The sequence below is a fragment of the Mustelus asterias genome, chromosome 11 (genome assembly GCF_964213995.1).
Source record: "Mustelus asterias chromosome 11, sMusAst1.hap1.1, whole genome shotgun sequence".
Taxonomy (NCBI): Eukaryota; Metazoa; Chordata; class Chondrichthyes; order Carcharhiniformes; family Triakidae; genus Mustelus; species Mustelus asterias.
The window spans coordinates 10,640,929-11,135,477 of NC_135811.1; the positions used below are offsets into that span (position 1 = coordinate 10,640,929).

Sequence of the window (494,549 nt, forward strand, 5' to 3'; positions counted from 1 at the left end):
TGAAAATGGAATTAGCGGGGAATTTGGCCACACAGTCATAGGTGTATAAGGAGTATAGTAGGGGACTGAGGACACAGCCTTGTGGGGCACTGGTGTTGAGGATGATTGTGGAGGAGGTGTTGTTGCCTACCCTTACTGATTGTGGTCTGTGAGTTAGGAAGTTCAGGATCCAGTCGCAGAGGGAGGTGCCAAGGCCCAGGCTACAGAGTTTGGAGATGGGTTTCGTGGGAATAATGGTGTTGAAGGCTGAGCTGTAGTCAATAAATAGGAGTCTGACATAGGTGTCCTTGTTATCTAGGTGTTCCAGGGTTGAGTGCAGGGCCAGGGAGATGCCGTCTGCTGTGGACCTGTTGCGGCGGTAGGCAAACTGTAGTGGATCCAGGTAGTCCAGGGGGCTGGAATTGATTCATGCCATGACTAACCTTTCGAAGCACTTCAGAATGATGGATGTCAGAGCCACTGGCCAATAGTCATTAAGGCACGCTGCTTGGTTTTTCTTAGGTACCGGGATGAAGGTCGGCTTCTTGAAGCAGATAGGGACCTCAGATTGGTGTAAAGAGAGGTTGAAGGTGTCTGTGAGTTAGGAAGTTCAGGATCCAGTAGCAGAGGGAGGTGCCAGCTGATCTGCGCAGGATCTGAGTGCTCGTCCGGGTATCCCATCCGGGCCAGTCGCTTTCCGTGGGTTGACCTTCGAGAAAGTTGCTCTGACATCTGCAATGGTGGCCCCAGATACAGGTTCATCCAGGGCTTCCAGGGTGGAGGGCATGCTCTCGCTGACCTCTTGCTCAAAATGAGTGTAGAATGCATTGAGCTCATCAGGGAGGGGTGCATTGGAGCCGGTGATTTTACATGCCTTCATCTTGTAGCCTGTTATGTCTTGCAGATCTTGCCATAGTTCGCGGGGGTCGGTGTGGCTAGCCTGGGACTCTAGTTTGGTCTGGTACTGTCTTTTGGCATCTTTGATGGATCTCCTTAGATTGTATCTGGCTTTCTTGTATAGGTCAGGGTCACCTGACTTGAACGCCTCAGACCTGGACTTCAGGACGCAGTGGATATCCCTGTTCATCCATGGTTTCCGGTTGGGGAACACATGGATTTGCTTCTTTGGCACACAGTCTTCTACACACTCACTAATGAAACTACAGTGGCATACTCGTTCAGGCTGGTTGCCGAGTTTTTAAATACTGACCAGTCCACTGACTCCAGGCAGCCCCGTAGGAGATCATCCGATTCCTCAGACCAACATTGCACGAATTTCTTTGATGGATTCTCCCGCTTCAGTTTTTGCTTGTAAGCCGGGAGCAGGAGCACAGCCTTGTAGTCTGATTGTGGTCTAAACAACTCTGTCAACTCTCTCTGAGCCTATTTCGCACAGAGGAAAACAACCCCGGCATCCACATAAATGTAAACTCTCACCTCTGGAACCATTCAGGTACATCCTTTCCGCATCTTCTCATCAGCCTTTACATCCTCCCTAAGGAATGGTGCCTGGATTTGGACACAATCCCACTGGTTCGGTAGAGTGGCATAACTTCCTGGCTTTAAAGTTTTTAAAATTTATTTATTTGTCACAGGTAGGCTCACACTAACACCGCAATGAAGTTACTGTGAAAATCACCTAGTCGCCGCACTCCGGCGACTGTTCGGGTACACTGAGGGAGAATTTAGCACGGCCAATGCACCTAACCAGCACGTCTTTCAGACTGTGGGAGGAAATCGGAGCACCCGGAGGAAACCCACACAGACACGGGGAGAACATGCAGACATCACACAGACAGTGACCCAAGCCAGGAATCGAACTCAGGACCCTGGTGCTGTGAGGCAGCAGTGCTAACCACGGTGCCACCGTGCCGCCTAGCACACTATACCTGTCTTTATAAATCCGGGATTCCATATTTTTTACTACCTGTTTTGTTAACCTGTCCTGCTCCCCTCAAAGTTTTGTGCACAGGTTTCTAGACTGTTGCCAGGTTTGCCAATCCTCCATAAGGAATTGAAGATCAGTCTCTACTTTTTGGTAAGATTTTCCCTATCATATCTCTGTTATTATTCACTATTATTAATTTTGACAGATAAACATTGGCCAGGACTTCTCTGTTACTCATCAGAACAGCTTCATGGGATATATTACATGCATTTGAGAGGGCTGGTTGGCTCTCGGTTTAACATGTCAATCGAAAATGACAGCACTCCCTCAATCGCACAGGGGAGTATCAGCCTGGGCTACGTGTTGAAGTCACAGGGGTTGACACCACATGAGCTGCGACTCACGCTAATACAGACAGACGTAGGTGCTTCAGTATCTGATTGTCTTTACTGAGTGTCAGGTGATTCCCTTAACCTCGGAGGGTAATCATTCAAAACAGTTCAGCTGAGAAAACACTGAACATTAAAAATGAATGCAGCATTTCCAGCGCAGGTTCAGCTCTGGGAGTTAAGCTCCCCGATCAGGCGTTTGAGCTGAGAACGATTCTGTTCAGGCAGTGCTCTATTAATGAAGTGCTGCTCCATCAGGTGAGATTTTAAATCTAAAATCCAGCTGTGCTTTCCACTGATCCAGAGTGACATTAAAGATCCCATCTGACTATTTAAAGGACAATGGATTCTCAGCATCCTACTTAATGCTCTGTCCTCAGGCAAAAAAATCACAACAGAAACAAAATAATCAATTCTTTTATTGACGCTTGTAGGGGAAAGATATCCGCTCTGTTTACCAGCTTGGCAACAGGAAAAGCATTTGGGAAGTTGCTGAACATCCTGGGCGGTATTTTGCCATTTTTGGTCTAAGTGCTGGGCGGACTTAGAACATAGAACGTTACAGCGCAGTACAGGCCCTTCGGCCCTCGATGTTGCGCCGACCAGTGGAACCAATCTAAAGCCCCTCTAATCTACACTATTCCAATATCATCCATATGTTTATCCAATAACCATTTGAATGCTCTTAATGTTGACGAGTCCACTACTGCTGCAGGCAGGGCATTCCACGCCCCACTGGGAGAGTTTCAGATCCGTCTTTTGGGCCCGTTTTTAGCCCCCCCGCAACCCCCCCCCCCCCCCCCCCCCCCCCACCACCACCCCCGCACTGTCTGCAAAATTTTGAGCGAGTCCGATTCTCGCTGCAGAAGCCTGTGGGCGGGGCTTCACACGCCCGAAATCCCGCAGCTCCGATCGGAACCTCCAACTGCACAGGCGCAAACAAAAAAATAATGGTGCTCCCCTGACAGATTCCCCCGGGCCGGATAATGCCTCCCCTTGACCCTCGTGGACATTGGACCCCGCCCCCCCCCAACATTACTGACCACCTTATTCCGCCCCCCACTCCCCCGCCACCCAGACAGATCGCGCCCCCCCCCCCATCCTCCCCACCAATCGCTGACAGAGTGGCAGTGGCCATCCCCCAACATGGCCACCACGAAAGGACCCCCCTGTGAGCAGCACAGAGCCGTCCGACAGTAGACACTTACCTCCTCACTAACCCTCACTGATGGAGCACCAGAATTGGACTTTTATAGAGCATGTCTGTTCTAGACTGATCTGGATAGGGTGAATGCATTGGTAAAGGCAGACATGCTGGTAAAGCGGGGCGTGCAGCTCCCTAATTGGATTAAGATGCATGCAAAATTATTTAAATTGATGTCACACCCCGTTCTGGGTGGGTTCCCGATTGCTCCAATTTTTCGGCCCACAAAAACGGGCGCAGATCGCACTAATCGCCTTACGCCCAACTTTACCACGTTTCCGCACCCAGAAACTGACACAATGCAATGGTAAAATACTGCCCCTCGAGTTTCATCGTCAAGGGCAAGCTGAGGTCAAGTGTAGACAACAGAAGGAGCGCGTGGCAACCCGGGCATCCCACCACCCGCTTCCCCAACCACCATCTGCCCCACCTGTGACAGGGACTGTGGGTCACGTGTTGGATTCTTCAGTCACCCGAGAACTGGTTTGTAATCAGGTGGCGAATCACATTCGTCACAAAGTCTCTCTGCTTTATTGTACGTTAAATTCTTTGAGATATGGTGGGAAGGGGGATCAGATCATATCAACTGGATATGTACTGGAAGAAACTTTTGCAGGATGATGAGAAAGGGTGGGATTAATGGAACAGCTTTTCCAAGGAACAAGAACCACGAGCTGGAATAATCTCTAAAATAAAAGCCAAATACTATGGATGTTGCAAACCTCTACCACCCTTTGTGTGTAGAATTGTCTACTAACTTCATTCCTGAACAGGTTTCATTATTCTGCCCATGATGTTTTAATGTTCTATCTACATTTGGACCTCCACTGTTTCTAGGTTTTCCCAATTTAGAAAATACCTGATCTATTCTATCGGTCCCCCTTATCTTTTGAGAATATCTTTGATCAAACCACCCCTGAATTTTGGATCTGGCAGGGAATACAACCCTAGTTTGTGTCATCTGCCCTCATTCTGATAAATCTAAGCTGCACTCCCTCAAAGGCCAACACATCCTAAGGTGTGATGCCCTGAACTCTTCAAAGTTACTCCATGTCTGGTCTAATCGGGGCTTTGTACACTGCAATATGATTCCTCCCTTGTATTGTAGTTATTGAGTTAAAGGCCAGAATTTCATGCATCTTTTTCATAGAATCATAGAATCCTACAGTGCAGAAGGAGGCCATTCGGTCCATCAAGTCTGCACCGACCACAATCCCCCCCCAGGCCCTATCCCCATAACCCCATGCGTTTACCCTAGCTAATCCCCCTGACACTAAGGGGCAATTTAGCTCGGCCAATCCACCGAACCCGCACGTCTTTGGACTGTGGGAGGAAAGCAGAGCGCCCGGAGGAAAGCCACGGGGAGAACGTGCAAACTCCACACAGACAGTGACCCAAGCCGGGAATCGAACCTGGATCCCGGCGCTGTGAGGCAGCAGTGCTAACCACTGCGCCACCGTGCCACCCAATTGATTGTCATCTGTGCCTGTTTGTGACATTTTAATGATCTAAACACCTGGGCTTACAAGTGTCTCTCGAGTGTCACCGTTTTATAAAGTACTATAATGTTTAGGTCCAAACTGAGTGATTCTTCTATGAAGTCCTTCTTCTTTCGAAAAGAAGACGTGCAGAAGAAAACAGAATAAAATTAATCATAATTCCTTACAAGAATTTGACTTGTGGAAAGAGTTCCAGGTGGTGAAATTGCCATTTGAACATCTCAACCTGTTTTAATTAGCGCTCGGGGAAGAAATCAATCTGTCCGTTCTTTTCCTGCAAATGTTTGTTTTCCCAAGAGTTTGCTGCAAGGTTTTCACAAGGCCCAAACTCCCCCGGTACAGCTGCCATTGATTGTTTTGCATTGCTGGCACATGTGTGGTAAGGGGATCTCTCATCCACAATATCCTCAATCACTATTTGCTGTTCAGTCGCTCCAAACTGCACAGAAAGAGCATTACAGAGAATTTGTGGCTCAGAAAGCAGGCCATTCGGCCCAACTAGTCTGTACTAAAATTAATGTTCCAAAAGTGCACATCAAGCCCAAGATGGCGCCAGAGTGAAGCGCCTTCTTGCAATCTGTGCCCAGCATACCTTCTAATTCATAGATAAAAGCAAATTACTGCGGAGGCTGGAATCTGAAACCAAAAGAGAAAATGCTGGAAAATCTCAGCAGGTTTGGCAGCTTTGACAAAGGGTCGTCTGGACTCGAAACGTCAGCTCTTTTCTCTCCTTACAGATGCTGCCAGACCCGCTGAGATTTTCCAGCATTTTCTCTTTTGGTTCTACCTTCTAATTCTATCTTTTTCTCTCGTTCTTTGCTTCTAAAACTTCATTCTATGAATGTAACACTAAATTCTGCACCCTCTCCTTATCTATGAACGGTATGCTTTGTCTGTATAGCGTGCAAGAAACAATACTTTTCACTGTATACATGTGACAATAAATCAAATCAAAAGTAAATAGTGAGATGATGCTGCTGAAATCCTAATAGTCCTTTTTGCCATTTTCTTTTCCTTCACTCTTTCATGGGAGGTGGGTGTCACTGGCAAGGACAGCATTTGTTGCCCCATTCCTAATTGCCCTTGAACTGAGTGGCAGTTGAGAGTCAACCACATTGCTATGTGTCTGGAGTCACATGTAGGCCAGACCGGGTAAGGATGGCAGATTTCCTTCACGTTAGTCTTCTAGACTCAACATGGATTCAGTAAATTTAGACTGTGAACTTTCCATTCCATCTCCCCACCCGCCTCACCCCCCCCCACCTTTTTGTCTTGTTTTCAGTTTCCCTGGCTTGCCCCAACACAACCTCCTCCCCAACATGGCCAGTGTTCCTTATTGTTCAGTTTTGCTGACACTGAGCACTAAGCATTTTTTTTCTTATAAACACATTCTGCTATCCTGTCTTTGCCGCTATGAGGGATCCTGTGTATGTGTAGCCCTGTTCACTCTAGTCTATGCAAAGAATTCATTTTAAGATATTACTGCCTACGCACAATTACATTTGAATACGAGAATGTAGGGGTTAACTAACTCTGCTAAACTGAACAATTGTAGCTAACTTGACTACATGTAGAATCAGAAGGCATGATGGGTTAGCTAAAAATTGACTGCATTCCTGAAGGGTACACAATGCAGGCAAACAACAGTTTCCCATAACAGCAGCTGCAAGGATTGTTTTTCTAGATGGAGACAGCCTGCGAAAAACATTTCCAATAACGAGACAAGAGTTGAAATATATTTTGGATTTTGGAATAAGTTTTGCGCCTTTCTGAATTACCCAAGAATTTGTGGAGTGTATAGTTCCCTGTTGCTTTCTCTAGGGCAATTCCTTGGCTAATGAGAGTCGACTTGCCGATCAATCAGCACCCTTTTATCCTGTAGTATAAATTCTGATTGTTTGAAATTTGGTATTCTTGTGTTTGTCCTGATGAGTGCAAAATGAAAAGCTTTAGCAACTCGTCTCTCTTTTCAGAATTTTTTATTTTATTCTACTGAACCTTTATTTATTCAGGTTAGTCAATTGGGAACCAATTCTCATTTGCAACAATGACCTGGCCAAGAGGCTAATGCCACAGCAACAGAAAATACACGACAATATAAATCATTTAAACAATAAAATACAAACTAGCAGTGAAAGAGAATGGACAGTTTAACAAGTGCAAGTATCAGTCAACAGAGCCTTAACTCTTCAGCGAAAGGCATCCATTGTAATAATGTTAGTTAGCATCAGCTTTAGTTGTACCTCCTTCCCGTCATTGGCAACCACGAGCTGAAATGAATTATGACCAAAGACTGGGCTTACTCTTGGAGTGACCAATTTGATCAAAGCACATGACCACAGATCAGAGGAGGTGATGGCCTAGTGGTATTATCGCTAGACTATTAATCCAGAAATTCAGCTAATGATCTGGAGACCCGGGTTCGAATCCCATCATGGTAGATTGTGGAATTTGAATTCAATAAAAAATATCTAAAATTAAGAATCTATTGGTGCCCATAAAAAAAACCCATTGTCGATTGTTGGAAAAACCCATCTGGTTCACTAATGTCCTTTAGAGAAGGAAATCTGCTGTGCTTACCTGGTCTGGCCTACATGTAACTCCAGAGCCACAGCAATGTGGTTGACTCTCAATTGCCCTCAGGCAACTAGGGATGGACAATAAATGCTGGCCAGCCAGTGACACCCATGTCCCTCAAATGAATAAAAAAAATTGTAAGAAGGAATGTTAAAATGTAGTAAACCTTTCAAATAGGCAGGTATATTCCCTAGCAAAGTTCGATAAATTAACATCTTCTAAACCTTTGGCCACTTCCATCTAGAAGGACAATAGCAGCAGATACATAGAAACACCATCACCTGGAGGTTCCCCTCCAGACGCTCACCATTCTGACTTGGAAATATATCCAGTTTCTTCATCATCATTGGGTCAAAATCCTGGAATTCCTTTCCTGACAGCATAGTGGGTGTACCTACACCTCAGGGACTGCAGCGGGTCAGGAAGGCAGCTCATCACCACCTTCTCCAGGGTGATTGGAGATGGGCAATAAATGCTGGCCTTTCCAGCGACGCCCACATCCTGCGAAATGAGTTGTTGAAAAAGCCAGTGGAGTTGCTGACTTGTGCGCAATGAGGGCCAGCGATGGGTGCAAAATGAAGAATCAGTCAAATTTAATTGCAAACTGAAAGAGAATATCTAACTTATCAAGTGATGTTTTTGCAATTGTTTACGATTTACATAGATGATTTGGAGTTGGGGACCAAGTGTAGTGTGTCAAAATTTGCAGATGACACTAAGATGAGTGGCAGAGCAAAGTGTGCAGAGGACACTGAAAGTCTGCAAAGGGATATAGATAGTCTAAGTGAGTGGGCAAGGGTCTGGCAGATGGAGTACAATGTTGGTAAACGTGAGGTCATTCATTTTGGTAGGGATAATAGCAAAATCGACTATTATTTAAATGGTAAAAAATTGCAGCATGCTGCTGTGCAGAGGGACCTGGGTGTCCTTGTGCAGGAATCTCAAGGAATTGGTTTGCAGGTGCAGCAGGTAATTAAGAAGGCAAATGGAATTTTGTCCTTCATTGCTAGAGGGATGGAGTTTAAAAACAGCGAGGTTATGTTGCAGCTGTATAAGGTACTGGTGAGGCCACACCTGGAGTACTGTGTACAGTTATGGTCTCCTTACTTGAGAAATGATGTACTGGCACTGGAGGGGGTGCAGAGGAGATTCACAAGATTGATTCCGGAGTTGAGAGGGTTGGCTTATGAAGAGAGACTGAGTAGACTGGAGCTATACTCATTGGAATTCAGAAGAATGAGGGAAGATCTTATAGAAGCATATAAGATTATGAAGGGAATGGATAAGATAGAAGCAGGGAGGTCGTTTCCATTGGCACATGAAACTAGAACTAGGGGGCATAGCCTCAAAATAAGGGGGAGCAGAATTAGGACTGAGTTGAGGAGGAACTTCTTCGCCCATAGGGTTATGAATCTGTGGAATTCCCTGCCCAGTGAAGCAGTTGAGGCTACCTCATTGAATGTTTTAAGGCAAGGATAGATACATTTTTGAACAGTAAAGGAATTAAGGGTTATGGTGAGTGGGTGGGTAAGTGGAGCTGAGTCCATGAAAAGATCAGCCATGATCTTATTGAATGGCGGAGCAGGCTCGAGGGCTGGATAGCCTACTCCTGCTCCTAGTTCTTATGTTCTTATGTTTTAGAGGCCTTTTTATAAATGAGGTCTCCGTAATCAAAAATAGGAAGGATAAACATCTGAACTATGGTGTACCTGGTCATGTGAGTAAAGCAGGTCTTAATGCAATAATTTTCAATGCTTAAATATATTTAGAAACGGGAAAAGCAGCAATTCGCCTGCATAAAGCAACTTGAATGTAATGAAGCATTCCAAAACACTACACAGGGACATTATCAGACAATATTTGACACTGAGTCACTTACGGAATGATTAGGGCAGATGAGCTGGGTCAAGGAGAGTAGTTTTAAGGAGCATCTTAAATTAAAGATGTTAGAGAGAGTGCAGAGAAGATTTACAAGAATGGTTCCAGGAATGTGAGATCTATGTGGAGAAACTCTATGGGCGAAGGAGTTCCTCCTCAACTCAGTCCTAAAAGTTCTCCTTGGAGAAGTGAAGGTTAAGAGGAGATTTAATAAGACATAGGAGCGGAAGTAAGGCCATTCGGCCCATCGAGTCCACTCCACCATTCAATCATGGTTGATTTCAACTCCATTTACCCGCTCTCTCCCCATAGCCCTTAATTCCTCGAGAAATCAAGAATTTATCAATTTCTGTCTTGAAGACGCTCAACGTCTCGGCCTCCACAGCCCTCTGTGGCAATGAATTCCACAGACCCACCACTCTCTGGCTGAAGAAATTTCTCCTCATCTCTGTTCTAAAGTGACTCCCTTTTATTCTAAGGCTGTGCCCCCGCGTCCTAGTCTCCCCTGTTAATGGAAACAACTTCCCTACGTCCATCCTATCTAAGCCGTTCATTATCTTGTAAGTTTCTATCAGATCTCCCCTCAACCTCCTAAACTCCAATGAATATAATCCCACGATCCTCAGACGTTCATCGTATGTCAGGCCTACCATTCCTGGGATCATCCGTGTGAATCTCCGCTGGACCCGCTCCAGTGCCAGTATGTCCTTCCTGAGGTGTGGGGCCCAAAATTGCTCACAGTACTCCAAATGGGGCCTAACCAGTGCTTTATAAAGCCTCAGAAGTACATCCCTGCTTTTGTATTCCAAGCCTCTTGAGATAAATGACAACATTACATTTGCTTTCTTAATTACGGACTCAACCTGCAAGTTTACCTTTAGAGAATCCTGGACTAGGACTCCCAAGTCCCTTTGCACTTTAGCATTATGAATTTTGTCACCGTTTAGAAAATAGTCCAGGTGTTTTCAAAGTCTGGAGGAGTCTTGTCAGACTGGTAAAGAGAAAATGCTCCCTTTGACGAGGGATCGAGAGAGAGCCAGAGGAAACCGGTTTGAGGCAATTGGCAAAAGAACCACCAACAACATTTATTTTGACGCCATGAGTGTTTAGGATCTGGAATGTTCTGACCGAAAGGGCAGATTCAGTCATAGCTTCCTAAAGAGAATGAGATAAGCACCCAGAGATTATAAAAAACACCTGTAGAGTCACAGGGCAAGGGTGGAGGAGTGAGCCTCGCTGAGTTGCTCATACTCAGAGCCGGGGCAAACTTCACAAGCTGATGATGTTCTTCTGCGTTTAACTTTTCTAAATTCTAATCTATTCTATGAAGAAGGTGAACAGGTCAGGGAGGGAATCCCAGAGCTTAGGGCCCAGGCAACTGAGGGCATGGCCACCAATGGTGGCACGATTAAAATTGGGAATGTTCAAAAGGCTGGAGATCTTGGAGGGTGGGGGAGCTGGAGAAAATTGGCGGTGAGACGGGATGAGGCCACAGAGGGATTAAAAATGAAGGATGAGAATTTTAGTAATACAGGCACTGTCTCCAGTAGGAAGAACTGGCTTTGATAAAAGGCCTTTAGCAACCGGTAGGTTTAGCACTTTGAAGTAATAGACACTGTTGTGATTTGATTTGATTTATTATTGTCACATGTATTAACATACAGTGAAAAGTATTGTTTCTTGCGCGCTACACAGACAAAGCATACCGTTCATAGAGAAGGAAAGGAGAGAGTGTGCAGAATGTAGTGTTACAGTCATAGCTAGGGTGTAGAGAAAGATCAACTTAATATAAGGTAGGTCCATTCAAATGTCTAATAGCAACAAGGAAGAAGCTGTTCTGGAGTCGGTAGGTACCTGATCTCAGACTTTGTATCATTTTCCCGACGGAAGAATTTGGAAGAGAGAATGTCTGGGGTATGTGGGGTCCTTAATTATGCTTTCCTGAGACAGTGGAAAGTGTGGACAGAGTAAGTGGATGGGAAGCTGGTTTACGTGATGGACTGGGCTTCATTCATGACCCTTTGTAGTGATCAAAGAAATACAGCAGCCAGTTCTACACAGCAAGCTGAAACAGTAGCATAATTTGAGGGATCAATATTGACTCAAACACGGCATGGTGGCAGAGTGGTTAGCACCGCTGCCTCACAGCACCAGGGACCTGCGTTCAAAGAGAACAAAGATCAAAAGAAATTACAACACAGAAACAGTCCCTTCAGCCCTCCAAGCCTGTACCACTAAGCTGCCCGACTGAACTAAAACCCTTCCAGGGATCATATCCCTCTATTCCCATCCTATTCATGTATCTATCAAGACACCCCTTAAAAGTCTGGCTTGCATCACTGTCTGTGCGGAGTCTGCACGTTCTCCCCATGTCTGTGTGGGTTTCCTCCGGGTGCTCCGGTTTCCTCCCACAGTCTGAAAGGCGTGCAGGTTAGGGTGCATTGGCCATGCTAAATTCTCCCTCAGCGTACCAAACAGGGGCCGGAGTGTGCCGGCTAGGGGATTTTCACAGTAACTTCATTGCAGTGTTAATGTAAGCCTATTTGTGACAATAATAAATAAACTTAACTTATTTCCATTGAAGTTCTAACTGACCAGGGCAATCAGCACCTAGGCTTAACATCCCATGTGAGAGGCAGCAATTCTAATTGTTCAGTGCTTGGATGTGGAGTATCAGCCTAGACACTGGAGCGGGGCTTGAACTCATGGCCTTCTGACTTCGGCTATAAGGATCCCACCACAACTCTCCACCACGAAGAAGCCTTCAGATCATCGATATTTATTCTGGAGTGAATGTGGTGAAAGCCGCTCACCGACACCATTATTCCCTGACTCCCTCTGGACGCCCCACACCGCCCCCCACCGCCCCCCCTCGACACCACCCAGAGGCAAATCCCAACTTGCAAATGGGGATCTAGTTGATTTGATTTGATTTGATTTATTATTGTCACATGTATTAGCATACAGTGAAAAGTATTGTTTCTTGCGCGCTATACAGACAAAGCATACTGTTCATAGAGAAGGAAATCAGAGAGTGCAGAATGTAGTGTTACAGTCATAGCTAGGGTGTAGAGAAAGATCAACTACATTCACGACTTTTTGTAGTTCCTTGCGGTCTTGGGCAGAGCAGGAGCCCATACCAATCTGTGATACAACCGGAAAGAATGCTTTCTATGATGCATCTGTAAAAGTTGGTGAGAGTCATAGCTGACATGCCAAATTTCCTTAGTCTTCTGAGAAAGTAGAGGCATTGGTGGGCTTTCTTAACTATAGTGTCGGCATGCGGAGACCAGGATCTAGAGACACAAACTCGCAATCCCTTCACATCTGCGTTGCATTGAGTAAAAATGTTAATCCAATTATATTTACGTTTGAAAATCAGGAGAAAAATTAAGTGATGTTAAACAGTATTGCCACATTAAGCAAAATAACTGCAGTTCAGTTCTAGTGAACGTGATACCCTTTTTATGCAGCATGCTGTATCGGATGACACTCTATTGCCCTTTAGACTCTTTTTCTTTATCAGATGAGACATGCAAAGAAAGTGTCATCCAACAGAAACGGCCTAGAAATCAGCGTAGGAAAAACAAACAATTGGAAGGATCAAATTTGAGCTGACGAGAATTCCAAGCTGCATCCTGAAATTGTAGTTTATCGGCAGAATGAGGCAAATGATTCATTTCAGCTGCTGCTTACGGTTTGTTTTTACAATGCTCAAGATCTCCACTACCTCTCACAATATTCTCCGCGTAAACCTAACCAGTTCTGACTTTGCCATGGCTTTCTGGATAAAAAATCACAACCTCTGGAAGGTTAATGTACACATATCGAGTTCTTGAATGACAAAAAATTCAACGTATCTTAAACAAAACCAGGCAGATCAATTATATCACACTGTCTGCTTAACTCTTCATGGGCTGTGACACTGTATTTTTGCGATGGGAATACTGCGGTGAGCTTCACCAGAGAGTGAAATCTCTGTAAAGTCCGCCTCCGAGAGGTCCACGCTGAGGCTCTCAAGCTTCTTGTCCATCCCCCAGTGTACATCGCTCTGCCATTGGCAGCGATATCTACAGACATCTAGCTCACAATCTCTGTAAATCCCCTGTTGACCATCCCCACTCCTCTCCTGCCCTTTAAAACACTCAATACAACCTATCTCTTTACTTTGTGTTTGCTGAGATTAGTTCCTTGACAGTTGGCATGACACGGTGGCACAGAGGTTAGCACTGCTGCCTCTAAGTGCCAGGGACCCGGATTCAATTCCGGCTTCTGGTGACTGTCTGTGGAGTTTACACGTTCTCCGTGTCCGTGTGGGTTTCCTCCGGGTGCTCCGGTTTTCTCCCCCATTCCAAAGATGTGCAGGTTGGGTGGATTGGCCATGCTAAATTCCTCCTAAGTGTCCAAAGATGTGTAGGTTAGGGGGATTAGCGGGGTAAATGTGTGGCGGTACAGGGGTGACCTGGGTAAAATGCTCTTTCAGAGAGTGGGCCGAATGGCCTCCTTCTGCACTTTAGGGATTCTATGATTCCATTAAAAAGTAAAGTTATAGTTTATTTATTAGTCACAAGCAAGGCTTACATTAACACTGCAATGAAGTTACTGTGAGATTCCCCTAGTCGCCACAGTCCGGCACCTATTTGGATCAATGCACCTAACCAGCATGTCTTTCGGACTGTGGGAGGAAACCGGAGCACCTGGAGGAAACCTACACAGACGGAGAACGTGCAGACTCCGCACAGACAGTGACCCAAGCTGGGAATTGAACCCGGGTCCCTGGTACTATGAAGCAGCAGTGCTAACCACTGTGCTATATTCTATGACTATGTTATAGTTCAAAGTACCTCACAAGATCCTGAGAAGCACAGTACAATATGGCTCCCATCTGAGATAGGCAGGTGCTTGGGTCACCGACACCAATAAGGCCCCATCCAAAATGGTGACCTGCAGGAATAGAGCAGAAAAAGGACAGTTAAAGTGTTGTCATGGTGTTCAAGTCACTTCCCCTGCTGCTCAGAGGCCTTCAAAGTGGCTCAAATGAACCAAGCATAAATTCCCAACCTGATCCATTGTCCACATTCGCTTCTATTTTGATTACAAAATCAATCTGCAAAGACGTGTCATCGTGCATTCTGCAAAGTGGAATCAGAAACAGGGAGGGATGGAAACACTCAGCCAGTCATGCAGTGTTTGTGAAGAGAGAGAGACAATGATAGAATTCCCTACAGTGCAGAAGGAGGCCATTTGGCCCATCGAGTCTGCACCGACCACAATCCCACCCAGGCCCTGTCTCCATAACCCCATACATTTACCCTGCTAAACCCTCTAATCTGCGCAACATGGGACACTAAGGGCCAATTTAGCATGGCCAATCCACCTAACCCGCACATCTTTGGATTGTGGGAGGAAACCGGAGCACCCGGAGGAAACCCACACAGAGATGGGGAGAACGTGCAAACTCCACACAGACACCTGGAGGAAACCCACGCAGGCACGGGGAGAACATGCAGACTCCGCACAGACACCTGGAGGAAATCCACGCAGAGATGGGGAGAACGTGCAAACTCCACACAGACAGTGACCTGAGGCCGGAATTGAACCCGGGTCCGTGGAGCTGTGAAGCAGCAGAGATAACCACTGTGTCACCGTGCTGCAAGCCGACATTCGAGGTGTAGACCCTTCATTGGAACATATCTGACTGGCTGAACATTTCCAGTATTGTCGACTTTCCTTCCAGATTTCAACCATCTGCAGTTTATGGCTCTTATTGAGCTGATAGAGTCTCTAGCCGAGAAATCACTGCACACAAATATTTAATAGTTTCGTGTGACATTCTTTTAGCTTAAGTGAAAGGCTAAAGCATTAGATAGTGGAGGTCACGTGACAGCTGTACTGAGCTCTGCTTAGTTCCCATCTGAAATACCGCACTGACTTCTGGGTACTGCACCCTGTCAGAAAGGAGATATTTGCCTTGGCGAGATTCCAGCAGATTCTTCAGTGAGATTCAGGGATAAGAGGTTTAAATTATGAAAACAGCTTACATAGACTGGGCTTGTATTCCCTTAAATAAAGAAGATTAAGGGGTGATTTAATTGAGGTGTTTAAATGATTAAAGGGAGACTGAGTAGACTGGGACTATACATATTGGAATTCAGAAGAATGAGGGGAGATCTTATAGAAACATATAAGATTATGAAGGCAAGAGATAAGACAGAATCAGGGAAGTTGTTTCCACTGGCGGGTGAAACCAGAACTAGGGGGCATAGCCTCAAAATAAGGGGGAATAGATTTAGGACTGAGTTGAGGAAGAACTTCTTCACCCAAAGGGTTATGAATCTGTGGAATTCCCTGCCCTGTGATGCAGTTGAGGCTACCTCATTGAATGTTTTTAAGGCAAGGATAGATAAATTTTTGAACAGTAAAGGAATTAAGGGTTATGGTGAGCGGGCGGGTAAGTGGAGCTGAGTCCACAAAAAGATCGGCTATGATGTTATTGAAAGGCGGAGCAGGCTCGAGGGGCCAGATGGCCTACTCCTGCTCCTAGTTCTTATGTTCTTATGTAAAGAATTTGTTGGGGTGGGTACGGGGAAACTATTTCCTCTGTTGGAGGAGTCCAGAACAAGGAGGAATAATCTTAAAATGACAGCTCCGTCATTCAGAGGTTGACACGAGAAAGTATTTCTTCACTTATTTGTCACAAGTAGGCTTACATCAACACTGCAATGAAGTTACTGTGAAATTCCCCGAGTCGCCACACTCCAACGCATGTTCAGGTACACTGAGGGAGAATTTAGCATGGCCAAAGGACCTAACCTGCACGTCTTTCAGACTTTGGGAGGAAACCGGAGCACCCAGAGGAAACCCACGCAGACACGGGGAGAACGTGCAGACTCTGCACAGACAGTGACCCAAAGCCGGGAACCAAACCCAGGTCCATGGTGCTGTGGGGCAGCAGTGCTAACCACTGTGCCACCAGGCCGCCCCGGAAGTTACTGAAAATCTGGAAGTCTCTCCCTCTCAGACAATCTATGTGACCCTCAGGGTATTTGGAAATGTAAGCACTGTGATTGATAAGATTTCTGTCAGGCAAGGATAATAAGGGCTGTGGAAACAAAGTGGGAAGATGGAGTTCAGAGACCGTTCGCCCGTGATGGAACGGGAGGGAGAAAACAGGTGGGGCATCAAAGGTAGAGTTTCCTGGATCAGAAAGGAAATGGAGTAAAAGCAGTAAAGGTTTCAGACAAATGTCAGGTCAGGAATAAAGTCAAAAACCAGGCTGAAAACAAACGGGGCAGGGGAAACAGACATGGAGAGAGTGTGAGAAAAGAATGGCACTGAACATAAAAGGGAACCTAATTACAATAAGTGTGTAATAATGAATAGGACAGTTCAAAGAATTGTGGATTAGACACAAAAAAAGGGAAACATCTTGTGAAGGCAAAGGGTGACTAAGGCACGGAATGAACGCTTTGTATCTGTCTCCGCGAAACAAGATGATAAAGTAGATGCAGCAGTAGAGGGGGAGGGAGCCGAGGTGCTGGATGGGTTAGAACGAGATGCTAAACTTGTCGTCTGCAGTGAAAGTTAACAAACCGCCTGGTCCCGATAGAGTGTACTCTCGACTGCTGAGGGAAAGCAAGGGTGGAGACAGCAGAGGGTCTGAGAACCATCCTTCAAGCTTCCTTAGATCAGCCAAACAAATGAATTAGGAGTTAGAGTAGGCCACTCGGCCCCTCAAGCCTGTTCCACCATTCAATAAGATCATGACTGATCTGATTAATCTTAGCTCCACATTCCTGTATACCCCAATACCCACCCCCACTTATCAAGAATCTATCTCGCTCTGCCTTTAAAAATAGTCAGAAACTCTGCTTCCACCACCTTCTGAGGAAGAGAGTTCCAGACACTCCCGACCCTCTGAGAGAAAGAAATTCACCTCATCTCTGCCATAAATGGGCGACCCCTTATTTTAAAACAGTGATGCCAACTTCTAGATTCTCCAACAAGAGGAAACATTCTCTCCATATTCGCCCTGCCAAGATCCCTCAGGATCAAGAAATGTTATTTTTTTGTGTCTAGTCAGCTCTACAATTCATAGAATCATAGAATTCCTATAGTTACCACAGGAAGTAGTTGATGCCAAAACATTGAATCTATTCAAGAGGCGGCTGGATATAGCACTTGGGGCGAATGGGGTCAAAGGTTATGGGGAGAAAGCAGGATTGGGCTATTGAGCTGAATGATCAGCCATGATCGTGATGAATGGCAGAGCAGGCTCGAAGGGCCAAATGGCCTCCTCCTGCTCCTATCTTCTATGTTTCTATGTTTCTCGTACAGAAAAAAGCTATTTGGCCCATTGAGTCTGTATCGACAACAATCCCACCCAGGTCCTGTCCCCGTAACCCCACATATTTACCCTCCTAATCCCCCTGACATTAACAAAGATGGACTGTGGGAGCAAACCGGAGCACCCGGTGGAAACCCGTGCAGACATGGGGAGAATGTGCAAACTCCACATAGACAGTGACCGAGGCCGGGAATCGAAGTATACTGTATTTGTTACTGACAGTGTGGTCTCCTTTATATCGGGGAGATTAAATACACATCGGTGATCGCTTCCCAGAACATCTGGGCGGCATGGCGGCACAGTGGTTAGTACTGCTGCCTCACAGTGCAAGGGACCCGGGTTCGATTCCCGACTTGGGTCACTGTCTGTGTGGAGTTTGCACGTTCTCCCCGTGTCTGCATGGGTTTCCTCCGGGTGCTCCGGCTTCCTCCCACAGTCCAAAGATGTGCAGGTTAGGTGGATTGAACATGATAAATTGACCCTAGTGTCAGGGGTATTAACAGGGTAAATATGTGGGGTTACGGGAGTAGGGCCTAGGTGGCATTGTGGTCAGTACAGACTTGATGGGCCGAATGGCCTCCTTCTGCACTGTAAGGATTGTATGATTCTATGAACACCTCCATTCAGTCCCCGGTATGACTCTGAGCTTCCACTTGCTTGCCATTTGAATTTGTAACTTCACTTCCACTGCTGATTGGCACAGAGGTAGATTCACCATCCAATTAAATGTGGCGATTGCTCTCTCACACCTGGAGAGCCAATCAGAGGCCTTCTAGCTCAGAGGAGCAGCTAGTTGCAGGACAAGGTAAGTAAGTGAGAGGATATTTCAGTAAGAAGGTGCCTTCTCAATGGCTTCTCAAAACTTTATATAAAAACCAGGAAAAGAAGATCCCACTCTGATCTCTCTGTCCTTTACCTCCCAATGTGGAGATGCCGGCGTTGGACTGGGGTAAACACAGTAAGAAGTTTAACAACACCAGGTTAAAGTCCAACACAACCCTAAATTGAGGTTGTGACTTTATATGCTCTGAACAGAATTCCCACTCACCTGAAGAAGGGGCTTGCAGCTCCGAAAGCTTGTGTGGCTTTTGCTACCAAATAAACCTGTTGGACTTTAACCTGGTGTTGTTAAACTTCTTACTGTCTTTACCTCCTACACAGCTCAGTGAAAGCTTAAAAAGTCACAGCACATCTCAGTCGATTAGGCACGCAATAATTAATAAAATTCAACACTGCATTCAACCATTTCAGAACTTAAAGCTGCCCATGATTTGCCTTCTTGAATTTTAAAAGTTTTATTTTTTGACAGTGGCGATCACTTTTTCGATCACTTTGCATTTTTCCCATTTTCACCTCTTCTAAACCCACCTTTACATCGAATCATAGAATCCTACAGTGCAGGAGGAGGCCATTCAGCCCATCGAGTCTGCACCGACCACAATCCCACCCAGGCCCTATCCCCTTAACGCCTATTTTACCCTAGCTAATACCCTGACACTGAGGAGCAATTTAGCATGGCCAATCCACCTAACCTGCACATCTTTGGACTGTGGGAGGAAACCGGAGCACCCGGAGGAAACCCTCGCCGACACGGGGAGAACGTGCAAACTCCACACAGACAGTGACCCGAGGCCGGAATTGAACCCGGGTCCCTGGTGCTGTGAGGCAGCAATGCTAACCACTGTGCCACCGTGCCCCCACGCATCGTGCCACCCTTTTGCTTTTTTCCTTGTCCCAGACCTGCCTCCGGCCTCGCGCCATCCATCACTCCTTTACCCACTTAATCTCCAGCCTTCCAGCCGATCTCAGACCTTCCCGTTCGTTCACCTCTCTCCAGACTTCCCCAGCCTCTGACAGCTGAAAAGCAGCGAAGGAAGGAAGTCCGCTAACAGCCAAACACTGCCATCTTCACCAGCAGGCTCCATTGCCGCACCCGGACATCGTCCTCTTTGCCGGTGTTTTGGTCGACCGGCTGTAGGTCATTCCCAACATTTTCCCAAAAATAGAGTGGTTAATGTTAAACTACAATCATATTCTACAGGCTCAACATTCTGCTGATGGTTTATACGCTTCAAAATAGTATGGAAAACCAAATGGAGAGATTTGTAACTTCGCCGTTAACTGTTCCGCTCCAAACCAGAGCTGCCAGACCTGCTGAGTATTTCCAACATTCCCTGTTTTTATTTCAGAATTCCGCCGTATCTCGTTTTCACACCGTTAATTCGAGTTAGCTGGATCTCTGCATTTACAGAGACGCTGGTGTTTCTCTTGTGAGATGACGAAGTTCACATTGAATTTAAACACCAGCATGTACCAGCTGAGCCACTGGCCTGTTTCGGAGCTGCAAAATCAATGTAAATATTAACAATGAGATTGTCGATCTCGGCCCGGGTGAAGTGGGAATGCTGGCAAGTTGGGGTAAGCACCGCAATGCGTTCAGGTGAAAATGAAACTGTCTGCGTTCCTGCTCGTGGTTCCTATTCAGTGAATCAGGTTGCAAAATGTCTCCTCACTGGGTGGTGGTGGTGGGGAGGAGGGGGGGGGGGGGGGAGGGTGAGGGGGGAGGGGAGGGTGAGAGGAGGGTGGGGTACGGGGGTAGATGGGGTGGTCTGTTGTCCAAGTGAAACCTTTGTTGAACTCAGCTGTGAACCGGTTGACAGGTGTGCACCCCCTGTCTGGGCTCCTACTGGAGACACAGCCAGATTGGGCAAAGGACCAGTTGTGAAAAGTCCGATAATCGAGTGAGAGTAAGCTCAGAATCATAGGCTGGAATTCTCCCACCCCATTCACCACTGCGGGCGGGTTGCAGTCAATGTAAACACCATTGACAGTCAGGAGGGAATTTCTGGCTTTTAGACCAGTGCGGCTGGAGAATTCTGCCCAAAAATATCCTACAGTGCAGGAGGAGGCGATTTGGCCCGTCAAGTATGCACCAACCACAATCCCACCCAGGCCCTGACACACACACTACCACACACACACATACAGACACACACTCACATACTGGCACACACACACTAACACACAAACTGACACACTCACACACACACAGACACACACTCACATATTGACAAACACTGACACACTCAGATACACACAATGACACATACACAGACACACAATGACACACGCAGACACACACACACACAGACACACCCTACCACACACACACCTGACCACACACCCTCACACACACATCCAAATGTCAACACCAGAGTCCATGTCCTGGGCAGATTTGAGTATTGTCCATTGATCCAAACTGCCCGCCCGACAATCCATGTGATCTTATTCCAGCCGGGAGTCTCCGCATGACAGGGAAGCGGCTCAGGCTCCGAGTCCAGCAGTGATGAAACCAAATGAAAGGCTGGGGGAGGAGATGGGGGGGGAGGTCGGGGGAAGAGGTGAAAATTAAAAAAGTATATTGGATGGATTAACGCACAAAGCCTGAGTGGTAAATTGCTGTGTCTGTGGGGAAAACAACTTGAAGCTTATTAAATCCATCTCATGTGTTTTGTTTTAAAGGAGAAGGCAACAGGTTTGTGTTTAGCCAAGGAAACATGCCACAAATATCCTGGCAAGATGTAACCCTCTCACAAACACAGCGCACTCACAGAGATCCAAATTATTGCAGCTTAATGGGACTTTTTCATAACAATATGACCTTTGCACGAACAACAATAAAAAGAGTAAAATGTGTCGCACCTTTCCAAAATTAACAAGAACAAAGGATAAGTGAGCAGCCAACGTGCCACGAATGGGGCTCACACAAGCTGAAATGTCAAATCACATAGCCTCATTTAGGATGATTTAGGATGCATTTTACCTCTCACTCTATCCTTTAATGGGCGGAATTATGTCCAATTTAACCAGGCCCCATTCACCCGATTGTAAGTCTCAGAGAGCAAAGAGGTAAAAGATCAGTCTCTCTGCTGTAGAACAGTATTCCACTAAACTCTCAAGCCAGCCTTTCCCAAATGAATGCAATGTACAGGGCGGCACGGTGGCACAGCGGTTAGCATTGCTGTCTCACAGCGCCAGGAACCCGGGTTCAATTGCAGTCTCGGGCAACTGTCTACATGGAGTCTGCACATTCCCCCCACCCCCCACCCCCCCACCGTGTCTTCCTCCGGGTGCTCCGGTTTCCTCCCACGCTCCAAAGACGTGTGGGTTTGGTTGATTGGCCATGCTAAATTGACCCATAGTGTCTTAAGATGTGTAGGTTAGATGGATTAACCATGGTAGATTTGTGGGGTCACAGGGATAGGGTGGGGGGAAGGCCTGGGTAAGATATTCTGTCAGGGGGTCGGTGCAAACGCGACAGACTGAATTGCCTCTTCTGCATTGTAGGGAGTCTATGGTTTAATAATTGGAGTTAAGATTCAACAGGTGTTTTTTCATTGTCGCTGACTGGGCCAGCATTTATTGCCCACCTCGGTGGACAATAATACCACTCGCCGATGGCCTACTGGTATTATCACTAGACTATTCATCCAGAATTTAGCTAATGTTCTGGGGATCCGGATTCGAATCCCGTCATGGCAGATGATGGAATTTGAATTCAATAAGATAAAATCTGGGAATTAAAAATCTACTGATGACCATGAAACCATTGTCGATTGTTGGAAAAATCCATCTGGTTCACTAATGTCCTTTAGGGAAGGAAATCTGCCGTCTTTACCTGGTCTGGTGTACATGTGACTCCAGAGTCACAGCAATGTGGTTAACTCTCAACTACCCTCCAAGGGCAACGAGGAATGGGCAATAAATGCTGGCCAGCGAATGAATTAAAAAAACAATTGCCCTTAAACTGAGAGGCTTGCTGGGCCATTACTAGATTTGGAGTCACATTTAGGTCAGAGCAGCTGAGGATTGTGTACAGTTTTGGTCACCTAGTTACAGGAAGGATGTAAATAAGATTGAAAGAGTGCAGAGAAGGTTCACAAGGATGTTGCCGGGACTTGAGAAGCTGAGTTACAGAGAGAGATTGAATAGGTTGGGACTTTATTCCCTGGAGCGTAGAAGATTGAGGGGAGATTTGATAGAGGTGTATAAGATTTTGATGGGTATAGATAGAGTGAATGCAAGCAGGCTTTTTCCGCTGAGGCTGGGGGAGAAAAAAACCAGAGGGCATGGGTTAAGGGTGAAAGGAGAAAAGTTTAAAGGGAATATTAGGGGAGGCTTCTTCACGCAGAGAGTGGTGGGAGTGTGGAATGAGCTGCCGGATAAAGTGGTAAATGCGGGGTCACTTTTAACATTTAAGAAAAACTTGGACGGGTTCATGGATGAGAGGGGTGTGGAGGGATATGGTCCAAGTGCAGGTCAGTGGGACTAGGCATAAAATGGTTCGGCACAGACAAGAAGGGCCAAAAGGCCTGTTTCTGAGCTGTAATTTTCTATGGTTCTATGATAGTAAATTTCCTTCCAGTGGAGTTTTACAGCAATCGAGAATGGTTTTAATTTCATATTTTTATTGGATTCGAATCCAGGTCCCCAGAGCACGGCCCTGGGTTTCTGGATTTCTAGCCCAGTGACAATACCACTACACCACCTCAATGAATTGATGGAATTCTATCCTTACCTCAGTAACCAGGAGGAGATTGAATCCCACATTCTGGAGAATATCAATGATGAAATATACTTTCCACTGGACACTCCAATGAGCAAAAGGTGTGAAACACACTTCCTATTGGACAAAGGTGATTTGGCCCACACTTCAGGAAGGGTATGTTGCACACAGATTCACCAGAATGATATGGGGCGGGGGGGTGGGGGGGGTGGTCTTACCATCGCACCCTACCAGTCCATGGGCAGGATGAGCCAGTAAGATCACAAGAGAACTGAGAAATCAGGGTCGTGCCCGACTTATCATCTCTCGCGAGCTCACCGGAATCGGATATCCAGCGAAGTCAGCTTCGTGCCCATTTCCGGAGCGAGGCTGAATAATTCATTTAAATAACATTTGAATGTATTTTGCACAGAATAAGTGATCCCAGGTTGTTATCATCCAGGTTCACTTACTTCTGTGGTCTCTCCGGGAGAGTTTCTATCCAGCAAGGATCATATCTGGTCCCCAGCAACGAGGACTAGAGGTGATGATGCCCTCGCTGGTAAAACCGAAGGCCACTGAGGCCCCCCCAGGGAGGTCAGGGGCAATGGGGTTTGCCCCTTGGCAGTGCCAGCCTGGCACCCTGGCACTGCCCACCAGGCACCCTGGCACTGCCCACTTGGCACCAGGCAGTCCCAAGGGGGCGGGTCCAGAGGCTGCTGCTAGAGACCTGCACATGCGCAATTGTGCCCTCTGCAACTCTCAGCCTGCGTTCAGGTGATTTCAGCCCCGCTTCCTCCTGTTACAGGCGAGAAACTGTTTTTGAGGTTTTTTCTGTCTAAGTGTGTGAGGGTGCAGATTTGAACTTGCTCAAAAAACTAACCAGAAACTCTCCTATTTTGCCGCTCCTTTTGGACATGGAATTTCTTTGGTAAGGTGCCCCCCCCCCCCGCACTGCGCCCCCCCCCCCACCCCGCCCGCCACACCACCACCCCCCCCCCACCCGGCACCCCCTTCCACTACCCCGGATTTAAAAAGTTGAAAAATGGTTACGTAAAGCCGGTTGTATTCCCATGAGTATAGAAAGGGGATTTAGGCCGGAATTCTCCCAAATTAATTCTTAGTGTTGAATTCATGTGAAAACTGGAATAATTCACATTGTTTTTTTCAGTGGGAGTTCAGAGAACAATCTCCCACACTCTGTGCATTGCAGAGGCCACCAGCGTGAATATCATTAAGAATATCAATTGGCCTCCCAATTAGCAGCCAGCTCAATCGCTGGCTGACCCTGCAACTCCCGCATCGCCATCCATCGCCCCCCCTCCCCCCCCCGCAGCCCGATTGCCACCTCCCCCCCCCAACCATTCTCAGCCCAGCTAAAAGCCCCCCTCCCGGTCCGCCCCGGTCTCCAGCACCCGCCCCACCAATTCCCCCCCCCCCCCGACAGTTATCCCCCTCCACAGTCCTGAACCCCCCTCGCAGAGCTGACCCCCTTGACATCCTCCCCATCCCACCCCGATCGCTGTCCTCCCTCCTCCCCCCACTGATCCCTATGCAGAGAGGCAGCGGGACCGCCCCAGCCATGATCGCCCCCTGGGCCCTGGCCCCAATCAGGCCCTGCCCCATCAGGCCCCACCCCCTAGCTGCCTATATGCCCAGCCCCCTTATGCCCTGCCCCCTTGGCACTGCCCCATACCCGATGAGCAGTGCCAAGGTGCACTCTAGGCATTGCCACTTTGCCCCGGGCATTGCCAGGGGGCACAGGTTGGTAATGCCTGGGAGGCAATGCCCAGGGGCCACCCCCCCCCCACTGCCCAACTCTCTGGCAGGCCCCGATTGGCCCCCCTTCACTCCAGCGGGGTCGGGCCTCTCGTTCCCCGTTAGCGGGGAGTTCCTGTAAACCCCGTTAGAGTGAACCACTCGGGCAGAGTGGGAGATGCTGGTGGGCTTGGAGATTTCAGTCCTGGGCATGCTAATCACATTTAAATTATATTTAAATGCTCTTTGTGCTTCCCCGCTGAGGCACTGGGAGACACTAGCAGGGCACGAACACACAAGCGAAACCTGCGAATGAGCCGACACAACCCTGGCCCACTGCACTAAACTTTGATGAATTACAGGGGGGAGAAAAAGGGATTTGGGTGAACTCAAGTTGATTTATCTGAGATACCCCGAATAGGTGAAAGACACCCCCACACTGGCTCATTAATGGTCACTTCCAGCGGACTACCTGGGAAAACACGTCCCAATCCTCTGGAGAGCAGTGGGGGAAATTATGTATTTTTAAAATGAAGGGAACACACTGATGTGTGACCGTTAGCAGAGTTGTTCCTGCGAATAATAAGCTGGACTGGTTACAGAGCGATTTGTGTCAAATGTTGTGTGGGCCGGTGGCCGGAACATTCCGACCTGCGTGCGTTGACTCAGTTAGCTTTCTTGCATAAACTCCGTTCAAAGCGGAAAACTGGTGTAACTCAACAGCATTACTTTTCATTTTCCCACTGAGCCAGACGTCGATGTGTCCCCAAGGTCAATAATAAGATTGTTCCTGGACTGGCGCTATTAAGAGTATACGCGTGCACACACATACGGAGAGATATACATGCATGCACAAATACATAGATGCACAACCAGACTGATATACACAAATACACATGCACTTCCTAATACACACACACACACACACTTGTACATTTAATTGTCACAGATAAACACACACACACAATTCCAGAGTGAGGCCGTTACATCAAGGTAGTAATTGACCGAGTGTGGCATCAGGCAGCCCTGGTGAAACTGGAGTCAGTGGGAATCAGGAAGGAAACTCTCTGCAGGTTGGAGTCATACCAAGCGCACAAGAAGATAGTTGTTTTGGAAAGCAATCTTCTCAGGCTGAGGACATTATTGCAGGTCATCCTCAGGGCAGTGTCTTAGACTCAACCAGTTGCTTAATTTCTGATTTTCATGCCTTCACCACAACCTCAATTTTGGACATTTTCATTAAGGATTGCGTGGCATTCAGTTCCATTCACTAGAGAGTGACACAGTCTCTGTCGATATGCAGCAAGGCTTGGACAACATTCAGTCTTGGGCTAGAGTGGCAAGCGACATTCACACCACTCATGCTCAAAGCAATTACAATCTCCTCAAATGAGAATCTAACCATCTCCCCTTAACATTCAACGCCATTCGCTGCATTGAAACCCCGAGCCCCCCACAATCAACATAATGGTCAGAGTATTTTTACTCTTGAAAGGTCTGGCTGTCATTTTTAACCATTCTGCCCAAGTCTGTGATACCCAAGCCAGTGGAAATTGCCCCTTTTTACACTATTTACCCAATTTGTTCTGGGCGGCATGGTGGCACAGTGGTTGGCACTGCTGCCCCACAGCGCCAGGGATCTGAGTTCAATTCTGGCTTGGGTCACTGTCTGTGCGGAGTCTGCACGTTCTACCCGTGTCTGTGTGGGTTTCCTTCGGATGCTCCGGTTTCCTCCCACAATCCAAAGATGTGCAGGTTAGATGCATTGGTGCATCTCTCAGTGTACCCGGAGTGTGGCGACTAGGGGATTTTCACAGTAACTTCATTGCAGTGTTAATGTGAGCCAATTGTGACTAATAAATAAACTTGTGTGATTCCAGCTGGTTAAATTCGAAACCATGGTCTCTGGCAGCCAGCACCAAAGCTAGAAAAGTGAAAGAAAGTAAAGGACTTGTATTTTTATACAGCGACTGTCGTAACCTTCGGATGCCCCAGATCACTTTTCATGGAATCATAAAATCTCTATAGTCAGAAGGAGGCTATTCGGCCCATCAAGTCTGCACCGGCTCTCCAACAGAAAATCTTACCCTGGCCCTATCTCCATCATCCCACATATTTACCCCGCTAATCCCCCCAACCTAGACATCTTGGGACACTAAAAGGAAATTTAGCCTGGCCAATCCAGCTAACCTGCACCTCTTCGGACTTTTGGCCAATGTTTTAGCCACATTGATTGATGGAGAAATATTGGCCAAGACATCTCAGAAAAGTCTTCTGCTCATCTGCAAATAATAGTCATATCTCTGAATAGGTTAGCGTCAGACTGACCAACGCACAGTTACCCACTGAATTACAGGGAGGATTGGGACAGTCTGTCTGTGTAATATAAATCCCCCCCCCCCCTCCCCGCCCCCCCCCCGGCTGAGGTGACACTCTCCACATAGCCAGGAGACACGCCCACCTGAGAAAGCAGGTGCCTCGGTTTTATGTGTCACTCAGAAGCTGGCACCTCCAACAGCGCAGCACTCCCTCAGTACTGTGCGAGGGAGACAGTGCTAGCATTTTCAGTCTCTGGAGTGGGATTTGAATCCACAAGAAGAAGCGCTCTCCGGCAAGCTATCACCACCGACACCGTGCGACACGCATAGCAAGGAAGTTTTACCTGATGTAGGTCTCACAGCTTTCTTTTGGAGACTTCAGCATATTGACCGATTCCCACACAGAGCTAACACTTGGCTGATCAGAAAGAAAGATCTAAAACACGAGGTGGGCCAGTCTTAAAGGAAGAGGAACGTTGGCGAGTGGGGAGAGGCTGAGTTGTTTCAGATACTGTGCCTTTTGTAAGATGAGAAGTAACAAAGTTGTTTACTTCTGACAGTAGCCTTGTCAGTTATCTGTAATTTAATTCTGAAAATGAGCAGAGGTCAGCGAAGGGTCATCCAGACTCGAAACGTTGGCTCTATTCTCGCTCTACAGATGCTGTCAGACCTGCTGAGATTTTCCAACGCTTGCTGTTTTTATATCCGATTCCAGCATCCGCAGTAATTTTCTTTTATCACAGGGTAATGGATGCTTGGCAGTGATTCCAACAAGGACTCTGATTCATAATCATCATCCCCAAGTCAAAACTGAAAGAATGAACCAATCACAGCTGAATCCCCAGAAGTGTCAAAGGTTAATTATTACACACAGTGACTTGTCAATCCCATCAGTTCCTGGGAATTTGTTGGATTTTAAGTTTCTCCGGTACTTTACCTCTGCTGATACCTCCTTAATCTCCTCAGTTCTGGTATATAATTTGGGTCTTCTACCATGAAGACCAACATACATTTGTTCATGCTCCTGCCAGGAACTTTCTATTAACCATGTCAGCTAGTTTGTCCTGGTGACTATGAGGACCTAGTCGGCTCAGGTATTGGATGAGCAAGTAATGGCCCATCTTCAAGATGCACTGCAGCAACTTGCCAAGCTCCTTCGACAGCACCTTCTGAACCTATTACTCCTAGCACCTAGAAGGAGTGGGGCAGCAGACACACGGGAACTCCACCATCTCTGGGTTGCCCTCCAAGTCACTCATCACTCTGACTTGGAACTATATCAGCACTCTTTCCGGTGAAATGGGTCAAAATCCTGGAACTCCCTCCATAACAATTCTGTGGGTGTACCCACGCCACATGGACTGCAATGGCTCAAGGTGACACAACACCACCTTCTCAAGGGGACGGTCAGAAGTCTCACAACACCAAGTTAAATTCAAACAGGTTTCTTTGGAATCGCGAGCTTTCGGAGCGCTGCTCCTTCATCAGGTGAGTGGAGAGTTGGGTTCACAAATACAGCATATATAGACAGAGGCACAATTGCAAGATAATGATTGGAATGCGAGTTTTTTCAGGTAATCAAGTCTTTACAGGTACACACAGTGCGAGTGAAGAGAGGGATAATCACAGGTTAAAGAGGTGTGAATTGCCTCAAGCCAGGACAGTTAGTCGGATTTTGCAAACCCAGGCAGTGGGGGTTACATGTAGTGTGACATAAACCCAAGATCCCGGTTGAGGCCGTCCTCATGTGTGCGGAACTTGGCTATCAATACCTGTAAAGACTGGCATTCCAACCATTATTTTGCTATTGTGTCTTTGTCTATATATGCCGTGTTTGTGAAACCTACCTCTCCATTCACCTGATGAAGGAGCGACACTCTGAAAGCTCGTGATTCCAAATAAACCTGTTGGACTTTAACCTGGTGTTGTGAGACTTCTTACTGTGTTCAACCCAGTCCAACGCCGGCATCTCCACATCACGGCTCCTCAAGGGCTGTTAGGGATGGGTAATAAATGCTGGCCTAGCCAACGACGCCCGCATTCCATGGAAGAATAAAAAGATTAACACGTGGTCAAGAGAGTGTATTTTAATTTAACAACTGAAACAGTTGTTCGAACAGTATTTGCTGATCAGATTAAAGTGGGGTAGCAGACATCTCACTATTGCTGTCCCTGTTGCAGGGAGTAAGACTCGTATCTTAACTCAACACTGGAATTTGAGAGCAGCTGCTTTGTAACTAGCAGCACTCGCATTGTGTCAAACCTGTCATCACATGCGCGCAGTTAATCAACAAACATCTGCTTCTAATTTTAATTTCTACAAGCAATCGGAGTCTGTCTCGGTTTTATTTTCGGTAAAGCCATCTTCCCTTTCCGACCCGCCGCATACAAGCCCCTGAAGCTTGGGGCGAGTTATTGTAAAATGAAGCAGAGTGACCCAGCCCCGTACGCAGGCGAGGGGAAGGTGTGAGCAGGTCCTGCTGATGTGAGGAGGTCACATTCCTGAGATGCACCCAATGTTTATCTGTGGTGGCAGAATGTCAGCACGTGCGGTTGGGAGGCCCAGGTTTTGACTCCCACTCATGAATCTGGTTATTGCCTGCGGGGCATTGGTTTTCCAGCTTTGACTGGGTCAACTTAGGGAGTGGAGGGGAAAATAAAAGCTACAGATGTCTAACTTCTGACAGTTGTCTGATGGTGGGCTGAGCAGAGAGCGGTATCAATTGCATTTATTCAGACGTCTGTGGGTTGGGTTGTCATGACAGCGGGAGACAATGGGAAATGTTGAAATGCCAAATTCGGAGGCTTTAAGATGGTGATGGGGAGGTGGAGAGGGGGTGCGGAGGAGAGGAATAGCACTGGGAAAATTCAGAACCGTCCTAAAACAAGCTTTCGCTCCATGAAGACGGAAGCACGGTGGCACAGTGGTTAGCACTGCTGCCTCTCAGTGAATTCCAGCCTCGGGTCACTGTCTGTGTGGAGTTTGCACATTCTGCCCGTGTCTGTGTGGGTTTCCTCCGGGTGCTCCGGTTTCCTCCCACACTCCAAAGATGTGCGGGTTAGGTGGATTGACCATGCTAAATTGCCCCTTAGTGGCCCAAGATGTGTTGGCTAGAGGGATAAGAGGTTATGGGGATCGGGTGGGCAGGGGTTAGGTGAGCGTCTGCTTAAGATGCAGACCCGATGGGCTGAATAGCCTCCTGTAGGGATTCTATGATTCTATGAAGAAGTCTTGATTGGAGGCCTGAAGTATCAGTCACCTTCTGGAAAGAGGAAATGAAGTGAAAAGGGAGGGGCCAATCTGAAGTCCCTGTTCAATGAAGCAAGTGTACAGTGTCCCTCCACCCAAGGAGAGATTCCCACTTGTACGCCCTGGGGAGATCGTGAAGAAATCTGCCCAGAAATCGTATCTGCTGTTCAACTTGGGTTTGGGGAGAAGTTTACTTTGTCTCTCTGCAACATTCCAAAGTGTTTCATGTACGCAGAGGAGGCGGCGTTGTCGCGGTATTCCCACTGGATTAGTAAATCAGAGACACAGGGCTAGGTCTGGGGGACTCAGGTTCGAATCTCACCATGGCAGATAGTGAAATTTGAATTCAATAAAAATCTGGAAGTCAAAGTCTAATGATGACAATTAAACCATTGTCAGTTGTTGTAAAAACCCATCTGGTTCACTAATGCTCTTTAGCAAAGGAAATCTGCCGTCCTTACCTGGTCTGGCCTACACGTGACGCCAGATCCACAACAGTGTGGTTGGCTCTCAACTGCCCTCTGAAATGGAGGGCAGTTAGGGATGGGCAATAAATGCTGGGCCCAGCCAGTCACACCCACATCCCATAAATAAACACAGGTTAATTACTACAGATTAATATGGTCACAAAAAAAGCAACCCAAAGTTCTATTTATTAGGATAGGTTGAAGATTCCATGACTCGTTTCTCTGGAGAAGAAAAGACTAAGAGAAATGGAGCTTTCTAAAATTGTGAAAGAGTTTGGTAAATAGAGAAGATGTTCCCACTGGGGGAGCGGGGGAGATTAAAACTAGGAACCGTAAGTATGAGCTAGTTACTTGTAAATCCAATCGGGGTTTCCAATTCACTTTAATAAGAGAACAGTTAGGTTATTGAACCCGCCACCAATAGTTGAGGTTATTTAGTACAGCTGCATTTCAGGGGAAGTTAGATAAACACACAAGGGAGAAAGGGATAGAACGACAGGGGAGAGATGAAGGAGGAATGGAAAAAGGGCCATGTAGAGCATAAACACTAGCATGGATCTAATGGGCCGAATGGTCTGTGTCTGTGCTGTAAATTCAATGTAATACCCAGTATGTAATATGTTTTTAAGTTTAAGTTTATTTTTTAGTGTCATAAGTAGGCTTACATTAACACTGCAATAAAGTTACTGTACAAATCCCCTAGTCGCCACACTCCGGTGTCTGTTTGGATACACTGAGGGAGAATTTAACATGGCCAATGCACCTAAACCAGCATGTCTTGTTGACTGTGGGAGGAAACCAGAGCACCCGGAGGAAAGCCACACAGACACGGGGAGAACGTGTGAACTCCACATAGACAGTCACCCAAACTGAAAATCGAACCCGCGTCCCTGGCGCTGTGAGACAGCAGTGCTAACCACTGTGCCAACGTGCCGCCCAATTAATATGGATTAATTTACTGATGTGTTGATACGATGCATCACAATTGGATTCCCTAATGGGAGCAAATGGGATGTGTGGCCAGTTAATCTGTTTTTGGTTCTGGTTGATTGAAGAACGAATGTGGATCAGGAATCTTGGGGATTGTGGGATTCTTGTCTGGGATCAGAGCACAGTAAGAAGTCTCAGGTTAAAGTCCAACAGGTTTATTTGGTAGCAAAATCCACTAGCTTTCAGAGCGCTCGATGCTCCTTCGTCAGGTGAGTGGGAGTTGTGTTCACAAACAGGGCATATAAAGACACAAACTCAATTTACAAAATAATAGTTGGAATGCGAGTCTTTACAGGTCGTAGTCTGTGTCTATAGGTTGACCTGAGTGGGTTCGTGATCTGTAGTCCTTTCGGTATCTTGTCTGCTTTCTTGTATCTTTGAAGAAACTTGATGTCTGTGTCGATATGCGCGATCTTCTTGGAGATTCTCTCCACTTGGAGCTCGCAGTTTGCGGTGTCGATGGTAGCCATGATGTGGAGATGCCGGCGTTGGACTGGGGTAAGCACTGTAAGAAGTCTCACAACACCAGGTTAAAGTCCAACAGGTTTATTTGGTAGCACTAGCCACAAGCTTTCGGAGCGCTGCTCCTTCATCAGGCAGATTTGGAAAAGATGGCATCTTGGACAAGGTAGCACTCCCTCAATACTGTATTGAAGTTCTGAGCCCTGGACTGGGCCTTTAGGCTTGCCACAGATATACTCAAAACTATCTTTCAATCAACATCTGGGAGAGGATAGAGTCGGTTACATGAACAACAAGGGCGATCTTTAGTTGTGTGTTTATTTATTAAGGTTATTTTACCCTCGCTCAGCTCATGGTATCTACTTTTTTTTAGGTAAATAGCAGAGGAGTATTTAATGGGAAACTGGAGAAGGAGGTGAGAGAGACATTGATGTTGCTAAGATTAGATTAAGCAGAGTGGGAGGAGGTTTGTGTAGAGCATAATGACTGGTGTAAATTGATTGGGTTGAATAACCTGTTTCTGGCTGTGAATTCTTTGGAATTCTTTAAGTGTTTTGGGTTTTTTTTTGAAGTATCATGTTTTCATTAGCCAATCCAACCTGGTCATCCTGTCTCTCATTCTAAATAGAATGGTGGAAACACAAGTCTGCCGAGGCTATTGCTTTGCTCAGCTTCTAGTATTCACACTGCGGAGCCAGGTGGATTGGCCATGCTAAATTGCCCCTTCGTGTCCCAAGACGTGTAGATTCGGGGGATTGGCCATGGTAACTATGTGGGGTTATGGGGATCAGGTGGGGAAGAGGGCCTGGGTAAGATACTCTGTCAAAGGATCGGTGCAAACTCAATGGGCCAAATGGCCTCTTCTGCACTGTAGTGATTCTATGATTTTGATTTAACATTCAGTGCAGTACTGAGGTTGGAGCTGCTGTCTTTAGGATGGGGCATTGGACTGGCACCCAGTCTACACTCTCGAGTTCTGTAAATGATCCCATGTCACTACTTGAAGGAGAACAGGGGAGTTATCTCGGTGTCATGGTCAACATTCATCCTCAACTCACATCAGTAAAACAGAACAGAGCATTGCTGTTTGCTTAAACTTGCAGTGCGCAAATTGGTTGCTTTTTTTTCCTATATTAGAACAATGAGCATGCTTGAAAACAATATCATTGGCTGCAAAGCAACTTAGGATGCCTTCAAGTCACGAAGGTGCTATATGAATGCAAGTCTGCCTTTTCCTTCTAACTTGTTCCCTGTACCATACATTGCTTAAGATTAGCAATCACTGGGTGGCCGTACTGAGACTCTCCAATAACCAGCCCTGCTAATGATTCCGTCTTCAAAGTGACAGGCATGCACGTTGCCTCATTTTTCGATCCAAAGATGTGCAGGTTAGGTGGATTGGCCATGTAAATGTGTTACTGAGATAGGGCAAGGGAGAGGGCCTGGGTAAGATACTCTATCAGAGGGTTGGTGCAGACTCAAGCAGGCCAAATGGCCTCTTCTGCACTGTAGGGATTCATGATTTTGTTTAAAGTTTATTTATTAGTGACACAAGTAGGCTTACATTTACACTGCAAGAAGTTTACTGTGAAAATCCCCTAGTCGCCACATTCCGGCACCCGTTCGGGTACACTGAGGGAGAATTTAACATGGCCAATGCACCTAACCAGCACGTCTTTCAGACTGTGGGAGGAAACCGGAGCACCCGGAGGAAACCAACACAGACACGGGGAGAACGTGCAGACACCGCACAGACAGTGACCCGAGCTGGGAATCGAACCCAGGTCTTTGGTATTGCGAGGCAACAGTGCTAACCACTGTGCCACGGTGCTGCCCATTTGCCCCATATTAGATAGAGGAAGAATGATTAGATGACAAAGATAATTTAAACACATTACTCATTTAATCTGCTGTGGCTTCAATAGAGACACAGAGAAAAGGTGGGAAATTAAATATAGAAAGTAAGTTTACAGTTTGTGTCTTTTTCAGCTGGGGATGAGAATGATTTTGACCCTTCACTCTCAGTTGAGATACAATGAAATTTGAGCATTTTATTTGGAGCAATCTTGCCCATTTATTTAGTCTTCAAATGGCCCCTTAACCTGCAGCCCTTGACTTCAATTCCAACTCTTAATCTCTTTAATTTCTCATAAAGAATTGACTCAGACTCACTTCAGTCTGATTGCTATCTTTAATTGGCGAATCTTGACAAGCGTTAGGTAGAGAAATGGAATGTAAAAGTGGGGTGGAGTAGGGGGGAGGGCAGTGAATGGAAAAACTGTCATTGCCCATTGTAAACCTCTCTCAGTCTCCCGTGCTGTCAAGCTGGCTGTTATGGAGTGGGACTGACAGTTCATAAAGCTCGGGCTGGTTCAAACCATCTGGACCTCCCAGTGAGCAGAGGCCACATTGTGGCAAGCGGAAGAAAAAATAATTTTATACATATACCCTATATATACATCCATGTGTACATAATGTATATATATATATATATATATATATACGTAGGAGAGAGAGTAAAAACCCTCTGATTAAAGGTAAATAAATCATTCACTGGAGTTTCAGACGAGATATCTACCTCCTCAGGTAAAGGTGAACATGACACTGCAGCAGACTGAAGAAATGGAAGGGGGGCTTCTCCCCTGTGCCCTGACCAATATTTATCTCTCAGTCAAACATCACTAAAACCGACTGTCTGCCCATTGACAAACTGCTATTAGTGGGAGCTTGCTGTGCATAAATTGGGTGCCACGTTTCCCACATTTAGGGCAGCACGCTGGCACAGTGATTAGCACTGCTGCCTCACAGGCGTCAGGGACACGGGTTCAGTTCCAGCCTCAGGTCACTGTCTGTTTGGATTTTGCACATTCTCCCCATGTCTGCGTGGGTTTCCTCCGAGTGCTCCGGTTTCCTCCCACAGTCCAAAGATATGTGGGTTAGGTTGATTGGCCATAGTAAATTGCCCCTTAGTATCAGGGGGGCTAGCAACGTAAATATGTGGGATTACGGGGATAGGGCCTGGGTGGGATTGTGGTCGGTGCAGACGCAATGGGCCGAATGGTCTTTTTCTGTAATGCAGGGATTCTATGATTCTATGATTATAACAGTGACTACATTTGAATAGCACCCAAACCCATGCAAATTAACCCTCTCAAGAATATTGCATTCACATCCTCAAGGCAGAAGGTTTGTGGTTGTAAGTATGACATGAAATCTCCTTTGCCATGTCTTTCTTTCCTCCTCTTCTTCAATCACTCTCATTCCTTCAAGTTCCTTCTTTTTCACTTCCTTTCTCCTTATTCCTTCTCTCAGCCTCTCACAGAATTAATTCAGCTCATCTCAACTAGCTCTCTCCAAAATGTGATCCTTGGCACATTCGTGAGCTAACAATGATGCATGGTTAGGTTGATTGGCCATTATAAATTGCCCCTTAGAGTCAGAGGGTGAATATATGGGGTTACGGGGATACGACCTGGGTGGGATTGTTGTCGATGCAGGCTCGATGGGCCGAATGGCCTTCTTCTCCACTGTAGGGAATTCTATGATTCTATGACTCCACGCTGATTCTGACAAATGGAATAGTTTCCTGCTTTAGTCATTACCTAGGTTAATTTCGCAAAGTATCCTGACTCGAATAGCCCGGGTCATCCAGTCCCCTTTAACCATGAAATCCACTGCTCTGCCATCTCCCTAAAGCTACCGAGTAAAACAAGCCCGCTCACCTTTCAATAAAGCAATGTTTGGAGATGGATGGAGAGTAGCTGGATTAATTTTATATCAAGGGTAGTGAGGGAGAGGGAGAGGATGAAACAGGGCAGGAAAGAGGGAGGAAAACAGGAAAGCAATGCGAGGCAAAGAGAAGAGAAATGAAATGAATCAGGGAAATCATAGAATCCTACAATGCAGAAGGAGGCCATTCAGCCCATCGAGCCTGCACCAACCACAATCCCACCCAGGCCCTATCCCTGTAATTCCATGCATTTACCCTAGCAAGTCCCCCTGACACTAAGTGACAATTTAGCACAGCCAATCCAGCTAACCCACACATCTTTGGATGTTGAGGGACAGGAAACAGAGAAAGGGAAGAAAAGAGGGCGTGAAAGAAAGGAAAGGAAGAGGGGATGGAGGGGAAGGAACGAGAGACAGAAAAGGAGGAGAGAAAGAAAGAGATGGGGAAGATGAAGAGAAATAAAGGAGTGAGAAAGGAAAGAAGATCAGAGATCTTCAGAGAAACAGCTAAATAAAGAGGAAGAACAATGGCCGCCCATCTTTCTTGGCTTCAAGCCAAGTTCTGGAGTGAGAGGGCAAACTAAGAATTTTTGGTGTTTAAAGAGGTGGCAGGCATGAGTGCTCCCGTGGTGCCATTGGTTTGGGCACCATGGAGATGACTAAGGAACTAAATGGCAGGGGCCCAGACCGGCCAGTCCTGGTGTAGCTTACAGCAATAAGTATGCAGCGGAGGGTGATTGTGCAGGTAAATGTGTATGCAGAGTGGGAAGATTGTGCCTGGCCAGCGTCTAGTGCTGATTTAACCCCCATCACCAGTGCTATTTACAATTCTCGCATCTCACTGGCAGCTGAAGTGCTCTCTACCTGATGTTGCAGACACAGTGAAAGGACTGTGTTGCTGCAGGCGTTGAAGGGAGTGCTGCTGGACCTCTGGAAGGGGTGATATGGTTCTTGAGCAGATCACTTTCTCCCATTTAAGAGGTCACTGCAGTTTTCCTGGGGCTGCAGCATCAGAGGGAGGTGGTTCTGAGGCAGCAAAGAGGAGAAGGAGCTCACAGAGATAGGAGGAAGACTCATCCACTTAGTGTCTTCAGGGAACACTTCTCCTCTTCCCACCTAAACCAAGAGCAATGTGCCCAGTGGCTGTGCTTCACCAAGGAGTTGGCCACTGAATGTCCATCCTGAGCTGCCACCACTTAGCCATGATGTGGAGTTGCCGGCATTGGACTGGGGTGGGCACAGTAAGAAGTCTCACAACACCAGGTTAAAGTCCAACAGGTTTATTTGGAATCGTGAAGGAGTGGGGCAGCAGACACATGGGAACTCCACCTTCTCTGGGTTGCCCTCCAAGTCACTCACCACTCTGATTTGGAACTATATCAGCACTCTTTCTGGTGAAACTCCCTTCATAACAGCTCTGTGGGTGTACCCACACCACACGGACTGCAATGGTTCAAGGTAACTCACCACCATCTTCACAAGGGGACAGTAAGAAGGCTCACAATGCCAGGTTAAATTCAAACCTGTTTATTTGGAATCGTGAGCTTTCGGAGCGCTGCTCCTTCATCAGGTGAGTGGAGAGTTAGGTTTCACAAACAGGGCATATACAGACAGAGAAACAATTGCAAGGTAATGGGTGGAATGCAAATCTTTTCAGGTAATCAAGTCTTTACAGATACAGACAGTGCGAGTGGAGAGAGGAATAATGGCAGGGTAAAGAGGTGTGAATTGTGTCAAGCCAGGACAGATAGTAAGATTTTGCAAACCCAGGCAGTATGGTGAGGGTTACAGGTTGTGTGACATGAAACCAAGATCCCGGTTGAGGCCGTCCTCACGCGTGCGGAACTTGGCTATCATCTCAGTTTTACAGTCACTGCACCAGCGTGGTTATGGAGGATCTGTACACCAGGAGAGGCGGTAAATTTTCCTGTCCCGCCCAGCACGGGAATTGTCACGGGCGGGACGGACAATTTGACGGATGATTGAAATGTCTGTTGACCTCGGATGGGAATGATGGGAATTGGGAATTGGACCCGTTGCCTCTCTCTCTCTCTCTCAGCAGAGCGAAGCAGGAAGATAGTTGTGTTGGGATTTCTCCATGATTCATGGAGCCATCAACTTCACACACATGACCTTGTGAGTGCTTTGACAGGGAGATAATCCTCAAACACAAACGGTTTTAATCCCTGCAGTGGGTGTGGGACTACACACAGAACAAGGTGCTGGCAAAAGCCCGCTATCCTGGCAGCTGCCACGCTGCTGTACTGGTGCACAGCCTCAGCCATCTCTCAGCCACCAAGCTGAAGCAGTGGGTAGCAACTCAATGACAAGAGCTGTCAGCTAGATACGTGGCTGATAACTCCCTTAGCAACCAAAACCCAAGTGGGTAGCGCTCCTACATAGACAGCCATGAGGTAATGGGCAATATTCCAGAGCCATTGCTCCTGAAGTGATGATTCTGCTGCTTGGATTGCTCAGCTGGAGGAAGCCTCCAGTATTCGCTGAGCCAGTGTCTCACTCCATGATGATTTGCTTCGCAAACTGGCCACCATGAGGGCGTTCTCCAAGGCAGCCTTCACGACACACGATAGCGCAGAGTCGCTGAGCAGAAACTGATAGCCAAGTTCCGCACACATGAGGACGGCCTCAACCGGGATCTTGGGTTCATGTCACACTATCAGTAACCCCCACAACTTGCCTCCTGGACTTGCAGAATCTCACTGGCTGTGCTGTCTGGAGACAATACACATCTCTTTAACCTATGCTTAATGCTCTCTCCACTCACATTGTCTGTATCTTTAAGACCTGGTTGGCTGTAGAGATTCGCATTCTAATCAGCATTCTGTAACTTGATTTTGTGTCTCTGTGCCCTGTTTGAGAGCAGATTTCCACTCCATCTGACGAAGGAGCAGCGCTCCGAAAGCTAATGGCATTTGCTACCAAATAAACCTGTTGGACTTTAACCTGGTGTTGTTAAAACTCTTACTGTGTTTATCCCAGTCCAACACCGGCATCTCCACATCATGACCATGAGGGCACCAGCCTTGTCACCAGGGCCTCAGTGAGAAGCTCAAGAGGAAGAGGATGAAGGAAAGAGGTGAAAGGCCCCCCTTTGCTCCCAAAAGGCCTTTCCACTGTTTCCTCTCCCTCAGTGTTCATTTCCCTGATTCATTTCATTATTTCTTTTCTCTTTGCCTCTCTTTGCTTTTCTGTTTTTCCGGAGCACCCGGAGGAAACCCACGCAGACACGGGGAGAATGTGCAAACTCCACACAGACAGTGACCCAAGCCAGGACCCTGGAGCTGTGAGGCAGCAGTGCTAACCACTGTGTCACTGTGCTGCCCTAAATCTGGGAAACTTGGCACCCAGTTTATGCTGCCTCGACCCGCTCACCAGATTAAATGACCTCCTAAGAGGTCACCTCTTGCTCCGGAACCTCGCCCTCCGGCACCTTTGGTTTGACTGGGAAACAGGCCTGAGGAATCTGAGAGCAGCAGTACACAAGGGGAGGGTCGGCGTAAGGGAAGGGGTGAGCGACGGGTGGTTAACAAAACAGACAGTTGATCACACCAGCTGCAGCAGGACCAGAGTGAGATCTGAGAAGTTCCTCACTCGATCACTGGGCTGCCTCCTGTTCTGTGTCACCGGGCGGCACAGTGGTTAGCACTGCTGCCTCACAGCGCCAGGGACCCGGGTTCAATTCTCGGCTTGAGTCACTGCCTGTGTGGAGTCTGCACGTTCTCCCCGTGTCTGCGTGGTTTTTCCTCCCAGAGTCGGAAAGACGTGCTGATTAGGTGCATCGGCCATGCCAAAATTCACCCTCAGTGTAACCCGAACAGGCGCCAGAGTGCGGCGACTAGGGGATTTTCACAGTAACTTCATTGCAGTGTTAATGTAAGCCTACTTGTGACACTAATAATAAATAACCTTGTCCTCCAAGAGAGAGGGCAAAGTGCCAGTGAGTGCGCTGCAGTGTGTTTGGGCGATGTGTTTGGTTGAAGCTGAATGGCTGGCGGTATGTGGATGCTGTGAGGGTGAGTTTGTAATGTTGGGCATGTGTCCTGATTGCTGGAGATGGCTGATGTGCGAGCGATGGCACTGTATTGAGCAGTGTGTGAGCTTGGTGCTGTCGTTGGCAGAAGATGGTATCTGAAGATGCATTCACTGATTTTTGACCACTCAAGATGCGGAGATGCCGGTGTTGGACTGGGGTGGGCGGAGTAAGAAGTCTCACAACACCAGGTTAAAGTCCAACAGGTTTATTTGAAATCACGAGCTTTCGGAGCGCTGAAAGCTGATGATCCAAAACAAACCTGTTGGACTTTAACCTGGTGTTGTGAGACTTCTTACTTTGGCCACTCAAGACATTAGTAAAGCCACATTTGGAGTACTGCGTACAATTCTGCTCGCCCTGCTACAGGAAGTGTGTTGTTAAACTGGAAAGGGTGCAAAAAAGATTTACAAGGAGGTTACTGGAACCGGAAGGTTCGAACGATAAGCAGAGGCTGGATAGACTGACTTTTTTCCCTGGAGAGTAGAAGGATGAGGGGTGACCTTATAGCGGTTTATAAAATCATGAGGGGCAGAGATAGGGTGAATCGCCAAGGTCTTTTCCCCAGGGTAGGTGAATCCAAAACTAGAGGACATAGGTTTCAGGTGAGAGGGGAAAGATTTAAAAGGAACCCGAGGGGCAACCTTTTCTACACAGAGGGTGGTGCGTGTATGGAATGAGCTGCCAGAGGAGATGGTAGAGGCGGCTACAATTACAATATTTAAAAGACATTTGGACAGGTAGATGGATGGGAAAGGTTTGGAGAATGGGCCAAACGTGGGCAAATAGGACTAGTTCAGTTTAGGAAATCTGGTTGGCATGGTCGAGTTGGGCCGAAGGGCCTGTTTCTGTGCTGTAAATCTCTATGACACCCATGTCAGGTCATCCAGTCGGTTCGCAGTGCCAGACGTCCATGTTTGTTGATTCTCATTGCAGCTTCAGAGAAGATGGCAGACTGCTCTGGGGCTTCCAGCTCCAATACTCCGGTTTCTAGCCAATCAGAATGGCCTTTCTCAGCCTCTTCCAACACCTGCGGCGGCCAGAATGTGCCTCGCCTTTCAGAGTTGTGGGCTACCTTTAAGAAATGCTTCTAATTGCTGCTAGGCTCACTCGGACCTGGGCCCCTGGCTGAGCGAGCAGTCACTCCATGGTGTCTGGGCTGCGTACCAGGGCAATGAGGAGAGAGTGCCAAGTGCAAGCCTTGCCTACGTTGGGGATGGGGTGAGCAGGCATTGTAGTCCCCCTGCCCATTAATGGGCAAACATCGAATCCTCTTCCCCGAAACAGAGAGAGACACTTTATACTCGCATCTAACATGAGTGAACAGAGGAACTTATAAGTACTGTAAAATGCTCTGTTAATGTCATTCCCGCCCCCCTCTCTCCCTTACCTCTTAATAATGAGCAATTTGGCACAACTAGCAAGTTCCACAAACAAGACAGCTTTAATTATTGCTGTGTGTGGGCACAGCCCAGACCTCTTTTTGGCAAGCAAGTCATCTAATGTGAGGGGCCGGAGCGTGCTGTAATAAATTTATTATAACGCTGTGTCTGCTACCACTGGTGTGCAGACTATTTCATTTGTCTGCAGGCATCTTTGCTTTGAACTGTGTGCCAGGGGAGACCACTAAGTGGCATTTATAGCTTCATGCAAGCACCAGAATTAACCCGTGGGCGTCCTCGGCATGTCTGCGTTTTATATAAAAATGCAACGGGTCAAACAACTGAGGCTTTTTGTTAACAAAAAAATCCCAAGGATTTCCTGACCCGACGGCTGTGGCATCTTCAGCACTCCGCTCGCTGCCCAACTCCGAACCCCGGCGTCGGGGAAGCTTCCCTCTTTGGGAGCCTCTTCCAAACAACCCTCATTATTTTTCAACAACAACTTGCATTGCTATAGCATCATTGGCATGGAAACACATCACTTCATAGGAACGTTGCCGAACAACATTTGACACCAGCAGAAACCTGCAGAGTTTTTATATAGTGTCTTCAACATAATAAAATGTTCCAAGCCACTTCAAAGAGGCCTTATAAAACAAAGTCATGTAATCATAGAACAAAGACAATTACAGCACAGGAACAGGCCCTTCGGCCCTCCAAGCCTGCGCCGACCTTGCTGCCCGACTGAACTGAAACCCCCTACCCTTCCAGGGACCATATCCCTCTATTCCCATCCTATTCATGTATTTGTCCAGACGCCCCTGAAAAGTCACTATCGTATCTGTTTCCACTATCTCCCCCGGCAACGAGTTCCAGGCACTCACCACACTCTGTGTAATAGAATCCCTACAGTGCAGAAGGAGGCCATTCGGCCCTTGAGCCTGCACCGACGACTATCCCAACAGGCCCTATCCCCATAACCCCACATATTTACCCTGCTAGTCCCCCTGACTAAGGGGCAATTCAGCATGGCCAATCAACCTGCATATCTTTGGAATGTGGGAGGAAACCGGAGCACCTGGGAGAAATCCACGCAGACACGGGGAGAGTGTGCAGACTCCGCACTGACGGCCTTCCGATCACTGGTCAGCCCCGTGACCCCCGCAATGCCTGCTCTCCACACCCCCCCAGCCCAATCGCTGGCCCTCCAACCATTCCCAGGCTCAGCCCCAAACCCCCCTCCCGGCACGCCCCAATATCCAGACTCCCCCACCCCGACAGTTACCCCCTGCAGCCCCAAGCATACCCCACAGTACTGAGCGCACCCCCCCCCAAGAAGGCTAACCACCTTCCCCCCCTCCGGATGACTACACCCCCTCCCGGATCAATCGCTGGCCTCCCTCCCTCCCTCACCAATCCCGACTGCAGAGTGGCATTGGGAACCCCCCACCCCACCAATCCCCCCCTATGCCCCACCCCATCAGGCCACACCCCCCAGGCCCTGCCCCCATTTGCCCCGCCCCCTTGGCACTGCTCTATGCCTGATGGGCAGTGCCCAAGTATGCTCTGGGCATGGGCACTTTGCCCCTTGGGCAGTGCTGGGGGCCCAGGCTGGCACTGCCAGGGTGCCAATACCCAAGGGGCACCCCCCCTGCTGCCGCCTGACCCTTTGGGGGGGGCCACGATTGCTCCCCCCCTTCACTCTAGTGGGGTCAGGGTGCTGGTTCCCTGAAAGTGGGGAGCTCGTGTAAACCCCGCTGGAGTGAAATACTCTGGGAGGGGGCACGGGTAGCGGTCCAGGAGACTTCAGTCCCAGGCCCACTAATCCTTTTTAAATCACATTTAATGTAATATTTTAATTACTTCCACGCACCTCCCCCCCCCCCCCCCCCCCCCCCCGCCCCCACTAATTTCTGGCGCAGAGCAGACGCCGCTGGAAACCCGGCACTGGGAGATGCTATCGGGGCGGGAACGCACACCCGAATCCCACGCATTGCCCGCTGCGAGGTTCTCTCGCCCCGCTGCACTAAAAAGTTATCGCAGCGGGATGGGAGAATCACGGCCATAGAAACCATAGAAAATTACAGCTCAGAAACAGGCCTTTTGGCCCTTCTTGTCTGTGCCGAACCATTTTTTGCCTCGTCCCACTGACCTGCACTTGGACCATATCCCTCCACACCCCTCTCATCCATGAACCCGTCCAAGTTTTTCTTAAATGTTAAAAGTGACCCCGCATTTACCACTTTATCCGGCAGCTCATTCCACACTCCCACCACTCTCTGCGTGAAGAAGGCCAGGATCTTTTTTCTGACCTGCGGTATCTCCAATGTTGTCTGTTTCTGCCTGGTTTCTCAGTATGACTGCTCTCAGATAGCGACTAACTGGGTAGCACTTTGGATGCTTTGTTAAAAGGCTATGGATTCAAGTCCCACCCCAGGGGTCTGAGCACAAGATCCAGGCTTGACACTTCATTACAGCGCTGAGGGGATGCCGCATTGTCAGATATGCCATCTTTGAGATGAGATGTTAAGCTGTGACCGTATTTGCCCTCTCACATTGACACAACGGGCAGAATTGTCCCGTCACACCCGTCATGGGAATCATAGCGGGTGGGGGCGGACCATAATTGTTGACCTCGGGCACGGATTTCCGGCCTTGGGGTGAGTGCGGCCGGAAGATCCCGCTCTATGTGTCCGGGAAAAGGCTGGGTTGAATTTGAAAGCATGAGGAACATGGGAATGCCTGGGAGGACTCAGAGTTTGGACAGGGTCAGAAAAGCAGCACAGATCAACTGAAACTTTCAAGTCAGGAATGGATCAGTGTTTGAATGGAAGTATTTGCGATGCTGTCTCAGAGCAGAGGGATCGGGGGATACAGTTTCACAGGTTATTAAAGGAAGGTTGATGAGATTACACAACAGGCAATGGAAATTCTTGTTTTGCCACACAAAATACATCATCTAACAGCCAAGGGTTGATGATAAGCCTACATAAAATGTTCATCAGTTGCAGTACAGCTTGGTATGGCTCCTGCTCTGCCCAAGACTGCAAGAAATTACAAAGGGTTGTGAATGTAGCCCAATCCATCACATAGACCAGTCTCCCATCCATTGACTCTACCTACACTTCCCACTGCCTCGGCAAAGCAGCCAGCATAATTAAGGACCCCACGCACCCCGGACATTCTCTCTTCCACCTTCTTCCGTCGGGAAAAAGATACAAAAGCCTGAGGACACGTGCCAACCAACACAAGAACAGCTTCTTCTCTGCTGCTGTCAGACCTTTGAATGGACCTACCTCGCATTAAGTTGACCTTTCTCTACACCCTAGCTATGACTGTGACACTACATACTGCACCCTCTCCTTTCCTTCTCTATGAACGGTATGCTTTGTCTGTATCGTGCACAAGAAACAATACTTTTCATTGTATACTAATACATGTGACAATAATAAATCAAGTACAGCATACAGAGTGGGGCTCCACACCAAGGTTGTGAGAATCTAAAGATGTAACACTCTTGTGTGGTATGAAGAATCACAAATACACAGAAAGACTCAAATAATGGTGGTTTGGTTGTTAGCACGATGCCAGTTGTGGAGGTTCAGTTTGGGTGTTTCAAATTAGGAAAAGATGAGACAAGGTGGATGGATTTTTCCAGTGGTTAAGGACCTAAAACGAGGAGCCACAGATAGGTGGTAAAGTGGAAGAGATTTTGAACCGAAGGCAGGAGAAACTTCTTTACACAGAGATTTGTGAGGCTATGAATATATTTCAAGGATCACTGATGGAGTCAGAAATTAGGTCAATGTTCAGAATGAAGTTGGTTAAAAGTTTATTAGTCACAAGCAAGCTTACATTAACACTGCAATGAAGTTACTGTGAAAATCCCCGAGTGGCCACACTCCGGCGCCTGTTCGGGTACACTGAGGGAGAATTTAGCATGGCCAATGCAACTAACCAGCACATCTTTCAGACTGTGGGAGGAAACCAGAGCACCCGGAGGAAACCCACGCAGACACGGGGAGAACGTGCAAACTCCACACAGTCACCCAAGCCGGGAATCGAACCTGGATCCCTGGCGCTGTGAGGCAACAGTGCTAACCATTGTGCCATCATGTTGCCCTGTTTGGATTAAGGGAAAGGAGGAACAGTTATATAGGAACCGGGATTGTAAATGCAAGTTGGGCATTTTTGTCACAGAGCAAGGAAATGTTAGCATTCCTATAGTAGTGCCTTTCACATTACAGGACATCCCAAAGCCTTTTACAGTCAATGAGGCACTTTTGAAATGCAGTTACTGCCGTAATGTAGGAAATGTGGCAACCAATTTGTGCACAGCAAGTTCCCATAAACAGCAATGTGAAGAGATAATCTGATTCTGTGATGTTGAGGGAGAAATATTGACCAGGACACTGGGGATAACTGCCCTTCTCTTCTTCCAAATAGTGCCATGGATCTTTTGCATCTGTCTGAGAGGGTAGACAAGGCCTTAGGTTTAACATCGTATCTGGAAGGTGGCACCTCCGACAGTGTAGCACTCCCTCGAGTACTGCACCAGCGTCTAGATTCTTCTGCACTAGTCCTGGAGTGGAATTTTAATCAACCGTCTTCTGGCTCAGACATGAGAGAGTGCTACCCACAGTGCCAGGACTGACTTGGCATGGAGTTGTAAACACCCACGTGGACTGGTTAGTCCCGGTTGTAAGTACTATTGTGATGATACTGTGCCTTTAAGAAACGTATTTATAACATGTTTCTGGTGAAGGTTGTGGTTATACTTCAACTCTGATTACAATGATAGATCGTCTACAACTGGCAGCTCACATACTGAGCATGCTCAAGGTTAATCGTTCGTAATGATTGGAGTGTTTGTTTTAATCTGGGCTAAAGCAGTTTTGTTGTGTTAGGGTTTTGAGTAGGGTTTGATTAGGTTGATTGACAAGAAGAAAATCATGTGTGGGTGGAGCTAGGCTTATAGAGAGAGAGAAAAAGCAGGCAGTTGCGATTTGAGTTTGGAAAAGAGTAGTAGCTCTTTTGCTCTCTCGCTTTCTTTCTGGAAATTGAAGTCTGGGGGCCTGCTAGAAAATGGGTATCTCGCTCCAGAGGTGTGTAAAAGGCAAGAGGTGTTTTCTCCCTCTCTCTCTCATTGGAGCTCTGCTGTGTGGAGACAGGTTTTCCTCTGGAGGCTGCTGTCTCAGAGTCAGAAGACGGGTGTCTCTCTGTATCTCTGTCCAGAGGGGTTAAAAGACTGGAGGACTGAGAATTCACATAAGCCTGTGTGTCTTGCTAACTGATTCTAAAGAGGGGTTAACGTCTTTGGGGACATTGCTTAAATTGGAACTAATAGAGATAGCTAGCAGTTAAGAATTATACCTTGTCATGTTTAAGCATTTCAATTGGTAAAAGCTATGCTAATTCTTATTTTATTTTTATTTTAACTGTGTTTTTAAATAAAGTTTATTTTAATAAAAGCTTCCTAGTGAGTCAATCAAATCATACCTAGAGCAAAACCTGGGATGGCACAGTAGTTAGCACTGCTGCCTCACAGCTCCAGGGACCCGGGTTCGATTCCCGGCTTGGGTCACTGTCTGTGTAGAGTTTGCACATTCTCCCCGTGTCGGCGTGGGTTTCCTCCGGGTGCTCCGGTTTCCTCCCACAGTCTGAAAGACGAGCTGGTTAGGTGCATTTGTCCATTGGCCATTTAAAATTCTCCCTCAGTGTACCTAAGTGTGGCGACTAGGGGATTTTTACAGTAACTTTGTTGTAGTGTTCATGTAAGCCTACTTGTGACACTAATAAATAAACTTTAAAAACTCTTATGCTCACCATAATGCCAAAATTAAAAAAAACTTGGGGTTTGGGCTAACTTCTGGGGTGGCACAGTAGTTAGCACTGCTGCCTCACAGCTCCAGGGACCCGGGTTCGATTCCCGGCTCGGGTCACTGTCTGCGTGGAGTTTGTTCCTCCCACAGTCTGAAAGACGAGCTGGTTAGGTGCATTGGCCATGCTAAATTCTCCCTCAGTGTACCCGAACAGGTGCCGGAGTGTGGCGACTGGGGGATTTTCACAGTAACTTCATTGCAATGTTAATGTAAGCCTTACTTGTGACTAATAAATAAACAAAACTAAACTTCATAATGAACGTTCGAGCTTCTGATCTGGTCCCTAACAATATGGAGATGTTTAATGAGCTGGCTACAGTTCTGAGCCCTGACGGAGGAAGGTGCCTCCCAGATTGAATAGGAACAGCATAGAGAGGAGAAATGGGATTGAGCGCACTGTGACAGTGAAGAGTTACAAGGACCAACTTGATGAAAAACAAGGCTGCTGAAGCTTAAATCAATATCTTAAATCTGGGCTGTGATGATCCATGGGAAAGCGACATAATCCACGCAAACAACCCCAGAATCTGAAGGGTCAAATACATTGAGTGCCACTTAAGTTCTGGGATGTTTAGCATTAGAAACCAAACCCACAAAAAAGTGGCATGGACAAGTTGGGCCGAAGAGCTTGTTTCCATGCTGTAAACCTCTATGACTCTATAAATCTGGTAAGAGTTTTAACAACACCAGGTTAAAGTCCAACAGGTTTATTTGGTAGCAAATACCATAAGCTTTCGGAGCGCTGCTCCTTCGTCAGATGGAGTGGAAATGTGCTCTCAAACAGTGCACAGAGACACAAAATCAAGTTACAGAATACTGATTAGAATGCGAATCCCTACAGCCAGCCATGGCTGGCCATGACCCATGAGACTGTTCAGCATTGGAGCTTCCATCAATGACAACTTTTTGCTGGGCTTCAGGGGGGCTGTACTGGGAACAAGTACCCTTCTGGACTTCTGAATTTTCTTTCCAAATGTACTATGAAGCTAATTACTGTGCCCGAGCAAATAGTTCCATTCTTTTTAAGTCATTCCCAAATATATAAAATTAGGTGGATTTACACTGATTTAAAATCTGTTTTTTGTGATACGTCTGTTTTAGAGGTGCAGGAAGAAGTTTAACAACACCAGGTTAAAGTCCAACAGGTTTATTTGGTAGCAAAAGCCACACAAGCTTTCGGAGCTCTTAGCCCCTTCTTCAGGTGAGTGGGAATTCTGTTCACAAACAGAGCTTATAAAGACACAGACTCAAATTACATGAATAATGGTTGGAATGCGAATACTTACAACTAATCAAGTCTTTAAGAAACGAAACAATGTGAGTGGAGAGAGCATCAAGACAGGCTAAAAAGATGTGTATTGTCTCCAGACAAGACAGCCAGTGAAACTCTGCAGGTCCACGCAACTGTGGGAGTTACAAATAGTGTGACATGAACCCAATATCCCGGTTGAGGCCGTCCTCGTGTGTGCGGAACTTGGCTATCAGTTTCTGCTCAGCGACTCTGCGCTGTCGTGTGTCGCGAAGGCCGCCTTGGAGAACGCTTACCCGAATATCAGAGGCCGAATGCCCGTGACCGCTGAAGTGCTCCCCAACAGGAAGAGAACAGTCTTGCCTGGTGATTGTCGAGCGGTGTTCATTCATCCGTTGTCGCAGCGTCTGCATAGTTTCCCCAATGTACCATGCCTCGGGACATCTATGAATGGTTAGAGGTGCAGGAGCAGAGGGACCTGGGTGTCTTTGTGCATAGATCACTGAAGGTGGCAGGACAGGTGGAGAGCACTGTTAGGAAAGCATACAGTATCCTAGACTTTATTAATAGGATATAGAATACAAGCTTGGGTTGACAAGTGACAAGGAACATTTGCGCCACACAAGAGCCAGGCAATAACTTTGATTTGATTTGATTTATAGTTTCTTGCGCGCTATACAGACATAGCATACCATTCATAGAAAAGGAAACGAGAGAGTGCAGAATGTAGTGTTTCAGTCATAGCTAGGGTGTAGAGAAAGATCAACTTAGTGCCAGGTAAGTCCATTCAAAAGTCCGATGGCAGCAGGGAAGAAGCTGTTCTTGAGTCGGTTGGTACGTGACCTCAGACTTTTGTATCTTTTTCCCGACGGAAGAAGGTGGAAGAGAGAATGTCCGGGGTGCGTGGGGTCCTTGATTATGCTGGCTGCTTTGCCGAGGCAGCGGGAAGTGTAGACAGAGTCAATGGATGGGAGGCTGGTTTGCGTGATGGATTGGGCTACATTCACGACTATTTGTAGTTCCTTGTGGTCTTGGGCAGAGCAGGAGACATACCAAGCTGTGATACAACCAGAAAGAATGCTTTCTATGGTGCATCTGTAAAAGTTGGTGAGAGTCATAGCGGACATGCCAAATTTTCTTAGTCTCCTGAGAAAGTAGAGGCGTCTCCAACAGAGAGGACCTATCCTGCACTACCTGACATTCAATGGCATTGCCATTACTGAATCTCCTACTATCAACATCCTAGGGTCGATCGCTGGGGCGGCAATAGCCTATTGGTATTATCACTAGTCTATTAATCCAGAAACTCAGCTAATGTTCTGGAGACCTGGGTTCAAATCCCACCATGGCAGATGGTGGAATTTGAATTCAATAAAAAATATCTGGATAAAAGCAAATTACTGCGGATGCTGGAATCTGAAACCAAAAGAGAAAATGCTGGAAAATCTCAGCAGGTCTGGCAGCATCTGGAAGGAGAGAAAAGAGCTGATGTTTTGAGTCCAGATGACCCTTTGTCAAAGCTGGCCAGCATTTATTGCCCATCCCCTAGTTGCACTTGAGAAGTGGTGGTGAGCTGCCTTCTTGAATCGCTGCAGTGTTGTGCATTTACCCATAATGTCGATAGGGAGGGAATTCCAGGATTTTGGCCCAGAGACTGCGAAGGAATGGCAATATATTTCCAAGTCAGGATGGTGAGTGGCTTGGAGGGGAACTTGCAGGTGGTGGTGTTCCCATGTATCTGCTGCCCTTGTCCTTCTAGATGGAAGTCAGTTTTGACAAAGGGTCATCTAGACTCAAAACGTCAGCTCTTTTCTCTCCTTCCAGATGCTGCCAGACCTGCTGAGATTTTCCAGCATTTGCTCCTCAAAAAATATCTGGAATTAAGAATCTACTGATGAACATGAAACCATTCTCATTTGTCGGAAAACCCATCTGGTTCACTAATGCCCTTTCGGATCATTTGGCCCATCGAGTCTGCTCCACTATTCAATCATGGCTGCTATGATTCCCATCCCCATTCTCCTGCCTTCTCTCCTGGAATTTCCTCCCTAACGGCATTGTGGATCAACCCACAGCACATGGACTGCAGGATTCAAGAAGACAGCTCACCACCACCTTCTCAAGGGCAACTAGAGATGGGCAATAAATGAGGGCCAGCCAGTGACGCCCATGTCCCACGAATGAATTTAAAAAAAATTGACCAGAAAAAAAATTAAATAAATTGCTCATTTGGAGAACTAGTTAAACTCAATGGGCAGAATGGCCTCCTTCTGTGCTGTGTAAGCAAACTGAACCAAATTAAATATATCAAGGAACATTTGTGAAACAATTTTTGGAAAAAATCCATTTTAAAATGACCCGATTGCTTTGGACCATGGAGGGTTTTGCATTTGACGAAATGGAAATGGTTTGAGTGGAAACCCTGTCAAATGGTACAATTTTTATAGAACCATAGAATCTATGGCATGGAGACAGACCCTTCAGCCCAAACTGGCCCATGCTGACCAAAATGCCCATCTAAACTAACCCCATTTGCCTGCATTTGGCCCAGGACGGCACGGTAGCACAGTGGTCAATACTGCTACTTCACAGCTCCAGGGACCTGGGTTCGATTCCCGGCTTGGGTCACTGTCTGTGTGGAATTTGCACGTTCTCCTCGTGTCTGCGTGGGTTTCCTCCGGGTGCTCTGGTTTCCTCCCCAGTCCAAAGATGTGCGGGTTAGGTTGATTGGCCATGCTAAAATTGCCCCTTAGTGTCCTGGGATGCGTAGATTAGAGGGATTAGCGGGTAAAATATGTAGGGATATGGGGGTAGGGCCTGGATGGGATTGTGGTCGGTGCAGACTCGATGGACCGAATGGCCTCTTTCTGTACTGTAGGATTTCTATGATATCCCTCTAAACCTTTCCTATCCATGTATCTGTCCAAATGCCTTTTAAATGTTGTCAATGTCCCTGCCTCAACCACATCCTCCAGCAGCTCATTCCACACATACCACCCTCTGTGTAAAAAAGTTGCTCCTCAGGTTCCCATTAATTCTTTCCCCTCTTAACTTAAACCTATGCCCTTTAGTGGCAGCATGGTGGCACAGTGGTCAGCACTGTTGTCTCACAGCGCCAGGGAACCCGGCTTGGGTCACTGTCTGTGTGAAGTTTGCACCTTCTCCCCATGTCTGCGTGGGTTTCCTCCAGGTGCTCCAGTTTCCTCCCACACTCTAAAGATGTGCAGATTAGATGGATTGGCCATGCTAAGTTCTCCCTCAGTGTACCTGAACAGGCGCCAAAGTGTGGCGGCTAAGGGATTTTCACTGTAACTTCATTGCAGTGTAAATGTAAGCCTACTTGTGACACGAATAAATAAACTTTAAAACTTTAAACTTAGTTCTCATTTCCCCAACCCTGGGAAAAAGACTGAGTGCATTCACCCTATCCGTGCCTCTCATGATCTTATACACCTCTATAAGATCACCCCTCAGTCTCCTACGCTCCAAAGAAAAAGATCCAAGCCTGTCCAGTCTCTCCCTATAACTCAGTGCCTTGAGCCCTGGCAACATCCTTGTAAATCCCTTCTGCACTCTCTCCAGTTTAATAACATCTTTTCTACAGCAAGACGACCAAAACCGAACACAATACTCCAGGTGCAGCCTCACCAATGTCCCGTACAACTGCAACATAATGTCACAACGTCTATACTCAGTGCCCTGACTGATAAAGGCCAGCATGCCAAAAGCCTTCTTCACTGCCTGATCTACCTGTGACTCCACCTTTAGAGAACCATGTACCCGAACTCCAAGGTCCCTCTTTTTGGGTCTAATTTGCATCTGAGTCATTAATTATGCCCAAAGTGGAACTCACCCACACAGCTTTAGGCTTGTGTCGGATAGAAGATTGAACTCATTAAAAGAATAGATGGGAAATATAGTGCAGAGGCGTTCTGCCTCAATGGTCTGTACTGGTGTTCATACTCCACACAAATCTCCGCCCATCCGCTCTCAGTCTCCCTCTGCCAGCATTTCATTCAGGATATTTATTAGCACATCTTTCCATTTCTCCTTCCCTCCCTCCTGCCTATCTATCGATGTGCATCTATGCTGCTCGGTTCAACCCCTTCCACATTCTCACAACTCCCTTGGTAAAGAAGCTTCCTCCAATTTCCCGACTGGATTTACGGGCCCCAGTTTTGGACCTCACCACAAGCAGAAACATTTTCTCCAACATCTACTGTGGCGAATCCTTCATAACTCAAAAGATTTCCACTCGGCCCTCCTTCAGCTTTCTCGAGAAAAGAGCTCAAGTCCATTCAGTCCTTTCGGATCATCACTTCTGTGATGGAATGCTGCATTAGGAAGGCAGGAAGGTGGGATCAAATGGGGCGGAGGGTGCTTTCTTCCGACACATAAGCTTGCATTTGACCTCCATGTATGTTCACATCTGATCAACATTAGGTGCAGGAATCCATGGCAGCGCAGAACCATCGTAAAAATAGTCATTCAGAAATTTATGGGGGAAAAAAGAGACATTCAAAAGGCAGTAAATCTCTCACTGTATAAAAATAATCTATAATGTGTCAGAGAATGTGGTATTGTTCACCAACTTAGAATCCAGACGAGTGATGACTTGAATCTTGAGATTTGTACATCAGCCCCTGAAAAACAGACGTGCAATTTTAATATTTTAACATGTATTTATCATTCAGACCCCAGACTCAACAATTCAGGCTGCTAACCAGAGGACTGGGCGTTAGCATCACTGGGCAAAGAAGAAGAGGAGCAACTTGTCTGCGCAGTGAGCTGTCGCGATCCGGAATGTGCTTCCCGAGAGGGTGATGGAAGCCGGTTCAGGGATAACTTTCACAAGAAGTGGGATGATTACTTGGAGAAGAAAGAACAGCAAGAATGAAAATGAGCAGGAAAACTAACATTGATCACACATCAATTACCACCCTCTGAGTGTGTAGAAATGTCTCCTCATTTCATTCCTGGAAGATCTGCCTCCTTTTTTCACATCATGTCCCCTAGTCCTTGACTCACTAAGTGAAGGAAATAGTTTCTCTCCATCTACCTCTCTCTCTTTGCCCCTTAACAACTTTCCAAAATGTTGAATTCCAGGGTATACAATCCTAGTTTGTATAATCTCTCCTCATAATTCAATCCTTGGAATCCATGTATCATTCTGGCATATCTACACTGCACTCCCTCCAGGGTCTCTGCATCCTTCCTGAGGAGTGTCTAAGGCCTCCAGATGTGGTCCAGTGTGTACAGCAGTAGCAGAATGACTTCCAACTATTCCAATTAACACTGAGGGTAAAATGAAATGAGTGATGCTTTGGTTGATAATTTTTCACTGTTCTTTATACACATGCGCAGAAATGAAGACTGGCAACTGTGCTTCAGATATTAACAAAGGTTGTAAGGCACCTACATTGCCAGCAGGTCTATTGTATACAGTGAAGAAAATGTTCAAAAGCCTTCTAAAGGGTTGAATGAAGAGTGCTCCAAAGAGCAAAAATAAAGCACTTGCTCGCCACTGTACAGGCCTCAGCTTTTGTGCTGAAGTTCTGGAGTGGGACTTCCTTCTGACTCCAGAAACAAGAGTGGCAACAGCTTGACACATACCTGCAGCTTTCACAGGGAGCAGCCAGCTTGGTGTGAGCACAGAGCCGACCTCACACAGGTACTGGAGATTCTCTGAAGGGCTACCTGAGCTTCCCTTCCAGTCGGGGAACATTTCAGCAGTCAAGGGCATTCAGCGTCCGATCTTCGGGTAAGGATCTCCAAGGTGGCCTTCAAGACACACGACAACACAGAATCGCTGAGCGGAAACTGATAACCAAGTTCCGCATGCATGATGGCTTCAACTGGGATCTTGGGTTCATGTCACACTACGTGTAACCCCCACCATACTGCCTGGGTTTGCAAAATCCTATGAACTGTCCTGGCTTGAGACAATTCACACCTCTTTAACCTGTGATTATCCGTCTCTCCACTCGCACTGTTTTGTACCTGTAAAGACTTGCATTCCAACCATTCTTCACATTCCAATCTGTAATGACCTTGCAATTGTGTCTCTGTCTATATATGCCGTGTTTGTGAGCCAACCTCCACTCACCTGATGAAGGAGCAGCGCTCTGAAAGCTCATGATTCCAAATAAACCTGTTGGACTTTAACCTGGTGTTGTGAGACTTCTTACTGAGCAAATAGACAGAGGGTAATCCAGTCCCAACACCCATGTCCCACGAATGAATAAAAACAAAAGTTGAAGAAGGCGACTCATCAACACCCCCTCAAGGGCAATTATGGATGGGTGATAAATGCTAACTCTGGCAGAGATGCCATGAACAAATTAAAGTTATAGTTTAGAGTCATACTGGGGTTAGGAACAGAGAATCAAATATGCGATTATATAGTGCATGTCATAATCTCAAGACATTTCAAAAAGCTTTATAAGCAAAAATGAACTTTGATCGTACAGCCAGTGTTCTGATGTAGGACATTCTCTCTTCCACCTTCTTCCGTCGGGAAAAAGATACAAAATTCTGAGGTCACGTACCAACCGAATCAAAAACAGATTCTTCCCTGCTGCTGTCAGACTTTTGAATGGACCTACCTTATATTAAACTGATCCTTCTCTATACCCTAGCTGTGACTGTAACACTACATTCTGCATCCTCTTCTTTCCTTCTCCCCTATGTGCTCTATGAACAGTATGCATTGTCTGTATAGCGCGTAAGAAACAATACTTTTCAGTGTATGTTAATACATGTGACAATAATAAATCAAATCAAATCAAACATGGCAGGCAATTAATGCACTGCAAACTCTCACAAATAACACAGTAATATCTGAGCAGTTAATCTGTGTCTGTGAAACTGATTAAGGGATAAATATTGGCCAGGACGAGGGGGAAACCTCCACTGCTCTTCTGCAAAATACCCCTGGGATTTTTTACATTCACCTGAGAGGTTGGACCTCAGTTTAACATTCAGAGGATGGAACCTCTGACAATGCGGCGTTGACTCAGGATGGGAAAGGACAGACATAGCAGCCCCAGTTTGGGTACCCAGTCTGTGCGGAGTTAGCTGCACACGCCTGGAGGGCAGAACTCAACAACGTGCGCCTGCATGGCCAGGATTGGCCCTGAGATTGTGGTTAAATAGTCTTGGAATCCTTAAATGAAGGATGATCAGTTGTGGAGAGATGGAATTGCTGAAGGCCTCCGTAAGTGTCTCACAGTAACTATCAGCGTCTCCAGTAGAGGGAGGGATGTAACAAAGAGAGAGGGGACTAATTCACCATGTATGCAGTAACAGTCACTTAGATAGAATGATAGATAGAATCCCTACAGTACAGAAAGAGGCCATTCGGCCCATCGCGTCTGCACCGACCACAATCCCACCCAGGCCCTACCCCCATATCCCTACATATTTTACCCACTAATCCCTCTAACCTACGCATCTCAGGACACTAAGGGGCAATTTTAGCACGGCCAATCAACCTAACCCGCACATCTTTGGACTGTGGGAGGAAACCGGAGCACCCGGAGGGAACCCATGCAGACACGGGGAGAACATGCAAACTCCACACAGTGACCCAAGCCAGGAATCGAACCCGGGTCCCTGGCGCTGTGAGGCAGCAGTGCTAACTGCTGTGCCACCGTGCCACCCCAATTAATTTAGTACAGACATCAATAGAGAGATGGAATTGGTTTATCCAACTTCCAGCGTGCTTCTGTTGTCAATCTAATTACTCATCACAATATGGAACGTATTTCCAGGCATGTGAACCCTCACCTGTGGCCTAGTTTATGATATTTAACATTGGAAACTTTATGGGCAATCTGTTTAGCAGATGTTATGTCAGGAGCTATGATGGGGTACTCTGCAGTGGGGAATCAGTACACTCAGATATGAAGTAATGGGGAATTAAAGTGTCAACAATGTAACCTGGTTTCCATTTCATTGTGCAATAAAAAGTAAGAGAAATGTCTTAATGGGACCATCCCACGATGATGAATTCCTCGTTATATTCCCACCGCCCAAACAGGGCTCGCCCACCTCAGACTGAGTCACGCCAAGCGGCTTCAGCAATAATTAGAGCCAACAACAACTTATATCTATACCGTGCCTTTAACATAATAAAACATCTCAAATTGTTCCAGAGGAAAGAAAACATAATGCTAAACTACATAAGGTGACATTAGGGTAAATGACCAAAATCTAGGTGTAAGGATTGTCTTCAAGGACGAAGGTGAGGTAGAGAGGTGGACAAGTGAACAACAGGGGGGTTACTCCAGAGTTTAGGGTCAAGGGCAACTGAAGGCAGCGACACCAATGGCGGGGAGGCGAACACCAGGGATGGTCAATAGAAATAGGGAAGTGCAGATATATGTTTTTTATTCATGGGACATGGGCATCGCTGGCTGGCCAGCATTTATTGCCCATCCCGAGTTGCCCTTGTTCAGAGAGCAGTTGAGAGTCAACCACATTGCTGTGGCTCTGGAGTCACATGTAGGCCAGACCGGGTAAGGACGGCAGATTTCCTTCCCTAAAGAACATTAGTGAACCAGATGGGTTTTCCCAACAATCGACATTGGTTTCATGTTCATTAGTAGATTCTTAATTCCAGCTACTTGCTATTGAATTCAAATTCCACCATTTGCCGTGGCGGGATTCGAACCCGGGTCCCCAGAACATTAGCTGAGTTTCTGGATTAATAGTCTGGCAATAACAGCACTAGGCCATCACTTCCCCTATATATATATATATATATCAGATTTGTGCCTGGAACTTGCTGCCGGGGGAGGTAGTGGAAACAGATACGATAGTGACTTTTAAGGGGCGTCTTGACAAATACATGAATAGGATGGGAAAAGTGGGATTTGGTCCCCGGAAGGGTAGGGGGTTTTAGTTCAGTTGGGCAGCATGGTTGGTGCAGGCCTGGAGGGCCAAAGGGCCTGTTCCTGTGCTATAATTTTCTTTGTTCTTTGTAACTCAGAGGGTTGTGGGGCTGGAGGAGATTAAGGAGGTGTAAAGACTTGGGGGGATATGGATGAGGATTTTAAAATTAAAATGTCATTTGAAGGGAGCCAGAAGTAAAGTAAAGTTTATTTTATTAGTCACAAATAAAGCTTACATTAACACTGCAATGAAGTTACTATGGAATTCCCCTAGTCGCCACACTCCGGCGCCTGTTCAGGTCAATGCACCTAACCAGCACGTCTTTGGAGTGTGGGAGGAAACCCAAGCAGACACGGGGAGAGCGTGCAAACTCCACACAGACAGTGACCCAAGCCGGGAATCGAAGCTGGGTTCCTGGTGTTGTGAGGCAGCAGTGCCAACCACGGTGCCACTGTGCCGCCCATAAGAGTTCAGTGAGCACAGGGTGCTCTGGCAAGTTAAGACACTGGCCACACACGTTTGGATCATCTCAAGTTTATGGAGTGTAGGTTGTTGGAGGGCAGCTAGGAACACATTGCAATAGTCAAGTGAAAAGATAACAAGGGTTTCGGTAGCAGATCAGCTGAGATCGGGGTGATGTCGAGCGATGTTACAGAGCTGAAGATGGTGCAAATATGAGGCCGGAAGCTCATCCCGGGCTCACAGGAATTGTGGACTGTTGACAAGGAGACGGATGGAGTCGGGAGCTAGGGAAGAGTTTGGAGCAGGGACTGAAAACAATGGCTTCAGTCTTCCCGTTATTAAATCAGAGGAAGTTTTTGCTGATCCAATACTGGATAGAATCATAGAATCCCTACAGTGCAGAAGGAGACCATTCGGCCCATCGATTCAGCACTCATAACAATCCCACCCAGGCCCTATCCCCGTAACCCCACACATTTAACCCGCTAATCCCATGGCCAATACACCTAACCTGATATCTGGATATCAGATAAACAATTAGATAATATAGCCACAGCGGAGGAGTCGAGAGGCAGTGGTGAGGTAGAGCCAACTACCATCAGCGTAAATGTGAAAACCAACACTGTTTTTCAATGCTGTCACTGAAGGGCAGTCAGATAATCCAAAGCTCAACAAGATAGGGCAGAGTTGTTGTGGGGTGTATGTGAATCAATGTGCCTACTCTATTGTATAATTAGCCCATCAGGGCCAGCACATTTCCTTAAAGATCTTCCCGTTAAATGACATTGAATTTTCAGCTAGAAACAGCCCAATCTGTCCAACTGATTTATGTCAGAGTTTACGCTTCACATGAACCTCCCTTCAGACCTTTCCTCGAATTCAATGCTACAAGAGTCCTCCAGGCGATCTATGGCCTGGTCCAAAATACAAATCTCTTAGTGTTGAGAGAGAGAATAGGCCAGAACTCCCATCCCCATCGCTCACGTGATGCCATACATCAAAACCATCTCCCCCCCCCGGTGTGTGACGTGGGTCGTCAGAAGCAGAAGCAACAACTACAACCAACTAAGATTTTCAAGACGTGTGGGGCAGGAAACAAAGAGGAGGAAGCGGCTGAACGGGGACACGAGAGAGGAACTCTCCAACCAGACATCACCTCATTGGTGTCTCAACAAAAGCAACTCCATTCTTCACATTAATTCGACTGAATTTTTTCAAGTGAAGACTGATGGGGTAAGATTGGTAGTTGGTCCACAGTCGAGAACATTTGAAGGCATTGATATAATCCCACCAATGCCATCTTCAAATCCCTACTCTGTAAAGGATTATCAGGAGCACCAGATATTGATGTAACTGTGATGCGACGTCACATGACTAAGAGGGAAGCTGATGGAGTTACTGAGATGTACATAGATCTGTAAATAAACAAGAATGATTTTTATAAATAACGTTCTATGGTGGCGTTCTTGGAGTGACAGGCAAACCCTAAAGAAACCCTAAAGAGACCCCAAACCCAAAACACAACATGGTGGCAGCTGGTGATTTCTGTCGACTGCTCCTGCGCACCATCTGAAACCTAGTAGCAGCGGACAGAGTGTAAAGATCCAGAAAAACTCCAAGGAAAGATTGCAAATCTGAAAGACCTACAAATCCTTGGAAAAGAGCAAGGAGGAAAAAGATTGAAGATTCTAGGAAGCAAAGCTTCTTGGACGCAGCAGAAGCAAAATCCAGTCAGTGGAGTACAGATCACAATCAGACAGCCGAACCTCAGAAGTTGAAACAGGTCCAGTGCATAGGGTAAGCATGAAGTCGACATTGCCACTCTCAGAACTGCTCAAACTGTAGAGGGGTCACATTAGGCTCAACACTGGGACAATTTGAGGAAGCGATTCTTCAGGTTCAGAACAGCTTCAGGTTTGCAGAAGGATCAAAGAACAAAGAACAAAGAACAATACAGCACAGGAACAGGCCCTTCGGCCCTCCAAGCCCGCGCCGCTCCCTGGTCCAAACTAGACCATTCTTTTGTATCCCTCCATTCCCACTCCGTTCATATGGCTATCTAGATAAGTCTTAAACGTTGCCAGTGTGTCCGCCTCCACCACCTTGCCTGGCAGCGCATTCCAGGCCCCCACCACCCTCTGTGTAAAATATGTCCTTCTGATATCTGTGTTAAACCTCCCCCCCTTCACCTTGAACCTATGACCCCTCGTGAACGTCACCACCGACCTGGGGAAAAGCTTCCCACTGTTCACCCTATCTATGACTTTCATAATTCTATACACCTCTATTAAGTCTCCCCTCATCCTCCGTCTTTCCAGGGAGAACAACCCCAGTTTACCCAATCTCTCCTCATAACTAAGCCCCTCCATACCAGGCAACATCCTGGTAAACCTCCTCTGTACTCTCTCCAAAGCCTCCACGTCCTTCTGGTAGTGTGGCGACCAGAACTGGACGCAGTATTCCAAATGCGGCCGAACCAACGTTCTATACATCTGCAACATCAGAACCCAACTTTTATATTCTATGCCCCGTCCTATAAAGGCAAGCATGCCATATGCCTTCTTCACCACCTTCTCCACCTGTGACGTCACCTTCAAGGATCTGTGGACTTGCACACCCAGGTCCCTCTGCGTATCTACACCCTTTATGGTTCTGCCATTTATCGTATAGCTCCTCCCTACATTATTTCTACCAAAATGCATCACTTCACATTTATCAGGATTGAATTCCATCTGCCATTTCTTTGCCCAAATTTCCAGTCTATCTATATCCTTCTGTAGCTTCTGACAATGCTCCTCACTAGAATCATAGAATCATAGAAACCCTACAGTGCAGAAGGAGGCCATTCGGCCCATCGAGTCTGCACCGACCACAATCCCACCCAGGCCCTACCCCCACATATTTTACCCGCTAATCCCTCTAACCTACGCATCTCAGGATTCTAAGGGGCAATTTATAACCTGGCCAATCAACCTAACCCGCACATCTTTGGACTGTGGGAGGAAACCGGAGCACCCGGAGGAAACCCACGCAGACACGAGGAGAATGTGCAAACTCCACACAGACAGTGACCCGAGCCGGGAATCGAACCCGGGACCCTGGAGCTGTGAAGCAGCAGTGCTAACCACTGTGCTACCGTGCCGCCCCTATCTGCAAGTCCTGCCAATTTTGTGTCGTCCGCAAACTTACTGATCACCCCAGTTACACCTTCTTCCAGATCGTTTATATAAATCACAAACAGCAGAGGTCCCAATACAGAGCCCTGCGGAACACCACTAGTAAGAAGTTTAACAACACCAGGTTAAAGTCCAACAGGTTTATTTGGTAGCAAAAGCCACACAAGCTTTCGAGGCTCTGAGCCCCTTCTTCAGGTGAGTGGGAATTCTGTTCACAAACAGAACTTATAAGACACAGACTCAATTTACATGAATAATGGTTGGAATGCGAATACTTACAACTAATCCAGTCTTTAAGAAACAAAACAATGGGAGTGGGGAGAGCATCAAGACAGGCTAAAAAGATGTGTATTGTCTCCAGACAAGACAGCCAGTGAAACTCTGCAGGTCCACGCAACTGTGGGAGTTACAAATAGTGTGACATAAATTCTGATTCTAGGATCGCATGATAAAGACTCAGGAGGAAAAAAGCAGAAATATTTATGTGAAATAGTGTGACATAAACCCAATATCCCGGTTGAGGCCGTCCTTGTGTGTGCGGAACCTGGCTATCAGTTTCTGCTCCGCGACTCTGCGCTGTCGTGTGTCGCGAAGGCCGCCTTGGAGAACGCTTACCCGAATATCAGAGGCCGAATGCCCGTGACCGCTGAAGTGCTCCCCAACAGGAAGAGAACAGTCTTGCCTGGTGATTGTCGAGCGGTGTTCATTCATCCGTTGTCGCAGCGTCTGCATAGTTTCCCCAATGTACCATGCCTCGGGACATCCTTTCTTGCAGCGTATCAGGTAGACAACGTTGGCCGAGTTGCAAGAGTATGTACCGTGTACCTGGTGGATGGTGTTCTCACGTGAGATGATGGCATCTGTGTCGATGATCCGGCACGTCTTGCAGAGGTTGCTGTGGCAGGGTTGTGTGGTGTCTTGGTCACTGTTCTCCTGAAGGCTGGGTAGTTTGCTGCGGACAATGGTCTGTTTGAGGTTGTGCGGTTGTTTGAAGGCAAGAAGTGGGGGTGTGGGGATGGCCTTGGCGAGATGTTCGTCTTCATCAATGACATGTTGAAGGCTCCGGTGGACTCATGGTGAACAATCACTGAAACAACTCTATGATGACATCAACAAGTTCCATCCCACCATCAGGCTCACCATAGACTACTCTCCGGAATCGGTTGCATTCTTGGACACGCGCATCTCCATTAAGGACGGTCACCTCAGCACCTCACTGTACCGCAAGCCCACGGATAACCTCACGATGCTCCACTTCTCCAGCTTCCACCCTAAACACGTTAAAGAAGCCATCCCCTACGGACAAGCCCTCCGTATACACAGGATCTGCTCGGATGAGGAGGATCGCAACAGACACCTCCAGACGCTGAAAGATGCCCTCATAAGAACAGGATATGGCGCTAGACTCATTGATCAACAGTTCCAACGCGCCACAGCGAAAAACCGCACCGACCTCCTCAGAAGACAAACACGGGACACAGTGGACAGAGTACCCTTCGTTGTCCAGTACTTCCCCGGAGCGGAGAAGCTACGGCATCTCCTCCGGAGCCTTCAACATGTCATTGATGAAGACGAACATCTCGCCAAGGCCATCCCCACACCCCCACTTCTTGCCTTCAAACAACCGCACAACCTCAAACAGACCATTGTCCGCAGCAAACTACCCAGCCTTCAGGAGAACAGTGACCAAGACACCACACAACCCTGCCACAGCAACCTCTGCAAGACGTGCCGGATCATCGACACAGATGCCATCATCTCACGTGAGAACACCATCCACCAGGTACACGGTACATACTCTTGCAACTCGGCCAACGTTGTCTACCTGATACGCTGCAAGAAAGGATGTCCCGAGGCATGGTACATTGGGGAAACTATGCAGACGCTGCGACAACGGATGAATGAACACCGCTCGACAATCACCAGGCAAGACTGTTCTCTTCCTGTTGGGGAGCACTTCAGCGGTCACGGGCATTCGGCCTCTGATATTCGGGTAAGCGTTCTCCAAGGCGGCCTTCGCGACACACGACAGCGCAGAGTCGCGGAGCAGAAACTGATAGCCAGGTTCCGCACACACAAGGACGGCCTCAACCGGGATATTGGGTTTATGTCACACTATTTCACATAAATATTTCTGCTTTTTTCCTCCTGAGTCTTTATCATGCGATCCTAGAATCAGAATTTATGTCACACTATTTGTAACTCCCACAGTTGCGTGGACCTGCAGAGTTTCACTGGCTGTCTTGTCTGGAGACAATACACATCTTTTTAGCCTGTCTTGATGCTCTCCCCACTCCCATTGTTTTGTTTCTTAAAGACTGGATTAGTTGTAAGTATTCGCATTCCAACCATTATTCATGTAAATTGAGTCTGTGTCTTATAAGTTCTGTTTGTGAACAGAATTCCCACTCACCTGAAGAAGGGGCTCAGAGCCTCGAAAGCTTGTGTGGCTTTTGCTACCAAATAAACCTGTTGGACTTTAACCTGGTGTTGTTAAACTTCTTACTGTGTTTACCCCAGTCCAACGCCGGCATCTCCACATCATGAACACCACTAGTCACAGGCCTCCAGCCGGAAAAAGACCCTTCCACTACCACCCTCTGTCTTCTGTGACCAAGCCAGTTCTCCACCCATCTAGCCACCTCCCCCTTTATCCCATGAGATCCAACCTTTTGCACCAGCCTACCATGAGGCACTTTGTCAAACGCTTTACTAAAGTCCATATAGACGACATCCACGGCCCTTCCCTCGTCAACCATTCTGGTCACTTCTTCAAAAAACTCCACCAGGTTAGTGAGGCATGACCTTCCTCTCACAAAACCATGCTGGCTATCGTTAATGAGTTTATTCCTTTCTAAAAGCGCATACATCCTATCTCTAAGAATCTTCTCCAACAACTTCCCCACCACGGACGTCAAGCTCACCGGCCTATAATTACCCGGGTTATCCATCCTACCCTTCTTAAATAACGGGACCACATTAGCTATCCTCCAATCCTCTGGGACCTCACCTGTGTCCAGTGACGAGACGAGATCAGATCAGTACTTTACACAGTAGAGGCTATAGCACAGAATGTTACTGAAAGACAGGGTCCCCATGAGGCTCCAAGCTCAAACGAGAAAATCCTGCAGGCTTTTGATCCAAACTTCACTGTTTGTAAAAATGTAATGTGGAGATGCCGGCGTTGGACTGGGGTAAACACAGTAAGAAGTCTCACTACACCAGGTTAAAGTCCAACAGGTTTATTGGTAGCAAATGCCACTAGCTTTCGGAGCGCTGCTCCTTCGTCAGGTGGAGTGGGAGATGTGCTCACAAACAGGGCATGCAGAGACACAAACTCAATTTACAGAATAGTGATTGGAATGCTAATCAAGCTAATCAATGCTAATACAGCTAATCAAGTCTTAAAGGTACAAACAATGTGAGTGGAGAGAGCATTAAGCACAGGTTAAAGAGATGTGTATTGTCTCCAAACAGGACAGCTCATGAGATTTTGCAAGTCCAGGCAAGTTGTGGGGGTTACAGATAGTGTGACATGAACCCAAGATCCCAGTTGAGGCCGTCCTCATGTGTGCGGAACTTGGCTATCAGTTTCTGCTCAGCGACCCTGCGGTGTCGTGTGTCGTGAAGGCCGCCTTGGAGAACGCTTACCTGAAGATCAGAGGCTGAATGCCCGTGACTGCTGAAGTGCTCCCCAACAGGAAGAGAACAGTCTTGCCTGGTGATTGTTGAGCGGTGTTCATTCATCCGTTGTCGTAACGTCTGCATGGTTTCCCCAATGTACGATGCCTCGGGACAATACACATCTCTTTAACCTGTGCTTAATGCTCTCTCCACTCACATTGCCTGTACCTTTAAGACTTGATTAGCTGTATTAGCATTGATTAGCTTGATTCGCATTCCAATCATTATTCTGTAAATCGAGTTTGTGTCTCCGCATGCCCTGTTTGTGAGCACATCTCCCACTCCACCTGACGAAGGAGCAGCACGCTCCGAAAGCTAGTGGCATTTGCTACCAAATAAACCTGTTGGACTTTAACCTGGTGTTGTTAGACTTCTTACTGTGTAAAAATGTGATCATTGAGCAAGCGAAGTTTAATAAGAGGAGGCAAAAACTGGACATATCCATCGACTCATTTAGAAATGGCCCATACAGACTCGGACAAAATTGCGACTGTGGGATCCTCAGAGATGAATTAACATGTGATCGTATAGTGATTGGCGCTTTGGATGAATCCCTATCAGACCTTTTGGAAAAGAGGGGAGGTTCAACTCTCACAAAGGCAGTACAGGTAGGGTGACAGACCGAGCTTGGGAAGCTAAACAGAACAGTTGCCCATGGGACAACTGATGTCCCTTTTAGAAAAAGAACTGAAGCCATTTAATAAACTGGACAAAGAAAGAACATAGTGAGACAAAAGCCCATGAAATTAGGAAAAAAACCCACAACCGCCATCTAGAGATGCAATAGGTATGGTGGGAAAACCATACGCATGCGGGAAGAATACCCTGCAAAGGGAACAGAGTGCCACAATCCCTGTGCAAAGTTTAGACATTTTAAAATAGTCCGCAGATCCGAAGTTTCTATAGCTCATAAGGAGAAAGAGAAGATAACAGAGCTAAATAGAATCCAAGAAATGAAAAAACAAACAGAAAAAAAAACAAATAACCTTCTTAGAAGTTAACAAAACAGAAAATAATTACTGGAGCATTAAAATTAAAAGCTCATGGTCACCCACAGAATTCCAGTTAGATACTGGGGCAGGTGTTTCAATATTATCTGATGAAGTTAAATAGCTTAAAAATATCACAATACAGTCATCCTCCATGCAGTTGCAAGGTCCCAGAGGGACTACACTAAAAGTAATAGGGCAACACTTGGCAAGATTAAGAGTCAAGTATAAAGAAATTGTGGAACGTCTGTAAGTGGTAAAGAATCAGGAGTCATCATTACTGAGCAGAAAAACATGCTTGCAGCTGAGGTTCATTTACAGGGTTAATGAACTTGCTGACAAACAGGCTAGTAATGTATTCAGCAATGAATTTCCACTCTACTTTCAGGCCTAGGAAAGCTGAAAGCAGAATATCACATCACCCTAAGAGCAGACGCTGAGCCTATATTCTCTTCACAGCGAAGAAGGTCTCTCGCCCACTTTTGGACAAAGTCAAGGGCGAGATTGATTTGATGTGATTTGATTTATTATTATTGTCACATGTATTGAGGTACAGTGAGAAGTATTGTTTCTTGCGCGTTATACAGACAAAGCATACCGTTCATAGAGAAGGAAATGAGAGAGTGCAGAATGCAGTGTTACAGTCATAGCTGGGGTGTAGCGAAAGATCAACTTAATGCCAGGTAAATCCATTCAAAAGTCTGATGGCAGCAGGGAAGAAGCTGTTCTTGAGTCGGTTGGTATGTGATCTCAGACTTTTGTATCTTTTTCCCGGCGGAAGAAGATGGAAGAGAGAATGTCCGGGGTGCGTGGGGTCCTTAATTATGCTGGCTGCTTTGCCGAGGCAGCGGGAAGTGTAGACAAAGTCAATGGATGGGAGACTGGTTTGCGTGATGGATTGCGCGATGAGCATATCTTACAACAAGGAGTCATCTCTGCAGTAAGTGTACTGAGAAAGTGGTGTTCTGGAATGGTCAGAGTCCTAACGTCTAATGGATTCATTACACTCTGCAAAAAGCACTCCCTTCACAATATTAGACACTAACAGTGGCTTTTGGCAGCTGTCTCTGGAAAATAATCCAGATTGTTCACTACTTTTATCACCCCATTTGGTCATTATTGTTTTAACAGGTTACCATTCGGAATTGCTTTTGCACCTGGAATATTCTGAAGAACCACGGTTCAGAACCTGGAAGGAATGGGAAGAGTAATATTCCATATGGGCGACATTCCCGGTGCACTGTTTATCCAGCGAAGATCATGGCCATGAAGTGAGAGCATTCTTCAAATTTCTACAAGAAACAGACATGACACTAAACAATTTAAGGGAAGCGATGGCCTAGTGGTATTATCGCTAGACTATTAATCCAGAAACTCAGCTAATGTTCTGGGGACCCAGGTTCGAATCCCGCCACAGCAGTTGGTGGAATTTGAATTCAATAAAAAGTATCTGGAATTAAGAATCTACGGATGACCATGAAACCATTGTCAATTGTTGGAAAAACCCATCTGGTTCACTAATGTCCTTTAGGGTAGGAAATCTGCCGCCCTTACCTGGTCTGGCCTACATGTGACTCCAGAGCCACAGCAATGTGGTTGACTCTCAACTGCCCTCCAAGGGCAACTAGGGATGGGCAATAAATGCTGGCCAGACAGCGACGCCCATGTCCCACAAATTAATTAAAAAAACAAAAATATGAACTTACAAAGTATCTGATACAATTCTTAGGCCACATTGTGCAAACTCCAGGAATGACAGCTGACCAGCGGAAAACAAAGATCATCGGCGAGTTCCCACAGCCTCAAGAAAATCACAGGATTACAAGAATCTCTTGTCATGTTCAATCTAGGCAAGTTCCTACCAAACTTGGTGGAAATCACTGAGCAGTTCCGACAGCTGTTGCGAGTGGCACGGATGGCACAGTGGTTAGCACTGCTGCCTCACAGCGCCAGGGAGCACTGCTGCCTCACAGCGCCAGGGAGCACTGCTGCCTCACAGCGCCAGGGAGCACTGCTGCCTCACAGCGCCAGGGAGCGTGGTTCAATTCCAGCCTCGGGGGACTGTGCGGAGTTCTCTCCGTGTCTGCGTGCGTTTCCTCCGGGTGCTCAGGTTTCCTCCCACACTCCAAAGATGTGCAGGTTAGGTAGATTGGCCATGCTAAATTGCCCCTCAGTGTCCCAAGATGTGTAGCTTAGGTAGATTGGCCATGGCAAATGTGTGAGGTTACGGGGATAGGGCAGGTCAGGAGGCCTGGGTAAGATTCTCTGTCAGAGCGTCGGTGCGGACTCAATGGGCCGAATGGTCTCTTTTGCACTGCAGGGATTCTATGAGACAAGGTTAACAGTGATGCTGAAATCCAGACCAGCAAAATGCCTTTGATAAAATCAAACATCTTTGAATATCACCAGAAATTCTCGCACACTACGATACAGAGTCTTTTTTATTTGTTCAAGGAATGTGGGCATCGTTGGCTGGGCCAGCATTTATTGCCATCCCTAATTTCCCCTTGAACTGAGTGGCTTGCTGGGCCATTTCAGAGGGTGGTTAAGAGTCAATTTTGTGGATCTGGAGTCACATGTAGACCAGACCAGGCAAAGAACACTAGTGAACCAGACAGGTTTTACTACACTCAACAATGATTTCATGATCATCATCAGAATTTAAATTCCAGATTTTTATTGAATTCAAATGTCACCATCTGCTGTGATGGGATTCGAAACCAGGTGAGCATTGCCCTGGGTTGCTGGATTACTAATCCAATGACAATACCACTACACCATTGCGTCAATTGTAGCAGCGGACACATCATCTACAGATTTAGGCAAAGTGCTGTTTCAAGTTCAAAAAATGGATTAAAAAAGACCAGTTTATTACACCTCAAGATCTCTCATGGACAGAGAGAAAAGGTATGCAATGAACTGAGAGAGAAGCATTAGGTGCCACATGGGTCTGTGAGTTCTCTGATTATGTCATGGAAGGAAGATTCGCGATTTAAACTAGCCACAAACATTTGCTTACTCTTCATAAACTAAAGGAAATTGCAAAAATACCACCTAAAATTCAACGTTTTAAACTGAGATTCATGAGATACGATTCAGTTACTGAGTGCATGCAAGGGAAGTACCGTAAAACAGCAGATGCAAAATCAAGAATTCAAGTGAAAGGAGTCAGGCCGGAAGATTTAAATTTTATTGAGGAAGCAGATGCATATATTTTTCTCATTACCAGACCACTAAGGAGAGATTATAAGAAATTAAGGAAACACAAAAGCAGGATGAGTGCACCAAAACAAAAGAGTATTTCCAGAATGGAAGGTTGGAGTGTACTCCTTTCCTTCAAGGCCATGGGAGTGCTGAGGAATGGATTTGTTCGAGTTCAAAGACAAAGTTTTCATTATCATCATTGATTGCTACTCCAGATGCTTTGAATAGAATGCAAAGCACTGCAGTGGAGATAGTCATCACAATACTAAGAATATTCACCATAATTGGCATCCCAGACATTGTGATGTTAGACAATGGCCCTCAGTTTGTTAACGAGCTAATCCATAACTTTACAGAGGAATATGGTTTCATGCATGGTGACACAGTGGTTAGCACTGCTGCCTCACATCGCCAGGGACCTGGGTTCGATTCCCGGCCTCGGGTCACTGTCTGTGTGGAGTTTGCATGCTGTCCCCATCTCTGCGTGTGTTTCCTCCAGTGCTCCGGTTTCCTCCCACAGTCCAAAGATGTGCGGGTTAGGTGGATTGGCCATGCTAGCTTGACCCTTAGTGTCAGGGGGATTAGCAGGGTAACTACGTGGGGCTATGGGGATAGGGGCTGGGTGGGATTGTGGTAGATGCAGACTCAATGGGCCAAATGGCCTCCTTCTACACTGTAGGAATTCTATGATATCACCAACAGAGACACAGGAATAAGAACTTGAACAATTAAGGAATTGATGAAAAATGACGATATTAACTTAGCTCTTCTTATCTATAGAATCTCATCGCTAAAAAAAAAGTTCTCGCCGTCTGAATTTTGATGAGGGGAGGGCTTTGAACACAACTCCCAGTTCTACAACAAAAACCTCTCAAACGACCACGAGAGAGTTAGTGTGAGGAGCAACAAAGAGACATCCAGCTTCTCATTTCAACTCAAGGCACAGAGCACAATACTCAAAAGTGTTCTAGCCCAGGGGTGGTGTGTGGAGACTTGGTCAACAGAAAAACGATATTGTTATAGAAAGAGGGCCACAGCTGAGACGTGACAGCATTGAGATGGGCCGGGGAAATGACAGAGGAACCGAGGAGCCCCTTTACCTCTGACATACTGCATCGATCGGAAGGAGACAAGGTACCAGAAGCAAGTAGGAACTCCGTAACCGCTTAAGAGGAAGAGAGCCCTATTGAACGATGAGAGCGTACAGTTCATTGTCAATCTTAAAATGAAATCCTGGCCGGATCAGTGAGATTGGTCAAGGCACCACAGATACTAACCCTGTGGAGTCTGAGATTTTGCTTGAAGATGTGTGTGTGTGTGTGTGTGTGTGTAGATGTAGGAGTATGAATATAGTTGGGATAGACTCGGAGGGAGATGTAAAGGGTTAACATCAGGAGCACCTGTTGCTAATGTAATGACTGATGCAATGTCACATGACTAAGAGACAGACCTGGTGGGAAGCAGATGTACAACCTGGTGTCGTGTTACTGAGATGTACGTAGATCTATAAATAAAGAAGAATGGTTTTTATAAGTAACAGTAGCATTCTTAGAGTAACAGGCATACCCTAATGAAACTCCATCCAGACCCCGAACCCAAGATGAAACACTCTGCTTTGTGTGTTTAGTTTAAATACATCAACTACTCCTCCTCGTAGCAAATTCCAAACCCTCCGTGATACCTGGCACTCAACAACTGGCACATCAGCAGGAAATTGATTCTTGGAAACAGCTTAGTGTGCCACAGTTTATGCCAATGTGGGATATTTTATAAATCACTACCTTAATCTCTTTCTGATACACTCACACTTCTGCTTTGAAAAATCAGGATATGTGTGTGCTAGTGCCTCAGTATTCTTTTATACTTTGAAATATCATTGCGTTCACCTGATTCCTAGTCCCTGATCATTTCCATAAACCACTGGCCCAATCTGCATTTCCCAAATAGCCACAGATCAAACTAGTAGTAGTACTAGTGGGCGGCATGGCGGCACAGTGGTTAGCACTGTTGCCTCACAGCACCAGGGACCCGGGTTCCTGGCTTGGGTCACTGTCAGTGTGGAGTTTGCATGTTCTCCCCGTGTCTGCGTGGGTTTCCTCCGGGTGCTCCGGTTTCCTCCCACAGTCTGAAAGACGTGCTGGTTAGGGTGCATTGACCCGAACAGGCGCCGGACTGTGGCGACTAGGGGAATTTCACAGTAACTTCATTACAGTGTTAATGTAAGCCTTACTTGTGACTAATAAATAAACTTTAAAACTTTTACTTTTAGTGGCTGCTGTTCATTATTGTAAATCTCATAAAGCTGGACAAACGTCGAGGAAACATTCTATTGTCTGGCTGCTCCCAGACTCTCTCTCGGCTTCCCTCTGTCACACCTTTTCTTAACTGCCGTTTGTACTAACTGTAACACATCAGTCTCTGCTCCTGCCTCTCAAAATGTCCAGAGTTTACAAAATTCAGGCTTAATCTCTTTTTTGGTTTATTTCATCTCCTGTCCCACTCCTTTGCTTCCCAGTACCTGGGTAAAAAAACAGACAATTTTACAAAAATGTACAGGAATTCCAAGCTGGAGTATCTGCAATTAAAGGGAAAGCGATGGCTTAGTGGTATTATCGCTGGACTATTAATCCAGAAACTCAGCTAATGTTCTGGGGACCTGGGTTCGAATCCTGCCACAGCAGATGGTTAAATTTGAATTCAATTTTAAAAAATCTGGAATTAAGAATCTATTGATGACCATGAAACTATTGTCGATTGTTGGAAAAATTGCCCATAATGTGCAAAGATGTGGAGGCTAAATGGATTAGCCAGGGAAATGTCAGGGGTTACAGGGATAGGGCTGGGGGTGAGGTGGGCCCGAGTAAGCTGCTCTGTCAGAAGATTGGCACAGGATCGATGGGCCAAATGGCCTCTTCTGCACTGTAGGGATTCAATGATTCTATGGACCTCCATTGTATCTACTTCCAATGGGCAAGACTCATCCTTGACGCAGAGTCCCTCATCAAGGGAAAACATTTAGTTACCATTGGATTTTCCTCAATTAAACAAGGCACTGCTTGTCGACAATGCTCCCACATTACTGATCCTCAAAGTGGCCCCTTGGAGAGCTGCGTCGTTGGAGGTCCCTACCTGTGATTGAGATGTTAAGCTGAGGGGCGGCACGGTGGCACAGTGGTTAGCACTGCCACCTCACAGCACCAGAGACTTGGGTTCGATTCCCGGCTTGGGTCACTGTCTGTGTGGAGTTTGCACGTTCTCCCCGTGTCTGCGTGGATTTCCTCCGGGTGCTCCAGTTTCTTCCCACAGTCTGAAAGACATGCTGGTTAGGTGTATTGGCCGTGCTAAATTCTCCCTCAGTGCACCCGAACAGGAGCCAGAGTGTGGTGACTAGGAGAATTTCACAGTAACTTCATTGCAGTGTTAATGTAAACCATACTTGTGACTAATAAATAAACATTTTTTTGCGAGCAGCACAGTGGTTAGCACTGCTGCCTCACAGCTCCAGGGACTCAGGTTCGATTCCGGCCTCGGGTCACTGTGTGGAGTTTGCACATTCTCCCTGGGTCTGAGTGGGTTTCCTCCGGGTGCTCCGGTTTCCTCCCACAGTCCAAAGCTGTGCGGGTTAGGTGGATTGGCTGTGCTAAATTGACCCTAGTGTCAGGGGGACTAGCAGGGTAAATATATGGGGTTATGGGGATAGGGCCTGGGTGGGATTGTGTTCGGTGCAGACTCGATGGGCCGAATGGCCTCCTTCTGCACTGTTGGGATTCTATGAATTCTATGATTCTGAGGCCTCTTCTGCCTTTTCCGGTGGATGCTGAAGATCCCAAGGCAGTATACGGAGAGGAGCAGAAAGCAGCAACCAAACTAATATTGTCTCCCTAAAAAAGAGAGAGAAGGTGTTAAAGTGGAGAGATTGAAGGTGGGAGTTCGGGACAGCAGGGACCTGGTGACTTGAGCAATTACAGATGATGCATTAGAGAATAATGAATAGGAAGGAGTGGGGGAGATCACTGAGGGGAGATGGGGTGAGGCCCTGGAGGGAGTCAAAGGCCTGGCTGGATTTGATGGAGTCACAGAGTTTTACAGCACAGGACGAGGCCCTTTGGCCCATCGTGTCTGCGCCAGCCATCAAGCACCCATCCATTCTAGTCTATCGGAGATGGTGGTGGTCACAGGGGTGATGTGGGAGTATCACAAAAAGAGGATCGCACTGGAAACAAAGAGGGATTAACGCAGCCTGTGAGCACTGTCTAAAGCCCAAACAGAGGGCTACAGCTGAGCAGAGCACAAGCCAAACACTTGCCTTTTCCCAATGAGAAAGTCATCTGTTTCCTATTTTTTCACAAGCCACCTGCATAACGATTGTGTTATTTCAAGAAATCTGAATTACATTAATCCCAAATATTCAGACCTTTCTACATAATATTTAATCTGCACCACATAATGCAATTCACTTTTAAATTTCCTGTGATGTGACCGACAGATGTTTAATGCAGCAGCTGTCATTCAATGGAAAGAAACTCGGGAGCGCCATCCTGTGCATTTCAGCCGTATTACAACTTTGTGCGCAACTGTATAAAGTTTAAAGTTTATTGATTAGTCACAAGTCGGCTTATATTCACACTGCAATGAAGTTACTGTGAAAATCCCCCTACTCGCCACACTCCGGCGCCTGTTCAGGTACACTGAGGGAGAATTTAGCATGGCCAAAGCACCCTAACCAGCACGCCTTTGGAGTGTGGGAGGAAACCGGAGCACCCGGAGGAAACCCATGCAGACACAGGGAGAACTCCGCACAGACAGTGACCCAAGACGGGAATCGAACCCGGGTCTTTGGCGCTGTGAGGCAGCAGTGCTAACCACTGGGCCACCGTGCCGCTATAAAAAGGACAGGAATAACTTTCTCTCTTTCCTTGGGTTTACTGACTACTAGCTAGGGTGAGATGCCGCACGGGTGTTGGCTGCAGGTTTGTATTAAACTCCAGTTCAAAAGTGAGCCACAATAGTAAATTCCGGCTGTTTAACTAGAGAGTAGATGCCAATCGATCTTGTACGGACTTGGCATCCACCTGAGTGCACCTCCAGCCACTGGGTCTACTGGTTCAGGACAGGGACCCTAAGTGACTTCCCCCTCTCTAGTCAAGGGTCTGACACCAATAATTTAGCACAGGCTGGAGATCCTCCGGTTTGTCAAAACTTGCATTTAGATGGTGCCTTTCACAACCTCAGACCAATTCAAACTGCTTTACAGCAAATTTAATGTTGTAACATAGGAAATACGGCACTATCTTGCACACAGGAAGGCTCCACAAGCTGTAAAGTGATAATGGCCAAATAACCTTTTTTTATTAAAGGTTGAGGGATAAATATCGAGAGGTCACTGGGGGAGAGGTCACTGGGGGAGAGGTCACTGGGGGAGAGGTCACTGGGGAGAGGTCACTGGGGAAGCTCCCATGCTCTTCTCTGAGTGATGCTAGATCCACCCAAGGGGGCAGATGGGGACTTAATTTAATGTCTTATCCAAAAGGCAGCACCTCCAACAGTACTGCACCAAAGTAGCCTAGAATTTTGATCATTTTAAATATCAAGTCTCTGCAGTGGAACTTGAAGCCACAAGGGCGGCACGGTGGCACAGCGGTTAGCATTGCTGCCTCACAGCGCCAGGGGCCCGGTTTCAATTCTGGCCTCGGGTCACTGTCTGTATGGAGTCTGCACGTTCTCCCCGTGCCTGCATGGGTTTCCTCCGGGTGCTCCGGTTTCCTCTCACAGTCCAAAGATGTGTGGGTTAGGTTGATTGGCCATGCAAAATTGACCCTAGTGTCAGGGGGATTAGCAGGGTAAATGTGTGGGGTTATGGGAATAGGACCTGGGTGGGATTATGGTCGGTGGGCCGAATGGCCTCCTTCTGCACTGTAGGATTCTAAGTCTTCTGATTCAGAGGTGAGAATGCCACTCACTGATCCAATGGAGAGACAGCGATGTAGTGGTATTGTTGCAGGATTAATAATCCAGAGACCCAGGTAATGTTCTGGGGACCCGGGTTCGAATCCCACCACAGCAGATGATGAAATTTCAATTCAATAAAAATCTGGAATTAAATGTCTAATGATGACCATGAAACCATTGTCGATTGTTGTAAAAACCCATCTGGGTCACTGATGTCCTTTCGGGAAGGAAATCTGCCATCCTTACCCGGTCTGGCCTACATGTGGCTCCAGATCCACAGCAAAGTGGTTGACTTTTAAATGCCCTCAGGGATGGACATCAAGCCAACTGAGCCAGCAGGGGAGAAAGATGAAGTTTTTGGAAATGATTTTTGTGTTAAGTTAGACTCCACGCTTCACACAACGCTTGCGTGTGATCTTTGCAGCTCCCTAATGCAACACATTGACTTCAGACTATTCAACTAAAAATAAAATCGGCAGATCTGAAATGGGTTACCAAGAGAGCGAGCAAATTAAAAATCAGCAAGTGCCGGGACTCAGAAGCTGGTTTGTGATGAGTCAGCTGATCTCAGCCAGGGCAGCTATTGGAGGAATACAGTTGTGTTCAGTAGCTTAGAAAACATTGGGATAGTCTATAGCACAGACTGGGTAATACCAGCTGGGTGACGTGGCAAAATAGGTGGTTGTCTATCAACAATTGGGCCCCAAAATATTGTTCCTCCATCAATATCTCAGTCGTAACTGATTGAAAAATATTTAACGTTTTCTTGTTGAGAAGATTCTTTAAAAAATATATGCATTTTCATTCCACATTCTTAAAGCAAATCAGTGCATAAAGTTACATATACCTCACTAAGGGCAGCACGGTGGCACAGTGGTTAGCACTGCTGCCTCACAGCGTCAGAGACCGGGTTCGATTCCCAGCTTGGGTCACTGTCTGCGCGGAGTCTGCACATTCTCCCCCAGGTAGATACCTGTGTCGTAGCTGTATTAGAACAGCTTGGCTAGGGGTACACCTAGTTCTGGAGCACAATACTGTCAGAGTCTTTTCAGTATCCAATGCCTTCAGCCATTTGGCACAGTGGTTAACACTGCTGCCTCACAGCGTCAGGGACTCGGGTTCGATTCCCAGCTTGGGTCACTGTCTGTGTGGAATCTGCACGTTCTCCCCGTGTCTGTGTGGGTTTCGTCCAGGTGCTCCGGTTTCCCCCCACATTCCGAAAGACGTGCTGGTTAGAGTGTATTGGCCATGCTAAGTTGCCCCTCAGTGTACCCGAACAGGCGCTGGAGTGTGGCGACTAGGAGATTTTCACAGTGACTTCATTGCAGTGTTAATGTAAGCCTTACTTGTGACATTTAATGAATAAACTTTAAAACTTCAACAATTTAACTTTGTAAAGTGCTGCTGATCTGCAGTAAGAAGTTTAACAACACCAAGTTAAAGCTTTAACCTGGTGTTGTTAAACGTCTTACTGTGTTTACTCCAGTCCAACGCCGGCATCTCCACATAAGATCTGCAGTAACCCAGAGTTACATTTGATTCAGAAATAAGCTTTCACACTCGAGATGGATGGCATCAGCGGTAACGTTATCCAACCACAACTAGAGCTTTCATTACTGCGAGTACTGGATATGTATAAAAACCAAAAACACTGGAGAAGCCCAACAGGTCAGGCAGCATCTGGGGAGAGAGGAACAGGATTAATGTTGCAGCTCGATTACCTTTTGACAGTTCTGATACACAGTTAGAAAATGTTTTTCTTTTACGTAGTTTGTAAACCGCAGCTGCACACAAACCTTGCCCAAGGAATCAGCTGGACACTTACTGAGGAATACTGCGGGTTGTGATTAATCACGGAAACATCGGGGAGAATAACAGTGTGGCACATTTAACCAATTTTCTACAAAAAAAGTATCTTGGTGCACAAATCAATCCCATCCAAACAAAACAAACTGAAATACTGGGTTACCTTTTAAGAGTGTGTTGTTTCTGCTCGAGCGCACAACTAACTTAATGCACTCCTAAACCACGATTAAGTTGCAGGCTTTTCATCTGAAGCTTTACTTTCAGAAAAATCTCAAGTTAAAATCTGACTTTAGTACAGCAATAATGCCGAGTGTGCTTAAACTCTTCAGCTAATTGATTAGGATTTCCGGTATGTATTTTATTCGATGGTTTGTTTATACCTTGGTAACAACCAAGTGATGGAAGGGGTAATCAACTGTGCTATCACTCTGTGCAGCACTTACTCAGCAATAACCTGCTCACTGTCGCCCAGTTTGGGTTCTGCCAGGGTCACTCAGCTCCTGATCTCATTACAAACTTGGTTCAAACATGGACAAAAGGGCTGGGATGCCAGAGGTGAGGTGAGAATGACAGCCCTTAACATCAAGGCCGCATTCGACTGAGTGCGGCATCAAGGGACCCGAGCAAAACTGGAGTCAATGGGAATCGGGGGAAAACTCTCCACTGGTTGGAGTCATACCCGGCACAAAGGAAGGTGGTTGTGGTGATTGGAGGTCAATCATCTCAGCTCCAGGACATCACTGCAGGAGTCCCTCAGGATAGTGTCCTAGGCCCAATAATCTTAAGCCGCTTCATCAATGACTTTAAATCCATCATAAGGTCAGATTTGGGGATGTTCACTGATGACAGCACAATGTTCAGTATCATTCGCGACTCCTCAGATACTGAAGCGGTCCATATTCAAATGCAACAAGACCTGAACAATATCCAGGCTGACAAGTGACAAGTAACATTCTAGCCACACTAGTCCCAGGCAGTGACCATCTCCAACAAGAGAGGGGATAATTACTGCCTCTTGACATTCAATAGCATTACCATCACTGAATCCCCCACTATCAATATCCTGGGGGTTACCATTGACCAGAAACCGAACTGGACTAGCCATATAAATACAATGGCTACCAGATCAGTTCTAAGGCTAGGAATCCTGTGGCAAGTAACTCACTTCCTGACCACATGGCAGGCCCCCCATCCCCAGTAATTGCCCACTTAAGGGTCATGATTTGCAACAGGGTAGGAAGGCTGTCCATTAGCTTTCTCACTACAGACTTAACCAGGATGGAGGCAGGAAGACAATGGGATCTTCCCTGCTATGTCCCTGCCTGATTAAGTATTGTTTCTTGCACGCTATACAGACACAACGTACCGTTCATAGAGTACATAGGGGAGAAGGAAAAGAGAGGGTGCAGAATATAATGGTACAGTCATAGCTAGGGTGAAGAGAAGGATCAACTTAATATGTAATAGGACCATTCAAAAGTCTGATGGCAGCAGGGAAGAAGCTGTTCTTGAGTTATTAGTGTTCTCAGACTTCTGTATCTTTTTCCCGATGGAAGAAGGTGGAAGAGAGTATGTCTAGGGTGCGTGGGGTCTTTGATTATGCTGGCTACTTTTCTGAGGCACTGGGGAGTGTAGACAGAGTCAATGGATGTGAGGTTGGTTTGAGTGATGGACTGGGCTATGTTCACAACTCTTTGTATTTTCTTGTGGTCTTGGACAGAGCAGGAGCCGTACCAAGCTGCGATACATCCAGAAAGGATGCTTTCTATGGTGCATCTGTACAAATTGTTGAGAGCCTTAGTAGACATGGCGAATTTCCTTAACCTCCTGATAAAGTAGAGGTGTTGTAGGGAAACGTGAAGTTATTCATTTTGAGTGTAAGAATAGAAAAGCAAAATATTTTTTAAAAGGCATGAAACTTGTAACTGTTGACTGGGGGTGGGGGGGTGGGGGGGGGGGTTGGGTTTGGTACCTTCGAGCCTGGACCGACAACAATCCCACCCAGGCGCTATCCCCGTAACCCCATGTATTACCCTGATAATCCCCCTGATGTTAAGGGACAATTTAGCATGGCCAATCCAACTAACCTACACATCTTTGGAGTGTGGGAGGAAACCGGAGCACCCGGAGGAAACCCACGGAGACACGGGGAGAACGTGCAAACTCCACACAGTCACCTGAGGCCGAAATTGAACCCAGGTCCCTGGCACTGTGAGGCAGCAGTGCTAACAACTGTGCCACTGTGCTGACCAAACTGGGTCTATATTCTCGAATTAGGTGATCTCATCGAAACAGTCAAGATTATGAAGAGACTTCACAGGGTAGATACTCAAAGGTTGTTTCCCCTGACTGGGGAATTTATAACAAGAACCATAGAATCCTTACAGTGCAGAAGGAGGTAATTCGGCCCATTGAGTCTGCATCAACTCTCTGAAAGAGCATCTTACCCAGGTCCACTCTATCCCCATAACCCCACGCATTTACCTTGACTAATCCACCTAACCTGCACATCTTTGGGACACCAAGGGGTAATTTGGCATGGCCAATCCACCGAAGCTGCACATCTTTGGAGTGTGGGAGTATACCAGAGCACCCAGAGGAAACCAACAGACATGGGGAGAAAGTGCAAACTCCATAGTCATCTGAAGCTGGAATTGAACCCAGTTTCAGATTAAGGGGCTGATCATTTATGGCGGCGATGCGGTGACATTTCTTCACTTGAAGGGTTGTGAATCTTTGGAATTCTCTTTTCCCAGAGGGTTGTGGCTGCTCCATCATTGAATATATTAAAGCTGGAATAGACGGATCTTTGGTCTCTCAGGGAATCTGGGGAAACAGGGAGCGAGCAGGAAAGTGGAGCTGAAGCCTAATATCCGCCTCCGTCTCATTGAATAGTGGAGCAGTTCGATGAATCGACTCCTGCTCCTGTTTCTTACGTTTTAGTTCCTTTGTAAACTTTTATGCAATTCTAATGACTAATCGACTCATTCAACGGGTTTCACTTTGGTCTGTTGCTACTTAGAAGTCAGATGAGAAGTTCCTACATGAATGGGTTGTACAGTATGTACGTTGCTGTACAAGACATCCTAATGTAATTGATGATATCCACAAAAGCTTTGAGCTTTCAGTGAATTCCATTCAAATAGACAGCACACTGTGATCAAAGACAGGCTACAATTCCAGGCTTGGACTGCACACATGCAATCGGTCTGTCCGAACCTTTGTTTAAAAATGATAATTCATATCATCCCTTTCAGAAAGACAGATCGATTCTCTTGTGTATTTTCCACATGTTCATGCATTAAAAGAAAACTAGCAACAAGCCACCATTATACATGGTCCAACAACAATACCTGAAGCATGGTGTTCCCTTCTGCACTGTGTTATTTGTTATGTCCCTATGCTTACAAATATTTCAGGAGAACAAAGGCATCTCTGACAATGCTGCTCTCCCTCAGTCGGCATGATGTGCTCACATCCTGAAAAGCACCCTGAACCTGCAAACCTTCAGACTTCAGGGTGAGTAAAGTGCCAATTGTGCCAAGCTGAATCTAATGCAGAGTGGTCAAGCTGTGTTTGTGCATTTATTATATTTAATAGTTTGCATAGGTTAAAATGTATCATACCATATATGTAAACCACGATCCTGGCTTTTTGTTTTGGTGATGTTGGCCGATTGCACAATTCCCAGAGCACTGTTTGAAGAGTGGTGTTTGTGGGATCTTACTGCACGCATAATAGTTTTCCAAAAACTTACAGAGTAAGATAAAACGGAGTGGGAGTAGGCTTACGTGGAGCTAAAATGCGAGCAGAAACCAAGAAAGCGGCACGGTGACACAGTGGTTAGCACTGCTGCCTCACAGCGCCAGGGACCCGGGTTCAATTCCTGCCTCAGGTGACTGTCTACGTGGAGTTTGCACATTCTCCCCGTGCCCGTGTAGATTTTCTCCGGGTGCTCCGGTTTCCTCCCACACTCCAAAGATGTGCTGGTTAGGTTGATTAGCCTTGCAAAATTGACCCTCCTTAGTGTCAGGGAGATTAGCAGGGTAAATACATGGGGTTACAGGGAGAGGGTCTGGGTGGGATTGTTGTTAGCGTAGGCTTGATGGGATCGAATGGCCTCCTTCTGCACTGTAGAGATTCTATGAATGGTTTGTTTCTGCGCTGTGGAATCGATGTAACTTGATGTATTGCAGCATTCCATTGTACATGTCCACTGTTTTGTGATCTCTCTCAGAGGCACGGTAAGGCTCACTTTCAATTCACCCCTTCACATTTCCTCATACTTTTGAACCGTGGCCTGTGTATGTTTTTTTCTTCGATGACTGATATGAAAAGTAGGATTGCCTTGATAGGACAGAATAGGCTGCGGAGTTCTACTACACAGATAACCAATCCCTGGTAAGATAGATGGATGGTGCCTTACTGGATAGTGTAATGTTAGGTGCTGAAGAGGTAAAGTGTTGTGGGTGAAAGCAGTGTAACGCACGTTGGAACTGGAAGGTTGATTTTCCAATGGATGAATTTCCATTCAGAAAGCCAGAAAAGGAATGACATTCGATGGAAGGTGTTCACAATAGAGCCAATGGGCCACAAGGCACTGATAGTATAATTGAAAGGCACTGATTACAAGTCAGAATAGGTTACTCCAAACACATTGTAACCTGTTACTGTAACCACATTTAAAAAATATTTGATGCAGTGAAAAAAAAAATCAGGAGGAAAGCAATAGGATCATTCTTGATTTGGGCGTTTTGAATCTTCCGGAACTAACTTTGAGAGTAATATGATTTGGGTCTGTGTGAGAGGTGTGCATAATGGGGCTGGAAGTCATTATAATTTAGAATGCAATCACCCAGTTTGTTCGATACAGAGTTAGTGACCCACAAGGGAAGACTTCTTTCCTTCTTCAAACCCACTTCCTAAACCTCGTGGACACATGAAGTAAACTCGTAGCAACAGTGGAGCTGTCTAAAAGTGGATTAAAGTTGATGAGGATAAGGACATACGAATAAAGCATTGCGGAATGGAACACCATGCATCAGGCATTGTCGGACCATGAATAACGTAATCAGGCAATTTGGATTCTAAGTTAGACCAATTTCTGGAGTTTGGCAAAAATACTTTTGCTTTTGAAGAGGACTGTCAAGGACATGACCCAATTGAAGTTTGTGCTATCACAACTGTCTAATTTTCTATTCTAAACATACCAGGGAAAGATTCGAACAGCTGGAGAATTGTGACTTTCTTCCTCATGAGATATTGTGCATCAGTGCATATAGAGAATCAATACTTATTACATGACACAATATATTGGAGATTGACTCATTGACACAATTGATTCTGTCAAGGCGATTAATCCACATAGAGCTATATCTGACAGAAGGGACAGGAGATATTTTTGTTATGGTTCCACAGGGGTGGCATAGTGGTTAGCACTGCTGCCTCACAGCGTCAGGGACAGGACTTCGATTCCCGGCTTGTGTCACTGTGCGGAGTTTGCACGTTCTCCCCGTGTCTGCGTGGGTTTCCTCCGGGTGCTTTGGTTTCCTCCCACAGTCTGAAAGACGTGCTGGTTAGGTGCATTGACCCGAACAGGCGACTAGGGGAATTTCACAGTAAATTCATTGCCGTGTTGATGTAAGCCTTACTTGTGACTAATAAATAAATAAAACAGTGCTTCCTGTGCCCAGGCCATGCAGCTGAAGCAACAAATCTCAATGAGGTATTCTCCAGAGAAAACAAAAATGATAGTTCAATCGCTGCATTGGAGTTCGGACAATCACTGTTTCATTTACAAGGTCTACCTGGTCTGATTTATGTAAACGATTATTTTTGTGCTGTTGGGATGATCAGTAATGTTCTCAGCACTAACTCAATTTGGTTTCCTGGATGTTTCTGTTAATGTTCCTGATCACAACAACAATGTGCATTTATATAGCCCCTTGTAACATAAAATATCCCAAGGTGCTTCACAGGAACATACTTTGTTGGTATCCCATATAAGGGGATATTGGGGCAAGTGACTAAAAGCTAAGTCAATGAGGTAGGTTAAGATTAACTGACAAGAACACAGAACTGTTTACTATTCATATACACAAAAGGTTGTCCCAATACGAAAAGCTACCATTTGGAGGGTCCCCTGTTCTTGCAATGTTCAGGGCGACATGGACCAGATACTAAGTGGGATGAAAGGAGTGTGCTGCTTCACAGATAACAGTCTAACCAGCAGTAAGGTACAGAAAGAACACATTAAGGTTGAACAAAATCCGAGATCAACTTCAAGTGTTTGGCATCAGACTGAAAAGCACAAATGCTTTTCATGTTTCACAAATGAGGAGGAACTTCTTCACAAAAAGAGTTGTGAATCTGTGGAATTCCCTGCCCAGTGAAGCAGTTGACGCTACATCATTGAATGTCTTTAAGGCAAGGATAAATTTTTGAACAGTAAAGGAATTAAGGGTTATGGTGAGCGGACGGGCAAGTGGAGCTGAGTCCACGAAAAGATTAGCCATGGTCTTATTGAATGGCGGAGCAGGCTCGAGGGGCCAGATGGCCTACTCCTGCTCCTAGTTCTTATGTTCCTAGTTCTTATTTCATGGTGTCAAGAGTGGCACAGTGGTTAGCACTGCTGCCTCACAGCACCAGGGACCCGGGCTTGAATTCCAGTTTGGGTGACTGTCTGTGAGGGGTTTGCACATTCTCCCCGTGTCTGCATGAGTTTCCTCCAGGTGCTCTGGTTTCCTCCCACACTCCAAAGATGTGTGTGTAGGTTAGGTAGATTGGTCATGCCAAATTGTCCCTCAACCCCATGCATTTACCCTAGCTAGTCCCCCTTAGTGTCAGGGGGACTAGCTAGGGTAAATACATGGGGTTATGGGGATAGGGCCTGGGTGGGATTGTGGTCAGTGCAGACTCAATGGGCCAAATGGCCTCCTTCTGCACTGTAGGGATTCTATGATTCTAAGTGTAACAGACATGAGTCACCAAACAGAATACAGAAAAACGTTGAGGGATTTTTGACAGCAAAGAGAACAGAGAACAAGGGAGAATTTAAAATATTCATAGAAATGGTTTGTACTATTTTATATCCATTCCCGATTTAACTAAGACAGCTCCATTATATCAACTGTTCAAAGATGGAATAGATTGGTTTTGGCCTGTGGAGTGTCAGAAGGCATTTGAAGAAATGAAGAAAGTATTGACCAGTGATGCTGTTTTGACCCAGAGTGATCTCAAGGAACAATTCGTTTTAGCATGCGATGCCTCACAACAGATGTGGTGTTACCTCACATAATGGAGAAGACTGTAGTATGTTTCATGCACTTTAATGAAGTTAAAAGGAAGAAATTAGAGATAGCTCTTGGGGCTAAAGAGATCAAGAGATATTGGGGGGGGGGGGGGGGGGGGGGGGGGGGGGGGGAGGGGGGAGGTGGGACCAGGGTATTGAATTTGATGATCAGCTACGATCAATGGCGGAGAGGGCTCGAAGGGCCAAATGGCCTCCTCCTGCTTCTATTTTCTATGTTTCTATGTAAATTAGAACCGAACTATTCAAGTTGAGCAAGATGCATTAACAACCACATATGGTGTTATTAAGTCCCACCGTTTCTTGTGGATCAACAATGAACGAAAACCAATGAAACTAGGGCCAATCAATTATGCCAAAAATTATTTAATGCATTACCAAAACACTGCAAGATACTTTAAATGGAAAACAGAAAATGATATACACTAAATTATAGTCAGGTGAAGGATTTCAGAGAATCATACAGTGCAGGAGGAGGCTTTTTAACCCATCAATGCCAGCATATTTCACAGAATGGAATCATAGAATGGTTGTAGCACAGAAGATGGCCATTTGTGTACATGATGTGGAAATACCAGCACTGGACTGGAGTAGGCACAGTAAGAAGTCTCACAACACCAGGTTAAACTCAGCTGACTCACCTGATTAAGGGGCAGTGCTCCGAAAGCTCATGCTACCAAATAAACCTGTTGGACTTTGACCTGGTGTTGTGAGAGTTGTATTTGTGTACATACCAGCTTTCTGCAAGAGCAATTTAGCTGCTCTCATTTACCCATTCTTTCCCCATAACCTTCAGATTCTTATCTAATTCCACAACTTAATTTGTCTCCACCACATTTTTGGACAGTGCGTTCCAGATCCTAACCATTTACTGAGCAAAAAAACTGCTTTCTCATGTTGCCTTTGCCAATTTTGCCAACCAAATGGTTGGTGCAGAAGCAGCAAGAGATTAATATGATGCATGGGTTTTACACATGACCATTTCCATGTTGATTCCAGAAGGGAATCTGTGGCATGAGGAAGGCCTTCATGTTAGGAGCGCTCATTCACACAGTTGTACTAAAGCCGGATTGTGGAAAGTCTACCTCAGATTACACTGCAAGGGCAAAGTATCCCAAAGATTTGAGTAACAGGTGAATCTAGCTGTTTCATGCTGCTACTATGCAGTAGCAACACAAGTGATTTTCATCAGAAACAGGATGCTGCCGTCAAGCCAAATGAGTAATGTGGTATATAAATTTCAGTGCCAGTGTGATGCTAGGCATGTAGGTCATACAACCCAAAGGCTGGCAGACTCCACCTAACAGCATGTCCCGGCTGCTGTTTGCAATGAGCAAGGTACAAATTGTACCCAACCAGCCCGTGTGTGCAAAACTCAAAACGCAGCAGTCGAAATTAGATTGGACATTAGCCAAATAATCCTCAATGTGCTAAGAATTACGCTGAAAGCCAATTTAAGATGATCAGTTGGGTTCACAGTGTTGTGTATACTGGGAGCTACATATATTAATATACAGGGCCCTCTGTGTACAGACATTGTGCCTATTTCAGCTAGACAAAATAAGTGACAGCCATTCGCTAACTCATTCCTCAGGGCAATGCCTTGACCAATCAGGGTTAAAGTGCCTGGTTTAAATTTCAAACAATGCTTGGCAATTAACGGTCAGTCACCTTGTGCATTCTCCATGGCACCACCTCTACCAATCAGAATCTACTTGTCAACCAATCAACACTTTCTTCTCACAAATTGTATAAATTGTAACTGGTATTCTTACGAAGTGTCCTGATGAGTACAAGATGAAAAGCTTTGACATGTCTCTTTTTTTCAGCAACACTTATGTTCTGTACTACCAAACGACTAAAAATTAATCATAAAAAGAAACATAATTGAATGATCCAGTTTATTGTTGCTTTTTAATCATAGAATCCCGACAGTGCAGAAGGAGGCCATTCGGCCCATCAGATCTGCACCGGCCCTCTGACAGTATCTTACAGACCATCTCACCTGCTCTATCCCCATAACCCCACACATTTACCATGGCTAATTATTCTAACCTACACATCTTGGGACACTAAGGGGCAATTTAGCATGACCAATCCACCTAACGTGCACATCTTTGGCACCTCTATGACACTTTCAGAAAAAAGGACCAACTTCACTTCAGAATGTTTATGTTGTGTTCAAAAATTCAGATAAAAAAGGTAATTGCATAAATTCCAGGTTATCTTTGTGTTTGCTCTATGCAGAATTCACGTGGTATTCCTGTATTGAATTAAAACAATTCTGAGGTTACCATGTTCTTGCTGCCCAGTTAACAACTGAAGACTATCTTGCATCAGCAAAAATATTCTACTATCGCGAAAACGACTGGCTGGATCAGAGCATTAATCTTTTTGGGGTGGCAGTGGTTAGCACTGCTGCCTGACAGTGCCAGGGACCCGGGTTCAATTCCATCCTTGGTTGACTGTGCAGAGTCTGTATGTTCTCCAAGTGTCTGCATGGGTTTCCGCCGGTGCTCCGGTTTCCTCCCACAGTCCAAAGAATCATAGAATCATGCAATGCAGAAGAGGCCCTTCGGCCCATCGAGTCTGCACTAACACATTAGAAACACCTGAACTCCCACCTAACTCCCATCTGCCAGCACTTGGCCCATAGCCCTGATGTGCGGAATAGGCTGATTGGCCATGTTAAATTGCTGCTTAGTGTCCCAAGATGTGTAGGTTTAGGGGGATTAGCGGGGTAAATATGTGGCGTTATGGGAATAGGGTCTGGCTAAAATGTGCTGTGGGAGAGTTGGTGCAGGTTCAATGGGCTGAATGGCCTCTTTCTGCACTATAGAGATTCTACGATTCATTAACGATCGTCCATGATTTTCTGCCGACACTGATAAATGAAATTATTTAATTTTATAATTTCTTTCCACAACCTGACTTGACTCGCACATTTCTTTGCCAGCGATTCCCTCATGGAATCAGCAAAAAGCTGTTGGAAATAGCCATGTAAAGCCCATGCATTACATTAATCTCACACTGCTTCTGTAACATTACCAAGCTGCTAAGAAATATTAATCTAGTTCGAAAGGGCCACCAATACCCCTGTAAACCACTTTCTAAAGTGGCTATGGGGAAGGCTTATTATTTTATACAGCTAACCTCGGTGCTGCATTAAAGTGGAACCAGACCTTGATTTATTCGATCCAGGATGCGGGGCACTTCACAAACTTCACTTTTCAAAACAGAAAAATATTTTAGATGCTGGAAAACTGATGCAAAACCAAAAAAATGCTGGAAACGCTCAGCAGGCCAGGCAACATTTGTGGAGGGAGAAACTAAGATCATGCTTCAGGTATTGAATACGTCCTCAGAACTGGAAAATATTAAAGAGCATGCAAAATAAAACAATGAAAAGGGGAAATGAGGGTGAAAAATTAAAAACACGCATAGCGAGGAAAAGAAACGGAATGGGAAACTGCCGAGGTGATAAATAGATGGTTAAATAACAGAGGCTTTAAAGGGAAGATATATGTACATTAGAAGCAGTTGAGAGTAAATTAAAATTATAAAGTAAAAGTTTATTTATTAGTCACAAATAGGCTTACATTAACACTGCAATGAAGTTACTGTGAAAATCCCCTAGTCGCCACACTCCAGCGCCTGCTCGGGTACACTGAGGGAGAATTTTAGCATTGCCAATTCACCTAATCGGCACATTTTTAGACTGTGGGAGGAAACCAGTGCACCAGGAGGAAACCCACGCAGACACAGGGAGAATGTGCAAACTCCACACAGACAGCGACCCAAGCTGGGAATCAAAACCCAGGTCCCTGGCACTTTGAGGCAGCAGTGCTAACCACTGTGCCACCATGCCGCCCCCTAGTAGGTACATCAGTTTAGTTCCTGGGATGAAGTGGCTATCTCGTGAGGAAAGGTCGAGCAGGTTGGGCCTTTATTTTTTGTGTTTAGAAAATCGAGAGCTGGAGGGAGCTTGGTGCAGTAGATGCTGAGAGGATGTTTACTTTGGCTGGTGCAGGCACGATGGGCTAAAGGGACACTTTCTGTGCTATAAAACCCTATGACTCTCTTGTGGGAATCTGGAACTAGGGGCCACAGTTTAAAAAAACAATCTCCCATTTAAGCCAAGAGCTGAGGAGGAATTTCTTCTCCAAGGGTCATTAGTGTTTGGAATTCTCACCCAGAGAAAGAAGTGAAGAATACATTCAAGGTTGAGTTGGACATTTTTTTTAATTGACAAGGCAGTCAAGGGCTAGGGACAAGCAGGAAACTGGAATCAAGACTATAATCAGATTTTAATGGTGGAGTACGGTCGAAGGGCCAAATGGCCTAGTCCTGCTCCTATTTCTTATGATCTAAGCCATATGCACGAGACAAAAGAGACACAATTAAAGTGAAATGTGTGAACAGCTAAAGGGCAAATCAAACAGATTTGAAAGCATGAAAATCTTTCAGGACTCCAACAGTCTGGTGAAAGGAAGAGTTTGTGGATACCTAGGGTACAGATTAGCTTGCTGAAAGGGCAGAAGAACTCCCCAACCGAAGTGCCAACCCCATTGTTTGAATTCTTTTCTCGTCAGCTCCTATCTTCTGAAGTAGGACCCAGCAAGCAGTGAAGGATATAATATTAGTAATTTGGAGCCATCGCTGTCCAGGATTTCTCAAAACAAGTCAAACATCTCCACCTCTCTCTCCACACCTTGAAGATATTCCTTAAAGCCTACCTCTTTGACCAACGTGTCCTAATATCGCATTATGCAGCTCGGTATCAAACGTTGACCGATAACACTCATGTGAAACACCTTCAAATGGTTTACTAGGTTAAAGGTGCTATACAAGCAGCAGTGAGGAGGATGCAGAGATGCTTCTGCATGATTTGAACAGGCTGAGTGGGTATATGCATGACAAATGTAGTATAATGTGGATAAATGTGAGGTTATCCACTTCGGTAGCAAAGATGGGAAGGCAGATTATCATTTGAATGGGTGTAAATTGAGAGAGGTGGATACTCAGCGTCAGCATTGGTGTCCTCCTGCATCAGTCACTGAAGTGTGCAGGTACAGCAGGCAGTAAAGAGGGCAAATGGTATGTTGGCCTTTTTAGCGTGAGGATTTGAATATAGAAATAGGGATGTTTTGCTGCAATTGGAGAGGGTGTTGGTGAGACCACCCCTGGTGTAATGTGTGCACTTTTGGTGTCCTTGTCTGAGGAAGGATGTCTTTTCTATAGAGGGAGTGCAGCGAAGGTTTACCAGGCTGATTCCTGAGATGGCAGGACTGACATATGAGGAGAGACTAAATCGGTTAGGATTATATTCATTGGGGTTAAGAAGAGAGGAGATCCCATTGAAACTTATAAAATTCTAACAGGGTAGATTCAGAAAGAATGGTCCCAATAGTGGGAGTGTCCAGAACTAGGGGGTCACAGTTTGAGGATAAGGGGTGAACCTTTTAGAACTGAGGTGAGGAGAAATTTCTTCACCCAGAGAGTGGTGAATATGTGGAATTCACTACCACAGAAAGTAGTTGAGGCCAAATCTTTGTAGGATTTCAAGAAGGAATTAGGTATAGCTCTTGGGGCTAAAGGGATCAAGGGGGGAGGCAGGCTCAGGGTATTGAATTTGATCAGCCATGATCAAAATGAACGGCAGAGCAGGCTCAAAGGGCCGAATGGCCTACTCCTGCTTCTATTTTTTTATGTATGCCTTTATGTATATAAATGCAAGAAGTTGTTGGACCTGAGTTCGGTTTACAGTGTTCCTGAAAATCAATTACAAAGGCAGAGGATTCAGATCACAATTCAAGAAAACTCCCTTTATTTTCCTTTGCATGCTTGTCAATGAGAGGGGACACTGGGTTTGATTTGCATCTCTTTGTGCACAACGAACTTTAATCCAGCTTCATCTTCTATAGAATGTCGCTGGGCTCTCCTCTGTACAGAGCTGGACAAATTGCAGCCCAAAGTCATCATTTAGTCGGGGCTTCACCTATGTAAATCAGGCTGGGAACATGGAAAATCAAATAACTTCCAAACTAAGAACCGATTGGTTAGTTTTATTGACAAAAGAAGCTAGTTAGGAAGCACGTTGGAAAACTGGCATCGAATGATTCACAGCAACAGCAGCAAAAATTATGAGAAAATCATGTGGGTTTCAGTAGAAACCCAATAGTCTCCTAAAGCCATGATTTACTTGATTTGATTTATTGTCACACGCATTAGTATACAGTGAAAAGTATTGTTTCTTGCATGCTATACAAAGTATACCGTTTATAGAGAAGGAAAGGAGAGGGTGCAGAATGTCGTGTTAGTCAATGGAGTATAATATAGCACATTCAGCTTTATTTTGACTAAGGCAGGTGAAATGTATGTCAACATTTTCAACCACCTCCCATCAATCAAAAAAAAAGAACCACCAAGAGGTTTCAGACATAAGGCAGGAAAATGTACTTTCTTGTGATGTAATGATACTGATGAGATCACACTTTGAAGGGATGGAGTCAGTAAGTAGCCTGACTAGGACAGGTCAGACTGGATTTTCATAGAATTATACAGTAAAGAGGCCCTTTGGCCCATCGAGTCCACACCGAAACATTAGAAACACCTGAACTCCCAATCAGGGAAGAAAGTGGAGTTGAGGTCAAGGAAATCATTTATTGAAAGGTGGAGCAGGCTTGAAGGGACCGATCTGGTTCTGCTGGAGCGGCACGGTGACACAGTGGTTAGCACTTCTGCCTCTCAGCATCAGCGACCCGGGTTTGATTCCCGGCTTGGGTCAGTGTGTGTGTGTGTGTGTGTGTGTGTGTGTGTGTGTGTGTGTGTGTATGTGTGTGTGTGTGTGTGGAGTCTGCACGGTCTCCCCGTGTCTGTGGGGGTTTCCTCCGGGTGCTCCAGTTTCCTCTCTCAGTTCAAAAGATGTGCTTGCTAGGTACATTGGTCATGGGACCCCCTCCACCCCTTGAACTGGCCTGGGACACCCCCAGCACAACATGCCGATGGGACCACCCCCCTCCCCCCCCACCCCAGGCCTGACCAGATCTCTTCCCCCCTCCTATCTGCCCCCCCCCCCCCACCCACCCAATTTCTTCCCATGGGCTAACCCTGGCTTATCAAAGTGGATGGACCTTTTAATTCACCTCATTTACAACTGCTAGTGCCATAGGGTGTGGCTAATATTTAACTGAGTTGCCCTCGACTATTCCTCAGGAATCTCAGAATCCTCAGTGCAGATAGCGGTTATGCAACCCATCGAATGCACTGGTTCTCTGAAAGAGCATTCTACCTAGTCCCACTCCCCTACAGAAACCCACTGCGTTGGTGCGATCTTGTCTGGTCTGAGTCAGAAGGTCGGGCGAGATAGGAATGGCTTAATTTTAAGGTTAAAAAAACCTAGGAGGGGAATGTTAATCTGACTCAATATTTCCTTGTGTGTTATGGTGTCATATTGTTTTGTAATATTCCTGTGAAGCAATTTGAGACATTTTATTACATTAAAGGTACCAAATAAATTGAAGATGTTTTTATTCAATGATACATCTGATTAAATATAATTATACAGACAGGCTTCTCAATTATATTCGGTCAACACTCACCACCCCAGACAGCAATACCTGGTTTCCTTTGCTGCTATGCTTTGTCTGCTGTTGATATCAATGTGTGCAGAATGTAAGGAGGTAAAATCAGAATCAGTGACATACAAGAAAAAACACCAGCCTAAAAACATAATCAGAATGTTGATCCAGTCAATTATTTTATTGTCAAGTATATTGCACAGGGTGTCTTAACTATTTATTACAATATTCTCAAATTATTCTGTTATATTAAATTTATGTATTGTACTGCAGAGTGCCATCTCACATAACAACTGGATTTAAGTTGGTAAGTAACTCTTCCACTATATTCTGAGTTACTTACAAATCTTTCATATCAACTAAAATAAATACACATCACAGAGTTAACTTGGTGATTTAACAACAAAAGTAAATGCAAAGCATTTAGGCAAGTCTAATAAAGAAAATAAAAACCCATAATTTAAGTTCACCAACATTCCAGAAATTGGGAACAGACAGGTCTAGCAAACAAAAACAAGATGACATTGGAATATGGTCTACAGCTTGGACTGAAATTACCATGTGCTCATAAAGCAGGAGCATAAACACTTAACATAAATGAAACCGGAACCACCACCTGCGATTCGTTGCTTGGTTCTGAGGCACATTTAAAGGGGACTGATTTAAGAACTGCCTTGTTTATGAGTCCCAGAGCCTTAGTTTTAAACAAGTACATCACCTCTCACAATTTATAGGGGCTCTCACGTGGAGGCCTGCTGCCTGCATTTCAGTACAGTAGAAGCTCCCTGCTGACACCAGACATGGGATCCTTATATGACATACCACACACGAGGTATTTTTATTATTGAAACGTCCCAGGGAAGGCCATGGTACACAGCACACGATGCCACCAAGGTTGAAATATAGTACAACTGAAGAGAATATAAATCAAACAGCCCCGAAGGTTGTTAGCAAACACTGGAGAGGCAATGACTGATTGGGAATGAATATGAATACAGTGCCCATAATCAAAAAGGATGACAAAACAGGCACTGCCAACTACGGGCCAAATAGTCTGATTCTTTATAAATTAATGGACTCAGTTACCAGTAGCGAACCTGAAAATAATTTTATCTGTTCTAGGGCAGAAGGTGACACTGAGAAAACATAGTTAAGTACAAGGTACTTCCTATACCTAAAATGTTTGCAAACAAACGCATAAATACATAGCACAGGTTATGATGATCTGAAGTCTTTCCTAGATTGTTACTTTCTTAACACAGCAATTGCCATGTAGGTCAGCACACAAATAAATAGCCAGTTTAATTTGTTTATTTGCTGTTTGTTAAGAGTAACAATGGTCATAACACCAGTGGAACTTATCCGCTATTAGTGCCATAATAGGCAGAGGGGAACTCGAATTAATATATTACCAAAACATCAGCACCTCAGACAATACTTCCTCAGTATTGCACTGAGCTGGTAGTCTAGATTTTATTCTCAAATCTCGAGAATACACAACCTTTGCAGCTCAGAAATGAAATTATTACTGTTTAAGCAAAACTGACAATCTTTGGTGGGAAGAGTGGGAGTTTACAGAAATTACTTTTTACTTCAAAATAAGATCAGCAAATATAATTCAATGTAACTTTTGCTTGGGTTTCTTGCTTTGCATTATTATTTTTTGATATCCTGCAGACTTTGAAAGAATCAATATTGTGATTCAAATGCTGCGAAGTAATTGTAAAGGCTACTGCTAAATCGGAATCATTTTTTGATGCAATATTTCATAACTTTCACACTAAACTCTGAACTATAATTGATTCTAGACTATAAGTCACTGAACAGAACGGAGTGAAATTCAACAGTTAATTTTGTTTACAGCTTTGCAGACACAACAACTATAATGGTAATGGTTCATTGTGCCAAGCCAAATCACACGTTTGGAGGGATGAATTGTGCAGGGACCTGAGTTTTACACTTTTCCTTCCAAATCATTCAGCTTCAAATCCCCTCCATGTAACGCATCACCCTGACTTGGAAATCTGTTGCCATTTTTTAACTATCGCTGAGTTAAATCCGGAACTTTCTTTCCTAACAGTGCCATGGATGTACCATGACACCGTTGATGCTGCACCACAATGACTGCAGCAGAAGTGGCTTAACAACACTTTCTCAAGAGCAATTAAGGATAGGCACAAATACTGGCCTTGTCAGCAATGCCCACATCCCATGAATGAATACAATAAAGCTCTGATAAAAGGTCACCCTGACTCGGAATGTTGGCTCTATTCTCTCTCCACAGATGCTGCAAGACCTGCTGAGATTTTCCAGCATTTTCAGTTTTGGTTCAGATTCCAGCATCCGTAGTATTTTGCGTCAACAATAAAACATGACAGCAAAGCAGATGTTAGTGACATACCTAAATATTCAAATGAACTTTGATTTATTTACCTGGAATGATTTTGCAGTTTGCCTGCTGGTCTTTTTTAAAAAACAAATTAATATCAGCTTATTTAATAAACTTTTTATTAGAACTGGCACTTTTGATATACATAATATCTGTCAAACCCTTGGTAAACCTCCCAGAGGTCAACACACCAGCCACTTAAATAACATATACTGTTTCTATGAATTGTCAATATTAATATGCATTTATCTAGCATATAATACAATTATAATTAAATATTGCTCAAGTGCATTGTACTAGCGTATAATACAATAATTAAATATTACTCAAGTGCATTGTACTAGCATATAATACATGAAAATAAAATATTGCTCATGTGCATTGTACTAGCATATAACACAGTTATAATTAAATATTGCTCAAGTTAGGGAGTAGTCCATCTCTGAGGGCCTGGAGCTTGAATCCAGTACAGAATGATGAGATGTTTCTCCCTTCCTGTAGTACCTAGAACGGTCCCACGTGAAACGAGTTGGGCAATTCATGCCCCTCGTGAGCAGCAGTGGACACCACAAGGGCCAATAATTTATTTTAGTACTCTTAAAGATGCATACAGGGGGTCAAAGTGGGAAATAGATGCCATACTGGTATAACATGGAAGATATACTAAAGTTGGAGATAAGATTCCTAATCTGTGCTTTACTGACATGGGGTGAAAAGGGGGAAAAAAAGTGTGTTGTTCTAAACCAACATTCCTTGCATCAGCTGTAAACAGAAAATATCTGTTTCACATCATGCAGAAAGGTTTCTTTCAGAAGTGAGAATTTCCCATTATATGGTGTTAATGAAAGCCATTGGTACTCAGTTAAATTCCTGTTAGTGCAATATTATTGCCTTGGTTAAACCCCTTTCTACAGCAGTACTGTAGCCCCACAGTAAGAAACAAATAAGATTTTAAGTAAATATATGTGGTGAACCTTTGAAGAGGTCTATTGTTGTTTACTGGAATAATGGAGAAAGTGTCAATGTTCTCATTTAATTTCTACTCTAGATGCAAAACTGCTAATTTTCAAGCATGTCCTGATAATAAATCAGTGTCCATTTAATTATGAATAATTTCTTTATTAAAGTTATTCACTTTTGAAGTATAAAATGAAAAGTTCCATTAACCAACTCCAGGCCACAAGTTAGTCTTTTAACATTTCCATAATTATCCCCATTAATGATTTTACCAGTTTATAACTGCTTAAAGGAAACAAAGCTAGGAAGAGTGAAGAGGCACTCAATACCAAGAATATAACCGAAATTCATACCAAGTTGAGAAATAATACAGTGGAAAAAATGGAATGAAATGCCATTTAGAATAAAACCATTTTAACCAAAATGGAATGATAGAATAATAAACAAAACACTCAATTAAATCACAAAATATACAAATAAATCATATACAAAATAAATAGTCTGTAAATCTACAAAGTCTTTACCATTGTTAATTATAAATGTCATTTAACTGACAATCTTATGAAACTTACACTTCATCCACAGATTTTTTGTGCTTAATATATACAGTTATGAATACTGTAGTCAGAATACTTCACCTCAGAGTCAGTTTTGTACAATATAATACAAACTGCAATTTACTTGCAAAGTTGGTTGATTAAACAATACGTAGTGATAGTCAGTTCTGCCAATAAGAACACTTTTACAATTATAGCTGTGTTTCTCACTCATGAAAAACCCTTTTTTTTTACATTCTACCATTTATGTATTTGGTATATTTAACTACTATGTAAATGTAACTATTTCTTCCAAAGGAGTTCTATAGTCCCTATATAGGAGTGTTCACAGTTTGCATACAAGTGTTGAAATCAATTACGTCAATGATGTGTTGTGCAAATGTTGAATTGAGCTTCCATATTCAAGTTACAATTTAAATGCCCAGCAACCCCAATTCGTTTGGGATAAAATATGCAACTACGTCCCATTTAATGCAATACGATTTTAAAATGTCAAACACATACTAAATTAAGCTGGAGTAATGGACGCATTTTCAAAATTTAGAAAATTCACCTTCAATGACCATCTTAAATCACATACCATAATTTTTTAAAAACGTTTTACACACTCACAGTTAATCTCAGTAGGTCTTCATTAAAAAAATACACATTTCTCTTCTCAGCCATAAAGTAGCTTTATACTTTTTCTTTTCCAACATTTTACCATTCTCCTTTTGTGCAAGGAAAACAAAATAAAACCCCACAAAATAAAGGATAACAAGCCACCTGTGTACAGTGGAATCTGCTTGAATCTTGGCAGTTGTTTAGTATCCAGCTCACCCACCTCTGATATTCTTCCTTCATGTTCGTTTGCCGAGGCACATCTCTTTGGTCTCATGACAGTGGACATATGTGCTTGCATGTGTGCATGCATAAAGAATACAGGATTAGTTCTCTGAAAAATGAGCACGGGTGTAATCCTGTAGGTATTTTATATTGTGCCTTCATTGTGCATGCTATGATTTGACTTATGAGACACACAGTTCTGTTCATTTAAGAGGTTTGCTGTTTCATCAGGTAAGTGATCATGCAGCTCATTTAAAGTCAATTCAATCTTAGTATTTTCACTGTCTGATGACTGTGGTGTTTTATCCATTATGGATGCCATCAGGGCGTTCTGATAATGCTGTCTTGTTATCTACAAAGCGAGAAAACGCCAAATAAATCTGAGCATATTGCTAAATACAAACAATCCATTTTGATTTTTAAAGATACACAACTTCACTTAAAATTATAAGATCAAATTCTTGCTACTTAGGATATTTCACCAGTTAACAGAGAAAAATATTCCTGTTTATCAAGGCTCAAATTACTCAAATTAAATCTAATGCCCAAGAGGTGAAGACTTGAGTACGTCATTGGAACACCTTTCCCTTCATTTAAAATAAAAATATTTTCATAAATCAAATGAAAATTAGATATGTGGAAGTGTTACAATATTTTCTAAACATCCAACTAATTTCAACATTCCTAAAGCTATCAAGTGAATTATTTGAGAAAACTAAGAATGCAAAAATAGACAATAACAGTTTCACTTAAAAAGAGAACAGATTGGGGAAAAATCAAACGCACACTTAAATAACATAGTAGATCATTACAATGCAGTTAAAACAATCGAGGTACTTATCCTTTGCACATTGACTACAATGTTTTTCAAACATAGAGGAATAATAAAAACAGGTAATAGCAAGCTACCTTTTGGTTAGTTATGCCGAGCTAAGCTAAAGGTATTTTTAAAACACACTTCCAACTTTCAACAACATTTTATCAGTTCTGGTATTCTCACTTTATAGATCTATCTTGGCATCCAAGAGTTTAACCACAAAATTGCAATATCTGTGATCTGGATTTAAACGCTGCTCAAGTACTATTTAAATAAAGCTACTAAAGGGCATTGAAACAAGATGTTAATAAAACCAGGCATTTGGTCCCCAAAATGTCTTAAAGCATTTAAAAAAAAACAAATATTTGCCATGGTTCCTTAACTTTTCAGAAAGCAATTTTCCTTTAAATGCATTATCCAGCTCGGAGATCACCGAATATATCTCTAAAGTTTGTAAGTTGTAATTCATTAAAAAATTACCCACATATATGCTGCAGAAGACACCAACATTGACATTCATGGCACTGATGATAAAGTGCATGTTTGACTGAATAGATTAGGGAAAAAGGCCAAGAGTTGCAGGAATAGGTCTGTTGATACTCAATTTCTTTCTCTCCCTTTTTTATTCTTTGTAACCCCCTCTCTCAGCCCGATGCTCTAAATTTTTGCTCCTTATTTTGCCTATTCTGAATTGAATAAAAGGGTGGAATGGTGGGGCAAATAGTTGTTATGGTTCAAGATAGAAGCTCCAAAGTGTTTTATGAAGCTTATGTATCATAAGTTTTGCATTTTGAATTTGGTTAGGATAAGCATGAGATGTTTCACTTCAGGTATGATTCAAGTGACCCACAAGGGAGCTTTTAACAAAAAGTTTATTTAAGAATATAGTTAACATGTAAAGTAAGAAAATTGGCAAGAACTTTTATTAATTACAAACAAGAAACAAACAATCATGATAATGTATAACCTTTAATGAATACATATAAGCTGTCCCAATCAAACCAAAACCTCCCTTGGACAAAAGACCATTTTCACAGGTTTATCATAGGACAGACTAATGCTCACTTGATACTGGGATCGAGACCATTAGTTGCATTCTGTAGTCCAATGCTCTTTAGACTCAGAACAGTTTGAAGACAAGACAGCTTTCCAAAGCACCAGAGCGACTCTAGTCCAGTCCCCAAGAACAACAGATTTTCACCCTTCAGGAAACCAACAGAACTTCCAAACAACAGGGAGAGAGGGAAAAAAGTTATTTTTATCTTGCTGTCCCTTCTAAAACCCAACTCTAACTCGCAGCTCTAAACTGAAACTGAAAATCAATCCTTGTCACCTGACCTGCACACAATTTTTTCTTCCTCCCAACAATGACATAATCTAAGGCTGTGAGCATGAATTTTTAAAAACTCTTATAGGTACACTAACATCGTACCTCCCCCTTAAGACAAAAATGAACCATCAACATTCAAAGATGGTTTCATTTTTCAAACCCCTTCAGTTTCACAGTACTAGTACTCTACAATAGGTATACATACATTTTACAAAATCAAAACATGCAAACATAGCAGTAATATAGTCCACTCCAGTCTTTGTCTTCCACCATTGAATACTCCTTCCTGTTTATCACATTCGTGACAAACTGCTTCGTCTTCAAAATTCTCCTTCAGTCTTTAATCCTATGTTGATTCCAAGTGCAATCTCAATTTTTTGTTGCAATGATAAATTAACTCTGGTAACGCCCTCATAGAACTAGGCAGGATCAGCAGGTTAACACATTACATGAGTGTAGTCTGGGCCGTTCAGAAAGGTTATTTTATCTCTGTTCCCTTTCTTGTTCATTGGCCTTAGCTCCTGCTCTGCCAAGTAATTTGACTCCTTCGTTTGCTCTGGATCTGCACCATCATATTCTGCACATTCTTTGGCAAAGACACACGGCAGACTGTCTTTCTTGGTGTCAGAACCCATTTCGACCATGGTTCCAAAAATAACATTGGTAGTCATGCTGCTGCGAAAACCACCACATGTTATTCGAACACCAGCTGTGTACAGTCTGATTCCATGTTGTTGTCCTTTTCTTTGATCCACATTAGTATGATACTTCCACTCTTCAAACTCCTTTTTGAGATCACACATGACTGTTGATGTATCTACATTTTCCTTTGCCTAGATGATGTGTTATCTTTGACAATCCTGCAATTTATGTTCATGCAATTTGAACAACTCAGGAACATGTTCCAAAACAGTCACTTTGACTTGTATCTCTGTCCACACCTGCTCACTTTTTGTTCACATGATCGTCCATTAACTAGTTTCCCTTCACCACCTTCACCAGTTTTGTGATTGATTGAAAAGCTGCTGCATCTCAGACTGAGTAAACATTAACTTTTCCACCTGAACCTCTGCCAACCTGAAACAGTCACGTTTGCAAGGAAGGTGTCGAATTGGAACAGTACGGTCTACAAATATCTCACTTCCAATTATCTTAGTACTTCCCAACTTATTCCCACATACTTGTCTATGTGATATTAATAACTTTTTCAGGTCACTTCGATGTTCCTCTGGAAGGTAATTCATTAATTTATCCCAATTTTTAATAACCTCCTCGTTATCCAATTTAATTTGAGAAATGCTAAAACATCCTCCTTCTCTATCAAAATACCTTTTATGCATTTTCACATGACACACACTGTGAGCTTTCCTTCTATCTGGTGTTCTTATCAAATAATTCACTTCACTCAATTTCCTTTCAATTTGATAAGGCCCAAGAAGCCTTGCTTTTAAAGGTAGTACTGGGAGCAGAACTAAGACTTTATCCCCACCAGCAAAACTACAAATGTTTGATTTCTTATCCACTTCCTGTTTCGTCATATGCTGTGCAACTTTTAAATGTTGTCTAGCCAATTCACTTGCTCTATTCAACCTTTCCCTAAAATTTGACACACAGTCCAATAATGTAGTTTCAGAATGCTCACTCACCAATTTCTCCTTAATCAATTTAAGCGATCCTCTTACCTCATGACCAAAAATCAATTCAAAAGGACTGAATTTAGTTGACTCATTAGGTGCATCCCTAATTGCAAAGAGCACAAATGGAATTCCTTTATCCCAATCCTCTGGATAATCTTGACAATAAGCTCTCAACATTGGCATCAAACTTTAAAGACATCGCTCTAATGCTCCCTGTGATTCTGGATGGTATGCAATTGATTTAAATTGTTTTATTTGTAAGCTATCCATAACATCCTTGAATAACTTTGAGGCAAAATTTCATCCTTGATCTGACTGTACTTCAGTGGATAGTCCATAACTAGTAAAAGATTGAAGTAACTCAACTACAATTCTTTTAGCTGTAATATTACATAATGGAATGGCCTCTGGAAACCTAGTAGACACATCCATTATAGTCAATAGATATTGATTCCCACTTTTTGTTTTAGGGAGGAGTCCCACACAATCAATTAAGACCCTTGTAAAAGGTCCCTCAAATACTGGAATGGGTATTAAGGATGCTGGTTTTATCACCGCTTGAGGTTTCCCTATCACTTGACATGTGTGACATGATCGACAAAATTTAACTACATCTTTATGCAGTCCAGGCCAATAAAAATGTTTTTGTATTTTAGTTTGAGTTTTCCTTACTCCCAGATGACCTCCTACTGGTCCCTCATGTGCTACTAACACCTCCTTTCTATACCCTACTGGCAATACCATGTGATGAACATCCGCCCACTTTTTATCCACCTGAATATGTGTAAAGGTCTCCATTTCCTCATTAAGACATCATTTACATCATTAAGGTAATGACATTCTGGTGGCACGGTAGCACAGTGGTTAGCACTGCTGCTTCACAGCTCCAGGGACCTGGGTTCGAATCCCGGCTCGGGTCGTTGTCTGTGTGGAGTTTGCACATTCTCCCTGTGTCTGCGTGGATTTCCTCCGGGTGCTCCGGTTTCCTCCCACAGTCCAAAGGTGTGCGGGCTAGGTTGATTGGCCAATCTAAATTGCCCCTTAGTGTCCCGGGATGCATAGGTTAGAGGGGTTAGTGCGTAAATATGTAGGGATATGCAGATAGGGCCTGGGTGGGATTGTGGTTGGTGCAGACTCGATGGGCCGAATGGCCTCTTTCTGCACTGTATGATTCTATGGTATACTCAGATTCTTCTTCCATGTGTGCTTTCTGTTTTATTTCTATATCTTTCTGTTGTAACTCTGCCAACTTTCCCGAACTAAAAATATCCACCTCATCCTCCTTTTCCAATTATCTGATCAAAAATCGTTTGATAATTAAACTTCAACTTTCTGATGTTCACTCTTTGATTCGTCCTCTTGTCTTAAACTATGACTTTCTGACGTTGTTGCTACACAATCAGGAAAAATCTCAGGATAGGCATCCTTCAACAACTCAGTTGTGTGATTCTCCACTAGTTTTCAAACCACAGTAGGCATCACTACAACCTGTGATCCAGCTGTATTGTTACCCAAGATAAACTATTCCTGGACAAGATAATTTCTCTATTACTCCTACTATCACTTCACCACTCTTCACTGGACTCTCCAACCTCACCTCGTATAATGGAACACTACTTTTCTCACCCTGAATTCCACATATTACCACCTTTTCTGGCAACACACCTTCCAGACTACATAACTCATCTCTTACCATCAAAGATTGACTTGCTCCCATATCTCTTAAAATTTTAACTTCTTTACCTACTCCTCTTGGTACACATGAAAAAGCTTTACCAACACAGGTAAATTTTTAAAGAGATCTGGCACTTCAACTCCTGATCAGGCTGTTCATTCTTTTGCAGCTCTTTCACTTCAATTGGGCTTTCCTTTACCACTTTAACAAACCCCAAACGTTTATCATGTTTTACCACATCAGTCTTCCCAATGCTTTTCTTAAACCATCAACACTGTGACTTTACATGGCTAATTTATTATACTGAAAACATCTGAGGCTTTTCATTTCTCTTCCATCCTCCTGTATTTCCTTTTTGACCGGAGATGCACCGTCTTTATTATCTCCCACAAGATGTCCTTTTCCTTTACCACCTGAGTATTTACCTTTTCTCCAGTTCCTATCCCTCACAGGCTGAAACTGATGTTGGAAACCAAACATTGATTTATGAACTAATTCATAATCATCTGCTATTTCTGCTGCTAACCTTGCAGCTTTACGCACTTGCACTTCTAACATTTCAAGTTCAAATTGTCTTTTCAGATTCTGAAGTTCTAATTATTTCTTTTTCTTCTGCCTGCAATTCAAGCAGTTTCATTTATTTTTGTTATAATTCAAACTGTTTCAATTATTTTGCTTTTTGCTGCTCCCTTTCTTTGTTGCAATAGCCTCCTTTTCTTTTGCTTTTCCCGCTGCAATTCTTTGGCTTTTTGCTCTGATAGGACTTTCCTTTCTTTTTCTTTCGCTACCCTCTCTCTTTCCTTTATTTCAAATTCAAGCTGCTTTAATTGTTTTTCATGTTCAAGTTGTTTCATTTGAAATTGAATTCTAGCCATTTCCAATGACTCTGACTGAGTTCATGGCAATTTTAAATGCTGAGCTATCGTCACAATTATCTCCGCTTTCCATACACTGTCATGCAATGTCAACTGTAATGTGTTTGCCAATTCCAAAAGCTTTGTTTTAGTCATCTTTTGTAAACTATCTTGCGTGACTTCCTCCACCCCCAAAAACCTCTGAGCCTCTGAAAGAGCCATTATTCCACAAGGCACTCCCTATTTAAACTTGAATATAACACCTGAAAAGAAAACACCAATATGCGCACCACTCACTGTCTTTGAGTTCAATAATCCCAAATAAATCAAGAAATACCGATTTTATTCCCGCTTGAGCCCCCAATTGTTATGATTCAGGTTAGAAACTCCAAAGTGTTTTATGAAGCCCGCTTGAATCGTAAGTTTTGCATTTTGAATTTGGCTAGGATAAACATGAAGAACAAAGAACAAAGAACAGTACAGCACAGGAAACAGGCCCTTCGGCCCTCCAAGCCTGTGCCGCTCCTTGGTCCAACTAGACCAATCGTTTGTATCCCTCCATTCCCAGGCTGCTCATGTGACTATCCAGGTAAGTCTTAAACGATGTCAGCGTGCCTGCCTCCACCACCCTACTTGGCAGCACATTCCAGGCCCCCACCACTCTCTGTGTAAAAAACGTCCCTCTGATATCTGAGTTATACTTCGCCCCTCTCACCTTGAGCCCGTGACCCCTCGTGATTGTCACCTCCGACCTGGGAAAAAGCTTCCCACTGTTCACCCTATCTATACCCTTCATAATCTTGTACACCTCTATTAGATCTCCCCTCATTCTCCATCTTTCCAGGGAGAACAACCCCAGTTTACCCAATCTCTCCTCATAGCTAAGACCCTCCATACCAGGCAACATCCTGGTAAACCTTCTCTGCACTCTCTCCAATGCCTCCACGTCCTTCTGGTAGTGCGGCGACCAGAACTGGACGCAGTACTCCAAATGTGGCCTAACCAGCGTTCTATACAGCTGCATCATCAGACTCCAGCTTTTATACTCTATACCCCGTCCTATAAAGGCAAGCATACCATATGCCTTCTTCACCACCTTCTCCACCTGTGTTGCCACCTTCAAGGATTTGTGGACTTGCACACCTAGGTCCCTCTGTGTTTCTATACTCCTGATGACTCTGCCATTTATTGTATAACTCCTCCCTACATTATTTCTTCCAAAATGCATCACTTCGCATTTATCCGGATTAAACTCCATCTGCCACCTCTCTGCCCAATTTTCCAGCCTATCTATATCCTGCTGTATTGCCCGACAATGCTCTTTGCTCTCCGCAAGTCCAGCCATCTTCGTGTCATCCGCAAACTTGCTGATTACACCAGTTACACCTTCTTCCAAATCATTTATATATATCACAAATAGCAGAGGCACCAGTACAGAGCCCTGCGGAACACCACTGGTCACAGACCTCCAGTCGGAAAAAGACCCTTCGACCACTACCCTCTGTCTCCTATGGCCAAGCCAGTTCTCCACCCATCTAGCCACTTCTCCTTGTATCCCATGAGCCTTAACCTTCTTAACCAACCTGCCATGTGGGACTTTGTCAAATGCCTTACTGAAATCCATATAGACGACATCCACGGCCCTTCCTTCATCAATCGTTTTTGTCACTTCCTCAAAAAACTCCACCAAATTTGTAAGGCACGACCTCTCTCTTACAAAACCATGCTGTCTGTCACTAATGAGATTGTTCCGTTCTAAATGCACATACATCCTGTCTCTAAGAATCCTCTCCAACAACTTCCCTACCACGGACGTCAAGCTCACCGGCCTATAATTTCCTGGGTTATCCCTGCTACCCTTCTTAAACAACGGGACCACATTCGCTATCCTCCAATCCTCAGGGACCTCACCCGTGTGCAAAGAAGCGAAAAAGATTTCCGTCAGAGGCCCAGCAATTTCATCTCTCATCTCCCTGAGCAGTCGAGGATAGATGCCATCAGGCCCTGGGGCTTTGTCAGTTTTAATGTTCCCTAAAAAACCTAACACTTCCTCTCTTGTAATGGAGATTTTCTCTAAAGGGTCAACACCTCCCTCCGAGACACTCCCAGTTAACACGCCCCTCTCCTTCGTGAATACCGATGCAAAGTATTCATTTAGGATCTCCCCTATTCCCTTGGGTTCTAAGCATAATTCCCCTCCTTTGTCCCCGAGAGGTCCGATTTTCTCCCTGACAACTCTTTTGTTCCTAACGTATGAATAGAATGCCTTAGGATTCTCCTTAATCCTGCCTGCCAAGAACATTTTGTGACCTCTTTTTGCCCTTCTAACTCCCCGTTTGAGTTCTTTCCTACTCTCTCTGTATTCCTCCAGAGCTCCATCTGTTTTCAGTTGCCTGGACTTAACGTACGCCTCCCTTTTCATTTTAATCAGATCCTCAATTTCCCTGGTTATCCACGGCTCTCGAATCCTACCTTTCCTATCTTTCCTTTTTACAGGCACATGCCTATCCTGCAGCCTTATCAATAGTTCCTTAAAAGACTCCCACATGCCAGATGCGGACTTACCCTCGAACATCCTCTCCCAATCAACATCCACCAATTCCTGCCTAATCCGGCTATAGTTAGCCTTCCCCCAATTTAGCACCCTGCCCGTAGGACAGCACTCATCCTTGTCCATTACTATCCTAAAGTTAACAATGTTGTGGTCACTATTTGCCACATGTTCCCCTACCGAAACTTTGACGACCTGACCGGGCTCATTTCCCAGAACTAGGTCCAGTATAGCCCCCTCTCTAGTCGGGCTATCTACATACTGTTCCAAAGAACCTTCCAGTACGCATTTTACAAATTCCTCCCCGTCCGGACCTCCAGCTCTAAGCACTTTCCAGTCTGTGCCAGGGAAATTAGTAATGAGATGTTTCACTTCAGGTATGATTCAAGTGACCCACAAGGGAGCTTTTATCAAAGTTTATTTAAGACTATAATTAACATATAAAGAAAGAAAATTCGCAAGAACTTTTATTAATTACAAACAAGAAACAAACAATCATGATAATGTATAACCCTTAATGAATACATATAAGCTGTCCCAATTAAAATCAAAACCTCCCATAGACAAAAGACCCTTTTCACAGGTTTAACAGAGCAAACTAATGCTCATTTGATACTGGGATCGAGACCATTAGTTGAATCCAATGCTTCTGAGACTCAAAACAGTTTGAAGACAAGACAGCTTTCCAAAGCACCAGAGAGGCACTGGTCCAGCCCCCAGATTTTCACGTTTCAAGAAACCAACAGAACTTTCAAAACAATAGGGAGAGAGGGAAAACACTTCTTTTTATCTTGCTGTCCCTTCTAAAACCTAACTTGCAACTCTAACTTGCAGCTCCAAACTGAAACTGAAAATCAATCCTCATCATATGACCTGCACAGTTTTTTTCTCCCCACAATGACATCACTGTGAGCATGAATTAAAAAACTCTTAAAGGAACACTAACATCACATAGTCTAGTTCTTTACAATGCATGAATAGCATGAAGTTAACAAGGCTATTTGATCAGATCATCAAATGAGAAGACATGAACAAAAATAAATTAGTAATCTACAAACTGAAGAAACATACCGCTCAAAATAGTAGGGTTGTGCAAGTGATTTTAAATCGAGTGGAATGCCGATTAATTGCTGTTAAAGATTCTGTACAAGGATTCTGTACAAATATCTAGTTATTGAAGGATTTGAGTGGTACAAGAACAAGACTAAAATGGTCAAATCTTCGGGTTCTGATCACAGTATTATCACCTGTGAAATGCAAGCTGAATAACATACTATATTCTGATTATTGTGTTTTTGATGGTTTTTGCTATCAGGTTCGGACATCAATCTTTTTATTTAATTTGTAAGTGTTACCGCACTGATTAAAATAAATGAGTCAGTGGAATACAAACTGTAGATTGCTGTAGTTGGAAGCAAATAATCGTTTCGTCCAACAATGGTTTCTCAGACATACTTGTGTTGTCTTGGACTGGTTCTTCTATTTGGATTCTCAGTTTCCATTTCTTGGTCTACTCCTTCACTGGCTGAGAACTATTGATCGCCAGATGGTTGTATACCAAAGGTAATCCCCAAGATGCACTCGGGTATCCTTTGGACGTCCCAATGCGCTGACTGTGCGGGAATTGTCTGGAAAGTCTGAACTTCCGATGGTCAATTACCCTGCATCGGGAAACCTTCGAAACTCTGAGTTACGAGTCAGAGTCTTCGAGTGGCCTTTTTTTAGTTATCTAAGAAACATTAGGAGGATTAAAACCTGTTCTAGCTCCTAGGTAACTATATTACTAACATCTATACCCTCCCATGCACATTATCTTGCCACCCTAACTGCCCTTGTCTACTCTCCTGCCATCCTAGCCCACCCCTCTCCTACTTAGTTGCAACCCTTATCCCCCTCTGAAAATCAGTTCAACGGCAACAAATACTGGCCTCATAAGTGACGCCCATATCCCATAAAGGAATGAAAAAAAAATCCTGTCACTCTAACACCTGTCAATGTGGAGATGCCAGTGTTGGAACAGCGCTCCGAAAGCTTGTGATTCCAAATAAACCTGTTGGACTTTAACCTGGTGTTGTGAGATTCCTTACTGCCAACACCCCTCGTCCACTTATCTGCCACCCTCACCCCCTCAGCCATTTTCCTTCACCTTAACCCCCTCACCTGCTTACCTTACACACTTACTTTCTCTCCATTGCTTCTCAAAGCGGGTTTGGGACATTTAAAAATACCAGAATATGGCAGCTACTGTGATAAAAAGGGGGAGGTACTTGGTGTCCCCCGATGCACTTGCACCACAGGGAAGGATACCAAGAGCAGGTTCACTCCACGCTTCCGAGGAGACCTGGCTCAGGAGTCCAGGCAAGAAATGTACAGCTCCAGTGTAAAGTAAGTAAACTCGCCGGAAAATTCCACCCGTCGTATTTTTGTTCTTTTATCCTTTCAGACTCTAACCCATCACCTCAGTCGTTTTATACTTCCCACTTTTTGATTTGCATCTGATCTGATTCCTGTAAAGAGAAACAGCTTCTCTAGCTAATTATTTCACAATGTCATTCAACTAAATACTTAAGATACATTGGAGGGCCGAAGGGCCTGTTTCCTGTGCTGTACAAAGACAATTCGAACAATTTTAGTAAATTTCGCAACAGTTTGGCAAGTGTTTAGAGGGTGGAAGCGGAGAGTCAATATGCTTCCCACTTTTTGTGTGCTACCTTGCTTCATACTTTCAGCCCAAACTGCTGGAACATAACTTCAAAACACCATTTAGAATACTACATTGTTGACATAGGGGAAGCAAGAGAGGAAAATGCTGACTGGTTCAAGGCAAATGATGCTGTAATGGAACCTGTTATTAAGTCAAGCAATCCACGCTCATTAATTACCAGAGAGTTCTAGCTGAGAAGATTCTGAGTGAATCAAAAGCTTCTTCAAGTGAAGTCCAGCAGACAGCGAGGCACTGTGTCAATGACTACTGGTTACAACTTGCCAGAATATCCAGATGTCCTCGGACACAAGAAATGTTTGGGGCACATATGGATCAAAAAGGCAACACGTCCATCAGCAAAGAAAAGCACTCAAATAGGGAAGGTCATCACCAACTGCAATAAACAGTTGCAGAGAAGTTGGAACACTACCTTGAGGTGCTAGGGAGAACACCATCACTGAGAAAGCTCTAGACACTACTGGCTGCCTGTAGTGTTGGATATTGAATCCACAGTGGAGGAGCTTAGCAAAGCTATTGATTCACTTGCTATTGGCAAAACTCCAGGTGATGATGCGATACTGCCTGAAAATTCAGGCATAGGAAACCGGCACTCTTACAGCATCACAAGAACTTCTCTGCCTCTGCGGAGTGGGCAGTGCCTCAGGATACATGATGCAAAGGCTCCGGCCCTGTACAAGAACAAGAATGATTGCATCAATTGCAACTATCGATGCATCTCCCTGCTGAGCACCATAGGAAAACTAATTGCCCGCGATGTCCTTGTCGGACTGCAGACCTTGACTGAATGCATCAACCGTAAATCCTTTGTGCTTTAAGAACTTAAAGATCCACAACTGACATGATTTTTTCAGTCCAGCTGTTGTCAAAAGGAATGCCGTGATCAAAGCAGCTCATTATATATTGCCTCCATCAACTGCACCAAGACATTTGATCATGAGCAGAGGTGTCTATTTAAGCTGCTGAAGGAAACTGGCTGCTCTCTGAAGATACGTTGTGTGATTCTCCTCTTTCCATGATGACAGCAAGGTCAGTTATATTGGGGCAACACTGGGACTGTTCTGTTCTGGCATTGACATTTTTTGACATATTATTCTCTTTATCATATGCCTTCAGTTTATCTACTGAGAGTGTCCAATTATGCAACAGAACTGTTCAGTCTGGTCTGCCTGAGATCCAAGACAAAAGTGTGCTAAGCCCTCATTAGGGTGTTGTGCTACACTGATGATGCCACACTAGCATTTCACACTGAGGAACAACTTCAAGCTGCTAATGGACAGAATCTCTCACACCTATAGACCATCAGTATCATGAAGACAAATGGTCCAGGACATTGACATACTGCATCAATCGGCATTAACAAAGTAATGCTGCAGGTTAATAGCTTTGCATTTTGAGGTTCCACACTCACCAGTAATCTGTCAATGCTGAAATCTGTACGTGCATTGATAATGCTGCAGCTGTCGTGACCAAGCTGAGCAACCTGACCGAGAACATTAAACTGTGAGCCTGCGTCCTCAGTGCACTCTTTCAAATAATGCGAGTTCAACAACATATGCTAGGTAGGAAAGGCTCAACAGCTTTGCAGTCTCAGACATATACTCAGCATCTCTTGGCTGGACGGGGGAACTCTGAGGTCCTGGTGCGTGATAATTGAATCAGGATACATTAATTGCTAAAGCCAACAACATCCATGTTGGTTTGGCAACATTCATCAGATGGATGACCACCATATGCCCAATGACCTTCATACGATGAACTGGCCACTGGATCACACATTCTGATATGTCCACACCTCTGCTACAAGATACCTGCAAGCAAGACATGAAGATGGCAGACAGACAACTGGGAGACAGTGAGACAGCCATGACCTTTGGAGGCTGACTGGAGAGGCACTGAACGAGATGAGGAGAAATGCAAAGTTCAGCTGGCTGAGAAGAGTATCCAGAGAGAAATGAGGCCAGTGAGTCCTGTGCCTTCTCAGGCCACTGCCTTCATCTGTAGTAAAAACCAGGGCAAAGTGGGGCTTCTGATACTTGACACAGACGTGACTACTAAAGGCACCAATCATCATCACACAAGATGGATGCTGCTAAAGCATCTACAACTTCATTCTGGAGGAATGGCATTTATCTTATCATCACTATGAAATATGTAAATACAAAGCCAGTCAAGATAATACAGAGAATTAGTATAGATTATGGTACAGCACAACACTTTTGCCCATCGTGTCTGCACTGGTTCATGTGCCTGAATAAATAGGAATGAAACATACCCAGTTGCTGGAAACAATTAAAATCCATTACCAGACTAGCAATCAATGATAAAATCTAATTCAGAAAAGCCCCAACAAAAACAAAACTGCATAAAAACTACAAGTGACCTTTTAATGGCTGGTCAATTATGTTGTTAAAATACAGGTGATGGGCACTGTTTGACTAAGGGCTGAGAAAACATATAAACAGCATCTGCTGGGATATAGTGGTAGCCAGAGACCTGTAATACTACATCCTACGAATAAACCTGTCAAGGAAAATATCTGTGTCACATTTTGTACTTTCCCCCTATCCAATGTGCATCCATTTAACATGAAAATCTGCCTGATTTTGGAATCAGGTAGATTGTGTGATTGAGTAAAATAGTTCTTCTTACAGGCAGAATTGTCATAGCAAGTTTGTTCATATAAAATAGAATCATAGAATCCTACAGTGCAGAAGGAGGCCATTTGGCCCATTGAGTCTGCACCGACCACAATCCCACCCAGGCCCTATCCCCATAATCCCATGCATTTACCCCAGCTAGTTCCCCTGACACTAAGGGGCAATTTAGCAATCTAACCCGCACATCTTTGGACTGTGGGAGGAAACCGGAGCACCCGGATTAAGTCCATGCAGACACGGGGAGAATGTGCAAACTCCACACAGTGACCCACGCTGGGAATCGAACCTGGGTCCCTGGCGCTGTGAGGCAGCAGTGCTAACCACTGTGCCACCATGTGGAAACTTTTAACGGAGTGGTTAATTACCTAACCACAAAAGACATGGAATAAGATGCAATGACACAGACAGCAAAGTCTACCTTATTTAAAGACTGTATCCAACAGGAAACAGGTAGCCTCTCCACTGTCATATTTTTCCAAGTTCTGTGAATACTGCCGATCAAAGCAACTCAACTGACAGGTATGTCTGTTTAATCCCTTCAAAACCTGGCTCATAGCTGCTATTACTTGGACTGTTTGGTAAATCATTACTTATCTGAATAAACCAGTTGTGTTTAAGTTTATGTTTGGTGCGATTATTAAACTTCCTCAGAAGTGATGCGAGAGTAGAATCCAAATATAATGAACAGGCCTGATTTTCACCCAAATTTATAGATAATGTGGGTTTCACAATCAGAGCAAGTTTCTATGATGGGCACAAAAACAATGATCTGGAAAAGCCCAACATGTAATGACCACACTTTTATCACACAATTATCTCACAAACAAGATCTTAACATTTTGTTCAATCTGCATCAAAAAGGGTTAGGTTAAGACATACTATTCATACACAAGTTACAATCTTCCAACTTCTACATCCATCTAAACATAACTAAGTTCAAATAAATTCATGTTTTAAAAAAATTTCCATATTGCACTTTAACAATTTTAAAGCATCAGCCTCTAGGCCATTTCTTCAGTGCATTCTCATTAGTTGGACATCTAATTTAAAACTACAATAAAAAAAACTTCATGAAATCTGTGGCAGATTTGGTATCTAAAAATATGTTTATTCTGATTAACTAGAGAAGGCATCAAGTTTAGCAGACTGGAATGCGACTCAGGAACAAACCAATTAAGGTACAAAACTCGTTCTAGTGCTATCTGAAATAGGTTGAAATTATAATTTGAACTGAACCCGGGGAAGTACGACACATTTCCACAAAAACCGTGGGATCATCGACTTTTAGACTATTTTCTGTTACAGTGCATCTTCTATTCAACAGAATTTTAAAAGAATAATCACATCTAACCTTACCTTTACAAACTGTAAATCAGTCAGAGCCCGCACTGAATAATCTGGAACGTATACTTGGAGCAAAGAATTTAGCTGACTGTTGTTGCTTCCCATCTGTGATGCTATTGAATCAATTCGATCACCCCGATTCAAAGAATCGGAATGATTTAAGCCACATGTTCGAGGTGGAGATCGATTATCTGAGCAAAGAGAAAACATCGCTGGAAAGTTGAAATAGGCTGGCATTTTTTATATATATAATTATGCAATGCAATATTATTTTTGGATTAGAATATGATTTCAAATCCAATCTCTAAGTAGGCTTGTAGGGAAGCATGCTGACTTTTCCCTATATTTACAAGATTTAGCTTGGCATATTAGTAGGGTCACTTACTTCACATTGTGCATTTGCACAGAACTATTAGGTTAACAAACTTTGCTGATTCAAGCTAAGGTGGTTACATCAAAGCACACTGATAGCAATGCCAAAGGTAATAATGTTTGCACTTTTGAGTGCACACAGCCACTTTACCAGTTAACCTTTTGGACCATTCTGTCTTCATATTTAATATCACTGTCTCTGCTGGTGTGGGTCTGTACAATAGTTGCCCAGATGTTAGATGTGATTTCAATTCTTCTAACTCTTTCTGGGTCAATATTGATGTCATGATGTGGAGATGCAATATTGATGTAACACAGAAGGAACCATCTGAAGTTTGCTATTTACATTTATTTTTTCAAATGGTTCCCAGTGCGGTTAATTGCCCACGGGAAGTTTGCACTTCCCTGGCAACTGCTGTGAAATCCCTACCCAAGAACCTCCAGTGAAGGGGGGGGGGCATTCCCCAAGTTGCACTGCCTGGAGCTCGGAGGCTACAGCCCCTTCTTTGTTGACAGTTAAATATCAATCACTGTTCAAGATCTGAATCCCTTGCTTTAAAAAGGCAGGTTACAGAATTTCCAAAAGCTTAGAGAACTTCTGCAAAGTGAAAACAGAAAAAAAGACTACTTTTCATAAAAAATGATCATATATTATATAGATGAAACAAATTGCTGTCTCATACAAAATGAGTCTCATACAAACATGCAGTAGGATAATTTGACCAATTCAGTTGCACATTGTTTGAGGCTCCAAAAAAGCACCTGTGCTTCTCCCACTATGGAGGGTGGTGTCTTCATTTGTAACTGCAATTTTTAAAAAATGAGAAATGTTTGGAATTTTATTGCCAATTGAAAAAAGGTTTTGCATTGTTCAGCTTTGAGTGATATTTATCTCCACTACAAGTCTGTGTCCATTATGCTAGTTTATAAAAAAACGCCTGCTTGGGGAGCTTCATTTTATAGGATGAACAGGTTAATATCCATCTGTTTTTGCTTTCTTATCACTTCATAAGCCTTGATTAGATAACAGAAATTTCTGGCCATTCACTACTGTATCTTTTATTGTTTTATGGGATGTGGGCATCTCTGTCAAGGCCAGCATTAATTGCCCATCCTAATTGCTCTTGAACAGATTGACTTGCTAGGCCATTTCAGAAAGCAATTTTGAGTCAACGACATTGCTGTGGGTCCATATAGATCAGACCAGGTAATATACGAAATTAAGAACTAGGAGTAGGTCATTCGCCCCCGCAAGCCTGCTCTGCCGATCAATAAAATCATTTCTGACCTGTTGTAGCCTTGACTCCACTTTTCTGCCTGTTCCTCAAAACCCTCGACTCCCTTGTCAATCAAAACTACCTTGAATGTTTCAATAAAGATCACCTCTCATTCTTTTAAACTCCAATGAGTATAGGCCCAATCTTTCCTTATATGTCAACGCTTTCATCCCTGGAATCTGCCTAGTGAACCTTCTCTGAACTGCCTTCCATGCAACGATGCCTGTCCACCATCTACAAGGCACAAGTCAGGAGTGTGATGGAATACTCCCCACTTGCCTGAATGGGTGCAGCTCCAACAACACTCAAGAAGTTTGACACCATCAAGGACAAACTTGATTGGCACCGCATCCACAAACATCCACTCCCTCCACCACTGATGCTCAGTAGCAGCAGTGTGTACCATCTACAAGATGCATTGCAGCAATTCACCAAAGATCTATGGACAGCCCCTTCCAAACCCACGACCACTTCCATCTGGAAGAACAAGGGCAGCAGATACATGGGAACATCACCACCTGCAAGTTCCCTTCCAAGCCACTCATCATCCTGACTTGGAAATCTATCGACATTCTTTTGTAGTTGCTGGGTCAAAATCCTGAATTTCCCTCCCAAACAGCATTGTGGGTCAATCCACAGCACGTGGACTGCAGCGATTCAAAAAAAACAGTTCACCACCACCTTCTCAATGGTAAAGAGGATCAACAAAGTCATCTATGTGCGGATCCACAAGAGATGGGTGCGATCCTAAATAAATATTTCTCATTGGTATTTACTGTTGAGAAAGGCATGGATGTTAGGGAACTTGGGGAACTAAATAAAGTTTATTTATTAGTCACAAGTAAGGCTTACATTAACACTGCAATGAAGTCACTGTGACATTCCCCTAGTTGCCACACTCCGGCACCTGTTCGGGTCAATGCACCTAACCAGCACGTCTTTCAGACTGTGGGAGGATGCCAGAGCACCTGGAGGAAACCCACACAGGCATGGGGAGAATGTGCAAACTCCACACAGACAGTGCGAGCCGGGAATCGAACCCGGGTCCCTGGCGCTGTGAGGCAGCAGTGCTAACCACTGTGCCGCCCATCAAGAAGTAGTGATTTTTTGAGTGTACATATTACAGAGGAGGTGGTGTTGGAAGTCTTAAAGTGCATCAAGGTAGATAAATCCCTGGGATTAATTAAATGTATCCCAGGACGTTGTGGGAGGCTAGGGAGGAAATTGCAGGCCCCCTGGCAGAGATATTTGAATCATCGACAGCCACAGGTGTGGTGCCTGAAGATTGGATGGTAGCAAATGTTGTGCCTTTGTATAAGAAGGGCTGCAGGGAAAAGCCTGGGAACTACAGACCGGTAAGTCTAACATCTGTAGTGGGTAAGTTGTTAGAAGGTATTCTGAGAGACAGGGTCTACAGGCATTTAGAGAGGCAAGGACTGATTAGGGACAGTCAGCATGACTTTGTAATGTGAGTGGAAAATCATGCCTCACCAATTTGATTGAGTTTTTTGAAGTGGGAACCAAGAAGGTAGATGAGGGCAGTGCAGTCGATGTTGTCTACATGGACTTTAGCAAGACCTTTGACAAGGTATTGCATGATAGGTTGGTGCATAAGGTTGAATCTCATAGGATCCAGGGTGAGGTAGCCAATTGGATACAAAATTGGCTTGACGACAGAAGTCATGATGTGGAGATGCCGGCGTTGGACTGGGGTAAACACTACCAAATAAACCTGTTGGACTTTAACCTGGTGTTGTTAAAACTCTTACTGTGTTGATGACAGAAGACAGAGGGTGCTTGCAGAGGGTTGTTGTTCAAACTGGAGGCCTGTGACCAGCGGTGTCCTCAGGGATCGGTGCTGGGTCCACTGCTATTTGTTATTTATAGTAATGATTTGGATGAGAAGTTAGGAGGCATGGTTAGTAAGGTTGCAGATGATACCAAGATTGGTGGCATAGTGGACAGTGAAGGTGGTTATCTAGGATTGTAACGGGATCTTGATCAATTGGGCCAGTGGGCTGATGAATGGCAGATGGAGTTTAATTCACATAAAGCGAGGTGATGCATTTTGGTAGATCGAATCAGGGCAGGACCTACTCAGTTAATGGTAGGGCATTGGGGAGAGTTATAAAACAAAAAGACCTAGGAGTACAGGTTCATAGCTCCTTGAAAATGGAGTCACAGGTGGACAGGGTGATGAAGAAGGCATTCAGCATGTTTGTTTCATTGTCAGAATGTTGAATACAGGAGTTGGGACGTCTTGTTGAAGTTGTACAAGACATCAGTAAGGCTACACTTGGAAAACTGTGTACAGTTCTGGTCACCCTGTTATAGAAAGGATATTAGTGCAGAAAAGATTTACTATGATGCTACCAGGACTTGATGGTTTGAGTTATAAGGTGAGGCTGGAATGACTGGGACTTTTTTCCCTGGAGTGTAGGAGGCTTAGGGGTGATCTTATAGCGGTCTATAAAATAATGAGGGGCATAGATAAGGTAGGTAGTCAACATTTTTTCCCAAAGATAGGTGAGTCTTAAACTAGAGGGCATAGATTTAAGATGAGAGGGGTGAGATACAGAAGGGTCCAGTGAGGCAATTTTTTCACTGAGGGGGTGGCGAATGCCTGGAACGAGCTGCCAGAGGCAGTAGCAGAGGCGGGTACAATTTTGTCTTTTAAAAGGCATTTAGACAGTTACATGGGTAAGATGGGTATAGAGGGAAATGCTGGCAATTGGTACGAGCTTAGTAGTAAAAACTGGATGGCATGGACAAGTTGGGCTAAAGGGCCTGTATCCATACTGTAAACCTCTATAATTAGAGATGGGCAATAAATGCTGGCCAGCCAGCAAAGCCCATGTCCCACGAATGAATAAAAAAAACCTTTTCTTCCTGGCTCCCATGCTAGGTGACATAAATGGTTCCTCTTCTCAGGAACTGTCTTCTTTCCTTTCAAATCTTCCATGACCCCGCCTCAAAAATACACTTTTTCCACTTCTGCAAATTATTGTTCCACTGGCAACCTCCCATTCTTCTACCAAATCCTTGAATATATTGTGATGATACAAGTGCAATTAACATAAATATAAATATATATATCAGAAATGTTTAAAATTTAGTCTACTGGCGTGTCTGGAAACACTTGTATTTGTTCAAGATGTTGCCCTGGGATTTCTGATTAAAGCTGATTGACAGGGTCATGTGATAAACAGGGTCTAAAGCAGAGAGAAAGGAGCTTTTGCAGTTTTAGAGTTGCAGTTTTAGCTGTGAGCCTGCTGAAGACAAGAGGTCTGCAAACTGTTCTAAAAAAGAAATCTGATCCATGACCAACATTAACAGCATTTTCAACTAAGTGACAGATTGTTGTGAAGTGGTGGGGTTAGGTAGAACTAGGCCATCAATTTAAATTCAGAAAGGAGTAAAATTGGACTTGAGGTTTTATTTTTCTGAGGATAATTGATCTATAGAGCTGTTCTATGGGTGAAGGAAAGTAAGGTTCCGGCAATTAATAAAGGTTAGGACCTCTTGGGGCTTCTTTGATTGTCTTTTGAGGATTGGAGAAACACATCTTATACAGAGGTTTCTGAGAGCTTCGGGTCCCTTTACTCAGCTTTATCAAGAAGTAGATGGGATGGAAGGTTGAAAATGAGTTCATAGCAAGATGTGGGGTGAGTGCACATGAGCCCAATTATCGTTTTTATTCCTGGATACATTACATAACTATTCAAAGACTCTTAGCTCTTTTCTAGTCTCAACATTCAATCGTCAAACAATGCCTCAAAAATAGACCAATTTTTCTTTAAACTTACCTGACATCTGTGGAACCTTCTTACACAAATAGGCTGTCACTTCTGTCCACAAGCCAAAAGTGACTATACTTCAAAAGTTATTTTATTAACTGCAAAGTGCTTTGATGCACTTGTATACACATTCCCCAGTAAATAATCAAGGATGGGCTTTCTCTTTTGCATATTGTTTAGCACCACTTTACTCGTTGATTGTTAATAATTATCTCCCTGCTTTAAATTATCAGTTCTTAGGTCATCCCTTCACTTATTATACAGTCTGTCGACATTTTACACATACTGACCATACTTAACTGCTTACATTTGTCTATTAGTGCTCATGATTATCTGTAAAGACTTGTTATTCAGCTGGCCTATGCTGTACTACACTGTCTGTACTTATCTGTTGACACTCTTGATTACCTGAGAGTGTTGGGCCATTATCTCTCTGCCTATATATTCTGTGCCTGCGCACCTCGTTCCACTTCACCTGACGAAGGTGCAGCTCCGAAAGCTTGTGATTTCAAATAAACCTGTTGGACTATAATCTGGTGTCATGTGACCTCTCATCTTACTTAAAGAAGGAGACCAATGCGCCAAATATACAACAAGAAGCAGTAGGCCATTCAGCCCCTTGAGTCGGCTCTGTCATTTTTAAGTTTATTTACTGGAGTCACAAGTAGGTTTACATTAACATGTTACTGTAAAAATCCCCTGTGAAAATTTAATAAGATCATGGTTGATCTGATAGTAACCTCAAATCTGCATCCCCGATAATCTTGCTTACCAAGAATCTATCCACCTCTGCCTGAAAAATAATGAGACTCTGCTTCCACCATCTTTTCAGGAAGAGAGTTCCAAAGATTCATGACCCTCCGAGACAAAAAATTGTCTCATCTCTGTATTAAATGGGCGACCACTTATTTTTAATCAGTGACCCTAATTTTACATTCTCCCACAAGACCCCGCAGGATCAGATATGTTTCAACCAAGTCACTTCTTACTCTTCTAAACTCACAGGATACAAGCCTAACCTGTCCAACCTTTCCTCATAAGACAACCCATTCCAGATATTAGTCTGGTAAACTTTCTCTGAACTGCTTCCAATGCAGTTGGAACATAGTACTCCAATTGAGGCCTCACCAGTGTTTGTACAATGGCAGCAAAACCTCCCTATTTATATATTAAATTCCTTCTGTAATAAATGGTAATATTCTAGTGGCTTTCCTAATGACTTGTGATTCATGCACTGGGACCTCTCTGAATCTCAATCTCTCACCATTTAGATAATATGCTTTTTAAAAAATTCTTCCTGTCAAAATGGACAGTGGCACATTTTCTCACATTATATCCCATTTGCCAGATCTTTGCCCACTCACTTAACTTACGCCTCCCTTTGTCCTCTTCACAACTTACTGTCTTACCTATCTTTCCTACCATCATTAAGTGCTTCGAAAGGATAGTCATGGAACATATCGGGGGCGATTTGCCCATCCTTCTGCGCTAATTTTATAGTGCAGCGGGCTGGGGAAATCTCACGGCGGCCGATGCGCAGGATTCGCGCATGCGTTCCCGCCCCGAAAGCGGCTCCCAGCGCCGGATTTCCAGCAGCGTCAGCACTGTGCTGGAAATCAGTGGGGAGGCACCAAGCCAATTTAAATAGGTATTTCCATATATTTAAAATATTAGCGAGCCAGGCCTGTTTGCATTTCCCCCCGCCAGAGTGGTTCACTCGAGCAGGGATTACAGTAGCTCCACACTAGCGGGGAACTAAAGTTTAAAGTTTATTTATTAGTGTCACAAGTAGGCTTATATTAACACTACTATGAAGATACTGTGAAAATCCCCTAGTCGCCACACTCCGGCGCCTGTTCGGGTATGCTAAGGGAGCATTTACTGTGGCCAATTCACCTAATCTGCACGTCTCTGCACCGTGGGAGGAAACCGGAGCACCCGGAGGAAACTTACGCAGACATGGGGTGAACGTGCAGACTCCACACAAACAGTGACCCAAGCCAGGAATTGAACCCGGGTTCCTGGCGCTGTGAGGGAGCAGTGCTCACCACTGTGCTACCCTGCCAGCGCGCCGCCCTAGTGGCCCAACACTGCAGGAGCAACTGGGAGCAATCAGGAGCCCCCCCCCCCCCAGAGGTTTGGGCAGCAGTGTCCCCTGGGCATTGCCGCCTTGGCAGTACCAGCCTGGATGTCAGCACTGTGCTTGCGCAAGGGGGGGTTGGGGGGGGGGGGGGGGGGGGGGGGGGCTGGCAATGCAAGGGTCACAGGACTGGCCAGCAATTGGAAAGCTGGCAGTGCGGGGCTACTGTGCAGGCACCAATCTTAGTGCTGACAGATCAGTGCATGCGGAGTGGCCCACTCAACATTATGCTGCCAGCCTCCATGAAAAACAGCCGAATTACTCCAGTTTTCACACGAATTTGACACAAGTTTTTTTGGGAGAAATCCGACCATCAACTCCGTTCTCCCAGATTGTCTAAATCCACTACTGTTCACCAATCGCTGTAACAGGTCCACAAAAGACACCATTTCCATGGCCATACATTCAACCCTGGAACACCTGGACAACAAGGACACTTGTCTGACAGACACCTTTTCATTGACTACAGCTCAGTCTTCAACACCATTATCCCAAATTCCCCTACAACTCTATTTTCAAGTGTGCTGCTGACACCACCGTAGTGGGTCGGATCTCAAACAATGACGAGACAGAGTACAGGAAAGAGATAGAGAATCTGGTGAACTGGTGTGGCGACAATAATCTCTCCCTCAATGTCAACAAAACGGAGGAGATTGTCATCAACGTCAGGAAGCGTAGTGGAGAACATGCCCCTGTTTACATCAACGGGGATGAAGCAGAAATGGTCCAGAGCTTCAAGTTTTTAGGTGCCCAGATCACCAACAACCTGTCCTGGTCCCACCATGCCGACACTATAGTTAAGAAAGTCCACCAACACCTCTAGTTTCTCAGAAGACTAAGGAAATTTGGCATGTCAGCTACAACTCAAGAATCTATCTACTTCTGCCTTAAAAATATTCAATGACTTGTCTCGATCACTCAATAAGAGATCCCCAAACTCTCAACCCTCAGAAAAGAAATTCCCCTCATCTCAGTCTTAAATGGGCAACCCCTTATCTTTAAACTATGTCCCTTAGTTCCATTTTTATTTTACTGGGCAACTAACTTGATTAAATTTTTTGATGAGGTAATAGAGGAGGCTGATAAGGGTCATGTGGTTGGTTGTACATGGTCTTCCAAAAGAGATTTGATAAAGTGCCACATAATAGTGCTGATAACAAAGTTGAAGCCCCCGAAATAAAACTGAAAGTGGCAACATGGATACAAAGTTGGCTGAGTGAATGGTGAAATGGCTCGACACTTGGCAGTTAAGTTTTAACATAAATTAAGTATGGAGTGGTAGTAAGTAAAAGCAAAGACAACATAAGGTAACAAAGGGTTAAGTTCTAAAGAGGGTGCAGGAACAGAGACCTGGCGGTATATGTGTACAAGTTGCTGAATGTGGCAGGGCAGATTGAGAAAATAGCACAAAAACCAAGGAGTAATGATGAATCTTTATACAATTCTGCTTCAGCCTCAACTGGAGTACGGTGAATAATTAACACCACACTTTAGGATGGAAGTAAAGGTTTTATAGAGTGGACCAAAATGATTTATGAGAACTATTTCAGTGATGAGGGACTTTAGTAATGTGGATAGGCTGTAGGAGCCAGGGTTGTGCTCCTTAGAGAAGTTTAAGAGGAGGTTTGATAGAGGTGTTCAAAATCACGAGGGGTCTAGATAGAGTAGATAGAGAGAAACTGTTCCCATTGGTGAAAGGGATGAGAATGAGAGGATACTGAAATAAGGTGAACAGCAATGGCAACAAAGAGAAAGCCTTTTATGCAGCAAGTTATTGGGATATGGAATTCACTGGCTTAGTGTGCATTGGAGGTGGATTCAAACATGACTTGAAAAAGCAAATTGGATAAGTAACTGAGGGAAAAAAATGTACAGTTACAGAGAAATAACAAAGTTTTGAATTAGATGAGTTTCTCTTGCACAGAATCAGCATGGGCAAGATGGGCTGAATAGCCTCTTTCTGTAATTCTATTTTACACACCAGCTTAAAGACATCCCTTTCCCCAAATGTCCTAGACTTGTCCAAACAGTTTCTGGAGATGAACTATTTTATACATAAACATGGAATCTCTTCTGGAGATGTTTTGAGCCAGTCATAATTAGCCAGCACAAGCACATTGGGCTGAATCACCGCTTGCATTAATGTAAATCTCTATTTTGGAATCTTAAATTGAAATGTTATGGTGACAACTAAACATGCAAAAGTACCCAAATTTGCTGTAAACAATGAAAAAGGTATCTTGCTGTTCCTGAATTTATAGATAACCATCCTGCATGTTAAGGAGTACTAAATCATAGCAATTTACACAACTGAGTCACAATGACAACAGGACAAGTTTTTTTTAAGGCTTCAGCTTTGAATTCTTGCAGGATGAAGTGCTTGCTGATACCACATGAGATTTTGTTTAGTGTCACACAACATTTTTCACATGACATTATATGACCTCACACACAAACGGCCACAGAATCTTCATTCTTTATACATTCATCAAGTCCCTGTTTGTCATGATTACACTCACTACATTTTTAAGATGCCTAAATTATTTGGGTAAGTAGGGTGACCTTTATCCCAATACATTGCTTTCAAATGGGCAAACCATCAGCAACAATTTTCAAACAACTGTTTTCAATCCTTATATAGGCTACAGTGAGATTGTCCAATGTTTAAACTTCAGCATTAATCTTCTTCTCATTGTACCTTGGTCAGTTATAATGGTCCCTACAGTCAAATACTCAACAAGAATTGAACCAATGATTTATTGATTTGATAACATATCACATCTTCTGATAAGGGGCTAAATCTTCCTGTCTTCTAATCAACAGAGACCAAGACATACTGTCAAAAATGTGCATTGGGACCCTGTGGAAATCCTGACATGCTAACCTCCGTGGGAATTGTCCAGGAAACTTGAACTTCTGATGGTCAGTTACCTTACTTCTCAAGGCCCACCATGAATGTCTCCAACTCTGAGCGGGGGTCAGAGACTTCAGACAGTTCCATGGTATTTACCAAAATAGCGACGCAGGAAATGTTCGACAGATTAAAACCTAGTCTAAGACCTGGGTAACTACAGAACTGACTTTCATTCACTCACAATGCTCCCCCCCCCCCTCCACTGATCCCCGATGACCCCTCCACCATCCACTCGCTCTCACCCACCTACCCCTATCCACTCGCCAACATTCGCCCACTCGCCAACATTCGCCCACTCGCCAACATTCGCCCACTCGCCAACATTCGCCCACTCACCAACATTCGCCCACTCACCAACATTCGCCCACTCACCAACATTCGCCCACTCACCAACATTCACTAACTTTTGGGCCTTTAAATTAGTGTCATAAAAAAGTTCCTGTCACCCCACCTTCCCTCCCGACTCTTATTGTATTGCGACAGAGCTCTCCAAGGGATACTGTGTGACACAAGCTGGATTCAGAAGGCCCTGAAAGAAATAAGGAGTCTCACCAAGTTGGGGGAGAGGGGATTTTTTAAAAATCAGAGCAGCAATCCAATGGTGGCCGCCACTTCTCAGAAGATCCAGATCTATATCTTTTGATGTAAACTACGCTCTTCACATCACATCTGTTTAAATTAAAAGCAAATTCATGGAATCGTAGATTTGGACTGCAAAGGAAGAGGCCATTCTCCATGTCAAATCTATGCTGGCCCTTTTGAAAAGCAACCCATTTTATCCCACATCCTTGCTCTTTCCTCATATCCCTGTAATGCCTTTGTACTCTATGGGGGCCATTCTCTCAAAAAATTCCAAGTGTCGAATTCACGTAAAAACTGGAGTAAATCCCGCTGGTTTTTCAGCGGGACTTTCAAATGAATCTCCCACACACTGTGCATTGCAGAGTGCACCAGCGGAAATCTTGTGAAAAATCAGTGGGCGGGGCCTCTTCCTGCTGGAGAGGCAGGCAGCATAGTGCTGAGCGGGCCACTTCGCATGCGCCGATCTGTCAGTGTTGAGATTGGTGCATGCGCAGTAGCCCCACACTGCCAGCCTCCCGAACACTGACCAGGTCCACGCCCCTGCATCACTGCCCCTCCAATCCTCCCACGGCCTGATCACTGCCCCTCCAATCCTCCCATGGCCGGATCGTTGCTGCCACCACACCCCCCCCCCCCCCCCAGCCTTGACCGCCCCGCCCCCCGGTCCCCCACTCCAATGCACGGCCCCGATCGCTGGCCTCCCTCCCTCACTGATCCTTCTGCAGTGTGACAGCGCGATCCCCCACCCCCACTGATCTACCCCCAGAGCCCACCCCCATTGCACTACCAAGGGGGAAGGATACACTAGCGGGTCCGGAGATTTCAGTTCCGGGCCCACTAGCGTATTCTCCCCCTTTGGTGTAGAAACATAGAAAAACTACAGCACAAACAGGCCCTTCGGCCCCACAAGTTGTGCCGAACATATCCCTACCTTCTAGGCCTACCTATAACCCTCCATCCTATTAAGTCCCATGTACTCATCCAGGAGTCTCTTAAAAGTCCCTATTGAGTTTGCCTCCACCACCACTGACGGCAGCCGATTCCACTCACCCACCACCGTGTGTGTGAAAAACTTCCCCCTAACATTTCCCCTGTACCTACCCCCAAGCACCTTAAACCTGTGTCCTCTCGTAGCAGACATTTCCACCCTGGGAAAAAGCCTGAGTCCACCCGATCTATGCCTCTCAACATCTTATATACCTCTATTAGGTCTCTCATCCTACGTCTCTCCAAGGAGAAAAGACCGAGCTCCCTCAGCCTATCCTCATAAGGAATGCCACTCAATCCAGGCAACATCCTTGTAAATCTCCTCTGCACACTTTCAATCTTTTCCACATCCTTCCTGTAATGAGGCGACCAGAACTGAGCACAGTACTCCAAGTGGGGTCTGACGAGGGTCTTATATAGCTGCATCATTATCCCCGGACTCCTAAACTCAATCCCTCGATTGATAAAGGCCAGCACACCATATGCCTTCTTAACCACCTCCTCCACCTGCGGGGCCGATTTTAGAGTCCTATGGACCCGGACCCCAAGGTCCTTCTGATCCTCTACAGTACTAAGAGTCTTTCCCTTAATATTGTACTCCTTCATCCCATTTGACCTGCCAAAATGGACCACTATGCATTTATCTGGGTTGAAGTCCATCTGTCACTTCTCCGACCAGTCTTGCATCCTATCTATGTACATATTTAAATGTTATATATTTAAATGCTAATTTGTTAACATTTAATGTTAACAAATGATAAAGGCAAATGTTAAAGGCAAAATATATTTAAATGTTAATTTGAATAATTTATACAGCTCTGCACTGATTTCTGGTGCAGAGTTGATGGTACCAGAAATCCAGCTGCTGGGGACTCATGGAGGCCGTGGCGCCCAGTGGGAGCCTGCAAAATGGCCTCCGCTTGCCCACTCACCAACATTCGCCCACTGACCAACATTCGCCCACTCACCAACATTCGCTCACTCACCAACATTCACTAACTTTTGGGCCTTTAAATTAGTGCCATAAAAAAGGTCCCGTCACCCCACCTCCCCTCCCGACTCTTATTATATTGCGACAGAACTCTCCACTGCGCTACAAAAGCAGTGAACATGTTGATGGCGCGTTAGTTCCCCAGAACTTTTAAAACACTTCCCTCAGTCTAGACATTTGAAAGGTCTCTCAATAGTGTGAACTCGCTGGTGTTGCAGCAGGTGGGATGGAAAAATTGCTCCCTATATCTTGAAACCATAATGTCAGATGCTTAATTTTTTTTTTAAACCTGTCCTGCCACCTTCAAAGATCTTTGCACAAAAATCTCTCCCTCTCCTCGAATCCCTTTAAAAATGCATAATTTAGCTTCTATTAATTTTCTACATTGAATTTTGACCACCTTCAGTCTGCCCATCCCACCAGCATGCAGAGTTTTGTGTGATTAGAGCAAGTTGCAAATTACATGAGGTGGGACTAAGTGTATAGAAGTAGGGGGTACAAGAGAATAATAGCTTAAAATCTGGATTGCAGCTCGAATTAGAGCAAGATGGCAAAAGGAACAGATCAATTAGATAAATACCAATTTATAACTTAATCTTTATTGTAAAACAGAAGGATGTTTATGTATGGTTCTGAATAAAGTTTCAAAAAGCAGATGTCGACTCAGACAAGCACATCTGCACAAAATCTCCAACTCAAATTCATTTAACTAATAATTTCAGAATTTGAGATAGGGTAGACAGTCTGAAATATCAAGGGATAGGAGTTTCTGGCGTTTGAGGATAGTCACTCCTTTGAGTTTGCAGTTGGAACATTGGGATAAGTGGGAGGCAGACAAGGATAAAGTGGACATAATTTTACATGACTTAGGGATCTCTACTGGGACCTCAGAATTTTACCAACTATATTAATGGATTGGATGAAGGAAGAGTTATTTATCCAAGTTTACAGAAAATACTCAATCAGCAGACACAGTAAATAAGGTACATGAGAGCAGTGTTGGTTTGACCTACTTTGGGACTGTTATGGGATCATCTAATCTAGATCTTTGAATGATAAAGAAATCAAAAAGATCAATATAATGGGGGAATCAAGTTTAAGGATAAGGCTTAAATTTATATAGTACATTTCACAATTCAGTTTGTCTGAAAACACTTTATCACAGCTTAGAAGTGCAATTATTGCCTTAATGTAGGGAAACACAGAAACCAGCTTGCACAGAGCACCCATGTGACCACAGTGTGCTAGCTGCCTACACATTCTTCAAAAAGCTTGGACGCCTGTTGAAATTAAGGTACCTGAGAATAAATATCATAGCAGTGTCAGGACTCATTTTATGAAAAGCGGGCCCACAACATCTGTAAAAGAAGCAAGACTGGTGGTGAATTGCCCAGTCTGAGACAATCCTCGCACAGCTGAAAGAGGAGGTTCTGTTGTTGTCCTCCATGGAATAGACCTGCTCCATTGGCAAAAGTGAAACTGGAAGAAGGCCTGGGGACTGGTGAGATTGAAAGGTGCTTCATCCAAATCTGGGACACAGAGGGCGAGAGGGCTAGTGGAAGGATTACTGAGGTATGGCATGGTTACATGAATAGTGCACGAGTATAATGTGTTTAAAGACCGGACGCTTCCTGAAAGAAACATTATGAATTTGTAATATGTGGGGTAATGGATGCGAGGTGTTGTATCTCATTATCTATACAAGTGCTAATGAATATTGTTGTGCCCTCACACACCCCATGAAGGCTGTGAGGGGCCAATTAAAGCTTGTTCTTAGGTCTTTTGTTAACCTCGCCAGCCCTGAAGGGCTGACACTAGCCTCAGAGGAGGAACATTTGGGGAGATAATGGCCTAGTGGTATTATCGCTAGACTATTAATCCAGAAACTCAACTAATGTTCTGGGGACCCAGGTTCGAATCCTGCCACGGCAGCTGGCGGAATTCGAATTCAATGAGAAATATTTGGAATTAAGAGTCTATTGATGACCATGAAACCATTGCGACTGTTGGAAAAACCCATCTGGTTCACTAATGTCCTTTAGGGAAGGAAATCTGCCGTCCTTACCTCGTCTGGCCTGCATGTGACTCTAGAGCCACAGCAATGTGGTTGACTCTCAACTGCCCTCAGGCAACTAGGGATGGGCAATAAATGCTGGCCAGCCAGCGATGCTCACATCCCACGAACAAATTAAAACAAAATCCACTCCCTGCTCCAAACACCAGCTCAGATACCATCTGCAGTATCAAGCACAATCTGGTGAGGGCACTTCACATTCACACATGCAGCTGCCAGACTGTGTGGTAGAGCAGGTCTTGAGCAGTTGAAGGAGTGTTTGAAGTGATCCACAAACCAAGCTACGCGATGATCCGTGGGATTCATGTGTGAGGTGGAAGATGCTGGGTGTCCAATGCGAGGTGCATGGAGATTTAGCAGTTATACCAGAGGGGTTGCATGCTCTGGCCCGGACTGTGGAGGTCTCCATCCAGGCCCTGTGCACTGTGATCAATCGCTCTTTAGGAGGATCAAACCTCCTCCACAGACAGACTGACGACTGTCCTGGAGGGTCAAACCTACCAGATTGCAGAAGCAATTGTGGGTATGTGTTCTGACTTGCACAGCACTGCCCTGGCTCCGACTTCAGAACCCTGGTAAGTCTCTGCAGTGCATCTTACAAATGGTAAACTCTGCTGCTACTGTGCATCAATGGCGGAGAGAGTGAATGTTTGTGAGTGGGGTCACAATCAAGCAGGCTGTTTTGTCCTTGATGATAACAAGCTTCGAGTGTTGTTGGAGCTGCACACATCCAGACAAATGGAGAACATTCCATCACACTCCCGAGTTGTGCCTTGTAGATTGAGGACAGGCTTGGTTGAGTCAGGAAGTGAACTGCAGGATTCCTAACATCTGACCTGCTCTTGTATTCACAGTATTTCAATCAGAACCCCCAGGATGTCTCTCCGCCATTAGTGTGGAGATGCCGGCGTTGGACTGGGGTAAATACAACAATAAGTTTAACACCACCAGGTTAAAGTCCAACAGGTTTATTTGTCACAAGCTTTGTGTGGCTTTTGCTACCAAATAAACCTGTTGGGACTTTAACCTGGTGTTGTTAAACTTCTTACTGTGTCTCCGCCATTAGCACAGTCATTCCCAATTGCCTCATCGACAAAAGCTCCTCCTGTGTCTCAGCAAAAGTCTTCTAATGTGCAATGACCCTCTGCACAGGGGACACCAGCCTAAGTTATCTAGGAGATGGAGATGCCGGCATGGGACTGGGGTGGGCACAGTAAGAAGTCTCAACACGAGGTTGAAGTCCAACAGGTTTATTTGGAATCATGAGCTTTCGGAGCGCTGCTCCTTCATCAGGTGAGTGGAGGTTAGTTCACAAACACAGCATATATAGACAAAGACACAATTGCAAGATAATTACAGATTGGAATGTGAAGAATGGTTGGAATGCGAGTCTTTACAGGTAATCAAGTCTTTACAGGTACAGACAGTGTCTGTGCAGAGAGGGATAATCACAGGTTAAAGAGGTGTGAATTGCCTCAAGCCAGGACAGTTCGTAAGATTTTGCAAACCAGGGCAGTATGGTGGGGGTTACAAGTAGTGCGACATGAACCCAAGATCCCGGTTGAGGCCGTCCTCATGCATGCGGAACTTGGTTATCAGTTTTTGCTCGGCAATTCTGCGTTGTCGTGTGTCTTGAAGGCCGCCTTGGAGATCCTTACCCAAAGATCGGAGGGTAAATGCCATTGACTGAAGTGCTCTCTGACTCGAAGGGAACACAATGTTGGCTGAGCCGCATGAGTATGTACCGTGTATCTGATGGGTGGTGTTCTCGCATGTGATAGTGGTATCCATGTCGACCATGACCACGACACCACACAACCCTGCCACGACAACCTCTGCAGGACGTGCCAGATCATCGGCATGGATACCACCATCACACCAGTATCCACCAGGTACACGGTACATACTCATGTGACTCCGCCAATGTTGTCTACCTCATACGCTGCAGGAAAGGATGTCCTGAGGTGTGGTACATTGGCAAGACCATGCAGATGCTATGACAACAGATAAACGGACACCGTGCAACAATCGCCAGGCAAGTATTCCCTTCCAGTCGTGGAGCACTTCAGCAGTCAAGGGCATTCAGCCTCCAATCTTCGGGTAAGTGTGCTCCAAGACAGCCTTCAAGACACACGACAACGCAGAATCGCCAGGTAGAAACTAATAGCCAAGTTCCGTATGTATGAGGACGGCCTCAACCGGGATCTTGGGTTCATGTCACACTACTTGTAGCCCCCACCATGGGTTTGCAAAATCCTGTCCTGGCTTGAGACAATTCACACCTCTTTAACCTGTGATTATCCCTCTCTCCACACACACTGTCTGTACCTGTGATTATCCCTCTCTCCACACACACTGTCTGTACCTGTGAAGACTTGATTACCTGTAAAGACTCGCATTCCAACCATTCTTCACATTCCAATCTGTAATCATCTTGCAATTGTATCTTTGCCTATATATGCCGTGTTTGTGAACTAACCTCCATTCACCTGATGAAGGAGCAGCGCTCCGAAAGCTCGTGATTCCAAATAAACCTGTTGGACTTTAACCTGGTGTTGAGACTTCTTACTAGGTTATCTAGGACAAGGGTATAAGCTGATTAGCGGCCTCTCTCCAACACAGCAATGAGCAAGGTGGGGAGAATTCTGCCGCAGCATTTGGAAAAGAATTAAGAAAACTTCACTCTAGTTACAAAGTGGGTCACATGGGTGCATTTTGTAGATGTTATTAGAGAGCCATTGCCAATATGTTAATAAACTTTCAATGTATTATCCCTCATGCCAAGGTTCCATTTATCTGTAAACACTTTAGGAAATGTATAGAGAAAAGGTTCATGAATTGCCTGTAATGAACTTTGGTCAAGTTGCAAGTATGCCCAAGGAATCAAGGTGGTGAGGACTTTCTTAGTATGTTCACAGTCTGGATGGAATGCCATTGAGACACAGGCAGTACATGCATCCCAGAGCTCAAGAATGCCTGACTAGCTGGAGCCTCTGTCTTATTAAGGGCATCCATACACTCCAGTGCAGGCTCTTGCACCTTTCAGTTGGAGCGTTCCCTCACCCCCTCTTCAACCTCATCATCAGCCACTATCTTGCATCTCCTCTTCTCCAGAGTATCCCTCTCTGAATGATGAAGTTGTGCAGAGCACAGCACACAGTGAAACTCTGGGTGGCGTGTCCTACGATGTTCCTCCTAATCTATCCAGGCATCTGAACCTCATCTTTAGCAGCCCAACTGTCTGCTCGACAATGGCCCTGGTGATGCCTTAGCTGTCATTATAGCTCCTCTCCACATCTGTTCTAGAGGCCCTCACAATGATGGCATCATAAGCCATCTCTTCAAAGGGTAACCCTCATCACCCAGAAGCAAACCATCCACTGTATCGGGCCCATTAAACATGCCTGGCACCTAGGAGTTCCCAAGAACGTAGGAATCATGACTATTGCCCGGGTACTGAGCAAGTATCTGCATAATTCTTTGACTGAAGTCAGATACCAACTGGACAATTGAAGAGTAGTCCTTCCTGTTAATGAATGTACAGAGCTGGCCTGCTGGAGCTTTTATCGTGATGCGAGTACTGTTTATTGCTCCCTGAACCCTGGGGAAACGTGTGATCACTGCAAAGCTGCTGGCTCATTCAAGTTGGCTGTGGCAGTCCACTGAAAATGCAATGTACTGACCTGCACTTCAGAACATTGCATCTGTAAAAACCTAATGCAGTGATGTGCAGCAGGCTGCATAATGCCACTACGGTCTTCACAGACAGTCTGAAAGGATCCAATGGAAAAGAAATTCAGCAAACAAATCACCTTTACACTACTGACATTGGATGGCCACTGACACAGTTTAAACTATCTCCCCTAACAGCATCTCAGAAAGGGGCCTCTGTGCCACTGGACAGCCCGGGTCTCCTCTGGCATTGTGTCTGACATTTGAAGGTAGCTCATTCTCTGCCTTTATACTCAACTGGGATCATACATCCTTGTTCTGTGCCGCTATTGTTGCAATATCCTGCCTCTAACAGCTAATTGCTCTGGCATACTACTGCATCATCCATCACTAGTGCATCCTGCCTCTGACCATTTGGCCTTCTTACTGTTCTCCTTGTCCTCCTCCCCCTCTCCTTCACACTGGAAGAACTGTCTCAGTTCTGTCCTACAGAGACCACTATCCCCAATTTTTACAACTAAATAGACTGAGGTACAGTGAGAATTTAAATGCACTTTTCTGAAGGGTAGTTAAAGCCTCAAAACAGCAAGATATCCTCTGGAAACACAGCTTCCATAAGCAAATGACAGCAGCATTCATAGCAGCCTGAACACTGGGCTAACCTGCCCATACAACATTTGTGAAAAAAATGAGATCCCCACCTGATGGAATTCACACACTCTAAACACTTTATTGCTCTCTGCACATAATATTTCAATCAACTGCCATTTTCACTAGCTTAAAAAACCAATTTAAATCAATTTCAATATGGTGGGTGGGCTCCCAATTTCTAGGGTCACTGCCGTCAACACCCCCCCCCCTCCCCCCCCAATATTATCGCATTTGAGCATGATGGTGTTGGGAATGCAACACAAAACATCATTTCTAATAATAAGTTTGATTGGGCACAGTAAAGGTCCAATTTTACCACGTATAATTCAATCCACTGTCTCAATATTAGTTTTTTTTATAACTTAATATATACTACATTTTTGATTCACTGTATGCTAAAATATAGCTGGAATATTAGAATGGCCAACTGAAGGAACACAATTTATTGAAGCTGCTAGTTTTGTAGGAGTTAATAATGAAAAATGTGAATCTTGTGATGCAAGTGGAAATGTTATTACAGGATTGGAAAGCAAATAGTCTTTCCATCCCATATATGGAACAACATCGCCACATGTCATCCTATGTCAAATTCCAGTCATAATCATCTGAAATACTCTGAAAATACACAACTTAATTTTCCATGAATAAAATTAACATGTATACATTATTTTAAAATTCTCAGAGACAGAGAACTTGATCATAACAATATCAGGCATTCCCGCTATTTTCGGTAAAGCCTGGCTGGTTTTATCCTATTTGAGAACTGACTGGAAAGAGAATGAATAAATAAGAGCAAATACCTCATCATTGCAATACTTTCCCATTGTTCCAGTAAAGATTACTGAGATTAGTTATCCATAAAGTTAATGACTCAAAGCAGTTGCACAAGACATGGTAAATTGTGGAAAAGATGACCAACATGGGAATTTTTCAATTTCAAAGTACAGTACTCAGTTTAAAAATGACCTCTTTCTCCTCGGATAAACCTGCTGCTACTTTTCTCCTAAAGCAGCTCATTAATAGAGGAGTGCAAAAAACATTCAAACAGCACTTCTGGTTGCAATGGGTTGATTACTAACCCAATCAATAACAATATTCTTTGGAAATTCAGGAAAAATGATAGTGGATTCCATTGATACACTTCAGAAGCCAGAGGGTGGTTGTAGAGGGTTGTTTTTCAAACTGGAGGCCTGTGACCAGCGGTGTGCCTCAGGGATCGGGCCTGGGTCCACTGTTATTTGTCATTTATATTAATGATTTGGATGAGAATATAGGAGGCATGGTTAGTAAGTTTGCAGAAGACACTAAGAATAATGGCATAGTGGACAGTGAAGATGATCATCTAGGACTGCAAAGAGATCTTGATCAATTGGGCCAGTGGGCCAGTGGGCCGATGAATGGCAGATGGAGTTTAATTTACCTAAATGTGAGGTGATGCATTTTGGTAGATCGAATCGGGGCAGGGACTACTCAGTTAATGGTAGGGCATTGGGGAGAGTTATAGAACAAAGAGATCTAGGAGTACACGTTCATAGCTCCTTGAAAGTGGAGTCACAGGTGGACAGGGGGGTGAAGGCAGCATTCAGCATGCTTGGTTGGTTTCATTGGTCAGAACTTTGAATACAGGAGTTGGGATGTCTTGTTGAAGTTGTACAAGACATTGGTAAGGCCACACTTGAGTACAGTGCACAATTCTGGTCACATTATAGAAAGGATATTATTAAACTAGAAAGAGTACAGAAAAGATTTATTAGGATGCTACCAGGACTTGATGGTTTGATTCATAAGGAGAGCCTGGATAGACTGGGACTTTTTTCCCTGGTGCATAGGAGGCTTAGGGGTGATCTTATAGAGACCTATAAAATAAAGAGGGGCATTGATCAGCTAGATAGTCAACAGCTTTTCCCAGAGGTAGGGGAGTCTAAAACTAGAGGGCATAGGTTTAAGATGAGAGGGGAGAGGTACAAAAGGGTCCAGAGGGGCAATGTTTTCCATTCAGAGGGTGGTGAGTGTCTGGAACAAGCTGTCAGAGGCAGTAGTAGAGGTGGGAACTATTTTGTTTTTTAAAAAGCATTTAGACAGTCACATGGGTAAGATGTGTATAGAGAGATATGGGCCAAATGCAGGCAATTGGGATTAGCTTAGTGGTAAAAATTGGGTTGCATGGACAAGTTGGGCCAAAGGGCCTGTTTCCATGCTGTAAACTTCTATGACTCTATAATCAAGGCAGTATTCTGTGACAACTTGATATAAGTAGGAAATCAATCCTCTGTTAAACAGGCTGCCCTGGAGGAATAAACATGGAAATAAGACCATACAACATAGGAACTGGAGTAGGCCAATCAACACATCAGGCCCAATTTTAACATTTGGATTCTAAGTGCTGGGCGGACTCGAAACTGGGAGTGTTTCAGATCCGACTTTTAGACCCGTTCTGAGGCGCCCCCACACACACACTGCCTAAAAAATATCAGCGATTCTGAATCGCACTGCACAAGCCTGTGGGCGGAGCTTAATGCTCCCAAAACCTTGCTGCTCCAATTGGCACCTCCAACTGCACATGCACAAAAAAAAATGATGGAATGCTGCTCCCCTGCCACATCCCTCCCGGGCCGGATAATGCCTCCCCCTGACCCCCAAAGACATTGTCTCACCCCCACAACATTACTGACCCCCCTTATCCCCCTCCCCACACCCCTGCCACCCAGACTCAACTGCGGGCCCCTTCCCCCCCCTCCACCAATCTCAGGCAGAGTGCAGCGGACCCCCCTTTCACCCCCACTGATCACAAGAGGAGTGGCAGTAGACCCCCCTTTCAGGCCCCCTCCACCGATCTCAAGCAGTGAGCCGTCGGACCCACACCCCCCTCCCCAATCTCAAGCAGAGAGCCGTTGGACGCTTGTCACTTACCTCCTCACTGGCGGAGCACCCGAATCGGACTTACATGGAGCATGTCTGTTTCGTGTCAATTCTAGATGGGCGAACACGGTGGTAAAGGGGAAGTGCCGGTAAAGTTGGGCATGCAGCCCATTAAGTAAATTTAAATGCATGCATGGGCAATGCCTGGCTGTCAGCAGGGCCATGAAGGCAGCTTCAAAGGAACGGAAACAGCTACCTTTGCAACAGAGCAAGGATTTGCAGAGACATCAGTCTCGATGGCGACTGCAAAGATATACCTGCTGCTTGCAGATCGATTTGCTTTGTGAATTTTACTGCCAGCAAATATATGTAACCTTCAAATGAGTTACAGTTTGGGCATCATGCTGTGACACCACCTCCGATTTATTTTTGGGCCCCTGACACACCTGCGCGCCATTGGTAATATCATTAGTCATGGAATCATAGAAGCCCTACAGTTCAGAAAGAAGCCATTTGGCCCATCAAGCCAGTACCGACAACATTCTCACCCACCCCTATCCCTGTAACCCTACGTATTTACCCTGCTAATTGCCCCGAACAGCGCCAGGGACACAGGTTCAATTCCCAGCTTGGGTCACTGTCTGTGTGGAGCTTGCACATTCTCCACAGATGCTGCCAGACTACTGAAATTTTCCAGCATTTCTGTTTTTGTTTAAGATTCTTTATACCACATAGGTGCACCAATGGACCCTTGAAACCTTTGCATTCTGCACACTAAAGGGATTTCTACCTAATATTGAAATAAATTATTTACTTGCATGCAAATCACAGTCTTAACAAACACAGTAAAATAATTGTATAAATTTACCTGGTGAACCAGCCAGTGATTCAGTTCTGCTGACAGCAAAGGTACGAGACAGAGACAAAGGAACTAAAGGAGAAGTAAAAATAAAAACAGAAATAAAGTAGAGAAAATTAACAGTGCCAAAATATTTAACAAGTCACATATTTTACATGTATTAATAGAGACAAGAGAACTCTGGTAAACAGAACTCTGACTTTATACATAAAGTTGGCATCAATAAATCATAGATTATACACAATATACCACCATAACAGATCTCAAACACAAACCATGTAACATTACCTGTTCTTCTGGAAAGTTTTATGTTAAGTGTTAAATTACCCATCTCAGTATTGACCAATTAAAGAGATTAAATGCGTTATTAAAAATACTTTCTATTTTCCTTCATGCCTGTCCTGAAAATGTGACCACTTTGCGAGTTAACTGCTTCAGATGCACCTTCCAGTACTTCAGCCAATTTGCAGCTTCATTTGCAAAGCCAGTGAATATCAACAGGTTATTCCACCATGGATGGCATCACAACCAAGTTGAACAGATGTCCATACTGTTATGGCTCAGGTTAGAAATTCCAAAAGTTTTTTTAATGAAGCCCGCCTGGATGATAAGTTTTGCATCCTGAATTTGGCTAGGATAAGCATGATATGTTCTACTTCAGGTATGATTCAAAAGACCCACTAGGGAACTTTTATCAAACAAAGTATATTTAAGAATATATTTAACATCTATGGAAAGAAAATTAAAGTTAAGTTTATTTATTAGTCACAAGTAAGGTTTACACTGCAATGAAGTTAGTGTGAAATTCCCCTAGTTGCCACACTCTGGCGCCTGTTCGGGTCAATGCACCTAGCTAGCACATCTTTCAGACTGTGGGAGGAAACTGGAGCACAATAACTTCTAACAATTACAAACAAAAACAAAACAATGACAATAATGTATAACCCTTAATGAATACGTTGTCCCAATCAAACCAACTTCCATTAACAACCCTTTGAACTGGTTCAATACAGCAAAGTCTACTGCTCACATAATACTGGGATTGAGGCCATTAGTTGAATTCTGTAGTCAAATGCTCGAGATTCAGAACAGTTTGAAGACAAGACAGCTTTCCAAAACACTAGAGCGACTCTGGTCCAGTCCCCAACAACAGCAGATTTGCACCCTTCAGGAAAACAAGATCTTGTCTTCAGCTAACCAACAGAATTTTCAAAGAAAAAGACAGGGAGAGAGCCTTCTCTTTCAGTTTGGTTCTTCTAACACACAAACTCCCAAAACTGAAACTGAAAATGAACTCCTGCCACCTGACCTGTCCACAGTTTTTCCTCCTCTCAACAACGACATCACCTAAGGCCGTGAGCATAAATTTTAAAAAGCTCTTAAAGGTACACGAATATCACAATACTTGTGAATTTTAGAATCACGTATACACAGTATTGTCCAGAGATCAGCTGGGTAAGCACAGTCTAAGAAGCAACCCTTGGATCTTTCTGGCCCAAATGGCTCAATATTATCCTCAAGGTTTGGTCCTTATGAATTTAACTTTTTAAAATATCCTTCAGAAATTAGCATAGTTTGTGATAGCTTCAAAATTGAGTCACAAATGCTACTTTTTTCATTGAAAGGTAAAGGATCACGTCCATAAGGCACAAATCAACAAAACTAAGACTGGGACAGAAGGCTAAATTAATCAAGGACACTGAATTGAGAAGCTACAATAACATAGAATTCTGTGTGTGATTACAAGAGATGTAATAAGTGTATGTTCTTTCGACAATGAGCCCCGATGCAGTGATATGCATAGCTTGCAAACAGCCATTACAGAGAGTTTTGCACTCAATACAAGAGGCAAAAGTTTCAGAGCTCAGCAGGCACACCTGTGGACCATCAATTCTCATCATTGGAAGTCCTGAAGGACTGAAGTGTCTCTGAGGTAGATGTCCATCTATGGTGCAGAGTTGGGAGAGGCTCCTGTGGGGTCATGAAGGTGAAGCTGACAGCCGCCCTGAATTTCTATGCAGTGGCTCCTGTCAGGGTTGCACTGGTGACTATTGTGGCATCTCTCAGTCAACCGCATGCAAGTGCATCAGGGAGTGCTCTTTGCAAGGGTGCATAATTACATAAACTTTGACTGGGACCAGGCGAGCCAAGATGTCAGAGCTAAGGAATTCACACACATTGCAGGATTCCCCTAGGTGCAAGAAGTCATTGACTACACAAACATGGTTCTACGCTCTCCGTGGCATCATGATGCTCACTTCATGAACTGAAAGGGTTTCCACTCCCTGGCTGCACAGATCATCTACGACAATGCCAAGCGCATCTTGCAGGTGTGTACCCAAATCCCAGGGAGTGTCCACGACTGCTACATCTTTGGTCGCTGTCAGATCCCAGCGGTCTTTGAGGGAGTGCAGCAGCTAGAGGGTTGGCTCCTTGGGGACGAGGGGTACCCCCTCAACATGAGACTGATGGGGCCTGCGCAGAGGCCATAGACTGAAGCAGAGACTCGTTAAGTAAGGCTCATGCAGCAACTCGCACGCTGGTGGAGCAGACAATCAGATTACTCAAGATGTGGCTCCGGTGCTTGGACTAGAGCAAGCCTTGCAGTATAGCCCCCAGAGGGTTTTGCGCTTGGTAGTGTGCTGCACCCTCCACAACTTGGTGCTGCAATGGGGTGGGGAGATGGCAGAGGAGACATGGATCGCCTCAGATGAGGAAGATCTGGAGTAGAGCGCTGTGGGAGAACCCCCAGAGCAGGCAGAGGAAGAGCCTCGGCTGATGGCATATTCAACTCAAAACACTAACTGTTTCTCTTTCCACAGTTGCTGCCAGACCCTGAGTATTTCCAGCACTTTGTTTTATTGCAGACTTCCAGCATCTGCTGAATTGTGCATTCATTTTAGTGGTCAATAGGCTGCTGGATTCCTTATATTAAAATACTTCATAGTATTGGCTGTAAAATGTTTTGGGACTTTGTAAAATGCACTGTATAAGTACAAGTCTTTCTTAAAAGAGTCTAAAGTGAAACCCCACTGTCTCGTTTCCTTCTCTATGAACGGTACGTTTTATCTGTATAGCACGCAAGAAACAATACTTTTCCCTGTATGTTAATACATGTGACAATAATAAATCAAATCAAATTCATACTTGTTAAGTACTATACTTTGCCAAAGTAGGTAACTCAGTATAGTAAGTCAGTTAATCAAAACCACTCAACATTACCCAACATGCTCATCATATCAATGCTTCTTGCAGGATTTTAACACAAAACCCTTCAAAAGAATTAAAATGTTAACATGTTCTGAAGCTTTCAAACAAATTATGCTCGGCCCTACAAAATGTTTCAACTCTGGTTTAAGTGGAGCTTAAGTTGAGTTTAATTTAGAAAAATGCGAGCTGATGCATTTTGATAGATCGAACTAGGGCAGGACTTACTCAGTTAATGGCAGGGCATTGGGGAGAGTTATAAAACAGAGATCTAGGGGTACAGGTTCATAGCTCCTTGAAAATGGAGTCACAGGGTGGTGAAGAAGGGATTCGGCATGCTTGGTTTCATTGGTCAGAACATTGAATACAGGAGTTGGGACATCTTGTTGAAGTTGTACAAGACATTGGTAAGGCCACACTTGGAATACTGTGTACAGTTCTGGTCACCCTATTATAGAAAGAATATTATTAAACTAGAAAGAGTGCAGAAAAGATTTGCTAGGATGCTACCAGGACTTGATGGTTCGAGTTATAAGGAGAGGTTGGATAGACTCTGACTTTTTTCTCTGGAGCGTAGGAGGCTTAGAAGTGATCTTATAGAGGTCAATAAAATAATGATAGGCATAGATCAGCTAGTCAATACCTTTTCGCAAAGGTAGGGGAGTCTAAAACTAAAGCGCATGGGTTTAAGGTGAGAGGGAAGAGATACAAAAGGGTTCAGAGGGGCATTTTTTTCACACAGAGGGTGGTGAGTGTCTGAAATGAGTTGCCAGAGGTTGTAGTAGAGGCGGGTACAAGTTTGTCTTTTAAAGAGTGTTTAGACAGTTACATGGGTAAGATGGGTATAGCGGGATATGGGTCAAATGTGGGCACTTGGGACTAGCTTAGTGGTTAAAAATGGGGCAGTATGGACAAGTTGGGCCAAAGGGCCTGTTTCCATGCTGTAAACTGCTATGACTCCATATATTTACACTATTATTATGGCCAATAGAATTCAGGAGAAAAGTTTAAAGTGTCTCAAATTATAATTTTTGGCAAATGAAAAACCCAATATCATCACCAGTCCTTTTTTTTTCTGGACAGTGATTCATGGCACTATTGTTTAATTTTGTCCTTAGTCATAAGACAAAGCAAACAGAAAGATCACAATCAGGTCTGCCATTGTTCTGGGCCTTCTGTCACTGTTAAATATATGGGTGCTCCTTTGATAAATATAGGCTATAATTTGTTAACTGCAAATTGGTTTCAAACCCCTTGGGTTGTGAAAAGTGCTATTAAAATATTCTCTATATATAAGCATAGAAATGTTTCGCTGAAAATGACTGCCAATTGCACTAGAATATTTTGAGGCCTTGAGTATTTCTAACATGATGCAACTTTGACATGTATATCTTCGTGATCCTTGGAATAACAGTGAAGTGCAGCAAAGTTAAATCTTTTGTAATTAGTGTTTGAATATAACTGAAACTATGTCAAATTTCAAAAGGATCCTGGGACAAGAGTTTTATTTTAAATAATTACACCCTACAGGCTTTTCAAATTGGTCTACTTCTTAAAAAAAAAACAGGTAGGTAATTATTTGTAAAATGGTGGCAATTCGAATTCAATAAACATTGAATATAGGTTGGTATTTTCCAAAATGCTGTGATTTGGTTTCTTACCATTTTCTACATCATTTTCTTTAAAAAGGCGATTGAGCATGATGCTTTTAAAGTATCTTTGGCACTTTAATATATCTTAGTCAACTGACTTTAATGTAAATCAGCAAAGTTAGTAGAGCTGTGATCTCTCAATCTCCATGAAAAAGAGGTCACATTTTATTTTAAGTCAATTGAGAAGGAATAATGGGAGGAAAATTCAACTCTGCTGTGATGCAAAATATGATGTGGAGATGTCGGCGTTGGACTGGGGCAAACACAGTAAGAGGTCTAACAACACCAGGTTAAAGTCCAACAGGTTTATTTGGTAGCACACGCCACTAGCTTTCGAAGCGTGCTGCTCCTTCGTCAGGTGGAGTGGGACCACTCCACCTGACGAAGGAGCAGCACACTCCGAAAGCTAGTGGCGTTTGCTACCAAATAAACCTGTTGGACTTTAACCTGATGTTGTTAGACTTCTTACTGTGATGCAAAATAGGCAACAGAGTCCTGACCAAGTAGAGTAAACCAACTAGATAAACACCTATACATACCATGCAAGAAAAAATAAAGCAATTCCATAAACTCAACTAGTTTGACAGTAGTTCCAAACAAGTTAAGACATGTAACAATTAATGCCCAGAGTAGGGTGGTATTTAGCCTAGAATTTAGAGACACATGACTGAAGAAATTTGAGGCACTGAATCATTAGAAATGAGTCAATGGATACGGGAAAGTACCAGTAAATTAAAAACAACGCCTAATTCAAAGATGATGACAGAACACAAACAGCTAATGACAGACCCATTAGTCCTACTTCAATTTGTGCATCTTAATTAAGTTTTGCCTGGCCAACAGTCATCCGGTAAACACTATAAAGCCATGCCCTTTGAATTTAAAACATCTGATAAAGTTCCACACAGGTTAATTAAGATCATAGGTGTGGGAATTAAGAGCAAAGCTCGAGTATGGATTTTTTTAAAAATCAGTTTATGGGTAGAAAAAAATGGCTCCTGATGAAAGGGATTGTCAGGGTGAGGGAGGGGCCAATTCTCAGTGTTTAGACGAGTGGTTCTAATTTTCATTGATGACTTGGACTCTGAGATGCAGTGTGAATGGGCTAAATTTACAGATCATATCAATCTAGAAGGGGCAGTGGAATCAGAACAGGCAACTCAGAAAGAACAGTATGAACTAAACAAAGTCAAACAATGGCAGAGGAAAATTATACTTAGGCATACTTCCCTCTAATTTCTATTCACTATATTTGTTGCACTGCGATTTAAAATCGGTGTGGCCACACATGCACATCTTAAAAAACCACATTAGCATGTGGCCTGTTTGTCTCCTTTGCTGTATGTTCTGGACTGCTGCACATGAGCATAGCTTAAAAGGAAACACTGCATATAGTATTGTGCATACAAAAAACATAGGAATATGATAGAATCCAAAGAGCTTCTACAAATACATAAAGGGCAAAAGAGTAACAAGGGAGAGAGTAGGGCCTCTTAAGGACCTACAAGGTAATCTATGTGCGGATCCACAAGAGATGGGTGAGATCCTAAATGAATATTTCTCATCAGTATTTACTGTTGAGAAAAGCATGGATTTTAGGGAACTTGGGGAATTAAATATTGATGTATTGAGGAGTGTACATATTACAGAGAAGGAAATGCTGCAAGTCTTAAAGCGCATCAAGGTAGATAAATCTGCGGGACCTGATGAAGTGTATCCCAGGACGTTGTGGGAGGCTAGGGAGGAAATTGCAGGTCCCCCAGCTGAGATATTTGAATCATCGATAGTCACGGGTGAGGTGCCTGAAGATGGGAGAGTGGCAAATGTTGTGCCTTTGTTTAAAAAGGGCTGCAGGGAAAAGCCTGGGAGCTACAGGCCAGTGAGCCTCACATCTGTGGTGGGTAAATTGGGGAAGGTATTTTGAGAGACACGATCTACGGGCATTTAGAGATGCAAGGACTGATTAGGGACAGTCAGCATGGCTTTATGAGTGGAAAATCATGTCTCACAAACTTAATTGAGTTTTTTGAAGGAGTAACCAAGAAGGTAGATGAGGGCAGTGCAGTTGATGTTGTCTACATGGACTTTAGCAAGGCCTTTGACAAGGTATCGCATGGTAGGTTGTTGCATAAAGTTAAATCTCACGGGATCCAGGGTGAGGTATCTAAATGGATTCAAAATTGACTTCTTGACAGAAGCCAGAGGGTGCCCGGTTGTAGAGAGTTGTTTTTCAAACTGGAGGCCTGTGACCAGCGGTGTGCCTCAGGGATCAGTGCTGGGCCCACTGTTATTTGTCATTTATATTAATGATTTGGATGAGAATATAGGGGGCATGGTTAGTAAGTTTGCAGATGACACCAAGATTGGTGGCATGGTGGACAGTGAGGAAGGCTATCTCCAATTGCAGTGGGATCTTGATCAACTGGGCCAGTGGGCTGACGAATGGCAGATAGAGTTTAATTTAGACAAATGCGAGGTAATGCATTTGGTAGATTGAACCAGGGCAGGATTTACTCAGTTAATGGTAGGGCGTTGGGGAGAGTTACAGAACAAAGAGATCTAGGGATACATGTTCATAGCTCCTTGAAAGTGGAGTCACAGGCGGACAGAGTGGTGAAGAAGGCATTCGGCATGCTTGGTTTCATCGGTCAGAACATTGAATACAGGAGTTGGGACGTCTTGTTGAAGTTGTACAAGACATTGGTACGGCCACATTTGGAATACAGTGTGCAATTCTGGTCACCCTATTATAGAAAGGATATTATTAAAATAAGAAGAGTGCAGAAGAGATTTACTAGGATGCTACCAGGACTTGATGGATTGAGTTATAAGGAGAGGCTGAATAGACTGGGACTTTTTTCTCTGGAGCGTAGGAGGCTGAGGGGTGACCTCAGAGGTCTATAAAATAATGAGGGGCATAGACAAGGTAGATAGTCAATATCTTTTCCCAAAGGTAGGGGAGTCTAAAACTAGAGGGCATAGGTTTAAGGTGAGAGGGGAGAGATACAAAAGTGTCCAGAGGGGCAATTTTTTCACACAGAGGGTGGTCAGTGTCTGGAACAAGCTCAGTAAGAAGTCTCACAACACCAGGTTAAAGTCCAACAGGTTTATTTGGTAGCAAATACCATAAGCTTTCGGAGCACAGCTCCTTCGTCAGATGGAGTGGATACCTGTTCTCCAACAGATATCCACTCCATCTGACGAAGGAGCTGTGCTCCGAAAGCTTATGGTATTTGCTACCAAATAAACCTGTTGGACTTTAACCTGGTGTTGTGAGACTTCTTAACTGCGCTTACCCCAGTCCAACGCCGGCATCTCCACATCATGGAACAAGCTGCCAGAGGTACTAGTAGAGACGGGTACAATTTTATCTTTTAAAAAGCATTTAGATAGTTACATGGATACGATGGGTATAGAGGGATATGGGCCAAATGCGGGCAATTGGGATTAGCTCAGGGGTTTTAAAAAAAAATAAGGGCGGCATGGACAAGTTGGGCCGAAGGGCCTGTTTCCATGCTGTAAACCTCTATGACTCTATTCTGGATAGATGAATTAAGGTGACCCAAATTACTTGTTCCTATGGATTCTTGTAATTTTAGTGTTGAAAATTCAAAGAAAGTTGCTATCCTCAAAATATCTACTAGAGGGCAGTCATGTTCAATGCTCAAAGTACCATAAACTCCTAATTCAGTATATTAACAAATAGTAAATACAATGCATTTTAAAGCTTTGAAACAGAAAAATACTTTTAAAAAATTCTCTGCAAGGGCATTTGAATTTCATATTTTAGATATTAAAACAGGATTGGATTAATCCCTTGGCATGATATCACAGTCCCATTTGCTTTTAGACCGGATTTTACTTTCATCCCTGGAGTGTGTCAGCAGTAACCTTAAATTTTCCTGTGCCATTAAGAGTCAGATACCCCCCACCCCGCCCCCCAGAAAGATATTGAGTCTTTCACTTCCTAAAGCTAATATACATCTTCTGTGCTAGAGAAGAGGATCAAGAGAAAAATGAATTAAATGAGTGTTTCAAGAAAACAAATTAAAGTCCACTGCACCAAGTGGGAAATTTGCCCATAATCTATCACATTATCAGGACTTCAATATATAAATGTGAGAATCCTATTCTTGTAAGTCTGCATTCAATATATATTGAACACATGAAGGTTGGTGATTTAACAAACTCATAAGTAACAATATGAGATTATTAAAAATCAAGTTGTCTAAATAGACTTGTTCAATGAACATAGAACATAGAACAGTACAGCACAGAACAGGCCCTTCGGCCCACGATGTTGTGCCGAGCTTTATCTGAAACCAAGATCAAGCTATCCCACTCCCTATCATCCTGGTGTGCTCCATGTGCCTATCCAATAACCGCTTAAATGTTCCTAAAGTGTCTGACTCCACTATCACTGCAGGCAGTCCATTCCACACCCCAACCACTCTCTGCGTAAAGAACCTACCTCTGATATCCTTCCTGTATCTCCCACCACGAACCCTATAGTTATGCCCCCTTGTAATAGCGCGATCCACCCGAGGAAATAGTCTTTGAAGATGCAAGGTGGTACATAACACAGTGCTGCTGGACATTATCTGATTAAATCTGGACTCAAATTTATGCAGTACCATAAAAAATGAATACATCACAATGGTAGAGCACCAACTCACCTTCAACCCAAAAAGTAATTTAATTTTTCAATTTATCACAAAAAATACTAGTTTATTTGATATTTTATACATTTTCATCTCAGACTTTTGTTTAACAATTGATTTGCACTTATAAAAATGAGCTTACAAGCAAGGTGGTAGTGCATTCACTTTCACAAAAAACATTGGGGTAAATTGATTAGTAAGTTGGATGATTTACTTAACTTTCAACTGCAGCTTTTATGGAGTTTAGGTTAATGATTTTTAGTCAGGCAGGAGTTAAGCAGAGCTCTCACTTAGATTTAATGGGTGGAGTTGACCCCTTGATATGATAGATTGCACATAATCTACATAGACAACAGGTTAGATGTACCAAACATTGTCAGCCTTTTCATGCTTTATTTGATCCATTTCTGATTAATCAGTTTTAATCAATTAAGATTAGTACCTGGAGGAGATGTCAGAGCCATCATGCCATAATAAGAGAAAGCACCTGCTTCAAACTTCATTATTTCTTTTCCAGCTTCCACCTCCACTTTCCCCTAGTCACAACAAAATAATTGGCATCATGAAACCATCATTTAATAAACTCAAAGTTATTTCTTCATAATATAAATATTCATTAAACTAAACATGCTACCTCACTAAGTTTAACCAATCTAAGAATCACTTCAACTCGATTAGGATTCTGAAACAATGTAAAGACATTTTCCATTAAACACGTCTCCTGTGAATCAGACAGCGTTACTATGATGGATATTCGGTAAACATACATAAGATGTTACAAAGTAATAGGAAGAACAGTGCCTCAAATTATGAAATATTGGTTTCAATTCCTAGATATAAGTCTACAATTTTCTAAGTTTGTAGAACCAAGTGAGTGAACCTATTCCTTTCAAATTTATAATATGGATGCAATTAAAATAGCGCTACAATCATGTGGTTTAGGTCACTTCAGTGTGATTACAGAGGGAGTAAAAGGATTTTGACTCAGCGAGTGAAGGAACAGCGATATAGTTCCAAGAAAGAATGGCACATGACTTGGAGGACTTGCAGATGCTGGTGCTTTCATGTCTCTGCTGTCCTAGACCTACGTAGCATATGTCACAAGTTTCAAAGGTGCTTTTGAAGGAGCCTTGATGAGTTGCTGTAGTGCATCTTGTAGATTGTTTACAATGTTGCCGCTGTGCGCCAATGGTGGAAGAAGTGAATCTTTAAGGTAGTAAATCATTGGGTTGCTTTGTTCTGGATATATCAAGCTTCTGGAAATAAGTATTCTGCACTTATCCAGGCAAATTGAGAGTATTCCATCACACACCTGACTAATATCTTGTTGATGGACGAGTTTGTGGAGTCAGGTGGCAAGATACTCACGGCAGAGTTCCCAGCCCCTGATCTGCTCTTACAGCCACAATATTTATATTACAATATCATAGAATCCTTACAATGCAGAAGGAGGCCATACGACACATTGAGCCTACACCAACAACAATCCCAACCAAGGCCCTATCCCTGTAAGCCCACATATTTAGCCTGCAAATCCCCCTAACACTAAGGTGCAATTGATCATGGCCAATCAACCTAACCTGCACATCGTTAGACTGTGGGAGGAAACTAGAGCACTGGAGGAAACCCACACTGGCACAGGGAGAACATGCAAGCTCCACACAGACAGTCATCCAAGGTTAGAACTGAACCCAGGTCCCCTCAGCACTGTGAGGCAGCAGTGTTAACCACTCAATAAATGGTTCTGGAAAATAATTTCATAAACATTCCATAAATACTGTGCTATCCTATGGCTGGTCCAGTTAAATATCTAGTCAATGGCACCCTCAGGATGTTAACAGTGGGGATTGTAATGCCACAAAGTGTCAAATTGAGCTGGTTAGACTCTTGTGTTGGAGGTTGTCATTGCCTGGTACTTTTGTGGCCTGAATGTTTCTTGCCACTGATAAACTCAAGCCTGAATATTGTCCAGAGTTTTTAGCTTGGAGGTATGGAATTGATTCAGTATCTGAGTTGTTGAAAATGGTACTGAACACTCTGCAATCATCAGCAAACATCCACATTTCTGACCTTATGATGGAGGAAGATGCAGCTGAAAATGGTGGGCCCAGGACATTACCCTGAAGACCTGCTGCAGCAATGTCTTGGACTGAGATCATTATGTGAGGGAAGATGTGATAAAATAGAGAGAGGGGACAAGACATCAGGGCAAGGTAGCAATAAGGGAACTGATAATTGTAGCATGGCAAGAAGGGACAGAAAATACAAACATTAAGAGTATTCCAGCAGATAAGGCCAGAGGTTGTGAAACCAATAGAAAGGCAGAATTAAAGACACTCTAAGTACAGCATTCACAACAAGGTACTTGAATTGATGGCACTAATGGGAGTAACCGCTATAATCTAATTGCCAATCTGGGCATGTGGCTGCAGAGTGACTGAGACTTAACTGAATATTCTAGGTTTGACATTTAAGAAGAATGGGCAAAAAGGAAAAGAAGATGGGGTATGGGGGATAATAAAGGAAGAGATCAGCACATTAGTGAGGGAAAATCTTGGATTGGAAGATCAAGCTGTATCAGTTGGGTGGAACCAAGGAACAGCATGGACCAGTTTGGGCTGAAGGCCCTGTCTCTGTGCTGTAGATTCTATGAGGAGAAACTGGGTCAACTGGGCCTATATTCACTGGAATTTAGAAGAATGAGAGGCGATCTCACTGAAATGGATAAAATTCTGACAGGGCTGGGCAGACTGGATGCAGTGATGTTATTTCCTCTGGCTGGAGGCTCTAGTTTCAGGGTACAGGGTAGGCCATTTAGGACTGAGATGAGGCGGAATTTCTTCTTAGGTGGCGAATCTATGGAATTCCGTACAACAGAAGGCTGTGGAGGCCAACTCACTGAATATATTTAAGAAGAAAATAGACAAGGTTTCTAGACTCTAAGGGTGTCAAGAGGTATGGGGGGAGCACTGGAGTTTGGCACGAAGATGGCGGATCAGCCATGAACATGTTGAATGACAGAGCAGGCTCTTGAAGGGCCAAAATGGCCTACTCCTACTATTTTAGATGCTTCTCTAAAATAGAAGCTGAAATCATGATAAACTTAAAAAATATTTTTATTATTTTAAAAATGTAAATTTTGTTTTACCTCAGTGGAGAATTTTGGCACTCCACAAAACACAAAATGTATTTTTCAGGGTGGGTGTTTAGCAGTAATTATGAAATGAGTGTGCGGTTTAAAAACCCAATTACACCTCACTTGCAAATGATACAACCTTTTCAAGAATTTTGCAGTGAGATTTACAGCACAAGAGTGGAAGTTCTTCTAAATTCATTGATTTCTCATTGATTATAATCTGGGGGCACCTAAACAGCACACCCTCTGGAGAAGCATGGAATCACTGACAGCAGCTTCTGGATTTCTATATTATTCTGTGCATGTGGACTTCCAAAGTTACCGTCAGTTTTTGTGGAGTAATGATGACGAGTGCTGATAGTTTCATCGTCATTACCACTCAAACACCAGAACTGCCTCTCCTCATTCTTTCCACCATAATGTTTCTCTGAATTAAATTGCACTTGCCATTTCAGCTGTCTCTCCCCTGAAGTCTGTTACTATTCATATTGCTTATTATATTTTGGAGATTTGTGTCATCTGCAAACGTTGAAATTATGTTCTGTATACCTTGGTCATTTATATGTATTAACAGCAGTGATTCTAATACTGACCACTGGGGGACATTACTGTGTACTTTTCCTCCAGTCTGAAAACAACCCTTCAACACTCTTGGCTTTCTGTTTTGTAGCCAGTTTTGTAGACATATTGTTGTTGTCACTTCAATCCACAGACCTCAATTTTTCCAAGAAGTCTTGATATTAACATAATTTGCTCAAATAAAGGCAAGGTATAGCAGATGCTGGAAATCTGAAATAAAAAAAAAACAGAAAATGCTCGAAAGACTCAAGTCTTGCAGCATCTGTGGAGAGATTAACATTTCAAGTCCACATGACTCTTCAGAGTTAAAGAGAGGGAGAAAGGTGATGGATTTTATGCTGTTAAAGTGGGGAGTGGGGGAGGGGGTGTGTGGAGCAGGTGAAGCTCAAGACTTCCAAGTGTGGCCTAATCCCGGATAAGAATAACCAACTTCTAATTTACTAATGTGTACTTTATCCACTTATGCAATATTCAACAACTTTTTTTGTAGTCATCTGGAGCTTATTTTTCTTTACACCAACAGAAAAAGTGTAATAATTGCCTACAGAATTCAGAACTCATTGTACCTCTTCCAGCAATTAATGTGGTAGTTTCCCTATTACAGTAAAATATCATCCCCACAAATTTGTGTTAAGCAGAGCTTTCGTGATAGTTGAGGGGGCCCAATGAATGGGTCTCCATGTAACCTGATATGCCAATAAATACGGTCCATGTCAAAACAATGATTCAAATGCTGAATGAAAACACAGTAAAGTAGTATATGTGTGGAAAACTTTATTCAATTTGTTTACACCGTACAATGGCGTGACCTTGCAAAATGCCAAAACTTTGCATTGACAAATATCAGATGTTAGCTCCAGAAAAACTTGTCTGCCTAACATGTTTCAAACGTGCGATAGTCTGCCACGTCGTCAGTGCATTCAAACATGCTTTTGTGCTGCAATATGAAATCCTGGAGCATCTCTGCAGCCTTTGTGGAAGCAGACAGGCAAAAGAGCGGGCATTCATCAGATGCTTCAGGGTCATCGGGCTCTTCAGTTGAAGGACATCATCTGTCAATTCCGTCATGCGGTGTGCAACATCCTTCACCATACTGTAAATTTCCATGGTTGTCTCTGCTGGAATTTCCATGCTGGCCTCCTGCAGATGAGTGAAAAGCGTCTAGTCATCGGGTTGGTTGGCCCCACCCTGCTCCTCCTCATTTTTGATGTTTTGTGCAGTTGTAACCTGTCTGAGGCCAGTGGAGTGGAGCAGTTGGCAATTGTGTTTTCTGTTATCATCTTCCATGCCTTCTTCATCAGGAGCATGGCCTCTGGAACAGTTGGACTGTATTCTTCTTCTGGATGGCCTTGATAGCCTGAGAGACCGGCTGCTGATAGTAATGGGGTTCTCAGATTCCTAATCACCCCCAATCCATTGTGTGGAACTTGGCTGTGGTGTTGAGAAGCAAGATCATCAGCTTGATGCTCTCGAGCTCAGTAATATTAGGATGTGTGGGGCGGTTGTCTGTAATGACAACAATCTTCCTATTTTTCGTTGATGTATTTTGTCCACTCTCCTAATCCACCCCTCAAAAAGCCAGGCTGGTTTTATTAGCCTCATACTGCATGGGCATTGTCTTGACATTCATGAAGCAACTTGGCTTCTTGGATTTTCCTATTACAAGAAATGGCAGCTTTTTGGTGCAGATCATAACAGTGATATGCTACTGTCCTTGTTCTGCTTTCCACCATTGCATGTTTCACCTTTAAAATCAAAGGCAAAATGCAATGATTTGATTTTTGATTTGATTTATTGTCACATATATTAGCATACAGTGAAAAGTATTGTTTCTTGCACATTATACAGACAAAGCATACCATTCATAGAGAAGGAAACGAGAGAGTGCAGAATATAGTGTTACAGTCATAGCTAGGGTGGAGAGAAAGATCAACTTAGTGCGAGGTAGGTCCATTCAAAAGTCTGAGGGCAGCAGGAAAGCAGCTGTTCTTGAGTTGGTGTGTATGTCTGACCTCAGACTTTTGTATCTTTTTCCCGAAGGAAGAAGGTGGAAGAGGGTATGTCTGGGGTGCTTGGGGTCCTTAATTATGCTGGCTGCTTTTCTGAGGCAACGGGAAGTGGAGACAAAGTCAATGGATGGGAGGCTGGTTTGCATGATGGACTGGGCTACATTCACGACCCTTTGTAGTTTCTTGCGATCTTGGGCAGAGCAGTGATACAACCGGAAAGAATGCTTTCTATGATACATCTGGAAAAATTGGTGAGTTGTTGCTGACATGGCAAATTTCCTTCGTCTTTTGAGAAAGTAGAGGCATTGGTTGGCTTTCTTTTGGTGGGTAACAGCCCAGTTTCATCCACATTAGAAATGTCTCTTGGTACATGGTCATTCATGATGGGGACTAATCATTTTACAACCAACCTGTCGTGCCATAACCCACGTACCCTCACAGCTTGCTGTGCAGAAGATGATGCTGTGTTTCGTCTTCTCTCCTGCCGACAATACTTAATTTGCTCACAGGTTTAGCAATATTTGCACCTTCTTTCACACCGAAATCTTGATGTCAAATATATAGGTATATTCTTGTATGGCCTATGCTCTGATTGGTCAGCGTTATCATATGACAAGTTTAGAAAAGTTTGGCCAATCCAGTGTTACCAGTGCAGAATTTGAACTCATATGAACGTTGTTCTATGGGATTTTCTATTCTGCCGGCGATTATAGTTGACGACTTCAACATAACCAGAATTTTGTGTCATCGCAATTTCACAATATTTGCTGCATTTCCAGACATAGTGGGATATTAATCTGATTCCTCAGTTGGCATGCGAATACCTCAATTTATATTCTTTAAGGTTTTCAGTATTACTGTCAGGAAGGCGGTCCAGATGCACCAAGGGATATAAAGAACATGGAAACCATCACCCCTGCAACCATAACGCAGTTCATATCTCGATACTATGTTATTACCATCTTGTTTCATTGCAGATGCCTAGCATTCCAGCTTGATCCTATCTTTGCCAGGGGAAACATTGCATGCAAATCCCTACAGTTTTTTAATCCTTGTGCTCAAAAATAAATGTATAAAATAACCCAAATAATTAAGTGGCTGCTTTTAATTTTTTTTTAAAGTTGATGCCTGTGTTCAAAGCAGGGGGAATCTTCAGACTGAAAATTTTGGAAATCAAGATGGACCCACATTACACCAGTTCTGCACTTGAGGGCTGTTTTATAGCAGGGCCCCAGAGAATCTTGTTTCACATGTCACGATTTCTTTCTTCAAATGGCATGCCAATGTCAGATGAGAGTGGCTGCCACTGATGCAACATTTGACTGAGTTTGACAAACAGGCCTAGGAAAATTGAAGTTAGTGGATTGGGTTCTCTCACCCTGTAGTATAAATATCTCCCACTTTCTATGCCTTTTGAGAAAAGGTCATCTGGACTCGAAATGTCAGCCCTTTTCTCTCCTTACAGATGCTGCCAGAACTGCTGAGATTTTCCAACATTCTCTCTTTTGGTTTCAGATTCCAGCATCCGCAGTCATTTGTTTTTATATATGTAAATTTAAGTCACTCATGTTTGCTGTAGTACCCTTGTTACATGCATCTCAAATTTCCTGTTTAATGCCAACCCCTACCTGGCTGCTACTGTTTGGAGGCTGATAGACAACTCCCACTAAGGTTTTCATCCCTTGTTGCTTCTTAGCTCTACCCAGATCTAGACTTCTCTCTCGCACTATTACACTGATTTCCTTAACTAATAATGCCACCACACCTCTTTTCCCTTTTTGTCTGTCCTTCCTAAATATCAAATACCCTTGGATATTCAGTTCTCAGCCATGCTCCCCCTGCAGCCATCGTCTCCATAATTGCAATCATATCGTACCCCTGTATACCAATTTGCCTTGTTTTCAATAGCAAAATTGTAGATGTGCGGGTTAGGTGGATTGGCTATGCTAAATTGCCCCTTAGTGTCAGGGGGACTAGCTAGGGTAAATGCATTTGGTTGTGGGTATGGGGCCTGGGTGGGATTGTGGTCGGTGCAGATTCGATGGACTCAATGGCCTCCTTCTGCACTGTAGGATTTTATGCCAAAAATCAAAAAGGAAGTGGACACATATTTGAAATGCATTTATACCAATATGTGAGTTCTCTTTTTCAACAATTCTTATCAATAGTCTCTTGCTCCCATTTAAATAAGAAAACAGTGACCTCTGACTGAAGTTAGATAGCATGAATGATTTTATGGTTTTGAACCTGAAGTAGCATTGCCAAAATAGCATGTTGATTATAAGCTACCATATTGTAATTCTGTACATCTCAATATAAAGATCCTACACAACTCATCCGAACCATGAAAACATGCAATTTAAGAAAATATGGTCCACTTGCTAGAAGATATTATACCAATAATTGTATCCACATTTACTACAATTTTCAATTTGTGTAATTGGATTTCTTGAACATACTACGTGGTTCTACAGTATTATTAAAGTTAAAGACACACCTGTAAAACAAGGATAAAATAGTCTACAGGCTTGTTCCGATGGAAGAGATAATGTTCTGGGGTTTTTTTATTTCTTTCATCAAATTTCATTTCTTGAATAACATTTGGATGTTTGAGCAGCCTCAGTAAGATCTTCTCTGACATCTGTGTTGGGCTGAATGGCTCCACTTCTGAAATAATTAACAGGAACATCTATATAGTCAAGTGCAACATCAAGAGACCCAACAACTGATTAGAATCAACAATGAATGATGAGTTTGAAGTATGACAAAAATAGTGCATGTAATGCTTAAAACTGATCTGTTGGTACTATGTTTACATCCGTAAGCCCTGTACAAATACTACTTTGACAATTTTTTTATTCTCATGACTTTAAAATGGAGTAGAGTCACTGTTCTGAGGACAGTGTGTCAGGCAAACTGACTAGTAAAAAATTGTTTTCAAAGTAGCACATTATTTCATGCCTAGGAAAATTCCTTGCAAGATTTGGATCTACAGGGACCAATTGGCTTCTAGTATCTCCCCAAAATGCCCAGACATTTCTATTCTGAGATAAGGTTTGTTGGTAGGTTGTTCAACCATGACAGCCAATCCAGTGTCATCCTCACTGGACAACCACCCATGGAGGCACACAGACACTCTCAGAACAGTTGTTGCTGAATGATGATTAATATGGAAAATCCTAGTCAATATTTATTTCCTTAGTCCAGGACAAAAAGATCAACTGTAACACTTGTATATATACCACTGATTATATAACAGTCAAAAAAAGGTAAATTTTAAAGAATTGTGAAAGTAAATATGTTAAAGAAACAATTTAAGTTGTCCAGATAAAGGTAAAATAGACAAATAATTTACAGATCCTATTATAAAAATGACTAGAGTCCTACAAGATTGAACAAAACCAAATTGTTACTTGAAAAAAGTCAATCATATTTCAGTACAATTTTCCAACAAGTTAGTGCAGTGTGTATTATAAGATACACATAACAAATGTTAATATAGCAAAACTTTGAATAATATGTTTATATTTTTCATTGATTTTCATAGAATCCTACAGTGCAGCAGTTCAGCCCATTGAATCTGCACCAACCACAAATCCACCCAGGCCCCACTCCCCCAACCCCACCCTATTAATCCCTCTGACACCAAGGTTAATTTAGCATGGTCAATCGACCTAACCCACACATCTTTGGAGGGTGGAAGGAAACCAGAGCAATCAGAGGAAACCGACACGGGGAGAACTTGCAAACTGCACACAAACAGTTACCAGAGGCCAGAACTGAAGCCCGGTCCCTGGTGCTGTGAGGCAGCAGTGCTAACCACTGTGCTGCCCAGTATATATATTGTCTTATGTTGAAACATGTCAAAACAATTCAAATGATGAATTACTCTCGAGTGCAGTTAGTTGTTGTTATATGAAAGCTACCTGCCACAATAATGCTGTGGAATTTTCATTCTTTCTGCGCGCCCCCCCCCCCCCCCCCCCACCGCGCACTGCCGCCTTTCATTATAGATGTAGCCACTATTAAAGAATACTTGATGAAAGCTGAGAGTAATCATTTTTGATCCAACAGAATTGTTGTTCATATCAATTAACATCTGAATACAAGCTGGGTGGCAGAATAGGATAGTTCAGTTTTTAATCTTGGAGCTTTAGCTTAATTATCCTAGCAGACTGTAATAGGTGGTCTCCACCTGATGCTTATAAAAGTATGAATGTAAAATAAGTTTGGCAGTTTCAATCTAGTCAAATGCACTGAAGTATTCATAAAATGGCAGCTTCACTCAGACTGTGAAGGTCAGTGCCATACTGCTGGTGTGTGGTATTAAACCTCACTGTTGGGTGGCAATGGGCAGCATGGTGGCACAGTCGTTAGCACTGCAGCCTCACAGCGCCAGGGACCCAGGTTCGATTCCCGGCTTGGGTCACTGTATATGTGGAGTATGCACGTTCTCACCATGTCTGTGTGGGTTTCCTCCCAGTCAAAAGATGTGCGGGTTAGGTGGATTGGCCATGCTAAATTGCCCCTTAGTGTCAGGGGGACTAGCTGGGGTAAATGCATGGGGTTATGGGAATAAGGCCTGGGTGGAATTGTGGTCGGTGCAGAATTGATGGGCTGAATGGCCTCCTTTTGCGCACTGTAGGATTTTATGAAACCTATCCATAAGAATGCCAAGAGCATTTTCCTGCATCTAGTACTCTTGTTGCATCCCATGTAAAAAAGTGTTGCTTTGATTTCCTATAAAGCTGAGTACCACTCCAACTGTATTTTGCATCACGCTGTGCCATAAGTGCCCATGTCGTGGCACTCTAAGTTGCAGAAGTATATTATACTTTATATTATCTTACTGTGGAGACTCGCAGAAAGGGCGGTTAACTCAGCACAGAAAATGGGTGACTTTTTTTCAAATTCATTCTTGTGGTGCAGGCATCACTGGCAAAGCTGCCATTTATTGCCCATTCCTAATTGCCTGGTAGAGGTACTGGCCTTACTTACTGCAGTTCATATGGTGAAAGTGTTTCTATAAAGTTAAATATTGAATGTAATGATTTGGTACACTTTGCTAGGTGATTTCAGAGTGGGCAAGAGTCAATCATGATATCAGAATCACATTGGCCAAATTGTGTAAAGATGGCAGATTTCTTTCCTTAAAGGAAATATCTGGATCCAAAATTGGCTTAGTGGCAGGAGGGAGAGCATGATGGTCAAAGGTTGTTTTTGTGATGGGAAGCCCATGTCCAGTAGTGTTCTACAGGGAACGGTGTTGGGTTCCTTGTTGTTTGTAGTATACATTAATGATCTGGATATAAGTGTAGGAGGTATGATAATTAAGTTGGCAGACGATACAAAAATTGGTGGTGTGGTAAATAGTGAGGAGTAAAGCCTTAGATTGATATAGATGGGTTGGTTAGAGGGGCAGAACGATGGCAAATGAAATTTAACCCTGAAAAGTGAGAGGTAATACATTTTGAGAGGACTAACAAGGCAAGGGGATATATAATGATTAGTCAGAGCCTAGTAAGTACAGCAGATCGGAGACACCTTGGTGTGCATGTCATAGAACTGTGAAGATAGCAGGAGAGGTAGATAAGATGGTTAAGAAGACATATCGGATACTTGCTTCTATTAACCGAGGCATTGAATATAAGAACAGGGAGGTTATGATGGAGCTGTATAAAACACTGGTTTTATGTGTAGTTCTGGTTGCCACAGTATAGAACAAAGAAAGTACAGAACAGGAACAGGCCTTTCGGCCCTCCAAGCCCGTGCCAATCATGATGCCAGGAAGGAAGAGAAGGTGCAAAGGAGATTCACCAGGATGTTCCCTGGGCTGGAGTCTCTCAAGAAAGACTGGGGTCGTTTGCCTTTGAGCAGAGAAAGCTGAGGGGGTCCTGATTGAGGTGTATAAAATTATGAGGGTCATAGATAAGGTGGGTAAGAAGGAACTTTTTCCCTTAGCAAGGGGTCAGTAACCAGGGGGCACAGATTTAAGTTAAGTGGCAGGAGGTTTATAGGAGATGGGAGGAAAAACATTTTCACCAAGAGGGTGGTGGGAACCTGGAACTCTGCCTGAAAGGGTGGTAGAGGCGGGAACCCTCACAGCATTCAAGTGGTATTTAGGTGAGCACTTGAAATGCCATAGCATACAAGGCTATGGGCCAGGCGCTAGAAAATGGGATTAGGATGTGATGCCATGTTGTAAAACTCTATGACTCTATGATCAGTAGTGAATCAACTGGGCGTTTAGGACAATCCAACAAGTTGATTGTTACTTCTACTGATATCAGCTTTTTTCCCCCAGATTTGCTTATAAATTCTAATCAAAGACTCAAATTGTCATAGCCATATTTTTGAACTCAGGCTTTCTGGATTATTATACATTTAATTATTATGCACATCAGCTTCAACTGCTTCCCTTCAACTAGGTGGTTGTCAGATATAGAACATTGCAATTTGATTGTTTTATAAACAGCACTGAGCTGATTTATGATACTGTAGGAATAATTTACGCTATGCCTTAGGTGGGAATGTTTTTAATGATATATAGAGTATATATATATATATATATATATATATATATATATATATATATAGTAGTAATCTACTTTCCCAAAGATAATCCTCACCTTGATGAGGTACAAAAATTCACGCCCCAAACTGTGCATTTTAAATGGCAGCTGTAATGTACATTTACAATCAGGGGAAAAGAACAATCCCAACTCCTAGGAACCAAGAACAAAGTCAGTTTTCAAATTAATCCTTAATATCCTTGGCACAGCATTTAATGGACAATTAAAATTCATGAAACACTAGCAATAAGCCCTGTTGTTTACAAGTTCTTTTATGTTGCTATTTTTGGATTACAACAATAATAACTTGAATTTGCAAAGCACCTTTACTATAAAGAACATTCCAAGGCTAGTCACGAATAAGTATAAAGGACCTGACCTCTGAGCCAGGAAGGAGATCGTCGGGAGCAATAGGCTGAAAAGATTGGTTTTAATAGGTTGTTAAAAGAAAATGGTGAAAATAATTAAAGAAGAAATTAGAAAGTGTATGACCCAAGCAGCCAATATCAAGAATGGGGGGGGATGAATGCACAAAAGTCCAGAGTTGGAGGGGGAGGTTAACTATTGTCAAGGTTGAAGCGGGTGGTGGGGGCAATGCAATGCATTGGCCAGGTATAGTGCAGAGCAAGGTGAACATATAAAAACTTTGCCCAAGTAGCAATTTATGGAAAGCACAGAAAGAAACATCAGATTATCATAGGTTAACCCAACTAGTTTTGAACAGGAGAAAAAAAAGATTAACTTGAATAACAGAATTATTAGTGTTCACTCCAATATATTTTTAGCATTTGATGACATAAACTTGCCTGTTGCTAGGAAACGATGTGTTGCTAGTAGTAGTTGCGGCGAAATCTTCACCTTCATCTCATTATCTGTTGGTTTGAAGGCTGAAAAATCCTGTTTCCTTTCACGGTGTGTAATTTTCTTTTTGGTTCGATTATCAGCTTACAAATGAGGAAAATATTTTGAAGAGGGAAATAGATGGAAATTAAAAATATTTCAATTAGAACATCATCAAAATGTTTTTCTAAGATTAACCTATTGGGCATAGCAGCAATGTAAACTTTCAATAGCTATTAATTACCACACCTATTTAAACTCTTCATGATCCACTAACTATCTGGCCTCAAATTGAATTGGGGAAAAGATATTATATTGTCAATGGAGGCTGCAAAGATGAAGAGAAGGGAGGATCAAATGGTCAAGTAAGAGTTTTCCTATTCATACCCTCTATTCTTGGGTATAAAGATACAACTTGCATCCACTTTTATACACTCAATACCTACAGAATAATGTGGAGATAAGCAAACCAGCAAAAATCTAATAACAGAACAAATACTGTTTCCCAAATTACCTACAACTCAGCATTAATTTTTACTTGCTTTGTAACCTTCCATTAATATTGTAGTGCATTCCCTACAGAACGAATCAAGTACTCATTCGTTGATTTATCAGTCAATTTTTTAAAAATCTTTCAGTCACAGAAACTTAACACAACCTCAGTATTCAATACAAAGCTTGTAGATTATTTTACTTTAAAAGCCTATTTTAAAAATTGTCCTTTCATTCATTTAACCACCTCCGCCCCACCCCCATCTCATGAATGTACCATCACTTCAGATCTCAGATTGACTTTGAGCACCTGATTCGCAAGGGCAATAGGGATGGACAATAAATATTGGCCTAGCAGGGACACCCACATCCCATAAATGAATGAAAATTATACCAGATCATACTATTATACCATTCTGACCTGAGGCCAAGCTGAAACTATTATCCCCAGCACGAAACACGTAGGTCCTTACACAAACTGAGGGGATAATTGGGTGGGCTCGTCTTATGTGGAGATACAGATCATTTCAATAATGAGGACTCTGTAGGTTGAGTAATCTATTCTTTCTTCTTTTAACTACCACAAAACATCATTAAACTATAATTAAGTAAAGCATTCAGGTGGGTAGAGGTACATGCAAAGCAATTATAGCTCTAGATTGATTATGCAGTCTGATCAAATCTGTACAGTAATTCTCAATAAACAGAGAAACAGGATGAGATACCATCTCTCAGTGCTCGTTTAAGAGACGTCCTAAGGAAAGCCTTAAAAGCGATTGAAGAACTCAGAAACAGGACCACAAGACAGACATATGGGCCCGATCCACCATTCAATAAGATCTTTGTTGACCTTTTACCTCACTCCATTTTCCTGCTTAATCCACATATTCATTGAACCCAAACGGAGCACAGTAAGTAGTCTCACAACACCAGGTTAAAGTCCAACAGATTTATTTGGAATCACAAGCTTTCAGAGCGGTGCTCTTTCATAGGTGAGTGATGAAGTGAGCTCCAAACACAGCATCCAAAGCTCTCTAGCATGCAGAATCCCAAAGATTCACAATTCTCTCAGTGAAGAAATTTCTCATTTCTGGTCTAAAGGCCAACATCTTACCCTGGGATTATGTTCCCTGGTTCTACAATCTCCAGCTAGGGAATACAGACTCTCAGCATTTACCTGCCAAGACCTGATAGAATAAGATTACCTCACATTCCTCTAAACTCCAAATAGTATCGGCCCATTCTATTTAATCTCTCCTCGGGGTTAACCTTCTCATCCCAGAAATCAATCTAGTGGATCTTCACTGCAACACCTCTCAAGGCAAGTATATCCTTCCTTAAGTATGGAGAACAAAGTTGTACACAGTACTCTAGGTGTGGTCTTTAACAGAGACCTTCATAATTGTAAAAATACTTCTTTACTCTGGTACTCCTAGCTCCACTGCAATAAAGGTCAACAAACCGATTGCCTTGCTAACTCCTAATGCTGTTAATCTGCCGCCCAGTCTTCTTTCCTGCAGGATGTTAACAGTACATAATGCACTTAATCATCCACATAACTATGTGCTGCTTGGTCACCAACTTGTCTTTGTTCTTTGAGCTTTTGAGAAAATATTTACATAATGCAAAGGATGCTCTACTTCTGACTGTGACACCAGATAAAATGATGCAACAACAATTTCTTAGTTCAAATGAAACTGGGAAGCAAATCTTAACATGGAATTTGGAGGGGTTAACGGTCTGGCCATTCAAAATGCCAAAGTAATTAAGTACATACAGTTTGCTAATAGTCATACTATACAATAAAAACAGAAAATGCTGGATAAACTCAGCAGGTCTGGCAGCATCAGTGGCGAAAGAAACAGTTAAAATTGAGCCCATATGACCCTTCTACCGAACAGTTCTCTCAAAGGAAAGTGTTGTGCATTCATGTTTTTCCCTAGTTGGGACAAGGTTCCTTTAAGAGTTTGCTCATGTGATGTACTGATGCCATCAGCAGCAGTTGGGCCAGGCTACAGTCAGTCTAATCTAAGGGTCTATAAGAGCAATATCTTCCCCAATAAAAGCTCTGGTTTATTTCATAACTTTGTGGTCTGCAGCTTCGCTTTTAAAATACCATGGCCAGAGTATTTCGGCCCTTCATGCCAACAAGATTTTTTGGTCCGACTGCAGTGAACAGGGATTTGGCTGAGTGCCAAATTCTCCATCCTCACTTGCAGCAGCAACAGGGCTGGAAAATTCCAGCCCACATCTCCAGATTAAATCACAGTTCTTCAAAATGATTAATTTAGGGGCCAAACATTTCCTTTTATTCCTGTAATCGGAAACCAAAATTGAATGTACTTTGTCCAGTTGACGTGACCTGTCTGTCTTCAAATATGATCACAAGTAATAGGAGCTGGGGTACGCCATTTGGCCCTTTGAGTGTACTGCACTCTTTAATTAGATCATGACAGATACACTACCTCAATTTAACCTCCCTGTAATATCCCTATGTCTCTTACTTCCCTCCCACCAAAAATCTATTCATCTGTCTTTAATGACTGAGCATCCATAGTTCTCTATGATAAAGAATTCCAAAACTTCACAATTCTTAAAAGAAAATGAAGTGAAGAAATTTCCCCATTCTCAGTCCTAAACGATTGATGTCTTATCTAAGACTGAGACCCTTTGCTTTGGATTTCCCTGTCAGGCACCTTAAGTACAGTAAGAAGTCTCACAACACCAGGTTAAAGTCCAACAGGACAGTATTTTTTGGCTAGCAGACTCCAGAAATTGACTATCGAGATACTGTCCTGTTGGACTTTAACCTGGTGTTGTGAGACTTCTTACTGTGTTTACCCTCCAGTCCAACACCGGCATGTCCACATCATGGCACCTTAAGAATAGCCGGAAAATTCTGGCCAACTTTTCTTTCATGACCCCATACTGACTGCTTAATATGATTTTCCAAATGCCCATAACCATGTCCTAATAATAGATTCTAGCATTTACCTCCTGTTGATGTTGGGCTAATTGCCCAATATTTCCCTGTTTTCTCTCTTCCTTCTTTCTTAACAAGCAAAGATAGGTCCTTTACCTTCCAAAGATAGGTCTCTTTACACCTAACCAATTACAACTGCATCTTCTGCCTACTTAATAATTCAAGAATGTGAATTTAGCAGTGTTGTGGCACAGTTCAATTTGATTAATAAGAAAAAAAAAATTCTGTGTCATTACACTTTGATCTGATTTCACTGACTTCTTCATCCAGAGTACTCTAACAAAATGTCCTACTTTTCTATTTGTACTGTGTTGATAAGTCGCAGGCAAGATGTGCCACATACCAGCATATCTAAAACAAAAATTGGATTATTTTTGGGATGCCAACTGAAGATCAGAGTCCAAATTCAATATTCTAGTAAGCTGCAAGGTGAATATCATAAGGAATACCACAGGATAAGAGAGCACAAGGAGAGTGGCAGAGAGAGATAACAAAAGAACATGTCGAGACACGTGATAAAAGAGCCTGAGGAGTGGCTTAGACACAGAATAAAAGACTGTGGGGAGAATGGAGAGTCGGAATAAAAACATGAGAGCGGAGAGACAGGGTAAAAGAGCGTGAGGAGAGCGGAGAGACAGGATACAAGAGTGTGAGGAGTGCGAAGAGACAGGATAAAACAGCACGAGGAGAGCAGAGAGACAGGATAAAAAAGCGTGAGAGAGCAGAGAGACAGGATAAAAGAGCATGAGGAGAGCGGAGAGACAGGATAAAAGAGCATGAGGAGAATGGCAGAGACGCAGGATTAAAGTGTGAGGAGAGGGGCAGAGGCACAGGATAAATAAGCACGAGGAGTATGGCAGAGACAGAATGCAAGTTCAGGAGAGCGACAGCAGCACATGGTAAGGGCGTGATGAGACACAGACTCAATTCCAGAATTAGAAAAGATAAAGAGCTCCGAGGAGGAGTAATTGGCAGAGTGGGTTTGTTAGGGAATTCCCATGCTAACAGCACCCTGCTCCTGACAAAATGTCTAGAACATGACCTTGTCATAGCCAACACCTTGTTGCGTCAGAGAGACAAATAGAAGACCTCACAGGAACAAACATGCTCCAAGCACTGGCACCTGCCCAATTAAGCAAGGGACTTCAAAGGTATGCGTATTATAGAAGCTAACAGCCAACCGCCTACTCTGCTCTGTGATCGACATCAATATAACCTCAAAGCAGTGACAGCAACAGAAACAATGCCGCAGTGAAATCAACACTGAGGCACTCAAAAACCCTGAGAAGAGAGCCCTGTTCAACCACCGCCTCACTGCCAACCTTATGACTCCTGGCAACCAGCGATGTAGTGTGTCCACGGCGTCTGGTCAGCTCACAAGTCTTCCATAATCAGCACTTGCAAAGAGACACTCAACCAGAAAATATCAAGACTGGTTTGAAAGAACAACCAGGAGATCCAGGAGTTGATAAGCCACAAACGCAAGAGATTTCTGAATCTGAAATAGCAAATCAACTTGAGAGTAAGAAAGCAGCTTTACAGACGGCTGAAGGCTGAGGCCCAGCAATAGCCCGTGACCCAAAAAACAGGTGGTGTGTAGAGAAAGCACAGGAGATACAGCTGGCAGCTGATAGCTATAACGTGCGAGGATTTTTTAGCGCAATCAAGATCACAAATGACCCAAGCACCCAAGGCCCTAACCCACTAAAAATGGAGAGGTGCTCATCAAGAACAGAAAGGCTGTCAGCACCTGCCGGAAGGAGCACTTTGAAGGTCAACTTAACAGAGATACTTGGTGAAATTTCCCAATATACTGGCTCTAGCGAGAAACATAGAAAATAGGTGCAGGAGTAGGCCATTCGGCCCTTTGAGCCTGCTCCACCATTCAATATATTCATGGCTGATCATGGACTTTCAGTATGTCACTCCCACTTTCTTTCCATAAGCCATGATCCCTTTAGCCGCAAGAGCCACATCCAGCTCCCTCTTGAGAGAAAACCTGCTCCTAAGCTGCAAAGCCAGCTTTTCTCACCAGATTATAGAGCACTTAGAGTAATAAAATGTTGCTGGTGTCTCAGACACCTCTATGCTGGTGGGATGGGTGGGTTGCCAGCTCTATGGAGTTCGGGGTACCCTTTATCGTGTGGAAAAAAAACATTGTCCATTTTGTAGAAGTATATAGCCCTGATCAATATCAGAATTCAAACTTGACATCCAAGTAAGTCTCATGGACAAGTTATATACACAGATATGAACATGTCAATAATTGGGCCTGTTACTGAACTGGAATCAGAACTTAAATGCTTCACATCAGAAGATTTTTTTTGTTAGTCATTTAGTGGAAAAATAAAACTTACATCCAAAATTTGTCTGCGGGTACCCTGGAGAATTTAAATGAAAAGATTAGAAACTGTCGTAATTCAAAACTGTATAAAAAACTGCAACCTCCATGATTAAAATCACGACCTGTCTGAGATTTTCTATCCTTTAATGCTAGCTGAATCCACCGGTGCTCTCACAGGATTGTTACAGGAGGCTGTTTGGCCCATCGAGCTGCATCAGCTTTCATTCCTCCCATTCCATCTGCTTAGATAACAAAAATGGCCACAATCTAAAATGGAATCTATTAGTGATAAGGCACTTTTGGATGATGGAAGGATTCAAATTTCTTCTAAGTTTTAGTTTGCTAAATTTACAATTTAAAAATTCCTTTGCCTGTTAAGACAAGAAATTATTTAATATCATACTTCGTTTTATAACGGGCCTATGAAGCATCTTGGGATGTTTCATTACAATGATATGGTGCCTTTCAAGTAAGTTGCTGTTGTATGTTAATCCTGGACAGTTTTTGGACAATGAATTCATCCAATAACCAATTAAAAGACTCACCCTTTTCCCATCCCTCTTCTGGAATTTGAAATATCCAGCAATAACTGGAGGTTTTGGACCAAGTTGTTTTCCCACTTGAAATATTTTTTCCCTCACTTGATTTAATTTGTCTAAATTTCTCATTAAATTATAAATTAGACTGCCACAATTTCCTGACTTCCCTATTGGTTGACTCACATCAACAAAACTAAACATCTAAAATCTACTTATAATCGTAGAATGATGCTTGCATGAGAGGTTTAGATCTACTTATAATCATAGACTGATACTTGCATGAGAGGTTTAGATAGCTCCCCAGTGAAATAAGGCACTAATTAAAGCTAACACCCGTTTAACCCATTATTACACAGATCAATGCAAGGTGTCACAGTTGAATGTGCAAAGTTCCAGACATTTTGCCTAAGTTTGCTTGATGCCCTTTTTGTTTTCCTCTGGTTTTATGATTATCTTTTACATGAATGCTCAGAGATCAATTGTTGGTCTAAACCAGAACAGTTGCACAGGTACATTTAAAGGATAGGAGACAACTTGTGGTTCAACCTATTTCATAACAAGAGGTTTATCCACGTGTTAACCACACGATTTTCCAAAACCAACAAAGCTAGGCTCTCTTCCTATGGTGTATAGAATGTTTAAAAGAAGAATTAATTTTTCTTTTCCACAATAATTTTCCACAAAGAGCAAAGATGTGCATCTAGTATTTTTACAACAATATTTTGAAAGGTTTTTGCATATGGAACAAGTTGCACACTACATATTTCATTTACCCCAAAGACCATCCTCTAAAAAAAACATGGTGCTAGATTCAATTATTATTCCACCCGCGAATGTTTTAAAGATCCTATATAGCACAAGTAAACACTCACTATATAAATCTGTTTCATCCAAGATTTCTGATTTGATAATTTCTTCAATTACATCCTCTAGTGTGACGATACCTAGCACCTCGTAAAATGGATCCCCCTCTCCTTCATTGTTCACTCTCTGTACTATTGCCAGATGAGATTTACCTACAAAGGGTGGAGGGAAGAAAGAAAGATTAATGTAAACCAAAGTGATTTTTGAGGCATGATAAAACATGAAGCACATGCACACGTGAAGGATTAAGTTTACTCAAATACAAATAAAAACATGCTCTTATACAAATTCATCATTTCATTAATCTTCATTCATCAGTAAAATTTATCTGAGCATGAACAAAGATGGTAGTCATTGAGAAATAAGTAGCTTGGATAGATCTAAAATATAAAAGCAAATTACTGCGGATGCTGGAATCTAAAACCAAAAGAGAAAATGCTGGAAAATTTCAGCAGATCTGGCAGCATCTGTAAGGAAAGAAAAGAGCTGATGTTTCGAGTCCAGATGATCCTTTCTCAAAAAGGGTAATCGAGACTCAAAACGTCAGCTCTTTTCTCTAGATTTTAAAATATGGTACTTTTACATAAGAAACTATTAAGCAATAGGAGTTAAACTGAAACCACTTTGTAATGTATTCTTACTGCATTTGTGAAGGGATGATAAAATGCAAGGCGTAGCATGTGCACACCCATATGAAGAAATACCAGAATACTTTTATACAAATTCACCAAAACACAACCCAATTCGTTGACAGGATATTGGGAAGGGAATAAAATCCAGTATTGGTTAAAAGTGAGATAAAAATATTATGATATGATACAAATCTTGGAAGTATTGTGGGAAGAATAGTGTAGAACTTCAAAAGGACAGTGACAAGTTGGTGAAATGGGTGAAGAGGAGGCAGGTGAATTTCAATGCGGAAAAATGTGATGTGTTTCATTTTAGTAAGAACAACATTGAGAGACAATATAAAATAAGGGTACAATTCTAAAGGGGGTGCAGGAGCAGAAGGACCCAAGTTCATATGTGCATAAGTCATTGAAGGTGGCAGGTGAAATTGAGATGGTTAATAAAGCACATAGTATCCTGGGCTTTATTAAAAGGGGAATTGAGTACAAGAGGAAGGAGGTCATATTGAAGTCGTGCAAGCTAATACTCCAATTGAGGCTGATGTTCAGTTCTGGGTGCCGGCCATGAAGAGAGTGAAGGAAAGATTCATGAGGGATGAAGAACTTAAGTTGAGACTGTTTTCCTTGGAGAAAAAGAGGCTGAGAGGAGATTTGATAGAGTTGTTCAAAATAATGAAAGGTGTTGACAGAGTAGATAGGGAGCACTTATGAAAGGATCAGGAGCAAGAAGACAGAGTTATAAGTTAACTGGCCACAGATAAAAGCAAAAGCAATATGAGAAAAAACATTTTCACTCAGCGAATCGTTCGGGTCTGGAATACACTGCTCAAGAGTGTGGTGGAGGGAGGTTCAATTGAAGCAAAGGGTAATTAGACAGTTATCTGAAAGGGAAGAATATGCAGGATTATGGAGAGAGAGGCAGGAGAATAGCACTAAGTAAACTGCTCACTTGGAGTGCCAGTGCAGACACAATAGGTCAAATAACCTCTCTCTGCACCATAACAATTCTGTAATTCCATAATAAATAAAAAGAGAACTATTTGAGTTCCTTTATTTAACTAATGCCTCTAGTATCAGGGTACATCCAATGATCTGTGGGAAATAAAAGAATAAACGGTCGTGATCCTAAAAATTATATTTCAGGGCACTAGATTATAGAATCCCTACAGTGCAGAAAGAGGCCATTCAGCCAATTGATTCTGCACCAACTCTCCGAAGAACATCCCACCCAGGCCCTCCCCTCCACCCTATCCCCATGCATTTACCAACTAACTTTCACATCTTTCGACACTAAGGGGCAATTTAGCATGGCCAATCCACCTAACCTGCACACCTTTGGATTGTGGGAGAAACCGGAGCACCTGGAGGAAACCCATGGCGACACGAGGAGAACGTGCAAACCCCGCACTGACAAGCACCCAAGGCCAGAATCAAACCCACTGTGCTGCTCAATTGAGAATGTAAGTCAGTGATGAGCAACCTGGGCTAATGAGAGAACCGCATAAGCGGCCTCCTTCATCTCACCACAAGGTTGAAATCAGGCTCGTTCACTAACCGTGACCCCATGAATAAGATTAAATTCATTTAATACATGTCGAATATTTCATAGCGAGTTATAGAAAATGCTTAATTATTTATATATTATTTGAACTATCAACTTCAAATGGTAAAAACTAAAGAATTATTGACATTTTGAATTCAGAGGGAGCACATGGCTCTCTGTCAATTTTGTGTGCAATCAGCATGCACCTTACTTCACTTGACCTTGCTTTACATGTGTATCACCTCAGTCATATCAACAGGAAATGAACTATGCAGACTGAAATCAGCAGAACGTGCGCGTGGGCAATGGTCAACAAAATGTCTCGTGGGTGGCCCTCCGAACCTAGGTGGTCCGCATGAGGCATGATGCCTCCGGGCCACAGATTACCCACCACTAATATAAGTGATCTGGAGGATTAGAGTAGCTAACGTAATATTCATTTTCAGACACAGGTAACTTTACTATTTACAGGTCAGTTAACTTAACATCTGTGAGGGAACATTTTGCAATATTTAATTAAAAATGAAATAATACAATATTTGAATGGAGAAAATAATGAGAAGCAGCCAGTACAGATTCAGAAAGGAATATAATGCTTAGCAAACCTGAAAGAGTTCTTTGAGGAGGTTGCAGATATGGTGGAAGAGGGAAACACAATGACTGTGGAATATAAAGACTTTGAGAAACCTTTGACAAGGCACCATGTAGGGAAAAAAAATGATGTGGAATTAGAGGGTTGTGAGGCTGGAGGAGATTACGGAAATAGAAAAGGGCAAGGGCATTAAAGGATTTAAAAACGAGGATGGCAATTTTAAAATCAAGACATTGCTTAACTGGGAGTCAATATGGGTCTGTAAGCACACAGGTGATAGGGAAATGGGGTTTGATGCATGTTAGGAGGAGCAGAGATTTGGATGACCTCAAGTCACAGTGGTTAGCACTGCTGCCTCACAGTGCCAGGAACCTGGGTTCAATTCTGGTCTCGGATGACTGTCTGTGTGGAGTTTGCACAATCATCCCTTGCCTGCGTGGACTTCCTTCAGGTGCTCTGGTTTCCTCCCACACTCCAAAGATGTGCGGGTTAGGTTAATTGGCCATGCTAAATTGCCCCCGGGGATAGGCTGGGTGGAATTGTTGTTGGTACAAGTTTGATGAGCCGAATGGTCTCCTTCTGCACTGGAGGGGTTCTATGACTTACAAAGGATAATATCTAATAAACTAGCCAGCAGTATGTTGTAATTGCTGAAAAAGGACATGTCATTGAAACTTTTTGGCCTACATTCAGGACAATTTGCAAGAATACCAAATGTAAACACAAATGTATGAACACAAGACGAAAAGTTTTGATGCGTGTCCTTTTTCAGCAATACTCCCAACAAACGACTATGTTGCAATTGTTGAGTCTAGAGGTAACAAAGACACCAATTGAGGGTTTTGACAGCAAACTTACTGAATGGAAATAGGCGATTTCACTAATGACATGAATACGAAGACTAGAAGCTCGCCTTGGGATCAAATGTGACATCAAGATTGTGAACAGACCAGCTTAATCTTCGATAGCTGTAGGATGCAGTCAGTAGCTAGTGAATGGAGCAGGGACTGAAATCAAACGCTCCCGACTTCCCAATATTTAACTGGAGGAAATGTCTTCTCATCCGGTAGTTGATGTCAGATAAGCAGTCTAATACTGTAGCAATAGTGGAGGAGTTGAGAGAGGTGGTGGTGAGGTCGAGCTGGGTGTCATCAATGTACACATGAAAACTAATGCTGTGCCTTCAGATGGTGTCAGTAAGGGGCAGAATGTAGATGAGAAATAGGACGGGGCCACAGATAGATTTCTTGGGGGCAGGGGAGGGGAGGGGGGGGGGGGGGGGAGCGTTGTGAGGGAGGATTTCCAGAGGTAATGGTGCAGGAACAGGAAGACAAACCATTGCAAGAGATTCTCTGGCTACAATTAGATAGATAAGGATGGAGCCATGGGAAAGCACTGCCACCCAGCTGGACAACGTGGAAAAGTATTGGAGGAAGATGGTGTGATTAATTATGTCAAAGGGCAAAATAAATTAGGAAGAAGTTTACCTTTGTCACAATCATGTAGAATGTCACTTGTGACTTTGATATGAGTTGCGACGATAGTATGGAAATGCATAAACCTGATTGAAACGATTTCCAGGAATTAGCTGCATGCAAAATCTGCGCTTTGACATAGGACTAAAAGATGAAGGAGATGCAGAGCAGAGCATTGGAGAATTGTGTTTTTACATCCATGGTGGTGAGTTTGCAGAGGATAAACACCAATAAGGACTTGGGTCAAAATGCTGGTTTGTGTGTTGAATTTTTAATGATTGGATTCAACAATCATTTTGGTTGAACTGAAACTGTTTCAATCTCATAAGCAGAATAAATTACCTGGATTAAAAATTGGATTATCAATTAACTCAACGTAATGCTAACATTTTGGGCACATTTGGTGTTCAGTTTTTGGGTTCCACCCCTTCATTTAACAATCTAACAAATTACAAGTCAGAGGGAGTTGCTACACTTCAGTAAATGTTTAAATTGATATTTTCTTGGACAAAAATTGTGCAATTAGAAGAGTTCCTAAAAATTTCCACTAAGTTTCATTGCATGGTCATTATTCACTTGAGGCTCAGCTATAATATTTCAGAAGTCTGGTTTCCAATAACAGCAATAATTTTATAACCTACATTGGTGAAATATTTTGAGATGTACATTGATTACATTTTTTTAATCCAGTGTAAAAAGTACAACGTTGTGGCCATTTTCACAAGTGGTAAAAATCACTACAACAAATATTTTTGCAGCTTCACACTGTTAATGATCACTCTGAAAATGTGTATCTCCCAACTGGCATCACTCTGCTACAAAGGACAGTAAAGTAGGGTCAGTTGTAAATGCTGCTCATGGCAGTAAACAAATAAAAGCATGTTAAACTCGCCACAACTTTCATGGCAATTAAGTGAGCAATATCTGTATGGAAAAAGAAGTTTCATCGCAAATACAGTATTGATCCAACATCCACAGCCTTCTGTAAATTGCATTTTTACAAAATTATAAACTCATGCCTCATTGACAGTTTTTATTTTTTGTTTGGATACACTGTTTATTTACATCTATTAGTATCAAGACATGATAAATGACAAAGCATGGTCAGCAGATCATAATATAATTTTCTGTAGCCGGTTTATATAGGTTGAATTAGGTGACTGAATTCTTAACTGAAATTTCAAATTTCCTAACTGAAATTTCAAATTAAAAAAAGAATTTGTGTTCATATAAAATCCTTCACTTCCTTAGGACATCCCAAATGTTCCACAGCCAATAAAATTGCTTTTGAAGAGCATCACTGTTACATGGGCAAAGATGGAAGGCAATTTGCACACAAAATCTCAATGAGATAAATAACTAGTTAATCTGATTTGGCAGCATTGGTTAAGAGATGAATGTTGGCCAAGAAACCAGATAATAAATCTCTTGCTCTTCTCAATAGTGTGACTAGACATTTTACATCTGCCTTTGCAACTAAGCCAGTCTGGTTATCTTCTCATCTAAAAGTCTCCATTTCCAAGAAACGCAGCATTATCTCAGTACATCAATGAAGTAGCAGCCTTGATCATATATTTATTCAAGTCTTGAAGTGACATTACCACTGAGCTTATTAAACATATTATTTAAAACCTGTTCACTCAATTATGGGTAAAAGTATCACACTGGGATTTATCTGGTGCTGTGTTTATATAATGAGAAATTTAATTGTTCAGTTTTTCCTGAAAATTTGCTGAAGAACACATGAAATGCAGGCTTTAACCTTGGGCACATGCATCTCAAACAGTTATATGTAGTTTCACATATCAATCTGGTTGTTACGCTGGCATTTGGTTCGAGCAATGCTGTGAAGACACTAGGCAGACTACAGAAAATAAATTACCTAAAAAATTAAACGGATCAGTGGCTACCTTTTCACATTTCATTCAGGCATTATAATGCTTGATCATTAAAAAAAACTTTTGTCTGCCATTATTTAGGATATTTTGTAAAAATGCAGGTGTGTGTGATTGCGAGCCACAAGGTAAATTTTGTGACTATCAAATATAACCCCGAAAAGTATTCTTAAAGATGCACAACAAGCATTGCAAAAATCAGACCTTAGTTTTCAAAGAACACTTCGGCTCACCAAGTCTGTGCCAACACAGATGCTTCTTGAATCTAATATTTTCTAGCTTCCAAGTGGTCCCTATCCCTCTATTCCCCGCCTATTCATGTATTTATCCAGATGCCTCCTGAACGTCGTTGCAGAATCTGCTTCCACCACCTCCTCCGGCAGTGCGTTCCAGGCATTCACCACCCTCTGTGGGAAAAACTTGCCCCCCTTTCATTTTCAACCTATGCCCCCAAGAAATTGACCCTTCGGCCCTGGGGAAAAGACTCTGACTATCCACTCTATTGAAGTCTGTCATAATCTTGTAAACCTCTATCAGGTCCCCCCTCAGCCTTCGACGTACCAATGAAAACAATCCAAATTTGTTCAACCTTTCTTCATAGTCCATGTTCATAGTCCATAGTTCATAACATGTAGTCAAATTGAATACACAACAAATTAATCAGACATGCCAGTTAAACATTATTGCACACCACAACCAAGGCTTTTCAAAATAATGCAAATAGGTAGGGTTGTATTTGGGAAGTCTAAATCTATGCAACACCATGCTATCAAGAGGGAGAACACAGTTCACATCTCAATTTTAACTGGCATTTACACTTGGCTTCTTCATTGGGAGTTAAGAGCAATATACACCTGAAGTACAGAGATGTTCAAGTGCTGAACTATATATAATACCTGCATGCCAAGGGAAAGATTACAAACAGTTATTTCCATGTTCCAAAAATAAAATAGCATTAAATAATAATGTTGAGCAGAAATTTATTTAAGACTATACATTCTTTTTATTATTCAGAATCCCCAAAATTAAATTTTACAATGTTCAGCTTACAAATAGCCACAATACAAATCATCTGTAACCAAGAGATTACAAACTTGAAATTAGAAACCTTGCTTCAATCTATCTGTGTGCATCATAACAAATTTTAATAAATACCAGATTCTGATTATACATATATATTGTGAAACAATACCGTGCCCCTTAATTTCAATAACGATATCAGTCATTAGGTCTGCCAAAGTCTTCAACGTCCGCAGTATAGATTTGTAGCAGGAGCACCACCAGGTGGCTTGTATTCTCAAAACTACTGTACTCCCATTTAAGCATTATTACTGAAATTGTGGAAATAAGTTATCTGGGATTTTTAATCCACTTAAAAGTGGGTTCCACTCCAAAGCCACCATGAATAGGAAAGAGTGGATTTGTGAACACTAGACTTGATAACTGGACTGAAACTTCACAATTTCACACCGAAACACTTGTACAAATGTGCAAGTTGCAATTATCATCCATTTTCTCAATGGATGATAATTTTTACAATAAACTACAATACAAATATTTCTATATTATGCAGTATTGTGGCAAATTATCAGAATACATCTTTTTACAGTCATATTGTGCCATTTTATTACTGTCTGGAGCTTCACGATTTAATGCACAATACAAGGTCAATTTTTTGGAACAAAGTTGTCTCTACTTTCTAAAATGTGTGTTTTATCCCAATGTCTTCAGAATCCAACAGGCCAACAAAAAATAAAATCAAATGATTATTACATATCTAAATTCTCACAATGACACAGTGACAGGGTGAAAAAAATGACCTGCTTTTAATTACATGCCTGGCCACTTATGTCACACCAAACATTCACAATGGTTTATTTTTCATAAGAACGGCAATGTGCAAGCTACATCAATAAAGGCATGAACACTTTTCAATCTGCAATACTAACACTGAAGTCAATAAAAGGAAAAAGAGGGGGCACTCAGGGGAGAGCATATCTCCGCCACTCTATTACAATTACGCAGCTCTTCCTTGTGGCTTTTCCCTGCCTGATTAATGCTCTGTAATTAAAGGTAAAATCACCTTAGTCCCAGTTGACCATAGGCTGCTCTCCCCTTTGAGGGTGAGAGTTGACTGGTGATTTAACCTGAGGATCAGGCATGCCTTCATGAATAACCTCAGCAGGTACAAGAACTGAACCCGCACTGTTGGTGTCACTCTGCATCACTAACCAGCTGTCCTGCCAGTGAGCTAAACCAACTGCCCCCTGACTATGAAACTGAAAAAATGATTTTTTTTTTTATTAGGAGCTACATCTCACAGAGAAGGCTTCAGGCCAAACCACATCCAACAACCTGCTGTGAAAACTCTGCTCACATTTTGATAGTTGTGCCAATTTCCATCTCAGGAACTGAGACAATCCACAAGATTCTAAAACAAACAACAACAATCTAAGCAAAATGATATTCTGAAAACAAAGTCAGCTTACCCTATCTCCCAACGTTAACAGGTCCTTTAAAAATTCCAGGATCAAGATCTGGATCTTTGCCAAAAACTAATCAGTTCTTCCTTAGGTCATAACCTGTGTACTAATTTTAGTTGAGATCTGTCCATTAATTCGAGATAAATTGTTTACAGACTAACAAACTGGCGAGAACACATTACCTTCACAAACCTTCAGTGGGAGAGGTGATAACAATGCATATAATTAATCATTATAATTCTAGTGAAGCTGCACCTCATGGTACTAAGCATCTTTACACAATGATTACAGTGTTCTGTCTGTCAAAGTTGATTTAAGAAATTTTGCCCAAATGCCTGTGGACTTGGCTTCAAGGACACCTCTTGTTTGACAGCCCTCCCATTGGATCTGGAGGATATAATTGAGGCATTAATGATGGAACTTTTTATGTTGTTAATGCACAGTTTAGTTTTCACTGCAGTACAAGAGCATGGTGACAACGACTGCTCTGTTCACGAGAACCTTTGTTTACTTGGGAGACTTCGTTGTCAACACTAACTGCCGTAGTTTGTAGAATGCAGAAAGCAAATTGGGCATTGGATCTCTTCATCAATGGTGCCCTTTTGCGAGAGGTAGCTGTTACATTATGAAAAATGTTTTAACATATTCCAGGGTCTCTCCAACATACATGGGAAATGAAAAATTGGCCAATCAGATGTGGATTGATAAGTGAATTTGATTTTGGCAACATTCGAGGGCGGGCCTTGTTTTTTGTATGCAGATTCAAGGAGATTGAGAGTTGCTTGCAAAGCCACTGCAGAGTGACCAATGGCACTGCAGTCACCTGCAAACTGTAAAACATGTATATTCAAGGTAGTAGTTTAGTTTTGGCACAGAGGTGCCATGGTTAGAGAGTTTTCCATCGAGACAGTATTTAATACTGACACCATAGGGCAGTTGATCTTTGATGAGATGAATAGCATCTGTTAGATGCAAATAGTATTGGGGCTATCACATAGCTTTGTCTAACCCCAGTCCAGGCATCAGTTTCAGATCTCCCATTTAAGAGAATGGTGATCATATAATCATGAAGCTATTGCGTGGTGAGCAGTAATACAAGTGGAGATGTTACACATTACCAGGCAATTGCCATGGGGAAGATAGAAAAAGGGCTGGTAGACACATTTTCTGGGAAAATAGTCTAGAATTTCAAAAGGTGGCACACACTTTTATTAAATTCAGATATTTTGTTACAATTCAGTACAGGAATATCTAAACACTTTTTAAAAAATTATTGTTCTTTCATGGGATGTGAGTGTCGCTGGCTAGGCCAGCATTGACTGCCTATCCCTAATTGCCCTCGGGAAGGTGTTGAGTTGCCTTCTTGGAACTGCAGCAGTCCGTGTGGCGTAGGTATACCCACAGTGCTGATGGGAAGGAAATTCCAGTTGACCCAGCAACTGTGAAGAACAGCAATATAGCTCCAAGTCAGGATGGTGAGTGATGTGGCAACAGAACTTGCAGGTGGTGGTGCATCTGCTGCCATGTCCTTCTAGGCTGATAGAGGTCACTGGTTTGAAAAGTGCTGTTGAGGGAGCGTTGGTGAGTTCCTCAGTGCATCTTGTAGATAGTACACACTGCTGCCACTGTGCAACAGTGGTGGACAGCGTGGATTTTGAATGTGGTGAATTGAGTGCCAATAAAGTAGGCTGCCTTGTCCTGGATGGTGTTGAGCTTTTTGAGTATAGAAAGAGTATAATCTTGAACTATTTTCTTGTATTTCATTAAACCTTGCAAAGGAAGGAAAACAGTAGAAACTTGGGAAGTTTCCCTCTAACTTGTCTCAATCAAGGAACGGTGAGAAAAAGTTTCCCCTGTGCCATGCTTAACAAAAGTATTAATTCTTTCAGATACACTAATACAATAACGCATCAGAGAAAACATTCCCCCCAAGCAGTTAGTAAATGAGATTAGAGGATGCTGGGAAAGTGTGATTATTTTATTTTTACAAAAATCATTATAGAAGATGTGCTCAGAGATGAAGCTTAAAATAGCATTTCTAATGATGCTCTACTTTTGCAATGTACTGTACTGCCCTGTTGTTTCCCACGAACACAGCTGTCAAGATTCTGTCAGAATCCAAACACATTAAATTAGCTCAGCAAGTCCAAATTTGTGACCAAATCTATTCAATACATAGAATAATTTAGTCATCAAAAAGAAAATTTAACATCTGGTTTCCCAGGAATATGACGGTCTTTTAAATTTCCTTCAGATACAGCATGACTGAAGTTAAATAAATGTTTCCCATTCACAGCTTGTGATCATTTAGAATGAATTTTCCAAAGCAACTTTAAAACCACAGAGACTAATATTAGAGTTCAAATGAACTTTCCATTCCATTACAGTGATATTCTCACCAAAGCGGCGACTGCTTAATCTGATAGTTTCCAAGCAAGGCATTTGAATACAGATGGGGCATAGTTTAAATACCAGCCAGTCTGCCCTGATGAATCTATCTGAAGTAGACTAGTTAGATCTACACCAAATTTAGATTTTTTTATATATATAAGCAAACTGCAAGACCCTTACAAGTTATTTTCCCATAACTTATATATGCAGCATACATATCTCAATGTTTAAAGAATGTCTAATAAAAACAGTGGACAAACTATAAATATAGTCTTAAGTTTCCATTCTTGTCTTCCACAGACCCTTTCCAAATGTAGTTTTCTACAGAACAGTTTTAGCAATTTTAGATATCTGCCAAAATTCCACAGACACTAGCAAACACTCTTTCCTGGCTTCCATATAAAACCCTCTGGTATCTGCTGTTGGTAACTAGCAATGCACTTAATACCCTTGCCAAAAACTACAGAGAAATTTATACAGACTAGTAAATAGTGCTTGGGGTTTAAATCCAATCTACAATATGGAAATCTCAGGTTAATCACAGAAACACAAGAAATAGGAGCAGAAGTAGACTACATGGCCCTATGTGACTGCTCTGTCATTCAATACAATCATGGCTGATCTTGGGCTTCAACTTCACTTCCCTGTCCATTCCCCATATCCCTAAATTCCCTGAGACACCAAAAATCTGTCTACCTCAACCTCAAATGCTTCAATGATAGAGCATCCACAATCCTCTGGGGCAGAGAACTTTAAAGATTTATAACCCGCTGAGTGAAGTAATTTCCCGTCATCTGAGTCCAAGATGTCTTATCCCGAGATGTACCCATGTTTTAGATTCCTTGACCAGCGGAAACACTCTCTTAACGTCTACACTATCATGCTCCTAATTTCAATTAGATTGCCTCTCAATCTTCTAAATGCCAGAGAAAACGGGCCCAATTCGCTCAGCCTCAATGCCCTCCCGTGGATAACCAGGGAAAAACCAGGGAAATTGAGGGACTGGTCAAAAAGAAAAGAGAGGCGTATGTTAGGTCCAGGCAGCTAAAAACGGCGGGAGCTCTGGAGAAGTACAAAGAAAATAGGAAAGAACTCAAACGGGGAATTAGAAGGGCAAAAAGGGGTCACGAAATGTTCTTGGCAGACAGGATTAAGGAGAATCCCAAGGCATTTTATTCATACGTTAGGAACAAAAGGGTTGTCAGGGAAAAAATCGGACCTCTCAGGGACAAAAGTGGGGAATTATGCTTGGAGCCCAAAGAAGTAGGGGAGATCCTAAATGAATACTTTGCGTCGGTATTCACAAAGGAGAGGGATGTGTTGACTGGGAGTGTCTCAGAGGGGAGTGTTGAACCGTTGGAGAAAATCTCCATTACAAGGGAGGAAGTGTTAGGTTTGTTAGAGAATATAAAGACTGACAAATCCTCAGGGCCTGATGGAATCTATCCAAGGCTGCTCAGGGAGACGAGAGATGAAATCGCTGGGCCTCTGACACAAATCTTTGTCTCACCACTGGACACAGGTGAGGTCCCAGAGGATTGGAGGATAGCTAATGTGGTCCTGTTATTTAAGAAGGGGAGGAAGGATAACCCGGGTAATTATAGGCCGGTGAGCTTGACGTCCGTGGTGGGGAAGTTGTTGGAGAAGATTCTTAGAGATAGGATGTATGCGCATTTAGAAAGGAATAAACTCATTAACGATAGTCAGTATGGGTTTGTGAGAGGGAGGTCATGCCTCACTAACCTGGTGGAGTTTTTTGAAGAAGTGACCAGAATGGTTGATGAGGGAAGGGCCGTGGATGTCGTCTATATGGACTTTAGTAAAGCGTTTGACAAAGTCCCTCATGGTAGGCTGGTGCAAAAGGTTGGATCTCATGGGATAAAGGGGGAGGTGGCTAGATGGGTGGAGAACTGGCTTGGTCACAGAATAAATTTAACAACACCAGGTTAAAGTCCAACAGGTTTATTTGGTAGCAAAAGCCACACAAGCTTTCGAGGCTCTAAGCCCCTTCTTCAGGTGAGTGGGAATTCTGTTCACAAACAGAATTTATAAAGACACAGACTCAATTTACATGAATAATGGTTGGAATGCGAATACTTACAACTAATCCAGTCTTTAAGAAACAAAACAATGGGAGTGGAGAGAGCATCAAGACAGGCTAAAAAGATGTGTATTGTCTCCAGACAAGACAGCCAGTGAAACTCTGCAGGTCCACGCAACTGTGGGAGTTACAAATATTGTGACATGAACCCAATATCCCGGTTGAGGCCGTCCTTGTGTGTGCGGAACTTGGCTATCAGTTTCTGCTCAGCGACTCTGCGCTGTCGTGTGTCGCGAAGGCCGCCTTGGAGAACGCTTACCCGAATATTTTGTTTCTTAAAGACTGGATTAGTTGTAAGTATTCGCATTCCAACCATTATTCATGTAAATTGAGTCTGTGTCTTTATAAATTCTGTTTGTGAACAGAATTCCCACTCACCTGAAGAAGGGGCTTAGAGCCTCGAAAGCTTGTGTGGCTTTTGCTACCAAATAAACCTGTTGGACTTTAACCTGGTGTTGTTAAACTTCTTACTGTGTTTACCCCAGTCCAACGCCGGCATCTCCACATCTTGGTCACAGAAGACAGAGGGTGGTAGTGGAAGGGTCTTTTTCCGGCTGGAGGCCTGTGACTAGTGGTGTTCCGCAGGGCTCTGTATTGGGACCTCTGCTGTTTGTGATTTATATAAACGATCTGGAAGAAGGTGTAACTGAGGTGATCAGTAAGTTTGCGGACGACACAAAATTGGCAGGACTTGCAGATAGTCAGAAGCTACAGAAGGATATAGATAGGCTGGAAATTTGGGCAAAGAAATGGCAGATGGAGTTCAATCCTGATAAATGCGAAGTGATGCATTTTGGTAGAAATAATGTAGGGAGGAGCTATACGATAAATGGCAGAACCATAAAGGGTGCAGATACGCAGAGGGACCTGGGTGTGCAAGTCCACAGATCCTTGAAGGTGACGTCACAGGTGGAGAAGGTGGTGAAGAAGGCATATGGCATGCTTGCCTTTATAGGACGGGGCATAGATTATAAAAGTTGGGTTCTGATGTTGCAGATGTATAGAACGTTGGTTCGGCCGCATTTGGAATACTGCGTCCAGTTCTGGTCGCCACACTACCAGAAGGACGTGGAGGCTTTGGAGAGAGTACAGAGGAGGTTTACCAGGATGTTGCCTGGTATGGAGGGGCTTAGTTATGAGGAGAGATTGGGTAAACTGGGGTTGTTCTCCCTGGAAAGACGGACGATGAGGGGAGACTTAATAGAGGTGTATAAAATTATGAAAGGCATAGATAGGGTGAACGGTGGGAAGCTTTTCCCCAGGTCGGTGGTGACGTTCACGAGGGGTCATAGGTTCAAGGTGAAGGAGGGGAGGTTTAACACAAATATCAGAAGGACATATTTTACACAGAGGGTGGTGGGGGCCTGGAATGCGCTGCCAGGCAAGGTGGTGGAGGCGGACACACTGGGAACGTTTAAGACTTATCTAGACAGCCATATGAACGGAGTGGGAATGGAGGGATACAAAATAATGGTCTAGTTTGGACCAGGGAGCGGCACGGGCTTGCAGGGCCGAAGGGCCTGTTCCTGTGCTGTACTGTTCTTTGTTCTCCCAGCTTAGGGATCAATTTAGTGAAACTTCACTGTACCGTTTTCAATGCAAGTATATCCTTTCTTAAACATGGAGAGCAAAATTGCACAGGTTATCCTGATATAGTCTCATCATATCTCTGTACAACTCTAGCAAGACATCTTCATTCCTGTACTCCAATCCCCTAGCAATAAAAGCCAAAATCAGTGTCTCTAAAAGGATAAACACAATACCAACATTTAAAAAAAATTATGAAACCCTTAACCCCTTTGAATTTTCATACTAGAAACATCTTTGGATTTGAGAGGGGGCTTAAAGTGGTAGAACCTTTAACATAAGCTTTTTCAGGAGCTGGTGCAGACATGATGGGCCAAATAGCCTCCTTCTATGCTGTAAAATTCTATGATTCTATGAGCCAATAACGACAACTATTCTGTGACAGCAGGGGTGCCCAAACTGGAGGTCTATGAAGGGTCTCCAGCGGGTCTGCGGAGCTGGAAGATGCCACGTGACCAGCAAACACTGGATTGAAAGGAGCAGCCGACAAATTTCAAAAATAATTACAGCAAGGAAATACGCCAGGCTAGTTCACCTATCAGCATCCAGTGATCCAAGAGGCTTTTCTCCAATTGGCCCATTTGATTTTATTTCATCTCACTGTTGCTAGGGAGAAAGCCCACAGCCAGCAGCTAGGATTGATTCTGAGAATGGAGCCAGCAGCAAAAAGAAGTGGCAAGTAACGCCGAGTGACACGTCTATTTGGGGCTGTTGTGAGGGAATGCAGGTCGGGTTAGGGACTCTGTGAATGTGTGCATGAGAGAGAGGGGGCCGGAGCGTGCGTGCGTGAGAGAGAGGGGGCCTGAGTGTGCGTGCGTGAGATAGAGGGGGCCTGAGCGTGCGTGCGTGAGAGAGAGAGAGGGGGCCTGAGCGTGCGTGCGTGAGAGAGAGAGAGGGGGCCTGAGCGTGCGTGCGTGAGAGAGAGAGAGAGAGAGAGAGGGGACCTGAGCGTGCGTGCGAGAGAGAGAGGGGGCCTGAGCGTGCGTGCGAGAGAGAGGAGGCCTGAGCGTGCGTGCGTGAGAGGGGGCCTGAGCGTGCGTGCGAGGGAGGGGGGGCCTGAGCGTGCGTGCGAGGGAGGGGGGGTGGGCACGCATGAGAGAGCGGGGGGTGAGCGCGTGCGTGAGGGGGGAGGTGAGCGCGCGCGAGAGAGGGAGGTAGGCGCGCGTGAGAGAGGGAGGGTGAGCGCGCGTGAGAGAGAGGGAGGGTGAGCGCGCGTGAGAGAGAGGGGGGGTGAGCGCGCGTGAGAGGGGGTGAGCGCGCGTGAGAGGGGGTGAGCGCGCGTGAGAGGGGGTGAGCGCGCGTGAGAGAGGAGGGGTGAGCGCGCGAGAGAGAGGGGGGTGAGCGCGCGAGAGAGAGGGGGGTGAGCGCGCGTGAGAGGGGGGGGTGTGAACGTGCGTGAGAGAGGGGGGGTGTGAACGTGCGTGAGAGAGGGGGGTGTGAACGTGCGTGAGAGAGGGGGGGTGTGAACGTGCGTGAGAGAGGGGGGGTGTGAACGTGCGTGAGAGAGGGGGTGAGCATGCGTGAGAGAGAGGGGGTGAGCGCACGTGAGAGAGAGGGGGTGAGCACGTGTGAGAGAGAGGGGGTGAGCGCGCGAGAGAGGGGGTGTGCGCGCGCGAGAGAGAGGGGGGGTGAGCGCGCGTGAGAGAGGGGGGGTGAGCGCGCGTGAGAGAGGGGGGGTGAGCATGCGAGAGAGAGAGGGGGTGTGAACGTGCGTGAGAGAGAGGGGGTGTGAACGTGCGTGAGAGAGAGGGGGTGTGAACGTGCGTGAGAGAGAGGGGGTGTGAACGTGCGTGAGAGAGAGGGGGTGTGAACGTGCGTGAGAGAGAGGGGGTGTGAACGTGCGTGAGAGAGAGGGGGTGTGAACGTGCGTGAGAGAGAGGGGGTGTGAACGTGCGTGAGAGAGAGGGGGTGTGAACGTGCGTGAGAGAGAGGGGGTGTGAACGTGCGTGAGAGAGGGGGTGTGAACGTGCGTGAGAGAGAGGGGGTGTGAACGTGCGTGAGAGAGAGGGGGTGTGAACGTGCGTGAGAGAGAGGGGGTGTGAACGTGCGTGAGAGGGGGGGGTGTGAACGTGCGTGAGAGGGGGGGGGTGTGAAGGTGCGTGAGAGGGGGGGTGAGCGCGCATGAGAGAGAGGGGGTGCGCGTGCATGAGAGGGGGTGAGCGCGCGAGGGGGGAGGGGGTGTGCGCACGTGAGAGAGAGGGGGTAAGCGTGCGAGAAGAAGTGAGCACGCGTGAGAGAGAGGGGGTGAGCGTGCATGAGAGAGAGGGGGTGAGCATGCACGAGAGAGAGGGGGTGAGCGTGCATGAGAGAGGGGGTGAGCGTGCATGAGAGAGAGGGGGTGAGCGTGCATGAGAGAGAGGGGGTGAGCGTGCAAGAGGGGGAGGGGGTGAGCGTGCAAGAGGGGGAGGGGGTGAGCGTGCAAGAGGGGGAGGGGGTGAGCGTGCGTAAGAGAGAGGGGGTTGAGCGTGCCTGAGAGAGGGGGCGGGCGGTGAGTGTGCTTGAGAGAGAAGGGGTGAATTATACCAGATTACCCACTGCTGAAGTGGGTACTATTTCCAGGGGTCAATGTTAACAAGCCATGGGAGGTTGGTTTGCGCAGGGGTTAATGAGGGGTCCATCCAGCTGGCGAGTATTTGTGAGTGTATTTCTTCCTAACAAGCTGGACTTGCTTACATTCGACTTCTGTGTTCGCACCTATTTTGCGGCAAAAAAAAGGACATCGACATCATGAGAATGCTTGAAGCTCCCAGATGCTCCTGGGAAATCACCAGGGATTCCGCGGTTCAAAAATTTGGGAAACCCTGTTCCAGCATCATGAAATTCAATTCATTCCAGATATAATTAAAGGCACTGGTATTGTGACACGATTTGGTATCAATGTTGCTACTAGCACTGGCAAATTAGAGCATAACCGCAACATTTTGGAAAAATCGTTGCATAAAGTACCAAAGAACATAAAAATACTAATTTGTTCTCATTTTACTAATCCAAGACAAAGAACAGGGACATTTGAAAAAGATTGATCAAGAAGAGTCTGTGTATTTGACATTTGATTTCTAGTCTCTGAGTTGCATTGTAATTTGTGGAGCTTCTGTAACAATGTATGTCACTAAAAACATGCTTGTCGCTCTTGCGGCAAGTAATGAGGAGAAAAAAAACATATCCACGTAATCCGAATCTCCCCAATGCGAGCATTAAGCAATGAGTGGCGAATGCAAACAGGAAAGGCAAGAGAATACAATTTAGGGATCAAAAGACTTTGTATTATTGATTGAGAACTTCAGAAGACCTAATAATCTCATTGCAGAGAGTTAAAATAAACACTCTTTTGGTGGGAATGTCAACCACCACCCCATGACAGGTGGAAGGGGTTTGAAGAGGGAATGTAGTAAACTTTCAAAAGTCTGAAACTCATCCACCCAGTGCACACCCACTTGTGGTTTTAACTGAGGTGATAGGAAGGGGCAAGTGTATAATCTGCTCAAGAGGCAAATCAGTTATTTAAATATATTGGATTTGAACAAGTTGCAATAACCTTATGAAAAAAAACAATGTTACAGCATTTGGGAACATTATGAAACTTAACCTAGATATTAAGGCATGTGAAATAATTTGCTAGCGCTCATCTTCAAAAGGCAGTAAGGTAGCCATGTTAAACCCTTTATACCTGCAATAAGAGCAGCTAATATATCTTAACAGTTATTCATCTTAGTCATCACTTCACTTTGGTGGAAATAATAAATGGTTCACAACTTTATTAAGTTAGATAATTAATTTTTTACACTCTTATTTTCTCTGTTCCTATTTCCAACCATCAATGACACAGCTGTGAAGTTTAAATCGATTCACTTTGAAGCCAACTCTTGTTTCATTGAAATTACGAGGTAAGCTACAAGGTTTGAAAAAGCAGCCTAATGAATATCTCTGAAATAGTAAATAAGGCAAAGTAATTGCAAGTTCAAACAGTCGCCAATTATGTAGCTTAATTCTCATACATTAGAACATAAGAAAGGCCATCTGGCCTCTTGAACCTGTTCAGCCATTCAATAAGATCATGGCTCATTTGATTCTCAGCTTCAACTCCACTTTCCTGCCTGCTCCCCATAACCCTCAATCCCCTATATTCCCATCTCAGCCACTCAAATCACTACGCAAACTGAAAATTGTTTCCACAATGTATAAATTTAAGCTGGATTTTGAGTGGAGCTTTTTTTTTACCCCTAGTGTACCATGACAGAACTAGAGACAAGTTAAATCTGAGATGAAAATCTTTATCACAGTCCCCATGTTAGTTAAAAAATGAACTATTTTTGAATGAAAAGCACTTCCAGGCATTTTTCATTTTTAATAGATTGTTCGTCTTTTTCACCATGTTTCCAAAAAACATGCTAAAAGCAAACTAAATTGAGGAACACCACTTCAGAAGTTTAGCATTGTTGTATTTTCCAAAAATTGGGAAACAAGCAAGTGTACAAATGAAATTATGAAACTGAGGCAGTGCTTGTCTTGATGTTCACACCCAAATTATCAGTTAATTTCAAGTATGTTGTATAAAGATCGCCTTATATGATGCATAGATTGCCATAAATAAGCAAAATTATCAGTATTTAAATTCAATTGAATGGGATGAGGTAAAGAACACAAAAAATCAAATCAAAATCTTGAACATAAGGAACATTTCTAAGTTTAATGTGTGTTCAATTTGAATCAGAATCCTACACAGTGCATAAGGAGACCACCTGGCCCATTGAGTCTGCACCGACCACAACCCCACCAGGGCCCCATCCCCACGCATTTACCCTAGCTAGTCCCCCGACACTAAGGGGCAACTTAGCATGGCCAATCCACCTAACCCGCATATCTTTGAACTGTGGGAGGAAACAGGAGCACCCAGAGGAAACCCAAGCAGACACAGGGAGAATGTGCAAACTCCACACAGACAGTGACCCAAGCTAGGAATCGCTGTGATGCAGCAGTGCTAACCACTGTGCCATCGTGCCGCCCTTTGGCAACACAAAAATATCAAAAGGAAAACAAAATGTCCCTGTGAAACACTGATTTAAAAAATATAAAAATGTTATTTTGTGTTTCATTTAACCACGCCTACCAAGATCAATGTCATGCCAATATCTATTCAGTTCAACTTTAATGCTTTCAGAGATGTACGTAGTGTAACATATGCCAAGTAGTCAGCTCCACATAATACTGCAATCTGATGAAAATACTTTTCTACTTTCTGCAAGTGAAGACTAACTTTATTTTGTTAGAAGGAAACGTTTAGGAAATACTCCTCTTGGCCCCTACAGCTTTTGGCAATAGCTAAGCGATATGCCATGAAAGTTTAGCTTTTGGAACACTTCAGAGTAACATTTACACCAGCATTATGCTTTTGATTATTGTATCCAAACTAAAGTTATAAAATTGCAATTCATGCCCATTAAAACATAGGTTACTTAGTGTAAAAAATACACTTCAAAGTTTTGAAACAAATCAGAGCAGCAAAACAGTAATAGAAACTTGAAACAAAAGCATGCTGTAAAAGTACAGCAGTGGTCAGCATTTAAAATTCATTTTTCAAATGGAGATCCTTCATCTGAACTGAAAGGTCATCAACAATGCTCCAATTATTCCCCAGATATAAACAGTCCATGTTTTAGCTTCTCTCCATTTCTCTAATGACAAGTCCTAAGAACCATCAACTTTTCAAGGGCAATTATGGATGGGCAACAAATCCCTTGAAACTAAAAGCCTTTTCCTTATTCACATCATCAAAACTCATTACAATCTTAAAAATCTCCATTTGGCTTCTTCTGCTGCAAAGGAAATAGTCTGAGTATCCCAAAGATTCACCCCTTAAGTCAATTCCTGTCATTACCTTAATGAAATTATACCGTGGGCTTTTAATGGTTTCTATTTTTCTCTGTAGTGACATTAGAAAGACTATTTATTGCCCAACCGGAGAAGAATTTGTAATGAAACGGTGTTATCATAGAAATCCTACAATGCAGAAAGAAAGTGGTCATTCGGCCCATCGAGTCTGCACCAACAATATAGTACCCCGCTAATCCCTCTAACCTCCGCATCCCGGGACACTAAGGAGCAATATAGCATGGCCAATGCACCTAACCAGCACATCATTCAGATTGTGGAAGGAAACCAGAGCACCCGATGGAAACCCACGCAGACACAGGGAGAATGTGCAAACTCCACACAGACAGTGACCCAAGCTGGGAATCGAACCTAGGTCCCTGGAGCTGTGAGGTAGCAGTGCTAACCACTGTGCTGCCCAGTTGGTGGGTGGTCTGCATTGTAATGATTTTTTTGTACAGCTGAGTAGTTTCTCGGGCATTAAAGATCAATCTCATAGGATTAGAGCTGCAGCCAGCCATATGTAGTTCAGTGGAAATCATTGTCGCATGAAACTTGCATAATGCAAGTATTCATGGAAAGTACACGTGTCCAGGCCAAACACAAGTGTAAGAAGTGTCTCCAGCTTGATTCTTCAGAGTTTGAAGTTACCGAGTTCCATTTTTCCATAGAATATATTGCACAGAAACAGGCCATTCAGCCCCACCAGTCCATCTTAGCGTTTATGTTCCACTGAAACCTCTTCCTATCCTTCCCCATCTAGCCCCATCAGCATAACCTTTCTCCCCATGTTTAATCTAACTTTCCCTTAAATGCATCTATACTGTTCTCCTTAATTACTTCTTATGGTAACAAATTCCACATTCTCATCACTGAAAGAAGTTTCCTCTGAATTCCCTACTGGATTTCTTAGTGACTATTTTATGTGGATGGCATCTAGTTTTACTCTTTCCCACAAGTGGAAACTCTGTCTAATTTATCATAACCTTTCATAATTTTGATGATCTCCATTAGGTCATTCCTCAAGCTCTCTCTTTTCAAGGGAAAGGAAACCCAGCCTATTCTTCCTTTTCTAACAGTCAACCTCCTAGTTTTGTCTTGTCGTTAGATTAATTTAGATCTAACCACTCTGAACAAGGGGTTTTATCCTGAGTTTATTTCTGCCATTTTACTATTCTATGTTCCTTGATAATTTAGTTGTTACTCTTTGCCTTCGTAATTTTTTTGATTTCTCTCATCCCATCATATTCCCCCTGGTCTTGCTTTCCTCCGCTGTATCACATGTTCCTTTCTCAGTTTTCCAATTATCAGCATGTACCTTTATTTATCCATCATATCTCATTGCTTAGTTTACTCTATTTTTGCAGAATTATTTCTGTCTCTGATGAATACTGTTTTAAATATTTCCACCTGTTGTTCTCCATGACTGTTTGCAAAATTGTCGTTCATTTCATTTTCCCCAACTTCTATTCTAAATCACTGAAAACCAGCTTTCTCCAATCTCATCACTCCGTTTTGTCATGTTTATTTTCTTCTCAATTATCATCTTAAGGCATATTATATCATGGTCACTATTCTTTTATCTATTCTGATTCAATTCCCATTTTCAGATTCAGTAGTGAATTCTCCCTTTGGTTGGATTTTTACATATTGGGTTAGAAAAGGAGTTCTGTACATGGTGTTGGAATTCATCCCCTTCTAACTCATTAATTTCAAATTAGTTGAAATCCGCCAAGGTTATTGTACGTTATTATCTTTCCAACTTATTTCCATATTTCTTCCTCCACCTGCCTTCCAATGTTAGGTGTTCTGTAGTTATTCTTATTAAAATCTCTCATCTCTATGGATATGGATTCTACTTTCCTCTTAATGATGTTGATGTTACTTTATCTTACGGATGAAAAGAAACTTGACCATATGAAATTGCAAGACATTGTCATTCTGCAACAACCTTGCATTATGTACCTATTGAAACATAACTTACTTAGTGTAAAAAAAATACATTTCAAAGTTTTGAAATAAATCAGAGCAGCAAAACAGTAATAGAAACTTGAAACAAAAGCATGCTGTAAAAGCAGCACGGTGGCAAGCACTGCTGCCTCACAGCGCCAGGGACCCAGGTTTGATACCGACCTCGAATGACTGTGAAGTTTGCATGTTCTCCTAGTGTCTACGTGGGTTTCCTCCAGGTGCTCTGGTTTCCTCCCACACTCCAAACATGTGCGGGTTACGTTGATTGGCCATGCTAAATTGCTCCTTCATGTCAGGGGAACTAGCAAGGGTAATTAAGGATTACTGGGATAGAGCCTGGGTGTGTTTGTGGTCAGTGCTGACTCGATGAGCCGCATGGCCTCCTTCTGCACTATAGGGATTCTATAATTCTGTAACTTCTTTCCTATTTCTGACACCCCACAAGAGGGGAAAAGTGAGGAGAGGAGGATGACAGTCAATGACTGCTGGCAGGAAAGGAAGACATGACTGAAGGTAGTGGATGATATTCTTAGTTATCTATAGCTATTCAATGGGCATTCAATTCTGATTAACTCTAACTCAGATGAGGAGATCAACATCGGGCAGGGAATTCAGCACAGCACAGATAAGGGGAGGAAAGATGGGAAAAGGAGCATAATACCTTTAACCAGAGATATTATGGTAGATGGGGTGGACATAAAGGTCAGAATTTTCTGATTTTTTTCCTTGATTAGCCATGATGTTTTTTTGAATGGCAGACAGGCTTGCAGGGCCTATATTTGTTAGAACATAGAACAGTACAGCACAGAACAGGCCCTTCGGCCCACGATGTTGTGCCGAGCTTTATCTGAAACCAAGATCAAGCTATCCCACTCCCTATCATCCTGGTGTGCTCCATGTGCCTATCCAATAACCGCTTAAATCTTCATAAAGTGTCTGACTCCACTATCACTGCAGGCAGTCCATTCCACACCCCAACCACTCTCTGCGTAAAGAATCTACCTCTGATATCCTTCCTGTATCTCCCACCACGAACCCTATAGTTATGCCCCCTTGTCATAGCTCCATCCACGCGAGGAAATAGTCTTTGAACGTTCACTCTATCTATCCCCTTCATCATTTTATAAACCTCTATTAAATCTCCCCTCAGCCTTCCCCGCTCCAGAGAGAACAGCCCTCGCTCCCTCAACCTTTCCTCATAAGACCTACCCTCCAAACCAGGCAGCATCCTGGTAAATCTCCTCTGCACTCTTTCCAGCGCTTCCACATCCTTCTTATAGTGAGGTGACCAGAACTGCACACAATATTCCAAATGTGGTCTCACCAAGGTCCTGTACAGTTGCAGCACAACCCCAAGGCTCTTAAACTCCAACTCCCTGTTAATAAAAGCTAACACACTAATAGTTAATTGTTATGTCCTTATGTTCATATGAACATACATCCGAGCATGAATAGGCCACTCGACCCCTCAAACCTGTTCTGGCATTCAGTAAGATCATAGCTGACTTGATTATAAACCAGTGATAACAGAAGAACTGGTAACATCGTTCCTACCACGGTAGCAGAAGAATTGTTAATGTTGCTCCAAAAGTGATAGAAGAACTGGTAACAAAAGTTTAGGATTCATGTTGACAGTGAACAATAAGACATGGATCTTCTGAAGAGGCCATCAGCAGCCAAATCAGTATTTTTGCGGGGTGGGGAGGGGGGTTGGCGAATCGTAGCTGAGGGAAGTATTCAGATTCATAGTATTCAGATTCATATGGTATTGGGTTGTATGAACTGTCTTGACGCAACAGCACATACCTAAACAGAAATGGGTCTAACATCTTCAAGGATGGAGGGTAACTAGAGTTGTGGGAGATGGTTTTAATTAACACTAGAGTAGAAGGAAATCAAGAGGATAGGAGAAAATAAAGTTTAGATGTATGAGGTAAAAGATTAAGTGTTCAAAAAACATTGAAAGGAATTATAAAGGAAGATAATGAAATACAGCAGCTTGCATAAGGATGTACCAGAGTATTTTACAGTCAATGAATTACTACTGAAATGTGTCACTGTTTAGTAAGCAATTGCAGCAGTAAATTTACAGATAGCAAGGTCCAATAAATAATGAGATAACAACCAGATAATTTGTCTGTCACTGTTGAGGGATAAATGTTGGTTAGAACACAAGAATCCTACTGCTCTTCTTTGAATAATGCCATGGGATTCTTTTAACGCCTATCTATGCAGGCAGACAAATGGCTCATCCTGATGGGACCTGCGCCAGGCACTATTGCATAGAAATGGCAGCACAGATTATGTGTACAATTCCAGAATTGAGCAGTAATACATTAATTGCGGTAGCTGGATCAGAATGGACAATAATTGGGTATAAAAGTTTATGGCTGATTAGGAAGAAAGGGAGAAGGAAATTAATTAGATATATCATAGCACGAGAGTACAAAGGTTTAATTAGTGGCCAAGAAGCATGCCTTTGGGTTGAGCCCAGGAATACGTGATCAGTCACACCATGAAAGCAATAGAGGAAGCAGATATTGATAATGGAGCAAATGATCATAAAATGATGCAGCACAGAAGAAAGTCATTCAGCCCAGTGTGCCGGTGGTGGTTCTTTGAAAGAGCCATCCAATTAGTTCCAATCTACTCAATCTTTTCCAATAACTCTTGAAAATTCTAGTTTTCATGAATATATACTTTTGAAAATTACTACTGAATCCACTTCTACCTCTCTTTTAGCCAATATTTTCTCACATTACCTAATTCTTTTGTCAAACATCTTAAGTCTATGTTCTTTGGTTATTACTCCTTCTGCCATGGAAGCAGTTTCTCCTCAATTTGCTCTATCAAAACCATCCATAATTTTGAGTGCCTCTATCAAAACACCTCTTGATACGAACATACGAATTAGGAGAAATTCCACAAGTGAAAACATTCTTTCAGTATTCACTCTGTCACATTTCAATGAGATCACATCTCATTCCTCTAAACTCCAACTGACACAGGCCCAACCTGTCCAACCTTCCCATGTAAGATAAGCCCAACTTCCCAGGAATCAGTCAAGTGAGGACAGATGCAAATTGAATAGATCTGTTCAATTCATCATTAATTTCTTTACTTTCCATTATTAATTCCCCCAACTCTGTCTACAGGATCAACCCTCACAGTAGGTATTCTTTCCTTTCTAAATATATGTAGAAAAGTTTATTATCCTTATATATTTATATTTCTCGTTCACTTTCTCTGATTTCTCCCTCATTCTTTTAGTTATTCATTGCTTCTTTTTATATTCAGTCTAGGAATTGTATGCTTTTTCTTTCAGTTTGTTGCCATCGTTAGCCATAGTGGGTGGATCCTTCCCTTACAGGCCTTTTTTTCTCACTGGAATGTATCCGGAATGCTGAGTGTCATGCAATATTTCCTTAAATCTTTGCCACTTCATCTCTACTGGCTTATCCTTTAACCTAATTTTCCAATTCACTTTAACCAGCACTGTCTTCATTATTGCCCTTATTTAAGTTTAAAACTAGGTTTGACCCACTCTTCTCTCCTCCAAACTGAATGTGAAATTCAATCATGTTATGATCATTGCTACCTAGGGGCACATTAATTATGAGGTCACAAATTAATCCAGTCTCACTGCACATTACCAGATCCAGAATAGCCTACTCTCTGGTTGGCTGTAGAATATGCTGCTCTAAGAAACAAAAACGCTCCATGAAGCTATCTTCCAATCTACCCTTGCCAATTTGATTCATCGAATTGCCCACGATTAGCACTGTAAATTTGTCACAAGCCCCCATTATCTTTTTCTGTATAGCCCATCCTATAGTGTGGTTACCATTAGGATGAGTGGGGGTGGGGGGAATATAAACTACTCCAACCAGTGACTTCCTAATTTTACTACTTATCTCCACCCAAGCATTCTACAAATTGGTCTTCAGATCTACAATCATCCCCCTCCAATATACTGTCAACATTAATTAAAAGAGTTACCCCTTCACCTTTTCCTAGCTTCCTGTCCTTTTGACATGTCATGTAATCTTGAATGAGCAGGTTCCAGCCATTGTCATCTTGCAGCTACATCTCTGTAATGGCCATCAGATCACAGATGTTTATTTGCATTTGAGCTCTCAATTCATTTGTTTTGTTATGAATGCTACTTACATTTAGATACAGAGCCTCCAGTTCAGTCCTTTTACTATTTTTGCAACCTGTGGTCTTATCTGCAGGCTCACTCTTAAGTTTGTATGATCTGTCCCTTCCTGCCACCCTCTGATTATCATTTCCCTTGTTGCTACCTTGCTGTCTATTTATCACATTTTTCCACACTTGATCCCTTGCCACCACTACTTAGTTTAAATCCCTCCCTTTAGTTACAGGACTCACTAGAACATTGGTCCCAGCACAGTTCAGGTGAACCATCCCAATGGTAGTGCTACCATTTTCCCAAGGTGCCAGTGCCCCGTGAATCAAAACCCATTTCTCCCACACCAGTCTTTGAACCAAACATTTAACTCTAATCTGATTTATCCTGCGCGAATTTGATTATATTTCAGGTGATAACCCAGAGATTATTACCTTTGGGATTTTGCTTTTTAGTTTAGCATCTATCTGCTAATACTCGCCAAGCAAAAATTATTTGCTAGTCCCATTATATTGTTGGTACTATGTAGGCCACAACCATTGAATCCTCACTTCCCACTCAACTTCCACTTCACAGAATCATAGAATCATAGTGCAGAAGAAGCCCTTTGGACCATCGAGTCTGCACCGGCATGCAAGAAATGCCTGAATTCCCACCTAATCCCATTTACCAGCACTTGTCCTATAGCCTTGAATGCTATGAAATGCCAGGTGTTCATCCGGGTACTTTTTAAAGAATGTGAGGCAACCTGCCACTACCACCTTCCCAGGCAGCGCATTCCAGACCCTCATCACCCTCTGGATAAAAATGTTTTTCCTCACACCCGCCCCAAATCTCTTGTCTCTCACCTTGAACTTACGTCCCCTTGTGACTGATCCTACAATTAAGTTGCTCCCTATCCATGCTGTCCATGTTTCTCATAACCTTGTACACCTCAATCAGGTCTTCTCTGCTCCAACAAAAACAACCCATGCCTACCCAACCTCTCTTCATATATGTTCCATTCAGGCAGCATCCTGGTGAATCTCTTCTGCACCCCGTCCAGTGCAATCACATCTTTTCTATAATGTGGCGACTAGAACTGCACACAGTGCTCGAGCTGTGGCCTCACCAAAGTTCTATACAGCTCCAACATGACTTCCCTGCTTTTGTAAGCTCTGCTTTGATTGATAAAGGCAAGTATCCCATATGCCTTTTTCACCACCCCACAAAGATGCCCTCCCATCTTCAGGGATCTATGGACAAACATGTCAACATCCCTTTGTTCCACAGAACTCCCTAATATCCTGCTGTTCATTGAATACTTCTTTGTCAAAGTACTCCTTCCAAAGTGTAGCACCTCACACATTTCAGGGTTAAATTCCATCTGCCACTTATCTGTCCATTTGACCATTCTGTCTATATCTTACTGTAGCCCAGTAAGCCTCACTGTTAATCACCCGGCCAATCTTTGTGTCGTCAGTGAACTTACTAATCCTACCCCCAAATGGTCATCTATGTTGCTTATATAAATGACGAATAATAGGGGGCCCAACACAGATCCCTGTGGTACACCACTGGACTCTGGCTTCCAGTTACTAAAGCTGTCATCTCCCTCTGTCTCCTACAACTCAGCCAATTTTGAATCCACTTTATCAAATTACCCTGTATGCCATGTGTATTTACCTTCTTTAAAAATCTCCCATGTGGGATCTTGTCAAAGGCTTTGCTGAAACCCATATAAACTACATCAACTGCACTACCCTCATCTACACATCTAGATTACACCACCTCAAAAAAAAATCAAATTTGTTAGGCATGACTTCCTTCTGACAAAGCCATGCTGAGAATCCCTGATCAAGCCTTACCTCTCCAAGCAGAGATAGATGCTCTCCTACAGAGGTTTCTCCAATAGTTCCCCTATTACCGACATGACACTCACTTGTCTGTAGTTCACTGGTTTATCACTACAACTCTTCCTAAATAGCCCTGAGCAGGTGTCCCAAACCCTGGCATCTTCTCTGTTCTCCACTCTCTCCATGTAATTGAAATCCTTCATCTCTGGTACCATTCTAATAAATCTCTTCTGCACCCTCTCTAAAGTCATGACATCCTGTACTTCCAAAAGTGTAGTGACCATAATTGCACATATTACTTCAGCTTGGACATAACTTTTTTAAAATAAATGTTTAACATAACATTTTTGCTTTTCAATTCCGTTCTTCTATTTAAAAATCAGCCTTCTCAACTTTTCCTGACAATTTCAACGATTAACGTTCATACATCCCAGGTCTCTGTTGCTGCACCCTCTCGAAAATTGTATCATTTTTCTCCTGCTTGTTCTGCCGCTCAAAATCTATGCATTTCCCACTTCTCTGTAAAATTTCATCTGCCATGTGTCTACTCATTTTACCTCCTGGAATCTACTATCTTCCTCATTTTTCATTTTATTTCTGAGTTTCACAGTTTTGCAAACCAGTCATTGGGGAACACCACTGTAGTCTGCCCTCCAGTTTGAAAAACAACCCTTTCCCATGACTCTGCTTTCTGTCCCTTGGGCAATTCTGTATCCATGTTACCACTGTCCTGTTAATCTCATGGGCTTTAAATTTACTTACAAGTTCTGATTTAACATGAGCAAAATCGTTCAGAAAATATTTTTGAATACAAGATTAAATGAGGACTTCGTATATAGCAAAACGTAGCAGACTTAGGAGGAACAAGTAGACATTGGATCTATGGTTCCTAAAACTTCCCCATGTCATGTCTGGATCTGTTGCAGACTAACTGATGGCAATTGATTGCTATGATTACTACTTTTGCATAATGCAACTTCTATGGACCTTGACAATTTTCAACCAATTCCTCTGTGCCCACTATGGGTATAAGTTGCTGCACAATGGAAGGGAAAGGGAGGACAACATTTATAGACAAATTAATGTGTAATTGCAGATGTTAAATATCCAAAATAGGCTGGGATGTGGAAAATATTCATACAGAAATAAGGGGCTGCTTTTTATGCAGAATATTTGGGACTGTCAGTATGTTTCAAAAAAAGACTACTTGAACTGCTTTCAAGTTATGTCATAGAATCATAGAATCCATACAGGGCAGAAGAAGGCCTTTCAGCCCATTGAGGCTGCACCAAAACAATCCCACCCAGGCCCTATTCCCGTAACCCCACGTACTAACTTGCTAGTCCCCCTGTCACTAAGGGGCAATTTAGCATGGCCAATGAACCTAACCCACACATCTTTGGAGGGTGGAAAGAAACCAGAGCAACCAGAGGAAACCCACACAGACACACGGAGAACGTCCAAACTCCACACAGACAATGACCTGAGGCTGGAATTGAACCCAGGTCCCTGGCACTGAGGTAGCAGTGCCACAAGAGCAAGTAGGAGACTACAGTATAATTAGGTACAGTGCATGAACAGAATAAATGGCATAACAGAATGTGAAGGGCAAGTATATGTAAAGAAAAAATAAATTATAGCATTATCAAAATGAAATCTTGTCCACATTAAATGGAAGGCAAAGTTGGCAAAAAGAACTTACAATGGGAAATATCTAAACAGGAAATGGAAATCATGCTTACTCGAGTTTCAAAAAAGGGAGCATATTAAAAAGGAACAAAAATAATTGCGCTTAGAGAAGATTATAGACACAAAAGTCAGAAATGAATAAAATATATAGGATGGTTATAAAAAAAAAACACTTTTTGTAAGAAATTTAGCATAAATCTTAGCAGCAAAGTAGAAGTAGAGATAGAGCTCAAAGTTCCCTCCAACTCACCCAACTGGCAGGAACCCAAAGTTTCCATGCAGGTCACACACAGTTACCATGAATGCACTGTTGCACAAAAAAGTGCCTGCACACTTAAATATCTTGCCTGCACACTCCAAACAAAGTTAATGGTAAAAGTGGAGGTAGAGCAACAAACAAACAAAAGAAACGAACGCGAAGCAAGGGAATGGCAGAAATACCAAGTACTTTGCCTCCATTTTCAGAGAAATAGATATTGAATTTCAAAACCACCAGAGTTTGAAGAGCAATTAGTAGCAGTTACCATTTAAGAATTGCATCAGGTAAAGATCCTCTAATTAATCCTGCCCCGTACAATTGAGATACTTTGCATATCCCAATATATTTACTTGCCACCTCATCCAAAACACAGGAGAGGTGAAAATTCAGATAGAAAAATTGGGAGGAAAGAATTCTACTCCAATCCATCCAGGCAATCAAAACTATCCCAGGAGCTCTTGCTTGAAAGAATTTAACAAACTGGTGTCTGGCATACAAGACGGCAACCCATTCAGAGGTGTCTTTTTCTCAAGGAAAAGAAGCACCTCTTGACAGCTCACCTAGATTTGAGCTTATACAACATAAAATGTGATCCTTGGTCGCCCCTAAATTGGAATGAATTATCAACTTGAACAATCCTTATCCTCAATCAGATCATTACCAGGTCCACACTTCTCTGATGGTGTGCAGTCCCAACTGTTTAAGCCTACCATGATCATTAACATGATAGTGTCGCACTGGGGAAGAAGACTTATAATCCTCCTCTGCACCCTTTTCAAAGCCTCAATGTCATCCACCATGTGAAGTGACCGCAACTGGACACTATTTCAAGTGAGACCTGACCGAGGTTTTGTACAAGGACAAGAATGGTGTGCCTTATATTACACAATTGTCCTATTTGCTCTACCTATCGCTTCATGGCACTGCTCATGTACCTTTAGAGATCTATGCATTAGAAGCCCCATGTCTCTTTCTTCTTCCCCTTTCTTTAATGCTTTTCCTGTAGGGTGTATGAATATTGAGCATTCACTTGCCCCATGCTTAACACTGCATTTATCCTAATTAAACATCATTCCCCAATCATGAGCCCAAACTTCCCCAACACATTTAAAATCAAACTGAAGAAGTCGAACACTGCTTTACAGTCCTAACACTCATACAGGTAGCACAAACACAAGAGATAACCGGAGTAGACCATCATACCCATAGAACCTGCTCTGTCATTCAATACGATCAAGGCTGATCTTAGACTTCAACTCCATTTTCCCATCTGCTTCCCATATTCCTGAATTCCCAGAGACACCAAAAACTCCGTCCATCTCAGCCTTGAATATATTCAGTGATCGAACATCCACAACCACCTGGGAGTAGTGAATTCCAAAGATTCACAACCCTTTGAGTGAAAAAACTTGCCTCGTCTCAGTCCTAAGTGATCAGCCCCTTATCCTGAAACTGCATCCTTGTTATAGATTTCCCACTCAAGGCAAACAGCTGTCAAGCTCCTTCATAATCTTGACTGTTTAATGAGATCACGTTTCATTCTTCTAAACTCGAGAATATAGACCCACTTTATTCAGCCTCTCATCACAAGACAGCCCCTCCCATCCAGGAACCTTGCATCTAGTGCAAGTATATTCTTCCTTAAATATGGAGACCAAAATTGCATACAGTATTCCAGGTGTGGTCACAACAAAGCCCTGTACTATTGTAGCAAGACTTCCTTATTCTTGTACCTGAATCCCCTTGCAATAAAGAACAACATGCCAATTGCTTGCTGTATTGTTATTTTAATTGTAGGAAGGAACCTCCCCATAGCAACTTATAAAAGTTTCACGCCTTCTAAAAAATATTCTGTTTTTTCTATTCTTACAACCAATGCGAACAATCTCACACTTCCCCACATTATACCCCACCTGCTACCCTGTTTCCCACTCACTTACCCTGTCTGAATCCCTTGCAGCTTCTTTGTTTCTTCTTCTCAACTTGCATCCCCTCCTAGCTTTGAATTGTCAGCAAACCTAGGTACATTACTCTCTCTGTTTGTCATTAAAGAATTTTAATAGCTGAGGTCCCAGCATTGATCCTTGAGGTACAATACGAGGCACAGCCTATCAACTTGAAAATGCCCTATTATTCCTATGCTCTGTTTCCCATTAATTAATCAAATCTTTACCTATGCTTATCTTGTACATTAACATTTGTGTGGCATCTTATCAAATGCCTTAATTTCCTCGCTCAGAGCCCCATGTTACCCCCTATTTCTGGCATTTAACTTGTGTCTTCTACTGTGAAGACAGTGGCAAAATATTTGATCAATTACTCTAATTTCCTCATTCCCTTTGATGACCTATCATGTTTCTGCCTACAGTGGACATCTGATGGATGTTTACTTTAGCCTTTTTATATATTTGTAGAAGTTCACAATCTGATATTCCTAGTTAGTTTACTCTCATCCTATTTTTTTTCCTATTTGAACAAATTTATGGTGGCCCTTTGCAGACTTCGAAAGCTGCAAAGTACTCCTTCTACAACTATGACTGTGTGGCCAAATTCCCCTCCAGTTCGATTTTCAAGTTTTCTGACGACACCACCGTGATGGGTCGGATCTCAAACAATGACGAGACAGAGTACAGGAATGAGATAGAGAATCTGGTGCGGCAACAATAATCTCTCCCTCAATATCAACAAAACAAAGGAGATTGTCATCGACTTCAGGAAGCGTAGTGGAGGGCATGTCCCTGTCTACATCAACAAGGACGAAGTAGAAAGGGTCGAGAGCTTCAAGCTCTCCCCCCCCCCCACCCCATGCCCCCCCCACCCCATGCCCCCCCCCACCCCATGCCCCCCCACCCCCATGCCCCCGCCCCCCCCCCTGCCGACACTATAGTTAAGAAAGCCCACCAACGCCTCTACTTTCTCAGAAGACGAAGGAAATTTGGCATGTCAGCTACGACTCTCACCAACCTTTACAGATGCACTATAGATAGCACTTTTTCTGGTTGTATCATCACAGCTTGGTATGGCTCCTGCTCTGCCCAAGACTGCAAGGAACTACAAAAGGTCGTGAATGTAGCCCAATCCATCACGCAAACCAGCCTCCCATCCATTGACTCTGTCCACACTTCCCGCTGCTTCAGCAAAGCAGCCAGCATAATTAAGGATCCCACACACCCCAGACATTCTCTCTTCCACCTTCTTCCTTCGGGAAAAAGATACAAAAGTCTGAGGTCACGTACCAACCGACTCAAGAACAGCTTCTTCCCTGCTGCTGTCAGACTTTTGAATGGACTTACCTTGCATTAAGTTGACCTTTCTCTACACCCTAGCTATGATTGTAACACTACATTCTGCAATCTCTCGTTTCTTTCTCTATGGACTGTAAGCTTTGTCTGTATAGCACGCAAGAAACAATACTTTTCACTGTATATTAATACATGTGACAATAATAAATCAAATCAAAATCAAATCACATACTTCATACTCCTTGCAACATTATCAGTGTCTTTTAATCTAACACTATCCTTAACCTCCTTAAGTCAAGGATGGGTCATTTAGTTTGTTTTTCAATAAAATGTATTTTTGTATTGTGAAAAAAGACACACTGTCAAAGCTTTTTGTCTTGCACTGATCACAGCAATTTGCAATTACACCAAATTGTAATGGGAAAACAATTTAAACCACATTAGAAGAGCGTATTGATTGGTTGGCAAGTGGACTCCTGAGTTGTAGAGGTATTGCAATGGAGAATGCCTCAGTTAACTGCCTAGATTTGTTTAAATTCAAAGCAAACGGGTTGACTCTGATTGATTAGTCTGATTGATTAGTCAAGGCATTTCCCTGGGGAACGAAGCATGGAATGGCTGTCACAAAAAGGCACAACATGTGTACATGCTCCTTCCATTTGCAAAGGACAAGACCCTGTGTATTAATATACATAGCTTCTAGCACACAAGTGAGCCACACTGGGAGCTCAATGATAATTTTAAGAATTACACGGACAACTAAATTAAGAGTGTTCAATCTGCTTGGTTTGAATTTAAACAAATCTCAGTGGATAACTGTCAGTTAACAGTTTGGTATTCTTGCGAATTGTCCTGATGAGGTCAAGGCAAAAAGCTTTAACAATCTCAATTACAAGGGAGGAAGTGTTAGGTTTTTTTAGGAAACATCAAAACAGACAAATCCCCAGGGCCAGATGGCGTCTATCCTAGACTCCTCAGGGAGGCAAGAGATGAAATTGCTGGGCCTCTAACAGAAATCTTTGTCTCTTCGCTGCACACAGGTGAGGTCCCAGAGGATTGGAGGATAGCAAATGTGGTCCCGTTATTTAAGAAGGGTAGCAAGGATAACCCGAGTAATTATAGGCCGGTGAGCTTGACATCCATGGTAGGGAAATTGTTGGAGAAGATTCTTAGAGATAGGATATATGCGCATTTAGAACTGAATAATCTCATTAGCGATAGACAGCATGGTTTTGTACGAGGGAGGTCATGCCTCACAAATTTGGTTGAGTTTTTTGAGGTGGTGACAAAAACGATTGACGAGGGAAGGGCCGTGGATGTCATCTATATGGATTTTAGTAAAGCGTTTGACAAGGTCCCTCATGGCAGGCTGGTGCAAAAGGTTAAATCTCACGGATAAAAGATGAGCTAGCTAGATGGGTGGAGAACCAGCTTAGCCATAGAAGACAGAGGGTAACATTGGAGGGGTCTTTTTCCAGTTGGAGGTCTGTGACTAGTGGTGTTCCGCAGGGCTCTGTACTGGGACCTCTGCTGTTTGTGATATATAGAAATGATTGGGAGGAAGATGTAGCTGGTGTGATCAGTAAGTTTGCGGACGACACGAAGATTGCTGGAGTTGCAGATAGTGATGAACATTGTCAGAGAATACAGCAGGATATAGATAGGCTGGAACATTGGGCGGAGAAATGGCAGATGGAATTTAATCCAGATAAATGCGAAGTGATGCATTTAGATAGATCTAAATCAGGAGTATAGACACACAGAGGGACCTGGGTGTACAAGTCCACAGATCCTTAAAGGTGGCAGCACAGGTGGAGAGGGTGGTCAAGAAGGCATATGGCATGCTTGCCTTTATTGGACAGGGCATAGAATATAAAAGTTGGCATATGATGCTGCAGCTGTATAGAACGTTGGTTAGGCCACATTTGGAATACTGCGTCCAGTTCTGGTCACCACACTACCAGAAGGGTGTGGAAGCTTTGGAGAGAGTACAGAAAAGGTTTACCAGGATGTTGCCTGGTATGGAGGGTCTTAGCTATGAGGAGAGATTGGGGAAACTGGGGTTGTTCTCCCTGGAAAGATGGACGATGAGGGGCGACCTAATAGAAGTGCATAAAATTATGAAGGGCATAGATAGAGTGAACAGTGGGAAGCTTTTTCCCAGGTCGGAGATGACGAACACAAAGGGTCATGGGTTCAAGGTGAGGGGGGCAAGGTTCAACACCGATGTCAGGGGGACATATTTTACACAGAGGGTGGTGGGGGCCTGGAATGCACTGCCAAGTAAGGTGATTGAGGCGGACACGCTGGGATCGTTTAAGACTTATCTAGATAGCCACATGAACAGACTGGGAATAGAGGGATACAAACGAATGGTCTAGTTGGGCACAGGAGCAGCACAGGCTTGGAGGGCCGAAGGGCCTGTTCCTGTGCTGTATTGTTCTTTGTTTGTTCAATGTTATAACTTAGTTGATGCTAATGCTGGACAAGCCAGATCTCAGATTGAAATCGGTCTAGACTGATCAAGTTGCGTTTTCTATATTGTAGAAATAAGGAGGGAAAGCTATGAATAAATAAAAGGACTCCAGAGATAACTTCTACAATTTTAAGAACCAAAATGTTTATTGAAAGAAAGAAAAGATAAAACTTAAACAGGCAAGATAAAAGATAGTTAGAAAGAATTCTTACAAAATAACCCCCAAAATGCTTCAAAAGTACACAATCTTTTTGGCCATTAATGGCCCTTATAGATTCTTAGCCATAAAGTCCAGGAAATTTTACCCCAACTGAGAAATTGCTTTCACTTTAAACAGAAATACAATCCACAATTTCCCAGAACTAATCAAAACATTTCATGTTCCTATTTTACCTCTGATTTCAAGTCAATAAAATTTAAAACAACTGCCTGTTTGCTCACGAATCTTACGTAAGGTGCAAATGTTCATCATCACCTTTGAGACTGCTTTAGAAATGCAACAACTACAAATCAATTTCAAAACACATCCCCAAATGCAAATTTCAGATCTACTGTTTCCTTGTAAGCTAAGAGCCAGCAAAAGCCACAGTACAAAATGCAAAATATTACCTTTAGTCTTTCATCTCTTAGATTCTACAGACAATATGACTCCAACGACCCCCCCTCCTCTGCCCCACACCATTGATTAACCCTGGACACACAGACACAAATATAAAAATATACGCACATCATCACAACAGCATGTCTTTTTTCAAGACTCAAGTTCTGCACTACCAAATGAATATACTTTTGTTGAACATTTTGAATTATTTCTTTAAATATGTCCCCCTGTTTATTTACGCCCATACATTTAGTCTATTGACCGAATCAACCTTCGGCAGCTCTTCCCTCATTCCTATGCAATTGGCTTTAAGTTTAAGATTCTTATTAGTGATTGGAGTATGTTGTTTTCAAAGTTAATGTTGAATTCAATTGTATCATGATCATTGTTTCCCAGTGGATCTTTTACTATTTAACCCTACCTCATTTCTGCAATACTAGATCTAAATTTTAACTTCATCCCTAGTTGGTTATATAATATTGATCCAGAAAACTGACAAAAGCATTCTACAAACTCATTTTGAGTGACCAATTTGATTGGTCCAATCAACATAAAAATTAAAATCCTCCACAACTATTACATTGCATTTGTTACAAGCGCCAATAATTTGTTGAATGCTCTGTCCATCTTCATTCCATCTGCAAATATGCAGATCATGGTCCCAACACTTACATCCAGATCATTACAGGTTTCAAGACAAATTGTATTCAAAACATTATTCAAACTTGAGATAGACAATTCATGGGCATCTGATTGTTTGCATCTGAAGATCCTGGGAGAAACCAATGAAAATGAAAATCACAACTATAACATTTCAATGTTCTGAAACTGAAAATGTTTTGAAGATAGAAGGGTAACATATGCACATTCTCCACTTTGAAAAAAGGCAAGTCCGAAAATTAATTTCCTTTCGTTCATTTTCCTAGAATCTACAATAGAGTGGAATTATTAAGCACTTGAAGAAACACTGGTTAATCAGGGCCAGCCTGACCTTCTAAGAGACGGGTCATGCTTGGCAAACCTTACAGAATTCTAAGAAGTAAAAAGGATGGATAAAGGCAAAGCATTAGATATTCCTCATAAGGATTGTTTGTTTAAATGCACTGAAAAATACATCACATATAGAACTTAAGGTGAATATAATAGCACATGGAACTAAGGTGATCGAGGCCACCTCAAGATATTTGGGGGGGGGGGCGGTGTCGGGGAGGATGGGATAAGAGCAAAAGGATGTTTCAAAGACTGGAAAAATATGGCATAAGTTTCATAGCGACCTATCTTTAGATGCTCTTCTTTAGTATGTACATAAATAATCCCAAGTTAGGACTTGTAAAAGCAAAGATATTTGCCGATAACATCAAATTAGAGGTATGGTTAAATTGTGACGATGAAAGTTGATGGCTATTCACTCAGAGGGCAGAGGATGGTCAGTGTTGGGAACGAACTGCCAGAGCAGTAGTAGAAGCGGGCCTAATTTTGGCTTCTGAAAAGCATGTAGACAGTTACATGGGTAAGATGGGTATCGAGGGATATGGGCCAAACGTGGGTAATTGGGACTAGCTGGGCGCATGGATAAGTTCGCCAAAAGGCCTGTTTCCATACTGTAAACCTCTGACTCTATAGAATCTACACAAATGTATTTTAATGCTTAATATTTAAAAAATGAAGCATTGCATTTTCAAATGAAATATATTATAAATGGTAGGATCTTAAAGCAAGGATGCAGACATACAGATTGTAAAGGTTGGTAGCATAGGACTAAGAAAGAAACAAATAGAATCTGCTGTTTTGATGATTTTCTATTTTATGCTATTTAATAAGGTTAAAATTGAATTTAGTGTGCTAGATCTTAGCTACACAGCAAGAGAAGGAATGAAAAATTGCAGCGTTTGCTCACTCAGATGTTACCAAAGGTGAAGAGTGACTGGAGAAATTTTTTTCCCATTAGACTTGATGCAAGTCTTCAAAAGTACTGAGAATTGTGAAAAGGTAAACAGTGACAAAGTGCTTTCACCAGTTGGCATGAGGACTTAAATTTAAAATCATAAAGAGAATATCAGGTTACAAAACCACTGAACAAAAGATGGTTAGGAAGTGAAACTATCTAAGCACTGTTAGAGACCATGAAAGGGAATTTAGATAATTTTTGAACAAGAGGAGCATAAAGAGTAGGAAAGCAGATGAGAGCATAAGACTGGGTGGCAGCTGCAAAGAAACGGCCGAATAGATTAATGACCGAAACAAGTCATTTATTTTTAAGGCCACTAAATAAATACATAGATCAGTTTTTGTTTTGTTTCATTTCCCAGGCTCTTTTGGGGAATGAGAATTTGGGTGGAGGAGACATGGGGAGAAAAGAGTCATGTAGAATTTGGCAGTTGCTAAAATTCTCAGTACAATTCACCAGCACCTTTTATTGGGAGCCAGCAGCAGAAAGTGGACTCAAATGTCCAAGTACAGCTTGTTCAGATAGCAAATGTCCCATGGTTACTTTGTTCATGATTGTTACAGTTAGTACCCTTGCACAAATGGCATCTCAACACTTGAAACAAGTGCAGTGTAACTTTATCAATTGCAGGACATTCTTTTATTGTTGACTAAAGAGACATATGGCAAGGTCTAGTGGACGGCAATGCTTCCCAGGATATGACCTTAAGTGACTATAACATGTGCAGTGAAGTGCCTTTGTGCCTGCAGTTCACAGCACTTATGCATCAAGATCAGTTAAACTTTGCTGAAATCTAATCTTCCAAAGTACATCTGGTATCCTGTGTCTGATTATGTTGCAAGTAGAACTTTCAGCAATTATCCTTCTTGCCTTCCATTACTTTGTTCTCATTCATAGAAGGCCAGGTCTTGCTCCCAAAAGATATGTTATCTGTTTTCATGCGGGATGTTATGGAATAGGTGGTGTGTTTCCCCTTGCACACATATGGAGAAACTACGCTTAATACAACAATTCGTATTTTATAGCATCTTTAACATAGCAAAATATCTTTGATTTTTACCTCAATTGGTTTACCAACAACCAACCCAGAAGTGATGAGATCAAACAACCCACTGAAGGAAGGTTTTAAGAACCACTAATCCGTAGTCTGCTTTTCCTTCCCAAGCACGCTACGCATGTAATTTTTCAAATTTCACATATACTGCAACCCAAAATGTGATTTTCTGAAAAGATATCTAATTTTCATTTGTGTGAAGCAATGCTAACAGCTTCCACTATTGTCTAGGGAGCCTAATCCATAGATTGACCATTCACTTCCAGGAACAGGACTAGGCTAGACATCTTAAGTCTTTTCCAATGCATTCTGGAGAGAACAGCAGGCTGCAGGAGGAATTGGAATTTTTGGAAGAAGTGTAAATTCTCCTGTTGTGCAAGGGGGACTCTGAACAAATAGGCATATTGGGCCATACAGGATTTACAGCATCAGAACAGGCTATGTAATTTTACATAACTGGCTAGATAAACATACCTCACCCTAAATGGAGCAGATTTACATAGAGCATATTCCTGGAAGAAACCTACTTTATCATAAAAAGAGGCTCATTGGGTCAGAAGCTACCAGGTACACTGAAATATTAGGGCCATGTGCCATCATATTGTACAGATAGCAGTCTTGAAATGCCAAAAGTTGAAGGAGCACATGCACAGTGACAAACATGTACACACTTGCACGCCAATCTCAGGTGTCAGTAAGTGACAACATACCATGCAGCTCAGGATTTTTACAACGAACTGAGGTGTTCTGACCTTGGAAGCTGCATGTGGCAAGGCATTCAATCGTATTTTGCATTTTGAAGATTTGCCCCACTGAGGTATGCATATGCATTAGGTGCAATAAAATAGCTGCAAGTTTGTGTGAGGGCCCAAAAAGGCAAGCAATAAGTATGGAACAGGCAATATTTTATGCCATGCAGTTTTGGGCCATCTACCCGATACATGGTACTGTCGGGTAGTCTTACCTTCGCCATATTTCTTTAAGTGTGCCATCTTCTTGCGCATCTGTTCCCAGGATTTGCAGACAGTGTATGCAGCGTTGAGCCTGGTCACCAGCTGCTGCCAAAAATGGTACACCACTGTCGTCTGGGGAGGCTGCCCTGAAGTGTCAAAAAGGGGAACCGTATCATACATCCATTTTTCCAGCATCAAACAGTGGGTTGGGTGCTGTATCACTCCATTATTTGCCCACAGAATATGTTTTGTGCCATGCTACTTGATTTCCTTACACACAATTTTTGATTCAAATCTCCTTTCTATTCTTCATATCATCCCCCCAAAACACTAAAACATAAAGCCTGAAATAATATTTGGCCCCATATGCAATATGACACTTCCAAGTGCATCCATTTCTTTAAATCGAACTTGCCAATCATACTTTTCACATTGCCCTTTAGCCTAGCTTCCTACACAAGGCCAAAAGGTGGCCAGACAACTATAAATTAAGAGTCAATTGACCACAAAAAATAGAGCAGTCAGCTCACTGGACAACAGGCTAATTTTGTGCCAGCAGCTGGTCAGAAAAGTATAACCTCAAGCCCAAAGTGGAAAAATGATCCTACATACTACTCTAAGTAAAGATTACCATTCTCTCAGGCACAATGGCTATGCCGGGGGCAAGACACGTTCAAGTTTTTGCAAAATTATGTATCACTTTTGCACAGATAATTAAATACATGTTCAAGAAAGACACTTGCCAGTTGCTGCTCAAAGTTAAAGAATATAGATCCACAAAACCCAACACACTTATCCACCGTTTCATATAAAAATATTGCCACAATAATTTTGGACTGAATTTTGTAAAGATATGACAATAATCAGCATAACACTGCAAATGAATAGAATGTCAAATTTGTTTCACAACCTTTGCTTTAAATGTTATTTATTCAAATTTTCTTCAGCTCATGTAAAACCTCCTTCAAAAGCAAATGTGCCTGAGTAAATAAGCAGCACATGATCAATCAAAATCACTGGCATGTTGCGACTCAGAGCAATTTGTCATAGCAGGTCATATTAGACCCATATGAAATGTCAGAACAAGATTGAGTTATTAGACAAGTCACACCTTTCAACTCCTCTCTAATCCAAGGGAGCATTAATGAGCAATTTTAAATAATCTTGTGAGACAGAAAATCCAGTCCACCAGTTTAAATTGAGTTCTATATCCACAGGTCATTTTCAAGCACCTGGTTTGCTTTCCAGTCATGTAAAGTTTATTTTGGCAATTATAAAATTATAGTTTGAAAATAGAAATAAACAATGGTAAGATATTCCATTCGGTCATTTAATTTAACATGATTCAAATTAGTCAATGCTATTTGTTCAGCTCCCTATTGTAAGTGCACTTCATTGGTATTGCACTCAAAGGTAAGTGGCTGCAATCTGTTCAACAGTTGAACAACTTTGCTAATGGGAGAAAAACTGGCATTTAATTCAGAACTTTTCAAGTTTCAGAGATAGCAGTACTTTTAATGTTTTTTTTACTTAATAGTTATGCAACTTGGACAGGATACATTCACCAATTGTGTTTAAATATTTGACATCTACACAACCTGTTGAACTACACACACTACAAATATTTGTCTCCATGTCTTCTACAGATACTGTTCTTATAAAGGAAGAGTTGGCTATTCACTCCATTTGAGCCTGTTCAATCATTCAACGGCTGATCTGCGTCTTGACTTTACCTACCATTGATACCCTCACCATTGAAAAATCTATCAATCTTAATTTTAGAATTTTCAACTAACATAGCAACTGACAAATAAGCTCTAGATTTCAACCAATCTGTATGCAAAGAAAGCTACTGACAGAAATGAGGTGTATTCAGTGCCAGAAATGAACGATGGATCAGCTTTTCCTTATTGGGTACAAAGCTTAATAGATTAATAGTATGACAAAAGATGTAAATGTCAGCTTGGTAGAACCGTCTCCTCCAGGTCAAGGGTAGGTTTGAGTTCCATTCCTCAGTTTAAGCACCTAATTTAAGCTGACAACCACTAAATGAATGTTGCATCATCTTGCATAGGTGGATATTAATACCATGTGATTGTGGCAAGATGTGATAACAGACTATGGGCATGGTCTTACCGGCCATTCACACCACATTCCCACTGCAGCGAGGTCAGAGAATTTGGCATGCAGCCAAATCTCCGTTCACAGCAGCGAGATGGGAAAATACTGTCGGTTGAATGGCCGCAAGATTCCAACCTATATAATTGCAAGATTTATTTTCTTATATAGGCATTAAATATTTCAGAAGAACTCAAGGACTTTCAAAATGTATTTTTATTACCTTTTCCCAATATTCCATCATCCATTACAGCCGTCCTATCAGAAATTAAAGATTCTTAACATGTGCTTCTACAATATAGAATTGTGTTGAGTTTTTCTGTCACTTAGTGTTCATACACAGCCAGTTTTAAATGCAATCAATGATCATATATCCTAGTGTCATCTGCTACAGAATGAATTCACACACAACTTCATTTTTTTTTTTAAGTTTGTCATATGCATTCACTATTTAAAAAACAGCCAAACATACATCATGGCAAAATAGCTTTATTTTAGTAGTTCTACCTTTCAAAGGGGTTACAAAAAGAAAGACTATTTCTTGAAAACTGAAACAAACCTCCTTAATCTATGCAAGGAGGGGGATTATGTTTTGATGAAACAGTTGCCCCCAAAAATCTCTCAAGTAACCAATGACAACCATAGCTGACAACAAATCAGAAATAAAATGCAGACAGTACCAGAAATACATACATTCAAACTAGCAGCAGTAGGCCACCTGACCCCTGAAGACCGCTCTGCTGTTCAATAAAATCACTGATCTAATTGTAACCTCAACTCCACAGTGCTGCCTACCCCCGATAACCTTTCACCCTTTGCTTATCAAGAATCTATCTACCTCGGCCTTAAAAATATTCAAACACTCTGCTTCCGCCATCTTTTGAGGAAGAGTTCCAAAAACTCATGACATTTGGAGAAAAATTCTCGTCACCCCCGTCTCAAATGGATGACCCCTGCTACCAAATAAGTCATTGCTGAAAAAAGAGAGACATGCTATCAAAGCTTTTTTGTCTTGCACTCATCAGGATAACTCAAGAATTTTCAACTGAAAAAAATGATTTATACTGCATGAGAAGAAAGTGCTGATTAGTTGGCAAGTGGACTCTGCTTAATGAAGGCATTGCCATAGAGAATGTAGCAGGTCTTCCCTAATTGGTCAAGGAATGAACTGTTCCCCCAAACCTCTGTATACGACCTATATGTCTGTCGTGAAGCTAGCCACTGCACGGTGTTACTATGCAGAAGCAACATGAGTAGTATTCCCTGCAATAGGATGCTGCCAGTAAGCCAAAAAATGTTCTGCCCATCATACCAATGTGGTATTTGTATATCAGAGCCAGTGTGATGCCAGATATATAGGCCATACGTCCCAATGATTGGTGGATCATATGAAATAGCATGCCCCTCCAGCTGTTTACAACAGGCAAAATACTGACCGTACCAAACTAGCCCGTACTTGCAAAACTCAAAACAATGTCCAACTTTAGATGTGATTCCGCAATCAGACAACACCTGCTAAATAATCGTGATTGTGCGAAGAATTACACTGAAAAACAATTGAAGATATTCAGGTTCACAGTGTGGCTCCCCTAAACATGCTTGGAGCCATTTTTATTCAGACACAAGGCCCTGTCCCTTGCAGGCAAAAACAGCACATCCATACATTGTGCCCTTTTTAACTGAACAGAAGTTTAGGGAACAGTCATCCCCTGATTCATTTCCCAGGGCAATGCCCTGCCCAGAATCAACCTGCCCAGTTTGAATTTGAACAAAGCTAGGCAGTTAACTGTTCCTTGTTGCATTCTCCATGGCAGCACCTCAACCAATGTCCACTTGCCAACCAATCAGCACCCACTTTCCATGCAGTACAAATTGTTGTTCTGTTATGGTTGAAATTTTTTCCGAGCTATCCTGATGCATGCAAGACAAAAAGTTTTGATAGCATGTCACTTTCTTTCAGAAATACTCAAGTTCTGTACTACTAAATGACAAATGAGCTTCAGGGAAAAACGCATCATTACGAATGTAAATTAGGACACAAGGAGAACAATTATTCAGCTGTAAACATTATAGATCTGAGTTTTCTGGAACAGGAGCAATATATATTTATGTAGCACCTTTAATGTATTTGCACATCCCAAGGTGCTTCACAAGAGCATTACAAAAGCCATGCAAGGAGATATTCAGTCTGATGGTCAAAACCTTGGCCAAAGAGGTAGGTCTTAAGGAATGCCTTAAAAGAGAGCAAGGTAAAGAGATGGCAAGGTGTAGGGAGGATACTCCAGAACTTAGGGCCTAAGCAACCAAAGGCACAGTCACAAGTGGTGTAACAATTAAAACTGGGAATGCTCAAGAGACCAAATTAGAAGAGTGCAGATATTTCCGAGAGCTGAGGGCTGGAGGAGATAGGGAAGGGTGAGGAATGAGGGAATCGGAAAACAAGTATGAGAATTTTAAAATCAAAACTTTGCTTCACCAGGAGCCAATGTAAATTGGCAAGCACGGGATGAAAGTGAACAGGACTTGGTCCAAGTTAAGGCACAGGTTGCAAAGTTTTAGATGATGTTTACAGAGGATAGCATGTAGGAGAACAGGAGGACTGCATTGAAATAGTCAAGGCCAAGTAGGCTGAATGAGGATTTTAACAACAAATGAGCTGAGGCAGGGAATACTGGGCTGTGGGTTTAAATGATGGCATGAATACAGGGTCAGAAGTTCATCTTGAGGTCAAATGTGACAAGATCATGGACTGCTGCCAGGGAAAGGAATGGAGTCAGTGGCGAAGGAATAAGCTTGGAGAGGGGACCAAAAACAGCAGTTTCTGTTTTCCCGCTATTTAATTCACAGAATTGTCACAGTACAGGAGACAGCCATTTGGTCCATCGTGTCTGCACTGCTAAATGAGCATTTCAACTAGTGCCATTGTCATGTCTTGCCCCATAACTCTGCATTGTTTCTTTTCATCCAATTCCTTCTTGAATCCCTGACTGAACCGGTCTCCACCACACACTCAGACAGCATATTCTAGGCCCTAACCACTCGCTGTGTGAAAACATTTTTTCTAACATAGCTTTTGCTTCTTTTGGTAATTACTTAAAATCTGTGCCCTCTCATTTTCAATCCTTTCACAAGTGGAAACAGTTTCCCCATCTAATTAGTCCAGGCTCCTCATGATTTTGAATATTTCTATCAAATCTTCCATCAACCTTCCTCTTTCTCCAAGAAAGAGAGTCCCAATTTTGCCAATCTTCCTTAACTGGAGGAAATTTCTGTTCAGTCAGTACTGGATATTGGATAAGCAGCCTGGTAAGTTAGCAACAGAGGTATCGAGAGAGGTGATGTCAAGGTAGAGTTGGGTTTCATCCTCTACATATAAAACCGATGCTGTACTTTCACATACTGTCATGGAGGGGCAACATGTAGGTAAGAAATATGATAGGGCCAAGAATAGATTCCTCGGGGAGACACCAGAGGTAACAGTGTGGGAGCAGGAAGAGAAATTATTGCAAGTGATTGCCTGGCTACGATACAATAGATCAGGATGGAACCAAGTGAGAACAGTCCCACCCAGTAGGAGAGACATTAGAGGAGGATGGTCAATATTGTCAACAGCTGTAGAGAAGGACGAAGAGGGAAAATAAATATTTGTTACGGTCACATAGGACATCATTTGTGACTTTGGTAACAGCTGCTTTGGTACTGTGATTGGGGGATACCAGATTGGAAAGATTCAAACATTAAGTTCCAGGAAAGATAGAAACAGATTTGCAAGTCATCAACACATTCAAGAAGATAAGAAAACAAGATTGGAGATAGGACTGTAGTTTCCAGGACAGTGGGGTCAAGTTTGTTTTTAAGACAGATTATGACAACAGATTTAAAGGAGAAAGACAACATCTGAAGAGAGAGAACTGTAAAAAGACAGAAAAAAAACACTCCTCAGTCATGCTAAACCTTCCCTTCTTATGGCACCTTTCAATGTAAATGCAGGATGCACAACACCTGATCTTTTACCGCCTCCCTTTTCAACTTCCAACATTTCAAACACACTTTCCAAATGAAAAGCAATTTGCTTGTACTTCTTTCAATTTATTTAGTATATCTTATTCTCTGCTCACGATGTGGTCTCCTGTACAATGAAGTGGCCAAATGCAATCTGGGTGACTACTTTACAAAACAACTTTCAGTCCACAAACATGACCCTGAGCTTCTTGTTGTTTGTCATTTCAATTCTCCACCTCGCTCCTCTTTTGAGATTTCTGTTCTTGGCTTCTAAGTGTTCCAAGCTCCAGAAACAGTATCTTGTCGTTTGACTCTGCACTTATAAAATTCTGGACTCAACATCAAGTTCAATAATTTTATATCATAACTTCTGCTTCCACTTTGTTCCTTTTTTATTGTTAATGCAGTTTTTCTGGCTTCTTTATTCTTCCACTTTGCATTGGAATTAATCTGAACTGGACATATCTTTCATTTCGTTATTACACCCATTACCCTTCCTTTTGTACCACAAAACATTTTCTAATTTAATCTCCCCAGCCATCTACTCGATCAGAGACCTCCGTTACCTTCTTTCACTTCCACTTGCTCAAAACCTATGGCCGGAATGTTAACTCTGCCTCTCTCCACAGATGTTGTTTAACCTGATTACTTTCAGCATTTTCTGTTTTTATTACAAAACACATTGGCATTAACAAGGGTGAAGGCAAACTAGAATAAAAACCTACAATGAGCTTCCCTAGGTTTTTAAAAATTGTTTTGAGCACAGAGTAAGGCTCTCTCTGCCTTCTCCACCTCAAAGAACACATGCTTAAGTGGCCTAGATTTTACTGCATACACTAGTGAGGTTGTCAGCATTCACCATGGAGTAAAACCGACGTCTGCTATTCGCACATGCACAATTAAACACACAAATCCAGAAGCCACCATTTCTGACACCATGCTCCTCCACAAGTTTTGCTGTTGCAGTTTGTAAGCAATGGTCCATGGCAGGAAAGTGGACTAATTACCCACTAATCACACAACAAACTAATGGAAAAATTTGAGCCTTGTTCAATCAAGAGTAGCTAAATTTTTTAATTGTATGTCAAGTCATAATTACTTCTAAACAACTTCTCAGGCTCCAAAAAAAATAACTTGAGGTGGAAATTAATGTGTTTAATTTTTTCCAAAAATATCATTTTTATGGTTTGGTCTTTTATGTTTTTCACCTAATCCCACATGTATGACTCAGGTTAATTCACTTCTTGTACGATGATTTAAATGCCATTTATACTTCCTGTGTTTCACGTTCTGCTTTGAAGTCTGTGAGGATTCTTTATATGACTGCCTCCTTACATCACTTGTAGATGGTGCTGTGGACAAAAGTGGTGAAAGACTGGAAATCTGCACCCGCAGCTTGCCAATACATCTGTGGGCAGCTGTATGCAAGACAATTTTTTTATTCATTCGTGGGACATGGGCGTTGCTGGCTGGCCAGCATTTATTGCCAATCCTTAGTAGCCCTTGAGAAGGTGATGGTGAGCTGCCTTCTTGAATCGCTGCAGTCCACATGCTGTGGGTTGATCCACAATGTCGCTAGGGAGGGAATTCTAAAATTTTGACTCAGAGACTACAAAGGAATGACGATATATTTCCAAGGCAGGATGGTGAGCGGCTTGGAGGGGAACTTGCAGGCGGTGTTCCCATGTATCCCTTGTCCTTCTAGATGGAAGTGGTCGTGGGTTTGGAAGGTGCTGTCTTGGGATCTCTGGCGAATTGCTGCAGGGCATCTTGTAAATAATACACACTGCTGCTACCAAGCGTCAGTGGTGGAGGGAGTGGATGTTTGTGGATGTGGTGCCAATCAAGTGGGCTGTTTTGTCCTGGATGGTGTCAAGCTTCTTGAGTGCTGTTGGAGCTGCACCCATCCAAACAAGTGGGGAGTATTCCATCATACTCTTCACTTGTGCCTTGTAGATGGTGGACAGGCTTTGCGGAGTCAGGAGGTGAGTTACTCGCTGCAGTATTCCTAGCCTCTGACCAGCTCTTATCGCTACTGTGTTTATGTGGCGAGTTTAGTTGAGTTTCTGGTCAATGGTAACCCCAAGGATACTGACAGTAGGGATTCAGTGATGGTGACACCATTGAATGTCAAGGGGTAGGTGGTTGGAGTGTCTTTTATTGGTCATGATCATTGCATGGCATTTGTGTAGCACAAATGTTACTTGCCACTTGTCAGCCCAAGCCTAGATATTGCCCAGATCTTGTAGCATTTGAACATGGACTGCTTCAGTATTGGGCAGCACGGTGGTTAGCGCTGCTGCCTCACAGCACTAGGGACCCAGGTTCAATTCCGGCTTTGGGTCACTGAATGTGTGGAGTTTGTACATTCGCTCCATATCTGCAAGGGTTTCCTCCCACAGTGCGGGCTGGGTGGATTGACCATGCTGGGTTGCCCCTTGGTATCAGAGGAGGGATTGGCAGGATGGATGCGTGGGGTTGCGGGAGTGGGACCTGCGTGGAATTGTTGTCAGTATGGGCTCGATGGGCAGAATGGCCTCCTTTTGGACTGTAGGAATTCTATGATTCTGAGTTGTGTATGGTGCTGAACATTGTGCAATCATTAGCAATCATTCCACTTCTGACCATATGACGGAGGGAAGGTCATTCACGAAGCAGTTGAAGATGGTTGGGCCTAACACACTACCTGAGGGACTCCTGCAGAGATATCCTGCAGTTGAGATGACTGAGCCTCCACAACCATCTTCCTGTGTGTCAGGTATGACTCCAACCAGCGGAGAGTGTCCCCCCTGCCCCGATACCCATTGATTCCAGTTTTGCTGGGGTTCCTTAATGCCACACTTGGTCGAATACGGCCTTGATGTCAAGGGCTGTCACTCTCACCTCACCTTTGGAATTCAGTTCTTTTCATCCATGTTTGAACCAAGGCTGTAATGAGGTCAGGAGCTGAGTGACCCTGGCAAAACCCAAAGTGGGCGTCACTGAACAGGTTATTGCTGAGCAGGTAGTGCTTGATTGCACTGTTGATGACCCCTTCCATCACTTTCCTGATGATCGAGAACAGACTGATTGGCCGGTTTGAATTTGTCGTGCTTTTTGTGTACAGGCCGTACCTGCACAATTTTCCACATTGTTGGCTAGATGCCAGTGTTGTAACTGTACTGGAACAATTTGGCTAGGGGTGTAGCAAGTTCTGAAGCAGAAGTCTTCAGTACTATTGCCGGAATGTTATTAGAACCATTGCCTTTGCAATATCCAGGGCCTCCAACCGTTTCTTGAAAACACGTGGAGTGAATCAAATTGGCTGGAGACTGGCATCTGTGATGCTGGCGACCACTGGAGGAAGCCGAGATGGATCATCCACTTGGCACTTCCGGCTGAAGATTCAGAAAAATGAAAAGCTGAAGTGCAAATACGCATCACAGAATAATATGTTACCTTTAAACTCAAAAAAGCAAGTGACAAATTATATTGTAGTTGCAAATAGTAATAGTAAAATATAAAGTTATGGCTAGATGCTCATGTTTTCAATAATTCAATGGACAAGACTATTGAAATGCTCCCTAAAATGGATACTAAAAGCATTGCAGCTATTGGCCAGGGAAGCCGCACTGTTCTAATACCTGTGGGCTTTCCCTGGCTAAGCCTGCATTTTTCCATGATGCAGATTTTCCACATTCAGAAAGAATCAACACATGCACTAAGTCTCAAACATGTGTTTTCACATTTTTCTATTTTTTTTCTAAAAGATTAAGATTCCAAAAATATCTCCCTCCTATTGCTACTCTGTCTCCAACAGCTAGAGGCTCTGAAGAATGGCCCTGAATGATCCTGTCTTTTTCCAGATTTTCCGTTCATCATTGTGAGAATTCTGTCCAGAAATGTGCACCTTTTAAAGTTTAACACTTCCATGAAAGTTATAAAAAGGTGTTTGCTAAAAACAAATAGTAGGAGGTAGACAATATTTAGTGCAGTTACTGGACAGATTTTGTTCATTAGCTGCTTTTAAGATTAGGGAGCCCCTTCACAATTTCATTTTAGCCACATTTTCACATCGTTGAATAAAAACTTCATCTAAAATTAAGACTGATGCAAAAGCAATTTATAATCAAAGATTTGTGAAAAAAGGAAAGATTGTGCCATTTATAAACAATACTGAACTTGATATTAAATAGGTCATGTAAATCAAGTTTAATGTCATTCAATCCTATTGGAATCGTTGCATCAAATACGCCAGAAGAGATTTGGGTCAAGGCATTAAAGGCAGAGAGTCAGCCTGGATAGAGAGACACCTGAAGGACAAAAATGAGCACGGACTAAATAGATGGCTTCCAGATTGGTGAGATGCAGCTATTAGTATTCCCTAATGATTGATGTTAGAATCTCGCATTTTCCATTTGATACACAATCATTTGAACATGCGCACGTGACATCATATCACTGGCCATTGCAAATTAAGATCAATAATGAGATTTTAGGACAAAGACTAATTACGCAATTAAGGTGTGTCAAATGCAGTTCACAAAATAATTACGGATTATTAAACCATCAAGGTTTTGTGAAAGAGAAACCACGATTGACTCATTTATTGGAGTTCTTTGAGGAAGTAACAAGTGATGTGAATAATGGGGACCCGAGAGTAAAGGGAAAATTCTGAATACGGTGTACTTAGATTTCCAGAAGGCATTTAACAAGATGCCACGATTGGTTAGCTAATAGGAAACAAAGTAGGCAAAAAATTAGTCATTTTCCGGTTGACAAGATGAGACACATAGAATGCCACAGGGATCAATGCTGGGACTTCAAGTATTTACAATTTATATCAATGACCTGGATGAAGGAACCAAATGACGGTTGCTAAATTTACTGATGACACAATTGAGAAGACATAAGACATCTGCAAAGTGACATAGATAGGCTGAGTGGACAAATGTGAACTTGTCCATGTTGGCAGGAAGAATAGAAAAGAAGTAGATTAATTAAATGGAGAGAGATTGCAGAACTCTTAAGGTACAGAGGATCCAGCTGTCCTGGTACATGAATCACAAAACATCAGCATTCAGGTGCAGCAAGAAATTGTGGCAGGCAAATGGAATGTTGTTGTTTATTGCAAGGGGACGGAAAGATAAAAGTAGGGGTGTTTGCTACAGTTGGTGAGACCACATCTACAGTTCAGTGTACAGTTTTGGTCTGCTAATTTAAAAGATATAAATATATTGAAACAGTTCACAGAAGGTTCACTCAACTGACACCTGAAAAGTTGGACACTCTGGGTCTGTATCCATTGGAGTTTAGAACAATGAGGGGCAATCTTATTGAAACATACAAGATCGTGAGGGGACTTGACACTGAAAGGATGTTTTCTCTTGTGGGAGAGACTAGAACGAGGGAACACAGTTTAAAAATAAGGGATCTCTTCTTTAAAATGGAAATTAGAATTTTTTCTCAAAGGGCAGTGTATCCTTTGAATGCTCTTCCTCACAGAGTGGTGGAGGCAGGGTCACGGAATATTCTTAAGGCAGAGATAGCTAGATTCTTGACTAACAAGGGAGTTAAAGGTTATTGGGATAGGCAGGAAAGTGCAATTGAGGCCACAAATCGGATCAGCCATGATCTTTCTGAATGGCAGAGCAGGCTGAAAGGGCTGAATGACCTCCTCCTGCAGCTAATTTGTCTGTTCCTATGTATCTGAATACTTTCATCCAGTAGTAGGGCGTGCCGGTGGCTAGCACTGCTGCCTCACAGCGCCAAGGACCTGGGTTCGATTCCCGGCTTGGGTCACTGTCTGTGTGGAGTTTGCACATTCTCCCCGTGTGGATTTCCTCTGCGTGCTCCGGTTTCCTCCCACAGTCCAAAGATGTGCAGATTAGGTGAATTGGCCGTGCTAAATTCTCCCTCAGTGTACCCGAATAGGTGCCGGAGTGTGGTGACTAGGGGATTTTCACAGAACTTAATTGCAGTGTGGATGTAAGCCTACTCGTGACTAATCAATAAACTTTAGAAATGCCCATTGCAGCATACAAGTAAATGATTCCAAGGTTTTTGCCTTCACCACTCTATTTGAAAGTAAAATCCATATATTGATTCAAATTAGTAAAAAGAAATTCTTTAGTCTGTTTATTCAGTTAAAAAACTAGGTTGATATTTTCTAAAGCCTAAACAAACTTAGATGCCTTCCTTCTTGCCAGAAAAGGTGAAATTATTCCACTTTCCCTTATAACCCAGATCGTTTACTCTATCTGCAACATGGATTTTCAAATTAGATCGATGTTTAGTCGTACAATTTGAGAAAAAGTACTGAAAATGATAATTTACCCAAAATCATAAAATTCTCAATGAAAGAAGAGGTTGAGGGATGCAGATACACAGATCTTCATCAACAGTGTTAAAAGTGGAAATAACAACATTCAAATAACAAATTAAATTCTGAGTTTTATCTGTAGAATCACTGAATATAAATTCAGATGTGATTGTGAACAAGTAGAAAATACTAACTAAGCCACAGCTGGTGTACCATGTGCAATGCTGATAGTGAATTATACAAAGGATATTGAAGCCTTGGGAAAGGTTCATTGTACATTCACCACAGATACAGTTATGATGAAAGACTTGAAAGAGCACGCAGGAGCAAAGAGATCAAGACAGGATACAACTGAAAAGTTTAAAGTTTGAAAAGACTTGACAGGATAAATGATAAAAGATTATTTCCACGGAGGATGAATAAGCAACAAGGAAGAGCAAATTGAGTTAATACTGGAAGCCAATAAGAGTAAAATAGGCATCTATTTAATGCAAAAGATTAATAGAATATGGAATAAATTAGCACAAGTGGTTAAAAAAGTAAAACATTTGATTTTAACATTTAGTCCTTGCAAAAATGTTTAGAAATGGAAGTTGATACCTCTATTGGTTTCACATTCAGCACATGTTCTCTAACTTTTAGGTCCAGACAAGAAAGAAATACCAATCCAAAATCCAACCAGTCAATGCAAAGCACTGATCTGGTCCAATACCCAAAATTCCCCTAGAGACCGCAAATCAAAACATTTGACCAGTAGCAGAAATAAAGTACTTCAATGGTACAGTGCTGAGAGATCTTCCAATTTCCCCTGCTGGCCCTAGAATTATTTGTGTAGCACCTTGAAAAACAATTATTTCCCTGCTCTGCAACATCCACAAATAAACTGCCAAATTATATTCAAAAATTAATGATTTGCACCTCCTCAGCAATTATCAGGAACTTGTGGAAAATTTCAAGTGCAGACTTTATTGATAACATATGAAGTGGTTTGTAAAAAGTTTTTTTTAAATGAAGAGACAATATGCTGGAAAAACTCAGTAGGTCTGGTGGCATCTTTGGAGAGAGGAACAGAGTTGATGTTTTGAGTCCCTATGACTTCTTCAGAGCTGAAGAGTAGTAGAAATGTGAGGAATAATATAGTTGGAGACGGGGGACAGCACTTGTTACGGATAACTTTGTTGGGGACGGAGTCCAGAAGGCTATAAAGTGCTTATAATTGGAAGATCCAGTGCTGTACCTCCAGTTTACGTTGGACTTCACTGGAACATTGCAGCAAACCAAGAAAGGAAACATGGACATGGCAGGAAGATGGTGAGTTGAAAGGACAAGTGAAAAGGTCGGGGTCAGGCTTGCAGACTGAGCGAAGGTCTTCCACAAAGAGGTCATGCAATCTGCATTTAGTCCCCCCAATGTTATTTTAAAATTCATTTATAGGATGTGGGCATCATTGGCTTGGCTAGCATTTATTGCATATCCCTAGTTGTCCTTGAGAAGTTGGTGGTGAGCTGCCTTCTTGAACCTCTGCAGCCTCTGAGGTGTAGGTACACCCAGAGTGATGTTGGGGGGGGAATACCAGGATTTTGACCCAGTGACAAGTGAAGGAAAGGCGATATATTTTCAAGTCAGGATAGTGAGTGACTTGGACGGGAACCTCCAGGTGGTGGTGTTCCCAGGTATCCGCTGCCCTTGTCCTTCTATATGGTAGTTTTATAGTTTCAACGGTGCGGCCTAAGGAACCTTTCCAAATTCCTGTAGTGGATCTTGTAGATGGCACACACTGTTATTTGTTGGTGGTGGGGGGAGTGAATATTTGTGGAAGGGGTAGCAATCAAGCAGGCTGCTCTGCTCTATCCTGGACGGTGTCAAGCATTTTAATTGTTGTTAGAGCTGCACTCATCCATGCGTATGGAGAGTATTCCATCACACTCCTAACTTGCATAGATAAATACATTGAAAATAGGAGTAGGCCTTTTGGCCCGTCAAGCCTGTACTATCATTCATTATGATCATGGCTGATCATCAAATTCAATACCCTGATCCCACCTTGCCCCCATATCCCTTGATCTCTTTAGCCCCTAAAACTATGACTAATTCCTTCTTGAAATCGTATGTTTTGGCCTCAACTACTTTCTGTGGTAGTGAATTCCACAGATTCACCACTTTCTGGGTGAAGAAATTTCTCCTCATCGCAGCCCTAAAAGGTTCATCCTTTATCCTCAAATTATTCGGGTTCTGGAACCCCCACCATCCGGAGAATTCTTTCTGAATCCCCCCTGTTTAATTCTGCTAGAATTTTATAAGTTTCTATGAGATTCCCTCTCTCTTCTAAACTCCAAGAATGTAATTCTAACCGACTTAGTCTCTCCTCATTCGACAGTCCTGCCATCCCAGGAATCAGCCTGGTGAACCTTTGCTGCATTCTCTCTAGCAAGAGCATCCTTCCTCAGATAAAGACACCAAAACTGCAGGTATGGCCTCACCAATGCCCTATACAATTGCAGTAAAACATCCCTATTCCTATACTCAAATTCTCTTGCTATAAAAGCCAACATACCATTTGCCCCCTTTACTGCCTGCTGTACCTGCACACTTCAGTGACTGATGCAAGGTCTCGTTGAGTATCCACCTCTCAATTTACATCCATTAAAATAATAATCTGCCTTCCTATTTTTGCTACTGAAGTGAATAATCTCATTTATCCACGTTATACTCTATCTGCCATGCATATGCTCATTCACTCAGCATCTCCGCATCCTCCTCACAGCTTAACCTCCCACCCAACTTTGTATCATCTGCAAATCTGGAGATAATATATTTAGTTCCCTCTTCCAAATCATTGATATATAATGTGAACAGCTGGGATCCGAGCATAGATCCCTGCAGCATTCCATTAGTCACTGTCTGCCAATCAAAAAAAGACCCATTTATTCCAACTCTTTGCTTCCTGTCTGCTAACCAGCTTTCTGTCCATTTCAAGACACTACCCACAATCCCAAGTGCTTTAACTTTTCATAGTAATCTTCCATGTGACAAAGCCTTCTGAAAGTCTAAATAAAGCACATCCACTGATTTGCCCTGGTCAACTCTACCAGTTACATCCTCAAAGAATTCCAATAGAATCGTTAAGCATGATTCCCTTTTCGTAAATCTATGCTGCCTTTGTCTGATTTTACAACTGCTTTCCAAATGCTGTGATATGAAATCCTCGATAACAGATTCCAGCAACTTCCCTACTACTGACGTTAGGTTCACTGGTCCCTATCGTTCCCTGTTTCCTCTATACCTCCCTTTTTGAATAGTGGGCTTACATTTGCTATCCTCCAATTTGTAGAAACTATTCCGGAGTTCAAGGAATTTTGGAAAATGACCACCAATAGGTCTACTATTATTAGGGCCACTTCCTTTAGCACTCTGGGATGAAGATTATCAGGCCCTGGAGATTTATCCACCTTCAATCCCATTAATTTCCCCAAAACCATTTCTCTACTAATACTGATTTCCTTCAGCTCCTCACTAAAACTTGTGTTCCTCAGAAATGTCTTTCTTCGTGAAGACAGAAGCAAAGCACTTATTTAGTTCCTCAGCCATTTCTTTGTTCCCTGTTAAGAATTCTCCCACTTCTGACTGTAAGGGGTCTACATTTGTTTTTGTCAATCTTTTTCTCTTTAAATACCTACAGAAACCTTTACAGTCAGTTTTTATGTTCCCTGCCAGGTTACTTCATACTCTATTTTCCCCTTGATCAATCCCTTGAGCTGCTTTTGCTGAATTTTAAACTGCTCCCAATCTTCAGGTCTATTGCTCTTTCTTGCCAAGTTGTATGCTTCTTCTTTAAACTTAATGCTATCTCTAATTTCCTTTGTAAGTCATGGTTTGGCCACAGTTCCCTTTCCAGTCTTATGCCAGATAGGAATAACTTTTGGAGATCACTTATTTGAATGCCCGTCATTGCCTGTCCACTGTCCCTACTCTCAGAAGTGCTCCCTAGTCCATCATAGCCAACTCGTGCCTCATACCATCATAGTTATCCTTATTGAGATTCAGAACCTGATCTCAGAATCAACTACCTTACTATCCACCTTGATTGAGGGTGCTATCATATTATGGTCACTCATCCCCAAGCAATCTCTCACAACTAGGTTGCCAACTAATTCTTTCTCATTGCACAATACCCAGTCCAAGATGACTGTTCCCTTGATGGTTCCGCAACATAATGGTCCAGGAAACCATTCCACATACACTCTGAAATTCTTCCTCTATTGTATCGTGACTAATTTGACTCACCCAATCTGTATGCAGATTAAAGTCACCCATAATTGGGGGAGATTAGTGGAGTAAATAAGTTAAATTGTGAGGGTAGGGCTTGGGTAGGATGCTCTGTCCGAGTCGGTGCAAACTTGATGGGCCAAATGGCCTCTTTCTGCACTGCTGGGATTCTACGATAATCACAGACATTCCTTTATCACATGCATCTCTGATTTCCTGTCTAATGCTATTTCCAACATTACCACTACAGTTTGATCGTCTGTATAGCACTCCTACGAATGTCCTCAGTGCTTATGTCCAGGTGTAACCCATCCAGACTTGCATCTTGTAAATGGTGGACACGCTTACAGGCTTTGGGCAATCAGGAGGTGAATTACTCACCACAGGATTCCTAGCCTTTGATCTTTCTTGTAACCACAGTGTTTACATGACTAATCCAGTTCAGTTTCTGGTCAATGGTAACCCACAGGATGTTGAAATTGGATGATTCAGCAATGGCAATGAATTTTAATGTAAAAGAGACCGCACTGGGAGCTGCAAATACAATAGGTCAAATTGAAGGAAGTGCAGTCAAATGCTTCTTCACCTGAAAGGATTGTTTGGAGACTTGGCAGTAAAGGGACAGGCATTCAGGCATTACAGCTTCTGCAATAGATTGAAGCGGATGTAACAGATAAAAAAAAGTACATCACAGAAAGTGACTGCAATATGAAATACGAATCTTCAGCTATTTAAGAGCTCCAATAAGGTGGCAGCATAACGGAACAACAGCTTTCTCTGAAAAGAGAACGCTGCATCCATTTTAGAGCCTGAGCTTACCTGGTGATAAATATGGTTATAAACAACAATTCGGATTTATAGCTCTCCACTTATCCTTTAAAGATAAAATATGGATGAGCGAACAGTGCAGGCTGTGGCACATAATGAACATATTCAATCTCAGATGTTTGCTTGGCTAGATGGTATAATTGATAAAGATTGCGCAGGCAATGAGCAATAAAAAATATAAATTTGAAATTTTACTTTTAGGACAGAATCGTTTGCGCCTTAATTTTTAATAAGAAACAACTCAAAGTATCATGATTGTTTTCTTTTAAACGCACTGAAAACTGCAAATGTAGAACACATTGCATGAATATTGTGGGCAAATGGCCAAAATGCTGACGTGTGCATAGGGAGCAAACAGCTGTCAATTCTGGACTCCCATCTGCTAACCAGTGACCCTAACTAGGGATTTTTAAAAACATAGTTCTTCATTGGGAAGCAAGTCAGCTGCAATCTTTTCCATAATCTAATAGCTGACTGACATGTTATCAAGGCTCACATGAAAAATGCCATTTGGGCATTACATTAGAGAAGGGTACCAGAGGGTGAATGGTTGCCATGGAGATTTAACTCCATATATTTGGGCTTTCAAAAAGCTTTTGACAAGGTACCTCACAATACATTACTGCACAAGAAAGAGTCCTGCAGGATTGGAGGGAAGAATTTAGGTTAGATAATTAATTGCGGTCTCATAGACAGAGGGCTTTCATTAATAGAAACAGCTCCACTTGGAGACAGTTTACAAGTTTTATCCCATGGAGATCAGCACTGGGGCCATAACTCCACCTGATTGATATGAATCAATATGATAAAGGTGTTGGAGATATTGTTTGAAACTTTATCTTAGTTTGACCTCCCTTTAAATACATCTTTTAAAAATAGCAAAAATGATATTCCAAATGAAATTAGCCCGAGTAGTAGTTCATTTTTACATTTCATACTTTTGGCAATGAAATCCGGCATCCCATTTGCTTATGGTTTTACTTTTTAAGACTATGTACTCAACCCTCCAAACCCACTAATAGTTCCCTATTTAAACTGTATTTCTAGTTGACATTCTTGCAGCAAAATGTTAGGTAGTATACTGTGGATGCATTAATTTACGTCATCATTAGACCCATTCGAATAACCACCACCCATCCCCCAACCCAAACACCCCATCCTCCCACCCCAACTCCACTGCTCAACTCCTGCCCCTAACCCGACACCACCACTCGAGGATTTGAGTATAGGGATGTTTTTACTGCAATTGCATAGTACATTGGTGAGGCCACACCTGGAGTAGTGTGTGCGGTTTTGGTGTCTTCATCTGAGGAAGGATGTCCTTGCTATAGAGGGAGTACAGCGAAGGTTTACCAGGCTGATCCCTGGGATGGCAGGTCTGTCATATGAGGAGAGACTAAGTGGGTTAGGATTATATTCACTGGAGTTTAGAAGAATGAGAGGGGATCTCATAGAAGCTTCTAAAATTCTAACAGGGTTAGACAGGGTAGATTCAGAAAGAATGTTCCCAATGGTGGGGGAGTCTAGAGCGAGGGGTCATAGTCGAAGTATACGGGATAAACACTTTGCGAGTGAAATGAGGAGAAATTTCTTCACCCAAAGAGCAGTGAGCCTGTGGAATTCGCTACCCCAGAAAGCAGTTGAGGCCAAAACATTGTATGCTTTCGAGAATGGGTTAGATATAACTCTTGGGACAAAAGGATCAAAGGATATAGGGCAAAAGGCAGGATCAAGGTTTTGAGTTGAATGATCAGCCATGATCTTAATGAACGGCGGAGCAGGCTCCAAAACCAAATGGACTACTCCTGCCCCTATTTTCTATAAGCCCCAAATTTGAATATATCATAATCAAACCTTTGCTACTGCCATAACCAAGCCATTTATCCAGAGAAAAATAGATAGAGAGTGAAACAATACATTATGTTCACAGTATAACAAATTGAAAAAAATAAATTACCACTTTACCACAAAGATACAAATTGAAGCTTGCTACTTAAACATCATGCTATTTCAATGGCAACCACGGTGGGACATTGAATACAAACAAATTAATCTAATATTAACAGATATCCTATAAATCTACAGTGAGCCAAGTTTTCCTATATTCCAAGAAATCGTGCCAAATGAAAGATGTTGGTGTTAATCAAGATTAACTAGCTTGCTTGTTCCCAATAATGAAAGCAGCTTCTAGCTGCCAAAGGGATTTTAGCTATCGAGCTGCTTTGAAGCTAATCTCAATTCCTAGAACTGCAATTGTAATTATCAACCATATACACAATGCAGCTAACTCAACACAAGGTTGAAGCAAATTGGAATTACAAATGTTCAACTTATCTTCATTATTTCATCATTTGATCCTTGCCTAGGCATTTACTATACCAAAATCCACAGAAACCTGACCAATTTAGCAAGCATAGAAGCACATATCAGGAAACTGCTCTGGAAAAGCAGATAGTACTGGAGGATTCAGTGAAGTATCTTGTACAACACCTTTAATTTCAGCACTCAGTTGAAACTGCATATTTCTATGTATTGTGTTATGAAAGTAAGAAGTCTCACAACACCAGGTTAAAGTCCAACAGGTTTATTTGGTAGCAAATACCATAAGCTTTCGGAGCGCTGCCCCTTCGTCAGATAGAGTGAAAATCTGTTCTCCAACAGTGCACAGAGACACAACATCAAGTTACAGAATACTAATTAGAATGCAAATCTCTACAGCCAGCCAGGTCTTAAAGATAAAGTGGGTGGAGGGAACATAAAACACAGGTTAAAGAGATGTGTATTGTCTCCAGACAGAACGGCTAGTAAGATTCTGCAAGATCAGGAGGCAAGCTGTGGGGGTTACTGATAATGTGACATAAATCCAACATCCCGGTTTAGGCCGTCCTCATGTGTGCGGAACTTGGCTATCAGTTTCTGCTCAGCGACTCTGCGCTGTCGTGTGTCATGAAGGCCGCCTTGGAGAATGCTTACCTGAAGATCCAAGGCTGAATGCCCGTGACTGCTGAAGTGCTCCCCCACAGGAAGAGAACAGTCTTGCCTGGTGATTGTCGAGCGGTGTTCATTCATCCGTTGTCGTAGCGTCTGCATGGTTTCCCCAATGTACCATGCCTCGGGACATCCTTTCCTGCAGCGTATCAGGTAGACAACATTGGCCGAGTTGCAAGAGTATGTACCGTGTACCTGGTAGATGGTGTTCTCACGTGAGATGATGGCATCCGTGTCGATGATCCGGCACGTCTTGCAGAGGTTGCTGTGGCAGGGTTGTGTCGTGTCATGGTCACTGTTCTCCTGAAGGCTGGGTAGTTTGCTGCGGACAATTAGTAAACTTTAAATGAAGAGGACTCTCAAAAGAAACCCTGACGAAGAGGGGTCAGGAGGAGCCCTGAAGATCCAAGGAGACAGAAGGTTGATGATGCGTACTGCAGATTGTTGGACCCTTTGGAGCAGTAGCGTTCAGCTTAGCATGGCCAAAGAGCTGAAGTTGTGCTTGTGAGTTGGTACTTGACACTGTCTACACTTCCCGCTGCCTCGGAAAAGTAGCCAGCATAATTAAGGACCCCACGCACCCCGGATATACTCTCTTCCACCTTCTTCCGTCGGACAAAGATACAAGTCTGAGGACACATACCAACCGACTCAAGAACGGCTTCTTCCCTGCTGCCATCAAACTTTTGAATAGACCTGCCTCGTATTAAATCGATCTTTCTCTACATCCTAGGTTTGACTGTAACACTACATTCTGCACTCTCTCCTTTCCTTCTATGAATGGTATGCTTTGTATAGTGTGCAAGAAACAATACTTTTCACTGTATATCAATACATGTGACAATAATAAATCAAATCAAGAATACAGATTCAGGAATTCAGGGAAACCGAATCACAGGAGACGAGAGTGAAACCCTGCAAAGGGGTCTGTCATTAAGTCTGTCTGATTTGGAGCCACTTTGAAGAATTCCAAGCCAAGATCATGAAAGGTGAAGTTGTGAATCTCTCCTAAAAGACAAAGTTTCAACAAGACTGATTGACTCAAGTTGTTTACTGTTTTCTGCGTGGGTTGTTGAGAAATCTGTCAGGACTTTTGTCTTGGTCACATTTGCCATTTATTGTGTACTGTGTCGTGTTCAACCATAATTTGCCTGTTAACTCAAATGTACCTCATATTAACCCTGAATGTTAAGAGTATATAAAATTGATATTGTAAACTGTTTGATCTTTCTGACCTTGCATAGTAAAGTTCATCTTGTTTGTTCAAATCCCAAGGCTATCTTAGTAAGTGTCTTGAATCTCAAATTTTGTCCACTTTATACAAAACTTTATTGGTCCCTAGCCAGACCTTACCAAAAACTTGGGGATCTGATCTAGGATCATAAGTGTCAAAAAACTTAACCCCATCTAAAAGTGTGTGAATATGCTGTTATTTTTACAAATTTTTACAAAAGCCCAGTCTGCAGGTACAACAGGTGATCAAGAAGGCAAATGGGATGTTGGCCTATATCGCGAAGGGGATAGAATATAAAAGCAGGGATGTCTTGATGCACCTGTACAGGGCATTGGTGAGGCCGCAGCTGGAATACTGTGTGCAGTATTGGTCCCCTTATATGAGGAAGGATATATTGGCATTGGAGGGAGTGCAGAGAAGGTTCACCAGGTTGATACCGGAGATGAGGGGTTTGGATTATGAGGAGAGGCTGAGGAGATTGGGTTTGTACTCGTTGGAGTTTAGAAGGATGAGGGGGGATCTTATGGAGACTTATAAGATAATGCGGGGGCTGGATAGGGTGGAGGCGGAGAGATTCTTTCCACTTAGTAAGGAAGTTAAAACTAGAGGACACAGCCTCAAAATAAAGGGGGGTCGGTTTAAGACAGAGTTGAGGAGGAACTTCTTCTCCCAGAGGGTGGTGAATCTCTGGAATTCTCTGCCCACTGAGGTGGTGGAGGCTACCTCGCTGAATATGTTTAAAGCGCGGATGGATGGATTCCTGATCGGTAAGGGAATTGAGGGTTATGGGGATCAGGCGGGTAAGTGGTACTGATCCACGTCAGATCAGCCATGATCTTATTGAATGGCGGGGCAGGCTCGAGGGGCTAGATGGCCTACTCCTGCTCCTATTTCTTATGTTCTTATGTTCTTATAAATTATTACACTTCAAATTAAATTTGTGTTTCAAAATTTTTTTCAACACAGCCTCACTGACTCGAAGTTGAACTGACAGGCGATCACTTGGACCATTTGGTGCACACAAAATTTTTGTAGGGTCACAGCCAAGGCCAATCATAACAGGATTTTTGCTTTCAACTGCAAATTACACATATACAGTCTCGTTAATGTTCACTTGAAAATGTCACATTGAAATTTGAACGGAACTGAAAATTATCTATTGAAAGGATTTGGGTGCATAAATCAAATATCAGTTTAAAAAAATGCTATTGATGATTCAATTACAAAAATCACAATAAAATTTCTAAATTTCTCCAGTTTGGATGTGGGAGTAAAGAGGAAAACTGGTAATGACAAGAAAAAACCCTTTGGTCAAAAAATAAATGTAAACAACTTAATGTAATCATCCAAAACTTAGCAGGATTGAAATTTCTTTGACCATGAATAATATTCTAATTAATTTATACTTTATAGATACACATAGTACACGAGTTTCCACCTTAAAGGGCCAGCTTCAATAAAAATTCAACTCTGTGAATCTAACCAGAGTAAGCCAGAAAGCTGTTCTATGTTCCACAAGTTTCATCAGGTTCTTAAATATAATGGTGGACACTGGAAAATCTTACATTATCTCCAACTAAAGTAGAAATAGACAGCAGTTCAAGCAAAGATGTCATCCCTATGAACTCGGTGTGCGGTCAAGTTTTGGACTGGGTTGAAATATTGGTGATTACAATCAGGTAATGGTGATGAAGAACAATTAGGTAAGTTAGATGAAATAGTGTACTAGCATAATTGTTTTCCCCATTACACCTTCTTGGTACCAATCACTTAATGAATTATTAAACAACAACATTGATTTATAGTAAATTAAATCCTGTTTTACGGCACTCTAATTTATAACAAGAAACATATGAAGGTGGGATACAGAAAAGGAGATGAGTGGAGGGCTACACATGGCAACAACTGGAGAATTTAGCCCAAAACAGGATTAAATTGAGAGAATTTGTCCGTGGCCTATGCTCCATCAAGGAGTGAAAAGGCTAAGAAGAATTTACGTAAGAGCATCAATATCTAAGTAGGTCACCAATGACGATACAGCATCTCTTTTACTTATTCCAGGAGACTTTTGAAATCCAATTTGGACTCAGGAATGATATAGGATGTAATAGCTGCACTAAAAGATAGTTTATCCTGTACTTGGCAAATCAACAGCAGTCAAAGAACTTTAACTGTAATCTGACAGTATCTCAATGGACATTATTCTTGGTCTCCGTGTACATAAGGTATTGCGGAAAATACATAGGTTGATCTTTTAACTGAGTGAAATCATCCAAGTAAAACTGGTAAGTTACAGATATGCATGAGATGCAATGCCCGAGCTGCATGAGTGAGCAATAATTGGCAGTTGGTTGGTAAGCAATACTTTGTGGTGTGGTATCTCGCGCCATCTACTGTTGGTTAGTCTTAAATGGTCATATTCGTTAAAATGTGTGGTCTCCTTTCGAACAGGTTCCCATTTCATACAGTAATTTACAGCACAGAAGTCCTTCTCTTCAAACTTTCATTCACACTTTTGCTACCTCTCGATCGGACTATTCCATGCCCTCCTGGTGGTAATCCACTTTTACCCTCCGTAAAATTGAGATCACCCAAAATTCTGCTGTCCACATCTTAAATCACACCCCAAGTGCCATTTTCCTATCACTGCGCTCACTGACCTACAGTGGCTCCCAGTCAAACAAAGTCTCCCTCTTCTTCGCTTTCCTCCGTTATGACACTCATTAAATTCTCTCTTTTACCAAGCTTTTTTGTCATCTCCCCTAATATCTCATACGTTTGGTGTCCAACTTTGTTTTATAATACTTCTGTGAAGTGCCTTGGGGCATTTTATTACATTAATAGCACTAAATAAATATAAATTGTTGCAGGAAGCACATGAGACCAATGGGTTTGATAGAAAATATAAAGAAAATGAAATAAAGGAACAGGTTAAGAGAAGATAAGGAAAGCAGGGAGGAAGCATGATGCGAGAACCTCAAATAATCAGCAAAGTATTCTACGAGTATATACATGTGAACTAGGCCACCCAGCCCTTCAAGCCTTCTCCACTATTCAATAAGATCACAGCTGATCTGATTGTAACCTCAGCCCCACATTCCTGTCCATCACTGACAACCTTTTACCCCCTTGTTAAATCAAGAACCTAGCTCTACCTTAAAAAAGATACAAAGACTCTGCTTCCACCACGAGTTCCAGAAACTTACGACCCTCAGAAAAAAAAATCTTCATCTGTCTTAAATGGGCAACCCTTTATTTTTAAAGAGACCAATAGTTCTAAGTTCTCCCACAAGAGATAATATCCTCTTCACATCCACATTCTCAAGACCCCTCAGGATCTTAAAGCTTTCAATCAAGGTACTTCCTACTCTTCTAAACTCCAGTGAATAAAAGCCTAACCTTTTCTCATAAAACATCTTGCCATTCCTGGTATTAATCTAGTTCTCTGAACTGCTTCTAACATAATACTCCAAATGTGGTCTCACCAGTGCTCTGTATTACTAAGAGGTATTAAATGTGAGATAGGTCTCTAAATTGAAATTTCTGGGTAACTGAGAGGCTCAATGGTAGCACTCACATTTGAGACCAAGTCTTTCATTCAAGCCCAATCCATGACTTGAGCATATTTCAGCTCACACTCAGGGAATGTTGTACAGTCAGAGGTGCTCTCTTTCAGATGAGAAGTTAAACTGATGCTCCACCATTCTCCAGTGAATGTAAAATTCCTTTGGCACTATTATTCAAATAGCAGCAGAGGAATTTGCCCAGGTTTCTAGTCAACATTTATTCCTCAACAGACACCACTAGGACAGTTTAATTCATGATTTCCCTCATTGCTGGTTGAAGAATCTTGCTGTGTGCAAATTGGTTGTAGTGGTTTCCTACATTACATCAATAACTGTTTTTAACAGTGAATTATTTTATGACACACGGTTTGAGAGCGCCACTATATAAATGTAACTTCTCCGTTTTTTTCCACTTAACATGTACTTTATATTGTATTTATAAAGCGGATTAATATATTTACTGAGGTAAATCTTTTGTTTGAAAGTCATACAAAATCTTTTATGAAATTCAGGTATTTGAGATGTTAGCTAAGCCAAAGAAAAGACAAAGTGCCAGAATATGACAGGATACATCAAAGGATCCACTAGATGCAGATTCACCTGGTACGTTGAATATGAATACAGACCTGAAAGCTTTTGGGGCTACATTTGTTAAAACAAAAGGCGATTAAGAGGCAATTTGTTAGAGATAGAAAGATAGAAACAGAGAAAATAGGAGCAGGGGGAGGCCAATTGGCCCTTCGAGCCTACTCTGCCATTCATCATGATCATGGCTGATCTTTCGGTGTACAAGGCAAGATTTTTTTACTCAGATGGTGGTGGGTGCCTGGAACTTGCTGCTGGGGGAGGTAGTGGAAGCAGATATGATAGTTACTTTTCAGGGGCTTCTTGACAAATACATGAATAGGATGGGAATAGAGGGATTTGGTCCCTGGAAGGGTAGGGGGTTTTAGTTCAGTTGGACAGCATGGTTGGTGCAGGCTTGGAGGGCCAAAGGGCCTGTTCCTGTGCTGTAATTTTCTTTGTTCAACTCAATAGCCTAATCCTGTTTCTCCCCATAACCTTTGATCCCATTCGCCGCAAGTGCTATGTCTAACCACCTCTTGAATACATTCAACATTTTGGCATCAACTACTTCCTGTGGTAATGAATTCCACAAGCTCACCACTCTTTGGGTGAAGAAATGTCTTCTCTTCTCCGTGCTGAATGATCTACCCCGAATCCTCAGACTGTGACCCCTGGTTCTGGACTCCCCCACCGTCGGGAACATCCTCACTGCATCTACCCTCTTAGTATTTTATAAGTCTCCATGAGATCCCCCCTCATTCGCCTGAACTCCAGCAAAAACAATCCTAACCTAGTCAAATTTCTCCTCATACATCAGTCCCGCCATGAGAGGGATGTTTCACATTATGAAGCAATGGAACAGAATATATAAAAATGGACTGGGTGCAGCGGTTGAGGGATCACAAATAAGAGACCAGAGCTGCAAAATTAAATACCAAAGATTTAGGCCAAACAGCATATTGTGATGCTGTGGAATGTACTATTGGAGCGAGTGACTGAAACAGTGGCAATTGCAATAGTTAAGAATCAGTTAGCAGGTAGTGGATGGAAAGAGAGATTAATCGAGTGCTGGGTCAGTACAAGAGCACTATTTGCATCTTAAGTGGATTCATTGGGGGAAAATGTGTTTATCAGACTGCTGACAGTGGATGAGGAATTTGGGAGCCAAGCAAAAAAGACCACAAGAGGTTTTTGTAAACTTGTTTTCAGGTCTTTTTACCACCCTCACTCTCACTGAAATCTCAAACTCATTGTAAATAATGCCTTGAGAAATCTAGTAGACAAATTCCAGTACGGATTCCCACTCCTTCTGAAAGTTTTTAGCCCAGTCTTTTTTCTCTTCAGATTGTACATCAGGATAGATTATAACAGTATGCCCAAGCTGCTTTCTCAAGCCTGGTCACCTCATGCTTTGCTTAGTTGACACTTATCAGTCTTCATTTTGTAGGAATCACCATACCTATTAACATAGTTCAACTCATAACGTCTGAATTCAGAGTCATACAGATTCAAAGTATTTACACTCTTTCTTCACAGATACTGCCAGACCTGCTGAGTTTTTCCAGCATTCTCTCTTTTGATTTCAGATTTCCAGCATTGGCATTTTGCTTTTATAATAGCATCTGTTGTTTTGCTATTTCTGATTACAACATTCTCTTTATCCAACTTATGATTTTTTTTTAAAACAGCCATTCGTGTGTAAAGTTTTAGAATTTATAGATCTCATCATCTTAGAACAAATTTCTCATCTTCAACAGCATTGTTTATCAAACATTTTTCCTAGGACCAATTTCTGCCAACTGGCGAACCTTCAGGACCCACGCCATGTTCATTCAGAGATTATTGTCGTCGCATCAGCTCGCCAAATTCTCCATCTCTTTCCTGTACTCCATCTCGTTATTGTTTGAGATCCCACCGACAACAGTGGTGTCATCAGCAAACTTGAAAATGGAGTTGCGGCGGAATTTGGGCACACAATCATAAGGTAGGGGCTGAGGACACAGCACCGGTGTTGAGGATAATCATAGAGGAGGTGCCTTTGCCTATCCTTACTGATTGTGGCCTGTAGGTTAAGTAGTCTAGGATCCAGTTGCAGGGGGAGGGGCCGAGCCCTAGGCCATGGAGTTTGGAGATGAGTTTTGGTAGATAATTGTGTTGAAGGCCGAGCTGTAGTTAACAAATAGGAGTCTAACATAAGTGTCCTTATTATCCAGGTGTTCCTGGGTTGAACGTAGGGCCAGGGAGATGGCGTCTGCTGCGAGCTTGTTAGGGTGATAGGCAAACTGTAGTGAATCCATGCAATCTGGGAGACCAGAGTTGATGCATGCCATGATTAACCTTTCACAGTGGCATAGTGGTTAGCACTGCAGCCTCGATTCCCAGCTTGAGTCACTGTCTGTGTGGAGTTTGCACATTCCCCCCGTGTCAGCATGTGTTTTCTTTGGGTGCTCCAGTTTCCTCCCACAGTCCAAAAGATGTGCTGGTTAGGTGCATTGGCCATGCTAAATTCTCCCTCAGTGTACCCAGACAGGCACCGGAGTGTGGTGACGAGGGGATTTTCAGTGTCTTCATTGCAGTGTTAATGTAAGCCTACCTGTGACACCAAAAAAATAAACTTTGAAAGCTTTCAAAGTACTTTATAATAATGGATGCCAGAGCCACCGGGCAGCAGTCAATAAGGCCCGCTGTCCGGCTTTTCTTTGGTACAGGGATGATGGTCATCTTCTTGAAGCAGGTAGGGACCTCAAATCAGAGTCAGATGGTTAAAGATGTCTGCGAATACTCCTGCCAGCTGATCCGTGCAGGATCTGAGTGCTCACCCAGGCACCCATCCAGGCCAGTCACTTTCCTTGGGTCAACTTTCAAGGCGGCCGATCTGACATCTGCGATGGTGACATCAGATACCGTTTGACAGGCTTTTGGGGCAATGATATCCTCTCGCTGACCTCTTGCTGAAAACAGCTGAGCTCATCGGGGAGGGGTGTATTGTTGCTGGCGATTCTACACCACTTCACCTTGTAGCCTGTGTCCTGTTGACCTTGTCATAATCGGTGGGTATTCGTGTGGCTAGCCTGGGACTCTAGCTTGGTCCGGAACTGTCTCTTGGCATCTTTGATGGTTCTCCGTAGATTGTATCTGGATTTCTTGTATAGGTCAGGGTCACCCGGCTTGAACGCCTCAGACCTGGACTTCAGTAAGCAGTGGATGTCCCTGCTCATCCCTGGTTCCCAATTGGGAAACACACAGATTTGTCTTTTGGCACACAGTCTTCTACGCACTTGCTAATGAAGCCTGTTACTATAGTGAAGTACTCATTCAGGTTGGTTGCTGAGTTCTTAAATATTGACCAGTCCACTGACTCGAAGCAGTATCATATGAGATTCTCCGATTCCTCAGACCAACACTGCACAATTTCTTTATCGGATTCTCCCGCTTTAGTTTTTGCTTGCAAGTCGGGAGCAGGAGCACAGCCTTGCGGTTTGATTTGCCAAAGTGCGGAAGTATTCATGACTTAAGATCAGTCTCAGTATGGGAAAGTTTTTAAATAAGGTACAGATGACTTCCAGAGGCTACATGGTTGTAGGACAGACTGATTTTTCAGATGTAGAAAAAGAGATTCAAGCATTTCAAGTATTTCTACGATAACATTTTATTTTCACAGAAAGAAAAGCTTTAGCCAACATTGCACAGAGCAACAAATTCTTCATGCAGGCTCTCATATCTTTACAGAATTAGGAGAAACCCTGGGAAAGGATGCACTTTTAGATGCATGGCCAGATCCATTATTTGATTACATTTTTCTGTATAGTAATCCTTACTGGAAGTAATCAGACTGCAAAGAATCAATAATATTAAATAAGAACAATACTGGGTCAAGAAACAGCACATATACAAATGATTCAAGACAAGTGTGATAATTTGTTATGTTTCAAGAATGAAAACAATTCCATACGTTTTGTGACCCTGCACTTAGACGTGCATGGACAAGGAAGTGAGGAATACCACACAAGTGTCGATCAAACAACAAGAGTGACCTGTCAAAGAAAGGGAAATAGATGGACTCAGATATCCACATTAGTTTGGAGCCACTACAATCAAACAAATTCACCAAATCAGAGTATCACTGCTGAGCTGACAAGACAGGATCTAATTGCAGTGTTAGTAGCAGCAGAGCAATGGTAAACCATAGTTGAGTTTTAATTTGATTAATATCTCACTAAGGCAGCACTGACCCCCAATACTATTTCAACCAAAATTAGTCAATCCTTTAGAATTGAAAATGGAATTTGAAATAATACATTCTGGAGGGATGGTTTTCCAACCCACAATTTATAGAGCCCAATATATGAGCAATATTCAGCAGTACTTAACAAAGAACAAAGAAAAGTACAGCACAGGAACAGGCCCTTCAGCCCTCCAAGCCTGTGCCAATCATGATGCCCTCACTAAACTTTAAAAAACCTTCTGCCCTTATTCGGTCTGTATCCCTCTATTCTTTCCCTATTCCCGTTCCCATCCAGATGCCTCTTAAATGTTGTTAATGTACCTGCTTCCACCACCACCTCTGGTCCCAGGCACCCACTACTCTGCGTGAAAAACTTCCCTTGCACATCTCCTTTAAACTTCCCCCCTCTCACCTTTAACCTGTGCCCCCTTGTAATTGGCACTTCCATCCTTGGAAAAAATTTCTGACTATCCACCCTGTCTATGCCTCTCAATTTTGTAGACCTTGCATTACAGTCTTCCCTCAACCCTGTAGAAAGACAACTGAATTCACTTTTTAAAAAGCTAATCAATATACAAGTCACAGATGCTATTGCCGGGTCCCCTATTTGCAAACACTAAATTTTATTTTAAAAAGCAGGGCATTAATAACCTAGCTGAGGATCTGTGTTACAACAGAGGATGGGGATGCATGCTAAATTGAAAGGAATGGTACGCGTTATATAAGAGATGTTTTGAACCAGAATTATGTTAAGAACTGTTGTCAGATTGAAGTCCAACATGGAGGAGAGATAAAACCTGCAAATGCCTCTGATGACATCACAGCATGACTAATCACAGAGATGCATTGCTTTGCAATACATAACATCCCACCCCCCCTTTACTTCTGTAGTACTACAAGGTGTTAAACATTAATGATTACCCACTATGAACATCAGCGACATTATTGTATTACCTACATATATACAATAAGTGCATCATTTCATTTTGGTAAGATATGACGTTCCGGAGTCTGATCTTTGACATCCTCGGGTAGCCTGTTCTTCATGAGTACCAGATAGCTCATCTTGCAAAGTTGTTTCGTTGTCAGCTTTCAGAGAGGTTGGCTGTCCTACTGGAGTAGGATCTGAACTTGGTTCTATAGTAATCCTTGGTTCAGGTATTTCGCAACCTTGGGTGTCTGGCACAAGCCTTTCTAATACTATCTCCGCTAATTAACTTTTTGAAGCGAAGGTTTGATCAGCGTGTCTCTGCCATATTCTCTCATCATTAAGTTGCGCTATATAAGAAACCAGGCCTGTCACATCTAGTATGGTTGCAGGTACCCACTTCTCACTTGCAGAGTAGTTTCTCGCTAAGACTCTTTCTCCTTGTTTAAAACTCCTCAATTTTAATGTTTGTCCATGGCAAGTAAGTTGCGCTCGTTGTTGTCTGCTATTGTAGCAGCGTCAGGTGGTGTGAGATCATCACATTTTTGCTCTCAGGAATAATTTTGCCAGTGATTTTTGTGTGGCAGCACGAGTCGTGTTCCAATAGGACATGAAAAAGTTGTTTACTCTCCTGGACAGCGAACCTCCATCGTTTGACGCTTTTATGTCATATTTCAGTGATTGTACAAGCCTCTTTGCCAATCCATTAGTGGACAGATGAAATGGGGCAGTCCTTATGTATTGTATACCTTTGTTCTTAAGGTTATCCACAAATTCCTGGGATGTGAATTGCATCCAATTTTTGCTGACTAGTTGTTCGGGCCATTCAAATCTTGTGAACAACTTGAGCAACTCCTCAATGGTTCTTTCTGTCGTGATGATTTCATCATCTTGATTTCAGGCCACTTTGAATGTGTATCCAGTAGGACAAGAAATATCAATGGGTCTCTCAAAGTCGATACGTATTCTCTGCCAAGGTTGTTTTGGTCAACCCCATGGATGAGGTGGTTCCAGAGGTGGAATATTCCATATTCCAGCACATGACTGCCATTGCTCCACTTTTGCTTCTATTTGAGAGTCAAGTCCCTGGATGATCTTTGTGCAGTTAATCCAGGATTTGGCTTCGTAAGCATGGAGGGACAATCATCTGGTCCCCACAGCTTCACTCCATTTTGGACAGTTAATTGAATTTCCCTCATTATATATGGTCTGAATTCAGGATTCTTCCTTTGATTGTTGAATGATGTTCCTCTGAAAAAACATGTCCACGGCTCTACCCATTACCGGGTCATTCCTCATGTGCTTTAGCACCCGAAGTGATGTTACTGGAACATTCACTACCCAGGAGAAATATATGTTGATGCAACTGACTTGTGATTCAGTTTTGTCCTGAAGTGGCAATCTTGATGAGATCATTGGCACACTGTTCTGATCTTCAATATTTAATTTCATAATTATGCACAGATATCAACACCCATTTGTGTAGACAACTTACAGCTAATGATGGAATTTCCTGGTATGAACCAAACACCTACCAACGCCTCTACTTTCTCAGAGGACTAAGGAAATTTGGCATGTCGGCTACGACTCTCACCAACTTTTACAGATGCACAATAGAAAGCATTCTTTCTGGTTGTATCACAGCTTGGTAAGGTTCCTGCTCTGCCCAAGACTGCAAGGAACTACAAAAGGTCGTGAATGTAGCCCAATCCATCACGTACACCAGCCTCCCATCCATTGACACTGTCTACACTTCCCGCTGCCTCGGCAAAGCAGTCAGCATAATTAAGGACCCCACGCACCCCGGACATTCCCTCTTCCACCTTCTTCCATCGGGAAAAAGGTGCAAAAGTCTGAGGTCACGTACCAACCGACTCAAGAACAGCTTCTTCCCTACTGCTGTCAGACTTTTGAATGGACTTACCTTGCATTATATACCATTACATTGTATCAGAGATGCCTCCAAGATGGCTGGGGATGGAGGATGCGTTCTTTGGTGCATGCCCAAGTGTGGCATGAAAACGCTTGGCGGTTTAATCGCCATTTTATCTGTGCTAATATCCTCTATTTTTTATGGTTAAGTAAACAATGGCAGTAGCTACTTTAAGGACTTGCTTTCCATAAATTCTGCAGCTCTGCCGCCATTATTCTGAGTTCAGTTTTGCACCACTGAGCCAATTGTACCTGTACCAACCAACTCAAGAACAGCTTCTTCCCTTCTGCTGTCAGACTTTTGAATGGATTTACCTTGCATTAAGTTGATCTTTCTCTACACCCTAGCTATGACTGTAACACTACATTCTGCACTCTCTCGTTTCCTTCTCTATGAATGGTACGTTTTGTCTGTTTAGCGCGCAAGAAACAATGCTTTCCACTATATGTTAATACATGTGACAATAATAAATCAAATCAAAAAATCCTGATATCCCCCCAACCTTCGATATATCCTTTCATTACTTGAAATCTTGATCAATTGGGCCAGTGGGCTGATGAATGGCAGATGGAGTTTAATTTAGATAAATGCGAGGTGATGCATTTTGGTAGATTGAACCAGGGCAGGACTTACTCAGTTAATGGTAGGACATTGGGGAGAGTTATAGAACAAAGAGATCTAGGGGTACATGTTCATAGTTCCTTGAAAGTGGAGTCACAGGTGGACAGGGTGGTGAAGGCGGCATTCGGCATGCTTGGTTTCATTGGTCAGAACATTGAATGCAGGAGTTGGGACGTCTTGTTGAAGTTGTACAAGACATTGGTAAGGCCACACTTGGAATACTGTGTGCAATTCTGGTCACCCTATTAAAGAAAGGATATTATTAAACTAGAAAGAGTGCAGAAAAGATTTACTAGCATGCTACCGGAACTTGATGGTTTGAGTTATAAGGAGAGGCTGGATAGACTGGAACTTTTTCCTCTGGAGTGTAGGAGGCTGAGGGGTGATCTTATAGCGGTCTATAAAATATTGAGGGGCACAGATCAGCTAGATCGTCAATATCTTTTCCCAAAACTAGAGGGCATAAGTTTAAGGTGAGAGGGGAGAGATACAAAAGTGTCCAGAGGGGCAATTGTTTCACACATAGGGTGATGAGTGTCTGGAACAAACTGCCAGAAGTAGCAGTAGAGGCAATTTTGTCTTTTAGAAAGCATTTAGACAGTTACAAGGGTAAGATGGGTATAGAGGGATATGGGCCAAATGCGGGCAATTGGGATTAGTTTAGGGGTTTAAAAAAAAAGGACGGCATGGACAAGTTGGGCCGAAGGGCCTGTTTCCATGCTGTAAACCTCTATGACTTTATGAATGATGGGAAATGCTGGATATAATTAAAAATCCGAACCAATTACATTAGTATTTTTTCTGTCAAGTGCTCATCTCAAAATTGTTTTTCTGTACTGTACCAATCTTAGAGTTTGTGTTTAGTAAAAAATGAAAAATCTTCAATAAAAATATACTTGAAAAAAGAAATAATCCCAGTTGTAAAGATAAGTCAACTCAATTACAGCAGTATTAGACAAGACGTGGCAGGATGCCGAGGTAGTTGTAAGTAATCTATGTATTGCTGGATATAAGAAATAAGATATTGATTTGAGTTTAATGCTTTTGTGTAAGGGCAAAACTCCTAGTTAGATACATGTTCAACAAATGTGCTTGCATGTATGGGGGTTTTTGGTCTCAGTTCAAACTGTGTCTGTATTATGTTTAGTTTACAATTTGAAAAGTAAACAAGCTTGGAGAGAGAATGAACTGATGCATAGCAACCAGGGGCACCTTTAGGGTAGGAAAGCTTTTTGAGTTTAGTTTTAGCCGAATTCATAACAGTTGGCGCTTAGCAGTGAGAAAGAAGGTAGCTCTTCACAGCACTGCTTGAAGCAGGAAAGCTGCACCATGGAGTAACAGACAAGGAAGAAAGTCTGGAAACTAAAGGATAATTAGTTCTAAAAACTAAAAACACTAGTAGTAGGAACAGGAGTAGGCAATTCAGCCCCTTGAGCCTGCTCCACTATTCAATATGATCATGGCTGATCTTGTCTCAGCTTCAACTCCACTTTCCTGCTATTCCCCATAACCCTTCAACCCATTAATAATTAAAAATTTGTTTATCTCCTCAAATTTATTCACTGTCCCAGCATCCACTGCACTGTGGGGTAGTGAATTCTGCAGATCCACAACTCTGAGAAAAGTAGCTTCTCATCTTGGTTTTAAATCTGCTACGCCTTTTCCTCCTTGATTGCCCCCACAAGAGGAAGCATCCACTCTACAGCTAATTTGGCAATGCTTTTTAGAAGTATAGGCCTAAACTGCTCAATCTCTCTTCATAAGGCCAACCCCTCATCTCTGGAATCGATCTAGTGAACCTCCTTTGAACTGCCTCTAATGCCACCACATCCTTCCTCAAAGAAAACCAAAACTGTAGAAAGTATTCCAGATGCAGTCTCGCCAATGCCTTGTATAGTTGCAGCAACACTTCCTTACTTTTCTACTCTATTACTTTAGCTATCCTTATTATCTGCTGTACCTTAAGTTATCTCCGATTGCAATGGGAGCTTGATCAATTGGGCCAGTGGGCTGACGAATGGCAGATGGAGTTTAATTTAGATAAATGCGAGGTGATGCATTTTAGTAGATTGAACCAGGGCAGGACTTACTCAGTTAATGGTAGGGCGTTGGGGGAGTTACAGAACAAAGAGATCTTGGAATACATGTTCATAGCTCCTTGAAAGTAGAGTCACAGATGGACAGGATGGTGAAGGCGGCATTCGGCATGCTTGGTTTCATCGGTCAGAACATTGAATGCAGGAGTTGGGACGTCTTGTTGAAGTTGTACAAGACATTGGTAAGGCCACACTTGGAATACTGTGTACCATTCTGGTCACCCTATTATAGAAAGGATATTATTAAACTAGAAAGAGTGCAGAAAAGATTTACTAGGATGCTACCAGGACTTGATGGTTTCAGTTATAAGGAGAGGCTGGATAGACTGGGACTTTTTCCTCTGGAGCGTAGAAGGCTGAGGGGTGACCTTATAGAGGTCCATAAAATAATGAGGGGCACAGATCAGCTAGATAGTCAATATCTTTTCCCAAAGGTAGAGGAGTCCAAAACTAGAGGGCATAGGTTTAACGTGAGAAGGGAGATACAAAAGTGTCCAGAGGGACAATATTTTCACACAGAGGGTGGCAAGTGTCTGGAACAAGCTGCCAGAGGTAGTAGTAGAGGCGGGTACAATTTTGTCTTTTAAAAAGCATTTAGATAGTTACATGGGTAAGATGGGTATAGAGGGATATGGGCCAAATGCGGGCAACTGGGATTAGCTTCGGGGTTTTAAAAAAAAGGCGGCATGGACAGGTTGAGCAGAAGGGCCTGTTTCCATGTTATAAACCTCTATGACTCTATGATCTGCATACCAGTTTTCTGCGACTCCCACATGAGGACACCCAGGTCCCTCTGCAAAGCACCCCAAAGTCTCTCTCGATTTCGATAACAAGTTGCCTTTCCATTTTGATAAGTTGCCTTTCCATTTTGATAACAAATTGCCTTTCCATTTTTATGACCTCACACTTATCCACGTTAAACTCAATCTGCCATATTTTGGCCACTCACCTAACCTACCTATATCCACTTGTAAATTTATTTCCTCATTGCTATCCCACCTATTTTAATGTAATCTGCAAACTTGGCGACAGTGCCTTCTATCCCTGTATCCAAATCATTAACATAGATTGTAAATAATTGGGTCCGAGGACTGAACCCTGTGGCACACCATTAGTTTCATCTTGCCAACCAGAATAACTCCAATTTATTCCAAATTCCTGATAACTTCCTCATTATCCAATTTAATTTGACGAATGTCAAATTCAGAATCAGCTAGATTTGGTTCTTCACTCAGTTGTAACCATTAATACATCCCATTCTGCTTTCCTTCCATCAAAATACCATTTGAGCATATTCACATGTCACAGAGTTTTCCTTCTATCTGGTATTCTTATCAAATAATCCAGCTCACTCAATTTCCTTTTGATTTGATAAGGCCCACTAAACATTGCTTTTAAAGGTTCAATTGTCCCTGATAGTAATACTTTATCCCCACCAGCAAAACTACAAATTCTCGGTTCCTTATCTGCTTCCTGTTTCATCTCGTTGTACCACTTTTAAATGCTGTTTAGCCAACTCACCAACTCGATTTAATCTCTCCTTAAAATTTGACACACTGTCCAATAATGTAGTCTCAAAACGCTGACTCACCAATTTCTCTGATCAATTTAAACGGTCCTCTTACTTCATGACCAAAAATCAATTCAAATGGATTGAATTTAGTCAATTCATGAGGTGCATCCCTGATTGCAAAAAGTACAAGTGGAATTCCTTTATCCCAATCCTCCTGATGCCACTGCTCTAATGCTCCCTGCGATTCTGGATGTACACTGTTGATTTAAATTGTTTTACTCCTAAACTATCCATAACCTCCTCGAGTAACTTCGATATAAAATTTGACCCTTGGTCAGATTGTATTTATATGGGTAGTCCATATCGAGCAAAAAATTTTAAGTAATTCCTCTAAAATCTTTTTAGCTGTAATACTGTGTAATGGAATGGCCTCTGGAAATCCAGTGACACATCTATTATAGTCAACAAATATTGATTTCCACTTTTTGATTTAGGGAGGGGTCCTATGCAATCAACCATGTAAAAGGTTCTTCAAATGCTGGGTGCTGGTTTTATGACCGCTTGAGGTTTTCCGAGTACCCGACATAGCCGGCAAAATTCAATCACATCTTTATACAGTCCAGGCCAATAAAAACTTTGTATTTTTGCTCGAGTTTTCCTTACACACAAATTACATCCTACGGTACTTCATATGCTACCCACAACACCTTTCTATGACCCACCAGTAAGACAACTTGATGAACTTCTGCCCATTTTTCATCCGCCTGAATATGTAGTCTCCACTTCGTCACAACAGATTCTTCTTCTTGTATGCTTTCTGATACAACTGTTTTATCACTACATCTTTCTGTTGCAATTGCCTTAACTTTCCTGAACAAAAAAGATCCACTTTGTCCACCTGCTCTTGTTCTTTCTCAACTATCTGATCAAAAATGGTTTCTGATAATTGAACTTCAACTTCTTTATCTTCACTCTGATTTCTCCTCGTCTTAATTTGTGGCTTTGTGACCTTGTTATCACACAATCAGGAACAATTACAGGAAATGCTTCCTTTAAAGCCTCAGTTGTCTGATTTTCAGCTGACTTTTCAACCACAGTTGGCATCACTCCCATCTGTGATCCAGCTATATCATTACCCAAGATAAACGGTACTCCCGGACAATATTATTTCTGTGAACTGAAGCGCATTCGTATCAGTTAAGATTTTAGCAGTGAAAAGACTGTATCAATCTAATATCTTGCAATTTGTTAATGTGCTTTAATTATTACCTTTGGTATTTTGGGACTGAAAAGGGGCAGCACGGTGTACAGTGGTTAGCACCGCTGCCTCAGCGCCAGGGTTCAATTCTGGCCTTGGGTCACTGTCTGTGTGGAGTTTGCACATTTTTTCTGTGTCTGCGTGGGTTTCCTACGGGTGCTCCGGTTTCCTCCCACAGTCCAAAGACGTGCGGGTTAGGTTGATTGGCCATGTTAAATTGTCCGTTAGTAACAGGGAGATTAGCAGGGTAAAACACATGGGGTTGCGGAAATAGGGCCTGGGTGAGATTGTGGTCGGTGCAGACTCGATGGGGCGAATGGCCTCCTTCTGTACTGTAGGGATTCTATGATTCTATGAAAATAACTTATGGCAAATATTTGAGTAAATGGTCTCCCTCTCCAAAGACTCTAGCCCATGCCATCATTGTTTTTTTGTGTTCATATTTTCTGAATTTTAGTATCTTACAATTCCCCAATCAAGATTGCAGATCCAGTTATTTAGACTATCCAAGTCTGAAATTGCATGGTGACTCCTCTGTGCCCTCCCAAAGAATGAGACAAATATTTTCTCTTTAGCAAGCTGGGTGCTTTTCCAACTTATAATTTAGTTTTCTTTCAAATGGAAAAATTGGTTCTGCAAATGGCATTTTACATCCAACATCTAACATTTATTTTTTCCCAGACTGCATCAGATTAATATTTTCAGTCCCACGTTCTTAAATACAGCACAAGGCACAATAGTTGTCTAATGGGTTCATGATCCATTTCAAGTCACCCGAATTCTGTTTTAGCCAGCAGAAACCAAAAATAGTACAGCATTACATCATCATTGCAAGCAGTGATTTTAACCCAATAATCAATCACAAGGTATATTTGCTCTTCAGGCTTAGCCATGTAATCTATCCAGCAATGTCAACGTCAAGGTAATTTATTCTGAGAAGATTAAAGATGTTAGATATAGATTAAACAACATCTCTATAACGGAGTTGGGCCGAGCTACACAGCATTCTAATAAAACTGGTGAGTAATATCCTGCCTCTGTAACATCATGTAGCACTTGGCTACTCATGTGACATGCAAATACACAAACAATCTGATTTTACCATAATAATAAGGCCTGAGAAATGGGTGGAATATCCCTCTACCAGGTAATGAAGAATAAGCATCACTGACCACTGTCCATTTTACAATCTTCTACTTGGAAATTGGTTTCCTGATTCTACAGTCCATATGTGATAAAATAGGCCTGTACCTTGTGTGAGACCAGATGCTACTAACAAGCATGACTGCATGACCTAAACAAAGAAAGAAGCCTGGTTGTGTTTTAAAATGTACTCTGTGCCAAATTGGCAAACACCAGTGGTGGGCAACCTAAGGCCCACATGGCCTGTCAGGGCACTGAGTGCAGTCCATTGACTATTGCCCACGTTTCAGAGAAATCGCATCGCTACTGAGTTCAGTCCGTGCCCAGGATTACGCTGCCATGAGTTGACGGCAGGACACGCTGCTGCTGTTGCCACCATTCAAACAGTATTCCTTTTGAAAGTAACTAATCGATCTGCCTCGAAGACACACACAAGTATGGAATTCCAGATTCTAACCACTTACTTCATACAAAAACAATTTTCCTCACGTCACTTTTTATTCTTTTGCCAATCACCTTAAATCAGTCCCCTCTGGTTCTCAGCCTTTCTGCCAATAAGGAGTTTCCCTCTACCCATCTAGGTCCATCCACAGTGCTAGTAAATCTCTTCTCTTTAAGAAAAGCCCCAGTTTTGGCAATCTATCCATATAAGCCTCATCCCTGGAAGTCTCTGGTAAATATTCTCTGCACCTTCTTTAATGCTTTCACATTCTTCCTGAAGTGTGATGCTCAGAATTGGACAAAATAATACTCCGGTTGAGGCAAACCAGTATTTTATGCAGGCTTATCAGAACTTTTTGCTTTTGCACTCTATGCCTCCATTTATAAAGCTCAGGATTCTAATGTCTTACTAACCATTTTCTCAACATGTCTCACCAATTTACACAATTTGTGCATAGAAACCTGTAAGTCCCTCTTCTCCTGCATCCTCTTTAGAAATATATCCTTTTAGTCCTTATCACTTCTCCTTATTCTTCTTACCAAATTGCATCTCTTCAGACTTTCCTACATTAAATTTCATGTGTTCAATAATTATACCAGCCTGCCTAAATCCTCTTGAAGTTATCACTATCCTCCTCACAGCTCATAATACTTTCAACTTGCAATTGTCAAATGAATAATTAACACTCCTGCATAGGGTAATCACAAGAACAGGTCCTACTTGAGTGGAAAAAATTCTTTTAGCTTACTACTTTGATTTGGTGTTGCACATAAGTCAGAGAATGTGGCCACACTTCTATCCGTCTCGGATGTCCACTGATGCTCTGCACCTATCTTTTTTCTATTCACTCTCTCTTTTCTTTGCTGCCTCTCCCAGGTAAAAAGCAGTAGTGGCTCTGCACGATGACATGATGAGAGGCCAAGCTCTTTTTTTTTATTCTTTCAAAGGATTTGAGTTGCAAAAGATAGCATTTTATTGCCCATCTCGAATTGCCATTGAAAAGTTGTTGGTAAACCAATTTCTTTAACTGTTGCAATCCATCTGGTATACCAGTGCTGTTAGGAAGGGAGTTCCAGGTTTATCACCCAGAAATAGTAAAGGAACAGCAATACATTGCAAAGTCAGGATGATGTGTGGCTTAAAGAGGAACTTGCAGCTGCTGTTCCCACACCATTGCTGCCCTTGAGCTTTTTCTTAATTGAGTTCACAGGGTGTGTCACCGCTGGCTGTGCCAGCAGGGATGGCACAGTGACCTCTCATCATGTCATCGTGCAGAGCCACTACTGCTTTTTACCTGGGAGAGGCAGCAAAGAAAAGAGAGACTGAATAGAAAAAAGATAAGCGCAGAGCATCAGTGGACATCCGAGACGGATAGAAGTGTGGCCACATTCTCTGACTTATGTGCAACACCAAATCAAAGTAGTAAGCTAAAAGAATTTTTTCCACTCAAGTAGGACCTGTTCTTGTGATTACCCTATGCAGGAGTGTTAATTATTCATTTGACACAGTGGTTAGCACTGCTGCCTCACAGCGCCAAGGACCCTGGTTTGATTCCCGGCTTGGGTCACTGTCTGTGTGGAGTTTGCACATTCTCCCTGTGTCTGCATTGGTTTCCTGCCGGTGCTTCAGTTTCCTCCCACAGTCCAAAGATGTGCGGGTTAGGTGGATTGGCTGTGCTAAATTGCCCCTTAATATCAGGGGGACTGGCTAGAGTAAATGCATGGGGTTATGGGGATAGGGCCTGGATGGGATTGTGATCGGCGCAGACTCTATGAGCAGAATGGCCTCCGTCTGCACTGTAGGATTCTATTGTCCATTCCTTATTATATGGTGATAGAATCCATGGATTTACAAGATCCTGTCGTAGAAGATTTTGTGATTTGCTACAATGCATCTTGTAACTGGTACACACTTCTGCTACTGTGTTAAGGTATTAGATGGAATGTCGAACAAGTGTGCCAATTGTCCTGAATGGTGTCAAGCTGCACCCATCCAGGCAATGGAAGTCTTGCATCACACTCCTGAATTGCATCTTGTAGATAGTGGACAGGTTTTCGGGAGTCAAAAGGTGAGATTTGGAGAACATCTACAGCTTTCCCTTCAATAACTTTTCTTGTTACCTCTGTTAGAATCATATCTTTCAAGTCTGAATTTTTATTTTAGAATATGGAAGAACCATTGCATTATCTGGACATTTAGATGCTGACCTGGATTTTTTTTTAAAAGGGTCATAAGTGTTCACCTTGGAAGTGCCAGCACACAGGCTTCTTCCTAGAAATCACCTGACCTACATGCTACTTGAGAATGATGTGTTTGTTTTGAACCACAATTAGTTTAATGGATGGGGGGAAAAAAATTGAAGAAAGGCAAAGGTCAATAACTTTCAAACTCACGTCGAGAGAAAATAAAGTTTTGGACCTGCTAGTTTGAATTCAGTCTTGTTGAGAAATCAGCTGAAAAAGAGAGGCTACCTCCACAACAACGCATAACAGTGTGTACCATCTACAAGATGCACTGCAGCAACTGACCAAATCTCCTCCAACAGGACCTTCTCTCTCTCTACCTTGTCTAAAATTGTGTGGTTATCAACCTGTAGCCAGAGAATCTGAATGTAACTTGTCTGCATTTGGACTGCAAAAGCTGAGACACATATATATATATATATATCCATCTCCTCCACATCAAGGTCCCATTGGTGAGAACCTCCAGGCGTCCACCAGGACATACCTCTTCATGAGCTAACTCCAGATTGACAGCATTGCAATCCTGCAAAGTTTATCCTTTATTTAAAAATGCATACCCTCTACACTGAAGGACTCTTTCTGTTTGTCCTTTGTGTGTGTGTGTGTATGTGCTCATGCACGTGTGCTGGGAGAATTGTTCAGCAATAGATAGATAGTTGTGCTTAGACTACAATTGTAGGTTAAGCAACTTGCTAAATAAAAAGTTTCGTTTTATGATAAACTAATAAGTTTGTTGTTTATTCAAAGAAGCCTGGTTAAAATCTCTTATTCTGGGTAGCAGTAGTGAAAATAAATAATTGACCATTTTAGAGATTCAATTGCACTTTTAAATTAATGGTACAGCCTATGGAACAGTGGGGCTGGATAATACCTGAACTCCTCCCATCCCGGTCATAACACCTCACAACACGGTAGCACAGTGGTTAGCAACGCTGCTTCACAGCTCCAGGGACCTGGGTTCGAATCCCGGCTTGGATCGCTGTCTGTGTGGAGTTTGCACATTCTCCGTGTCTGCATGGGTTTCCTCCGGGTGCTCCGATTTCCTCCCACAATCCAAAAATGTGCGGGCTACGTTGATTGGCCATTCTAAATTGCCCCTTAGTGTTCCATGATGCATAGGTTAGAGGGGTTAGTGGGTAAATATGTAGGGATATGTGGATAGGGCCTGGGTGGGATTGTGGTTGGTGCAGACTCGATGGGCCGAATGGCCTCTTTCTGCACTGTAGGATTCTATGAATACCTCATCAAAAATTCAATTAGATTGGTCAAGCACAATTTGCCTTTCACAGATTCGTGCTGGCTCTCCTTAATTAACTCAAACCTCTCCAAGTGCCTGTTGATTATTTTTCCCGACTAAAAATTCTAAAACCTTATCCACAACTGTTGAACTAATTGGCCTGTATCCTTCCTTGAAGGGTGGCACAGTTACCACTCTCCAATCCTCTGACATCTCCCCCATATCTATGGAAGCTTGAAAAGTTAAAAGTTTCTCCAGACTCGCTTCCTTTAGCAACCTGGGATTAAGGCATCTTATCCAGGTGAGTTAACTTCTCTAACAAAGTCCCTTTCCAATACTGCCAGCATGGCTCTAACACTGGCATCTATCCAACAATGTGCAGGTATGCCATGTCCACAAAAAGGACAAACTCAATCTGGTCTATTATTGCCCTGTCAGTTTACTCTCATATCATCAGCTACATGATGGCAAGAGTTGCTGGATCTGGTGCTGGGCAATGAGGTGGGTCAGATGAACCAAGTCTCTGTGGGGAACATTTGGGTAAGAATGATCATTGTAAAATAAGTTTTAACATCTAGACTAGGGGCTAGTTCTAAAGCACAAATCTTCAATATTATTGTCCGAGTGTTGTCAAGGCCCACAGTCTTTGCTGTATCCAATACCAGCATCTATTTCTTGATATACCTGGAGTGAAGACTGGCATCTGTGATGCAGAGATGACTCATGCACAATACTCATGACTCAGGTACATCAGGCTGAAGATGGTTGCCTCTGTCAAGCTGAAGGCAGACTCTTGGCAGGGACAGGAAGCAGTCTGGAAGCCAGCCAATGCACCCAGCATTTTAATGTATATGACCATCAGCTCTCTCAAATGCCATCCCACTGAGGTCCTCATGAGTCCTCTGCAGTACTCACTGCCAGCTTGTCTTCCAGTCCGCGGACAAACAAACCATCCTCCACACCAGGCCTGGCTGAATACTAAATATGCTCAGATGACTTACCATCTGCTGATCCTAATTCTGCTAGTCTCAAAAGGTATGAGTAGTGCTAATATGTGATCTTGTGGTTGCCCATGTCAGATCAAGTCTTCATTTATGCTGTGCCGTTGTTTTCTTCCCCTCATGGGCCTTCTGTGACTGAATGAGTGGCAGTTCTCAAGTGTCTGAAAGCAGGAACTTGGGGAAAGTTGGAGGAAGGGAAAAGAGGTGGGATTCAAAGCAAAGGTCTATGGTCACACCATCAGCAGCTTTTTCATCATGTCAAGATAGTAGAATGATGGCGAGCTTGGAGAAAAAGAGGCATAAGGAACAAGGAACCATCAGCAATGTTCTCAGCAATGTCAGATTTCACAGTCTCATGGTGCTGGGCAATGAGGTGGGTCAGATGAACTAAGTCTCTGTGGGGAACCACCTCCTCCATAAGGATAAGATGAAAGCATTGTTGTCCCTTGCTGGTTCTGCACTGTTCTCTTGCATTGCATACCACCTTAACCTGCAATCACTGTCAGGATCAGAAAGTCCGTGATTGCGTGTAACACTGTTTGGGTGATGTCTATCACAGGTGAATAGCTAGAGATGTGTGGAGGCAGGAGAAATAGGTATGAGACTGGTAGCATTGATGTATGTCAGTGTGAAAGTGTGAGATGCAAGTATCTGGATGTCAGGTGTAAGTCTGAACGTGAGGAAGTGCTGCTGGGGAAGTGGTGCATTGAACAACACGAGAGGCTGGTGTTACAGTGGGTAGCAGAAATCATGAAAATGCACTCACTGATATTGACCATCTACACGAGGTCATTAGACTGCTCATGGCACTGCTGCCAGGTCATCAGTCCAGTCTCTGGGTATTGACATCCCTGACCACCTGCTCCTATTCCATTCTGAGGGTGGTCCTTGAGGGCTTTGTAGCTCCTGCCCCTCTCCATCAAACCAACTATTCTCTCCTCCTTCCCAACTCTTTCTCCGATGCTGCATCAAGCACTATGGAATACTGTCTCTGCCCTTTATTTCTTCTGAGTTGCAAGAACTGAATGAAATGCTGTTCACCCTGACGAAATATTAGACCAAGTGAGTGGAAATGTGATTCTAAATGTCAACAGAATTTGAACAAAGTTTTTGAACAGGTGCCATGAATGAACCACCTCCTCAAATTGTGACCAATAATATAATCTAAGAATGCCCAAGCTTTTATCCTTGCATACGACATACGTGCACACCACACAGTCTGAAAGCCATGCTTAAAAGTTAAATCATGTTCCATTAATTTACATATATTGGAAAATTATCTGCTCATTATGGATGTGTAGACATTGTTGTACTTCCTTATATTACAACCATGATTACACTACAAAATTAAATAAATTAAATGTGAAGTACTTTGGGATATTGTGAAGATGTGCTATATAAATTGGCTATGGCAAATGACATTTTGTAAGTCAGATAAATGTATTTTTCGTTAGAATCCTTGTTTAGCAATTTCATAATTCCATAATCTGGTCAAGCAGTTTTTACCTGGCTCACCTAAATTACAAACATACACAACAAGACTGGATATTTCTGTTGCCTAATTATATTACAGTGGTATTCCAAATCTGTGTTATGGGATAACAAACTCATCAACCTTTAGGTGACGTATATGAATTTCATCATTACCACACTGTTGAAATATTTGGAATCGTCGCCTGCTCACCAACATAAAGTGATCAAAATGAGAAGTGTGGGGAAACTATAATTTGGCAAGTTAATCATACACATACACTTTTGTTTCCTGCAATCATAGTTAATTAATAGTATTATGCATATAATAAAAACAGATATCAAAGGGGAAGCTGACAACTAAAGATTTATGAGGCAGATCAGAGACTTCAAAATCAAGCTAAGATTAAAGTTATGTGCTTCTTCAGAGCTTACAGGTTACAATCTTGTAGAATGTTGGCACAAATGGAAAATCATCATTTATAATTCAAGTCAGGCCTAGCAGTAAATTAGGAAGACCAGCGATCAGTCATACGAAAGGAAAATACTGGAAATATAAAATAAACTGAAATTCTGGAAAAAACTCACTAGATTAGGCAGCAACTGTGGAAGAGAAATAGAGTTAATGGCTCAGTTTGACCTCTCCTCAACATTTTACCATTTTGAAGAAAGATCATTGACTGAAATGTCACTCTCAAGTTATACAAAGGCAGAGCTAGGTTAGACTTTCGCAGGTAATAGTAGATCTGTTGAACAGTTTGACAGCTCGTGATGTGTATGATGATTAGCTGAATTGCTTCAAACAAGATTTGGACTCATAGATTACTTTATGCTTAAAAGCTAATTTTGGAGACCAATGTTTTAGGCCAAAAGTCATGAGGTTGACTTTTATACAGATAATATCCAAGGGGTTGACATGCATGCTTAATTTGGGACACATTGAATGGCCAAAGTAACCTTTATTGGCTAGGAAACTGAAATATTTCCAAAATAATTTGAATAGTTTTTAACCCATTATATAAAAGGGAGGTGAAATATGTTAAATGAACTCAAATGTGATTCTCTGCAAAAACAAAAAGAGCCTGCAATTGCATTTCTACTGCATTTTATAAAAAATATCCATCCTTTGTGACAGTTTGAGTGATATGTCTACAAGTCTACCTGCTCTTGCATTATGCAAAGTTCCAGTCAATATACCCTTTTTAAAAAGAAAATAAATCAACATTCATGACCTCAGCTACTAACCCCATCAGTAATTAGCTCTCTGCAACACTCAAGACAACTAGGATTTTTTTTTTGCTTATTTTGTTACCCACTTTAAATATTTGGTTACTTTCACACTTGCCTTTCCAATTGTAGTCTGAACACTTAAAAGCAATTGCTTCTCTCTTCCCAACCCCTCACAACCTTTGGTTCTATAGTTTTTGGGTTTTGATCCCTGAAAGATCTGGGTCAACCTTTATGCAAGGTATATGAAAATAATATAGTTTTTTAGGCCAAAAATCACAGGGCCAACTTTTACATTAGTATCTCTAAATAAGAGGTAGATAACTTGTAATAAATTAGATATCTGAAGTGGGGAAAAACATAAAGATGGGTACATAACACACAAAATGGCTGCCTGGCACATAAAAAGTTACCTGAGAAAGAGACATTAAGCAGGCACTGACTTCTGGCGCAGACAGCTACTTGAAATTAAAACATGCAGGACAGACAGTTATTTACATGCAGGGAACAAATACTGCAGGAAGCCAGGGCTTGAGGCACTCTTAAGATAAGGACAGACCCGGGACAATAGGGTCTGATAAAGAGATTAGCCACAAATGGGAACAGGAATACATAAACGCAGGAAAACCAATTACTGTATGTATAGACCGAAACTAAGTCATTGATAAATCACTGAAAGAGGAAATGTATCCATTCTATGAAACAATGCGATGTTAAAAACCAATGTCTGTATACGTCTGGCTGTAATGATGTGTTAACTATCGATCCTACTCAACTGTAACGATGTGTTAAATGGCTAATGTCCGGACTATCCATTGTCTGAAAAGTATAAAAATGAACCACTCCTATTGTATCATTGAGAGAAGGTAGCTGCCTAAAGTACTGCGGAGTGCCAGTGCCTTTCTCCACGAAGCTTCGTTAAATAAAACTGTATTGTTGAACCTCCAGTCTGACTCCGGTGGTTTTCCCACAACATATCTATGGCTGGGATCAGCTTCCATTTCTATATTCATTTCTCTATCTATTCTCCTGATCTCTCAATTTTTCCTCTGAAGCGGCAAAAATTAGTCATGCATTTATTCTTTTAGCCGCTGCTGTTACAACAAACACGCCTACTTGCTGCTAATAGAACAGAGCAGTTCACCAATCACAGCTCTCGTAATATTACTTTTTGCCACATAATCAAATCCTGATTATCTTTCAACAAAGAAGCAAAAATATTATGCATCAAGGTCAATACCTGATATAATTTGAACAGCGGAATTATTAAAATTCAGAAGATCTGTCAGCAAATGCAGCAAAATGTGCATTTTTTGTTTGGAAATTTGAAGCTGCCACTAGCATAATATGTCAGGAACTCTCAAAAATGCAGGTACCTGCACATTTTTATACATTTTTCTATAGGTAAACGTGTCCCTAAGGTGTTGCAGGTCACTTATTCTGTATACACAATACTTTTGGTGATCTATCCATCTTAGATTCAACAGTTTTACAAGTCACCTGAACCAAACAAGTTTCAAAACAATAAATCATCTGATAGTATCATAGAATCATAGAAACCCTACAGGACAGAAAGAGGCCATTCGGCCCATCAAGTCTGCACCGACCACAATCCCACCCCAGGCCCTACCCCCATATTCCTTCATATTTTACCCACTAATCCCTCTAACCTACGCATCTCAGGACACTAAGGGGCAATTTTAGCATGGCCAATCAACCTGACCCGCACATCTTTGGACTGTGGGAGGAAACCGGAGCACCCGGAGGAAACCCACGCAGACACAAGGAGAATGTGCAAACTCCACACAGACAATGACCCAGGCCGGGAATCAAACCCAGGTCCCTGGAGCTGTGAAGCAGCAGTGCTAACCACTGTGCTACCGTGCCGCTCAGTAGGATAGCAGAACAGTTAAAATATTTTCTATGCTTACTTTATAAGGATGGCTAGTATGGTAGGACCATTAGGAGTTGAAGGAGACAAGTTTCTAATAAAGATAAAGGGGAAAGGCAGAAATATTAAGAACCTGGAATCGGTTTTCACACACAAAATAAATATTAGGATTGAAGAATGTCCAGGGATGGGTATAGAGCCATTAAAAGAATTAGGCGGAAAGATAGATTTGCACTTATACAACATCTTTCACAATCTCAGGTCCCAAAATCTTCATAGTCAATTTCTGAAGTATCGTCTTGTATAACGTAGGAAGCACTGCAGCCAATTTGAGCATGTGACTATAACCAAATAGCCTGCTTTTTGTGATTTGATCAAGGGATAAATATTGACCAAGACACCAGACATAACGCGCTTCTCTTTTTCAAAATGATGCCATGCCACCTTCGGTGGCAGACAGGGTTTCAGTTTCACATGTCATCTGAAAAATAGCAGCACTAAGTGCAGCCTCAGTACTGCACTGCCATGTTAGCTTTGGTTTCTGTGCTTAAGTGCTGGAATGGGAGTTGTTTTAGTAAGAGGGCAACGAGAGAAAATAAATTTCTCAAACTTAAGATAAGTCAGGGTGCAAATGTTGAGATTCATGAACTTTAAAATTAAGCTAGGGAGCACATAAGAGGTTCTGATTTGAATATTTCTATTTTATTGAAAAGAAAATTGTGCCAGGGCACAGAAGGGTGGCAAACGTCTCTCCCTTCAAGAAAGGAACCAGGATTAAGCCAGTGTGTCATAGACTACAAAACCATACTTCACTTTTGGAAAACTACAAATAATGCAAATGAGAGAAACACAACAAGGGAATTACTTCTTAGGCATCTTTCATTCAGGGGGCAGGAATGAGATTGGCCTTTGCAAGGACTTGCATTGCACAGCCGGGAGGTCCATGATGGTTCCTTCTTTCATAGATACAAAATGGATAGAGTAACCCCCTTCTTTATAGCTTTACTATTTTTCCTATGAACTGGAATGGTTGGAATGGACTGCTTTTGCTGATCTAACATGGGTTGCTGGTGAAGTGGGTTCAGATTACAAGTGGTCATTTTTGTGCCTGAACTTTCCAGCTTGGAAGGGAACAACCAAAAGTCCCTTCTGGTGATTACACAATGGCCCCTACTGGAGAATACATGTGCGGCTGTCAGATGAGATCAGGTTCAGCACCAGTGCCTATCCGTAATACTCCTCCTGAACAACATGCCCATAGTCACCTCCATGAAATAATACAGTATTCAACTGCTGTCTATGGATCCATATCCCAATAGATACCTATTGCAGCAATTGCCGGGGGGATAAAATTAAATTGAGAAACTAGAAAAATTATCCAAATTCAACATACTTGACAGAAGTCTGAATACTCAAAATTATTTTTATAACATTTGCAATAGAACAAAATAGCCTTATTCGATGTTAACACAGTGACATTCAAAAATCTATTGAAGCTCTTTCAAAAATTCTGTTTCAAACTGATTCTGCTACAATTATGAGTTGCATTCTGTTTCTCATTTGGACTGCTACTTGAAAAGGTTACTGCCACTGCAAGCAATTAATACAGCAAGTGATTGGCACAGTTTATTGTATAAAGCACTATAAATGTTGGTTTCATTAGTGCTCAGCACACTTCCAAAGTGGTGTGCACACTACCCAAGAGCGACATACTTCACACATCAGCTGAGCATGGTAATTCAACAAAGATATCACAGACAATTGAAATTCTAAGTTCAGGCAAATATAGTACCAAGTGCTACAGATGACTACTTGAATAACCTCAGCAGCAAGCATTCTGTAAGATTTACTTCTTGGCACACAATACCTTGCACACTATATATGAATGGACGACAATTTTATTACAATTGTTTGATTGAAAGCCAAGTTACAAACAAGAGTTTCATCTTAATCCTGAACAAAGATTGATAATGAACTGCTCTAATATCAATTGCATGAACAAGGATAAGAACTTTTCTGCTGATGCTTTTAGTTTCAGTTCCCACAATAATGTTCAAAAGTTTTCTTTTGAGGAGAAATCGAGCACAGGATGAGAAAGCAGAAGAACAAAAACTCAACATCATATTTCAAAGAAATCTCAATTTTAAAATGCTCCTCCAAAAAAAATGACTTTTTTGTAATCATGGTAAAGATATGGTGACTGGAATGCCTTTCAGGATTGCTGAATTAGATAGGCTCCATTTTGAAGAGCATGCACGTTAAAAACAAATGTCACAAAATGTTAAATTACAGATTACAATTTAAATTTTTAAAGGCAAGCATAAAACACAATTTTGACTGCCAAATCTTGCAAAAAATGAGTTGACAATAAAATTTGATAAATGCTCACACGAGGAATCCAAAATGATGCACAATGTTGTTGCCTGACTTCCAAGGAGTTTCACTTTTGACAAAAAGCACACTGAATAAATAGTGATTATACAGTTTTGTGTAAGTTCTCCCCTTATAAATTTGGATATGCAGAAGGGAACAAAAAAAATACTTGTGAAAATACTACTTCCAAAAAAATCAAAGTAGTAATTAAGGTTTCAAGATATTAAAATCTTCACACAGCAGAAACCACTGACAATCAGACACACTTGACAGTTGAGCCTCAGTAAAAAAAATTAATAATTTCAATGGTAACATAACTTCAAATGTTAACTCAATTTCCTTCAAACTAAGAAACGTTTCACACCAGTTCCATAGAAACATAGAAACGAGGAGGATTAGGCCCTTCGAGCCTGCTCCACCATTCAATATGATCATGGCTGATCATCTCTCTCTCTGCCATATTCCCGCTTTCTTCCCATGCCCCTTGATGCTATTGAAAGCTAAAAAATTATCTTTCTTGAAAACAGTGACTTGGCCTCCACAGCCTTCTGTGGTAGAGAATTTCACAGATTCACTACCCTTTAAGTGAAAAAATCTTTCCTTATCTCAGTCCTAAATGGTCTACCCCCATACCCTGACACTATGTCCCCTGGTTCTAGATTCCCCAGTAAGAAGTTTAACAACACCAGGTTAAAGAACGTTCTTTGTATCTTAAAGACTTGATTAGTTGTAAGTATTCGCATTCCAACCATTATTCATGTAAATTGAGTCTGTGTCTTTATATGCCCTGTTTGTGAACAGAATTCCCACTCACCTGAAGGGGCTTGGAGCTCCGAAAGCTTGTGTGGCTTTTGCTACCAAATAAATCTGTTGGACTTTAACCTGGTGTTGTTAAACTTCTTACTGTGTTTACCCCAGTCCAACGCCGGCATCTCCACATCTAGATTCCCCAACCAGGGAATACATTCTCCCTGCATCTAGCTGTCCAGCCTGTTAGAATTTGATATGCTTTAAATCAGATCTCATCTCATCTTTCTAAACTGTTGAACCAATCTTTCATCATAGGACACTCCTGCCAACTAGTGAATCTCATCTACACTCCCTCTCTGACAAGCATATCCTTTCTTAGATAGGGAGACCAAAACTGAACACCATACTCCAGGTGTGGTCTCACCACCCCGAACTCCCACCCACCTGACGAAGGAACAGCCAGTTCCGAAAGCTAGTGGCGTTTGCTACAAATAAACCTGTTGGACTTTAACCTGGTGTTGTTAGACTTCTTACTGTAACGCAGTAAAACATCTCTACTTCTAACTCAAATCATCTTCCAATGAAAGCCCAACATACCATTTGCCTTTCTAATTGTTTGTTGAAGGCTGCTGCCAGGAATGTTTCTAGCGCTAAATTCTGCTAAATCTGTTCTGCGTTTTGAATATTCACTCTGACACAACTGTCCCCCTGGATTAATTTTTTTTAAAGTTTTAAGTGGAGTGGAATAGATTTGTTACTATAATCATACTATTAAAATTAAAATTGAAATGACAGTAAGAAATGTAGCTGCAGAAAATGCACAATAAGTAAAGAAAGAATTGAGCGAGCTGGAAGCAAAACTGAGGTGCAACAGTCTCTTGCAAATCTCCAAAGGAACATTAAGGATATCCCTCATAAATCCGATATCTAATTATGACAGTGTAAGAAAAGTAGCAGCTACACAAGAAGGCTCTTATCTAGACATATTCTACACTATTGTGATCTTGAATTTACTGCCTGTAACAGTCGTGTGTGATAATTCCAGTTCACCAGTTAGGTAAAGAATGGCAACATTTATTCACACATATATTCAATACAGAGGCTTGCAGCATCATGGCTGCCAGTCAGCTCTCAAGAAGGTTCTGGAACAGAAACCTGCTCTGCCCAAGACCGCAAGAAACTATAAAAGGACGTGAATGTAGCCCAATCCATCACGCAAACGAGCCTCCCATCCATTGACTCTACCTACACTTCCTTCTGCCGTGGAAAAGCAGCCAGCATAATTAAGGACCCCATGCACCCTGGACATTCTCTCTTCCACCATCTTCCGTCGGGAAAAAATACAAAAGTCTGAGGTCACATACCAACCGACTCAAGAACAGCTTCTTCCCTGCTGTCATCTGACCTTTGAATGGATCTACCTCATATTAAGTTGATCTTTCTCTACACTCTAGCTATGACTGTAACACTACATTCTGCACCCTCTGCTTTCCTTCTCGATGAATGGTATGCTTTGTCTGTATAGCACGCAAGAAACAATATTTTTCACTGTATACTAATACATGTGGCAATAATAAATCAAATCAAATGACCATGTTGACTCACATGAATCATGGTTTGCCTTCTGACAGCTTTGGCTGGCTTCTATCCTCCCCGGCAAATTCGGAAACGTGAGACTCAGTCTCATACTGAGATGATAGTTCATTAACAATTCCGTTGGCAGGACTTGTTGCATGTGTAGTAGTCCTATGGCCCAGAAGAAATCATGAGATTCTGGTCTCTAAGATCCTTCCTGACTGCTTCTTTCTCGGCCTTTTGGCTAAGATCAAGTGTGGTCTGGTGATGCTGCACTTGGTAGTGGCCATTGGGTTGCATTTAAGCTTCATATGATTCATATAAAGCAATTTTTTAAAGCGGTATCTCGGCCTTTTGGCTAAGATGCAAATGAGATCAAGTCTGGGGGGGCGGAGACGTCTGCCTGCTCCAATCAGCTTGACTCATGTAGATCAGGCCCAAGGCAGGGTAGAGGGTTGCATGCCCAAATGTCTCAACTTGTTGAGACTCTGAATTGGATTTGATTTGATTGAATTGGAAAAGTACAAAAAAAAAGGTTTGGATGACTCATTTAGCTAATCCACTGGATCCTAGCCCTAATATGCTCGATACCATTGAGGGCAGTGAAGCTCTGAAAATCAGCAATCATGAAGGCTTTGCCATTATCAGATACTATGGACGGAATTTTCTCAGCCCGCTTGACACGGAAATTGTAGTGGGCGGGGGCGAACCGTGCAAAGGTCTGTTGACCTCGGGCGGGAATTTCCAGCCTTGGGACGAGCGCGACTGGAAAATCCCACCCTAAGACTTCCGGTATTCTGTGGGCGGAAAGACATTGGAGTAACTTTTCAAGTGTAGTGTGCAATGTCAGAGGCTTCACCTCAAACACTTCCTATAACTTTGAATGTGCATCGACAAAGAGCAAAAACATTATGGCCAAGAATGGACCATCATAATCAATATGGAATTGTGCCTAACCAAGGTGTGCAGTGGGACTGCAGCAAACAATCTCTATTGCAATTCGCACTGTTCACAGTGCTTGGCCAAGCTCTCAATGCCAGGCCATGAGGCTTAACTCCTGGCAAGCGTCTTCATCTTAGATATCATAGAATCATAGAAACCCTACAGTGCAGAAGGAGGCCATTCGGCCCATCGAGTCTGCACTGACCACAATCCCACCCAGGCCCTACCCCCATATCCCTATACATTTACCCGCTAATCCCTCTAACCTACACATCTCAGGACACTAAGGGGCAATTTTAACATGACCAATCAACCTAACCCGCACATCTTTGGACTGTGGGAGGACCCGCACATCTTTGGACTGTCTTGAGGCAAATCAGAGTGGATAAATCCCCAGGACCGGACAGGGTATTCCCACGGACCTTGAGGGAAGCTAGTGTTGAACTTGCAGGGGCCCTGGCAGACATATTTAAAATGTCAGTATTCACGGGGGAGGTGCCGAATGATTGGAGGGTGGCTCATGTTGTTCCGTTGTTTAAAAAAGGTTCCAAAAGAAATCCGGGAAATTATCGGCCAGTAAGTTTGACGTCGGTGGTGGGCAAGTTATTGGAAGGTGTGATAAGGGATAGGATCTACAAATATTTGGATAGACAGGGACTTATTAGGGAGAGTCAACATGGCTTTGTGCGTGGTAGGTCATGTTTGACCAATCTATTAGAGGTTTTCGAGGAGGTTACCAGGAAAGTGGATGAAGGGAAGGCGGTGGATGTTGTCTACCTGGATTTCAGCAAGGCCTTTGACAAGGTCCCTCATGGGAGGTTAGTTAGGAAGGTTCAGTCGCTAGGTATACATGGGGAGGTAGTAAATTGGATAAGACACTGGCTCAATGGAAGAAGCCAGAGAGTGGTTGTGGAGGATTGCTTCTCTGAGTGGAGGCCTGTGACTAGTGGTGTGCCGCAGGGATCGGTGTTGGGTCCATTGTTGTTTGTCATCTATATCAATGATCTGGATGATAATGTGGTCAATTGGATCAGCAAGTTTGCTGATGATACAAAGATTGGAGGTGTAGTGGACAGTGAGGAAGGTTTTCAAAGCTTGCAGAGGGATTTGGACCAACTAGAAAAATGGGCTGAAAAATGGCAAATGGAATTTAACGCAGACAAGTGTGAGATATTGCACTTTGGAAGGACAAATCAAAGTAGAACGTACAGGGTAAATGGTAGGACTCTGAAGAGTGCAGTTGAACAGAGGGATCTGGGAATACAGGTACAGAATTCCCTAAAAGTGACGTCACAGGTGGATAGGGTCGTAAAGAGTGCCTTTGGTACATTGGCCTTTATAAATCGGAGTATCGAGTATAAAAGTTGGAGTGTTATGGTAAGGTTATATAAGGCATTGGTGAGGCCGAATTTGGAGTATTGTGTACAGTTTTGGTCACCTAGTTACAGGAAGGATGTAAATAAGATTGAAAGAGTGCAGAGAAGGTTCACAAGGATGTTGCCGGGACTTGAGAAGCTGAGTTACAGAGAGAGATTGAATAGGTTGGGACTTTATTCCCTGGAGCGTAGAAGATTGAGGGGAGATTTGATAGAGGTGTATAAGATTTTGATGGGTATAGATAGAGTGAATGCAAGCAGGCTTTTTCCGCTGAGGCTGGGGGAGAAAAAAACCAGAGGGCATGGGTTAAGGGTGAAAGGAGAAAAGTTTGAAGGGAATATTAGGGGGGGCTTCTTCACGCAGAGAGTGGTGGGAGTGTGGAATGAGCTGCCAGATAAAGTGGTAAATGCGGGGTCACTTTTAACATTTAAGAAAAACTTGGACGGGTTCATGGATGAGAGGGGTGTGGAGGGATATGGTCCAAGTGCAGGTCAGTGGGACTAGGCAGAAAATGGTTTGGCACAGACAAGAAGGGCCAAAAGGCCTGTTTCTGAGCTGTAATTTTCTATGGTTCTATGGAAACCGGAGCACCCGGAGGAAACCCACGCAGACACGAGGAGAATGTGCAAACTCCACACAGACAGTGACCCAAGCCGGGAATCGAACCCAGGTCCCTAGAGCTGTGAAACAGCAGTGCTAACCACTGTGCTACCGTGCCGCCCAGATGGGCACTGTGTAACTCAGCTAGGAGCAACTCTCTTCCTGGTACATAGAATCATAGCATAGAGTCCCTACAGTGCAGAAGGAAGCCATTCAGCCCATCAAGCCTGTACTGACAACAATCCCACCCAGGCCCAATCTCTGTAACTTCACATATTTACTCTGCTAATCCCCCTGACACTAAGGGGCAATTTAGCATGGCCAATCAACCAATACTTCACATCTTTCGAGTGTGGGAGGAAACCGGAACACCCGGAGGAAACCCACACAGACACGGGGAGAATATGCAAACTCCACACAGATAGTCATCCGAGGCCAGAATTGAACCCAGGTCCCTGGCCCTGTGAGGCAGCAGTGCTAACCACTGTGCTACCATTCCGCCCTTCAAGAGCAACTACTCTTGCTCCCCAAAGTATGATGCCACCTTGGCAACTCAGCTGAACTTGTGAAAATATGGTTTAACCATGCTAGAATCTGGCTCATTAGCCCAAACCGTGAGTATCCTATGCCTCACTTTGGATCCCGACTCGTCCAGTATTTGATTTGTTTCGCCGAGGCTGGCGAAGTATCTAAGAAATTCCAATGCCATGCCAATGTCTTACTGCACTGGGGGAGGTGCAAAAGTCTCTTGCAAAGGCAGGCAACTAAGTGCATCTTACTGGGTGTGTTCCAAGCTGGTGCTTGAAGGTATATTTGTATAAGGAGAGGATTTTATTTATTTATGGTTTCAGTTTTTTAGTGTCACAAGTAGGCTTACATTAACACTGCAATGAAGATACTGTGAAATTCCCCTGGTCGCTACACTCCAGCATCTGCTCAGGTACGCAGAGGGAGAATTTAGCATGGTGCCATCCAATGCAGCTAACATGATGCCATCAAATGCAGTTAACCAGCATGTCTTTCAGACTGTGGGAAGAAACCAGAGCACCCAGAGGATACCCATGCAGACACAGAAAGAACGTGTAGAATCCACACAGACAGTGACCCAAGCCAGGAATCGAACCTGGGTCGCTGGCGCTGAGGGGCAACAATGCTAACCGGCTAATGCTGAATTCTTGCCGATGCAAGTGGCGAAATAGCCTCATCTTCTTTAAAAAGACCCAAAAATGGTTTGTGATCAGAAACAATAGTAAAGTGCCTGCCGTACAAATACTGGTGGAATTCTTGACACCAGAAACTATTGATAATCCTTCTTTCTTAATTTGAGAGTATCCTTTTTCAGCTTCTTGAGGGCTCTCGAGATACAACAGATGGGCCTTTCAAATCCATTGTACTTCTCATGGGTCAATACTGCACCAACACCATATGGAGAGGCATCACAGGTTAATAATACCTGTTAAACGCTTCTTTCTGGGACATCCTCCAAAACAAATGCTGGTGCTTTTTTAGCAGCATATGCAAGGGGGTCAATAATGTCGACCAATTTGGTTTAAAAAAACCCATAGTAATTCACCATTCCTACAAATGAGTTGAGCGCAGATTTCTGGAGGCCAGTGACTCTTACTGCTCTGACCTTGTCTTCCATGGGGTGTAATCCTTGTGCTTCAACGTTCTACCCAAGTAGGCTACCTCAGTGGCTTGAAAAGTACATTTCTCATTCTCGAGGCTCCCATATCAACATCCATCTTTAAAGGTTTACCGTTTACTTGAAGCATCAGTGATTGGGGCTACTTGGCCCACTTTCATGTTGGACAATGAAAGAGTCCAGTACTAAGGATTTAAATATTTAAATCCTTAGTACTGGACTCTTCTAGATTATGCACTTGCAAGGCAGACACTGTTACTGGGTAGACTGGACTTACTTTTACATCAGTGCGTTAAGTGATATTTCCTGTGGCAGAAAAAAAGTTCAGCCTCTTTAAACCTGCAGGCTTCGGGAAGAGTGATTACCTCTCTTTAAGGTTCCTCAGAGTGAACCAATCGGGAAGCAGGGTGGGGGATCACCCCGGTGAGCTCGAGTTTCTGTTCCAGAACATTTTATGGGCTGATAGCAACCATGAGGCTACAAGCCTCTGTATTGTTATATGTTGCAGTTGTTATTTACCTCACTGGTGAACCAGAACTATTACATTGGCGATGACACAAAGAAAAAGTGGTCCCAAAATCGTGAGTACAAAGTGATGTTGAAGTTAAGTTCAGGCTGAGAAACAATAGTTTTTGCAGATATGCCCCTATTCAGTCGACAGACTCTTTTAATGCCTCTGTGGAGGATTGTACACAATACATTAAATGCTTGGGCTACTATTTTCAGGCCAACAAAATAGAGGAAGAGGGGAAGAAAAAGGTAATCCTCCAGTGTGTGAGATCCAGGCCTACAATTTAATACAAAGCCTCACATCCCCAAGTGTGCCTGACTCCAAGTCATTCACTGAGATAGCTGAATTGGTGAAAACACATGACCACCCAAAGCCATCGGTAATATTGCAGCGATTTATGTTTAACTTAACCAGGAGAGCCCCTGGGGACACTATTGCATCTTATACTGCCAGGTTAAGACAGATCTCAGAGCACTGCAACTTTGGAGCCACTCTTAACAATATGCTGCGGAACTGTTTGCCTACAGGGTAAATAATGAGGCCATCCAAAGAAAGCTTTTAGCACAGGCAGACATAAATTTAAGATGGTGCTGGCAATGAAGAGCGCTGAGAAAGACACACAGGTGCTTCAGAGCATGCAAAATGGCGTGGTTCACCAGTTAGGGGGGGAAGCTGCAGTCTGCAATGGTGCCAAAAATGAAGATGCAATTTTAAAACAGGAAGTAAATGCAGCTGCGAATAAGCTAGAAGATTTAAAAGAGATAATAACTACAGGTGGAAGTAGATTTAAAAGTAACTTTCCAAAGGAAAGTGAATAAACATTTAGCCTTGCAATTTTTTTGTCATCATGAGCAAAGGACAGGGGAGTGAAACAAGCTAGATAGCTCTACCAAAGAGTCAGAATAGGCATGAAGGTCTGAATAGCCTCCTTTTGCAATTCCATGAATGTTCTTGGTCTGTTATCCCAATGCTTGGATTTCCTCCACATTATAACTCTGGTCTATTTTGAAGAGAAATAATGCACCATCCATGCCTCTACAATTTTTTGGTTCCCACTTTGATTCGTTGTCAAGTAATAGCTGGAATACTAATGAATAGCAAGATTAGTTCCTTGTGCTTTGGTAAAATTCCTAATGAGTATTTTAAAATAGTTTAAAAATCAAGAGGGCAGTAGACAAGTAACCTAATTCGGAATCCACTGAGCAAGACTAATACACTAAGAGTTAAACATACTAATCATGAAATGCTGCCAGGTTTTGCCACATATCTTGGGCTGAGGCCCTAATCGATTTGCACTGAGTGGTAGCCAACAATGAGATTTAGTTTTACAATGTAACCACAGTAGGTGAAGGAAAAACTAGAGCATGACTCTTGCTTACATGCCTCATTTAGCAGTCTGTCATGCATACTGATGAATTTCAAATACCACTGGCTTGGTAATGTGATAGGAGCTGGATATTTTTACATTAATAGGACATTGTTAAGAAACATTATGCCATGGAATAGAAAAATGACATTTTAGACTTCAAGTGAACCCTAACTATACCCTTCACCAGTTTCCTCTCCCCCACACCCCCCCACCCACCCCCCCCCCCCCCCCCACCCACACACACACACACACACACACACACACACACAAAAGACAGCAGTTGTGCACAGTGTTTGATCATATTAGTAGTCATATTAGAAGCCATCTTGACCTATTCCTTTGGCTAAAATTTTTGGAAGCATTCCAGACCAGATATAACATGAGGAGAATTAAAGTATCCATATGGATAAGAAAATCCAATCCCACCAGCATCAGTTAGTAATTCATTGAGTTAAAATTTATCTAGAACCAATTGTTTCATGCTTAGTTTATCAAATGCCCTGCTTTTCAAAGGCGACATTGAATCTGCAATACAACAAATTCTCCCAATGGAAACTTTTAGAGGACTAAATAAGGAGATTATGAGAAACAGAATCACCAGTCAACCTAAATGATCAACTTTAAAGCTACAAATGCTTGCACACAAGGACCAACTGCCAGTACAATACCAGGGCATTATGTCCTTGAATAAATTACAGCAAAAATACTACAGATGGTGAAATCTGGCACAAAAATAGAAAATGCTGAAAAATTTTAGAAGGTCTGACAGCATCCGTGGAAAGAGAAGAGAATTATGTCCTTATCCTTGTTCTTAAACAGATATTGATCCAGCTTCTTTCAAAACACATTAATATGCGATCAATTATTTCATATTGAAGTAATTTCCCCCTAACAGACTGTTTAATTAAGATGTGTTAATTTAGCAGTTACATTGCAGTACCAAATGAAGTATCCATGCTGGCAGGTTTCATCATGACCCTTGTTAATATTCCTTTCTTAAAATGAAAATATAACATTATAAACCTTTTCCAACATCTCATCTGCTCACAAGGTGGGGCGGCACGGTAGCGCAGTGGTTAGCACTGCTGCTTCACAGCTCCAGGGTCCCGGGTTCGATTCCCGGCTCGGGTCACTGTCTGTGTCGAGTTTGCACATTCTCCTCGTGTCTGCTCCGGTTTCCTCCCACAGTCCAAAGATGTGCGGGTTAGGTTGATTGGCCAGGTTAAAAATTGCCCCTTAGAATCCTAAAATGCGTAGGTTAGAGGGATTAGTGGGTAAATATATGGGGGTAGGGCCTGGGTGGGATTGTGGTCGGTGCAGACTCGTTGGGCCGAATGGCCTCCTTCTGCACTGTAGTGTTTCTTTCTATTCTTTCTAAGGTGGAAAAGCAATACAATGCTAACCATGTACAACCATAATAACCTTGAACATTTAATCATATTCCAGTGTACCCAGATCAAAGTAGCACAATGCAAGTCTACAGAAGCTATGCATGCTTGGATTACTCTGTTGAGTTTTATTTGCCAAGCAGTCAAAGTGATATGCAGTTCTGTCATCATAGAATCCCTACAGCACAGCGTCTTTTAATCAAATGTCTAAGACATATGCCAGCACCTATTACTACAGTATAGAAAGGATGAAGAAAAACTCAACCAAATATATTTAAAGTTTAAACCAATGATAATTAGAATGGTTTACATTTCAAAGTGTACCAAAAAAAGCAATTAGAGACATGGAAGTATATAAAATATAGTAAATAATAACGAACTCGGATTCTCATTTCTAACTAAGTCAGGAACTAGGTTCAGAATACATAAATGGAAACCAGTGTTAAATGTATTTTATTCAATAATGATTGAATGATCTAAACAAGGATTCAGAGGCAAAACACAAAGGATTTGCTCAAAATTCAGTCAGGTGAGAGTGTTGACGCACTAGAGACATGAGCCTCGGGGGGAATTTGCTTTTGCATTCTAGTTTCCTCTATGTTGTAAGTTTTAAAGGTTTTACATTCTTTATTGTTGAGCGCTGAAACTAACTTCTCATTTTCTGAACCTTCTTCAATGGTCAAAATTGAATATATAAACTGCTTATGGTTAAATAAGTTTTATTTTAATCAAATACCCAAGACACATGCCAACACCTATCACAGACAACAACCTTATACTGATTGGATATCGGATCAGAATCCTACAGTGCTGAAGGAGACCATTTGGCCCATCGAGTCAGCACCGACCAAAATCCCACCCAGGCCCTAGCCCCATAACCACGTGCATTTACCCTAGCTAGTCCCCGACACTAAGGAGCAATTTAGTATGGCCAATCCACCTAACCTGCACATCTTTGGACTGTGGGAGGAAACCAGAGCACCCGGAGGAAACACACGCAGACACAGGGGGAATGTGCAAACTCCACACAGACAGTGACCCAAGCTGGAAATTGAACCCGGGTCTCTGGCGCTGTGAGGCAGCAGTGCTAAGGACGGCACAGTGGTTTGCACTGCTGCCGTACAGCGCCAGGGACCTGGGTTCGATTCCCGCTTGGCTCACTGTGGAATTTGGACATTCTCCCAGTGTCTGCGTGTTTTTCCTCCGGGTGCCCCAGTTTCCTTCCCCATTCTGAAAGATGTGGTTAGGTGCATTGACCCGAACAGGCACCGGACCGTGGCGACTAGGGGAATTTCACTTCATTCAGTGTTAATATAAGCCTTACTTGTGACTAATAAAGAAACTTTAAACCACTGTGCTACCCATATATTAAGTAATAATCCCCATAATGCTCATCCGTCTTGTAAAGGAGAATGTCCAAAAATGACATTACAGGTGATCCCATCACACCCTGACAGGAAGGACAGAATTCTTCAGTGGGGTCAGTGTGAAACTGGTTTGCATCCCACTAATAGGATATAAATGAAAGCCTGACCTCACCCCCCCCGCATCCAATTCTCTACAACAGCAGGAAAGCACGCCAGCCCAGAACATATCTGGAACAACATGACATGCAGAAGTCGGGATCTGCCTGAAGAATGGCTGGGGTGGTAGAAGAGAACCATCAGAGTCAGAGGGGAAAGTGGGGTGCAGGAAGGTGGCAAGTCCAGGATGAGAGTTTAGTCGGTGAAGGTCTCATGGGGTGGGATTGGAGTTGGGAACAGAAACATGGAGGGAGAATAGATAGGTTGCTCAGATAACAGGGAGGTACAGGGACAGGGTGGGTATGAGAACAGTAATGCGTGCTGGCTTTGAGGGGAAGAAAGGCATGTGGAGGTGAACTGTGCTGGGGTCCAGGGTAACAGGGGTGTTGGTTCAAAGTTTATTTTATTTTTATTTTATTAGTATAAAAAGTAGACTTGCATTAACACTGCAATGAAGTTACTGTGAAAATGCCCTAGTCGCCACTGGTGCTGTCTTTCAAATGAGATGTTAAATTAAGGTCATGTCTGCCATCTTAGGCGGTTATAAAAGATCCTAAGGCACTATTAACTATCCCACCTCCCGACTAGTGTCCTGGCTGTTAACCCTTCAGCCAAAATCACAAACAGGTTATCTGGTCGTTATCATACTGCCGTTAAGAGCTTACTGTGCAAAAATTGACTACTGCAAAAGTGATTACACTTCAGGAGTACTTCATAGGTTCTAAAGTGTATTGGATGCCCTGAGATTATAGTCACGAAAGATGCGACCAAAAATGCAACACTTTATTTTTCTTTATTTCAATGCTCTCCTGGTTAACCTCCCATCCACTGACCTCTAAATTTCAACTCATCCAAAACACTATTTTCCCATCACCATTATCCTTGTTGACCAACATTGGCTTCCAGTCTCCCAACATCTTTAGAAACCTTCATGTTTCACCCCTCCACACCTCTATACTCTTCTCCACCGTATAATTCGGTCTCTCCCTCCAACTACTGGTGGCATTGTCTTCAGCTCCTTAGGCCCCACACACTGGAAGTTCCTCCTAAAACTATTCTATCTCTCCACCTTCACACATTTCTTAAAATGTGCCTCTTTGCCCACATTCTTAACTAGTTATCCCTCTTAAGATCTTCTGTGACTGACAGTGATTTTTCTCCCCATTATTATGCTCCTGAGAAGACTTTTGGTGACTTTCTAAAGTAAAGTAAAGCAAATTCAAATTGGTGTTGAGTTTAAGCATGGTCAACGTGCCAAATGAACTTGCCAAACAACTAAGTACATCACAGAAGTTCAACTGAGATACGGTTATCAAATCAACAATCAAAACACGAAACTTAACTTTCTGGTCTGCTGGATCAAAGGCATAAATTTCTAGCAAATAGATGGATGATAATGGAGCTGCCCTACAAATTCTTTAGGCAGAACAGACAAGGGTTGCAGCAACAAATGACAAATGGTGGAATGTTAGGAAGTGTTGATATCCAAAGGGACCTGGGAGTCCTTGTCCGCGAGTCACAAAAAGCTAGCATGCAGGTGCAGACAGCAATTAGGAAGGCAAATGGAATGTTGGCCTTCATCGCAAGGGGAATTGAATATTGGATAAAGAAGTCTTGTTACAATTGTATAGAACCTTGGTGACACCGCAACTGGACATTGATAAGATCTGTCACATGTATTAGTATACAGTAAAAAGTATTGCTTTTTGCACACTATACAAACAAAGCATACCATACATTAATGAGGAAAGGAGCGGGTGCAGAATGTAGTGTTACAGTCATAGCTAGAGTGCAGAGAAAGAGCAACTTAATACGAGGTAGGTCCATTCAAAAGTCTGATGGCAGGAGGGAAGATGCTGTTTGAGTCAGTTGGTACGTGACCTCAGACTTTTGTATCTTTTTCCCAACGGAAAAAGGTGGAGAGAGTATGTCCGGGGTGTCTGGAGTCCTTGATTATGCCGGCTGCTTTTCTGCGGCAGCGAGAAATGCAAACATAGTCAATGAATGGGAGACTGGTTTGTGAGATGCACTGGGCTTTGTTCATGACCCTCGGTAACTTCTTGTGGTCTTGGACAGAGCAGGAGCTATACCAAGCTGTGATACGGCCAGAAAGAATGCTTTCTATGGTGCATCTGTAAAAGTTGGTGAGAGACATAGCCAAGATGCCAAATTTCCTTAGCCTCCCGAGAAAGTAGAGGTGTTGGTGGGCTTTCTTAAATATAGCGTCGGTGGTGAGGGAACAGTTTAGGTTATTGGCGATCTGGACACCTAAAAACTTGAAGCTCTCGACCATTTCCATTTCATCCCGGCTGATGTAGACAGGGGCATGTCCTCCACTACGCTTCCTGAAGTTGATGACTATCTCCTTTGTTTTACTGACATTGAGGGAGAGATTATTGCCATCATGCCAGTATACCGGATTCTCTATCTCTTTCCTGTATTCCATCTCATGATTGTTTGAGAACTAACGCACTACGGTGTGGTGGTGTCATCAGCAAACTTGAAAATCGAGTTGGAGGGGAATTTGGCCACACAATCAGATGTATGAGGAATATAGCAAAAGGCTGAAAAAACAGCCTAGTGGGGCACCGGTGTTTAGGATAATCATGGAGGGGTGGTTGCCTATCCTTACTGATTGCGGTCTGTGGGTTAGGAAGTAGAGGATCCAGTTGCAGAGGGAGGAGCCAAGCCCCAGGCCATGGAGTTTGGAGATGAGTTTTGTAGGAATAATGGTGTTGAAGGCTGAGCTGTAGTCAATAAATAGGAGTCTGACATGTGTCTTTGTAATCCAGGTGTTCGAGTCGAGTGTCGGGCCAGGGAGATGGCATCTGCTACGAACTTGCTACAGCAATAGGTGAACTATAGTGGATACAGGCAATCTGGGAGGCCAGAATGGATTCATGCCATGACTAATCTTTCGAAGCACTTCATAATGATGGATGTCAGAGCCACCGTGCATAGTCATTAAGGCACGCTGCCTGGCTTTTCTTTGGTACAGGGATGATGGTCGTCTTCTTGAAGCACATAGGGACCTCAGATTGGTGTAAAGAGGGGTAAAGGTGACTGCAAATGTCCCCGCCATCTGGTCTGCGCAGGATCTGAGAGCTCGTCCAGGTACCCCATCTGGGCCAATCGCTTTCCGTGGGTTGACTTTCGAGAAGGCTGTTCTGACGTCTGTGATGGTAACTCTGGGTATCGGTTTGGCTGAGGCTTCCGGAAGGGATGGAAGGCATGCTCTCGCTGACCTCTCAAAACGGGCACAGAATGCGTTGAGCTCATCAGGGAAGGGTGCATTGGTGCCGGTGATTCAACCTGCTTTCATCCTGTAGCCTGTTGTGTCTTGCAGACCTTGCCATAGTCGGTGGGAGTCGGTGTGGCTAACCTGGGACTCCAGCTTGGTGCGGTACTATCTTTTGCCATCGTTGATGGATCTCTGTAGATCATATCTGGATTTCTTGTGCAGGTCAGGGTCAGCTGACTTGAACACCTCAGAGCTGGACTTCAGCAAGCAGTGGATACCCCTGTTCATCCATGGTTTCTGGTTGGGAAACACAGATTTGCTTCTCTGGCATAGAGTCTTCTACATACTTAATGAAGTCAGTTACTTTAATGGCACACGCGTTCAGGTTGGTTGCTGAGTTTTTAAATATTGACGAGAGATATCCTCTGAAGTTTCAAAGAATTAGGTGTGATCTGATGAAATTTACAAAATTCTTACAAGATGGATGATGGGAGGATGTTTCCACTAGCTGATGAGTCTAGAACCACAGAGCACAGTCTCAGGCTACTTAGAACTGAAATGAGGAGAAACGTCTTCACTCAGAGGGTGATGAATCTTTGGAATTCTCTACCTCAAAAGGTTGTGGAAGCTCAATCATTGAATATGTTTAAGAAAGAAATCAATAGATTTCTGGATACTAATGACATCAAAGGATATTGGGATAGCACAGGAAAGTGGTCATGGGCTAGATGATCAGTCATAGTCTAACTTAATGGCAGAGCAGGCTCGATAGGCCAAATGGCCGACTCCTGGTGCTCTGTTCCTATGAAGCAACCCTGCGTGATACAGCATTTCAACTTGGAACACAGAATCTGAACCAGAAAGTAGGAAATGGCCATTTGTTTTCCTATCTAGCAAGGGGATCTTTGTTTTGGCTAAAGATAACCAACCTATCTGATGCAGATTTTAGGATTCGAAGTTCTAATTTGTTGAGAATTTCTATACTTCATATTTTATAAGGAATTTGTAGTTTGTCTAAGCATTGGATTGTTTAATAAGAACACTAGCTAATGGGCGGCACAGTAGCACAGTGGTTGGCACTGCTGCTTCACAGCTCCAGGGACCTGGGTTCGAATCCCGGCTTGAGTCACTGTCTGTGCGGAGTTTGCACATTCTCCCTGTGTCTGCGTGAGTTTAAGAACATAAGAACATAAGAAATAGGAGCAGGAGTAGGCCATCTAGCCCCTCGAGCCTGCCCCGCCATTCAATAAGATCATGGCTGATCTGAAGTGGATCAGTTCCACTTACCCGCCTGATCCCCATAACCTCTAATTCCCTTACCAATCAGGAATCCATCTATCCATGATTTAAACATATTCAACGAGGTAGCCTCCACCACTTCAGTGGACAGAGAATTCCAGAGATTCACCACCCTCAGAGATGAAGTTCCTCCTCAACTCTGTCCTAAACTGACCTCCCCTTTATTTTGAGGCTGCGCCCTCTAGTTCTAGCTTCCTTTCTAAATGGAAAGAATCTCTCCACCTCTACCCTATCCAGCCCCTTCATTATCTTATAGGTCTCTATAAGATCCCCCCTCAGCCTTCTAAATTCCAACGAGTACAACCCCAATCTGCTCAGTCTCTCCTCATAATCAACACCCCTCATCTCTGGTATCAACTTGGTGAACCTTCTCTGCACTCCCTCCAAGGCCAATATATCCTTCCGCAAATAAGGGGACCAATACTGCACACAGTATTCCAGCTGCGGCCTCACCAATGCCCTGTACAGGTGCAGCAAGACATCTCTGCGTTTATATTCTATCCCCCTTGAGATAAAGGCCAACATCCCATTTGCCTTCTTAATCACCTGTTGCACCTGCAGACTGGGTTTTTGCGTCTCATGCACAAGGACCCCCAGGTCCCTTTGCACAGTAGCATGTTGTAATTTTTTTCCATTTAGATAATAATCCAATTTGCTATTATTTCCTCCAAAGTGAATAACCTCGCATTTGTCAACGTTATAATCCATCTGCCAGATCCTCGCCCACTCACTCAGCCTGTCCAAATCTCTCTGCAGACCTTCTACGCCCTCCACACGATTCACTTTTCCACTTATCTTTGTGTCGTCTGCAAACTTTGTTACCCTACACTCAGGGTTTCCTCCGAGTGTTACCCTTTGTTACCCTACACTCAGGGTTTCCTCCGAGTGCTCCAGTTTCCTCCCACAGTCCAAAGATGTGCGGGCTAGGTTGATTGGCCATTCTAAATTGCCCCTTAGGTATCCCAGGATGCATAGGTTAGAGGGATTAGGGGTAAATATGTAGGGATAGGGGGATAGGGCCTGGGTGGGATTGTGGTTGGGGCAGACTCGATGGGCCGAATGGCCTCTTTCTGCACTGTAGGATTCTATGATACTGCATTAGTCTTTTTCTCAATCTGGATACAAAGTGAAATCTGGAAGCAATAAGCATTAATACATTTGAAATGCACTTCAGAAAAGTAGTAATTGCATTGAGTCAGGAGATGACAAACTGATTAAGATCCAAATTTGTTTATGTGAAACCACGAGAGAAAATGCAGGTCTGGCAGCAACTGTGAGGGGAGAAAAAAGCTGACGTTTCGAGTCCAGGTGACCCTTTGTCAATTGTTCATGTGAAACTTTGTTTAGCTGGGCCTTTAGGGGGCGGCACGGTAGCACAGTGGTTAGCACTGCTGCTTCACAGCTCCAGGGTCCCGGTTCGATTCCCGGCTCGGGTCACTGTCTGTGTGGAGTTTGCACATTCTCCTCGTGTCTGCGTGGGTTTCCTCCGGGTGCTCCGGTTTCCTCCCACAGTCCAAAGATGTGCGGGTTAGGTTGATTGGCCAGGTTAAAAATTGCCCCTTAGAGTCCTGAGATGCATAGGTTAGAGGGATTAGTGGGTAAAATATGTGGGGGTAGGGCCTGGGTGGGATTGTGGTCGGTGCAGACTCGATGGGCCGAATGGCCTCCTTCTGCACTGTAGGGTTTCTATGATTTCTATGATTTCTAAGTTATAACATCTTGATGTTCCTTTTGTCTGTCATTATAATAAATAATTCAAAGCAAGAAAGTTTTGATAATTGCAGAGAATTTGCTTTATCTTCCATTATGCCATCATGAACTGAGACATATAATAAAATTGAAAACGGTTCAGTATATCTCACCTATGAAAGTTATCCACATGCATCACCATTACTTTAGTGATAGTATTCTCACAGCAGCAAGTTCAAGCTGCATTCCAGATGCCTGAGCAAACTGTGCTGTAGGTGCCATTTATTAGTTGAAATGTTAGACTGAAATCCCATCTGTCTTCTCAGGAAGACAAAAGATATAAAGTCACGATTTGAAGAGCAAAATATTTGTTCTTCAACAACTACACCAAAACCAGATTATCTTGTCAGTTATCTCACTGCAGTTTGTGGTACTTTTTGGCTGCAGATTGGTTGCAGCATTTCCCCACATTACATTTACTAATATGTAAAATACATACTGGCTGTGGAACATTCCAGATATCCTGAAGTGAATAAAGGCACTAAATAATAAAGGCACTAAATAAAAAAAAGTTCTTCTTTTCCGTCCCAATCTCTTGCCATGACCTATTTTTTTTTATCAGCTAGTGAGCAGTGCAATTAGTTGGAATTATTAATCTTTATTGGAATGGTACTTCTTTAAAAACCTCATCCCATGCCATCCCCATCCCTTTCTTTTAATTCCACTCATATCATCCCATTCCCATACTTCATATGACATCCACACCTTTCCCTCCACCCATTCTCAACTCCTCCCTCCTAATCTCTTCATCCAGGGGAACTTGTTAGGCTCCCCTTACCTTTTGATATTCCTTTTTCCACCAACTCACCCCCTCACACAACTACACCACCAACCACTATAGCCAAGTGGGACAATATTCACATCTCTCCCAGCTGAAAATAACGCCAAAACCCAAATGCATCCATGTGGATGATGCTCACATATTTCAATGTTTAATTCAATGCCAAGGAAATTCAGTTTTAATTACCTGTCCCCAAAAAGTGATTGTTTCCCCTGCTCACATCGAGTCTGCCCCAACCACAATCCCACCCAAATGTGGGGTAGTGGTCAAACTGAAAACATAGCTCGAATCTGCATGTAAATAGCAGAGATACTCAGGATGGGAACAAACATATCCTTTACAGAACTGCTTTAAATGCAGTGTCAAAGCAAGTAGTCATGTATATTGCATGGAGCCTGGAAGGAGAAAGGCAAGGAATAGTAGAGCACTGATAGCACAGGAGGCAAATAGCTATATGATTGGAATTGTTCAATGTTGATCAGACCAATGATAATGCATTGTGGTCTCCTTAAAACGCCCTCACATCCAACAAGTGTTAAACAGGTTCACATGTATACTCACAATATCCAGCTCTAACTCTGCACCATCTCTCTTGAATCCCCTTTCCTGCCTTGATGTTGTCAGACTGCCAAAAGGAAAAGGAAAGCGTACAATAGGTTCAGAGAGTTAGGCGATGATGGGGATCTAGATGAGTATACGGCTTGTAGGAAGGGACTTAAGAAGGAAATTAGGAGAGCCAGAAGGGGTCACGAGAAGGCCTTGGCAGGTAAGATTAAGGAGAACCCTAAAGCATTCTATAAATATGTGAAGAGTAAAAGGATGAGATGTGAAGGAATAGGACCTATAAAATGTGAAGGTGAGAAAGTCTGTATGGAACCGGAAGAAATAGCAGAGGTGCTTAATGAATACTTTACCTCGGTATTCACGGTGGAAAAAGACATGGGTGGTTGTACAACAGGATTGCAGCGGACTGAGAAGATCGAGTTTGTCGACATTAAGAAAGAGGATGTGTTGGAAATTTTGAATAGCATCAAGATAGATAAGTCGCCGGGACCGGATGGGATGTACCCCAGGTTACTGTGGGAGGCGAGGGAAAAGATTGCAGAGCCTCTGGCGATGATCTTTGCGTCGTCGATGGAGACGGGAGAGGTTCCAGAGGATTGCGGATGTGGTTCCTATATTCAAGAAAGGGAATAGGGATAGCCCAGGAAATTACCGACCGGTAAGTTGATGGAGAAGATCCTGAGGGACAGGATTTATGAACATTTAGAGAAGTTTAGTATGCTCAAAAGTAGTCAGCACGGCTTTGTCAAAGGCAAATCGTGCCGTACGAGCCTGGTGGAGTTCTTTGAAAATGTGACTAAACACGTTGATGAAGGAAAAGCGGTAGATGTGGTTTACATGGACTTCAGCAAGGCGTTTGATAAGGTCCCCCATGCAAGACTTCTCGGGAAAGTGAGAGGGCATGGGATCCAAGGGGCTGTTGCCTTGTGGATCCAGAACTGGCTTGCCTGCAGAAGGCAGAGAGTGGTTGTAGATAGGTCTTTTTCTGAATGGAGGTTGGTCACCAGTGGAGTGCCCCAGGGATCTGTTCTGGGATCCTTGCTGTTTGTCATTTTCATAAATGACCTGGATGAGGAAGTGGAGGGATGAGTTGGTAAGTTTGCCAATGACACGAAGGTTGGTGGTGTTGTGGATAGTTTGGAGGGATGTCAGAAGCTGCAGCGTGATAGATAGGATGCAAGACTGGGCGGAGAAGTGGCAGATGGACTTCAACCCGGATAAATGTATAGTGGTACATTTTGGCAGGTCAAATGGGATGAAGGAGTATAATATCAAGGGTAAGACTCTTAGCAGTGCAGAGGATCAGAAGGACCTTGGGGTCCGGGTCCATAGGACTCTAAAATCGGCCTCGCAGGTAGAGGAGGTGGTTAAGAAGACGTATGGTGTGCTGGCCTTCATCAATCGGGGGATTGAGTTTAGGAGTCGGGAGATAATGATGCAGCTTTATAAGACCCTCGTCAGACCCCACTGTGCTCAGTTCTGGTCGCCTCATTACAGGAAGGATGTAGAAATTATTGAAAGGGTGCAGAGAAGATTTACAAGGATGTTGCCTGGATTGGGTGGCATGCCTTATGAGGATAGGTTGAGGGAGCTCGGTCTTTTCTCCTTGGAGAGGCAAAGGATGAGAGGTGACCTGATAGAGGTGTACAAGATTTTGAGGGGTATAGATCGGGTGGATTCTCAGAGGCTTTTTCCCAGAGCTGAAATGGCTGCTACGAGAGGACACAGGTTTAAGGTGCTGGGGAGTAGGTACAGAGGAGATGTCTGGGGTAAGTTTTTCACTCAGAGGGTGGTGGGTGAGTGGAATCGGCTGCCGTCAATGGTGGTGGAGGCAAACTCGATCGGGTCTTTTAAGAAACTTCTGGATGAGTACATGGGACTTAACAGGATTGAGGGTTATAGGTAAGCCTATATATAGGCCTAGGTAGGTAGGGACATGACCGGCGCAACTTGTGGGCCGAAGGGCATGTTTGTGCTGTAGTTTTTCTATGTTCTATGTTTGTATAATATTCAGTCTTGGGATAAGCCGTAATTTCTACCAGTTATTGATTCCATCCACCTCCATAGTCACTGTCTCAGGTTGATCCTGACTGCTGGCAACCTCGGTGTCCTAATTGACCTCAAGCTGAGCATCTGATCCCATATTCTCTCTATTGCAAAGACTGTATACCGACACCTCTAACATGCCCAACTCAAATTTCCATCCAAACCTTTACAAACGCTACTCCACTCTTCCAATACATTTCAACAGCTCCAGTCCAAAAAATTATTGTTCAGAAAAACCACTTGTCCTGCAAAAAACAAAAAATTGCATGGAGGATTGGAAAATTGACTGTGTCCTGCTACACCTGATAATCTGGATATAAAACTGAGGTATCCCCTGAACAAATGCAATTGAGGAAACTTACACAGGAATCAAAGATATGACAGATTCTGAGTGTGAAGATTCATTTCGATGGAAGGCTTGATGGTTAGTAATAAAAGTTCAAGGATATTTGAGTGCTGTAGTTATGCCCCAGATTATTTAACTTTAAGATATGCAATCTATTTGTGCCCAGATTATAAATTCCAGGCCAAGTTGTCAGAATATTCCTAATTTGCCTTCACCTCCACACGATTCAAAACAGATACCATGGCCTAGCCTACCCTATGTAATAATTTAAATCTTGAGATAACCCAATGTCAGCATCTGTTATGTATTATTTTCAACTTTTCTCCAAGTTTAACTGTAACTTAAATTTGAACTGAAATACAAGTAGCATCTTTGAATCCTATGTCAATTTCTGCAACTAGATAACTGGAATGATTGGGTAGATTTTGAAAGTTTGAAAATAATATACTCTTTACTGCTGCAGTTCTTGCTCTGATAACGCAACAATTCAATTTCTACAACATAGATTTTTGAGTTACAAGTGCTCAGTGCAAGACACAAGGACTTGTGCAAAAAAGCAATCAGATCAAATAACTTATAGTTTTGAATCCACGTAGACTGACTAAAGCACCAAGACTTTGTCCTAAATAAAAACAAAGAGTGCTAGAAAAACTCAGCATGGCCTGGCAGCATCTGTGAAGAGAGAAACCAGGTTAAATGATTTGAGTCCAATATGGATTTTCTGCGGGAAGACTTTATCCCAACATCGTTACTCAGTCATTTCATGCCTGCAAAAATTTACTGTTTTTACCAAAACACACTTTTGCCTCAATTACCACCGACAATTCTTTCCTCCAGCTTTGGTACTAAATTCATTTGAAGTTACACTCCCTGTGCGAGCAAGCTGAAAAGCACATAATCTGTATTTGATGAAATTTCTATTCACCTAACACAATTATTAAATGCAATTGAGTGGTTCAATTGCCTATAATTTAATTGTCAGCAGGTTACGGAACCTGTATTTCTACACAATGAACAAGAACAAACAAAATAATCTAAGAGGGCAAGAGCCTAAATAGAGGGGTCAGAGACAACAACATTGCGTACCACTTCCATTCTGTTAAAATGGAGAGCAATCATCATTTTAGTTCATACCTCTGCCAGGTGCACCATAAGCAAAAGCAAACAAAATTAACTGTTCATAACATGAAGGCGCTAATATACCATAAAACATAAAAAACTGGCAGTTTCCATTTTCATTCAACAGGACTAGAATTTTAATTGGCAAGTCTGAAATAAAAGACAGCATACCAAAGTCCCAAATTTGGTACACTGCCCAGAAATTTGGTATTCCTGCCAAACGATAAAGGGTTGGACAAATCTACAAATTAGCTGTTAAAGCAAAGATTAAGGGATTTTTTTGCCTATTGAACACTGAAGCAAAGCCAGCTATACACAAATGGTAATGTCTGACTTGTATGTTTCAGTGCAATTAGCAGGATTGTTATGTTAAGAGATAGAGAGTGATCTAATAATTACACTGGATTAGCATTTTGCAGCAAAAAAAATGAAAAGTCGAAACAGAACTTAATGCAAACTTGTTTAACAATTGAAGGAAATGCATCAAAAAACTTACTGGAATTTATTAAGACAATTCAAACATGGTCAAGCTCATTTTCAATGCAAGTAATTTGCATACAGTACACCACCTCTAGAAGTCACTGGTGAAATAAATTGAGAACTAATCCCCTAGAATTGTGATTATAGACTTGACGGCACGGTGAGGTCATTCAATTTATCACACTAGTGCCAGTGGGAGCTTGTCACTGGATCTATCCAATCTAATCTTATCCAATTCTCTTATAGTCTTCCTCAATAGCCAATTAATGTCAAATAGTCTATGTTCCGATAACCCTCTATTCCAGTAATTATCCCGAATCTTCGCTTTGTTACAAATTCACCAATCATATCTAAAATGATAGTTACATCTGCCTAGTGAACACACTTCGAAGAGTACTTCATTGGGTGTGAAGTAAGGATGCAAAAGACACTATACATGCAAGTTTGTTCTTCGAGAAAGAACCTTCACTATTTAGATTCAACTAAATGTTAAAATATCAGCTTTAACCTTCTAAGTTCCCGTGAAAAGCCCCAATTCTTCATATTTTTCCATACAATCTGTATCAGCTGCAGTATTTCAATATAGAATTCCCAGTTGAGGAATGAGCAGTTTAAGTGCAACAATAGGATATAATTCCCCACCACCTCTCAAAATCTAGCAGGTGGCCTGCCCAATGCCTACCTGTCCACCCTGCCCAAACTACAATTTCACCAGCAGTAAGGTCACCAAATATATGGGCCTCATTCCACCACTGCCAGCATTTAACCAGCAGTGGGCAGGAGAGCTCGCATCAAACTCCAAGCCTGGCATGTTTCAAGTAAAAAGCTGCCCCATAAAATTCAGCCCATTGTCTTGAATTATATATATGCCACTGTTTTTTCTTTATTAATTGGTACTTAATAACAACTGCACGTAATGGCCCAGATTGGAGAGATTGGCAACACACTTTGTACATTTGTAAACCTCGCTCTGCATATTTTTTTATATATTAGAACATGCCACAGCAAGCATAACGGTGAATTAGAAGCAGTGAAGCTGCTCCTTTTACCACTCCCCTTCTCTCTAACGTCCACCCTATGAACTCAAGGCAAGTAATGTACAGAAACAAAGAAACGCCGGTGTTTATCTAGCAATCTTCACAACTGCATCCCAAAGCACTTTATGGCCAATATTTTTCAAGTATGGTCACTGTTGTAATGTCGAAAATGCAGTAGCGAATTTGCACATGACAAACCAACAATGCAATAATCAACAGAAAATCTGTTTTTGTGATGTTGATTGAATGGTTAAATATCATACAGGGGATAACTCCCACTCTCTTCTTCAAAATAGTGCCACAATATACTTTTTAGATCCACCAACCAGGCAGATGGGGCCTCAGTTTATTTTCTCATCTGACAATGCAAAGTATTCCTTTAGTACTGTGCTGGATTGTCAGCCGAGTGTTGTGCTCATGCCCTGGAGTGACTTGAAGCTGGAAACTTGTAATTCAAGTGAGAGTGCTACCCACTGAGCCATAGCTGACACTGCAATACACTCCAGTGTTGACGCTGCTGAAATTCTGTGAAAATATGCAATGACCTGTCCCATTTTCTATTAGCCATCACAAAAATGCTACTGAAAGATTTTCCCAAATCATCTGGTCTTGAATTCCTTATTTGAAAAGACCATTTTCAAAAACTATGACCTTGTGATTGGAGGAAGCGGAAGGAACTCACATGAATGTTCTAATTTGGAAATTGTTACATGTCATACCTCTATATAAGTATTCATGCAGAGATCAGCTTTCCACAGTGGTTTGAGCATCCAGTATCCTTCATTCATACCACAAATAAAATAGACCGGTAATGTACCATCGCCAGTGCAAGAACTGAATCAGCACTGGAATTTCAACTATGCCACTGAGAATAGAAACTGTGTTTCAACATATTCAGGAAGAATAGGGTTAAACTACATAAAACATTAGGTGTGCTGCTGGCATTGAAACACAATGGTTATTATAACCTAGTAACCTGTAAACACACAATATTGAGTAGTTGACTGCTCAGACTTTCCATTGCTGATCCCACTCCAATGGATTTTAATCTGCCTAGCTTTGCAGTGTGCACGTCTACTAATGATGACTAACAATCTCCTTCGCATTAAATCATAACATTAAACCTGATCATTAATATTAAAACTTTGTAATAATTTCTACTCAGTTTCCTCAATGAGTTATAATCTGCAAGGACCGAAAGTGAAAATTCTAAGACATAATGGCTGCAGGAGAACATAGAACAGTACAGCACAGTACAGGCTCTTCGGCGTCCAACCATAAAAGACAAGTTCAGGACTGATGAAAGAAAGTAATTCTCATCAGAGATGGTGAAAGCTCTGGAAGGTTACTAAACAGGCAGTTGATAAATTATGTGGTGAATGGTGCTGGGGGTGGGGGGGGGGGGAAATGTTGGCAAGGGAGTAAATAAATATAGGAGTGTCGGGAAGGATATGTTAAATGTCCTCTTGCATTTTTTGATACTTTTGTGAAGTATGGCATCAAAAATGATTGCGTTGAGCAAATCTTGTCATTCTGCAAATGCAATAGTGTATTGGTTTAGCTATATATTATTCGATAGCTCAATAGATTACTAATCAAAGGATCCTGACACACTTTCCCGTTTTGATTTTCAAGAATTATGAATTCATATACAGATCTGGCCATCCATTTAAATAATAAAGTCTTCCAAATTTCAAAACTATAGCTCAAAATTAAATCTTCAAACCATTAAAAATTAAAATACCATTCAATAATATTGTAAACAAAAATGTTGAATACAGCTGCTTTACATCATGTCAATTTCCCCCCAGAAATTGAGATTTTGATACAACACAAATTTTAAAATGTGAAAACTACCACACCACAAAAATCATTCTGTTTATCACCATTAGCAGTAACAAACACTCAAATCTAACAAACTCAGAAATAAAATTGAAAATATGTCAGATATTCTATGCTCAAACGATTCTGCCAATTGCAATATGTATTCAAATCGCACAGCAGTATCTTAATGCTGCTTAAACTTTATTACTTACCCCTTTTCATTATTAAAAGGAGTCTGCAATGACATTTCTGCAACATTTAGTTGCAGATGTGATTTTCAAATGCAGAATACCAGGGTTTTAGAAATAAAACCACAAAATCAGTCAGAGCTTTAAAATTTCAAAAACGTACACAAAAGAAATTCTTGTATATTACATGCCTTAATTATATTATCACAGTTTTCAGATGATTAAGTTGCACCTATCAAGCATAATTACAAGATAGCAATTTAATTGAGAGATTCTGATGCCGGTGTTTCATCTCTGGCAAATTTTTGAAGTGCCTGTATTGATGAAAATTCATCATCTTCAAACTATACAAGTCCTCTAAATATACAGCATCAAAATAAGACGCATTATGTATGTGTTGATTTTTTTTAAATTTAAAGATGGTCTTTCTTCGAGTCATGAATCTAAAAAGAGCATTGTGCAGTTTAGGCCAATTCAATTTAACAGCTATATAAATAATTCTATCCTTTATTCAAACACACCTCTCACGGTTCCCATCCACAACTGCATAGATATCAGTAATTTCACTTCTCCTCTAAATGTGAGAGGATCTCCGTGCAACCAAAGAAACAAGATTTTGGTAAAAGAAACAAGATTTTATTGGAAAGGCAAAATAACCGTGGGATGAAGTAGTAATGCAAATTCCATTCAATGCATTATAGAGTCATATCCTCTAAATATTGCTCCATGCCCCCCACCACCACCTCTCTCAACTCTTTCACTACTGTTAAACTTCAATCGCCACTCCCAATCTCTAATCCCTAGCTGTTAGAGGACTTCAAAATACTCTGGGATTTAAAACACTAAAAGACTATTAGAACAGAGTGGATTAGTTTAGGATAAGAATCACAGACTGCCTTATACAGTCTGCATGGAAACACATAACCACAGTTAAAGAATTTAAACATGTATTTCTGAAAAGTGTGTTATTGAAGCAGCATACAGCTTGGCTAATGGCACAGGGTTCTAAGGCACCATGGGAAAATGGACCAGTAAAGTGAACCACATTCCTTATAACATACACTTATAGAAATATAACTCGTACCAGCATCAATACCAGGCAACTCTGAACGAAATATTCACTGAACAAGGACACCAGACAGCTAATGAATAGGCCGAGTATTCTACCAGTTAAGAGTTTAGGCCAAGTGGCCATGGGAAAGTCAGGCAGGCTTGTACTTATGCTGATTGGTTCATTTCTGACCTGGATGAGCCAGTGGGCATGTAAAATTACTTTTGGAAATTGACGATGCGATGCAACTTCAGAGAAGAGTTGGAGTGCCCAGCCCTTCTCTCCCAGCATGCGTTGGTCAATAAAGAAACATCTTTCACCAGGATACTGTGTCATGAATCTTTGTATTAGCTAAAGTTATGCTCAATACTTAGTCTCTGAAAAAACCCCTACACTAGCAACCAACCCAATCCCTCTCCTTGGTAACAGTGAGATTAAGCAGGTCTGTTCAACAGCCTTGGTGTCACTTTTGATCTCAAAATGAGCTTCCAACCTCATTCATGCATTCACTAAGACGGCCAATTTCCACCTCCATAACAATGCCCAACTTCACAACTGGTTTAGACAACTGCTGCTGAAGCCTTCATTCATGCCTTTGTTAACTTTATTCTCAACGATTCCAACCCACTCCTGGCTGGTCTCCTGTGTTCTTTTGATTTGATTTATTATTGTCACATGTATTATACAGTGAAATGTATTGTTTCTTGCATGCTCTACAGACAAAGCAGACCATTCATAAAGAAGGAAAGGAGAGGGTGCAGAATGTAGTGTTACAGTCATAGATAGGGTGTAGAGAAAGATCAACTTAATGCGAGGTAGGTCCATTCAAAAGTCTGAAGGCAGCAGGGACGAAGCTGTTCTTGAGTCGGTTGGTACGTGACCTTAGACTTTTCTATCTTTTTCCAGACAGAAGAAGGTGGATGAAAGTATGCCCAGGGTGTGTGAGGCCCTTGATTATGCTGGCTGCTTTTCCGAGGCAGCGGCAAGTGTAGACAGTGTCAATGGATGGGAGGCTGGTTTGTGTGATGGACTGGGCTTCGTTCACAACCCTTTGTAGTTTCTTGCGGTTTTGCTCAGAGCAGGAGCCATACTAAGCTGTGATACAACCAGAAAGGATGTTTTCTATGGTGCATCTGTAAAAGTTGGAGAATCATAGCAGACATGCCAAATTTCCTTAGCCTCCCGAGAGGGTAGAGGCATTGATGGGCTTTCTCAACTATGGCATCAGCGTGGAGGGACTAGCACAGGCTGTTGGTGATCTGGACAACTAGAAACTTGAAGTTTTCCAGCATTTCTACTCCATCCCCGTTGACATAGACAGGGGCATGTCCTCTGCGACGCTTCCTAAAGTCAACAAATATCTCCTTCATTTTACTGACACTGAGGGAGGGATTGTCGTCGCACCAATTCACCAGATTCTCTTTCTTGTGCTTCATTTCATCATTGTTTGAGATCCGACCCACAACGGTGGTGCCGTCAGTAAACTTGAAAATCAAGTTGGAGGGGAATTTGGCCATACAGTCATAGATTATAAGGAATATAGTAAGGGGCTGAGAACAGCCTTGTGGGGCACCGGTGTTGAGGACAATCGTGGAAGAGGTGTTGTTGCCTATTCTTACTGATTGCGGTCTGTGGGTTAGGAAGCCTCGCAGAGGGATGATCCGACCCTAGGCCATGGAGCTTGGGGATCGGTTATGTGGGAATAATGGTTTTGGAAGGCTGAGCTATAGCCAATAAATAGGAGTGACATAGGTGTCTTTGTTATCCAGGTGTTCCAGGGTTGAATGTAGGGCCAGGGAAATGGCATCTGCTGTGGATCTGTTGCAGCGATAGGTGAACTGTAATGGATGCAGGCAATCTGGGAGGCCGGAATTGATCCGTGCCATGACTAACCTTTCGAAGCACTTCATAATGATGGATGTCAGAGCCACTTCGTAAACCGGAGTTCAAACAAAACATTGCTGCCTGGAGGCCAGGTCATTGAGTGTCTTTAAGATAGAGATAGATAAGTTCTGGATTGATAAGGGGATCAGGGTTATGAAGAAAAGGCAGGAGAATGGGGATGAGAAAAAAATCAGCCGTGATTGAATGGCAGAACAGACTCGATGGACCGAGTGGCCTAATTCTGCTCCTATGTCTTCTGGTCTTCTAGCAGCACCTCGGTTAAACTGATCACTTTACCGAATTCTATACTTTACTATTCAGTCAACTACTCTGCCAATAGCCTCATGTTTTCTTCTCAGACAGCTGAAAATCTCTATCTTCACACTCTCACACTGAACTATCTTCTCTGTGACAGTGCTCATGGACCTCTGTCACTAGGCAACTGTAGAGTTCTTCTCCAGGATCACTATATTTTTAACCCATTTCTTTACTTTCAGAGTAAAGTGTACAAATACAAATAACCTGAAGTACCCAATCTTTCAGTCAGGGGTCCATCCAGACTTCCTGGCACCAAAACCTAAACAAACCGAAATGAAACTGGAATCCTTTTACCTTTCTTAACAAGAGATTCAACTTAAAATTATACATTTTTCACAAAAATGGGAAGGACTTGGTGTCAAATATGGAGGATGAAGTATGTGATGTGAGCAAGAATGATATTTGAAAAATAAAATGGAGGGCTTAGGGAGGGGGGGTGATATTATGGGGGTAGGAAGTAGACATCGCCATAACAGGAGATGTTACGGCGATGCGAATAGAGTCTTTGTGATAGAGAGACAGAATTATTCTGAAAGACAAGACATGTGTCTAGTAATTGAAAAGGACCCAGACCCAGCAAGGAAGATCATTTCATTTCTACTTTCCTGGTCATACCATTAGGAATTTGAATATGATCCTCTAGAACAAAAGGGCACCACTCTCTACTAAGCCAGGACAACCGAACTCAAATCAGAGCAAAAGCCACTGTTGATTGGACATGACAGCTCAATATCCCACTGTACTGGGGAACTGGCAAAGAATCCCATTCTCCAAAATTAGAATTTCTTTAAAAGGTCAATGTACTCATCAGCTATTCTACTTCTGACTTAAATTTTGATCCTGACTGTGTAGGGTGTGACAAAAATTGTTATCTTTCATACAGTCCTCCCCAAAATTCAAGACACATTGGTTTTATAGAAGAATGGTTCTAAATTTTATTTTAGAATATTGTTGGATTAAGGAAAATAAGCAAGCTAGGCAAAATCTTCTTCATTTCATGCTATCATTCTATGATAGTTTCATGGTTACCATTATTGAGACTAGCTTTATAATCCATAATCTTGGTAGTGGTGAAGGGAATAAGATCGATAATCAATACTGCTCCACTGTGTTGAAGGACCATTTCAAAGCATAACCACAATTGTATTAAGAACCATATTTCAAAATGCTTGGAGATCAAGCAGATTCTATGGACTAAGAGGTAAATCTGAGAGTTCAGAGCATTCAAGAAAATTGAATTGGGGCAAAACATCAAAGGTGGTACGAAAGTGGTATCAAAGGCAAATTTTGCCTTTTTCCCTCATCAAAGATTAGGGAATTTTAATCAGGATTATGTTAAGGTCCTGTACCAGAATCCCAAAATACATTAGGAAGCCAGACACGGCCCCAACAATTTTCTATTTTGCCATAAATGTGAGGATAGGATGCTTCACTCCAGGAGCATTTCTGCTGACAAATTAGGCATCTTTTATAGTAAAACAAACTTTATTTAATAACACAGTTTAACTATAACTCTAACAAATGAAGCAGCTTAACTATTACCAGTTTGAACAATATTTAAACAAGAAAACAACTCTAATTTCTAATCTATCACTGTTTCAGTTCCAAGTAAGCAACATTCTTCCTGCAGACTCAAAAAACACTTTAGCAACTATAAGTCTACTTTGCTATAATGAGTGTAAACAGCCTTAAAGCTTTCAGTGAGATTTTGAGAAGAGCAGCTTGCAAACCTCAGCCAGAACTCAAAAAGCTGTTTTTACTTTGTTACATACTTAGCTCCTTCCATTAATCACATGACAATCTAAACCCACTTTCTATTCCTTTAAATCAATGGAAATGGTTGAGAGCCTCAGGTTTCCAGGTGTTCAGATCACCAATAAATCTGTCCTGGTCCCTCCACACCAATGGTATAGTTAACAAAACCCACCTAGGCCTCTACTTTCTCAGGAAGCAAAGGAAATTCAGCATGTCCGCTACGATTCTCACCAATTTTTACAAATGCACCATAGAAAGCATCCTTTCCGGATGTATCACAGCTTGATATGGCTCCTGCTCTGACCAAGACTGCAAAAAAACTACAAAGAGTTGTGAACGGAGCCCAGTACGTCTGTCTACACTTCCCGCTGCCTCGAAAAAGCAGCCAGCATAATCAAGGACCCCATGCACCCCGGACATACTCTCTTCCACCTTCTTCCGTCGGGAAAAAGATATAAAAGTCTGAGAACACGTACCAGCTGCTGAAGAACAGCTTTTTCCCTGCTGCCATCAGACTTTTGAATGGACCCTACCTTATATTAAGCTGATCTTTCTCTTCACCCTATCTGTAACTGCAACACTATAGTCTGCACCCTCTCTTTCCTTCACCCCATGTATTCCCCGAATGGTATGTTTTGTCTGTATAGCACGCAGGAAACAATACTTTTCACTGTATATTAATACATGTCACAATAAAAGTCAAATCAAAAGGGGGCCGTTTATTTTTGTAAACTCAAGTTCATTAGCTAAGTAAATGCTACGTGGCTAAAATGAGCAATTATCCTGCTTTCCCAACATCTGAGCTGTATTCTCTCCAGACATGCCAACTACCAATTGAAAAAAACAAGAGTCCCCTTAAAACATAAAAAAAGTATATATATTTATATCTATAGCAACTACTATCATCACAATTGAAATAAAAATAATCTTTCAAAACTTGGATCATTTATTAACTGTAAGGTTTTATTGCTGGTACAATAGAGAGGATTACTAGCATCTCTTTTTGGCCAAATCAAATAAACGAAATTAAACAAACTCAGGGACAATCCAAATGCAGCCCCCAAAAAGAAGGGAACTGTCCAAAACACAAGCAGAAAGGAAACTTAAAACATTAAATCAAAATGTGATTAAGGGGGTCAATAATAAAGCCCTGTCCCTGCCATGCCCAACAGACACAGAAGGCCTTGACAGTGCCCTCAGACACTACATGCTCCCTTTCCAGTGATACCCGTCTGCGAATATAGCTGCAGTAGAGAGACAGTCAGTCAGGTGGACGACCCCCTCAGTTGCCCGCTGCCAGGGCCTGTTTATAGCTCGTTTGGCTAGGCCCAGGAGCAGGGTCGCGAGGAGGTCCTCCGCCTTCCCCACTCCCCTCCACACCGAGTGGTAAGGATTATCAGCATAGAACATAGACATAGAACATAGAACAGTACAGCACAGAACAGGCCCTTCGGCCCACGATGTTGTGCCGAGCTTTATCTGAAACCAAGATCAAGCTATCCCACTCCCTATCATCCTGGTGTGCTCCATGTGCCTATCCAATAACCGCTTAAATGTTCCTAAAGTGTCTGACTCCACTATCACTGCAGGCAGTCCATTCCACACCCCAACCACTCTCTGCGTAAAGAACCTACCTCTGATATCCGTCCTGTATCTCCCACCACGAACCCTATAGTTATGCCCCCTTGTAATAGCTCCATCCACCCAAGGAAATAGTCTTTGAACGTTCACTCTATCTATCCCCTTCATCATTTTATACACCTCTATTAAGTCTCCCCTCAGCCTCCTCCGCTCCAGAGAGAACAGCCCTAGCTCCCTCAACCTTTCCTCATATGACCTACCCTCCAAACCAGGCAGCATCCTGGTAAATCTCCTCTGCACTCTTTCCAGCGCTTCCACATCCTTCTTATAGTGAGGTGACCAGAACTGCACACAATATTCCAAATGTGGTCTCACCAAGGTCCTGTACAGTTGCAGCATAACCCCACGGCTCTTAAACTCCAATCCCCTGTTAATAAAAGCTAACACACTATAGGCCTTCTTCACAGCTCTATCCACTTGACTGGCAACCTTTAGAGATCTGTGGATATGGACCCCAAGATCTCTCTGTTCCTCCACAGTCTTCAGAACCCTACCTTTGACCCTGTAATCCACATTTAAATTTGTCCTACCAAAATGAATCACCTCACATTTATCAGGGTTAAACTCCATTTGCCATTTTTCAGCCCAGCTTTGCATCCTATCTATGTCTCTTTGCAGCCTACAACAGCCCTCCACCTCATCCACTACTCCACCAATCTTGGTGTCATCAGCAAATTTACTGATCCACCCTTCAGCCCCCTCCTCTAAGTCATTAATAAAAATCACAAAGAGCAGAGGACCAAGCACTGATCCCTGCGGCACACCGCTAGCAACCTGCCTCCAATCCGAAAATTTTCCATCCACCACCACCCTCTGTCTTCGGTCAGACAGCCAGTTACCTATCCAATCGGCCAACTTTCCCTCTATCCCACACCTCCTCACTTTCATCATAAGCCGACCATGGGGGACCTTATCAGCAGTTGTAAGGCTTAGTAGAAGGGCTTATTAATAGATTAAAATTAATTAACACATAATAAAGATCGCAGGCCCAGGTGATATGTTGCAGTTGCACTACGTGGGAGTTCATAGACACCAGTGTGATCCACAGCAACTACATCTGCAGTAGGTGCCTGCGGCTCAAGGAACTTGAGCTCAGAGTCAACGAGCTGGAGGCCAAGTGTGATGCATCAGGAGAGAAAGTTATCTAGACACCGTTTTTGTTCAGAAGGCAGTCACACCCCTTGGTATAAGGTGTTCTGATTTAGCCAGTGGTCAGGGACAAGAGTAAGCGACTGCAAGCAGGCTAGGTAAGGGGATCGAAAAGGTAGAAGTGGAGGAGCTTCAACCCTTGCTGGTTTGAGGTTCTTGCAGCTTGTATGGATGAGAGCGGGTACTGCAAGGCGGATGAGGCAACTGACCATGGCACTGTAGTACAGGAAACCATTCAAACTGGGGAGAATAAATAGAGATGTGACAGCAGTAGGGGACAGCATAGTCAAGGGTGTTAAATCTGAGTACGGAGGTGTCCCCTCAAGAACCACTTCACAGTCAGGCATCAGGGAACACAGATCTTTATTCAGTTTACTCGCTCCACACTTGACTGCCCACTCTGGGCGGTTCCCAACCAGCTCACTCCAGATCACATGACCTATTCCCTGTCCAGTGTCAGCATGATGTGGAGATGCCAGGTGTTAGACTGGGGTGGGCACAGTAAGAAGTCTCACAACACCAGATTAAAGTGCAATGGGTTTATTTGGTATCACGAGCTTTCAGAGCACTGCCCCTTCATCAGGACTAATAATTTCTGGATTTTTACAGGACCCACGAGGAAATCAGTATAGACTAAATATAGAGAGATGGATGCGTGGCTCAAAGATTAGTGTGGCATAGATGAGTTTCAATTGACGGTACTGACACCAGTCCTGAGGAAAGTGGGAGCTGACCATTGGGACGGTTTTCATCTGAACTATGCTATGACCATTGTTCTAGCAAATTGTACAACTAGGCCAGTGGTTCCCAAACCTTTTTTCACTGGGCCGCACTTTCGGAATAAAAATTTGCTCGCGCCACACCAAATTTTTTATTGATAAGAAATACATTCAAAAGCAAAAAAAAACTCCTAGCAGTGCTTGATTCATAACATAGAACACAACTACTTTATAATATGATCATGAGACATCCAGAAAGTATAAAACAATGCTTGTTTAAACCATGTTTAAATGTTTCTTTGATTGTCCTTGAATCTTCCCGCCACACTTGCCATCCCCTCTCGCTGCACCAGTGTGGCGCGCCGCATCCTTTGGGAACCACTGAACTAGGCAGTGGAGAGGGCTTTAAACTAAATAATAGGGGAAGGGATCATGTGATGGGTGTATTGAAAGGAAACAGCAAGATAATAGAGCAGAGAAATGATTTGGATGATAACCAGAATATGGCAGGAAGAGACAGAGCATACAAACTGAAGAGTGCACCAGCAGATAAGGTCAGAGTTTGTAAAAATGGTAATAAGATGAGAGTTAAAGGTTCTGTATCCAAATGCGCGCAGCATTTGAAACAAAATGGATGAATTGTTCACAGAAACAGAGTTGTATCAAATTGAAAGAAACTGTACAATACTGCAAAGTTTAGTGGCAGGTCAGAAGATTAGATATATTTTAAGCAAAGAATGTCTAAAAAGGGAGAAATCAGAGTACAAAGGAAAGCTAGTTAGAAATATAAAACAGATAATAAGAATTTCTAAAAGTATTTAAAAAGGAAAGAGTAACTAAAGTGAGTGTTGGTTCTCTGGAGAATTACTAGCGGAAAACAAGAAAATGCCAGAAACATTAAATAGGTATTTTGTGTCTGTGTTCACTGTAGAAGATTTAGAAAACTTCTAAAAGATACCTGAATATCAAGAGGTGAAAGAAAGGGAGAAACTTTAAAACAATCACCATAACCAGGGAAAAGATATTGAGAAAAGTATTGGACCTAAAGGCTGACAAATCCCCAGGACCTGATGGCCTGCATCCCAGTGGTTGCAGAGATAGTAACGGCATTAGTTATAATCATCCAAAATTTCTTAGATTCTAGAAGAGTCCCAGCAGACTGGAAAATAGCAAATTGACTTTAGTAAAGAAAGGAGAGTCAAAAAGCAGAAAACTATAAGTCAGTTAGCCTATAGTCTGTCACAGGGAAATTGCAAGAATTCATTATTGAGGTTATAGCAGGATACTTAAAAAATCATGGAAACATAGAAAAATAGGAGCAGGAGTAGGCCATTTGGCCCTCCAAGCCTGCTTCACCATTCAGTGTGATCATGGCTGATTAACCAAATCAAGAGCTTGATCCTGCCTTCCTCCCATATCCTTTGATCCCTTTTGCCCAAGAGATAAAAGGTTCTAGCTCCTTCTTGAAAACATAATGGGAGTCAACATGGTTTTAATAAAAGGGGAATAGTTTAAAACTAATTTTTAAGAATTCTTTGAGGAAATAACAACTGGATAGAGGTGATGGATTTCCAAAAGGCATTTAATAAACTGCCACATCAAGCTTTACTACACAAAAGAACTCATGGTAGTGGGGTGTTAACATATTAGCATGGATAAAAGATTGGTTAGCTAATAGGAAGCATAAAGGGGCGACATGGTAGCACAATGGTTAGCACTGCTGCTTCACAGCGCCAGGCACCTGTGTTCAATTCCCGGCTTGGGTCACTGTCTGTGTGGAGTTTGCACATTCTCCCCGTGTCTGCGTGGGTTTCCTCCGGGTGCTCCGGTTTCCTCCCACATTCTGAAAGACGTGCTGGTTAGGTGCATTGACCCGAACAGGCGCCGGACTGTGGCAACTAGGGGAATTTCACAATAACTTCATTGCAGTGTTAATGTAAGCCTTACTTGTGACTAATAAATAAAAACTAAAAGAGGGATAAATTGGTCATTTCTGGGTTGGCAACCTGTAACTAGTAGAGTGTCACAGGGATCAGTGCTCAACTATTGGCAATCTATATCATGACTTGACTTAAGGAACCAAATATATGGTCATTAAATTTGCCAACTACAAGAAGATGGATAGGAAAGCTGTCAAGTGGAGGTAAAGAGTCTACAAAGGCATACAGATAGGTTAAGTGAGTGGACAAAATTTGACAGATTGAGTTTAATGTGGGAAAATGTGAACTTGTCCGCTTTGGCAGGAAGAATAGAAAACTAGCATACTATTTAAATAGAGAGAGATTATAAAGTTCATTGGGACAAAGTGGGGTGGATGTGGTGTCGGATAGGAAAGCCAGAGTTGAGACCACAATCTAGATCAGCCATGATTTTATCGTATGGCTGAACAGGTTCCTGTTCCTAAGTTCTATGTCTGACATTTTTACACCATGTACAAAAGACCTCAAGTTACATTGCAAAGAAGGGCCGCAACTCTCCTCCTTCATCCTCTATTTAATATCAAGATTTCAGGCTGTAGATTCTGTCTCTTTTCCACACAACATGTACAGTCATGACCAAAATAATCAACAAGGTGATTATGTGATTAACATCAAACTGTGCGCTGCAATAAGTGTTCACTGTACAGCTGGCACTCAGGAATAACACATTAATATCTGAGAGTATGTGCATACTTGGCAGTGCTTTTAGCCTGTTAATCATAATTCCACTTCATAAACAAATCCTCACAGAAAGCTTTAATACCACAATGAGCTAATAGAAGTGAAAGCTCCTAACCGGAGAATTTTCTTAAGTGCCCAGTTTCGCCATGGCTGCAAATGCCACTCAACAGAACAAAATGTGTGCTTACAAGAGACGCCACATTAAAATGCTAAAGCAAAGTAACACTTCCAAATTATCTACTCTCAAAATCAGTATAAAATTACTTGCACTTCTCCACAAAGCCTAAATGCAACAACATAAGAACTCATTTTTAAAGCAGTTGTTTTATTCAGCATGCAAAGCCTCAAGACACTAGTCAATTTTCCAACCGTATCTTTCTTTTTTCCTTAGGTTTTTTCCCCTGAAGTGATTCAAAACATTCATTTTACAATAAAGCAAACAGTAGTGATCAATATATCCTGCAGTAATGCAATAAAAGTTTGATTCTGGAAGTGGTCCAAAATCAAGTTTAGCATATTCCGACAATCTGACAGGCCTCTATAAAACCAACCCCATTGATTTATAACATGCATACAGTCTAATTAAGCCCTAGAGCCTCACCCTCAAACTGCCCACACTCACCCCCAACCGTCCTGAACCAGAAGCCACCAACCGCAGGAAGAAAACACTGGTAGTGACTCTTAACTACCACACATAAAAACGAAAGACACCAACAGTGTAGAAAGTAGTACAAACACTTCGAAGGCAAACAAAGGTAGCACCATCTCTCTCAGCAATGTTATGATTTAGCATGCCCAAGGGCGAACAGTTTCTCAGCCCCAAATTTGTTTAGCTATCTCTTGAAAGCTAAACCTTAATGTTTACATATGCAAACTGAAGTAAAGGTAAAACATACCCAATTTCATCATCCTTTCATTTTCCTGTCAGCCTGTGCCAGTTTGAGACAGCTAAATCTGGATCAAATTCAAAAACACCAGCTAGCAGCAATAAAAAAAATAAGCTTAGTAATGCTGGCTGCTGAAAGGCTCCAAGTCACTACAGCTTAGGTTCAATCTACTTAAGGATCATGAACCACTGTCCCCCATTACAGTTGGAGCTTTTTTCTTCAAATTTGGAATATTCTAAACCGATCTTTATCAAAAATACAAAAATTAATAAAGTTATGACAAGGTAGTCAAGAAGGCATACAGCATGCTTGCCTTCATCGGCCGGGCATTGAGTTTAAAAATTGGCAAACCATGTTCCAGCTTTATAGAACCTTGGTTAGGCTGCACTTGGAATATAGTGTTCAATTCTGGTTACCGCACTACCAGAAGGATTTGGAGGCTTTGGAGAGGGTGCAGAAAAGATTTACTAGGGTGTTGCTTGGTGTGGAGGGCATTAGCTATGAGGAGAGGTTGAAGAAATTTGGTTTATTCTCACTGGAATGGCGGAGATTGAGGGGCAACCTGATAGAAGTCTACAAGATTATGAGGGGCATGGACAGAGTGGATAGCCAGAAGCTTTTTCCCCCAGGGTGGAAGAGTCAATTATGAGGGGGCATAAGTTTAAGGTGCAAGGGGCAAGGTTTAAAGGAAATGTATGAGGCAAGTTTTTTTTTTTACACAGTGGGTGCCTGGAACTTGCTGCCGGGAGGGGTAATGGAAGCAGATGCAATAGTGACTTTTAAGGGACGTCTGGACAAATACATGAATAGGATGGGAATAGAGCGATATGGTCCCCGGAAGGGTAGAGGGTTTTAGTTCTGACGTGCAACATCGTCAGTGCAGGCTTGGAGGGCCAAAGGACCTGTTCCTGTGCTGTAATTTTCTTTGTTCTTTGTAAAGGATGAAGTCAGAGAGCGTTAATTTATAACCATTTATTATGCATCATACATTCTGAATTAGGCACCATTTCTTCCAGTGGTGCAGCTTTAGACTTCCAATGTGACAGAATAAATAAAAACCCAGCTAGACCAATTCTCTCTCTCAGGCTGTCCCTTGGAGTTGAGGATGACTTGCTTCCAAACTAAAAATGAATTCTCAGGTGACTGAGGAGTCTCTGTCACAAGGTGGGGTGTTTGGAGGAGCCGGGGGGGCGGGGTGCCCAAGTTGCCATGGGCTCCTTTTGCTGGCGATGCTTGGATTCAGCTTTCTCTTGGTGATGAAACTCAAAACATATCAGCTCCTTCCCAAATGCTTTGCCTCCACTTCGGGCTGTCTTGGGCCAGAGATTCCCAGGTGTCGGTGGGGGTGTTGCACTTTCGCAAGAAGACTTTGAGGATGTCCAAGAGTTGATGCTGTTCTCTGCATTTCTCTTGTAGTTGCTGCACGGTGAAGATCATGTCCGTTGTGCCCCTTTGTGGGCAGAATCCGCATTGTGACTGTGGGAGGACTTCTTCAGCCACAGGGAGAAGGTAATTAAGAAGGACTCTTATGATGATCTTCCTTCTGGCCAACAGTAGGGGGAAAATTCCTGTATCCTTATTGTAGTCAGATTTGTCACCTTTTTTGAAGATGGTCATGATTACAGTCTCAAATCTCCTGGCATGTTCTCTATTAAGCAGATCTTCGAACTTCTCCCTCTATTGGGTGCCAACTGCCTCTGTTCCTGATGTGCACCTCTCCATCTTGCCAGCATTGGGGGTAAGCCTTGGGCCATAAGTGATCTTGACCACAATGAAGAAACCTCGCACATCATGGTAGTCAGCTAACTGCTGTATCTGCTGCGCTTTCTCCACCCAGCATCAGCTCTTTAGGCTGCAGATTTTTTGCTGGACCTCAGACTTCAGCCATCTGTACAGCAGCTTTTTTTTTTCTCTCGAGTTGTGTTGCTGTTTCAGAAATGCCTTCCCTATACGGTTTATCAGCTCCTAGATCTCGTTCTCATCGAACCAGTCTTGGTGTTTCCTGGTTGAGTGACCAAGCATGTCTTTGCCGGTGCTGAGTACAAAGGCCTTGAGGGCAGACCAGACATTGTGGACACTCTGCGTCTCCAGGTCAGTGGGAGATGCAGGTTGGCAGTGAGACACTGGCCGAATAGGGCTCTCTTGTAAGGGTCTTTTAGTGCCTCAGTTTTGATTTTCCTGTGGCATTGTTTCTGTTGCCATTGCTGCTTTGGGGCTACACAGATTTTGATCACAGAGTGGATTAGACAGTGGTCTGTCCAGCAGTCGTCAGCTCCTGTCATAGCACAGGTAATACGCACATCCTTGCAGTCCCTCCCTCAGATGATGATGCGGTCGAGCAGGTGACAGTGATTGGAGTAAGGATCCTGAGGTTTTGTACCTATCTCTCTGATGGAACAAGATGTTGGTTATGACATGGCCATGTTTTTTCAGGAGCAGTGTACCATTGGTGTTGGATTTCCCTACCCCTCTCTGCCAATTACACCTCCTCAAAGGTTTGTGTCCTTTCCAACTTCGGCACTGAAGTCACCAAGCAGGATCAGCTTGTGGCCATTGGTCCAAGGATCGTTTTGAGGCTGGAGTAAAATTCTTCTTTGGACTCACCTATAGCTTCCAGTGGTGGGACATACGCACTGAAGACTGTAGTGCTCTGGTTCTGGGCTAGGCTCACTTGGCAGTGTGGCAGGAGGACAATGAATCCAGTATAAAGCAGTGCAAGAGGAGGGTGGCAAACCCAGTGTGGAGCAAAGCAGGAAGGTGGCAAACCCTGTATGGAGCAGCGCGGGAGGAGGGCGCAAGTCCAGTGTGGAGCAGCGTAGGAGGAAAGCAGCTGTCTGCTGAATACTCAATTTTTTCCAAATGGACCCACAACCCACTGCCACCCTCATGAGCTACCGAAGCCGCCACTGTTTTTGATGAATCCCAGGACGAGTAGTCCTTTGGGAAGGAGAAAGGAGGACAGAAAGAGAACGAGTTGTGTGTGTCCTAGGCCCATACAGTGGACGCTGGTCTCCAGGTGACTTGCACCCCCATGCCACTGGACCAAGGTCTTGTGCATAAAGCTCGTGTTGTAGCTGGTGTACATCTTCCACAGCTTAAAACAAGGTTCGAAACTTGAAATGTCTGGAAAACCCCAACAGCGACAGGCTGGAGCAGCATACTGCTGTTGTTGCCCAGCAGATCAGACATTTTGACAGTGAGACTCGGCAGGCAGGAGAAGGCCAGCTCATGGAGGAAGGTGGCGGTTACACCTTCTGGGAAAACCAGTAGAAGATCACCATCTCCATGGGGTTGGTTTTGCCATTAAAAACAAACTAGCTGAACATCTCAAAGACTTCCCTTGCGGGGTAAATTCCTCCCTCATCCAGTAGGTTTTGAAGATATTCATGAGATAAGGAGCTCTGGATTGACTTCAATGCAATCAAACTCTTTGTGTTTTTGCCTTCCAGCATAATCAGGAGGTAGGATATTAGACTGCACAGAAAGTCATTCTATGTGTTGATCTGCATTGACCAAGTGTTTTGTTTGGCTGCTTTCTGCCCACACAAGGGAGCAGTATTCTACTGAAGGTTACACAAGAGCAAGACTAGCAGTATGAAGAATGCATAATTTCACATGGTCCACCTTTGATATGTGCAACTCAACTATTACCAACCTTGTTGTACAAGGAGAACTCTTTGCATTTACCTGTTTATTGTGGAAAGTATGTTGCAAGTGAAGTGTGGCATCTATCAAGAACTGCCAAAGATTGTTGCTGACATCAAGTTAGATGAGATGCAGAAAGTGACGGAATATTGATAGATTAAGGTGGGCAAAAGCATGGCAGATGAAAAACATGCTGGTTAGGTGCATTGGCCATGTTAGACTTTCCTTCAGTGTACCCGTACAGGCGCTGGAGTGTGGCAACTAAGGGATTTTCACAGTAGCTTCATTGCAGTGTTAATAGAAGTGTACTTTTGACAATAATAAATAAACTTTAAAATTTGCAGTAGTGTGAGGTCACTTTGTACCCAAGAAAGATAGATCAGAATATTTTCTAATGGCAAGTTAAGAATAATGGAAGGAGAGAGATGCACTAATCCAAATACAGACGGCCTCGGAGGGAATATAACAGAGTCATTATCAATGATACCACAACTAACACAACTAAATTATAAGGACAGGATCTATAGAGTAGGCTTGTTTTTCTTGGATTGTAGAAGATTAAGCTGTGATCTAATTAAAGTATTTAAGATACTCAAAGGAATAGATATGGAAGAGAGAGAGAAGCTGGCAGGATAAAAGCTTCAACCTTAGATTTAGAACATAGAACATAGAAAAGCTACAGCACAAACAGGCCCTTCAGTCCACAAGTTGCGCCGAACATGTCCCTGCCTACTAGGCTTACCTATAACCCTCTATCTTACTAACTTCCATGAACCTATCCAAAAGTCTCTTAAAAGACCCTATCGAATCCGCCTCCACCACCACTACCGGCAGCCAATTCCACGCACCCACCACACTGAGTGAAAAACTTACCCCTAACATCTCCTCTGTACCTACTCCCCAGCACCCTAAACCCGTGACCTCTTGTGGCAACCATTTCAGTTCTGGGTAAAAGCCTCTGAGAATCCACTTTATCAATACCTCTCAACATTTAGGCCTTTCAGGGTGAAATCAGAATCACTTCTTCACACCAAGGACCATAGGAAAATGTTGTTAGATCAATTTAAAATTTCAAAACTGGGATTGCTAGATTTTTGTATGGGCTACAAAGTCAAGGCAGATATATGAAGTTAACATGCGGATCATAGAATATTGCTGATAAAAGACATTTTGCCGAAGTTTTTGTCTTGTACTCATTAGGACAAGAATACCAATGTCAGGGGGAGCTACAATTTAAGACCAACCCAAACATTCACATCAGTAAACCTGACAAAGGGACGATAATACTCATTAACATGCATGACTATATCAACAGAATGCATGCCATTCTTAATGACAGGTCCATATTTGTATCCATTGGACCTGCCACTCATCCTGATAGTGACAGCCATGCTCAAAAGCGAGCTAAAAAAACTATTGCTGGAATTGTTTAAGAGCTTTGAGCTACCACGTGATATATATTGACAACGTCCATCCTCATGGCTTGCTGCGTCCACCTATGAATGGGCTGCCTAAGACCCACAAAGGTTTACACCCTATAACAAAAGAACAAAGAAAATTACAGCACAGGAACAGGCCCTTCGGCCCTCCAAGCCTGCACCGACCATGCTACCCAACTAAAACCCCCTACCCTTCCGGGGACCATATCCCTCTATTTCCATCTTATTCATGTACTTGTCAAGACGCCCTTTAAAAGTCACTACCGTATCCGCTTCCACGACCTCCCCCGGCAACGAGTTCCAGCATCCACTACTCTGTAAAACATCTGCCTCGTACATCTCCTTTAAACCTCGTCCCTCGCATCTTAAACCTATACCCCCTAGTAATTGATTCTTCCATCCTGGGAAAAAGCTTCTGACTATCCACTCTGTCCATGCCTCTCATAATCTTGTAGACTTCTATCAGGTCTCCCCTCAACCTCCGTCGCTCCAGTGAGAACAAACCAAGTTTCTCCAAACTCTCCTCATAGCTAATGCCCTCCATACCAGGCAACATCCTGGTAAATCTTTTCTGTACCCTCTCCAAAACCTCCACATCCTTCTGGTAGTGTGGTGACCAGAATTGAACACTATATTCCAAGTGCGGCCTAACTAAGGTTCTATAAAGCTGCAACATGACTTGCCAATTTTTAAACTCAATACCCCGGCCGATGAAGGCAAGCATGCCGTATGCCTTCTTGACTACATTCTCCACCTGCATTGCCACTTTCGGTGACCTGTGTACCTGTACACCCAGATCCCTTTGCCTATCAATACTCCTAAGGGTTCTGCCATTTACTATATATTTCCTATCCGCATTACCTCGCATTTGTCCGGATTAAACTCCATCTGCCATCTCTCTGCCCAAGTCTCCAACTGATCTATATCCTGCTGTATCCTCTGATGGTCCTCATTGCTATCCGCAAATCCACCAACCTTTGTGCCGTCCGCAAACTTACTAACCAATCCAGTTACGTTTTCCTCCAAATCATTTATATATATTACAAACAGCAACGGTCCCAGCACTGATCACTGAGGAACACCACTTGTCACAGCCCTCCATTCAGAAACGCACCCCTCTACTGCTACCCTCTGTTTTCTTTGACCAAGCCAGTTTTGTATCCACCTTGCCAGCTCACCTCTGATCCCATGCGACTTCACCTTCTGCACCAATCTGCCATGAGGGACCTTGTCAAAGGCCTTACTGAAGTCCATGTAGACAACATCCACTGCCCTACCCTCATCAATCATCTTCGTCACTTCCTCAAAAAACTCGATCAAGTTCGTGGGACACGACCTCCCCTTCACAAAACCATGTTGCCTCTCACTAATACGTCCACTTATTTCCAAGTGGAAATAAAGCCTATCTCGAAGAATCCTCTCCAATAATTTCCCTGCCACTGATGCAAGGCTCACCGGCCTGTAATTACCTGGATTATTCTTGCTACCCTTCTTAAACAAAGGAACAACATTGGTTATTCTCCAATTCTCTGGGACCTCCCCTGTAGTCATAATGTGGAGATGCCAGCGTAGACTGGGGTAAACACAGTAAGAAGTTTCACAACACCAGGTTAAAGTCCAACAGGTTTATTTGGTAGCAAAATCCACTGGTTTTCGGAGCGCTGCTCCTTCGTCAGGTAAGTGGGAGTTCTGTTCACAAACAGGGCATATAAAGACAAACTCAATTTACAAAATAATGGTTGGAATGCGAATCTTTAGAGGTAATCAACTCTTAAAGGTACAGACAATGTGAGTGGAGAGTGCGTTAAGCACAGGTTAAAGAGATGTGTATTGTCTCCAGACAGGACAGTTAGTGAGATTTTGCAAGCCCAGGCACGTCGTGGGGGTTACAGATAGTATGACATGAACCCAAGATCCCGGTTGGGGCCATCCTCATGTGTGCGGAACTTGGCTATCAGTCTCTGCTCAGCGACTCTGCATTGTCGTATGGTGAAGGCCGCCTTGAAGAACGCTTACCCGAAGATCAGAGGCCGAATGCCCGTGACCGCTGAAGTGTTCCCCAACAGGAAGAGAGCACTCTTGCCTGGTGATTGTCGAGCAATGTTCATTCATCTATAAATCTATACGACAACGGATGAATGAACATCGCGCGACAATGACCAGGCAAGAGTGTTCTCTTCCTGTTGGGGAGCACTTCAGTAGTCATGGGCATTCGGCCTCTTATCTTCGGGTAAGCGTCCACCAAGGCGACCTTCACGACACATGACAACGCAGAGTCACTGAGCAGAGACTGATAGCCAAGTTCCGCACACGAGGACGGCCTCAACCGGGATCTTGGGTTCATGTCACATTATCTGTAACCCCCACGACTTGCCTGGACTTGCAAAATCTCACTAACTGTCCTGTCTGGAGACAATACACATCTCTTTAACCTGTGCTTAACGCTCTCCCCACTCACATTGTCTGTACCTTTAAGACTTGATTACCTGTAAAGACTCGCATTCCAACCATTATTTTGTAAATTGAGTTTGTGTCTTTATATGCCCTGTTATGAACAGAACTCCCACTTACCTGACGAAGGAGCAGTGCTCCGAAAGCTAGTGGATTTTGCTACCAAATAAACCTGTTGGACTTTAACCTGGTGTTGTTAAACTTCTTACTGTGTTTACCTCCCCTGTGGCCAGTGAGGATACAAAGATTTCTCTCAAGGCCCCACCAATTTCCTCCCTTGCCCCTCTCAGTATTCTGGGGTATATCCCATCAGGCCCTGGGGACTTGTCTACCTTAATGTTTCTCAAGAACCCCAATACCACCTCCTTTTTGATCTCAACATGACTCAAACTATCTACACATCCTTTCCCAGACTCATCATCCACCAAGTCCTTCTCTTTAGTGAATACTGACGCAAAGTACTCATTTAATACCGCGCCCATTTCCTCTGGCTCCACGCATAGATTCCCTCCCTTGTCCTCGAGTGGGCCAACCCTCTCCCTGGCTACCCTCTTGCTCTTTATATATGTTATTTATGACTGGTCCTGCACAGCATGAATTGGCCAAATACTGGACAAATTATTACAACCAGTTTTGAAAAGGTTTACCAGATACACGACGAAGGATTCCTTTACATTTGCGAAGACCATACAGGTCTTGCATATCAAAAGCAATTCTGCGCCCAATTGTCATTGCTAGCCTATTCAATATTCCACTTAGCCATAGATAATTGTGCTGCAGCAGTATATCATGGCAATCTAGACCCACTACCACTGTGGGAATCCGTATTTTCTGAACTTATGAACTCCAATTCACACAGTTGAGTTCAGCTTTAACAATGCCATGTGTGACCAAATAGATGGTGTTGCCATAGCATCCCCTCTAGGCCCAACTCTCACAAACATGTTTGTTTGGTTTCATGAGAAACGTGTCTTCCATGGAATGACACCTAACCTCCTATTCCTTACATATTTCCAATGTGGATGATACATTTGCCATATTTAAATCCATAGCAGCATATAATAATTTCTTTACATTTCTCAATGGGTTCTATCCTGCTCTCAAATTTACCTTTGAAATAGAGCAGTCAAATAAACTCCCTTTCCTTGACGTACTAACTGATAAATCTGCCAGAGGGTTCTCTGCCACAGTCTATCGCAATCCTGCCTTCATTGGTAAATACACGCATTGGGATTCTTACAGTTCCACACTACAAGACTGGCCTTATCAGCATTATCAGCAACCTTGTTGCTCACCATTTGCTCACCACACAAGCTTGATGCTGTAATAGGATGCAAAGACACCGTGTGAGATAATGGCTATCCTGGTCAGATCATTTCACGCTGTGTATCGCACACACTCATGAATGGGCCTCAGGCTGAAACTTTCAGCCATCGAAAAGTGCCCAGACCACCTTAGATTACCCTGGAAAGGCAAGTTATCTCTAAATTTGAGCAGCAGGTGAAGCTAGCTGTTTCACACTGCTACTATGCAGTAACACAAGTAGCATTTGACAACAAAAGCATGCCTCCGCCAAGTCTAAAAGTCTTTGTCTCTCACACACAAATAAATTAAGTGGTACATGAGTTTCAGTATCAGCCTGATGCTCGGTACGTAGGCAGTACGTCCCAAAGACTGGTGGACGGATCATACCTAACAGCACATCTCAGCCACAATTTGCAATGGGCAAGGTACAGACTATACCCAAACTATACGCTGACAACAAAATAAGTGATAACCATTCTGTGGTTCATTCCTCAGGGCAATGCTTTGACTAGAGTCAAGCTGCCTGGTTTAAATTTTCAAACATGCATGATACTTTGTCAGTCACCATCAACTGGTGCATTCTCCATGTCAATGCCTCTCCCAGAGTCCACTTGGCAACTAATCAGCACTCTCTTCTCAATTGTTTTTCCCAACATTGGTATTCTTCAAATTGTCCTGATGAGTGCAAGATAAAAAGCTTTGGCAAAATGTCTTCTTTCAGCAATATGCAAGTTCTGCACTACCAAATGACTATATGTAGATCATCCAAAACCTAAGTAAATTGAAGAGCAGGTTCAAAGGTCTTAGCAGCTTACTTTTGTTCCTATGTTTTGATTTAACTTCACAAAAAACCCAGCTAGATGTCCTCTCTTGTAGTTCATTCCCCATCCTCAGTGTTGTGATCAATACCATCTCTGCACTTGCTTTTCCATACAACATGCAGCATTAAATAACTCTGCATAATTTGCATCTCAGGGCAGCAGGAGGCAGGAATATAGACTGCAAATAAATAATGCAACAGAATATTAAGACATTTTGAACTACTAATAGTTTATAACGTCAACTTTGTCTAGTATTCACGGTCTTAGGTCGTCATAGTTCAAGCCCCATTCCAACACTTCTAATGCTTTATTTCTTTACAACAACCATTATCTCTCCTTTGCCTTGTTCCATGACATCTTTGTCATTTAATCTCTCCAACCCTCTAACCTATCCCTGACTTTCCTTTGTTCTACCTGATTCTCCCCTTCCACCTCCTTTTTCAACAGCATAAAACCCACCACATTTCTCTCCCTATTCAGCTCTTCAGAATAGTACCGAACTCAAAGCATTAACTGTTTCTCTCTCCACAGATGGTGCCAGACTGCTCAGTTTTCCAGTACTTTGGCTTTTATTCCATTCCAACACCACTTCAGTTGAAACTTGAATATTATGAGATGTTAAACAGAGGTTTGTTTATTTGCAAATTAAGATCTTGTAGCATTGATTTAAGAAGAGTTGAATAGTTTTTAATTTCTTTCATTCTAGCTTGGTACTACAAACAGCAGACAAATTGGCTGCCGTGTTTACCTACGTTAGAACATGCATAAGTGACTACAAAGCATTTTGGAACTTCCTGTGAAAGACAAATGGACAACATTTTCCAACTTTAGCTATGTTCTGTGGAGGTATTTTTAAAAAGGTGATCATTAATTCCTGTTAAATGAAAATTTCATTCTTATGACATTGTCATTTAGCAGGAATTAACAATCATCTTTAATAATACCTTAACGGGATTCAGCTGAAGTTAGAAAAATTATAATAAAGTGAATAATTTACCCAAAATGTACAGTACTAACTAGCCATGCTGGCTGCTAGCCAAGGAGCATTTCAAATTAATGTTTATTTATTGAAAACTAGATTTTCCAGTACATATCCACGCATTTTGCATTTCTCTGTATTTTCACAGCAGCTACTGCAAATAGACCTTGCATTCCATGAAATGAAAAACCTGGTTAATTTATCCATTATGTTGCATTATCCCAAAGTTTCAACTCTTACACTTCTGCCATGCTTCTAAGATTGCAACAGATTAAATAAGGACCTCAAATTGCACATAAGGAATATGTATTCATTGCAATTAGAATTCATAAAGAAATTGGTCAAATACTGTTGTTTAACTATTAAATGCAGATCTAATGAAGATTGTTACGCATTAATTACACTTACGTATATTAATAATAAAGTTTATGGATTGACAAAATTTCCGCATGTTTTTATACTTTTAACCCTTTTTCACTATTAGTGCTGAGACTGGAATGAAGTTACAATATTAGATGATATGGAGCTTCATGTAGATTTATTAAAAGGTGAGAAATACTCAGCTAGTCTGGCAATGTCGGAGGAGAGGAACAGATTAACATTTCAGGTTGCTAGCTTTTCACCAGAATTATTGTGAGAGGGTAACAAAGGTCATCAACCTATTTCTCTCTTCACTGATGCTGCTTGACCTGAATATTTCCAACATTCTCTCTTTATTTCAGATTTCCAACATCCAAAATATTTTGCTTTTGTTTGTTGGCTAAAACTTACACCATAGAATTAACCATTAAATCCAAAACTTAACAATATTTAGTCCAAATATGCAGGCTGCTCTCCAAAACGCTTCCAAATTCAGTATATTGCTCACCTCATACAAAAAAAGTTGGTCTGTGAAACTAGTACGGTGTGACTTGTGTTGAAGATTGTGCAGTAACCTTTAACCTATTGCTGTTCATATATCAGCAGCAAAATATAAATGATTTTGTGGCATACAACCTCTAACAGATCATAAATTTGGAGCCCGTGTTTGACTTGTGCAACCCTAGAGGTTCACATTTTCTTCTCAAAGATAAGGATTAAACTCAGTTAAAAATAGACCTGATGCCAAGGCTGATCCTCAGTATTTATAGTGTGACAGCTCAATTTCAGTTTTGCTCTGTTTCTCATCATGCAATATTTACCATTTAAAAATAGGTTCTGTTCCAGACACCATAACATCCAAGGCTCCAAAATGCTTTGATAAAATTGTTTCATCACACATTCAAACATCACGTGAATTATAAAATGAATAACCTCACGATAAGTTATCCGATAGTCAGTACAAATCATTTTTATGAAACGTTAGATTACTTTTCAGTATATTTGGTTCTGTAATAATTGAAAATAGTCAACCCTTTGTCGCTCAAACTAACCTCTTGAAACAACATTTTAAAGTAAAAAAATTTATTTTAGCCAAATGCCCAACTTGCAGCTATATATGCTAAAACTTGTAAATCATCATTGCAGTTTCAGAAGTTTGATGCATGTGGTTTAATTTGTCAAGATAACTAAGATGTAAGCATTAATTCATAAGAAATCTGACTAACTGATCATCAAGGATGCTTTGGTACAGTCTCACCTGTTTTCTGTACTGTGGGTAAGTGGGTGGATGGGTGACATGGTGGAAGGAGGGATGCTAGTGAAAATAACTTAATTGGATCAGCCCCTAATTTTCTACATCCAAAGGAATACAAGCATCATCTATGCATCCAGTCCTCATAACTTAACCCTCAGTCCCTAGAAGCAATTAGTTCAGTTTTTTTTAGTTTAGACAGAATACAGACACTAACAGAGCTAAGAGTAAGGAGTTGAATGATAACTTACCCATGTGAATGCAATAAGAGAATTAAAATGAGTAACTATAAGACACACAAGTTGATATTTTAAATGCATTTCAAACTATTTTACTGTGATTATACTTTTAGCCAATGCAAGGTACCAAAGGGTATAATGGGAAAGTTGAAAAGTTTAGAACCAAAGGCCTGGGAACCCACTAGTTAGCAAACTCATACCTGGAAGATCCTCATGAGGGAACATACTTTGGAACAATATGAATAAGTCAATTTTTTTTTTAAAGTGTGGCTTAAATTAAATTTGTGAATATGCATGTATGCTGGTTTACTTTGCTTAATCTTGATTTGGGGGCATTTTGAATTTCAGGTTAAAGTCTTCATATTATTGTCCACTTCATATAGCAGACAAACCATGTTAACACCAACTCATTCAATATAAACAATTAAGTCTCTATTCAATGCATTAATTACAACATCTCACAGCTACCTGCAGCTTGGTAGAAACAAAAACTCAAACCAATTCAAATTTACAAAACTACAGCACCACAGGTGCTCAAAATATGAAACATAAACAGGAAATGTTTAAACAGGTAAAGCAGTGCCCATGGAGAGAGAAACAGATGAGGCAATTGATCTGAAATGTTTATTGTTTCTTCCTCCACAGATGCCACCTGAACAGCAGAATATTTCCAACACTTGTTTTTTATTTCAAATTTACAATCCTGCACAAACTGCCAAAACTTTAAATGCTCAATATTATCCAAACTCCCAATTAGTCGACAAATACTGTGTTGTGCCATACAAGACTGGAACATCTCAAATTTAAGCTATTGTGAGGTCACATCCACTCAACTACTGTCAGCATATGTTAGGCTGCTAGGATTCTCTCTGCTTTTGATCAAAGACTAATAGTTCCTACCAAAAAAATGTGCGTGTAGATGCAATCTACAAGGGGATTTTGAAATAATTTGCTAACCTCACCCTCCATCTCCATTGCTTCCCAGCCAAATTGTCTGATTCAACTTTAAATATCCATTCCATGTTATCATTATTTACAGATTTATCACATCTTTTCACAAATACTCACTCATCAGTTTCCAACCTCTTCCATTTCTAGTTTCCAAATGCCAACAGTTGTTGCGCTCTCAAGTTTCAAATCTTCCAGGTTTTCGTTCTCCCTGACTTTCTCCCTACCCAACTCCCTTCCTGGTCCGTAAGTTCTGGTCAATGCATTGAGTACAGGAGTTGGGACGTTATGTTACAACTGTACAAGATATTGGTTAGGCCACATTTGCAGTACCTATGTCCTCTAGTTTTGGACTCCCCGAACCTGTGGAAAAGATGAGGTGAATAGCCTAACAATTCTGGTCACCCTACTATAAAAAGGATGTTATTAAACCGGAAAGGGTGCAAAAAGGATTAACAAGGATGTTACCGGGACTGAAAATTATGAGAGGCTGGATAGCTGGGACTTTTTTCCTTGGAGCGTAGGAGAATGTGGGGTGACCTTATAGAGGTATATAAAATCATGAGGGGCATAAATGAGGTGAATAGCCAAGGTCTTTTCCACAGGTTAGGAGAGTCCAAAACTAGAGGACATAGGTTTGTGAGTGGAGAAAGATTTAAAAGGGGACCGGAGGGGCAACTTTTTCCCACACAGAGTGATGTGTATATGGAATGAGCTGCCAGAGAAACTAGTAGAGGCAGATACAATTAGAACATTTAAAAGACACTTGAAATTTTTATTTATCAACATTCTGCTCCTTTGATTAAAAAAAAACTTGAGTACAAAAACAACTTCACAGTAGCACTTCGATACACATTTTGATTTTATAAAAATTAAGTTAATGCTGATGAGGTGTCACAGAGTTTCTTTCATGCCGTCCGACTGCTACTGTCCGGACGGTGTTGAAAAGCAGCCTGGCCAGGATTTGAACCTGGGTCTCCTGCTCTGAGAGCAGGCGTGCTAGTCCGCTGCACTTAAAAACAGGTACGATAGGAAAGGTTTAGAGGGATATGGGCCAAACGCAAACAAATGGGACTAGTTCAGTTTAGGAAACTTGGCCGGCATGAACAAGTTGGGCCGAAGGGCCTGTTTCCGTGCTGTAAATCTCCATGACTAATTATCCAATATTGCTAACGATTCTTTGCCTTTAGGTACTGTTCAATCTCTCCTTTAAAACCTGCAGTCATTACCTGTCTCAAAAAACCAACCCTTGACCCTATCATCATTGTACACTACCCCATCTCATCTCTAACTTCTCTATCATTTCCATGTGTTGTACAAAGAACAAAGAACAGTACAGCACAGGAAACAGGCCCTTCGGCCCTCCAAGCCTGTGCCACTCATTGGTCCAACTAGACCATTCGTTTGTATCCCTCCGTTCCCAGACTGCTCATGTGACTATCCAGGTAAGTCTTAAACGATGCCAGCGTGTCTGCCTCCACCACCCTACTTGGCAGCGCATTCCAGGCCCCCACCACTCTCTGTGTAAAAAACGTCCCTCTGATATCTGAGTTATACCTCGCCCCTTTCACCTTGAGCCCGTGACCCCTCGTGATCGTCACCTCCGACCTGGGAAAAAGCTTCCCACTGTTCACCCTATCTATACCCTTCATAATTTGGTACACCTCTATTAGGTCTCCCCTCATTCTCCGTCTTTCCAGGGAGAACAAGCCCAGTTTACCCAATTTCTCCTCATAGTTAAGACCCTCCATACCAGGCAACATCCTGGTAAACCTTCTCTGCACTCTCTCTAAAGCCTCCACGTCCTTCTGGTAGTGTGGCGACCAGATCTGGACGCAGTACTCCAAATGTGGCCTAACCAGCGTTCTATACAGCTGCAACATCAGACTCCAAGCTTTTATACTCTATACCCCGTCCTATAAAGGCAAGCATACCATATGCCTTCTTCACCACCTTCTCCACCTGTGCTGCCACCTTCAAGGATTTGTGGACTTGCACACCTAGGTCCCTCTGTGTTTCTATACTCTTGATGGCTCTGCCATTTATTGTATAACTCCCCCCTACATTAGTTCTTCCAAAATGCATCACTTCGCATTTATCTGGATTAAATTCCATCTGCCATTTCTCCGCCCAATTTTCCAGCCTATCTATATCCTGCTGTATTGTCCAACAATGTTCATCGCTATCCGCAAGTCCAGCCATCTTCGTGTCATCCGCAAACTTGCTGATAACACCAATTACACCTTCTTCCAAATCATTTATATATCTCACAAATAGCAGAGGTCCCAGTACAAAGCCCTGCGGAACACCACTGGTCACAGACCTCCAGCCGGAAAAAGACCCTTCGACTGCTACCCTCTGTCTCCTGTGGCCAAGCCAGTTCTCGACCCATTTAGCCACCTCTCCTTGTATCCCACGAGCCTTAACCTTCTTAACAAACCTGCCATGAGGGACTTTGTCAAATGCCTTACTGAAATCCATATAGACGACATCCACGGCCCTTCCTTGATCAACCGTTTTTGTCACTTCCTCAAAAAACTCCACCAAATTTGTAAGGCACGACCTGCCTCTTATAAAACCATGCTGTCTGTCACTAATGAGATTGTTCCGTTCTAAATGCGCATACATCCTGTCTCTAAGAATCCTCTCCAACAACTTCCCTACCACGGACGTCAAGCTCACTGGCCTATAATTACCCGGGTTATCCCTGCTACCCTTCTTAAATAATGGTACCACATTCGCTATCCTCCAATCCTCAGGGACCTCACCTGTGTCCAATGAAGAGACAAAGATTTCCGTCAGAGGCCCAGCAATTACATCTCTTGTCTCCCTGAGCAGCCTAGGATAGATGCCATCAGGCCCTGGGGATTTGTCAGTTTTAATGTTACCTAAAAAACCTAACACTTCATCCCTTGTAATGGAGATTCTCTCTAACGGGTCAACACCTCCCTCTGAGACGCTCCCAGTCAACAAGTCCCTCTCCTTTGTGAATACCGATGCATAGTATTCATTTAGGATCTCCCCTATTCCCTTGGGTTCCAAGCATAATTTGTCTCCTTCCAAATTCATTCCCATCCCTTCTGGAACTCCATGTCTGAATCCCTTCAATTAGGTTTCTGTCCCTGCTAAAATAGCTCTAAGTCATAAATCATAACTGACTGCGACAAAAGTAAATTTTCTTCCTCATCTTTCTCATTTGTCTGCAACTTTTGGCAAAGCTGATCACACCATCCTCCTCCAAAACCTCTCCACTGCATTCTAGCTGAGTGGGACTCATCTCACCTGGTTCTACTCTTACCTATTTGTAACCCGAGAATCACCCGAAATTGATTTTCTTCCTGTTATTGAACTGTTACTTCTGGTGTAACCCTCTAATCTATCCTTGGTCCTCTCCATTTCTAATCTATCAGCAACACTGTGTAAAGGGCCAGCATTAGTTTAGTTTGCACATGTACACCAACGGTACCCAGCTCTACCTCCCCTTCACATCCCTCAATTCCTCTTATTCGTTACCTCTAGACTCAACAATTCCAACACTTTCCTAATTGATTCCCCACATTCTATGCTCCATAAACTAAAAGTCTTACAAAACATGGTCTTATCTTGGTGTGAGTGGTGGTGATAGTGGGGAGGTGATGGCCTAGTGATATTATCGCTAGACTATTAATCCAGAAACTCAGCTAATGTTCTGGGGACCTGGCTTCGAATCCTGCCAGGGCAGCTGGTGGAATTTGAATTCAATTTTTTAAAAACTGGAATTAAGAAACTACCGATGACCATGAAACCATTGTCGATTGTCGGAAAAACCCATCTGGTTCACTAATGCCCTTTAGGGAAGGAAATCTGCTGTCCTTACCTGGTCTGGCCTACATGTGACTCTAGAGCCACAGCAATGTGGTTGATTCTCAATTGCCTGACAAAGGGAACTCGGGCCAGCCAGCGATGCCCATGTCCCTCGAGTGAATTTTTAAAAAGTTGTGATGGAAGAAGATGCAGTTTGTAACTTTTGTTAATGAGTTGAAGTTTTAGATGGGTTGTGCTGGACTAACACTAGAAGAGCCAACTCAGCCGTGACAACAGTTTGCAGAAGCAGAAGAGGAGAAATAGGGTACAGGTAAGCAATGCAGTAATGTCCAACATTTTAATATCTGCTTACCTGCATCCTCCAAGCACGGATTCAATTTAAACTGCTCCGAAAGCTTATGGTATTTGCTACCAAATAAACCTTTTGGACTTTAACCTGGTGTTGTGAGACTTCTTACTGTGCTTTAAACTAGGTCAGGCTTTGCATTCATAACGAGAATGTAAAAGTGACCTTGCTCAAGATGAAATAAACTTAACCAGTTCTCTTTGGTCAGCAACTCTTTTCACCTCAATTCATTAATTTTATGTCTGTTAGCAAATGCAAATCACAATTCTGCATCATGTCAAATTACTCCTGAACAGCAGGATTATGTTCTCTCATGTTCTTAGACCTGAAATGGTTCAGTACTCAGCAGTTGCGTCTGCCACCATTAAGTTTATGGAAGGTCATATACAAATTACCTAGGATATGCCTGAGGTATAAGCAACATGTGCAGGAAGGTGTAATAAGAAATACACATTTTGAAGATGGCAATATATTTCAATTTCACCCTTGAAATGGGCAGCATATCCTTATAAAGTCTTCAAAATTTTAAAAATATTTAATGGAAATAAAGTGAATTCCATACAGATTACTAGGTTAACTAAATCTAACCAATTAAATTGGCAGCGAGGTGACAAACTTGTATATTGATAACTCGTTGAAAATGCTCGTTTTTCTTCTTATGCAGCCCCTTAGAGTCAAGGATGACTTGCATCCACACTCAAAATTAGTTTTCAGGTAACCGAGAAGTCCAATGTCTGCCCTAGTCTCTGTCACAGGTAGGGCAAATGGTGGTTGGAGGAGTTTCTGGGTTTCTATGCCCTCCTTTTGACCGCAACACGTGCCTTCAGCTTGCTCTTGGCAATAAAACTCAATGCGCCCAGCTCCTTCCTGGGTGCTTTTCCTCCACTTCAGACAGACAGTCTCGGACCAGGGATTCCCAGGTCTCAGTGGAGATGCTGCAATTTTTCCAAGAAAGTTTTAAGGATGTCCTTGAAGCATTTCCTCTGCCCTCCTGGGACTTGCGTGCCGTGTTGAAGCCCCAAGTAGTGCTTTTTACAGGAGTCTTATGTTTGACATGTAGGTGATGTGGTCCACCCAGCAGAGCTGATTGAATATGGCCAATGCTTCGATGCTGGGGATGTTGGCCTGAGCGAAAACATGGACGTCGATGCTCCTACCCTGCCAATTAATTCACAGGATTTTGTGAAGGCAGTGCTGGTGATACCTCTCCAGGGTTTTGAGATGCCGGCTGTATCACTATTGTTCTGTAAGCCATGAGCTTGGTTCCAGGTCAGAGGTCCTGGCCTTTAAACAAACACAATCTTCCTCAGACGACCGAATGCGCTAGCGAACATCGTCATCAATATCTGCCCATGTAGGCAGTAGGCTCCCAAGGTAAGCAAAGTGGTCCACAGGATAGAGGACCTTTGTCTTATGGATGTTTCGTATAAGACCCATGCTCTCACATCCCCCGATAAAAGCGTTGATAATGGCTTGGAGCTAGACCTCAAGAGTGTGCACAAGCATCATTTGCATACTGTCGTTCAAAGATAGAGGATGGAACGACCTTAGATCTGGTCTGCAGGTGGCAGAGATTCAGCATTCCTGATTATTCTGTGGTTTAGCTCCAATCCAGCAGGGAGCTTATTGAGGGCAAGATGGAGCATTGCAGGAAGGAAGAGTGTCAGTGCGATGACACAGCCTTGCTTTATCCGTGACCGCGATCGAGACTCCAGGATGGTCTCTTGTCTCCCTGGTGCCAGGGTCAAGGGTGTCTCTCAGCATGCACAGGGCATTCTAAAGCAGGAAGGTGAACAACCACTAGTCGGTCCATGTTGGAACTAATGACATAGGTAGGAAGGAAAATGCGGTCCTGCAAAATGAGTTCAGGGAGTTACTGAAATGCAGGATCTCCAGAGTTGTATTCTCAGGAATACTCCGTGCCACATGGTAGTGAGGCAAGTAATAGGAAGATAGTGCAGCTTAATAAATGGCTTGAGAGTTGGTGCAGGAGGCAGGGCTTCAGATTTTTAAACTACTGGGATCTCTTCCACGGCAGATGAGACCTGTACAAAAAGGATGGGTTACATCTTAACTGGAAAGACACTAACATCCTAGTAGGGAGATTTCACCATACAGTTTGGGTGGATTTAAAGTAATAAGGTAGGGGGGGTGGGATCCATAACAGGAGGTCAGAGAGCACAGAAACTGTGGAGAACTCAGTAAATGCATCCAGTAAGGCTGAGAAATAAAACACAGGGAGAGTATACAAAACATGACAGGACAGATGGTCTGAGGTGCGTTTGCTTTAACGCAAGGAATATGACAGGTAAGGAACTTAAAGCTTAGATTCATACATGGAATTATGATGTTGTATCAATTACGATGACTTGGAGGAAAGGAGAGAAGGACTGGCAGCTTAGCATTCCAGGATTTAGATGCTTCAGGCGAGATAGAGAGGGTGACAAAAGAGGTGGGGGTGTTGCTTTACCGATTAGGGAGAATGTCACAGCTGTAAAGAGGGAGGACACCTTGGTGGGATCATATTGAGGGGCCATATAGGTAGAACTCAGGAACAGTGCAATCACACTGTTGGGGTTGTACTACAGACCTCCTAACAACCAGCATGAAGTAGAGGAACTGATATGTCAGCAGATTATGGGAAGATGTAAAAACAACAGGGTTGTTGTGATGGGCAAGTTTAACTTCCCCAATATAGATTGGGTTTCCTTTAGTCATGATGTGGAGATGCCGGCGTTGGACTGGGGTAAACACAGTAAGAAGTCTCAACACCAGGTTAAAGTCCAACAGGTTTATTTGGTAGCAAAAGCCACTAGCTTTCAGAGTGCTGCCCCTTCATCAGGTGAGTGGGAGTTCTATTCACAAGCAGGGCATATAAAGACACAAACTCAATTTACAAAATAATGATTGGAACGCGAGTCTTTACAGGTAATCAAGTCTTAAAGGTACAGACAATGTAAGCGGAGAGAGCGTTAAGCACAGGTTAAAGAGAAGTGTATTGTCTCCAGACAGGACAGTTAGTGAGATTTTGCAAGTCCAGGCAAGTCGTGGGGGTTACAGATAGTGTGACATGAACCCGAGGTCCCGGTTGAGGCCGTCCTCATGTGTGCGGAACTTGGCTATCAGTCTCTGCTCAGCGACTCTGCGCTGTCGTGTGTTGTGAAGGCCGCCTTGGAGAACGCTTACCCGAAGATCAGAGGCCGAATGCCCATGACCGCTGAAGTGTTCCCCAACAGGAAGAGAACAGTCTTGCCTGGTGATTGTCGAGCGGTGTTCATTCATCCGTTGTCGCAGCGTCTGCACGGTTTCCCCAATGTACCATGCCTCGGGACATCCTTTCCTGCAGCGTATCAGGTAGACAACGTTGGCCGAGTTGCAAGAGTATGTACCGTGTACCTGGTGGATGGTGTTCTCACGTGAGATGATGGCATCCGTGTCGATGATCTGGCACGTCTTGCAGAGATTGCTGTGGGAGGGTTGTGTGTCATCGTGGTCACTGTTCTCCTGGAGGCTGGGTAGTTTGCTGCGGACAATGGTCTGTTTGAGGTTGTGCGGTTGTTTGAAGGCAAGAAGTGGGGGTGTGGGGATGGCCTTGGCGAGATGTTCGTCTTCATCAATGACATGTTGAAGGCTCCAGAGAAGATGTCGTAGCTTCTCCGCTCCGGGGATGTACTGGACGACGAAGGGTACTCTGTCCACCGTGTCCCATGTTTGTCTTCTGAGGAGGTCGGTGCAGTTTTTCACTGTGGCGCGTCGGAACTGTCGATCGATGAGTAGAGGCCATATCCTGTTCTTATGAGGGCATCTTTCAGCGTCTGGAGGTATCTGTTGCGATCCTCCTCATCTGAGCAGATCGTGTGTATACGGAGGGCTTGTCCGTAGGGGATGGCTTCTTTAACGTGTTTAGGGTGGAAGCTGGAGAAGTGGAGCATCGTGAGGTTATCCGTGGGCTTGCGGTACAGTGAAGTGCTGAGGTGACTGTCCTTATTGGAGATGCGTGTCCAAGAATGCAACCGATTCCGGAGAGTAGTCCATGGTGAGTCTGATGGTGGGATGGAACTTGTTGATGTCATCATACAGTTGTTTCAGTGATTGTTCACCATGAGTCCAAAGGAAGAAAATGTCATCGATGTATCTAGTGTATCGCATCGGTTGAAGGTCCTGTGCGGTGAAGAGGTCTTGTTTGAACCTGTGCATGAAGATGTTGGCATATTGAGGTGTGAATTTGGTCCCCATGGCTGTTCTATGTGTGTGGATGAAGAACTGGTTGTTGAAGGTGAAGACATTGTGGTCCAGGGTTAAACGGATGAGTTGTAAAATTGCATCTGGAAACTGGCAGTTGTCGGCGTTGAGCACTGAGGCAGTTGCAGCAATGCCATCATCGTGGGGGATGCTGGTGTAGAGTGCCGAGACATTCATTGTGACAAGGAGTGCTCCTGGTTCAACTGCTCCATGTGTGCTGAGTTTCTGTAGGAAGTCCGTAGTGTCGCAGCAAAAGCTGGGGGTTCTTTGTACAATGGGTTTCAGGATGCCCTCGACGTAGCCGGAGAGGTTCTCGCACAGGGTCCCATTGCCCAATACGATGTGACGGCCGGGTATGTTTGCCTTGTGTATCTTCGGGAGGCAGTAGAGATCTCCAACGCGGGGAGTACATGGGATGAGAGCACGGAGGGTGCTCTGAAGGTCCAGATCAACGGTCTTGATCAGAGTGTTGAGTTGACAGGTGTGTTCTTTGGTCGGATCTGCGGGTAACTGTCTGTAGTGTTCCCCGTTGTTCAGTTGTCGGTACATTTCTTTGCAGTAATCCGTTCTGTTCAGTATGACAATGGCCCCTCCTTTGTCTGCTGGTTTGATGACAATGTTGTGGTTGGTCTTGAGAGCGCGGATGGCGTTGCGTTTGTGTTCCTTTAGTGCCGGGGCTTGGACGGGGTTTGTTCAATGTGTCCTTCTTGAGGCAATATGTAGATAGCCCCTTCCCAAGTTGGACCATCTTAGATCTGCTCTGGAAAATGAGCCCAGACAGGTGATTGATGTCTCAGTGGGGGACCAGTTTGGGAACAGTGATCACAATTCTATAAGTTTCAAGATACTTGTAGAAAAGGAGAGTAGCAGTCAATTACTTGGGGGCATAGGTTGAAAATGAGAGGGGGAAAGTTTAAAAGAGATGTAAGGGGCAAGTTTGAGGGCGGTGAATGCCTGGAACGTGCTGCCGGAGGTGGTGGAAGCAGATTCTATTACGTTCAAGAGACACCTGGATAGATACATGAATAGATAGGGAATACAGGGATATGGACCATAGAGGCAAGAAAACTTTAGATTAGAGAGGCATTTGTGTTGGCATAAAATATGGTGGGCTGAAGGGCCTGTTTCTGTGCTGTACTTCGTTAGAGGCAGGTTGCTTCACATTCTTTAAAAAGTACCTGGATGAGCACTTCGTAACATTCAGGGCTATGAGCCAAGTGCTGACAGATGTGATTTGTTAGGGTTTCTAGTGTGTTGGTGCAGACTCGATGGGCCAAAAGGTCTCTTCTGCACTCTATGATTCTATGCATCTGTCCCTAACCATTTAACTAGATGTATATTAAGTGCTCTGCATAGTGTTTAGCAAACTATAAATACAGTTCAATTGAGTGTACAATAAATGTGTATTAATTAGATGCTGTACAAGCTGTAATTTATTTCAGGGCACCACAAAACAAACAAACTGAACTGGAAATTCTTACTGAATTCTTTGAAGTAGCAGCAAAGAGTAGAAAAGCACAAAACAGGAGATGGAGTGTACTGGATTTTATAAATGGTCTTCATTAAGATACTACTGCATAATTAACTCATGACTAAGGGCATGTGAACAAGCAGGTGACAAAACAAAGAAAGCAAGCAAGGGTCATGCAGTTACCCTAGGTTACCTAGTTACCTAGGGAGCAAAGTTCAAAGGATTGTTGCTAGGGCCATTGGTGCTCTCAACTTATAAACACTTTGGACTCAGAAATTGGAAGGACAATTTAAAAATTTGCAGATGACAACGAATTGAGGGGTATAGTTAACACCAAGGACTGTGACAAAATACAGGAAAAAATTAATAAACTTGGACATCTTTTCATAAAGGTAGGGGAGTGTAAAACTAGATGGTATAGGTTTAAGGTGAGAGGGGAGAGATACAAAAGGGTCCAGAAGGGAAATTTTTTCACTCAGAGGGTGGTGAGGGTCTGGAACAAACTGCCAGAGGCAGTAGTAGTGGTGGATACAATTTTGTCTTTTAAAAAGCATTTAGATAAGATGGGTATAGAGGGATATGGGTCAAATGCGAGCAATTGGGACTAGCTTAGTGGTTAAAAACTGGACGGCATGGACAAGTTGGGCTGAAGGGCCTGTTTCCACGCTGTAAACCTCTATGATTCTATGATAATTGGCAAATTAATGTCAACAAAGATATAGGTGAAGTGGTGCATTTTGGGAGGAAGGTGGATTCATAATTCTTGGAAAATAAAGTCTAAATGAGGTAGAGAAGCAAACAATCTAAATCTAGACACACAAAACACAAAAATAGTGGCACAGATTAATCAGGCAATTATAAATGGCAAACAAGTCACAAGACAGAGTAGCATGGAGGGTATTTTTCCAGAATGGAGATCTGTTGCTGGGGGGGTGTGCTCCACAGAGGTCAGTGCTGGGACCTCTGTTGCTTGTAGTATATATAAATTATCTAGAGGAAAATGTTGTGGATGACACAAAGATTGGTGGAGTTGCTGAAAGTGCCTGATCTCGAAGGCATTGACTACGAGGAGAGGTTGAATAAACTAGGATTGTTTTCACTGGAAAGATGGAGGCTGAGGGGAGACCTGATAGAGGTCTACATAATTGAGAGGCATTGGCAGGGTGGATAGTCAGAGACTTTTTACCAGGGTGGGAGTGTCAATTACAACAGGGCACAGGTTCAAGGTGAGAGGTGCAAAGTTTAAGGGAGATGTTGGATAAGTAACTGGCTATCTCATAGAAGACAGAGGGCGGTGGTGGATGGAAAATTTTCAGACTGGAGACCAGCTACCAGCGGTGTACCACAAGGATCAGTGCTGGGTCCTCTGCTATTTGTGATTTTTATAAATGACTTGGAGGAGGGGGCTGAAGGGTCGATCAGTAAATTTGCGGATGACACCAATATTGGTGGAGTAGTGGATGAGGTGGAGGGCTGTTGTAGGCTGCAAAGAGACATTGATATGATGCCGAAAAATGGCAGATGGAGTTTAACCCTGATAAGTGCGAGGTGATTCATTTTGGTAGGACAAATTTGAATGTGGATTACAGGGTCAAAGGTAGGGTTCTGAGGAATGTGGAGGAACAGAGAGATCTTGGGGTTCATATCCACAGATCTCTAAAGGTTGCCACTCAAGTGGATAGAGCCGTGAAGAAGGCCTGTAGTGTGTTAGCGTTTATTAACAGGGGGTTTGAGTCTAAAAGCAGTGGGGTTATGCTGCAACTGTACAGGACCTTGGAGAGACCACATTTGGAATATTGTGTGCAGTTCTGGTCACCTCACTATAAAAAGGATGTGGAAGCACTGGAAAGAGTGCAAAGGAGATTTACCAGAATGCTGCCTGGTTTGGAGGGTAGGTCTTATGAGGAAAGGTTGAGGGAGCTAGGGCTTTCTTCTTTAGAGCGGAGGAGGTTGAGAGGCAACTTAATAGAGGTTTATAAGATGATGAGGGGGATAGATAGAGTGGACTTTCAGAGACTATTTCCTCGGGTGGATGTAACTGTTACTAAGGGGCATAACTATAAGGTTCGTGGTGGAAGATATAGGAGGGATGTATGAGGTAGGTTCTTTACTCAGAGTGGTTGGGGTGTGGAATGGACTGCCTGCTGTGATAGTGGAGTCGGACACTTTAGGAACTTTCAAGCGGTTATTGGATAGGCACATGGAGGACACTAGAATGATAGGGAGTGGGATAGCTTGATCTTGGTTTCGGAAAAGGTTCGGCACAACATCGTGGGCTGAAGGGCCTGTACTGTGTTCTATGTTCCATGTGCGGGGAAAGTTTTCCACGCAGAGGGTGGTGGAACACACTGCCAGAGGTGATGGTGGAAGCAGCATTGAAGTAGTATCTGGATGGGTACACGAATAGGAAGGGAAGAGAGAGATATGGTCCGAGTAAGGGCTGAAGGTTTTTTTCACTTTAGTTTGGGCATCATGATTGGCACGGGCTAGGAGGGCCAAAGGACCTGTTCCTGTGCTGTACTTTTCTTTGATTCATTGCTAAAGGGACAACATTGTAAAGCAGAGACGTTCATGTATAAAGCTTTGCTGGATCGCAGAGAACTGTCCACAGTTCTAATATTATAAAAAATATAGAAGCACTGAAGATGATAAAATTACTTACAAGGATAATACCAATACTATGAATCTTATCAGGAAAGATTAAACAGGCTATGACCCTATTTCCCAGAATAAAGACTGAGGGGGTGGCCTGGAGGTTAAGACTATCAAAGGGTTTGATAGGTTAGATGTAGAAAAGATGTTGCCTCCATAGGGGAGACCAAAACTAGGGGCCATATAAGGTAGTCACTAATAAACAAAAAAGAGAATTCAGGAGTAACTTCTTTACCCATTGAGGGTTAGAATATGGAGCTCAGTACCAGAGAGAGTAGTTGATGCACAGATGTATTTAATGGAAAGCTTTATAAACACAAAGGAGAAGGGAGCAGAAGGCTATGCAAATGTTAGGTGAAGAATGGTAAGAGAAGGCGCATACTCAGCATAAATACCAACATGGACCAGTTGGGCCTGTTTCTGTGTTGCACATTCTATGTAAATAAGTGATAGGATGAAAGAGTGAAGAAAAATACTAAACTATGAAAACCAATGGGACATTGGTGTTTTTATGCTTCAAGTAGTTTGCACTGAAAAGTTTAGATTACACTAGTCCATTCGTGAATTCCCAATATCGATATCCGCTAATAGACGAAACAAAACTATAACTCAAGATAATGGATGCCTGGACCAAATTTGATATCAGTAAGCAAATTAATGGATTCATAGAATGTTATAAGCCAGAAATATATGCTAGGAACTTTATGGAATGAGAGAGTTAACGGTCTTTTTCTTCTGATACACACTATAGTACTAACACTGAAGACCAAAGAGCATTGCAATGCAGAATTTAACCACAAAGAACTACTTCAAATTTATCAAAGCAACCAACGTTTTAATTGTGCAGCAAAATGCTAATGTGGATAGAAGAAATTTCCTATTCCTACAGATTCTTCAAAATTGTTAAATTGAATTCAATTCCCCATGACCTTAATCAGCAACTGTAGATATAAATCTCTATACCCAGATGGCCATCATTTATTATAAATCGAAACAAGGATTACCTTCATTTCTGCATGAGTAGAGATTTTTACTCAGTTGCTTATGACATAATACCTATAAAAATTAAGTTTATTTAAAAGTTTGTGGTTTTATGGTCAAATGAAATGAGAAAATAAACCACAAATATATGCTTATCTTGCAGGTCAGAATGAACCTTAAATTCCATTTTGTGAATAGCCAACCCAATTAGCTATTCTGTACTGTTCACTGAATTCCTTACACAACCACTCTGATCTACAGAAAGTAGTAACTACCTTTTGTATTTGCCTGATGAATTGTACACATTATAACAGGCATTTCAAAAGTATCTCAATGGTTGTAAAGCAGCCTGAGGTTACAAAAAGTCTATACAAATACAACTTTAATTCCAATGCTACTGTATTTTGTTAAAATATTGCATTTGTTTGTTCAGTGCTGGTCAATTTCACTTGCCATTTTCCTTTTGTGCTGTAACAGTAACATCTTAGCTGTCAGTTTTCCCCAAGTAATAGCACACTCACTTCAGAATGAGGTGGTCATGAATTTAAACTCTAACTCAGACACAAGCATAAAATCTAGGCTGTCATTTCAGGGCAAAACAGAGGTGGTGATGCATCAGAGATGCCTCCTTTTGGATGCGATGTTAAACCAAAAACTCGTTTGGCTATCAGATGAACGTGAAAGATTCTACAACACAATTTGAATAAAAAGAGGGAGCACTCCCAGTGACCCAGCTATTATCCAATATCGTTATAACATTAACCTTAGTTTTTTTAATCCATTGGATGTGGGCATCACAAGCCAGCAGTTATTGTCCATCTTTAATTGCCCTTGAATTGAGTGGCTTGTTAAGGCATTTCAGAGTCAGCCACATTGCTGTGGATCTGGAGTCACATGTAGTTCAGATAAGGATGATGGATTTCCTTTCCCAAAAGGCATTAATGAACCGGATGGGTTTTTACAACAGTTGACAATGGTTTCATGGTCATCATCAGACATTTAATTCCAGATTTTTTTTTATTGAATTCAAATTTCAACATCTGTTGTGGTGGGTTCAAACCTGGGTCCCCAGAGCATTACCCTGGATCTCTGGATTACTAGTCCAGTGACAATACCATTATGCCACAACCGCCCCTTATTGCTATTTGTGGAATCTTGACCAAATTAGTTGCTATATTTTGTTAAATTATAATAGTTACAGTTGGTGGGAGAGGGATAATTAATTGACTGTGAAGCACTAGGGTATGCCCCTATATCATTATAAATACTATATAAAAGAGGTTATGTTTTCTTCTAAGCTGTTCCTCTGGATCAAAACACCATTAGGATGTTTTACTCAATCAGCTGTTGCACATTTAAGAAGTCCAGCATTAGATTGCCAGTTTTCAACAAGTATAACCAGAATTGCCTCAGGATGACAAAGATAAATGGGAGACAAAAATAAAAGCACAAAGAATGAAAAGAAAGTGAGTACTCAAATTTTATTTGCCCCCTCAAAGATAATTTAAAAGCAAATCAAAATACTGTACCCTGCTTCTCCTCTCTGGCAACAAACGAACAACGAACTTGTATCTACATGTCAACAATAATACTGCTAAAGAACAAAGCTGATGCAGCTTAATTGACTATGGAAAATTAAAGCGAGTACATTTGGTAATGGCCACAGTTGTGAACATAATGCTGAAATGTAATGTTTGCATTAGAAAGATAATTTGAATATTGTGCACAGGCAAAGATGACCAGTGCAGAAAACAACATACAATGTTAATTAACTAGAACTAGGTGTCAGCATAATCAGATTACTGAGTGTATTAAAATAAACTGTGTTTTCAAACTGCGAGCATGTCTTAAACTCCCAGACATCTTTGCAACACAATCCAGATCACCTGCTCAATCAATTCCTTGCAACCAGCGATAATTTAAACAAGGTATAGCACGTTGTGACTGAAAAGGAGTTATATACCAAGTTATGCAAAAATACAATTTCTGGGGCTGGAAAAATGGGCTTGTCCTAGATGCCTAGTTCTGGCTGTGACCTACAGCAATGACTTTCAAAACCATCAACTATTCCTCAGAGACTGATCTTTCATCCCTTTTGCTCCTCGCCATCTCCCATCCCAAAACCAATCTTCCCTTCATCTTAGAAGTCCCTGAAGTTTACCATTTTCCAACTCTTTTGCGTCCATCTTTCCCACAGGTTCCTGTTTGAATCCCTTTGATCAGGTTTCGACCCCGTCATTGCAGTAGAATGGTTCTAATTCATTCTAATGGTTTTGACTTTAATCTTATCAGATTGCAGACAAAGCAACTCTACTAAATGCCTTCAACCATCAGACTCAAACTGCCACCTCATGATTCTACTAACAATCTATTTATTCTTTTTCTCCTCTGTGGATGAAAACACACCAACATGTGTTTATACATTGCTAAGTTGCCCCTTAGCGTGCAAAGATGTGTAGGTTAGGTGAATTAGCCATAGTTAATACATTGGGTTGAGGGAATAGGGCAGACGGGAGGGCTTGGTGGGATGGTTTTTTGTGGAGTCAGTGCTGACTCAATGAGCCGAATGACCTCTTTATGCACTATAACAATTCTGTGCTTCTATCTGTGGATAAGAACATATGGACAGGGTGCGTTATTACACAGACATGATGGTGCACTGAGTATACAGGCAAGCATTGTTCAAACAGCCGATCAGAACACACAAATTCTTGCATCAACACATATCAGGATTCAGAATATAGTCACCAATTTCCAAGATGACTGGCTTGCCAGCAACGCATCAAGGTAGGATCTCCCATATACCCTTACCTTGGTGACATAATTCACAAATAATGACTCAACTTCCACAGCCAGTAACATCTACCTCTATCTGTCCACCTCCTCGCTCTGCACATCTATTGTCTCTCTGCTTTTACAACCTTCTGTCCCAGGTGCACCACAATTTCCTACAGACAACAATTGTGAAGACCAAAGCCATCATCTTCAGACCCCATTGCATGCTTGCCACCAGCATCAGGTCCTCATGCGCTGCTAAGGTTGTAGACCAGCAGTGTTCCATTTGACACCACACACCCCCCCCCCCCACCCCGTGCTAAACATCCACCACCATAGTCTTTTCAACACAAAAGGCCACCTAATCCCACTTGTGTGTCCACCACTACATCTGCATCAGCTGATCTTCCACTGAGACCCACATATATGCTTTGTCACCTATGGACTCAAATAATCCAACGTTTTTCCATCAGGGCTTCCATTCTCCACGCGCTATAAAACCCATCTTAAACTCTACTTCCAGATATGCTGTTACATGCCCCTACCTTTACTGACCTACATTTGGTGCCAGTGGCCCAGAAGCTGAAACTTTAAATTCTCATCCTTATGTTTAAGTCACCTACTTGGCATCAAGCCTCCACATTTCTAACAACTTCTTCCTCCAGTCACACTCCCTACAAAATAAATGTGGAGTAGTTCCAGATCTGTTAGGAACCAATCATAATCACTTCTCAAATGCAGATGGCTACAATTAAATTTTGACGGTCTGAAATTGTTTAACAAAATTGCCGAGATCTCCATTTAATCAGTCTGAATATCTTTCAAGTGCCAGTCAAGTAAATATTTAATGAACCATTATACTTTGAGGGGTTGCATGGTCTATTCCTGCTCTTAATATGTAAACTTACAGGAAAATAAATCAAGCATCTGTTTGTGAACCTGCTTCATGAAACTTGAAAGTTCAAAAATAATCTTTACTGTCAGTAGAGAACTTTAAATAAATTATTGCAAGTTTGACAAAACAAAACATACATATTGCAACAATTTCAAAACTTGCCATTTCTCAGCACTCGTTACATTTGCAAATATGGTTTATATCTTTAAAATCACATGGCACACCAGCTGGATTATACTTTACTGAAAATACATGTGACAACTACAGTGACAATGCTGAAAATATTGACAATGAAAGCTAGCCAACAGCCAACGTTAAAGCTTATAATTTGAACTTCTGGACAATTCACTTTTTGATGAACAAACATCCTCGCCATTCTTGTTTTTCCACTTCCATTTGTAATGTTTAGGATACCTCCATCAGCTTAAATGAAGTTGTCTCTACTCACTTAATCTTGAACTATCAAGTTCATCAGGTGACCACCAGGAGAGGCAGGCACGTAGTGCAGGAGTCTCCTGTGGCTATCCCCCTTTCAAGCAGGTATACCATTTTGGATATTGTTGAGGGGGATAGCCCCTCAGGGGAAAATACCAGCAATAGCCAGGCCTGTGGCACCACATCTGGTTCTGCTGTAGAGCAGGGTCGGGCAAAGAGTAAGCGAACAGTAGTAAAAGGGGACTCACTAGTTAGAGGCACAGCCATGATCGAGACCACATCGAGGATGGTGCGTTGCCTCCCTGGTGCCAGGGTCAAGGATGTCTCTGAGCAGTTGCAGGACATTCTTAAGGGGGAGGGTGAACAGCCAGAGGTCATTGTACACATTGGTACCAATGACATAGGAAGGAAAAGGGATGAGGTCCTGAAGTGTGAATATAGAGAGTTAGGCAGAAGGCTAAAGTGCAGGACCTCGAAGGTAGTCATTTCTGGACTACTGGCAGTGTCACATGCTAGAGAGAGTAGGAATAGGAATATTAGGCAGATGAATGCGCTGCTTAAGAACTGGTGCAGGCAGCAGGGATTTAGATTTGTGGATCATTGGGATCTCTTCTTGGGAAGGGTGACTTGTTCAAGAGGGATGGATTACACCTGAACTGGAGGGGGACTAATATCCTGGCCGGGAGAGTTGCTAGATCCACTCAGGAGGGTTTAAAACTAGTTTGGCAGGGGGTAAGACCCAAAGCATAGAGGAGATAGAAGAGAAGGTTGAGGACAGCACGGAAGTTAGAGAACACATTAAATAGTAATGGCAGTGTTAGTAATCCTAGACAGATCAGGCAAAAGCAGGGCAGAGAGCAAGGGATGTCCAGATTAAACTGCATTTATGTCAATGCAAGAGGCCTGACGGACAAGACAGATGAACTCTGAGCATGGATGGGTACATGGGACTGGGATATTATAGCTATTACTGAAACATGGCTAAGGTAGGGACAGAACTGGCAGCTCAATGTTCCAGGGTACAGATGCTATAGAAAAGATAGAACAGGAGGTAAGAGGAGGGGGAGTTGCACTCTTGATTAGGGGAAACTTCACGGGAGTACTGAGAGGGGATATTTCTGAGGGTTCGCCCACTGAGTTTATATGGGTAGAAATGAGAAATAAGAAGGTGAAATCACTGATAGGATTGCACTATAGGTCCCCAAATAGTCAGCGGGAAATTGAGGAGCAAATATTAAAGAGATTACAGATAGCTCCAAGAAAAATAGGGTGGTAAGAGTAAGGGACTTTAACTTTCCCAACATTGACTGGGACAGCCATAGTATTAGAGGCTTGGATTGACAGAAGTTTGTTGAGTGTATTCAGGAGGAATTTCTCATTCACAACGTGGATGGCCCGACTAGACAGAGGGCAAAACTTGACCTCCTCTTGGGAAATAAAGGAGGACAGGTGCCAGTGTTAGTGAGGGATCACTTTGGGACCAATGACCATAATTCGATTAGTTTTAAGATAGCTATGGAGAGCGATAGGTCTGGCCCAAAAGTTAAAATTCTAAATTAGGACAAGGCCAATTTTTATGGTGATAGACAGGTTGATGGGGGAGTCTGTTGGCAGGCAAAGGGACATCTAGTAATTGGGAGACTTTCAAAAGTGTGTTAACCAGGGTTCAGTGTAAGCACATTCCTTTTAGAGTGAAGGGCAAGGCAGGTCGAAGTAGGAAACCCTGGATGACTCGGAATATTGAGGCCCTGGTCAAGGAGGAGGAACATGACATGCATAGGCAGCTGGGATCAAGTGGATCCCTTGAAGAGTATAGAGGGAGGAGTAGAGTTAAGAGAGAAATCAGGAGGGCAAAAAAGGGACGAGATTGCTTTGGCAGATAAGGCAAAGGAGAATCCAAAGAGCTTCTACAAATACATAAAGGGCAAAAGAGTAACCCCCTAGGGAGAGAATAGGGCCTGTTAAGGATCAACAAGGTAATGTGTGTGTGGATCCACAAGAGATGGGTGAGATCCTAACTGAATATTTCTCATCAGTATTTATTGTTGAAAAAGGCATGGATGTTAGGGAACTTGGGGAAATAGACAGTGATGTCTTGAGAAATGTACATATGACAGAGGTGGTGGTGCTGGGAAGTCTTAAAATGCATCAAAATCCCCAGGACCTGAAGAAGTGCATTCCAGGACTTTGTGGGAGGCTAGGGAGGAAATTGTGGGCAGAGATATTTGAATCATCGATAATCACAGGTGAGGTGCCTGAAGATTGGAGGGTGGTAAATGTTGCGCCTTTGTTTAAGAAGGGCAGCACGGAAAAGCCTGGGAAATACAGGTCGTTGAGCCTAACATCTGTAGTGGGTAGGTTTTGGGGTTGGATGGAGACAGGACATATCTCCTTTTCTTAGTGTTCTGCTACTTTTCTTTTGGCTCACGTCCAACCCTTGTTGCCCCCTGTAATGCCTTGTTGTCTTCTTGTCTCCTGGGTCTTTTCCTTTTTTTATATATATATTCTTACTCCTGTTAGTGAGTAAGTTGTTAGAAGATATTCTGACACACAGGATCTACAGGCATTTAAAGAGGCAAGGACTGATTAGGGACAGTCAGAATGGCTGCGAGAATGGAAAATCATATCTCACAAATTTGAGTACGTTTTAACGAGTAATCAAGATGATAGATAAGGGCAGTGCATTTGATGTTGTCTACATGGACTTTAGCAAGGTCTTTAACAAGGTACCGCGCGGTAGCTTGTTGCATAAGGTTAAATCTAACGGGATCCAGGGTGAGGTAGCCAAATGAATACAAAATTGGCTTGATGACAGAAGACAGAGGGTGGTTGTAGAGGATTGTTTTTCAAACTGAAGGCCTGTGACCAGCAGCGTGCCTCAGGGTTTGGGGCTGGGGTCCACTGTTATTTGTCATTTATATTAATGATTTGGGTGAGAATTTAGGAGGCATGGTTAGTAAGGTTGCGGATGACACCAAGATTGGTGGCATAGTGGACAGTGAAGAAGGTTATCTAGGATTGCAACGGGATCTTGATCAATTGGGCCAGTGGACCAACGAGTGGCAGATGGGAGTTTAATTCAGATAAGTGTGAGGTGATACATTTTGGTAGATCGAATCGGGGCAGGACCTACTCAATTCATGGTAGGGCATTGAGGAGAGTTATAGAACAAAGAGATCATGGGATACATGTTCATAATTCCTTGAAAGTGGAGTCACAGGTGGACACAGTGGTGAAGGCGGCATTTGGCATGCTTGGCTTCATTGGTCAGAACATTGAATACAGGAGTTGGGACGTCTTGAAGTTGTACATGGTGTTGGTAATTCTGTGTACAGTTCTGTTATAGAAAGGATATTAAACTAGAAAGAGTGCAGAGAAGATTTACTAGGATGCTACCAGGACTTGATGGTTTGAGTTATAAGGAGGGCTGGATAGAATGGGACTTTTTTCCGTGGAGTGCAGGAGGCTTAGGGGTGATCTTATAGAGGTCTATACAATAATGATGAGCATAGATCAGCTAGATAGTCAACATCTTTTCCCAAAGGTAGGGGAGTCTAAAACTGGAGGGCATAGGTTTAAGGTGAGAGGGGAGAGATACAAAAGGGTCCAGAGGGTCAATTTCTTTTTTTTTGAGGGTGGCGAGTGTCTGGAATGAGCTGCCAGAGGTAGTAGTAGAGGCGGGTACAATTTTGTCTTTTACAAAGCATTGAGACAGTTACATGGGTAAGAATGGTATAGAGGGATACGGGCCAAACGCAGGAACCAATCTAACACATTTTAGTGACATTGCCCATTTTTCCCTATATTCCTCCTCTCCTTTATAAAAGGAAAGGATGTAGTACTGTCAATCAACTGTGGTTGACCAGTCCATTCAAATATATTTGCAGAGAATTAGTTTGTATGTATTCCCTAATCAAATTTTAAAATGAGGGATAAACATTATTTATACCTGCATAAAGTATTTTGGTGGTTTGCTGCAGTGCAGGCTGGTTGGAGAGAAAGAAAGCTCAATAATGTGCCTCATCACCGAAGCAAATTTATCAAATTTGCACATTTGCCATTACTGCTTTTCGGAGGGAAATTCGACATTTGCATTGTGCGCACACAAACTAAAGCAAGTTGATCCAAACTCATTCCATCTGGAACTTGCAGTTAGCCACATTTATCAAAATTAGATTTGAACTTTAATTACAAAAGATTTCATGTCAGTCTATTGCACCAGTAAACTTTTTTTATTAGATAATAGTCCACAGTCATAGACAAATGCACCAATGTAATGAAATGGTGCACATCTCTGATTTTTGATTCTGTGACTGATTTGAGCCAAAAGCAGAGAGTAATATGGGCCTTAGAATCCATGGGCAAGTTAGTAATGGTAAACAGTCATCAAACTTCTGATCCATGTCCAGTGACTGCTACCGGCAAGTGAATGTATGGATATCTAGCGGGGACAAGAAACAGATAGCTGTTTCCCTGCTATTTTCAAGTAAATATTCTGGCAATGTTCATTACCTGAACCACTTGACCAAAACACCTACAGAAGGAAAATGCAAAAAAACGTTTTTTTAACTTGTATGACTGGGGAAGCAGCTATAGTTCAATCCATTCAATAGCTTCAACTGATACCATGTGAATGGTTGTAATACCACCAGGAATGGATCTCTCAGGGCAGAAGCTCAGTATGTGGGTGATGATCTGACTTGAATGAAGGTTTTCAATGGAAAGGAACATAAGTGATTGAGAGTGCCTTACAAAATAAATTTCAAAAAATATTTCCACTGGCTTTATAATGGCCATGCTCGAAATATTGGCCAAACCCACTGCCCTGCTCAAGTAGCACAGTGGGCCAGGAGACATCAGTGGCAGCCGTTCTGCGGGATTCACGCTGGGCAGCTGGGCCTCCACACGTCTCACAGGCTAAGTTTGAGAGCCTAATCAGCTTCACACCGGAGTGATTCCATCCAGCGGCATTTACAACTGCTCCCCACTAACAGGCCCCCGATCCCGCTGGAGAGCACAAAGGCTTTGTTCTTTGACCGCCACGGCGGTCAGGGGCAAGGGGGTGCCCCTTGGGCAGTGCCACTCAAGGGGCAAACTGGTACTGCCCACAAGGCACTTTAGCACTGTTGACTGGGCACCGATCGGTGGTGGGGGGGGATGGAGGAGGAAAGAGACCCATTGCCACTCCAAAAGGATCGGTGGGGGAAGGAGGGGATGCATGCGCCGATCTCCGCTCTGATAGATCGGCACATGTGCAGTGGCCCATACTTAACTATGCTGCCGACCTCTCGAGCAGGAATAGGTCCCACTCCCTACTTTCTAGAGTGAATCCTGCTGAGGCACTCTGCTGTGCTAGAATGTTGGAGATTCACTCTGGTAAGTACGCTAAAATAACCAGCGGGAGTTACTCCCGTTTTCCTACACATTGGGAACTTAGATTTTTTTGGGAGAACCTCAAATGTGCATGATTCTTATAACATTGTACAAAATATGTGTGCAGAAGCACACCAAAAGGTGACACCAAGCGCAAAGTGGCTGAAATACAAGTGAGGCTAGCAAAGCTAAAGTACAAAAAAGCTGAGGAATTTAAAATATAAAATATTAACTGATACAGTAAGGTTCACCAAGAATGTAATTTCAAAATAGCACTGGAAGACACAAATTTCAATGAATGAAAAGTTAATTTAGAATAGCTAATGGAAGACCTTAATTCAAGAGGTGATAAAATGTCAGGAAAATCTGCCAAGCAAGGTAATAGAGACAAAGGTGCAAGGAATATTCAAATTCAGTTAAATGTCAGACTACAACAGTTAATGTGGTAAGGGAACAAGCCTCATTTGGCCAAATGGTTTTTCCTTGTTCTTGTAAGGTATTCCCCACATAAATGGTATTACATCATTGCACAGCTCCCAACAAAGCAAAACTATGACTGCATCTTGTATTTGTCCTGCATCAGGACAGGTCAGAATTTGAAGTATTAGCATCTTGCAGGACAACATCCCTGCCTAGTAGCAGCTAAAAATAGCCCAGCCAAAATCTTGAGTTGTGAGTTGGATTCAGTAGTTCCCATCATTCAATGGACAGATTTCAAAAGTCACTATCAGACTACTGCTTAAAGTTGTACACCATGACAACAAACAAATTAAAATGCTAAACCCCAGACATGTAAAGAATTGGACCAGATAGAATTCCTACATCTTGATTTGATTTGTCACATGTATTGGTATACCGTGAAAAGTATTGTTTCTTGCGCGCTATACAAACCATTCAGAGGTAAGGAAAGGAAAGTGTGCAGAATGCAGTGTTACAGTCATAGCTAGGGTGTAGAGAAAGGTCAACTTAATGCATGGTAGGTCCGTTCAAAAGTCTGATGGCAACAGGGAAGAAGCTGTTCTTAAGACGGTTGGTACATGTCCTCAGACTTTTGTACCTTTTTCCTGACGGAAGAACCTGGAGAGAGTATGCCCGGGGTGCGTGGGGTCCTTAATTATGCTGGCTACTTTTCCAAGGCAGCAGGAAGTGTAGACAGTGTCAATGGGTGGGAGGCTGGTTTGAGTAATGGGCTGGGTTTCGTTCACGACCCTTTGTAGTTTCTTGCAGTCTTGGATAGAGCAGGAGCCATACCAAGCTGTGATACAACCAGAAAGAATGCTTGCTATGGTACATCTGTAAAAGTTGGGTGAGAGTTGTTGTGGACATGCCAAATTTCCTTAGCCTCCTGAGACAGTTGGTAGGCTGCATCTAAAAACCTGAAGCTCTGCACCATTTTCCACTTCATTCCTGTTGATGTAGACAGGGGAATGTCCTCACTTCTTGAAGTTGATGCTATCTCCTTCGTTTTGCTGACATTGATGGAGAGATTGTCATTGCACCAGTTCACCAGATTCTCCATCGTTTTCCTGTACTCTGCCTCATCATTGTTGGAGATCCGACCCACTATGGTGCTGTCATTGACAAAATCGAGTTGGAGAGAAATTTGGCCACACAATCATAGGTGTATAAGAAATCTTGTAAGGGACTGACGACACAACCATGTGGGGCACCAGTGTTGAGGATGATCGTGGAGGAGATGTTGCTGCCTATCCTTACTTTTTGCGGTCTGTGGGTTAGGAAGTCTAGGATTCAGTCACAGAGGGAGGAGCCAAGCCCCAGGCCATGGAGTTTGGAGATGTGTTTCGGAGGAGTAATGTTGAAGGCTGAAATGTAGTCAAGAAATAGGAGTCTGACATGTGTCTTTGTCATCAAGGTGTTCCAAGGTCGAATGTAGGGTAAGGGAGATGGCGTCTGCTGTGGACTTGTTGTGGTGATAGGCGAACTGTGGTGGATCCAGGCAGTCTGGGAGGCCAGAATTGATTTGTGCCACGACTAACTTTTTGAAGCACTTCATAATGATAGAATGTCAGAGCCACCGGATGATAGTCATTAAGGCATGCTGCCTGGCTTTTCTTTGGTACCGGGATGATGGTCATCTTCTTGAAGCAGATAGGGGCCTCAGATTGTTGTAAAGAGAGATTGAAGATGTCTGTGAATACCCCTGCCAGCTGATTCATGCAGGATCTGAGTGCTCGCCCAGGTACCCCACCGGGCCAGTTGTTTTCCATCAACTGACCTTCAAGAAAGCTGCTCTGACATCTGCAATGGTGACCTCGGATACAGGTTCATCAGAGGCTTCCAGGGTGGAGGGCGTGCTCTCGCTAAACTCTTGCTCAAAACAGGCATAAAGTGCATTGAGCTCATCTGGAATGGGTGCGTTGGTGCCGGCAATTTTACCTGCCTTCATCTTGTAGCCGGTTATGTCTTGCAGACCTTGCCATAGTCGGCAGGGGTCTGTGGCTAGCCTGGGATTCTAAGCTTGGTCCGGTACAGACTTTTGGCATCTTTGTTGGATCTCCTTAGATTATATCTGGCTTTCACATATAGGTCAGGATCACCTGACTGGAATGCCTCACACCTAGACTTCAGCAAGCAATTGATCTCCCTGTTCATCTATGGTTTCCGGTTGGGAAACACACAAATTTGCTTCTTGGCACATAGTCTTCTACACACTTACTAATGAAGTTAGTTACTGTAGTGGCGTACTCGTTCAGGCTGGTTGCAGAGTTTTAAATACTGACCAGTCCCATAGGAGATCATCGATTCCAACATGGCACAACTTTCTTTGACGGATTCTCCGGTGCCAGTTTTTGCTTGTGAGCTGGGAGCAAGAGCACAGCCTTGTGGCCTGTTTTGCCAAAGTGTGAACAGGCGATTGAGCGGTAGGCACGTTTGATATTTGTGTAGCAGTGGCCTACATCTGCGGCCAAACAATTGAACTTTAGGTGTGAGCCTTGATTCAGGTGGTAGCACCCTCCCCTATGAATCAGCAGATTGTGGGGTCAAGTAGCAATCACGACTGCAGCACATAATGTAGGCTGATGCTTCACAATAGCACCAAAGCAATTGCAACACTGTCAGAGTGCTAAATTTTCAACAAAATGTTAAACCGAGTGATGGTCCTGACTCACTGACATATTACCAAACCTATGCCATGATACAAAAAACACCAATAGAGAGTTCTCTTCAGGTTTTTGGCCAATATTTCATACCTCAACCAAATCACGAAACAAAAACCTTGTCATTTATCTCTTTGCTGTTTGTGGACCTTGATATGGACAATTGGTTCCAATCTTTCCAATATTACAACATTGACTCTAATGCAATTTTGGTTACTGGGGTGTAGAAAGGCACGATATTTTTCTAAGCTTCTATCCATGGATCAAAATCCTTTTTTAAAAATCCTTCTTTCATCGCTGGAAAGACCAGCATGAATTGCCCATCCCTAAATGTTCAAGAAGGTGGTGGTGAACCACCTTCTTCAACCACTACAGTGCATGTGTCGTGGGAATACCCACAACACTGTTAGGAAAGGAGTCCCAGGATTTTGACCCAGCGACAGCAAAGGAATAGCAATATATTTCTAAGTCAGGATGGTGGGTGTTTTAGAGGGAAAGTTGCAGGTGGTGGTGTTCCAATGCATCTACTACCCATGTCCTTCAAAGTGATACAATTTAAGAGCTGCTGTCAAAGGAGTCTTGGTGATTTGCTGAAGTGGTTGAGGGAGTGAATGTTTAAGATGGAATTTGGAGTGCCAATCAAGCAGGCTGTTTTGTCCTGGATGGTGTCAAACACCTCTTGAGCATTGCTGGAGCTGCACTCCCCCAGGCAAGTGAACAGTGTTCCTTCAATTCCTGACTTACAAACATGCAATTAGGAGCAAGCCAGTAGGCCGTTCGAGCCTGCACTGCCATTCAATATCATGGCTGATCTGATTGTAATCCCAACCCCACATTCCTGCCTTTCCCCAATAACCTTTGGCCCCCTTGTTAATCAAGAATTTATTGAGCTCTGCCTTCAAAATAATCAAAGACACTGCTTTAAAATAAAAGGAGAAAAAAAATCCCACGTCTTAAATGAGCAGCCCCTTATTTTTAAACAGTAACCCTAGTTCTAGATTCGCCCACAAGAAACTTCCTCTCCACAGCCACCCTCAAGACCTCAATCAATTCACCTCTTACTCTGAACTCCAGTGAATATAAGTTTAACCTGTTCAACCTTTCCTTATAAGACAACTTACCCATTCCTGATATTGACCTCGTAAACCTTCTCGGAAATGCTTCCAATGCATTTAGAAAATTTCCTTAAATAAAGGGACCAACACTGCACACAACACTCCAGATGTGGTCTCACCAGTGCCCTGTACAACTGAATAACAACCTCCCTACTTTTGTAATCAATTTCCCTCACATTAATAACATTCTATTAGCTTTTCTAATTACTTGTTCTACCTGCTTACTAGTCTTGTGTGATTTATGCACCAGGAAGACATCTAGATCCCTCCGAATCTCAGAGCTCTGGAATCTCTTATTCTTCCTGCCAAAATGGGCCACTTTAAATTTCCCCACATTATACACCTTTGCCGGATCTTTGCCTATCCGCTTAAACTATGTCCCTTTGTCGCCTCCTTTTGTCCACTTCACAATTTACTCTCCTCCCCATCTGTGTCATCATCAAATCTCACAACCATACCTTTGGTTCTTTCATCCAAATAATTTATATAAATTGTAAAAATTTTTACAATAACTTGTAAAAAAGTGAGGTCTCTCACATGTGGACTTGGACTGCTTCAGTATGAGTCACAAATGGCACTGAATATTATGCAATCATCCACGAACATCTGCACTTTTGAGCTCATGATGGAGGGAAGGTCATGAAGCAGCTACAGACAGTTAAACTTAGGACAAGACCAAGGAACTCCTACAGTGATGTCCTAGGACTGAAATAGCTCACCTCCAACAACCACAGTTATCTTCCTTTGTGCTAGGTGCGACTCCAACTAATGGAAAATGTTTCCCATTGACCTTAGCTTTGTTAGGGCTCCTTGATGCCACTCGTTCAACTGCTTCACTGATGTCAAGGGAAGTCACTCTATTTTCCTGAGGATTTTTCTGTTCTTCTGATTATTGTGGCATCCCTCCACTCACTTGACCCTTCAGGTATATATGATACCACTGTGCCCACTTTGAGTAGTTGAACCTTTGGAGTAACGACTTCATCTGCTGCCTCACTGTTACTGAGCTGGTCATTAGCTTCCCTCTCGCCTACAGCTGATTGTCACAGTTGTTCAAGGTATATGTATGTGAACTACAAGGTGCTTCTTGTATTTCTACACTTGATCAGATGTTCTAAATTCATAATCAATTCCCACTACTCTCAAAGAGCGGGACCATATTGCAGTGTAACTACCTTGCCATCTACCTCTCTCATTTTACCTGCCCTTTCCACTCTTTAGGCCCTCTATGTTATTTTTTTTTTTCAAAATGTACCCCCAATGGTCTTAAGCGTTGTCATATCTGCTCTGAAACCTCAACCTTAATGAAGGCTTTTCTCCCTGCATGCATGGTATTCAGACATGTGGAAAAAACGGAGCCAATGCTTGTCTCTTCCAATGCCGGAGGGGAGTCCGCCAACACGGATAGTAATTTTGGGTTCCTCCTATATACCAATTGGGACAGACTGTAGCTCTCCCACCATTTGTAATTAATTTTTCACATGTACCGCCCACACTAATGCAATCTGCAAATGCCAAAATCTTATGTGGCATATCATCTTTACTGCATGACTCCGTTCACAGAGACCATTGCTGAATGGGTTTTCTGTTGCAGTGTCCGTCACCACAATATTTAAACTTTCATGCATATCTCAGAACTCATCATTCACAAATTCACCCCCAGTTGTCCATCAAGAATTTAGATGTGTTCCCCAATCCTGTTCCAATCCAATAAGACAACCAGAACCCAACCGGAAAACAGGAATGAATAGGGATATCCACGGCTTGAAGTCTAGGTCAGAGGTGTTCAAGTCAGGCGACCATGACCTTAACAAAAAATCCAATTACGATCTACGGAGATCTATCAAAGATGGCAAAAGACAGTACAGGACCAAGCTAGAGTCCCAGGTTAGCCACACGGTCTCCCACCAACTATGGCAAGGTCTGCAACACAACAGACAACAAGATCAAGGCATATAGAATCGCTGGTACCAATGCATCACTCCCTGATGAGCTCAATGTATTCTATGCCTATTTTGAGGAGGTCAGCGAAAGTGCACCTGTGCCCTGGAAGCCTCAGCCAAACCGGTATCAGAGGTCACCATTGCAGACATCAAATCAGCCTTCTCATAAGTCAACCTATGGAAAGTGACTGGCCCAGATTGGGTACCCAGACAAGCACTCAGAACCTGCACGGACCAGCTGGCGAGGGTATTCGCAGACATCTTTAACCTCTCCTCACACCGACCTGAAGTCTCTATCTGCTTCAAGACGACGACCATCATCCCTGTACGAAAGAAAAGCCAGGCAGCGTACCTTAATGATAATCACCCGATGGCTGTGACATCCATCACCTTGAAGTGCTTCGGTAGGTTAGTCATGGCACGGATCCATTCCGGCCATTCAGACTGCCTGGATCCACTACAGTTCACCTATCACCACAACAGGTCCACAGCAGGCACCGTCTCCCTGGCCCTACACTCAAACCATGAACACCTGGAGTACAAAGACACTTATGCCAGACTCCTATTTGTTGACTACAGCTTAGCCTTCAACACCAATATTCCTACAAAACACATCTCCAAACTCCGTGGCCCATGGTTCGACTGCTCCCTCTGCAACTGGATCCTAGACTACCTAACCCACAGACCGCAATCAGTAAGGATAGGCAACACAACTTCCTCCACGGTGATCCTCAACACCAATGCCCCGCAAGGCTGTGTCCTCAGCCCCTTACTACACTCCATATACACCTATGACTGAATGGCCAAATTCCCTCCCAACTCGATTTTCAAGTTTGCTGATGACACCACTGTTGTGGGTTGAATCTCAAACAATGGTGAGACGGAGTCCAGGAATGAGATTGAGAACCTGCTGAATTGGTGCGATGACAATAATCTCTCCCCCAATGTCAGTAAAACGAAGGAGATAGCCATCGACTTCAGGAATCATCGTGGAGGACATGCCCCTGTCGACATCAACAGGAACGAAATGGAAATGGTCAAGAGCTTCAGGTTTCTAGGCGTCCAGATCACCAACAACCTGTCCTGGTCACTCCACGCCAACGCTAGAGTTAAGAAAGACTACCAACGCCTCTACTTTCTCAGGAAGCTAAAGAAATTTGACATCGCCACTACGATTCCCACCAACCTTTGCAGATGCACCATAGAAAGCATCCTTTCTGGTTGTATCATGGCTTTTTATGGCTCCTGCTCTGAACAAAACTGCAAGAAACTACAAAGGGTCGTGGACGAAGCCCGGTCCATCTCACAAACCAGCCTCCTATCCCTTGAAACTGCCTACACTTCCTGCTGCCTCAGAAAAGCAGCCAGCATAATCAAGGACCCCACGCACCCCAGACATACTGTTCCACTTTCTTCCATCAGGAAAAAGGTACAAAAGTCTAAGATCACGTACCAACCAACTCAAGAACAGCTTCTTCCCTGCTGCCATCAGACTTTTGAATATACCTGCTTCATATTAAGTTGATCTTTCTTTGCACTAGCTCTGACTGTAATACATTCTGCCCCCTCCTTTCCTTCTCTATGCACAGTATGCTTTGTCTGTATAGCATGCAAGAAACAATACATGTGACAATAATAAATCTAAATTAAAATCAAATCAAGTTATAATCCTGTCCGCAATAGCCTTTTTGTCTTTGCTATAAATCCCCGTAGATATGCTGAACCAGGTGGCCATGTCCACGAAGTGTAGTAAATAGATGCCTTTCTCTTCATCCCAAATACATCCTACTGCATCGTTGAAATCGCAAGTCAACACTAGACACACAACTGGACATGGAAGCGTCTTTCTATATTTTGTACAAATCTCACATCGGGCTGATATTTGCTCTCCGAGATCATTTTAGCCATTATCTAGCACACCTGCATCCTGAAGCAATGACTTCAGTCTGTGGTGCTGGATGAGCAAACTGCTTATGAAGGTTCAAAATAATCTTTTTGCCGATTAAGCTGTTGTCTGTAATTGACACAATTGCATCATGACGCCTCTGGTTAGACATTTACAATTCACTTAAGGGAAAGCAATAATGGTCTGACCTTGTAAAATGTAGATCTACACATCTTCCAAATACCAGCTTTGTCATGCTTCCAATCTATATTCATCTGGGCATTTTTCATGGCAGACCTGCTTAATAACAAAGGTATGTCGCTTGAAACAACATTCATACTTGCTGATTCCTGCAATTCTATAGGGGAATACCATCCTTCTGGAAGAAGTTAAAATATTATCATCTCCAAATCGAAAAGAGGTGGAACTGTCACATTCTTTAACTTTCTTTTGTTCTTTATGATCAACGGACCCCAAATAGTAATTTAGCCAATCTTTGCCACATACAGTTGACACACATCCACTATCCAAAACTGCAGCTAAAAGAGTCTATCATCAGTACACATTGTTGGACTGAATTTTTCTGTGACCAAAAGAATGCCTTGATGGTCCTTATCTTCATCACTGTCGGTTTCTACGTATTCTATTTCGTGCATAACTTCAAAGACATGGTTTCTTCTTTTTGGACAATTCAGTACGTAGTATATGGGGAATCGCATTGAAAACGATTCACCATTTCCATTTCAACAACTTTATCACTTCTTCGGTTTAAACTTCTTTCATCACCCTCCATGTGCATCTTCTATCTCCATTATCAAACTGATTATATCTGGTTTCAAAGTCAGATGTATCATTAATGTAACTGTCACTGTTTAGGGCCTTCGTGTACCAGTTGGTCAAGCACGCAGCTGAGCTACCATTGAATACTCTGTGCTATGGCATTCTGATTTGAATTTTAAAAAGTGGCGAGAAACAATTGTTTCCCAAAAATCCTTTTTTAAAGATGTTACCATTTGATCAAAAAGGAGTTCTATTCCCTCAAATTATACTCCCGTCATTACGAGAAGACTATGCATCTGAGACAGACATGCACAATCCAACAACTTAAGGAGCAATACTACATCTGGAATCTCCAATTTAAATTTCATTAGTCTGTTACAGCCCTTATTGAATTCCATTATATATTCCTTCATAGACTGGCTTTGTCTTCGTCTTCTAACCCTGTCAAAAATCATCTACTTTTCATAATTCCCCAAAAACTCATCTTTTTTGATAAAACTTATCTAGATATTGCAACAGGAGCTGTAACCCTTCTTCATTTTGGGCATCTGCAGTCCAGTCAGAAAACACTTTGCTCCTTATCTTACTTCTAGCCAGAAGTGATAAAGCTAATAAGGCCATACCTTGCCTTTTCCTCAGCATTGTAGTTACAAAGGTTCACATTTCCATTTTGGCCTTCCATTGCCGGTATGGTTCAGAATCCAAAAAGACAGGGGGACAATCAAACGAAGTAGGTTTACATTTACCTTGTGTCATGGTCTTGTCCCGATTCTGTAGCACCTCTTCAAGCCTTACAAAACAAACACCAAGCTACAATGGTTTTTCCTCTGCTACCAATGTTCATCCAGCAGTAGGGATACTCCAGTAGCAAGCAATAAAAGAACTTAAAGTAGTTAATTTATTAGTCACAAGTAAGGCTTACATTAACACTGCAATGAAGTTTCTGTGAAATTCCCCTAGTCACCACACTCCGGCGCCTGCTTGGGTCAATGCACCTAACCAGCATGTCTTTTGGACTGTGGGAGGAACCCGAAGTACACGGAGGAAACCCACACAGACACAGGGAGAATGTGCAAACTCCACACAGACAGTGACCCAAGCCAGGAATCAAACCCGGGTCCCTGGTGCTGAGGCAGCAGTGCTAAGCACCGTGTCACCCCATGCCCATTGTAGTCTATTATAAAAGATGAAAACCCTTTTCTAAACACTATGGGTAGGAGGAAGTAAACAATCAATACAACCATGTTAGTTGAAACTTCCCAAACAAGTAGGGCACTGTCACAGCTCAACATAAAATCTTGTAGGTAAATCAATTCAGAGCATCACAGCCTACAAAAAGGCTTTTCTATAAAACTTTGGACTAAACTCTGAAGGAATCACTGCTTTAACAGCCCTATTAAACACTGCCAAATTGCGGATTCCCAAAAAAAGACAAATGGGAAATCATAAATGCCTCTTAGTTTCATTAGAACCAGTAATCTGAAGACAGACCCTATCTCACTGAAGACATTCCTGAACCTCAGGCTGACGGGATACGGCTGAACTTCGAAAATTGCTCCCTAAGTCAATACCTGCTGCAATTAGCTGGGAAAGATTTACCAGTGCCAGTTCATTCTTTTCAGCACAATGAAGACAATTGGCAACTTGTGGAATCAAGAGGTGGGCTCTCGTTGATGAGCTGGCTCTGGGGCCAGTCCAAGGGAAAGCAAACACAGAAGTTAGCCACAACAAAGTAGTTCATACATCCACTGGCAACCACTTGTGAGCTAACAATCCATGGCAATGTCATAACCTGTCCCCTCCTAACATACTGATTGAACATGGACCAGTTAAAGCCAGTGTCATATCATCTCCATCTATAGTCAGAGAAGCACTATGCATTGATGAGTGGACAGTTCATCTGCCTCTGCTCCTACCACAAAATCTCCCCAGCCGTAATTTGTCTAGAACCAATAAACAAACATGAGGTCCAAACAACCCAAAGTCAAAACATTACTAGAAACCACAGATTGCTCAAATTCCACTCAGTGCCCCATGTTTGACTATTAATGCATAGTGCTATTCAATGTCACACATCCAATGAATTTCAACATAAACAAGCATTTACAAGTACTCCAGGATCAATCACATAGTTCAAAGTTTTATACAAATCAAATGAAGTCTTAAAAGTACAGATGGAAGGATAGAAGATTCAGTGGAGGAAAAAATTAAACATATTGAAATAATTTGAAAAATATCGGTTAAACTCACCAATTACATGAGAACATTTATGCAATATCAGTCAAAGAATGTTGCAAAACTACATTTTTGGACACATGAATAAAACTGGTAGCTGATTCTTCTAACAAGTTAATGTTTTGTTTCACATACATCTTAGTACTATACAATACTTACAGCAACCTATTTCTCAATAAAGATGCAAATAAGTGTCCCTCGCACAAACAAACTACCTGGAATGCATATCCTTTACATTCTACGTGCACATATTTATACAGCCTTCACAAGTCAATTTCTCAATTCATTTCAGCAAGGAAGGGGGAAGACTGAAATTTTAAACTCTACTCTCTTTTACTGCTGCACCAACTCATTCCATTGCTCACATCACCAAACAGTGACCTAACACATCTCAAATTCCTATTATATAGATACAAGCCTCAATGCACTGGCAGTCAGCCACAAAGTTTTATAAATTACATTTTGGAAATTTCAGCCTCCCCCCTGCCCAAAAGTACTCCGACACATGGAGTATGCTGGGGATGGAATTTAAATGCAATTTGCCTCAGACACATGCATGGATTATGATCAGCAAGAAAATAAATCCTGCCAGACATGCATAATTTTTGCTTGATCATAATTTTTACAAACCAAATGCTATATTAAATGCATTTGCTAAACCAAGTTTAGCAACACGTTGTACCAAAATATAAGCTGATCTAATTAAGTTACATAAAATTAACACCATATTCTCACTACATTATACTTATTATCTATCTACATGTACTAAACTTCAAGTTTACTGTCTTGAAAAGGCTGGCAAATCAGCAGTATATCACCTGCCAGACTGCAGTCTCGAGTAGAGAGAGACCCTATAGTCTTGTATAAAATCTGACAGGGATTGATTGGGTTAATAATTTCACACAACTGCACATTTCTAGAAATCAGATTTTAAGAGTGTACTCAATATCAACAGTGCTACTGAACACTCAAAACATTTGTCTGAAAAGGATGTTATAGATGGTGGAGTTTACAAAAGTATCACAACCTCGGTTGGCCCCCCACCCCGCCTAACGAAAGAAACATTGAAAAATGACACCACTTATCATCAACTCGTTTTATATTTCTGCTATTGTCTATACATAACCATAGTTCATGGTGGGGGGAGGGGGAGGAGGAGAAACTGTGTCAGGAGTAAGGAATCAGAAGGGGCGTTTGGCTGCGCATCGGGAGAAAGTGGGAGTGTCCACAAAACATTTACAGGTAAGATACTTGTAGAAATGTGCAGCTGATGAACCATTACACTAACTGTTTTAAGATGTGCAGGAAACGTAAAGCATAGATTGGTAAAATCATCCGAAAAGAATTGACGTATGCGAGACTTTGAATGACGAGACCAGCAAGACGGGGGAAAAACAAACAACATTATCCCACCTTTTTTAAATTCCTCCAGCATTGCATCCAACTTCGTGTCGTTAAAAACAAAATGCAAGGGGTGGTTGTAAAATTTGGTGATGGTTTTCAGAGGAGTGCAGTCGTCAGGGTCCACAAATGCCAAGTCCTTCACGAAAAGCAGGTCAACGATGTTTGACCGCTCGCCTTCATAGACGGGAATCCTGGTGTATCCGCTCTCCATGATCTCGGACATGGTGTTGAAATCCAGGATGTCATCGCAGGTGATCATGAAACAGTCGCGCAGGGGGGTCATCACGTCCTCCACCGTCTTAGTCCGGAGCTCCAGGGCGCCCTGGATGATGTTCAACTCCTCCTTCACCAGGTCGTTGTAGGGATCGGTGACCCGCAGCATCTCCAGCAGCTTCTCGCGGTTGTAGACGGTGCCGATCTCCTGGCCCAGGATGACATCCAGGAGGCGGCTGACCGGGTACGAGGCCGGGAAGGTGAGCAGCATGAAGAACTTGGTCAGCACGATGGTGTTGGCGCCCACGGCCAGGCCGTGGCGGGAGCAGATGGCCTGCGGGACGATCTCGCCGAAGATGACGATGCCCACGGTGGAGACGACCACGGCCACCACCCCGGAGCCGGCGATGTCGTCCAGCAGGATGGTGAGGGTGGTGTTGACCAGCACGTTGCCCAGCAGCAGCGAGCAGAGCAGGTAGTTGCCCTGGCGGCGGACCGGCTCGATGCGCTTGGCGTAGTTCTTCTCCTTCTCGGTGCCGCAGTTCTGCACGATGCGCAGCTCCATGGGGTCCAGGGCCATGAGCCCCAGGTTCAAGCCGCTGAACATGCCCGACAGGCAGAGCAGCACCGAAATGAAGATGACCTGCAGCCAGAAGGGCAGCAGGGACTTCCTCTCCTCCACCACCAGCACCATGGTGTCCTTGGTGTCGTGGTAGAGCCAGTCGGCTTGCCCGGAGCCCGGCTCCGGCGCCCTGGCCGCCGTGCACAGGTAGTAGGCTTTCCGCTTCTCCGTCTTGCGCAGCGGCTTGACTTCCATCTCGATCACGCCGGTGCTGCGGCGGCTCAGCGCGACGCCCGGCAGCACCACGATGTCCGAGGTGCGCACCCCGCACGGGTCGAAGCCGGCGTCGTCGGCGCCCGTGCGCCGGTGCTCGGTGAAGCCGATGCGGCTCCAGGTGCTGTTGTCGATGCGCTGCCCGTACAGCCGCAGCCGGACCCGCGTCCGCTCGCTGACCCGCAGCACGCCGTCCTCCATGCCCGTCACCTCGTCCGTGTCCTCCAGCCGCAGGCCGATGATGACCGTGTCGCCCTCGTCGGCGGCGGCCGCTGCCGCCTCGGCCGGCTGCGGCCACAGGCTCAGGAAGAGGCAGCAGCAGCAAGCGCTGAAGGCGGACAGGGTGAAGAAGCCGAGCCGGCCACTGCTGCAGGCCGCCATGTTGGTAATGGAAATGGAGGCTGTTCCCCCCCCCCCCCCCCCCAGGAAAAAATATTAATTTTCTCTTTTAAAAATGGAAGGTGCGAAAATAGAGAGGGCCACGTCCAATATTAAGTGTCTTTCATTACCCTCCCTTCATTTGCCGCCCCTTTTTGAGCAGACATAATACACTTTTGATGATTTTTTATATATCAAAATCCAGTCACACAACTTTCACCCCCTTTCCCCTCAGCGCCCACCCGCTCGCGCTCCCTCCGGCTTTCAGCCCGCTCGCGCTCTGACTCAAATCCACAGCGAGCGCCAGCGCGAGCTCCAGCCAACGGTCTCTCCTCCCACTACCCCGCCCCCCCCAACTACCCTACCTACCCACCCACCCAACCCAGCCCCGCCCACCCCCACCACCCGGCTCTTCTCCTCCGCCCCGCCCACCACTACCCTACTTACCCAACCCAGCCCCACCCACCGCCACCCGGCTCTGCTCCTCCGCCCCGCCCACCCACCAACCGGCTCAACTCTCTCTGATTGACAGCACCGCCTAACCATCCAGAGGAGGCTGAGCTCATGATGTGGGCGGGGCGGGCCATCCCCCCCCCCCCCCCCCGGGACAGCCAATGGCACGTCCGGGAAGCCCGAGCGCGACGGCTCCGGCGCACGTGGGCCCCCGCCCCACTCCACAGGCCCCCCGCGATTGGCTGAGCCTACGTGATCGAAGCTTGTTCCCCGCCCATTCCCCCCCCTTCCCGGGCTCTGGGCCATTCACACGCTGCGGTCTGACCGGCAGCCAATCAGCGGCGGGCGGAGATTGGCGCGCTTGGCCAATGGGCTTGGAGCGCAGGTTGTGCAAGGCGGCACAGGAGCTTGTGGTGACAGAGCGTCAGTGTGCACCTGTAGCCGCGCCTGTCAAAAGCCAGGGGAGGGCCACTCTCAACCTTCTATCAGGCGGCAATGTCTTATAACAAGCCTCACTAACTGTCCTGGCTGGAGACAATACACATCTCTTTAACCCAGTGGTTCCCAAAGGGTGCAGCGAGAGAGGATGGGGCAAGTGTGGCGGGAAGATTCAAGGACAATCAAAGAAACATTTAAACATGGATTAGATATTTTTCCAAAGCGATTGTTTTATACTTTCTGGATGTCCCATGATCATATTATAAAGTAGTTGTGTTCTATGTTATGAATCAAGCACTGCTAGGAGTTGGGTTTTTTTGTTTTTGAATGTATTTCTTAATCAATAAAAAATTCGGTGTGGCGCGAGCAAATTTTTATTCTGAAAGTGCGGCCCAGTGAAAAAAGTTTGGGAACCACTGCTTTAACCTGTGCTTTATGCTCTCTCCACTCACATTGTCTGTACCTTTAAGACTTGATTACCTGTAAAGACTCGCATTCCAACCATTATTTTGTAAATTGAGTTTGTGTCTTTATATGCCCTGTTTGTGAACAGAACTCCCACTTACCTGACGAAGGAGCAGCGCCCCAAAAGCTAGTGGCTTGTGCTACCAAATAAACCTGTTGGACTTTAACCTGGTGCTGTGAGACTTCTTACTGTGTTTATAACAAACCATCAGCCAATTCTTTTTTAAAATTGACTTGATTTATCATTGTTACATGTATTAGTATACAGTGAAAAGTATTGTTTCTTGCATGCTATACAGACAAAACATACCATTCATAGAGAATGAAAGGAGAGAGTGCAGAATGTAATATTACAGTATGGTTAAGGTGTAGAGAAAGATCAACTTGGTATGAGATAGGTCCATTCATTTGCTCTTCGGCCACGGGAATGTAAAATGCTATTTAATGTGTCAACTCCTGGTTCTTCATGAAGAATAAGGATGCATAATTAACAATGGAAAAAATATTTTTTGAGGCAAAACCACCTTTTGCATGGCACTGCTGCCTCACAGCGCAAGGGACCCAGGATCAATTTCAGCCTGTGCGGAGTTTGCACTTTCTCCCCATGTCTGCATGGGTTTCCTCCGGGTGCTCCGGTTTCCCCCCATGGTCCAATGTGCTCGTCAGGTGCATTGGCCGAGCTAAATTCTCCCTCAGTTTACCCTAACAGGCACTGGAGTGTGGCGACAAGGAGATTTTCACAGTAACGTCATTGCAGTTCTAATGTAAGCCTACTTGTGACTAATAAATAAACTAATAAACTATACATATTTTTGATGTGAGTTTAATGCATCTTTGTGCAATGTTTGACAAACAATAAAATCTCTTTTGCAATATGTGCTCATTTAGTATACCACTGCTAGTCCTAAAGGTGATACTTTATAAGTTATATATTTTTTTATTGTTACACGTTTGCTGTAGGCAGCAATCATCTGCCTTTCAAAGGTGAAAGCCCAGAGCAAGATTGACACTTGGGTGATAATGCATTCATACATTCAACAACTTATATTTTACACGCATTTGAGAGGGCACGTGAGGCCTTGATTTAACATCTTATCCAAAAGGCATCATTTCACATAGTGCAGTGCTCAACTGGATCTTCAACCTATACTTTTGCAATCAAGTCCTGCAATGGGACTTGAACTCACAATCTTCTGAGTGAGAGACCAGCATGGTGCCATTGAACCACCACATAATAAACTTATATCTGCCCATTTTTTAAAGTCACATCATAAAGCATCACTGAGACTGCACAATCCCATATTCTTCACAAAGCTGCATTTTTATCCTGAGTGTTGATGTGATCTTGTTACAATTTATTATTGTGCCTAAAAAAGAAAATTCTTACGTAAAATAGGGGATTTGAATCAGCTCTAGATCTAGAATACTCCTTGAATATTCAGATCATTCACATTATTACAACAGAAGGCCAGACACGTGAATGTCAAGGATATCCTGAACAAGTGTCAGGTCCCGAATAATTAAAGCTGTCCAACTTCATTGATAATACTCTTCACAGTGCTCTACATTTGATTCTCAGATAGTTACTGTATAATAGTTGAGTTTTGTCTTAACGAAGAACGCATTTGCCTCATTAAGAAATGCAGATAGTTTAATAATGCACACATCACAACACAGAATGTATTATAGGAGAAAATCAAAGCAAAATACTGTGGGTGCTGGAGATCTGAAATAGGTACAGAATGTGCTGCGCAGATATCTGTGGAGAGAGAAAGACAGAGGGTTAATCTCTCAAATCTTCAGAACTCAATTTGGTATTGCAAGAGGCTGTGGCAAAAGATAAACAGCATTCTTTTGCAAATTCTAGTTTTTCTTTTGGCTTTGTTTTCCCAATGTTCTCTCATCTTCTCTTGATCCGTGGTAAGTGTAGGTCGCATGGGCTTCGATACCTCATTGTCTGTACTGAACTCACACCTGAAGTGTTGGCAAGGTTTTCAACAATGAGATAGCACCTGAGTCAAAATAACCAATATCCACGTCTGTGCTCTTTCCAACACTGATCAACAACAACACCAACAACATGCATTTATATAACATCCTTAACATAATAAAACATCCCAAAGCAATTCACAAGAATGTACTCAGATACAAAAAAAGAATCACTGAGCCAAAAGAATATGCCATTAAGACAGGTGATCAATAGCTGGATCAAAGAGACGGATATTAAGGTGCAGACTAAAGGAGGAGACAGAGAGGTAAAGGTTGAGAGTGTTAATTGTATCAATTGAGGTTAAGTACACGCAGATGGAGTGCATTGATTGAGAGGTTCCTTGAGCACATATAAAGAGACACTGACACAGGCACAGAGTGGAGTTGGGAGATTTATACCTGTAATGTTTCACTTTGCGAATAAATCTATTCCTCGTAAAGACTGGCTTTGGCTTCTTCCTTCCTCAACTGGCTATCAGGTGTATAATCAAAGGAGGGAATTCCAGAGCTTAGGACTCAGGCAGCTGAAGGTTAGCAGTGGAGTGAAAGACAAGGGAGGTGGACAATGGGCCAGTATTGGAGAAACAGTGGGTTGGAGAGTTATAGGGTTTGGTTACAGAGATAAGGAGGGTGAAGACATAGGCGCATTTGAAAATGAGGATCACAATCTTCAAATGGAAACTCGAGGTCCGATTTAGATCAGTGTGCACACAGGTGGTAGCTGAACAGGACCATAGGATATGGATGAGCTAATGGTTGACCACAGGACAATAATCAGATATGGGAAGGTGGGTTGGTTTTTTTCCCCTATTCCTAGCCCACTAATGTACCCTGAATATCTCTCAGCTGAGACCACCAAACAGATCAAACCTGATGCCTTCCTGACTGTCTTGGTCGGGTCTATTCCAGATGGCATTGGAGTATAGAAACTGTGATAACTGAATACAAGAGAATCACTGACAGATTTCACTTTCTTCTATTGTACCATATATCCTAGAAACCATTTAATCATTTACTTTCTAACTTTGTGCTCCCATCGAGGAAACTTAGAGCATGACTCAGAATAGCTCCCAGTGATTGATGATTCATTGCAGAGGCATGGTTTAGAAAATGACCCCTCCAGTCTTTTACTCAATATGCCAGGCTAAAATAATGAAAGTAATTTGACAAGTCCACTTTCCGTGCGGGGAAGGTTTTTAACTGCCGGGAGCACCTATTGTAACTTGGACACAAATTGCCCAGGATTTTCCAGCCATATCTATGCTCTGAACATCCAGAGTTCCGACCTGAAGAAAATCTCTAATTGTATCTGGTCTCGGATTGTGACTGAGGGATTCCACAGATAGGAGAGCCAAAGTATGAATCTTAGAATCATAGAATTCCCACAGTGCAGAAGAATGCCATTCGGTCCATCGAATCGATACAAGTTCTCTGACAGAGCATCTTACCAGGCTCATCCCCAGCCTTATCCCCGTAACGTTTACCCTGCACATTTATTCCGCTAATCCCTCTAACCTACACATTTTGGGACACTAAGGGGCAAGGCCAATCCACCAAACCTGCATGTCTTTCGAGTGTAAGAGAAAACCGAAGCACCCGGAGGAAACCCATGCAGACACAGGGAGAACGTGCAAACTCCACACAGTCGCCCAAACCCAGTATTGAACCTGGTGCTGTGAGGCAGCAGTGCTAACCTCTGTGCCACCGTGCCACTCTTGAATGGGTTTGGGCTTTATAAGAGATTCAAATAAATTATCTAAGGAGAAACATTGCATTATAATAAATCATTTATGACTAGAAATTGACATCTAGCTGAAATACGAGATGAGTTAGGCTCCACATTTATTAACATTGCGAATTGTTTTAAAAACAGCTTTTTAATCCACATTAATTTTGGGAGGGCCTCTGATAAATTGTCTTTATCCTAATCTGTCAAATAATAATTAGACGAGTATAGTAAATTATAAATTATTTTTCCAGTTGCAGGATTTGATCTGAACTATTATAATAAAAGGTTATGTATTTTGATCAGCTGTAACTATATGAACGATTAGCATTCTGTACTTACTCTCTCTGCAGCATAACAATACAACCTGTTAACAGCTGAGTTACAGCACAGAGAAATTTAGTACAAAATTTAGGAGCACCTCGAACAAAATAAGCATCCCAGGGCAAGAGTATTGTCAATAAATAAATGACACAAAGTTAAAGTAGCAAATATCAGAAGAGGTGAGCATGAGCTGGGTCAAAGAAGTAGAATTTAGGAGTGAATTTGAGGAAGAGAGAAAGGTGGAGGGTAGGTACCTTGATGTATATCTGAGGTACAGATGTAGAGGGCGAAGTGGTGGATAGGTGGAGGGCAGGGGGTAGAGAGATGAAGCATAGAGAGGTGAGGGGTGGAGAGATGGAGGATAGAGAGGTGGAGAATTTGAGGTGGAGGGGTGGAGGTTTGACTAATTTATTAGAGTTTTTCAAGGAAGTCTGAACCAGAATGGATAGAGGGGAACCAGTAGATGTGTTGTATTTGGACTTCCAGAAGGCATTCAACAAGGTATCTCACAAAAGATTGTCATAAGTTAAGAGCCCTTGATGTTGGAGGTCATATATTGGAATGGATATTGGGCAGGAAACAGCAAGTGGGGGTAAGGGGTTCTTTTTCAGGTTGGCAACGAGTGGGGTTGCACAGGGATCAGTGCTGGAACCGCAACTGTTTACAATGTATATTAATGACTTGGAAGCAAATGTACTGTAGCCAAATTTGCAAACTACACAAAAATAGGTGGAAAGACAAGTTGTGAGAGGGATACAAACAGTTTACAAAGAGATATTGATAGGTTAAGTAAATCAGCAAAAAGTTGGCAAATGGAGTATAATGTGGGAAAATGTGAAGTTGTTCATTTTGGAAGGGAGAACAAAAGAGTATTATTTAAATGGAGTAAAACTGCAGAAAGCTGCAACACAAAAGGATTTGGGGATACTTGTGCATGAAACACAGAAAGCTAGCACACAGGTGCAGCAGGTAATCAGGAAGGGTAACAGAATGTTGGCCCTTATTTCAAGGGGGTTGGACTATAAGAATAGGGAAGTCTTGCTGCAACTGTACAAGGTCGTGGTGAGACCACACCTGGAGTCTGCGAGCAGTTTTAGTCCCCTTATTTAAGGAAAGGCATTTCATTGGAGGCAGTTCAGAGAAGGTTCACTAGGATGATCGTCGGTATGGAGGGATTGTCTTATGAGGAAAGGTTAAACAGATTGGGACTCCACTCATTGGAGTTTAGAAGAATGAGAGGTGATTTTATATAGGATTCTTAAGGGGCTTGATAGGGCAAGCTGAGAGGATTTTTCCCTTCATGGGAGAGTTTAGAACCAGAGGGCATAGTCTCTGAATAAAGGGGCACCAATTTAAGACAGAGATGAGGAGAAATTTCTTCTCTCAGAGGGTTGTGAGTATTTTTGAACTCCTTTTTTAAGGCCGAGAGATATATTTTTGATCAGTAAGGGAATCAAGAGTCATGGGGGAAGGGCAGGAAAGTGGACATGAGGAATGTCAGATCAAACATGATCCTATTGAATGGCAGAGCAGGCTCGAGGGGCCAAACAGCCTACTCCTGCGCAACACGGTGGCACATTGCTGCTTCACAGCTCCAGGGACCCGGATTAAATTCCGGCCTTGGGTCACTGTCTGTGTGGAGTTTGCACATTCTCCCCGTGTCTGTGTGGGTTTCCTCCGGGTGCTCCGGTTTCCTCCCACAGTCCAAAGCTGTGGGTTAGATTGATTGGCCATACTAAATTGGCCATAATGTCAGGGGATTAGCAGGGTAAATATGTGGGGTTGCAGGAGTAGGGCTTGGGTGGGATTGTGGTCAATGCAGACTCAATGGGCCAAATGGCCTCCTTCTACACTATAGGGATTCTATGATCTTCTATGATCCTGTTCCTTTTCTCATGGTTTTATGGTCTCATGAGCAGAGACATGGAGGGTCGAGATGTGGAGGGTGGAGATGTGGAGGGTTGAGAGGTGGAGGGTGGAGATGTGGAGGGTCGAGAGGTGGAGGGTGGAGATGTGGAGGGTGGAGATGTGGAGGGCGGAGAAGTGAGGGCATAGAGGTGGAAGGTAAAGAGGTGGAGAGTAGCGAGGTGGATGGTAGAGAGGTGGAGGGCAGAGAGGTGGAGGGTAAAGAGGTGGAAGAATAGAGAGGTGAAGACATGAAGCGTAGAGAGGTGGAGAGGCAGAGATGTGGAGGGTGGAGACGTAGAGGGTAGAGAGCTGGAGGGCGGAGGGGTTGAGGGTGGAGAGGTTTAGGATGGAGGTGGACATTGGGAAGTTGAAGAAGGAAATTCCAAAGTTTGGATCCAAGCAGCCAAAGGCATGATGCCAATACTGGAGTGAAGGAAATGAGAGATGCACAGAGTTAGTGGAATAAAGGGTTCTCGGACTGGAGGGGATTACATAGATCAGGAGAGAATCATGCAATGGAGAGATTTAGACACTAGGAGAAGAATTTTAAATTGGAAATGACAATGGACAAGGAGCTGGTGTAAATCAGGCATTTGCTACCAAATAAACCTGTTGGACTTTACCAAATAAACTATGGCATTTAATAAACTACCAAATAAACAATGGCATTTGCTACCAAATAATCCTGTTGGACTTTAACCTGGTGTTGTTAAAACTCTTACTGTGTAAGTCAGGAAGCACAGGGGTGAAGTTTGGATGAAAACCCTGCTTTGCCATGCTTGATGGTAATTGAACACCTCTGTGTATGTTTGAGGAGACTCTCCACAGCTGAGCAAGCTGCAAACTCACCAACCAGGTACATGCATGATTAATGGATATTTAACCAGTGATCTAACTGAGATGTTTAAAATCATAGAATCATAGAAACCCTACAGTACAGAAAGAGGCCATTCGGCCCATCGAGACTGCACCGACCACAATCCCACCCAGGCCCTACCCCCATATCCCTACATATTTTACCCGCTAATCCCTCTAATCTACGCATCCCAGGACACTAAGGGGCAATTTTAGCATGGCCAATCAACCTAACCCGCACATCTTTGGACTGTGGGAGGAAACCGGAGCACCCGGAGGAAACCCACGCTGACACGAGGAGAATGTGCAAATTCCACACAGACAGTGACCCAAGCCGGGAATCGAACCCAGGTCCCTGGAGCTGTGAAGCAGCAGTGCTAACCACTGTGCTACCGTGCCGCCCTAAAAGGAAGGAAGTATTTGATGGGTTAGATGGACAGAAACTATTTCCTCACATGGAGAGGGTCCAGGACAGGGGGACTTTAACATTAGAGCTATACTTTTGAGCAATTATATCTAAGGAGAGTGGAAATCTGGAACTTCCTCCCCCAAAAGCTGCTGAGGTTGGGCATCAACTAAAAATGTCAATATTGAGGTCGATAGATTTTTTTTGTTAGGTTAAGGGAATAAAGGGTCATAGAGCCAAGGTAGGTAAATGATAAAGTTTATTTATTAGTCACAAGTAAGGCTTACATTAACACTGCAATGAAGTTACTGTGAAATTTCCCTTGTCGCCACACTTCGGCGCCTGTTCAGGTCAATGCACCTAACCAGCACGTCTTTCAGACTGTGGGACGAAATTGGAGCACCTGGAGGAAACCCCACGCAGAAACGGGGAGAACGTGCAAATTCCACACAGAAACCCAAGCCGGGAATTGAACCCGGGTCTCTGGCGCTGTGAGGCAGCAGTGCTAACCACTGTGCCACCATGCCGCCCAATATTCTTGACATTTGCCTTATGGCTACAAGAGAAGCATGCTGTGGGACAAGTGTCTCCAAAATGAGGTGTGAGAAATTTGGAAAATCTACTTGGCTGATGTCGGAGGTCTCATGGCGCATTGGGTAGCGTCCCTGCCTCTGAGCCAAAAGCTCTGGGTTCAAGTCCCACCCTAGGACTTGATGGTCAAGGAAGGTGCGTTCATAACGCGGTCAAACAGGTTGAGTGCCAATCTGCAACTCCTTCCAACACACCAGTGGCTGACAGTAAGAGCAGGAGAGACTCCTGGTCAGCCTCGCTTGATGTAGAGTGGAACCCCTCAAGCTATAAGCCCCTAGCGACAGATTAGTGACTTATTCCGGGCATTACTAGCTAAAAGTCTGCCTTAGTGTACCACTGGATGCGGGAAGAGAATTGGAATTGGACTTAGATGATGTGGTGAACAAGGTGAGATTTTCCAGCTGCAGTCGCCCCAAACCAGAAAATCCCACCCGAGGTCAAAGGATTTTTGCATGGTCCGCCCCTGCCTGCTACGATTCCCATGGCAGGCGGAATGAGAAAATTCCTCCCCTTAGTCTTTTCTTTTATTCATTCATGGGACATGGGTGCCACTGGCTATCCAGCATTTATTGCCCCTCCTAGTCACCCTCGGAGGGCAGTTGAGAGTCAACCACATTGCTGTGCTCTGGAGTCACATGTAGGCCAGACCAGGTAAGGATGACAGGTTTCATTTTCTTCCCTAAAGAACGTTAGTGAGCCAGATGGGTTTTTACGACAATCGACAATGGTTTCATGGCCATCAGTAGATTCTTAATTCCAGATATTTTTGATTGAAATCAAATTCCACCATCTGCCGTGGTGGGATTCAAACCCGGGTCCCCAGAACATCAGCTGAGTTTCTGGATTAATAGTCTAGTGATAATGCCACTCAGCCATCGCCCGCCCCCCCTCCCCCCCCCCTCCGAGGTTTAAATTGGGGCAGACTGGCTTCTTCAAAAGGGCAAGAGATTCTTCAGGACTCTTGCGGGAATGTGTGGCGTTGATAACACAGAGCTGTGTGCTCGGGAAATCTCCCCAGCCTGGGTGATACCTTACACCTGACACAGGCCATCCCTGACAAGACAAAGATCCAGGTCTCCAGGTGTCAGGTATCTCCAGGTGTAAAATGTCACCCAGACGAAGGTCACACACCTGTAACACGACCCTCAGGATTTTCTATCCACCATCTTAATTGGACAAGATCCCTGTCAATCATCTCCTTCCTCCTTCACTCTTGCCATTTTGTGCATCCGAGACTGACGGGAAATCTACCCCTGTGACTGTTACAGATTTCAGCACCTGGGAGATTAGTGTACCCATCTTAGATTACTGTACCCACAGACTATTAAATACATTTCTGTAATCATGAGTATGGCTTGAGTAGGTCACCAGCAGGTAATGGGTTTGAGTCTTTTTAAACAGAGCGATGTGATTGTAAAACCTGCTCTAGAGATAAATTGGTATATTGAATGTGGTTACTTTGCAATTGTTTTAGTAAGTATTCCTTTGAGGCCTCTGTTAATTAATAGTTTATGCTTTATAAAGTAGGATGGGGTTTTGCTGCATTCTTTAATAGCTCAACACACACCCCTTTCTCCTCCCAAGAACTGTGGCTCACTCACCTGAAGAAGGGGCTTAGAGCTCCGAAAGCTTGTGTGGCTTTTGCTACCAAATAAACCTGTTGGACTTTAACCTGGTGTTGTTAAACTTCTTGCTCAGTGAATCACCAGACCTCACAGCCTAACCTAAAACCAGCACCGTTTGCCTGGATGGATTCGCTGAGTTAATCATGTTTATGTCTTGGCTGGAAATCAGACCACTTGGTTTCAAAATTTTTATTTCTTTCTCAGAGTTACAAAGCCAATGCACTGAGTGGACAAGGCAAACCCTTCATCCATCTCCCTGCTTACTCCAAATTCAAATTGAATCCAATTCATTGTCCCCATGGAAGAAACACACTAGATCCAAACTGACAAGAACAGGCATTGCACCTGATCTCATGCTGGATCCTACACTTGCTGCGGGATTTTCCCGACCCGCCGTGGGAATTGTAATGGGCGGGACAGAAAATTTGACAGTCTACTTAAAGATCTGTTGACCTCGGGCGGGGATTTCCAGTCTTGGAGCACACGCAGCCACAAAATCCCACCCTTTATCTTAGCCCAAAGGCCTGGTGGGTTCACTGAAAGGATTGAGTATCTAAAGGCTGAAACGCAACCTGAAGCATTTTGATAGTCTGCTAAGTCATGCTCACACCTTTGCGTTTCTAGCCACAGATCTCCTCCTTGTCAAAGGATGGGCAGCTAGTTAGAGGTAATTATACAGCCCTGAGGAAGGAGGTGGCCCAGGTAAACTGGGCACCAATAATTGAGGGCAGGACAGTTGAGGAACAATGGTGAATGTTCAGGGAGATATTGAATACCTCTCAATATTCCTGAGAGGAAGAGGAATTGTAAAAGGAAGAAAAACGTTCCATGGCCAGACAAGGAAGTCAAACAGGACATAAAGGCAAAAACTAGGACGTACCAAACTTCAAAAGCTAGTGATAAACTGGGAGATTGGGAGAACTTTAAGGTTCAGCAAAAGGCTACTAAAAATAGAACCAAAAGAGCTAAGATGAACTACGAAAGGGACCTGGCAGAAAACATAAACACAGAAACCAAAAGCTTCTATAAATATATAAAGAGGAAGAGAATCGCTAAAGTAAATGTTGGCCCTTTAGAGATCGGTACTGGTGAAATAATAATGGGGAACACAGAGATGGCGGAGGCACTAAACCAATATTTTGCTTCTGTCTTCATGGTAAAGAATAATGAAGATTTTCCAAAAACTGTCATTAATGCAGAGGAACTTGGTGCAATAACCATCACTAGGGAGAGGGTGTTGAATAAATGAATGGGATTAAAGGTAGGTAAGGCTCTACGACCTGCTGGCCTGCACCATAGGGTATTAAAGGAGGTGGCAGCAGAGATAGTGGATGCATTGGTTGTGACATTTCAAAATTCCTTGGACTCTGGTAAGGTCCCAGTGGATTGGAAACACTCTAATGTGAAGCCCTTATTCAAAAAGGGGGGAAGAGGCAAAAATAGAAAACTATAGGCCGGTTAGCTTGACCTCTGTGGTGGGGAAGTTGCTGAAATCAATCATTAAGGAGGAAATAAATGATCATTTGGAAAGGCAAAGTTCAATCCACCATTGTCAGCACAATTTTATGAAGGGTAAGTCATGCTTGACAAACTTGCTTGAGTTCTTTGAGGACATAACCAGCAAGATGGATAATGGGGAACCTGTGAATGTGGCATATCTAGACTTCCAGAAGGTATCTGACAAGGTGCCGCATAAAAGACTGATTCAGAAAGTGAGATCGCAGGAGATTGGGGGTAGAGTTCTAAATTGGATTGAGGATTGGCTGACTGACAGATAGCAGAGGGTTGGTATAAAGGGTCTTTCTCTGGCTGGCAAAATGTAATTAGCAGGGTGCTGCAGGGTCAGTCCTCAGAACTCAACAGTTTACAATCCATATAGCTCAGAATACAAAAACAGAAACCAAAATTTCTACAAATATATAAAACGAAAAAGAGTGGCAAAAGTAAACATTGATTCTTTAGAGGACGAGAAGGGGGATGTAATAACTGGAAATGAGAAAATGGCTGAGGTATTGAACAGGTATTTTGTGTCGGTCTTCACAGTGGAAGACACAAATAACATGCCAAAAATTGATGACAGGAAGGCTATGGCAGGTGAGAACCTAGAAACTATCATTATCACGAAAGAGGTAGTGTTGGGTAAGTTAATGGGGCTAAAGGTAGACAAGTCTCCTGGTCCTGATGGAATGCATCCCAGGGTACTAAAAGAGATGGCGGGAGAAATAACAAATGTACTAGTGGTAATTTACCAAAATTCGCTGGACCCTCGGTGGTTCCCGCAGATTGGGAAACAGCAAATGTGACGCCACTGTTTAAAAAAGGAGGTAGACAAAAGGCGGGTAACCATAGGCCGGTTAGCTTAACTTCTGTAGTAGGGAAAATGCTTGAATCTATCATCAAGGAAGAAATAACGAGACACCTGGATATAAATTGTCCCATTGGTAAGACACAGCATGGGTTTATGAAGGGAAGGTCATGTTTGACTAATTTGGTGGAATTCTTTGAGAACATTACATGTGCAGTGGACAATGGGGAACCTGTGGATGTGGTGTATCTGGATTTCCAGAAGGCATTTGACAAGGTGCCGCACCAAAGATTGCTACATAAGATAAAGTTGCACAGTGTTACGGGTAATGTATTAGCATGGATAGAGGATTGGTTAACTAACAGAAAGCAAAGAGTGGGGGTAAATGGATGTTTTTCTGGTTGGTGATCAGTGACTAGTGGTGTGCCTCAGGGATCAGTGTTGGGACCGCAATTATTTACGATTTACATAGATGATTTGGAGTTGGGGGCCAAGTGTAGTGGGTCAAAATTTGCAGATGACACTAAGATGGGTGGAAGAGCAAAGTGTGCAGAGGACGCTGAAAGTCTGCAAAGGGGTATAGATAATCTAAGTGAGTGGACGAGGGTCTGGCAGATGGAGTACAATGTTGGTAAATGTGAGGTCATCCATTTTGATAGGAATAACAGTAAAATGGGCTATTATTTAAATGGTAAAAAATTGCAGCATGCTGCTGTGCAGAGGGACCTGGGTGTCTTTGTGCAGGAATCTCAAGGAGTTGGTTTGCAGGTACAGCGGGTAATTAAGAAGGCAAATGGAATTTTAGAAACATAGAAAAACTACAGCACAAACAGGCCCTTCAGCCCACAAGTTGTGCCGGACACATCCCTACCTTCTAGACCTACCTATAACCCTCCATCCTATTAAGCTCCATGTACTCATCCAGGAGTCTCTTAAAAGACCCTATTGAGTTCGCCTCCACCACCACTGACGGCAGCCGATTCCAGTCGCCCACCACCCTCTGTGTGAAAAACTTACCCCTAACATCTCCCCTGTACCCACCCCCCAGCACCTTAAACCTGTGTCCTCTCGTAGCAGACATTTCCACCCTGGGAAAAAGCCTCTGCGAGTCCACCCGATCTATGCCTCTCAACATCTTATACACCTCTATTAGGTCTCCTCTCATCCTTCGTCTCTCCAAGGAGAAAAGACCGAGCTCCCTTAGCCTATTCTCATAAGGCATGCCACTCAATCCAGGCAACATCCTTGTAAATCTCCTCTGCACCCTTTCAATCTTTTCCACATCCTTCCTATAGTGAGAACTGAGCACAGAACTCCAAGTGGGGTCTGACGAGGGTCTTATACAGCTGCATCATTATCCCCGGACTCCTAAACTCAATCCCTCGATTGATAAAGGCCAGCACACCATACGCCTTCTTAACCACCTCCTCCACCTGCGGGGCCAATTTTAGAGTCCTATGGACCCGGACCCCAAGGTCCTTCTGATCCTCTACAGTACTAAGAGTCTTTCCCTTTATATTGTACTCCTTCATCACATTTGACCTACCAAAATGGACCATGACGCATTTTTCTGGGTTGAAGTCCATCTGCCACTTGTCCGCCCAGTCTTGCATCCTATCTATGTCCCTCTGTAACTTCTGACATCCCTCCAGACTATCCACAACCCCACCAACCTTCGTGTCATCGGCAAACTTACCAACCCATCCCTCCGCTTCCTCATCCAGGTCATTTATGAAAATGACAAACAGCAAGGGTCCAAGAACAGATCCCTGGGGCACACCACTGGTGACCGACCTCCATTTAGAAAAAGACCCATCTATACCCACTCTCTGCCTCCTTTGGGCAAGTCAGTTCTGGATCCACCAGGCAGCAGCCCCTTGGATCCCATGCCCTCTCACTTTTTCTAGAAGCCTTGCATGGGGGACCTTATCGAACGCCTTGCTAAAATCCATATAAACCACATCTATCGCCTTCCCTTCGTCAATGTGTTTAGTCACATTTTCGAAGAGCTCCACCAGGCTTGTAAGGCACGATCTGCCCTTGACAAAGCCATGCTGAGTATTCTTGAGCATACTAAACCTCTCTAACTGCTCATATATCCTGTCCCTCAGGATCTTCTCCATCAGTTTACCAACCACTGAGGTTAGACTCACCGGTCGGTAATTACCTGGGCTATCCCTATTCCCCTTCTTGAAAATAGGAACCACATCCGCAATCCTCCAATCCTCCGGCACCTCTCCCGTCTCCATCGACGACGCAAAGATCATCGCCAGAGGCTCTGCAATCTCTTCCCTCGCCTCCCACAGTAACCTGGGGTACATCCCATCCGGACCCAGCGACTTATCTATCTTGATGCCATTCAAAGATTCCAGCAAAACCTCTTTCTTAAAGTCCACATACTCAATCCTTTCAGTCCACCGCACGCCCGCAGTACATCCACCCAGGTCCTTCTCCTCTGTGAAAACCGAGGCAAAATACTCATTGAGCACCTCTGCCATTTCTACTGGTTCCGTACAGACTTTCCTGCCTTCACCTTTTATAGGCCCTATTCCGTCACGTCTCATCCTTTTACTCTTCACATATTTATAGAATGCCTTAGGGTTCTCCTTAATCCTACCTGCCAGGGCCTTCTCGTGAACCCTTCTGGCTCTCTTAATTTCCTTCTTTAGTCCCTTCCTACAAGCCGTATACTCTTCTAAATCCCTATCTTCGCCAAGCTCTCTGAGCCTTTTGTACGCTTTCCTTTTCTTCTCGACTAGGTTCCGCACAGCTTTCGTGCACCACGGTTCCTTTACCCGACCAACACCTCCCTGTCTGCTCGGAATGTTGTCCTGTAGAACTCTAGACAGACATTCCTTGAAAAACTGCCACCTCTCTTCAGTACATTTCCCCGAGAATACCTCCTTCCAATTTACTCCTCTAATTTGCTGTCTAATGTCTTCATATTTCCCCTTACTCCATATAAACACTTTCCTAGCTTGCCTGATCCTCTCTTTTTCCAATGCAAGCCTAAAGGAGATAGAGTTATGATCGCTATCCCCAAGATGCTCTCCCACTGAGAGATCTGACACCTGTCCAGGTTCATTGGTCAGTATCAGATCAAGTACAGCCTCTCCTCTTGTAGGCTTGTCCACATGCTGTGTCAGGAAACCCTCCTAAACACACCTAACGAACTCTTCCACATCCAATCCCCTTACCCTAGGGATATTCCAATCTATGTTTGGGAAATTAAAGTTCCCCATCACAACAACTCTGCTATTACTGCATCTCTCCAGGATCTGTTTCCCTATCTGCTCCTCCACCTCCCTGTTACTATTGGGTGGCCTATAGAAAACTCCCAGCTAAGTAACCGGCCCCTTCCCACTCTGAACTTCCACCCACAGAGACTCGGTGGACAATCCCTCCACAGCATACACCTTCTCTACAGCTGTGACACTATCCCTGATCAACAGTGCCACTCCACCCCCTGTCTTGCCTCCCTCCCTGTCCTTCCTGAAACATCTGAATCCCGGCACCTGGAGTATCCAGTCCTGTCCCTGAGACATCCAAGTCTCCGTAATGGCCACCACATCATACTTCCAGGCATCGATCCACGCTCTGAGCTCATCCCCTTTATTCACTATACTCCTTCATTTTGTCCTTCATTGCTAGAGGGATGGAGTTTAAAAACAGCGAGATTATGTTGCAGCTGTATAAGGTGCTGGTGAGGCCACACCTGGAGTACTGTGTACAGTTTTGGTCTCCTTACTTGAGAAAGGATATACTGGCACTGGAGGGGGTGCAGAGGAGATTCACTAGGTTGATTCCGGAGTTGAGAGGGTTGGCTTATGAGAAGAGACTGAGTAGACTGGGGCTATACTCATTGGAATTCAGAAGAATGAGGGGAGATCTTATAGAAACAAAAAAGATTATGAAGGGAATAGATAAGATAGAAACAGGGAAGTTGTCTCCACTGGCGGGTGAAACTAGAACTAGGGGGCATAGGCTCAAAATAAGGGGAAGCAGATTTAGGACTGAGTTGAGGAGGAACTTCTTCACACAAAGGGTTGTGAATCTGTGGAATTCCCTGCCCAGTGAAGCAGTTGAGGCTACCCCATTGAATGTTTTTAAGGCAAGGATAGATAAATTTTTGAACAGTAAAGGAATTAATTGTTATGGTGAGCGGGAGGGTAAGTGGAGCTCAGTCCACAAAAAGATCAGCCATGATCTTATTGAATGGTGGAGCAGGCTCGAGGGGCCAGATGGCCTACTCCTGCTCCTAGTTCTTATGTTCTTAAATGATCTGCAAGCAGGGACAGTGTAACGTAGCAAAATTTGCGGATGATACTAAAATAGGTGGGAAAGCAGGAAGTGAAGAGGATATAAAGATTTTACAGACGGAGATAGATAGGCTAGGAGAATGGGCCAAAATTTATCAGATGGAGTTTAATGTGGAAAAGTGTGAGTTAGCCATTTTGGCAGAAAAATACAGAAAGGCAAATTATTACCTCAATGGAAAGCAGATTTAAAATGCGCCTGGGCAGAGGGATCTGGGTTTCATTGTTCATGATTCATAGAAAGTCGGTATGCAGGTGCAGCATGTAATAAAAAAGGCAAATGGGATGTTGGTATTTATTGCAAAAGGATTGGAGTATAAAAGTAGGGAAGTGTTGTTGCAATTGCACAGGGTGTTGGTGAGACCACATCTGAAGTATTGTGTCCAGTATTGTGTCCAGTTTTAGTCTCCTTATTTGAGGAAGGATGTGGTGGCATTGGAGGCAGTTCAGAGGAGGTTTACGAGATTGATCCCAGGGATGAAAGGGTTGGCGTATGAGGAGAGATTAAACAGTTTGGGCTGATACTTGCTGGAGTTTAGAAGAATGAGAGGGGATCTGATCAAGGGAATAAAATTTTAAAAGGAATTGATAAAGCAAATGTAGACCAAATCTTTCCCCTTATGGGGCAATCTGGAACAAGAGGTCACAGGTATCATAGAAATCATAGAAACCCTACAGTGCAGAAGGAGGCCATTCGGCCCATCGAGTCTGCACCGACCACAATCCCACCCAGGCCCTACCCCCGCATATTTTACCCGCTAATCCCTCTAACCTACGCATCCCAGGACTCTAAGGGGCAATTTTTAACCTGGCCAATCAACCTAACCCGCACATCTTTGGACTGTGGGAGGAAACCGGAGCACCCGGAGGAAACCCACGCAGACACGAGGAGAATGTGCAAACTCCACACAGACAGTGACCCGAGCCGGGAATCGAACCCGGGACCCTGGAGCTGTGAAGCAGCAGTGCTAACCACTGTGCTACCGTGCCGCCCCGTATAGGTTGAGAGGCAGTAGATTTAAAACTGAGATGAGGAGGAACGACTTCTCACAGAGGGCGGTGAATTTGTGGAACTCGCTGCCCCATAGCGCGGTGGAGTCTGAATCATTGAATGGTTTCAAGAAGGAAATAGATATATTTCTAATAAAAAAAGGGATAAGGGAATATGGGGAACAGGTGGGGAGGTGGATTTTAGACCAGGAAGAGATCAACCATAGAAACATAGAAAAACTACAGCACAATACAGGCCCTTCAGCCCACAAAGTTGTGCCGAACATGTCCCTACCTTAGTGATTACTAGGCTTACCTATAACCCTCTATCTTACTAAGTTCCATGTACTTATCTAAAAGTCTCTGAAAAGACCGTATCGAATCCGCCTCCACCACCGTTGCTGGCAGCCCATTCCACGCACCCACCACCCTCTGAGTGAAAAACTTACCCCTGACATCTCCTCTGTACCTACTCCCCAGCACCTCAAACCTGTGTCCTCTTGTGGCAACCATTTCAGCCCTGGGAAAAAGCCTCTGACTATCCACTCGATCAATACCTCTCAACATCTTATACACCTCTATCAGGTCACCCATCATCCTTCGTCTCTCCAAGGAGAAAAGGCCGAGCTCACTCAACCTATCCTCATAAGGCATGCTCCCCAACCCAGGCAACATCCTTGTAAATCTCCTCTGCACCCTTTCTATGGCTTCCACATCCTTCCTGTAATGAGGCGACCAGAACTGAGCACAGTACTCCAAGTGTGGTCTGACCAGGGTCTTATATAGTTGCAACATTATCTCACGACTCCTAAACTCAATTCCTCGATTGATGAAGGCCAGTACACCATACGCCTTCTTAACCACAGCCTCAACCTGCACAGCTGCTTTGAGCATCCTATGAACTCGGACCCCAAGATCCTTCTGATCTTCCACTCTGCCAAGAGTCCTACCATTAATATTATATTCCGCCATCCTATTTGACCTGCCAAAATGAACCACCTCACACTTATCTGGGTTGAACTCCATCTGCCACTTCTCCGCCCAGTCTTGCATCCTATCAATGTCTCGCTGCAACTTCTGACATCCCTCCACACTATCCACAACACCTCCAACCTTTGTGTCATCAGCAAACTTACCAACCCATCCTTCCACTTCCTCATCCAGGCCATTTATAAAAATCACAAAAAGTAAGGGTCCCAGAACAGATCCCTGGGACACTCCACTGGTGACCGACCTCCATGCAGAATATGACCCATCTATAACCACTCTTTGCCTTCTGTGGACAAGCCAGTTCTGGATCCACAAAGCAATGTCCCCTTGGATCCCATGCCCCCTCACTTTCTCAATAAGCCTTGCATGGGGCACCTTATCAAATGCCTTGCTGACGTCCATATATACTACATCTACTGCTCTTCCTTCATCAATGTGTTTAGTCACATCCTCAAAAAATTCAATCAGGCTCGTAAGGCATGATCTGCCTTTGACAAAGCCATGCTGACTATTCTTAATCATATTATACCTCTCCAAATGTTCATAAATCCTGCCTCTCAGGATCTTCTCCATCAACTTACCAACCACTGAGGTTAGACTCACTGGTCTATAATTTCCAGGGCTATCTCTACTCCCTTTCTTGAATAAAGGAACAACATCCGCAATCCTCCAATCCTCCGGAATCTCTCCCGTCTCCATTGATGATGCAAAGATCATCGCCAGAGGCTCAGCAATCTCCTCCGTCGCCTCCCACAGTAGCCTGGGGTACATCCCATCTGGTCCCGGCGACTTATCTAACTTGATGCGTTTCAAAAGCTCCAACACATCCTCTTTCTTAATATCTACATGCTCAAGCTTTTCAGTCCACTGCAAGTCTGCACTACAACCACCAAGATCCTTTCCCATAGTGAATACTGAAGTAAAGTATTCATTAAGTACCTCTGCCATTTCTTCCAGTTCCATACAAACTTTCCCACCGTCACACTTGATAGGTCCTATTCTTTCACGTCTTATCTTCTTGCTCTTCACATACTTGTAGAATGCCTTGGGTTTTTCCTTAATCCTGCCTGCCAAGGCCTTCTCATGACCCCTTCTGGCTCTCCTAATTTCCTTCTTAAGATTCTTCCTGTTAGCCGTATACTCTTCAAGATCTCTAACATTACCTAGCTCCCTGAACCTTTTGTAAGCTTTTCTTTTCTTCTTGACTAGATTCATTACAGCCTTTGTACACCACGGTTCCTGTAACCTACCATAACTTCCTTGTCTCATTGGAACGTTGCTATGCAAAACTCCAGACAAATATTCCCTGAAAATTTGCCACATTTCTTCTGTACATTTCCCTGAGAAAACCTCTTTCCAATTTAAGCCTCCAATTTCCTGCCTGATAGCCTCATAATTCCCCTTACTCCAATTAAACACTTTTCTAACTTGTCTGATCCTATCTCTCTCCAATGCTATTGTAAAGGAGATAGAATTATGATCACTATCTCCAAAATGCTCTCCCACTGAGCGATCTGACACCTGACCAGGTTTATTTCCCAATACCAAATCAAGTACAGCCTCTCCTCTTGTAGGCTTCTCTACATACTGTGTCAAGAAACCCTCCTGAACACACCTAACAAACGCCTCCCCATCTACACCCCTTACTCTAAGGAGATTCCAATCAATATTTGGGAAATTAAAATCTCCCATCACGACAACTCTGTTATTATTGCACCTTTCCAGGATCTGTTTCCCTATCTGCTCCTCAACATCCCTGTTACTATTGGGCGGCCTATAGAAAACACCCAGTAAAGTTATTGACCCCTTCCTGTTCGTAACCTCCACCCACAGAGACTCCGTAGACAATCCCTCCATGGTGTCCATCTTTTCTGCAGCCGTGACAGTATCTCTGATCAACAGTGCCACTCCCCCACCTCTTTTGCCTCCCTCCCTGTCCCTTCTGAAACATCTGAAACCCGGCACTTGAAGTAACCAGTCCTGTCCCTGAGTCATCCAAGTCTCTGTAATGGCCATCTCATCATATTTCCAAGTAGTGATCCACACTCTAAGCTCATCCACTTTGTTCACAACACTCCTTGCGTTAAAATAGATACATCTCAAACCTTCGGTCTGAGCGCTCCCCTTCTCTATCACCTGCCTATCCTCCCTCTCACACTGTCGACAAGCTTTCTCTATTTGTGAGCTAACCTCCTCTCTCCCAGTCACTTCCATTTGATTCCCACTCCCCAACCATTCTAGTTTAAACTCTCCCCAGTAGCCTTAGCAAAGCTCCCCGCCAGGATATTGGTCCCCCTGGGATTCAAGTGCAACCCGTCCTTATTGTACAGGTCACACCTGCCCCAAAAGAAGTCCCAATGATCCAGAAACCTGAATCCCTGCCCCCTGCTCCAATCCCTCAGCCACGCATTTATCCTCCACCTCATTCCATTCCTACTCTGACTGTTGCATGGCACAGGCAGCAATCCCGAGATTACTACCTTTGCGGTCCTTCTTCTCAACTCACTTCCCAACTCCCTATATTCTCCTTTCAGGACCTCTTCCCTTTTCCTACCTATGTCATTGGTACCAATATGTACCACAACCTCTGGCTCTTCTCCCTCCCACTTCAGGATATCTTGGACACGATCGGTAACATCCCGGATCCTGGCACCGGGGAGGCAAACTACCATCCGAGTTTCTTGTCTGCGTCCACAGAATTGCCTGTCCGACCCCCTCACTATAGAGTCCCCTATCACTACCGCCTTCCTCCTCCTTTCCCTACCCTTCTGAGCTACAGGGCCGGACTCTGTGCCGGAGGCACATCCACTGTTGCCTCCCCCAGGTAGGCTGTCCCCCCCAACAGCACTCAAACAGGAGTACTTATTGTTAAGGGGCACAGCCACTGGGGTACTCTCTAGTACCTGACCTTTCCCCTTCCCATTCCTAACCGTGACCCACTTGTCTGCCTCCCGTGGCCCCGGTGTGACCACCTGCCTGTAACTCCTCTCTATCACCTCCTCATTCTCCCTGACCAGACGAAGGTCATCGAGCTGCAGCTCCAGTTCCCATGATCTGATTGAGTGGCCAAACAGGCTCAAAGGGCTGAATTTGCAGACTTCTGCTCTTAATTCCTTTGTTCCTATGGTCTTTATACAATTCAGGCATGGCAAAACTGTATTGCCACTCTGAACAAGTAGAATAAGAGCTCAGCCTACCTACAGGCACCCGATTGGCATCCCGAATTGGGCAAACATTACCATTCCTTCATTGTCACTGGGTAAGAATCCTGGAACTCCCTACCTAAAAGCACTGGAGAAACTTCAGCACAGGGACTGCAGTGGTTCAAGAAGGCAGCTCGCCACCATCTTCTCAAGGGCAATTAGGAATGGGAAATAAGTGCCAGCTTTTCCAGAGATGCCCACATCTCAAGAATGAATACGCAGAAAGGACAGTGTGCATGCAGGTAGGATCCAGGACTGCCAAAGGATGCCAGGGTATTCAGAAGAATGGTCTCTCTGTCACTGGGGACAGTGATGGTGTCTCATGTTTGATACAGGACTGTAATCAGAGTCCGGGCTGCCTCCAGTGTCAGTGCTGTAATATAGATGATGCACAACAATCAGCCAAACTTGGTCCATTTTAAGATTGTCAAACTATTTTACTTGTAACAACTGTTTGCACTGTGTCGTTATCCAGTTATGTTACTACTCCATAATAATTATGAAATGTTCAGTACTGAAGATTACTCATAAAATAACTCGCAACTCAGTACACAAAACAGAAACAATGCAAACACAGAAACACAAACCACACACACACACACCAGGGTCAGATGCAGGTTGGCATGTTCAGTTCCCAATCTGAGCCACACTGGGCAGGAACGTGCCAGATAGAGGCTGCAGTGTCTGGTGGCAGAGGGAGGAGTCTCACCTGGGCAGTCTTTGTAACGCCTGATACCTGTCTACAGGGAAGATTAGTGTCAACCTGAGTCCTCTGACTGTACGTCTCCAGCCTGTCTGATGGGTTAAAGGAAGAAAAGCGATAGAGCGAACCAACTAGAAAGAGAAAATCCTTCCCAAATTAAAATGAAGCAGGGGTAGGGATGGGGGGAATGTGCAATAAAGAGACATGTTAAAGAGGAGAGGTGCTTTGACAAAGGATCATCTGGACTCAAAACGTCAGCCCTTTTCTCTCCTTACAGATGCTGCCAGACTTGCTGAGATTTTCCAGCACTTTCTCTTTTGGACATGTTAAAGAGGCTTCTCTCTGAAGTACATTCTCTTTATGAACTCTGAACATTTCACCAGGCTCAAAGTCAGATCACAGCAGCCTACAAATGATTCAATTCTACCTTCTATTGCCTGGTGTTAGCCGGTCAGAGGCAGTTATACCACTGTTTAAAATCAAAACTTGTTGCCTTAAGCACACAGACCAGAGATGAACAGCTATTTAAAAGCAGTTGGCCCTGTGTTCATCACCTGACATTCCACCTGCTTGTTGTAGCGGCAATGTGGTATTGCAACAGGAGGATGTCCCTGTGTCGTGGGAGGAATGGTCACACGCCACGTCCGGTCATCCAACAAAGTGTTAATAAAGTCAAATTTAGTGGGATATAGAGTATAACAAAATTGGAATAACTCGAGAGAACAGACATGATCCTGAGGAACAGGATTGAGGTGTGACTACATGGGAAAGGACTGAGGAGTGGGTTTATATTGGGAGAACAGGGCGGAATTTTACCAGCACCTCCGCCCGAGGTTCGTACGATCCCACCCGAGGCCATTCTCCGAGCCTCGCCCGCTCCCAGAATCGGGGCGGGCATGCCGGTAAAATTCCGGCCTCATGTCTTTTTTTATCTTTTCGAATTTCTACTGAGCTGGTCAGCTGACTGCATGCACTCTTCAGTCGTCTTCCTGAATATCCCCTCTCCACAGTCTCATCGACTGAGAAACAATGATCATCGGGCGGCACGGTAGCACAGTGGTTAGCACTGCTGCTTCACAGCTCCAGGATCCCGGGTTCGATTCCCGGCTCGGGTCACTGTCTGTGTGGAGTTTGCACATTCTCCTCGTGTCTGCGTGGGTTTCCTCCGGGTGCTCAGGTTTCCTCCCACAGTCCAAAGATGTGCGGGTTAGGTTGATTGGCCAGGTTAAAAATTGTCCCTTAGAGTCCTGGGATGCGTAGGTTAGAGGGATTAGCGGGTAAAATATGTGGGGGTAGGGCCTGGGTGGGATTGTGGTCGGTGCAGACTCGATGGGCCGAATGGCCTCCTTCTGCACTGTAGGGTTTCTATGTTTCTATGTATCACTCTGCAACATATGAAAGTAAAGAGGGGAGGGGGTGTCATGTGATGTAAGCGTGGGAGCAGCTGCGTTTTCACACAATCTGACCCTACTTATCTTTTAATTCTTCTATTTATCCTGATGCGCAACCCATAATTGTCTAATCCTGGAGTGTATACATCGTGCTATGGTTCTGGAAGATTCTGGTTAAGTTTGGGTGATGGGAAGCCGAGTAAAGTCAAGAAAATCCTCGTTTGATCAAGACAGTCAGAGCCAGGGTGCGGCCTTGTTTGCAACACGGTTTATCTGGTGAGCGGGCTCACACTCTAGCGATGATGGCTGTCATTGTGAGTAAAGTTGTGGGTGATGGTCTCAGCTCCCTGGCACAAATCATTGGTCCAGGGGGTTTATCAACCTTCAATCCAATTTTTTTTTTGAGAACCACCTCTTTATTAATTCCTTTTAGTTCCTCATTTTCACAAGCTTCTCGGTTCCCGGGTAATTGCGGGAGACTTTTGTAACTTCCTCAGTAAAGACAGAGGACTCAAAATTTTGTTCTGGTTGGACGAGCTGCCTGACAGCCCAACTTGAGATAGCAGCTCATCCTGAGTATTTTGGTGAGGACTAATTTCAGGCCAGCCTTGGACCTCCCTGTTCTGCCCCAGACCTTCATTCCAGAGTTTGATCAACAAAGTAATCCGGGAGCATTTCCATCCCCATGTCACTGCGGATTTCACAGTGATACTATTCAGGCACACAGAACTGTAGAAATTCTCAGTATTTGGCCTGACGTATTTGTACCAGCTCTTTGTGAAACCAATCCGCAACAAATCCCATTGACCCCTCTTTCCTCATTCTTTCTCTATTTCAAATGTTTGCCTACTCTTCCCTTAAATGTTGCCAGTCTCTGTCTCAAAGCTTCTCATGCTCTGATAATTTGCTGTCTCTCTTCTCTCCTCGCTCAATGAAACTGTTAAATTGGTGGTCCCTGGTCAATGATTATCTCCAATATGAGGAAATAGCCTTTCCCTAATCACCAGTCATTGTTCTTCATGGATTTTGAAACCTTTATGAAATCTTCTCTTAGCTGCCTCTGCACCCGATATGAGAAAGGTTATGCAAAGTCCCCAAGAAAGCAGAAGCAGCACCTCTTGACCTCAAAATTGTAAAGAAGTGATGGGTGGCACGGTGGCACAGTGGTTAGCACTGCTGCCTCACAGCGCCAGGGACCCGGGTTCAATTCCAGCCTCGGGTCACTGTCTGTGTGGAGTTTGCACATTCTCCCCCGTGTCTGCATGGGTTTCCTTCGGGTGCTCCGGTTTCCTCCCACAGTCCAAAGATGTGCGGGTTAGGTGGATTGGCCATGCTAAATTTACCCAAGTGTCCGGGGATTAGCAGGATAAATATGTGGGGTTACGGGAATAGAGCTTGAGTGGGTTTGTGGTCAGTGCAGACTTGATGGGCCGAATGGCCTCTTTCTGCACTGTAAGGATTCTATGATTCTAAACTCACCAGGTGCACACCACTTACGTACAATCGTAAAACTGAACATTCTAAATTCCTGCTGGCTGGGAACTTAATTTGGAGGGGGAACGTAATTCCGGCGAGGTAGCCTTGGAATGAACATGCATGAGATGCTAATGCAGCAAAAAGGCTTCCTGGCATTATTCATTGTGTGGAGATGCCTTCACGACACCCGACAGCGCAGAGTCGCTGAGCAGAAACTGATAGCCAAGTTCCGCACACATGAGGACGGCCTAAACCGGGATGTTGGATTTATGTCACATTATCAGTAACCCCCACAGCTTTCCCCCTGACCTTGCAGAATTTCACCAGCTGTTCTGTCTGGAGACAATACACATCTCTTTAACCTGTGTTGAATGCTCCCTCCACCCACATTGTCTGTACCTTTAAGACCTGGCTGGCTGTAGAGATTTGCATTCTAATTAGTATTCTGTAACTTGATTTCTGTGTCTGTGCACTGTTGGAGAACAGATATCCACTCCATCTGACGAAGGAGCAGTGCCCCGAAAGCTTATGGTATTTGCTACCAAATAAACCTGTTGAACTTTAACCTGGTGTTGTGAGACTTCTTATTATTCATTGACCAGCCTTTAACATGCCTTTAAAGTCCCAAGAGCAGAATTCTGACAGTTCATCCCAATGATGTTTGGCCTCACGCCCAATTAAATTCCCCCGCCTGGCTCCCGTCCCGCTGCTGGCAGGGCTCGAAGATTCCACCCCTAATTTCAGACCTGAAATAGAGCCAATAGTTTCCTCTGTCTGTTCCTCAGAGTATCTTGAAAACCTACATCAAAAAAATCCCTTAACTTTCCAACTCTCGGGGAATGCAACCTTAGTTTGTGTAATCTCTCCTCATAATTGCAATTCTCTCATAAAACTGGAGTTGAATAGCCTGCGCTCTCACGCATAAACAAGTTAATTAATTCATGATTCTGCAAGAATTCAAACAAATGGTCCCATTGAGTAATGAAATTGGACTGAAGGTAATGTTGAAGGAGAGGTACAGGGAGTAGCCTGCCCCCTTTTCAGAGGTGAAGTGAGAGTGACTTGATATCAAGGACACATTTGACCAAGTAAAGCATCAAGGAGCCCTAGCAAAACTAAAGTCAATGGCAATCGCGGAAAGCTGTCCATTGGTTGATGTCATACCTGGTGCAAAAGAAGATGGGTGCTCTGGTTACCTCCCACAGTTTAAAAGACAGACTGGTTAGGTGCATTGGCCATGCTAAATTCTCCCTCAATGTACGTGAACAGGCGCCGGGGTGAGGCTTCCCTACATAGAAACATCGAAGATAGGAGCAGGAGGAGGCCATTTGGCCCTTCGAGCCTGCTCCGCCATTCATTACGATCATGGCTGATCGTCCAACTCAATAGCCTAATCCTGCTTTCTCCCCATAATCTCCATTATGACAAACGTTTGAAGGGCGGCACGGTGGCACAGTGGTTAGCACTGCTGCTTTACAACGCCAGAGACCCTGGTTCGATTCCCGGCGTGAGTCGCTATCTGTGTGGAATCTGCACGTTCTCCCCGTGTCTGCGTGGGTTTCTTCTGGGTGCTCTGGTTACCTCCCACAGTCTAAAAGACAGACTGGTTAGGTGCATTGGCCATGCTAAATTCTCCCTCAGTGTACATGAACAGGCGCCGGGGTGTGGCAACTAGGGGATTTTCACAGTAACCTAATTGCAGCCTACTTGTGACACTAATAAATAAACTTTAAACCGTCAGCTCCCAGGGTGCTGCTGCACACTGCCTGTCCCAGAGAACTGACCAATTCCTGCAGGTCCAACTGAAGCTTCACAATGTAATGAAAAATTAAACACAAGTTTCACAGCTGTTGAGGAGGATCTAACCAGACCCTGGAAATAGACACTGCAGCATTTATAATCAGATGATCTACAATTGCTTACAAATTAAAAAGTATAATCTTAATTAAGCTACCTGCTTGGTACTTCGGTTGTTGGAAACCAAACATCTCAGTCCTAGGACATCACTGCAGGAGTCCCTCAGGGTAGTGTCCATCTTCAGCTGCTTCATCAGTGACCTTTCCTCCATCATAAGGTCAGAAGTGGGGATGTTCACTGATGGTTGCACAATATTCAGTACTAGTCGCAGTTCCTCCGAAGCAGTCCATCATGCCAGCATACAGCAAGATCTAGACAACATTGCTGAGAAGCAGCAAGTAACATTTTTGCTGCACAAGTGCCAGACAATGACAATCTCCAACAAGAGAGAATCGAACCATTTTACCTCGACGTCCAATATCATTACCATCACAGAATGCCCTAGCATCAACATCAGGGGGGGTTACCATTGACCAGAAAGTAAATTGGATCAGACATAAACACTGTAGGCTACTAGAGCAAGTCAGAGACTGGGAAATCTATGGTGAGATATTCACCTTCTTAACTCCCCACAGCCTGTCCATCTAAGGGAACAAGTCAGAAATGTGCTGAAATACTCTACTTTCTTGGATGTGTGCAACTCCAACAACACATAAGAAACTTGACATCATCCAAAACAAAGTAGATCGACACCCCATTGACTACCTTAAGCATTCTCTTTCCCAGTGTGTACCATCTACAAGATGCACTACAGTAATTCACCAAGACTCCGTCAGTGATCTTGAAGGACAAGGGCAGCACTTGCATGGGAACACCAGCGCCTACAAGTTTCCTTCCAAGTCACTCACCATCCTGATTTGGAAATATATCACCATTCCTTCACTGTCACTGGATCCAAACTTGGAACTCCTTCCATTGCAACACTGTGTGTGTACCTACTGTGTACCTGCACCACATGGACCACAGCGGTTCAAGAAAGCGGCTCACCACTCACCATCATTTCAAGGGCGGTGAGAATGGGCAATAAATGCTGGCCTTGTCAGAGACATCCTCACCCAAGAATGAATAAAAAAAGATACCTTTGATGCACTGAGTTGTACAAGTATATGACTCAATAAATTCTTCACTCAAACAATTTACAAGTTCATTGACCTTGAAGTTCACTTGGAAAATTGTAAAAGACTGAAAGGCTCTGTGCCTTTGGTTGTTGTATCTGTTGATGAGTAAAATCTAATTCAATTGTATCCTGGTACCCCCAAAAATTAGAACTGGGCACTCTGTGAATCTTGACTAAATTCTGTTACACTAAAAGAAAGAATTATTCCTGTGCAATCAATGTTTATAGAGTCTCTGACACATTGCAGGATTGCTGAATTTCTGAGTGTTTGTTGTTGCCGTTTGATCTCTGGATTAGTCGGGGGTCACGTGACCATCAGGTGACCTAATTCCTTGCACTGTTGGTTTGCTTTGATTTGTAGAAGTGTTTCACACAACATTCCTTTCAGTGTTTGTGTTTCTCTCTCTGCACACACAAGCTTCCCATCTCCTCAGAGTTTTTAAGCACTGCCTTACACTTTTACTGCTTCCACTGTTGATGCCACAGAGACCTTTGTTGTTAACTCCATCAGGTATTAAACAATAGGTTTTGAAGTTAACCAGCACAATGGCCGTTTTTCTTTTGGTGCCAAACAGCTTTTTGTTAGTGATTTATTGCCACTGGGAGTGACTGCAGGTGCAGCAGCTGCCACCTGGGTCTGAACTGAGTGATGACACTAAAAGTAGTCCTAAAGATGATGATTCAGAGCAAAGGTCACACAGCCCGCCTGCCAACAGTCAGCAGAAAAGGTTGGGGAATAAAAAAGAACAATGTGTGTAGTGTAGAGATTGCCTCGCAAGTGGGACAAAATGCATTTACCTAATCACATAGTTCTTCTAATCACAATAAAGGAACTACAACCAGACTCAGCCATTTGGTCAGAATATTTGGGCATCAGGTATCTTAATTAAGTTTATACTTTTTAACTTGTAAGCAATTGTAGATCATCTGATTATAAATGCTGCAGTGTCTATTTCCAGGGTCTGGTTAGATCCTCCTCAACAGCTGTGAAACTTGTGTTTAATTTTTCATTACATTGTGAAGCTTCAGTTAGACCTGCAGGAATTGGTCAGTTCTCTGGGACAGGCAGTGTGCAGCAGCACCCTGGGAGCTGACAGTTTAAAGTTTATTTATTAGTGTCACAAGAAAGCTGCAATTAAGTTACTGTGAAAATCCCCTAGTCGCCACACCCCGGCGCCTGTTCATGTACACTGAGGGAGAATTTAGCATGGCCAATGCACCTAACCAGTCTGTCTTTTAGACTGTGGGAGGTAACCAGAGCACCCAGAGGAAACCCACGCAGACATGGGGAGAACGTGCAGATTCCACACAGATAGCGACTCACGCCGGGAATCGAACCAGGGTCTCTGGCGTTGTAAGGCAGCAGTGCTAACCACTGTGCCACCGTGCCGCCCTTCAAACGTTTGCTATAATGGAGGCTATGGGGAGAAAGCAGGATTAGGCTATTGAGTTGGACGATCAGCCATGATCGTAATGAATGGCGGAGCAGGCTCGAAGGGCCAAATGGCCTCCTCCTGCTCCTATCTTCGATGTTTCTATGTAGGGAAGCCTCATCTGTGCTCCACTTGGAAATATAATTCTTGATGCTTTTGGTTTGAGAGGTGATGCCAGCATTGGGGAGAATGTGTTTACTCATTAAGCTATGCTCGGTTTTAAAATTCTCATCCTCTTTCTCAATCCCCCCCATCCACCCAGGCATGTCCCTCTCTCTCTCTTTCCTCCAGCCCCAAAACCCTCTGAGATTCCCGCACTCCTCGAATTCCGGCTTCTTGGGCATCTCGGATATTAATCCCGCCACCACGGTGGCTGTGCTCTAAGCTCTGTAACTCCCTCCCTAAACCTCTCTGCCTCTACCCCTCTTTTCTACTTTCAAACACTCTGTCAGTGTACCTCATTGCCCAAGCTTATAGCTATCTGCCCCAATAACCCTTACATAGCTTGGTGTCAGATTTTATTTAATAATGCCTGTGAGGTGCCTAGGCATAGAATCATAGAATCATAGAATCCCTACAGTGCAGAAGGAGGCCATTCGGCCCATCAAGCCTGCACCGACAACAAGCCCACCCAGGCCCTATCCCTGTAACCTTACATATTCACCCCTGTTCTCCTTGACACTAAGGGGCAATTTAGCATGGCCAATCAACCTAACTCCCGCACATCTTTGGAGTATGGGATGAAACTGGAGCACCCAGAGGAAACCCACGCAGACACAGGGAGGATGTGCAAACTCCACACAGACAGTGACCCAAGGCTGGAATTGAACCCGGGTCCCTGGCACTGTGAGGCAGCAGTGCTAACCACTGTGCCACCGTGCCACCCAATGTTTCACTTAAGTTAATACAAGCTGTTGTAGATAGATGGAGTAACTCTCATTCTCCACCTCTCATGCCTTTTGCTAACACACTTTTTAAGGTTGTCTTGGAGCTCTCCTGGGGACTGCTTTCCTCCTCAGGCATCTCCATGATCAGTTTCAGACCGAGAGCCATTCTTTAGACAATACTCCGAATTTTGCTGTGTCACCCACTGGTGCTGTGAACAAATAAACCTTCAAACGGAAGGCCCGAGTTACAGTTACAGACCAAGCTGTTTGCTCTTGTCAGGAATTTCAGTATCACAAAAAAAAATTACTGCTTGGAAACAAAATAGCCAATTCCAGCGTGTCTGAAACGTGAGGACAGGAAATCCTTTTTCGAAGCTCAAATTTTACCAACTCTTGCTCCGAGAACACACCTTGCCACACTCGACCAGTATGTTCAGGGGCGTAGGACACTCAGAGGGCAGGTCAACAAACTCCTTAAGCCCTTTTGGGGTTTTGCATGTGCTCCTGATATGTGCAGCTTCACTTTGGAATGTACATTTACCTGGGGTCGAATTAGCAAAGGAACTCCTCAATGCATTCACATGGAATTCAGTTGCCCACAATCTAATAGAGATGTTAACCTGTTTGAAATAAATACAGCACAGCAATTTCACCCCAATACTTTTAAAAGGATAAGTGTCACATTTTTTAAATTCATTCGTGGGTAGATGAGGGCAGTGTAGTTGATGTTGTCTACGTGGACTTTAGCAAGGCCTTTGACAAGGTACCGCATGGTAGGTTGTTGCATAAAGTTAAATCTCACGGGATCCAGGGTGAGGTATCTAAATAGATACAAAATTGGCTTCTTGACAGAAGCCAGAGGGTGGTTGTAGAGGGTTGTTTTTCAAACTGGAGGCCTGTGACCAGCGGAGTGCCTCAGGGATCAGTGCTGGGCCAACTGTTATATGTCATTTATATTAATGATTTGGATGGGAATATAGGGGGCATGGTTAGTAAGTTTGCAGGTGACACCAAGATTGGTGGCATAGTGGACAGTGAAGAAAGTTATCTCCAATTGCAACGGGATCTTGATTATTTGGGCCAGTGGGCTGATGAATGGCAGATGGAGTTTAATTTAGACAAATACGAGGTGATGCATTTTGGTAGATTGAACCAGGGCAGGACTTACTCAGTTAATGGTAGGGCATTGGGGAGAGTTACAGAACAAAGAGATCTAGGGGTACATGTTCATAGCTCCTTGAAAGTAGAGTCACAGGTGGACAGAGTGGTGAAGAAGGCATTCGGCATGCTTGGTTTCATCGGTCAGAACATTGAATACAGGAGTTGGACGTCTTGTTGAAGTTGTACAAGATATTGGTAAGGCCACACTTGGAATACTGTGTGCAATTCTGGTCACCCTATTATAGAAAGGATGTTATTAAACTAGAAAGAGTGCAGAAAAGATTTACTAGGATGCTACCGGGACTTGATGGATTGAGTTATAAGGAGAGGCTGAATAGACTGGGACTTTTTTCTCTGGAACGTAGGAGGCTGAGGGGTGACCTTATAGAGGTCTATAAAATAATGAGGGGCATAGACAAGGAGATAGTCAATATCTTTTCCCAAAGGTAGGGGAGTCTAAAACTAGAGGGCATAGGTTTAAGGTGAGAGGAGAGAGATACAAAAGTGTCCAGAGGGGCAATTCTTTCACATAGAAGGTGGTGAGTGTCTGGAACAAGCTGCCAGAGGTAGTAGTAGAGGCAGGTACAATTTTATCTTTTAAAACGCATTTAGATATTTACATGGGTATGATGGGCATAGAGGAATATGGGCCAAATGCGGGCAATTGGGATTAGCTTAGGGATTTTTAAAAAAAAGGGGGGCATGGACAAGTTGGGCCGAAGGGCCTGTTTCCATGCTGTAAACCTCTATGACTCTATGACGTGGGCATTGTTGGCTGGCCAGCATTTATTGCCCATCCCTAGTTACCCTGGAGGGCATTTGAGAATCAACCACATTGCTGTGGCTCTGGAGTCACATGTAGGCCAGACCAGGTAAGGACGGCAGATTTCCATCCCTAAAGGACATTAGTGAACCAGATGGGTTTTTCAGACAATCAACAATGGATTCATGGCCATCAGTAGATTCTTAATTTCAGAAATTTTTATTTATTGAATTTAAATTCCACCATCTGCCCTGGCAGGATTTGAACCCGGGTCCCCAGATCATGAGTTGAGTTTCTTGTGGTTTATCGCTAGACTATTAATCCAGTTTAACAGAGCTAAAGTAAGGTATACCTGGGATTATCCGTCCAGATAGTTGGTCCTTTGGCAGCACTGATGGGTACTTGTCTCTTGTGGTCCCTCCTGATGGAGGACTTCTTTCCTGACACCAATGGTTACTAACATGGATGGCAGTGGTGGAGTGATTAATATCAGGGATGCTCAAGCAAACAAAATCACACATTGATTATGTCTGGTAGAGCTCTTCATCTCCCATTACTGATGGGGGCTTCTCTTGTTAATCACTAATTTATATTGCATATTAACAGTTTATTTTGTCAAGTCTTGAGACTTACTGCTCATTACAGCTTTTCCTGTCCTTTCATTGGGCCTCAGGAATGGAGTGGTGTGGTTCAGGCCTCAGGAATGGAGTGGTGAGGTTTAGGCCTCGGGAATGGAGTGGTGTGGTTCAGGCCTCAGGAATGGAGTGGTGTGGTTTAGGCCTCGGGAATGGAGTGGTGTGGTTCAGGCCTCAGGAATGGAGTGGTGTGGTTCAGGCCTCAGGAATGGAGTGGTGTGGTTCAGGCCTCAGGAATGGAGTAATGTGGTTCAGGCCTCAGGAATGGAGTGGTGTGGTTCAGGCCTCAGGAATGGAGTGGTGTGGTTCAGGCCTCAGGAATGGAGTGGTGTGGTTCAGGCCTCAGGAATGGAGTGGTATAGTTCATGCCCTGGGAACGGAGTAGTGTGGTTCAGGCCTTGGGAACAGAGTGGTGTAGTTCAGGCCTTGGGAACAGAGTGGTGTAGTTCAGGCCTTGGGAACAGAGTGGTGTGGTTCAGTCCTTGGGAACGGAGTGGTGTGGTTCAGGTCTCGGGAACGGAGTGGTGTGGTTCAGGCCTTGGGAACAGAGTGGTGTGGTTCAGTCCTTGGGAACGGAGTGGTGTGGTTCGGTCGTTGGGAACGGAGTGGTGTGGTTCAGGTCTCGGGAACGGAGTGGTGTGGTTCAGGCCTCAGGAATGGAGTGGTTCAGGCCTCGGGAGAAGAGTGGTGTGGTTCAGGCCTCGGGAATGGAGTGGTGTGATTCAGGCCTTGGGAACAGAGTGGTGTGGTTCAGGCCTTGGGAACAGAGTGGTGTGGTTCAGGCCTTGGGAGAAGAGTGGTGTGGTTCAGGCCTCGGGAATGGAGTGGTGTGGTTCAGGCCTTGGGAAATGGGTTGGGGGGGGAAGCTCTGGCCTCAGGGAGAGGCGGCGTGTTCTGATCTCAGGAAAAGTACAGGGCGTTCTGGCCTTGGGAAAGAAGGGAGGTGTTCTAGCCATGGGAAATGAAGAATGGCATGATGGCACAATGGTTAGCACTGCTGCCTCATAACACCATGGACCCAGGTTCAATTCCGGACTTGAGTGTCTGTGTGAAGTTTGCACATTCTCCTCGTGTCTGCGTAGGTTTCCTCCAGGTGCTCCCATGTCCGAAAGACGTGCTGTTTATGTGCTTTGGCCGTGCTAAATTCTCCCTCAGTGTACCCAAACAGGCGCCGGAGTGTGGCGACTAGGGGATTTTCACAGTAACTTCATTGCAGTGTTAATACCAGCCTACTTGTGATCCTAATGAATAAACTTTAATCAGAGAACTTTTTAATTATTGCCAGATTAATATATGCATAGATCTAACTAGAAAAGACTTGTTTACATTTCTGTGTTTGCACCTTTTCACGACACAAAAAAGGAGCGCTGACAGGAGAATGCTTGGGGTTCCCCGATGTTCCTGGTAGGTCACTAAGGGTTCAATGGCTTGAAAAGTTTGGAAAACCCTGGTGTAGATAGTGAGAGGCTATATTCTCTGGCTGGAAAGCCTACCACTAAGGGGCATCATCTTAGGATAACTGGCTTGAATTTGAACAAAGCTGGGCAGTTAACTGTTCCATGCTACATTTTCCATGACAACACCTCCAGCAATCAGAGTTTACTTGCCAACCAATCAACATTCTTTTCTCAAGCTGTATAAATTGTTGTTTCCCTGTCACTGTTAGAAAATTCTTGCCCACTATCCTGAGGAAAAGCTTCAATAGCATGGCTGGGATTTTCCAATCCCGCCCACCACAGCATTGGAATTTCTGCCCAAAGTCAATGGCCGATCAATCAACTTTTCCATCCCGTCCGTGATGATTTCCGTCACAGGCAGGACTGGAAAATTCCAGCCGTGTCTCTTTTTCCAGCAATAAGTTTAAGTATTAGTGTCACAAGTAGGCTTACATTAACACTGCAATGAAGTTACTGTGAAAATCCCCTAGTCGCCACATTGCGGCGCCTGTTCGGGTACGCGGAGGGAGAATTTAGCATGGCCAATGCACCCTAACCAGCACGTCTTTTGGACTGTGAGAGGAAACCGGAGCACCCGGAGGAAACCCATGCAGACACGGGGAGAACGTGCAAACTCCACACAGACAGTGACCCAAGCCAGGAATCGAACCTGATATTGTAAACAGGTAGATTTTACAAACCAGTTATCCTGAAAGTGAGTGTGGAGAATTCATCATGGAAAACAAAGAAATGGCAGATGAATTGAACAGGTATTGTGCATCAGTCTTCACTAGAAGGTACAAGTAACACTCCGGGTCCTTGGCGTTGTTAGGCAACAGTACTAACCACTGTGCCACCGTGCCACCCAATACTCAGAATAATGGGCGAGTCATTTAGGGCTGAGATGAGGAGAAATTTCTTCACTCAGAAGATTGTGAATTTTTGGAATTCTTTACCCCAGAGGGTTACGGATGACCAGTGGTTGAGTACATTCAAGGCGGAGGTTGATGGATGTTTAGATTCTAAAAGAATCAAGGGAAGTGGGGAATCAGCCGTGAAAGTGGAGATGAGATCGAAGATCTCCCACAGCCTGCTGCTACTATTACCAAGTGAGCATCATGACAGCCCTTCATTATAGCTGTTTTGTCACATATTAAACATCTCCAATCCCTTCTTATTGAGATCCATGTTCTGAAATCCAAACATAACATTTGGATGTAAAAGCCAGCCTCAGGTAGAGAGTGTTTATTCATTTCTTTAGGATGTAAAGACATTAAAATAGATTCAGTCTGCTGCTAAATGTCACTCACAGACTGCGGCACAGTTGGAATTCTGGTGCAGATTGTGTATAATACCCATTATGTTAAGTGTTTCCTGTTGTTTTTGTTGAGATTGAATTCCTGAACAAATTATTTAATGCGTCGGGAGGCTTGTAAATGGATTGTTTTAATCTGGAGTGTGTATAGGTCCACATTCAGGGGCAATGCAGTTTCAATTGAGATATCTCTTTACAAACCAGCATTATGCTGCTATTAATTCTTGTTGTGACCCAAACGTCCTGATGGCAGCCAAGTAATTGTTTAAGTGCTTCTTATGGGTAAAGTTTAATGAAATGAATGAAAGGTTTGTGGAGGTCTCATTATCATCGGATCAGTGGACAGAATTCTTAAGAGATTAAATCATCCTTGTCAAATTCATTTATTAACTCGTTGTTGTGTATTTCACATTTCATCAAATGACGGATACCTTTCACTCTATGGCAGCACCACACATTTCCCAATCAAATATAGCCTGCTGCTGTTCACCCAGTAATGTGTCTAAACAACAACCCCAGTATGGTGATCCACCATACATTCCATTCCTGGTAACATACATCCTCATGGACTCTGCATGCCAATGCTCCAATGGGTTGGTTAATCCTGGCCGGACAAGCAGTGGGAAGCTTACCATCCACGAAACTGCACGGTTTATACCATTTAAGCTTCAGCACACTTGGGGCTCCCTTATACTAGGCTCTTGTCAAGATGAACTAAATACTTTAGAGTTGGGAAACTGTGGTGTGTCCCGATGGGGAAATGTGTGCACTCCATATTAAGCAAACAATAGCCTTAACTAAATAAAGGCAAAATTCTGCGGACGCTGGAAATCTGAAATAGAAACAGAAAGTGTTGAATAAACTCAGCATCTGGCAGCATCTGTGGAGAGAGAAAGAGAGTTAATGGTTCGAGTCCATATGACTCTTCAACAGAAGCTGTTATAATGCCTTTACCCATGTGGATTTCAGAATACTTGTGTTTGGGCAGTTAAACATGGTAATGCTTATGTTTGATATCCACATTCATCAAATGAAAGAAAATGAGGTTGTCTTTTAATATCAGATTGAAGGAACAATTCATTATCAAAGTGATGCAAGTGTGAGCAATGATCCAATGTGTATTATATATTACACAAGAACATAACAGATTGCTCTTAAAAGCACAGTAGAAAAAGACCTCATATCGTAAATAGGCAGATTTAACAAACTAGTTATCCTGAAAGTGAGTGCGGAGAATTCATCATGGAAAACAATGAGAGGGCAGATGAATTGAACAGTCTTGTGCATCAGTCTTCACTATGGAAGATACAAGTAACATCCCAGAGACAGCTATAAACCAGGAAATGAAAGGGAAGGAGGAACTCAGGAAAATAACAGTCCGCAGAAAAGTGGTGCTGAGTAAATTGTTGGATCTGAAGGCTGACAAGTGCCCAGGTCCAGATGGACTTCATTCTAGGGTCTCAAAAGAAATGTCTAGTGAGATAGCATTGGTTTCAATTTTACAAAACTCTCTAGATTCAGGGAGGTCCCATTAGATTGGAGAATAGCAAATGTAACTCCATTATTCAAAAAGGGAGGGAGACAGAAAGCAGGAAACTACAAGCCAGTTAGCTTAACATCTGTCGTAGGGAAAAGGTTAGAAGCTAAGCATGACATTTGGATAAGCTCCAGATAATCAGGCAGAGTCAATGTGCTTTTGTAAAAGGGAAATCATGTTTAACCAACTTATTAGAATTCTTTGAGAAAGTAATGTGTACTGGGGAACCAGTAGATGTACTGTACTTAAATTTCCAGAAGGCATTTGATAAAGTGCCACATCAAAGGTTTTGCAGAAAAGTAAAGCTCATGGTGTAGGTAGTAACATATGGGCATAGAGAGAAGATTGGCTGACTAACAGGAAGCAGAGAATAGGTATAGAAGGATCTTTTTAAAGTTGGCAAGATGCAACCAGTGGTGTGCCATAGGAATCAATGCTGAGACCTCAACTGTTCTCAATTTATATCAATGACTTGGATGAAGGGATTGAAGGGATGGTTGCCAAATTTGCTGAAGACACATAGATAAGGAGGAAAGTAAGTTGTGAAGAGGACATAAGGAGGCTGCAAATGGATACAGATAGGTTAAGTGAGAGGGCAAAGCTCTAGCAAAGGGAGTATAATGTGGGAAAATGTGAAATTGTCCATTTTGGCAGGAAGAATAAAAAAGCATATTACCGAAATGGTGAGAGATTGCAGAGGGATCTGGGTGTCCTGGTGCACAAATTACAAAAGACGACTATAGAGGTACAGCAATTGATTAGGAAAGCTAACAGAATGTTATCATTATTGTCAGGGAAATCAATTTCAAAAGTAGGGAGGTTATGCTTCAGTTGTACGGGGCATTGGTGAGACCACATCTGGAGTGTTGTGTACAGTATTGGTCTCCTTATTTAAGGAAGGATGAAAATGTGATGGAAGCAGTTCAGAGAAGGTTTACCTGGAATGGGTGGGTTGTCTTATGAGGAAAGGTTGGACAGGCTAGGCTTGAATCTGCTGGAGTTTAAAAGAGTAAAAGGTGCCTTGATTGAAACATGTAATATCCTGAGGGGTCCTGACAGGGTGGATGTGGAGAGGGTGTTTCCCCTTGTGGGAGAATCTACAACTAGGAGTCACTGTTTAAAAATAAGGGAGATGAGGTGAATTTTTTTCACCTTTGGAACTCTCTTCTTGAAAAGTCAATATTTTTAAGGCAGAGATGGCTAGATTCATGTAAGCAAAGGGGTGATAGGTTATTGGAGGTAAGTGGAATGCAGATTTGAGGTTACCAACTGATCAACCATGATCTTATTAAATGGGGGAGCAGGCTTGAGGGGCTGAATAGCCTGCTCCTGCTTCTTGTTATATTCTGGTACAGAGATTTATAGAGTGGGTTTGTGTATTGGGAATTCAAGGGCAGGTCAATGGCCAAAATTGTCCAGCCCTTCTCAATGGTGGGATCTTCCAGTCCCAGTGATGGCGACTTCTGTGGCATGTTCCCCAGAGGCAGAGGGTGTGGGGCACACAAAGCCCCATAGACATCACCGGGACTGGAAGTTTCTGCCGCCGGCAAATGGCAGGCGGCTCTCCCGCCTGAAAATAGGTGGTCCAATAAATTCTGTGTTTTGTGCCTAAACAAAATGCTCTCCATTAAAATAAACAGAAGTTTTTGCTGTTGAATGGACCACACAGAATGCATCTGAATTCCCGGTAGGTGCTCCTGTCCTGTTTGGCACATTTATCCCATTTTCCAGATGTACAATCAACCAGTTGTCTGTGTGCGGAACATCCCTTTGCCGATATTGACTGCATTGTTCAGATTTAAACTCAATTCCATTGTTAAAATGTAAAAAAACTACCGCTTTGTCCAGATACAAAATTTATTCCATTGTCCAAATGGAACTCAATTCAGCACAGCGTTAAAATCCATCCGTGTATCTTCCATGAGGCAACGCTGCTGAATGCGCAGCATGAATTACTGCGCTTTGTTGCAATTTAAACATGTTCCAAAAGGCACCTTTAAATTTCATTGAACAGATTTTCTCACATTTTGCTTTCACTCTGAATTTCAGTGATTGATAACTGCAGCTTGCAAGTAGTCTTGACAGGAACAAGAACAATAACTTGCATTATTTAGTGCTTTTACATGTAATAGAAAGTCTCAAGGCGCTTCACAAGGCTGTTGGTTGGCACTGAGGCGCGAAAGGAAATATTAGGGTAGATGATCCAAAAGCTGGGTCAAACATACAGGGGGCAATTTTCAGCTGAAAATCTGGAGAAAATCAGGAAATGTGATTCATCTTTGGAGAGATCATATTCCGAGATTTTTCCTGCGCCCCCACCAGTGACACCGTGAAGTTGGCACCCACAAAGGGCAGGAACCCCATTTAAGTAGGTTTTAATTTACTTAAATATTGTTAACAGCACCCCCCCCCCCCCCCCCCCCCCACCTCACTATTGCTGATGACACCACCAAAGTGGGTCAGACCTCAAATAATAACAAGATGGAGTACAGGAAAGAGATAAAGAATCTGATGAAATAGTGCAACAACAATAATCTCTCTCTCAATGTCAGTAAAATGAAGGAGATTGTCATCGACTTCTGGAAGCATAGTGGAGGACGTGCCCCTGTCTACATCAATGGGGATGAAGTGGAAATGGTCGAGAGCTTCAAGTTTCTAGATGTCCAGATCATTAACAATCTGTCCTGGTCCCTCCATGCTGACACTATAGTTAAGAAAGCCCACCAACGCCTCTACTTTCTCAAGAGGCTAAGAAAATTCAGCATGTCCGCTACAACTCTCGCAATTTTTACAGACGCACTATAGAAAGCATCCTTTCTGGTTGTATCATAGCTTGGTTCGCCTCCTGCTCCGACCAAGACTGCAAGGAACTACAAAGGGTTGTGAATGTAGCCCAGTCCATCACGTAAACCAGCCTCCCATCCATTGACTCTATCTACACTTCCCATCGCCTCGGAAAAGCAGCCGGCATAATCAAGGACCCCTTGCACTCTGGGCATATTCTTTTCTATCTTTTTCCGTTGGGAAAAAGATTTAAAAGTCTGAGATCACGTACTCAAGAACAGCTTCTTCCTTGATGCCATCAGACTTTTGAATGGATCTACCATATATTGAGTTGATCTTTCTCTACACCCTAGCTAATACTGAAACACTATATTCTGCACCATCCCCTTTCCTTCTCCCCTGTGCACTCTATGAACAGTATGCTTTGTCTGTAGTGCACAAGAAACAAAACTTTTCATTGTATCCCAAAATATATGACAATAATAAATCAAATCAAATCAGAGATTCATACCTTTCAACGTGAGTTCACATTGGTGAAGTTCACAACAGGTTTGGCCAAATGACATTCAGTTGAGGGGATCCCTCCTGGTGGGCAGAGGTAATATAGCCCCCCAGGGGAGAGGGACATGGCCGGTCACTGCCCCAGCCTGCCCCTTGACACAGGTTGGCATTGCCAATCTAGCAGTGCCAACCTAGCAGTGCCAACCTGTGAGGGGGCAGTGCCAGAGTAGGCCCTAGTGGAAGTCCCATTGGGGAGGGGGGTTCATTTATGTGTAGTGGGGTGGTGGGGTGGGGTGGGGGGGGAGGCATTGGGATGGGGGGGGGGGGGGTGGAAGTCCTGATCTCTGTGGAGTCAGTCTTCCCAGCTCTATGAGGCCCTGCCAGAGTGACAGCGTAAACCACGCCCGCTCATTTAGTTTTGACTAAGAGGGTCAAAACCTGGAAAATTGATCTGTGGAGCTGGAGAGCTTCACATGGCTTTCTGTCTGAGCCTGGCACTTAGAGAAATTTTGGTTAGATACCCCCCATAGCTTTAAAGACAGCCTTTCAAGGAGGAGAGAAAGTAGTAGTTTGGCACGGTGACACAGTGGTTAGCACCAGGGACCCGGGTTCAATTCTGGCCTCGGATGACTGCGTGGAGTTTGCATGTTCTCCCCGTATCTGCGTGGGTTTCCTCCGGGTGCTCCGGTTTCCTCCCACAGTCCAAAGATGTGTCAGGAAACCTAGAAGGGTAAACATGTGGGGTTACGGGGATAGGGCCTGGGTAAGATGTTCTGTCAATGAGTCAGTGCAGACTCAATGTGCCGAATGGCCTCCTTCTGCACTGTAGGGATTCTATGATTCTAGTGAGGCAAAGCTGTACAACATTATTATTTTAACACTGAGATCAGACACAACTTGTTGTTAAACCACCCAAAGAAGGACATAAATTAGATGTTAAAGCCAAGCTTGTATTTCAGAATCACACACCAGGTTTGACAATATTTATCAATGGTTCTGATAGGTCTATTCTCTGATCTCACAATTAACTTTTATCTCCTCCTGTAGTCTAATTGGTTGAGAACTGGTGCCAATCAGTAGAAGGTATAACTAGTAAGCTTGACGATAACATGAAAATTGGTGGTGTTGTTGGTAGTGAGGATAGTCTTGGGCTACAGAATGATATTGATCAGCTGGTCACTTGGGCACAGCAATAGCAGATGGAATTTAATCCTGATAAGTGTGAGGTGATGCACTTTGGGAGATCTATTAAGGATAGGATATACACAATGACCGGTAGGTCCCTAGGGAGTACTGAGGAACAGAAGAACCTTGGTGTACAAGTCCATAGATCCCTGAAGATAGCAGCATAGGTAGATAGCATGGTGAAGAAGGCGTATGGAATGCTTGCTTTCATTAGCGGAGCATAGAATATTGGAGCAGGGAGATCTTGGTACAACTTTATAAAACATTGGTTAGGCCACAGATGGAGTATTGTGTACAGTTCTGGTCGCCACACTATCGGAAGGACGTGATTGCACTGGAGAATGTGCAGAGGTGATTCATCAGGATGTTGCCTGGGACGGAAGGTTTCAGCAATGAGGAGAGACTGGATAGGCTGGGTTTGTTTTCCCTGGAACAGAGGAGGCTGAGGGGGGAACTGATAGAGGTGTACAAAATTATGGGAGGCATAGATAGAGTAGATCGTAAGAAACTTTTCTCCATGGCAGAGATGTCTAAAAACAGAGGGCATAGTTTTAAGGTGAGGAGTAAGTAGTTTAGAGAGGATTTGAGGAAACATTTTTTCACCCAGCGAGTGGTGGAAATATGGAACGCGCTGCCTGAGAGGGGGTGGAGGCAGGTACCCTCACAACATTTAAGAAGCATCTGGACAAGCACTTAAATTGCCAAGATACAGTAGGCTATGGACCAAGTGCTGGTAAATGGAATCAGTATAGATTGGTATTTGATGGTTAGCATAGACAGGGTAGGCCGAAGGGCCTATTTCTGTACTGTGAAACTTAAAACTAAAACTTAACTTTCTATGACTCTAATCCAATCAGAAAGATAATATTCTGATAGCACTCAATGCACTTGTATAATTATTCATCAATTCGGGTGCACCTACAAGCAATGAACAAGTGGCATCAGTTTATGTATCACAGAAATGTTAAAAGAGTGGCCAAGGGGACTGTCCCAACAGGGGGAGGAGCCTTTAGAAAAGCTATAATGCTGTTTGAACCCAGACAGAAGCAGCAAAGCATTGAGAAATGACAGTGAGAAATGAAGGGTAGGGAAACCTCATGTGCAGATGTGAGTCTGTTCCTACACCCGCCTTTAGGGCTATACACCCAATTTTATATTGTCTCTCCATGTTCTTCCTATCAAAATTAATCAATTCACATTTCTCTGCCTTGGGCATCATCTGCCACCTGTCTGCCCGTTCCACCAACCTGTCTATATCCTTTTGAAATTTTTGCACAATGCTCCTCGCCGTTCCAATGCTTCCAGGTTTTGTATCATTTGTGAATATGTAAATTGTCCTTGCATACCAAGGTCCAAGTCATTAATATATATCAGGAAAAGCATGGTCCTAACACTGACCCCTGGGGAAATTCACTACAAACCTTCCTCCAGCCCGAAAAACATTCATTAACCATTACTCTCTGTTTCCTATTGCGGAGCCAATTTCATCTCCATGTTGCTACTGTCCCTTTTATTCCACAAACTATAATTTTGTTGTTTTGTGCAGCATTGTATCAAAGACCTTTTAGAAGTCCATATACCACATCAACAGCATTACCCTCAACTACCCTCTCTCTTACATCTACAAAAAATTCCAGAAAGTTAAACATGACTTTCCCTTAAGGAATACATGCTGTCTTTCCTTAATTAGCCCACAATTGTCCCTGTGACTATTAACTTTGCCCCAAATTATTATTTCTAGCTGTTTCCCACCACCACAGTTAAACCGACTGGCCTGTAATTGCTGGGCTTATTTTACACCCTTTCTGAACAAGGGGATAACATTTATGATTCTCTAGCACTACCCTGAGTCTAAGGAAGACTGAAAAATTGCAGAGACCATTGTCTCTACCATTTCCATTCTCACTTCTCTCAGTATCCTTAGATGCATGTTTTTTAATTCATTCGTGGGACATGGGTGTCACTGGCTGGCCAGCATTTATTGCCCATCCCTAGTTGCCGTTGAGAAGGTGGTGATGAGCTGACTTCTTGAATCGCTGCAGTCCATGTGCTGTGGGTTGACCCACAATGCTGTTAGGGAGGGAATTCCAGGATTTTGACCCAGCGACTGTGAAGGAACGGCGATATATTTCCAAGTCAGGATGGTGAGTGGCTTGGAGGGGAACTTGCAGCTGGTGGTGTTCCCATGTATCTGCTGCCCTTGTCCTTCGAGATGGAAGTGGTCGTGGGTTTGGAAGGTGCTGTCTAAGGATCTTTGGTGAATTGCTGCATCTCATCCACTCATGGTGCCTTATCAACCTTCAAGTAAAGATAACCTATAGCTCCCAAACTAACTCTTCTGTGAAGGTATCCCATTGATTAGCCATCTTACTGTCCATGTACGAGGATGGTGAATGTAGTGTGTTACAGCTCACTCAGGGAGTCCAAGTTGCTGTGGCAACATTGTCTTTTCCCTGCAGGTTATATTCTGGAGCTATGGGTAGTGATGGTAGATGTTCCATTATTCTTTCTATGGCATTGGCTGACTAGAAATCTCTCCCGCTCCTACCGCCTGTCAATGACACGTGTTAGCAGGTTGATACTCTATCTGCCACATTATTAACACACCTTCCTTGGCCATCAATTCCTGGAGTGGGTCTCAACACGGAATTTTTGACATGGAGGCAGAGACGGTACCCACTGCACCACAAGACCTTCCATCTGGTGAATAAGGTTCAGCTATTTGACTGTTGTCTATCCTGAGCGGCCTCAATGTTTGCTGAAAACAATTTAACTACTTTTTCTCATCAATATCTGTGTAAAGTTACACTATGAAATAATTAGTTACGTGATAATTTCTTGTTAACTGTATCAAAGAACAAAGAACAAGGAACAGGCCCTTCGGCCCTCCAAGCCCGCGCCGCTCCCTGGTCCAAACTAGACCATTCTTTTGTATCCCTCCATTCCCACTCCATTCATATGGCTGTCTAGATAAGTCTTAAACGTTCCCAGTGTGTCCGCCTCCACCACCTTGCCTGGCAGCGCATTCCAGGCCCCCACCACCCTCTGTGTAAAATATGTCCTTCTGATATCTGTGTTAAACCTCCCCCCCTTCACCTTGAACCTATGACCCCTCGTGAATGTCACCACCGACCTGGGGAAAAGCTTCCCACCGTTCACCCTATCTATGCCTTTCATAATTTTATACACCTCTATTAAGTCTCCCCTCATCCCCCGTCTTTCCAGGGAGAACAATCCCAGTTTACCCAATCTCTCCTCATAACTCAGCCCCTCCATACCAGGCAACATCCTGGTATCCTGGTATCGAATCTCCATATCTGTTGTGACATTGCCTGTATACCATTGTAATGTAAAGGTGCTTGGCAGAGCAAGTGTTGACATGGGACTGGAGAACAGCATGACCTATGGTATGATGTATAGAGTCACATGGTAAGAGACCCTGAGAGAACAATCTGGAACAGAACTCTGTAAATAAGTAGCCTGCCTGGTGAATCGCACCATGCATGATCATAGCCTGGGAACTGTAAATGGTTAAAGACTACCAATAAAGGGTTCATGTTTAAATATTCAAGTCATGTTTAAATATTCAATAAAGGGTTCATGTTTAAATATTCAAGTCTCAAGACCTCCTCATCGAGGCTTTGCTGGTGAAGAAAGGGATGAGTGCTGTCATGAGAAATGACAGAAGCATGGGAGATCAAGATGCAGAATCAGTCTGGGTAGAAATAAGAAATAGCAAAGGAAAGAAGTACTTGGTAGGAGTAATCTAGAGGTCCCCAAGCCTTAATTCTGCAGTGGGGCACAGAACTGCCCCACTGGTTATAAACCAGGAAATATTGGGAGCTTGCAAAAAAGGTGCGGCAATAATCATGGGTGATTTTAATATGCACAAAGATTGGAAGAATCAAATTGGCAAGGGTAGCCTGGAGACAGAGTTCATTGAATATATTAGAGATTGTTTCTTGGAACAGTATGTTGTGGAACCAACCAGGGAGCAGGCTAGTCTGGATTTGGTATTGTGTAATGAGGAGGGATTAATTGATGACCTCATTGTTAAGGATCCTCTCAGGAGTAGTGACCATAGTGTGATAGAATTCAAAATACAGTTTGGGGGTGAGAAAGTGGAGTCCCACACTAGCGTTCTGGAATTAAACAAAGGAAATTACATCGCCATGGGGACAGATTTGGCCTGAGCAGAGTGGGCAGGAAGGCTAAAAGGTCGGACAGCGGATGAGCAATGGCAGTTGTTTAAGGAGATACTCATGTCCTCACAACTGAAATATATCCCAGTGAGGAAGAAAGACAGTAAGGGAGGTAAAAACATCCATGGCTAAATAAGGAGGTCAAGGACAATATAAAGACAAAAACTAAGATATATCATATTGCAAAAGCCAGTGGCAGGCTGGAAAATTGGGAAACTTTCAGACATAAACAAAAGGATACTAAAGAAATAATAAGAAAAGCTAAGGTAAATTACGAAAGAAAACGAGCGCAAAGTATCAAGAAAGATAGCAAAAGCTTCTATAGGTCTCTACAAGGGAGCAGAGTCACTGGCATGAATATTGGTCCCTTGGAAGATGAAACCGGAGAGTTAATAGTGGGGAACATTGAAATGGCAGAGATGCCATTTTTCCTCAGTTTTCACGGTGGAGGACACTGGTACCATTCCTATAGGAACGGGCGAGTCAGAGGTAACAGAAAGGGTAGAACTTAGAACAATCGACATCGATAGGGAAAAGGTACTCAGCAAGCTATTGGGATTGAGGGCAGATAGGTCCCCCAGGCCTGATGGCCTGCAGCCTAGGGTATTAAAGGAAGTGGCGGCAGAGATAGTGGATCCATTGGTTATAATATTCCAAAATTCCCTGGGCACAGGAAAGGTTCCAATGGATTGGAAAAATGCTAATGTAATGCCCTTATTCAAAAAGGGAGGGAGACAAAATGTGGGAAATTACAGTTTAACATTTGTTGTTGGGGAAGCGTTAGAATCAATTATCAAGGAAGCAATATCAGGACAAAGAACAAAGAACAAAGAACAATACAGCACAGGAACAGGCCCTTCGGCCCTCCAAGCCTGCGCCGCTCCCTGGTCCCAACTAGACCATTCTTTTGTATCACATTTGGAAAGACAAAACGCTATCCATCAGAGTCAGCACGGTTTTCTGAAGGGTAAATCATGTTTGACTAGTTTGCTAGAGTTCTTTGAGAATGTAACAAGCAAAGTGGATAATGGGGATCCTGTAGATGTCGTATATCTGGACTTCCGGAAGGCGTTTGATAAGGTGTCGCATAAGATGATAAAAGGTATGGATAAAGTAGATGTGAAGCAGATGCTTCCACTCATGGGGCGTTCTAGAGGTCATAGTCTTAGGATAAGGGATAGCAAATTTAAAACAGAGTTGAGAAGAAACTACTTCTCCCAAAGAGTTGTGAATCTGTGGTATTCGCTACCCCAAAGTGCAGTGGATGCTGGGACAGTGAGTAAATTTAAAGAGGAGTTTGACAGATTTTTAATTGGTAATGGGTTGAAAGGCTATGGGGAGAAGGCAGGAAAATAGGGAAATGGGGTTGGCATAGTGGCATGGTGGCACAGTGGTTAGCACTGCTGCCTCACAGCACCAGGGACCTGGGTTCGATTCCTGGCTTGGGTCACTGTCTGTGTGGACTTTGCACATTCTCCCCGTTTCTGCGTGGGTTTCCTCCGGGTGCTCCGGTTTCCTCCCACACTCCAAAGATGTGCTGGTTAGGTGGATTGGCCACCCTAAATTGCCCCTTAGTGTCAGGGGGACTAGCTAGGGTAAATGCATGGGGTTATGGGGATAGGGCCTGGGTGGGATTGTGGTCGGTGCAGACTCGATGGGCCAAATGGCCTCCTTCTGCACTGTAGGATTCTATGATTGTAGGAGCATATCAGCCATGATCGAATGGCGGAGCAGATGGGCCGAACGCCCTAATTCTGCTCCTATATCTTATGAACTTTTATGAAATTATGAACATCATTGTGCACGATATTACCTACCATACTGTTAACTTTAAATTGAACATTATCACAAATCCCAATTGTCAGAAGACCAGTTTTCCAGACACATTGTTTATCCTGATTTGTTATCTGCTTTAAAACTTCCCCAATAAGCTGGGTAGTAACTGAGACAGAGGTTTGCTTTCAGATTCAGAAGATTTGGTTCAAATTAATGGTGTATGAAGCTGACTCAAGCACCAACATTCACTATCTAGACTCCTGACAATCGGCGCTAAATGGCAATAGGTGCTTGTCAATCTCCACCTTGGCAAGGAATCAATGTGAAAAATATATAGTTAACCAAAGCCTGGGAATGAGTATTTATTGTAGAACTCACAAAGAGCGGATGATTATTTACTGTAGAACTCACATAGAGCGATATCACTACTTTGCTTTCCTGTGACAGAAGGGTGGAAGTGGCTGGTTGCCAAGACTGCATGAACTGTAAGTATTAAAAGGCCTTCAGGGAAATGTCTCTGGTGAATGTTTTTCTCCACGTTTGCCAAGACAATATTGAAACTCACATTGAGTCGAATCGCCATCAGATGAAAATGTCATTGTGTATCTTGGCCATTAAAATGATGTTTGGTCACTCTGACATCAGCCAGTCCTCAGAAACCAGCACGATTTACTTTAAACCAGAAAATGTAATAATAAGGAGTGACAGATATTGCTAACTATGGGCCCGATTTTACCATTGCGTCACACCCGAAAACATGGTAAAGTCGGGGGTGAGGCCATTAACGCGATCAGTGCCCGCATCTGTGCAGATGGCCACTTTACCGAGGCCCGGGAATGGCTGCAATCCGATTCGTGCCCAAAACAGGCGCAACGGCGATTTAAATGCATTTGCATGCATTTAAATTGAATTAATGAACTGCCCGCCCAACTTTATCAGCATTTCCCCCTTTACCATCGCGTTCGCGCGTCCAGATTCGGCGCAAAACAGACATGCTCGGCAAAAGGTCTGTTTCAGGCGCTCCAGCTGCTGAAGAGGTGAGTTCAGAGCTTCCAGCGGCTCTCTGACTCAGATCAGTGGTGGAGGGGGGAGGGAGGCGGGTCAGATCATTCTCTGGTGAGGGGGGGGGGGTAGCGGGAGAAGGGAGGCCAGATCATTTTCTAGTGGGGCAGGGGGAGGTGGGTCAGATGTATCTCTGATGGATGGGGGGGAGGGCATAGGGAGGCCAGATTGTCATCTGGTGTGGGGTCGGGGGGGCAGAGGGGAGGCAGGCCCGATCATTCTCTAGTGGGGGGGGGGAGGCGGGTCAGATCATTCTCTGGTGAGGGGGGGAATGGGAGAAGGGAGGTGGATCAGATGTATCTCTGGTGGATGGGGATGAGGGAAGAGGGAGGCCTGATCGTTATCTGGTAGAGGGGAAGGGAGGAGGCCAGATCATTGTCTGGTGGGCGGTGGGGGTGGGGGGGGGAGGGAGGCCCGAGCTTTCCCTGGTGGGGGGGGGAGGACAGGGGGCAGGGGGGGTCCGCTGCCACTCTGCGGGCGATCGGTGGGGGGGGAAGGGGGACAGGGAGTTGCGATCGGTCTGGGTAGCGGGGGGGAGTGGATGGATAAGGGGGGAAAGTTATGTTGTAGGAGTGGGGGTGATATCTGTGGGGACCATCACTCCCGGGCCGCTTTATCCGCTTTTTGCGGCCCTGGAGTGATGTGACAGCAGCGCAATTTTCAATTTTTTTTCTAACTGCGCATGCGCAGCTCAGAGCTCCAATCGTTTCAGGCACGCTAAGCCCCGCCCACAGACTTCAGAACAGCGAGTTTTTTTCAGGCTATGTGTGTATGGGGGCGCCTGAGAACAGGTTTCCAAGTCGGATCTGAATTGCGCCCAGATTCAGCACTTAGAATGAAAATGGTAAAATCAGGCCCTATATGGTCAATTGTCTTGATCCTCAGAGCACTGGGTCCAGGGAAACTTTTATCTTCTCATGTCTATTACATTTTTATTAGACTTCTTAAAATTCAACAACAACATAGAATCATAGAATCCCTACAGTGCAGGAGGAGGCCATTTGGCCCATCGAGTCTGCACCGACCACAATCCCATCCAGACCCTATCCCCATGACCCCATGCATTTATCCTAGCTAGTCCTCCTGACACTAAGGGGCAATTTAGCATGGCTAATCCACCTCATCTGCACATCTTTGGCTGCATGTATTTATATAACACACTTAACATAGTAAAATCTCCCAGGAATGTCATCACACATTTGGCATCCAATCACAAAGGAGATATTAGGACAGGTGATCAAAAGTTTGGTCAAAGAAGGAGGCTGTAGGCAAATCTAGATGGAGAGAGAGAGTGAGGCCTTGGGAGAGAATTCCAGAGTTATGGCCCAAGCTGAAGGTTTCTCTCTGAGATTCTCCACACCCTGTTCTCCTGAACCCTGGCAGTGAGGAATACAGATACATAAATGGCTCGTTATAGTCGCTCTCTCCTCAGGTACCATGCCCTATGGGATGGAGAGAGAGTCTTAGGGAGAGAGTTCTAGCCCTCGGGGCTCAGGCAACTGCAACAATGCACGCTGCAACAATGAGAGAATTATTCTCGCTCACTTCAGGTACCGTGCCCTGAGAGGGTGTTGGTGGCCATGGACCTCCGTGTTAACCTTGCTGTGTATTGATGGTACATTCATCCAGTTTGAGAGGCTCTTTAGAAAGATCACTCTTTGTCCACCTCGATCTCTTTCACCATCGATCTTTCCCATCAGCATCAGACTTTCTAAATCATCATTTCTTATCACCCGCCCATGAAATTCCTGCTGTCTCTTCCTGATCTTCCTCAGCAGAGTCCTTCTGACCTCAGATTTTACTTGCACCCCTTCATTGATAGTCTAACTTGTCCGAGATAACTTCAATATTCACCTCAAAAACCACAACCTGGGAGCTGCAATTCTTCCCTGCATTGCTTTATTGATCCTCTAACACTTGCTTCCATCTGTCAAAATTGGTGTGATGGAGCATCTTAGGATTGTCAGCTTTGATTTCATTGTTCATTCTGAGTTGATCATAACCTTTTCCATTTTTTCAAATGCCTATTTGGCCTTTCCAATCCTTCATCTTATTTCTTGGTTACACTTTCTGTCCGAGGTGAACATATTTGCCAGGTAACAAAATGAGTGACCTTATCATTCTGCACTGTGATCTTACACTCTGCTATGATTTTCCTTTTGCACACTACTAGATATTTTGTTCTGTTACAATTTATGTTCAGCTCTTTCTTCTCACTTTCCAGCTCACTACTCCAACCAAAAGTCTTTTGCATTTTCTCTTTGGAGTCGGCAAAAAGAATGGTGTTGTGGGAGAGGAGACTGAGCTTAGCAGGGGGTCAACCAGGGGGCCAGGAAAATTAGCACATCAGCAGCAGCACCCTCACTGTAGACGGGCTGGCTCTGCATATACATGAAATAGACAGCGCAGACAAAGGTGGATGTTTCACTATATCTAGCAACGGGACACAGCTGAATGTTCTTGCCAACAGCACCAAAACTGTAAAAAAGACATGATTAAGTGACCATTGTCTGAACGGACATTCCATCCATCTATCTCTAAAGATTATGCCATTACCGATGGGATGCAATTAAACAGCTATTGTCTTGGGCCTACTTCCTTGTATCATATGTAAATAATTTACCGGTGTGCATGACTAGAAACAATTATCTTTACTAGAAGTTGTGCCCTATAAAGAGGCTGACTGTACACAGTCAGACTGAAGTAGCCTTAGGGACTCTCCAGTTCTCCTCTCATTATCGATAAGAATACAATAAAGGATCGATCACTCATGAATGCTGTTTGATTTGATTTGATTTGATTTATTATTGTCACATGTATTAACATACACTGAAAAGTATTGTTTCTTGCGCGCTACACAGACAAAGCATACCATTCATAGAGAAGGAAACGAGAGAGTGCAGAATGTAGTGTTACAGTCTTAGCTAGGGTTTAGAGAAAGATCAACTTAATGCAAGGTAAATCCATTCAAAAGTCTGACAGCAGCAGGGAAGAAGCTGCTGGTTCTTGAGTCGGTTGGTCCGTGACCTCAGACTTTTGTATCTTTTTCCTGAAGGAAGAAGGTGGAAGAGAGAATGTCCGGGGTACATGAAGTCTTTAATTATGCTGGCTGCTTTGCCGAGGCAGCGGGAAGTGTAGACAGAGTCAATGGATGAGAGGCTGGTTTGCGTGATGGATTGGGCTACATTCACAACCTTTTGTAGTTTCTTGTGGAACTACAAAATTGTTTCCGAATATCTTTCGAGCACCGACAGTGTCATTGGCCTATTTTATATTATTAGAGGTGCAACCTCCAGCTAACAATCCAGGAAGGTATTCAATCTCTTAAAGAAATTTTCCACTATGAAAACGGAATAAATCTGCGGAGAAACCACTTGCCTGTCTGACCTCTCTTTGAATCTTCACAAAATTGCTCAGTTCTTCTGAACTTTTATGGCTGCAGTTTGTTGCTAATAGTTTTACCAATCTCAAATAATTACATGAAAAACGCACATTGTTGTAAACTTAGATAAAGCACAATTTGCATTCCTCTATTGGATGCTTTTTATAGCCTCTTAAAAGACAATATTTTGGTTCCTGTGTCTCAAGCCACTCTTGTAGGTGAACCCAATTCCCTATCTCCCAGGGAGCATGTAGACTTGCCCTGATATACAGAGGGGGCAGAATATCACAGCTGTGACTCTGTCCTGTGCTCCCATGCAACCCGCTGTCTTTAGAAGGCAGCAGGATAACAATAGATGTATTTTAGACTTTACCTGTCAAACAAATGTACCAAACCGTAATAGAACAGACAGTAGTGGTGGCAGAGCAGAATTTTGTAGCAGTTGTTAATCATAGAATGATAGAATCCCTACAGTGCAGGTCCATCGAGCCTGCACTGGCAACAATCCCACCCAGGCCCTATCTCCATAACCCCATGTATTTACCCTGCTAATCCCCCTGATACTAAGGGGCAATTTAGCATGGCCAATCCACCTAACCTGCACATCTTTGAAGTGTGGGAAGAAACCGGAGCACCTGGGGGAAACCCATGCAGACACGGAGAGAACGTGCAAACTCCACACAGACAGTCACCCAAGGCCGGAATCGAACCCGGGTCCCTGACGCTGTGAGGCAGCAGTGCTAACCACTATACCACTGTGCCGCCTTAACTTAATTTTCACTTTAATTGAAAATAGTTGGTAACTTCCGAGCTAAAATATATTGTAATTCTATCAACGTAGATACTTGTATTTCTGGTGTGGCGCAGTTGGTAGCAGTCTTGTCTTTGAGTTTGTAGATTCAAGTCCCATTACAGAACTCAGGTACAATAATGTAGGCTGACACTTGTGTGCAGAACTGAGGGGGGTGCTGCAGAGTTGAAGGTGCCTTGTTTTGGAGGAGGCATTGAACCAAGAACCCATCTCCTCTCTCAAGTGGACATAAAAGATTCTGGGTTCTATTTTGAAGAAGAACAAAGAAGTTTATAATGACCTCAACAAGGACCCGGAGGTGGGCCTCTTGGAGTATGAGCTCCCTGATTGAGGTAATGGTTGCCTGTCCAATCAGAGAGTCTCACCTGTGTATATAATGAGAAGTGTCCAGGCTATTGACACTCCGGATTCTTTCTTTGTACCTGATGCACTCTGTGGAGTGAAGTTAAGTTTGAAAATAAAGGGAGTCTGGTGAAGAGACACTGGCCTCTGAGGAGTTATTTCAGAGTTATATCCGATGGTCTGGCCAATATCCATCCCTCAAACATGATCATAATCAGAGATTCTCTGGTCATTATCACATTGCTGTCAGTGGGACCTTGCTGAGTGCAAATTAGCTGTTGTGTTTTCGACATTACAGCAGTGTAAAGTGCTTTGGGACATGCTTCCGATGTACAGAGAGGATGGTTTGGGGTGCTTTATAGAGATGCTGAGCCTGGGGAAAGGAATTCATTGAGGAAAAGGTTGGGAGAGGCCAAAGTCATTATTGAAGAGATAGTTTTTGGGAGATGCCAGGTGGTGGAATAGGAAGGGGGGAGTTGGGTGCAAGGGCTACCCTCTGGATCAGGGAAGGGAGAGCTAGCAATAAGAACAAAGAACAAAGAAAAGAACAAAGAAAATTACAGCACAGGAACAAGCCCTTTGGCCCCCCAAGCCTGCGCTGACCATGCTGCCCAACTGAACTAAAACCCCCTACCCTTCAGGGGACCATATCCCTCTATTCCCATCCTATTCATGTATTTGTCAAGATGCCCCTTAAAAGTCACTATCGTATCTGCTTCCACTACCTCCCCCGGCAGTGAGTTCCAGGCACCCACCACCCTCTAAAAAAAACTTGCCCCGTACATCTCCTTTAAACCATGCCCCTCACACCTTAAACCTGTGCCCCCTAGTAATTGACTCTTCCACCTTGGGAAAAAGCTTCTGACTATCCACTCTGTCCATGCCCCTCATAATCTTGTAGACTTCTATCAGGTCTCCCCTCAACCTCCGTCGTTTCAGTGAGAAGAAACCAAATTTCTCCATCCTCTCCTCATAGATAATGCCCTCCATACCAGGCAACATCCTGGTAAATCTTTTCTGTACCCTCTCCAAAACCTCCACATCTGAGAGCGAGACGGGGAGAACAAGATGGGGAAAGCGAGACACAGCACTGAGTCCGGTGTGTTGTATCTATACAAGGAAATGTGAGCAAGGTGGATCACTGAGCTTGGGTGAGGTGGGATCCTGGGAAGGAAGGTCAAGGGAGAGCAATTAAAAAAGTGAAATATTTCACACTACTGTTCTCTCCCGCTCCCCCCCCCCCCCGCCCCCCTTAACTTCTCTGCCTATTACAACCTGTTTTGTTTTACTGCTTAAAATGTCACATTTTGCTTTCCATCGTATTTCTCCTGTTTTCTCACTTTTGCCTGGCTGAAGGGAATGGAATTTTATTTAGTTTTTACCTCCAGGCTTTATTATCATCGAAAGGCTGGTCTCCCCATCCACGATAGAGATGCAATCAGAAGGTCACGGCTGAGTAGGATTTTGAAGAAACCTCTATAGTAAGCACATTGAAAGCACTCTGGGATCTCATCGCATTTTGGATTATGTTGCCATTCAGAAGCAAAATCCACCTCCTGTAAAAACCACTTTACGTTCCATTATGGGGATTATGGGGATTCTAGGAAAGGAACAGCTTCACTCATATTTTAAATTGTATACGTAAAGCGTATACATAAAACTGCTGCCCCACAGTGCGAGGGATCCAGGTTCGATTCCCGGCTTGGATCACTGTCTGTGTGGAGTCTGCACATCCTCCTCGTGTCTGCGTGGGTTTCCTCCGGGTGCTGCGGTTTCCTCCCTCAGTCCAAAAGACGTGCTGGTTAGGTGCATTGACCCGAACAGACGCTGGAATGTGGCGACTCGGGGCATTTCACAGTAACTTCATTGCAGTGTTAATGTAAGCCTTACTTGTGACTAATAAATAAACTTTAACTTTACTTTTAAAATGTTCACTTTGTAGAAACTGGACACTTTTTTGGGGGCAGAGTCTCAAACTGTTACCGATTTCAACAAATAAAGCACAAGGCGATGAGTGTGAAAGCTGACTTTGGCAGCTGCTGACTGGTTCTGTGGTCTATGGGGCTCCCTGCTGTGTGTACAGTGTGGTAGCTGTGAGTGTGTGACCTGTTTGGCAGCGTGTTGCACACTGACTGTGTAAAGTTGGTCGGCCCAGACAATGAGCCTTTTGTGTTTCCAATCTGAACTTTGACTGGAGTCTCATAATTGGTAAGAAAAAATAGTTGGGTTCTAATCTAAACGCTTTTGTGCTGCAAAGAAAACTTTCACCTTCGCAAAAAAGCAAGAGTTGTTCCAGGAACTGAAGAGGGGGGGGGGGGGTGCGGGGGGGGAGGGGGGAGGTCGTGGGGGGGTGGGGGGGGGAGGTGGTGGGGGGCAGGATTATTTGTGAAGCTTCCCCTGGTCAGATTACATCTGATTGTGTTGTCTCCCAGAAGGCCAGACTGCGAGACATTTTGGAGTAAAGGCACTGACTTAAAAGACATGGGTATGTACTGACCATAATGTTTAGCACTGGATAGAAGGCCATGGCATTAACTGAACATTAATAGGATGTTAATTAGATTCTTGGGAAGGAAGGGACAGGGGGATAGTAGTACGATGAGTCGGCGTTGCGGGAGAGTGCTAGCCCTGACCGTGTTAGATGACGGAACAGATTCGAAAGGCCAACTGGCCGACTCCTGCTCCGATTTCTGATATTTAACTGCATTCACACATGGGACATTGATTGAGAATTCACTTATGGTCCTATACGACCATAAGACCATAAAACATAAGAGAAGAAGCAGGCCAGGTCTGCTCCACCATTCCGTGCGATCATCACGGATCTGATGTGATAATCCTCAACTCCACTTTCCCCCTTATTCCCATAACTCTCGATTCCCTTGTGGATTAAAAATCTGTCCATCTCAGCCTTGAACATATTTAATGACCCAGCCCCTACAGCCCTCTGCGGTAAAGAATTCCACAGATTCACTCCCCTCTGAGAGAGGAAATTCCCCCTCGTCTCTGTCTTAAATGGGCGACCCCCTTACTCTGAGATTAGGAACGAAGGAAAGACTTGCAATCACACAGCGTTTCCCACATCCTTCTGTACTTTTGAATTGTAGTCACTGTGAAATGTAGGAAGTGCAGCAGCCAATTTGCATCAAGCAAACTCCTACATCACTGTGATCGGTACCGGCTAACCTCTGTTAGTGATGTCAGTTGGGGGATAAATGTTGGCCACACATTGGGGAGAATCCTCAAGTCCTCTTTGAAATAGTGTCACAGGATCTTTTACATCCATCCAAGAAGGAAGATAGATGCTGGTATTTTATGACCTCACTCGGGCGAGGCTCATAAAATCCCGCCCAAGGCCAATGTTCTACGAGACGCACCCGCCCCGATTCTGTTGTGGGCGTGGCGGTAAAATTCCAGTTGGGGTCATGGTTCAATGTCTCATCCAAAAGACAGCACCTCAGACTGTGCAGCACTCCCTCACTACTGCATACTGCATACCAATCTTGAGTTTTGCTCTCAATCCCTGGAGTGGGAACGGAGGGATACAAAAGAGTGGTCTAGTTTGGACCAGGGAGCGGCGCGGGCTAATTGTTCCTTGTTTCTCGTGGAACTGGAAATGACTAGGGTTGGGAAGCATTTTCCGATCAGGGCCATTGTGATCTCCTGGACTCGTTTCGATCGCCTCAGGGGGTCGGAGAGGAATTTCCCAGATTTTTTTTTCCCCATATTGGCCCTGGGGTTTTTCACTCTGGGTTTTCGCCTCTCCCTGGAGATCACATGGTCTGGAATGGGGGGGTGGGGGTGAGTTAATAGGTTGTAATGAACAAAGCATCGTAGCTGTGGGGGACAGCTCGGTGGATAGGATATTGGTATGTAGATAGGCTGGAAAATTGGGCGGGGATCCTGGATTCAGGATTCAATCCTGGACCGGGGAGCGGCGTGGGCTTGGAGGGCCGAAGGGCCTGTTCCTGTGCTGTATTGTTCTTTGTTCTTTGTTCTTTGTTCTTTGGGACTGGAACCTGGAGCTCAGGTGTGAAAGTATTACTAACTGAACCAAGGTCGCCACAAAGCAAATCTGCCACATTTACCTTGGGGTTACCACTTGAAACATGAGATCCTGATATGAGGAGCCAGCGGCTTTGGAGCAATTCGACACAGCAGGCCGCAACTCTTTTGGTTGGGTTTGGAGGTGCATGTTTGTAATGTGTGTCTCTGTAAATATTAACTTACAAATGAGTAAATACAATTTAGTTCAATCCTTCGCCATCAAGCTACCTTGAATGTAACGGTAGGTAGGCATTTTCTGATATGCAGCAGACTGAGGGAGAAGATTCATCACCTCATATTGCACAGTCCACCATGTACATTGGCCACACACATTCCTGTGTCCCTGGGCCTGATCTTTGTGTCTCACACAGACAGCAACAATTTCCAATGTTCGCTAAGGACCACTACTGGGGAAAAATTGGGTTTGATGTTTAGATCCTGCTGGGGCAGGGCCTGGAGGTAAGCAGGCACTAAAAACAGGATCACCTCCCTACCTATTGGTTCCATGGGCCCATCCCACATCTCTGTGCCATTCTTGCCAAAGGGGGATTGTGGGTAGGGACGGCAGAAGAGCTATCTGCCCACACACAGTGGATAACTCACATGGTTCGCTAAGGGCCACTAAAGACCAATTGAAGAAGGTCGAGTGGGACTTCCCAGTCAGCCTCCAGCTTCCAGTTTGGCTGTCTGGAGGTGGCCTCATGATGGCAGACCAAGGAGCTAGTGCTCCAGGTAGGCCTAAAGATGGCCGGCTGCCCTGTAGAGAGGCTCCCCCATTGTGGTGGCCTGGCCACAAAGAGTATTTTTTCATTTAAACTTTACAAAATGTGCAGAGAAGGTGGTTCCATTGTGAGACCCCTCTCCCATACTCACCATGCAAATGGCTGCTCCTTTTAAACTGGAAGGCCTCGATTGGCTCTCCAGCCTATCATTAATTGGATAGTGAATATACCTTTGCCCTCGGGGGGGGGGGGGGGGGGGGGAACTCACAATGATACAGTAAAGTAAAAGTAAAGTTTATTTATTAGTCATAAGTAAGGCTTACATTAACACTGCAATGAAGTTACTGTGAAATTCCCCTTGTATTTGTATGCTTCCCACATGGTGTGAGCTGCTGACTCCCATTTCGGCCTGACGCTGGGCTTCAGAACCTGCAGCGAGACTCCTGACCGTTAATTCTGTTCAACTTTGACCATCAGTCTTGGCGAGTCTGCCAGGTTTATCTCGGGGTTACCATTTGCTTGTGTCAGGAGCGAGTGGGTTTGGAGTGATGCAAGACTGGTAGCTGTGATGTACTGGACCGCCTCAATCTATATGTACACCTTCAGCTGCCCAACATACTGCCAGACAACACCTTTGAAAGCTGAGTTATTTACTCTTCACCAAAAATAACATTCCACTCAATCATTACACAGCCAGCAGAGGATCACAGGGATTGCTAAACGTGGGTGACCAATCTCCATCTCATTCACTCTTCACCAACCTGGTGGTTGTATGATACAATGGTACTATGGACCAGTCATGACAATCAATCTCTGTGAGTTAGTCTACAACAAACCCAAACACTCAGTGAAGAAAGCCCCACTGTGACTGGAAATCAGTGACAGGATTTAGTGCTGAACGTAAAGTGGTTTCATAGAATTATAGAATCCCTACAGTGCAGAAGGAGGCCATTCAGCCCATCGAGCCTGCACCGACCACAATCCCACTCAGGCCCTATGCCATAATCCCCCGTATTTACCCTGCTAATCCCCTGACACTAATAGACAAATTAGCCTGGCCAATCAACCTAACCCGCACATCTTTGGAGTGTGGGAGGAAACCGGAGCATTCGGAGGAAACCCACGCAGACACGGGGAGAACGTGCAAACTCCACACAGTCACCCAAAGCTGGAATTGAACCCGGGTCCCTAGCGCTGTGAGCCACCGTCTTTAGCTTTCTTTAAAATTAAGTGCCAAACTTAAAAAATATTTCACAGGATGTGTGCATCGCTGGCTGGGCCAGCATTTGTTGCCTACCCCTTAATTGTCCTTGGGAAGGTGATGGGGAGCTGCCTTCTTGAACGGCTGCAGTCTCTGTGCAAACACACCAGCTCAGGCTCATTAGCGATGAGAATCACAGTTTAAAGAATAGCAGAGAAGCTATGTTCTTTTTGTTTACATGATGCTATGACCAATGTTGAATTCTAACATTACCTACTCTTGCTTGTGATGTTGTCACTGTCAATAACACACACAGTGTCTCTGGTTCTCCCTCATCAAACAGGAACAAACTCACCTTTAAGTGCTCTTTGCTATTCTGAGACACAGCTAGAGCAGCATCATAACAAGCATAATTTTAAGATTGCCATAAAGGTTCAAGTTAAATTTAAGTTTTATTTATTAGTCACGAGTAGGCTTACATTAAGACTGCAATGAAGTTACTGTGAAAATCCCCTGGTCCTCACACTCCGGTGCCTGATCGGGTTACACTGAGGGAGAATTTAGCAAGGCCAATGCACCTAACCAGCATGTCTTTTGGACTGTGGGAGGAAACCAGAGCACCTGGAGGGAACCCACGCAGACACATGCAGACTCCGCACAGACTGTGACCCAAGCCGGGAATCGAACCCGGATCCCTGGAGCTGTGAGGCAGCAGTGCTAACCACTGTGCCACTGTGCCCCCCCAGGTTTAACAAGTTTAACGTTATCACGTTATCTGCTTCATCACACATATTAACCATGGACTGCAATGGCAGAAATAGCTGGTATTGTCAGGCGCAGTGTCGACTGTTACAAATCAGACTAAAGATTAAAGATAACCACCTTGATCTGGTATTCCAAACTCAGCCAGAAAATGTACGGGAAATATAACCACAGTGGACATACATTGCAGGATAATAAAGTTTAACCAGCCCTGAGTTAGAAACACCTTTGATGAGGGATCAATTCTGCGAAAAGAAGGAACAAGTAAACAAAATGGATTGGATCACTCTCATTTCTAATTTAAGATGTGGAGATGCCGGCGTTGGACTGGGGTGGGCACAGTAAGAAGTCTCACAACACCAGGTTAAAGTCCAACAGCTTTATTTGGTAGCACGAGCTTTCAGAGCACTGCCCCTTCATTAGGTGAGTGGCTCCACTCACCTGATGAAGGAGCAGTGCTCCGAAAGCTCGTGATACCAAATAAAGCTGTTGAACTTTAACCTGGTGTTCTGATTTCTAATTTACAAAAGGTTCAGAAGTTCACTGAAGCAATGGTCGAATTTGACGATCAGACTAAGTAGGAGGGGAATTGTGTAGCTCTATCTCTGTTATCTTGTGGAGGAGGGCATACATCACAGGGCTTTATCCTGTTATCCTGAGATCACAGAATCACAGAAGCATACATTGCATAAGAGGCCCTTCGGCCCATCAAGTCTGCACCGACACATGAGAACCACCTAATCGAACTATCTAATCCCACTTACCAGCACTTGGCCCATAGCCCTGAATGTTATGGCGTGCCAAGTACTCATCCAGGTACTTTTTAAAGGATGTGAGACATCCCGCCTCCACCACCCTCCCAGGCAGCGCATTCCAGACCCTCACCACCCTCTGGGTAAAAATGTTTTTCCTCACATCCCCCCAAACATCCCACCCCTCACCTTGAACTTGTGTCCCCTCATGACTGATCCTTCAGCTGTTCCCTATCCACCCTGTCCATGTCCCTCATAATCTTGTACACCTCGATCAGTTCGCCCCTCAGTTCTTCTCTGCTCCAATGAAAACAACCCAAGCCTATCCAACCTCTCTTCGTAACTTAAATGTTCCATCCCAGGCAGCATCCTGGTGAATCTCCTCTGCACCCCCTCCAGTGCGTTCACATCCTTCCTATAATGTGGCGACCAGAACTGCACACAGTTCTCCAGCTGTGGCCTCACCAAAGTTCTATACAACTCCAACATGACCTCCCTGCTTTTGTAATCTATGCCTCGATTGATAAAGGCAAGTGTCCCATATGCCTTTTTCACCACCCTACTAACATGCTCTGCCCGCTTCAGAGATCTGTGGACAAACAAGCCAAGGTCCCTTTGTTCCACAGAACTTCCTAGTGTCCTGCCGTTCATTGAATACTTTCTTGTCAAATTATTCCTTCCAAAATGTATCACCTCACACTTTTCAGGGTTAAATTCCATCTGACACTTATCTGTCCATTTGACCATTCAGTCGATATCTTCTTGTAGCCCAAGATACTCCGCCTCACTGTTAACCACCTGTCCAATTTTTGTGTCATCCACAAACTTACTAATCCTACCCCCCCCCCACATAGTCATCAATGTCATTTTAATAAATGACGGATAATAGTGGGCCCAATACATAGAACATAGAACATTACAGTGCAGTACAGGCCCTTCGGCCCTCGATGTTGCGCCGATCAGTGGAACCAATCTAAAGCCCCTCTAATCTGCACTAATCCAATATCATCCATATGTTTATCCAATAACCATTTGAATGCTCTTAATGTTGACGGGTCCACTACTGCTGCAGGCAGGGCATTCTACGCCCTTCCTACTCTCTGAGTAAAGAACCTACCTCTAACATCTGTCCTATGTCTCTCACCCCTCAATTTAAAGCCATGTCCCCTCGTGCTAGCCAACACCATCCGAGGAAAAAGGCTCTCACTATCCAACCTATCGAATCTTCTGATCATCTTGTATGCCTCTATTAAGTCACCTCTTAACCTTCTTCTCTCTAATGAAAACAACCTCAAGCCCCTCAGCCTTTCCTCATACGATTTTCCCACCATACCAGGCAACATCCTGGTAAATCTCCTCTGCACCCTTTCCAACATTTCCACATCTTTCCTATAATACGGCGACCAGAACTGTATGCAATACTCCAAATGCGGCCGGACCAGAGTTTTGTACAGTTGCAGCATGACCTCCTGGCTCCGAAACTCAATCCCTTTCTCAATAAAAGCTAACACACCGTACGCCTTCTTAACAACCCTATCAACCTGGGTGCCAACTTTCAGGGATCTATGCACATGGACACCCAGATCCCTCTGTTCATCCACACTACCAAGTATCTTACCATTAGCCCAGTCCTCTGTATTCCTGTTACTCCTTCCAAAGTGAATCACCTCACACTTTTCCGCATTAAACTCCATTTTCCACCTCTCAGCCCAGCTCTGCAGCTTATCTATGTCCCTCTGTAACCTGCCACTTCCCTCCGCACTGTCTACAATTCCACCGACTTTAGTGTCATCCGCAAATTTACTAATCCATCCTTCCACGCCCTCATCCAGGTCATTAATAAAAATGACAAACAGCAGTGGCCCCAAAACAGATCCTTGTGCGGTACACCACTAGTAACTGAACTCCAGGATGAATATTTCCCATCAACCACCACCCTCTGTTTTCTTACAGCTAGCCAATTCCTGATCCAAACCACTAAATCACCCTCAATCCCATGTGTCCGTATTTTCTGCAAAAGCTTACCATGGGGAACCTTATCAAACGCTTTGCTGAAATCCATATACACCACATCAACCGCTTTACCCTCATCCACCTCTTTGGTCACCTTCTCAAAGAACTCAATAAGGTTTGTGAGGCACGACCTACCCTTCACAAAACTGTGCTGACTATCCCTAATCAAATTATTCCTTTCTAGGTGATTATAAATCCTATCTCTTATAATCCTTTCCAAACCTTTGCCCACAACAGAAGTAAGGCTCACCGGTCTATAATTACCAGGGTTGTCTCTACTCCCCTTCTTGAACAAGGGGACAACATTTGCTATCCTCCAGTCTTCTGGCACTGTTCCTGTAGACAATGACGACACAAAGATCAAAGCCAAAGGCTCTGCAATCTCCTCTCTAGCCTCCCAGAGAATCCTAGGATAAATCCCATCCGGCCCAAGGGACTTATCTATTTTTACCCTTTCCAGAATTGCTAACACCTCCTCCTTATGAACATCAATCCCATCCAGTCCAACAGCCTGCATCTCAGTACTCCCCTCGACAACACTGTCCCTCTCCAGTGTGAATACCGATGAAAAATATTCATTTAGTGCCTCTCCTATCTCTTCAGACTCCACGCACAACTTCCCACTACTGTCCTTGACTGGCCCTAATCTTACCCTAGTCATTCTTTTACTCCTGACATACCTATAGAAAGCTTTAGGGTTTTCCTTGATCCTACCTGCCAAAGACTTCTCATGTCCCCTCCTGGCTCTTCTTAATTCTTTCTTTCGGTCCTTCCTGGCTAACTTGTAACTCTCAAGTGCCCTAACTGAGCCTTCACGTCTCATCTTAACATAAGTCTCCTTCTTCCTCTTCACAGGGCGGCACGGTAGCACAGTGGTTAGGGCGGCACGGTAGCACAGTGGTTAGGGCGGCACGGTAGCACAGTGGTTAGCACTGCTGCTTCACAGCTCCAGGGTCCCGGGTTCGATTCCCGGCTCGGGTCACTGTCTGTGTGGAGTTTGCACATTCTCCTCGTGTCTGTGTGGGTTTCCTCCGGGTGCTCCGGTTTCCTCCCACAGTCCAAAGATGTGCGGGTTAGGTTGATTGGCCAGGTTAAAAATTGCCCCTTAGAGTCCTGAGATGCGTAGGTTAGTGGGATTAGCGGGTAAATATGTGGGGGTAGGGCCTGGGTGGGATTGTGGTCGGTGCAGACTCGATGGGCCGAATGGCCCCCTTCTGTACTGTAGGGTTTCTATGATTCTATGATTCTATGACAAGAGATTCAACCTCCTTAGTAAACCACGGTTCCCTCACACGTCAGATCCCTGTGGGATGCCATTGGACACCTGGCTTCCAGTCACTAAAGCAGCCTCTGTCATCACCCTCTGTCTCCTACGACTGAGCCAATTATGAATCCACTTTATCGAATTGCCCTGTATCCCATGTGAATTTACCTTCTTTACAAGTCTCCCACGTCGGACCTTGTCAAAGTCTTTGCTGAAATCCATATAAACTACATCGACTGCACTACCCTCATCTATGCACCTGGTCACCTCCTCAAAAGATTCAATCAAATTTGTTAGGCATGACCTCCCTCTGACGAAACCATGCTGAGTGTCCCTGATCCCCCACTCTTTCTGGTATCGTTCCTTTATCCGTGCGAGAGGAGATCCCGACTACAGCAATTGCAATTCTTGATAATTTGAGCCACTTGTAAGAATGTTGAGTGGTCTTTTCTGTTTGTTTATATGGAATGATGTTCACTCTGTACTTTGGGACAGCTGAGAAGCCACGCGCTGTGAAAGGTCACAACACAACAATTTCCATCCGTACAGCATCTTTAATGTGTAACTGTCCCAAAGTGCTCCACAGGAGCGTTCCAAACAAAGCTCGACCCTGGGATTTGTAAGGAGCTATTAGGACAGGTGACCAAAACGTCTGGTTAAACAGAAAGCTTTGTAGGAGGTCTTATTGGCAGAGAGAGAGGCAGAGGGGTTTCAGGAGCAAATTCCAGAGAATAAGGAATGAGTAAGTTGGTTGGGCGACTGGAAGGCGGCACCTGCAGGAGAGGAGCAAGAAAACTGGGAAAAGTGAAGAAAACAGGACAACTAAAATCCTAACCCTAACCCGGGGCGGCACGGTGGCTCAGTGGTTAGCACTGCTGCCTCACAGCACCAGGGACCCGGGTTCAATGCCGGCCTCGGGTCACTGTCTGTGCAGAGTCTGCACGTTCTCCCCGTGTCTGTGTGGGTTTCCTCAGGTGCTCCGGTTTCCTCCCACAGTCCAAAGATGTGCGGGTTAGATTGATTGGCCATACTAAATTGCCCCTAGTGTCTGGGGGTTAGCAGGGCAAATATGTGGGGTTACGGGAAAAGGGCCTGGGTGGGATTATGGCCGGTGCAGACTCGATGGGCCGAATGGCCTCCTTCTGCACTGTAGGAATTCTATGATTCTAACCCACCCAACCCCACCCCATTCTACTCACTGCACCCGGCCCTCCTCTGACTTGTCCCTACCCCACCCAACCCACCCAACTAACCCCACATCACCAACCCACTCGCCCCACCCTACTCTCCAATTCAAGATAGGACATCGGACTGTGCCTCGTGGTCTGGCTGAGCTGGAACTAAAACTGTAACCAGCCAACACAGACTGGTCTACTCCAGTCACAGGACTCAAATCACTGACCCTCTGCTCGAGAGCAAGTGAAACTCTTTCCCTTTCAGTCTGTTGTGACCTGCTGCTCAAGCCCAGAGTTAAAAGCTTAATGATTGGCCCTCAGCTGTGATGCTGGAAGGGCTGGCGGCCAATGGGGAGGGGGCTGAGCTGACCCTTCCACAAGATTAAGGAGTGCAGAGGTCAAACCTTTGACCTTTTAAGCTAAATCTGGAGTGAACAGCAAATAACACCAGCACTCCCGAAACGTCCGTATCCTGTCGAGTGATGCATTGAGATGCTGTGGTCAAATATCTAGAAGGGACTTCAATAGAAAATAGTCACTAATAAATCCAGCACCTATCCATAGGAAGGGCTTTGGAAATCTGGAAATCTTTCACCGGAAAAATGCTGGACAAAATCTCACACCCAAGAATGCTAGATTCTTATTGGGCAAGAGCAGTAAGGATTATGGAACTACAGTGGGTGATTGGAGATCAGCTTTAATCTAAGTGAATGACGGAATTGGATTGAGGGGCTGAATGGCCTCCTCCAGACAAACGTAATGCTGGGATTTCCCGGAGGATCTAAGGCAGAGAATTCCCAATGGCAGCGAATCGCAAGGATTGAGATCCCTTTGGTTGGAAGCCTGGCCTGCCTGAGTGGGGTGAGGGGTTGCCGTGTGTGATCCACAAATGTTCCAATACATTTTACAGGGCTCTCTCCCATTACAAGTGGGGCCATTAGGAGTGGAAGAGGTATCTATAACTTGTTTCTACGCTTCCCCTCAGTGTGTCCCTAGTAACAGGTTATTTAGTGGATCACCCCCATTACTTCCGAAGGTCTGCACGGGGTACATAGCAGTGCTTCCCAAAGGGAATATCATAACAGTTATGCCATCAGGGATTTCCAGTGTTCCCCAGAGAGAAAAGAGTCAAAACTATCTTCATTTCTCCTTATAGCTAAGAGAGTGCACCTGATATTTAACAAATTGACCAGTAGATGGTGCCATTTGGTTACTTTCTACAAGAACATCACAAAATCACAGAATTGTTACAGCGCGAGAAGAGGCCATTTGGCCCATCGTGTCTACACTGGCTGTCCAAATGAGCAACTCTTCGAGTTCCATTCTCCCGGTGACTCTGCACATTCATTCTTTTCAGATAACAGTCTAATTTCCTTTCCAATACTTTAATTGAACCTGCACTCTCGGGCAGCGCATTCCAGACTCTAACCACTTGCTGCATGAAAAAGTTTCTCTACAGAACCATAAAATCCCTACGGTGCAAAAAGAGGCCATGCAGCCATCGATTTTGCACCCATTCTCTGAGTGTAGAAGACTATGTGCCAAGAAGCAAATCCGTGTGTTTCCCAACCGGAAACCATAGATGAACAGGGAGATCAATTGCTTGCTGAAGTCTAGGTGTGAGGCATTCCAGTCAGGTGATCCTGACCTATATGTGAAAGCCAGATATAATCTAAGGAGATCCATCAAAGATACCAAAAGTCTGTACCGGACCAAGCTAGAGTTCCAGGCTAGCCACACAGACCCCTGCCGACTATGGCAAGGTCTGCAAGACATAACCGGCTACAAGATGAAGGCAGGTAAAATTGCCGGCTCCAACACACCCCTCCCCAATGAGCTCAATGCATTCTATGCCTGTTTTGAGCAAGAGTTTAGCGAGAGCACGCCCTCCACCCTGGAAGCCTCTGATGGACCTGTATCCGAGGTCACCATTGCAGATGTCAGAGCAGCTTTCTCGGAGGTCAATCGATGGAAAACGACTGGCCCGATGGGGTACCTGGGCGAGCACTCAGATCCTGTGTGGACCAGGGGTATTCATCCCGGTGCCAAAGGAAATCCAGGCAGCGTGCCTTAATGACTATCGTCTGGTGGCTCTGACATCCATCATTATGAAGTGCTTCAAAAGGTTAGTCATGATACAAATCAATTCCGGTCTCCCAGATTGCCTGGATCCACTACAGTTCGCCTATCACCGCAACAAGTCCACAGCAGACACCATCTCCCCGGCCCTGCACTCAACCTGGAACACCTAGATAACAAAGACACCTGTGTCAGAATCCTATTTATTGACTATATCCCTATATCAACACCATTATTCTTACAAAACTCATCTCCAAGTTCTGTGGCCTACGGCTTGGCTCCTCCCTCTGCGACTGGGTCCTGAACTTCCTAACCAACAGACTGCACGCAAGCAGTAAGGATAGGCAACAACACCTCCTCCACGATCATCCTCAACACCAGTGCCCCACAAGGCTGTGTTCTCAGCCCCCTACTATACTCCTTATACACCTATGACTGCGTGGCCAAATTCCCCTCCAATTCAATTTTCAAGTTTGCTGACGACACCACTGTAGTGGGTCGGATCTCAAACAATGACGAGACAGAGTACAGGAATGAGATAGAGAATCTGGTGAACTGGTGCTTCAACAATAATCTCTCCCTCAATGTCAACAAAACGAAGGAGATTGTCATCGACTTCAGGAAGCGTAAAGGAAAACATGCCCCTGTCTACATCAATGGGGATGAAGTGGACATGATCGAGAGCTTCAAGTTTCTAGGTGTCCAGATCACCAATTACCTGTCCTGGTCCCTCCATGCTGACACTATAGTTAAGACAGCCCACGAACGCCTCTACTTTCTCAGAAGATGAAGGAAATTTGGCATGTCAGCTATGACTCTCACCAACTTTTACAAATGCACCATAGAAAGCATTCTTTCTGGTTGTATCACAGCTTGATATGGCTCCTGCTCTGTCCAAGATCGCAAGAAACTACAAAAGGTCGTGAATGTAGCCCAATCCATCGCGCAAACCAGCCTCCCACCCATTGATTGTGTCTGCACTTCCCGCTACCTCGGAAGACCAGCCAGCATAATTAAGGACCCCACACACCCCGGACATTCTCTCTTCCACTTTCTTCCGTCGGGAAAAAGATACAAAAGTCTGAGGTCACATACCAACCAACTCAAGAACAGCTTCTTCCCTGCTGCCTTCAGACTTTTGAATGGACCTACCTCGCACTAAGTTGATCTTTCTCTACACCCTAGCTATGACTGTAACACTACATTCTGCGCTCTCTCCTTTCTTTCTCTATGAACGGTATGCTTTGTCTGTATCGCGTGCAAGAAACAGTACTTTTTGCTGTATACTAATACATGTGACAATAAATCAAATCAAATCAAATCAGAATTATGGTGGTTTCCATTCTCACTTCTTGCAGTAGCCTTGGGTGCATCTCATCTTTCAGTTCCCGACTGAATTGAAATCCAGCGACCATGCCATGGTCGAATTTGAACCCTTGTCCCTGGGACATTAGCCTAGCTCTGGATTACTAGCCCAGCAGCATTAATGCTGCACCACGCCATAGGACAAACTCAATGGACCAATTAGTCTTTACCAACATCTGTCAATCTCTGGATTGGAGGTGTGAGAGTGTGCCCTCTGGTTCTAGTTTTTCCTACTAGTGGAAACATTCCAGTGCCTTATCAACTTTAAATATAGATAACCTATCCAATAGCTCCTCCTTTTCAATTTTTAAAAAATTCATTTGTGGGACATGGGCATCGCTGGCTAGCCAGCATTTATTGTCCATCCCTAGTTGCCCTTGGAGGGCAGTTGAGAGTCAACCACATTGCTGTGGCTCTGGAGTCACATGTAGGCCAGACCAGGTAAGGACGGCAGATTTCCTTCCCTATAGGATATTAGTGAACCACATGGGTTTTTCCGACAATTGACAATGGTTTCATGGCCATCAGTAGATTCTTAATTCCAGATACTTTTTATCGAATTCAAATTCCACCATCTGCTGTGGTGGGATTTGAAACCAGGTCCCCAGCACATTAGCTGAGTTTCTGGATTAATAGCAATAATGCACTAATTTAAACCCTTTGAGTGTCTGAATAACTTCATCTTTTACTATAGCCTGGTAGCAACTTCTTCCTTGATAACGGGAAGGGCAAAATATTTATTTCATACTTCAGCTATGCGCTATGCCTCCCCTTTGCATCCCTCATCATCCCTATTCCTCCTTTTACCACCCTTTTACTGTTTATCTACCTATAGAACGTTTTAGGATTCCCTTTAATGTTAGCTGCCTGTTCATACTTCCTCTTTGCTTCTTCACCTCCCCGCTATACCTCTTACCTTCAGCCTGCTCCTCAATTGTAGTTTCACCTCTGGGTGAAAACATTTTTTCTCAAATCCCCTCTAAGTCTCCTGCTCCTGACCTTAAATCTCTGCTCCCTGGTTATCGATTCCTCCAATAAGGGGAAAAGTTTCTTCCTGACTACATCCCTCATAATTCTGTACACCTTGATCAGGTCCCCCCCTCAATCTTTTCTGCTCCAAGGAGAAAAACCCCAGCCTAACCAGCCTCTCTTCATAGCTGAAATGCTCCAGTCCAGGTAACACCCTGGTGAATCTCCTCTGCACCCTCTCCAGTGCAATCACATCCTTCCTATAGTATGGCGACCAGAACTGCACACACTGCTCTAGCTATGGTCTAATGAGTGGTTTATACAGCTCCATTATAACTTCCCTGCTTTTATATTGTGTGCCTCAGCTAAGAAAGGCAAGTATCCGATATGCCTCCTTAACCACATTATTGGCCTGTCCTGCTGCCTTCAGGAATCTTTGGGGACATGCACCTTAAGGTCCCTCTGATCCTTTGTACTTCCCAGCGTCCTGACATTCATTGTGTATTCCCTTGCCTTGTTAGCCTCCCAAAATGCATCACTTCACACTCTGAACTGAGTGCCATGTGATGCCATTCCAGAGTCCATTAAGAGTGGACCACGTTGCTGTGGACCTGGAGTCACACAAGGACAGCAGATTTCTTTCCCCAGAGGGCATCAATGAGCTGGATGATAATTGATGACAGTTTCACCATTACTGAGACTAGCTTTCAGTTCCCGACTGAATTGAAATCCAGCGACCATGCCATGGTGGGACTTGAACCCTTGCCCCTGGGGCATTAGCCTGGCTCACTAGCCCAGCAGCATTAACCCTGCACCACGCCATAGGACAAACTCAATAGACTAATTAGTCTTTACCAACATCTGTCAATCTCTGGATTGGAGACGTGAAATCCCTAAGACCATAAAACATAAGAGCAGAATTAGGCCATTCGGCCCACCGAGTCTGTTCCGTCATTCAATCATGGCTGATATGTTTTGTTGTGTACAGAGCAGAATTGCACACTGGACTGAGGATGTGGTCTTGCCAATGTTCTATACAAGTGGCACGGTGGCACAGTGATTAGCACTGCTGCCTCACAGCGCCAGAGACCCAGGTTCAATTCCAGCCTCGGGTCACTGTGTGATGTTTGCACATTCTCCCCCGTGTCTGCGTGGGTTTCCTCTGGGTGCTCCGGTTTCCTCCCACACTCCAAAGATGTGTGGGTTGGGTGGATGGGCCATGCTAAATTGACCCTAGTGTCAGGGGGATTAGCAGGGCGGGATTACGGGAATAGGGCCTGGGTGGGATTGTGGTCGGTGCAGACTTGATGAGCCGAATGGCCTCCTTCTGCACTGTCGGGATTCTATGATTCTATTCTATGATTAAGTGTAATGTTACTTCTCTGGTTTGCCTGCTATTCCTCAGAAATAAATGGCAGTACTCTGCACTCTTTATGATCTTGAACTTCCGTTACCACAGGTGTTACTGAGGAAGTACATTCTCCCCGAACAGGAAGTGCAACCAAGAATAAGAAGAAGGATTGAAATGGCTAAAGATGCATTTCAAAAACTGACACAGGTTATGGTCAACTCAAAATGAACCATAAACCCGAAGCTGAGAGTCCTGGGATACTATATCACACAGATTCTGACAGTAGGTGTTGGATGATCAGTGAAACAATGTAGGGAAGAATTGAAGTTGCAGAGTTGTGGTTTCTGAGGTGAATATTGAAGTTAACTTGGACAAGTCACAGTCAATGAAGGGGTGAGTGTAACATCATCGGTTTCCTACAGTGCAGAAGGAGGCCATTTGGTCCATCGCATCTTGCCCAGACCCTCCCCATCCCCGTAACCCTACATATTTACCCTGCTAATCCCCCTAGCCTACACGTCTTGGGACATTAAGGGACAATTTAGCGTAGTCAATGCACCTAACCTGCATGTCTTTGGAGTGTGGGAGGAAATTGGAGCATCCGAAGGAAACCCATGCAGACATGGGGAGAATGTGCAGACACAAGGAGAACGTGCAGGCTCCGCGCACTCACCCAAGGCCGGAATTGAACCTGGGTCACTGGCGCTGTGGGACAGCAGTGCTAACCACTGTGCCACCCCATTGTTGCCACTCTGCCACCCCTAAGGCCAGAAGGACTCTGCTGAGCAAGATCAGGAAGAGAGTTGGAATTTTATGGATGGGTAAGAAGAAATGATGATTTAGAAAGTCTGATGCTGATTGGAAAGATCGATGCTGAAAGAGATCGAGGTGGACAAAGAGCAATCTTTCTAAAGAGCCTCTCAAACTGGATGAATGTACCATCAAAACACAGCAAGGTTAACATGAAGACCCATGGCCACCAACACCCTCTCAGGGCAGGGTACCTGAAGTGAATGAGAATAATTCTCTCATTGTTACAGTGTGCAAACCTTCCGTTGCCTGAGCCCCGAGGGCTAGAACTCTCTCCCTAAGACTCTCTCTCCATCCCATAGGGCATGGTACCTGAGGAGAGAGCGACTATAATGAGAGGTATTCCTCATTGCCAGGGTTCAGGGGAACAGGGTGAGGAGAATCTCACTACTGGAGGACGCCCCATTTCTGCAGCCTGGGGGACATTGATAAGCCAGCGCTGACTCTGCAAACAGCTCTCACAGAAACATCTTGCTTTCTGGTAGCTAGTTGGTTTCATGTTACAATTGATGTAACAACCTGAATGAGCAACCTTTTCCCAATTAAACATGTTTCCATGTCCGCTGTAGCTGTTCTGTAACAGGAGTACAATCCAGCTCGCTCACGTTTCAGCACTGTCGCTGCTCTTATCATCCAATCCTTTCTGTCTACACAGAGAGGTGACATCCAGGATCTTGAGTGCTGCTCCCCTATCAACCCCCTAACTGGCACTTTGCCATCATTTTTATTTGAATCTGTAGTGAATTGTTTACCCCATAAGACATAAGACATAGGAGCAGAATTAGGCCACTCAGCCCATCGAGTCTGCTCCACCATTCAATCATGGCTGATATTTTTCTCATCCCCACTCTCCTGCCTTTTTCCCCAAACCCCTGATCCCCTTATTAATCAAGAACCTATCTATCTCTGTCTTAAAGACACTCAATGACCCGGCCTCCACAGCCTTCTGCGGCAAAGAGTTCCACAGATTTACCACTCCCTGGCTGAAGAAATTCCTCCTCATCTCCAGTCTGAGGTCGTGCCCTCTGGTTCTAGTTTTTCCTACTAGTTTTTCCTACTAGGCGGCACGGTAGCACAGGTGGTTAGCACTGCTGCTTCTCAGCACCAGGGACCTGGGTTTGATTCACGGCTAGGGTCACTGTCTGTGTGGAGTTTGCACATTCTCCCCGTGTCTGCGTGGATTTCCTCCGGGTGCTCCGGTTTCCTCCCACAGTCCAAAAGACATGCTGGTTAGACGTGCTGCTAAATTCTCCCTCTGCGTATCCGAACAGGTGTTGGAGTATGGCGACTGGGGGAATTTCACAGTAACTTCATTACAGTGTTAATGTAGGCCTTACTTGTGATTAATAAATAAACTTTTTAGTGGAAACATCCTCTCCACGCCCACCCTATCCAGGCCTCGCAGTACCCTGTAAGTTTCAATGACTGTTTTCTGAGCAGAGGTTGAGCGAGGAAATTCTTTTCCTAATTGCCAGTGCCTCGATAGTCCAGCAGAGGGGGCCACACACAGTTATTTCCAGTTCTGAAGAGGAGTTGTTGGATGGGATTTCTCTCCCGCTCTGCGACGTGTTTCGCAGTGGCGGGAATCAGCACGGCCTTCTTTGGGAGCGGAATCTTATGGTCCTGCAAAGGTCAGTGAGGTTTCTTGTTGAACACACCCCTCCCTCGCCACTGGGAAATCTCTGGCAAGCGTGCGTCGGATGGGACCGGAACATCCCGCCGGCGCGAACGGCAGCAAGATTCCGGTGGTAACTTCTCTCTCCACAGATGCTGCCAAACCTGCCGAATCTTTCCAGCATTCTGTTTTCTTTTATTAAGTGGACAGTTTCTATCAAACTCCACATGTTCAGACTCGACTGGGTTAATGCTCATTTTGCCACCATTACCCCCGGCAGCTGTTGGCCATTTTGTGAACCTGTTAATGGGTGACTCTATGTTCCGGAGTGCACTTTGGAAACAGGCTGAGGGAGGGGCTGAGAAAGGGGGTTTGGGTGGGGAATGAGTGGGTCGCTGTGTTTACACAATTCCCCCCCTAACAGCCGAATTCCCACTCCAATCAGACCTTTCCACCTCTGAATCTGAGCCTCTCACCCCGCCCTCAGATTGGGTTCACCCCGTGACAGTCTAAAATCTGCTTTCAATTGGTTCCTGTCCCCTTCTCACAGCTACAAGGAGAAAGGCGGTGCCAAAGCTTCCAGGAGTGGCAGCTCACCCATTCAGTGTCACCGAGGTGTTAGGTGATGTCTGATCAGACCAATCTCCCAGCTGGCTTCCCTTCTTGGTGCCACTCTCTCTGCCATTCACATTTGCTGCTGGTTCCACCTTCTCCTGCCCCTCTCTCCTGCTGCTGCCCCTCTCTCCTGCTGTCCCTCTCTCCTGTTGCCCCTCTCTCCTGCTGCTGCCCCTCTCTCCTGCTGTCCCTCTCTCCTGTTGTCCCTCTCTCCTGTTGCCCCTCTCTCCTGCTGTCCCTCTCTCCTGCCCCTCTCTCCTGCTGTCCCTCTCTCCTGCTGCCCCTCTCTCCTGCTGTCCCTCACTCCTGTCCCTCTCTCCTGCTGCCCCTCTCTCTTCCTGTCCCTCTCTCCTGCTGCCCCTCTCTCCTGTTGCCCCTCTCTCCTCCTGTCCCTCTCTCCTGCTGCCCCTCTCTCCTGTTACCCCTCTCTCCTGCTGTCCCTCTCTCCTGCTGCCCCTCACTCCTGCTGTCCCTCACTCCTGCTGTCCCTCTCTCCTGCTGCCCCTCTCTCCTGTTGCCCCTCTCTCCTGCTGTCCCTCTCTCCTGCTGCCCCTCACTCCTGCTGTCCCTCTCTCCTGCTGCCCCTCTCTCCTGCTGTCCCTCTCTCCTGCTGTCCCTCTCTCCTGCTGCCCCTCTCTCCTGCTGCCCCTCTCTCCTCCTGTCCCTCTCTCCTGCTGTCCCTCTCTCCTGCTGTCCCTCACCCCTGCTGTCCCTCACTCCTGCTGTCCCTCACTCCTGCTGTCCCTCACTCCTGCTGTCCCTCTCTCCTGCTCTCCCTCTCTCCTGTCCCTCACACCTGCTGTCCCTCTCTCCTGCTGTCCCTCTCTCCTGCTGTCCCTCTGTTCCCATTGTTCAAGATTCTCTTAAGGTTAACGTGCAAGTTCAGTTGGCAGTTAGGAAGGCAAATGCAATGTTAGCATTCATGTCGAGAGGGCTAGAATACAAGAGCAGGGATGTACTTCTGAGGCTGTATAAGGCTCTGGTCAGACCCCATTTGGAATATTCTGAGCAGTTTGGGCCCCATATCTGAGAAAGGATGTGCTGGCCTTGGAAAGGTCCAGAGGAAGTTCGCAAGAATGATCCCTGGAATGAAGAGCTTGTTGTACGAGGAACGGTTGAGGACTCTGGGTCTGTACTCGTTGGAGTTTAGCAGGATGAAGGGGGATCTTATTGAAACTTACAGGATACTGCGAGGCCTGGATAGAGTGGACGTGGAGAGGATGTTTCCACTAGTAGGAAAAACTAGAACCAGAGTGCACAACCTCAGGCTAAAGGGACGATCCTTTGAAACAGAGATGAGGAGGAATTTCTTCAGCCAGAGAGCAGTGAATCTGTGGAACTCTTTGCCGCAGAAGGCTGTGGAGGCCAGGTCATTGAGTGTCTTTAAGACAGAGATAGACAGGTTCTTGATTAATAAGAGGATCAGGGATTATGGGGAAAAGGCAGGAGAATGGGGATGAGAAAAATATCAGCCATGATTGAATGGCGGAGCAGACTCGATGGGCCGAGTGGCCTAATTCTGCTCCTGTGTCTTATGTCTTATGGGGTAAACAATTCACTACAGATTCAAATAAAAATGATGGCAAAGTGCCAGTTAGGGGGTTGATAGGGGAGCAACACTCAAGATTCTGGATGTCACCTCTCTGTGTAGACAGAGAGGATTGGATGATAAGAGCAGCGACAGTGCTGAAACGTGAGCGAGCTGGATTGTACTCCTGTTACAGAACAGCTACAGCGGACATGGAAACATGTTTAATTGGGAAAAGGTTGCTCATTCAGGTTGTTACATCAATTGTAACATGAAACCAACTAGCTACCAGAAGGCAAGATGTTTCTGTGAGAGCTGTTTGCAGAGTCAGCGCTGGCTTATCAATGTCCCCCAGGCTGCAGAAATGGGGCGTCCTCCAGTAGTGAGATTCTCCTCACCCTGTTCCCCTGAACCCTGGCAATGAGGAATACCTCTCATTATAGTCGCTCTCTCCTCAGGTACCATGCCCTATGGGATGGAGAGAGAGTCTTAGGGAGAGAGTTCTAGCCCTCGGGGCTCAGGCAACGGAAGGTTTGCACACTGTAACAATGAGAGAATTATTCTCGTTCACTTCAGGTACCCTGCCCTGAGAGGGTGTTGGTGGCCATGGGTCTTCATGTTAACCTTGCTGTGTATTGATGGTACATTCATCCAGTTTGAGAGGCTCTTTAGAAAGATTGCTCTTTGTCCACCTCGATCTCTTTCAGCATCGATCTTTCCAATCAGCATCAGACTTTCTAAATCATCATTTCTTCTTACCCATCCATAAAATTCCAACTCTCTTCCTGATCTTGCTCAGCAGAGTCCTTCTGGCCTTAGGGGTGGCAGAGTGGCAACAATGGGGTGGCACAGTGGTTAGCACTGCTGTCCCACAGCGCCAGTGACCCAGGTTCAATTCCGGCCTTGGGTGAGTGCGCGGAGCCTGCACGTTCTCCTTGTGTCTGCACATTCTCCCCATGTCTGCATGGGTTTCCTTCGGATGCTCCAATTTCCTCCCACACTCCAAAGACATGCAGGTTAGGTGCATTGACTACGCTAAATTGTCCCTTAATGTCCCAAGACGTGTAGGCTAGGGGGATTAGCAGGGTAAATATGTAGGGTTACGGGGATGGGGAGGGTCTGGGCAAGATGCGATGGACCAAATGGCCTCCTTCTGCACTGTAGGAAACCGATGATGTTACACTCACCCCTTCATTGACTGTGACTTGTCCAAGTTAACTTCAATATTCACCTCAGAAACCACAACTCTGCAACTTCAATTCTTCCCTACATTGTTTCACTGATCATCCAACACCTACTGTCAGAATCTGTGTGATATAGTATCCCAGGACTCTCAGCTTCGGGTTTATGGTTCATTTTGAGTTGACCATAACCTGTGTCAGTTTTTGAAATGCATCTTTAGCCATTTCAATCCTTCTTCTTATTCTTGGTTGCACTTCCTGTTCGGGGAGAATGTACTTCCTCAGTAACACCTGTGGTAACGGAAGTTCAAGATCACAAAGAGTGCAGAGTACTGCCATTTATTTCTGAGGAATAGCAGGCAAACCAGAGAAGTAACATTACATTTAATCATAGAATAGAATCATAGAATCCCGACAGTGCAGAAGGAGGCCATTCGGCTCATCGAGTCTGCACCAACCACAATCCCACCCAGGCCCTATTCCCGCCCTGCTAATCCCCCTGACACTAGGGTCAATTTAGCATGGCCAATCCACCCAACCCACACATCTTTGGAGTGTGGGAGGAAACCGGAGCACCCAGAGGAAACCCACGCAGACACGGGGGAGAATGTGCAAACATCACACAGTGACCCGAGGCTGGAATTGAACCTGGGTCTCTGGCGCTGTGAGGCAGCAGTGCTAATCACTGTGCCACCGTGCCACTTGTATAGAACATTGGCAAGACCACATCCTCAGTCCAGTGTGCAATTCTGCTCTGTACACAACAAAAAAGATATTGAAACACTTGAGGAAATGTAGGACAGATTTACAACGATGTTACCTGCATTTAATAGATCCAACTATCAGGAACAAGCTAAAGGCTTTTTCCTCTGGGAAAAACAAATCTGGGAGGAGATATGACAGAGGTTTTTAAAATAGTGAAGTGTGGGAATAGATAAACTTTCCTGTTGTGGGCTCATACAGAAGAAAGGGATGCACAAAAAGAAAATTGACATATAAGGGGCATGGTTAGTAAGTTTTCAGATGACACCAAGATTGGTGGCATAGTGGACAGTGAGGAAGGTTATCGCCAATTGCAGCGGGATCTTGATCAATTGGGCCAGTGGGCTGACGAATGGCAGATGGAGTTTAATTTAGACAAATGCGAGGTGATGCATTTTGGTAGATTGAACCAGGGCAGGACTTACTCAGTTAATGAAAGGGCGTTGGGGAGAGTTACAGAACAAAGAGATCTAGGGGTACATGTTCATAGCTCCTTGAAAGTGGAGTCACAGGTGGACAGAGTGGTGAAGAAGGCATTCGGCATGCTTGGTTTCATCGGTCAGAACATTGAATACAGGAGTTGGGACGTCTTGTTGAAGTTGTACAAGACATTGGTAAGGCCACACTTGGAATACTGTGTGCGATTCTGGTCACCCTATTATAGAAAGGATATTATTAAACTAGAAAGAGTGCAGAAAAGATTTACTCGGATGCTACCGGAACCTGATGGATTGAGTTATAAGGAGAGGCTGAATAGACTGGGACTTTTTTTTCTGGAGCGTAGGAGGCTGAGGGGTGACCTTATAGAGGTCTATAAAATAATGAGGGCATAGACAAGGTAGATAGTCAATATCTTTTCCCAAAGGTAGGGGAGTCTAAAACTAGAGGGCATAGGTTTAAGGTGAGAGGGGAGAGATACAAAAGTGTCCAGAGGGGCAATTTTTTCACACAGAAGGTGGTGAGTGTCTGGAACAAGCTGCCAGAGTTGGTAGTAGAGGCGGGAACAATTTTATCTTTTAAAAAGCATTTAGAAAGTTACATGGGTAAGATGGGTATAGAGGGATATGGGCCAAATGCGGGCAATTGGGATTAGCTTAGGGGTTTTTTTTAAAAAATAAGGGCGGCATGGACAAGTTGGGCTGAAGGGCCTGTTTCCATGCTGTAAACCTCTATGACTCTATGATTCTGAAGGGGAGACTCCAAGAGGTTGTTTCCCCTCAGCTGAGGAACTTAGAACACGGGGACACAGTCTCAGGACAAGGGTATGATCATTTTGGACTATTAAAAGACATTTCTTCACTCGAGGGTTGCGCATCTTGGGAATTCTCTACCCCAGAGTGCTATGGATGCTCCATCATTGAATTTATTTAGGACTGGAATTGACAGGTTTTGGTCTGTGAAGCAAGGCATATGGGGAGCGGGTGGGAAAGTGCGGTTTAGGCAGAAGACCAGCCATGATCATATTGAATGTTGGAGCAGGATCGAGTGTCTACTCCTGCTCCTATTCCTCATTATTGTTGTTGAAATGGGGAGCTTTTGTACATTCAAGGAGAAGTAACATTGGGATATGGGAGCAGGGTGGGAAGAGGTAATTAACAGGGGAATGGAGGGGAACTCGAGTGGAACATGAACATTGACACTATCGAGTTGGGTTAAATGGTCAGTGTGCTGAAGACTGTATGTACTGAAAGAGCAATGATTCACACAAATAGTCATTCTGAATAGTATCCCTGCCCAAATCCACACACCCCCACCCCATGGAGAATCAGGTTGACTAATTTAAAAAAATTCACTTGCGCCTTTGAACTCTGCACCTGTCTGGAAGACCGCATGACACAGGGAGTCAACACATGGCACTGCCAGTCCACACGTGGCACAGGGAATCAACACATGGCACTGCCAGTCCACACGTGGCACAGGGAATCAACACATGGCACTGCCAGTCCACACGTGGCACAGGGAATCAACACATGGCACTGCCAGTCCACACATGGCACAGGGAATCAACACATGGCACTGCCAGTCCACACGTGGCACAGGGAATCAACACATGGCACTGCCAGTCCACACATGACACAGGGAATCAACACATGGCACTGCCAGTCCACACATGACACAGGGAATCAACACATGGCACTGCCAGTCCACACATGGCACAGAGTGTCAACACTATTGGAGGTGGTGTTGGGAACAGTGCACCTGGTGGTAAACAGAAAACACAGATTTAAGATGGTTGACGAAAGAACTGGAGGGAAAATGAGGATAATTCTGTTTTTAGGCCGTAAACTGTGATGTTCTGGAACGTACTGAGGGAAAGGTTGATGGAAGCAGATTCAACAGCAACTTCCAAAATGAGAATTGGATAAATATTTGGAAAGGGAAAGGTGTGGAGGGCTATGAAAGTAGAGGAGTGTGGCTGCAATTGGATAGCTCTCTCAAAAGACTGCACCTCAAGCAGTGCAGCACTCCCTCAGTACTGCGCTGGCATGCCAGCCTGCATTCTGTGCTCCAAGTACCCAGAGCAGGGCTTGTCAGAGGTCAAAGAGCCAGAGGTCAAACTGAGGGGCTGGCGGAGTACAAAAAAAATGAGGTAAGAAGGTCGCCGGCTCGTATTTTGTACCAGGCTGCCCCACAAGTCCATGTCCTACTTACAGCAATTCTCCATTTCAAAGCCTCATCTTTGAACAGAAAACCCCGATCTGTCTCATTAGATATGATGTCATCAAAAACAGCCCAGTTAACTGAAGGGACCATTTGTGTTGAGATTCTTTACTGAAGGACACAGACATTACTGCTTATTCCAAAGTTTTTTTTTATTGGACTAGAAAGCATTTGTGACAGAACAAAAGATTTGAACAGTGAATATTTTTAATACTAATCAAACATTGCCTGAAATCACCACTCGCCTCTCAGATAACAAGCACATTTGGAAATGAGGTGAGCCTCGATGGCTCCAACACTCTTGTTGTTCATCGCTCTCTGTGGCTTGAAAGGTGCACTGAACATGATGCTCGGTTATCAGTCATTCACTGACCTCAGGACCAAGCAGGTAACAGGTAACTAGCTGGACGGGAAGACGGGCAGATTCAACCTTCATTTCTACACAGCTCAGGTCACAGAGGGTCACCTTCACTTCTGATCATTTTATGACATTGACTTCACTGGGTATTAGACTAAGCAGAATTTATTCTTCCACCAAGAGGAAGCTTCAACAGCAGTTCTTGCTTTTCACGGAGCACGTTCCGGCACAGCGCGGAGTCTCCGTAACCCCGGGCCTATCAGTCAACTTGAAGGGATCCACAACAGCATCCTAAAGAAAGAGGCCAATAAAAAACACATTAAAACCTCAGCATCCAATTACAAAAGCATTTCAGATCCAACCAATGACATTTGTTTGATTAGACTTCTGGGAAACTGTTTTCTATTTTACCCAGTGTGAGTTTTCCTTTAAGCTCTTGGCCAGGTGAATGGTGATTGAGGTGGATGTAAACGACCCCAAATAGGAGTTATAACAGAATCTGGTCTATCCATCTGAACACACTGATTGGTCCTTAACTTAAAGAATAACATCCACAACATTGCAGTATTTGCCAAGCACTGACATGAAATCATAGAATCATAGAAACCCTACAGTGCAGAAGGAGGCCATTCGGCCCATCGAGTCTGCACCGACCACAATCCCACCCAGGCCCTATCCCCACATATTTACCCACTAATCCCTCTAACCTACACATTTTAGGATTCTAAGGGGCAATTTTTAACCTGGCCAATCAGCTAACCCGCACATCTTTGGACTGTGGGAGGAAACCAGAGCAACCGGAGGAAACCCACGCAGACACGAGAAGAATGTGCAAACTCCACACAGACAGTGACCCGAGCCGGGAATCGAACCCAGGACCCTGGAGCTGTGAAGCAGCAGTGCTAACCACTGCGCTACCGTGCCGTTGACATGGTGTCAACCTCACACCAGATCGTCCCATTCCCCGCCTAGCTGGCCACCGAGGACCCATCTCCTTAAACTTGGGATCATCCAAACCTCTGCTGTGTGTGTCTTAACACCATCCAGAACAAAGCAGCCCACTTGACTGGCACCACAACCACCCACTCCCTCCACCACCGACACTCAGTACACACTGCTGCTACTATCTACAAGATGCACTGCAGCAATTCACTAAAGATCGTTAGACAGCACCTTCCAAACCCACAATCACTTCCATCTCAAAGGACAAGGGCAACACCACAAGTTCCCCTCCAAGCCACTCACCATCCTGACGTATAGAATCATAGAATCCCACAGTGCAAGAGGAGGCCATTTGGCCCATCGAATCTGCACCAACCACAATCCCACCCAGGGCCTATCCCCATAACCTCATGCATTTACCCTAGCTGGTCCCCCTGACACTAAGGGGGCAATTTAGCATGGCCAATCCACCTAACCCGCACATTTTTGGACTTGGAAATATATCACCGTTCCTTCGCAGTCGCTGGTTCAAAATCCTGGAATTCCCTCCCAAACGGCACGTGGACTGCTGCGATTCAAGATGGCGGCTCATTACCACCACCCTTCTCAAGGGCAATTAGGGATGGGCAATAAATGCTGGCCAGCCAGCGACACCCATGTCCCATGAATGAATTTTTTAAAACTGGCACCAAACTCCATTCACCCATCACCCCTGTGCTCCTTGACCTACACTGACTCCTGATAAAGCAACATTTTAAAACATTGATTTTAAAATTCTCATCTGATTTTAAATCCCTCCGATGCCTGTTTCTCCCTATCTCTGTAATCCCCTCCAGCCTTCCAGGTCCAGCCTCTTTATCACCACCATTGGTGACAGGAGGCCTCATGGTACAATGGCTGGCATCCCTACCTCTGAGCCAGAAGCTCCAGGTTCAAGTCCCACCCCAGGACCTGGTGACTAAGGAAGGTACGTTCATAATGCGGCCAGACAGGATAAGTGTGATTATATATTTAAAAGGTTGCAGGTTGCTTTAGGAGCTGGTCACATGATTTGATGGTGATGTCATTAGGGTGTTGCCACCAGCTGCTGTTTTATTTTTACTTTTACTTTTGTACTCTGTTCAGTGCAGAGAATATCTTTCAATAAAACCTGTTGTGTGTCAGTTTGAATCTCCATGTGCAAACCACATTCTTTCCTTTCTGTTAAAACCCATAACCCCTAACATAGAATCATAGAATCCCTACAGTGCAGAAGGAGGCCATTCAGCCCATCGAGTCTGCACTGGCGCTGTGAGGCAACAGTGCTAACCACTATGCCACCGTGCCACCCATTGTTAGGACATTACTAGTATCAACCTGAAAAATCCTTCCAACAAGTACAAATGGCAGGTGCTAAGAGAGGGAGAGACTCCTGCTCAGCCACGACTGATGTGGACTGGCACCCCTCAAGCTACCAGCCTCCGGCAACACAGTAGCGACCTATTCCAGGTAAAACCTGCCATGGAAACAGATGAAAGCCTGCCTTGTATACCACTAGGTGTAGGAAGAGAAACAAACCACCACTGGTGGCCGTGCCTTTAGCTGTCAAGGTCCTAAGCTCTGGAATTGCCTCCCTAAATTTCTCCACCTCACTCCCGTCCTTTGAGATGTTCCTCAGAACCTACATCTTTGACCAAGCTTTTGGTTATCAGGCTTAATATCACTCCCTCGTCAAATTTTGGGAGGAAGTGGTGGTTTAGTGGTCATGTCATTAGATAGTAATCCAGAGGCCCAGTCTAACTCTCTGGGGCCACGGGTTCAAATACCACCAGGGCAGCTGGTGGTATTTAACTTCAATTAATAAATCTGAAATTAACAGTTACTCTCAGTAACAATGACCAGGAAACTATTGTTAATTGTTGTAAAAACCCATCTAGTTCATTAATATCCTTTAGGGACGGAAATCTGCTCTCCTTACTTGGTCAGGTCTACATCCGACTTTAGATCCACACCAATGTGATTTGACTCTGAAATGGCCGAGTGAGCTACTTTTTAAAAAATCTGTTCATGGGTCATGGGTGTCGCTGGCTGGCCAGCATTTATTGCCCATCCCTAGTTCCAGAGGGCAGTTGAGAGTTGAAAGTCAACCACATTGCTGTAGGTACATGTAGGCCAGATCAGGTAAGGATGGCAGATTTCCTTCCCTAAAGGACATTAATGAACCAGATGGGTTTTTATGACAATCGACAATGATTTCATGGTCTTCAGTAGAGTCTTAATTCCAGATTTTATTTTTAATTGAATTCAAATTCCACCATCTGCCGTGGCGGGATTTGAATCCAGATCCCCAGGACATTAGCTGAGTTTCTGGATTAATAGTCCAACAACAATACCACTGGACCATCGCCTCAATTGTTAAGATGTCTAAAAGGAATGAAACCAGGCGGATCACTAAGCCTAGGCAATGGAAATAACAGCAGCAAATCCAGCCCTGTTGGCTCTACAAAGTCCTCCTTATTAATATCTGGGAGCTTGTACTAAAATTGGAAGAGTTGTCCCATGGACTAATCAAGCAACAACTGACATTGTCTCTAAGGTATGATTCCGTGAATATGACTATGTCCCAGATACCACCATCACTGTCCCTGGGTATATCCTGTCTCATCGACAGGATCGACCCATCAGACGGGGTGGCACAATGATATTCAGTCAGGAGTTGCCCTGAGAGTCTCCAATGTTGAAGTCTCATGACATCAAGTCAAAGATGGGCAAGGAAATTCTTGCTGATACTACGTACTGCCCCCCCCCCACACCTCCCTAGCCTCCTACCCCACAATCCTTGTGGAGACAAAGTTCTGTCTTCATATTAAGAAAACACTTCAACATGCTGTGTGGCACTGCCACCCTGCTAAATGGGATAGATTGCAAACAGGTCTGGCAACGCAAATATGGGAATTTATGAGGCGCCGTGGGCCACCAGCAGTAGCAGAATTGTACTCGACCACAATCTGTAACCTCATGGCCCGGCATATCCCTCTCTCAACCATTACCACCAGGCCAGGGGATCAACTCTGGTTCAATGAAAAGTGCAAGCGGGCATGCCAGGAGCAACACCCAGTATACCTAAGAACAAGGTGTCAACCTGGAGAAGCTACAATTCAGGACTACTTGCCAAACAATGGAAGGAACATGTGCTGAACAGAGCTGAGTGATTCCAAGACCAACGGATCAAATCTAAGCTCTGCAGTCCTGCCACATCCAGCCATGAATGATGGTGGACAATTAAACAACTCACCGGAGGAGGAGGCTCCACAAATATCCCCATCCTCAATGATGGAGGAGTGTGACAACACACTTCTCCATCACTGTCAGTCTGTGGCTCAGTTGGTAGCACTCACGCCTCTGAATCACAAGGTTCAAGTCCCACTCCAGGATTTCAGCAACCTCCATCGCGCAAACCAGCCTCCCATCTATTGACTCAGTCTACACTTCTCACTGCCTCGGAAAAGCAGCCAACATAACCAAGGACCCCACGCACTCCGGACATTCTCTCTTCCACCTTCTTCTGTCAGGAAAAAGATATGATGTGGAGATATGATCTGACGAAGGAGCAGCGCTCCGAAAGCTAATGGTGTTTGCTACCAAATAAACCTGTTGGACTTTAACCTGGTGTTGTTAAAACTCTTACCGAGGAAAAAGATACACAAGTTTGAGGACACGTACCAACTAACTGAAGAACAACTTCTTCCCTGCTGCCATCAGACTTTTGAATGGACCTATCTCACATTAAGTTGATATTTCTCTACACCCTAGCTGTGACTGTAACTCTACATTCTGCACCTTCTCCTTTCCTTCTCTATGTACGGTATGCTTTTTCTGCATAGCGCGCAAGAAACAATCATTTTCACCATATGTTAATACATGTGACAATAATAAATCAAATCAAATCAAGGCTGACACTTCAGTGCAGTACTGAGGAAGTGCTGCCCTGTTGGAGCAAGGCATCATTCTCTGGATGAAAGTTAAACTGAGGTTTCATCTTCCTGTTCAGGTGGATGTGGAAGATCCTATGGCACTATTTAAGGCGGAGCAGGGGAGGTCTCCCTGATGTCATGGCCAATATTCATCCTGCAATCAACATTGATTTTCCAGTCATTATCACATTGTTAACTACATTCACAGGTGTTGCAGAATATGGATGTCAGTCTGTGATGGCGGCAACACAATGAAAGTAGAAGTTATTCCCCGGGGAAAAGTGCGTGCACATACATTGCACGGTGTGGCAACACTCAAAGGACAGGCTACAGTGGAGACTGGACAAGGAATGTGGGTTACCAACACCTCCACAGGTGCCTTCAGCAGAAGGAAGACATTTGGATGGGGAATCATCCTGAGCACAAGATTACAATGTATAATCTTCCGAGCAGCGGCAATGATGGTTGGATTGCCGTTGAGATTAAAAATTCCCCCCGACTCGAAGCTGCTGTGCATTTTGTCTGGGGTCTTACAGAAACGTACAGTGCAAGGTCCCTTAAAGAGGGCGGCACGGTGGCACAGTGGTTAGCACTGCTGCCTCACAGCGCCAGGGACCCGGGTTCAATTCCAGCCTTGGGTCACTGTCTGTGTGGAGATGGCACATTCTCCCCGTGTCTGCGTGGGTTTCCTCCAGGTGCTCCAGTTTCTTCCCGCAGTCCAAAGATGTGCAAGTTAGTTGGACTGGCCAAGCTAAATTGCTCCTTAGTGTCCCAAAATGTATTGATTAGTGGGATTAGAGGGGTAACTACTTGGGGTTATGGGGATAGGGCCTGGGTAAGATGCTCTGTCAGAAAGTAAGTGCAGACTCGATGGGCTGAATGGCCTTCTCTTGCACTGTAGGGATTCCATAAGAACCTTATTGAGGGGAGTGGAGTCAGGGCAAGATTGGACACAGCTTTTACAACAGCAGCTGCCATCCGGTATGTTTAAATGTTCAGCCTTTGAATGTTAGTGAATGGATGAGTGAGGGAGTGAATGGGTAGGGTGGGTGAGGAGGGTAAAGCAGGCAGGGTAGATGAGGTGGGTAAGGTGCATGACGTGGGTAAGGTGGTACTAATGGCCAGGGTAGGTGAGATGGACAGGTGAGTGAATGGGTTGGGCTGGAGGAGATTAGTTGAGTTGGGTGGGGAGGGTTGGCGGGCATTGCGGGGGTTAGTTGTGTGGTAGTTGGATGTCAGTCAGGGGATGTCACATGGTGGGGTAGCTGAGAGGGGTTGTTGGATGGTCAGGGGTGTATTTGGGTTGGGGTAGTCAGGTCTGGTTGGGTTTTAGGGATAGTCTGGCCTGGGGTGAGGAGGCCAGTTGTGGAGTTTTCCAGGGATTAGACTAGGTTTTAATCTGTCTAACGATTCCTGGGTAACTAACCAGGTAAGTACATTGGAAATGTCCAAAGTCTCTGACTCTGAAACATTGGAGACATTCGCAGGGAGCAGGGAAATTGTCAATCAGTGGTTTAAATATTCTGAGCAATTTCTATGTTGGTGCACAGGTCAGGTCTTATGCAGAGTCAGGATTCACACCATCAGTCATACAGCCCATCTCCAACAATCAGGAAATCGGAAAATCTGGCCCACAATATCCCGATTCCTGTGGGACCATCGTTCACTAATAATGCAAACATTCGTGAACATCTGTTACCCTTTCAATGGAAAATCTGAATGATTGCAACAAATAATTCCTCCAACCATTCGAAATATCTGGCAAGGTCAGAGAGCAGAGAATTGATAATGTGCTGGGAACATCAAGAGGCAGCTTCCTGGGTGGTCTCTGATGTACTGCCTTGAGGATAACTAACAATTGTTGATAGGTACAAGGTTCCTGATGCTTTTTATCAGAACATAAAGTTCACTACATAACCCCACAGCTTCTCGAGATTACATTTCTTATTCTGAGATTATTACCATGTGTTCTAGGTTTCCCAGCCAGGGGGAATGTTTTCTCAGCACCTGCCCTGTCAAGGTCCTTAAGAATATGTTTCAATCAAATGATCTTTCATTCCTCTAAATCTCGGAGAACTTGTGTCTAGTCCTCATCCCAGGAATCAGTCTCGTGAACCTTTGACACAATTCCCTCCAAAGGTGAGTATATCCTTCCTTTGGAGAGCAAATCTGTACACAGTATTCGAGTTGTGCCCTTTATAACTGTGGCAAGACTCTTTTCCTGATATCACCCAATTCCTTTATAATAAGGGCTATCTTCCCATGCACTTCCCTAATTGCTTGCTGGGCACCCAACACCCACAATGTGCAGGCCAACCAGACATGTTGGCGAACCTTGTCATCAGCGCGGGCCAAATGTCACTGCTCATTTTGGTTTCTTGTGGAATTCTTGGTCCAGTCCGCCCTGTTCCGAGTCTACCTGCTTTCCAACCTTCAGCTGCTGTGAGATCCAATATTTCAACAGGTCCGACAGTGCCTTAAAAAGCCTAAAGCAACATGCCATTGGGGAAATATGAACGTCTGAGGGGAACATTTTGTTCTAAAGATGTCCTGATTTAACAAGTTTATTATCTGGACTTGTTTACCTCAATCACGCGCAACATAATTGTGCAGAGTCTTCCAAATTCAGGTTAACCTTGCCTGTCGTCTGGAACAACTGCAAATAACTGGCAGCTGGAGTTTAAAAACCAAACTATCGGTTCAAGAAAAAGGAGCAGTAAAATCTACTTTATAGAGTTCTTTGGACCGGTCAACCAACCAAATAACCAGCTAAATAATTGAGAAGGATGTGATGGGAATGTTACCAGACTCGTAATCCAGAAATCTGTACTAATAGTAGAGAATGCTAGTTAAATCTGTACTGTTTCCAGTTAACTCTGTACCAATAGCAGATAATGCTAGTTAAATCTGTACTAATGCTAGTTAAATCTGTACTAATAGTAGAGAATGCTAGTTAAATCTGTACTAATAGTTGAGAATGTTAGTTAAGTCTGTACTATTTGCAGTTAAATCTGTACTAATAGCAGATAATGCTAGTTAAATCTGTACTAGTAGTAGAGAATGCTAGTTAAATCTGTACTAATGCTAGTTAAATCTGTACTAATAGTAGAGAATGCTAGTTAAATCTGTATTAATGCTAGTTAAATCTGTACTAATTCTAGTTAAATTTGAAATAATAGAAGATAATGATGGTTAAATCTGTACTAATAGTAGAGAATACTAGTTAAATCTGTACTATTTCTCGTTAAATTTATACCAAAAGCAGAGAATGCTAGTTAAATCTGTACTAATAGTAGAGAATGCTAGTCAAATCTGTACTAATGCCAGCTAAATCTGTAATAATAGAAAATGCTAGTTAAATCTGAACTAATGCTAGTTAAATCTGTACTAATAGAGAATGCTAGTTAAATCCGTACTAATGCTAGTTAAATCTGTACTAATAGTAGTGAATGCTAGTTAAATCTGCACTAGTGCTAATTAAATCTGTACTAATAGTAGAGAATGCTAGTCAAATCTGTACTAATGCTAGTTAAATCTGTACTAATGCTAGTTAAATCTGTACTAATAGTAGATAATGCTAGTTAAATCTGTACTAATAGTAGAGATGCTAGTTAAATCCCCCCATGACTGTTTGAGAAATTGGATTCAAATCTAAAAACCTGGAATATTTTTTTAAAATCCTTAAAAGCAACCAGGAATCTGTAAAAACTGATAACCTTTAAGGAAGGAAAGCTCTGATCTTTACTTGTTCCAACTCCCATCCCACACCCGACCCCTTTGAAATACTCAGTTGTATCAAACTTCTCGTCACTTTCTGAGGGAATCTTGCGATGGACAATAAATGTAAGAATAGAATCTGGAAAAGAGGCAAGGGAGGGGAAAATGAGGTGGAAAGGATAATTAAAGTTTCAGTAACTAAAAAATAAAATAATTGCAGCAAAATGGAAAGCTCAAAAAGATCGTGAAAAAGGAGAAGTTCCAAAAATATCCGGTGCTTGATCCCTGACACCTCAGAATCTTGCTCTCACTGGGTGTCTGAAGCAGCCCTGAAACAGTCACACAACTCCCGAACGGAAAATTCCAGATTTCTAAAGGTTTCCTTTCAAATCACAATCAAAAAGCAACATTAAATTGATGGGCGGCAGCGACACACCACCAAGAATAAAGGTTCAGTGCTAAAAAAAAAGTGTTTATTTATTAGTGTCACAAGTAAGGCTTACATTAACACTGCAATGAAGTATTTGTGAAAATCCCCTAGTCGCCACACTCCGGCGCCTGTTCGGGTACACTGAGGGAGAATTTCGCACGGCCAATCCACCTAACCAGCACGTCTTTCAGGCTGTGGGAGGAAACCGGAGCACCCAGAGGAAACCCACGCAGACACGGGGAGGACGCACAGACCACACAGACAGTGACCCAAGGCGGGAATCGAACCCGATCGAACTTAATTCCAACTTTAGTTTATGATTTCCACAGTTCAGTTCACATTATTGAATAATCCTTTTTCTTTCATAAGTTCAAAGAGAACAAACTGAATGATCAGAAAAGGTCTATATGGATATGTCCGTTAACATGTTAACAGCCACCAGTCTGTCTCTCACTGTTGCCCAGAGGCAGTCAAGGCTAAACACAATTTTGTTCTGGACCCTTTCTGGTCATTGTTACAGAGAGCCTTGGGAAAATTTGTTACTTCAAAATGTTGGATGTTTTAAGTAAAATGAAGTCATACAATTTGAGATAAAAATAGAGAGAGAATGGAATCTTAGATCCTCAAACAAAATAATCTGACAGCTCTGTGCACGTATGGGAAGATGATTCAGAGGCCTTTTGTTGCCTCCATAATGACACCCGAGTATCAAAGTGTAGCTTCACCACTTGCTGAGTTTGCCCTGTGTGTCCCCTGTTCACCCCTCACCTTTGTGCTCCATGATCTTCATTGGCTCCCAGTTAAACAACGTCTGGTTTTTAAAATTCTCCTCCCTGATGCCTTCATGGCCTCACTCCCTCTCTATCTCCGTAATCTCCTCCAGACCCACAACCCTCTGAGATATCGGCGCTCCTCAAATTCTGGCTTCACTGCTTCACCATTGCTGGCCATGCCATCAATCTCCTTGGTGCCGAGCTTGGGAATTCCCTCCGTAAACCTCTCTATCTCTCTCCTCCTTTAAGACACTCTACCTCTTTCACCAAAGTTTCAGTCAGCTGACCTATTTTATGCTGCATGTGTCATACTTGGTTTTATAATGCTCTTGTGAAGTGTCTTGGAATGTTTTATGTTAAAAGGTGCAATTTAAATATAAGCTATTGTTGTTAGACTGAATCAAGTCCAGTCTAAGATTCAATTATCACACTGTGCTGAAATAGCTGATTGCAGCCGGCGGGATGCTTGGGGCAGCACACATTAGCTTCGGGACTAGGCAGGGTTTCTGCTCCGGATTACTGTCCTATGTCCACTGGAAAGTGTGCGCCTCTGCCAATAAAGAAAGGCTAGGAGCATGTTCCGCTGTAGTACTGGGCAGCACGGTGGCACAGTGGTTAGCACTGCTGCCTCACAGTACCAGGGACCCAGGTTCAATTCCACACTGTCTGTGTGAAGTTTGCACATTCTCCCCATGTCTGTGTGGGTTTTCTCCAGGTGTTCCGGTTTCCACCCATAGTCCAAAGATGTGCAGGTTAGGTGGATCGGCCACGCTGGATTGTCCCTTAGTGTCCAAAAGATGCATAGGATAGGTAGATGTGCGGGGGATTACAAGGATAGGGGTTTTGTGACAGTCACTGAAGACTCGATGGGCCAAATGGTCTCCTTCTGCACTGCAGGGATTCGATGACCTTCCCCACCCATCAGCCACTCCTACTCCGCCACCTCTGTCCCTTCACTCCCACTATTAAATAACTCACAAATAGACAAAGAAGGGCCATGCCAATGAGATGTCAGACTGTGGCCAGGTGATTGGGAACCATGAAATAACCTGTTATTGCCATTTATCAGTGCTGTTCTGTTCCAAATAAGACTCTCAGTGACTTTGGTTGTCCAGTAGTTATGAAGATGAAAAATGCAGTGTGAGGTTGTGTTCCTAATTTGTATTTAATCATTACCGTCTGAAATAATGCGTCATGTTTGGTCTTGAATGGAAGTTGTGTCTGTCTGCACAATGCTGCATTCAGTAAACAACAATAAGGGAAAAATCCACAACAAAATATACACGTCTATAAATGCTTGAGAGTCCCACTATCAGGGCGGCACGCTAGCAGTGGTTCGCACTGCTGCCTCACAGCGCCAGGGACCCGGGTTCGATTCCCGGCTCGGTTCTGTGCTGGTAGGTGCTGCGGTTTCATAGAATCCCTACAGTGCTGAATCCCACCCAGGCCCTATCCCCATAACCCCCACGTATTTACCCTGCTGATCCCCCTGACACGAAGGGACAATTTAGCATGGCCAATCAACCTAACCTGCACATCTTTGGACTGTGGGAGGAAACGGGAGCACTCGGAGGAAACCCACGCAGACATGGGGAGAACGTGCAAACTCCACACAGACAGTGACCCAAGGCTGGAATTGAACCCGGGTCCCTGGCGCTTTGAGGCAGCACTGCTAACCACTGTGCCACCGTGCCACCCCAAAGACAGGCTGGTTAGGTGCATTGGCCATGCTAAATTCTCTCTGTGTATCCGAACAGGCGCCGGAGTGTGGTGACTAGGGGATTTCCACAGTAGCTTCATTGTAGTGTTAATGTAAGCCCACTTGTGACGAACAAAAAAAAACTCTTACTCTTGTGCTTCCCAGTTCCTTTTGATCAGTTCAACAGAAGAAGAAACAGTTTTGGTGTTAGTTTTAAATGCTCCAGACTAATTCTACTCTAGAATTTTCCTTTACTCAGTGTCTTTTCTACACCCTTGTGAGTAAGTGGAAATTGCCACTGTGAGTGGTCTCAGTTAATGTTTTAATTTCAGTTAAGTTTCCAAGAAAATTCCTCAAATATATAGACTTTTTCCTGATGTTTTGAAGTTCATTTGGGGGAAAAAGGATCAATCAGAAGGTTTGAAACTTGTGAAATAAATTCCAAGAATTACCTTTCATCCCAAACTTGGAAGTTTTAAAACTATTTTTGTTTCCCTCCATTTTGTTTCTGCCTCACTCTTGCGGGGGGGCAGGGTGGCGGCAGAGGGAGGAAAGTTGTGTTCTTTAAGAACTGGCAGGTGAAACTAGAACTCAGGGGCATGGTCTCAAAATACAGGGGGAGCAGATTTAGGACTGAGTTGAGGAGGAACTTCTTCACCCAAAAGGTTGTGAATCTGTGGAATTCCCTGCCCAGGGAAGCAGTTGAGGCTACCTCATTGGATGTTTTTAAGGCAAGGATAGATAAGTTTTTGAACAGTGAAGGAATTAAGGGTTATGGTGAGTGGGCGGGTAAGTGGAGCTGAGTCCACAAAAAGATCAGCCATGATCTTATTGAATGGCGGAGCAGGCTCGAGGGGCCAGATGGTCTACTCCTGCTCCTAGTTCTTATGTTCTTATGTTCTAAAAGAAACACTGTTATCTGCTAGGTGACCCTTTATCTCCCAGCCTTTCAAAAATGTATTCATTCATGGGTTGTGGGCGCCCATCGCTGGCATCGTTTGTTGCCCATCCCTAATTGCCCTCGAGAAGGTGGTGATGAGCTGCTGCGGTCTAAGCAGTGGGGGACATCCACAGTGCTGTGGGAAGGGAATTTGACCCAGTGACTAGGAAGGAACGGCGGTATAGTTTCCAAAACAGGATTGTGTCAGGGACAGCACGGTGGCACAATGGTTAGCATCGCTGCCTCACAGCGCCAGGGACCCGGGTTCAAATCTGGCCTTGGGTCACCGTCTGTGTGGAGTTTGCACATTCTTCCCGTGTCTGCGTGGGTTTACTCCGGGTGCTCCAGTTTCCTCCCGCAGTCCAAAGATGTGCGAGTTATGTGGATTGGCCGTGTTAAGTTACCCCTGAGAGTCCCAAGATATGTAGATTATGGGGATTAGTGGGGTAAATACCTGGGGTTACAGGAATAGGGGGGGGGGGGGGGGGGGGTGCGGCTGGGGTAAGATGCTTTGCCAGAGATTCGGTGCAGACTTGATGGGCCAAATGGCTTCTTCTGCACTGTCGAGATTCTAGAATTCAACGGTGTAATACTTGGAGGAGAACCTGCACATGGGGGCACTCTCATTCATCTGCTGCCCTCGCTCTTCAGATTGGTGGAGGACGGAGTTTGGGAGGTGCCTCCATCTGTCTATCTTTGCTGTGTCCTGCCTTCTGGATGTTGCTATGACAACTAACCCACCGACCCCCTTCCTCTCTCGTTTTTCCAGGTTTTAATCCAACTGTCCAACATCCCTTCACATTGACAAACCCCCAGAAGTAGCTGAGGTGAGCAGCATTGATACATTTACAGAGAAGATACTTCAGTGGCTCCAAAGATGTGTAGGTTAGGTGGATTGGCTGTGCGCAATTGCCCCTTAGTGTCAGGAGGACTAGCAGGGTAAATACGTGGGGTTACAGGGATAGGTTGGGATTGTGGTCGGTGCAGGCTCAATGGGCCAAATGGCCCCCTTCTGCACTGTAGGGATTCTATGATTCTAAATGCATGAAAGACAAAGGAGTAATGGATTTGCTGACAGGACAAGATGAGGCAGGGTTGGAAGAAGCTTGTGTGGGGCATAAGCACCAGCAGAGACCACATGGGTCCAAAGGTCTGTCTTTCTGCTGCAAACCCTGAGTAACATTCATCATGCCAGCTCCTGCCACAACTCATTCTCTCTCAGGATTTCAAAAATTGCAGAAACTTTGGCCCATTCAGCCTTTGTTCACGTTCTGTACTGCTTTTACCTTCGATTTAATGGGTGGACACTCGGTGGCGCCGGCAGCCATTTTCCCAACTGGCTTAATGGTGAACGCATTGGCAAAGCGGGAGCTCTTGAGAACTGCAGCCGTCTCTTCATCCACAGTTACTGCCTCTCCTTCCTGAGCAACACAATAAATAAAAAACATTTCAATCTGCAACCTGCAAAGTGGCCATTGGCAAGACTGTGATCACTCATCCTCGAAATGTAAAACTCGCTGCCACACAAGGCAGTTGCGATGAATAAGCTCAAATGTGTTCAGAAGGGAAACTAGATGAGTACATGAGAGGAAAGGGAATAGAAAGATATACGGAAAAGATGAGGTGGAATGAGAGATATCTCAACTGTACAGGCCCCTTTGGGAATTTATCGGTTTTGAGCTGTTTTAAGTCGGAATTGTTTTGTTTTATTAATTTATCCAGTGGATATGCCCAAGGCTAGCATTTATTGCCCATGCCTAACTGCCCTTCAGAAGGTGATGGGAAGTAACATTCTTGAGTAGAACGGCATGGTTTGCTAGACCACTTCCGAGTTCAGAGACAATCATATTACTGTGGGCCTGGAGTCACATAGAAGCCAGGCCAGGTTAAGTTTGGCAGATTTCCTCCCCTAAAGGATATTTGTGAACAAGGCAGGTTTTTCATGAAAATCTGATAGTTTCACAATCACCATTACTGATCTGTACACTTTTTCTATTCCAGATTTTATTCATTTAATTTAATTTAAATTATGGGGAGAAAGTAACATGCTGTCAAAGCTTTTCACTTGCACTCACCAGGACAGATGCGAGAATACCCAATTTCTAAGGGAACAACAATTTCTGCTGCATGAGACAAAGGGTTTTGATTCGTTGGAAAGTTGGTTCGGATTGGTCGAGATATTGCTATGGCGAATGTACCAAGGAACTATTGCCCTTATGCTTTTGTTTATTCAAAATGTTTGGACACATTCCTTTCGCCAGGTCCCAGCATCTGAACACAAGACAAAAAGAACCAACTCTCTTATCTCTTTTTTCAACAATAGAAACTAGAAGCAGGAGGAGGCCATTCCGCCCTTCGAGCCTGCTCCGCCATTCATTTTGATCATGGCTGATCATCAAATTCAATATCCTGATCCCCCCTTCCCCCCATAATCCTCGATCCCTTTAGCCCCTAGAGCTATATTTAATTTCTTCTTGAAATCAGAAAACATTTTGGCCTCAGCTACTTTCTGTGGCAGTGAATTCCACACATTCACCACCCTCTGGGTGAAGAAATTTCTCCTCATCTCAGTCCTAAAACTATGACCTCTAGTTCTGAAATCCCCACCATTGGGAACATTCTTTCTGAATCTACCCTATCTAACTCTCTTAGAATTTTATAGTTTCTATGGGATCCCCTCTCTCTCTCCTAAATTTCATGAATATAATCCTAACCAACTTAGTCTCTCCTCATATGACAGACCTGCCATCCCAGGAATCATTCTGGTAAACCATTGCTGTACTCGCTCTATAGCAAGGACATCCTTCCTCAGATAAGGAAACTGCACACAATACTCCAGGTGTGGCCTCACCAACACCCTATACAATTGCAGTAAAACATTCCTATCCCTATACTCAAATCCGCTCGCTATGAAGACCAACATACCATTTGTCTTCTTTACTGCCTGCTGTACCTGTGCGCTTACTTTCAGTAATTGATGCACGAGGACACCAAGGTCTCACTGTGTATCCACCTCTTTCAATTCAAGTAATAATCTGTCTTCCTATTATTGCTACCAAAGTGGATAACCTCACATTTATCCACATTATACTGCATCTGCCATGCAGATGCCCACACACTCAGCCTGTCCAAATCACACTGAAGCATCTCTGCATCCTCCTCACAGCTCACCCTCCAACTTTGTATCATCTGCAAATTTGGAGATAATACATTTAGTTCCGTCTTCCAAATCAGTAATACATAATGTGAACAGTTGGAGTCCAAGACAGATCTCTGCGGAACCCCACTAGTCACTGACTGCCAATCAGAAAAAGATCCATTTATGCCAACCTTTTGCTTCCTATCTGCTTTCTATCCTCAAGACATTATCTGCAGTCCCATGTGATTTAACTTTAATTGGTAGTCTATTATGTGAGACCTTGTCGAAAGCCTTCTGAAAGTCTAAATAAACCACATCCACTGGTTCTCCTCGGTCAATTCTACTAGTTACATCCTCAAAGAATTCCAATAGATTCACCAAGCATGACTTCTGTTCAATACTTACGGTGTGTATTAACAAATAATTATTTGAATTGAAATTCCTCAAATGCCATGGTGGGATTTTCATAAAATCATAGGATCCCTCGAGTGCAGAAGGAGGCCATTTGGCCCATCGAGTCTGCACTGACTCTCTGACAGAGCATTTTACCCAGGCCCTATCCCCATAACCCCACACATTTATCCCGCTAATTCCCCTAACCTACACATCTTGGGATACTAAGGGGCAATTTAGCATGGCCAATCCACCTAACCTGCACATATTTGGATTGTGGGTGGAAACCAGAGCACCCGGAGGAAACCCACGCAGACACGAGGAGAACATGCAAACTCCACACAGACAATGTGGAATTAAACCTGGGTCCATGGTGCTTTGAGGCAGCAATGCTCACCACTGTTCCATCCATCTGGATTGTAAGGATTGTTACTTCAGGGGCCTTCAGGATTACTAGCCCAGTTAGGTAACTATGCTACCATACCCACTGCGGAAGTCAATGCTGTTTTTAAGTTGCAGATCTTGATTTTCTTGAGTAGATTAGAATTTGAAATCCGACCCTTACTTTAAATGTGTAGTTGACATCAAACTCCAACATTTCTTTAAAGCCTCCGATTGAGCCTTTGTAAGTAATTGAGCATTTCTCTCTCGGAGAGCTGTCCGGGATTTTAAATAATCGATACGTGGCAGAAACAAACTTGCAGTCACCTAAACAGAGAAAAAAAAAGATGGTCTGTATCAAAATTTACAACAATCCCCTCAACCAAGATTGAAATTAAATCAAAATTCCAAACATTTTGCTTTTATTTAAATTCAAACAATGTGAAAATAGGCCGGTGGCTTCAAGTGACAGGAATACACAAACAGAAGTCAGCTGTGAGACTTCACTGCTTTACAGGAAGAACCAGGTCTTCATAACATTGTCACAGAATCACAGAATTATTCAGCACGGGAGGTCATTCATCTAGGCGTGTCCACAAGAAGATATCCAATTAGTCCTCTCCCCTACTCTTTCCTCAGATACCTCACTGTACCATTGCTAACAACCCAGGTCAACCAACCTTGGTCCAGTGAAGATTCCAGGAGGGCAAGCCAGGAACAGCACCTAAAAATGTGTCAACCTGGTGAAGCTACAAGCCAGGGCTACTCACTTGCTAAACAGTGGAAGCAGCATGCAATAGACAAAGCGAAGTGATCCCACAACCAATAGTTCAGATCAACGCTCTGCAAAGGAGGTCTTGTGGCAGTGGGTTAGTGTCCTTGCCTCCGCGCCAGTAACCCCAGGTTCAAGTCCCACCCCAGGACTTGATGGCCAAGGAAGATTCGTTTATAACGCGGCCAAACAGGTCAACCTGTAAATCCTTCCAAACACACACCAATGGCTGGTGGTAAGAGCGGGAGACTCCTGGTCAGTCACGCTTGATGTGGAGCGGCGCTCCCTCAAGGGCGGCACGGTGGCACAGTGGTTAGCACTGCTGCCTCACAGGACTAGGGACCTGGAATCAATTCCGGCCTCAGGTCACTGTCTGTGCAGAGTCTGCACATTCTCCCCGTGTCTGCGTGGGTTTCCTCCGGTTGCTCCGGTTTCCTCCCGCAGTCCCAAGATGTGTGGGTTAGGTTGATTGATCATGATAAATTGACCCTAGTGTCAGGGGGCTTAGCAGGGTAAATATGTGGGGTTACAGGAATAGGGCCTGGGTGGAATTGTGGTTGGTGCAGACTCGATGGGCCGAATGGACTCCTTCTGCAGTTTGGGGATTCTATGATTTTATTTCCTCCGGGTGCTCCGGTTTCCTCCCACAGTCCGAAAGATGTGCTGGTTAGGTGCATTGGCCATGCTAAATTCTCCCTCAGTGTATCCGAACAGGCGCCGGAGTGTGGCGACTAGAGGATTTTCACAGTAACTTCATTGCAGTGTGAATGTAAGCCTTACTTGTGACAAATAAATAAATAAACTAAACTAAAAACAGTTGCCAATGGTGGTGGCCAACTAAGCGGTGGAGTAGGTTCCATGAATACCCCCAGCCTGAATGATGGTGGAGCCGAGGATGTCACTGCAAACAGCAAAGTCAGTGCATTCATGACCATCTCCAGTCAAGCGTGCCGAGTCAATGATAATCTTGGCCTCCACCCACTCGCATAGATACCAATTAGATTCGCTTCACATGATATCCAGAAGCAGTTGAGTATAGTGGATAGAACCCAACACCACCTGGGCTGGAATACACCACCTTAAACATTCACTCCCTCCTCCACTGATGCACTCAGCGCACCAAGGCTCCTTCAACAGCACCTTCCAAACCCGAGACCTCTACCATCTAGGCGGACAAAGGCAGCAGACTCATGGAAACACCACCACTTGCAGGTTCCCCTCCAACTCACACACCATCCTGACTTGGAAATCTTTTAGCTGTTCCTTCACTGTCGCTGGGTCAAAATCCTGGAACTCCCTCCCTAACAGCACGGTGGCTGTACCTACACTACTGCAGCGGTTTAAGATGCTAGTTCACCAACACCTCTTCAAGGGCAATTAAGGATGGGTAATAAATAATGGCCTTCTCTGAAACACTCACATTGCACTGAACAAACTTCCACGCATCCCTGATTTTAACCGCTGTTCCATTAGGGGCAGTGCCTACAGCTGCCAGGGCACTAGCATTCCTTCTCTGAACCTCCCCACCCCTCTCCTCCTTTAGGATACTCCTTAAAGTTTAAGTTTTAAGTTTCTAAGTTTATTTATTAGTGTCACAAGTAGGCTTACATTAACACTGCAATGAAGTTACTGTGAAAATCCCCTAGTCGCCACACTCCGGCGCCTGTTCGGGTACACTGAAGGTGAATTTAGCATGGCCAATGCACCTAACCAGCACGTCTTTTGGACTGAGGGAGGAAACCAGAGCACCCGGAGGAAACCCACGCAGACACGGGGAGAACGTGCAGACTCCGCATGGACAGTGGCCCAAACCGGGAATCGAGCTCAGGTCCCTGACGTTGAGAGGCAGCAGTGCTAACCACTGTGCCATCCCATGACCTTGTCCAGTTCCTCGCAGCCATTCTGTGAATGTTGCTACACACACAAAATCTGCTTCTGTCTTAAAAAAATAACTGTTTTGTCCTTTAGGCCTCATCACATCTCAACTTAAATTGAAGGAAAATGGTGGCGCACTGGCACCGTTCAAATCTCACCACCGCCGCTGGTGGAATTTCAAATCAATTCCTAAATCTGGAATGGGAAGCTCGTCTCACTGATAGCGACCATGACACCACAATCACTTATCGTAAAATCCACTCAGTTCACTCATGTCCTTTAGAGAAGGAAATGTGCAGTCCAGAAGGACATGGAGGCTTTGGAGAGAGTACAGAAAAGGTTTACCAGGATGTTGCCTGGTATGGAGGGTCTTAGCTATGAGGAGAGATTGGGTAAACTGGGGTTGTTCTCCCTGGAAAGACAGAGGATAAGGGGCGACCTAATAGAGGTGTATAAAATTATGAAGGGCATAGATAGGGTGAACAGTGGGAAGCTTTTTCCCAGATTGGAGGTGACGAACACAAGGGGTCACGGGTTCAAGGTGAGGGGGGCAAGGTTCAACACAGATGTCAGGGGGACGTATTTTACACAGAGGGTGGTGGGGGCCTGGAATGCACTGCCAAGCAAGGTGATTGAGGTGGACACGCTGGGATCATTTAAGACTTATCTAGATAGCCACATGAACAGACTGGGAATAGAGGGATACAAACGAATGGTCTAGTTGGGCACATGAGCTGCGCAGGCTTGGAGGGCCGAAGGGCCTGTTCCTGTGCTGTATTGTTCTATGTTCCTTACCCAGTCTGGCCTACATGTGACTCCAGAGCCACAGCAATGTGGTGACTCTCAACTGCCCTCGGAAATGGTCTAACAAGTCACTGAATTCAAGGACAATTAGGAATGGCAACAAATGCTGGCCTTGCCAACGATGACCGCATCATAGAAACATAGAAGATAGGAGCAGGAGGAGGCCATTTGGCCCTTCGAGCCTGCTTCGCCATTCATCATAATCATGGCTGATCATCCAACTCAATAGCCTAATCCTGCTTTTTCCCATAACCTTTAACCCATTCGCCCCAAGTGCTATATCCAGCTGCCTCTCGAATACAATTAAAGAATTAAAAATAAATACTTTGAGAGCTGGAATTCTCCCCTCCCCACCTTCTAGTTTTTGAATTGTGGGAAGAGAAAGAGTCAAAGTTCGGCCAGTAGCTGTATCTAGATTTTTGCGCCATTCTCTCTCGGCTGTTAAGAGTTCCAACTTACAAGAACAAAGTCAGAGAATGGGACAGCACCCTTCAAACTCAGCTGTCAGCTCCAGCCCAGTGAGTTGCACTCTCCCCTCGGAGTTACAAGATTGTAGGTCCAAGTCCCACTCCAGAGCTTGAGCACACAAGTACTGGGGCCGATGCTCCAGTGCAGTGCTGCACGAGTGCTGCACTGTTGGAAGTGCTGGATGAGACATTGAACTACCAAGTCAGGTGGATGTGAAAGATACCACAGCATTATTTCGAGGATGATCAGAGGAAGTTATCCCTGTGTCCTGGTCAAAATGTATGCCTCAACAAACATTACTGCTTTGACAAAGGGTCATCCGGACTCAAAACGTCAGCTTTTTTCTCTCCTTACAGATGCTGCCAGATCTGCTGAGCTTTTCCAGCATTTTCTCTTTTGGTTTCAGATTCCAGCGTCCGCAGTAATTTGCTTTTATTGCTGTTTTGATGCTTGCTGTGTGAAAATTGGCTGTTGTACTTCCTACAGTGACGTCATTTTAATAGTACTTCATTGGCTGGAAAACCTTTTGGGTGTCCTGAGCTCTGAGAGGTGCTATATAAATGCAAGCTCTCTCTCTTGTATTCGGGATAACACAACACTCAGAAAAATCTCCCATGCAAAAGACAAAACAAGCTTCATCTAACCCCAGCAATCCTGGATAGCGATGCAAAACTCGCCTCCTACTCTCTAACTCTCAGTCGGTCATCCTCATCATCTTCAAAACACATTAGATCCTCAAGGTCTTGGAGATGAATCAAAAACAACAGGGCTGATTCTAAAAAAGACTCGGTTCAGTTTTCATCCGATTGCTGATAATGGCCACTGTTCAAGGTTCAACTCCAAGAAGCAAAATACATTTATTTTGGCTGCGTCCAAGTGTGAAAAGCGTAAAAACAGCAGGGTTTCATTTTGAAAAAAGCTGGCCATGACAGTAAAACATATTCCTGAGGAGACCCCGTGATATTTGGCTGGTTAACAAATAATACAAAAGCTCACTGCTTTAGATAAGGACCGAAAGGGATTTTGCACCCGGCATCGTGGCAGCTTTTACAACTCTCCACTGATCTGCCCTGTCAGTATAAGGGTATACAGACAGTAATGAGATCCAATTAGCACTGGTCGCTGTCTCTTCAGCTCCAGCCCCAGCACTGCTGCCGCACAAGAGGTGATGATATTTCATTTTTAACGAGGGACCAGTTGAGATGAGAGATTGAAACGAGGATGAGAAATTGTTCAGGTCGGAGAAGGGAATGAGGGTGGCTTTTTTTTCATTCATTTGTGGGACACGGGCGTCACTGGCTGACCAGCATTTATTGCCCATCCCGAGTTGCCCTTGTTCAGAGGGCAGTTGAGAATCAACCACATTGCTCTGGAGTCACATGTAGGCCAGACCGGGTAAGGACGGCAGATTTCCTTCCCTAAAGGACATTAGTGAACCAGATGGGTTTTTCCGACAATCGACAATGGTTTCATGGTCATCAGTAGATTCTTAATTCCAGATATTTTTTACTGAATTCAAATTCCACCATCTGCCGTGGTGGGATTCGAACCCGGGTCCCCAGAACATTAGCTGAGTTTCTGGATTAATAGTCTAGCGATTATATCACTTGGCCGTCGCCTTTTATGGGGAGATATTTGGAAAGAGGCTCTGGGAAGGGACACGTTACTCAGCACAAAGCACGAACTGAGCCAAGTGTCACGCAGAGTGCTTCAACTGGTTTGAAAGTAGTTCTCTCTCTCTCTCTATCATTCCAGCATCCATTTTAGAACAAGTAGCAATGCCTCATCACATAGAACCATAGAAAAATTACAGCAAGGAGGCCATTCAGCCCATCTTGTCTATGCCAGCCCGAGGGTACACAGGTGTCCTTTCTAATCCGTGCACCCGGCCCATAGCGCTGTAGCTTACAGCACTTAAGGTGCAGATCCAGGTACTTTTTAAAAGAGTTTAGGGTCTCTGCCTCCACCACCAACTCAGGCAGTGAACTCCAGACACCTACCAGCCTCTGTAAAAAAAAGTTCTTCGTGTTCCCTATACACCTTCTGCCACGTATCTTGATCTATGTCCCCTGGTTCTAGAATTCTCCACCAAGCGAAACAATTTTATTCTGTCTACTCTATCTCTTCCCCTCATCATTTTGTACATCTCCTATCTTAACGTGCCTCTCATACAAGGAATTACTCTGAGGAACAGTGACTGTTTGTTAGGCAGAGTTCTACAAATCGCAACTAGTAAACGGCCAGGAACTCAGTTTGTTGGTGCGTTTGGTTACGGGGCAAATGTTTTCCCAAGAATATGGATACTTCCCGAAGCTTCTCTGAACAGTATCTTCATCGACTACCGGAACCCACTCGAACAGGCAGATGGAATCATACAACACCGAAGGAGGCCATTCGGCCCATTGAGTCTGCACCAGCTCTACTTAGTCTCTTGTGGGGAGACGGCCGGAAAATGGGGATGAGGAACATATGAGCCAGGATCGAATGGCGGAGTGGGCTCGATGAGCCGAATGGCCTAATTCTGCTCCTATATCTTATGTCTCACTCCCCCAATCTTGCCCCAAATCAATTTTCCTCCTTTAGCTATTTATCCAATTCAGTTCTGAATTATACTATTGAATGTGAATCCAGCCCATCAGGCTGGACATTCCAGATCCTAAACACTCGCTGTCTGACATTTTCCTCATGTCACGTTTTTGGCCAATCGCCTAAATCCGTGGCCTCTGGTGATCGATCCTTCAGCCAGTGGAATCGGTTTCGTTATTTAATCCATCCAAAGCCTTCATGGTTTTAACACCTCCATTAAACCTCCTCCCAGTCTTCTCTCCCCTGAGGAGAATAACCCCGGCTTCTCCAGCCCGTCCACGTGACTGGAATCCCTCAGCCCTGGTTTTCAAACAATCGCCTAGTTGGAAGGAGAGTATTTCTGACCATGAAGCGTTCCCTCCTGACTGGACGCCCCGTATCAGTCCCAACTAATGGCTCGAGTCCTGGAGTGGGGATTGATTTGCGCAATCATAGTCCTGATATACGGAATCAGGTGACACAACTCAGCTTTAAGCTAAACTAAGATTATCTAAACTAATATCAGCTGCTGTCCTGGAGAGGCTATGATTCGAGGTGGCAGAGTTTCTTCAACGTTTAATCGCGTTGCTATAGCAGGGGAAAGGTGTGATCGTTAACCACTGCCACACAATGCATTCGCTTTCCTAGGGGTAAGAATATCAGCCATGATTGAATGGTGCAGCAGACTCGATTGGGCCGAATGGCCTAATTCTGCTCCAAATCTTATGGTCTTCTGCCGCGCCCTTACCCTGCCGCTGCTTCAGTCCATTTACAACATCCGCCCCGCTTAGCATCTTGACAGATTCTGAGGGGTGTGGGATGGGTATTTGAGTCCCTGCCCCCTGCCCCACGGGGGGACAGTCCCTGCCCCCTGCCCCACGGGGGACAGTCCGTACCCTCTGCCCCACAGGGGACAGTCCGTACCCGCTGCCCCACGGGGGACAGTCCGTACCCTCTGCCCCACAGGGGACAGTCCGTACCCGCTGCCCCACGGGGGACAGTCCGCACCTTCTGCCCCACGGGGGGACAGTCCGTACCCGCTGCCCCACGTGGCACAGTCCCTGCCCCCTGCCCCACGGGGCACAGTCCCTGCCCCACGGGGCACAGTCCGTACCCGCTGCCCCACGGGGGGACAGTCCGTACCTTCTGCCCCACGGGGGGACAGTCCGTACCCGCTGCCCCACGGGGCACAGTCCCTGCCCCACGGGGCACAGTCCGTACCCGCTGCCCCACGGGGGGACAGTCCGTACCTTCTGCCCCACGGGGGGACAGTCCCTGCCCCCTGCCCCACGGGGCACAGTCCGTACCCGCTGCCCCACGGGGCACAGTCCGTACCCGCTGCCCCACAGGGGACAGTCCGTACCCCCTGCCCCACGGGGGGACAGTCCGTACCCGCTGCCCCACGGGGGGACAGTCCGTACCCGCTGCCCCACGGGGGGACAGTCCGTACCCGCTGCCCCACGGGGGGACAGTCCGTACCCGCTGCCCCACGGGGGGACAGTCCGTACCCGCTGCCCCATGGGGGGACAGTCCGTACCCGCTGCCCCACGGGGGGACAGTCCGTACCCGCTGCCCCACGGGGGGACAGTCCGTACCCGCTGCCCCACAGGGGACAGTCCGTACCCGCTGCCCCACAGGGGGGACCGTCCGTACCCGCTGCCCCACGGGGGGACAGTCCGTACCCGCTGCCCCACGGGGGGACAGTCCGTACCCGCTGCCCCACGGGGGGACAGTCCGTACCCGCTGCCCCACGGGGGGACAGTCCGTACCCGCTGCCCCACAGGGGACAGTCCGTACCCCCTGCCCCACGGGGGGACAGTCCGTACCCGCTGCCCCACGGGGGGACAGTCCCTGCCCCCTGCCCCACAGGGGACAGTCCGTACCCCCTGCCCCACGGGGGGACAGTCCGTACCTTCTGCCCCACGGGGAGACTGTGCGTACCCGCTGTCCGACCTGTGCAGACCATGCCTTCAGCAAGATAGAACCCACATCCCTTCCCCAAATTCCTCAACCTTTAAAACCCTCTCTCCCTCTTGTCCTTCAGAGTTCTCCAATCCTGTTGACCAATCTTTCGATCAGCTTTGCTAATCCTGCCTCATCTGGCTCTGCGTTGATCTTCCTCAGTGCTGCACTCTTGCCTGGTGACTTTTCTCCGTTAAATATTAACACAAACAATCGTCTCCGACTCTGCAATTTCTTACCAACAATGTCCCGGAGCTCTTTATTGGTCACAAGAACGGGGTGGGCGGTGACCAGTCGCGGAACACTGAAGCCCACCTCCTTTGCGAGTTTGAAGAGATCTTTCCACCACAGAGCTCCTCCCAGGCACTCTCCTGCAGATAGATCAACAGACTGAGTTGAACATATCGGAACGTTCACCTTACTTCATTATCATCGCTGGATCACCCAAAGGTTACTGAGCTCCCAACAACTCGCACAAGCAGATAACCCATTCCCAAATCTGTCCAAACCCCTCCAGTCCTGGGCGATAAGACTTTGGGAAGGGATTTTCACCCCTCAATTGTGCCTACCAATAAAACAGTGGCTGGTATCTGCTCAGTATCTCCCCTCGAAAGCTTGGCCAAGATGGCCAACCTTACACACAGACACATTGCGATCAGAAACATGAATCCCAGCAAGCATATTACATGCAAAGAACAAAGAAAATTACAGCACAGGAACAGGCCCTTCAGCCCTCCAAGCCTGCACTGACCATGCTGCCCGTCTGAACTAAAACCCCCTACCCTTCCGGGGACCATATCCCTCCATTCCCATCCTATTCATGTATTTGTCAAGATGCCCCTTAAAAGTCACTATCGTATCTGCTTCCACTACCTCCCCCGGCAGCGAGTTCCAGGCACCCACCACCCTCTGTGTAATATACTTGCCTCATATATTTCATTTAAACCTTGTCCCTCGCACCTTAAACCTATGCTCCCTAGTAATTGACTTTTCCATCCTGGGAAAAAGCTTCTGACTATCCACTGTATCCATGTCCCTCATAATCTTGTAGACTTCTATCAGGTCGCCCCCTCAACCTCCGTTGTTCCAGTGAGAACAAACCAAGTTTCTCCTACCTCTCCTCATAGCTAATGCCCTCCATACCAGGCAACATCCTGGTAAATCTTTTCTGTACTCTCTCCAAACCCTTCCCATCCTTCTGGATGCATGGCAACCAGAATTGAACACTATTTTCCAAGTGTGGCCTAACTAAGGATCTATAAAGCTGCAACATGACTAAATTAGCAAGTTAATTTAAATTTGACAGTTCTATCTAAGCTTATATTTTCCATTTCGTTTCTCTCCTAACTTTAAACCAGCAAAGCAATGCTATGGCTGGGAGTTGGGGTTGATAATTTACCCTCGTTCTGCTTGCTAATGGAAACCAGGGGCTTCTATATGCAGCAAACTATTCACTTCTTCACTTTACCTCAAACGATGAAGACTAAAATGACCCATAATACAATACCAATATCTGCAGAACACGCTCTCAGGTACAGACTCCATAGATTCTGCAAAGTGCCACAAAGATGTCCCAATGTCCCAAGATGTGTTCATGTCCCTTTTCCTCCCATCTACGAGGAATATGGGACAGGAGTAGGCCATTCAGCCCTTCCAGCCTGCTCTGCCATTCAATACAATCATGGCTGATCGGACACTTCAATGCCTTTTACATCCACAATCCCCATAACCCTTTACGCTATTGTTAAATCAAAAAATCTATCAATCTCTGCTTTAAACATACTCAATGACTGAGCTTCCTCAGCCCTCTCGGGTAAAGAATTCCAAAGATTCACAACCTCCTGTGTAAAGAAATTTCTCCTCATCTCAGTCTAAAAGTGGCTTCCCTTTTATTTTGAAATTGTGCCCCCTGGTTCCAGACTCCCCCAGCCAAGGGAAATATCTTATCTGCATCTACCCTATCTATTCCTTTAATTATTTTGTAGCCTTCAATGAGATCACCTCTCATTTTTCGATAGTCTAGAGAATTCAGGCCCAGTTTTCCCAATCCCTCTTCACAAAACAGTCTCAACGTCCCCGGAACAAGTCTGTTGATTCTTTGTTCGCTCCCTCTAGGCAATAATATCCATTCTGAGGTAAGGGGAACAAAACTGCACACTGTACTCCAGGTACAGTCTAACCAAGCTTCTATACAACTGAAGCAAGACCTCACTACTCCTGTCCTCAAATCCTCTCCGATAAAGGCTAACATTCCATTAGCTTTCCTAATAGCTTGCTGCACCTGCATGTTAGCCTTGAGTGACTTATGTACAAGGACACCCAGATCTCTTTGTGCATCCACACTTTCTAATTTCTTACCATTTAGGAAATACTCTGCACATCTGTTCCTTCCACCAAAGTGGGGATGACCTCACATTTCTTCATATTACATTCCATCTGCCATGTTTTTGCCCACTCGTGAAGTCTGTCCAAATCCTCCTGTAACCGCTTCACATCTTCCTCACTACACACATTCCTGCCCAGCTTTGTAACAAATTTGGAAATATTACATTTGATCCCCACATCTAAATCATTGATATATTTTGTCAACAGCTGGGGCCCAAGTACTGCCCTTGTAATACCCCACTAGCCACTCCTGCCAACTCGAGAATGACCCATTTATTCTTACTCTCTGTTTTCTGCAAGTTAGTCAATCCTGAATCCATGCCGGTATATTGCTCCTATCCCATGTGCTAATCAACCTGCTGCGGGGGGACTTTATCAAAAGCCTTCCGGAAATCCAAATATACCTCGCCCATCAAATCGCCTTTGTCAACTTTGTTAGTAACGCCCTCTGCTTGCCTACTTTCTTCCATCCATTTTCTTAGGAACACAGGACTCAGGAGCAGGAGTAGGCCATTCAGCCCTTCAAACCTGTTCCATCATTCAATAAGATCATAGCTGATCTCATTGTTTCAGCTCCATATTCCTGTCCCCATCCCCCCATAACACTAGGCTCACTCTTCCATTGGGAACCTCTCGAACTCTGCTTTAGACAGGTTCAATGACCCAGCCTCCACTGCTTTCTGAGGAAGTTTCTTCAACCTCTTCAAACTTGGTGGTGTCCTCTACACTTGGTCTTGGTCCCTTTGCTTAACAATTCTCAATGCGGAGTATTAGTATTGTCCTTCTGTGTGTAACATGAAGCGATATCTCCAGAATATTAACCAGTGAAAAACAGTCAGCCTTTTTCCCCACATACCCCACAAAACCTTGTGTGTTCTCACGGCGTCTGGAAGTTCACAATCAGCGTAGACATCACTGAAGTACATCTCACCACCATCCTAATAACGGACAAACCAGTTCAAGTCAGCATGGGTCTACCAAACACTGCCGTTACTCCTTTTAATAAAGTTTCATTATTAGTGTCACAAGTAGGCTTACATTAACACTGCAATGAAGTTACTGTGAATATCCTCTAGTCGCCACACTCCGGCGCCTGTTCGGGTACACTGAGGAAAAATTTAGCATGGCCAATGCATCTAACCAGCACGTCTTTCGGACTGTGAGGGAAAACCGGAGCACCCGGAGGAAACCCACGCAGACATGGGGAGAATGTGCAGACTCCACACAGACAGTGACCCAAGCCGGGAATTGAACTCGGGTCCCTGGCGCTGTGAGGCAGCAGTGCTAACCACTGTGCCGCCCTATGCCACAAAATGGCTCTTGGGACTGTGGAATCGAACCTTTCCTGGATTTAATGAAATATTTCTCCTGCAGTCCAACTCTTTCTGGAGCTGATTCTCCGGACAGTACCTCGCCCAAGTATTTACCCTTCACACACGGGTCTTGAGAGTGAGTGCCAGCAGCTATCCAGCTGTAACAAGTGAGCAGTGTGTGCAGATCAGGGAAGGTGCAGCCAGGGACTGACGGACAGCTCTGCCTGGCACGCTGCTGTTTGTGTGGAAGTCACTAGCTGCTTATTGATGCAGGAGTGATGGGATTTGTCAGCCATCTCAGCACCAAGGTTCCTCCTGCAGCAACTCCACTGTTTGAAATCAACTAGCTCACCGCAGACCCTGTAAGACTCCCCAGGTACCCGCCCCTCTGCCCACAGTTAACCATTAAACTAAAAACTTCAGTTGCAGGATTGTCTCTTTTTATTAATTCATGGGACATGGGCGTCGTTGTCTGGCCAGCATTTATTGCCCATCCCTAGTTGCCCTTGTTCAGAGGGCAGTTCAGAGTCAACCACATTGCTTTGAATCTGGAGTCACATGTAGGCCAGACCAGGTGAGGAGGACAGATTTCCTTCCCTAAAGGACATTAGTGAACCAGATGGGTTTTTACGACAATCGACAATGGTTTCATGGTCATCAGTGGATTCTTAATTGCAACTTTTTTTAAATATTGAATTCAAAATCCACCTTTTGCCGTGGCAGGATTCGAACCCGGGTCCCCAGAACATTAGCTGAGTTTCTGGATTAATACTCTAGTGATAACACCACTAGACCATCTCCCCGTGTGCTACTAATTGTGGCTCAAAAAAGGCATCAACCTCCCCAACACCCCTCCTCTCCAACTTGAAAGCACAGTTCACAGAGATTCTCCTGAGGCCACTAACTCGGGCTGAGGGGTCAGTTCCAATGATGCCAATCGGCCTCCGACAGCCCACCCAGAGTCGGGCTACTCCACTGTGATAGTCATAACCACCGACCTTGATCCCACCCTCACTCATCACTGCACAGTGATCAGGACCAGATGCAGTAGATTTCCTTTTCCCCATCCCTCCACCCAAGCCTGATACCATCCTGGGGAGACGATGAACCAGTCCTGCCTTCAGGCCAAGCGCCACCAACCCTCAAGGCTGGGTCTTTCTAGTCAGAATGGCACAGTATCACATCATGCAGTGCATTTCTCTGCTGAGCCATCAGATGCCCCGAACGATACCAGTTTTGTGAATAAAACAGGGCAGAGATATAGCCAGCACAGACAGTCAACACTCTGACATCAACAACCACTCGGAACAAACATCTGCATCTTCTCAAATAATTGGGAAAGTGTCGCGAGCCAGCGTACCTTTAACACTCGATAAGCTTCTTTTAACACGGCCTTTTTATCAGGCGACAGATTTATCACACAGTTGGATCTGAAAGAAAACAAAATCTGCTAAACAAATGCAGCTCTCTGTAAGGCTGCTTTAGGATATGAAAGTTGAGGGTCTGTCCCCAAGAGGTGACTTCACCAGCGTGAGAGGAGATAGAATCAGTCGTATGATATCACACTGCATTCATAGAATAGAATCACAGAATCCCTACAGTGCAGAAGGAGGCCATTCGGCCCATCGAGCCTGCACCAACAACAATCCCAACCAAACCCTATCCCCATAACCCCACGCATTTACCTTACTAATTAATCCCCCTGACAGGCAATTTAGCATGGCCAATCCACCCAACCCGCACATCTTTCGGACTGTGGGAGGAAACCGGAGCACCCGGAGGAAACCCACGCAGACACGGGGAGAATGTGCAGACTCCACACAGTCAGTGACACGAGGCCAGAATTGAACCTGAGTCCCTGGCGCTGTGAGGCAGCAGTGCTAACCACTGTGTCGCCCAAATGACAGCAGCACCAGAAGCCCAAATGCCTCCAGCCTGACCGTGAAATCACACTCCCGCCTCTACTTCACTCTGGTCAGGCCCTGCAGATTTAGGTTTCACACCAATGTCATATCTGTAGCGTAAATACAGCCTCACTCACATAATATGTAGAAAGGAGAGTGTAGTTACAGTTTTTTTCATTCTTTGATTGGGTGTGGGCATGGCTGGCATGGGTACCCATCCCTTGAACTGAGACCATTTCAGAGTCAACCCACATTGCTGTGGCTCTGGAGTCACATGTAGGCCAGACTGGGTAAGGATGGCAGATTTCCTTCCCTAAAGGAAATGAGTGAACCGGATGGGTTTTTCCGACAATCGTTACATTTGTCATCAGCTTCCAGATTTTCACTGGATTCGAACCTGGGTCTCTGGGTTACTAGCCCAGTGACAATATCACCACACCACCACCTTATAGCGCACCAAATTGTTCCTCCCTCTGCCTAGCACCAGACAGGCCACAGTGTTCACCTGGAGAAGAGGCTGGGCCACTCTGCGCTGCTTTAGTGCAAAGATGCCATTTCACTGGATGTAGCAGAACATACAACCACCTGGAATTATCTCAATGTTATTCCATTTACCCTCATTTTAAATCATTTGATTTCTAATTCACAAGTCTGTGCGTCAGCGAGTTATTTATGTTGTTCCAATCACGTTACTGGATAACGCTATCGTTCTTAGGGCAGGAAATAACTCCGAATGGTCACTAAACAATCATTAGCCCAGGTGGAACCAGGTATCTGAACTCAGGAAAAGTTCCTGCAATTGGCTGTGGTGCGTCAGGGGCCCAATTCTTGTGCGTTGAACCAGGTGGGCACAGCGGTGCCCCCTTGGACAGCTCCCCACCCACCACCTTAAACATTCACTCCCCTCCACGGAGGATGCACACTGGCCGCAGCGTGTACAAGATGTACTGCATTAATTCGCCAAGACTCCTCCAACAGCACCTTCCAAAGCCATAACCTCTACCACCTGAGAGGGCAAAGGGCAGCAGATAAATAGCAACACCACTACCTGCAAGTTCCCCTCCAAGTCGCTCACCAACCTGACTTGGAAATTTATTGCCGTTCCTTCACTGTCGCTGGGTCAAATTCCTGTTACTCCCTCCCTAACAGCACTGTGGGTGTACCTACACCTCATGGACCACAGCGGTTGAAGAATGTGGCTCATCAGCCCCTTCTGAAGGGCAATTAGAGACGGGCAGTGAATGCTGGCCTAGCCAGCAGTTTTGCGGTGAATCGGAATATTCCACCATTTAATGCCGACACATTGACCCAACCATCAAAGATACCTCCCAGAAACCAAAGCTTTGCCCTCCCGACCAGCCTGGGTTTTGGGCAGAAAACTTTCACTGCTGCTCCCTGATGACTGACAGGAGGAAATGACCCTACTGTTTACGTACATAATGATATCAAAGCTGTTGTCCTTCAGTCCAACATCACCGAGTTTCTCAATGTAACCCTGAAGGAAATCCACATTGGGTTTACTGAAGCCAAACTTCTGAGTGTGATAGTCAATAAACTTCCGAGCGATTAGTATCTGCAGGAGACACGTGGGGACAAGAACAAAGAGTGTTTGTGAGGACCATCAAGACATTAAAACAACAGCTCAAGTCTCATCAGTCAACAATACTAACAAAGTCTAGAAAGACTTGCATTTGTCTAATGCCTCCCATGATTTGATTTGATTTATTATCACACGTCGTAGTATACAGTGAAAAATATTGTTTCTTGCATGCTATACAGACAAAGCATACCGTTCATATTGAATGGAACGAGAGAGTGCAGAATGTAGTGTTACAGTCATAGCTGGGGAGTAGAGAAAGATCAACTTAATGCAGGTTGGTCCATTGAAAAATCTGAAGGCAGCAGGGAAGAAGCTGTTCTTGAGTCAGTTGGTACATAACGTCAGACTTTTGTATCTTTTTCCCAACGGAAGAATGTGGAAGAGAGAATGTCCGGAGTGCGTGGGGTCCTTAATTATGCTGGCTGCTTTGCCGAGGCAATGGGAAGTGTAGACAGAGTCAATGGATGGGAGGCTGGTTTGCGTGATGGATTGGGCTACATTCACGACCTTTCGTAGTTTCTTGCGTTCTTGGGCAGAGCAGGAGCCATACCAAGTTGTAATACAACCAGAAAGAATGTTTTCTATGGTGCATCTGTAAAAGTTGGTGAGAGTTGTAGTTGACATGCCAAATTTCCTTAGTCTTCTGAGAAAGTAGAGGCGTTGGTGGGCTTTCTTAACTATAGTGTCGGCATGGGGGAACCAAGACAGGTTGTTGGTGATCTGGACATCTAAAAACTTGAAGCTCTCGACCCTTTCTACTTTGTCCCCATTGATGTAGACAGGGGCATGTTCCCAACTACGCTTCCTGAAGTCGATGAAAATCTCCTTCGTTTTGTTGACATTGAGGGAGAGATTACGGTTGTTGCACCAGTTCACCGGATTCTCTATCTCATTCCTGTACTCCGTCTCGTCATTGTTTGAGATCCGACCCACTACAGTGGTGTTGTCAGCAAACTTGAAAATCGAGTTGGAGGGGAACGACCCGTACTTATCAAACGCCTGTCACTGTTTTAATGCAGGAAACAATGCAACCACTTTGTACACAGCTAGCTCCCACTGACAGTAATACATTAATGATCAAATCATTTGTTTTTGGAGGTGTTGGTTGAGGGGCAAGTATTGGCCCATAGACCAGGAATAACCCCGATCCCCTTCCTAACATTGCAATTCCCCATCCATCTGAAGGGAAAGATGAAGCATTGGTTTAGTGTCTCATCTGTAAGACGGCACCTCCTACACTGCAGCATTCCCTCAGGATCTCAACAGAGCTTCGACCCAGACCTTGTGCCAAAGCCTGCTGACTCAGGGCTGAGTTACTGAGTGAGCCACAGCCACGACACACAAATGCACGCGCACACATGAGTACACAAATGCATACGAGTGTGCACGGGCATACACAAACGTGCACAGACATGAGCATGTGAACACACAAGCACACACGAGCTTGCAAAAGCGTACACATGGGCACATGCTCACAGGCGCGCAGGGGCAGGCACGGGCACAGGTGGGCACACGCGGGCACGGGCACACTTGCGAGCCCCCTTCAGGAGCTGACTGAACAAAGAACAAAGAACAATACAGCACAGGAACAGGCCCTTCGGCCCTCCAAGCCCGCGCCGCTCCCCGGTCCAGGATTGAATCCTGAATCCAGGATCCCCGCCCAATTTTCCAACCTATCTACATACCAATATCCTATCCACCGAGCTGTCCCTCACAGCTGCTTCCAGTGCATTCCCAAGATGAAACAATACCTGTCCATTGGTCATGTCAACCCCAGTCACATGGCCTTTCTCTCCAACCAGCTTGCTCAGCATGTAGCAATCCCGCCCACTGCCACTTCCCAGATCCAGAATCCAACAATTCTCCAAACATTCAGGAACCACGAGCCCACATCCATAGTACCTGCCAGAGAACATGGAAGGAAATTCAAATCAGAAACCTTTTCACTGACACAGCACAGGAACATTGAGAGAATTACAATCCACACAGAACAAGAGGCCATTCAGCCCACACTGTGCCGGCTCTTTAACACAGCTGGAAAATGACTCCTATTCCTCTGTTCTTTCCCCACAGTCCCGGATTTTTTCCCGTTTCAGGAACATATACAGTTCCTTACGGAATCGCCTTCTGTCTGTGCTCCATTCATTGTTACCGTCCAGGATCTGAGAGTGAAGAGCCAATCAGCTCCTCACATCCACTCTCGCCACTGACTCGGAGAAGTCCACAGCACCAATGTCTGATGCTGAGCTCGATAGAGGAACTAACCAATCACATAGCAGGTATGTGGTATTGACCAATCTGCCTTCCTCCCCGTGTCCAATTTCATTCCCTTTGACCTCTTGAGGCAAAGTTCATCGACACTATTCAACTCCAGGCTGAATGTCTTCACAGGCACCCACCCCACTGGCCCCACCCGCCCCACTAACCCCCGCCCTACTACTACGGGGTGGACCATTTAGGACGGAGGCGAGGAGACATTTCTTCACTCAATGAGTGGTGAGCCTGTGGAATTCATTACCACAGGGAGTAGTTGATGCCAAATCACAATGTATCCAAGAGGCGGCTGGATATAGCGCTTGGGATGAATGGGATCAAAGGTTATGGGGAGAAAGCAGGATTGGGCTATTGAGTTGGACGACAAGCTATGATCGTAATGAATGGCGGAGCAGGCTCGAAGGGCCAAATGGCCTCCTGTTCCTATCTTCTATGTTTTTATTTAGCCCCACCCACCTCAATAGCCCTGCCTACCCACTGCTCTCCCACCCCACTAGCCACTCCCACTCCAATACCCCGCCTGAGGTCCCACATCAGGCTGGCAGTCTGGTAAGACAAAATATTGAATATCTTTGACCAATCGAATTGCCAACCAGTTCTTTGTCTAAACATCAGTGACTTTTTGCTGGGAGGTGGTTTCACTCCATTGTGGGCAGAGGAAGCATCTTTTAACCTTTACTCTCTCTGTGTCAGTGACTTAGATCCTCACAGTCCAAGTGCACAGCAAGGAAACATTCAAATCTGTTGGCCGTAGGGAGAGAGTCATTACAGCAGTGATTATGATAACACGCAGTGTCAGCACAGTTAATAATTAAAGGATTCACGCTCACAATCAAAGTCTGAACCTCACTCCCATTTGAAAAATACACAGTCATTTCAGCTGCTTATTTCCCTCTACATTTTAATGTTTGAGTGTCTTCCCAGCGTCAAGATCTCACAGCAAAAGACAATCAGTTTACGATGCTTCTTTCCATACCTGAAACCAGTCACAATCTGTAAACTTCCTTAAGCAGCAATTAAACTCTGAATGACCCTGAGCTGTGGTCACTTACAGATTGTGGACTTAGCAAAGGTAAAATGTAAACGCAACTTTCTGAGTTCTGAAGTGGAGTCATATTCAACTCAAAATTTCCAGCAATTTTTAAAATTTAAGCCTAGTTTCACTTTAGTAGCAAAATGATGCACCCAAGCATTACCCTCCAGTCATTAGAAAATAATTAGTTATCTGATTAATACGAGAGATCCATTCACAGAATCAAAGAATCCTACACTGCAGAAAGAGGCCATTCGGTCCATCGACTCTGCACTGACCACAAATCCCACCCAGGCCCTATTCCCGTAACCCCATGCATTTACCCTAGCTGTCCCCCTGACACTAAGTGGCAACGTAGCATGGCCAATCCACCTCACCCGCACATCTTTAGACTGTGGGAGGAAACCGGAGCACCCGGAGGAAACCCACACAGATACGGGGAGAATGTGTAGACTCCACACAGAGACCCAAGCCGGGAATCGAACTCGGGTCCCTGGCGCTGTGAAGCAGCAGTGCTAACCACTGTGCCACCGTGCTTCCCAATTCATTTTGAAAGCACCAATACAATAGCAACCTGCACTCATATTCTTTTAATTCATTCATGGGAAACGGGCATCACTGTCTGGGTCAGCATTTATTGCCCATCCCTAGTTACCCTCGAGAAGGTGGTGGTGAGTCGCCTTCACAGGGGTGGGGGGGTGGAGGGCGTGGGGTGGTAGATTAATATCAATAGTAAAAAACTGAGCAGAAAAGAAATATATTGGATTGATGACAGACCTGGAGCTCACTTCTTCATGAACGTCTTTCAATGTGTCCTGCAGGTCCTTTGGGAGAGCTTTGGCAGGAGTTTGACACGCGTTCAGTACCAGATCTTCAGCCTTCTTCAGCCTTTTTCCATAATAATCCTACCGACAAAATATTTCCATCACAAAACCAGACATTCGACCCAACAGATAACCCCATGAAAATATCCCTCTATTCCCTTCTCCCACAAGTGTGTTTGTTCGGTTTTCTCTTTCAGACATCTAGGCCAGGGTTTTCCAAACAGAGGGTCACGACCCTGGCGGGGTCAAGTGACGGCCAAATTCCTAGCCCTGGCAATGTACACATTGATAAGCATTAAAGCCAAACAATTGTTTGAGTTGTTACGTTAATTATTCACCAGGCCATAGCCCAAAAGCTGAGGAACGTGAGAGTTATAGTTTGGCGTTGCCACTCTCCCCTCCCTCAACAGTCACTAAGTATAGCTCACTGTGAGGAACCCCAACGTACATTCAGTAAATCCAATCCAATCCAAGATCGGTGCTTTGACAATTAAAAATAAGATCAACAGAAGGGTAACATGTTCATCTGAAGTACTTTACCTTCACATCTTCATGAATTCCCAAATCTTGCGAACATTCAGATGAAGAGGAACTAGAAAAGATATATTAAAACTTATGATCAAATATTGTCCTTGGCTATATGTTTCTCTTAAAAAAAAGACATTTCGGACTGTGTGTATTTACACAGGGGGGAAAAGAAACATATGTACGGAAGATCTAATTCCATAGGATCTATAGAATCCCCACAGTGCAGGAGGCCATTCGGCCCATCGAGTCTGCATCAACCACAATCCCACCCAGGCCCTATCCCCATAATCCACATATTAATCCCCCTGACACTAGGGTCAATTTAGCATGCCCAATGCACCTAACCCGTACAGCTTTGGACTGTGGGAGGAAATCAGAGCACCCGGAGAAAACCCATGCAGACACGGGGAGAACGTGCAAACTCCACACAGATAGTGACCCAAGCCAGGAATCGAACCCGGGTCCCTGGCACTGTGATGCAGCAGTGCTAACCACTGTGCCACCGTGCCACCCTTTTATATTTTCACAGAATGTGGGTGCCACTGGCTGGACCAGCATTCATTGCCCATTCCTAATTGCCCTTGACAAAGTGGTAGTGAGCCGCCTTCATGAACCGCGACAGCCCCTGTGGTGGAGGTACACCCACAGTTTGTGAGTTAACAGCCCCACATACTAACGGTCGATGTACAGGATGTTATAGATCCTTCCTAATGAAGGGTTTACAAATTTCAGGGAATCAAAGGAAGCATCGGCCTGAAATAACTCACAGCAAGAGTTCAGTCAGAAGCGTCTGGAAGGTGGGAAGGAGTTCCAAAGCTTTGGGAATGGCTGCCATGGTTACTGTGCTCAGAAGACCGACCTTCAGTCTTAGCCTCTTGAGCAGCTATGATTGTGGAGCTGGAAGGTGTTCTAGGAACAGAACGTAATTATTTGACCAAATGATGTGCTACTATGCCCTCACTGAAGAGGCGAGCTCCTTTGAGTAGAGGACATCTTATGTTACAGAAGTTCAAAGTGGAATATTTAGCGTTATTGATGGGAGTCATCATGGTCTTTTGGAGTTTACTTTATTATCTTTTGGGGTAGAGAAGAATTTTTAGAGTTTCTGACTAAATTCGGCTAAGATTTTGTTTCTAATATTGCACCTCTCCAAGGATACCCATGACGGGACGGGACTGGGGTAGGTGGGATCAATGGGTCCCAATCCGATGCATCATGTATTGATGGAATAGGCCTGATAGAGCAGACAGCATCTCCTTGTCCACTAGGCTGACACTCCAGTGCAATACTGAAGGGGTGCTGCATATTAGAGGCACTGCCTTTGAGATAAGACATTGAAGTGGTCCCTCGGGTGGACAGAAAAGATCCCATGGCACTATTTCGAAGAGGAGCAGGGGAGTTCCAGAGTCCAGGCTGACATTTATTCTTCAAGCAAAATCACAAAGGAGCAAAACTGATTATCCTGTCATTCTCACATTGTTGGTTGCGGGATCTTGCTGTGTGTAAATTAGCTGCTATATTTCCTACATCGCACCAATGGTTACACTGCAAAAAGGACTTTATTGGTTGTAAACAGTTTTGGGGATTCCAGAAGTGGTGAAAGAGGCTACATAAATAGGGTGGCACAGTGGTTAACACTGCTGCCTCACAGCGCCAAGGACCCGGGTTCGATTCTCGCTTGGGTCACTGCCTGTGCGGAGTTTGCATGTTCTCCCAGTGTCTGTGTGGGTTTCCTCCGGGTGCTCCGGTTTCCTCCCACAGTCTTAAAGACGTTCTGGCTAGGTACATTCACCCGAACAGGCGCCGGACTGTGGGGAATTTCACAGTAATGCCATTGTAATGTAAGCCTTACTTGTGACTAATAAATAAATAAACTAAACTAAATAAATGCACTAATTCATGTATGAATAGTCACTGGGATAACAGAGTGAGCAGCTGAGGGTTCACCACCCCCCATAGGGTGAGGGGTAGAAGATCAGGAAAATAATTTGTCCCAATGGGAACCAAAAGACAACTTTCCAGTAATCCCAAAATTCCACAGCTGGCCTGGATTCATTTCACACAACTGATAAAACAACGCGAAGGACAGACAACGGGAAAACTGGACTGACAGCCTCCAACATCAAACTCTTTTCTCCAATTTTCCATACTGCCTATATCCTCTGGTCTATTTATTGTGAAATATTCAATCTTCCCCAGTGGAACAGGCTTTGGCCATAAGGCAATGTCTTCAGGGTGGGTTTCTTCCCTCACTTCAGCTGCAGAAGAATGAGCTTGAGCAGTATCTTGTATTTCCATTCCTATTTCAGAGTCCACTTCTTCTTCTTCTTGAACGTCTTGTTTAATTTTTTCAAGCGATGTGATATCTCCAGAAATCGGCAAGTTGAAGTAATCAGATAATTCACCCGTCCTCGGGGTGGATGGGGAGGAATGTGCAGTTTGTGCACTGCTCAATACTTCAAACTTTCGAAAGCAAAATGACAAACTCTTTACCGATCTTCATCCCCTCTCCTCGCCTTCAATTCTCTGTGTTTTTGATGGATAGCGTCACTTCAGATTGACTGACTTTCTTTGATTTTAACAAATGAATTTTCAGAGAAAACAGGCTTTATTTGTCCCCCTCAGCCCCGGGGTTCAGGTTGCTCCTGCTCACTCGATGACCTTGCTGTTGTGCTGGCTCACTGGCTGTCTGCCTGGCGATCTGGCCTCCTCACCTCACCCTCGGCTCATTGCCCAGCCCTCCTCAGTCCCACTGACCTGGTTGAGTCACTGCGTTGCTCCCCTTGACGACCGCCGCCGCCTCCTTGGCCCTTGCACCTCACCTCTGCTTGACAACAGCCTCAGGAAATGTCCTGGCTCACGCACTGGCTGCCTGACCTGCAGCCTGGCCTCCTCACCCCGCCTCACCTCGCCCTCAGTTCATTGCCACCAGCCCTCCTCAGCCTTGCTGGCCTGGTTGACTCATCCCACTGCTCCTCTCCAAGACGCCAGAGTCTCGCTATTAACAAAGGAACAAAGAACAAAGAACAATACAGCACAGGAACAGGCCCTTCGGCCCTCCAAGCCCGTGCCGCTCCCTGGTCCAAACTAGGCCATTCTTTTGTATCCCTCCATTCCCACTCCGTTCATATGGCTATCTAGATAAGTCTTAAACATTCCCAGTGTGTCCGCCTCCAGCACCTTGCCTGGCAGCGCATTCCAGGCCCCCACCACCCTCTGTGTAAAATATGTCCTTCTGATATCTGTGTTAAACCTCCCCCCCTTCACCTTGAACCTATGACCCCTCGTGAACGTCACCACCGACCTGGGGAAAAGCTTCCCACCGTTCACCCTATCTATGCCTTTCATAATTTTATACACCTCTATTAAGTCTCCCCTCATCCTCCGTCTTTCCAGTGAGAACAACCCCAGTTTACCCAATCTCTCCTCATAACTAATGCCCCTCTATACCAGGCAACATCCTGGTAAACCTCCTCTGCACTCTCTCCAAAGCCTCCACGTCCTTCTGGTAGTGTGGCGACCAGAACTGGACGCAGTATTCCAAATGCGGCCGAACCAACGTTCTATACATCTGCAACATCAGACCCCAACTTTTATACTCTATGCCCCGTCCTATAAAGGCAAGCATGCCATATGCCTTCTTCACCACCTTCTCCACCTGTGACGTCACCTTCAAGGATCTGTGGACTTGCACACCCAGGTCCCTCTGCGAATCTACACCCTTTATGGTTCTGCCATTTATCGTATAGCTCCTCCCTACATTATTTCTACCAAAATGCATCACTTCGCATTTATCAGGATTGAACTCCATCTGCCATTTCTTTGCCCAAATTTCCAGCCTATCTATATCCTTCTGTAGCCTCTGACAATGCTCCTCACTATCTGCAAGTCCTGCCAATTTTGTGTCGTCCGCAAACTTACTGATCACCCCAGTTACACCTTCTTCCAGATCGCTTATATAAATCACAAACAGCAGAGGTCCCAATACAGAGCCCTGCGGAACACCACTAGTCACAGCCATCCAGCCGGAAAAAGACCCTTCCACTACCACCCTCTGTCTTCTGTGACCAAGCCAGTTCTCCACCCATCTAGCCACCTCCCCCTTTATCCCATGAGATCCAACCTTTTTCACCAGCCTACCATGAGGGACTTTGTCAGACGCTTTACTAAAGTCCATATAGACGACATCCACGGCCCTTCCCTCGTCAACCATTCTGGTCACTTCTTCAAAAAACTCCACCAGGTTAGTGAGGCATGACCTCCCTCTCACAAAACCATGCTGGCTATCGTTAATGAGTTTATTCCTTTCTAAATGCGCATACATCCTATCTCTAAGAATCTTCTCCAACAACTTCCCCACCACGGATGTCAAGCTCACCGGCCTATAATTACCCGGGTTATCCTTCCTACCCTTCTTAAATAACGGGACCACATTAGCTATCCTCCAATCCTCTGGGACCTCACCTGTGTCCAGTGACGAGACAAAGATTTGCGTCAGAGGCCCAGCGATTTCATCTCTCGTCTCCCTGAGCAGCCTTGGATAGATTCCATCAGGCCCTGGGGATTTGTCAGTCTTTATATTCTCTAACAAACCTAACACTTCCTCCCTTGTAATGGAGATTTTCTCCAACGGTTCAACACTCCCCTCCGAGACACTCCCAGTCAACACATCCCTCTCCTTTGTGAATACCGATGCAAAGTATTCATTTAGAATCTCCCCTACTTCTTTGGGCTCCAAGCATAATTCCCCACTTTTGTTCCTGAGAGGTCCGATTTTTTCCCTGACAACTCTTTTGATCCTAACGTATGAATAAAATGCCTTGGGATTCTCCTTAATCCTGTCTGCCATGACCCCTTTTTGCCCTTCTAATTCCCCGTTTGAGTTCTTTCCTACTTTCTTTGTGCTCCTCCAGAGCTCCCTCCGTTTTTAGCTGCCTGGACCTAACATACTCCTCTCTTTTCTTTTTGACCAGTCCCTCAATTTCCCTGGTTATCCACGGTTCTCGAATCCTACCCTTCCTATCCTTCTTTTTTACAGGCACATGCCTGTCCTGCAGCCCTAACAACTGTTCCTTAAAAGACTCCCACATGCCAGATGTGGATTTACCCTCAAACAGCCTCTCCCAATCAAGAGCTGCCAATTTCTGCCTAACCCCACTAAAGTTAGCCTTCCCCCAATCCAACACCTTACCCTTGGGACACCACTCATCCTTTTCCATCACTATCCTAAAGCTAACAGAATTGTGGTCACTATTTGCCACATATTCCCCTACCGAAACTTTGAAGACCTGACCGGGCTCATTCCCCAGTACTAGGTCCAGTATTGGCTCAGGCTGCTCTGGCCTCCTCAGAACCCTGGCTTTGGTCAGAAATTGGCTTGCCTTTTTTTATACTTAGATTGTCCCCCACCCTCCTCAACCCTGGCGTGGGGGTTGAAATTTGCTCGGCTGCTCCTCTCGATGACTGCCGGCCAGCACTTGCCCTCCTCGCTTGGCCCCTCGCAAGCTTGCACCCTCCATGGTAAGCTCACGACCTCGCTGTTGTCTCGGGCTGCCTGCCTGTCTATGCCAGGCCTCCCCAGAAACCTGTGAAGAAACCTGAGCTGCCGCTGTTTTAAAAACTATTTTGAGAGACCCTCATCACTGCTGCTCTCTCCTCCAAAATCATCAAATCATAGAAACCTACAGTGCAGAAGAAGGCCATTCGGCCCATCGAGTCTGCACCAAGGTCCTATCCCCATAACCCTGCTAGTCCCCTGCTAGTCCCCCTCACATTGGGTTAATTTAACATGGCGAATCAACTTAACTTTGGAGTGTAGGAGGAAACCGGAACACCCGGAGGAAACCCACACAGACACAAGGAGAACGTGCAAACTCTACACAGACAGTGACCCAAGCCGGGAATCGAACCCGGGTCCCTGGCGTTGTGAGGCAGCAGCGCTAACCACTGTGTGCTGCTTGTACACTGTTTTCCCGCTCGAAGGGATCTCCACCAATCAGAGCCTGATGTTGCACTGCACTGGTTGCTGATAGGCTCATCAGAGCTCTCAGGCTCTGACTGGTGCCCCCTCGCCATTGGTCAGGATCCTGTGCTGAGGCACAATATATTTCATTGTAAGTCTGTCTCTGCCCAGAGGGAGGTGGGACCAGGCAGCTGGGAGGTCCTTTTTCAATCATTTAGTATTCAGATATAATTTTTTTCCCCAGGAACATAATTTATTGTATCTTTTATCTTTGACAATGTGACATGTTTTGACACTGCCCTCAGCGTGTACATAAACATCCAACTTTCCTGATAATTGGAAATCATAACGTGTCTTCAAATGGAACCTTGGCATTTATTGTAAAAGGAGTGGATTTTAAAAGTATAGAAATGTTGTTCCAATTGTATAGGGCGCTGGTGAGACCACATCTGGAGTATTGTGTTCAGTTGTGGTTTCCTTACTTGAGGAAGGATGTGGTGACACTGGAGGCAGTTCAAAGGAGGTTGACCAGATTGATTCCGGGAATGAAAGGGCCGTGGTACCAGCAGCGGTTGAATAGCCTGGGCTCGTACTCGCTGGGGTTCAGGAGAATGAGGGGGGGGGGATCTGATCGAGGAATATAAAATGCTGAAGGGGATTGATAAGGTGGATGTTGAACAGATGTTCCCCCTTGTGGGACAGTCTAGAACAAGAGGTCATAGACATAGAGTGAGAGGTAGGTAGGCTCCAAGCTGAGGTGGGGAGAAACTACTTCCCTCAGAGGGTTGTGAATCTGTGGGACTCGTCGCCCCAGAGTGCAGTGGAGGCAGAATCAATCAACAGATTCAAGAAAGAGATAGAAATGTTTCAGATGGAAAGCAGGATAAAGGGCTGTGGGGAACGGGCAGGAAAGTGGAGCTGAGGCGAGGATAAGATCAGCCATGATCATGTTAAATGGCGGAGCAGGCTCGAAGGGCTGAATTGCCCACTCCTAATTCCTACATTTCTATGTCTTTTTAAAATTTTATTCAAAGGCTGTGAGCATTGCTGGTAAGATCAGCAAATAGCGTCCATCTGTAATCACCACTGAGAAGGTGAACTCCTGCAGCTCCTTTTTAAAGTTTATTTATTTGTCACAAGTAGGTTTACATTCACACTGCAATGAAGTTACTGTGAAAATCCTCTAGTCGCCACACTCCAGCACCTGTTCGGATTACACTGAGGGAAAACGTGGCACGGCCAATGTACCTAACCGGCACGTCAGTCAGACTGTGGGAGGAAACCGGAGCACCCGGAGGAAACCCACGCAAACACGGGGAGAACGTGCAGACTCCACACAGGCAGCGACCCAAGCCAGGAATTGATCACGGGTCCCTGGAGCTGTGAGGCAGCAGTGACTTTCCCGTTGTGGTTTAGAACAGCTGAATGTCTCGCTCAGTCACTTCAGAGGGCAGCTCAAGTTGGACTGGGACTGGAGTCACACGTAGGTCAGCAGAGTTCCTTTTTAACCGGATATTTGATTGGTTTGAAAGGTATAAACGGATTCTTCTTTAGCTGCAGTTTGTGGCAAAGAATTCCACATTTTTCTGTTCCCCCCCTTTAATTAGTTTCATGATTCTCTTAAATCCATCATTTAACCACCTCAGCTCCACAGGGAAAGTCTAATCACCTGGTAATAGTCGGAGATTTTAATTTTCCCAACATTGACTGGGACTGCCATAGTGTTAGAGGATTGGATGGAGAGAAATTTGTTGAGTGTATTCAGGAGGAATTTCTCATTCAGTATGTGGATGGCCCGACTAGAGAGGGGGCAAAACTTGACCTCCTCTTGGGAAATAAGGAAGGGCAGGTGACAGAAGTGTTAGTGAGGGGTCACTTTGGGACCAGTGACCATAATTCTATTAGTTTTAAGATAACTATGGAAAATGATAGGTCTATCCCAAAAGTTAATATTCTAAATTGGGGCAAGGCCAATTTTGATGGTATCAGGCAGGAACTTTCAAAAGTTAATTGTGGGAGTCTGTGGGAAGGAAAAGGGATGTCTGGTAAGTGGCAGGCTTTCAAAAGTGTGTTAACCAGGGTTCAGGGTAAACACATTCCTCTTAGAGTGAAGGGCAAGGCTGGCAGGAGTCGGGAACCCTGGATGACTCGGGATATTGAGGCCCTGGTCAAGAAGAAGAAAGAAGCACATGGCATGCATAGGCAGCTGGGATCAAGTGAATCCCTTGAAGAGTATAGGGGGTGTAGGAGTAGAGTTAAGAGAGAAATCAGGAGGGCAAAAAGGGGACACAAGATTGTTTTGGCAGATAAGGCAAAGGAGAATCCAAAGAGCTTCTACAAATACATAAAGGGTAAAAGAGTAACAAGGGAGAGAGTAGGGTCTCTTAAGGATCAACAAGGTCATCTATGTGCGGATCCACAAGAGATGGGTGAGATCCTAAATTAATATTTCTCATCAGTATTTACTGTTGAGAAAAGCATGGATGTTAGGGAACTTGGGGAATTAAATATTGATGTCTTGAGGAGTGTACATAATACAGAGAAGGAGGTGCTGGAAGTCTTAAAGTGCATCAAGGTAGATAAATCTGCAGGACCTGATGAGGTATATCCCAGGACGTTGTGGGAGGCTAGGGAGGAAATTGCGGGTCCCCTAGCCGAGATATTTGAATCATCGATAGTCACGGGTGAGGTGTCTGAAGATTGGAGAGTGGAAAATGTTGTGCCTTTGTTTAAAAAGGGCTGCAGGGAAAAGCCTGGGAACTACAGGCCAGTTAGCCTCACATCTGTGGTGGGTAAATTGTTGGAAGGTATTTTGAGAGACAGGATCTTCAGGCATTTAGAGATGCAAGGACTGATTAGGGACAGTCAGCATGGCTTTGTGAGTGGAAAATCATGTCTCACAAATTTAATTGAGTTTTTTGAAGGTGTAACCAAGAAGGTAGATGAGGGCAGTGCAGTTGATGTTGTCTACATGGACTTTAGCAAGGCCTTTGACAAGGTACCGCATGGTAGGTTGTTGCATGAACTTAAATCTCACGGGTGAAGTATCTAAATGGATACAAATTTGGCTTCCTAACAGAAGTCAGAGGGTGGTTGTAGAGAGTTGTTTTTCAAACTGGAGGCCTGTGACCAGCGATGTGATGCGGAGATGCTGGCGTTGGATTGGGGTAAACACAGTAAGAAGTCTCACAACACCAGGTTAAAGTCCAACAGGTTTATTTGGTAGCAAAAGCCACTTGCTTTCGGAGCACTGCCCCTTTGTAAGGTGAGACTCACCTGACGAAGGGGCAGCGCTCTGAAAGCTTGTGTGGCTTTTGCTACCAAATAAACCTGTTGGACTTTAACCTGGTGTTGTGAGAATTCTTACCAGTGGAGTGCCTCAGGGATCAGTGCTGGGCCAACTGTTATTTGTCATTTATATTAATGATTTGGATGAGAATATAGGGGGCATGGTTAGTAAGTTTGCAGATGACACCAAGATTGGTGTGGTGGACAGTGAGAAAGGTTATCTCCAATTGCAGCGGGATCTTGATCAATTGGGCCAGTGGGCTGACGAATGGCAGATGGAGTTTAATTTAGACAAATGCGAGGTAATGCATTTTGGTAGATTGAACCAGGGCAGGACTTACTCAGTTAATGGTAGGGCACTGGGGAGAGTTACAGAACAAAGAGATCTAGGGGTACATGTTCATAGCTCCTTGAAAGTGGAGCCACAGGTGGACAGACTGGTGAAGAAGGCATTCGACATGCTTGGTTTCATCGGTCAGAACAATGAATACAGGAGTTGGGACGTCTTGTTGAAGTTGTACAAGACATTGGTAAGGCCACACTTGGAATACTGTGTGCAATTCTGGTCACCCTATTATAGAAAGGATATTATTAAACTAGAAAGAGTGCAGAAAAGATTTACTAGGATGATACCGGGACTTGTTGGATTGAGTTATAAGGAGAGGCTGAATAGACTGGGACTTTTTTCTCTGGGGCGTAGGAGGCTGAGGGGTGACCTTATAGAGGTCTATAAAATAATGAGGGGCATAGACAAGGTAGATAGTCAATATCTTTTCCCAAAGGTAGGGGAGTCTAAAACTAGAGGGCATAGGTTTAAGGTGAGAGGGGAGAGATACAAAAGTGTCCAGAGGGGCAATTCTTTCACACAGAGGGTGGTGAGTGTCTGGAACAAACTGTCAGGGGTAGTAGTAGAGGCGGGTACAATTTTATCTTTTAAAAAGCATTTAGATAGTTACATGGGTACGATGGGTATAGAGGGATATGGGCCAAATGCGGGCAATTGGGATTAGCTTAGGGGTTTTTTAAAAAAAGGGTGGCGTGGACAGATTGGGCTGAAGGGCCTGTTTCTATGCTGTAAACCTCTATGACTCTATGCCCTCTACCTGACCTTGAAGGTTTCTCTCCAGTCACAATGTAAACAGCTAAGATTTAAACAAAAAGGTAAATAATTTTAAAGCCCAATCCAATTCTGATAAGAGCTTCATGAATCTACATTGGACTCTTGCCCCATTGCTTTTGTACTGCCTCCCTATAATTAAACACACAACTCTGCACATCAACCACAGGCTGACATCTTGTAAAAAAAAAACACCATTAATTCCAATTGCACACACTTCTAGATTTTTTAAGTATTCACTTATGAGATGTGGGAGTTGCTGGTCAGACCAGCATCTATTGCCCATTCCTAAATAGCCCTTGGAAAAGTGGTGGTGAGCTGCTGTCTTGAATGACTGCAGTCCATGTGGTTAGGTACACCCACAGCACTGTTAGGCAGGGAGTTCCCTATTTTGACCCAGCCATAGTGAAGGAATGGCAATATGTTTCCAAGATGTGGAGATGCCAGCGTTGGACTGGATAAACACAGTAAGAAGTCTGACAACACCAGGTTAAAGTCCAATAGGTTTATTTAATAAACCTGTTGGACTTTAACCTGGTGTTGTTAGACTTCTTACAATATATTTCCAAGTCAGGATGGGGAGTGACTTGGAGGGGAACTTGGTGGTCTTCCCATGTATCTGCTGTCCTTGTTCTGGACTTACAGTGCTGTCCAAAGAAGCATTGGCGAGTTGTTGCAGTGTATCTTGTACAAATGCTACTTAGCAAACTAATTGCAACAAAAGGCATTAAAGTAACATGATGTTTAGCAGACAGGAGAGGCAAGAGAGTAATTTATTTTGCAACATCTTGCACTGTCAACAGTTAGCTTATGCTAGTTTACCAGCACTTAATGCAGCTCCCGCTCCCTAACTCGACTGTCACACTCGCTGGGTTAGTGTTAGCGATAGAAAAACAAATACCTTTTCCCACAACACTGCTCCTGCGCCATCTCTGCCTTCCTGCAGGCTCCAAGTCCAGCGTATTTCCGCAATCGCCTGTTCCGCACGGCCACGTAACCAGGCAGCGGGCTGTCAATCATCTGTCCCAGGGTTCGAATCCCGGAGCCAGTGAAATTTGCGCAGATCCCGGGGATTTGTGAATGGGAGAGTTCCGACTCACTGACAGTCCTGCAACATTGCTGGGGGTGGGGGAGCTAATGTGGCCTAAAGGCTCCCATAAACAGGGTTACTCTGCCATTTCTCTCTCAAATCCTGCCTTGTATTTGCAGCATTTCTGATTTTCATTAAAATGTAAACACATTGTTTTTATTTTATAATGCAAGGCACACTCTTTACAACTGTCAATCAGTGGCAGGCACATTGAGGCTCAGAAGGAGGCTATTCTGTCCATGCTGTTCATAGATGAAGTAAGGCGTCTAACAACACCAGGTTAAAGTCCAACAGGTTTATTTGGTAACAAACGCCACTAGCTTTCCGAGCGCCACTCCTTCGTCAGGTGAGTGGGAGATCTGCTAACCAACAGCAAACAGGGCATATAAAGACACAAACTCAAGTTACAGAATAATGATTGGAATGCGAGTCTTTACAGCTAATCAAGTCTTAAAGGTACAGACAATGTGAGTGGAGAGTGCGTTAAGCACAGGTTAAAGAGATGTGTATTGTCTCCAGACAGGACAGCCAGTGAGACTTTGCAAGTCCGGGCAAGTTGTGGGGGTTACAGATAGTGTGACATGAACCCAAGATCCCAAAGATGTGCGGGTTAGGTTGATTGGCCAGGTTAAAAATTGCCCCTTAGAGTCCTGGGATGCGTAGGTTAGAGGGATTAGTGGGTAAATATGTGGGGGTAGGGCCTGGGTGGGATTGTGGTCGGTGCAGACTCGATGGGCCAAATGGCCTCCTTCTGCACTGTAGGGTTTCTATGATTTCTATGATCCCGGTTGAGGCCGTCCTCATGTGTGCGGAACCTGGCTATCAGTCTCGCGTTCATAGATGAATCCAGTCATCCCCATTCCCCCATTCTATCCCTATAGCCCTGAAAGTGCCCATCTAATTTCACAGAATCTGTACAGCAGCCCATCTGTTAAGTTCATTTTTCGCGAGACTCTTCCGTCCTTGATACAAAGGCAAACACCAACCTTTGTCAGAATCAAAGTTCTTTATTTGTCCTACATATGTAGGCTGGCTAACCTTTACTACTTAACCTCCACTCAGTGCTGGAAGTCAGTTAGTAAAAAGCACCCGGAGCAACAAGGCTGACCCCTTTTATACAGTTTACAATCCCGTCAAGTAGACGTGATTTCAAACAAGACTTAAGCACACATCACCCGATTCAATCAAAAACGAGTAGTTACAGGAATTGCTGCATAAGAAAGAACATCCTATTCAAATACACATTTACTACTTACAATCCCCACCCATCAGAACATCAGCATAATGCCTTTAGGATACGCCATTTGTTAGCGCAAACGAGAACATTATCACGTACTCAGCTAGACTCGCACCCCTGCCGGGCTCAGCAAGCTGGAGCCTATGATTAACCTGTTTTGTCAGTTTGCTCCCATGAGCTGTTTCTCTGCCGTTCTTGCAAGCCCAATAGTTCACCGTGCCCTCTACAGTGGACATTAACTCTTTCCCTCCTTTTATCATTCCATGATAATTAACTTGTAAATCGTTTTACAGGGGGCCGTTGGAAGAACGGGACAAATAATTACACAGGCATTTGAAAAGAAATAAAATGACCAACACGACCGAGATAATGATTCCTAGGTGTACTATCATTCCTCCCCAGTCTCCAAATATGTTACCAAACAGCCACCAACCAGGGGAGTTGTAATGATTGAATTTCTGCCCTTCTGTTCTGATGTTATCTGCTGTCTCTCTAATGTGATTAACTAGGCTTGTTATATTTTCAGAGGAATCAGGGATATAGGTGCAACACTCTGTTCCCACTAGAGTGCATGTACCTCCTAATTCAGCCAGTAAATAGTCCAAAGCCATTCGGTTTTGAAGGGCTACCGTTCGGATGGCAATCACTTCTGCTGTTACCTCAGATATTGCCGTGTCCATACTTTCCAGACCGTCTGCTGTGTTATTGGCTATTTTCTCGAGAGCTGAGGCCATGTTGATCAGTTCTCGGGAAGCTTTGGCTGTACCGTAGAGAGGAAAGGTTATCATCCAAAACCGCTGGGTTTCTGTGATAGCCCGTTTTGATCTCAAAAGGTGTATCTTGGGGTGGAGGCATAGGGAGTCATAATGTCGGACATAGCAAGATAGCAAGATCCTGCCCCGTCCCAAGGGAACCATGGATAGGCGTTGTTTCCGCAGACAAAATAGGTACCATTATACGTAATCATGTCGCTCAGTAGTTCGGCATCTATCCTTCGTTGGGAAGTACCATTCGGAGACTCAATTTTCAGCATGTCCCTTTGGTGGCCCTCAGTGACATTGAAAGTCTGGGTACAGCTACTACGGCCTAACGCCTTAGTCCCATTTCTAAGGATATATCCAGATTCATTCTGCTGATTCATGACAACAAAACGGGGTGGGGAGTCCGACCTATTGTATTTGGGTTTGAAGCTATGAATAAGGGATGTCAGGTTACACCCAGCAGTTTTCAGGGTAGAAACGTCACCCATAATATCTACTTGGTAGTTACCTCCGATAGTCTGGGACCCGCTCCGTCTCCCACATTTAGTCCCGTTTTGATGCAATATCCATTCTATAGTTTCCTGTGTGGATAAGGGGACGGGGAACAAGGGGATCCCTCCTTTGGTATGGGTAGGAATATGTGAACATACCCAACACTTACTCAGGTTTGACTAAAATGCATACAGATAAGACGTATAGAAGGTATTAGAGTGCAAATGTCCATTGGTTAGTCCATTTCCCAGACTTCTTTTCCTTTGGATTGGTCGTCCTCATACCAGAGGGATCGCCGAAAGGCTGAGGATGATGAGAATAAACTTCATGGTTTATCGGTAGATACTGGTGTCCACCGTTTAGTCACTCAGATGTATCCAGCGAGGTTGTCCTTGAACCTTGACTGCAGTTGGAGCCTGGAGGAGAACTTGGAACGGTCCTTTCCACCGTGGCCCACGTTTGGGTCGATCCCAGTTCTTTATTAGTATTGGATCTCCTATTAGTACTGGGTCCAATGAAGTCAGTCTGTGGGTCAGGATCTGGCTCCATCCGCTCGTTTGGTCCAAAGGCGCACTGTACCTATGAATGCAGAAACTTAAAAGACGATGTGAGCTGGTGGAAGTACTTCTGCCTTTCGTCACCCATAATGTGTAAATCTATCTGCGTGGGCGGGCTCGTATTTGCATCCCAGGGCGTTCTGCTTGGCCTACCATAGACTATTTCCGCAGCCGATAGTCCGGTGGTAGAGTGGGGTGTTATTCTCATGTGGTAGAGGGCTAAGGGTAAGACCTTTAGCCAATTTAGACTGGTTTCAGATGTTAGTTTGGCTAGCTTGGCTTTAAGGGCCCCATTAGCTCTTTCCACTATTCCTGCTGCCTGGGGGTGGTCGGCACAGTGGAACTGTTGCTGAATGTGTAGTATGTTGCACAATTCCTTATTAATTTTTCCGACAAAGTGGGGACCATTGTACGAGCTAATCTATTGGGGTATGCCAAATCTGGGTATAATTTCTGTCAATAATAATTTTGCTACTGTTGAGGCTTTGTTATTGGTGGTGGGGAACGCCTCGACCCAACGGCTAAACACATCAACAATCACAAGACAATGTTTGTAGCACTGTACACACGGTAATTCTATAAAATCTAACTGGATGCAATTAAATGGGCCTCCTGGCAAGGGCGTGCTACCTTGTGGACACCTGATACCTTAGCTGACATTATTCTGTTGACATATCAAACATGACATAATACGGGATTGGGCTGCTTCATTTAATCGCGGGTGCCACCAGGTGCGGAAGAATATTCCACACATTCCCTCCTTGGCAAGGTGTGTATCTGAGTGCAGGCAATCAAGCAATAAAGGTAATAATGCATCAGGTACACAAACTTGGCTGGCTGGAGTAACCCAGAGGCCTGTTGACGCAGAATGCGAACATCCATGCGTCTTCCAAAGTTCGGAAGCAGGGGCGTCCCCCTGTAAGCGCTGAATAGTGGCTGTATCTGGCATGCCCGGCGTGTTCAAAGGAGATGAGCGGTTTATCGCCTGCTTATTCAGGGACGGCACGACCGTAGCGCCAGAGGCGGCAGCGGCCTTGGCGGCACGATCAGCCAGGGCATTACCCTTAGTGACCAATGATGAGTCCGATGTGCAGGCTACACTTAATAACAGCCAATTTTACGGGGAGAAGGATAGCCTGCAGTAGGTTCTGAACAAAAAGGGAGTTTTGGATTGGGGAACCTGAGGAGGTAAGAAAACCTCGCTGGGCCCATAACTGACCAAAATCATGGGTAACGCCAAAGGCGTAGCGCGAATCAGTATAGATGTCAGCAGAACGGCCAGCCGCCAGGACGCAAGCCCGAGTCAGGGCAAACAGTTCTGCTTTTTGGGCTGAAATCGGGGGGTCAAAGGATGCCGATTCTAAAACCGTTGTAGTGTTTACTACAGCGTAGCCTGAGAGGGGCTTCCCTCCTGGGGAAATAGATGAGCTTCCGTCAACATAGAATAGAAATCATAGAAACCCTACAGTGCAGAAGGAGGCCATTCGGCCCATCGAGTCTGCACCGACCACAATCCCACCCAGGCCCTCCCCCACATATTTACCCGCTAATCCCTCTAACCTACGCACCTCAGGACTCTAAGGGGCAATTTTTAACCTGGCCAATCAACCTAACCCGCACATCTTTGGACTGTGGGAGGAAACCGGAGCACCCGGAGGAAACCCACGCAGACACGAGGAGAATGTGCAAACTCCACACAGACAGTGACCCGAGCCGGGAATCGAACCCGGGACCCTGGAGCTGTGAAGCATCAGTGCTAACCACTGTGCTACCGTGCCGCCCTTTTGGCGGTGTACACATAAAAGGTGAGGTCCGGTGAGGACAAAGGGACATCACTCAGGTCGGGGCGAGGGGACGTCAGAAAATGGTTCCTGAGGAGGCAATCATGCGGTGGATCGGGGAGCTCTTCCGGTGGGGCAGTCAGAAAGATAGCTGGATTGACGGTGGAGCAAAAGGAAAACGTCAGGAGTGGGTTGTTGAGGGGGGCTACCTCATATCGACTTCATCGTGCCTGCGTGAGATGTTGAGTTTGATGGGATGTGAGGAGAACAATAACTGCATGTGAGGTAAAGATGGTGAGTGGCTGGTGAAGAGTAATATTAGCGGCTGTGGTTACCAGTGAATAGATGGCAGGGAGGAGCTGTGAGCATGGTGGGAGACCCAAAGCAACTGGGTCGAGGCGGGTGGAGTGATAAGCAACGGGTCGTCGGTGGTCACCATGGGCCTGTGTGAGGACTCCTGTGGCACAGCCTTCCATAACGCTCACATATAACTGAAAAGGCCGGTCGTAGAGCGGGCGCCCTAGGGCAGGAGCAGATGCCAGGGATTCCTTAAGGTCCCTGAAGGCTTGTAATGCAGGAGGGGGGAGCGAGAAAGTTTTCACAGCCTTAGAGGAGGCAAAAGGGGTCAGCAGCTTGGTAAGGAAAGTAACATTAGGGAGCCATTGCCGACAATAATTCACCAGTCCTAAAAAGGCCCTCAGCTGTTTGGGGGATGTGGGAAGTGCCGTCATCAGAATAAGGTGAATTCACTCAGGTGTCAGGGAACGCTCCGAAGCACTAAGGAGTGTGCCAAGGAATTGGACCTGTTGCTGAGTGCGTTTCACCTTGGCAGCTGGGACCACATAACCCCAGGAATGGAGAGCGTTAAGAAGCCGATTAGTATCCGCAATATTGGGGGATTCAGAGGGACTGGCCAGGAGAAGATCATCGACATATTGGATGACTGTGGACCCATCCATTAACTCGAGACTGTAATTGCCAGTGCAATATTTGCGAGAAGAGAATCGGGGAATGGACAAAACCTTGGGGTAGTCTGGTCCAGGTGTATTGTTGCCCCTGAAACATAAACGCAAACAAATACTGGGATTCTTGTGCCAAGGGGATAGCAAAGAATGCATGTTGAAGGTCCACTAGAGTAAAAACACAGGAGTCTGGGGGGATGTGACTGAGGATAGTGGCAGGATTGGGGACAATAGGATGTAAGGGTTTCACAATCTTGTTAATTTGACGGAGGTCCTGTACTAAACGCCATTCACTTTGACCAGACTTTGGAACCGGGAGAATGGGGGTATTACACGGGGATTGGCACGGCACCAAGATGCCTTGTTGCATGAAGGAAAGGATAAGGGAGCTGACACCTTCCTGGGCCTCGGGTTTTAAGGGATACTGGGGAATGGAAGGAAGTTGGGCGGACGGATCTACCTGAATTACCACAGGGAGAAACACTGGTGAGGCCAACCTCATGTTTGGAGGCAGACCATAGAGCGGAAGGGGGCTCGAGTGAAGGGTTTGAGGGCGGGCAGTGATGTTGTAACGGCCCATGGACTGTGAAAGGATCCTTGAAAAACTTTAAGAGACCGTCTGTTAATTGCTGAGACTGTCCTTTAATGGAAGGGTCCGCCTGAGCAAGGGGGCGGTGGGCGAGAAAACCGAGAGACTTGGCTCGGAAGCCTGGGTTAACAGTTAGGGTGATATGTCGTGACACCAATCCTGACTGGTGCCACAGATGGGGCCAGACTTGGACTAGGAAGGCAGTGCCTTCTTTACCTTCGATAAAACCCATAACTGTATTAGGTATGCATGAGTCAATATAAGGGGCATAGATGGCGGCGAGTTCTGTGGAGGTGCCGGTGGGATCATAACAGAGGGTGACATGAGGGGTAGGGATCTGCAAGGGAGGTGAAAAATCCTGGGGTGATGGGTTTACTGCCCACCACTGTGGTGGGTGAAAGAGCAGAAACTGACGTCCGATAGTGTGTGACTGCAGGCTGATACCATCGTCTAGGCAACCAATTTCAACCTGTAAAGAACAGAGCAGATCCGGACCCGCTAGGTTGATTTTCAACCCTGGGAATCTGAGCGAAGGAGAGGACGCAGGTGCGATCCCCAAACTCTACAGTCAGGGGTTCAGTGTGGGGATAGGCAAGTTCCTGTACAGAAAAGCCACTTAGAGTGACTAAAAACTTAGAAAGGGAAAAACCATGTTCCTCTATAAAGGAGGCATCCACGGTAGAGGTGGTGACACCTGTATCTATCGTAAAAGGGATGGAGCAGCCCTGGACTATTAGCTCCACCATTGGCTCATCTCCCGGATTGTTAGACAAAATTGACATGTTATGAGGGGATAGTCAACCTGAGAAGGAATTGGAGGTGGAGAATAGTTGTCTCCTTCCCCGGGGTCCCTGCGGGTCCTGTGGGCAGGGATGCAGACAATCTCTCCTCCAGTGATCCATACCCCTGCAGTTGAAGCATCCCTGTCCTGTACGGGGAGGTCCTCCTCGGGCAGGTGGGGCAGGAGCCTGAGGGAACGGCGCATAGGGGGGGCCGAAATGGGGCGCACTCGGACCAGCAGGTGGGGCAGGAGCCTGAGGGAACGGCGCATAGGGGAGGTCGAAATGGGGCGCACTCGGACCATTGGGGTGGGTGGTAGCCCGCACCGTAGTTGTCTACCCATCCGGGAACACAATATTGGGGCTTCATCTGATATACCTGGTTGTTAGGGCAGGCTCTCGGTTGCCAAGGAGGGTGTTGTACCAACTCATGTTTAACCTTCGTGGGTTTAGATTCATTAAAAGAGTTCCGATAAACTCTTTGCATTTGGTGCTTGGTATTGTCTGGCCAGTCCATATTATTAGTTCGGATGGCAGCCGCCAGGGTCTCAGGGATACATTGTAACAGGAGGGCATTAAATTGTGGTGAGGCTTGTCCTCCGTTATAAGCCGCACCTTCCGCAAAGGTGGCGTATGTAGGGCAAAACCGTCCCAATAATCAGGGCCATCTTCGTCTGGTTTGGGTTTACATTCAAGGACCTTTGTTACGTCAACGGGTTGTTGCAGGGTCCGCTTAAGAGCTTCACTAATCTGAGTGACCTGCTGCTGTGGTTGATTTATTGCTCTGGAAAAAGCAGTCCAATCCTGATGTTCCAGGTGGGTCTTCCACCTAGCACACTCACTGGGTGTCAAGGCCATACAACAGAGACTAAAAAGGTCCTGTGGGGTAGCCTGGTACATCTGGATGGTGCCAACAATATATTCAATGAAGTCTTCGGGACTAGTTTTGTGATTTGGGGCATGTGACATGATTAGACGCATCTCCTGGGGTTTCCAAGGAGTGTACACCTGGATGGTTTGTTGGGCTCCTGGAGCGTTGGGACCTGCCGCAGGATTGGGGACTGTTCGGTTGGGGAACTGTCTATTGGGAGGGTGAGAAGGCCCTGGAGTGCACCTCCATCCGGGGGCCATTCATGGGGGTTTTGTCTCGGTTGAGCCCTCCCAAATGGGGTCGTCTGTGTCAGTGTCTGTATTTGAGTCGTCAAAGTCATCATCACCGTCTGTGTCATGCCTAGCCCTCTGCATCATTTGGAAGGGACTGGGCTTGTTTGGGTTCTTTCCTTTCTTACGTCTCCCGGTACGAGACCTTGTGCCAAAGGCAGGAGAATCATGGGAAGCCGCTGCCAGTGGTGGTACCGGTGGCGACCGGGGATTAACTAGAGGTGGACTATAAGCCGGAGGAACGGCGGACGGGGCAGGTGGTGCCGGTGCCAATGGCACGGGTGGGCCGAAAGGAGCCGTTGGGTAGAGGCTCCAATCATCGTCTTGGTCATCGGTGTCATTTGTTTCGAACAACATCGGCAAGCCAGATAAGTCAGGAGGTACCTCACGTTTCTTATACTTTCTTTGTTCGGCCTGTCTTTCTAATCCTTTTTTCTTATCTCTATCTTCCTTTTCTAACCTCTCTTGTTCTGCTCTATCTCTTTTCTGCTTCTCGTACTTTTCACATTCCCATTTCAAAATTTCCCGGGATTTGGGTTTGCCCTCATTATCACATTCACTTATCCCCCTTCGACGTGCATTGGCCTCCCAACTGGCCAGTTTTGACTTCTCAGTTAGTTCATTAGCTTTCTTTCTCCAAAGGGACATTAATCCTTTCCATTTACTTCCCGCATTTCATTTCCAAATCGCCTCTTCGGCTTTAATAAACCTCCCCAGATCCCAGATTCCCCTAAACGGCCAATTTTCGTTTCCTAATTTTTTATTCAGGCAACCCGACAGTCGTCTTAACTTTTTCTCCTCAGCCGGGTGCTGAAGACAGAGGGTGTATAGGGGACTTCCGCCCCCTGACTTATCAAGGGTCTGACCTATCTTTTAGTTAGTTTAAATATAAGGTTACTTCAGAGGACTCGAACCTCAATTGTTACCGACCGAGGGACTCGAACCCTCAGGTTAACGGGGGACTCGAACCACCGTTATCTTAACAAATAAACCTGGGGACTCGAACCCTCAGGCCACTCGGGGGACTCGAACCACACGGTGAAGGACTAGTCAGTGTTCAAGGACGTAAGTCGTCTCCGGGTTCCGTCAATACAGGGCCTTGGGGGATGAGGGGTCGACTGAGTATTAGTTCAGTGAGAGAGACCCAAGGTTAATCTTACCTTGTGGGCCCGTCCGTCTCACGTTACCGACACCCAGACGATCACTTATTCAGTCCATCTCGGAGGATGTCTGTATATGTTGGAACCCTGCTCTGCAGTGCGAGACTCTTCCGTCCTTGATACAAAGGCAAACACCAACCATTGTCAGAATCAAAGTTCTTTATTTGTCCTACCTACGTAGGCTGGCTAACCTTTACTACTTAACCTCCACTCAGTGCTGGAAGTCAGTTAGTAAAAAGCACCCGGAGCAACAAGGCTGACCCCTTTTATACAGTTTACAATCCCGTCAGGTAGACGTGATTTCAAACAAGACTTAAGCACACGTCACCCGATTCAATCAAAAACGAGTAGTTACAGGAATTGCTGCATAAGAAAGAACATCCTATTCAAATACACATTTACTACTTACAATCCCCACCCATCAGACCATCAGCATAATGCCTTTAGGATACACCATTTGTTAGCGCAAAAGAGAACATTATCACGTACTCAGCTAGACTCGCACCCCTGCCGGGCTCAGCAAGCTGGAGCCTGTGGTTAACCTGTTTTGTCAGTTTGCTCCCATGAGCTGTTTCTCTGCCGTTCTTGCAAGCCCAATAGTTCACCTTGCCCTTTACAATGGACATTAACTCTTTAATATCTCACATCGAGCCTGCACCCCGACAACAATCCCACCCAGGCCCCATCCCCATAATCCCATGTTTATATGCTGTTGATCCCTCTGACACCAAGAGGCAATTCAGCATGGCCAATGCACCTAACCTGCACACCTTTGCACTGTGGGAGGGAATCGGAGCATCTGGAGGAAACCCACGTAGACACGGGGAGTATGTGCAAACTCCATACAGACAGTGACCTGAGGCCGGAATTGAACCCAGGTCCCTGGCGCTGTGAGGCAGCAGTGCTAACAACTGTGCCACCGTGCCGCCTCTATTCCTTTGTTCCGCAGGTATATTTCATGTCGCCCCTTTCCTTCTGAAATCATGTCTCATTGTAGACATCCTCCTATTCATTGCCACTAATTAGGTTCCTTTCAATGTCCCCTCCGTATCTCTGTCCCTGTGTCCCTTAGTTCTTGTCAGCTAATGGGAATAGCTTTTCTATCTTTACCTTATCTAAACCAATTGTTACACCTCTATCAGGCCCTTCCCCCTCAATCTCCTTTGCTCCAAGGAGAACAACCTCATCTTCTCCAACTCAACTTCAGAGCCTCGATTCTCTCATCCCTGGAATCATTCCGGTGAATTTCCTCTGCTCCCTCTTAAGGACCCCCCAATATCCTTCCTGAAGTGTGATAACTCCCCCTCTGTCTCTCTGTGTGTAATGTTAGAACTCCAGTGGCACAGTGGTTAGTGCTGCTGCCTCACAGCACCAGGAACCGCACTGTCTGTGTGGAGTCTGCACGTTCTCTCCATGTCTGCATCTGTTTCCTCCGGGTGCTCCGATTTCCTCCCACAGTCCGAAAGACGTGCTGGTTAGGGTGCATTGGCCATGCTAAATTCTCCCTCAGTGTACCCGAACAGGCACCGGAGTGTGGCAGCTGGGGGATTTTCACAGTAACTTCATTGCAGTGTTAATGTAAGCCTACTTGTGACTAATAAATAAACTTAGAACTCTAATACAAGTTTGCTCTTCCCATGTCCTCACTTAGCTGAATGAATTAAAACAAGGCTACAAAACAAAGTCCAGGAATCAGATTCTCTGATGGCTGGAAGTGGGCAGTGCTGTCTGGACAGATCGATGTTGTTTTCCATATCTTTAGATGGTTTGAACTGGAGGTGGAGATATGGGGGAGTGTGGGTTATAGCAAATAATGTGGAAACAGAACGTCACAAACATACTGAAACATAAACAAGCCAAGGTCACAGTGAAACGATTTAGGTTTTTAAAAAAAGCGGAATGAGTTAAAAGGGGCAAAATAACCGATGTGGTAGGGTCTATGGTCAGAGTAAAATTGAAAAAAGTTAAAACTAAAGATATGGGGCAGAATTTTCCCCGAAGAATTCTAAGTGTCGTAAAAGTCTGAAAATAGGAGTGTTCCACACCGTTCTTTTGGGTGAGTTTGACACTGCAATCTTCCCGCACTCTTGTCAGTTTTTTCTGACATCTGGGAACTTTCACACAGAGGGTCGTGGGGGCCTGGAATGTGTTGCCGGGCAAGGTGGTGGAGGCGGACACACTGGGAACGTTTAAGACTTATCTAGACAGCTATATGAACGGAGTGGGAATGGAGGGATACAAAAGAGTGGTCTAGTCTGGACCAGGGAGCGGCGCGGGCTAATTGTTCCTTGTTTCTCGTTTCAAGGCTTCATTCTATGATCATCTTGCTGGTGCCAGTACAGAGCGAGACTGCGGATAGTTGGGAACCTGTCTCGGGGGCAGGGAATTCATATGGTGTTCGTGGAAGTGGAAATGACTAGGGTTGGGAAGCATTTTCCGATCAGGGCCATTGTGATCTCCTGGACTCGTTTCGATCGCCTCAGGGGGTCGGAGAGGAATTTCCCAGATTTTTTTTCCCCATATTGGCCCTGGGGTTTTTCACTCTGGGTTTTCGCCTCTCCCTGGAGATCACATGGTCTGGAATGGGGGGGTGGGGGTGAGTTAATAGGTTGTAATGAACAAAGCATCGTAGCTGTGAGGGACAGCTCAGTGGATAGGATATTGGTATGTAGATAGGCTGGAAAATTGGGCGGGGATCCTGGATTCAGGATTCAATCCTGGACCGGGGAGCGGCGCGGGCTTGGAGGGCCGAAGGGCCTGTTCCTGTGCTGTATTGTTCTTTGTTCTTTGTGCTGGTGGGTGGTGGGGCGGGGGGGGGGGGGGGAACAGTGTGTCGGGGGGGGGGGACAGTGTGTTGGGGGGGGGGGGACAGTGTGTCGGGGGGGGACAGTGTGTCGGGGGGGGGGACAGTGTGTCGGGTGGGGGGGACAGTGTGTCGGGGTGGGGGGGGGGACTAAGCATGCTGGTGAAGCTGGCAGCAAAGTGTTTGGGTGCCATTGCGCATTCCCAGTGGACCAGGAGACCTCCTCCTACCCACCCCCTCCCTCCCCCCCTCCACCCCCACACAGATACTGGACACCCTCCATCATCAATGGCATTGTCACCCCCCCTCACCACCACCAAGTAAGTCATGGGCATTGGGACATCAGGACCCTCCTGATGAGTCCCTGGTAGACCCCTGACATGTGCCCCTTGCATGGTCCCCCCCCCTCTTGCATAGTCCCTTCTGCATGATACACCCTTGCATAACCCCCCAAAAGATTCACTTTCCATAGCCCCCCTGTATTAACCCCTTGCCTAGCAACACCTGCACGATCCCCAACAACCACCCACATTGCACAGCTCCCCCTGCATAAGCCCCCTCCCTTTATTGCGCAAGCCCCACCCCCACTCAGGCCCCATCCTCTTGGCACTGCCCCAGGACACTTATGATGCCCAATTGGGCACTACCAGGGTGCCAGGTGGGCACTACCAGGCCAATGCCCCAAACCACCCGGGGGGGGGGGGCTTCATTGGCCATGGCATCTAGCTATTGTAGAGCAATAGTGATTCTTGCTGGCATGATGTCAAGCTGGCGAGGGCGGAAACATGTGGGAGGGGGGAAGCAGACGTGCCGAGCCAGTCTTTTAAATGTACGTTAATACTAATATTATGTTTTCACCGGCAAAACAGGGCCTGGAGGATAACAAACCGATTCACATCTGGCACAAATCTGATGTTTCTCCTTGCACGCTATCTTCCCAGCTCGCTACGCTGACCGACTGTCACAGTGAGCTGGTAAGATTGCACCCATGGTATTTTTGGCTAAGATCAAGCGTGAGGTCAGGTGTAGTGCCTGTTCTTGTCAGCTTGGATCTTGTTTGTCTCTCTTGTGGGGACCATGAACTGAATTCAATTTGAATTGTTTTTTGGAGCAAGCAAGTGGATGCGTTAAGGTTTTGCCCTGTCCACTGCACATTGGCATTGGAACTCTGAGCAGGGAATAACATTTTTTTAAAACAGATATCTGAATGCGAGAAGCATTCGCAGCAAAACAGATGCATTAATAACACAGGTAAAAATAAATGGTCTTGATCCAACAACCTTTTGGAAAACATGGTTACAGAATGATTGAAATTGGGAATTGGGCAGCACGGTGGCACAGTGATTAGCACTACTGCCTCACAGCACCAGTGACCCGAGTTCGATTCCCGGTTTGGGTCACTGCCTGTGCGGAATCTGCATGTTCTTCCTGTGTCTGCGTGGGTTTCCTCCGGGTGCTCCGGTTTCCTCTCAGTCTGAAAGGCGTGCGGGTTAGGTGAATTGGCCGTGCTAAATTCTCCCCCAGTGAAGCCGGAGTGTGGTGACTAGGGGATTTTCACAGTAACTTCATTGTAGTGTTAATCTAAGCCTATTTGTGACACTTTTAAAATAAAAATAAAAATTCAAGAGTCCAGGATGCTTTTAGAAGAGAAAGGTGAAATAGAAAGAGAGAGATGTTATCCCTAACAATAAGGGAAGGGATAAAGACAGTGGGGAGAAAGCTCAGAAAATCAAGGTGTCGAAACAGTTTGGGTCGGGAAAAGAAACAAGAGGCAGAAAACACTGGTGGGAGTTGTTTGTAATTCCCCTCCCCCTGCAGCTGTAGTATAAATCAGGAAATTAGAGGTACATGTGAGAAAGCCAACACACTTATCATGGGGAATTATTTCAATATTGTGAGGGTGCAGAAACTTTACAGGAGGGATTCAAACATGGAATTCTGGCAAGATGGACATGGATTTAATAGGTGACATGTCCAAGGTCGTTGGAGAGGTTGTAGTAGTGACTGTAGTTTGCAAAGGTGGTGGAGTGAAGGGGTGATGACATCAGATTTAAAGAGGGGGATAACACCTGAAAAGAGAAAACCCATTAACCATTTCTGCCAACATGGGGACCAGGAGGGATATGGTCTGCAATTTAGTGGGAATAAGGTCAAGGGAGCAAGAGGTGGGTATCATGGACAGGGTGAGCTTGGGGAAGACATGAGGAGAGAAACTGGAGAAAGCTGCAATCTCAGGGTTAGGGCACGTGGGGGAGCTTCAGATGCAGATTACAGGTGGGCTATTGGAAGGACATGGCAGAGGCAACTGATTGGATGGTCTCAATCTTAGTGACAAAGAAATCCATGAGCTCCTTACACTTATTATTGGAGGTGACAGTGGAGGAGAAAACATAGGAACACAAGAAACAGAAGCAGGATTAGGCCACTAGGCTCTTTAATCCTACCCCCGCCAGTCAGTATGATCATAGCCGATCTATGTCGGCCCCAACTCCTTTTCTGTGCCATTTCCTCATCGCCCTCTATTCCTCGATCTATCAAATATTTATCCACCTCCACTTTAAATATTTCTAATGATCCAGCCTCCATCACCCTATGGGGCAGAGAATTCCAGCGATTCACCACCTTCTGTGAGAAGAAATTTCTACGCACCTCAGTTTTAAATGATCGGCCCTTTATCTTGTAGCTATGTCCTCTTGTTCGACTGCTGAAAACATCTCACCATCTACCCTGTCAAACCCCCTCAGGATTTTATATGTTTCAATAAGGTCACCCCTCACTCTTCTAAACTCCAAGGAATACAGACACAGACTATTTAGTAACTCATGATCGGACAACCTTCTCATCCCAGGAATTAGTCTGGTTAATTTCCTTTGGACGACCTCCAATGTTGCTATATCCTTTTTCTACCTCATACACAGCAGGAAAGGATGTCCCTGGGCGTGGTACATCGGCGAGACCACGCAGTCGCTACGACAACAGATGATCAGACACCGTGCGACAATCGCCAGGCAGCAGTGTTCCCTTCCAGTCAGGGAACACTTCAGCAGTCACGGGCATTCAGTCTTCGATCTTTGCGTAAGCATTCTCCTAGTCGGCCTTCAAAACACACGACAACGCAGAGTCGCCGAGCAGAAACTGATAGCCAAGTTCCGCATGCATGAGAACGGCCTCAACCGGGATCTTAGGTTCATGTCACACTACATGTAACCCCCACCATTTGGCCTGGGCTTGCAAAATCTTACTAACTGTCCTGGCTTGAGACAATTCACATCTCTTTAACCCGTGATTATCCCTCTCTCCGCTCGCATTGTCCGAACCTGTAGAGATTTGATCCCAACCATTATCTTGCAATTGTGTCTTTGTCTATATATGCCATATTTGTGAAACCTACCTCTCCACTCACCTGATGAAGGACTCACCTGATGAAGGAGCAGCACTCTGAAAGCTCGTGATTCCAAATAAGCCTGTTGGACTTTAATCTGGTGTTGTGAGACTTCTTACTGTGCCCACCCCAGTCCAACGCCGGCACCTCCACACCATGGCTATCCTTTTTACGGTAGGGGATCCAAAACTGTTCACACTATTCCAGCCAAGACCCTGTACAATTGCAACAAAACCTCCCTATTTTTAAACTCCAACTCCTTTGCAATAAAGGCCAAAATGCCGTTTGCCTTCTTAACTACATATTGGCCCTGCTAGCTTTTTGTGATTTGTGACTGGAACGCCTAGATCCCTCTGTACTTCACTCACCTGCAGTCTCTCTCCATTTAGATAGTAATCTGTCTTTGGGTTCCTCTTGCACATGACCTCACACTTCCCCACAACTCCATTTGCCAGGTTTTTGCCCAGTCATCCGATCTATTTCTATCCTATTGCAAAATCACAGTATCCTCATCACAACGTGCCCTTTCACCTATCTTTGTATCATCAACAAATTTGGAAACCTTACATTCTGTTCCTTCCTCCAGGTCAATCATGTAAATAGTGAACAATTATGGACCAAGAACTGATCCCTGCTGCACTCCACTAGTTACATTTTTCCTCCAATTCCATGGGCTTTTACTTTGCGCACCAGCCTCTTGTGTGGATCCTTGTCAAATGCCTTTTGGAAATCTAAATACACTATACCTACTGGTTCCCCTCTATCTACTCTTCCTGTTATAGACTCAAAAAATTTGAGCAAATGTGCCAAACATAATTTACTTCTCATAAAACCATGTCGACTAGGTTTGATTAGATTCAGCTTTCCTAAATGATTAGCTATTTCCTCTTTGATTATTGACTCCAGCACTTTGCCAATAATAGATGTTAAACTAACTGGCCTATAGTTTCCTGCCTTCTGCCTTTCTCCCTTTTCGAACAAGGGGGTCACATTGGCTATTTTCCAATCTTCTGGTACCCGCACGAGTTATGAAAAATTTCAACCACTATCTCTACAGCCACTTCCATTAAAACCCTAGCGTGCATTTCATCGGGTCCTGGCAACTTGTCCACCTTTAGCCCCTTGAGTTTCTCTAATACTCTATCCCTGGTGATTGGGATTTTTGTAAGTTCTGCCATGTGATTTGAAATCAGCACATCTGATAACTTAAGGATATTTGCAATGTCTTCAACTATGAAGATTGACGCAAAAAAATTATCTAGCATATCCGCCATTTCTTTGTTTGCTATTATCAATTCACCAGCCTTGTCCAGTAGAGATCCCACAGAGGGGTTTAATAACCAGAGAAAAATAATTGGGGGTTATCGTTGCATTCCAGGAGTAATGAATAGTTTTGGCAAATGAGTGCAGGTTCCAATCAGATCTGGAGGCAGAGGCTAAACCAGGTTCTACCGTATCCTTTCAATTCAAGTCCAAGGGACACAAAGAGAGCAGAGGTCTAAAAAATAATGAGGGGCATAAATCAGCTAGTCAATATCTTTTCCCAAAGGTAGGGGAGTCTAAAACTAAAGGGCAAAGGTTTAAGGTGAGAGGGGAGAGATACAGAAGGGTCCAGAGGGGCAATTTTTTCACACAGTGGGTGGTGAGTGTGTGGAATGAGCTGCCAGATATAGCAATAGAGCCGGGTACAATTTTGTCTTTTAAAAAGCGTTTAGACAGTTACATGGGTAAGATGGCTATAGAGGGATATGGGCTAAACATGCACAACTGGGACTAGCTTAGTGGTTAAAAAAAAGGGGCGACATGAATGCTGTAAACTTCTGTGAATCTAGATTGATTTTTGGTGACTAAGGGAATCAAGGAATATGTGGGTAGGGCAGGAAAGTGGAGTTAGTGTAGATCAATCCATGATCTTTCTGAATAGCCAAACAAAATCAATTGACTAAATGGCCTACTGTTGCCCATTTGTAGATGATTTATATTACTGCAAGATCTTCCAAACAGGTGGAAGCACCAGAGAAAGCTGGAGGAGAAGTTTAGGTGCAAAAAGAGGGGATGTTTAGGCGTAAAAAGAAAGGATGTTTAGGTGTAAAAAGCCAGCAAATGTTCATTGTTCGTTTTTTGAATTTTATCTACTTTCTCGACTGCTATTTAGGATCAGAGTACCCTTCGTCGTCCAGTACTTCCCCGGAGCGGAGAAGCTATGGCATCTCCTCCGGAGCCTTCAACATGTCATTGATGAAGACGAACATCTCGCCAAGGCCATCCCCACTTCTTGCCTTCAAACAACTGCACAACCTCAAACAGACCATTGTCCGCAGCAAACTACCCAGCCTTCAGGAGAACAGTGACCACAACACCACATAACCCTGCCACAGCAACCTCTGCAAGACGTGCCAGATCATCGACACGGATGCCATCATCTCATGTGAGAACACCATCCACCAGGTACACGGTACATACTCTTGCAACTCGGCCAACGTTGTCTACCTGATACGCTGCAGGAAAGGATGTCCTGAGGCATGGTACATTGGGGAAACCATGCAGATGCTGCGACAATGGATGAATGAACACTGCTCGACAATCACCAGGCAAGACTGTTCTCTTCCTGTTGGGGAGCACTTCAGTGGTCATGGGCATTCGGCCTCTGATATTTGGGTAAGCGTTCTCCAAGGCGGCCTTCACGACACACGACGGCGCAGAGTCGCTGAGCAGAAACTGATAGTCAAGTTCCGCACACGAGGACAGCCTCAACTGGGATATTGGGTTCATGTCACACTATCTGTAATCCCTACAGCTTGCCTGGATCTGCAGAGTCTCACTGGCTGTCCTGTCTGGAGACAATACACATCTCTTTTAACCTGTCTTGATGCTCTCTCCACTCACATTGTTTGTATCCTTAAGACTTGATTAGCTGTAAGTATTCGCATTCCAACCATTATTCTGTAAATTAAGTTTGTGTCT

The 494,549-nt window shown here is 44.0% G+C and overlaps 2 protein-coding genes across 3 annotated transcripts; both read right to left on the minus strand.

Moving 5' to 3' along the window:
* Positions 1 to 92,059: 92,059 nt before the first annotated feature.
* On the minus strand, positions 92,060 to 346,537 carry LOC144500368 (metal transporter CNNM2-like). 2 transcript variants are annotated; one of them, XM_078223141.1, is made up of 9 exons: positions 344,804 to 346,537; positions 206,023 to 206,157; positions 165,278 to 165,421; positions 158,014 to 158,151; positions 153,133 to 153,302; positions 145,354 to 145,447; positions 135,401 to 135,463; positions 112,229 to 112,407; positions 92,060 to 96,978 (listed from the first exon to the last, which is right to left on the minus strand). In XM_078223141.1, exons 1-9 carry the CDS (start codon positions 346,221 to 346,223, stop codon positions 96,772 to 96,774), a joined length of 2,550 nt encoding a protein of 849 aa, XP_078079267.1. In that variant the 5' UTR covers positions 346,224 to 346,537; the 3' UTR covers positions 92,060 to 96,771. The 2 variants fall into 2 exon arrangements, with proteins under 2 accessions (XP_078079267.1, XP_078079268.1); XM_078223142.1 differs by lacking the exon at positions 206,023 to 206,157.
* Positions 346,538 to 427,564: 81,027 nt separating this feature from the next.
* as3mt (arsenite methyltransferase) lies at positions 427,565 to 476,070 on the minus strand. The gene is made up of 11 exons (XM_078224346.1): positions 475,733 to 476,070; positions 464,477 to 464,528; positions 463,890 to 464,017; positions 461,557 to 461,707; positions 459,642 to 459,778; positions 457,662 to 457,731; positions 455,845 to 455,926; positions 452,843 to 452,974; positions 444,342 to 444,484; positions 441,531 to 441,665; positions 427,565 to 428,081 (listed from the first exon to the last, which is right to left on the minus strand). The coding sequence occupies exons 1-11, from the start codon at positions 475,849 to 475,851 to the stop codon at positions 427,980 to 427,982; spliced, it is 1,251 nt and encodes a 416-aa protein (XP_078080472.1). The 5' UTR covers positions 475,852 to 476,070; the 3' UTR covers positions 427,565 to 427,979.
* Positions 476,071 to 494,549: the final 18,479 nt, after the last annotated feature.

What these genes read in the sequence shown, in the direction of transcription:
- LOC144500368 (XM_078223141.1), bottom strand. Translation starts at nt 346,223, where the DNA reads ATGGCGGCCTGCAGCAGTGGCCGGCTCGGCTTCTTCACCCTGTCCGCC. An exon ending in CTTAAAGAAATATGGCGAAG is followed by an intron (nt 165,422 to 206,022) that starts GTAAGACTACCC and finishes CACCCTTTGTAG; the next exon opens with GTAAATCTCATCTGGCAATA. An exon ending in GGATGAAACAGATTTATATA is followed by an intron (nt 158,152 to 165,277) that starts GTGAGTGTTTAC and finishes CTCATTTGTAAG; the next exon opens with CTGATAATCGAACCAAAAAG.
- as3mt (XM_078224346.1), bottom strand. Translation starts at nt 475,851, where the DNA reads ATGATTGACAGCCCGCTGCCTGGTTACGTGGCCGTGCGGAACAGGCGA. An exon ending in CATGAAGAAGTGAGCTCCAG is followed by an intron (nt 461,708 to 463,889) that starts GTCTGTCATCAA and finishes GTTCTCTGGCAG; the next exon opens with GTACTATGGATGTGGGCTCG. An exon ending in AAGCTTATCGAGTGTTAAAG is followed by an intron (nt 455,927 to 457,661) that starts GTACGCTGGCTC and finishes GTCCGTTATTAG; the next exon opens with GATGGTGGTGAGATGTACTT.